The 567,670-nt window shown below is 39.4% G+C and overlaps 2 protein-coding genes and 3 long non-coding RNA genes across 53 annotated transcripts in view; 2 read left to right on the forward strand and 3 right to left on the reverse strand.

Annotated features, from left to right (window-relative positions):
- Positions 1-41,756, reverse strand: part of USH2A (usherin) — a 374,988-nt gene extending 333,232 nt beyond the window's left edge. For 2 of the 7 annotated variants that reach the window (XR_005256607.1, XR_005256608.1), the window contains exons 1-8: positions 41,458-41,746; positions 40,287-40,966; positions 34,918-35,083; positions 10,097-10,232; positions 8,836-8,899; positions 6,235-6,529; positions 4,792-4,976; positions 848-1,069 (exon numbers count right to left, since the gene is read on the reverse strand). Coding sequence is in view for 3 of the 7 variants with exons in the window: in XM_038134130.1 (XP_037990058.1) it covers positions 848-1,069; positions 4,792-4,976; positions 6,235-6,529; positions 8,836-8,899; positions 10,097-10,232; positions 34,918-35,083; positions 40,287-40,771 (1,553 nt within the window). In the remaining 4 variants the exon portion in view is untranslated. Of the gene's footprint in view, positions 1-847; positions 1,070-4,791; positions 4,977-6,234; positions 6,530-8,835; positions 8,900-10,096; positions 10,233-34,917; positions 35,084-40,286; positions 40,967-41,343 lie in introns of all 7 variants that reach the window. The other 5 variants (XR_005256606.1, XR_005256609.1, XM_038134130.1 and 2 more) reach the window with 5 other exon arrangements.
- Positions 41,757-68,283: 26,527 nt separating this feature from the next.
- Positions 68,284-458,170, reverse strand: ESRRG (estrogen related receptor gamma). 42 transcript variants are annotated; one of them, XM_038131563.1, is made up of 10 exons: positions 437,849-438,029; positions 396,272-396,331; positions 395,503-395,546; positions 291,940-291,998; positions 187,961-188,376; positions 176,314-176,430; positions 120,982-121,092; positions 116,137-116,298; positions 83,034-83,303; positions 68,284-72,003 (listed from the first exon to the last, which is right to left on the reverse strand). In XM_038131563.1, exons 5-10 carry the CDS (start codon positions 188,361-188,363, stop codon positions 71,759-71,761), a joined length of 1,308 nt encoding a protein of 435 aa, XP_037987491.1. In that variant the 5' UTR covers positions 188,364-188,376; positions 291,940-291,998; positions 395,503-395,546; positions 396,272-396,331; positions 437,849-438,029; the 3' UTR covers positions 68,284-71,758. The 42 variants fall into 42 exon arrangements, with proteins under 42 accessions (XP_037987491.1, XP_037987472.1, XP_037987474.1 ...); XM_038131544.1 differs by lacking the exons at positions 395,503-395,546; positions 396,272-396,331 and adding exons at positions 404,478-404,523; positions 434,334-434,368 and having other exon boundaries at positions 291,845-291,998; XM_038131546.1 differs by lacking the exon at positions 396,272-396,331 and adding an exon at positions 434,334-434,368 and having other exon boundaries at positions 291,845-291,998; positions 437,849-437,984.
- LOC119698873 lies at positions 438,100-438,631 on the forward strand. The gene is made up of 2 exons (XR_005256294.1): positions 438,100-438,313; positions 438,524-438,631. It is a non-coding gene; the product is annotated as an uncharacterized LOC119698873 (long non-coding RNA).
- On the forward strand, positions 458,073-472,348 carry LOC119698874. Of its 2 annotated transcripts, XR_005256296.1 has the most exons (4): positions 458,073-458,191; positions 459,320-459,462; positions 460,557-462,086; positions 468,251-472,348. It is a non-coding gene; the product is annotated as an uncharacterized LOC119698874 (long non-coding RNA). The 2 variants fall into 2 exon arrangements; XR_005256295.1 differs by lacking the exon at positions 468,251-472,348 and having other exon boundaries at positions 460,557-468,244.
- Positions 472,349-541,230: 68,882 nt separating this feature from the next.
- LOC119699845 lies at positions 541,231-550,837 on the reverse strand. The gene is made up of 3 exons (XR_005256565.1): positions 550,768-550,837; positions 543,481-544,046; positions 541,231-541,301 (listed from the first exon to the last, which is right to left on the reverse strand). It is a non-coding gene; the product is annotated as an uncharacterized LOC119699845 (long non-coding RNA).
- Between the last annotated feature and the right edge of the window lie 16,833 nt (positions 550,838-567,670).

The following is a 567,670-nucleotide window of genomic DNA, read 5'->3' on the forward strand; positions in this document are numbered from 1 at the left end:
AATTAATAACCATAATAATGGTCAATAACCATACCGCTCTACCTGAAAGACTGCTCTTCTGGAGGCATGACACAGCTTTGCAAACTACAGTTGAAATTATTTTACTGTTAAATCATCACTAAGGTAAAGCTGTTTTAGTAACAGCATTATCATAATACATCTAAATCAATAATCAAAATATATGAACAAGATAGACAATTTTAAAGTAAACATGACTTCTAACAGGGTGCTTTCCCTCAAAATGAGAGCTACCAAAATAATTTCAGGAATAATAATACTTACAAATCTGCACCATATGCTTCTTGGAAACTATTTCATTGCCAAATTTGCATATTATTTCAAGGATTTAATTAGTCCCTTCACAAGACAGCACACTTATCATATACAATGAAGTTGTCAGTCACACATAAAACAAGTTTCTCTGACAGCTACCCAATTTTGAAAGGAAAACTCCAACTAAAACAAAGAAAGAGCTCTGCATTGACTGTTTAAATTGCCATGTCTGGGAATCTATAGCTTGGAAGAGTTACTGAAATAAAGCACAAGCCATTGTTTCAGTCATAAGCCTTTGCTTAGAGGCATTGGTAATTCCAAGTAAAGGATTGCTTTTGACAGATTTGTGTAATAAGTATAATTAATTGTAAAATAAAATGGGAGCAAACAGTTTTGCAAAACAGTACACCAATCATTTCCAACTTGATACACGGCTTCAGACCAAATTCCTTTCTCAATCATACATGTAAAAGCAAAACAAGTTGATCAGATTTCAGGCAGGTCCTTATATGCCGTGCTGAGCTGTAACAGTCAGACACAATGCTGGATGTGGGAAGAGTCATGTAACACTTACCTTCCACTGACTGTAACTTCATTAACTCCATAGTACCTATGCCTAAAATTTACCCAAGGTTCACTAGTGTGATACTGGCCACGGAGATGAATCCTCACTTGTGTAGCTTTTACAAATTCTTGAAGAGATGGAGTATTATAAAAATCATTGTAACCAGGTCGGTGATTTGGTTCCGGGGTAAGAACACTGAAAGTTAGATTACCATGAGAATACGGTGTAAAGCTGTTTAAATAGAGAGGAAAACAAATTAAACTCAAAATATTACATATTTTACAGATTCTAGTCCCTAACATACTGTTTCTCAGAGAGGGTCTCAACTGTAAATGGTGGTTTCATGCTTTCTGAGTAAAAATTCTTATGTCAGGGGATTCCCAGTCACCAGAATTCAAGACAGGAAAAAGAAATGTCCTCTATATGTCTGTTTTGTTCTAAACCACCATGCTCTTCTCCAGACCCAAAGTTTCCAATTAAAAGTAAAGCCTTTACCAGGCAACTTCAAAATATCATTAAAGTGTGATTGATACAGTGTCACCTGCACACATTTTCAAGAAGTTTAACATATTGTCCTTGAGAAACATGAACTAGGCTTGAACCACATAAGTAAAACATTCAGACGACTAACACAATAATTAATAGGCTTACATTGTTAGTAATACACCTGCTAAACATATAAAAAAACAATACAGAAACAACTGTTATATTTTGAATTCCAGAGTAACGGGACCATATGATCTGCTCATCTGAGTGAGCAGAGTTAAAAACACATGCTACCTTCCAGGAAGTGAAGCGCAAGATACTGTAATGGAAAGCAGTAAGATTGAGAGTAAAACCGCATATTTAAGCCCAGGAAGGGGAAGGACAATCCTGAGAATTCAAGTAAAATTGAGTAAACAAGTAGATACAAAGTGCACGTTTGCACAACTTGGTATGAATCATGTCATGTTGGTCTATGTACTAGGCAGAGTTTAGCCTCTGGAAGAGAAAAAAAGTCTGCTTATTTGCACACCTACATGGGATCATTAAAAATAGGTATCCCACCTTATCACCTGGCACCTGACATGCAACACTCAAAAAGTGTCACTTGAAAATATGTCAGTTTTTGAAAGATGAGATTTCTAGTTAGGCTAGGTCTGCTGAGTCAAGCTCTTCTGTCTTCGTGAAGGATCTTTGAATTTCCCGTGCTCCTAATCCAGGTCAGTGCTTCACAAAAATCTCAGTGGAATATATCTGTTTCTCTGGGTGATTATGCCTTCTCTTTCCCTCCACAGGAAACTAAATAAAGTACATTTTTCCCATGTCATTTAGAACTGTAATGGAAATGTTTAGACAGGTACAAATGGCAGGTAATTAACATCATGTTGGTATGGAAGCATCAAAAGGAACAGCAGAAAGACTGTAAGGCTGATGGCAACTAGATAAGCAGGTCATCAAGATTTTAGGGTATCTATATGCAGTTTCTCAGAAAACAAAGGAGATTCTAAAATAAGGGGCAGCCAATATTCAGAGTAACCAAAGATTCAAGCCTCTGATAAGGGGATAAAGGACAGTGAGCAACTCCTGACTTGCATAGGTGTTACAGGATGGAGAAACAAAAACCTTAATCACTTTCATTTCATAAAGGACACAAAAGAGAGTCCATTCAGTACTAGCATGTGATCACCAAAACAAGAACCATCAAGTTATGGTAAGGATTTCAAAATCAAGGTCATTTGTCTTCCATGTAAATCCAGGGAATCCTGGATAGGCCACTAAGACACAAGGACACTGGTGTCTAAATCCTGGACAGACAATCTGGACATGTCTTGGCAGGTACAAGTTTGTGGGTATGAGAGAAAGAGGGACAAACAAGTTTTGTTTTACAATAAAATCCTCCAAGGAACTCTGTTACACTGCTGACATAAATTTGGGGCTTTGTTTCAACAGTAGCTCCTCTTCGAGCACACAGAATATTCACCAATACGTGTCTTATCACTTAAAGCTTTCTGTACATCAGCTGTACCCAAAAATTATTAATTCATATCATTTCCTATCATCATTTACATTTTAATTGAAGGGGAGAAACTGCTTAGAAAGCATTTATGGAAACAGTCCATATTTAACTCCTTGGGTCCTTTTTAAAATTATACAAATACATATTTTGGGGCTGAAAAAGGTATTGCACCTCACTTGGGTTATTTATCCAAAAACATTTGCCTATTTCCCTTCTCCTCTACCCACTTCCTCAAAGATCAGCAATAAAGCTCAGATTCTTTTCCAGAAGGGTGGTGTAACTCAAATGACCTTATGCTCCTCTCCTCAGAATACTGAACTCTTGGAGAACAAAGATGCTGACACTTGAAAAGTCTTAGAAAGGTAGCAAAAGTGGAAAAAAAAAAAAAGAAAAAAGGCAAAGTACCTACAGCACCTGGAAATGTATTTTCTCTCTGATTTCCAGCCAAGTACTAAACAAGTCTAATACTGAACTCAGGCAAGAGATAATGCAATTGAATGTATGCAGTGGCAAAAGTTCAATTATATGTATGTGTGTGTACATACATGGATATGTGCGTGTAATATGGTAAGATATTAACTATTATATATGTTATGTATTATATTTATGAAATGTATATTTTATATATTATATAGCTTTCAATTTTCATATGCTAATTGACAGTAAAAGGGTTTGCAACATATTTCTAAATGGTAATAATCCTTCTTGCCCCTCTTCCCACAGTTTTATAGTGCTTCTTGCTTAGAAAGATAAGAAAGCTTCAAGGTACCATTTTGAACTCATTTCTTACATGTGTTGCATAACACTAGCAGGGCTGAATGACTGGCTTTTGTACTTCAGTCTGGCCTCTTTCCTAAGCTTCAGAACAAGTTGCCCTCCCAGAGATCAGAAGGTAGACTTTCACATTCACTAGACAGTTTAGAACAATGTTATATTAGTACCTTCCTCCACTTATCCTCTCAGTGTTCTGCAATTCTACTGACAATAGCCATCAAAACACTAACACATAACATTTTGAAACTCTGCCTCAAAAATAACAGTGTCCTAGGGTGACGTTGTGATGCTTGTATCCCCAGTTGTGTGTTCTGTTTATTCTGGATATTATGTTCTGTGCCTTCAAGACTGGCTCTGAAGAGCGAATGTTTTGTTTCGGTTTTGTTATCAGCCTGCTCCCCCACGGCTGGCGGGATACAGAGACAGGGCAGTGCAGTACATAGTGCGGCTTTTGCTTTTTGCTTTGCTCTTGCTTCTGCTTTGCCTTTGCTTTTGCCTCTGCTTGTTAGTTAGTTTAACTAAGCAGTCCGATTTTTCCCAGGACTGTTTTTTTTTCCTTTCCTTTTTTTGGAACCACTTGAACCTGCTCCAGACTGGGACCTGGGAAACACCAAGCGTTTGTACCTTGTGGCCTGCAGCAGCCATCCCCAGTACCGGAGGGACCGACAACAGAACGACCATTCCCAAAGAGAGACTTTCTGAATTTGTCATCCTTTTCACAGCAGTGAAAGAGTGTTGTCATCTGGTATTGTTCATTCTGTATGCTGAGGGGTGCTTTGCCTGTTAAATAAACAGGTTCTTTCCACTTCTCTCCAAGGAATCCTTCCCGAACCGGTTGGGGGGAGGGGCTGTGTAGGTTTGCTATCTGGAGGGGCCCCCTTTGGAGGTTTTCTCCAAAATTTGCCCTAAACCAGGACACAGAGGAATCAATTGACTCAGACTCAAATGATTAAAATCAGATTAAAATTACAGAAGACTTTCTGGCAATTTTGAGTTGAAAGGTCATGATTAGGATCTTTGATATATTCAGCAGTCCATAACAAATGAGTGTGGCAAATTAAAAGATTCCATCTCATTGGAACATAGCAGTGAATTGTGTCAGGATGATACCTGTTCAAACCTGTATTATAATAATTATAATAATTATATATATAAACCTGCAGATAATACCCACTCATACCTATGCATCTGGAGACAGTTGACAGAGTCTGGTTTTTCCAGAGATCCATTGTTCTCCATTTCAAAAATACTGCAATTTCTAGCAAAATATTGCCAGTCTTCCCATTCTAGATCATCTCTTTTTTTCCTTTCAATTTTTATTGCTTCAGGGTGTGGGCTAAAGAACTGCAGTATAATATAGAATACCTACAAGAAGATAACAAATTTATGAACTGATATTAACGGCTAAGTTGTAGAACAATGAGAATTTAAACCTTTTTTTTAATACAACTATACAGTCCGCTTTACCACTCATAGACAGAAGCAGCCATATTTCACCCCACATATTCCTAACTAAAGGCAGAGAGAATCTTTTTTGTTGAACAAGCTCTTTGATTTCTCAGACACTATCAGACAACTACTGAACTACTGCATTAGAACATCACTTTTTCTCAAAGACTGTTTGAAAATGCACTGCAAAGTCAGGTCCACGATTTGTTATAGCCATGTTATTTTGGTAAAAATGAAAGTTGTGACTTTGTGTTGGCAAACATTTGACGAGTTGTTTGTCTGACAGCAGGTAATTTTTTTTTTTAATTCTCCATTTTTAGCTCAGAATCTCATCAAATACCTGTGTTGTTTTGCTTCCCTCCACATACTGCTTAAGCAGAAGTGTGTGTATCAAATAAGCAAAAGTCAAAAATTTCACATTCATTTGAAATCACTTTTAACTAAACAACCAATGTTTACATATGTAGCCAAAGCCTGTCATCACATTCTTTCCCTACTCACTATTAATTAAAAAGAATAGGCCAGAAAGAATATACAGAAATTTGGTGAATTCCCTATTGTGAATGCAGCCCCACTGCTGATATGTCCCTATTTCCAAGACATCCTGACATTCTTCAAGAGCCCAGTGGAGGGTTAGGAGCAATATGGCCTCTCCAATAACTATACCTGCTTATCATTTTCCCCTTTCATATTCCTTGAAAGGCTAATCTATCACCTCCAGAACATCTACAAACAGAAACATCTCTAATATTTCAATATGCATTTGATACATTAAATTTCATTTGTCTGCAGTCAGTTTTCTACCAGCAAGTACAAAAGAAGCACCTTAAGTTTTAATAGAAATTAAAATAAAAGTTGAAATTTACAAAAGTGGAGTTAAGACACAACAATCAGTTTCTAAATATTGGTGCCTTCACGCAGGATCTACTCTTGTATATCTACTCTAGATTACTGCTGGTTAAAACAGGCACACAAAAGAGAAAGCCGAGAACCATAATGCATTTTGTTGCTTTTTGCACTGTTATATGCCAATAAAGGAAATTTTCTTCCTGGTCCTCTAAGGATAACATTTTAAAGCATAAGGTTTGAATATCCTCAAAATTGCAATGCAATATCTATAAAAATCTTTTCCTAGTTTTGTTTTAATAAATGGCAAATGGCATCTTCCCATTACCTGATACTGTCCATTTTGTAAATCTATTGTGATTGAAACACCACGATCCAGACCTGCAGTATTAGCAAATACAGATGAAATCCAAGTGGTCCCGATATCATTATCATTGATGTAGTGGAGAGGATGGGCTTCTGCATCCAGTCTCAGCACCCTGTCATTAGTGGTATCATCTGCACCATTAGGGATGCAGTACCTCTGTATCAAAGGGTGTACTCGGGGATGACTTCCAGGACAGCGGCACTCAGACTGGGTATGAAGATGAGGGAATTTTCCAGAGAATACTTCCAGAATGTCTCTGTCACAGCATAAAGAATTGTAATTAGATACATGACAACAAGAACAACTGTCACTTTGTGCACCTAGGCTCATAGATAAAACAAAATTCAGGTTAGATTATAGTAGAAGCCCTAAACTCCTGATGTAAGCTCATAAGAATGGGGCACTCAGCTAGGAGTGAAGGCTCCCCCCAAGGTCTCTACATTATCAATGGTAGCAGTAGGCATCTTCAGAAAGTATCTGTGAAGAACTACTTGGAGCTCCTTTCATTGCTCAACACATATGGAGTTCTTCAGGCACCAAGGGAAAGGACTTCTTTGGTGAGAGGTCTAAAAGATTAATCCCACCATTGATGTGAGGAGAAAAACTCGTAACATTTTATTGCAGCATCATATTGGACTCCTATCAGCAGTCTGGATCCTGTTCTTAAACACACCACAGTGCCAACATACTGCCTGTAACCACAGAGAAGTTCAATGTTTGCACTCAAACCCTCCCAAAAGACCAGCTTGAACAATATCATATTGTACCTTAGGAAATCTGGATAGAAATATTTTCACTTTCAACTAATTTCTATCAAGATGTCCACTTTTTAAACTGCAATCAACCTAGTCATGTCAAATCATTGAGATACTTCAGTCCCCTCTGACATCAGCAACTGCAATAAATATGAAGGTAAGTAGGTAGGCAAGCAAGCAGATATATGGATGACATGGACAGTTCTGCATCTGCTCATCATTGATATAAAGGAAGGATTTTGTGAGTCTAGAAGAGACTGAATTTTTGTATTTAAACCTTGTAACTTTTCCCATTTTCCTACTTTACCAGTAAGAACATAATTTTGTGTGCTTATTAAGCAAATAAATACTTGCTAGCTGCCACTACAGCTCCCACAGAAACCCAGAGTTACAGGACTTTCTACATATCCATAGCCTAAATTAATTGGTATGCAGGCAAGACTTTCCTTCACAGTTTATCCCAGAGAAACATTTTAGACCATGTTATTTGTGGATATAAAATCAAATCTAGAAAGACATCAGTAGGCCAAAATAGTCCGTAAAACACCTTAATTTTCGATTTTTAAGCTTTATTCATTTCACTGACCTAAATTGTAGTTCAAAAGATTTGACAAGCATTGCTCTGAGAAATACAACCAACGTGATTTTCATAAAACTTGGAATTCAGATTCACATTAATGCTTCTAATTCACAGGAGCTCAGTTCATCATAATGTCCTGCAGACAGCTGAGCTCTGAGGAAACTGCTCTACATCTTATTGAAATACTATCATTAAGTAGCCTGAAGGTCTGCAGTCCTGAGTGTCATTGTGTTCAGCCTCCCCAGAAGCACCACGCAGACAAATAGGACCTGACTACTTCTGGCCAGCCTGAAATGACTGGATTAATCCAGCATGAGCTGGATAACAAAGGTAACATCTCTTTGTAATGTGCTAGGAAGGGAGGCTGGAGGGCAACAGAAATTGCAGTGGCAACAGTAATTTGGCCTCAGGAACACAGGAAGTCAAAGCAATTGCCCAGGGCCCTGTGGGCTGAGGTACCTAAGTCACTGGTGGCTTATGGTGACAACTTCATCTGAAGAGCAAGGGACAGTGGCACCTCAGGGCAGGGGTGTATGTGTGGGGCGGGGGAGCACCAAGACTACCTGACACGGATACCATGGGGAAGTGAAACCAGAGGAAAGCAACAGTTAAGCACGGGGAGCCAACCTTCCAGTCACAAAGCCAGCGTGCCAATCACTTGGAATGCCTGTCCTCATCAGGCTGAGTGGTCCAGTTTTGACCCTGTAGCTCCCTTCCTTGCCCTACAGTTTACACACAACTCTGAGGAAGCTTAGCAAGTCTTATCCACCAGGACTAAGCTTATCAGCACACACTATTATGACAGAATTATGATGAGTAGGTAACACCTAGACGGTTTATAAGCATTGAAATCTAGCAACTGGATCTACTCGCTGCAGAATACATACTAAGTCAGGTTGTAGCAAGGACAACAACAACAAGGAGAGCACATATTTATTACAGTGTTTTGTTTCACTACATATATACTACATACACCCCTATATACATCAAGCCTATTTAAACAACAGTTCAAAAGCAAAACATATTCAGTTGTGGAATTTCTTTTAACTCAAGATTTTTTTAGATTAAAGGTAATCTTTGAAATGAGGCTCAGGGAACTATATCGTCACAAGCAATTATCTAAAGGAAACATCTGAAAAGCACTACACTTTGGGAAATAAGCATATTGTTATCTACACTTCTTTCTCACCACACTCTTATTTTGCTACAAAAATAAAAGTTCTTTACCTGTTTGTAAGTGCCACTGAGTAAAATCGAAAATCTTGCATTCTTCCAACAAATTGCTCTAAACCTAAGGAAATATACTATAAATAATCTATTGAGCAGAAGGCAGCTTTGTACTGCATGAGAGCACCTTTAATTCAGCACTCAGAAATCTCTCTTGCACAATTACCCCTCCTGAATGAAACCATCTTGGGCCTGGACAAAACTATAGAGGGCAGTGACTTAATTTTTTTGATAAAAAAGAATGATTTATAATAACTTTATAAGAACATTTTGTACCTATCTCTTTTCTGATTAGAGAGGTGGCACAGGGACCGGCTCATTAGACAGAAGTAATGAGCCAGTCCATGTGCCACCTCTAATTAGAGAAGAGATACAGTAGGTACAACTGTACCTATCAATTTATACAATAAAGATAAAAAGCATTTTAAAATATTCCTTTCTTTTACATGATTATTAGCTATCCAGCATTCAGAATCAAAACCACAACAAAATACATTTCAAAATACAAGCTTTAAGAAATGGGGCACAGAATACTTTCTTGCCCAAACCCACAATAAAACTGTTTATGTGACATATTTTTAGAAGTTAATTTCAAATTGTGCACATTCCTGAACAGCAATAGTCAGTGTTCTTACATCTGCAGAGCCAAGAATTGGTGAAAACTAACCAAACAGCCCCCACTGTTCTTCAATGATCATGTCATGATATAGAACATATAAAACTCTAGATGTAGATGAAGAGTAAAACTTTCAGGCATTACTAGAGGCTGAAAGAGTCTCATTCTGCCACGGTTTACATGAGTATTGGTAAAACTGAAGAACACAGACAGACAGAAACCTTCAGCTCTGTTCCTGACTCTGCAGAGAGACGAGTGTAGTCTAGCGGCCATGCACAATTCCATTCTGAAACAGTTCCCTATATTTACTCAGAAAAATCATGGGCAGAAATTAGTGGAATAAGTCACTTTACATACATGTTTTAGAGAATTCAGAAAAACCTACCTATCATATAAATTATGATCATCTACCAAACATCAATCTATTCCTATACATAGATGTTTGGCAGATGATCATAATTTATTCTATCTTCAAGCCAATCTTTTGAGAAAGATAATTGAAAAATAGGAATTTTCTTCTGCAGTAAGGTATTACTTCTCACCATATAGATAATTTAAAATTACTCACGCACTTCTTTTAATCACATCATGCATATTTTATTTCGACTATTCCAGTGCATTCTACTAAAGTACTACAAGATTTACCTGTGAAGCTTTGTCCAATTTGCAGAGTACCATCAGCATCAGTATCTGCAACTGTTCCCATAAGAGTCCTTGAATCAAAAGCTGTGTTATCATCTTCCCAACCATTCAAGAAGAAACTAATTCGGCTATGATGCACCTATAGAATCAATGTAAAGGGTCAAACACATGCTTTATCATGCAATCACTTTGATTTCTCTACATTTTTGGTCTATCACTGATTAAATGATAACATTACCTCAGGCTATTTGTTGCGTGTCTTTATTTTTGGTGCCTACTGAAAGCAGTTACTTCTTTTTCATTAACATATCACCACTCAGATGCAGAGAGTATAAAATTTCTACAGGAGTTAAATCAAAGAAGGAACTGCAGCACAGGGATCTGGTGGAGATGGAGGGGAAGAGAGGAAAAGAAGGGTGGGTGTGTTTCACAAGGTACAAGGCTGGTTACAGCTCCATCACCACTTCGGGCCATGGGCACATGTTACAGCTGTCACAGCTCTTCGCATACATCACTTCAAACAGGCCTCAAGGGGCTGCACACCATGCTCAGGATAATCAAACACAGGCCTCCAACAGCCCCCAAAACGCCTTCCTAACCCAAGCATGCTTCTTCTACAAGGGCTGAAGGGAATGGTATAGGAACTGCCTACATCTGCTTTACACCCACTGGGTAATTCCCTTTCATCCAGGGAACCCCTGGCTAGGAATATGCACTCAGCCAGCACCCCAGGGTACTGTTTTCTGCAAGTGCTCCCTTTCCTGCCAATTCATTTTAAATCTGAGCTAACGTTCATAGAAATACTTTATGGCATTCTCCCAGCTCTACAAAGTCACAAGATGCTGAGCTTTTACAAAGTTGGAGTTTTTTTGCATTAGAAATGCTTAGATTTAGGTTACCCAAAATTAGGAAAAATTTAATAAGACGGGAGTGCCTTTCAGCCTTACATTATATGAAATTCAGTACTCTCATTTAAAAAATTCAGGCCCACACAAAATGAAAACCAGAATTATTATGGCTATAGTCAGGTTCCTATTAATGAAGTTAATTATAGAAACTAAGTTGGACTTACCAAAAAATTTTATTTCAGAGAGTTTATTTGCAAAAAAAATTAAATTACTTGGGTTTCAGCAATGTTTAGCTTGCATAAAGCTTTTTTCACATGATAATTTGGTAGCTTTAAAATTTTGAAACACCATTTTGCTGCTGCCAATTAACAGAGCATTATTTTAATTTTGCAGGTACGGATGCCTGGTGAATCATGTCTATCAAGGCAAATAAAACTAGAGTGCTTTAGCCCATCTTGACAGTCACGCCAATCAAAGGAAAATAAACCTGGAATTATTGCCTCCATAAGAACAATACCTATGTGAGGACACAGAAGGTTTACAAGCCAGAATAATTTGTTGCAAAACAAGGAAAGATAGAACTTATTTGCCAGTTAACAAATACCAGCTTGAAAACCACAATATAAGCACACACAATACTACTCTGATAATAAAATCTTTCAAATTTCAGACCAAGATAAATGGACACAATTATCTATAAATCTGAGCTGAGGTGATCAGCATCAGTGCCTTGAGCAACATGAGCCTATCAGCATTTTAAGAAGGAAAACATGAAATAAGATGGAGGGATTTGTTTGGCCTTTTTTCTTTCGGCTTCACACAAGATTGTACAAATGAATTTTTCCTCAAAGTGTACTTTCAAACATAAACATGTATGCTGAGCTTTATTGCCATTTCCAAATTCAGTCAATATTTCCCAAATTTAGACAGGAATATTTATTGCCCTTCCACTGATGAAAATTTGAAAGCTATTATCATAATTACTAAGCCTTGAGATTTGTTCAGAAAGTTATTGCATATGAGTGTCACCGCTCAAAATATATCTCTCCATTTTAAATTATCTTTTGTGTTGACACATCAATGACCTAAATACAATAATTTCTTTATTTAATTTTAATACAAAGCCCTCTAAACATCTGATGCCCTATTTGCAAGAGCCTAAGTATACGTCTATATTGTGGTTACAATGCATTTTTTTCTGCATCACATTTTTTACAGCCTGTTACTGTCATTTGGTGTTTGACTGTTATCACCATAAAAGATACAGGCTTTTCTACTTTGTTATTTGTAGCATTATCTCATGTTTTACAACATCTTTGCACAACATGCCTGCACATGAAATATAACTAGTGAAAAGTTCTCAGTGGTATTAATGCATAAAAAAGAATGTGGTTCCATCTCTACTGTCTTTACCCAGCCAAAAGCTGATGAACAGCCAATTTTCCTTTATCACATTAGCACAGCCATGAGGGAAACACATTTGTTCTAGTCAGCTACACTAAAGATACTATTACCAATCTAACATATACATGTTTTATATCAGCAGTATTCTCAGAGTATGAGGGAGCCAACAATATATTAACACTAGCATGACAGTTTATTTAAGAAAAGAAAATTGTCTCTGTAGAGGGACAGAAGTTAGAAATGTATGGCTAAAGCTCAGTGTCACTGGTCTAATAAAGGTAATAATTCTTAAGCTTTCTTTATAGCAGGTAACACTCCTGTGGCAGCTCTGTCATATCATTCAAATAAAAATGTTGCCTTTTACAAGTTTAAGAGTACCTTTATTTTTAGTCAGATATGAAGCATGTTTCTGCTTTCCTGCTTCCACTGTAAAACATTTCTAAGGGGAATTCAGAAATGGGCACACTCACGCCCATCAGCTTCTTGAAAACTTACTGTCTCAGGCACAGCTTTATAGGACCTAATTCTGCCCCCTCCTCTGGCAAGCAGAGTGTTCACCTCCACACACCCCATACTAAAATCAGGGGGTCCATTCATGACTTAAGAGTGACAGAATTTGGCCCTAAGTGACCAGGTATTTTTACTTGTTGAAAATAGGTGACTAATGACAATTTTAAATCTCCCTCCCCCCTCCCCCACCACCAATCTCTTTGTATTAAATAGGATTTAGAATAGTTGGGTTTAATATAGCACATCCCCAAGGTAGCCCTAAGCACTTTACAATGCTGAATTGGATATCAGTAGTGCAGTGACTGTGTAAGGCAAAGGCAGCAGTCATTATGCATTTGGCAGTAGCTCAATGTAATGATCCCCCTGCTGGTTATTAAAGGGGGTATGAATATCTGACATGGGAGGAAAATGTAGGAGGGAAACCATGTGTGGTATAAAAAATCCCAGCAGCTCTCCACTGTGGGAGGAGAGGAGGTCTCAAAGTTTGGTGTCAGTTTAGACTAAGCTAAATAAGAAAAGGCTGGCACCAAATGGGCTGTTTGATGTACTTATTTAAGGTCTCCTGACCGTTAGCAATAAACTCCATAAAAAAGCACGGAACTAAAAGAACGCTTTCTCTCCTGACTAGGACAACAGGATTATTCCCTAGTTGTCCTTATTAGTAACATTCAATAAGAATTTGCCCCAAGAGAGTAACAAGAGATGGGTAGGAAAGGTTGGCTTTGTGGCTGTGCACAGCACAGGACCAGAAGCCTGGGACACGAGCACTCTAATCCCAGCTTTGCAACCACCTCACACTCCCATGCTTCCCCATCTGTCAGATACAGCAAATCACCTCTCAAGGAGGTGGCAAGGATTAGTTACTAAGATCCATTTTCTCTGAAACTACATCAGCATCTGCCAACAGAGAACCTAATACCAACTCCAAGCAATGGAAAATGATGGTGAACTGAGGTGGTGAAAGATATCAATACTCTTTCCTCTAATAGCACTCTTGGTATGACCTGGAAGAGTTTCAAAGATGAGAGGTACAGGGCCAAAGAGCTGAGAGGCAAATTCCTTCAGTGCATCCCAAATTAAGCTTATAGTTCTCCAGCACAAACAAACTATGCATCAGAGACAGCAATACCAAATAAAAGCACTTCCTAGCAAGGAAAGCTCCCCTGTCATATGGGTCACAGTACTGCAGAATCACAAAAATCACAGACTGGGTAAGGCTGGAAGGGACCAACCACAGTGAATCATGTTGTACAACCTCCCTGTTCAAGAAAGGGTCATTCCAGGTAACATGTTGCACAGAATTGTGCCCATGTTATTTCTAATGAGACAGGTACAGGAAAATTTTTATAATTTTATTTTCTTACTTAAAGATCTGTGCTCTTCAGATCCTGCCCACAAAAACACAACAATGAAATTTAACACAAATTTTGCCATTGGTTTGGATCAGGCAGAACTGTCACGCAAACAAAAGCCAGTATCTTTGTGTATTATGTGCTAAAAGAACTACTAACTTCCACTACATTGCAGTAATCTGTGTGGCAAAAAAGAAACATCACAACCAAATACTCCACAGCAGTTGCACTGGCTAAGGGACTATGGCAAAAAGCAGAAGCTCCTTGACTGAAGAATACCATGGGTTCTTTCTTTCTCTTTTTTTTTTATAAGCCTTGTATTGCACTGATATTTATAGGTATAATGCATATTGGTATACCAATGTATAAATAAAGAAACAGTTCAACAGTTACAAGTAAAGAGTATAATACGTAGAGTAAAAATATGTAGTAGTCCAATAAAAAATAACAATATGCTTAAAAAAAAAAAAAAAGACTAATATTCCTAATTATCAACACAGAGGCAGAAGAGATTTTGATATCAAGTAAAAGACACAGTTATATTGACTCCACTTTTTTGAACTACAATGACCATTTCGAAGCTGAAGCCAGTTTGGGGAGTTCTGAGACTACAATCTACAAAGTTTTGGCTGTCACATAATAGCACTCGCATTACCTTGCAATGTACATGTGTGATATCTGGCCCACTTAAGCAACATATGCTTTTTCTTCACATGCATTAATCATCCTGTCATCAAAATGTCCTCTTACATATATATAAAGGCAACTGAGACAATTCCCTGTGGAATTGAATTGCACTATTTCAGCCAAAATAAATGAAGTTAAGTGAACATTTTTTCAGTGAACACTATGATCTTTTTGCATTAGTAAGATTTTTCCATTACAAGTCGGTCCTAATGTTAATACCATCCATATACCTCATGGAAAATGATTTCTGATAAATAAGATAAGAAGGAGAGACATAGAAAAGAATCCTTTATGGTAAATTAAAAAAAAAATTCCTAAGGATCCCTAAATGTATCACAGCAGAGCTAAAGATCACTAACCAGAGATCAAAGCTTCACAACACTAAATGACACACAACCAACAGAGGCAGTAGTCTCATTCCCAAATATTTTAATTTGTAATTAATATATGCTTCAAAGACACCTGTTTTTCAGTTAGTACAACCTTATCCTTTATGTTATCTTTCCTATTCCAATATTTATTGGCATGGGAAAGATTTATTAAACTATTACAGATAAATTATAGGGAGTTATTTCAAGACAACAATAATCTTCTCCACTGGTTGAATATACATTCTTTTTACCCTTACTCATCATCGCTTCTAGCAACCATAAAATACAGTTCAATCCTAACATTTCCTTTCATAATCTTTTGTTCTAATAACTAGATCACAGTGTCTAGTAAGACAGATTAATAAAACAGAAGGATTGCTTCCCAGATTTGCAGGCCATAAATGAGGAGTTCCACAACAGAGGGAACTCTGGCACCAAAAATTAAAGGAATAGAAAAAAATCTTTTCCAGTCATTTAAGCCAAATGATACCAACCCTGGCCTACTTAGTTTTCCAGCCAACTTAGTGATGGCAAGCACTTCAGCTGCAACTTCAGCTCTTACAGCTATTCAGACCATCACACAAAGTCTCAGATGGCAGGGGCAGGACTGACCGACACAGACAAAGCAAGGACCGAAAATAAATCTCCCAATACTAGGAAATTATTACATTCCAGTACATGTAATGAACACCACAGTTCTCAAATAAGATGGAAAAGGAGCAGCTCAGGGATATATGATATATAACTGACAGTGAACAAGATTATTCAAAAAACCGTATATCTGTATACTAAAATTTTTTAAGCCAATTTTTAAGTTAAAGATGCAAATTTAGCTAGTTTGCAAATGCAAGTTAAATTTTACAACTTAATACAAACTAAAACACAATGTCAGTTTCTCAAATACAAGACAAAATACTCTCCCAAATACTCTCCCAAATAAGAGAACAAAAAAATAAACAGTAAGAAAACTCTAGTCTGTTTTCATTTTCCTTAAAATAAACCCTATTTGCACAGCAGGCAGTTACTCAGAACTAGAAAAAATTATTATAAAGGAGATGATACACAATATAAAGAATTTTAAAATGTTTTACGAGAAGCAATTAGGTAGCTATACCATTTATCTGTAAGGCATAAAAAAAATGGGGGGGGAAAGCTCAATTTATTTTCCAAATCAGCAAGCTAGCAGGAATGACCCCTCCCTTTACTTGTCTTAAAAACTAAAGCAACTCCAGAATCAATAAAGTTACATAGGCTTTACAGAGATGTAAATTAAAGCAGAAGTTAGCATAAATTATTTGCCTAATCATTCAGAAATAACAAGGAATCAGAGATTATGAGAAATCAGGAGGAGCTGCAACTCACCCAGCTCAAAAATTACTACACAACATACCATTACAATCGCTTATTGTTACTTAATTTGGTGTGGTTCTTATAAAAATTTCCAGCTAAAAAAGGCTTGCTATCTGTTAAACTAATCAAGATACAGAAAACCTTTTTTTCCTTCTATATGTATTGCAGATTTGCATCAGGAACTTTCTCAATGAGTCCATTCTATAGAAACAGACAGTGTATTAATACATTTTTCTCCCAAGGTGAGAAAACAGATTAAGGTTATGACCAAAATGACGGGCCTGTGGCTTCCTTGAATACTTTAATAGAGTCAACAAATCAACAGTGGCCACTGATGACAACAGAGGAAAGAAGACAATAGGTGGAAAGAGGGGAATTAGTGATGCTACTATAATGGTGTAATCAGAAACTTGAGCATAAAAATCTTTTTCACCTTCAACCTGTCTAAATATGCTCTTTTTGTCTGCTCATATAAAGACATACAGCATATTTACCACTGGGGAACACGTGGGTTCATGTATTTCCTCTGCAAAAGCAGGTGAGAAACAGAAGTGCAACAGTTAATAAAAGCAAGAGTAAAGGGCCTTTGCAAAACAAAGAGAGGAGATGCATACAGGTATGTATTTCAGTATTTTCTTGCATAATTGCAAATCTTGCTGAAGTTGCAATTACAAAGGCTTCCACACAGCTTTAATATTTCATAAATGATTTTCTGTAAAGAGGAAAGGTCAGTGATACGGACTAAGCAAAAGAATTTTGGGGGAAAAACCAGGATGAAACCGCTAGCATGAATCCAGGCTTACTTTCAGCTGTCATTTAAACAGAGCTAGTGACCAAAAACCACACTGCAGCATTTTATATATATATTTTTTAAATCTGAGCACCTATGCATTCCTAAATTGATGAATCAGAAACAGCAAACAACTTTCTGCCACAATTCAACAACTTTCCTCACTGAATAAATTGCAGAATTTACATGCCTTGAACATTCATTTTAAAGGATCCTTCCCTAGCCCTCATTTTTGCCTTATTCTCATTTTGCATTATTTGACTAATTTTTACTTCCTCTTTTTTGTCTACCATACTTACATTTAGCTTTAAAAAGAACAACCAAAAAATAAAGAAAAAAACAACAGCAACAAAAACCCCAAACAATGTGATAGATGTAGTGAATACAGGTGGGGCCAAATTCTTGCCCCCAAGTATTATTTTTCTCAAACACTAATACAAACAGGGAACAAATCAGTTCAAACTGGAAAGGAGAGGGGCAGGCACTGATCGCTTCTCTGGTGATCAGTGATAGGGCCCAAGAGAATGGCTAAAGCTGTGTCAGGGGAGATGTAGGCCAGACACTGGGACAAGTTTCATCACTCAGAGGGTGGTTGGGCTCTGGAACAGGATGCCCAGGGAAGTGGTCACAGCCCAAGCATGACAGAGTTCAAGAAGTATTTGGACAATGCTCTCAGGCACTCTTGAGGCTGGCGCTATGCAGAGCCAAGAGCTGGACTTCTATGATCTGAGTGGGTCTGTTCCAACTCAGGATATTCTATGATTCTATGACCCCAAGACCCCAAAACTGCTCTACTCTTCCCAACCTTTCAGGTAATCTATCACACACCTTACGACTGCTTCAAAAAATAAAGAGGTTCCCACAGTTTAACCTGTGCAGATGAGTCAGGATTCTACACCACTCTTAGCCATCTTCTACTCCACGCATTACTCATCAGCACTAGTACAGAGCCTGCTCCTACAGTCCCATATGGCTTAGCCATCCTTACAAAGTACAAAATGAAGCCTAACCCAAATTTAAAACCTTAGGTGAATGGATAATTCAAGAATAAGAACTATCACTGTGATGACATTATTGCTAGAGATGTTTGGACAGATGTTTTACATACATCAAAGTCTCCTGTGGTCTTTTTTTTTTCCCTCTCTCAGAGATAAAGCTTACAACCTTTAAAATAAAAAGAGTTCATCTTTAGTGTTTTGTGCTTTGCATTTAAATTTTTTTTTAATCTGGAATGAAAATTGAGACAACAGAGGGAACTTGGCAGATCTAAAGCTTGGCAAGAGATAATGAATTTATGTAACAAACATATGAGAACAAGGATATGTCAGGAGGAATTTGTCTACGAACTTGTTCTCAGACCAGCAAAGAAGCTAATAACCATGTTAAATAGGGACAGGGGGTTTATGGGAGAGAGGGATGTGGAAACTAAAGAATAATATCCAAGAGGACAACCAGCTCAGACAATTTATCTGCATAACACTTGAAAGACAAATGGCACCTTCTGCACCAGCAAAAGAACTGTCTGACGAGTTTGCCAGTGAGGCTGGTGCTGCTCCAGCTACAACCCTGTCACAATTTCAAATCTTCAGTCCATTTTTAGTTGATTTGCCCAACAGCAAATGCAAAAGCTACACACATAATAAAATCAATTTTATCTGCTCTTATTAAATGATTTGCTCACATTTCAAAATTCTTCTCCTTCCATATTAAAATACTATACTAGCTTCACATGGCAAAAATGTAGGTTTTGAGCTGTAAGAACTCCATGTCCCCAGGCAAACCCAAATTCACCCTTCTGTTTTCCGACCTTGGAAGCAACTTAGCTGCAAGTCTGAAGGAAACGAACAGAAGGTGATAGAGGCAAGCTGCAACCCTGGCTACTATGGACGTTTCAATGTGATGTTTTTCACATGTATTTGGTTCCCAGGACAAGCAGCATTTCACAGGAAGGAAACAAAGAGGGCTCAAAGCTTTTCATTGCCACCACATGACTTTCAAAAAGAAGGTGCTTAAGTTACTATCCATGGTTAGAGTAAATTCCTTTACTTCCAACCACTCTGTCATTTTTAGAAGGAAGACCTGTCAATATAGTTCTAGGCCGAGATTGATTATCTAACTCTTGCCAAAACTACAGAGTCAATTCTGTCCTCTCACCAGAACACATCAGTCTACCTGAAATATGCAACTAGAAACATTTCAATTTAAGTATTTTATTTTGGGTTGATTCATATCAAAATTCAAGGATGCTGCAATCCTGTTATTCACTGAGAGGCAGAATTTTAAAAATCTCCCTTTCAGAACCTCCTTAAGCTCTATAGGAAAATCACCTTTGCCTTTAAGTACAGAAACTGAATTTGTGAGTGGAAACAATATATGTACAAGGCATTTGGTGTTAAATCACTGACTTTTACTTCAAAATCAGGATGGTGCTTTAAGATGACTAGGAACCCACAGAGGGAGATATTTTGAAATAATTCAAAAGTTTGATTCTTCTGTATGTTCCAAATGAAGTTTCAATGCATGCAAGTTCACCATAAACAGGATCAACTAACTGAATCAAGGATCGAAACTATTTTAACCCAGACTATTTTAGAACTGTTATGAGAAATTACAAGGAAAGATGCCTTTCTTTGGAAAATTTATAGGGAATGCTAACACGCATCAGTATTTGATGACACTGTGCACAATTTTGTTGCAGAATCCAGACAATTTTAACTTTCACTAACATAATAGGGTAAGAACACCTGTGCTGACTATATTTCCCTGCAAGCCAGAAAACTGATAGAATACCAGGAAAACATTCCAAAGAGAATAATGCTTTTTCATCTTTGCTTATATCCTCTACCTCTTATTTTTCTTATCCTCTTCTTGTTAGATTTTGATAGACACTTTTCCAGAACTTCCTGATAAAATAAAATCCTTCATTAGATAGCTTTTGAAATTAAAACTGCCTAAATGGGAAAAAACCACCACTTTTTAAATACCGAAATTGACTCATAACAACATTCGGTCCAGAGATAACAAGTGGAATGACTAGTACTTCAGCTGTGAGTTTATTTAAATGTAGACATACACATGCAGTATTAGGAAGGCAAAAACAGGATATGAAATAAACATAAGGCATCAGCTCTAAGCTCACTGTCAAGAATATACCAAGGCTTCTAACCACAGAGTTCAGCTGAAGGTAACTATCTGTCAAATGTAATCTGTGCAAGTGAATATGCTTAAGCTGGTGCTATGAATCAACCAAAATTGCTTTGGTCTTATTGACATTCAATTGCAAGAAGTTGCAGCTCATCCAGTCCAATAGACATCTGACAACACCAAGAGTGCTTCAGTGACAGAAAGCTTTAAATATAGATGCAACTATCATCACAATACACATGGATCTAAACTTTATGATCCCTCATACCATCTTCAGAAACAGGGCATCAGCTGAATGCCATAAGACCACATGGTCATCCTCTCTGCCTGTTGCCAATTCCTACAGTTAACAAATCACTGCATTATAAAAATGAAAAAAGAGAGAGTACAGATTGACAGAAATAGACCATTCAATCTTCCACCAATGTCTCATTAAATCTCTCCCCAAAATCTACTTCTGCCATTATAATCTTTGTCCACCTTTTAAAAATGCCAGATCAAAATTTGTTCAAACAGTTTGCATTAGTTAAGGGGCAGATCTTCAGCTATTACAAACTGCCTTCAGCTTCAGCAATGTCCATTTTACACCTGCCCAGATTCAGATCTCAAATAAGTTAAAATTTACTTTCTTCCTCACATCTGTTCTTTACACTTTGAAACAAGATGTCTGATAATGTGTGTATGTGGGAGATTGAACAATAAAGCAACTTGTACAGAGGATCCCAAAAGCAGACGCAATTTGTGCCCTAACTTTACACAAAAGAAAGAAATATCACTTGCAACCACATATGTGTTTGTTTCACTCTCATCTCTCAGAGAAATCCTGCCATTTCAGCAGTAGATGTTCCAGCACAACACAGTTTCTTTTTCTAAAGATTTTCATAAATCCACACCATCGACACGAGTTGTTACATACCCCCATGCTTGCCTGTCCCAGCTCTGGCTTCCCTTGCCACACAGTGAATTGAAATCATCCCAGATTCACAAACAAAAGAAGTTAGGAAAGAAAAAAAAGTCTACTATATGCAGCTTGCAACCATGTTTAAGGGATGCATAGTGCAGTTTTGGGGAGGAGAGGGGAGAAAGATTCCTGCCCATGTCATGAGCACTCTGAACAGTTATGCCCACACTCTGAGAAACACAGTGTGAAAAAAACAAGAGACTTGAGGAAGAAACCTCATCAGGGGACCACAGCGACAGAACTATCTTAAAACAGAAGGGCTGGAGAAGATAAAGGGACAGCAGAAGAAATGGTAAAGAACAGCAAAGGGGAAGGAAAAAGCATAAGGTCGGGAGGGGCAAGTTGTCTCTTTGCCTTTCCTTTTTTGCCTCAGGCTCATATCGGCCTTTCCTTTTCTTGACTTAACTGGGATGAATTTTAATTGCAGCCTCTCTACGTGTTTTATACACTATGTACTCTCCACTTGTGTGGAGTGGATTTCCCATTCATCACAGGATTGCAGGCAAAAAACCCCAGGAGCATTGTGCTTTCCTTCAAAGTTAGCGTTGCTAAAATCAATAACTTTAGGGCTGCTTCTCCATCTAGCCCAAACCCCCACCCCACAACCATTTCAAATTTCATGATTTCTGATAATTTGATTTTGCTTCTTGTCTCCACATACAGATTTACATTTACAGCTTTTCCATAACTGTGACAATATTCTCCACTGCTTCATTAACAGTATAAAGACAGCGATCTTACAGCAACAGCAGAAACATGCTCTCATTTGTAGTTTTAACACTTTTCATATCATAACTGATCTCTAACAATCTCTCTCCCTACTGTCTTCTCTTCAATACACCAGCATTCTTCAAATCAAAGTTCTGGTTTTCTTAGGGACCATTGCCTGTCTTAAATACTTTTATGGCCAGGGCTTTTTTTTCTGACCACCAGCAAGTCTGGTACAACAGTCAAGAATCACAACTACACTAAACTGTCCTTAGCTTGCATGCAAACCACTAAACTTAGTTTTTAAAAAATGTAGTTAAAGAAAAAAATTTAAATGGCAGGGGTGAGAGCAGGAGTGTTTCCTACTGCAGATAGAGTATTATCCCTCAGCAATATTGTTACATCTCTTTCAGCTTAATATTAGCTCTCCCTTCACTGAAACTGTGTATCTTGGCATTTTAAATCCCCCTTCATTTTCCTGGTTGTCTGTCTTATTCCAATAATATCTTTCTTATCCTTGAAAACATGTCACTTCCATTCAGCAGTCTTATTACATATGCTCCTAGCATTTGTATAAAAGATATTTAGCTTTTCTTTTTGCCCTCCTTTACTTTTCTTTTTCACTATCTCCTACAATGTTAATCCCTTCTCAGTGGGAAATGGTTTTCCTTCAATCCAAGTCTTTCCTGTTGTGCATAGATCCACTAGTTCAGCTCAAATTCCCTGAAGAACAACATAAATTTAAAAAAAAAGGGGGGGGGGGGGAGGGGTGTAAGGTGAAAGGAACCCCAAAATGCTTGTGAAACAATTAACTCTGTTCAAGATTAAGCCATTTATTAATATAAATTTGACCCTAAACAACAAAACGAAAAAGCAACTGGAACACACTGATCCATAAGGCAGTTTACAAGCTTAAGAAAAACTAATAGCTATTTAAGGAACAAACCCTTCAAGATGCAAAAGTGCAAGTGACAGCAAGCAGAAGGATCCAAAATAAGAAACATACAAATTGTTCATTTTTCATATGGGATAATTTTAGTACTGTATGAAAAACTGAGTGATATAATCCATACTCAATTATCTGATAAACCAGGCTGGAGACAAAGAAAGATCAATGTGAAAAGAGACAGCTTTTGAAATGGACTATATTTTTAAAGAATAAGTATTTTAAAAAGTAAACACTGCTTTAGAATCAACATTGAATCAGAGATTAGCAATCCTTTTGCATAGAGTAATCATTCCAAGTATAGACTGGCAATTTTCACTTAATCTTTTGTTGACCTGTAGTTTGAAAGTATTTCATTAGTAAGAAGAAGTATTAAAATGGTTAATTACGGCTATTCCACTTTCTACCCCAGCCAGCACTGCACCAGTATCCTTTATTGCCAGGGTCACTAGAGCTGTATCAATCTGTTACTGATGCTTCAGGACAGAACAAACACATTGGGGCAGGGGAGTGGCAGAGAGGAGCCAAGAGAGCAAAAACTGCAAATACAGATTCTGTTGGAAAAATGAAGGAATTAACAAATAAGCTTTGCTAAAACTATTTTAACTATTAATCAAGCTCTATTATTTTTACACAGAAAGATTTAACGAGTGACACCTGTGCTGTAAATGAGTTCCAAACAAAAATAAACGTGAGAGAATTCTAGTCACCAGATCTGAAAATGCATGAAGAACAACTGCTTTCTTGCTGCATAATGACTCTATTTTCCCCAAATCACAGAAGAAATCAGATCCAACATTTGATCATCTCTACAGTAACATGAAAAGAGACAAGTATTAAGGATTCAACAAGCTGCCTTTTAGTAGCTCTAACAGTTACACAGACTTGCCACAATTGAAGCAAAAGGTCAGAAAGTACATTTTAGATAATCTCATAACAATGTATATTTTCTCTGCCCCTTCCATTTAAAATACAGCAAACCCACTGATTCAGAATTTTCACTAACTACTTGTAATCATGTAAATTAGGGATGAGATGTGGATGTCAAATGAAATGTCCCTTCTGAATAAAGTCTTCTGCTTCACTAGCCAAAGAATAAGCAGATACCTGCACAAATGAGGGGCGCTGTTTCTAATGTACAATTATTAACCTTTTATGACACTATCAGCTGCATATTAAATTCTAGTCTTTTCAACTGATTATATCTGAAGATTTTGCACCATTTTACACCACTCAGTACTATGACTCCTAAGTCATTCCCAAATTTAATGCAAGAATACACTGGTTCTACAAAACAGAGCTGAACAGCTCTGCTGGGACTGAAAAGTTGAAAATCCATTCCTCTGTCTTTTTTGGGCGATGATTTACATAAGAAGAAAGCAATTATTTCTGCCCTCTGAATGCCTTGCCACAAAAAGTTCCATGTATCCAGTTAAGGGATTTTGCAAATAAAGTCTCATCTCTTCTTTCAGGGCTTAGTTTCTTTTCATGGTCAAGGAGCCACAAAAGTCTGTCTTTGATTCTTTTCATATTCTTCCCCACAACCTTACTTCAGGCCTTTCCCTCCTCCTCTGTGCCCTGCTTTCTTCCGTCCACCACAAAGTCCTTTAGAAATGGTCATTCAACTACTCCTTTGTACTGTAACTCTCCAACACTCTTTTTTGATGACAATTCACTGTAAGCTTCAATTTTCATTTTTTATAATAACTGCTTTTTTCCAGAGTTTCTAAGCATCTTAGCAGCCAAGCTTTGCCAGAGATCCAAACTGCTGTTAATTCCACTCAGACCAAAAGGGACTTTGGAGGACAGTGTTTTGGTAGCTCATTGTCAGTAGTTTATTTTTGGAAAATGTTAAATGAAATTGTTTATGCAGCAGCTCCTTCAACCACATTTTGCTAGAGATGGGCCAGGAGATGACCAGGGGAGGCTGCTTATAAAGTTCATAGTGATCTCCTGAACACTTTAGAGTACAGGCCTCGAGTTAAGGCATAGAAAAGCCATGAAGATTACTGAACAGCACAGAGAAGAATGCCAATAAACACAGTTTAAGGAAAAGGATAAAGGCCCTTCAAACATAATTAAATGCACTCGGAAGTCCAGCAGAAGAGTGACAATGCAATCTGTTACGTGCATGACTTACAGACAAGAGGTATGTACATGAGGCACAAGTAAGTAGTAACCAGAAAAGCTCAGAAAGACAGACTTTTTCTTTTGACCAGCCCTGATTCCAAGAACCACTCAAATCCCATGGGACTTAGTCATCAAGCTGGAAAGACAAAGGCACATACCTTTGAGTACTGAGGATACATCTTCAAGGGTAAGAATTTCAATATAAAGAAATAGAAGTTTGAAGTTCTGAAATGTCAGATTAGGAGCAATGTTGATGGTTTATTGTCACTGCCACTGAATACCACATCATGATTTGCTTAGAAGTGCAACAAGGATGACCCTCACAAGATAGATGGGCCATCTACAATCAGTCAATAACAAGGGTACACCTGAACACCACCTGAAAGGAGAGAAGAGAGGTTTGAGAGGAAAATATTTTGGCTTTTATTCAGGAGGCAGAAGATAAAAAGCCAGTGCCATTCTTTGAAGTGCTGCCAGTATCACAAAGGGTCAGACAAGCAAGGCTGCATGACTCTGCACACAAACAGTGCTCAGAAGAAGGGATTTAGGTCAATTCCAAATTGAAACCTTTTTCTAGAACAGATAGAATCACAGGAGGGTCAGCTGCTCCCATACCCAAATAAAGCCAGTTTATTTGGGTATCAAGATGGGAAAGAAATTAAAAGTTGGGGGAGAAAAATCAAGTATCTAAACCAGAACTGTCCTAACTAAGCATGCACATAGACTTTAAATTAAGACAAAATATATAAAACAAAACATATCTGTCTTTAAAATCTAAAGCCCAAAATGTTTGAACCTGAATGCCAGGAATTACATAGATCATACCACTGACAAAGTGCTGCTACACCTTCAAGAAAGCTCAATTTTTTGTAAAGAAAATGAGCTAACTGTATTAAAACATACTACAGGACCTGATATTCCAGCCCGTTTTATTTTAAAAAAAAAAAAAAAAAAAAAAAAAAAAGGTACCTTCAGATTCAATGGAAGATCAGAAAAGAAGCAGAAACAAAAAAACCCCTCTGACCTATTTTCAATTAACCCTACACAGAGGAAAGAACAATGCAGAAATTAAAGTTATAGACATGATGCATGATGCATGAAGAGGGCTTGGATCATTTTTTCTGAGAATCCGTAAAATCAAGTCTGTACTGGATGAATTGGTTGGAAAAGCACGTGGGTTAATACTGTACATTAGAAAAGGCAACATGACTTTTGTGGAAGAAAATCAAGATCCAATTTGAATTCTTTGAAGTAAAGATGCATGTGGATAAGAAAAACTGAGCAATATAACATACCAGCTTTCTAAGAAGGTTTCAAACTTTCAAACTTGGGAGAGATTAAATGGTCACATTTCACACAGACAGTAGTTCATTACTAACTCCAACAATCTCTGCTATCTAACATTTTATACATGCTTGTGAAGTGGTTAGCAAGGTGAAAAAAAGATGGAGTGAATACATGCAGATAATGGAAATCAAAGCTTACTTCAAAGACACAAAGGATCTCAAAATCGTTAAGGAACAGGCAGCAAAGTAGCAGACTAAAGGTCTTGTTAACCACAAGGTAGCAGACAAGAAAAAAGTTCTTGTCCATGCAAACACAACAGTAAATTCTGAACAGTCACTGCTCCAAGTGGTCTTGGAGTTGCTATAGAGAGTCCCTCACTAATGAGTAAAAAAGAAACATTCCTTATTGGGAAAAAAAATTTTAAAGCCCACAAAACTTTATTGTTTAGAAATTCGTGGTGCAAAGTGTCTGGGATAACAAGTAGAGCTCTGTCCCTTGCATCCTCCATTAACCCCAAAAGTTTCAGAAAATATCAATGAGAATGAACAAAATGCAGAATGGCTTCAATATAAGGAGAAATCTCCTTATGAATGATTTTAACATGTGATAAAGTTCTATAATCAAAATACCAAAAAGCATAAGAATGATAAAGAAAAAGAAACTGGCAAAATAAATCAGCAAAAAGAAGTTGGCAGACAGCGGATTTAAAACAAAGAACCATTTCATACCAACAATTCATAGCCATAATGCCATATGATGAACTCATTGCCACAAGAGTCCAATGATATATATTTTTATATATAATATATATCTGTAATTATAATTATCTATAATTACACATATTCCAATTTGTAAATTAAAAGAAAAATAATTCGACTATTAAACTAAAAACAGGTCAGTTAGTGACTATTCAAGACAGTTCAGTTTAAGAAGCTTCAAACCCACTGATTTTCAGAAAATAAGTCAATGATGCACCTCAAAGAAAGTTGTTCCTATTAATGTACTCTTCTTTCATACTCCAAGACAGGCTATCTAGACAGCTATCAAACAGACAGAGGATTCCTTAAATTATGCAAAAAATACAGCATTACTGAGCCAAGGCACTAGAATGAGACACATGGACAAGAGGAGTGAGTTCCTCTCCCTCTTTCATCCCAGATCCTTCTACTTTCCACACAACCTTATAAGTTGTTCAGAGCCAGGAAACATTCTTTGATTCCAGGAGAAAATGATACATGTGAAGTCTTACATGATTCCCCTTCTGGACTGCCACCAGCACACATAGATTTTGTGTTGTACAAGATCTACACATGAAATTTATGTCACCCTCCATCTGTTGCACACACAGATTTTAACACAAGATATAAGACAGAGTTCACACATAAATAATGGAGGTTGCACAAAGGACAACCTGAAAGTTTCACCTTCCATTTCTTGATCAGACTTCTGATAAGTCTGTCTTTAAGCTACAAAAAACCTGAACCAAATGTAGAAATTACTTCTAAAAATAAATAAACAAACCCCCCAAAACAAACAAACCAAGCCAAAAACAAACAAACACAAACCCACAAAAAAACAAAAGCTCTTCTATTTGGCTGTACTCATGAAGTTTCTAGATTAATCAAAAAAAGTTTCAACTACCTTGTGAAAACATTTACATAAAAACTTGCACAGCATAAAGCAGAAAGTACAATTGTTCAGTATTTGTGATCCATCTTTACCAGCAAAGATGCTGCAATCAGTTGCCTGTTTTCTGTTCATACATTGTGCAGCCAAGAACTACCTGCTGGAGGACCTTCTGCCCACATTGCAAATGGTGTGCTCTAAATGATGATAATCCACTGTACAACTTCAAGCTTGGTCTCCCCAAAAAGGAATCAAATTGAAGCATATCTATAGTAAAACGAGACTCAAAATAGACAGAGGGCTAACCTTGATCAGCAAGAACTCTTCCCGTATACAAAAGTGACAAGGTAGATGCACCCAGCAAGTCTCATCTTAGTGCAGCGTATCAACAGCTATAAAAAACACAAGGAGACACTTCCAAACTCTTATAGTTTCTCCCCATGCAATTCAAGAGCACAAAAAAGTACCTGAGATCTGCAGGACAGTAAGTTTTGAGACTGGGGGAAAAATAAGAAGGCAAATCATTCTTAATGGAGTGTTTTGATTATTAAAAATACAATTTATTTGGCTGCAATTTATTTTTGTATAAGAAAAGAAACTTCTTGCAAAGCAAACTGAAGATTCAATTCAATTCAAATCTTGAAACTCTCCAGACAAATAAGGCATAGCTTCTGCAAAACATTCAATACTACCTCCTCTCAATACTGGCCACACAAAGGCTTAATTCCATTCCTACCATATATAACAAGAGTCTGGGCAGATTTCAGTGGTATTTGCAACTGCAATTACAAAACCATTTGCAATTTCCAGAAGTGGAATCAAGATGGCATTGACAAAACCTGTATTTTTGGCATTCTCTGAAATTAAAATCTTAGCCCAGGCGAAGTTCCTTGCCTTGTGCTCCGAGGCAGCTGTTAGACTGCAAATTTAAATCTGCAAATATATTCAAACTCATACTCAGGCAAGAAAATAAGTAGTTTAAGAGACAGTGTGAGTAGAATCAATCATCTGGGAAATACATTGTTTTCTCAAGAAGCTGAAGTTACAACTGAGCTTTCAAATGTACACAGTCAGCATCCTAATACCCACAGAACACAAGGAGAAGAGACAAGAAACGTAGTAGGACCTCTGGATGCAGGAAAAAACAAAGAAGTTTTACTGATATCAAAGAACACAGAGGCTGCATGTCCAGCTGCAGAACCCCAATGGCCTACAACAGTAGCAGAATAGATGCTGAAGCAGCTCCATGCTCATTGTGTCTGTGAACAGTTCTTTAAACACACACTCAAATACATGACAGATTGTAATGTATGTTTTCTTTCCACTGTCTGGCGGGAGCAGAGCACCAGTCATATGGATAGATTGCATCCTCACAAATATTTTCAACACGCAATTGCAATTAATAGACAAGAAGCTCCCAAATGCAGAATTAATGCAAATTCTCCACTCCCTTCTTGGACCTGACAAACTACTCTTAATAGATAGTAAGTGATGACTTCAAAGAGGAGATCAAAGCAGTTTGTTAAATCAAAATGTTTTCTAGCCTTCTCATGTCCTTATTAAACTTAGGGACCATACAGTTTAGAACACCTTGTACTTAGTAAGACATACATAGGAAGTGTATAGAATAAATGTTTGCCTATCTGCTTTTAAGTCTCACGTTCTTTCCTTATAAAATAAACTGTAAAGTATTCAAAAACTTGTGCAGAAAATAAAAGGATTTCACAAATTGGAAAGGACAAGTTTTCTCTTGATAGTCAAACAGTTATGATGTAAAGCGGTCTCATTAAATCATAAGTACTTTAACCTTTTCTTGAAAGAACCATAAGATTTAAAGATTTATAAAGAAATTTTGCCTAAACTAGGAAATGACTCATATTTGACATGTATTGAAATGATAATGCTGATTTCAATAGGCACTCTAAGAGCATTTTCCTCCCAGGAGAGTAATTCAGTCACGGTTACCTCTCTGCATTTAGATTTTAAACTTACTTTCTAAAGCTTTTAATGTGCTATAGTCTGCCAAAACATGGCAGAGTTACATAGATATGATCAGGCAAAATAAAGGCTAGCGAAAAGACTATTTTTATAATTTCAGACACTAAATATGAAACAAAAACATCAATCTGACATGTTATCAAAGAATCTCCTGTTTCAGCAGCCTCATCTGTATCTGCAAATTCATGTTTACACTCCACTCTTCTTAATTGGTTAAATAAATTCTAAAGTATCAAAGGGAAAGTGAAAGACTCTTAACACTGAAACTGAAAAAGAAAATACACAATGGTGCTGCTGTTAGTAAGTGTAATAAATCTGATATTAGTTTCACTTTGCAGAGATAATATGGTACACAATTGACCTTAATTATGCTCAATTTTTTAATTCTTCAGAAGTTAAGATTTTAAGATGCCAATTTTTCTGAGGTTTCACTTGAGTGCATATCAGATTCTTTTAAGTTAAGGCTATATATCTTTTACACCAGTGTGTACCTTCAGAGTTTTTGCTAACATACCTAAAACTATATCATTAAAAATATCATTAAATCAAGATCAAACACACAGTAAGAACCTAAAACTTTCAGAAGCGTGAAAGACTTGATCCTCAGCAACTGAAAACAAGTAGAATAGTAGAAAATTTTGTAGAGGAGTTTCAAGCCCACTACTTTGCTATTTTGTAATAGCAATTTTATTTCAAGCCACTTCCCCCAGTCTTTTTGGTCACGCCATTCTTCCTGTACAATATCTTACTGTTCCCCTTTCTGATTATGTCTATTACCAGCTGCTATGATAGGAATTCTTAATATTTCTGCCAAGACCATTAACAAAAATAAAACACAAGGCTGGTCCAAAGACTAATTCTCAAATAATTCAATTGCTTTTGTGCCTACCCCCTCCCCAGGATTATAAGCAAGTTCCTCTGAGCAGTATCTATTGCAATCCTTCCCATGAGCATTCCCTTTGACCCTACAACTTCTCATAGGTTGTCACATCAATGCTAAACTGAACTCCAGATAGACGAAATCTGACACATTTACTTTGCCTGAAAATCAGCTTTCTCATCAAAAAAAAAGCTAAGAGGCTAGACAGTGATGAGCTATCTATAGGAAATCCACACTGCATTTTATCCCCTTTTTCATTTAGCTCCACATCTTTATCTATTTCTTCAAAGATCTTTTCTAAATCCTTATACACCACTGTGTCAAGACATAAGTCTGCATTACCAAGATCCTTCCTCCTACCTCTTGGTACATACTTTGGCTGGGGAGGAAGAAAATTTTTTCACAACACCCCATGCCGAGTTTCAAATCTGGGGGGTAAAACAGCATTGATAACACATTAGTATTTTAGTTGTTGCCAAAGAGAGCTTGCCCAATGTCAAGCCCTTCTCTTTTCCCAGTTGAACTCCTCATCCCACCTCAGCAGTAAGCCAGGGTTGGACCGAGAAACTGGGAAGGGAGACAACTAGAACAAAACTATATTCCTTAATCTATAGCCTCATGCTCACCAATAAAAACTAGGGTAGAAGAAGAAATGTGAGGAGCTAGGAATTTTACTTCCAAGGTGGCCTGCTGCTAAGAAACTAGCTGGGCAGTGGTCTGCTTGTGGGAGGTGGGAAGTAATTGCCTTGATATCATTTGCTCCCCTCCCAGTCCCTTTCCTTCGTGAGTTTTTCTCACTTTTGCTATTTCTGTTGTCTCCCCTGCTCCACTGGCAGGGGTGAGGAGGGCCCAGGTTGTCTCCCCTGCTCCACTGGCAGGGGTGAGGTTGGGCCCAGGCTGCTGGTTGGCATCAACATGACACCTTTCCTAAACAGAAGCATTATAGCTCCATCTCTGACTGGTAGCTCCATGACAGAGACATCGAATGTCTCTTTGTCAAGGGATTTTGTGTGCCAGTTCTTCCAGAATTTTTGGACAAAGACCATCTGTTTGCAGCAGCATGTACACAATCAGCTTGCATATTCATGTTTCTACTCTTTATGATCACTTTTGTTTCCATACATTAATTTCTGCTACCCTGATTGGTTTTGCTCTGTGACTCCTGAAAACAGAACCAAGGTATGTATTTATTCTGAGGACCTTACTCAAATCATCCTTAATCTCAAGCACACTCTGACTGTACTCAAGTCTTGCCTTCTTACAAAAAAAAAAAAATGGTAAGAATTTTTTACCACTTGGCAGTCTAATTAATATCAACCACTTTATAGTTTTATTTCTATCCTACACAGCATTCTCTGTGAATCCGTTTCCCAGTTCCCCAGTGCTCACACACTTTGCCCTCTCTAACTGCAGGGGTACTTATTCACACAGATAAGCCTGAGCAGTACATATCCATATTTTTTTTCCTTTAAGGGCAAAAAATTATCTTAATTCTATTTTATCCATTTTTTAAAACCTCCAGGCTTTTTTTCCATTCAATCTGCGGACTCCTAAGTTTACCTTGTTTCATAAAAATAGTTGCATGTGCTTGTTCTCTTTGAAACCCAAAAGTGTTCCTAGTGAACCAAAGAACTGTTTAGTCTTCTGACTCTAGTTATGAATGCTCAACATTATTCTTGAGACCTACACCTCTGATAATGCCCTCATTACTTAACAAAGCTGGTATACCCAGACTTTCTGCTTCAGCAACTACTCGATGAAGAAACCCTTCATGCAGAACACACAGCAATGCTAGGGCCCTGCTCCTGTTAGCAGAACTTAAATTTTCCAGCTATAAACTGGAAAATAAGTCTCTGCAATGACACAGTTCTTAGTAGCAGTTCCCTCTAACAAATTACATATCTAAATACAAACACAAGGGTTTAAATTCCTAGATTACTTCGGTAGATTTAATTTACTAGCCTTCTCTTCCCCTAGAATTATTTTATTCCAAAGAAATTATTTTCAGTCCATGCTATCCTTTCTTCTTTCCTTCCCTCTTATCATTTAATTACTATTTGGTGCTATTCCACCATTTAGCTTTCATTTTTATCATTCCTGAATAGGAATATGCTCTTATACCTGAATTCCAAACATATCTGCCATCCCACCATGTTTTTTCTCTCTCTAAATTCAGTTTCACATCTGTAAGCAATACTTCACACTCCTTTGTCATGGTGTCCGTTCCTAGCATCTGGGTGTATAAGACACAGACACTTCCAGATGGAAGTTACTTTGCATATTTTTTTATGGTCTTGCTCATGCTGTCATTGCCCATTTATGGAAAAAAAATGCTTTTGGCTCCCTGCTAAAAAACAAACAAACAAACCAAACTTTGCCTAAAGTTTGATAGCCAGGCCAAGGGCTAAATGGATCAGGCTGCAGCCACTATCACCTTTAAAGGCAGTAGCATCCTACAATAGCACCCAGCACAAGAAGGTTCTACCCAAGCTCAGAAACTTCGAAAAGGCATTAAGCCTGAAGTTTCTTTAAGGGTCTAGAAGCTATATTTTTTTACTCCTGCTATGAATTGAACAACTTTCTACAGAGAAACAAAGGACCAAATTCCACAGGGCACTTCACATTCCTTTGTAATGCAGTTCAAGATCTTTGTGTGTGTTTAACCAGCCCCTTCACTTTCACTTGGCTGTGCCAGGCTTTAGCAGTTCCTGAGGTACAAAATGCAGCTGACAGCAACAGCAGTAATATAGCACCCTTGGAGTGCTTGAAGTGTAAAGTTCATTAGTTCTACCTTAAGGTCACTCTTTTAATCCAACAGCCAAAATCTTATTCACACTACGATGCTGTTATACTGGGGGAAAAAAAAAAAAACTGCAAAAAAAATCAAGATGTCGGCTTAGATACCTCTTACAAGTGACAAGATCAGCACTAAAAATCCAAATCACAGTCAATACCTTTTAGCAAGTTTCAAGAAAGCAGCAAAACTGTTCTTGATTGTGCTGTAGACCAAATGAAATTTAATAGAATGGATAAAGAAAATGAAGGAAGGAAAAGATAAACATTTTAATACCTGATAATTGTGTTTTATAATTATTAGTTGAACTTGGCTCACAAATAGAATTTACTAGGATGTCTGTTGGAAATTACAAGACACGCAAATAACTGAATTTTAATTTCTTCTGTGTTTGTTTACTGATTTTTGTACACACAGTTTAAAATTTAACAAACTCAATTTTGCTTTATCCTTGCTGGATATTTGTACACTTTTTAAAAAGTTATGTCAACAGAAGACTTTTAGAACACAGGGATTGTACTCTAACAATTCTGAATCATATTCTTAAAATAAGAGGTAATAGCCCTGTAACTTACTAGCTTGACTGATCCTGCACAAACTCACACATTTACTTACATGCACATTTACTTACATAAGAAGTTTTTAAAATTAAATGGAACAGAACTCCATAAGGTAAGTACATTAGCATGTGTAGATGAGAATGGCATTCCCTTCTATAGGAAATAATCTGAGACCCAACACTAATCGATAATGTTAGATATAAGTATCTAAAATATTAACACAAGGTTTTCTTCACCTCACATACTCATTTTTAAAGGTGAGAAAGTCTGCTTGTTCAGAAGAATGGGCGCAGCACTTCTTCCCAGTGCTAAATTAGCAATTGCTTCAAAATGAGTTTCCAAACTAAGATCCTTACCTACGAGACCCAAGAGTTATCATGTACATACTCCAATTTATTCTTTTACATTTATACAGTTATACTACTCTCACAAAAATGTTGTATTTCAACAAATATTTATTCATTTTTATTTTACTCACCTGCACACTAAGATGAATCCATTTCTTCACAAGAATTCTCCCCAGTGTCATTACTTTTATTGGTGGCTGCAAACCATTTACTGTGCGATAATAAAACATGGTCTCCTTCTCAGAGATTGTGAGTTTGAACACAGTCTGCCCATCAATAGCCTTTTCTATCACACACCTTTGGAAATAACCAAGAAAAACAACATAAGGTCAAAGGCACACACATTCACATTCTTGCCAAGGTGCTATAGTGTAAAGTGATGCTAACCAGAATGTATTAAAATAAACTTTAAAAATACAGCTCTTGAGAAGATGCTCAGTGACAGTGAAAGTCACAAGATGTACTAAGTGTAAAAGAACTTTAGCAAAGATATTTTCTGTCTCAATCTGTGAGGGATTTGGGCTGTGTTGGGGTTTTAGTTGGTTGTTTTTTGTGTTTTGCTCTGTTTATTGAGTGCTGGCAACCCCAGCTCATTTGAGGGTGAAAGAGAGGTCCAGTTTGCCTCTGCTCTTGAAGGTTTCATGACAGAAACCACAGTGACTGTGCAAGCTTCTGCCACACTTTTCATACAAAGCTGTGCAACTTAGTACATCCTGTGGAGGCACTTTAATTTTTCTTAGTCTAACAAGGCAAATGCAATATAATCACAAAAAGCAGTACAAAAGATATGCTTTGTTAATAAGTCTTCCATCTTTCCACCCCATCTGCGCAGGTAAGGCAGCCCTAACACCAGCTTACCCCACACCCTCCCCTTTGCAGTGTCTTTCTTTAACCTAAGAAACTAGAGCAAGGCAAGAAGAATATCCAGACACTTATTAGGAATTTTTCCCCACAAAGAAGTCACATCAATAGTAAATACAATAATGTCATATAAGGTACAGAGAATACCATCCATAGCAAATTATTTTGCATTTCAAGCTGCCAAAATGTTTTTGCCAATCCAATAACCATGATGTCAAGAGTCCTGAGAAAGCACAGGCTCCGTATGCTTGCGTAAAAATTTTATTTAAAAGTTGTATTTATTGCGTAAAAAACTTTCATTAAAGCAATCATAAATACAAGAAAAAAAATATAAAGTTCTATGCTTCCCATTTGAGCTGCTTGAAAAATATAGTTCTCAATCATTGACGCATGAAAAGTCAAATATTTTAACAGTTACATCAGACTAAATTAATGTACGAAGTCACAAGAGGGAAGCATATAAAATTTGTATGAGATTAGTATTTACTTACCCATATTTCAGAGAAAAAAATGAGAACAGAAAACCCTTACCTACTGATGTCTTCATCTACTCTGCATTTATAAAAGAAAACTATCAAAAAGGCTGTTCTTTGATACTGCCATTAGTTACTAATTCACCTTTAAATCCAAGGAAAAATTAATTCCTCCTGTTACTATTCTAGCCTGATGGAATGTTGTAAATGAAACACCTTGCAAAATGAAGACTTCTGTTTTCCCAACCTTACTAAAACCACATTTCATAATAAATTGTCCACTGGTCTTTTCAATATTTTGTTTGCTTGTAAACATGCTAGTTTTGTTAGATAATAAATGTGAAGGAAGGCTCAGCTAAGTAGCAAAATATTTAGGAAATGGATTTACCCAGTTCCTGGATAAACAATAATTGGATAATCCAGGGTTTTGTTTATTTTACTTATCTAAAACAAACATCCCCACATTGTTTTTATCCCCAAAGGTGTCATAACTTTAAGAAGGGAAGCGACCTTGATGTACATCACTTTGAAAACTGGAAAGAACAAATGTGAATTGTGACTTACCAGTAAAAGAGGGAAATCAAGAGGGAAAAGAGAAGAGAGGGAAGGAAAACAAAAAAAAAAAAAAATCCAAACTAGTTCTATCATAGGTGAAATAGGAAGAGGCATTACTTCTGACTCTGAGCTTGATTTTCCATTCCAGCCATGATTACAGAGAGAAGCCACTATTCTTTGTGAAGTCTTCAATTTCTGATAATGTGCAGTCCCACAGACCCAATACCTGACTACATATATCTCAGTGGTGGGGCTGGAGGGAAAAAAAGCCAACAACACAAATCCACTTGGTCAGCTTTCAAAGAGAAAAATATTCTAGAGAATCTGACATGGCTGCACTGGTGCTGCCCACACATCAACTGGAGCAAATGGGAACACCTGCACTGGTTCAAAATCAGATGCCCCTTTCAGTCTAATTCCTAATGTAAAACTTCTGAATTGATAATAAGTAGTACCATAGGATTTTAGTCCCTTAGATAAATAAAGTTTTAAAAAGTCTATGTGCTACCCACTTCACAATCAGGCCATTCTTGCTGATCCTTTTGCTTGTAAAAGATCTCAGCTCACTTCTTGACACCACCAATATCTTCTGGGCATCTGAACTTGCTCTAGTTCACACTACATTCATATAAGCTTCCTGTAATGGTTACTCACATATGCAAAGCTTGTACCCATATTCTTATCCTATTCCATTGAGAAGGGCTATCATCATACACACTTTCCTATATTGTGCTAATGCTTACATACAGGCTACACACAGGCTTACTGCAGGCAGTTATATTAACTGCTGAGTACACACAGCAAGAGAGGAAGCATGAGGCTAGAACGAAACTCAGGGGCAAGAACTCTGCCCATTTACTGCCTAAAGGGAAAAAAAATTTAAAGACTGGAGTACAAACGTCAATGCTTTCTCACTCTAGCTTTTCTTCAGTATTTCCAATACGCAGTGACTTAAAGGTATGCCTACAAATATCTCTACTAAACATCTCAGAAAAACATCAGGGCTTCAAATAAATCTGTAACATGACCTGACTCTTCCCTCTGTATCAAAGTGTATTGTCTTCCAGATTCACATAAGAAAACTTGGTATATGAAACTGATGAAGAAAATTCTCGGTGTCTCTGCTCATGTACAATCTTTAAAGGGCCTTCAGACTTGGATCCTCACATCACTCTCACATTCCAGCCACCATATTAACTTCTAACAAAAATCCTGCTATTCTCTTACATGGGTTCATGCTTAACAGAATGCCACAGGATGTAATGGGATACTGTACAGCAACACTCCTAACGTCTTTCCTAAACACACACTCTCACGGACAGATCATATAAAATTCGGCTCAAAAACACATTAGTATGGCATGTCCAAAACACGGGGGTCTGCTGTACTTGATGTAAGAGCACTCTGCCAATAAAAAAAAAACACCTTGCTAAACTTTCAGTCATTCTACTGGCAAAATGAGCAGCTCATTCTGGCTGATCTTCCTAATGCTTTGGTGGGAAAACAAAGATCTTGTTAGAATGCATCCCACTTCTGTGAGGCTCCTCCTCTGTGATAATGGGGCTTAAAAGGTCTCATAAATGACATGTAACAGGGAAAATTCCCCACCAGGGACTTCAAAATGTAGGACATCCAGTAAGTTGAACTTCATCTGCCAACCTGAAGGACTCACTAAACCAACATAAGAAAAGGGAAAGCATCTTAGTCTGCTAGTAAATTATTCTCTTTTGTAAGACGCCTTCTGAGTCAAGCTTCAATGGCTATTTATATGCAACAACTGGAGTTCAGCATTCTTTTTATGAAAAAAAGAAAAATTAACACAATTCTTTCTGTGCTAGTGAAAAAAAAAAAACCCACATGGACAGTGGCATATTATCCTGACCACTGGAATAACTGCTGTCCATCTTCAGTTTTCAGGACTGGGCTTTACCATTGTCTTTCCTACATGTTGAATAGCAGCAACTCTCACAAGGCATAAGAATGAAGTGATCTATTACAAAAATTGAATAAAAACATTTAAATTTTAAAGCAATCTATAAAACCCGCTGAACAGGAATATGTACACTGTGTAGTTATTAACATAGCAGCAATTGGAAGCTAATCTTTTGCACTAGTCCATGGCTTATCAATCATCAGTAGAGTCTGGTTTCTTCACAGCACTTAATCATTTGAAACTAAGGACATAACATTTCAGTGTTTTAGGCTTCATGCATCAAAGCCTATCCCATTGACAAAAGACTCACAGATCTCACTCAACACATTGCTGCAACAGCTTGCTTGGAAATGAGCAGGATGCTTCCACTTCAAGTTAGGCATGTGCTTTGATGAAGGAGACTCCGATGAGCCCACATGTGTGTGGACAGGAATTCATGGCATGGGAACACACCAGAAATGGACTCTCTGACATTCAAGATTCAACCATTACATAGAAAACTACAAGCTCCAGGGATGCCTTTACACATACCACCAGTTGAAATTTTTTAACTTCAGCTCAGAAGTCCCTTTTGCTCTGCAGGTATCATTTATTTCCACTCCATAATCACAAATTCTGCAGTTAGGTCAAGCTTTTTAAGGTAACTACCACTGCATAAAACATACTATAATTTTATGTTATGATTTTAGATATTTCTATTTTTTTCTGATGACTTTGCTACTCTTAGAAAAGTGACTATTTCACATCAGCATGCAAAATAATTATCAAGAACGCCTCAACAAAGCAGATGATTAGGTACATTCTAAGAACAACTTATGAATACAAGTATAAAATAATTTGTGGCATGTCGTCCAAAGGAACAAACTATACTCTCTGTGCTTTACGTTAAAGAGATCTGCACAACGAAGGGAAGAAAGAGTAGGAGGCTCTGCATTTTGTGATAGATGACAGAACTTTTTTTGCAGGATCTGGGATGCATTTTTCAAAAAGCGGGTTTTTCATTACAGTAAGGCCCAGTCAAGCTGAAAGGTCACTTCTAACAGCAGTATTTCCTGAAAATGCAACATGTAAGCAAACAGGAGAGGGAACATGTTTAGCCACGTCTATTTTGTGAGCACCCAGTGAAATTTCACTAGCAGTTTAAATAGTGGAATAATTTGTTAAAGCAGCAACACAGTCTGCCAATCAGGCAACATTCCCCAGATCCTTCAGGAGCACTATGACTTCTTTTCTATAAGTCCAAAACCTACATTTTGGTGGCTTTCCGTGTTTGTTTTTAAGACAAACTTGTGTTGGAGAAGTCCTAACACCTTAGATAATTTTTTCCATCATGAAAGCAGCAACAACACAACCCTGTGACAACGTAATTTTCTAGCAGCTTTTAGAAGGAATGCAAATTGGAAACATAATTTTCTCTTTTTAAGAAAAGACATGCACATTCTGTATGAATAGTTCCAAACACTGAAAGCCATTGGACTATCATCTGAGTCAATGCCACGAAACTGAAGCCGCTTGTCTTGACACCTGGGAAGACCCCAACCTAAACACGGTTCTATAAACGTCACAGTTTCCCACCACACCTTTTAAAAGTTTAAAGAGCTTGCTAATAATGACTGTGACTACAATGATCAATTTTTTCAAGAGCACCAGGAAAGTAAACACCTTCAATACTACTTACATTACACCTTCTTGCTCAGGTTTCAACCATACAGTTAACGTAAATGAAGCTCCAAGCCTTGGAAGACGGGGAGTAGAGAAACAATCCTCGTGATTATGAAAAATAAAACTGGAATCATTGCTGGAGGACCCTGGATGCAAGTCCCTCTTATCCTCTGTGATACAGGTACCAAGGCCTTCTGAAAGAAGGGATTTGTAGGACGAAGGTGACGACCTATATGGACATTCCTGAACACAAAACTTCTGAGTGCAGGATATAATACTTTGAACAGCTACTGAGCTATGACAAAAAGTACTTCGGTCCGGCAGCCCACAAGTGGCTTGAGTTGGCACGATTGACACATTCTTGAAAGCTCCCACATTTTCAAGCCTAGGGAAATGTCCCTGAGAGCTGACCAACAAAAAGGAGTCATAGTAAGTTAAGATTAATGTTTCAATAGCATGAAACAAGAAACGACATCTCAAGGAAAGAGCCCAGCAATTCATGTTTACAAAAAAGCTCCTCCTGATTAAAGCAAACGTAAATAAATAATGATGTCCATGTCTGTAGCAATGTCCTCAGGTGCTGTGCTTTAAGAGTTTATGTAGCGTTTCATCCTCAAAACACCCATGCAAGGACTCAGTCACAAGGGACATCTAGGTCTGCTGGCCAGCGAAACACACGTGGGTGACAGCCGGAATCTGCAAACCACAGAAAACAGACACAGTCTGTAGGAGAAACCTGCTCTTCTGCACCAACAGAGGTGATGCCCAGTTAGGGACTTCAAGGGTTTGAATGCCTCGTCCAGATTCCAGCCAGCAGGCCCACCTGCACACCTTTGCCGGCTAGGGCCGAGACATTTCTCCGAGCCAAGGCAACGGGATTAGGCCGGCTCGAGGGCGCACAGGCCGAGCGGAGTTTATCCCGGATCTGTCGCGTCACCTGGCTTTGTGTGTCACAGTATGGAGTATGGGACACGGCAGCAAACCGGGACACGCAGCTTGGGCCTCTGAAAGTCTCGGCTGAGGGCTTCGGGCGAGTTGGCTGGACCTCACGACTACAGCCCCCCGGCGCTTACCTCAGCCTCGCACCGCTCCCTGGCAGCTGCCATTCCCACCGCGCTATTCCCGAGGGAAGCCCGCGCTCCCCGGGGAGCCAGGGGCGGTGTTCCTACCGTCCCCTCGTGCCTTACCCCGCCGCCCACCTCACGCCGGCTGCTCCTCTCAGCGCTCGGCAAAGCTGATTAAAACCACGTTCCCCATCTGTCCCGTGTGGAGCTTTTTCTAACAGCGAGCGCCAGCGCCGGGGCGGACCGGGCCGGGGCAGCGGTGGCAGGGCTGATTTAGCGCTATTGCCCGGCCGGGAGCGGCGCGCAGCCAGGGGGGCCAGCGGAGCCCGGCACTCCCCGCGGCGACGCCGCCGTCGCCCGGCAACGCCGCGGCCTTCCCCGCCCCGGGCCCCGCCGCGCGTTAAAGCGGCAGCGCCGCGCCCGGGCGGGAGGGAGCGGAGCGCCGGGACAGCGCCGGGACAGCGCCGGGACACGCCGCTCCGCTCCGCAGCACCGGACCGCCGCGCTGGGCTCGCTTTCCACAGACACACCGTGCAGCGGAGGAGCATCCTCAGGCGCGTTTTTCCCGCATCCCGTTTCTCCCTTTGGTAGCGCTCTGTGCAGCGGGCACAAACAAGCTGCTAAGGTGTCGTCGGTGAGCTGAGCATGAGCTGCAGAGGGTTGTTTACGCGTGTTTCTGGACAGAGAAGCACTAATTAATACGTTCCCTGAGGATATAGGAAGCATCTGTAAATTTTATCTGTACTATGGAAGTTGCATGAGCTGCAACCTGGCTGGTATATATCCCTACAGTTTTGTTGCTATTGCCTTCAGTGACTTATCACCTTAACATATTTGGACTTTTACTGGCTACGTAGCGACAAAATTCTTTGGCAACATATACAACTGCTAAGAAATCATCCTCTGTCATAACTCTTAATGCATTTTAACAAGCCCTTCATCCCATATCAAATAAACTCCTTGACCATTCCTGGAACATCTCTGCTTTAATACAGATCTTTTTCCTAAGGTCATAAAAGATAATAGTAATTCCTGGTGAAGTGTTATCAGTCATTTTGCAGTGTTTTCATGTTCTGGTAGTCATTCAGCATCGTAGCTCTGTTGTCAGAATTACATGCCCTAAAGTATTCAAATGTAAAGAACTTTGTTTATCACAGAAGGGCTGGAGGGAAAATATTTGTCTGAGGCACAGTGCAAGAGCTCGGCCCATAAAGCATTTCTAGATAAACACAGTCAGACCACGTGCTACTACAGTACCATCAATACTGCGACAGCCAGAGTTTTTGCACATCAAGAACAAATCAGGTCTTAGAGAACACACAGGAGAGAGGACAGAAGATATGGTAATAAAGTCCTAGATATTAGCTACCATCTCAGGACATCAAAGAATGGGAACAGCTATGAGCATGGAACATGCACCTGACAAAGAAAGGTAGGAGCTTACCAAGCGGTCAGAGACACCAGACCAGCTTATGTGTATTTCTTGGCATTTGTGAAATATTAATCCAGAAATAAATAAATAAGTAAAATCAAGTTTTGCTTGCTCCCATCCCTTTCTAGCAGCCAGCAGACTTGCTCCAAGAATCCTTGCAGATCTAACAGATGTTCAAAAGGAAAGTCAGGATACATTTGCCACAAAATGCACTTTCTGTTATATTCTGCCAATACTTGACAGCCTCACCACCTCCCAGACAGACTATAGCATCTTTCAATAGTGCTCAGTTTGGAAAAGTGGCCCTGACTGATATTACACCCTCTATTCTGCAAAATAACAAGCAGAAATGATAATTTTTCCCTTTGCATATTTCATCCAAATACACAAGACAGCAGTACAAACCTTGCAAAACCACATTGCAGGCCAACAGTTTCTCAGGTCAAGGATCACTACATTGCTGTTCCTCGGGAGTATAATCAGGAGGCTAAACAGTGAGAAAGGCCTTTGCAACCAAGAACAGGCAATGTAAACTGTACCACAAATTTAAAAAAAAAATGAGAGTGATTTTGCAGGAAATACAGACCCTATTCATGGGAATGTTTTGAAGGCTGTTTAACATACATTTATGAAAACAGGGAATCCTACCAGGCAAAAAAAAAGTATGCTATTATTAAGGATGCAACAAATTCTCTTGAAAGAAACATTATACTCATTTAAGAGAATTAGAATTTTGGAACAAGGAAAGCGACATAATTTGAGTGCTTCAAGCTTTTAGTTACAATTGTTCATTTCATCAGGAAGGAAAGCTTTTATTAGCCCCTGGGGTGCCTTAAGCAACCTCACTGTCATTGGAGAATCTGACCTGCACCAGAAAATTGTGACATAACTAGCCTCCTGATCCTAATGATTCAACACCCTGTCCATGGCAGATAGCATTATCCAAAAAAACCCTTTCAGTAGTAGTTGTTTTCTTAACCCACTGATAACAGAGAGTCTCAGGACACACAGAACTCTAGGAGGTCAGAGCAGGTTGCTGAGGAAAAGAAACCATACAGCCTGGTTTGTTATACAGCAGCCTGTGCCTTAAATAGAAAATTTGGACACCACATGTCTAAAGTTTGAACGCTCTGAAACAAGCTTTTATATTAGAAATCATCTTCCTAAAATCAAATATAAGCCTTGAAACTTACCTATTTGCACATGCTCAGTGGAACATCTTATTGAAGATAGTAAAACTTCAGGGTCTAATTAAGTTTGCATAAAAGGCAAGCTTAACACGACCATTGCCAAAATTCAATGTGTTTAACTTTGTAACAATGATCCTATGGTAGGATGAAAAAGTAAGAGAATGAAGGGAATACAGCAATACACTTATTCGAAACGACAATCGTACAAAGCTAGTGTGCATAAACAATGCAAAATTGCCTGTGTGTGTTTTATATTTACACAGTGCAATGACAATTACAATTTAAAATAATTTCCTAGAATCATAATTCTTGGGATGACTGAGGTAGAATTTCAGGTGATCTATTTCTCTCCTAAAACATCATGGGTGTTCCGCACCTACACAATTGCTTTTAAATATTTTCATTAGTGGTGGGAAAAGTCTTGACACCTAGTTTGTTCATCAATTTTGCCTTGTCTTCTGTTCATAAAGAGTTCTGAAAAAATGCTAAATTTTGCAGTGTATGGTAAGCTTGCTTTTTTATCATGTTCTGCAAACCCCTTAAAACCAATATTAGCTCCAATTTGTGCAGTGCTGACTAGTTGAATGCTGCAATTTTTGCTATAGTCTGAAGCTACCTATGTAAACTAGCCCACACTGCATGACTCTGAAAGATTAGGCTCAAGTGATTCACTTTCAGTGAATATTCATAACGACTAGCTTGTATGAGTGCTTTTTCCCTAAAACTCCACCATTTGAATATTCACAGGAAATTAATGTTAAAGATCCATTTGCATTGCTGAGTCAATATGTATATTTCAAATTCAACTGTCTAACAAAACTATTTTTTCCAATATTTTGCAAGCAATATTAAAACTACAATGCAAGTACATTTTAATAGCTAGAGGGGAGTTGATCATGACAACCCAGAAATAATTAAAACTTACATTTTAAAGGGGAGGAAATTCTGTATAAGCCAGCGAAATAAATATTGGAGTAAAATTTTCTGAAAGCACAGGAGGAGGCGGCAAGTATTTTATAGAGCTGTTAAGAGCCTTTTAACAGCTTTAGAAGTACAGTACATCACACCACTTATTTTAGCACCAAAAACTTTCTTTGTTTCTAGAAAGGCAGAAACAAAAGACTCTTTTAGGCAATAAGCTTTACAGGCTTCCTTCGCATGAAAGTACAGCACCACAGTGTACATCTCCCCATGGTAAATCCAGAGAAAGGAAACCTCTGCAAGGACTTCTTTACACAGAGTTTCTTTTCAATGACCATCATAGGCTGTCATAATGACCTGTCCAAGCAGGAAAGGCTATCCCATAGAGGTGGAGCACTTGGGTTCTGATAATTGACATTTTCTCTCCTCACAGCATCTTTTATTTCCTCCACACCTCCTCACATGCCAAGCCATCATATGCTTTCCTGGCAGTTGCCAGCACAGGTCATGTCCAAGAAACAACTTCTTTTTGATCAGCCAATTCTTAAAAAAAAAAAAAAGAAAAAGAAAAAACCCAAACAAACAAACAAACAAACCACACAACATAACAAATGAAAAAACCCTCATTCTTCAATCTATCCTCTGGCCTGCAACCCTTTAGATACATTACTTGTATCTAATTAATCAGTTCTCTGTTTTCATCATCAACACCTTCTCCAGAGTCTTAATCAAATCTCTGCCTCTACTCTTCATTTTCCTTTACTCCCCTATTTCATGGATGCTAGGAGGAGAAGTCAGCAACCAAAATTTCTGTGAAGAGACTTACATCTGAGATATTGCAGACAGATTCACCAAAGGTAACATTTCTTCTAAAAATCCTTCCCTTATTTTCAAAGATGTCTTGTGCTTTGTAAAAAACTCAGGAAAACAAACACACAAAACAAAATAAATAAATAAAACCAGACCAAAAATCCCCAAACAAACAAAAGAAAGACTCCAAACCTCCTCCACATGTTAGAAAGTTAAATCAGTATTTGTCCAAATATCAAACAATTAGGCAGTTTTCTGAAGACAGATGAGTCTGGCTTTCAATTGAAGGCTGCATCATACAACATGAGCATAATCATTTCCTCCTATAAACGTTCAGCTTCTGGGTTTTTGTTCTTGAAAATTACTATTTCACAATTCTCAAAATACCTATCTTTTATAATATATTTTTGTTAAAACCCCTGCAATTGTGTCCTTCTCCTTCAGCTTCTAAATTCACATCTATTTCAGAGCCCCTCTTGTTACTTCTTGCAAATCACTACAGCAAAGTAAGTCATATTTATCATTCCCAAGGACATGCTCCTTCCCCAAACATCGGCTATTTGCTCCTGTAAGGATCTGATCACTTTCTATTCAGACTAACTCTTCAACAACCATCAGGTCCCTCAAACTTTTATCATCCTCTGCCCTCAGAATACTTATTTCCCACCCATTTATTCTGCTTTGTAATGTATCGCTCTCCTTCACAGTACAGACATGTTATAAATACTCTGAACTTTACTTTTCCCTCTCTCTTCTTAATCACCTTTCCCTTTCCTCTGAAAGCTTCCACCTGAACTTACCTCAGTCCAAAGTTCTCCAAAGTTTGCGGTAAATCCTTTTTCTTCTCATGGGCTCTCTTTCTTCCATGTGCTATGAGGAAGAGACTTGAAGGAAGCACTCCAGAGCTAAAAACTGGTTATTGCTCTGCTTTGTTTAGCTGGCTGGGTTAGCAGACCCAGGAATGATGAACCAAGAACTTCATCATCTCCAGAGCAGAATTACAGTCCCCTCCTTTCCTCTACACCAAAGACACACTGAAGGTCTTCCCATGCCAGGAGGAGCAGTTAACCCCTTCCTGCTTCACCAATGAGATCCTTGATGAACATCAACACAGGAGAGGAGCTGCTGCTGTCACCCCATCTGCTTAAGCAAGGTGGGTGTAGGCCTGTTTTCTTCCCTTCCTCCCACCTCTTTTCAGCTCCCCTGTGCCATCACAGTGCAGATTGCCCTCTCAAGGAACAGCTCTTCAAATAATTTCCAGCCACTAGGACCCATTTACTCCCTCATCCCTGGAATGACATGGCTCTCTGGGGAACATCATGCAGCTGAAACCAGGTCCTCTCTCCACTTCAGACTTATACAGAGCAAGAACTGTTCCATCCTCACTGTTTCTCTCCAAAGTTTCCCCTGCTGTATTATGTGTCATCTTTCAAAGGCATGCAGTGCCTGTAGAAGCCTCATTCTTTTCTTTAAAGTACTGATTCCTCTGGTCCTGGCCCTTTCTTCTTCCATTCTTCTTCCAGAATAATTTTAAAACTGTGCTACATTCAAAGAGATGGAGGTTTCCCAGAATCACTCAGTTGAGCTTGTTAAGCTTCTGCCTGTGAAACACATTAACAGTATTCACCACCCTAACTTTGAGGTGTTCATTATTCCCAGTTATCTTTAAAAAGTGCGTCTCCTGTAACTGCATGCACATTTTTGCTTTAACATATTTTGTGCGACCTTAATCAATAACATAAATTCTGAGGAGCATTGGCATGCACTGTTGCAGGATTTCATAGGTTTTTAGAATTTTAAGATAAGTATAGGTTAGTTTGAAAAAAAAAAAAAGACTAAACAAAATAATTCAGATGCTAGGTTAAGGGAAGTTATTCAAAGAAGAAACAAAGCAGTTAGAAAATCCAAGCTCTAATCAGAGCTAAGAAATGAGTAACTGCAGGTGTGTATCTTAGTTTCCTTACCTACAGATTGAGAAGGTTGCTGAGTTTAGTGAAGCACCATGACATGTGCAGAAAGGAACAAATTGCCAAAGAATTATCAAGTGCAGTAAAATTTCCGAGTTTAACTGTTAAATTTCAAAACCAACCTTTTTTTCTAAAGTTCAAGAAACTGCTTAACTTAGCAGTAAATCTAGTAGTTTCAGCTATGAACAAAAAGGTCTACTATTAAAAGCCAAAAATTGGCAGTATTATATGATGGCCAAATGCTCCAATGGACCAGTCCTGTGAAATGTTAGAGGGCAGTCAGTAATTAATATCCCATGACAAAAGAAAATTGAAGTAGGACCCTGTGCTTTATAAGTCTTCTATACGATCAACTAAAATAGAAATTTGATTAACAGCATGAAAATACACACTAATAGTTGCAGCAAGGAATTATGGATTTACATCTTTGCTGGTGAAGATGCTCTAAAAGGTAAGGCTAGAAATTCCTTCCAAGTGCTGGGTGACAGCACAGGGAAGCAAAGAAGCCTCCCACAGTAAGAAAAGTGACTGCAGAAGAAACAGACCTTTTGTTTTTGTCCACAAAACTGCCAGTGGAGCAGCTCTGTGGGAAAGGTTGATTTAACTGCATTCTAGTTGAATAAAGGTAGATCCAGAAAGTCTGATAAGCAGCGCCAGTGGGAGACAAGGACACAGCATAGGAAGCATGTCAGGATAATCAGAGGGAAAAGGTGCTGGTAGAGGATGCAGCAGAATGAATCTAAGAGCTGACTGCTGCCCAAATGGGCAGTCCCACTCCGCCCAGAGGATTTAGCAGATTGAATCCACTCACCAAGAAGTCGAGCGAGTGCCAAATTTGGGTACAAAGATATTGGCAAGAACAGGATCATCCATTCTAAATGCTTTTAGATGGTCTCAGTTTGCTTTGAGGAAGCACATCCCAAGTTGTGTATTTATTTGATCTTTAAAGTGTCCTTCAAAAGCCAGGACTCATGGCAGTTTTTGAACCACTTATGTAGAGTGAGGCATGACTTTCTAGGGTATCGTGCTTCCTGGTGTCTTTCTCCTCCCCAGAATTATAGAGGGGAAGAGACCCAGAGAATTCAAAAACTACTAGCAAAGGCAAAGATACCTAAATTAGTTATACCATTGATGGAAAAGGAGGCAGAATTCAGCCATGATACATTCTCCTTGGCCGTACTCAGTCCACCTATAATTACACATATTTCCTTGACAAGGCACAGGACATGATGACCAGGATCTTAGCAGCTACATCAGAAAACAGAGCAAAAGGTACTGAATGTGTGTGTAAGATAAATAGGATATCATTAAATAGACAAAATCATGGGAAAATGTGTTTCGTTTGTTCTGTAAGAGGCAGAACTACTTTGCACCATTACTATTTCATGTTCATGACCCTCCTAATGAATTTACTCAAATGTCAGTGCAATTTTCATCAGGAGTATGCAAAAAAATGCAAGCAATTTGGTACAGCCATAGTCCAATTGCAAAATCTCTGAGGAAACGTAAATCCTAATATCCCAGTTCTCCTAAGGGAAGGGAAGCAAACTGTAAGTGCACCAATGTGCTTCTACTGATACAGCTGAAGACTGGTGAATGTTAGCCTTATCAATATTGCCACAACAATGAAGCCTGTGCATATAGAGAAGGTTCAAATGTAGCAAGCAATGATCCCCTTGCACATCTTTTATTTAAAGTGTGATATATGTATATATTTTTAATCAAGGTAATTTTCTTAATACATAATTATTTTATAAATCTCATAATTAAGAGTGTTGTTTTTGGGTTTTTTTGGGGGGGTGTTTTTTTGGTTTTTTGGTTTGGTTTGGTTTTGGTTTTGGGTTTTTTTTTTGTTTTTTTTTTTTTGTTTTTTGGGGGTTGTTAGTTTTTTTGTTTGTTTTTTTTTTTTTTTTTTGCAGAGTTGGTCTTGGAGCAATGAAAAACTATCAGGCTCAAGTGAGGGGTGCTAAATAGCCGGGAGCTCTTATAGCCTCAGCCACACATTCTCAGGCTTAGACAGGGACTGGAAAGAGAAGTCTCATTCCATTAGGTTACTCTGCAGAGGAGAGTGACAGCTGCATTCACAGGAAAAGCCTCAAGACCAATGAGGACACATGACTTGGCTTGGGCCCAAGCAACACTGTCGAGGTTTAAATCCTCTCATTCAAGGACACCTTGACAGGAATCACGCAAACATCTGTACGTATGCCTTTCAAGCATTTGGATGTTTGGGATAGAGACAAGTAATTACTGATTCATCCACACACTTGATGTTCATTTTTAATAGAAGTATTACCAGGTAACACTAAAGATACCAGCATATCAGCATAACATGAGGATAACAGTGTAAATGAGAAAGTGGGCTCATATTGCAGTCCAGTTTTCAGGGCCAAGATGACTATTAATGAAACACCTTATTTGCATATTTAAAGGTGCAATTTACTTCCCAGTGTTTAAAATAGATTCCAGAAGTTCTTTGAATACACACTGGGTTTTTTGAAATTAATTTCCAAAATAATGCAATTATTTTTCCATTCATCTCCACTAGTTATTCAAGTAGTTGTTTACAAAAAAAAAAAAAAAAATAAAACAACCAAAAAAAAACCCCTGAAACATTTTCCTTAAGCTTAAGCTTTTTTGAAACTTACTCAAAATGCACTCAGTAATATAAATCACTGATATGTAATTCATGGTTTGTTTTCCAAGCATTTCACTGTACATTCAGCCTTTTGACACTTGTTATCTACTTAAAATCTTTCAACAGTTGAAATTACATTCAGTTTTAGAATTATTTAATTTTGAACTTATTTATCCAGTTATCTCCATAGTAATCTAGTGCTCACCATCAAAATTCGTTGCCAGCTTTTAATTCCTTTGTGCCACTTGGGGTCTATGCAAAATTTCCTAATTTGATTTTACCTAAAATCAGGATGTAAAGTAAACTGAAGTTAAAATATCAGTATTTAGTCATATTAGTAAAAGTATTACTACAGGAAAATGCTGTATTATTTCTGAGGCCAAACAAACCTGGGACTTTACTATCATCATGAGCAGAACATCAGCTTACATCTCCAATGGCATTTGGCCTCATGAAAGGTGCGCTTAACCTGCTGCAGAGGCTGAAGGAGATATCCTGTCAATATGTGAGTTTAGCATATTAAAGGAAGGTTCATGGTTCAAATCCATCTTTCTCAACTTATCTGCAGTATAAGGCATTTTTTTTGCCTAGGTATCAAGAACAACAAAATTTGAGACAAACAGTCCTGTCCCTTTTTTTTTTTGTTTCCTCTCCACAATTCAATATTACAGAACTATCTCCCATATTTCAGCCTCATGTGAATAGCCTGACTGAAATCTGCAAGAAGATTTACTCAGAAGGGCTGGGGAGCATAAATTTGTTGCAAGTATCTGTAGGGGAATAGCTCTGAAGAAATTTTCATTTGGAAGCCATGATCCAGGAAGATGTGGTTAAACAATGAGCAGTCTTACAATGGAAGTGGAGTCTGAAAAGCCTTGAAGCCACTTCAAGCCTTTGAGGGGTTTGGAGGTCGCCCAGAGTATTGACTCAGGACCTCCAGCATGACTGAAAACAAGGTAAGTCAGGTTACCCAGTTTAAGATTTGTTTCTCTGTATTGTTTTACCATTTCAACTGTTGAACTGAAATGTTCAGTGTCAAAGTAAAATCCTGTGTCTGACTGGGAGATGAATTCTTTCTGTTTTGACAGTTTCTCAAATTAGTGTGACTCAGCTCCTGGTCAAATGACAGATGACAAAAACCAGAGTCAAGATGCAGAATTCTTTCCACCTACAGTCTGCTGACTTATAGGAGACAGTGTCCCTCTTAGGATATTTTAGATGGTACTTCTCTTCCTTGCTTCTAAGCTGCTTTTGTGATGCTTTACCCTAAGCAAGAATCATACTCAATTTGTGGAACAAAACCTTCCAAGGCTTTACTTCCAGGAAGATATTAACCACAAATAAGTCCAGAAATTAACAAGAGGAAGAAAACAGACATCTGCAATTTGAAACATATTCCTGTTATGTAATGTGAAAGTGGAGCTTGCTTCCATATAGTTGATTCCCAAGCATCTGTTAAAAGATCTTTCCCAAGCATCTGTTTAAAGAAAGGATAACTACAACTGAACTAGGATGAAATATTTGCTCCACATAACCCATGCATTGTCACGCACATCATCTTCCAGTAGCAGGCTTGGTCTCCTCCACTTGCCAGTGCTCTTTCCTATTCAAATGAGATTTAAACTGCTTGTAGGCAAATAGAATAAAAAAGGAGCTGACAAGATACAGTGTCTTGCCTTCCCCCTGCTCCATACCCCAACTCCAAGTCTTTTTATTTTGAGTATTTTGTGTAAAGGCTGAGTGTAGAAAGTGCCTGCTAGTCTTCAGCATTCGTGACCAATCTGTCACTCTCTTGTAATCAAGAGCTGGGATCCTTCTCCCTGCCACATAAAGCTCCTGAGGGTGGATCCACTGATACATCAGGGAAGCCTGAACTAAAGCACCAACAGCAGCACATAAGAAGAGATCTGAAATAGCACAAGGAGCAGGGACTCGAGGGTGTTTGTTTCGTATGAAGCCAAATACTCCTGGCTATAAAAAGCATATGCAAAACACTCCTGGTCTGATAAATAGGACACATTTTTACAAATTTAAATAAAACACTGAGCATCACTGAAACAATCTGAACCAGTTTGGTATGTTGGTCCACAGTAGCAGCTGGATAGCCAGTGACAGGGAATTTGAAAGATGCTGAAAGCCTTCCTTTTGAAGCTGCCAGATTTAAAACCAGCTTTTTATTATAGAAACTGGCCCCCACCCCACTGAAATATAGAGTGCTTATTTGACTGTATTGCAGATGAAAATAGAAATAAAGTATCCATGGACAGGTTGTCAACATACTTTAACCCGGATGTGGAGTACTGATCTCTGTAGAAGTAACTCAGTCCATGTTTTCTTAGCATTTTACTTCTCTCTAAAAAGCCAACAAGTTCTGTGACAAAGACATCTGTTCAGTGGAACTGCTTCATTTGGACACTTACACTGTCTCCTCACATATCCTGAGCTGAATTTACTTTTATAGAAGCACCACACAATGATAATTTCCTCATCACCAAATCAAACTGGATCAAGTTGACAAGGAATTAAATACTTCCATCATCTAATACTACATTCCCAAAATATATGCATAAGACTGAAGCAACACTTCATACATTCCTTTTCCATTTTTCTTCAAAGATTAAGCAAAAGATTGACAGTATTTTTCAGTACCCTAATTGTTCAGGGGAGAATGTTAAGAACTGTGAAATAAGCTTCAGCTAAGCGATTGCAGGTAGAATAAGGTTGTAAGAGTTTTAAATACATGATGAAAAGGTTTTTATGCCTTTTGTACTGAGTGCAGATAGTGAGGCTTTTCTGAAGAATAATTTGATCTGCCTAAATTAGGTTCCTTTGGAGAATAGTTCAGAGGAGGAGCCAAGACACCCCTTCAGGTGCTGACTGACTCCCTAAGATTCATAATTTGACTTCCTCAGATGAAGAGTCATATGTCAGAGATGCATCTCACTTCTATCTCAGAAGTGTTCTCAAACTTTATGGATGCATGAGATTCCCAGGTTCTCCAAATCAACTACAAAATTCTTCAGGGCATCTCACGTTTAAATGTTTACTACTGCAATGATCATTAGATAATTTTCAAACAATTATCCCAGAACAAAATAGCAAACATCTCATTTATGCCAATCTCAGGCTACACTGAAGTGATACTTAGCTACATTTAACATTCTTGGTTCCATAGCTGAGTAATTTAAATAATTTTTTTTAACAAATTGTTTATATTAATAATTTGAAGCAACTTATTTGACTAGTTACAGGTCAGCTCTTCAACTGGCACAAGGACACAATGCTACAGTTGTCACTACGTCATATAAACCCTAGCACTTGGCTTTAAAGACTCCTACTGACTCAGATCACTGCTGAAGATATAGTTCACAATTTAAAATTCACTGAAAAACATTTAAGCCCTCAATATTTGCTTGTGTTCATGCCATAAAGCTCAATGACTATAATAGTCATGGAAAATTAACACTGAAGGGGCACAGACTAATTCAGAATGAATTTGTTTTAAACATGGATGAAGACAATTCATTTGCCTGATTGCCTAGAGAAATGAAGTTTTGGATGATGAAATTGAGACCAGCTGTTGAGAGAACAGGAAACTAAAAAACCTGGGCAATGAAGGGGAAGGCAGAAGTCAGCATTGAGGAGAAAACTGTCTGGTTTCTATAGGAAGAGAGTCAAGACAGCAGACAATCTGGAGGTGAACTAAGACAGCAATTCTTACAAAGAATTGGCAATTTAGTTATAAGAAAATTTCAGGATAAAAAAGGTGAATAAATTATTTATTTGAAATTTAGGCTGTACTCTTGCTTTGTAGCTACTTGGGAACCTTTAAAATAGACTACCACAAAATATTTTATGGATAAAATTTATCTTTTTCTGCCACTTTTTAAATTTTCTGCTACCATGTGGTCACTAGTCTGTCACAATGAGGCTCAGCCTCGGCATCCAGCCTAGGATGGTGTCATTTGCATTGGGCTGGTCACATCATCATTTCTTTTCTAGGAGTCTACCACACATGGAAGGGTTCAGATTTCTGTCAGCACCTTAGAAACTGGAGTTAACCAGCCAGCTACCTGTGACAATAGGGACTGGCTGAGGAACTCAGCTTTCCTTTGCAGTCTGCATTTACACAAACCCCACCAAATTAGCTGTGGCTGTTACAAGTTTCTAATTAGGCCTCTCTCAAGACAAAGTCATAGACAATTGAAAAGAGGAAAAAAGTTGGCCAAAAAAAGTAGCAGCCTGAACTACAGGAGCTTTGCTCTCAAAAACACTCAAATACCACAGAGCTCTTACAAGGGCTGGAGATGTGAGGTGCACTCTGCCTTAGGGTGGCCTTAAGATCTGTTTTTCCCAAACCAGGAAGCCTGCAAGGATCCATAGTTTTGAGATAGGTGCTGAAGTCAATTTCATTTTAGTGAACAGAGTTTTGAAAGAATACTCTTCCCTTAATGTATTCTGGAATCATGGAGCAATTGCTTTACCCTCTGACAGTCTCATATCACAAACAATTTGGCTGCAATTAAAAGAGAAAACACTCGATACTCTGTTTTGCAAGTGAACATGAAAAAGTCTGACAAACAGTCCCTTAAATCCTTAACAATGACTTAAGGAATAAAATAACAAAATGAAACTATGGGGAGGTTAATGCAGATACCAGATGGGAGACTTAGAGGAATGTCTGCAGTTAGCAGCACGAGGAAATCTGAAGGCCAATATGTGCATACATTATGGCAGATAAGGTAGTGGAAAGTAATCCTCACAATGAGATAATATAGCTTTTTCATATAATTATGATATTTGAAAAATGGAGTAACTTCATTTGAAATATCGAAATATCTAGTCAGCATAAGCTATAACATTATTAGGCTGAGTAAAGAGAATAAATATTTTTATCCTATTTAATCATAAATTTGGCTTAATGACCTTTATCTGATTATATGAGCAGCCCAAGCAACAATATTAAATAAATAAATAGAATATTAAAAGATTGTTAGCAGATAAGCTGCTTGGAAATTTCCAGATTAAATGTATTTGGGGGAGGGAGCTCTGTCATTTACCAGTATATACATTTTCAAAATTAAGATGACTGCACAGGTGCTCCAGCTGAGCCTCAAGTCTGTTGCTGTCCCTGCCCATTGCTGTGAAAAACCTCTCCTTGGCACCCTAGTGGGAACCAAACGATTTTTCAGGAGAGATGCTGGTTTGGCAAAAAAAAAAAAAAAAAAAAAAAAGAAGAAAAAAAGCAGCAAGAAAGAAAAGACAGCCTCACAACTAAAAAGCATTCTCTCTCCTTCGTTACACACAAATAATAATTATTATGGTTTTCTAATGTGATTGACCTAAAGAATTAATTTAAGTGTAAAATATAGATTGCACTCTTAAGTTTGTGTTAAGCACAGAAAATAAACTTCTGTTCCTAGGTGGGCACTGCACTGCTTCACACAATTTGTTCCACCTTGCCTGAACAGACCCATATACATTTTCTCAGCACCAGTAGCAGCATGAAATAATAATAAAAAACCAATAATAAAACAGTAGTTCCTCCCTTCCACTACAAATTTCTCCCCTCTTTAATTTTCTGCACAACCCTTGTTTTCTTATCTTTTTATGCTGCCAAACCTTCAGCTTAATTGGAGAATTGATTCACTTTGAGCAAAATTGTTTTGGTACATTTGGTGTTTACTTGTATCATGGGTTTGGGGTTTTTTGGGTTTATTGGGGGTTTTTTTGTTTGTGTTGTTTGTTTTGTTGTGTGTGTCACTTGTTTTGTTGTTTTGGTTTGTTTGTTTTCTTTTTTTAAACAAGGTCTGATTTCCAACATCGTCACAAAAAGCCCTGCTGATAGACTGGAGCAGGCAAAATATGTACATCAGTACTTCTGCCAAAGACAGACCTTCACCATAAGTCAAGGTGCCTGATAACTTTCTAAACAGGCTTGATTAGTAAAGCAAAAAAAATATTATAAAGAAATTCTCAAATGCAGGTGTTATCACAGAATGACACTGTCTGTGTGATCAGGACAGATAATGTTTTATCCTGGCTTATGGATATATTTGCATCATAGAGATCAAAATGAGAATTTTATCCCATTGGCAAGTATGGAATCCATTTTTTAATGGGAAAAGAAGGTTATAACACGAGGTCTACCTTTGTAAAAGACTTATATACATATATATCTCAGATACAGCAGAAAAATAAAATATTGTAGGCAAATAAATGAGCCTTAATATGGGTTAAAACAATACTTCTCTGACTGACATTTTATCCTTGCAAGTTTCTGAAGTCTAAAATATTCTACAGGTGAGTTCTCTACCCTGAGATTTCCTCCAGTCCCATGAACTTAACTTTCCACTCTTGCCAAGTGGCCTGTTCAGGTCAAACAGGGAAACCAACTGCTTTCCTCACTGGCTGACAATTCTCCAGAAGAGCCCCACCAAGCACTGTTTGGAGGTACTTGAGGCAGGGATGGGTGTGCTCAGAAGCAACTATTCTGTTGTAAATGACCACACCTCTACATCACCAGCCCCAGAGCAATGCTCATGCTACCCTGCACCCTAAAAGGAGCTCAGATGAGGGGTCATAATTTTCTAGATACACTTGCTTTCCATCTTAAATTACATATTTAAATCTGTAGGAGAGAGAAAATGACAGATGTGTCAAGGTTTGGTAAAGAATGCTTGCTTTAATTGTAGCAAGAGGTTTCTGGTGGTGAAGCAAGATCCATATTGAAGGTTAGGTCTATATATGCCTCTCAAACAAATTGCATATGCATTAAGAGCCAGAAAATGTTATGTATTTAATTATACATTTAATCTTGAAATATATCATATTGAAACTTTTATGTATTTCTGTTTGCATTCAGTAATGAAAAAAATTGAGTTTGATATTCACAGACCAATGAAATTCAAATTCCTATAGCATTGTATTCACTTTCCCTCCCATATCATCAATATCTCTGATTACTCTTCCTTATCTGTTAACTCACCCTGACTGATCCCTCAGCCTTCTTCCTTGACTTTCACAGCATCAGACAATATCCTGAATTGGAAGGGACTCACAAAGACCATCAAGTTGAACTCCTGGACCTGCACACGGCACCCCAAGAGCTGCACCACGTGCCTGAGAGCATTGACCAAAGGCTCCTTGAACTCTGTCAGCCTTGGTGCTGTGACCACTGCCCTGGGGAGCCTGTTCCAGTGCCCAGCCACTCTCTGGTGAAGAACCTTTTCCTAATGTCCACCCTAAACCTCCTAACACAGTTTCAGTCCATTTGCTCGGGTCCTGTCACTGGTCACCCAGAGAAGAGATAAGTGCCTGCCCCTTCTTTTATGCCAAGCTTCTCTGAAACTTCTCCTGTGCCAACTACCAGTCAAAAAGACAAAGAGCTTCAGGGTTTCTGTCAGAGAAGACTGAGCTTTTCCATCTTGGTTACCTTTGGTCAAACTTGCCAGAACTGAATATTCCCAAGATTTTTAGCCTCTCCTCCCCCTGCCAATTCAGGGCGGAAGAAGACGATGAGATAGAGATGAGATTAGGTGGTAATTGCTGCAGCCTAACCCTTAGAGTTTAAGAAAGCAGACTTTGTTCCTTACACAAATGGCAAGAACAGATGTTGAACGCTTTCTGTCCACCTTCAAAACTGGCTGAATATATTTGTTTGGGAAAATATAAATGACAAATTGACTTTTAGATTAATGGCTACCATATTGGTAATGTACAAATCACTTTTAACAGCCACTATTAACTTGGTAAAGAGAAGCTTGCTAACTGCTCTTTAATTAAGTACACTTAATGACCTTAAGGGGATTAGTAGTCTTGTCTGATAATCAATAAGCATGGCAAGATTGCCAACCCACAGACATGGGCTGGAGAACAAAATTAATCTGTGCAGATGAGTTGTACCTGGTTTGGTGTGTTTGCCAAGACTGCTGCAAAATTACTTCAGCTTAAAATACTTACAAAAATGTATTAAATGTGCACTAAGTATAACATGTTTTACACAAGATTTTTCTTTATTTAACCAGTGTAAAAATGTCATGTACTTTTAAAGAAAATCCTGTATTCTGGCCAGGAGCTAGTGCAAATCATTTTAGAAGAAACTGAAAAAAAACCCAAAAAACAGAAAGAAGCAAATACCCATGCTGCAGTCTCCGCAGCAAGCTGGAGGCTGAAAGAAAGGAGAGTGAACATGGTTCTTAGAAGACCTAGAGTGAAAAACTGTCCCCACAAATCAATCCCTGACAATGGTGCAATTCCTGCCAGCTGCTGCCAAAGCCAGCCTGCCCATACACAGGTTTCTCTTCCTCCTCTCTCTTGAGCTGCAGCCACAATTCAAAACAAATTGTGGGCCACTGGATAAAGCATAGCAGTTTTATTCTTTCAATGTGTTTGGCAAACAGGAGGAAGCTTTACATAAGAGGCAGATATAGAAGTATTTTTTTTATTGTTACTTTAAAGGTTTCAGTGCCCACCTCAATATCCATGCCTCATGCCAGTGCACAGACACATCCCTTCAGTTTGAGGGCTGGAGTTCAGAAGACAAGCCAAGGAGCTGAAGTAACACTGCATGTGTAAAATGCAGAGACAAGTCCAAATCAGCAAAAATACTGTCCCTGCCAAATGTCAATCTTTCAGCAACAAATATGTACTTATAATCTGATAATAACCCTTAAGGTAAGAGAATTAAGCAGTTATGATTAGGAATCTCTGAACACTGTTGTTGGTTCCTCCTTTTTCCTTGAGAATAAAACCCCTCCTTGGCCCTTTAAGTCTGAGTGTCACGTCTGCAGTAAATCGGGGGGATTTAATTGCAAAAGAGAAGCCTCTCGAAGGCATGTATATGGTATATTGACACACTACCAGAGCCATAGGGATATTAAAATTGATTTCCAACAAGCTGAGGCCTTCTGCTTTCTAATCCTGTGTCCCACAAATATACATTAACACCACTCCTAAAGGGCTAATTAGCTTCCATAAATAGCTGCCTATATGGAAGGTGGAACATGGACACACACATCTTGCCTTCACTCAGTTCAGCTGCAGCTGCCAAAGTGCACAAAACATTTTGCACATTGACCAGGATGGGGCTTTACTCTCTTGGCTTTATGGGACAGCCCGTGAATTTAATTAAAGGCTCGGTACCTTGTAACATGGTCGCTATTGTTTGTGCCCACCCACCGATTTTTTTTTCATGGATTTCCAATCCCTCTTCTAAGCCCTTCAGTTCAGAAGTACCTCCACTGAACATGCTGATAAAGTGCTCCATTGCCTACTCAGTCCAAACAGTGGTAATCTGCCCAGGCTTTTAACTGTAGTTAAAACAAACCACCAGCCTACTGGATTTTAAGCAGCTCCTGAATAGCGTCAGCATCCATCTCTGAGAGTGCCTGGCAGGTCAGAGTAAACATTGTTTCACCCCACATCTTCTACCCAAGGGCTGAACGACACCTGACTAAATCTAGCAAAAAAACCCAATTTCTCTCTTTCTGCCTTAAATGCAGAGGGGTGGGGACCTCCTTTCCCTCAGACTTCATTGCCCCGGGGCATCACTGAAACTGATACCATATGAGGGCAAATTAGGCTAAAGCACCTGGAGGCCTCCTGCTGTCACAGGTGTGACAAAGATCCTGACAGCCCCATCAGTTCCAGAGGGGAACCCAGCTCCGGCCGCCCTTTGTTCTGTATCACAAAATCAAAGAGTATTGTTGTGATTTGTTGTTAAGATACGTCTTTATCCCAGTATCTGCCTCCTACCTGCTTAGCCTTGTTAGCCCCATTAATATTCTGCACTGGCTTAATACTACTACTAATGATAATAACACCAGAATATAGCTGCATTGACTCCAATTCCCTCCAAGAGTAGTAGGCTGTTATGAACATAACAAAAAAGCACACTGGAGCATTTATTCCCTTATACATATTCCATTCCTACATACATTGCTGTTTTCTGTCCATATTTCTCTCTTCCCCCTGCCACAGCTGCATTTTCTTTCATATTTAGGTCTCTTTTCCTTTCTGCAGATTTTACCTCCCTCTTCTAACATGGACATGACCTTCTCATCTTCAGATTCTTCCAAATCCATGGGCATGCTTGATGACTGCTGTATGCTACCCCTTCTGGCCACCATTAGTTTATCTATATTAACCAAACTCTGCTCCAGATCCCTATTGCTGTTGGCATGGTCTATAAATTTAAATAGATTTTTTTATGCATTAGGTAAGTCCTTTCTGATACTCATCGCTTTGCCAAAATGAAGTCTACTGAAAGAAGTGCAATTTGGCTGGGCCACGGTGCCAAATAAAATTAATTTATCTTTAAGCTGAAACATCTGTTAAGAGCATTTGACTTCATGAATGGCATTTTCAAACTGTGGCAGTCCAAGGAGCGTGTTGTGCTGCACAGGTATTGAGCCACACAGCTTCTGTTGCCTGCTTTTAGACACATGCATGAAACAAAGAGGAATAAAGGCTCAGAGCCACCCATTGTGGGGATTTGGATCCCAAGTAGCACTGCATTTGCTGCAGGGTGACCCAATGGGATCCAAAATGTGATACATTTTCTGGGAATCTCTCACGCTGAACAAGATTGCATGTGTTCTTCCCATTAAAGAAATACCAGTAAGTTAATGGAAGCAGGGAGGCAAGTCAGCTTTGTTTCCTATTCAATATCACCTTCCTCTGCCCAGCTGTTTCTGTTGTGCGTTTATAAAGAAGTGGTACAGTCCTAAAAGGATGTAGTAGACTCTCTTGTTTTTCTTGGAGCTATAAACCATGGGAATAGGCTCGTGGATCCTTTTGTTACGCTGCTCTGGTGAAAGGGTTTTGTAGTGTAAAGTGACCGACCTTAATCTTTTCACATTGGGAGCTGAAATTTTTTTCCTCCTGAATCTTCTGGTTGTAAGACAGAGTCCATTTATATGTAAGATATAAGAATAGCCTGGCTCAGCAAGTCATTTAGAAAGACATTTGGTCAATGTAAAGGAGTATGGGGAAGGAGGGGGAAGGGGTACCCCTCTCCATTGTTGACTTTTGTCATGGTCACCTTGTGAGTGGGTCTCTGTCGAGGTGACAAAGGAGCAAGGGAATCAATGTAGGAACTATGTAAAACCTCATATATTGCAAGTATAGGCACGTTTACATCTTACAGCATTATCAAGGCCCATCTTAACAATTCGCCCAAAATCCATCAACATACCACAATCTCAAATATATCAAAGACAATTTTTTTGTTGTTGCTGTAGTCAGAGGATAAGATATAATAATGAGAGAGGACAAAGAGTCATAGAAAAAAATTGAAGAACTATTTCATTTCAGTCCAATCTGAGATGCAAAGCCAAACCAGTGCATCCCTGTAGTTGTCTGCATCACTCGTTGCTGCCTTACAACATCTGGAATCGGGCTCAAGGAATTACTTATTCCCTCCCACCACAGTTTGTTTGTATCCATCTGTAAGGAGTGGAATGCATGGACAGTATCAGTCTTTGTTTATATACATGGACTGGTTCATAATTTCCCACAGTCTCACAGTCTTAGTGGGACATGGGATCATATCTGCACTCTACAGATGGAAAAGAGCCAGTCCACGCAAACCAGAGCAAGAGAGAAACTTACTAATAGAGATTTGTATTCCTTCTCTCCATTGCTGCACCTTGGAAAACACAGGTGACCAGGTCACTGGCACTGATGTAAGCTCTGTGTGTTGCACTCTGTACATTTAAACTCAGCAGAAGCAGCCCCTCTTGGACAAGGATTGGGCTGTGGTTTTTAGGGTACCTGGAGCAGAGAAAAGGAATCAACATTCTAGATGTTCTAGAATATGGCTGATCTCAATCTCATCTGGAGTAATATATGACTGCTAAGGTAGGCTGACCCTGAGCCAGTCACCCTGAGCCAGCTAGGGAATGGGGGAGAATCAAAAGTGTCTTTAAACCACAGCACAGTGTGGGGAGGTGGGATAGTGTCACTCATTTTGGGAAAGAGCCCTTTCAGAGAAAGCTGATTGCAAGGAAGTCTCATGGAGGCTGCATGGACAACCAGACAGAGAGGATAAAAACTAAAGGCATCTATCTGCTGAGACTACACTACAATATTCTTCATGAGGCCTGGGCTCAAGCCTGAACTTGAGCATCTGCAGTATCCACTAAGGACCACTCTCATGGACCATCGGACATAAGTAACTTCTATTCCATGGCATCCCCAGGGCCAGCCCAAATGAACTTTATGCTGCTACTTCTTCCTGACACAAATAACAATGTGGGCTGGAGCCCTGAGCTCAGAGCTGGGAGCCACAGGATGGGGAAAGCACCCTTTCTGGAAGGAAAATATCATTGGTGACACAGAGATGGTCCTGCAGAGAGGAGGAGAACAAGGAGACTGGAGGGAAAGAAGGAGTGAAAAGGCTGGGCTGGGGGAGGGTATTCTTATAACTTCTTTTGCGATGACAGAAAGTGGCTGTGTGATTATGCTGAGATTTCATCACGGCAATGCTGAACAACCTGCCGGGAGTTAAGTGAGGTGGAAGCCACAGGCATGACCTGGGATTCAGCCCCTGCTAGAGGAGGTTATTCCATGCCTCTGACTAATTTGTACAACTCAGATGTGCTATAGACACCTCATTCTTTAAGGTGTTTGTGTTACACAGGAATGGGCAGAATATTCAGTGAAGGGTCAGCTGTAGTTAGAGAGAGAGAGACCTGTGCACTTGGAGAGTGTGAGGGGTGGGAGGCTTGCAGACCCCAGGGAAGACTGAAATACTTCTATGTCAGAATATAGAGATGTTCCCTGGGATTCAGACCCAGGTATTTCTTTTTTCATTTAAATCAGCGTTGCAGTGAAGAAGGAAACTACTGAGGATGGTATGGAGGTTTTCCATTCAGTACTACCCAGGAGCCCTGCAGACCCCAAGTTAACCTCTGGCAAGTTACACTGGCACTTCTGTGACTCCTTCACAGCCTGGTATGAGAATTCTGCCCTTATTGACTTCCTCATACTGCCAGTCCCTCACCTTGTGGCCATTCCCAATGAAGCTGTGAAATTAGATAGAGCATGGTAGATTGAACTGGAGAGTGTTAGGAGTGCGATTCATAAGGCACTTGTGATTTAAAAATATTTTTTCTTTTAACCCCTTTCACTTGCCATTTACCCTCTAACTCTCTCTCTCTAAAAAGCCTTTTGAGGGCCTGCTGCAGCAGGTTCCCCACACTCCCAGCTGGGCAAAGTTTGCAAAAGACATCCAACCTCAGCTCCACCAGCTCGTGAGTCTGGCTCCAATAGCCCCTGCTCTGCGCCCGTCAGCCCAGGGCTGGTATGGGTGGCTGGCAGCTTGTCAAGGAGCTGGGAAGGGCAGGTGATGGGGCATTGCTGCAGGGGAGGTTTTCCCAGCAGCCCTCCCCTCCCCTGCAAGTGTTCCTCCCTCTGCAGGTGTGTGGTAGCTCCTCTAATGGATGTCCTGAGGTGGGGCAGATAACTTGCCCTCCCACCATTCCCTGTCTCACTGCTGTCACCCTGCTCTTGTTCAGATGCCTGCGCTGCGCTGCTCAAGTGCCTCTCTGGGAAATGCTTCTGTCAGCAAAGCAGGGCACAAAAATCACCCACCCTTTAGATGGAGCAGCTTTTCACCAGCATGAGCACTTGGGAGACAGGGAAAAGGCAAACAACAGGTGCACAACTGGTCCCCTGGAATGCCAAACACAGGGTTAGAGCCTGTTTGCAAGCAGGAAGAGATGCAAACCTAGAGCACATCTCGTGCTGCCCTCCCGGCTGTGGGTGCTGGATTGGACAAGGCAGGGATGGCAGAGCCCGTCAGCTTGGCAGTTCACGGGATCAGTGCTGGCAGTGGGCAGCCACTGTGGCATGGGCTGGAGAGGGAGGGGAGGCCACGAGGCAGCACAGAAGTGGAGGATTTGTGCTAAGGCTCCAGGACTGTCTTAAATCTCCAACATCTGCCAATTTAAGTACAGCTGAATTGCCGGATAATTCTGCTGGTGGCGCTCCTGGGAACACCCAGCCCAAGCAGAACAATTTTGAAGGAAATTACATGAGCTGGGATTTAGAGTTGTCTCTTTAGCTTGTGGAAGAGATAATCTGGCCCATTTAATGTGGAACAAAATTTGCTCTGTTTCACACAGGCGTAAGGAGATAGTTTTGCCTTGAGAAAGCAGCAGTAAATGACTCTGAAGTCCTGCTGTCACTTGTTCACTGAGCTGCCGTAATATGGAGTGGCAAGGGCTGTTTTCCTGGGCCACTTTCTACATATAAGTAACACTCTTCATAAAGAACACCACTTAGTCTTATGACAAAATTCCTCTAGTGTGACACAGAAGAGCACTGACATCATGCTTGAAGGCTGCAGAATTTATGGCACAGTTAATTATTAATTTGGATGGAATTTGTAAAGTAGAAGGGAGTTTTTGTGCTTTTAGGCCATGCTCTCAGTGTGTAAATCTCTCATATGACTGCCATAATAATATTCCTGCCGCTATGTTGTCACCTATTGTAATTTTTCTGCTAATAAGAAAATTTAAACTAACCAGGAATCCTAAATTTGGAGACTAGTTGTTTATTTCAAATATACTCTAGAGAAATAGTAATGCAGTTCTGCTCTGAATTTAATTTAAACAGGAACAGGCAAAACAAATCTCTGTGGAGGGCATTTGACAATAATAAAATATTTCTCCCAGCGGGTGAGCTGGTAGCAATTGTATTGTTGCCATCAAAGCTCACGTTTCAGCAGGTCATTACCATCATAACAAGCCCTTGGACCAACTGGCATGGACATGCAACATTGAGCTCCTGATGGGCACATTATTTCAGACCTTTAACTTCATGGAGAACAAGACAAATACTCCTGGGAGTGGAGGATTATATTTTGAAATTCCTTTCTTTTCTGTTCTGCTTAATAATAAGAGCCTGCATGTAATCAATCTACCGCCACTTGCTCCTTTATATTAACGGAGATTGTAAGGAGCCAGCCTGGGAATGAGAACACCAGGAGTCAGCGACCCTTAATCTTAACGAAACACTAACGATTAGCATGGCTGGGATGTGGCAGCACAAACACTTTGGGATAAAAATGGCAAAAGCAAATAAATGCATCCATATTCTTTTCCACAGTTACTTGGGGTTTTTCCCCCCTTCCCTAATAGCAACCACAAGGAGGAAGTTTGTGATCTGTATGTTAAAGGCAACATATGGACACACAGAATCAGCTCTTCATTGCAAGAGAAAACACACTGCCTTGTGAGACAGCTACAGCTGGATAACAAGGGATAGAGTAATTAGCAAAGTGCCACGTGAAATCAGAGACCTACATTACACAAGAGAGATGAAATGCAAAGGAAAGGAAAGGTGCGAGTGAAGAAAGCTGTTAAGAAGAACTAACAAAGGCCATAGAAGAAAATGTAGAAAACAGATTGGTGCAAGATCCAGGGCAGCTAATGTTAAAAATATTTAAAAGAGTAATTTTCTCCTGCAGAAGTCTGTACTCAAAAAATCTCAGGTGTTTTTGTGCTTAGGGTAGGGTTTTTTCCCACTAGGGTATGACTGGGCAATGCTGCAAGAGGTCACTTAAAAATGTACAACATGAAGGCTTGTCTAAGGACAGTATTCCCATTTCTCTTCTCCTTCATAATCTTCCTTTAGTTTTTAGTGGTCTGGTTTTTAATCCATATTTAGTCTTTCAGCACTGGCATTGTTAAGAAACACACATAACTGCACATGCAATAGCATTGACTGGCACAGGATTTTCCTGCCATTTCCTGAGAAAGGATCAGCTGCAGGGACCACACGAGGACACTTTTAGTTGGTGTTTGCCAGACCTTCTCACTCTGTGAACTCACAAGGTCAAAAAATCCCCTCCAAACAAAGAGCCCAAATGACATCAAGTTAGGCCATTACTTGACTGCAAAGCTCCAGAGAAAATTCATAGCCCCTCACAAACCCCATGCCACATAGATGGCCAGCTCAGGGAGTGGCATTTTCCTTTCAGATCAACATCAATGGCTCTGGCTGAGGGCATGGGTGCCAGTGAGGCAGTGAGGGGTAGTGGAGCTGTCAAATACCTCCAGAGGCAAAACTCCACTCTTGGACTGAGATGGCTTCTTTTACCTGGGGGGAAGGTGGAGTAGGGGAGGGGAAGGAGGATTTAAAGCACATCAGTCAAAACCTGATTTCACTGAGCCGTACCCCCAATGGGAAGACTCTTGATTTGCCACCTTATTTTAGCCAAGTGGTGTTGTGGTAGCCACAAGCTGGGGCTGCAGCAGTTGGGAACTACAGCAGGGTGTGCTGTCTGAGCTATGAATGCCAGTACCCCAAGCCCTTTTTTTATTTTCTTTAAAGACGTAGCTATTTCCGTAGTTTAGAAAGGTTTGTGCTCTTAGCCAAATTCCCCACAGATTCCTACTGAAACATTTCCAATGGATTTCTGTGCTTGTCCTGGCTTTGCAGCAGAGAGAGCATAGGCAGAAGAAAAAACAAACCAGAAAAACTCTGCAGAGACAGAGCCCTAGAAGAGACTTTATCTGAGAGTTGTATTTTTTCTTCTGTGATGCTCAATTTTTCTTGTATGGTGCTTCATGATCCTCTCATAAAAAATAGTACAGAAAGCATGATTTTTTAACTGCATGTGAAAACTTTAGTCAATGACTGCAGGGTCAAACACATGTTGAGGAAGTCTAGGAGTGCCACTTACAGATTATTTTCCTTTTGTATGTGAAAATTTGTAACACTGCTTTTTTCACTTTTTAAGATGCAGAACTAGGTTTTCTTTTGAAGGGGAACTTTGCAATAATTAAAAATCAGAAAACTAATAAAAAAGGGGGAAAACACTAGAAAATGGGGAAAACCAGCTCTGTCCAAGCACGCTGTGTGTGTATATGGATGCATGCCTGTGTACACAGCAGTGTCAACACTAAAGCCCAATACTGATCATCTTTAGAGTCCACGCAGAATTCATCTTCGTATTGCCCTGCTGCTCCTTTCACTCACAAGAAATCCCCCTATTTCCCAAGACAGCTAAAGCACAGACAGCACTGGTAGAGGGGCAGGGGTGCCTCTTGCTGTGCTGGCACTTGGAGGCTGTGAAGCACAAAGAGCCCTTGGTGCTGCCCCGGTGCCGTGGCTGACACAGCTCCTGTCCCCGAGCAGCCCCTGTGCCATCAACCAGAGCCTCCCGAGGATGGCCAGGAGTGAAGGTGAGAAACACGCTGGTGAACACGACAAAACACTATCAAGATAGGCTAAAAAGCAAGAAAAGCACACATTAGCACTTCTGTGATGGTTCCAGAAGGGTCCACAGGACAGAGGGGCTGAGCCTGAGCAAGGGCGGCTGCAGCCCCTCACAGGGATGGGGCCCAGAGCCCATTTATGGCCACTTTGCCCCCGTGCTGTTTAACCCAGCTTTCAGGGACCTTCATTCACATCAGTCTGTATCACTGCTCTGGGGGCTGTTTACTTCCATGCAGCAACACTGGATCAAATAGTACAGGGTTTTTTTTCTTAATTTATTTTTTATTTTTACATTAAAGGACTCTCCTGCAGAAGGAAATGAATGATAGACTCAGTTTTTGATGGAGAAAGCAAAATACTACTTCTATATGATATTAATGTGATCTTAAAATAGTGGGAAAGTTTTCTTTTAAGACATTGACAGAGAGGCAATGGTTTTGAGTAATGCAGGTTGATGTGTAGATGCTTTAAGATTAAATACGTGCTATATAAAGGCCTGCCAGCCTTAATTCTAATGTGCTACGAGACATTTTGCATATTTAAGAGTATGCAAAATGTCTTGTATCACACTGGAATTCATTCTGACAAGGCTTTATATAGCATTTATTTACACTCATATCGTACTTAAGGGAGAAGTGCAAACACTGGCTCCGTTTTGAATGGAAGTAACAAAAGGCAACACTAATTGTTCTGTTTTCCTCCTCCAAAAAGAAAACAAAACCAAAAAAACCCCACAACACAAAAAATAAAATAAAAGCAATCAAAAGTGGAAGCTTGTTTAATATTGCTCTACCATCATCCTGAAAGGCATAATAATTTGAGTTACACATCTGAACTGATTGGAGTTACAGAATCATATCTCCTTTTTGCATTTAACAATATATACAATATAAAATAAATACATTTACACAAATGGACATTGGTTGGAGCACACGGTATGATACACATCACAAAAATATACAGTTGATTGCTATACAGATGTGAAGCCCATCTACAGCTATAGACATGTTTGTTTTCATTTGTTGTTTTGTTTCGGTTTTTAACTACTGGCTATTATGCAACTCCTGGATTATTATAAGCAGTTTAATTTTTTTTGTCCTTTTGCGATCTTTGCACGATAAGACTGCCATAAAATGTTTTCCTAGGCAGGTAAACAGAGACGCTTAAATAATTAAAATACAATCACCAACACCCATTTTCTCTTCTATAAGAAAAATAGCAGTTTTAATTTTTTATATCTTTTTATGTTATCATTTAAATGCAAAATAGTGGAATAAATACAACAATCTGATCTGATTGAAACAAATGTGTAACTTCTGGGAGTTACACAATCATATTGCTTTAAATAAGAAAAAATTAAAAAATGAAGCAAAAATAGAAATTAAATTGTTATGGCTAAAACATACACCCTTTGAAATTTTCCCAACACTTCACATTAAGCAAGTGGTCTTGAAAGAACTCTTCTCCAGCAAGGTTTAAGATGAACAATATTATAAAGCCCGTGCAGTTCTTTTTAGCTAAGTTTCAGGTAATGGTTTTACAGTCTTGAGATACTTGTTCTTTTGCAGCTCCAAAAAACTACGGAAAATGAAAACTAAAGTTTGCACCGTGTGCCTTTAACACATCTCCATTTTTTGTGTGTTTTTTGTATACTTCTAGTTGATTGGCTTTTGACCCTGAAGCCCAAGTTCTTTAATGTGATACAGCAAAAACAATATTTATATTATATATTTATATATATATAGTGTACTTGAACAGTAGCAACTTAAACCCTGCACAAACTTTCTGGAAAATAAACTTTTTTTTTGCACTCTTACATACATAAATAATCTTATAGAATCAGCACCTTTTTCCCAGGAGTTGTATTATTTTTTTTGACATTTTTCAAAAGGGATGTGCCAATTTCTGAACTCCTATCACAGCTATAAATTTCAAGTTATTGACCATCTGAATGAATTGCTAATGATGATTTACCTAGAATCACACTACAGTCACTTCTCTACTGAGAAAACACAATCTACAATATAGTCCCATATAGCTAATGATAGATACACAGTTTTTTTTTCTTTTTCCTAGCATGTGGGCTGAGAGAGCATCGGCCCATTGTTATTTTGTTTAAAGCACACAACGTAGCAATAGTTTTGGAAACTTGTCCGCACCAAAAAAGTTTTGCAACAACACAGAGCGAGTTAATAACAACATCTGAGAGATGATTGAATAAAAGCTATATTTACAGCATTTAAAAATTAGACTTATCTATAATCTTGAAATATTCAAAGTTTTATTTCTAAGCTATACATTGGTATTCTATAATAAAGTGTTACAGAAATTATCCCTTGTTTTGAAAATATTATGATTTCAGTGTGTATCTGTTCATAACGAGTATTTGTTTGGAGTTTCGATCTCTTAATTATTACTAGGAAGAACTTTATTACCGGTAAGGAATAGAATATACTACTGTAATCTCCTGAGGAATTGTACATCCAATATTGTCTCTAATTCTACCCTGTGTCTATAAGCACACACCACAAGAATCCAAACACCACAAGAAGAACAAGACAACAGTCTTTGAATGCAACATAAAAATTCAGAAAAGCACAGCAAACATGAAACATTGAAAAGCTGAACTACATTTCTTTTGTTTGTTAGGATTACAATTTTAATTACATCTGTGTACATAGAATAAGGATGTTCACATAGTACAGGGAGCAGCTACTAACACTGGTACATTGGTATAGCATTTGATGGAGGTTATTGTTTATTGGTTATTTAGCGACTGTAGTTTTCTGGGGGCATCTAATCGGTTTATACATTAGATTACACCTCGTAACAGTCTTGAAACTGACTGACTTTCATGCTGTGACAATACTGGTTGAAAAGCACATACACTGGTTTAGCTACTTGTTAAGGATCGCCATTTACAAATGAAAATCTAAATCAATAAATAAGGTATAGAAGTGTTAAATTCTTCAATTTGGTCAGAAGTCTACTACTCTGATTTCTTAATTTTGCAAATGGCGGCATTCGCCTCATTGCCTCTAAGCTACTATTGGTTCGTAGGGTTTTTCTGCATGTGAGGTTACAATTTTGCAAACAGGCAGTAGTATCTTGTTCATTTGCAACTGAAGCAGTTAGAAATCACGCGGCGACCGCGCCCCTGCGCAGTCGCTGTCTCCTAACACCGTTACGGATTGGTATTTGACATGGAGTATTTATATGGTAGACTACTCGGCTATACTGCAGGTGTAATCTAATCCTTTGAGTCAGTGAACATTTAGTTATAAACTGGAGCTCATGTTAAGAAACTGGATGTTTTGGACCAGACTGGCACACAACATAAATTGCATCCGTGATAATATGCACCTTCCCTTCGACTATTGCTTTAGTAAGATAAATTCCCACATTAATAAATGGCTGAAAACTGGTAAAGCTGGTACAAAAAAATCTCCATTAGTAAGAAGAAACAAAACATTTAAAAAAATCTTCCTTCAGGATTCATTTGTCCTTCATTATTGTTCATCACTGTTCAAGCCAGCACAAAAATGCAGTATTTCTTTCTCTTTAGTATTGCATGAATGAATAAAGCTTAAACTATTCCCTGAAAAAGTTATATTGTAGCTAACCTAAGAAATATCTGGAAGACTTGAAAAAACAATTAAGGAATCAAATGGCTGTAACTGATCTAGATGGAAAATGCAATGATAAGAAGCAGCCGATGCATCGTCGCTTTAGTCGTCTAATTAGAGACTGCTCCTATGAAATCTAATACTGCATTCAGTCAGTTCATCGTGTTGTACTGTACTGCTAGGTACGGTGCTTCTCTCTTTGATTCCTTTGTCATTGGGGACATCATGGTTCATAATAAGTTCACTGGCATCCATATTATGGATTTCCATCCTTTGGCAGGCCTGGCTTCCATCTCTCTTCAATTAGAGACCTCTTTTAAAAAGTTCAGCAGCAAAGGAAAAAAAAAAGAGGAAAAGGAAAAAAGGAAAGGAAAGAACAGAAAGGAAAAGGGAGAAAAGGAAAAGAAAAAACTGCATCAGAAAGACACAGAAGAAAAAGTTGAAAGCTGCTTCACAGTCTTGCTGCTAAATATCAGTGCAGTCATTTAGTCATTTTTTCCTTAATTAAACACTAAGTTTCTTTGCCATTATTATCCTGTTTATTTTCCCTTTTTTTTTTTCTTTTTTTTTTTTTTAAAACGTGCATGATGGGGAAGCCCATGATGCTTTAGTCAGACCTTGGCCTCCAGCATTTCCAAAAAAAGTTTGTGCATGGGGACTTTGCCTTCCAGTTTGATGTTGTAGAAATGCTGCACAGCCTTGGTGGAGGTTTGTCTCAGAAGCGGGAGAGTCATCAACATCTTGCCTGCACGCCGAGGATCTTCCATGTGCTGCCCGGCCTCGTAATCCTGCAGAGCCTCATGTAAGACGTCCTGAAGTTTCTGCACTGCCTCAACATCCTCTATGTGCATTGAGTCTGCAAAACAAAGGAGCAACAGGAGGTTTCAGTCTGGTGTGCCAGGAGTTTGATAACGACACTTTCACTGGTTCTGCCCATCCTCTTTCATAAAGAGGGAAGATAATTACCCATTAATTTCTGTATTGACCTTTAGGAAAGTGTATTGAAATGCTGAGGAACTACAAACGTACAATTAACTCTTGGGTAAGTAATTCTTCTCCTCATCCTCCTCAAACAAGTGAAACAGTTACCCTCAGTGCTCCCCAAACCATCTGTAGGGTTACTGCTTTGAAGGAATGACAGTGCCAAGGGGCTGAAAGAGTGGAAGACTGCATTTTATCAGGGAAGCAAGGATAAAGCAAGGATGCCCTACTGTGGAAAAGCTCAGCAAAATTCTGTGTCAGGCTGCCCACTTGGAAGTCATGGACGTCACCAGTACTCAGAAACCCTGACTGTGGGATTAGGATCACTGCACCAAAACAAGGGAAATGCTGGTCTGAAGGGATTTCCTGATAGGTCTAGCAAATTTTTTCTCCCTCAGGCATATTCAGACATACAGGCAACACTTAGCATGTTCCTAAACAGCTTTTGTTTGGTGAAGCTATCATCTCCTACAAGGTGTAATCCTTCCCTCCCACCCCTACAGACAGTGGTTTATCTTGTTAGTGTTGGGGTTTTGCATTTTTTATAAAAGACTCAAAGCAAACACCTTGGCGTGCACCTTTGCAGGTGAGATGCCTTGGTGGTGTAAGTATTGAGTGACAGGCTCAGACGCAACATACACCAGGAACTAAACTAAACTGCTACATGACCTGAAAAGATTAAAGCAATGGAAGTGTGAAATAAAGAGAAAAAATCTAACTGAAATAACTGTAAACCCCTCAACTGGATAGATACAGAAAGTGAAGATGTCCCTGAGAACACGCAGTTACTGGACCATGCTGAGATTACTTTGGATGAGCAGCCCTAATTCTCTGACTTTTATGTAGTCATAAATGCCAAAGAAACCCTGATGTGGTCCAAAGTGAGATGAATGCAAGTAGGGAAAAACAGTTGTAGGTGAAAGAGGCCACCAAACAGCCCCTATCAGCTACCAAAACTCGGATGGTTAACAGACTTACAGAGCCAATAAAGCAGGACATGAAAATACAACTGCTGCAAGGGGGTACAAGCCCCAGGGACAGGCCACACTGTGCAAGCTTTGCCCAGGGTGAAACTGGGACACGGCACAATTAAAGTTCATCCTTGAAAACTCTACTTAGTGTAACACTACTTTGCATCCTAATTTTTGGGTTTGGAATGAAGCCCCTGTTCACAGACAGAATAACAACTGAGGAGCTGGATGGTGAAGAACCCACTTTCATTATTGTTTCCATGACCTGTAACCAGCAGTCTTATGCTCTGGATCGGTATTTGACAGAGCCTCATGTTTTAACCCTGTTGATGATTAAACGTCAACTTTTGCACGTGCTTCAAATATCTGAATTACATTCAGAGAATTAGGATGCATCTAAGATTCATTTCCTAAAAGCTGACATGCTACTGTTTCCTCAGATAATTAGGCCAGATAGTAAATACCTGTCTCCTTTCAAATACAAACATGTAAACTGAAACACAAACCAGTAAGTAACAGGTTAACAAAAATGTTCCAGTTCTTATTGTCACAACAAATGTGCAAATTGAAAAGGAAAAAAAAAATAAAGTTACAGCTCTCGCTCTAAAACAGACACTTAATTATATACAAGTTTGGATCATTTAGCACGTTTTATTGATTCTGATGACAGTTTATCTGTTAATTACACATAATGGAGTCCTATGGGAATTTTACATGTTTAATAATTCTGAGTCTTAGTGAATACATGCTCTAAGAAGCATGCAGCTATAACATACGCTGCTGGGATGTGATGCTGCACATCAAGGTGCACTGTGCTGAAAGCACAGACAAAGAAATTTCTCTCTTAGGGATAAAGAAGGCTACAACATTTAAAAAGATGACAGGCAAATATTACTTCTAGCAAAATTTAGTTCTAATTAATGTGAGGCCATTCCCTGAATCCATACATTTTTGATTGTTTTCTAATATGGTAATCCTATTCAGTAATTCTGTGTCAATAAGCGAAAAGCCCTGAATTCTGTGTCCTAGAAACAGATGTAATCGATACAGACATGCTAACACACATATACAGACGTGACTGATATCTTAAGCACAGGGTCCAGCCACTAGGCTTAATTTGGAATGCAATCTCCAAAAACACTGTTGTCTTTACTCCCTAACTCTTTACCAAGTCCTTGGATATTCACTGCTGTGCTACAGAACACATGATCTGCTACTCCAAGTAATTTTTCCATAAAACAAGTGCTGTTTGTGCAGAAAATACACACCTTTTCCTCCTTTCCCCAGATCCACAGTGCCAAGGCCAGATATGCTGGGGAACCAAATAGGAACACTTTATCTGCAACAAATACTTCATGAGTCAAAGACTGACTGTTCTCATTACTTTTTTGTTTTTTTTTACACCATGTTGCATAAAGAGACAGGTCTTTCTTGAGAACATGACTATAAAGGTTTAGTTTTTAACCCTTTAGAAAACTGGTCTGGTTTTGCCGAGAATCACTATTTGTAACAGTGATCATAAGTTTGCAATTAGATGGATGGAGTCCAGACGAAATGTATTTTTCACACAGAGGTGAAACCTGCCTAAGATATTTAACTCTGCAGTTTGGAGACCAATTTGGTCTGCAGCGTTAGGAGTATCTACCCTCTACATATTCCTTATAATCAAAGTGAGTGAGGAGGGAAAAGAAGAGAACACCCCCCAGAAAGGAATCAAAACCTGCCCTCTGAAACAGCTAGTACATTTAATGCTTTAAAATTCTTCCACTGTGTTGAAAACATCCAAACACAAGGGCTTTTACCTCCTCCTTGCAGGGATGATTGTGTACCATCCCTCTGGTAAACAGGGCAATTATTTACATGGAGAAGAAATAGTAATAAAGCATGTAATGTATTTGCTGCTGTCTTTGAAATTAATTTAATAGCTGGAAAGAACGTGCCCAGCCAGCTTGCTTGCCCCAAATGGTGGTTCATGGAGCAGTTCAGGAAGCTGTGCCCTGGAGAACAGACTTGGTCACAAGGAATGGGGTAAGAAAAAACAGCACAGAGAGGGGCACTTTCAGTGGTGATTAAGACTTCAAACTGTTCTTTTAAAATGGTGATTTAGCTTGAAAGATTTAAAAATTATGTAATCAAATTACTATGATAATTTAACTCCCCATTTACAGAAAAGATTCAAACTCATTTCAGCTGTACTCATTCTAGGGTCTGCCAATGTTTAAATGCAAACTCAATAAATCTGTGATAATTAATTAGACTATGATTCAGCTTGCAGATTGCTCAGGAAAATATTAATCTCTGCAAAAATCCTTCTTCAAGTTTTAGCCTTGCAGTCTGGAACTTCCACTTTATTCCTGATATTAAACGAATGTAGATCTTAATCCCTCAGGTGTAAGCCTTTGAAAATAAGGAAAATGGTTGAAAATGCTGAACTAGCCAAGGGGAAAAGAGGAGGAAAAATAAAAGAGAGAAATCTTTTCAGTAACTACAGACTGGCAGATGTAGAAGTGAATTCAGAGCAGGCTAACTCTTTGCTAAATATTGCTCATGTATTGGGATAAACCCAATCCTCACCAGTGTCATCAAGAACCACTATAATTTAAAGAAACACAGACAATTTGTGTGATAGTCTAGAAATAAAGAAAGAATTCCATAGAAAATATAAAATTTAATTATAAGTGAGTTTGAATGTTCTTCCTATACCATGAAAAACATTTTTGTTTAAGGGCTGGTTTGGGGTTTTTTTTAAGTGGCTTTGCAGCCAGTCTGAATAATTTACAATTACATCCCACACAGGTAATATCCAGAGGAAACCTATAGCCATATGTAACACACTTAAAAACCAGCGCCTGTATGATTAATGAAATTAAACAGGGTAATTTCAAAGTGTCATTTGAAAGACAGCAGAATTTGATGGTAAATGCCCTGCAAAAATACAATCCCAGGCTGGTGAAACTGAAGACAGATGAACACAGGACTTGTTGATACAACTGCTGAGTACATGGGATTTCCCTGGCAGGAAGAGGTTGTTCCTGATCAAAGCTGCCATGGGGAGAGTGAGATCAACAAATGAGGACATGGACTCATTGAGCTCTGCTTGGAGAATTTCATTCTATCCTTGCCAATGCCTTCTTTCATCATTACAATTTGGGAAAATAGAATTATACGTCTTCTGATCAGTTGATTGATCAGATCATTGCACAGAAATAGGAGAAAACCAGAGTTCTCATTCAAGAAAAACACCTTAAGGTCCAGACAGAAACTCAGATTACAATCTATCTCATTTAAATTCAAGCTTCATCTCAAATGCAGCAAACAAACATCCAACCACCCAAGAATCAATTAGAACACATCACAAAGGGTGACAGCTAGCTAAAAATTGGAAAGCACCTGACCTAAGGGCAAGGAAACCTCTCAAAACCCTGCTCTGAGGAAAGTTAAAGGCTGGCATCTATATATTTTGTATATAACATCACCTGGAAGTGGAAGAAAACCAGAGGTCTGATATGAAGTGTTTCTTCATGTCTGAAAATTCAGACAGCAAAAAGAAAATAGGACAGTGAATGAAGCAGCAGGGAGCATGCAGTACTGAATACACACATTAAGATGCTGGCAAACCACACTGGAGATGTAGATACCAGTAAGTACTTGAAATACAGCAACTGCTGTTATGTTTCTGATTCCATACAGCTGAGCCAGTTCACAAACTCAATCTGGAGAAATCCCTTTAAAAAGCTGTAGGATCCTGGAAGAACTAGATGGGATCAAAAAAAATGGTTTTGCTTTCTGTAAGGATGAAAAAATCCTAATCTGTGTTATGTCTCAAATAAAAGAGATTTTTTTATCTAGATTGTACTGCTAATCCAAAAACCCCACAAAACCCAATGCACTGTTTATTAATGGGTGAATTGTTCTCAGAACTACAGAATCCCTTCCTCTCCCCCTGAAACATGTGCCAGATTTGCACAAGGACACAAAGTGCTTGCCCACATTGTGTTTCTCTCCATTTTTATGAAAAACACAACACACTGACTTTGTGAAAAGCATACTTCTTAAGATAGAAGCAACCCATGGAAATGGCCAATTGCAAATCAAACCAGGTTCTTGGTTCCCTCATCCAGCAAGAATTCCTGTCCTTTTTCCATCCAGAGCTGAAATTACCCCAGACACTTACTTAGGTCTTCCCTGTGTTGGGTAAACAAATATACTTCATTTTGACCTGCCTGTTTTACCTGAGCAGAACTGTTTGCTAGGATCTGCATGGTTAGGCTAAGAGACAAGCACAGAGGCAAACAGATTATTTTCCCTGACAAAAGAATATGGCAAAACTGGTCTGCATCTGGAACATTTTATTGGAAATGGACACTTCAATCAGAACAGATGCTGAAAATGACAGAGGAATAAATTAAGAATTCCTTGTCCATAGGAATTACAGGCAGTGAAAACTGAAAACAAAGGCTTGTGTGATTGATTTTAGTGACTGAGGCCTTAGTCTGGATTGCCCTGGTTTGGCCTACTTTTCAGAAGAGATAAAAACTGAAGCTTGAAAACAGTTTTTAAAACACAGTAGAAAATGAAGGGATAGTAAGAAAAGGAATTACTTCATAGAATGGGGACTTTATTTTAGGGGCTAACTGGATTAGCAGTGAACTAAAACCACTGGCCCAAGGAAGTTAAAACATAATAAACCAGCATTTTCTCTTTTATTCTTGAAATGGCTTACTTTCCACTAGGAGAGGTAGTGAGGGCAATAAACACAGGAATATTTGCTGCAAAGCAGAACAAACAGCACACTATGAACTGGCTCAAGACCCTACACTATAAGACTAATAAAAGCCTGGAAAAAAGGGAACACAAATGATAGAGCTGGGGGTGAGACACCAACTAAAAGAAAATGTTGAATAAAGACTTCCAAGTACTTTCTATTCACTATAAGATGTAAGAAATTACCACAACTACCATTGAGGACAACTAAGTTTGGCCTTGTTTCTTGCCCTTTATGACTCTCACGCTACCAACAGTAAATACTATCTGCTTACTCCCTAACCAAGTGAGGAACAGGCTCAAGTTACTCAGTTACTATGAGTAGCTTCCAGAAAAAAAGGGAAAAAAAACGTTATTAACCACTGATTAAACATTAATTAACCACTGATCAACTCAGCTGCCACTTCCTAATGCCAACATTAAGCAACTGGTACCAGAGGTATTTATTTTCCCTAAGAATTGTGGGTATCATCTATTTGATTACATGAAAATGAAACATGATGAATAAACTGTTTGCAAGCAACATGAAAACTTCGACTATGGTGCTGACTTCCTTTTCCAAAAATTTGTTTCTGTGGTGTAATATTCTCTATACAAAACTACATTGAAGAGTTAAGACCTTGCTACTTATATTTGTCAAAATAAAGACTGGTAACAAACCCTTAACACACTGCTATGTGTGTCTGTGTATATATACATCTATATCTATGTCCAATCAAAAAAGGTATGTCTTAATCATGAATTCAAACACTAACAAGATGACTATATACAACAAAATGAAAAACATTATTAGAAATGAAATACAGCATGTTGTGACAAGCACTGGGAATAAAGATGATGTCCTGTGGAGTAAGCGATTTACTGGGCTCTATCAATTAATTTCTATTATAATAATATCATATAATGGTGATAGCCTACTGCTCTGAGTATATTGTGTCTGGAAAGCTAAAAAACTTATAAAAACTTGCTAATTTTTTAACAGGATGAGATGATAGTGTAACTTTACTGGCACCAATATTGATCTGCACTTCATTATGCTAAAATGCACAAGCTACTTTTTGGTTCACATGCCTTCTGTACTGAGAGGGTGATTTTTTTCCTAATTTTATTTTTTTTTTATGAGAGTTAATATCAAAGACCAGAAATGGAAGGGTGAGCAGAAGTCCTCTTCTCTTTTTTGTGGTACATGCTACACAGCCAGTATTAGCATTTAAGATTAAATTTTCAACAGTGCATAAGGCTGTACTTTTAAGTGCCTAGCACCCACATTTGAGTCAGGTTTTTCAAGATGCCAGCAGCCTATTAAGCAGATGCACAGAGATCAGATTTTCAAATGTGCTGATGTATTTTGACCCTCCAGTTCCTTACGTTAGGTCTTAGATGGGAACTGAGCTTCTCTTATAACTCTGGCCTCAGTTGTGACTCCTAAGCTCTTCTGCAACATTTGGCCTGGAGGCCCAGTTTAGTCCTTACTGATTAAAAAAAAAAAACTGCTCCCCTGCAACTCCCTGCTTAGTATTACCCTAATCAATACATGGGAACACGTCCTAGCACAGAAGAGACTAGCAGCTCATCTTTTCCGTGCTGGAGCGTTCCCGTGCGCGTGCCTGCACTTGTGTACACTTCGAGCATATTTTGTAAATATTTCACCTTCCCTTACACATGAGGAAGTAATTGGTACATGCATGTTTTGGAAACCATTCAAAGTTGATTTTCTGCGTGGGTAAACAAAGCGCTCATTGGTGCCAGCTCGCCTCATTTGGGCGGTGCGAGGCAGAACGCGGGGCAGCCGCATCCCGCAGCTTCCAGGTACCTCCTGGCTTTTGTGTACACAAGGCAGGGAAAGAAGGGAGGAACTCGTGATACTGGCAGGACCAAGGACAACGCCAAGGAAAGAGTGACTTCTCTGAAGTGTAAAGGCTGTGTTAATTACTATCAAATCAATGCAGATGCTTAAATCTAACCTGATAAATTCCATATTTACATATCAAATTTAACTGTTGAAATCATGCCTCTACAGACTTAACGTACGCACGACTGAAATGTCTATACATTTCAGTGTTGTGCTCCTATATGTGTATTTAAACTTCTCAGAGTCTATATGCACTCAGTTTGAAATGAGTGATAATCTACAACGTAGCCACATCTTTCATTTCCGGAAATTTATGGAAGTTGGTGTGGCATTGCCAGTCCTGAATGGGGAATATTTGATAGTGGCTGTCAGAGAATCTCCCTGAAAAACTGCTACTCCTCCCCACCTTTTAGGGACCAAATGGCAACATTATCTCACATCCAGCACTGCACAAATGGGCTCTGTAGATCTAAAGAAAAGTGTGTGTTTCAATGCTCATGCTACTGAGATTCTTCGGCCAAAACAAAGCTTGTGGTATTTATTTAAACAAAATACAATCAATATGAAGACAATCTACAATTTCTTTTTCCTGCCTCCAAACACCAGCAGGGAAAGTACTATGACACTGTATCATAAATCACTAACACAGATATGGAGCTATAAAACCATCTTTGTCAACTGTTTACAGTAGAGTCAACCTGGGAATCTTTCTAGACAGTGTGGATATGGCAAAAATGTGTGAAACACCCAAGATTTCTTATTATACTCTCCACAGCTATAAAAAGGCTAATATATTTTAAACTGAAAAAAATAAACAGTGGAAGATAGTAGAAGTAGCAATAAAAAATATATTAAAATGTGAATTGCTACTGGTTGATTTTCTAATGACATTTTGGTTTTTTATTTTTTTTATATAGCTATATTTTCATTAACCAAGTTCTGAGTAACAGGAAAATAAGCTATTCTGCTTCTGTCTACTTAAAAAAAAAGACAAAAATAGTTAATCCAACTTAAATTTTATTTAAATTTTATTTAAATTTTAACAGCATTTGTAAACTGAAACACTAAGGGCCTGATATCCACTGATGGGCTGTAATTTTGCAGGTGCTATTTTACACCTACAGATTACTGAAGCTGCAGCTGGTAGAAGTTTGGTATCTGCTGCATGCACAACCTGAAGCTGAAATGCTGAGTGTTAGCATCTGAAACACTATTGAAGGGGAAGTGTAATGTCTGGGCTACTTTTTAACTCCTCCTTGCAACAGTTTCATTTTAAGACAGCAATTTTATTTCTTTGAAGATGAGGGAAGGAAAGGTTTTCACTTCAATGTGCCCTGAATTTTAGTATGCTGAACTGTATTTTTCTCTGACATTATCCTGGTTGTAATTTCCAGTGAAGTTAATGAAGCTACAGATGATTTTGATACACTCTATGCACAGTGTATGACTAAACTTTTTTTGGCAGCAGTTATTTTTTATTATTACTTAAACACTGCATATATTTCCTTTTTTATTTGGGTGAGGGAGAAAGTGGGAGTGGTATTTAACATAATATCTGTCTATGCTAGTCCTCATCCTTTTCTTCAAGTAAACTGCAGAAGTATTTCTAATTGAGTCTTTGAATTACAGAATTTAAATAAATACAAAAGCCCTTTTCCATTTAGACTCCTAATTGCAGATAACTTTCTTGCTCTGATCATTAAGCATGACCAATTTTGAGAAATAACCTTCCTGGAGCTGCAAAGCATCCTCAAGTGTCTATTTACAATGGTCAAAATTATAAATAGATCTTCAATTAGGAATAATTTTGATCTTTGAGAGGCATTTCAGTATTTTGTTAAATTTGGAATAAGATAATATTCTAAAATTAAGGGCAGAGTTAGTGGGGTGGAGAATATTTTACAAAGAAACTAATAAGCATTTTGGCTTTGCATGTTTTTGAATTATATTTCCAATTAAAAATGCAGAGTGCTAAATCACATTACAAAGATAAATAGGAAAGTACAACTTCATTGTTGAAAACAATTTCCCTCCTATCAGTCTGAGGATTCATGCATCAATATTGTAGATGAACTGTTAATTACAAAATCAATTAAAAAATTATTTCTAAAAACAGTCACGCGTCCTGGCTCTCAGGGGGGCAATTTGGGCAGAAGGTCTCATCTCACTAGGACCGCGCCAAATCACAAGTCGTCATCCACAAGTAAGCAAAAGCAATCTGGTTTTTCATTTTTCAGCGCGGCTGAGCCCAGCCTGAGATTGATCGTCACATATGGCCCCAGAAAACAAACTGTCAATACCTTGAATGCTGCAGAATTTGAACAAATAGCCGTCCGCCCATTCAAGCCACTCATTGCATCCCATTTAACAGATTTTATTGACAGTTTCCTTCTTGTAATTAAAGGGAAAACTACTGGCCAGCAACCAAGATAAAGTTCAAAGATAGGGTCAAAACAAAAGCAGATGGAGGGGCACGGTGTGACTGTCAATGGAACATAGCATCAGAGCATGTTATTGACACACAGGTATCTAATGATCGGCACGTCATTAAAGAGGGATCTATCGTGAACTTTATGCAAATGCTAAAAGGGACTTAAGACCACAATAAAGCATTAAGGAGACACAAAAAGAAAAACAACAAAGCGCAAACGATTTTTACTTATCTGATAGTATTCACTGGTTCAGCACTTTTAAATTCAAATGCAGAAAAATAGAATCTTTCTAAAATTTTTTAACTCTTGCTGCACAGGTAATAATTTTTTGCAGAAGCACTCTCATAAATGCCAAGGATCCGTAAGGTAAGGTGTGGTCCTTTTTAGATTCAATATGGATTTCCTCCCTCCTCCTATATCCTGAATTTAGTTTATTAAATTAATCAGTAGCTCCCTTTAAAGAGAAAATATATAGCATATTCTCCAGCACCCTTTTTTTTTTTTTTTTTGCTTTAATTGCAATGATTAGTCTGCATTATGAAATGGATTTAGGAGAACAACACCTATTTTCATTTGAAGGGATCTCTGCCTGTAAAACACTCTCCAACTAATACAGTGGAACATTCTCCACTCCCTTAGGAACATATTCCAGAATTACTTTGAACCAGAAAGTTGTTCTTAGTTTGAACTGCTTTACTTGTTGCCTTTTAGATTTAAAGTCTGGTTAGCAATTTCTTATTCTAAAATCCCGTTTTAAACCAGCCCACAGAAAATGAAAGAAAGAAAGAAAGAAAGAAAGAAAGAAAGAAAGAAAGAAAGAAAGAAAGAAAGAAAGAAAGAAAGAAAGAAATTAAAAATGTAGCAACTGTCATGCCACTCTGCCAACCTGAATTAGCAAGTGCTATAGCTTTGAGGGTGACAAATTCTTCTTTCTCCAGCTTCATGCTCTTGTATTTCTTTACCAGCTGCAGTATGGCATTGTTAAGGTCAAGAAGGCCTGCCAATTTGGACTGGTCTTCATCCATGATATAATCTTCAGCATATACGAGCTCATCCTCAAAAGAAAGCGACCGGTATACAACACCAAGAATCAAGATCTCCATCCAAGCACTCTGCAGAAGGCTCATCTGGTCAGCTAGAGACAAAGTGGAGAATCCTGAATATGAAAAGATAAAAATACAGGAGAAATATTAGGCACATTTGGAAATCTGATCCTCTTTTTGATTTATTTTTATACACATTGTGACAAAACATGCATGCATTCTATTATTATCCCTTCTGCTTTTGTGTTCTCCTCCCCATCCTACTACAGGAAAGTACATCAATATAAGATCAAACATTTTCTAATCAAAAGAAGTCTTAAATAAGCAAGAATTTGCAGACTCTTCTTGTAAAAATCATATTAATTTGTGGGGTACTGCAGTGGCAATCTGTGATTTGTATGATATCTTCTTTGTTGCAAAACACTTGTGCTTAGTTGTAAAAACCTAATGCTGTGACACAGGGATCTGCCTGCTCTATCCACCACTATCATAATCCAAGAAGGATAATTTATGAGAAAAAAATAGGAAACTTTATTAAAAGGGAAGATGTGATGTTTTAATAGAATTAAGGTAAGGATGAAAAAGAAAAAAAATCTTCTTGAACTTTCTTCAGGGAAAAGAGAACACCCACCCTTTTCAGAAAAGACACCAATCACTTCTGTTCTGGCTCCTGGCACTACTACACTTGTTGAAATAACAAGGTGGCACACTGAAGTCCCAACTGAATAGCAATCACACCATCCTTTTTTTGAGGGCAACCAAACATTTATTAAATGCCTCTTAATGACTTTAACTTTTGCTTCTTTTTTTTCCCCCCTCTCCCTGCTGTCTTTCCTAATAGGATCACTAAGGGCAAACGTCTTTGCTGCCTTACCTTTTAGACTCTTGTTTACAGTACCTGGTAATTTATAATATCAAACTGTTCATATCCCAATCACATTAGGTGCTAGAAAACAATATGGGAGAGGAAGCGATTTTCCTGGCCTGTTGGCGAAATGCAGCAGTTTGCCAGTTGGCATCATCAACCACAAGCACTTAATAAAATCATCAAAGGGGATTAGTCAAGCTTTTCTTAAAGGTCTTAAGACATGTCTGAGGCTTTCATTTGGTTGTTTATGGAGTTGCTTACATGTCCTTTGACAGGGTTCCTGCTGTAAGAACATTCTTTTTGGCGTTCAATTACACTTAAATGCATTTTTCTGTTTTTAAAGTCAAGAGTTACAGTCATGCAAGAATATATCATAAACTAGCAAATCTGCAAGGCATCTACTCCAAACAAGATTTTCTCCATAAGCACTAAGCAGCAAAACTAATACAATAAAAAAGAAAAGCCCACATCCAAACCACCAGGCATCCATAAAAAATGAAACATAAAACTGGCTACATGTGCTCTCTCTCTCATTTTTCTCTCCCTCCTTATTTGTTTTCATTTTCTCTCACTGTCTTTTGAGTCCTGTGATAGAACTGTAGCTCTCTGCCTTAAAAAAACAAAAAACCAAAACAAAACCCAAAACAAAACAACAGAACCTGATCCAATGACAACAGGAAAGCCTTAAAGATGTGACAGTGGAAAATTACACACCTGTGATTAAAATAAATAAAAGGGAAATGGACAAGAAATAATCATTTCAAAGGTTACAGGGAGGAATTCAGGATTTCAATTAGCTTCAACATTTCTGTTCCTTGCCGGCTTTCAAGAACCAGTTTTTCTGCAGCAGCAGATGGACAGAGAATGTAGCCTGCAGCACCGTCCTGTGACAGCCCCATTCTCCCTCCCAGACACTGCTGTTAGTAAATAGATTTACACATTCTCCAATCTCCACACATCTTTCTGCCGAATAATTAAAAGCAGGATGATTAGTTTATTGAGTGGAAGGAGGAACTTTTTTATTGAGGTCCATCCACGATTTTATCAGGGCCAGCACTTTTACGGTTGTCATGAGGGTGCAGGCATCCAATTTTTCTTATCTGCCTGATTAATACAAACGCTGTTTCAGGACGCATTAATTAACAGATACAAATCTACGTTCTCATGGAAGGATCAATACAGAGAAGAAAAGAGGCATCAATGTGAATTTAGTGCTGATGATGGAGAAGGCACTCTATTGACATTTACGTGCATAGAAACTTTAAAGTTGCAGTGGAGCCCTTTTGTCCCTGTGATTTACAAATTAACAATTTTTCGAGTATAACAATGTTTCACACACTCCTGAGAGGTTTAATTAAGCAAAGAGCAATAAAATCTGTTTTGATTAAAAAAGTTTAACCTGCAATTTCTCTCTGTATTCTTTTTTTCCTGAAAACCCCCCAACTTCCTTCTTTTATTCACTTATCTATTTTCATACAGGTTTTCTGGCATTGGTTTTATTTTTAAAAAAAATAAATAACAGTATGTTTCAGTAACATTTATTGTGTGCCACAGTCAAAGAAAATTACATATGCCCTGTGAGGGGGGAAAATGGGATGTTGATAAAATTTATTGTACTGCACTCTTGAAAAATCTGCATTCTGGAGCAGTAAATATACCAGTTGTTTTTATATGACACATAAAAAATCAAAAGAAATTTTTTTACATTATAGAAAAACTGGCAAATATAAAGCATGCTGTTCCACTCTTCAATAATAAATCAAATCAACATGACTATTTTGTTCCTGATCGAAGTAACTTTCTCTTGAAAGCCTGTTCAGTGAAAGCATGTTTTAACTTTTAAAGGCATCCCCCGTGGGAATGCAAAGCTGAATCAAGTTGTAATTAATCTGGGCTTGCTTTGTTTTTTCATAAAATGTGAAAGCATCCAGCATGTCTCTCGTATCACAGCAATGCCCTTTAATGTGTTCAACAAGTCACAGTTAAAATAACAGATAACACAAGCTTATATATTTATATACAGAGATTTATTTTTAATTGTTTGGAGAAGGTTATACTTATTTCATGCCAAACTCTGAGTCTGCGAGCTTTTGTTATGTGAATTCCCCAGATCGACCATGCTCTCTGACAAGGGGATATTTTCGATATTAAATTGTAACTATTTTTTAAGAAGTCTCCAACTTGGACCATTCCAGTGTTAACCTCTCCAGTCCCATCTCCAAGATGTGTCCAAACCACCTCAAGATGCTGCACAATGGTGTGGGTTGGAACTTTGTCATGCATTGTGTGGGTCCTTAATTCTTCAGAGTCTTGCAGGTCACTGCCTTCAACGCAGAACTGTGTAATGACATTTTAAAATACAATGTTGTGCCCCTTTCTCCCCCTTTATCATGCACCATATTGGTGACAGCTCTGATCTCTTTCCATCTCCCTCCCCAAGTCAGTGCCATCTGATGCATCTCAGGCGTTTGCTGGCAGGATGACGCCGTACCTTGACCTGCAGTTAAACAGCGTGTTTATCTGCGATACAGCACACTCCAAATAAACCAGATGACAGTCTGCAATAACGTCATTTGGAAGGATTGAAAGGCTTCTCAAGAGTCAGGTACCCCTGAGGTAAGAAGCTTGAAGGAAGCATGTTTTGTGCCAACCCTCCTACCATCTTCCACTAGACGCTCATGTGCTTGACAATGATGCCATGGGCACTTGTCAAGATTTTTTTTTTCTTTTTGCCTAGCAAACTGATGCACTTTGCAGTCAACTTACAAAAAAGGCTAAGCATTTGAAAGTGTGAAGGGCAAAAAATATCTGACGGCTAGTCTTCAAAAATACACTTTCATTTCAGAAAGCATAAATGTTTATTTCCTGAGCTGAGTGTTGACAGAAATAGGCTGCAGCGCAGGCATATGAATTTAACCCCTGGTAGGCATTCTGTTCAGTGTGGTTTTTATGTGGCTGAGTGCAAGCATTGTAAATCTACGAGGTGTCTCCTAATATCAGTTGATTATATAAATAGCCTTGATTTGCTGGTTACAGATTTCCTTCCTTTTTTCCCCTTTCTTTCTCCTCCTTTTAGGGACTGTAGTGTTTCTTCTGCTAAAAATAGATAATTTTCTACAAACAGTGTATCACACTCAAATTGTAATTATGCTGGAATGACTCACTGAGATCACTGAATGTGGATTGAGAAAAAAGGTTGATTGAGCAACTGAACATGCGCTGGTTTTTGTTTCTTTTTGCATACCAGTAAACCCAAAGCTCAAAGGAAACTGAGGTAAATAGGTAAAAAGGCCTTACAATTTTTATTATAGAAACAAGGGGCATTGAGCTGACTGCACTCTGCAGTGCTCAGCCTTCCAAACCAACTCCAAACACAGTTCACAGACTCTTCAATGGGGCTGTTTAAACCACAGATCTGTTCAAATATCAGCACATGCACCACTTGCTCTCTATTTCACATTGCACACAGCTCCATGCTAAGCAGGGTAAATCTTTTATATTCCTGAAGAACCTTTCCTCTACTTCATTAAGATGGACTTCATGGACAGTAACTCACTAGGGGCCAGAGTGAAGCAGCTGCAGAGGGTCAAGTGCCGAACTGAGATCTGTGCCTTGCACACAGCACTTTGAGAGCTACTGGCCAAAAAAAAAAAAGGCAGTGGCTGGACTTATCATTGTTTTCATCTGTAAACATTTGATGCAATGCCTCAATCAGGCTAGTCAGACTTAAATCCTAGAGTTTATTCCACTTTGCAGGGGACTGAGTTTCCCTTCCCTTCTGATATGTGTTTAGAAATCTGAACATTTGATCAAACCAGGTATGAAATTGCAGGGAAAATCTGGGAGTTGCTTGCCTTTTCTGGTAATTGCCTCCCATTTATTTTACCAGTTGTTTGTGTGATTGTTAACTTTATGAGTAAAATATTCCTCTTGCTCGCCCTGGTTTGTACTTCAAATATCTTCATTTACATTTTTTATAATCAAAGCTGCACTTGCTCATGACATGTTCACTCGTGTGTTACAGATGCAATACATTTACACAGTTGAAATATCAAGAGTAGGATTTTTAAATTATTTACACTTAATTTTGATAGATTAACTTCTTTCTAAATGTTTTATGGGTACTGATGTTTCCTGCACAGGTTTTTTTTTTTTAATTTCAAAAATGATGCACAGTCACCATTGTCAAAAGAACAAACTGATATTTTAAATACTTTAAAAAACACATTTTAGTTCGGATTGCTTTACTTAGAGAGTGTGTGGCCTCATGGTCAAGTAACCAACAGGTTTATCCTGGCTGCACTGAGGAGAATGTGAAGAACCTCCACTCCAAGATCAGATTTTTGTCCAGGGCACTATCAGATGTACAGCTGTCAGTCTGCCCTCCTCTCCCTCCCTGGCATACACTCAGCCAAGCGCTTGGATCCATCCAGCAACTTCAGCTGCCTTCCAGGGATGTAAACAAAGGCCAGGGAAATTTCACCAGGGAAATTTCTGCTAGGGCAATGTAATATTTTCTAGACATGATCATAGAATTTGCTGAAGGAAACCTTCACAGCCTGACTGCCCTTTGCTATTATTCTCTCAAAAATCCAAGAGGATGGCATTAATTCATTTTTTCAGGCTACATGTAGGGCTGAATCTCACACATAGACCTGAATTAAGAGATCTTTTTTGTTATAGTAATTCAAGAAAAAATAGATTTGATTACATTTCAAATACTGTGTAATCTAAAAATACATATCAAGACCCACAAACATTTCAGTGGTTTTGAAAACCATTAGACAGAAGGAGAGTGCTCTCACTAATCACCAAACATATTTCCCAGATTATGGATGAAATTTCCTGAAAGCTGAACCAGAAACAGATACAACTCATTATGCCAGGGTGAATCCATTATTTCAGGGTTGGTTTGGGTTTTTTTTTCATACCCCTTGGCTTACGGAGCCCCTGGTCAAAGGCTAATAATTGCACATGATGCCATAACCAGCTGAAATTCAAGTCGGACTCAGAATTTTCATGTGAAAGGTATCATCTCACAAAATAAAAAATGCATGTATTTGCCCAGATTTGAAAATGAAAAATCAAGTTCCAAAAGCACAAACTCTAAGTGACCAGAAAATACAACCAAAGGCTCGCCGAGTTCAGCTTCCACACTCCCTGGAACTGAGGTTCTGCAATTAAAGGTAAGCTCATAAATGGATTCCATCCAGTAACTTTTGCACAGTGAGAGCACTGCCTTTCCTGGGTGATGCTCTGCTGTGCAGCCTCCTCTCTCCTCCTGCCACCACAGCAGAGCACTGCAAAGGCAGCACCAGGGCTCTGTCGCAAGCGGCGCAACGAGTGGCGACTGCCATCTGTTATCTGTGCAGCCCTGGGAGAGGGCAGCTCGGGCTGCACTCACAGAGGTGCCCAGGAGTCACTCTGCCTCGAATTTAAAAAAAAAAGGCGGGGGGGACGGGGGGGGGATACATTTGGACAGCGCGGGGATGTTTTCAGCAAAGTCTGTGCACTTTCATCGGATTTTCTTTAAGTGTGTTGTATTCCTAACTCTTGCTGTCCAAGTTCTTATAAAATATACATTTTTTTATCTTTTATAACATGGAAAAATGCCTGTGATAAGCACTTTTTCACTAACACCTACCAGGAGGATGGGAAATGCCACACGGAGCACTAAGAAACCCGGGGCTGTTATCACAACGCTACTTTCATCTCACTGAAACAACAGCAAAGAGATGGCACGGCAATAAAAATGCATTCACACTGCATGTCCCTCTCAATCCATTATGAACAATGGATTCTCGCTAAGCAAATATTCGCTTGTCAGAAGTATTTGCAACACTGGATTCATTCAGCAGGACTAAGTAAGTGAAGTTCACAGCAATTTAAAAGCAGCAAATTAGACATTTACAAACAGTGAAGATGCTGCTTGTCTAGCATGACCTTTCACTTAAGCTATACAAAAAGGTGTTAATGTAATTTAAATACCAGTTAGGAATATTTCTGGTTTGTCTTTTACCCTGTGAAACCTTATATGATAACACTAAACAGGAGCAATTTGAGGCTGTCATTTCTTCCAAGGGTCAGATGCACTTAGTGAGATGTAACCCACTACAGCTCAAACTGATTTCAGTACTGAAATCAGAGACACCTCTCTCTAAGCACCCAAATATTTCCAGACAGCTACTTTTAAATTTCTTATTTCTAGTTCAAGTGCAAGCTCTCATGAGCTGCTTCTTTAATATCAGTAATGGAAAGGAGCTGGAAAATGGGACTGATTGAGGATGTCTCCCTGACTTCATCTAACCAGTTGCTAACACTATCAAGTGAACCACTAGAGATAAAAAAACCTGTGTTGCTTCAGAACACAGTTGGTAAGACCTTCATGTATGGAGTACTTTACAATGGCATTTTTGAAACGTTATTATTGAAAGTATTGTACTCTTTATTTCCATTAATTTTAATTTCACACCTTATTATCTCAATATTCACCAAGAAAAAGGAAAATATAAGACAATAGAGTTAAACAGATTAATACCTGATTTTCCCTTTGTGCTGATTTTACCACTGGAACTTCCACACTTTCAAACAGCTTTACAGCAAACTCACACCAATCTTACGCTAAAAAGATGCAAAATGAAACACTTTTACTTCATTTTATCACCAGGTGCTCTGAGAACAGAGAAACACCTGATAAGTGTGTTCCAGGAAACTGCCTTTTTTTTTTTCCCCCTTTTTTTCCCCTCTATGTAAGACAGTTAGGACTCATGGTGCATTACCTCTCTGCAGTGAGGTTCTCAATTCTAAGACATGGACAACGAAAAGTTTTAAAATTCAGACTAGCAGTGCAATACAGCCCAGCGAAGCTGTAAGTCTCCCTCAGGTCAGCAGTATGAACTTGCAGATTCCTGAGGCTGATCTTTTTAATGCACTACATATGTGATCTGATCTGCTTCTTAAAAGTTAATTCTTCTAGTTCTTTAAAATTTAACCTTCAACTATGAATTTTTTTTTGTCCCCTTTTTTGAAGATAGCAGAGGCGGACGTCACAATATGGTGTGCTCCTGAAATCACAGGAGAAAATGGAGCAGGATTGTATTTACAGCCCTGATTTTTTTCTTTCACTGAGCCTTTATAAAAAAAAATCATCAATCATATTTTCAACATAAAAATATTGATTTCACCCAAATTCTTCTTCAATCTGTTGTGGATATATGTATTTGACTATGAGTACAATAAAGCCAGCTTTGCAGGTGCAAAAATAAAAATTACACTAAGTCATTAGTAAAGTGAACATAGATGAAAAATAAAGAGAACAATGAACAGGGCTGAATTTCCTCCAAAATCCAATCTAGAGAACAGTAATACAGTTCAGCTTAAAATAGCCAGCATAATATCTTCATATCCTGTGTGTGGTATGCCTTACTTAGATCCTTCAAAGATGTCAGCTAGCAGAAAAGAAACTACAATCACACATAATTAAACAAAAAAGTATTGACCCTTTTTCCTCCTTTTTAATTTTTACTCAGCTAAACAAAACAAAAAAGAAAAAAGGAAAAAAGGGACAACCTTGACAGAGGAAGCTTGCTAAACTAGTAACAACAATTGGTGTTAGTTCAGGTTCTGCTTGCTTCAACCTTTGTACACATCAGCCTCCCAACAATTGCATACATTGACGGGGGATATCAAGAAATTTAGAGTTCAGGTTTCTTCAGCATATTAGTCTTCAAAACCAAGTTTGCTGGATTGTAAAGTATTACTTCTGGTGTTTTTTTCCACAGAAAAGAGGGATTTCTTGTGCATTTAATACGCGTTGCCTTTTATTTGTAACCTCTACGGGTCTGTTTTGAGAGCACTTTTCCTCAAAGAGTGCTGGGTCACTGCTGTTTGCCTTTTGCTCCCCTGGGGAAGCCACCAGTCATTTCCTCCCTGAGAGCTGTGGCAATCCCTGCTCTCTCCATCTTTCCATCAGGCAAAGTCAGGTTTCCAGGAATTCCCCAATCATGTGAATAATATGAATCCAATACAGGAATGTATTAGCATACGGAGACAACCATGCTTGCGATCCAATCAACGTATCTCTGTTAACCCTGTGTGTGCTGAGCTACCTAAAATCTCTTTCCATCACCAAAGCAAAATCTTCAGGTTGCAAAATTTTGGGTAAATATCCTCTCTTGCCCTGTGGTAGGAAAATAATAGCTCAGACCACTGTCCTACTCATCTTCCATCCTCTTCCTAATTTTTAAAACTTTTCTGCTGGTTAGTTGATTTTCTTAATGTGCTGCAGATGCCAAAAAATTCAAATGATGTTTACAGTCTCCCTGGTTTAGGGAAGAGAATATTCTCCTACATGAATGTGAAATTTCTAGTTTACCTAGTTGAGTGTGCATGTACCATTAAGATCATCTCTGGAGGCTGTGTCTTAAGTCTGCAACAGTCCACACACAGGGAAAAAAAAGACAGAAAAAAGAAAAGGAAAAAAAAAAGGAAGCTGCCTGATTCTAATACACCTAATTAGCCATCGGCAGACTCTTAATTGCATACATTAGGATGATTCCATAGTGGAGATTAATTCTAAATATACCCAAGCAGCTGGTTAAGATGCCATGGATTACAGTGTGGACTGTACTTTTCCACTTAATTAGATATCAAAATTAAGCAGCAACAAGCATTTTGACATAACGGGGATCAAGCCGCCGCTTGGCATCCCAGAGCTGCACTAAAGTGACCGCTAAACAGAGCCGCACAGATGGAGAGATATTAAATGCCGCACTGGAAAGTAATTTCAAATAATAAAATATCAATATTTACATTTTAATTACCCCTACTGAGAGCCGCTCTGTCATTTTCACTATTGCCGACGCAGCAAGGGGTAGTGGAATGACATTGCGGCTCTGACTGCAATGACTATTTTGTTTCCATTAAAGAATGACAAGTGTTTTAGAGGCAGTGACACCCAGTGTGTGAACAAGAATGACAGCAGATCAGAAAATTCCTATTAAGGGAATAAATGACTCAACAAGAGAATTTACTTTAAGCAGCCGGCTCCTCCTTGAAACACATAATCCTTTCTAAATTTCCTGCAGGAAGTTTATGATTAGAGGTGCCTTGGAGAGACCTTAGCTTCTCATCAAATATTTAGAATGATAGGACCTTACACGATGACTGGTCAATTTAAAAACAGTAACATTCAACGCTAGGAGTTAGCTCAGGAAACATTGAGAGTTTCCTGAATCAAAACAGTTTTGAGGGAGACAGGAAGACAGTGAAAAGGAGATTCCTTCCCCTAAAGACCTGAAAGCCTTGATGGTGCATGGAGATCACCAGGGTTATTTTTGCTGTCTTCACCACTTTTACTGCCATTGGCACAGTGAGTACTCCACATCCCACCTGGGTCACAATTTGCTGATGTTCAGAATTGTACCCAGCAGGTGATCACAACAGGTAATGTGCACATGCACAGCTTCAGGCCTCTTGTTCCTCCCTGCCTATTCTCTGCACCTATATAAACACTTCTTCTTTCAGTATGTACATCAGAAATCCGTGAGACACCTTTGCAGCACTTTAGGAATCTAATTACTTCTGATCAGGTCTGAGGTCAATCTCATGGAAAATATTATATTACATCTGACATGCTGCATTTACAAGATGAAAAGGAAAGAAAGAAAAATATCAAAACAGTAAAGAAAAAAAAATCTTCCTTGGGGATGTCTGTCAAACTGCAGAGCTCTTCAAAGAATTTCAATGGCCTCAGACATAAGAAAGTAGGCAAGAGTAAATCCTTGGTCAGTACACCCAATACGCAGCTAAGTGACCCTCCTCCTGAGTCACGGCATGCATTTATTTAATAATGTGCAGAGCTCAACTTCTATAAATGTGACAAATGGCTAGAACAGAATGCGGGGGGAAAAAGGCATGAAGATTCTTACAGAACAAAAAAAAGGAACAACTTTATGGCGGTGACTACAGCAGGAATTTTAGATCCAGCTTTGACATTAAGAATTAGCAGTCAAGTACAAAAATTTTACTCTGACATTAGCTGCTTAACTAGTTATCTTCTTTCTCTTGTCTTTTTTTCTTCACTTCTTTTTCTTCTCCCCCCCCCCCTCTTTTTTTTTAAGTATGCAGGAAGTACTTCTTAAGCATCCCTAATGCTTTTAGGACAAGACACTTCCCCATTTCTCAGCCACTAGCACCTTTTAATTTCTGAAAGAGCCACGGTTGAAAATCTTAATTAATTGTTCCATACTGCTTCAGGATCATTATGCAATGTAATAAAGGCCGTGTAATTATGAAATTTTACAGCCATTACCAAGGCTGATGGCTCGTATTTCATCCTCAGCTGGACCCAATGGCTTTTAGCCACTCAGCTCCCCTTTGATGAACTACAGACAGATCTATCAGGCCCAAACAATATCCAGGCAAGGCGGCTATAATAGCTACCTACAGATGAAGCCATAGATAAAGATAAACTATAAATCTACACACAAATGCAGGCACATTGCCTCAGGATGACAGAGGGGAGAGGATGAGACACTTGGGAAAGCTGGCGGCTTGCAGAAAGGCAACCTTCTCTCACTGTCTCTGTTATTCAGTTTGGAATTTGTTTGGTTTCTTAAAGATGCAAAAACTCTTAACACTTTCCCCACAAAATTACATTTTTTTTAATAACTGTGAATTTTTATATGGAAGTCAAGGGGTCACTTCATCCATCCATTAAATTTGACAAAGGGGACTTATGTGGACAAATCAAGTTATCCTCCAAAAGAAGAATCCCAGTCAACAAGTTTGCAAATCATATTTTTAAAAGTGAATCCAGGTCACTTGTTTCTGAGACTGAAAAAAGCAACCATCCCTGATTTCTAAATGCATTATCATGAGCAGATGCACAGAGGTGAAGTTAGATGATAGGCTTTCACTGGAGGCAGCACCAGAGATGCAATTTCATGCAACATTGTCCGACATTATTTTATTTTCAGTCTGAAAATGAAAATACTTCTAAAATTCAGAGCAAGTTAAAGATACAAGGGGATTTTATATGCTCTTGGTACCTGCAACACCAGAATGTAGTTTATGTCCTAGTTATGGAGGTGACCTCCATCAATGCCCTCTTTAATTTAAGACAGGAGGCCTTCTGAGTATGCAGTGTTACTCCCGCCAGAGTGAGACAAGGCTGACTAAATGATCTCTAGGTGAGAAAAAGAAATGGAGAGCTGCAGCTCCTGATCAATTCCGAAAGAGTCCAGGGAAGAGTGTGAAAACATTAACTTGGAAACTGCATCTATTAGTACCCATTCCAGTAGCCCACGGTCAGTTGTGAAACTCACGCCATGCTTGTGGCTGAGGCTAAAAGCACTTCAGAAGGCAAGAAAGGATAAAATAAAAATATCATCTGTACTTCCTCATTTTTAATACATTAACAGAATGGCTTGGCCCTTTCTAAAGAATACATGACAGATTTAGAGGCAGTTCAGAGAGAGTAAAGCAGCGCCTAAGAAAACTCTTATGAAAAGAGACTCAGAAAGCAGGAATTGTCTTCCTCAAAATAGTGATGTACAAAAGAATGCAGTAGAAGTGTACATAAATTAATGATATAAAAAGTAGTTCTAAAGCTTTTATTCTGTCTGTCTCAAAAACCAGACTCAGCACCACTACAGTAAAATGCAGGAAATTCAAAACGGAAGACAAAGGGCAATTCTTCATTCACAGACTAGCTGGACTGGAGAACTTCTTGCCGAAGGATGTCACTGAAGCCAAGAACTCAGAGAGGGAGCTAATACTTACGTGGACAGCCAGAATAGCTCCAGGTATTAATACTCCAAATCCAAATTAAGAGGACAAGAATATTTTTCCTCCTTATTTCATCTAATTTCTAAGCGTAAGTAAGGAATTTAAAATAGTTCTCCTGAGGCTTCTCCTACTATGGGGTTCATGTCCCCTCCCCTGAGACTGATCACTGCTGAAGGCAGCAGAGTATGTGTCCATGACCTATAGCATTCAGTTCATAGTTTTGTAAAAACTGAAGGCTCAGAATTTGGGCTGCCTTTCTTTGAGGTGTTTCGAACCTACTCCTAAGAAGTGAAGCTCAGAACAGAAGAGCTTAGAGAGATGTGCCCCAGGGTAAGAATTTCAAAATCACAGCAACTGAGCTCTGCTACTGTGGAAAGACGAAAATAATGGATATGGAAGATCCATGGTGTTATCATAGCCACAAAAGCAGGCAGGTGCATGTATTAGTGTGTGTTTGCATAAGCCTGTGTACGCACGCATTTGTACTGAGCAAACCCAGGGTATTCTGAAAGCTAGCAAAATGAATAAAGATCACATGCTCATTAACTTGTATTCTTTGCTTATTAAATATGTCCTTTCTTCTAATATAAAAAACTGCCTTTGCTGAAGGACAAAATAATAATGTCATCACCCAGGTCAAATCAAAGAAGTATTTTCTGAAACAGGGAACAGAGTCACGAAGAGTCACTGGTCAACAAAGCTGCACCTGAAGACAAGCAAGGGAATGCATGATTCAGGTTCCTCCGGCATAACGCTGAAGATGCTTGATATATGGTCTTTAAGTACCAGTATCTGCTTTTAACATGCTTTAGTGAAACTGCACGTATGGTGAGTATTCACTGTACATGGTGTGAATTGATCTGCTTCCTGCAGTGCACATGGAAGGATCATAAACATTCTTAATGGGGAAAATAACCCAGCATTTACATACTAGACTATACAAATACCACCAGGCTATAATTCCTGGACAGGACTTTAAATTGCCTTCTAATATTTCTAGAATTTACTAGAATTTGGTGAAGACCTCTCTTTAAAAATGCACTAGGAAAATTGAGAAGAATGCATGTAGACAAAGAAACTGGCAGATCTTTTACCGTCTCTGCTTTCCATCAGGTGGAATCATTTAGCCAAATTAGCATCAACCTCACAGATAAACTCTGTGGCTTTACTTTTTTTTATCCTCCCCATCATTCATATCAGTAGAGTAAAAAGGAGCTACAAATATACACAGCAGGAGAATTTTTAAAAGCAAGAACTTCAAGTAGGAAGTAAATGCAAGAATGTTATTTCTATTTCTATCTGAGGCAGTAGTACCAGTTTGCTACACTGATCTAATAAAAAAAATGATGATAATGTGAGAAAACACATAAATGCCACCTTACAATTTTTTATTTTAAAAACAAAATGCATGAAGTCTTATGGGAACCTCTAATGCATGAACCTCTATGGGAAAGTCTAGTCTGTTAGACAATGCCTATAAATATTCCGTAATTTAAAATTAGTGTAAGATTTTAAAATAGTAAAGAAAGGAATTTTGTGGATGTCAGAAAGTTAATTTGCAGTTTAGTGCAAACTGAAACAGAACTAGCTGAGGCATAATTAAGAATTTATTTTTGCCAAATACACATTACTGCAAAGGAAAAGGTAATTAGCTTTATGTATTTTGGGAAAGACTTTCTTTTCAGTATCGGGTTTAAAACATTTTCCTTCTTTAAGTGATTTTTGGGTTTGGGTTTTTTTAATGAACAGCTGCATGTATCTTACACATGAGTAGGATGTGTTTATAGGAAACCTGCTTTAGAGAATGCATGAACAAGAGGTTTTGCAGTCTCAGAAAAGCCCTGACTGCAGTAAGGCCTCATTCAGACACAGAAAAAGATATCAGCAATAGCACAGACCAAAAAAAGGAAGGGATATGGGGGTATAATTGTATGCTTCCTCTTTGAATATTCACCAAAAGGGGCACAAATCGTAGCTGCTAAAATTCATGCCATGCTTTACACTGATTTTCTATGCTTGGTATTCCCTAGCTGAATTGTTTCTGAAGTCTATGGTGATTTTTTTTTTCCACAGCAAATCAGCAGTTTTTCAAGAGGTCTCTGTGCAACCCAGGAGTATGACATTTACTAATGTGTTGAGATTGAGGGATTCTCCTTTGTAGAAGCCAACACTAATAAGAAAGATATGGTTCAGCGTCCTGGGTATTCTTCCCAGTTTTATTAATTAGATGGAAAGCTTCTCCCTCTGGAATACTGCAAGGTATTTATTAACACTTCAGTCCACAAACTAGAGTAAATTTACAGTAGTGGAGGTAATTGTTACATACACCGGCTCTTGTTATCAACTTGGCAGGGATAAGCAAAAAACCCCCAGAGGTTTAGATTACGATCTTTTTCATGATATTTTAATTGTACTTCTTAATCTGCTAAATTAAAAACTATAGTACAATCTTATTCAGATCACTGGGAAAAAAGATCATATCAATTTGCAACAAAATGTACGAACGCTCCTATCTCTTCTAATTATACAAAGAATTTAGCAATCATATTCAATATGGCCACAGAGTGACTGTGATACAAACTCTTTCTTTCACACTTGTGCCATCTTATCCCTCAGCACCTTCACATTTTATTTCATGTCTCCCATCTTTTAAGGCACAGACTCCCTTCCCTACATGATCTTTAGTATCACCACCTTCCTTCTCTCCCTTCATGGTCAGCATGATGACATACTCCAGCAACCATGTCTCAGCATAGCGATGACTGATAATGACCAGGCAAGCATTCCATAGTATCTCAGCTACTTTTGTGCTTTACAGAAGCATTAGGTATGCCCAGAGATACTTCATGTAACCACGTTTCCCTCACTGTTGCTTAGAGCCTTCCTCCTTTTCTTTGCATTCTTCTGCTATCAGACCCTCTTACTCCTTCTGGGCACCAGTATGTCAATTTGTAGTGCCACCAGCAATGCCCTCTCCTTAACTGGTCCACTCTAATTTACCTACACTTTTTTTTTTTTTTTTTTTTTTTTTAACTATGCAGCTCTCAGTGCTCTCAAAAGCTTAGAGTTGGGTTTAATTTTGCAAAACTTACCCTATTTCTACATTCTTGCACCCACCAAGTGTTCTCATGGGCCCAAATACCTCAAACTGGCTCTACTATCAGGTATTTGGACACATTCATCAGTAATTTTAGAGATTACACAGAAAGCAAAGTTTTGTTTAGTGAGAATGTGCCATTTGAGAGGTCTAAATCAAAATTTTCACATGCCAATACTGCTGGATCATCTCTTGTTTCTTTGGCTTTCTCCTTGACCCTACTTTCAAATGTCTGTTTCTTGCTGATTCTTCTTTATGGTCACCAGACATTTACTGTGGCTTCCCTTATGTATGTCAAGTGCCCTACCAGTGATCTGAGAAGGAAAGGGTTGAGAATTCTCTCATCTGTTCTGTCAAGACCCCGCTTAGCTATCCTGACTGCACAGGGCACAAGTCATTTATACCTGGCACTTGCCAAATACACCCCGTCGAAGAGCTAACTAACTTACTAACATCAGCAGTTTTCAGGACCGTATCATAGATGATTGTCAGAAGCATAGATGTAGCATGAGGTACATTTATACAGTAAAAATATGAGGGAGAATTTGGCCTCCCAAATCTTCCACTGTCTCTGTAATTCTGCTGGAGTCACTAAGTCCTTCTCTTTCTCACAATCTTTCTGTGCAAACTACAGATATAAATAAATTAACAGGGCTGTTATGCTGTTTTAGTCATTCAATGTCTGAAAACAACAACAAATATTTTAACCAAAAAAGGTCTACAAAGTATATTCAACACTTCTGTAAATTATGTGAAATACATGAAGAGATAAACTGGCTAAAATATTTAGAAAATGATGGAGCTCAACTTTAACACTTCCTCTTTATGCTCTTTTGGTCTACTGCTCACTGTTGGCTAATGGACAAAGTATGAGAAAACATGAAGCCCCTCTTCTAAGTAGTTTAGCCAGTTTATCCTTTTATCCCCTTCATATACTTTTCAGAAATGCTGAATATATTTTGTAGACCTTTTCTTGGCTAAAACTGAGCAATACAAGAGAGTTTGAAATGGCTCCTACTCAGGTGACCATTTTTTCCCCATGTCCTTCTATGGATGCAGGACTATGGCCACAAAATGAATGTGTCTGGCATTGTATTAGGATGAATGCAAAGTAAAACTAGGTCCTTCACCACGTAGTGCTGACTTTACAGCACTGAGTGAGAGGGTCAAGTGCACCAGCGTTGTAAAACTGTAAACAGACATTGATATTATACTGTATGTATGAAAATGCATAAAATACATTTAATTAACTCTGGGCTGTGATACAAACTGACAATTCTCCACAGAAATTTCAAAGCTAAGCTTGACACCTTTCGAGTCATTTTGCTCAGCGAGATACATATTTAGGCCAGATTTCTATACATTTCTATGTATTTTTTTTAATATATGAAAAATGCATATTATTTACCCAATTGCCTGGAATGTCTATTGGAGAAATACATATTTATTTTTAAAAGCAATCCATATATTATTTACTCAGTGGATGAGAATGACTTCAAAAACCCGTTCAGGTCCATCAAATAAATACATATTTATAAATGGTTTTTAAAATGCATATTATTTACCCAATGGACTGTAATGGCTCTGCTAGTGCCATTACATGTAAATACGTAATTAGCCACATAATAAAAAATCCCCACAAAATTTCTCTGAAAAGCATTATATTTCCATGTGTCAATGTACAATACCTTTTCTATTGTTATTATCTTTCTTTAAACAGCAAAGGTGATTACCCTATTCTAATGACTAAGGCTTTGCCGTATTTCAAAACCCCACTAGCTTTGCAATTATACAAAACGGAAACTTGAAATCCACATTTCTTCCTTTTAAAATAGTGTCTTGAAATCCTCATCTTGCAGTCGGTGCACCTGGCCTGGATCTTTCTGCCAGCCCCACGGATGCTGACCAGACTTTGCATAACTGAACACTCCTGTCAGTAGGAATTTGTTCTGTTCTCACACGAGCTCCTCCACACTGTCAGCCAATGCATCTACACCATTGTTGGGCCATCCAATCTTGTACACTGCCAAACTTTATGTATTTATTTCTCCTCACATGGGTTATTTTCTGCAAAGCTCTAAATATCCTCAAAAATCCCTTTTTCTTGTGAGAGTGGGGCCAGGATATGAGACATGCAACTCCAGGACCACAATGTATTTTATTACACAGTCCTGTATAAGTTTCTATTCAAAAGGATGTAGCACCTACCCCAAATATTGGGGAATTAATATTAAGAACAAGACCCGCCAGGCCTACAAAAATTGATGCACACTTTCCAACAGGAGTGACTAGTATAATTTTGAGTAGTGCATGTGTGTACATGCTGGAGTAAGTGTCACACATTAAGATGTAAATTTTATTCTCTGAGCTGAATGCCAGGTGATTAATTCTGATAGCATGGTGATCAATTGGTACAGGTGCTGCACCTGAGTAATGTTTGTTTCTGTATACATTGGTAGCAAAGGTGTAGCACTAACACAGGTGTCACTTGTGGAGCTGTGCAACATCTCTGATTTCCTGAAAACACTCACACTGGTAGTTAGGCTGAACTGTAGAACTGTAGTTCTGCCAGTTTTTTCAATTAGACCCATTATTGATTTGATGAAGAAGCAAATTAAACATACCATGGTAGTATGTAAAATGGTTAGACAGAACATAAGGTTCTGGTGCTGAGCTTCTTAGGCACATTACCTCTGTGTGCAGCTTTTCCTCACCAGTCTCTGGAGACTATAAAAACGAGAGACTTTTGCAAGACAATTTGGCAGCACCAGTCTAGCAACTTAGGTACAGAACATCTAGGAATACATGCATATAAAATGCCAGGAAGCTCAAACTTTGCTGAGACTAGAGCTACAATTATTTAGTTGCTTCATTAAGATCTGGCATAAACCCCTCGTTTTCACAAAGCTGCTAGAGACTGACACCAGTTTGAGGATAAAAATCTATACATATACAGGTACTAACATCTTTCTTTTCAAAATAACAAGAGATTTTTGTTAACTGATGGTACATTTTAAGTTTAAATCTCTGCATGTGGAATCAACACTGTTTGCAGCTTACAACTATTTCTTTGCAATTTCCTCTCATTAAAGAACATGAGTTTTGATACCAAGAATGAGTAACATGCAGTGTCTACCCAAGACTTACACATTCACATTTTTACAACCACTCTCCCCACCCCTTTGCTCAACATGATGGGGAACCCAAAGCAAGTAGGTGTGCTCACTAGAAAGCCTCTTCACTAATTTTCATTTAATTCATTTAGCAAATCAAATCAAACTGCTACTGTGAAAACTATCTTCTCACAGAGGGGACTAAAGGATCTCTCCACAAATCACTGCAAAGAACCTGAAGTTCAGCTTCCCAAAGCAAGTTAGCTGAAACAAACACAACTAACAGGATGCTGCAGCAGCAGGTCCACCCAGGGCACACAGCTCATGGCAAGAAGTTTCTTAAGGTCAAGCACAGTAAGCCCACTGTCTGGATTTGGTGTGCTGGAAACCTACATTAAGTCAGCACAAGCCTACAAAATCCTCTTTTCTTATTTCCGCATAGCTGCTTGTGCCAGAGCAGAGAGACAGTATTTTGTCCTCTCTCTCTCTCTCTCTCTCATGTCACTCATCACTGCAAGAAGGACCAATAATATCATTTCCAACAGGCCCAAATTCCTGTTGAAATTAGCAGTCTCCCTGCAGGTACGCAATTTCAGGGCCTGTACCCTACAATAATAAATCCGTCCAAAATATCCAGGTAAAAGCTGTGCTGCTTAAGATGAGGCTTTGGTTTATTTTGCCACTCTTGCTGCCAGGGTGTAATCTTATGCCTCTTTCTTTCTTGAAAATCATGTAAATTGTTGTTCACAAATAGAGTCATTAATGGAAAGCAAGACATCATGAATCAGACAATAAATGTATCAATTAATGCCTGGGATGCACATGAGGCAATCAATTTTCCCAAATCCCAAATCAATTAAAAAAAAAAGATAAAGAAAAACAATTTGAATTTTCACTCCTCTAAAAGATGGGGATGAGAAGAGAGAGGGAGGGAAGCTGGTGGTGCCAATCTTTCTCCCTGTCTGTCTTTGCTTGTTTTTTAATTACTAAACCTGAGGTAACTTGAAAAAATTGTGAAAAGTTACTCTGAGGAAATACTGACATTTCAGATTAAAATATCTGAAAACAAAGGAAGAGAAAAAGAAAGAAAGAATGCAGGAAGTATTAGGAAATCTCTGGCCTTCAGTCTTACACATGCCCAAGGTGCCCGCACTAAGAAAAGGGGCAATGTTTTTCTTCCTGTGTCTTTCTGTGCACTGATGGAAGTGATGTCCTACTGCATTTCAAGTCATTTATTGAAGTTTGGTGGTGGTAGTGGGAATGTTGTTAAGGAGAGTAAAAAAAGCACTGTCCATTTGAAGCTTGTCTGTGAACTTTGCATGAACCGCCAGGAATAATGTAGTGTGATGACAAGCCAGTTATACCTTCCACTAAATTTGCTGTCTGGAATGAACTGAAATAGTGTTTGGTTTGTGTAATTACGTCCATCTATCTTTATATTCCAGCGGCATATCGCAAATTGAAAATACTAAAAATTGACTGTTGGTTCTGATATTTAATGATTGCCAAAGACAAGACGATGATTTATTGGTTACTTACCGATGTGACACATTTGCATCTTATTAGACGGAGATTACTATTCCTTAAAATGCGGACGAGGCCTGATCATGTCTGATGGATTGATTTGATTTGCAAATGTAATCAAACTAATAAGAGGGAAAAAATGAGCAATAATGCCTTGTTTTTCAACTGGCAATCACTCCCCTGCCAACAACGCTGATATCCCTGACTAAGCAGCCTTCACACAGTCTTCCTGTCTCCTCAAATAAACAAAGGGATGCAAAGAGCTTGATAAGAGGATAACGAGCCAAGTATGGATGTAACATGGAGCCTGTACCTCAGTACTGCACAAATGTATCAATAGGAGTACCAGGAGAGGACTCGCAGTGCCTCCAGTTCTTAAAAAGCAGCAAGCAAAAACTGAAACAGCAAAACTCTATTGCAAAAAAATCCTTTACTAAACTAGGGGGGGGAACTGCACTAAAAAAAAAGTGGTTCTAATTCAGGGAACCCCAGGAGAACAGTCTCCACAAGCACAAAACTTACAGAATAAATACCTGGAATTCCTCAACCTGATAGGAAGCTAATTGGAAAATGTATTTTGGACAACATGATTCAAGCAACTGGAATCACTGACTGTGGCCACAGCATCAGAGAACCTATTTCCAGGGGTACGCTGGATGCTGTTTTAAAATTATTCCAAATACTAAAGGCAGGGTTTCTGTCACAGTAAACATTCTATCATTTTGGCCAGATGCTGATGCTCCTGTAAGCACTGAAATATGGTTCTAGATAAGAGCAGACTCTTATTCAGCTTGAAGTAAATGACCCTAATTCTCCACAGTAGGATTCTCTTTCTCGTTAATAATAATAATAAAAAGTATTAAAAGAAAAAAAGGCTTTGTGCAAGGAATTGCACAAAGTCCCCCACCATTTACACAAAAGTGGTAATTCAAGCAGAAGGCAAATAATAAAGCTCTGAGGTCCACACAGGTTACAGATTGTGACCTGCATATTTAGGGATTGATCCAAAGCAGTGAAATCAAGGCAAGTATTTCTATTGGCCTAAATGGATTTTCATATAAAGCTTTACTAAAGAAGGAGGTTCGATCATGAATGTTGACAGCTGAGGAAGTGATCCTACACATATTTGGGAACACAGAGAATGCTGCACAATGGAAGTGCCTGTGTAAATAATGTGATTGTACTACTTAAATATTTTCTAGACTGATTGCTAATTTGCTTCACCAAAGGATATTCGATAATGTAAAAAAAAAACTTGCTTTAGGGAACAGCCATTATGAAGTGTCAGGTTAAAAACAAAGTTGAATATATAGCTCCAATTACCATGCTCAAAGACCTCAAAATATTTTCATAATTTAAAGTTTTATAGCTCATGTAATTTATACTTATTTTAACAGTGGAAAAGCATCCTGGTCAAATTCCAATTAAATAATTACATTTTGCCTACCTAAAATTCTCACTGCATTTTTAATTGGATAGGACACACTTCACTGCTTCTCCTAAATTGTTTAGTATTGCCATTCAGTATATGAATAGCTACCACTTTCTACCATGGAGACAGTACACTTGTCCGTGCAGCCATCAATGGCAAATTGGAGTTCATCTGTGTTGGCTACAGCACTGGAACTCAGGAGAACCATGGCAGCCTGTGTTCCCATCACCCTGTTGCAAGCTGGTTTTAGCGGTATTTTTCCTCCCTCCTAGCAGGTTCTCTGAAAGATTTTATGATTTTCATTGATGCTGGCTGACTATGATGCTGCTGCTTATGAACATGCAAATGTTCCTTGTCAACAGCCTGTGTTCTTCGCTTTATCTCCTGAAATGCCCACCTAAGCCTCTTGTCAGACACTGCCCTCTGTAGGTTTATGGTACAGAGGAAGCAGGAATAATCCTGCACAGCAGGTGCACAGCTTGTCCCCAGTCCTACCTGCACTGCCTGTCTGGGGCACCCGGTTTCCCAGCCATCTCTGGATTACAGAGCCCATGGTGTGCTTCATGTATGAGGACTACAGAACACAGCAAATTACTCATCACCACTGATGTGCAAGGCACAATCCTGCAAACTCCAAATCTGTGTTGAAGATATTCAGCAAAGCATTCAGCACAATTCATTGATGCGGTTCAGAAAACATTCAAGTAACTCAAAAGACAAAGAAACTCTTCAAAATTTCAAACTCTTCAAAACTCTATAATCTCACTGAATGAAGATAATCTGGAATTCACAATGCATTTTGCATGTTATATCTGTAGCCGAAGATTCACTGACATTAAGCAACCTGCTCCTGAATCCAGCCAACAGTTAACTTTATCTCTGGGAAACTTCAAAGTAGTAAAGTGAAGGACGGATCACAGAGCAGAATGGCTTTCTACAAGAGACTGATATGGGGAAGGACTCTTAAATTCTTCTCACTGCAAGCAGAGTTAATTAATGAGAGACACAAGGGTCACAGAAAGTTTTATATGTTATCAGATATAGCTTGAATTGTACCAAGTTTGGAGTCTAACGCCTGTTCAGCAGGGCAGGCATGATGCTAAAGCTTAGCCAGAAGAAATCTCTGGCTAAAAATACACCCTGCAGCCTGCCAGTGTCACGATACATTTATGCCAGAAGCGCAACTTCATTGAACAAATGTATGAGCAGCAGTCATTATCTGCTAAACTGTCCCCCCTTAATCTCTCCCAACAGCTGGATGCACGAAAACTGCAGTTTTGCCCCCGCCTCTTCTCCACCCTCACCACAACTCTTTGCTCCAGTGTTCTCATGCATAACATGTCAGGACTTGCAAAGTGAGCTGACTCGACTATGAAAGCACCACTTCCACTGAACTTGGAGCCTTCTGCAAGTGTAGTTGTGTATCATTTCAGTATTTGATTTCACCTCAGCTGTTAATGCAGCTGATTGAAACTGATGGTGCACAACATTGCAGATGAAAACATATTGGGGAGAAGGGTCAAATGCTGTGAAATTTCCACATGTCTATAATATGTGCATTAAGAGTTTGGTGTGGAAAATACCTTGGCCAGACCAACATATTCTCAGAGAACTTTTCAGAACATGTTTTCAAATGAAAGGAAGGTTTTGTGTCTTCTTGTATGAAGAATCACCAAAATATTTTAATACTGCCTGCTATGCAATATTAAACTTGGGGATGATTAATTAGGTAACACTGAACACTGAGTCAAAAGTTACAGTCAAGTAACTGCTCCATCTAAGTAATTAAATACGGGGACATCCAGTACCTGCACTCTTTGGATTCTGTGCTTCTTGGGGTTCTTTCTGCGCACACATACACGCCTGTATATTTAGATATGGGTGCATAAATTGAGCACTGCCCAACAAAAAAGCTTACTGCCTATGAAGACATGAGTTCATAAAGCCCTTGTATGATCCAGCTGCTGCAGAAGGCGATTACTGCAGACTCTTTTTTTAAAAACTGCTGATTCTTGTATCAGGCTGGACTGAGCCCTGCCATTACAACCCAGGTGCTCCCCTGTTATCCATACGCTATATATAACCAGACCCAGGTCACCATGTGCCCTGCCAGAAACGTGCTGACTGGTTAAGGGGGGTTGCAATTCAGGTAATTAATCCTATTCTAATGTAGGTTAAGCAGGTGTGAAGCTGAACTTACCCAGAGAGAAAGTAGAGGCATTCTTAGAATTACAGTATTTAACTGGTCTCAGCTGACTTTAAGAAACTAGACCATCCTGTGTCTCTGACCCAGTCATACAGGTGGAGACCTGTCTGCTCTAAATCCAACCTAAGCAACTGGCTCTTTCCCCCCTCCCTCCTCCCATCCTGGATTTACTGTGTCAACATGTATGACTAAGAAGGTGCTCTTTTCTTCCCCACCCAGAACAAAGTAAATGTATTTTTGTTGGAGGCTTAGTTAGATGACTAAGTCAAATGTTTAGTTTAAAACAGCCTAAACAGTTACCGTAAGAGGGCTATGTTGCTCTAAGTTTACTTCTGCATTCTCGGTGTCTGCTATGATCCTTTCAGAGGCCAATTTAAATGACATACAAAATTGATCATCTTATCTCCAATAAAGCCTTCAGGAATTTTAAAACTGAAAAACCCCCCACTCTTTGTTTGGATGTTCTTTAAACAGTGAATCTGGTTGAAAAAAACCCTTAATTTTTCTAGAGGAGAGGAGCCCTGTAAATACAGAAGTGATACTTAGTGAACATTAATGACAGGCTCAGTTCTGTTGCATTTGCCAGTTCCGCAAATTCCTCACTTAAGAAATAATGCCAAGATTTGTTCCAACTTTCCTCCTGTGTTTCTGAGCAAGGCATCTTACTGCCTTGCAGCCATGCACTACTCATAAGAAGCTGGCCACCCTTGAGGTATGAACCGTACAGTTTGGGGAAGTTGGGGAAAGGACACTCCCTCAAATACTATTTCAGAAGTTTCAATTCTTTCATATACTATACTGTTAACCAGGGATCTTTTAATAAAGTTGAGCTAAATTATGGGGGGTGGCGATGGAATGATGGAATAGCCACATGCTTGAAAATCTAATGTGCCCAACTATCTCGGGTATGGCACTCCGGATGCTTGTTCCACTTGCAAAAGGCCATTATTGAAGCCTCACATCCAGCTTGCTTCCAAAAAAAAAAAAAAAAGAATGGAGATTACAGTAAAATTAAAAAGGTTAAGATACGTTTAGACCTCTTACCCTCTGGTAATAAGATTAATTCCTTGTTGGCTTAGAAGAAGCCAACAAGGAAAACTGCTACTGAGTCATCTGCAATTTACACAGACCTAATCTAGTAAACCCGTTTGTCACACAAGAAGTGGGTACAAAGGTGAGTATTGTTGTCCCCTGAGTGGAAATACTTGCTTAAACCTTGATTCTGCACAGTGCTGCAGAGTCCTGAGGTAGGGAGTACACACAGGGGACAAAGGAAACGCTCAGCTTTCACTCAGCTCCCACTGATACACTGACTACTGATGGGGATTTATCCCTTCAGGGCCAGATCCTTGAACAACAGAGGCTGGCACAGCACATTTGACTTGTACACCCATGACAACTGACCCCACTGAAGGCTCCTGGTCTGTCTCTATAGATTAACTGAACAAACTACCGTCTATATTTCTTTTTAATTTTTGCTGTAGAATCTGATCACAGAACAAGCCCAAACCATTTCCTGCAGTTTTAGCTTGCATATTTGTACACCCCCCTCAAAAACATCCAGATCTGCTAATGGAACAGAGTAAGGATTTTTCTTCTTCTTTCCCCCTCACCTTTATTCCATTTAGCAGTGCACTCCAACACTTGCAAATATGAAAAGGGGCATTTTCAGCCTCCTGGTACTTCAGTCATGCAACATCTGTGAGCATACAACATCTCTAACTCGGTCTACAAGACACCCAGGGTAATACAACACTTTTGATTTTGCTGGAAGAATAATAGCAAATGGCTGCTATATCATTTTGTACTTTTGCATTTAAAAATCAGAAACTAGCCATTTTTGTTTATAGAAAGAAAATGAAAAGCACTGGCATTCATTACTGTTGATTTGCTCTCTTTTTATTAATCATTTCTTATTTTTAAAGGGCCACAGGAGTGAACAACATCATGCAATGGTAGGAAGGTATTTACCAATTTAGCACCTCATTATAAAACTACTCAGAAACCTCTCTGTCTCTCGTTTAACATAATAATTATTAGTGGCAACAAAAGTGGGTCCTACACTTGCACCATGATTAGCAAGTGATGAATTTGGGTTGAATATATTGCATTTTGCTAAGTAAACCTTACTATATCCCAAACCCTCAGTCTAAAAAACCATCTAATTTTAAGAAAATAATTTATACTCCTGTTTAAATGCATGTTTCCAAATTAACCAGTGATATTCTATAGAAAACAGCCTCTTTTATGCTTGAAGTCTCCAGCTGCCACACAATTTATATCTCTTTCCTCCCCTCTTTGTTTTTCAGCCATTTTCCCTGAATGTCAAAGTCAATTTAGTGCATTTCACTTTGCTGAATAAATCAGAGGCGAAATCCTTGCTAAAAGTGAAAATTTGATTTGCTAAAAGGAGCTTAGGGCAACTATTAATCAATATATCCAGAGTGTCAAAGCTAAGGCCATGATAGACATGCATTCATTTGGAGATTGGTTGAGGCAGATAAAGGGGGACACTGGGAAAAAAAGAAGTGCAACAGCCAGCCAGTGTAGTGTGAATGTTGGGGGCATGGGTGGAGGGAGAGGACTGATTAAAAAATAAATTAAAAAAAAAGACCAAAAAAAGCAACAAAACAAGAAAAGGAGACAGTCACTCACAAGGAAAAAGCAAGTACTTGTATAGGAATAAAAAGTGAACTTAATAGAGCCATAAAGTCACTGTTTAATTCTAATCTTGAGAGTAGAGCATTTTAAATAAGGGATTTTTTCCCTAAAACCCCCCACAACGTTAAAAGATAATAATTGAGCCAAGTTATTTTGTTACCTGTTAATTCAATTTTTTTACTTTATTATGCTTTTGGTGATGATTACTCTTAAATAAGCGTTTCCAAGAATAGGTAAAGATTTTGGAAGTCATAAATAGTAAGAGTTTCAGGTGCCTTTTTGAGTTTTATTGCACATTCATTTTATATTTATGCATCATTTGCAGGTGATCAGATGCTTATATGTTTGAGATTATTTTTCCCCCCCTCGGTTAATTTAACGCAAGTAAAAAAAATGCCAGAAGTGACTAACCTGGAAACTGAAGTGCTTTTTTTTTACCCCAGGACATCTACGTCTAGCATTATTAGAAACCGTCTCACCTCTCCAGTGCTGTCTCTCTCAGTTCTGAACTGGAACTAGCAGACACACTTAGAGTGTGTGTATCTCTAGTTGCACACAAAGCCTACTACTCTTTTGTACTGAAATCTGCTGAAATTTTGCCACTGACTTCAGCAACAGATTCATCAAGAATAGCCCAACACTGTATCTCAGCTGGGTATGTTGAAAATTTTTAAAAACCTGAACAGATCCTTTGGTTACTACCTTTTGCCACAATATAGACCCTTGTTTTGTTTTGAAAATGCTAGGAGACTTGTGGACACGCATATTCATGCATCATCCTACCTTTTCCTCCCTACCTTGCAAGATCACTTAACCCTTTTCTGTGACACTGTTTTCAAAGTAAAAAAACTAAAAACTGCCACCATTCCCAGCACTTCAAATACCAGGACAGATGAACTGCTGGCATTTTAGGCACACTGCTGTCCCATTCTGTTCAGAGAAACCTGAATCAACACGGCGATGTAAAACCCTGGCAGTGCTGGGTGGTCCATCCACACTAATGCTCAAAAATAAAACTGGCAGCCAATTGCTGATTCCCCATATTGTACAATTCAGTGCCAGAGGTCAAGGAAGTCATTCGTTTTTGAGAAACCTCTTGGCTGAAATCTCTACCCTCAAGGCCCAGGGAATGGCCTGCCTTAGATCACATGTCACACTAGTTGTGAGTTCAAGAACATTTCCCTTGCAGGAAGAGCAGGTCTGGTTTCTGTACTTAAAGCATGTTTGTAGAAGGAGTTAAAAGAAGGGCAGATACCAGGCTTTTGATAAAGTGTCCCAGTTAGCACTTTGAGAAAGGGCAGGATGTCCTGATTCCCCGGGAGGCTCAAGTTATTATTCCTGCCAACCTCTTAGCACCTCACAACTCATCCTCCATTCCATGTCACATGAACAGTGAACACCACATTTACATGCCCAGCTGTCTGTGGAAGGACAGGCACCCTGTGATGGGGTGCTCTCAGAAGCTGCAGGGTTGTGTCTGAAATGGCCCTAAATCCAGCTAGCAGCACAAGGGACTAGGGAAGGCTGAGCGCAAAAAACAAATTTTACAGCAGCAGGCAGCACGACACAGACATAAAGCACAGGGAAGACCTGTCCTCCTTGCAGAGCTGAGATTCTCTATGGGCTGCCCCAACAACAATCCACACAAGCAATTGTGGTCAGCTTTTACCTAGATGGGGTGGTATTTCTGAAACACATGGTGAGAAAAGGGCATTTTAGAAACAACAACTCTGCAGCAAATCATGTTCTTGTTCAATATTATAATGTCAAACTATACCCCTGAGAGCTGCTTTGGAAAGGAAAGCTTAAATATTGTCCTCCACCAAGAGTATGCTGGAACAACAATGTTTCATAAAACATTAACACTAAAATATTCAAAACATCCTTGTATTTGTTACATCAAAATCATGCCTTTTTTTTTTTTTTAAATAGTAGCACCAGCGGCAGTATCAATTCCTAGCTATTCCCTTCCTTGAAAACTGTTACTGCTAACAGAACAGGGACAACAGCTGAAGACAAGCAGGCTTATTTTACTAAATAATGTAACTAGTTATTTTTGATGTATTAGTCTGATTTACTGTTTCCAAACAAATTTTTCATCTTAAGTGCAAAAAGTTGATTTCTATGGTCTGGCTGATGTTTTTTCATACATGCAAATTTTAAAGAGAACATTTTTTCTTTAGCTTCCTATTATGCACATTTTTAAGAGCTTAATGTTTGCTGCCTCCACTTAATATGAAAAAATGTTTTACATTTTGGTGAATGTCAATGAGAGAGTTACAAAAATCCAGCTGAAACCGTACTGGTACTGTGAGTAGGTATCAGCAGAAAACTACCCTATACAGTGAAAGCTTAATTAATATAATGCAACCAATGAAATGGAAACTCCCCAAAATACAATGTGAAGGGTAGGAAACTCAACTACCAGAAAATACTGAATTAAGAGAGGTTTCCTTATTTAAACGATAACTAAAATAAAATTTCAAAAATAGATAAATAAAATAAAATAAAATAAAATAAAATGTCTTGCAGAGGCTTCCTAATATATTTACAATTTATTTAGGTGAGTTAATAGGAGTTTTGTCTCATCAGGCAGGAGATGAAGCAGCATCAGCCTCTCTCCCTAAGCACCTTCAGTATTTTACTAACGAAGTTACAGTACATCAGAATATTTTAATCTGACACAAAGAACAACAATAGATCTGACTGCTGGCCTGATAATCTTCTTATCACACCCTGTGAAACCTAGCTCTAATATTTGACTGAGCTTCCATTACTCGGCAACACATTCTAAAAAGGCCAACAATGGAGAGAGAATGAAGTGGAGTGTGGAAGTACCTCCATATCTACATAAAAGAGATTAGAGGCGACAGCGTTCCATTTTACAGCTCAATCATATTGTGTTAGCATGCGCTTATCCGAGCGCGGATGAAATTGAAAGAGAAATAAAAAAGAGTCAGGCAGATAGGAACCATAAAAGCGAGGCATGAGCAATTTCCAAGGATATAAAAGGATGCTAATGGCGGGGCCCTGTCATTCTTAAAAAGGGCTATTAGGGCACCATCATCTGTTCTTGTGCCCTTACGCCTCTCTAACTAAAGTCAAGCATTTCCTAATGCCATTGTGATCTTTTTCTTCTTCAGATAAGACATGGTCATGTTTCATAACAACACACTTTCCATTTATTTGATTTATAAATGCAAGGAGACTAATTCTATTTACTGATAAAGGCTTTCCATATATATTTTTCTTTCAATATTTCCTTTTGTATACGGTATAGACTTTTTGTTCAATAAAAGCAACTATTGAAATATTTCCAATACAACAAAAATACTAATGATTTTATGAATAGACTTGAACTTTGTATAATTTGAAAACATTTTTTAGTCTGTGACTGAAATGGGAAACGGTTGGCTGGGGCAGAATGAATATTGCATTGTTACATTTTTGTAGATAATCCTATTAGAAGGGTTTTTTTCAGAAGAGCAAAAACATTGCTTTGGCTTCCTCCACAAAGACAAATTTTACATTGCAATGCTTTAGAGTTGAGATCTTTATTAGTTATTAAGCACCTGATATATAAGGGCCTTTAATTACACTGAACCTTAAGAAATCACTATAGTAAAGAAAGATTTGCTGATTGCTGCTTTGCTGTGCTAGGCACAAATTCACTACTGGTGTAATTAATCGACTCTACAAGATTTACACCAAGGGTTTACTTAGTCTGCCAAGCTACAGTGAACTTTTATGCAATTTGCACCCCTTTCCTAATACATCCTTTTCCCCATCCTGTTATGCTTCTGCCTACAGTAACATTTGTTAGTTTTGCAAACAGGCAGCACCAATGCAGGCTCTTCCAGATGCTGTTTTGTGCCAGACATCAGCTGAGCGTAGCCAGTCCAAGTTCATCCGTCCAACATTCATAACCAAGCTACAAAAGCTCCTCGTATTTGCCCTTTAGCATGTCCAGCCCTTTTTACATTTTGATTTTTGTGATCAAATGCCAGACAACAAGCACAGATTTTATCACTGTCCTCTGTTACCTGAAGGCTTATAAAAATATTGTCTTTCGTGCCTGGGTTTTTTTTTTTAAACTCTCATTTGTAAATGAAATCAGGTAAGTACACTTACCTAGGGTGGCTTTACCACTGTAGGTATAGTTTGAGCTTACTTTGTACTAAAATGCTGTTTTGTGGCAGCTAAGTTCCTCAAGTGGCTCAGATTTTAAATTTTCAGGGCCATCCAATACCTTTTCCACACTAACCAAAGCCATCATTTTAAAGGCTGCTCAGTCTCATCCCTCTGCTCTTCCGATCACTCCAGCCAAATCCAAGCTACACCGCATATTCACAAATCAGACTGACAAAAGTTCCCCTGCAACTGATATGGAGCATGACTGACTTCTTTGAGAGCTACTCTATTTTAGTTAAGGTGATCTAGGTATCTTCCAAAGATGAAACTCAAACTCACCTGCTTAACTCATTTTGACTTAATTTGGGGTGCTTTATTAGCAACCAGTGTAAGACAAAGTAGCTCCTATAATATAGAGTGATGTTTAAATTAGTTTACAATTTGCTTGGGCTCATCGAGAACTGCTCTGAACAAAGCCATTCAGAAATGTCAGCTGTGTTCCTAACCACTGTAACAAATTGTTGCCTGAACGCTGCACACCTAATGACTTCAAATTAGCTGCACTGCGATATTGCCTGACAGTTCGTTACGACTGTTAGCAACATAGCCGGCGTATCATGACCAATAAATTGGTTTCAGTGTGGGCTGGGAAAGGGACTTCCATCAATTTGATTAAAGAAATTACTGTAGCATTCAAAGCATAAAGACAAACTAGTTTAAGGAGACAGAAATAAGTTAACTGTACCAGAAAAACATTGCTTGTGATACAAGAGCTTGTTTATACACCGTTTGTGGCACAGAGAATGACTAAATTTCAACTGACTATTTTAGAGTCTGTAGGCTGTTGTCTTTCCTCTGAAGTAAAAAAACCCCAACACTTCAGAAAGGTACAAATTATTATTATTCTTTGATTGTGTTTACATATATATAGTGTTTATATTCATCCAAGATGACCCATAAGAACTGGTTAGAACAAGGGGAAAAGAAACAAACAGCAAGAATATTTCTTTGCAATTTCTTTTGAAACTACAAATAAAGTATCTTTAACTGATAAACAAACAAGTGACTGGATTATTTATTCTACTATTAAGGTATCCCAAAATCATATCTAAAATGAGAATGACTTATTACTCTGAGGAATGAAAGGTTATCCACTCTCATGCTTAATAAGGCTCCACTATCAAAATTAGAAAACTAATGAGCTGATGAAAACACACCAACATGCTCACTCATCTGCTGGACAGGAAAAATACCTTAAGAAACAAGAGAAAAAGCTGACCTTTTTTGTGTGACTTTACTGTTTGTGAAAGGTGATAGACTGAGAACCCTGGAGACTTCTGTAAGTTTGTCTGCTAGCTCACAGAGCAAGAACAAACACCTCAGCACTGGGGAGGAGCAAGAATGCACCTGAAATGTTATCTGAAGGAATTGCTAATCTTCTGAGAAACTGCTTTTGATGACCCCCATTTTTCTTGCTAATAAGATTGCCAGTCAGCTTTTATAATATCAGTGCATTTATGTGATGCAGACTGCAGTCCATTCTATGCAGACCAAGGAGTTGGTCTCTTATTAAGTTGTAAGAGGAGACTTTTTGGGACAATTTAGTTTTTTGTAATGAATTGCTGGTACAGTTCAGTTCTCACACTAGATCAGTCAATGAAAAGAACAATTCCTCAGTGCCTTGCCAAAATATAACTGAATTTTTTCACCTCCTGTGGTCACTAGTGCTGCATTTAGTAACAGAGGAGCCAGACTTATATTCAAATACTGCCAAATCCAGTAACTACAGAGGAGAGGAGAGGAGAGGACTTGTACGACCCTTTATGCCAGGCTAATGCTCTGGATAGCAAGGTGAGTTTATCTTAATAATAGCAATACATGAAAAAAAAATTCATTAAGCAGCATGTGAAACTTATTAACATGGTAACACTTGCAGCAACAACACTACTGCTTCCAAGGTAAGATACATGACCATCTAAACTATGTTCTGTGGGAATATTCTGGAGCCTTAGGAAAACTTTATGCATTATAGGGAGAGAAAAAAGCAGTATTTTTTACCAGCAAAGAATTAACGCACACGATGATTTCTGTACATTATCTATTTGCAATAAATACTGTATGTACCTGGAATATGCTTAGCCCATCCAATGATCACCACCAGTTCTCTGTCTGCCAGGTCACAAAGAGTGGTAAGTGCTTTGATGTCACTGTCTGGAACAGTGGGGTCAGGCATAGCATAGATCTTCTCTGGTTCAGCCACCAGCAAATGGGAGACAATCTTGTTATCTGTAAAAATGGTCCAGAACATTACAAGATCACCAGCAGAATCATTCTACACTTCAAACAGATGGCTCAGATTTCAAAGTGCACAAAAATTTGTCTTAAGACACTGAACCTAATTACACCTTATTGTAACTTCATGACCTCCTACAAGTGGTTACAGCACAAACAAATCTGATCCGTTAACAGTGTTTATCAAGCCAGACATGTATGTTCTTAAATAATAAATGTAATAGAACATAGAAATACATAATCCCTGTTAATTACTGGAGTACAAACTTTATAGGGAAAGATTAATGCATTACAGGCATTTTGTACTGTTCAAATAGAAAAGTTTTGCCTTCATTTTATTACCTGCAACTCACTCCACCCTTTAAAGGCAGGGGTATTTTTGAATAAGTAAATACCACATGCAATTAGTCAATCACTGAAACCTGTAACCTCTCTCCGTGACCCGAACTACCATTCTTTACCTACAAACCCAGACTAATGATCTGCTTCTCATTTCTAAACAAGAAAAACCACTAAAATCAAAGAGAAAAAAGAGTGTACAACTAAGCCAAGTATGAAAGCATGCAAACTCTACCTCAGAAAACTGGTTATGTGCATGGAATGATACTTTACTGTAGTCACACATTGCTTATTTTTATCTATATAGCATTTTCATTCACATGTTAAATATTTACTTTTTTAATCAGTGACATGTATTTGGGATAATGAATTAAGTTATATGGAAACATGCAGAGAAGAAAAAAAGAGAAGAGCCTACAAGATTTACAATACAGTGTTGCTATTCTGAAAGTCGGATAAACATAATATGAGCACTATATCCATGTGAAGGCACAATGGAAATATTTTATCTCTATACAGGAGCCTGATTTATTACTCTGAGAAGGCAGAACTGAAAAATGGGTAACGGACTAATTCATTGAGCCTCCTAATAGAGGGTACATTACTATACTTCCCAATATGTTTACATTTTACTTTTCCTGGTAGGTACATCTTTTGACCTCAAATGCACCATCAGAATTTAAAGCCCAAATGGCACCCTGTAGTGATTTTACATGAATCTGTTCCCTTCAGTGAGATAAAAAATTGTAACGCTTGATATAAATGGGATTCCACTGTGAGACAACACCAAGTATTTCCTGAGTGCAGAGAATGCTGCCAGAATTAGGATAATTTCCCCATCTGCATGTAAGTCACAGGACAGATCACACTGTTCTCCTGCAATGGAAGCTGACTGGGATGTGACTTGCTCAGCAGTGTTGATGCCTTGTCAAGGCTGACCTAAAACACAGGCTAGGTGGAGTTAAAGAATAAAGTAGGTATTTATTAAAAGTCCTCAATGGATACACCTTGGGCAGCACAAGAGCCCAGCCAGGGCTACACCAAAGATGGACCCAAAATGGTCAACTGGTCCTGAGGTCGCACACTTTTGTAAGTTCTGATCCATTAGCATATTGGAGTTAATTGTCCAATTATACCTTTAGGTTATTAAGTCCCATCCCTCTTGTTTTTCTCTCTGCGGTCCAAGTTGTTTATGCCCTTGAGCCTGAAATTTGGATCAGTTGTCCTTGGTCCCAAGCTAGAAAAGGAATTGTTTTGTCCACCTGCTCTGTGAAGCAAGCTTACTATCCCTTAATAAGAAGCTCAGAACTACACACTGAAGCAGTAGAGAATCTGAAAAATATAAAAGCTAAAACCCAAGGCATCAGTGTCAGAAAGGATCCCCACTAGCCCATGACATTCTTCCATAAAATGCTCACTTGATTCAGATTTCTGATACTTTATTGCTCTTTAGTGACACAGACTCCTTGACTCTGATCTACTGTCTCTACAATTTTTACCTTATTCCAAATTTGTGCGTCAGAAGTTGTGATATATGTTAGTCCTTCATATAATAAATGCCAACTGGAAACTAAGAGCCAACTGGAAACTATCACATCAAGCTTGTTTTATTGCAAGGGAACATATTCATGCTTTTTATGAACTATAGGAACTACGCCAACTGATGCAATTTTTGATCTCAATAGTTGACTGACTATCAAACTGATTAATGAGGAATTCTATTCTTATTTACAAATGACAGACAATTAAAAAAAAGTTTTTAAACAGTCTCTTCATAACCTCTTCAATTTCACACAGAAAACATGTAAGTGAGAAAAGATAATATTACTTCTTTACAAACTCCAGAATTTTTAATAGGTTAGGAAATTAGGATAAATTAATTAAGAGTTTCTTAACATCCAAACATATGCAGCTGAGGACTTCTACTTTTCGGTTTTTTAAACCATGATAAAGGAATGAAGAAGCACTCTCATCCCCAAATTCTGGGTTTTTTCCCCTGCAACAGAAGAAATGGCCAAAGAACAATTTCATTTGTATATGAGGTTTCTCACCAATGGCATTCCATAGATGATTTATGAATATTGTCTATTTTGACTCAGGATTTGCAAAATCTCAAATCCTTTTTATTTTTGCAGTTAATGAAATCTACAGCCAGGCCATTACATTCTATGGTGAAGCTGGAAAATACAAGAGAGATCAAAAGTAGGTGTAGAAAAGATCCTCTAAACACCTGTTTTTTCCTTACAGGGGGAAAAAGCTACATGTATTGGCACATGCATCAGCACAGAACATAGAAAAATTCTGAATGTACTCAGAAAACTCCATCACTCAGGAAACTGAATAGCCATGAGCACTGTTTCAAGGTAGATCTTATTTTAATGTTTCCCTAATTAGAATCAATAGAACCCAATTTTCATTCCTATGCCTTTGTTATACACAAACTATCAGTCAGGGTCCAGAAAATCTCCCAGGCTACTTCCACACAAAAACAATTCAACTATTTCAAGTCTGGATACTTACTTGGATTTGAAAATTAAGTTTTAAAAATTAAGTTTTAAAAATGTTTATGACTAAATTGTCTGTACTTGGACAAGCTAAGAAAAATGGAGGGAGGCACTCAGATAATGAATAATGATTTATGAGGAGGTTAGTTTATCTCAGACAACTGGAGCTTACAGAAATCGGTGCAGTTATCACCTTATAGGTAATGTAATGCACCACGTTGCAATAATCTTGGGTTTACACAGAGATTCTTGTATTTCAGTACAACTGCATTAACCTTTGCTCATATCTTAAGGGCTTGGGGCTTTTGGGTTGGATTTTTTTTTTTTTCTGTTTGGTCCTGGCTTTTTTTGGTATGTTAGGCTATCAACATTTCTACTCAATGACAATATGAAGTAAATGAAAAACTGACAATCTGTGCACTCAGGAAAACTAAACCTCTAATGAAATTAAGCATTAGAGTTTATTAAATTTTATTGTATTATCAGAAAGTTTTTATTATAATGTGCAAAATCTGCTTAGTGCAGCCCTAGATTGTATTTACAGAACAGTGGGGCAGCTTATGGAGGCTGAGTAGAAGATGCCAGATTGGACAATTGAAGGAATATAATCAGCATAATGTTTTTTGGAAAGGCAAAAGGAAACTATGCCATATGTTCACTTAAGCTTTAATTTTATGTAAAACTGGCTGTTTTTTCTTTGACACAGCTAAAATGCCCTTTCACTTACAGTTCAAAGACTGTTTATTTGCTCTCCAGATCCCCATATGCTCAAACGTATTGTACACAGCACTGTCCCCTACTGGGGAACACCATCAGAAACAGATTCCATTTTCCATCCAGCCAGATATTTTCAAGGGGCTAAAACTTGACATGTGTGTTGTCAGAGGCTTAGAGGCAGAGGCAAATGGGAGACAAGAAGGAATTTGCGCTCCTTATTTCACTGGCTTATTTATCCATGTTAGGAGCAAATTAACCTCCTCAGCAGGAGCAACTGGATGTGTGTTTTCCCATTTGAATTTGGAAGAGTTTACCACACTTGATACAGAGACTGTGTGTCTTTGCAGGATAATACACCAGCCTCTTGCACTACAGCTATAATGCTATTAAATTTACTTCATGGAATTAGTACAGTCACTGCTTGAGTTTATATAAGCTGCAAAGCAAAACCCCTAACTATTTTTAGTTAATCGCAAAGAGGATGGTACTTGTATTTTAGCAGTGAGATGATCATCTCTTTCTCTCTTAATTTCAGCCTGGAAAGATACAATCAAGGACATTATTAAAACACAACAAAACAAAGAAAAAAAATCCATGAGGGTACTAGAGCCCAAACTACCACTTTCTGCTTTGTTATTAGTGTGGCATATTGCTGTTTTAATCTAATGCTAGGTAGTGAATTAATCTATAGGTATAAATTAATGAGGCTCTTAATGTATTTTCATTGGGAGGTTGAGCAGTCAAACTCATTTAGTTAGTGAAAACTACAAAAATCACTTTCTTGTGAAATCTGAAAGTAGAAGCTTCAATGAGCTAATGATCACAGTATGAAGCATTTTATGTACCACTGAAAATAAAGATAACCTGTAAATGTAAAATTTGCACTGCATAAACCATGCTTTTATACACTTCCACCTGTAAAAGCACTCTTTGTTCAACTCCACTTGAGAGAGATGAGCATATTTAAAACAAAACCTGTTAACAGCCAAATCCATATAGTCTTCATGGTAATATTTTCTGACCAAACTCTTGCTCAACCCAGAAGGAGCTTAGCAAACAGGGCTAGGAGTCAATAGCCTGTACTGAGAGAGAAATGCTGTGTATGTGGTGTACTCACATGGCTTTTTTGCTGGCTGAACTAGCTGAGGGTTCAGGTATGGGCTGTTCTCTGCATCTATTCTGCGCTTGTACTTCTGGCGACCTCCACGTACTCGGTCTAGGCGCACACCTACATTTGGAAACACAAGCAAACATGTAATTAAATACATTATGATATGCCTTTCAGGTAGCAATCTTCTATTTCCTGCCTTCCAATATTTATATTAAAAGCATGTTTATTTCAAAAGATTAATTTTTGAAAGCATGGGAAATCAGCATTACAACTATTTGCAAGCAGTTTAGAGTTCCACACATGCAAGACTAAGTATACAACATAATTTCCTGTTCATTTAAAACCATTCATTCCTTTTTACATATTATTAAAAACAGCTAGCAAGTTTAGTTTCCATTTGAAAGAGCCTAATCTTAAATCATCTTTGCCAGAAGCAGAATTTCAAAGCTGTAATAAACACCATGGATATAGGAGCATAACATTATGAGCAGAGAAGTACAGAAAATTACAACTTTAGAAACAATGAGTCCTGTATACAGTTTAGACAGTCAAAACCAAATTAAGATGGATTAACATGGCCAGATATTACAAAGTAAGTGTCCCTAGAAAAATACGAATATATATGTGGCTTAAAGACTGAAATTTTTCATGAGGATTTGAAAGAAATGGTACAGTTGTGCCTTTAGATGTCATCAATGATGAATTAACATTTGTGTTCTACCTCCATACTGTTCATTCCTTCAATACAGCATTCTGATGTATGGATATATAGAAATTTACCTTCCTGAAACAAGCTATAGCTGCTCTCATTGACAAAATGAAACAAGGCGAAAGGGTGCAAAGACAGTAGGTCTTACAAAACAAGGAAATATTTGTATTTCTTTCTGAGTCACCAAGGCAGATTTCGAGACAGCCTGGATGAATGTGACTAAAACCAAGCAGTAACATAACACGGAAGTTGAAGAACTTGGCACATATGCATGACAACAGGACAAGTAACACCAAGTGCAAAATCTGTCCCTGATGATGAGGATTTAACAACACAACAATGGAAGGACACATGAAGTATCAATGGTCCTTGTGAGTGATGTAGTAAAGTGCAACAAGTGCAACTCACATTCTCACTTTTCTTTTCATTGTCTATTTTAGCTCTCCTCCCTCTGCGTCTATTTCCTATTGCTATTATTGTGCCCCACTCTTCTACGTCCCATCCCTCTGATCCCTTACACACAAAATACCACAAGAACTGGCTTCTGGACAGCAAGGGAAGCCACCACCAAAGAAGTTACAGTTCATGTGCACAGCAAGAAGAACACAGCACAAAGTTTATGTGCTACCTCTGAACACGCATGGGTAGCACAGACTAGTTACCAGGAAACATCTGTCAGTCCTCTTTCCTTCTCAGAAACTAAAAAGGATTGACTGGGTTTTGTAAAGGAAAACTGTTTTGCCAACTAGCCAGAAATCCAAGGCCAACTACTGTTGGGGTGGTATTGCTTTTTTTTTTTTTTTTTTTTTTTTTTTCCCCTTCTTCTTATATTTCCTGGGAGAAAGGAGATGCTCGCTTTAAGGACACAACAAACACCTGCAACTATAATTCAGTGAGTTGTAACCAACAGTAGTCAATAGCTTAATAGCTTTTGCTCATCAGGAAAGCAGGTAATGATCACCCACCCCTACTTAACAGTGAAATTTCACCTGGTTTACTGCAGAAGACTTTGTATGTCAGTCCATCAAACCCAAGAAGTACATTTCGCATTGTGTGTCCCCAGCTGCATTTATGGGGATGACAAGATTTAAACAGTAACACAAATGAACCACATACCCCAAGAGGTCAGTGCATAACTATGAATGAAATCTTATTTATGGTAGTTAACTATGTAACATGTGACTGATTTGTGATCTAAGCTGTTTGATAAATTTTTTACTAATTCAATCAACAGAGCATGGTTATTTTTATTTTTATTTTTTAAAGTTATACTTAGAAATGCACAAACTACAAGACCACTTTAAAAACTGATAGCTCAAACCTTTCAGAACTAATGATAACTCACTGTTCTTCACACTTGAATTGGGAGTTTGAGCTACAGCTGAAGTAAATGACATCCAGGACAATACATTGCCACAAAAACAAACAGCAGAAGACCAAGGTTTGATAGTTGAATATTCAGAAATAGGCAGAGGATTAGAACAAGCCATATGCAATATTGGTGGGATTATGAAAAAGACTGCCCAGCATTTGAAGAAAAATAGATAGAAAATGATTCCTGCATAATTCAGATGCCATCATTCTTTCTGCTTGGGAACAGATTTCATAGTGATAAAAGATGGATAGCATCAGACATAAGTATGTTTAATCAAAAAGTAATGGAACAGAAGCTTAAATTAAAATAATATAAATCTACCAAGATGAACAATTTTTTTACCTCCTTTGCATTAGATGAGATACACATTCAAGCCATTCACATACTCAATGGAAGGAAATACAAAAAAATGTCACAATAGCAAAATTTTACTTAGATCCATACCCTCACCTAATATACATTGCTTTATCTGTAAATAAAGCTTTGTTTTAAAAAAACCTAACTTCTAGATAACTGGGGGGCAATTGTATTGCACAATTTAAAATTACCTAAGTCTATAATAGAACTAATTCAAATTTTGATGTGAAAATAGTTTTGATAACTTAAAACCAATAAATTGGTGTTAAATATAAACACATATATAACCCATCCATTAAAACTAATAGAGTTTATCATCATTTTGGCTCCTAATATTTCCTTTATCTGTAAGATATCCTACATCTATATTTTTCTGTATCTATAAGAAAGTAGATGCTCAGGATTTAATTTCTGGTAGTCTAACACACCCTACATGATATTTTACTTCCCAAGGGTCTTTATAGAAGTAAATACAGTAAAAGACACTGCTTAACAAGCTATACCCATCTGATATTCCATAAAAACCTGGGAGTTTAGCAGGTAGCAAACTGAAATCCAGAGGTTCCGAAGTATATCAGTGGATATTCCTCTGTAACTCCTATAGCTTGTATGAGAGAATTCATTACTTACAGGTTTATTTATCAAGGCAGTAGCTCTCAAGACAGTAGCAACTGATGCCTCCTTTGTTAGAATAAAAAAGGGAAGAAATGAAAGTAATTTTGTCCACACTAGTCCTCATTTGGGGCAGAAGGAGCTTTACATCAGTCACCAATGTAACTGTTGGAATCTGTACACAGTCTGTATTCAGATTATTAAGGAGGATATTGTGACATCTGGAGAAATTAAGCAGACCTGTGCTTCAGTTCTGCTGTGCATTGTGGCTTCACAAAATCTTCAGCATCTCAGTTTACTCACCCAATCAGTCCTCAACCCTGAAGTGAAAAGAAAGACCCCACCCATAAAAAAAATCATGTAATATCCCCCAATGAACTGCACTATATGCATTATAATTACATTCTTCGGGGTCAAAACATCCATTCATGTCACTGAACACAGCTCCACCACAGTCAAGACAATGTGATTCTTCAAATTTCCTAATGCTCATTTGAAAAGCCTTCAACAGAGAAACACCACCAAGAGCCCTAACGGGAAAAACAGGGATGACCACAGGGTAGAAATAGAAAGAACAGGCTTGCTACCAGCTAAGAGAGCAGTTACTTTCAATGTTAAAGTGCAACACGCTCACTTGACATCTCAGGACAAGCACAATCATGAACTCATTTGCTCAGGAGTGATGGGTGGTCAGAGATTTAGACATGACTTACAAATCTCAGAAGATGAGGGTTGGAGTGTAGAGCTGCAATATAGGGAGAGATGGAAACTGTATAACTCAGTGCAATAGCTACTTTTTAAAACAAAGCAACTACATGTACTGATACAACATAGGAAATTCTCCACCTATTCTTCAGGGAATAAATGCTTTTATATAATCACTACATAAGCTTCTACAAAAAAAGTCTGCCTTCTGGTTCCTTACATAATCTTTGCATGATTTCTATCAAATGCTACACAACACACAACAAAATCACACTGTGTACTTACTCTACACTAAATGTGTCAACATAGCCTTGCATAGAAACAACTGAAGGCGAGAACAGATGTGCCACATGAGCTACAAAACAGGTTATTGAATCTAAACAATACAGGTAAACCTGAACTCATTTTCTTTGTATTTCCTCATCTATTTCTACCTTGACAATAAATGTAAATTATTATTCCTATTCTGTGGTTCTTTCCTCACACTGCCTTGAAGACCTCATGCAGGACAGATAGCCACTGTGATGATGCTACATAGCCAAAAGGATTGCCCATACCCCAATATATTATTGACTTTGCAATTCAGGTCCTCAGTATGAAAATACTATTTAACCATGTCATCTCATTTTCCATACAGATGCAAGCCATATTAAAAGCTTATTATTTACTCCTTTTATCATCCACCACTATTTACTCCTTTATCATCCATCTCTATTTTTCTTCTCCATCCCCTCCTCCTTACCTTGGCTACAAGCTGCCAGTGTTCATTTGTTCACCTGACCCACAAACATTCTTGTCCTTTCCACAGAGCTCTTTGCCCACAAGAAATTCTCAAGTTACATTGGAAGGCATTACCCCAATCCTTCAAATCAAGTCCTACCAACACCAGGTTTGCCTGTAAGAAATTGTTCTCTACCTTTAAGTGCAGAGCTTTTTGTTTGAGGAAAAAAAAAATACTTAATCAGTAAACAACAGGTTTGAAATCAGTCTGAAGTGTGCAATTCTTACTTCCTTCAGGAATTTCACATTCTGCTCCCTTCCTGTTTCTCCTACATAACAGTCTCCTGGCAAGCTGATATGTTCTACATCAATGCCACCCTGGCAAGCTCCACCTCTAACACAGCATTTGTAATGTATGAAAAATATTCCCATCTCATTTTTTGAGATCTGTAACTGGCTAACAATCCATTTAATACAGATGTTTGCAAGATTCCCAGCATTGTCTTCAACAGTGAGACAGGTAAAAATGAATACCCACATAACTGCATCTTGTCAAACTCTAGAGGAACATCAGTACCAGAGGTAAAAAAACCCAGATTAACAGCAAAACTGGAAAGCACAAATATAACTTAAATGGCAAGTTCCAGTGTGCTTCTCCTTTGGGACAATGCCTTAATAGAGTGCTCCAGTTCACTTGAACTTACTATGATTATTTCCAAGATTGCTGAATAAACTTCAGTGAATATTATAAACTCCGTTTTGCTTTTATTTACATAAGCCAGAAAAACTAGTTGATTTTTCCACAATGAACACGGACAGAATGTATTGAGATTTAAGAAAGCACATTCATCTAGATACTCTTTAGACACTTTAGCAACCTCTGTAATTTGGGGTTAGAGTCCGGTGCATTAACCCTGAAGTCTGAGAGATTTGCAATGGAAAAAATACTTTAACCCATGAAAGACCTCTCTCAATACAGTAGAAACATGCAGAAAAGCAACACAGCTGAAGAAATAAGATAATATCAGCTATCATTTTTTCTGGATCTGCATACTTACTTTATGTACTGAATTACAAAAATGCCAAAGAGCTTCTGCAATTAGTTTACAAAGAATTTGGATAATATCTTATGCAGGTAAACATTCAGCTAGAGATGTAAAATAAATGTCTATTAGGCAGATAAAACTTTGAAAACAGAGCCCTAATTCATCAAAGAAGATAGAAGCTATGACTCACATTAACATTTTCCTGATCTATGGCTGCATTAACAATTACCAGGGGAAGGCTTTAGTGTTTAGTCTTCCTATAGCTATCTCCACAATTAAACACATTATTTAGAGTAGCACAGGAAATCTAAAAATCATCCACCTACTTTACATTCAGCTAGTACCAAAAGTATTTTTTAATGTGGGATAAAATTGGCTGTTCTCAAGATACGCCTGTAAAACCATTAATTCATGAACTGACCCATATAATTGACTAAAAAACAAAACAGTGTTTATTACTTTAATATCTAACTTCATCTGTGACTAGAAGTTAATTTATCTGTTCCTCTGCAACGATTTGTAAAGAACAATTTATTACTAAAAACCCCAAATAATCGAGCTAATTAAAATATTTAGTGACTTGTTTCAGGTTGAAAAAAACAAAAGAAAAAAAATACTGCTTTTGCAAAACAAATGTTTCAAAACAATATTTTAGATTTTGCTCATGTTTAATACTAAACAAAGTTTCAAGGGAACCAAATGTAAGCAGTAGTTGGGAAATTTCATTTTTATCCTGGGAGGAGGGGATGAGATAGGCTGGATTTTTGCAAAGGGACTGATAAACACATCTCTTAGGTTAAAGCCTAGTGGTTTGTTTTTTTCAGTTTGACAAAAGAACTGATAAATGCATTACCTACACAGCTCAGTACTCAGCCTCTCTTGAAAGGAACATTAACTTTGCATGAACTAATCATCTACATGCTGAAATTTTGTGCACTGCCATTTATGCATTAAACCACAAAAGAACGTTAATAAAATCCCCTCAGTTTTCCCATGTAAATGAGACTTTGTGTAAATAAGTTCTATTATTTCTCAGCCCAAGTGATTTCCCTTGAAGAATGGTCCATAAACAAAGATGTTCACATGAGGAAAATGTGGCATAAAATGTTTAAGAATCCTATTGTTCCTTTAAATTTTTAAATGGCTCCATATGTATCCTAATCTGTGACAGTCACAAATACAAATTAGGTCACACGCAACAGGTGACAAGTTTTAATTGAATGTCTTCTGTCTGCAATTCTGACAAAAGGTGAATGGAAATAAATGAGTCTGGCAAGACAGCCCTGAGCCTTACAATACCCAATACCTCATTATTTTTAAACAGCTATCTATAAACTGATGCTGACAAGCCTTGAACCTTTTATTTCTGTTCAAGAAGAGGTGAATGTGCAGAAAGAAAGAAGAAAATTTTTAAAAAAAGGAAAGAAAAACATGACAGCTACACTGTTGCATTAAACATGCAACACCCATTATCCAATGATTAGCTCTCAAATATTACAAAAGAACATCTCTTACACTTCACATAAGAAGGGAGGAAAAGAAGGGAAAAAAAAATCTGTCTCTCTTTTGGAAGAGATACACTCTATGTACTCCATTACTAGTACCCAAATTTGATATTTTCCAAGTTTTGTACTACCAGATTTTCAGTGGAATTATGTTAGACTCAAGATGATTTTAAAAGAGACTGAAATTAGGCCAGTAAACAGAGGTTATACAGCTCCCACTTCTTCTCCTTCCCATTCCCAAACTGAGGAAGAGCCTGTGTTGCAGTAAAACGTGCATATTTGTAAACTGCAAAGGAAAAAGAATGCAGAACTAAGGCTGAATATACATAAAGCCCTGGTGTTTCTGAAATGAAGCAGTTACCATTACATAATACTTCTCTCCCCATCACCTAGATTACTAATATACTAATTATTAGGAGGCAGTGTAAAATACTGCAACAGCTTTTATGAATAACACAGAAAATACTGTTGCTAATTGCACCATTAAATTTCATGTCAATGTGCTTATATATCATAACCATACTATATGAGAGTATATGCCTTATTTTTTTAATTATGCATACAATGTCCTGGGACAAGGTATAGGAATAAATAAAGGCAATCTATCACTAACTAAATACCACAGTTCTTACCCTAATTTATTTAAATATAATTACAGAAGATGCTATCTTGTTTCAGAGTTCAAATTACAACCAATTTAATGAAGTGGAGCTTGCTGGGCTGTAAAGTCATTACTGCATCAATACACTTGTAACCATTACTTTAAAGGTGACAAGCCCAGACCGGGAAAGGCAGCTTGGCTGGTGATCCAAGGAGAGGGCACAGAACGTCAGGAGACAGAAAGGTCAAAAAGTAAGTTTGAGCAAGGCCGTGCCAACACCTGAAGGTCAAAAGCAGGCCTTTATTCTAGATCACATCACTAGAGCTTATAAAGAATTCAGGAGCTATGCTGGTGACAACTGTAATAGAAAAGAAGTCTAACTGAATTTCTGGACCATTTGCTGGCAACTCTCAAGACAGAAGGGAAGATTGAAATGAAATGCGTTACAATAATCGGACTGTGAAGTACCAGCAGCATGAACAAGATCTCAATACCCTTTTCAGATACAATAATGTGCAGTTTCACAATATTTCAGTTAGTGACTTGGAGCATGTGGGATTCTGGAATTAATCTGTGATCCAGAAATCACAGGAAAGTTCTTAATAGCATGAGCTGAAACAGTTATACAAAATAATATCAGTTCTACTGGGACCAAGAAATATTCCACTTAGAATTTGGATTTCTACCTACAGGAAGTGATTTCATTCTGCTGGAACTGAATCAGAGAAAACTAAAGGATGGTTCATCATACTAGATATTTAAAATAGATGTAAAATTCACTGAAATACTAAGATTTTTACCCTAACAAATATGATCCCTAACTCTGGGGTTTTTTTTTCTGTTTTATTAGACTTTTTTTCCTTCTTAGGGACAAAATCTTTCTTGCCTTCCTCAAGCAACAGCCATTCTGTGATGACATGTACAAGGGTAAGACAAGCAGAATTTACTTCCCAAATTGCACTCATCTGGCAAATTAACTGAGACTTACCTTTACAGCTCAGATGGCTTTATAATGCCACTTGAGGCTAAACTGGCCTCAGTGCAAATATGTATTTTTCTCACAGAATTCTGGATTTCTCCAAGGTGTATTCATGAAAGCATGATTCTGACATTGTTTTTTCTCTTAGTACACCCATAACAACCCTACCTCCGCAAACTTTCTCGTATTTATGTATTAAGTAATTATGAGCTATATTTTCTTGGTGAAACACTGTGCAATTCTACCCTACTTTTTCTTTATTCTTTTAAAGAGTAACATAATGATATGTGGAACTGCATCCATTTCAGACTTGATCCTTCAAGCTTCCTCAAAAGGTACAGCAGAATTCTGAACTTCTCACTGTCTTCTGCATGCTATTTTGTGGTTCCACTGGATCTAGAGCAGGGGGCACACTGGGAGAACAGCCCAAGAAGCTTTCACCATGTCTCAGTTTCTGTTTGCAGCTAACAGATTTTTAGGAGCATTAATTATATCTTATAATGATTTATAAGTGTAAGGTTTAAAGTATATATCAATTTCACATATATGGAAGACTGCAATGGAAATGTAAAATATCTGAAGTAATTTAATGAGTACATATACCAACCAGTCTGATGCTAAAAAAAGGGTACTTTCAAATTTATGCACAGACTTTTTAGAAAATATGGGTTTGACTTGGAAAATGTGGCATATTCTCACTTTCTGGCTTTCTGCATCCATAATATGAGCATTTTGCCTTCTGCATTGTTATTCTGTTTGCACATGTTTTTCAAGACTAGATAGGAGTTACACAGCAGGGCTTCATTTGGAGTCCCACAGTAATCTTCCAGTACAACTACAAGATAATTCTAACCCCAAGATAAAAGATTTTATATTACTAGCTTCACATGTCTTTGACAAATGATAGGGCTTTTCTGTACTTTGCACTTCCTGTCTATGTACTGCAACTTTTCTGTTTCTTACAATTCTGTCTGCTACAAGAGTGAAGTTCAACAGTGGTAAATATGGGTACACAGTTCAGATGAGCACACCTGAAATTCCTGGTTTCTACTTCTGTTCTGATTTGTCTGAGCCGTTGCTTATTTTAACAAGTACAGTCTTTGCCTGTTATTTAGGTAGGGGAAAAAACCAATGATCTAGGTTAATATGTTTGGACTGGAAGACACTGACATAGCACCTTCTTGTCACAGCACCTTCTTGTTCAGTGTTCCTTCTTCCTGAAAATCTTCTTGCGGAACAAAAAATTTAAGGTTTTTTGTTTCATTATTTACAGTGTATTAAAGTAATGACTGTTCAGCAATAAAAACTTCAAAATCTAGTGGCTAAAGGGGCATGAAATCGAGACATTCAGAGTAAAATAAAGAAAATTATGTAAAATGTCAATGTGGTGGAATTGTTTCCCATTAGTATTGTAGCATTGCTTTTAAAGATGGAAACAAAAATGGAGATAAGTCCTCTGCACATATTACGATTTCTGTAGATGGCACAAAAAGCATTCCAAATGGTCTTGCCAGGAAGGGATTTTACAAACGGCCTTTAGTGGAGGACCATCCACAATACAAACATTTGCCCCAACATTTTCCAGAGTACTGAAACTATGTTCCTTTGTTTGTATATAACATTTCCCCTCTTCTTCCATGAATACTACTATCAAAGAATTGTGCATACATATGAATCTGAAAGTGAAACTGAGCAGAAAACCACCAAAATTAATTTATCAAGTTCTGATGCTAAGGTTAAGTGAGGAGCAAAACCGGGAATAAATTTTTTAATTTATTAAATATTACAAGAGAAGGCTCCAGTCCTTCAACTGAATTACATGAGTAGATATATAAAATATATAAAACTATCAGATGTGGTGGAACGTGGCAAGATTAAAAGATGCATACTATTTTGTTAATCTTCTAATGTTCACTTTTCCCCCTTAACACAAAGAGGAGTGAGACATTACTGTATATACATATATACAAAAATATTAAGATAATATCTGGTGATATCAGCTAAAGTGTGAAAAGAACACAAGATTAATTATTTTGCAACTCCTATAACAAGTGTAGATACTTGTGTTTCTTCTTCATAAAGCAATGGAAAAGAAAACGACACACAGGGAGTTAACAGGTACAAGGTTCTCTGACCATAAATAAGAAAAAAAAAAATCTAACTCTACATTTAGAATTTTAAGTATTCTCCTAAACACGCTCAGCACTTCATTCATGCCCTGAGTGTGAGTGATTTATACCTCAGCTCACCCACCCTGCCAGCCTCACAACCTGACATTCTGCCTGACACACTGGAGTGACAGGCTACCCTGCCTCTGGCCTCTGAGTCTCGTCTCAAGGTACTACTTGAGCAATTAATGGAAGGTTTATTAGTGGTACCACTTCACTGATACCACGGCTAGAAGCTTTCCATACAGAAGCATATTGGTTAACCAGCATATCGACAGCTCTTTCGTGGTTAGCAACAGGAACGCATCAGAGCCTACGCAGAAAATCCCAGCTGAAAAACAGAGCTGCAAATGTGCTCAGCATTCCCCAGACTTTTTGACTGCCTCTAATCTTACAAACAATTAATAGTACGAGGTAAATTGATTTCACTTCAATAAAACACAATAAATTTTTAAACAATTAGACGATATAGTCTTATTATAAAGTGCCCCTGCTCTAAAACAAACGGTGACAATTTTCTTTTCATATCATAGGTAACACTGGGCCTTTGGGAAATGGGTTAATAAATTCTAGTTTTCTAAACCAGGCAGACTGATTTACTGTAAACTTTCCCCATTACACTTACAGTAGATGTCTATCAAATTGCTTATGAGAACAAATTTATGGAAAATATCCAAGAGTAATGCTTTGTTCTTATTAAAATACATGAATATGTATGTAATTTTAGCCAGCTTAAATGAACAAAACAAAAAGAAAGAGAAAAAAGGTCAAAAATTTTTGTCACAAGAATTAATCTTTTACAGAAGAAACAATTTGTCCGTGTTAAAAATGCCTTTATATAAAAGAGGCTTGTCTGAGAAGAATATTTTTCTTTAAATTGTAATGGCAACTGCTATGAAAAGAATCTATACAGTGTACAAGGGTATGTTAATACAAGTAATTGGGCGACATAATTACATGAGCATTATTTAAAAGAGGAAATAAAGCATAAAATTTCCTCATAAATTATTTTTACATAGAATTTTAACAGATGCAGAATTTAAAAAAAAAATTAAATAGTTCTAAGTCAGTAATTCCTGACATGCACATTCTACTTAAATTGATACATACCTACCCTCCTTCTGAATGCAGATGTCAATGGGAATATTCACCATGAGCAATGCTAAACACACACGTATTTTGTTTTCCTAGGAACCATGAAGAGAATATTTACCAAACAGGAGACCAAGGTCTTCTCACTCAATGCACTACAAATCTATTATAGCTCTACTGAAGCCTGCAATTTTCTCCAGAGCTACTTCTAAGGGTGAGAAGAGCAAAGAGTTTCATTGACTTTGTTTTTTTTCCAAATACTATGTTCCTTTCAAAGTTTTCTGATTTGTGTTCCAAAGTTCTCTTCCTTCCATTAAAACACTCTTTTCTTTTAAACATATCACTATACATTCCTAGAGAATGTGACACCCAATTTAAAAGACACTACAACTCAAGAGCAGAATTTACTGAGTAAAAATGTGACAGGTTATGTATAAAATAGCTTAATGAAACAAGCCCAGAAACCTAGGAGAGTATTTCAAGATATTTATAACAAATGTATGTAATACTCTTCCTAGGACAGGTTTTGAGCAACTTGACCAGGAAGTGTGTGTACAATTTGTACAATTCAGTCCCTGGGTTCTGTGAATTGCTTATGGAAAAAATGTCATTGTTGTCTCTCTGTGATCAGGAAAACAGACACAGGTTTAAAGGAAAAGGAGATGACAAGATCCATGATGGCCTGCAGTGAGAAGACTTTTCTTTCTCCAGCAGAAACTCTTCAGAGAATGATCACTAAAGGCTGTGTGTGCCTTGCACAACACAGTGTAACTCAAACCAATGACACTGCATTGCTTAATGGCTAATACAAGCTAAGAGTCAAAATTCCTTACTCATTCTTTTATCCTGCCCTATGTGGGCAATCTGTGAATATAAATACATAGTAAGTGAAGACCTGGAGAGCTGTTAGCACATAAAATCTCTATGTGGTTCCATTTTCCACACTTAGATTCTGCCCAGCACTGCATCTCCACATTACTCAAGATCCAAAATTGTACCTAGGACTGTTATTTAAACAAAACAAACCTGTTTCTTCCTTTCTTCTTTCCCTCTTCTTGACCTTTACTTTGGATCAGAACCTTCTGCCATGTGTTCATTTGTTCCAGGAAGTATTTTGATCCTGAGTTCAAATTTGGATCCATTTTCAGATGTTCACAGGTTTTTGTCTACTAATTTTAATCTGCACTAGATATATTCAGAAGAATGGTACAAAAACGTGCAGATAAATCTGAACAAGAAAGCACATTTTATTGCATTAGTGACATAACAGGAATAAGATCTTGCCTGTATTTTCAAAGGGAACTCATTCAAATGTTCTTCCCTGAAGCCTTAACTTAGTTAAACCTGGAGAAAATGAAACCTGACCACTGAAGAAAATACCCCTAATTATGTTTATATGCAGCAAAATGGTGCATCAGTTATGTTTGCTGGGAATATTGTTCATTGGAGAAAATCAAAACACATGGCACTGAGGATGGACTCTATGAGGAAGGCCTTTAGGACTGGTGATGGGACCTTCTTAAATCAGTGATCTCAATGGTCTTAACAAATCTGATATTTTCTGACACTGTTTCTTAGGGTTTTACATGTTTCCCATTTGCTGACATGTGAGATTTATGTGAAAATCGTACACCTTGGCACTGCTCAGGAGCATTTGTTTCTTGAATTGAGGCAGGTTTTAGAAACTCTAACACAATTCATTTTTTACTGCCTTTTCCCTATTTTACAGAGTTAAGTTATTTTCCACTTGTCATGCCACTGTGTCAGAGATGGTGTGGTGTGGTGGATTGATACCTCTTTATTATTCTCTCCAGCCTGTGGCTTTCCTTTTAGATTGCTCTGTGATCTTCTTTTCAACTATCCACAAAGAGTGGAAGTGTAATAAATATCTCTACTTTGTGCCAAATTTTTGCGGGGACTACTGCTCTCTCAGTGATGATAAGTGACAATATTTGCATATTTCTTGAAACTAGGTTAACTTGCAGTTAGAGCAATAGGAAACATGGCCATATATCCTAAATCCATCAACCCAGCAGAATTTTTGTTTTAACTGGACTTTTAAATTAAGACTATGAGCCCACAAAAATAAAGGAGAGAATGCACTGCAAAATTTATATTGACAATCTATTTACATTCAGAGAAAAATTTTTGTATCACTTCCAAAGATGACTAATTCCACATCAAAAAAATCCTAAAACTCAAATAAATTCAGAGCCAGAATTCCGTGATTTTGATTGGCATCTTCCCTGCATCTGAAATACTGCAGCCCATTTTTTATTCAAAATCATTTCCACAAAACAGCATCCAAATAAGTTTTAAATCCTCTGCATGGGCCTTTTCATTTTTATATCTATCTAATTAAAAGATGAGGAAATTATCCTTGTAGATGCATAAATATGTAAGACAAAATAAAAAAGCTTTTCATATGCTTGTTTTTTATTTGTCCCATTCTATCGATTCTACTCTGAGGAATGGATTTTCATCTTTGTGCTAAACATCAAAAAATGCTCTCTACACTCTACATTTCTTAAACCATGTTGTACATTGTACCAGTAAGGTATACAATCCTCATCAAAACTCCACACAGTTGGCAAATGGCACAGTGAACTAAACAGACTGGGATTTCAAGTGCTGGATACTTAACAGCCGGAGAAGCTCTTTAATCTTGTTTAAGAAAGAGAGGGCATAATTTATCTAGAGACAATCCTCCTTGGCAGCATGTGCATAAGAAAGGGAGGCTCAATGTGCTGAGCTTTAAAAGGGAATTGAAAATAAAAGTTTCTACCGGGAAGATACTTCACAATAGTAACATATAAACAAATAAGCAGGTTAACTCTTATGCACACGAGGTCTGAAGCACCAGTGGAGAATTTTTCCTCTGCTGGCAGTTTCATGAACCAAAGCTACTCATAGTGAGAGAGATTTACCTGCTCATCTCAGACTATTGCTGCTGAACTAATCAAACACTTTCTAGATGCCGTAATCAAACACTTTCTAGATACCACTCACATGCCATGCATCCTGAAATGGAGGGTGATTCACAGAAGTACAATGCCAATCTGGTTAATGCATATTATTTGATTTTAAGAAGCGTAAAACTACATCAGTTTGGAAATGAAGATGGGAAATGTGTCTTATTACATGCAATTGGCAACACAGTCAATCCTGCCAATGGCAAGGATCAATGGCTAGACTAGTAATTCCTCCACTGAGACTAGCTAGGGCGAGACAAAGAATTGCTTCATGTCCTTTTCATTCATCGACAGATATCATGAAAAAAAAAAGTGGGTTATTTAGTGCTGGTTTCAACTTACATTATTAATGTGAGGAAGCAGACTAAATACTGATTAGCAACAAAGTAGCACAAAACTATTGTAGAAGTCCAAGAACCCCACATATAAAGTCAGTTGGATTGTAGATATGTTCTCCCTCCCTTTCAGTTTTGATGTACAACTATTGAAAACTGTTTAAAAATTTAATTTGAAGGTAGGACCAGTAAATACTGATACTTTTTTTCTGCTCAAATGTGAGAACTTGACACAATGCACGAAAAAATTGCTAAGTCTGTCTTTCAAGAGAAGGTTTTCCATCACACTTTATTCTTTATTATGGAACAGTTTACCTGAGGACACACTTAGAGATCAGTGCCGTGTTCCACTGCACAAAGATCTGTTATGAGGATCTGGCAATTTTACACAGTTTTCTTGATCAACAAATGCCTGCAGTCCTTACTCAGAGAAAACTGCAACTCTAACTCCCATGCCACTAAAAGCCCCATTGCAGACTTTTTCCAGCAAAATATCCAACATACTCACCTAATTAATGCAAGCAGTATTAGTGCCATTTATCTTCCTTTTTCATTGTTTTTTACTCAGTTACTTCTCCATCAAAATGCACTGTGTTTTATTGTTAATTGTGATTAAAAAAAAAAGAAATGAGCCAAATCAATTACAGTCCTCTGTCAATCTGTATGGTTGAGCCACATCTTTTACTGTTTTAATTAAATGAAGAAATGGGTCTATTGTGATACGCATAAAAGTAATACAGGTCTCTATTTGATTTTCATAGCAGCTGTGAAATTTGTAAGAATCACAGAAACAAGTACTTATCCCTTTTTTTTTTTCTTTTAGCTAACATTCCACTGATTCTAATGGGTGTAGGCTGTGAAGATATTGTTACCTACAAAATGTCGCCATGGCTTTAATCCTGGGTGAGCAAGAGGACACAATCTCTAACGAAGAAAAAAATCTAACAAGCAAACAAGAAAAATTTTGAAGTAAAAACAACAAGAAGCCATATAGGCTGTCAATGACTGGAGGACTACTACTGGCATTAAACTTTATTATCAGTATAGAGCTGACCTTGCATATCATCTGTCTCATATAAAATATTGTCCTAAAATATGTGAAATTCATCACAGAAATATTTGTTGTAAATGGGATTTGACATATGTGTGAAACTGGATAAAGGGCTTTTCAATCAAAATCTGTCTCCTAGCAAACTCTATAGCAGAGGGTTGACACAACAAGGAATGCTGAGTAATTATGAAAGTACAAAATGGCTCATCTTTACTTCGCCTTTTTCTGACTCGCTCTTTTTTGTGATCAGCAGAGGCTGCAGATTGTACAGACAGTATTCTGTTTACATAGTCCCCTTTTTCACTCCAAACACCCCTAGGCCAGAGGGATCACCGAAGAACCCACTCTAAGAACAACATAAAACATTATTACTCTTCTGGTTTTCCCTAAATGCTCTAGGTAGCCATCACTTTATCCTGTGTACACTACGTTCTGTTACTGCCCAACCTAATAAAGACTTCTGTCACAGCGATAGCTTTTCATCTTCAGAGCTCTTTTCTCCTCTCCTGATAAGGCTGCCAACTCTACTCTCTGTAAATGAGCTCATGCGAGCACTTTATTTTCAGCTTGTGGAAACAAAAAGGGCCAGTGCTCAGCTTCAGAGCTTGAGGGGGCGGTTTGCTATCTTCAAAGCATGACCAAGGCGTTTGAAAGGGATTAAAATTAAATTGTTAAACTTAGCTTGAAATAAAGAACTCGAAGCAGGACTATTGCACTCACAAACACTGTTTTTTTCTTTAAAAGCTTCAGAAGCCCCTTAAAAATGGTCATTAAGTAATTTTTATTTGTGTACTCTTAAACCTCTGGCAACTGCTTTGATAAGACTGCTAGCCAGCATGCCATGTTATTATCAGCAGGCACATACAGTCAGTCAAGCATCTCCCTTTCAGGACAGATGGTTATCCCATCCCAGTGCACTCAGTTCAAAAAAAACGTGAATCCCAGCTTCAGCCTCCTTATCCAAACAGCAAATAAATAAAAACTTTTTTTGCAATCAGTGGCATATGTCTGCATCTGTGTACAGAATGACTTGGGCCAAACCTGAATTGACATGTTTCATTCAGTGACATCCTAACTATTTTGTGAATGTCCAATTCCTGGCACTACTTGATGCAATAAGGAGACATGAAAGAAAAAGAAACTTTTACAAATACTTTCTCTGGTGTTGGATTTTATAGATGAAATTGATTTCAACATATAGCTACTACTGTGTAATGGATACAAAAATCTGTTATATTTTTTAAAGCTTATACAAAATATATCCATAGGAACAAAGAAATTACCTGTCCATTTCTTAAAATGCTGTGCTTCTGCATCAGGTGTTGCTGGCCAGGTGGAGAACCAAGTAAGCAATGGCTCAGGGCACAGGTATTCCTTCCATCTAACATATGGCTCAAAATACATTCAATCAAAAACTATTTGCTGGTCTTATATTCCTAGTGCATCCACATCAGGAATGTACTGAAGAAGCAGAACATCTCTTTCAGCTCAAGATGAAGATGCAACTAATACAGGTGTCTGCAGCAAAAACTTATGAGAAAGGGAAGATGCGTGGGAGCAAGGAGATATCATTCTGCAAAAATTTTTAAAGAGTTATAGATATGGAGATTTCCCTCAGGGTGCTCTCTAAACGGTGTCATTTCTTCAGACAATTTCCAGTGTTTACCCTGGTGGTAACCTTAGTACCACTGCTTCTACTATTTCTAGATTCACTTTCAGAGGGCCAACGCTGCATTCACTGCTGTCCCTCCTAAGTTTGGGGCAGTTTTAGATAGCAAGTTTCTCATTGTTAAAGAGAGGTAATGGCACAGCTTGAAAACAGAGTCAATAAATAAGAAGGAAGCAAAGCAGCCTTTCCCGACTGGAAAGACTTCTAAGGTAAGTAAGCATGTAATGAAATTGCCTCTTTTAACATTATCCTAAGATAAACACTAAAGGTTATCCAGAAAATGCAAATGATCATTGGAGGGCAGAATATTCAAAATAAAAGCAATTCTCTGTCATTATATTTCTAAATAAGAAATGCAATGTAACTTTCCCTTTAAGAAACTTCCTGATGAAAGAAAGGATTAGAAATAGCTGTGTCCAAAGATACCACCAAACAACACAAGAAAATACAAAGCTGTTCAGGACTGAACGCCAAAGAAAACAAACAGAAAGCTGGATATCATAGAAGAAAAAATGGGAAGTTGGGAGATGGTCTGACTTGGCTTCACAGACTCAGCTTCTGAAATCACAGGCAGTAGCAAAGCCACCTGTCAGAAGCTGCCTCCAAGCAAGCTGAAAAGCACTGTTCAGTAACCATGGCATCCCTACATGCTCAGCTTGACCAGTGGGTCTTGCTCTACACACCAGCACTATGATACCGCCTGCCAGCTTTCTGCCCTAATGCCCTAATCCCAGTTTCATGCTCCCTTGTGCCTTCCCCACCACAAGCTATATTATATTCATAAGTACCAAATGCATTAAAGTCCTGGAGAAGTCACAGCCTTGGTTAGTGTGCTGGGACATCTTTATGCCAACCTTACTCACTTATGAGTTTGAGTGTCTGACATGGTTCACTATAGACTTTGGACATTTTGTAGAATGGTGAAATAAGCAGCCAGTATTATAACCAAGAAGCAAAACTACAAGTCATGCAGAAACAACAAATGCATTCTCAACATGAACACCTCAAAACCTGACTTAAAACTGGAATGACTTTAAGAAGTTCTGTCAATATATCCTAGAGAAATAGCCTCTGCATCCCAAAATACATGACATATTGAAAATAAGACAATTAAGGCAGAAGGTGTGTATACATGATAGGTTTGAAAGCAAGTTCATGGCACAGCATAGGCATGATATTGCTTCTGTAACTCACAGCAGTTTATTGACTTTGAAGGTACAGAACTAAGTTACTGAGATTTAGCCAGGCCCCTTCATACTCTTGTAGCATCTACATAATACTACCATAAACCTACTATTCTTAATAATAAATTATATTATTATGAACTGGGGCCTCTGGCCTCCCTGGCTGAGCCACTAATCTGCTCTTATTAGTGGGTAGGGTCTACAATGAAGGCTGGATACAAAACCCATTAGTAGTAACTAATTGCAATTGACTAATTGGTGCTATGTGACTTATCTTAATCATGTGTAGGGACTTCAGGACCTTCTCTTATTCCAGAAGAGAGGTACTTCCTTCCTGTAGCGCAGAATCAGTTAGCTTTGCCCAAGAATATTTACAGCACACAAATGCTGTTTTGGCTTAACATGCTATACTCTGTTCACTTGAGGTTGTTACACCATGGTTTTAACTAGAAGGTTAGCAGAAAGTAGATGGCACTAGGAAACAATGCAAAACAAATGTTGTAGTTAACTGAAGTAAGCTTGATTGGTAACTCTAGCATGTTGCCTGTCTAGTCCAATCCCTTGTTCTTTTGTTTGTGTTTTTAAGAGATTTTGCTGGCTATCTTAATCACTTTGTATCATGCAGTAAACTTCAGAGAATAAGCAAACAGAACCCTCTCCAGGCCAGGAGCTGAATTTGGGTCAGACTGAAAAAAATGGTTTAGTGGCCTGTCCTCCCTGTCTACCAAAGCTTGCTTTCTACCTGGATGGCTGTAACTCTGCTGAGCTACTGATAATAATGTTTCTCTGTCTCAAAAATCAAGTGGGCATTGCTTGGAATAGCAAATACTAAGATTTAGAAGGAACACAATGTTCCATAAAAATAGAACACTTTTTAAAAATCACCATCTATACCCTGCCTGGCTCTATAAGATTTTAACTCATATATATATTTAGGTTATTTACTCTGTAATGTCTACTTCAATGATGATAGTTCTGGAATCTTCCTCATATGCCTAGTTTCCTTTAAAAAATTACTGCACTTAGCTAGAAAAAAAAACCTTTCTGTTTTTCATCCCTCAACTGCTATAGTTCTCAAAGTCTTCCATATTTTCAGCTATTATCCCTTTCGAGCAAAGAGCCCACTTAATAACGTTCACTCTAACAACCTCATTTATTTTCCAGAAAATTAACTCAGTTTCAACCCTGATTAATGATTTCATCTAAATGAATCAAATTAAAAATTGAAAATTATATTTCAAAAGCCAAAGAAAAAAAAATTGACCATTTCCAGTTAACAAATGATCCTTTCAAATATTAAAAGATGACCATGAAGAGTGTGTGATAGTAATGAAATCTAACTGGGGCCTATTGCTTATCTGGAGTTCAGGAAGGGGGAGAAATGGGAAAAAAAAAAAATCTTTCTGCATTGTTAACGCTGAAGTCTCTTGGGATACCAAACTGACTTCCACTTAGTCTTTGTCTGTAATCAGTACACCAAAATAATATGAGAATTTCAATGTTAATTAAACTGGTAGGGTTGGAGATGCACCAATACTGAAGAGGGATTAGGAAAGCACACAGTACAAATAACTACATCTGTTAACAAATCCTAATCTATGACAGAGCAATTTAACCTTCCTCAAACTACTAATACCTAGGTAGAGGCTATCTACTAGGGAAGAGAAAGATCTGGGGACTTTTTTAAAAGAATTTTTAAAAATCTGGTGAATTCCCTGAAGAAAAATCAGTTATTCAGATCCTATATACTGTCTTTTAACAGAAAAGAGACCTAATCTATTTGACCCTTGATTTGCTTACAAAAGGAAACACAAAGTTTTATTTCTCCTTCTGTCTTGTACCCCCTACAATTAACTTTGTTCTCACAAAAACTTATTTTTAAAATTGTGATTATTCCTTGTATTTTTCAGGTTATGGTACTTATCAACTAGTAAAAAGTATTCACCACTTACACTGATAAATGAGTAACATTAACTTTTAATTACAATTTTACTGATGTCATGCAATCTTCAATGAAAAATTGCAACACATAACATTCATCCTGGAGCTGGGCCAAAGCACAGAGACTGACGCTATTCCACTTCACCATGACAAGGAAGACACTGGAAAAGCTTCTGCTTACCAGGCTGACTTTAATGGAGGTCCAACACTCGCAGTGAGGTTGTTTCACAGTCGCCTTTGTAACTGTATGGAGTACCAGACACAAGTGAGTGGTAGAGCAGTGAGGGGGCTTTTTTGTGGATCAAGCCTCAGTATCTGCCTGACACAGATGTCTCTTGGATTTCTGACTCTCAGGAAACAGACTGTCCCATTCTATTGCTCTGAGCCAAGGACAACTCCAGCAGCAAGGCCAAATACATAGATGTTTGTGAAAATTTAGGAGTTACCTGATGGGAGAAACTGGAGGCCACTCCAGACAGACATTTCACAAGCTTTCCAAACAATCCTGACATACGTTTGTAACGAACCTGTAACACGGTGGATAATGAAATCCTGGCACAGATAATGCCAGTGTTTCAAGGTATGCCAGTCTGGATGCTGGTTTGGCAATGTTGACAGACTCCAAATGGATTGGGCAACAACTGCAATAGCTCATTTCCATTAGGTAAACCTCTGCTGATCCTAGTTTTCCACTTAACACAACTCCAAATTAACCTGGAGTGTAACTAGTCTCTTCCAACACAAAGACTGAGGTTAAATGAATAACAACAGTTAAGCTGAAAACACACTAAAACAAGCACTGCCATTACAATACTGAGTATTTACACTGATGAAACTTCACTGAAGTATTTCTCCTACAATCTCTACAATTGTTCTAGTAGTTTTCTTTTCTAAATTTCAAGAAAACTGTGTGGAAACATATATTTCAATAATTCTAATTCTCACTGAGAAGTTGGAAATTATTATGCTTTTGCATAAAACTGTGTTCTAATCAACTTTGGCTCTGCTAGATCAGAGTATTTAGTATCTGATCACTCTCAATTCATGGGTCCTCCTATGCCTTCAAATTCTGGCCATTCAGAATTTTGGCTTTGGTGAATTCTTACTAAATGAGTATCCTCCATAGCTTTCCTTGGTAATTTCAACCTTTGACTAGAGTAAGTGCAATCTTTCCTTGGTCCCCACAGATCTCACTAGAGAGATCCTTGCCTATCACTGCTGGTGTGCACTTGCGGCTGTATCCATGGATAGAAAGTGATTGACATTTTATTCTACAAAATTAAGAGTTTTTTTCTGAAGGCATGGCAACAGCTGGAATTTTTTGTCTCCTGGGAGCAATTTTACATTCTAGCACGAATGCACTAACTGTTTTTTGCAGCCTAATTGCCACCCTTGACTTTGCTTTTATCATCAACTGGTAGCACTTTCCCCTTTGCAATTTTCCTACCTGCCACCTCCTTTAGCTGCTTTCTTCTTCTTGTGTCTATGTTTGGCTGCATGAAGCCTCACTTTTACATTTAAGGCTGTGAGCAATGTGCTGGCCTGCCACGTTAGCCATACCTTGGATGCTCACTGTATCAGAAACAATAAAGCCCAGCTCCATGAGCTTACAAACGCGAATGAACACCAGCTTTGCAAATAATCCATGGTACAAACCAAAAAATCTTGTAATAATTGGAAGTGTTTTATTTGAAAGCAAAGGGGGGCAAATGCTGCAATACTACATACTATTTTTAAAATGTCCAGGAAGAGGCTTTTCATAATTTTTTTTTCCTATTAAAAGTAAGTCCTGCACATCCCTTCGGTCCTCCAGAACATGTATTACTGTGACTGCCCCTCTACAGGGGCTGACCACATGGAATTTCCTCAGAAGCCCATCAGTGGGCATTTCTGAACATACAGACCAACTCAAGAATGCCTTTTAATTGTGTTTGGTGGATCACAGAAAGGATATAAGCTCACACAAAAAGTTAAAACCAGCTGTAAATTGGCTGAACTTCTGCTGAATCTTAGCTCCATAGAGAGCCACGATGTATTTGCCACCAGGAACTCTGCTAGTAGCAATCAAAGAGACAAGAAGCTGAATGCTTCATCAGACCTGTTTTTTACCCAGCAGTGCAAGAGCATTAACTTGCTTCAGAACCTGCATCTATGTAACATTCTCCAATGTCTTGGTTCAAAGGATGGAAGCAAATCCTCGCTTTTCCCTTGTTTGTTGTGGTTTTGTGCTTACTAGGGATCTTGCTGGGGGGTTTGATGAGGTTATTTTATCTTTGGGGCATATCCTTTAGACATTTTAGTTTCATATCATCAACTAATAAACTGAACTTTATGCAGTTATCTCTCAGATGGCAGAAGAAATAAAACAGATATAACTGAAGCCTTTGGCAAAACATAGTCATGCAAACTACATCAAGAAATGCAGCTGTAATTCAACATACGTGTACAACAAAAGAAGCCTTAGAAAATGAATAATTAATATTTGAGAAGCTACAAGCTTTCTATTGCAAAGTCATTGAAAAAACTACGTCTGGCTCCACATAAATTTATTAAGCCAGAAAGAAAACATACAAAATCACCAATTAGTTGAGAAAATTAAATATACTAACATAGTATAAAATAGGCATCTTTCTAGATGGCAGAAACCAGAGTACTTCTATCTGCATCAATATCTGCTAATAGGACTTGTTTACTATTTTATTTCCAACTCAAGGACTCTAAGGAAAGCACTATTAAAACACTTGAAAAGTCTAAATCCCCAACCATAACGGATTCACACTTCCTCTTCAGCAGCTTCATTTCTAAACCAACATCACTGAAATTCCTTTAATTCAAAAGGAACAAAATGGTACAAGAATAAGAAAAAGCCTCTGTTTCTTTCTTTAGGCATAAAAGCAGCAAGACATTCTTAAAACACTAGGAAGTGCTCAAGTTGTTGCTGTCTATGGAATATAATGCAAGTTGATTTTGGTTTGCTTGTCTTTCCTTACTGTTTCCAGATAGAGGTCTTAAGTTAGGAATAAGAGGAGATACAAAGCACTTGAAACCAAATTCACATCAGTAGTATAAAACAAATCAGGGAGTAGTAATAAATGTCAGAGTTGCAGCAGCAAAGGCGAGTCACTGCTTTTTCTCATACTTAAAGTGAAATACCTAGCTGTTATCTTTGTGCCTGCAGAGCCTCCCTATTGTAGATTCAATAATACAAGAGGCTTCTTATCAGCAGCCTGGGTGACTGATTGGAGCTGTGATATGTTTAGACAATGCACTGTATTTAACTGAATTTACAGATGCCCCAACTCAGACTGAAGTAGTAAACGCCAGAGACTAATAGGAAATTAAACGTGTACAATGGACTAACTCCATTTGCTCTCACACACTGTAATGTGTTTAGTTAACTTACTCATAGTCACACTTTATCTTTTTCTCTGTGGATTCTCCAAGATATGTTTCAAATTGGTCAAAGATTAAATCTTCCTTTCATTTTTTTCCGCTATTTTATTTGCTCCTTTCCCTTAGTATTCGCCACTCTTTCTCTTGTGCAGATAAGCTAAACAAGATGACCCCAGGTATACTCTGCCAACCCAATTACCAGCTAGTCAGGAAGTAAAGCAAGGGTACAGAAGACTCCATAATACTAATATTAACATAACATGAGAGAAACAAAATCAGCTGTTTATCTGAATGAAACTGTTTATTCAGCTCATCTGAAATTTAAATATGAATTTATGGTGAACACACGCAGGAACCCAGTTTGTGGAGGTCACTAAAGACATGGTTTAAGCTAACACTTACTCAGTATTTTCATTATTGAAAACAGCATAAAGTAAGTATACTCTGAACAAACCATTTGTAGAAGAAGAGGCTTTATGTAACTTCTGAAGTTTCTTCCCTGGAACAGAGAGGAGTAATTGCTTTTTAAATAAATTGCAGGACTGATTCGTTTATCTATTTGGGTCTTTTGAAAAAAATCTCCAGAACTAAGTTCTAATATATCAACCAGACTGTGGCTGTATTAAACTTATTAAATCGAAAGAATTTTTACAAATATGGAAAAAAGAAAAAAAAAAAAAAAAACAAAACACATTGTCACAGCTACAAACACCTTCAGTCATTGTATTTATTGTATTCACTCTGAAATAAAAAATCCAATTAAAGCTCATATTAAAAAAAAAATAAAAATCTTACATTGGAGACAGAAAAAGGCCTACAAAAGGTTCCCAGATACATAACACAAGAAGACAGAAAAGCACTGGAAGCTTTTTTCCAAGCTACTATCTGACCTCAATACTTTTTGGGCCAAATCCTGCAGTCAAGGGGACTGATAGATTAAGCATTTGCAGAAGAAAGGACCAGAATTAAGACTAGTTAGGTAAACCAGCAGAATATGCCTTATCAACTTGACAGACAATTAAAGGATATTTGGAAAAAACATTCCCTCACTCTCCAAATATTAACTGCATAAGGATGTTAATTACTTGTATGCTTTGTCTTGAAAGAAACAGTTATTCAATCTCCAATGGAGACAATACATCAGAATGACAGATTTTCACCCTGATCAAATAAGGGAAATCCCAAGTTTCTAATTTAGAAGGTGTCACTACAAAAATGTATTTCTAGGTTCTTTTTTATTGGATGTTATAAAAAAGGGTGTAGAATGTTACTATTAGGCTTTACTTTATTTTTGCCTACATTGTTGAGATCTTTATCTATCTCCATTCCTCAGTGTATATCCATTACCCACATGGAAATTAATTAGGAAAATGGTAACTTTCAACCAGTTTTCCCCTGATACAAGATTTGCCACAGTAAAGATCTAAGTTCTTAAAAAAATAATTCTTACTCATTTTTTTCCTACCAGAAACTAGTTTCTTAAATTCTTCACTAACACCTCACTAAACAAAGGCTAATAAAACAATAATTATCTGGTTAAGTGGGCATTGTGGAACTTTTTTTTTTCTTTCAGCTAGTAGACAGTACTAAAAATGTTACTTTCCCTAATCAGGTCTGATGGATATTGGAAGTAAAAGACATGGATAAATCTCTGACCAATCTTTAATTAGTATCACCAATGAAATATTTATTCTTTTACTATAAATCTAGAAACCCAGGGAAGCTGTGTTTGCATCTTTTATCAATTTAAATAATAGTTTGCTTTATTGCTTTTGTCTTAAGAACAGACAGGCTGAAAAATTATTTGTACCCACAACCAATTTCTGGCTGCCATGGTCGGTACAGTTAAGGTGAATATTTAATAATGCCATTTAGATCATGGAGACCTCCTGAACGTGTAATTCACAATAATCTGTGACAGAACAGGCAAATGTGTCTGTGTCAACTCTATAGACCAGTGAGAAAAGGAGTAGTAAAGAAATTAAGAGTTTCTCCATTTTCGAGTTATAGAACAACTGGCTTTTTATATGTAGGACTGAGTTACTGGAGGCATTGAATCCTGTTCCCCTTAATGGTAAGAAACCATAAATACCTGGCTGGAGGAACCCGGTTTGCAAATACTACATAAAATAAGAACATAGAGCTACATCTGTAAGTGTGTCACGAGGAGAAAGCAGGTGCTCCCACTTGTGTGTGCACATGTACAGACAGAACTCAGCACACAATGGTGCCACCACCGCCCATGATGTACACGGAGCCACACTCACTGTGAGGAAGACTACGGAAATGGATATAAGCAATACACCTCAAGCTGTAAACAGAACATCAAAATACATTACGAAAACCAAAGGCAGAAGTGCTAATTATACCTTAGCACCATATTGCTACCAGGGGATCACGGCCATATCCTCCTAGTATTGCTTCTGCTTTTTGCAACAAGAGGGAATTCCTGGTGACTGCTGTCAAAAGTGACATCAACACAGAAGAATGGAGAGCATGAATGAATGCAAGGACACACTCTGACAAAACCAATACAAATATCACAGATGCAAAGCAGATGAATGGACTCTTGAGAGCCCATAAATAACTGCAATACTCTTGAATGATTTTCTCCCAACTCATTAGTTGTTACTGTACTTTCCACAAACCTATCATATGTTGTGAAACATTATTGTCTTTGCCTTCACTTTCATTATAGTACTTAGTCTAAGTAGATACAAGGACTTTATCAGGAGGGAGTTATCTGTATTTGTTGTGTGCGCTGGAGTTTTAAGAGAGGACTGTTTGATAGCAGCATGGTGTGGTTTGTATTTGCACTTATCTGACTGCAGCATAACGGAGTTCAGAATTCCAATAGAAAAGCTAATAAAAAACATCCAAAATAGTAAGAGGGGAAAGGACTGGATGTGTGAAGGGGATACAAAACTAGACTGACATCATCTTTTGCAAAGCTGGAATAAAAAGACAGTCTTGTTGGAAATATCTTTCAGGATGTTATGATTAAGTACTATGAAGTCCACCTTGTATTTAGTAGCTCAGTGACAGTTATGCCAGTTACTACAATGGGATTAGAAAACAGGTCTTTTGTTAATCAGTAGTAGAAAATGAAGAGCTAATTTATCATCTCAATTAAAAATTCAGTGGAGCAATGCCCCATGCACATGAAGCATCATTGTGAGGACTAAATTTTGGTAGTAATCTTTCCTCTTCAGGCAAAACAAGCTGTTTAGACTTGCAAAGTAATTTTATCTCAGATAAAAATTTAGCATGAAAATTATTTTGTCCTCTTTTGCTAGTTTAGATTGCTTTTCTTTAAATACATTTAAATAAACCTTCCTAGGACTGATTAGATGATGGTTCAGTGTAAGGCTATATGACACTTATTGCTATTTGTGTTATCATTACCTACACAACTTAAGATAACTATCACCATAATTTACACTACGCAGGGTGCACATCCATGTACTTCGTTATTCTATCTAAAACCCCTTGCAGTTACAAACACTGCACAGCCATCCCCAGGTTTGGTCCACAAAGGAAAGAAGTCAGAAGCTAGAAAACATCAGGACTGGCTATAGCTCATCCAGCCTTAATTTCTGCTTTCTTTTGCAACAGACTTTATACAGAAAATTAGGCAAATAATGCTGAACTTTGCAAATTAATATCCTTTTGCCGTATTTTGTTACTAGCCTGAACACATACAACATTCCAGCTATAATTTTGAAACTGAGGAAGACACAACAATTTGCAAGCACAAAAGTCCGTTTCGTGTGCTTTGTCAGCAATTTCTTAACACTTAAATTTCAGAACTGCAGCACTGAGTGTTACTGCAGGATTCCTGCCCACCTCAACTTGTAACAGAAAACTCAGGATGAGAAAGGGTCACTTAGTAGGGCTAGGAATAGTCTGACCCATTTGTCTTCCCCCGGTCCCATGCTGAGTGAGCTTATGACCCAGGGATCTGGGTCAATCTCAGAGGTCAACTTTGGGGACAAGAATAAGGTTTTTATGTGTTCTTTTTCTTCTTTCCCCAAGAAAATGTGTTTATTTGTTTCAGACCAAACCAGGGCTCTCAAAGCAGTCAGGACCTGGTTGCTCCATAAGCTGAATCTGTATTGGGAGACAGCAGCATGGTACCCTGTCCTTCCCCACTCCAGGGTCACAGCAACTCCATATTTATTATATTGTCAGCCTGCCAAAATTTTCATGAGGAATGAAAGCAAAAGAAGAACAAAGACAATTTTTCACTATTTGTATTCCGGCGTATGCTGACCGGAATTTTACAAGAGAAAGCATAAACATATCTTTATCCCAAGACAGAGTCTTTTGCCAAATAATAAAAACCTGCAACAAAAAATGGAGACAGAAAACCTTCTCAGGTAAAACATTGCCAAGATTGGTAAATAAAATGTGTTTAGTCACTCAAAGAGGAGGGATTCTTAAAAACCTTGGTTTGTGTTCTTTGCTCTCTGAGAGGTCAAGAAAATACACAGTGTTTTTTATTAGGAAAGGAACTTCCCAGTTTTGACATGTGACCACAAAAAAAGCACCTCTTCCAAAAGGAAAATCACAGTATAGTATAAGCACTAATGGAAAGATATTCATAAACCTCATTGGGCAGTTCACACCTTCAATCCCAATCAGAAAAATGTCATTGCAGAGAATATATGCAACTCTTCATGCTCGCATGAATTTTGGAGAGGGTTTGAGATTTTGATTTTGGCAAACGGGAATTTGACCCGGGAGTACAGTCTCTGAGGCTTTCATTAGAAAGAGAGAAAAGATGGTGCATTTCAAAGCTTATGGGGTCAGTCTAAATTCTCACAGTTGAGTGGTGAGCCTTCTACTGCTGTTCAGCTTCAGATTTAAAGACCTTCAGTCTTCAAATGGAAGGACCACCTTGGGTTGACAAGGAGCTCAGGGAGGTGCTGTACAAATGCACAGCATCAAAATCATGAATACTGTACCTCATGTGAGAGGCCAAGTGCAAAAACTAAGAAAGGCACAAGCCTGGAAAAGGAAGCTGTAAAGGGTTGGGAGAAGGGGCTGAGAGGGAGAAGAAAAATGTACAAATCCTTTTTTAACCCTCAGTAACTGCTCTGAAAAAAAAAGACAATGAGAAAGATTTTGTCCAAATGTTACCATTTTGCTTTCAGTTGTGTTGGTGGTGGCTCTTTCAATGTAAGGGTGTACGTCACAAGAAAGGTTCAGCCTTCCAAATGCATTTGATGTGCAGATAACATTTTGGCCTTCAACAAAACTTCCTACAAATCCAGCCAAAGGCAAGATTTTCCAGTGGAGAAGGCAGATTTTTTTTGTTTGTTTGTTATTTAAAGATCTTCCCTTATCCATTTACATGCCATAATGTAACTAAATAACATGCCCAGTATATAGCTGATAGTTCACAAAATTATTGCATTATCACCAAATAATTTTTCATATCTCATGTTTAGTAAACTAGGTGACTTAAGGGTCTTCAAAGTTTTAAAGATGTTTAAGTTATTTAAGAGTAGAAGCTGGCTTTTCAAACTTGAATAATTAACACATTATTAAATTAATAACCTCCTCTATGATCTTCTTTTCTAGAAAAAAAACCAAACCCTATGCTGTTTTGTATAAATTTAGAAAAAGAACCTCTTGCTTTACTACTACAGCGAAATATCAATTACAAGCTTTTCAAGCCCATGTTGTCTATGTTGTACTGAATGTGAAAACTGTCTCCCTGATTCTGCACCACGCTTTACAAAAGAACCACACCGTTTGCAGATCAAAGGGAGACGATTTATGCTTTCATCCCAGCTGACGGACGATTAAATTAAAACAGATCAGCAGTACAGTGCATGGGCAGGTGGCTTTAGCTGCCACTGTCGGCCCCAGAGCGATTAAATTGCGGTGGAGATGGAGGGCCTTCCGCTCTCATTCCCGCACTTACAGATCAAACGGTGACAAATGAGATGTTACTGCTCTTGTAAAGCAAGGCTACAATCTGTCAAAATCCAACATAATTTGTGACCCTACGTGACATCCTCTTTCTCTTTTTTTTGACATTTGAATACAGTGATTGTACTGGAGTCAAGTCCATTTAAGTGAATATAGTCAATTCTATCTAAAGGAATACAGCCTGTTAGCTACAACATGGTAGCTGAATATATATCCGGTTAGTACTCCAGCGACCCTTTGTGTTAAGTGCATACCATTAACAATGAATTCTGATTTTTCCAAGTTATATAATTTGATATCTTGACAGCTCAGACACTTGAAGCACCACTATTTGTTTTAAATGGCTTTATTTTATTGTTTAAATGTCAGTATCAAAATAAAGTAATGCACACAGTCTTGTCAGATCTAGTGCAGTGGGAAGTGTTGCTGTGAGGGGGGAAAAAGGCCTTGAGAGAGTTTGTTCTAAAAATGGTCCAAAAAGTCAATTATGTCTTTTGTTGCATCCTTGAATGACTTGCAAAATTTTATTTACAGTGGATCTTTTGTTTTATGGGTAAGCTTATCCAGGTGCTGAGGAAGGAGACTCAAAAGGACTGCAGTTTCTTAAAGAAACTGTCATACTAATAAATAAAACCTTCAAGTAAACAAAAATAAAAAAAAGTCATTGCATGCGTATTAATTTTTAAGCATTTGGAAAAAATTACCATAAATCAGCATAGTATAATCTGGAAGATCAAAAGTATGAACTCTACCTGAAACTGCAAATTAACAGAGTCAGCAAAAATCTAATTTGGAGAATACTTGCAAGCATGACTAGATCTCTCTATTCTTCCTTTTCTCTTAAGAAATAAATACAGTTTACAAGACAGCAATGCTGTTAGAATTTGACCATATCTTATTTCCAGTAACTCTGGGGTTAACAAGTTCTTCTTCACCACAGCCAAGAATTTACAGCATTTATCGTTCTCTTAACGTTTTAAGGTGGGCAGTTTAGCTATCTACCACAAAGCAGTCAAAGATCTGATCTAGGGCCTCTTTATATTTTCTGTTGACCACTGATCTTAGGGCAGGATAACTATATCCTCCAGGGAATTAAGTTAGAAACAGCTTTATTTACAAAGAATGAAGATGCATACAAAATCTCTCAAGTGAAAATCTTAGGGGAAAACAGATACGGTACACTGAAAAGTATTTATACTTAAAGACTATATAGCACACACTATTTTCTTGTCCTCAGTCAAAATTTAAACCACAACTTCTTTCATCTCATTTGCATGCACTCCCTGTTTAGCACATAGTCCTTAAACTGGAAACAGCAATACATTTGCTAATAAACACAGCCAGCAGCTAAGGTGAAAGCCACGAAGCTCCTGTAGATAATCTGCCATGTGCAGAAAAATTCAGCTGGTGGCTGGCGCCATATTTGGCAAATTATATTCACTAATCCTTCCTTATCGTGATGACCCCCAAAGCCTGTCTAGGCTTCAAGGCCTGTCAACACCCCATTGTTACTGATTTATAAAAGGAAAACTGGGCCCATGTGCCACCTCTATCCTTCTAACCTTGCCTATTAAAGGCAGGGTCTCTGTGGCGTCTGACACAAGGAGGGGGAAGCGGGCATGTACATATTTACATGGGCAGCAAACGGCACTTCACCCCTAACAGAGCACTGAGAGCACGGCAGGGCCCCAGGTCAGCAGCTGTGCTGTGGCAGGAGTGCATCCTAGGTGTCTGCAGTAGCTTATCCCTACAGCTGTGCCGGGAATTGCACACGCCCTCGCTGAGCACGCACTGGCTTTACCACGCCAGTCGGGAGAGGCTGTGCAGAAAACCCCTCCAAAACAGTGGGCTCACAAACAGGGCCGTAACACAAGAAAACCAGAGCAGTAACATCTTACTACATCATTTTTCTTGCTACTAACTACTGTGGGTAAGTACTTGCTCCAAATTCAGTATTATGGCTAATACATTACCCAGAGGAGCAAAGTACCAGCTGAGCTGAAGAGATGTTTCCCAGGCTTCAACGAGGGGGGAGCACAGCAAAACACTCACCAATACCAGTTACTCCAGCAACTTCTTTGCACTGGAATCTGCACTTTCTTGCAAACTACAAGATCAGTGGTCCAGGGATTGTCACATAGTGATAAATCCCATCCACGAGGCTTGAAAGAAACAGCAACAAATGTTTCTGTCCCGTTAGTACATATGACTATTAAAACACGATCTGTTGGTTTACTGCAAGACATCCTATTGTAATGGCAACCACAGCATGGGATTGCTAACTGGACCATGCTTAGAGGTGATATCTGCCTTTTTATGCGTTCTACTCAACTCCAGTTTTTGTAAAGGCTGTTCTAGTTTTACAGGCTGTCACAAACCACAGAGCTGATCTCATTCCACTCTTTCCCTCATCTCTTTGCTTCTGATGTAGATTCTGTACCAGTCACAGGGGATGTAGGGTAGGCTTTCACCTTTGACTGTACGCATGATAGGAGGGAAGAGAAAGGTGGCAGAAACATTACTAACTTAAAATATTTCCTGTTCCTCAAGGATGAGAATAAATTGTCCCCATATGACTATGTGGTATAAAGATAAACTACTCTCCACCCTTTAGGAATCCTCTACCACCTCAGGGTTTTTCCTTCTACCTCCCTAAATAAAACCTTGCATTGCTTCCCATGAATAACACTTTTTAATAATTTAAAATATGTTCTGTTTGTTGGGGTTTCTTTTTTCCCCTTGCTGCTTATTATGTTTTTCAGTGGCTCCTTCAGATTCTGCACCCAACCCGTATCTATTGTTTCATTAATGAGGCCAGCTAAGAGTCATATATTTCTATTTAGCTTCCTGGGCAACAAAATGGAAGCACGTGTGTGGGTAATGCTAACACAACCAAAGGCCTCCTAGGAATATAGTGAGAACACAGTGCCTTTGATTTATAAATAGATATCACTATTTATAATGCATAAACAAAATGTTTCATGATTTGTAACACTAAGCCCACACAATTATATTGTTTTAAAAAAAATCCAAATGCCTACTGTCTACAGAAATAGAAACACTTATTTACGCAAGCATCATGAGGACACGGGGGCTGATACTCTATGAACTCCTGCCAATTAAATGAGGTACTTGCTAATTGCTGTCCCATATCTTCAAGGACCAAAGGGGCAGAACAGTGCCATGTGAGGCAACATGGTATCATGTAGCAGTGCTGAAGCCAATCCAGGTCAGATTTAATGTTCAGAAATGACCACATACTGTATTACTCATGTCCAGCAACAACATTTTGACTGCAGGAATGCTAAGCTCCTGGTCTTAACCCCAGCCAGCACTTGTTGCTACTGAAAGATTAATGTTATCTCTGCATTTAAGTAACCCTCATATATGGCCAAAATTAGACTGCAAGAAGTCCAATGGTCTGGGACTGAAATTGTTTTTAGCAGCAGTCTACAAATGCACTGCTTGGGCAAACTATCTGGGTCCCAAGGGAATGCTACCCATTCTATGCACTCTAACAATGCCTTCCATGAGCAGTGGCACCATCAGCACCTTGTGCATCCCTGCAGAAATACTTCAGGAGAGGCTAAATCAGTTCCTTAAATTCTACTGGGCACGGTGAAGCCTTACTATCAAAACTTACATGGATGACAGAAAGGGGGAAATTGAATTAATGGAGGTAACATCCAATTAGAATATAAGGGTTTTGTTCTTACTTTTTTAAAATGCTATCAATGCTATTTCAGTGCTGAGTTCTGTTACAAATATCTTCTATTCCTCCTGAAGCATCTGTATTTGTCACTTATTTTGTCAAGTGTACTGCCAGCTTATGCTCATTCCTTCTGGTTGTGGAATGAACACAGAAACATCTATTTCACTTCCAGTTCTTACATTTCTGGAGTAGCCTATGCTTCCAGACATAAACCTCAATACAAAGAAAAACAAAAATCCAAAGACAGCCCTGTGTGAAAGTGCCACTACTCAGATTTGAACAAAATCGCACAGCAATTTAAATTAATCAAAAGAAAAATGCAGGAAAATTTCTCTCATTCATCAGGTGCAGTCACAGAAGTCTGAAGATTTTAGCAAGTGTTCAGTAGATTATGGATCAAGCCTAATTTACAACTAAATTTCCATAGTAAATCAATATTGCTGGTTAATGACATTGATAGTTTACTATTGTGATTTTAATACTAAAATTCATATTGTTAAAACATGATGCAAAAATTAATGTAGAAATTGTATTGCATCACAAAACAATTCAAGCATACAGTTGTTGTTCTACATGAGACAAAAGCCTTTAACATTTGATGTACAAGTCGGGTATTAGAACAATAATTGAAAAAACAGATGACCTACTGTTGTTTTCATACTATTTAGGCCATCATGTAACATTCTAGTATGGTAAAACTGAGTTTATTTTTAATGTGAGACTAAAATTAAACATCACTGAAATCAAGCCTCAGGGTTTGCTTTATCAGTATACGTTGACAATAGAATAGGTAAAGTACTCATGCTTACAAAAAGTAACATTTTTAGACACACTCACAGAGACTGACTTCTGCAAAACAGTCTTCTGAGCACAGGACCCTCAATCATGTTGCACAGGGTGGCTTATTTGCCACCTGTACTTGGGTTTTAATTCCTCTTTCATTGCTTGCACATAATTATTAATATGCAAACAAACATTTACCTGGAAATGCTTCTTTTGAACATTTCTCTTTTACCAAAGACTATCCCTTTGAAAGCAAGCTGGCTTCTATTTAAGACTTATTTCTTAAATTTTGTAATTTAAAACTAACTTCTCTCTTCTAACAAGGTAACTGACTGGTTATTGCCTTGCTCTTTAGAGAAAGGACTCCCCCCTTCTCTTCTCTCAATACAGACAAAATCTTTTCTTTGTGCCCAACATAGGAAAAAGAGGGATGAGAGGGCTTCACGTCCTGTCCACACCCTTCAAAAAAACGGTGGTTTATTTAAGGCCCAAGCCTGCTACAGTCCGTGACCTGCATTAGTATCTGAAACACCTCCCCACTGACACCAAGCAAGACTTTCTGCTTGTGGGTCATAGACCTCTGTGTGCTTCAAAACTGATGGACAGAGAAAGCATAAAACCAAGATTAAAATTACTTTTCTTCAGATACACCGAGTGTGGACACTTTCTGTACTGCAGTAACATGAGAGCGGACCATGGGCATTCTGAACAACAGTGTTTTGGCTCAGACGTCCTTGCAAAAAGAGAAGGAGGAATACTTTAAAGAGATCACGCTCACACGCTAATATCTGTAAAAGGAAGAATAAGGGAAAATGGTAGTTGAATCAAGACAGGTTACTTATAAACTGTGTGCCAACCAGTGTGCACCAAGATGACACTTTTTTTAAAAAAAAGCACTTGGACAGCTCTCCTGCACAGTTCCTGGCTCATTTGGAGATCCAGTCCGAACATGACCTCAGAAGGTTCTCGGTGTCTGGCCAACACTGAGAACAAGAAAGACAAAAGCATTAACATCTAACATGACTACTTTACATCATTTGAATTAGAATTTCAGGTAAGAGTCCTTTCTAGAGAAAGAAAAAAATTTCACATTGCAATGCCATAATTCACCAAAACAATGGGGGGCAGTTAGAGATGAGAATTAGAAGGTTTTAATTGTTACAACTTCCTATTTAGACAAAAAAAAAAAAAAAAAGAAAAAAAAAAGAAAAAAAGAAAGTACTATATCCACATTTATTATATGGGAAGTCTGTTGACATTTGAAGAGTGCAGCCTCAGATACACAGAAATGTTCAGGAACATGGAAATGGACAACTTTTAAATTACTTTATCTAAGTTGTACAAATCTTCATTTGGAGAAGGCAAAGCAATCAGTATTAAGCAAATTAAGCTCACCTGCACCTATCTAAAGCATTTTATTAAACACAAAGCTGAAGGTGAGACATTGCAAATGGATAATGCCTGGGCCTTTTACCTCCAGAGACCTTGGGTTCAAAGCCTTGCTTAGGCCACAATGAATCACATTTACAGATTTCACAAGCCAAATTCGATAGCTGTTTCCCTGAAATACTGACTGTATCTTTCCTTTTGTTTGCAAAATATGTAACTTCAGCACTAAGACCCATCCTACTCATACATATTTTCATCAAACAACCACTTCACATTGGCATAATTGGCCACCCCTTTTCACAGGAGGCCCAGGACAGAATAAGCAGGCTATAAGTCATGCTTAATGTACACCTGCAATAGAAACTTGATGAACTCTGCAACTAAAGCCTTGCCTGCCATCTTCATCAATCTACTTGCTAAAATGATTCTCGTCATGTTCCTGCAGATCTTTGAAGGGGGTATTTATGTTAAGGATCATTTATATTTAAAAAAGGTTGTGTTTTAACACCCCAAATGCACACTCAAAATATCCTAATAATTCAGTTTATCCAGAAAATAATGTGTAAGAACTTCTGGGGAAAAAAAATCTTATTATTCCTTTCTATGATTGTCTTCTTACTGTTTCACCAATGAAAAACATGACTTCTGCTTTAGGAAAAGAAAAAAATAATTTCTCTTTCCTACAAACATCTTTGTTCCCCAAAATTTTCTTATCATCACCTTTTTTTAGAGCAGAGATTAATCCTCATTTTATCCCTTAAAGAAGAACAGAGAACCACAAAGAAGAACTGCAATAATGATCCATGAATGACTGTAAAGCTGGTTGATTTACTAGAACTACACACTGCAAAAATACTACTGTTGTGGTTTTCTGCTGTTTTGTCCAAGTTCTGGCCCTTTGATACTCAATTCAGTTTCTTAAAATACCAGCCTTAACTCAGTTTTTACACTTCTATTCTGCTCCATCTAGTGGATTATTGATTTTTGCAATGAATGCTGCAACAACAGTACTCTAATAAACCATGCTGGGTTAGCTATTAGGACAAGGGAGCATGTTCAAATGATTATTTTTTGGCTTTAGATGAAAGAAATTAAGTCACATTCCTGGGTACCTGGATAAGACTATAGGATTCTGGCAGCATGTTCAAGCAACATAAATGGGAAAATGGTGTCATTTAATTATATCACTGAAATGAGACTAAGTAAGAGGCAGGCCTTGATTATAAGGGACAGGTGGCAAAATTTCTCCTGGTGCTTGCACAATTTACTAGGTCAGTCCTGGGGAAAAAGAATATTCCATGCCTGTGTTGTTTTGCTAAAACACTGATGTCCTCCAGGCTTCATAGCCTAGATTTCAGTTTTCTTCCTGCACTTGGTGATAGACAAAATGATATTATTATTATAAGCTGCTTTGTTTGCATGATATGAATAGTTTTATTCAGCCAATTTCCCTTCAGAACACTTACAATTGTGGTGGGCTTTTTTCAATGCTGTGCTGTTTGTAATACTCTCTTTAAAGACTGCTGAGCAGGTCTTACGCTAACTTTTCAGAGGGGTGTTTAAGGTAATGAGAGTTTGATTGATGAGAAGAAAAATTAGGTAATTAGTCCACCCTTATGTCTAGTTCATTTCAAATCAATGCAGCTTTTAATGGTATGAATATTTGTTTTCTTTTCAAAAGCAAATATAAAAATACTTAGCCAACAAAAACCCCTGCGTCAATGAATCAACAGTGTCTGTTCATACATGGAAGCACTGGAACCAATGATTCAAAGATAATGCTATTTACATGTCTGGTAGGCGAGGTGTAGGATGTATGCTCTCTGAAGCAATTTACAGCAGAAGAAGGAAATATTCATTTACTCTCCCAAACCACAAAAAGTTACTACGATATGCTTGGTTTCAATCATGAATCTAGCTGGAAAAGCATTAAAAAAGGGTCTATAACCACAAAACCCAAAAGTTAATTGGAATATTAAGCTGAAGGATTTCCAAACAATTGTTTCTAGTTTTCTTTTCTTTCTTCTCTCTAACAAGATAGGCAGCTCCAGTAGTCAGTTATAACTGGATGAGATAAGACTAACTCCAGACCGATCTGCTGTTCAGGACTTTATTGTATGCAGCCACATTGCACTTTCTATCACAGAATCTTGAAGTGTTCCATAAATATTAATTCAATAAGCCTCACAACATGCAGGTGAGCTCCATATTATTGTATCTATTATATTTTTGCTGGAGGCACACTAAGTAGAAGTGTCTTGTTCTGGAAGAGAAATTAAGTCTTGATTCCAATCGTCTGATTTAATCACTGGAATTACTCACTCCATGAAAACCCATCTGCCCCCAGATCAAAAGCAACTTTGTCACTGACTTCCAGAGAGCCATGATTTCATGAAAAGTCAAAATTCCTCCTCAGTAATTTGCAACTAAACACTACTTTTTAGGTTTAACATCCTGCATTAGTTACTATATCTTCACAAAGTTTCCTCCTAGAAACAGATGACTGACTACAACAGAGAAGCATAAATATTTTAAAGATTTTAATTATGAACACAACTGACCTGATACATTATAGTAGCTCAGGCGATAAGACAAGACAATATACACCTTTGCACTGCGCTACTCTAATTCATGAGAGTCAGAGTTCTGACTTTGCAAAAGAATTACAGACTTAATTTTCAGAAGTGACTTCCATTTTTACATTCACAATTTTGCAATCACCGTAGTTGTGAGAACAGTGATATGCATTAAGGTAATTGATTGTGCTTTGAAATCAAGTAATCAAATGAGCATCAATTAAGGCTGCAAATGTTTGAAGCCACGGAACTACAAAGCAAAATTATTTTTCCTTGTAAGCTTCCAGCAAAGTACACTAAGCAAAACTCTTCTTTCTGGATCAGCCTCACACCAAATATTTAGTGAATATATTTAAGATTCATTTTGGGTGATAATTTAATAATTGAGCGGTCTACATGTAGACTTTTTCTATTTCAATATCTCATTTTATACTTAACCAACTCCCACAGGAATATATGTACCTCCTATGCACCACAGTGCCTAGCTTCTACCATCTGACCCACCCAACGGAGCTGGAACCTGAAGAGAGATCCAGGCTTCCTGCACAAAGCATGGAGGAAGGCAGGCTCTCAGAGCAGAATACAAATGAGCTAAAACACACATACTGCTGCCACCTACACCTAGTTTATATGTACAATTTATGACTAACTTTCAGACCTGTGCTTCCACCAGGCTTCCTGGAAATGCTTTTCTCCTTTCAGGACTCTTGGCCTCCTATTCCATTTCCGCAGGAAGGTAGGTCAACATGCCTTTTCTCCAGCAAACTTGGATTGCTTCTCTTAAAAAATAAAACCTCAGTTCCTTCCTGTTTAGAGCCTTTACACAGATTGAACACCCTGCTCTGTATAAGGAATGAAAAGTTATTCCAGCTCCTGGGAAAAAGCTCTCTCTAACTGCTCTAATGAAGGTGTGGAAAAACTAAAGCAACCATTCTGGCTGCAGAAACAACACCTCTCCCCTTCCACAAGCTGGCTGCTGCTGAGGCATCGCAGTGGGATCACCAGGATGGCACAGGAGAAAGCGACTGCGGACACTGTGTGTGGTGTCTGTGTGCTGAGGCGTGGCAGGGTGCTCTGAGAATGCCTGCTAGATCAGGCCCTCAGGGGACTCAGAGGAACATCCTTGCTTCCAGAGCTAAACAGAAGATACCTTGTGAGCTGTTCAGACCTGTCAAAACAGACACTGCTGCATTTGCACAGAAGTATGACGTAGATAGCTACAGAAATTTTAAGGGCACTCTAGAAACTACAGCATTAACTCCAACACCTGGGAAATTCCACTATTAAAAGATATCCCAGGACCACCACTTTGGATTAAAGCAGATAAATTCCACTTCACGTAACTGGAGTATATTGGTGGAATCACTTTTGCTTGGATTGTCACTATATATGCAAAACTCCCTGAACCTCAAGTAATCATTTAGCATCCCAGATTAATATTAAAAAAAAAAAAAAAAAAAACAACAAAAAAAACAACCCTACCTGACTATTTTTGAGGTCCAAGAAAAGGCAAAAGAACTTTTCAAGATTGTTTGACTACTCAACCTGAATCTGCAAATACCTACTACAGCAGATAAGGTTTGATGCTTACTGATTCCAGTGAAACTACCAGGAAAATCCCACCCCATAATAAGTGATGGCAGCACCACATCCTGAAATTGTAAACTCCCAAGGCACAAAACTGTCTATAAAACTCTTGGACATCTAAGATTCTGTAAAAATAATAATGCATTCAGCTTTATGCAATTTTCAGCTAAAAATCAGTCAATCCCTATTTCTCTGCCCTTCCACATCCACAGTTATCACAGAAATTTTGTTCTGTTAGGGTAATATATATTTTTAATGCAAAATTTCAACAGGAACCATTTTTATGGTCTACTAATAAACCTTTTAAAACAGGGATTTATAATGGAAACAGTGACGGACCCTTAACTACAGTGTATGCAACCATAATAAAAAGAATTAATGTAGTCAATTTGTACTACTGTTCTCAGAACAAAAAAAACCTCTATTTCAACTGCAATCCTTTCAACAGCTGATTGGCAAGCCTGTCCATTTCTAGTCTGCAGTGTTGTCAGTTGTCTTCAACATGATAATGAGCCTGTCACCATATTCAAATAGCCTTGTGACAGCATGTTTTGTGAGCATGACGTCCACTGCAAAGGGTCTGTCAAAAAGCACCTTTCAGAAAATGAAAAGAGAATGCTTTTCTGATGATAAATCTAATTTCTTCATAGCTAAAAGAGTGAGATTTTTCATCTGATTTTGTCAGTGTTGTGTTGCATTTGTGTCTTCAGAAAATTCTGCGTTCTGATGCATAAAATTTTGAAGTTATCTGTAAAGACAAAGTGAGAAACAATAATCTTTTTGGAGTTCACGGGAGGCCGTGCATAAAACTGCAGTACTGCTGGCTTTACATCAAATTAAAACTGGAGGGGGGAGGGAATGGCATGGAAGGGTAGCTTGCGACCAGAAGCAAATAAGGCTCCCAGTAAAGATCTCAAAGTCTACACACGCTAGGGTCTCCACTCTTCCCCAAACAGCCTATTAATAAACCTCCCTTGCTCTGTGTGGTCCTAGTTAAGTATGACCAGGTTGCATGAAATTCCCTGGCTTTCAGACCAAGGTGGCAGAACAGAGACACTGGCAGAGCTTCCAAGCACTGCTGCAACTCAGGAGTGTGTTCCACACGCTGTGTATTCCACATTCAGCTGCCATTCGTACTACCTGTCAGCTGGGGAAATTTTTACCAAGAGCAAAATCTGAATATTTTGGCAACACAGATTCCTCTCCATGTGTCTAAGCATCCTCTGTTAATATCAATATAAAATATAGAGGTACGTTGAAATACAGTGCTTTATTTTCCCTGTTGACAAAAGCTGTCCTTAATTTCACTTCACCTTTTAGGATTCTTTTCCCCAGTAGCTGATTGAGGAGGGAAAAGGGAAAGGGAAGTGGTAAAAAGAGAAATGTAAAACCCCAAATGAACAAGCAATAAACCTTTCTCTCTTTCAGTCACTGGGTGAGAAAGGGGTGGACACAGCTGGACTTTGAAGTCCCAGGCTGAAAGACACATTAACCTTAGAGCAGAAGTTTCACTTCTAGCTGTGCTTCTAACACCACATGTGACTTTTACTAAGCAACTCTTGTTCTCTTTCTCTGAGGTTTAATACTGTAAAATGGGACTATTACTGTCTACACATCACAGGTGTTCTCTAAAATGTATAAAAAATATTCCCCGAAAAAATTGTTGACAAGCTCATGACACATTTGCTGCAGAAAAATCATACTGTACAAGCCCAAGGTGTTTCAAAAGTACCGAAGAAGCTTGTTTTCCTAAATATGGGTGAAAAACAGCAAACCTGGAACTTTAGAATGCTTAACAGGGACTTCCCCAGCTAACCACTGAACAGTATCAAAATTAAGTATTTTACTACCACCACATGTTTTTCAGGCCACTAAGAACGTAAGGTTGACAATCCCATACAGCTACGGTCTAAAGGCTGTACCTGCAAGAATCTGGTGGGATTTGTATGAGGTTAGGGGCACACAGACACTACAGGTGTGAAGGCACAAATTATCTTTACCCCTTCCCCATCTTCAACATTTGTCTTTGAAAAGATTTCTCTGCTTTTGTCTCCCAACCTTTTTTTTTCTGCTTACACAGATGAATAAATACAAATATTTATTCTGACTACAATTCATGATGAAAATTATGAGTGAATAAGGAATTTGATTAATTCAAGTCTACCAAGCTGAAATAAGACAATTTTACGGACAGTCTATTTTTTATTTTTTTGTTAATACAAGGAGATCTGAATATAGAGGATCTGTCTTTCAAATTTGGAATATACAATATGGTATGCCACCCATGATCATGTAATTCAATACACCTGTAACTGAATAAAACGCAAAGGTAGGATTATTACAATTTTTTTTAAGTGAAGCCAACTAGACACTGCAGCTTTAGACGGCACAAATGGACAAACAACATTAAACATGACTGATTTTTAAATTCTTCATTGCTCAGCTGGAGGGAAGTATTACAAGGCCAAAAAGCAGAGCTATGGACAGCTGGCTTTGTGCAGTACCAGTTCTCTGCTTCAATTTTCAAGCCATTCATTTCTTGGTGGGGGGGGGGGGGGAGGTAGGGAGGGGGAAAAAAAGCAAAAAAAAAAATTCTAAACTAGGAAACTAGGCCATACAAATGTACAAAGAAAGCTTGGGTCTCTAGGACTTTCATTGTCTCAGGGAGTCGTCACCACCCTGAACCCTCATTAAAGCTGAAGAGATGCGGGAGCGGCATTAAAATGAATGCAAACCATTTGCCGCAATCTTCTGCTCACACCATCTCCAAATGAAGGCAGGCATTGCATAATCCAGGCAGCTCGAGCTCCTGACAGGTGGATGATTTATGCTCATAGTCGGAAGAATCGGAGAGCCTGCAGAGGACACAGCGTGAGCAAGGTGGTGGCGAGACAGATGCTCTCAGTGGGCTTGCAGAGGCTGGCAGGCTCCAGCTAGCTCAGGTGCAACTTGAACACTATAGTACTGAACTCATATTGCCTGGATTCCAGCACAGCAAGATACCATTTACAATATTATGTACAGTAGATATACTATCAAACCTATCTGTGTGCTGTTTATCTATGTGTGCGTACACACACACACACAAAATACACACATTTTTTCTATTTGCATTTCAACTTGCTGTGTTCACGTACACTTTGCATGTGAATATTCTCCACTGAAAAAGAAAGGGCAGATTAGGACAAATTCTGCATTGTTACAGCCACATAGCATAAGTGAAACCACCGAAGTTGAACAGATGTAAGTGGGGGAAGAATTTGGCTCTAGCTTTCAGAGAACAGGCATGGATCTGGGATACTAAAAATCCTTTCAGTTTTCAGAGTGTTTGAAAGCTAGAAAAGAAAATGACCAGAGGAAAATTCAAAACACCTACAGGTCTAAACATAATGGGATATTCTCATCACTTATGATATTTATTTGTAAAGCACAGGAAATGCCACAGTTAACACTGTTCTGCAAAAAAGCACAATATTAGCAAAACATAATGTAAATGACCCTCATGCCATCTACTTCAGTCTTTCAATGACATTATTTTTACTGCCTTATTCAGGGTTATTTAAAAATCCCATCCAAAACTGCAACGTCATTTCCAACCACATAATTCAGCTTCCTTTTCTACAAGGAAGTAGAAATGGGGGTTTGACTTTTCACTCCTGTAAGAAAAAAAATGGTCTACTAAAATAATACATAAATGAAAATACACATGTGTAAACCAGACCTTAAACACGTTTATGCCACACCTCTATATGTTTTTTCCTTCTTTAATAGAAAAGGCGAAGCCAGGACTAAATTATCCTACCTTAAGCATATTAACAAAATAAACAATTCACCTGTCTCATATCAGACCCTCCACATTTTCCAGTGAAACCTGTCACTTAATTAAGTATGTAATTTTCAGGGGCAACCGAGGAGTTAAAGCATTCAAATGTGCACACTGCAGATTATCTGGGTTGAATCTGGGACTTTGCTGACTCTCAGCTCCTTTCCACTTTAACAGATGGGGTCAGAGGTGAAACTGCAGACGAGAATTAAAGACACATACATCCCTTTAATCAGATAACACATTCAAAGACTTGCAAATTCCCAAGAAGCCACTTTACAGGCACGTGTCATGGGCTATTCCATAAAGAGAGAGGGAACAGTGAAGACGGAAAAAGGACTTATTTCAGCTAACCAGCATTAAAAAAAGGAAATTAGAGAAAACAAATGGAAACAAAATGGGATGGATTGCTAACATTCCAAATGCTTTCTCATTGCACACATCTCCCTAGAGAGGAACACCAATGTTGGAAGCCTTAACACTCCGCATTCAAACGTTCTTCCTAACTTCATTAATCAGCTGCTTTTAAGAATGCTTCCATAACAAGTATTTTAATTTGAGATGAGCTGAAGCATCCTGCCAGGATGGATATCTCCAGGAATACCAGGATGCCCAGAAGGAAATACAGTCATTCAGTCTGACTAGTCCTCATGAAACAGTGAGTCAGCTAATAAAAACCTCAAGAAATTCATGATTCTCTCTCCCACCTGGCCAGAAAAAAAACTGCCTGGAGGATATGTGCTCACAGCAACTATTTTCTCATCAGCATTCTTCTGATACAATTGTGGTTTGGAAGAGGAAAATTAATAGAAAGTAATGAAAATGACAGAAGATAAAAAGAGAAAAGAGAAGGATCTTATGTCATCTTAGCTACTCTGTGGCTTTGTTCTCCAATTACTGCATCCCTCTGCATCTCATGCATGATCAAGCAATGGCCATGAGGCACGCTCCAGCAGCTGGAAGACCAGCATAGACTGTGGCTGTAACACCAGACTCAAGAGGTGTTCCAACTTCTTTTTGTCTGAAATACAGTCAGAGACTTGTAATTTGGGTGATGTTCTTGAGGGCTGTTGAGAAGGAAGAGTCCCTTATTATATCAGCCTAATTCTTCACCGGAGTTGTAACCCAAGAGAAACTTTCTAATACATCTTTGAGCAAGAACACATTTAAACTGGTATTATAAAACAGACTGCTACTTTTTAAGGGAAATATTAATTTTATTTTATTTTGACATTTAGCAGTCTATTCTGTCTTCAAATTGGAAACTTAAGAGCTTTCATTAAAAGTTTGACAGGGAAACCAGCAGTAGCTTGTGACCTGAAAAATCAGTACAGAGGAAGACTTCTCTTAACACTTCAATAGTAATAGCTGGTACCCTCAGTCTGGATCCAAAGTGTATTTATGCCATCTCTTAAGTAATCTTACCATAACTGATACCACTTCCTATCCAGAAATGCAGTTCTGGTGGACTTAGAAATGCTATCCACTGAGATTGACCATGCAATGAAATTTTAGGTGCCCATTTATAAAGCTTGGATTGAACTACAGAAAATAAGATAATGAGAGAGAGTATAGGAACTTCAGATGCTGGAGACCACTGTAAACACTATCTGGCAGACTGTCATGAAAAGCAACATGTGGCTGTACAAGTGTTGAACAAATGATATAAGACTGATCTGTCGATTGATTCAGATCACAACAAAAGACATGGCTCATCTTCAGTTACCACCCACAGAAAGGAATATTAGAAAGAGACAGGGCATTGGTGAAGTAATTGTTACATGGCTGAATAAAAATAACAAGAACAGCACTGTATGGACTAATGTTTGGCTGAAGAGGGAAATAAAAGGAGACAAAAGGTGAGGATGATGATCTTGTACCACTTGTTTTTTCCTATGATCTGTATGTGCTCAGCATGCAGCAAGTTACCAATATTCTCTCTTGCTGGTCAAGCAGTTTTGCCGATGAACAGCACACCAACAATTCTGCCACTAAGGGCACAGACTGGAGTTAAGCTGATTAAGGGACAGTATCACGCAGACTTTCTTTTAGAAAGTATTTCAATTTTTCCAAATTAAGTATTTTAATAATTAACCGTTTTAACATGAACTGCAGTAAGACCCCATGCAAGCAAGTTGTATGGAATGTTGATTTTAGATCTGCTACACTAAAACTGTCAATCAAATTGACTTCTCATCTTATACCTGATGATCCTGAGACGTAAATCAGATGCTTAAGAGAAAAATAGATACAGGTATTAACTTTGCTGGAAAAATAAAGCGCAAAAAGGAAAATATTGATATTATTCAGTAAGTATAGATATTTAACATAGCTGTATTTGACTTTCTCCAGAATAATTTCTCTAATAAAAGCCTATTGAGGCTTAAAATAAAGCTAAGTTTTTTAATTTATAAAGATTAATAGCTATATTAAGCATCTACTGTAAGCACAACAGACTTCCCTCATATTTTCCCTTTTCTGTCATATAAATACCCAAAGAAAAGAAAACATAAAAGAAAGAAAAGGAAAAAAAAGGAAAATCTGGTTAGATGAGATCTATTATTAGAATAGCTAGTAAGCATGGCAAAATCTGACAAAGTGACAATTCATTGCAGATGATCACATTTATTTCAGAATTCAGGCTGCTGACTTTCAACCACAAAAGCCACATTACAAACACCAAATGAAGTAATATTCCAACTTCATATTCCAGTACTCAGTGAGTAGAACTGGCAAAGGCTCACCACTTGCAATAACTCCTCAGCTTATGAAAGGGCAATGACTGCTCAGAGAGAAGATTGTGGCTTAGTTACATTAATGTCTCAAAACTCACGTTCATTCTAGCGTTTTTTTGTAGGACAGCAGAGAATTAGAAGTGTGAAATATTTGAGGGATAGCACTATATAAGATCAGATGTAACAACTGCAGGTGGAAATTTTCTTGTTTCTCAACACATTCATTGCTTTGACTGAGTGAAGAGGCCAAGAGAGTTCCTCAGCCACTCAGCTTTTCTGTGCCAATCCATCCCAAGCAGCAGCAGACTACCTGTTCATCTACCACATGGGTTCTTGTCACCAGCACCTGCATCATTTCAGCCCTTCACCCCAAATAATCCTACCATACATTCTGTTTCAACAAAGATTTTACACAGCAAGAGTCTCAGTGAGGAGCTGTGAGTGCTGCCCAGGTAAAGGCTGAGTAAAATACAGAAAGGTTGGCTCCAGAGTGGCACTTTAGGGATAAGGATATTCACTACCCTTAAATGCCCCTCTACCAGAGATTCTACACCTATTCTACTCAAGCAGGGGATGTGCAAGTGTCTGCACAGCAGAACAGAAAAAAGTGAAGAATACAAATTATTACACTAATGTTACTCTTTACAAAATGAGACTTAACATAAGGCATGACCCATGTGCAAGAATTCAAGAACTCTACAATAAAGGGCAGTGCTACATTTGATGTGTGTGTTTATGGGTGGCAGAGACCAAGAATGAAAGGCAGCTACTTGTCTGTGAGATCATGGGAAAAGCCCTGCATCCTTCAGACTTGTCTCTACCTATCCTTATCACTTATATTGCTGTCACTATACTTCCAGTGCATAAGCAAATGTTCATAGGGGCTAAATCCAACAAACATATTTTGCAAACAATGGAATATTTTCCAGAAAATTAGGAAAATACTGCTTCCTTATTTTAGGATCAAAAGAAGAAATATGACAAATGAGGACACACAGTCAACCACCTGAGATTATGATGAGGAAATATCAGTACAAAGTGATTAATTTTTAATAGTAATTTAAGTAGACTCATGAAACTGCAGAATCTACTCCTTCCAATTCTGAGCAAGTAATATGTAAGGTATGTGCACTAAGAAAATTACAGTAAAATTTAATCCTATTCAGAATCCTTCAAACTAATTAACAAAATACAGAGTAACTTTAGGTTGAAAGTATTCTTTGCCTGTCTGACCCAGCAAACAACTGCTGCCACCGGGATTCTCAGCAGCAATGACTGTGTGAGCAGACCCAACCTAACAGCTAATCTCAAGGAAGCTGCTGGTGAGTGAGCCAGCAAACAGCTCTGACCTCAGATTTGCAAATGCTAACACAAAAACCTCCCCATTTACAGATCTGTGTAAAGCCAAGAAATGTAAATAGTTCTCAAACTCAGACTTACAAACAATACTTCTTTCTCCCCATCCACTTCATACATTCTCTATTGTGGAAGGCAAGCATTTCTATAAAGGGACAACAGTAATACAGAATTTTATCTAGAAAGAGAGAAATTTTATTTAAAAAGCAAGTCCAGTGAACTGCTGGGATATCTGTTTTATTCCTCAAAATACTCAGAGACAGAACACAAACCAGAGTGGCACAATGCTGGAACACAAGCACCATGAAAACTTCTCAGGAGGCCAACACTTGGTAGGAGCTGTAAGTGCTTTCATGTGACTTGGGAAGAATATCCACATCCCCAATATTTGCTTTTTCTGGTGTATTTTTCTAGTGGATGAATAGAAATGCTAGTTGCTTGAGCTGACTATAAACACTAACCTGAAGTTGAATAGTTTGTCCTTCTTCCATCAGTTACAGAGAGTGGATAGTCATGAGCTGCATTTTAGGGCAGACAAATTGGGCTGTCAGTTCTAATGTGTGAACTGGGCTATCAGGTCACATTTTAGTTAGGAGCAAAGAAGCCTACTTATGAACACCAACAGCACTTAGAGATTACCTTCTATTGTTTCCAAGGAGATTTAACAGGTCCCAGTATATATTAATCCAAGCACACACTGAATGAAAGAAAGGGAGTGCAAAGAGAAAGTGGGAAAGAAAAAAGGGAAAGGAAGAAATAAAAGTGAAGGAAAGGTAGAAATAAAAAGGAAGAAGATAAGGGGGGAATGGGTGATTGGGGAAGAAAGGGAAGAAAGGGGGAAAGGAAGGAATAGGAGAGGAAGAGAAATAGTTAAAAAAAAATATCTGCACTAGAAACCAAACTCCTTCATAACAAATTGAAACATAGAAGAGAGCTGAGACTTCAACAGAAGACACACTATGTTATCTCTTGATGTTACAATACAGGAGGTTTGTTTAATATCCTGCATTAATGGAGAATCTCCTTAAGTGTAATATTATGATAGAGAGCATAAGAAATATCACTGAGGTCACTGCCGCTCTATTAACTGTCATCCTGTACAGAAATATTTTCTTTGAATACCATTAATGCTTTCTCCTTTCCTTTGTTCTGATTTCTAAAGGCAGCAGGAACTAAAACTTCGTCCACAATAATTTCTGCTTTCGTCTTGGCAGACTAATGGTATTAGACTTGTAAGAGAAATTTACCTTGGCAATGTCTGATGCACAGGTCTTTTCAAAAGAGATGTTGTTAGAAGGAATCCTATTAAGCAGGCTTTTTCACTACCCTCAAATCAGAGGTGATAACACAATTTTAGTCATAAAGAAGATTGCTTAGTTTTATTTATTATTTTGAGAGAGAATCCATTAATCTGCTCCTCTGCATATCACGCATCTCTTTACATAAGACTGAACTCAAGCTGCCCGTTCTCCTTGCTGTATTGGATTCATTTTCATAGACTGTCAAAGCCAGAAAGGATCAATATGATAATTTAATCCGATCTGCTGCTTAACACAAGCCCAAGATGTTCATACGGTAATCTTTTCATAATAAACTCAGTAATTTATGCTTTAAAATACACATACCTCTTTCTAAAAATGTATTCTTGTATTTGAATGAATGATATTCTTGTATTTGAATGAATGAAATCTCTCAATGTGTGAAGCAAAAATATTTTAGAGACCCCCAATTTTAGCATGTTCAGAAAAAGTGTAACTCATATGTAATAATCTTCTGGTTCATTACATGAGCATCTAAAATGTTCAAGCATTTTTAAAACTGTCAGGAATTGCTTTTATTTAGATCACAGCTGAAGAAAAACACTTTAAAATCCAAGATTTCTTTACCAAGCAGATTCTAACTACTGCCTTACCATTTCCCTAGGGATGCTAATGTCTCTCTGAGGGCCTGTATGAATTCTCAAAAAACCCAAGAAAAGTAATGAATGAGAAGTATTGAGGGCTACTCATCGAGCAGGGCAAGTACAACATGCAAGCTGCTCTGCTGTGATGGGAAGTCACATCAAATCATCACTGACATCAAGTCAGCACTGCCAGATTAAAAACTCAGAGAGTTTCTGATCATTTTTAGAGCCTGTATGATGGCTCATGTACAAGCAACTGTGAAGGTTCACAGACACAAAAAGGCATATTACTGATTTCTCCACAGCACAGATTGCCAAACCTTCCAAATGAGAAGGAATCTAACACAGCTCTAAGAGCTTCCATTAATACTTGCTGAGGATCTGGTTTCTCATTTGTAATAGCAGAACTAATTAAGCTGGAATTTTGTTACTCTGCCTATTCTAACTGGGTACCAAGTGACTGATGATAATTTGTAAAGGCCATCCATTCCTAAGGAAAATACAATCATACATACATGAAGCGACCCATGCCATTTTATTGTAGTATACTTTACTTTTCATATAAACGTCCATTTTTTTCCATGTATCACTAATTTAGGAACTAGACTTTCTGAAAGAACAAGCAATTCAGATCAGCCACTGCACACAGTCCATAACAAATTCTGAAAACACCCAAATAGCAGAAATAAGAGATATGTGGGAGATGTTTTTGGTATCAACAGTTCTGTAAGAAATACAAACTAGTACTGCACAGAACTGTGAGAGGTAGAACAGGATACAGTATTCCAGAGGGTCTAAAAGCAGCATTAGTACCACTCAACAGATTCCCCTCTGAACTGTAGTTTTAAACCTCCCTACAATACAGGGCTAGGTAAAACTGAGGCTAAGGCTTTGCCTCTGTGGAGAAAACTAAAACATATGGAATAACCTCTTGTAAAAACAGTTATACAAATGCTGCATCTGAAACAAAAAGTAATTTTATTTGGAAAAATACTCTATTGGAATTATTTCACGAGCAAGATCTGTCCTATAATAAACTTGGAATATCTTCTACCACAAACATATGCTAGTAAATAGTCCCACAAATATTATTAATAGGCAGATAGTACTAATTAAAAATTAGATGTTGAATTCTACTCAGATCACCTAGCAATAGAAAAAAAAGTCAAATATCTATTTAATATTCCCCATACCATCTTATGTAGTTCTACAACCAATTTTTCTTCTTAGAAAAGAAAAAAAACAACCTCTTTTTCTCAATCCAAGGAGCTGTATAAAAAGGGAAATAGCCAAAATATCCAGTCTTGCACATGAGCACAGATTTAATTCTACCACCTGAAGGCAAATAAACACTGGCTTCCAAAGAGTTTTAAAGCCAAATTTAAATAACAGATTATAAACCAACAAAACTGAAAACAAGTGAATGTCGTAAAAATGTTCATTTTTAAAAATGGCAAAATACATGTCTCCCTGCACCCTTTTAGCAGTTTCAATATTATTTCAAGAAATATCAAGGGATACATTTGAAAAGTTTCTCCCTAGACTATAAAAGAATCTTTAATGTTGTTTCAGCTGTTCTCATGAATCTGAGACAATTCACAAAAATAAAAGAACAGTCAAAGAAACTGCATTTTGGTAGAAGAATCAATTGGGATACTTGAAAACCTTTTGTAACACTGACACAAAATTAAATATAGAAAAATGCATTTTTTCTTCTTTGAGTGCAATGTATTCTGCTTTGCTGCTACCAACCCTTACCTAGAAAAGTAAATGAAAACACAACATCCTCATATTTGTCCTGTGTCTAAAAGTTCACCAGACTCTGCTGAATGCTACAATACGAAGTGTAACATCCTCAAAACCCATCCATAGACCCAGACATGTTTGCAAGTAACAGTCCATTGGCTAAACCAAAATCATGTGTTCCTCCAGATCAGTCTGTACAAACTTTCTTATGATACTAAACAGGAGATGCAGCCAGGGCCTCAATCCCACTCCAGCCCAGCCCAGCCTGGCATTGCTGTAGCATTCCTTCTCTGGCTCCTGGCCCACATCCTAAAAATTATTAAGAATCTTGATCTAGGTGCTGCTGGTTAAGCCCCACAAACATCCATGAGAATATGTACAGAAAACGCCCACTCCACTTTTTACTTCATGTGACCAGAAATCCAACTCCTTCCCAGGATTTGACCCCAAAACACAGCGTCACCACCCTAACACTGGGTCTCCCACAGAAACACTGGATGCTTGATGAAAAACACCATTATCTTGTCACATAAATGATTCAACATGCAGATGTCATAAGGGAAGCCACACTATACATTTGTTATAAGTGATGTTTGGACCCTGCCCTAGAAGCCAAGCTAAAACTCAGACTCTTTTTCCAGGTACTGTGATTACTACCATGAAATTCATATGACAATTCACAAAATGACAATGTAGTAAAGTCCTTTCCAACGTGAAGGGAAGCACAATATCTGGTAATTGTTTCACTTTGGATTACACTTTAAAACTGTTTGTTAAGGATAAATTTCTACAAGAAAACTCCCTACAAACAAGGTAAGATTTCTGGAGAGGATGCACCCTGACAGATGTGCTGTTCTTGTAAGGAATGTGATGCTCCTCTCAAAGCTGCTTAAACTTGATTTTATTTCAGGTCTGCAACTAAATTTTTTTTGTAAATAGATTTAGGCTGTCAATTTCCAGGCATGCTGTGCCATCAGCATGTAGAGACTGCTGTGACAAACGTGGAGGCTGCAGCAGCAAATTTTATTACAAACTGGTAATTGAATTGAACAGGTTTACATTTGAATAGATTTACTGCAGCATGATCTCTGACATGCTGCATGGGACTGAAATCCTCGTCTGTACATAAACAAACACTTGAGATACAGCAAGAATAATTTCAGCTTATTTGAAGTCTGTGCTAATCAATAAATTTATACCACTTTACAAATGCAAGAAGTCATATCAGTATATTATCTTTCTTCACTTTGTATAGAAAAGATATGGTCCAAGTCAAAAAGTCATCTCCAGACTTTTTGACTACCTCCAAAACTACCTTCCAACAAGAAAAAAAAAATCTTTACTACAAGTAGAGTCTTACAAATGTACTGTGAATCAGTATGATTTAGAAAGTGTCCGTTAAAGGGGGAAAAAATAAAATGCCCTAATAGGTTCTTGCAGGTTATTATAATAGGTGGTAGATAAACAACACTGTCTTTTCAATGTAATTAGTTATTTTGCCATTTAGAAAAAGGTATGTACTTTTAGAGTAGAAAATTCATGCAATTCTTATTAAGAAAACTTCTGGGAATAATTTGAATCCATGGACACTCAACATTCAAACAAAAAATATTACTCACAATGTACATCTGTATTATCCAACTAAATTAACTCAGTTAACAAAATTGTACGCAGAAACAGTAAATCTGCACACAAATTTGCTGAGCTAATTACTCATTTGCAGAGGAGACAATTTCCTCTTGCAGTCCCAGAAGCTGCACACAGCTTAAGATTTTTTTAAATATATGTATGTTAACGCATGCACAATAGTGCCCTCAAAATTCAGAGGAAAAGGATTAAATCAATTCACCTGCATGTGCTCTTGGTAGCACTGTTTCATTTTCAAAGAAGTTGCTCAATATATCTGTATATTAGGTAACTAGTGATACAGGGTCTTAACTTACTAAAAAAAGATGCTAAGAAGCACAGTCCTTTTCAAAACGGTGCCATACCCAGTCATCCCTTTCTTTTTACAGTTTATCTAAGCATCATAATTTCACTTTCAAGTAACTGCTCCTAGTGGTCAGTTTATGAGGATTTTGGCAAGTAAGAACTTTCCCATAACCACTGAAGAGAGGGTCAAATCCTGCCGTTCTTACTGAGGCAAAATGTCCATCGAATCTGACAGGAGTTTTGCTCAAGTAAGACTAAGGACAGCAGGATTTGGCTCACAGGATCATAGCATCTGCCAAAGCAGTTGCACAGAACAAGGTTTATTCTTAGTAAGTATAATCCAATAAGAATATGTCTGTAGGTGCATGATAGACCTAATTTGCCCATCATCTCACCACCGGTCTATGTTGTTTTTTGGATTTTTTACCCCGACAGCTGCATACTTAGCCTGTTTTGCATTACCACCAACTCATTTACAAAATTCAGCCAGTTATTAAAGCAGAGTTTTCAAGCACTGACAAAGCAAAACTGAATAGGATTGTTTTGAAGTGGTTGCTTAATGCAAAGTACTCTCCACTGGATACAATACTTAGAGAACACTATGCTGATTTTATTTCAAATGTTTATCTAATTCAGAAGTACACAGCATCTTTCTTGGTGGTGATAGTGCCCTAAAATAATAATGCATGTAATGCATGCACTTACAAGAGTATTCTTGCATATACATTAACAGCAATGTAAGTTCATAGCAGGCAACCAAGATTTGAGGAATCACCTTTTTGTGTCACATAGATGAAGAAGGTTCCAGGTAAGACACCACCATTTCTTGAGTATATTTTCTTGCATTCAATATCTTCAAAATGTAATTGGCGAATTAAAACATTCAATACATACTTACAGTGAGGGGCAGGGGTTCTCAGACACTTTTAGGAAAAAAAATGGGGGGGGGGGGTGGATTCTCCTCTTCTGCATGCCAAAATTTGCTCAAGTGTAGTTACAGTAACTTCAGTACACACACACACAATACTTACACTTGTTTAATTTAGAAGTAATCCTTTTCATTTGTCCTGATGGAATGAAGACTGAATAAAAGGAAGGCACAGTGTGTGTTTTGGTTTTCTGCCAGAACTGGGACAGAGTAACAGTGGATAAGGAATGGAGGAAAGAAATCTTTGAGAATTCTGATGGTTATTCTATCAGTTACTTACTGGAGGAGATTGAATGCTGAGGTACATTTTGCTGTACTACACAAGATGATGAACTCTATGTGGATAAAGCACGATTCAATAGCTTAGAAGCAGACATCAGAAACAGCAAGTATATATGAAAATTGCCTTTGCAATAACTGATTAGAACACTCACCAGTCTCTCTTCTTTCCTGATTGCCCTACAGTTGTAGCAAGTGTTTGCAGAGAGATACAGATTGAGGTGGTCAGTCTTACCTTCTTTCAGCATGCCAACTTTTAGACATTTCATGAAGCGGCAGGCTTGGCAGGACTTGCGTCTGCGCTTTGTGATTTCACATTCATTCGTTGCTGGGCAGCTGTACTCTATGTTACCTGTGATGGAACAGACAGAGGAAGAGGTGCTCAGAGCCACTGACTAACCAACACAACAAAAGATATACAAAAGTACTCATACAAGTGCCTGTGTATTTCATTTTGGAACATATCAAGAGTAAGCAGTGCTACAGAAAGAAAATGCCTCTCAAAAATAAATAGCTGAGTTAAAAGATGGTTTTTTTCACCCTTTTTTAAAAATCTAGACATCTATATGAAAGAAATATAAAACCGTAACTAATGTGAGTCTGTGTCTCACTCCAAATATGGTCCCTAGGAAAATCCTTCACCCATGTTATTCCTGCTGACAGAAGAAAGACAATTTGTCATTTATTTTCTGTACCAAACCACAGCCTCAGGCTCCTTCTCTGAGCACTCTTTATTTTCCTTTTTAGCCAATTTCATTAGTCTCACTTTGCCTAGAATTCAAAAGGAGGACTGCTTTACTTCATAATCAACTATTACAGGTACCATGGAGTTTCACCCTTCTTCCACTACAGCTGGCACAGAGGGCAGGACTCACTGGGACTGTTACCACCATATCTAGCATGTTCTACAGCTACCAGGCCAGATTTCTGTTCCAGGGCATCTCCTCTTCTCTCTATATTTTTGACCAAGTTCTTGTACTGAGAGGCATCAAGAGTGTGATCATTCCTGCCAAGCTGTCAAAATAGCAAAAACTAAAAGAGATGCTTGCTTTTGTCCCTGCTTCTCCCAAATCCCCTCTTAAGGCTTACAACAAGCTGATCCTTAAATGTGAGTCCTTCTCACAATGGGCAAAGCAGTCTCTTTTTTTCTTTGTTGCAACTGCTTAATTCATATTATTTCTCCTCAAAAAATCAGAAAATAATATCTTGCAAATGAACGAGTAAAATACAAGCGTAGTTAACTTTTTTAAAATCACATCTTTGGGTATCCAAGTCCAAATGCAAGAACATCTGCTCTCTTTTGCCCTGATATCACTGCACTTTTCATAAAACAGCTTAGCTCACCTTATTCTTCTGCCCAGCCATGCATCCTGTAGCCCAACACTACGTCCAGTATGACAGACTTTGCAACAGCCAGAAGTTACACTGGGAAACTGACTTTTAAATAAAGTATCTTCCCAATCAGTCTGTCACATCTTGCTTTAAAGGTATTTCTTTATTTTCTGACCCCTTCCCCCTGTGAAAAAGTGCATTAGTATCTTAATGAAAATGCATTCCGTTTATTGCCCTCTTGGGAAGCAAGAGGTCATCACACCAAATGCATAAATTGTCATCAGAGACAGTCCGAGCATAATCGCAATTTTGCTGCTCCATGTTTGTTGCACTCGGGGTCCATCAAAGTCCCCTGAAACATGCACAGGTTCTAATAATTAGCACAGAGTCTGCCAGGGACCACAGCATTGATGAAATATTTCAGAGTTAATCACACTTTGTAAACACTGATTTATATTGACTACCTTTCTCCAGACTGATGTCTCCTCATTAAATATCACATTAGTGGATTGCAGGATTGCAAAAAGACTCAAATGCTCAGCAACTGCTAATTCAACAGGAAGTAATACTTAAACCACTTACATCTACTGAAAATTGGTAAGTACTAATGATAAAGGAGGTCTGCATGGCAAAATGTGCACTCGGCCAACACAACCAGCACATTTGGCACAACCTTTTCAGGCCTTTGCAGGCTTTCTTCCCCCTGGACATTGCTGCATGAGTGAGTTATCAATGCTGGTGAGTAAAACAGATCTTGGTATGCCTGAATGCTAATGACAAAAGTCAAAGCAGTTTAGTCCTTTTCCCCTTTCTTAGCTGCTGTGGAGAAAGCTATTTAAGAAACTGAAGGATATGGTGGGAATTCAGCACAACAGTTCCTGCAAAAGCTCTTTCCAATACATATTAGAAAAGTTAGGAAATAACACTTTTGGAAGGATAGGTAGAAAATTATGGTAAGGCAAGCTTAAAAAAGGATTCACATTATCCTGTCCTTCTAACGAGGCATTCTTAGAAACGCACAACCACCACACAGGAAGACCTTCAAAGCTTTCACAATTTGTACCCAATGAACTTCATTATACTACAGTAATAAACGTATTACCACCCCTATTAAAAAAAAAAAAGGAGAAACAGGGAATCAGAAATGCTTTGCACAAGATCAAGAAATCTTTGCACAAGGTCAGAAACAATCTTGATCAAAAACAAGATTAAGATTGTAACAGAGAACTTCAGGAGGCAAAGCTCTCCACCAGGGCAAGTGGAACACTCTCACTGTATCAAGAGATCCTGCCCCAAGATACAAAGGTAAAGGTGCCAACACCAAGAAGCAGCATTCAGAACCAGAAAGATAAATGCAAGATTGCTCATTTCATTATGCAGACACTTCTAATCCATATCCTGACATTTCACATTTCTGCAAACTATGCAACAGTCTGCAGCAGGCACAGTGTAACTTACTCTTCCTGAAAATTCTTTACACCTAAAGAATGCTAAAAGGAGCTATTATTCTAGCCACTTGGATTCCAGTATTTTAGCTTACAGGGGGAATCTCCTTTCAATTTAAACTGCTTTTCTTTAATGACTTGTATTTTACAGCAGACACTCAATATTCATTTTTGGTGTTGTAAAATAAACTTGGAAGACACTGCAAATAATTCCTCCAACGAGCTCAGCAGAGTTACAGGAATAGAAACAAAAATCCACACCTTACCAATGAGGACAATAGCTGGTCCTCATAAAGTGGTTCCAGCATTTCAGAACGTGGCTACACTGCGCTAAGGGTTAATGGAATTAACATTTTGTCTCCAGTTCACATGTAGATGCAGTGGATATCTATATCATACTATATCTATATCATAAAATGTGTTTTACCTAGCACTCCAAGCATTAGTGGATTTAATTTTGTTAAAAACCTGAATTTGCTGCACATTCCAGGTCACCAGAGCTTTCATAATTTCTTATTTACTTCTAGATATGAATTTCCATTCAAGATACTCAGATCTGCATTTTATTTCAGAGGAAGATCCAAAAGGAATCTTTACCAATTCCTTACTTACTTCAAGATGCTAGAGGCTGAAACTGAGCAGCTAGGAAGAGTAAAAGCTGAGTTTGCCCAGTCCTGTCAACAGCTGGAGAGGAAGTTGTGTTACACAATGAACAAAATCAACATGGCAGCTCGGGGTCTTTAAACTGGGCTGACAAGAGCGATTGAGCGATTTATAATATCTCCTGGCTGGTTTTCAGAAAGAACTGGGCTCTGATTACTTATTTCAGAGTCTTTTGTACAATTAGTTTGCAGGCAATATAATTTTCTCACTTACTTCTTAATAGAATTGTGCAGCTAGCTGGCTGCTAGCTAGCATATATGTAAAACTCCTGCCTGAAGTGCCAGGGGATAATCTGTATATTCCTTTCAGTAGCATAATGGACTTTTACAGTTTGGCAGTTAAAGGGCTGAGTAATATAAATTAGTATCACGCTTGAAAATAAAAAATATATGTCAAATCTTCACTCCCCAAACACATTTCCCTGTGCTAGAATAACATAATGGGATCTATACCAGCCTAAGCCCCTTTTCTTTCTTCAGTACTGAGGAATGTTATTTACAACCAGTTCTTTTTTCTACTGATTTGTAAATTTTAATATCTCAGCTGAAAGATGAGAAAATACTTCTAAAATGCTGTGCTTACCAATAGCAGGTGAAAAACTGAAAACAAGATGCCATTTGATCCTGAGATAGCAGGTGAGCTGCTAAAACTTACCCCGTATACCCAGCTCTCCAATTTTACATGCTTCAGACAGTCACATCTTTACACACAGCTCAGGATAAATGGACCAAGGTACCATTTTTTTTTTTTTACCTCACAGATGAGGTTTGGATGTTACTTGAATGAGGAGTGGAGAAAGAAGAATTTGTGTGGTACAGGGACTTACTCAATGGCTTTACAAGTCAGGCAACTGAGTGGATTTAGCCAAGATTCTCAAAACCATTTTGGCCATTTTTTTGCACAGAATTGACAGTGACACCAAAGGTGGCAGGACAAGCAAGAGCCATGGCAAAGAGGAAGTCACTGAAAGCACTGGGCCTTCTGCCTTGGTAGAAGCTATTGTCATCAACAGTCACATTTTCAGAACCTCCCAGATATTAAAAGTGAGAAGCTGGCTCTAGAAACAGGCTGGAACAGGAGTCTCTCTTCCACCAATATCAACAAAAGTAGAAGCTGCAGACATCAAGTCCTAGCAGAAGCTTTATTTCCTTTTTCATACTGCAATATTAGACATTATAACACCCAAATTTCTACAAGCTATTGATGTATGCTCAGGAAATTTTTGGACAAGTAAAAACTATGAGGAAGACTTAAGCGCAGGGTGAAAAGGTGTTTGGAAAGAATAGCCATGAGCCACTTAAAAAACCAAGAGGAATACTGAAGATATCAGTATCAAAACTTTTACTGTGTGGCAATGTAGGTTCAGAAGAAAAAAAGGAAAAAAACCAAATGAACCAACTTTCCTTCAATGCAATAATTTTCTGCTATAATCAGTTCATGAAGCTGCATTTCAGTTTAATAAGGTTTCATTTTTCTCCCAAAGTTTCTCTTTCACATTCTCTAACTTAATACCTTTCTTTCAAAAGCTTGTATTTCAAAACTGAAGTGTTTGCATTCTTCATAGAGACTACTGCTTAACTGGATTTAAGTCTTTCTGCAGTGAGGTTTATCCCAGGTATCCCTTCATGCTCTCTTTTCCCGGGTGACAGACCTGAAGGAATACACCTGCTTGCCTGTGCGATGCTATGCATCAAAACTCCGAAAATGGAAAGTAGCCAGAATTTCAGCCATAGGGCTTCTGGGACTTAATAGAGAGACCTCTTAGCAAGAGAGACACAGGAGAATCTAAGCTAACAAAGAGAGTGAATTTCACTATGTTGGGTTACACCTTTATACATAATCCAGCCAGAACAGAAAAGAATAGTTCCTGAGAATCTGAGAATGAGGAGCTCTTGGAAATCAAGACTAACGGGCTAACTGAAAAGAAGGACAGAGAAAAAGTCCCAGACTTAAAAATCCTTTCCATGTTTATAGGTCTTAATGAAGCTGAACTGAGGAAAGTAAAAATATTTTCTCGCAGGTTAAAGTTTCAGTTCTTCTGAACTCTGCTCTCTACTTCGCAGTCACAACTTAGCTGAATTTAAGTTTCAGTAAATATTTTCACATGTAAAAGTACCCTCATCGGTAAGGTTTCAGAAGTAGGGTCGGGCTGGAATGAGGTCAGATTTGAACATAAATAACTGAATCCAGTTTTGCCTGCCAAATCCTCAGATTCATCTGACACTGTAAGAAAGCTCTACGAATTATAGACCTACTATGAATTCTGCTACAGATCATCTGGAGATGATTAAGCATAAAGTTGACTGTATTCACAACTTTTCACCTAGGTGACTTCAGAAACAATAGTGTACACACAGAGTAACAGAACATTTAAAAAATTTGGTTCCCAAATGTCTCAAGTATCTTTTCAAGGTGACAGGATCATGTATGAAGCGTTATGTTTCATCTCTTGCTTATGTTGCCTTTTCTGTTAGAGTAAGTAACTAAGGAGGAGCAGCTAGTTTTTGAACATGGTGTTTGACAGAAGGGCATGAACAGCTTAAAAGAACATTTTTAGTGAAGTCACTACATTGAATTGCTTTGAAGAAATCAGTGTACTGTGTTACAGAACTAAAACATATTTAGAACTTGCAATTTATTTTAATTCTTAGAAAAAAACATGGTGATTTAAAGCAAAAATGTAAAGGTGATGCTGGCTAGTCTGACTACATGACAGTCTTGTATCAGACTCTCACTTAAGGTACAATGGTTTCCAGCATCATGAAAAGTCACCATAATTTTCAGTATCAGACTGATATTAGGGGGTGTTGAATCTGTAAGGGCCCACTTACCTTTGAATCCCCCTGGACTCAACTTATTCATAAGGAATGAAGGGCATTTAGGTCACCTTAAAAGAGAATCAATGCTTTGAAGGCACAGAGAGAACTGATCCCCTGCTACCTGGAAGTCACTTAAGAGCTGTTCAAGTCAGAAGGACTGAACTATCTACATTTGGTCCCTACTGGTATTTTATCTAGGTCAATTTTGATACATTCTACTATGATAGCATGAAGGATTGTCATTGTTTGTTTATAAGCACACAGAATATCTCAGTCTGTAAAGCTGCGAACTGAATCATTTTCACACCAGAAAAAAAGGTCATTAAAAAGTTATACAAACATTAACATAAATCACTTGCTGGCTGAGACTTCTCATGTCTCTGGTTTCAAACAAGACAGAGCTTTGTAAGTGGGCTGGAGGCTTTCAGAGATGTTTATAACAAAACGAGATCCAGACCTAATTATAATGGCATTGATACACACTAGTGTACCAGCACTATTTGTAAATCATACCTCTTTTGCAGTATTTCTGATGGGTTCAAAATAGCCACGCACCAATCAGGATGCTCATCCTTACTCCCAAATCATCTAAATGCTTATTACAATCTTCAAGGTTGTAAGGAAAGCAGAGATAGTAAAAAAGATAGAACAATCTGTATACTTTTCAGCTTCTCTCTGGTTCTGAGATTTCAGCATGTTTATATTTTATTGTCTCATCCTGTTTAGCTGCCATAGCTACACAATGACATTATGACAGGAAATAAAAATGCTCACTTGCTATTCTGGCTGGCCCATAGGCACAGAGAAATTGGGGAAAAGGGAAGATATCTATCACTGCTTGCTTAAAATATTCTTTGAAAGAAGTGCTGATGCACAGACTTTCACTTCTTATATAAGGAAGGTGAATGATTAAATCAGGTAATGATGGATTCAGGTGACATTTAGTGTTCAGCTGACTGGAGGGCTGCCATCTTTGCACCAGAGCCAAGGTCCATAGGCCAGTGCACCAAGATGTGAGCCTCCACCGTACCCTTCTATAAAACAATAATCTTAGCTATCAGCAAAGAAGCTGAAAAGCCATAAAAATCTTGTTTAATGTTCTTGCATTTCCTCCTCAAAAATGTATTACAGAAGACAGCTTTCAAAAATGCAAAATACCCTTTGGAAGCCACTTCAGTCACGTGCAACTTCAAATCAAACTTTATGTTGCCTTATCTGAATGCACATAGCTAGTTCTGTCTTTCTTGATTAAAATTTCCTGACTGAAAAATAAAAATGTATTTACTGTAAAGTGTTTGTACATTTACAATTCAAACTGGCTCAATAATGGGTCAACACTCTAAAGAAGATTGAAAAACCTGAACACTAGAGTGATTAAAAACAACTCTGAGTAACTAAAGACTTGAACAAAGTACAAAGCAGTTTGGGCAGGATTTGGAGACAATAGGAACAGCCCCACAGAACTGTAGAGCTGAAGGCTCTTAGCTGAGCAGCATAAATGAGATGGCAGAAGACAACAGCATTTCAAGGCTAGATTATTTCCTGTTTGTGTTAGGAGACATGGACAGGCAGCAACTCTCAGGGATCTGAGACTTTTGTGAGAAGCCTTAGGAGAAATGTGCAGGCTTTACACACTGTCTTTTCAGGCTAGTTTAAAGAGTCCAAAGACAACAGCCTGGACAATTTGGAAGGAGGGAGGATAAAAGTCTTCTAGATGCAGGCCATTATTTTAGAGAGATAAAAGCTAGCATAAAACAGGATAATAAACTGTCTTTGAACCTGTAAGTCTTATCTCACCCCTCTCCTGAAAGCAAGAATACCAGTTCAATCCACCTCCTGAAATGTTCAAGTTATGAACACTGAGTAATTACATATTATTAATGAAAATGTGTACTTACTAGCATGTATGATAACTGACCAAATAAAAATTATGAGAAATATATTTACATTAAATATTCACTACAAAATATCTAGCAAGTACAAGACCTCTATGTTGAACACAAGACTTTGCACCCAGCTGTCAACTGAAAATTCTTTCTTCCCCCTCTCTCTTTTAATGAAAGCTCAGAGTTTCCAAGATATTACAGCGCACAGCAAAAACTGTGAAGAGACCCTAAAAATCAATAGACCTGTAACTATATTTAGATGTTGCTATTTTCTACTATCCCTGATGTTAAGCCAATTTTGGGAAGATTTGGCTGTGTGTGTATTTCTGCGAGACACTTGCAATCAGCCACCATGTAAATTATCCCAGAAGCAAGCTGAGAGCTGCAGCTGAGTGAGTGCTAGGCTGAGCAGAGAGAACATCCAGTTCTTCCATACCTTATATCTCACAAAAGGGGCAGAACATCACTGCATTCTACTATGACCTAAGAAGACATCAATTTTATATATTGAGCTCTTTTTTGGTGGGTTTGTTCTCTTTCATTGTTTTTTTTAGCCAGGAAATTGCTTGTTTCTATTTTTTTCTAATATTATTGATTTTTATCATAATTATACACACTTTACCAAAACTGCAAACATATTTTTGGGCTATGTTAAAAATATATATTCTAAAAAGACAAAATTACGCCTTCTTATACACCAAAACAAGGTTCATTTAATTTCTTAATATTTAAGGAAATGAGCAGGAATTGATTCCAGGAAGCAGGAATGGATGTTTTTTTAGACTAAACTGCTAAATTGGAAAGGGAATGACAATCTCCATTACCCTTAGAAACAGGTGCATACTCTACATTAGAGTGATATTTGCCTTGTATAGGAGCTACTAGGTGCCCTGTGAGGCTTTTGTCTTGTGTGAGATGCTGGTGGTGCACAAATAACTGTGCTGGCTCTCTGAGCAGCTGCCTGTGGCCTCCACCTACTGAGACCTCTGTAATGGAAAGACTCCCATTGACTCAGTGGAAAGGACATCATGTAAGGAAAGGCCTTACATGAACACGGGATGTGCTTTATAATCTGACTTTATCAGCTCAGTCTTCCTCTCCCTGAAGTCAGGGCAGTTGTGCCCATGACTTCAACAGGAATAGCACTGAGGATCTACAAGTCAGAGCTAATTTAGTAAACTGATGAATGATCAACAAAGGTTTGGGAAGTCATATGTTCTTTTTCATTGAATCTATAATAAAGTACCCATCACAATTAAGCTATTAGCATTTAAAATAAGCAATCCTTTGAGCTGAAACATGCTACCCCCTTCATATGCACAGTTACAATATTTGACACTTCAGACAGCCTGGTTTTCTATTCTGTATTCGAAAGCCTGTTGTGTTTATTTCTGTTTTCCTGTTTTCTTATTTGCAGTAACGCAGCAGCAAACTCATTTTAAAAATAGGCAGAGAGAGAGAAGGAACATGAAATGAACAAGGAAATGAAACAGTGCAGGGAAGAATGACCTCCAGAGCACTGGAACTAAATTCTATCAATTAGAACAAAAAACCTCAGGGGAATTATTCTTCATGCAAGTCTAAAGGTAGAATTTTCCCATTCAAATCATGAGGAAGCACCTTTTTTCTCATGTACATTTTGGCACCTACCAAAACCCATGGTTGATTCACCCAAGTAGCTTCCATTATTTTGGATGGTACCTTTCACTCTAAGTATTTATGCCAGTTTAGTCAGGACCATTGCTGAAGATGCCACCATGACATTATGATGGGTAACGTACTTCCTATTCTTAGTTTCTTCATTATGGATTTTCTTTTCAATGCTTGGTTTTGCCCTGCTGCATTTTTTTTTGTCTTCACAGCACTGTCACCTGCTGATGCAGCTCGTGCTCTAACTGCACTGAGACTTTTTGCACAGCTGCCAGTTCTAACTTGAGCTGCATGGCCAAGTCCAGGTTGCTAATCTGGAGGATGACGTCTCTGCCTTGTGCTCCCATGCCCAGAAACTTTCTGTCTGTTGTGGTGTAAAATTGCAGGTTACCTATTACTGCCAGAAGTCAACACTTCAATCAGTTTTTGTTTCTGTAGCAGTTTTTTTGGTGCTCAAAATGCAACTAAAATAATTGTGCATCAATTCAGTCCTGTAGGACAGCTATTACACAGCAATTAAATACCATTTATAAAAAGAGAGCTGCTAGCTGAAATTGGTGCTTGAAGTTTAGCAACCACAAAATACAAATTGCTTCAGTAAAAAAAATTTTTGAGCTTTTGGGAAAATGTTCTTGAAGGCCAAATGAAATCACCTACCTCTTCTTCATTTTATTTCTTTTTACTTTTTCCAAGACAGAGACTTGAAACGAGCAAACTGTCCCAGTATGTATGCTTATTTTACATATAAACCCAGGCTACCACTACAAATCTTTGTTTACTGCTAGCCAACAGTGTAACATTCAGCTCCATTAGAACAACTGAAGTATAATGTTTCTTTTTAGCGTCTGTATGGCCCTTATAAAATGGGCACTTCATGCTGGTAAAAGGCCCAAATCTCCCCAGCAGCAAAATGGAAGAGAGAAGAATAAAATGGCCACTGCCTCAGCAATATATAAATTAAATTAACTTTCATTATTTTTCCTTACTAATTTTACATTAAATATGGAAGTATTATATTTAAGACCAAATGTTTTTTTTTAATTTAGGGTAATGCAAAATTACAAACTGAAGCTCACTTTATGTTCATTCTTAAAAAAAATAAGTATATCACCAGATTGCATTGCCTGTCGTGAGAATTTCAGGTGCTCAACATGTATGAAAAACAAGCAGGTTTTATTGAGGAGCTTAAATTTGGACTTAGCAACCTAATTTTAGTCTCTGAAGTCTGAGTTTAATTTAATGTGACACTATATTCCTGCACAGGCCAAGCTTAGCCTCATGTTCTTTAAATAAAGCACCTTCAATTTTACTTGAATAGATGATATCTAAATCAAAGTAGAAGGTTATTTTGTCTCCATAGGTTCTGAAGCTAGAAGAAGCAGTCATGCAAATTTTCCCATTTGTACTCATTTATGCCAAAATATGTGGCATATTTGTAAGAGGTATCAAGAGCAGATTAGTAAAAAATACTGAGCAGAGACCAAAAGCTGCCAACTTAGTCTCCTTAGAAGGTGATCTTACAGCTATTTGACAAACTCATTTAAGGCCACTGTATATAGTGGGTGAAAGTCCAGTTATTGATACACTGATATGCACAAAGCACTACACCACTGCATTTTTGTTCCAACTTCCCCTACACTGGTTCTTTAACAAATATAAACTAGATTTCTGTAACAATTTAAGTACAGCTGTGGTGTATCTAGGAGCAACACACAAGCACAATCCTGTGTGCCAGCTACAGGGAGTGTTCAAGAGGAGTCCATGACAACCTTCAGAAAATGCTCCACCTTCTTCGCAACAGTCATTTAGGGGAATCCAGACAAATTCTCAGAGAAAACAAATCTGAACATCCACTGGTTAGCTCCAGTGTTTTTCCATTTTTTGGAATAAAAATAAACATGGCACTGGGCTAAACGTGACAGACAGAACTCCCAAAGAAGCCCAAAGGGGCTTTTTCATGAGCAACATCTGTAGGACCAAGCAGTACGAAAAATGAAAAGGCACGGTCTGAAGTCCTAACAGGCTTCAGCCAAAGACTATACATTTTCATTCTGAGCAAAAGAAAGGAAGATTAGCAAATAACCAACCTTGAATTGTCCTCTTGAAGAAAGCCTTGCAGGCCTCGCAGGAGGCCACTCCATAGTGGTACCCTGATGCAATGTCACCGCACACCAAACACAGTCTTTTGGGCATCGAGTTCAGCATATATTCACACTTGGTCTGTGAGTCTTCAGCAATGGTACTGGAGCAGTCATCATACCGTTTCCTGACTGGCCCGTTGCCCCCGAGCCCTGTGGCCGAGGGGTAGAGGGGAGGCGAGTCCAGCCCGTTCTGATGTCCATTCATGGTGGAACTGTAGCTCCCGCTGGCGTCGGAGGAGCCACCGGGGCTGTGGTGGTTGATGCTGTCCGTCAGAGAGGCGGGGCTCGACGGTTCCGTCTTGATGTACGACGAACAGCTGGAATCAATGTGTCGATCTTTGCTTGACATTCTGCAGAGAAGCCTGCAGTGGGGACAGAGAGAAAGAAGAATGTGTGTATTAAAGACAGTGCTCTTTAAGGCTGCTCTGGAAGGGTTAGGGACTGCACATCATTCATTCATTAGTCAATACTTCTTGTTCTACATGAAGGTAATCAGCATAAGGGCATGACAGAGCTTTGTCAAAGCTCCAGACAGGCAGTAAACAAAAACTTTAAAGAGACCAAATCCTTCTGTTGTCCCCTCCACCTGCCCTCTAGGCTACATGTCAACTTCACATCAACTCTAATTCTGAATTTGTCATCAAGCAAGTAAAAAAAATTCGTAATTCCTATTAGATGGCTTGGCTATTAAATGTCTTCATTTTTCCATCTATACTTCCTTTCTGTAAATTCCACCATTATCAGAAACAAGTATTTTCAAGTTTGATCACATAAATGCTCTGCTCTGTAATTAATATTTGTCAAGACACTTAACTAAAACACATATCCATTACCTATTGATCTGATACAAGAACTGAAGAGCGGGTCCCTTGCAATTATTTTTTCTTCATTAATATTGCTTTATTATAGATACAGCTATTTAGTAACGAAGTAGCACATCAACGGGGTACTCTAACAAATAATTACAGCTGAACTCCATTTTCACAAAATCTAAGTGAAATGATTCATCAGCTGTGGCTGCAATTACTTTCTAGCCATTATCCTCAGACTAACCAGTAATAACTACAGCACTATCCCATATATCTACAGCTCTATAGGATCTGACATCTTATGTGCTCGATTCTTGGATTAAAAACATATATTAGAGAAAATTTTACAAATAAGTTTTGTCTTTCAGAAAGTGAGATTTTTTTTCTTCTTAGTTCTCACAGTTTCAGAATTAAGCATCTGAAATAAAACTACACAATATCTCATCCAACAAATTACTGCTTTCTACAAGGAAGACTAGGGGGAGAAATCTTTGTCTATTTCCATCCCCAAGTTTTTTACTATTAACACATTTTGGGGTGAACAAAGGACAAAAATAATAATTAGAAAGCTCTGATTCAGATATTATCTTCATTTTCTCCAGCTGTGATTATGAGACCACAGTAGCAAATGGCCTATCCAGCATTTTCTTGACAGTACTCTCAGAAGCTGCCAAAGTCAGATCATAGCTATGAACGTTTCTTTAGAAACACTAGCTGCAGAAAAGCAACTATCCTATAAGACCACCAGGAGCTATGGATTTGTGTTTTCAAAGCAAATATGTTAAGTCCAGACAATTTGACTGACGTAATTTTCTGAAGTAATTTTTGAGATCTTGTCTTCATTTTTCCACTTCTTTTTATTTAAGAATAAAAAAAAAATCATCAATTTCTACTTTAATATCCGGAATCAAATTCACCAATGGAAAAAAGACATAAATCAAAAAATCTCCATCCTTCCCAATGGGGGTAATGGAGATAAGAGCCTGACCTGTCATTAAAGACAAGAGTTTAAGATGAGATTCACCCTAAAATCAGTGCCCATGGATTTTATTCAGACTTCTCAATTGTTGTGATTTTTACTGTAAAATTCTATTGAAAACAACTAACGTGTATATTTGGAAAACAGCCAGATTGATGCACAGAAATGTTACCATCTAAACTTAAAATCAGGGCTTATTTGGGGAGGTGGAAGGAGCAAGCTATCTGGTGTCAGCAAATAAACCAAGGAAATGGGAAGGTTAAAGCCGTGAAAATATCCTATTACAGTGGACCACCTGCTTGTGTTGTCCTTTCCTCAAGAACTGGAGGGGGGGAAATCCCCTTGCCAGCCTGCAGTAGCGTGTGCCTTTTCTTCTGCATCTGCTGCCTTGTAGCCGTCACTGTTAATGAGTGCTGTAATTAATAGATAGCTCTCTCTTGTCTTTCTACTTGCACTCTGGGCTAAGCACTTTTCTCAAGTCAGCGTTTGAAAGAAAGCAGGTCGGCTCTGACTTACAGCAGCTCTGCGAATTCCTTTTAATTTAGAGCACTTACACCACCACTCCACTTATTACCTTATAATTACTGGACCGCTCTCACATACATTACGATCTTAGACTAGAGTTAGAAGTTATTAGGGTACTAAACCATGGTGTCTCTCTGTCTCTCTCTCCCCTTGCATTGACACTGAATTTTACACAGCTGTGATTAAGATTATCAATTAACTTCCACATTTTACCAACTGATTTTTTTATATTATTTTTCTATACACTAAGATCTTTTTATTGACTAAACATGTACTTAGTTCTTTTTTTACCTCCCTTCTGCCAAGACTCCACATGTAAAGTCTCAAAATACAGCACTAGGAATCACTGCCTATAGTCTGTCATAACCAGTTTGATGGCACATTCTTGTATGAAACTTCCATTGACAATTTTTTTAATCTAATTTGTGCAATAATGACCTCAAATGTCACCCTTCCCATTCCTGTAAAAAAAAAACAACAAAACATTTGTAACTAATTAGCTGCTCAACTGCATGTTGTTTTGGCCAGTATAGAAGCGGCTATCTCCCACTCCAAGCAGTCCAAACCAAAATACCATCTCAGTTCTAACAAGCACTAAAATCTGGTCACCCGTGCTGCCTGTGCCAAAGCCAGTTTGCTGATGCAGCTGAAGTAGCAGGTTCTGGTACTAACCAAGGCAGAGCTGCTTTTGACTCCAGCTTTAACAGTACAGACCGGATTGGTGCGTGCTGGCAAAGCGTAAACACAGTTAAAACATTAACTATTCCAGGGAAAAGCAAAAACAACGGCGCCTGACTCTGAGAACAGAAACTTTCTCAATCCCCAGAAGGTGGAACACAGACTGTGGGTGGGCAACAGACACCTACGGCTTTCAGTCCTTCCTTACTGCACCACTTCTGAACAAAAGTAATTCAAGAGCCATCTAAAATGGATGGCAGGTGTGACCACCATCAAATTATCATGCTGAACATTTGGAATAATGCCTAAGCTAGATCTCTGTAAAATCCCTCCCTCAGTTCCCTCCTAATTACTACTTAGCTCGTTACACTGAAGAATTCCTAGACACCATTGCATTATAGTGTAAAACTACAGTTGGAGTTTAATTCTCTCTTCCTCTCTGTGTCTGAAATTCTACAGCTCTATTATTCAAGCCTGAAATATTCACAACTATCTATAAATTCAATTGTCAGCCAGTGGGTTTTATTCTAGACCTCACTTCAATCTAAAATTAGAGGCACTAAAATTCACATTAACTCTAAGAGGAATGTAGTGAATAAGACTTTATTTCAAAAGAACACCTTTTTGTCAGAAAGAGCTATTTTCAAGATGATGGCTTTATCTGCATTCAAAGAGAATAAGCCCAATTCCACATTGTGCTGTTAATGCAAAATTTTTAGGTCACATTGGATTAATAAAAATCTAAATTTAGTTAAAGTTTATGAATAGAAATAACATGTGTCATATAAAAACGTACAGTATTTATTTTAAAGCCTTGGTGGGGTTGTTTTTTTTCTTTACTAGATTTTAAGTCAAATAAATGGCAGTTCCATTTGTGGTGGGCTGTTCTGAAATAAGTTTTCTAACAACTGGGAAATCTCAGGTAAACTTTCCTTTCAGTACCCTCAGGAAAAGGAACAACAGGCTCTAGATGCATTTCCATGGTCAAAGACAAGAGAAAATACATAGGGTGCTGCAAGCCAGGGCTAATGTGCAATATACAACATTAACTCTTCATGTCTACACTAAATTTACTTCAAAACTTCTTCATTTAAGAAAGACCTGAAGCCAGGATCTACTGGCAGAAAGATAGAGTGACAGAGCACTGCAAAAGGCAACTTCTTCTTTAAAACGGTCTTAAACAATAGCGAATAAATTGTAATGTTTATGAAAGGCTGCATATATTAAGAATTTATTAATGCAATCACATTCATATTTCCATCTACCTGCCACATTACTAATGATATTGACAGTGCTGACACTGGCTAAATCAGTATCAATATACAAGTGGAATGCAAAAATTAACTGCATCTGATTACAGTATATAGCCCTAAGAAAGAAAGCCTCATTCCAGCTACTGGGAGCTCCTTATATTCCATCTATATAGATAACTGGTTCACAAAGTTACTTTTCTCTCATCTCCCTTATTACCAATATTCAAAGGAGGTCAAAACAACATGCCATACCTCATAATCCATAAACACATTTCACATTTGTTTTTCAAGAAGGAAAAGCTCTGCTTACAGCATCATTCGCTTTTTCAGAGCCGCACTGGTGGTACCAGTGGCAGTAATAATTAGCTACAATAATTAAAGTGACCACTTTTACTGCAAACCAACACTAAAGTCCACTTTTACCTGCACATAAACTATTTTCTTTTCTTGGGGAGAGAATTGCCCTACTTCTATAAATACCAGAACAGGTTGTTAGCAGTTGACATCTGTAATGACAGCTACTACGTAGGAGCATCAGTAAGGTAGGTGTTATTATGCACACCTAGGTACTTTTCACGCTAACAGTACCACCCATCTGATTTTCCTCCAATACCTTCCTCTCACATGGATGTCTACCAAAAAGGTCTTGCGATCCTTAGACTTCAACTGTGAAAGCCAATGCATTAAAGAATCTCTTTGTCTAAGTGACACAGTAAGTCTGCAGCAGTCAGGAATGGAAGCCAGATCCTCGCTTTGACTATAAATACCACATTTCCTTCTAAATGCTGTGCTTACTTTCAGTATCATTTTGCAGGTCTATACTAAAATCAGCAGACAAAAAAAGAGTCAGCGTGTTCCAGTGATATAATCGGTTTCCCTGACTGTAACAGAGAAAAAAAAGCATTTGTGTGCAAAGAAACCAAAACATTGCTTCTCGCACCAACACCCACGACAACACCTCAAGACATTCACCAGGCCCTGTTAAAGAGCTGAGTAACAATTTCAGCTGTGCTGCTTTACACTGAGCATTTTTTTTCTGCTTCAGCTAATTGCACTCTAGTAAAGTGGTAAAATGTGAATCACTTAGTAGGAAAATGGGCACCAGCTGCTATTGTCAGAGAATGGAGATGCCAAAGAAAAGGAAAGTGACTGAATGAAGTGTCATGTCAGAAATCAACGGTGCAACGTGTGATTTGAGAAAACATGACTACTTTACAGAGACAGGGTGTCATTATGGCATCACAGTAATACGATGCTTTGACAACTGCTGGGTCTAACATATCATCATTGCATTAAGGTGCACTGGCTTAGTTGGAGGAAGGAAAAGAAAGGATTTCTTCTTTTAATAAGAAATATGGTACAGCTTGCTTGGTTAACCTAGTGGATGAGATTATAAATCACAAAGTATTGCTAATCTTGTCCTATGCATGCACAAACAAAACTGTTATTAGGCTCAAGGTCTTTAATAATCAACACATATGTACAACCATGTAGTAAGAAGTACCCGATGCAAAACAGAACAGCTGTGGTGGTTTGGTGGGGTTTTTTGGGGGGGTGGGGGGTTGTTAAGAAATGCTGAATGTTTTATTTTTTCAATTGCTTTTTGCAATTTCTTCTTTCTTTTATGCTTTCTTGAAACTTGCCCACTTCACCTTTGTAAGGAAAAGCAAAGCAAGCCAGTGACTCCTTACAGAGCAGCTGTCAAAGCCAGTAGCAGCCAGAAGAGAAGGAGCAACGCTTGAAGCCATCACGTTGTTACCAGCAGTGGCCTGAGTTAGCTGATAACTACTGACAGAGGATCCAGCTTCCCAAACAGTTGCTATTGCTCCGTATGCCAAAGTCTACTAAAGCACTTCCTGCACACCAAGCACTGCAAGACTGCGTGCTCATTTTTAGCTCAACAAAACAAGCCAAACAAACCATTATCTCACACCCTTCAGATCTGCGCATCATCTGAGAAGCTGCACTTTGTTTTCTGTGGTGCTTTTAAAAAAGCAAAATGTTCAAGTCGCTGACTTGAAACTACTACAGACCCTCCAAAAATGAGGAGGAATTATTTAAACCTCCTCACCCACCATATATAAATATTTATTATTGCTTCCTGTTCTATTTCAAGTTGATTCCCCATGCTTCCTGGTTGATAAACTTTGTTAACAAGAAGGAAATGATCCTGAGATACCCCAATGTGTGGCAAATTATCACTGTTGACAGCTCCTATGTTTAAGGATTACATGTGATGCAACAATGCATACTCGTGTCATTTATCTTTAGCTCATTTCCTTGGATCTATTTCAACTGAGGACGAGCATCTCCTGTTTATAGCTCTAAATACTGTAAGTGAGCAACTGGCAAATCAATAAAACTGTTAAATGCATAATAATACTGTGTAATTACTTACATGATGTTTTGCATAATTAACTGTCTGAGGTGTTCCTTGATATAATGGATACTCAGAGTATGGAATAACCTATAAGCCTATAAAACACACCCTGTTTATACGAACAGAAATTATGTGTAAAACTCTCATTCTAACAGTCCAAATCAGGCTTTGGCACTACATGACAGAAAGCCTTCCTTTCCTGCCAAGTCTAAATCAATTCTTATGGCATTACTTCATAGCTAACGTGATATTTCACTGATGATGACTATTACCCTGATTACTTGGAAGTAATGTAGTAATAGCAAAAATACACTTAGATTAAACAAACTACTGCTATTTAATCAATATTATTGAGACAAACTAAGTGTTTTAATAAGTCTGTATAGATGCACTAATGCTGGTTTAATTAAATGTATCCTTAGACATGCACAGGCTCTGCAGCAGACAGATCCTATGGTTTGACAGACTATAACATAACTCTTCTGACTTTAAAAGCTGAAACACTTAGAGGCAACATAATTTAAATCTTTTCAAACTGAAAAATTATTATTCTTTACATCACGTACTCTTTTAGGAACAAAAATTAGGAATAACAGTCTAAGACCGCATACCTTTGAGCCAAAACACTAGACATCTGAAAAGGTGCCAGCCCCCAATGGCACAGTTGTCCACTGTACCCAATACATGTCACTGGAACATACTGACACAAACAAACAAACAAAACCTATAACTGAAAGGCAAAAAATTAAAGCACATATAAAAACTGCACTAGTGACCTTAATTTTTGCATGTGTTTTATACAGAAAATATCCTATTAGCTATTATGTACTACTACTAGGCAGGCCATCACCAAAAAAAGTTTCCTGCAGAAAAGACTTGCCTACATACATGGATCTCACGTCTTTTTAAAGAAAAGATACCTTTTTCAATATACCCCATTGACACAGTTTTCAAATACTTTAAAACAAAAAGAGGGAAATAGGGAAGAGAAAGCAACACAGGGAGATGGCACTTAAAAACAAAATCATTCTATATTGCCTCAAAGTTAAACACAGAGGAGATCTGCTGGGTTTTGTGTATATATTATGGTCTTGATACAACTTAAACCTTGGGGAATACTTCATATACCTACTTCGTTTTTAGTGTGCCTCTAACATTTTTCTCCTATGCCTTTAACATTTTTACAGGTAGAACATGGCTGCTGTTTGAAGCCACAATCCTACCACTGTAATACCTTAGACTCACCTTCTCTCATTTACTGACTTTTAGCCTATTTTTTTTTCTTTTGTTACAGTACTTAACATCCCTGAAAAGAGCCCGCTCTGCAGCAAGAGGGGAGTTGAGATCAGCACCAACTCACACAAGGAGAATTCCCATGCCCAAAAAGTTCCAATCAAAAAGATTGTCATGTGACTATCCGAATAATGGCCAAGCCTCATCATATATAAATCAGTAAACTGACCAAGAAGAGTAAGATTTTATTAGTCGAAATGCAGACTAACAATTCATGTCACATGCTGTAAGACAGCAAAAACTCTGGTTAAGAAGTGTTTTTCTGTTATGGAGCATCATTTACTTGTGGTTGTATTTCAGTGGTATCAGGTGGAATCCACCTGATGTCTCCAGCCCCCAGAGGACATGGTAAAGTGTGAAGGAGTCAGCTATTAATTGTGAGGATTCTTTTTATTAAGGGAAATCAGCTGAATGAGCAGAAGAAAATTAAATGCTACATTCAGCTACTTCGAGAGATAAAAATAAAAAACTACAAAAGTAAGTAAAGATTCATTCAAGAACATAACAGGCTTTCTAAAGAGGGATTATTTTGAAATGATTACACCATCAAAAGCACTTACTTGCACCAGTCAGAAAGCCAGTACTACAGATCAGAGAGACATAGCTGTCATTCATCACTTTCCAAAAGGAAAAAGAAGACAAAAAATGCCTTCAGTCTCAAGAGAGTCAAAGTTTGCATCATGACATTTTTTACAATTTCTGGCAGCAATTTCGTTCCATGGCTGAAAGGCAGAGCGTAGGTGTGCGCACACCGTGTACCTGTCTCCCCACCCAGCTCCCTCACCGATTTTCTGCAGATTTATAGCAGAAGAATTATAATTTGACGCCAGGCTCTGTTAAATTGGAGAACCGATTAGAGAGAACACACCAGAAATAGTATCAGAGAGTGAGCGTCTTAGAAGACTCAGGACTAAAACTCATAAAGCAAGTGATCCTTCTCCCACCCCCTCACTCAGCTGGCTCCCAGGGTTGTGCTGCCCTCCCAGACACATGCCACTGGATTTAAACACCCCCTACACATACATGTGTGCCCGCACATACAACCAAAAAGCTACTTGGGGAGCGGGGAAATGACGTTTTCCTGCAATCAGTGTTTAAGTGAATGTTTGTCCCAGTGTGTTACACCATGCTGTCAGCAAGCAGCAGGGAGTCGTTGAGTTGTTACTACATTTGATTTGACTGCCAGTAGGAAGCTTTATTTCTACCAACTGTTAGTTGCCAGCTCTACAGATCTTCTCCTAGTTTCAGAAGGTTTTATTTTAATTTTTTTTCTTTTAGATACAGTCCATTATTTTTCTCTTTCACTTTGAGGACTTTTAGTGTATGGCAGTAGCATTTCCACATCTCCATGCATCACAGCAGTCCCTTCACTTACACTTGCAGCCTTATACACAAAAAAGTAATTGTATTAAGGCAACCATAAGTCAATCCTGACACACATCAAGAAAGTGATTTTTGTATCTGGAACCTGAATGAGAGGAGCAAAGCTGAAAATTTACATAAGCAAACTGAAACAGGGTAATTTTATTCTGATCTTTTCTGAAAATATATGGGATTAGGCTCTGAGGAATAGATATGGAGAGATAACCTGGGTACATTTTCCTTCCAAGGAGAGGGTTTGCTCTCCAGATCATTATGTTTCCCAGAGTTTTCTGCAGGGCTTTTTGTATGCTTGTTTATTTTTCACATACATCCTGAAAGGTTTCTGCTCTGTCAAACAAGACCCTATAACTTTAACAGTTGTTTACAATGCTTACTCTTCCTACACAATAATGATGATTTTGATAATTAGGATCTAATTATAATGGATCTGACAACAACTTCCAACAACAAAAAGCATCTTTAGAAAAATGAAAGCATATGCGTGAATAGTGCAATGAGGAAGGGTGGGGGAGAGAAATACATTCCTAAGAGACAGCCCGAGAATTCAGGCTGAATGGAAAAGTAATTAACACTAAAGAGCTAAAACTGTAATTAAAGAAAATTTCATTAAAGAGAGGCAGGTGATTCCACTTTCCTAAATATGACAAGGCGCTGTATAAAAATAAAATAGCAGCCAGTTTCAGTGAGTAGAGCAGGAAAGCCATGTCTTTAACCAGATCAAATTCTCGAAATTGGCTGTCAAGACGGGATTGTTGTGATTTATACCCGTCTATCAAGCACATGAAAGAGAGAGACAGGAGAGGAAAAGAGGCAAGCTGCTGTCGCTTCCATTCGCAAAGCACCTTTAATTTCCACGGCACCATCTGTTACCAAATCTAATTCACATTCCCTCCTAATCTGGTTTAGTTCTGTAATACTAATTCTTCCACTGCTCTTATGAACATCGCTCTCAAGAAAAAGCTTTGGTCCCGGGTTGATAAAAAATTGAATATTATACAGTTTAGGTTCTGGCGACTTAAGTGAAGCATGCTGCCCATTAAAATGCACTCCTGGTAAAGGATTTGTTTTCAGTCAGTGCAGTGATACAGAATTGCTCAGATTTGAAAAAAGTCATGGGGGGAGGAGGGGAGAGAAAAAAAGGGGGGAAAAAAATCACAGCTGATGATGGGAAAGTAGGCTGCAGACATGAAAGCAGTGGTTGTCATAAAACACAATTGTTGTCAAGTTTAGTCACTTTCAGTACTGGCTATAAAATCACTTTGTCACGGTCCCATATTGAAAGCCTGAAACTGTATTTTTGATAAAGAAACTAAAAGGAGTGAGATGTAAGATTCTACGAGGGAGAAAAACATTCCTTTCAAATTATGAGATGAAAATATCTGTAGGAAACCTAAAAGGTAAAAAGAAAAAAAATTGAAAGTGGTTTAAAACAGTCTCTAGAGAGCCACAGTCTTACTTTTAGCTATGTTAGGATGACAAAAATCCCAATCACTTTTGCAGGACTTGAAAACAAAATAGGGGACCATGCCTTTTCTGTGGCTAAGTGTTCTCAGACAGGGAGTCCCTCACCTACTAGGTCTAGGGTTGACTCAAGCTTTCCTGGCTCCCAAACAAAGCTCTCTGGCCAGATCAGCTGAAATCAATATACAAGCAAGGAAAAGGACCTAGGCAAATATTTTTAATCATGATGTTATGGTACTATTTATTAATAATGATCTGTAACTTACTGATTTTTAACACATTTCCAGAGAGTACCCCTATCTCACTCCTACAGGCACACAGAACAGAACACAGAAAGGTGAAGAGTTGTCTAAAACTGCTCAACAGAACAACATCAGGGCATAAGAACCCTGTCATGGTTTGGGAGAATTCCAATCCAGTACATTTTGTTTGTTTTCTATGGCTTTGATTAAAACATGCTTTGGAAATTTGAATATTTATGTCTGAGAAGGGAACTTGCCTTCCACCTCCAAAATGGGACCTTCAGTGTTTTGAAATATGTAAGGGGTTTTTTTCCTAAATGGAAAACTTAATTAAATTTCCTCTTACTCCTAATTTAAAATGTTTTTCTGTTAAATTAATCCAAATTTCTTTGTGTGAAGCCTTTCCAAATATAAAGCCTATGGCTAGAACAGAACTAGCCAGCACATAGGGTAATGTGTGAGCAATGAGTAGTTGTGAATAGCCCAAGGTTTTATGATTGGGGTGGGGATTTTTTTTAAGGATTTGAAATGAAACAGGCAGACAATACTAGGAAAATAAATACTTTGATAAAGTATTTATCAAATACTTCCCTAATACAATTTATCAGAATATCTTGTTTTCTCCAAAATGCAAGGAGTGCTAGTTTTCTTTACATGAAAGAGGAATGCATACAAAAAATCCACTATTCTTTGCCTAAACAAATTTTTAACTGCTGTGAAACAGCCATGAACAGAGATGTCAGTTCTAAAGATGAGCATGAATTCTGAAGAAGACGACTCCTCCTCCTCCAATATCACTGCTCAATTCTCAAAGTGCTTAAATTGTCTGGGTAATTTTATAAATGGTGCTGGGTTTATTTTAATGGGAATAGTAGCTAGAAAAACAAAATCAAATTTGTTCCAAACACAGCACATCTGCCATTCATTGTGGGTCAAAACCTTGGGGACAGGGGAATAGACCCAGCAATTCGGAAGCTCTGCAAATTTATACCAGCTAATGGTGTTATTCCCTAACTCAGCCTGTGATTTCAGAGGGTGTAAGGTCCTGATACTCTTGATACATAATATGCAAGTGGATTACCATAACCTACTGCACTCAAAGAAAACCACACTGACATGCAACAACTTGGAGAGCACAGCAGTCTATTTATTTACTTGAACTAAAGCATTGGAGTGATATGAGCCCTCTCTGTTAACACACATTTCTACTTCTACACCATGAAGCCCTGTAACACTTTTAAGTGAAAACTGTAAGAAGAAAAAGAAACTCTTCCATTGAACTCTGCTTTTTCTTTGCTGAATTATCTTGACTCTGGAAGCACTGGAAATAGAAATAGATTGAACAAATAGTTTAGTATGTTACTTGGGTGTGGTACTGATGACCAAATTCATCACATATTGAGATAAATCAAAGAATGTGTAGAAGCAAAGCCTATACAGCTCAAGTGTTTTCTAGTCTATCTTGGATTTTAATGTGTGATTACAGATTTTTACAAACAAATAAATAAACCTTTGGCTTTTCACAGTTCCCTGTTCTTCACATATTACTATGTGTAATACAAACCCATCTATGCCACTGGGTTTACATGTCAGTGATTTGCCTCTGGTGTCTGCAGCAAAGGTCAGGAAGCAAAGGCTTTAACTTTTAAAATGCTTGCATGATTCCAGATGTTTCCAGGATAAGCTTCTCACAAAGTCCTGATATTGTTTTTATTCTCTTAACTTTTGCCTTTTCTTTGGTGGGAGTCACAGGGAGAAGAAAGAAATTCAGCATAATCCAAAAAATCATCTAAAGTAACAAATATGTACTTGCTCAATTATAACATGTAGAACAGGGATGTTGCTACTTGCAATTATGAAGCACCGGTATCAATACACTACAACCAAGCATTACATGTGTCACCTGTGGCCATCTCTACTGGAAAATGTCCGTGAGAGGCTTGTCGAAGAAAACCTTTACATGAACAGATCAGCATTAATTACTCCAGATTGCATGCTGCAAATTTCAGCTGTATTTTAATGATGTATTTGCTTCAGTTATTTCACCAGCATTAAGTCTAGATCAAATATTTATTTCTTGTACAGCTAGAAGTTCTGTTTTAAGTGGACTGTCCTTGGGTAAGCAGTGAAACGAAGATTGCCCTGAAGAAAGTGTGGCATTCCACCAGTAAATTCAAATAGAACACATCTCATCCAGACAAGTTTTGTGCCTCACCAGTTTCAGCGCAAGTTCAGGATGCTCATCAAACCAAGAATCAGCCCTGATCAGTTAACAGGATGGCATTAAATGATGATTTTACCAGACTAGGAATCAGATTTTTTTCCCATGATGGAACTGAGATCTGGAAAAAGATCCATTCCAGTAAGCATCTACTTAGAACATCCACCAAATCTGCTTCACTTCTTCCCCAATTCTTAACACAATAGAGGGTCTGACAGTAAATCTTTGTATTACTATCACTTTGTAGAATGAGTAGCCTAGTGTTCTGAAAAATAAATTATGAGCAACCAAGATAACACCAATATACTCAAGACTTTAACTGCCTATATTTGGAAACTTAATAAACTGAGGGTGCTTGTGGAGATCAGTGTGAACACCTAAAAGAGGCTGCTCTCATCTGCCCCTGGATGGCTGCATCATTCTGTAAAATCCACAACAGGACATCATCTGAAACATCTATCATAGGACAACAAATGATAGCCAAATGATGTGGGATTGGCTGACTGTATCTTATACAGGCATGGTTATCCTACAGGTTGCATTAAATATGAGAGCCCAAGATTTATGTTATGGGTGATAAGGCCAAGAATGCTGTAAAAGTGAAAAAATATGGCAACTGTATGCAGTACATCACTACCAGGATAATTATTTATACAAAAAGTTCCCATTCTTACACTTCCAACATGTAGGGATAAAATTCATATATTCAAAGAAGACATAATCATAACCTGTCAGCTTGTGGTGATGGATATGTTTTTAATCCAAATGACCACAGTATCCACTCTACCTGTCATACAAGGACACAAAAAATTGAATTTTCCTTTCATAATTCTCAAAGTTGTAAGGGAAAAACACGGAAACATGATAAGTGGCTCATTCTGGTGGACAAATGGACAGGCAGTAGTAAAATGTATGAATAAAAGGCACTGTTCCTTCACTAACGCTATTTTCTCTTGTTACACACTGCAATGCAGGCACAGGGAATGTATTCCTTCCTTTTCCTTTTCAAGTATATCCCTAGATAATGTGAGTTACATTCCCTACAATATGAGACTGCAATAAAAAGCCTTAAGAAGTGTATTACACTATTTAGCTCTCATTCCAAAGCAATCCTGCACAAAGTGGCACAAAAGCACTATAATGACTTCAAGTTTGTGTGCACAAAGGTCCCCTATTCTTAAACTCTCTGCTACTGGGAAGGAGTATCTGACCTGTATATTTTAATTTTTTAAAATTCACTCAATCCCTGGCAGAAGTTTCATAAATCTACCAGATCCTTCCAATGCAGAAAGAAAACTACAGAGCCTGTTCCTGTATCTTTCTACCTGCAACACACACAAACTCACACCCCACATGCCACTAATCCTCCTCAGCCTGCATTTTTCCAGGGGTAAAAATGACAAAGAAATTTAAGCAAGTTAATTTTAAGTGCTGAAAACGTAGGCAGACTGCTCAGTTATTTCATTTTAAAAGATCTTCATTTTCCCATCTGTGTTATGGCAATTTTATTACACATTCGGCAAATTTACAGTAACAAGATGTTCCCCTGACAAATTAATCACTTTCCAAGCATTTTATCATATAAATAAAATATCACCTCAAGAGAGAAAATCAGCTCAATCAGTTGATTTAACCCATCTTTCAGGGAACTCGTCTGAAACAGATTGAGCGCATTTTTTCCAAAGAGGGACTGCGCACACAGCCTCCCGCACTCCCAGCTCATATGGCATGGCTTTTCCAGGAGAAAACGTTTCAGACCAGCTGATAGGATGCAAGATTCTCCCTGTAAGAACTACCTTCCAGCAATGACAGATCTCCTCTGAGAACAAATAGAAATTCATAAAGAACTTGGTAGGGGTTTTGACTGAGAAATGACATTGTTCCCCTTAGATCACTGATTATAACTTCTGCAACATTTCTCTGGGTTTATTATTATCATAATGTAAGAGTAAAATATATACTGTTTTAATAATCTTCTCCAGTGTTTTAAGAATCTCACATTAAAATAGCACAGGTAAAACTTCAACCAGTGTTGCAACTGATGACATGATTCTTAACTTGACTTTTTAGAATTTTCCCAGTGTTCTCTAATCTCATTCTGGAGAGTAAATTTTGTTTTTATGAAAAATAAGTGACTGGCAGTATTAGGAATGCAATATATGCACAGAAGAGAAGCACATTCAACTCAAGTTTTCCCAAACTAATCCTTAAAACAACTCAATGCCTTTCTGGAGACAATCTTGTCACTAAAGCAATTCAACTCCTCTACCATTTAACCTTTCTCCCTCTGCCCTGCTCTCCCAGATCTACCTTCATTCAGGGACTGCCAACAAGCATAAACAAGAACAAGGATGACAACCTCTCTTTATGTTAAAAGAACCTAAAGTTGTTAAAAACTTTAATTTAATTTTAGCCAGATGTGTTATTTTTTACCAGGAGTTAGTAGTATCAATATCGGATTTTTGTCATTATTCCAATACTCTGAAGAAGTATGATAGTAAATCATCCTTTTGCTGAAAGAACCACTCCATCAAGACAACAAATATGTAATCCTTACAACATGATTATACTCTCCAATGAGGTATTTACAATATCCTCTGCAACAAAGTTCTGGGTGCCAAGGACAAAAGAATTCAGGTATCTAGACAGGCTTCTAATCCCCTTTATTCCCTCAGCAAAATACTAACTTCACCTCCCCAAATACCAACATGTGAAGAATGCATATAACAACATGATTCATTCACAAGCAGGATAACACCAGCATTTATGGAATGCAATCAAATAGCAACATAAATGCTAAGAATTGCTATATAATTAATAATGCTGTAAATAGGCATATTAATACTACAAGGCCTCAATATTAAAACCTGCAAGCTCTGTCCAACTCTGAATGACTTGTGAGCTGTCAGTAAAGAATGTTTAGATGAAAAATTATGAACTTACAGGCAAATACAGTATTCCATATCTTGGATGTAATCTTTTACCTGCTGAAACATTCCTGGTTTAGGTACTTTTTAAAAAAATTACTCTCAGAGGTCACGAAACACAAAAAGAATTTTGAACATAGGTCATAACTTTAGGTCTTCAAACAGATGAAAACTTCAAGCAAACAAACAAAACCCAGCAAAAATGGGAAAAAAAAGCCAAAAACGACAATTAATTATACTACTTGTTAAATTTTATTCCTTTCCATACTGGAGAAACCGAAATATTTGTTTCACAAGATGCAAGTGAACCTGGCCAACTGGAAAGATTTTATTACCCTTTAACCCCTTCCTTCAAGTACTTTGCCAGGAAATGTACTACCTAAATCAAGTGACTTGGGCATGCATTCTTTGCAGGATATAGGTTTCCCTGGGGTTTTGAGCTGGTCTGATAAGCTCTCAACAGCCAGACGTCACACCCCAAGATAGCTCCACTTCTCTTGGGGGGGCATAAATGAGCAGGAGGCTTCTGTTGCAGCGTTAGAAACAAAAAAGGTTTAATAAAAGGCAAAATAACAAACAGAAAACCGAGCCAGGTTCACAGGTCTGTGCTCCTGGTAAAAACACCTCACAAAAGCGATTAGCTTCTTTGTTCTCTTCTTTTTCTACTAAATGGCCCAGGCGGGACTTTTTGGCTCCTGTCCAGTTAGCTATCCTTAAACTTGAGGTGAAGTCCCCAGGGTCCTATGAGGTGGCTTTTCACCTAGTCGATGAGAGAAGATTCTGAGCTCTTTCCTTTTTGGGGGACAGAGGATAGTTCTGTAACTCTGTCCATAAGGGGCACATTCCTACACCCCCCACGCCGCATTCTAAACATGAAATATGTGTTCTTGAGATTTGGAACAGGAAAAAAATGCTTATTTGCAGTGTTTACCAAAACTGTATTTTTAAAAGACTTGGAGCACCAGGAACCTTAATTCAATGGAAGTTATCCTGTTCTCAACCAGTACATACAAATCAGCTATTTTTGATCTATACTGAAAGCAGTGCTTTCTTTGAGCATGCAATGTGACGTTCAAACTGTGCCAAGAGAAAGTACAGGGAGAAGATACCACGTTCCCCTCACTTAAATCTTTTAAACAGAAAAAAATTCAGTCAGAGTGGATATCAGGACTTTGACTCCAGCACCCTGCCAGATCACTGACAATCCAGCTGGCAGTGCAGGCACTGTGGAAGCAAATGAATTTGACTCCATGCAGTAAAGCCACAACTGATTTCAAGATTCAGCTCACCTGGTCACAGAATCTGGCCAGCATTTTAGAAAAACTGCTTTGTTCAAACCAAAGCATAACAACACACAGCCATTCACAGAATGAAGGGCAAATCTTGCAGACCTCGCACAAGGCAGAAAGCTTCAGAATGAAAGGCAACCTCAGAGAATGCTGGGTGCTCCTTATTTAACCAAAATTCCTACAAACATCCATTTATTCTGATAATATCTACCTGAGGCAAAGTGTGTTCATTTGGTACTTCTTTCACAGCCGGCTGGTGGGCAAGCCATTTAGATGCTTCAGCCTAAATGTCCATGAGACACACAGAATATCTTTTTTGGCTTTCAAATTTAAAATTTAACTGCTCTTTTTAAAGTCGTGTTCTTGCAGTTCTGAAGTAGCCACTAATCCTTTTATACACCATTAAGTATTTCCATCATTTTTTCCCCTTGCAACTGACTCCTGATTCACCACAGCACATATACTGTACTCCTAAAACTATTTAACAGTGGAACTGCTCTACAGGAAGAGTAATAACTCAAAGACCTGGAAAGTTAAGAAGCACAGAGTTGAAGTTACTTTCAAAGGCTAAATGGCTAAATTAATCTTCATTTAATTGGGGGGGGGGGGGGGGGGGGGGGGGGGGGGAAGGAAATCACATTTTAGATATAAGATGGATATGCAAACTGACTCAGATACTTTAAACCATCTCCAGGATGTCCACTTTTGCAAAAAATACCTCTTCAATCTGAGGAAAATACAGGACACTGGATCTTTTAATTTGAAAGATGACAAAGTGGATTATTGGTTAGTTACACGTGCCAGTATGGTGATCCATTACCATGGACGCTCTACTGCGAGTACACGATGTCTCCTTAATAGTAGTTAGAACTTTATTGGCTTAAAAAAAAAACGTAAAAAGGGTTTTGCATGTGAATTGAACTTAATAGGTTTGACATGGACTAACCTTCAAGAATCCAATCCACTCAAATCCCTTTGAAGGCGGCAGCTGAATTTCATGCAAATCTTAGAGAAGTAGCCAGGCTGCTGGGATTTCAAGATGCCGTGTCCCTTTCTTCTGCAGATCTAAACCCAGGCAAAACAATGACACAAAACCCTCCCACAATTTCAAGGATACCTCTTAAGATGATCCTGGTTTTGTTCTTTGGCCCAGGGAAGTGTGACACTTAAAATTCGAAAGCAAGAAGAATCTGACATCAGGAAACACACGAAGTAGGAAGCCAAATCTTTTTTTTTTTAACACAGCACTGGACTAATGTTTTACACATTAAAAAAAATCTGACATGGCATGACTATCATTAAAATGCTTAGAACAGAAGGATAGAGATGAACTTTTATGCTCAATGCACTAATGATTTTTCTTTTATAAAAACAATTAAATTTAAGAAATAAATAATCCACCATAGTCTAAATCTTCTGGTGGTCATTTTGAAATTCAAGCAAGCAACTGGAAAATAACTGTTTCTTTTTATAAGGGCCACTCTAACTATAAAATTATGCTTTCTTATATAATTCCTTACATTTCTTTTAATGTCCATTAAAGATATTTTAAAATATTTAAGTGTTCTATGTATATTTAGGTTGCTAGAAAAGCAGATATATATTTGTCTGTGCAACAATACATATACACTGACAGCTGGAAAATTATTTGTTTGATGACCAGATTTAATCTTCACCTGATAAACATGAGAGAATAAGAAAAAGGAAAAGCATTTGTCAACTGCTTTTCCTCTTAGAATAAAGTACAGATGACTATAAATGTAACTATAACCAAATCAAAACTACACAGACTGTATAAAGCACTGACTATGCAAAGCAGTTATAAATTCTTGGTTAACAAAGGGCACAGAAAGCCCTTAAAGGAAATATTTTATTTCTGCTAAATTAATACCTAAAAGCATTACATTTCATCAGTTTCACTTAGGTTTAAAGTCCCCAAAGATTCTCCTCCTGAAACTGGCTATATTTTATGTGCAAACCGGGCTGAGAGCTATCTAAATCTAGATAAAACTCATTGGCTTGTAATCTTCACAATGATCTATACATCTAAATCTATATGCAAATCAAATGCTCTCATGCATTAACACATTCCAAAGCATCTAGGAGTAAGAGAGTGCTTTCTCCCCCTCACAACTCCCCTCCTTTGCTGCTCTCCCCCTCTCTTTATTTACACTAGCTACCTAAATAATTCACACTGCCTTCTTTTCAGGCTGAATGTTGCTCTGCTGAAGCCTGCAATGAGCTATTGCAGTAAGCAGATGGACACATGAATGCAGCAGGTGGGACAGATGGCAGCCCGCCCTGTCTGACGCTGGCTGCCTCAGCCCGAGCTGCCTTTTCCTTCCAGGTACATTATCATCAGTGTAGCAGAAAGCAGCACGCTCAAGGAAAAAACCCTTTACATACAATACTGTGGGAACTAGTTAAATAAATGACCAGATGCTTATTTGCTTTCTTAACCAAAATGTAATTTACTTAAGAGTGTGTAAGGCACATTTCCCCTCTCTCTCCCCTTAAAGGAGAAAAGTCCATCTCTGTTCTCCAGCAAGCCCCCGAGTGCTCTATATAGAACAAACAGGCCTGAAATCTTAACAAGATCTTAAACTCATGACTTCACAAAAACTTTGATTCTCCTTCTGTTTCCAAATACCTCTATTATTTCACAGGTAACTGGTCTCATTTTTTAATATATAAATCTATATATTTTCTACTACATGGTCACAGTTTTTAGAGGAAGTCTTAATACCTAGTATATCTACAGTGAAAAGCCTCAGTTTCCATCATGTCTCTTGACTGAATGTCTTCTACCTATCTTAAGAAATATATAGAACTACTAAGTTTATTACAAAATATTTGACACTGCTAGGGAAAATGCAAACAAAAGCTGAGGCAGTAGGTCTGTCTTTGACTGCAAAAATTAACACTTCCACGTGATGCTTTCCTCTATAGAACACTGGATAAAACATACTGAAGAAGACACCCAAAATTATAACAGATGTTTTGAACAATAATTTAAATAAAAAAGAAAAATCTGGTGACACATCTGGCAGAATTTGGCTGGCACCAGTATCACTGTACCACAGAAGTTGCCCTTTTTATACAAAATGTACTGCTGTCCAAATAAGCAGACACAATTAACTTCATTTTCTTTCTCAAGTCAGCAGGCAACTGATAGAGCATATTAAAAGGACCATTTTTAAAAATTGTATTGCAAAAAAAAGTATGAAATGTAAGCAGTCAGTCAGATGCTCTGTGCAATCCTGTACTATCCAGATTTGTCTCTCCAACCTCTTTACCCACCCCTTGTGCTATGTCAACACCAGCACACTGTGCTGTTCCCTGGTCTGTCTTCCTTCCACAGCGCTTTTCCCTCTACCTCCTCCTCATTAACTTCACCTTCTCTGAGCTCACATAGCTGAAACCACCCATCTCTCCCTCAAACACCCGGGAGATTTCTGCTGATCTACAATATAACAGCCCATACTTCCTTGTTAGCCTTTCTTGGTATGCTTAAATTGAAGATACAGCATCACACAGAGATTTTGTGCAACTACATATGCACACATAGAGTATGGTTGCACTTGCCACATGAGAAAAGTATGTTGTGCCCTTTTCTGCAGCTTTCATGAATTTGTTTTATTTGTAGTCAGCAAAGTATTTGAATAGGAATTACCCATGTATTTACACACTGTACACCAAGCACAGTAGCATGGCAGGGGCCTCTGCACTTCCTTAATAAAGATATTAAGTATTAGCCAGGTGCATTGTATGGAATTGATTGGCATTTACATTCAACTACTGAGTCAAAAAATCATTTTGGTGGGTTTGGTTTTTTTTGTTTGTTTTTTATTTTAATCAGAATAAGCAACTCCACAATGTTGAAGGCAAAAGAAAAAGTTTAAGTTGAGACATGTCCTGTGTGATATTCTGCTTCCCCTGAGCATACTGGTACAACTGGAAAGAGAAAATGACTGTAAATAAACCTGCATGGGTAAATGAGAACTGGTCCAAACTGGCAAAGGAAACCTGAAACAAACAAGAACTTATCTCTTCAGGGATTTAACACACTCATTAGGGACTCAAATAATAATAAACATAATAATACAGCATCTAGTTTCATCTGGTCCAGGGAGAAGACACAGCAGCACTATCAAAAAGTCTACTCTTGTTTATTTCTGACCTGGCAGAAGCCAGGAATTACAGAAAATCTCAAGGGACAGACTGCTTTCATGGGATACCCAGACTGATTCTAAGGCCAAAGAGGTTAAGCACTTAGGATAAACTTTGGATAAGCAGCACAACTTCTGTGCACTTACACATCCTAACTGAAAATCCTGAACTTCAAGGTTTTATATTACCACCTCTGAGGAAAAAAAAAAAAAAAAAAAAAAAAAAAAAAAAAAAAAAAAGAGCAGAAAAAAAAATTAAAAGGTCAAAAAAACCCCAGGGATCATACATGCAAACTCATAAACCTATGCAACAGATTTTGGTCCCAGCAAATTCTGGAAATGAACTATGTTCTACCAGCTACAGAAAAGCATTTTGAGCTATAGTAACCAGTTTACAACATCCCAGAGAGCCAGTAAAGGCAGTGCACTTTACAAATGCTATCACACAAGTCATCATTTCACCACAATGATATAAGCTGTTTTCTCTACAACAGATGAAGAGAACTCTGAACATGCAGGAACAGCCTCCTTAAAAATAAACCTCTGAGCCACCACCAGGTTGCCACAACAGTAACACGCACGTTACTGGAGCAGCAATCCTAGAACCACACTTGGATTCAAAATGTGTATTATATTGGTAAGCTTGTTTCACTACTGATAATGAATTAATACATTGGAAAACTAGGATTTCCCAAGACTTCTGTTTTCATTATCAAAACTCATTGTTGAAATAATCATGTATATTCTTAGCACTGAAATTGTGTACTTAACTCTGTGTTTGAGGGAAATGCAATGAGAAAGAATGAAATCATTATTTTTATAAGGTTTTTGGTATATTTTCATGAAGTAGGTATTAAAGCAATTGCTTTTAATGATGGATTTAAATCCATTAATTAATAAGGTAAAGTGACTACTTCAGGTATTTTAGAAAATAGATTAATTCTTGGCTATTTTCTGCTCTCAGACAAACCTACTTAATTCTCTTCAGATTTAAGCTCTGAATGCAATATTCCTGCTTGGGTAATGCTTGCCATTGCCTTGTGGTCAACATGCATACACAAAGCTCTCATCCTATCCCAACATTTCCTCTCAAAAATCAGACCTGTATCTCTCTAAAGAGGTGTTTATGGATGTTCTGAACCAAAAGGAGTTGAGTTGCAGAGGTGTCTGTGAAGACATAATCTGGACCCTACAAAAGCAGCTATGGCTCATAAAAGCATTTCAGAATAAAAAAACCAAAGCAAAAAACCAACTAACCAACCAACCAACAAACCAAAAACAAAATCAAACCAAACCAAACAAAACAAAAAACCAAACAAAACAAAAAAAAACCCACCAAAAAAACCCCCCCATGGGTAAATATATCTCCAAACCTGGCAACTTGCAAGCAATTAGGGCGATGCAAGGAGACTGAATGTTTAAAAAACTTCATTCTGTTCTATGAGAAAAGTAATTGTCAATCTCAATCCCATAAGCACATCATAGAAAGGAAGACATAACTGTACTTAAACTGGACTTGATATAAATACCATGAAGCTGATTTTGAAAAGGATCAGATTTTCCTCAGAGCTCTGCAAAGAGATCTGATGATTTTCCCTAAGGTTGAGTTTGCAAACTTACAAAAATGCTTACCAGTTCAGGAAAAATGAGTTGTGTTTTTTGTGGGTTAGTGTTTTGGTTCTGAAGGGGTTTAGAATTTAGAGTCTGTAGGTTTTCTTATTTTGTTAAGGGTTTTTTGGCTGAGGGTTTTTTGGATTTGGTTTTTTTTGTTTTGTTTTGTTTTGCTTTTCTTTTGTTGTCTTCTTATTTTTCAAATGAAACTATGTATATAGTGTAAATGCAGCTTGATAGAGTCCATCTCTTCTCAAATCTGTTCCATGAACAATGGGAAAGAGAAAAACACTTACAATACAGAGCATAAATGAAGGGAGATGTTGATGTTGAATGTAATGGATATAATAAATACATGGTTTTAGCAGCTCCCAAATATGCAAACACAAAGGAATGGAAAAGCTGCCTTTTAAAAGGAAAGGTGTACAGAAGAAAGAAGTAGACATTAAACCCTAAATTGCAAAGGTGTAATTTCCAAAAGACAATAAAATCTACTTCCTCCTCTATGTCAATGACTAAGAAAGTTTAAATACTGAATGCTGACATTCCATCCTCCCATTCCTCCGCTTCGATTTTGAAGCACTAACTTTGAACACCTTGACATTTACCTCTCTCCCTTTCCTTTAACAGTAACAGAGGTGCACTCTTAAAGGAGGAAAAAGTGTCTTTAAAAATCTCAAATGCATAATAATTCTTGCACTTACTCCTTTGCAGCTGAGCAGAGCCATTTACATAGCCCACTAAACACTGTTTAGTAAACACGACAAGAGTGCTTCTAATCTTACTGCCCTTGTAAAACCAAGACAGGGGTTCTGTTTTTAGTGCACACTCTGGTTCAGCATTTATCCTGTTTTATGTTGTTCACACCTGCTGCTGACTAGCAGCTTGCTGACGGGTTGTGGTTTATGCCGCTCCCAGACAATCCTCACCAGCTCCAACAAAAAAACTTAGCACTAAAGTGGAAATAAAAACTCAACTGCTGTGCAAAAACTGTAAAAGGCAAGAAAGACCTGACACTCCTGCTTCCTTTTCCTTACTCCACTAATCACCACTTTTCAAATTTAAAACAACTGTTCAAGTGCACATGTTTACATTTAGTCCCCAAGCCTAGCTTCTCTAGGAGTTCTTCTCCAGACAGCAAATCTTATAGATAAATGTCATGGACACAACCTTTATAAATATATGCTGAGTAACTCACCTTTTCCTTTGTGCCTAATGAAATAATAGGCTTTGCTCTAACAGAAGTACTGAATGCTGATAATGCATTCTTTTGTAAAGCTTTACAGGAACAGGCTTTTGCAGATTCAAAAAAAAAAAACAACCAAAAACTTCCTTCAACATATTTTCACATGAAATTCAAGATGTAACTGTTGTAGAAATCAGGTTTTATTTCTTAATCACAACATTAATCTACACACAAGCATTTAAAAAGAAAAAAGGCCATAAAGTCATACCTATGGCTTCATTTGTACAGTAAATGGAATGCTTTATCCAAGATAAAAACGTGATCTCTGATTAAAGGAATAGGTGTGAAATTACAAAGCGCTTATAGCCAAGGAGGATAAGAAACTCAAGAGAAGCAAACCAAATGAAAACAGAAATCTTTTGTTTGGTGAACACATGGAAGCAAAATGTGCATTGAGATCAGGGACAAGAAAATATTTGCATATTTACCAACTCAGAGACTGAGATGAAGGCTCAGCTATCTACAACAAAGTTTTGCACTAGAAAAGTCTCTAAAATGGAGGGCAGTACATGGTACTTTCACACCCACTTCATGGTACTCTTTGTATGACTAAAATAACATAAACAAGCATCAGAATATTTGGAGAGCAAACTGTCTCCTTTATCCTGTTATGCCACCTTGGCCTATTTCTTTCTACAAAGAGAAAAATGCTTTCTGTCCAAAAGCCAAGTTCCTGTATCTCTTAAACACAAACCTTTTCATAAATAAAATGTTGGTTGGAGGCCAGACAAGGTAATTCTCCATCCATTGAAATTTATTTTATATCCCATAGGCGAAGACACGCTGAATGACCCTTGGTGATTTCTGAATTCTGCACAGGAACACCAAGGTGTTTCAGCATATATATATAAAAAGGTGACATGCATCAAGCAGACATGTTTTCCATGTTGCAGCTTTACATCCCAAATTCATCAACAGAAACAAACCAAGATAAATCAATCTTTATGTAAATTCAGCATTTCAACCTCTCTTGCAATTCAGATGTAAAACCAAGAAAAAAAGGGGTCAGTCTCACTTTGTCTTACCATCTCCTATCCTCCTCTTTAGGCAACCCAAGGCTGAAGATATGGGCATAACGCCAACACTGCTTTTAAGCTCACACAGAAAATATTATGGGGTAATCTTAGTATTTCCTGGTCACACTCCCTTAGGCAACTCTATACTGGCGCAAATGTCACATCCTGGCAGTGAGTCCTTGGACACAGGCTCCACTTCTTGATTGATTGACTTTAAAATACTACCAAATCATTCATTTTTTTAAAATCCATTATAGAGACTGATCCAAAACCTGCTAAAATGAATGGCATTCTTTCCATTTAGTCTTGAATCAGTCCACTATAAGTAGAAGCTAAAGATGTCTTCAAACAGATGCATGCAAGACCTCTGCAGCAGACTGTCCTTATCTTGGAAAATCTCTCCTAATTTACCTAACAATGGTACAAAAGCCCCACATAAATTTTGTCAAACAGCTGCATCCGCAGTATTTCTGTTCCAGCATTACCTAATGCACAAGTATTACACCTTTTTTTAAAATTAGGGGGAGGGGGGAAAAAAGGCTGGGGGTTGGGGGGGGGGGGGGGGGGGGGGGTAAGAATCCCCACCCCAGTCATCCATCAAGTGTACATCCAGGCCACTGCTCCTGAGAAATCTAATATATGCTAAAGAGATACAAAAAAGACATAAAAAGCTTTCAGAAATAAAAGTGCTTCAGAAGCTATATTTTAATATTGCCAAGTAGGGCTTTTGCCAGATTATAAAGTTGACTTAAATGCCAGGATACTGCATTTCAGAGGCAGTGGCAGCTGCTTACATTTTGCCTGCATTAGTGGCTGAAGGGTCTTGCTGATTCCAAAGATAGACTATCACCATCCATGAGGGAGAACATAAATAAATAAATAAATAAATAAATAAAAATTGGCATTCCCTACCAGCCTTGCTACCTGCTGCCTTGAAGCACTCTCTTCAAGTGCAGCCTCCGCAGGAAAAAAAATAAAAAAAAAAAAAGTTAAAACTACTTTATTTTGATTACGGTGCTTTCCCCAGGCAGGAATTTTTATTTCAGTTAGAATCTTTAAACCATTACATTTTCAGTGATGCATTTTTATATTTACAGTTGACATCTTCATAGAAGAATGAAACCTTTGAGCAACAGCTCTAAAGCATGAAGGTTGCCTGCAGTAAGTACTTAAATTATTTTACACCCAAATGGAGCCAGTTGTTTTAGCTAAAATTTAATAAACCTTAAATCAATGACCTTTCTTTTACTGAAAGCTTGCACTCGGGAAAACTAACTTTCAAAAGAAACATATTTTGGTGAATAAATGGCAAACAAAGGGCTATTTAAATCTGAACATTGTCTCAATTTATAGCTTGTGACCATTCAGTTCCTAAATTCCTGACTGCTACCTAATGTATAGAACAGTGGACCTTTGGTTTAATCACATATCATTGATTTCAAAGTGTCACAGTGATCTCATTGATAGTAATCAATAATAATCCAAAATCGATCAAATATGCTCTTGCACTATCATTTGTCAAATCTGAATATCCCAGAATTAACTGTAGGCATGTGAAAGAAAAAGAACCTAGAATTAAAAAAAAAAAAAAAAAAAAAAAGGGTACAAAAATACAAATCAGCAAACTTTGAGAAAATAATAGTGCATCTGAGCTTGCTTCATGCCTGCCGGGGTAAGTCAATGATGAATCATACCTTGCCTTCCCAGCAAATACTCTGAAATACATTCTTTTTCAAACATGAGAATACACAGCAACTGAAGGCAGCGGACACACAAGTAAATGATCAAGTATGATTTTATGAGCAGCCATGTTATGTGCCAAATATTAAATGTGTTGCCAGTATATTACAAATAGCACAAGTATGTTACACTATGAAGAACTGCACATTGTAAGTTAGCCACTGCACTTCACAAAGCAAAAAAGGATTAAATTACTGCATTTCTGTACCAAAAGCATGAATAGATGTAGCCACTTATCAAAAGAGCTGTTATTGTTGCCGAGGACTCCTCTCTCAACACATTCACCTGTAATTTTGTCAAGGTAATAAATCCTTCCATTCATTACAGCACACTCAAAAGCACCCTGCTATTTAATTTAAATGGAAAAAGGCCCAAAGTGTCTAAAACATTTACTTTTGCTAATGTAAAAGTGCTGGCATTTTACTTCATTCCTGATAAGCCGGTGCCAATGGATGTGATTATTCTTTTCTTATTCAAAGCATATCAGTAGTTCAAAAGCGCTCTCAATCTTATCAGGTGTATGAACAGCACAGTTACTGAAAACAGTTTGTACTGCTCCTCTCTCTTTCTGCCAGGCTATCAGATAAACCCAACTAACTAACTGTATTTACACACAATCAAACATAAGCTGTGTCTTCAGCACACTGTAGCCTGTTTCTGGCATGTCACAGGTTTTCTGCTTGACATTAGTCATAACTAAACCAGCAGCAGTGAATTAGCTTACAACAAAAACAGTCACTCCACAGTACTTAACACAAAAAGGACGTAAGGAGGGGAAAAATGAAAAAAATTTTGTGAAGAATGATCACTTCCATCTCAAAATTTCACAGGCATTTATCTGGTACTACCTGGAACAGCGCCTGGAAGCAAGAGGTTTCAAATGCATTGAAAACAGATCTGACACAGGCATTACCAGTAGGAAAAAAAAAATTTCTATTTGCTTTTTTGTTTATTCTGTTCTCCTATCCTCCAAGAACTGTCTCTGATTTGCAAAGGGTGAAAAAGTGAAAAAAAAGGAAAATGGCTACAGTGTCTGAAGGCATTTAAGTACCTTTACTGGTTTTGTCCAGAATAAGACAGTGATTTCTCATGATCCAGCCTTCATCTGGCACTAAAAGGCCCACCACAAAAATAAAACAAAATACCCCCCCCACTCTCCCCCAAACAAGTGCATCAGTAACTCTCCTTTTCATTCCGTGTCTCAGATACAGAATTTTCAGTGCTAACTCCTGAGGAATAATAGCAGACCATCTACTTCAGAAGAGCTGTCCATGGCTTTGAAGATTTCACCTGCCATAGGAAATAGGCACAGCGTCCCCTTCATTCTCCTCAGGGTGATAGTACATTCCCAGGACAAGCACAGCATTAAGTTAAATGATAACCTGGCTGTGCGCTCTCAGCTCGCTAAATGAAAACTTCTGGAATGTCAGGAGAAATCCTGAGTTTCGGCTCTTTGATTAATTACAGCCTTCCTTGGAAGCAGGAGCTCCAGCCCCTGTGTGGAGGCTCCTTCCCAGCGCCCCCTCCCAGTGACAGCCTCTCCCCGAGTGCCTCTGATGGAGCAGCAAAGGGCAGCCTCGTGCCACCACCTGAGCCCATCCTGCGCCTCTGCCTGGACTCCCGGCACAGAACAGCCATCCTTGAGATTTGTGGGAAAACAATGAGCCGAATTAAGCCAAGTGTGCAGTGCCGGGTAATGCAACCGATTGTTGTTTCTCCATCTGTGACATCGAGGGCTGGTGATTGATGGGACAGGTGTCATTCATACCAATGTCAGCCACCTGCTGTGGCGGTGGCCGCTCTGCGCCCTTCATATTCCCCAGCACCAACTGGGCCCGAGCGGCTCCTGACAGGAGAGCGATGTGGTGTCCCTGGACGTCACTCGGCTAGGGGGAACCCCAGCGTCACCCCTTTAATGCTGAGGGGAACAGCTGGTTGCAGACGTGGCGTTTCGTGCCACTTTGGGACATCTTGTCTGTCCCACCATGGTGGCGGCTGCTATGAGAACATTCCCATCAGTGAAAGTATTCCCTGGCAAAGTGAATATAATTCAGTAGAGAAACACCTGCATTCAGAAAGCATTAAACTACCATGGTAAGGGGTGGAAAAAAAAAATCCACTTTTTGATGTAAGAATTTTACCATTCATCAAAGATAATTTTGCTAGCAATATATGGGCATTTGCTTTGGAAACGCACTCTAAATCTACTTTAGATGGCAGGTGAGTTTTAGCGCCTTTTTTTAACTTGATGCATTGCCTTTTTTTTCCCCCCTTAAAAGTGAAAAAATAATTGTGCCTCACATACTTGCTGAAATTAATCCCTCTGAAAACTATTTTAGCATTAACACTTGCCAATCGAGTATATCACAGTCCACCTAAAGCAATAAAATACCAACTTAAACACAAAGTGACACTGGCAATTCATCCTTCACAAAGACAGGAACCAAATCCTACAGCCAATTTAAAGACAGAAAAAAATTTAAAGTAAATAAAGAATACACAGAAAAATTGCTTGATTCTTTCTCTTATATCTTCAATATATGGAAAACTATACAAACTGCCAGTACTACTCTGCAAAGCATACATAAAAGAGTAAAATTTCACCTTTTTAGTTAACTACTCTTTTTACTAGATCTTCCTGTTTCATATTTCCTTAAAAATATTCATGTGTGAGATTGAAAAAAGTGCTTCTTCCAAAAACAGCTCTAGAAACAAATCCAGAAACACAGGGGAAGGGGGAAAGAGTAGCAATATCACAGGTAAGAACAGACTGAATAAAACAAGTCACCTCTTCCCCACCCATCCTGGTACCTTTATATGGGAAGGAATTTCAGAAATGCTTAGGAACAAGCTAGCAGTTCATTTTAGATATGACTTTTTTTATTTCACTCACCAGCATCTCAACATCTACAGGACTTTAAATTGCTTCCTATCTAGCTGGCTTTGGGGAGGCAGGGGATGTATATGCACATACGGCTGGCTTTATATTTTTAATTAGGTTTTTTGAGTTTTTAAATTTTTGTTTCTTTTTTTGTTTGTTTAGAGTTAGGGTTTTTTTTCTGAGGCCATTCAAAACAAGCAACAGCAACTCCACATCATCTTCTCATTCTAACTTGCCAAAGCCATCAATCTCTGATCACACCTATTAGAATCTCACTGTAGCCAACACTACATTTTGCGACAGCTTGACCAGTTGTTTAAGGGAAGAGTGTGTGATGGAGCAAAGCTAAATCGACACATCTGTGATACTTCTGACACCCCTCAGCATGGCTAATATTAATTTGTTTTCTTTGGCTAGGTAAGTGCTGCCAAAACACATTACATATGGTATGTAGTTCCAATCAAAATGTTGAAAAGGAGATGTGCAGGGTTGTTTTTTTTCACTTACAGCAAAATGAAAACACACAGAGTGCTAAGGGACATCTACACGAAGCTACAGAGTAATAACTTTAAAAACCTCTAATCACTGTATCTTGAAGTTTGGTTTCAGAATACAACCCTTTAAGAGATTCTGCCCTCCCATATAAAGACAGCAGCTCAAAGCTGCAAAGAGTTTTTACTCGGGAAAAGAGAATATAATTTTCATTGTATGATGAAAGGATATATTTCAACTATTCTCATGTGCGTAGGGGTAACTAATCATATTTCAGCAGGCTATCATATAAATAAATGTGCACAATTCTGTACAAATGGCTTGATTAAACTGAGGACAAGGCCATCTATTTCATACACCCCACGATACTAACTTACCACAGTGTATGATGATCCTCCTCCAATTTCATACTTAAGGTTCTGTATTAGCGTCACAAAATATTAATTTTTGCGGGTGGTTTTTTTTGTTTGTTTTGCTTTGCCTTGTAAATAATTTTGACGTAAGTAAGAAAATTTCACCTAGATGTCATAAAAATTCAGGCTGGTGACCCACGGTAAGAATAAGACACTCAGCGGTACAGAAAAACAGCATATGCTTGTCTTATACTCTGTAGAAGTACTTCTATCGCTCTAACTTTCATTAGGCTGCTAATAGACATTTTTCTAGCAAGTATAAGAAGCTGAAGTGAAAAAATAAATCTTATTTCAATTTTAGAAGAAATGGGTAATGATGTTCTGATTTAAAAGCTACGTTACTTAAAAGAGGAAAATAATTGGAAATTAGATAAGATTCCCTTTGATGCAAACCTGCTATCTTAAGGAACAGCAAAGAGAAAAGCCCTTCTCCGTTTGAAGGAAATACAAATTAATTGAAAAACATTACCAGCATTATGTAAACAAACCCACGAGATTTAAAGCTTTTGTAACACAGAAAATACATAAATTGTTTCGTAAGACACCGAAGTCAAATGGCAATATCCTATAGAAGCTACTCTCCAAAAGTGCTACTGAAAAAGCAATACCAAGTCCTTTAAAGAATAATTAAGCAATACTATCTGAACTGGCAGTATTCAAATTCAGTTTAACAATTTTCTTTAATGTTTCACAGTATTTTTACTTTTGGACAACAGACTCATAACAAAAGAAGAAAACAAAAACCCCACAACTGTAGGACTTCTGGAGAGGGCTAAGGAGCATTAAAGCCACATATGTATTTTATATTTTTGTCTGAGGACATCATGGTGTATATTAACAACCACATGCAGGAGGCTTTCCCCCCTAAAAATAATTATATTCTTTAGATGTAAATAAAACTGTGTGTCCAAGGACATATTTAGCTGAAAAAATAGATCTGTCTGACGGCCAAAACTTATAAGAATGTGAATAAATATTAGACCTCTCATTTACTTGTAAGAGAAAAAATTTATAAAAAATACAGCATCTTTTAAAAGCAAAACTGTGAGAACAATAGAAAACCTGCTAGATTACATGGAGAAACTACTACAAAATGAGGTGTAAATACTTTACATTTCTGGCCAGCTCTTTTCTCATGGATAAGACAAAACCCACATAAAATCACATAAAGGCAGTTGCTTTTTGACAAGCAACGGTACAGAAGGAAGTTATATAGCTCTGCATACATATATATACTTACTGTGTATATGTCTGTGGCTAACACACAACAATAGATGTACATTGCCAAAACTGCATAAGGAATACGCTATACACCTGGAACACACACAGAGGCATGGATATAAACATGTCTGAACACAAAACTTGCTGTGCACAGGCAGAAGATCTCACAGAAAATGCAAATATACAAAACAAAACCACATACGTACATGCTGCTACAGATAGGACTGTGCACGTAAGACTCCCTAAGTCGAGCCTAAAAGACGATACACGAAATGTAAAAGAACGTGTAATAAGTGGAGTGTCAAGCTGCAGCGACTGTTGGTGTCATCCCTGCACTATCAAACATACATATGAGTATGATTGGAGACAGAGAGGCAAAATATTTCACTGTCAGAGCATGTCGAGAAATGCAATTCATTTCTCTCTCATGTGCTTTAGGACAATGACAATTTAATACAAGGCCAGTGGATGTAAAAGAGATAAAAACTGAACAAACTGGCCCAGCATAATCACAGATTTCCTCTAGAGAGCTCAGTAGCGTGAGGCTCATATGCACTTGTAACAGATCAACATTTTATTGTTTCTTCCCTCCATGAATTTGCTGTGAAAAAATTCATAGCAAAGCTCATCTTATAGACAGGCTACTACAGGCTTCAACAGGAGCAAGAATTTCTTTTTTTTCCTACTTCTCCTATACATTTTACTTATTCTAAGCAAAAAAGTAATTATTTGATATACTTCCTTGAAAGGTTAAATAAGCATGTTTTTCATTCCTACTTATACTTGCACAGAGGTGCAAGCAACCTCCATGGAGGCCCAGGGTCAGTCCTTTAAAAACAGTTCTCTAAAACTGTTAACTGAATAATCTTGTCATTTATTCATGAATATATTATACTTTTATACCACATTTTTTCTATCATAACTTTGTAACATACAGAAATAGCAGTATAGCATGTGGACTGACATATTTGTGAGAACAGACATATCATACTTTTTAGCTACTCTAAGCAGAGTGGGCTTCAAGTATTGTTAAATATTATCATAGACAAGTTACCTTCTCTATTTGATGAATAGCACCATGTATTTGAAATTAATTGCAAAAGTAGGGTTGGCTAATGAGGTGGCCCTTATCTTTTCTCAGCAGTGCAAGCACAAGTATTTTTCTGCTGGCTCAATATTTTTTACATGCCCAAAGTGCTATTAACTAAGTTGAAATCTGATTAAAATATGAACATTAAAATATTCACAACAGCTAATGCAGCTACACAAAAAAAAGGCTAAGAAAATTCTTATCTCTTTTCTTATCATTAAGCATGTGTTTTGAAAAATAATAATTAAATAAATTGTTCCCTACAGATTCTCACAGTTGTTTTGCTTCCCATTAGCATCTCTGAAAACAGTTTGTTAAGACAATAGTTATTCTTTATTATGGAACTATGGGGATAATGCCCTTCTACCCGCCTCAGTTTAAAAAGAAATTTGCAGGAAATGTTAAAGCTTAAGGTCTGTCAGAAAAAGGACAGCGATTCTTAGGAAAAAGCAGGGGGAAAAAGTATGGAAAAAATGATCAGCCATTCGAGAAAATTAATGGATATCCACAAGGGCTTTGCTAATAACATGGGTTAATTACCGCTGCAACGCACCAGGCTCAGTAAATAAAAGAGCACAACCATAAACAAATTAAAATGAGCACCCATCACTAAAAGAGGAGTAAGCCCCAGGAAAGGTAAATCGGCCAGGTAGGCATTTCAGCACAAACCCTTTATACTTCCTGCAGGATTCAAAAACTTGCAAGCAGTGTAGCAGAACCAAAAAAGCAAAGCCCTACGACCGGAAACAGGGAAGGAAGAAGGGACCAAGGCCTGCCTGTGCCCAAGGAGAGAGCCCTGGGAGAGCCCAGGCAGGGGCTGTGCACCCATCCAGGGCTGTGTGCCACCCCACACACTGGGTACCCACCGGAACACCAGCCTGGGGCTTTGTTTCTCAGGAACAACTGTAACAAGCTATCTAATAAGACAAACGGGAGAGGTTAAAGACCTTCAGAGCCTGGACAAACCGTGGAGCGGAATCAAGTGCTGCTTCCCACTTCACAAAGAAGCGTTCTTCAGTCTGCCCCTTTCCTGCCTTTACGAATGAAAGACACTTCTAAAAAAATTCTTCAGCAATTTGAGGCTATGCCAAAATATTTTAAAGAGTGAAACTGACATAAACTCTTTTATGTTTAGCACATAATCACCTAGTGCGCATGCAAACACACAAATATATGTACGTGTAAGTAACACACACACTCATATTCATCCATACACAAACACAACCCGGTCAGACTCACAGTGACTCCACAGACCTTTCCCACATCACAACATGAGAATGGTTAGAAAAATATAAAATATGTACACCAACCATCACTGCACTGAAGTACTCACATGCTGTGACACCTACATCCACTTTTTAAATGTTACAGCCATTCTATGCAATCTTTATTTCTTGTCCTCAGAGTATTGTATTGGTTCTGTTGTAAAATGAAAATCTATACATGGGAACAGATGAATTTGTTTCACAAATAAACATTATTGCACACTTTTAAATGAAGAAATTGGGAAAGCAGCTACGTGTTCAAATGAATGAAACACAGTGAGCCACAAAACATACATAGCGCACAGAAGCTTTCTGGAGTTATAAATCTCCTCAATTTTCTGTTTGGCACTCAGAGACCGTGTTTAAATTTACTAAACTACTTCTGTTCTCTCCCCTCCCTAACCCCCCTGCTTTTTTTGAGTGTTTCAATTGCCTTTCCTTCTTCCAACAGCTGTGACAACTGTTAAAACAGTCGGTAAAATTAAGTCCGCTCTATAATCCTTTAGTCAACGTTACATTTTAATCAGAGGTTGAAGGAGATTTCCCGTTATGAACGCAGCGATTCATTTAAAATTATTAAACTGACACATATGTCAAAATGAGCAGATATATTTACTGCATCTGTTAGCTTATTAACTATTAGTAATTATTAGTGCTATTGTTATTGCTGAAAGAGCAAAAAGCTAAGACTGCAGCTGGCTTTAAGTTACTGCATTCTTTAACAAGCTCTGCCTTAAAATCAAAGCATACCTAGTGATGGTCAGACAGATATCTGCGCACTCCCAAAATGTTCGCACAATTTCTAGCTCGAATCCTCTCTACCCTCGTCCATAAGAACTGCAGAAACTCCTACATGTATGTCCTTATGCTTACATGTGCACATGCATGTCACAGTATGTAGTTAAATCCCAGTTATTATGGATATTAATAACATGCAAAACTCTAGTGTTTATTAATTGAGATGGAGAAGCAGATATGTTTCTGAATGTTAGTTCTTTCTCTGTGTCCACTCAATCCCACATGCCTCCAGCCCAGCAGTCAGACAATATCTTAAGAGTGTTATGAGATGACTTTTAATTGAGTCAGAGGAAGAAAAAAAAATTAGTTTGAATCTTGCACCGGAGCCAAAAAGACATGTGCCCTGATTTCATTTAAATGCATCTACTCTAAGCAGCTTATCTAAACTAATCATTCAAATTAGCTGTAAGAAGGTAAATTCAAGAAAGCTGCTTTGGGGGGGTGGGGGGCAGTTGAAACATCCACAAAAACCAAAAAAAACCCACAACTATAAAATACTTAAATTATCACCTTTTTATGTATTTTATGAAAAACGTGTCACTGTTAGTAAAAGCTGCGCAAACTGCATTCTTACATTATGAAGCTATCTTACACTATATGCATACAGCGCGCTGACCTATAAGCCATAGCTGAGAGGGCACCCTACCTCTGATTATTTTCTTTTCTTTACCCCCAAAACACTACGGGGGGGGGGGGGGGGGGGTGCCCACGTCCCTTCCCAAAACTGTATTCCTGCGAGCCAGCCTATTTGTTACTTCCCATCTTATTTCCCTAACATGCGATCACGGCAATTCACTTTTCATGCCTGGCTTAATTACCACCAGCCATACACTGTGCAGGCAGTAAGGACAGCTAGTGGGCATCTACCTATAGTACACTGTCACCTCCTGTGCAGCCTCTCCGCGGCCGCGGCTGGGGCGATGCTGGATGCCGGCCGGGGCTTCTCCTCGGCGCTCCCGTCTGTCACTCCCGGCCCAACACCGGGGCACGGCGACGTAAGTGGCTCGACAAGAAGAAAAATGAACCGGTGACAGCTCCCGTGATACACTAATATTTAATCCCGGCTGCGGGCTGAAATCAAGTTCAGGAGCCGCTCCTCAGCCCCAGACCGCCCGGTTCTGTTTGGGCGCCACGCTTTCCGCTGGAGTCACTCCGCCAGGTAGCTGAGAAGTGCCAGCCAAGAACTGCGGCTCCTCAAAAAGTGTGTTCGGCCGCCTTTTGTAAGGAACAGCAGGCGCGGGGAGGGACACGCCGTGCGGCGCGGACCCCGCCAAGTGCCCCACACCGCCTCCCCGGCCGCTGACGCCCGGGTCCGGAGCGGCGCCCCCCGGCAGGGCGCTCGCACCGCACCGGCGGCCGCCACTGCACCGGGCACCGCGCCGGCGGCCGCTCCCGGCCGGCGCCCTCCCGCCCGCCGCCGCCTCTCCGCCGGCGCTGCCGGCGCACCTGTCAGACGGCGAGCGCCGGGGCGGCCGCGGGGCCGGACGCTCGCCCGCCGTCAGCACCGCTCCCGCCAGGCGCATCCCGCCCGGCCCCCCCCAACGGCGCGCAGCGGCCGCGCAGTGCCCCGGGACGGCTCCCGCCCGCGGCCGCGGCGCAGCGTTACCTGCAGCGGCGTCTTAGGCGCCTGTCATGTTTTGGGGCAGGCGGCGTGCGGCGGTGGGGTGGGGGCGGGGAGCGGTACCTACTCTTCCTCGTAGTGCAGGGAGAGCGGCTCCGGCAGGCAAAGTTCTACCGAATCCATGTGCGCCCGGCGACCATCCTCCGTGCGCCCCCGCAGTGAAAGCAAAGTTTCCGTGGCCGAGCGCCGCGCACTTGGCACGGGCGCGCTCCGGGCGCGGCGGCGGCGGCGGGCGGGGACCAAAAGCTCGCCCGCGCGCCTAATCAAGGACTTAAAGCCCCGCGCGGAGCTCATGAATATGCAGCAGGGCTGTACATATGCATCCCCCCGGCCCGGGGGGACGGCCGATTGGTGGGGCCGCGGCCAATCAGGCGCCAGGGGCGCCGGGGCGGCCCGGCGCGCGGGGTGCGCCGCAGGTAGAGGGTGGGGACGGGGGAGCGGCCTGAGGCGGCGGCGGCGGCCGGGGCTGAGCCCGCGGACGTGCCCGCGCCGCCGGACCGACCAGCGGGGGCTGCCCGCTCCGCTTCCCGCCTTCCCTTCCCTTCCCGCCCGGCCCCAACTTCGGCAGGTACCTTGGCAGGCTCCCGGTTAAGGATTGCGCGCAAAGGTAGAGGATGAAGTTTGCGCCGCCGCCGGTCTTGGCGTTTCGCTGTGGCGACAGCCGGGCTCGGCTCCCGGCGCGCTCTCCTGAACGCCGCTTCCCTAACCTTTGGAACTGCTCGGCGCCGGGGAAAAACAAATAATTATAACGCCAAGCGCGGCCTGCCGAAGCCTCTGGGTAACTCAACTTTTCATTGTCGTGCGAGTTGCTTTCGGGGGGAAAGGGGAGGGGGAGCGGGCTGGAATTTGTATATGTGATATTATACATAAAAACATGTTAAAATTACACAACTATCTAATATAGAGATATATAATTTCCTATTTAAAAATCAAAGTTTCCTTTTCTACTTAGTTAAAAAATACATTCCTAACAAAACGAGCACAAATCCAGTCCTTAACATAATGGGTGCGACTGGGAGCGAATACAGGTACGCGTGTTCCTGTACATGGGGGCATGTGTATATTTATATATATATATTTAATTATATATATATATACATGTATATAAAGCATATGCCTCTACGAGTATTTGTGTGTTTAGATGTGTATATTTAGAAATGAGAAAGAAAAGACCCAGAACTGACCAATTTGCACTGTTAGTGTGCAGATATTAGAGCAGACCAACTCAGCCTGCCTCATTTTCATGAGATAAAGGCTGCACTGGAGTAGCTCTGCAGTAGTAAATCTGGGAGGGTGCCTAGATCTCTACAGTGTTTGGGGGTTTGGGTTTTTTGTAAAGTAAGTTTTGCTGAACTAAAAGAGCAATAAACACATATCCCTGTAGGCACGCCTGCATAAACATCACCAAGCCTGGTTCCAGCAAAACACTGCTTACAGCCAGCTGAGAGTTGTTCTCTGGCGTATGAAAGATTCCTGATTAAACTTGTTCCAACACAAAGAATGTACTCAGATTTAGGGACATTAGAGACACTGTTTGCCCTGAAACACATGCACGTATCCTGTTTTGAAAGTATCAGTAACGAATATGGGATGATTTTTTTTTCTCAAAAGCTACCACCTTTACTTAATATTACAACTAAGGCACCATACATATTTTCCAGGTTCAAAGCGTTTCTGTCCCTTCCAATGAAAACAGATGCAGGCTGTTTCTGTCCAGAAAAAAAGCCAAACCAACACTGGAAATAAAATATTTTCTTAGAATGCAGCTCAACTCTTACAAAATCTTTTGTGACTGGAGCCCTAACATGATGCAAATGGCAGTATTTTAGATCAAAACAAATCAGTGTGAACCCTCAGAATGCAGTAATACTATTCACAGAAATGCCCTCTCCAGATCTGTCTCACAGCATTTTACAAAAAAATATACAGCAACAGAACCAAATTCCAACATATATAGGTTAAATAGACATGCTTGTGTATGTTTACAGCAAAGAGATTCCAGCATTCTGTATTTAACCTTTTGTGAAGACTGGGCCTGCTTCCTACAAACGTGGTATAAATACTTGCAATTTTAGGAATCTGAACTCAGACAGCAAAACTACAGCTCAAACTACTGTATAAAAGCAGGTAGTAAAAGCTTAATTACCAGTAGCATTATGCTGTCTATATTGTTAAATGTGAACTCTGTAATTAAGATGTAAATTTGCTTGTAAGCAGTGAATTAAAAAGCTCTGAAATGTAGAGTAAAATTTAAGTACTCTGTAGAAACATCAGGGACAAAAAAATCAGTTTTTACCCAATTTTAAAACAGGAGGTATTAAATCAAGTTACTCTGTTAGAACATCCTCTTTAAGTAACAATGTGAAAAGTGTAGATTTTGGAATCAAATTAGAACTTGAATAGGATGTCTTTATGTATAGTTATCTGTATGACTATATAAACTCAAAATACAGTTCCTACAAACTGATTTACTTGTGCACATGGGCAAAACATACATTTAAATACAAATATATTGTTTGTACTGAGTATCTCTGTGTGTAGATTTCTAAGTATATAAGAGTATATCTGTTTATAGATTTATACTCAAAATGTCTATTTTTCAGTATTTTTTATTCCAAAATGCTTTTAAATCTTTGCATGTATATGTCTTTTTCTTATATAAATATGAGCCATAAATGACTCCCTGTACATACGTGATTTGATATGGTCACTTTTCTGTATTACATTCGTTGGAATACACCCTCCTGAAAATCCATTTTGAAACTTACCAAAGCGCAAAGGTTAGCTTCATTCCTATTTTTGTTCATTATCTCCTAAGATTTTATATTCAAGGGCTGAAACACGATGGTCTCTCCTTCTGTCATGGTCTGTCTTCCTGTAAGCCCTCGTTTTCACATTCCCATAGTTTCCACTACCTTGTGAGCTTGTTGTCCCCCACCCTCCTCTACACCCCCAAATAATGCATTTTTCCTCTCCCTCTGTGAGCCGTCACTGGTTTTCTATCAAGCATCTTTTATCCAAGCAAGCAGCTCTCTACCCTGCCAGTGCTGCCTCTTGGAGAACCAGAAATACTGTGCTGTACTTTGCATGTTGATAAACAAAGCAGTTGGCTTCTTCCCCCAGGGACTGAAAGTGTCACCTCCACCAGACCGGGGCCTGGAATTCCAGCTACATTCTTGAACTTGGGTTTCACAGTTACAGATCAGTTTGGGGAAAGTGGAAAAACAAAAAGATAAGAAAGAGATTACTGCAGCAAATAAACTGGAGCTAACTGTAGCTTCATTTTAAGCTCTTCTGTAGAAATAAATAAAAGCAGTTGCCGGAAGTGGGGTGGGGGGGAGAAGGCAATCCAGGTTTACTGAATTTACTGAATTTTATCAGGGAATACACAATAAGAACATGCATGCAAACACACATCTGCAATAACTTATCAAAACATACAGTGCAAAATCTTACCACAAGGAGTCTATACAAAACAGTGGTAATGGAATCAAGAGAGGGGAAGGAAAAAATCGTCAGGAGTGCCTGTACCAGTCAAGGGGCATTGCTGAGCAGCACCAACATTTCCATGTCTCTCCGTGCATCTAATTTTTCCTGTGTGCCAAACAGTACATCTTTAAGCATCCTCACGTCTAAATACTACAGACATTTCAAGGCATCAGAAGAGCCAGATTCTTAAAGCACAACCACGTCAAGGCAACTGAAGTGAGGTTCAGCGGCGCTTCACAGAAACCTCACAGTGCATTGTCAAATGTGTACTTACCAAAAGGAGCAACAAGCTCGAGCCAGCAGGCAAGCTGCAAGCATATGAAAGTCTGGTAGCTGCTGAGGATTTATTTTGGAATAAGCATACTTTAGATAAAGATTTGCAATACACCATGGAGGCTTATTCAAAGTCCAGCTGGGAAATACCATATTGTTAAGAGTTTGAAATAAATTCTGAAGTGTCATCAAATATGCGATCTTCTTTTTATTCACAATCACTCATTAAAGAAACACAACTCAGATGTGATCTCACTCAATGCTACAGTGAGATTAACATTAGAACAGTATTGCCACTGTCTACTCCTCTTTTGTGCTTCTCATTGGAAGGCACTCATTGCACCCCTGGATATGCTGCTAATTAATTTAAAAAACTAACCCTTCAAAAGTTCCAAATTCTGCTCACCTGTTTGTACCTAGTTGGACAAATTATTACTTGAAAGCCATCTGCTTCTTCAGTCTGTATTTAGCAGTAATTACTCTTTGTTTTGATCTTAGGGGGAAAAGCTCACACAACAGAGTCTCTGATGCTCCTTAGAACTTTTCCACAGTGTGTTCACAAATACATGGAGCAAGGCTTTTAGCTTTAGCTGCTACATTCAGTCCCAGCATATAAAAAAATGTCTCTGTGAAATAACAGCAATTGCCTTACCATGTTACTGAACTACATTCAATTTATCTGGTCTCAAATAAATACTCCATATTTTCTCCTTGTTTTATTTTCAAGGGCATGGGTATGGGTATTTAAATGACTGCTTTCACTGGTACAGAATAGAATCTGTTCACACTCCTATAAATAAATATTCTCTTGACGAAACACCTTTTCCAAAGCCTCTGACAAAATGAAAGGGAAAAAAAATTTAAAAAAAATTCAAAAACAAAACAACACCAGAAGCAGGGAGCCGCATGCACATTGCCTGTCACCCACCAAAAAAGGTCTCCCTAAAGATAATTCAGGCACACACTTCAATATGGATCTTTCACTATTACCCCAAGCTCTTTTGTTAGTGTAAGTTTCTTCAGAAAAACTGAAGTACATTTCTGTCTCAGACAGCCAAGGATAAGATGACTGAGGGAATTCAGTTGCTCTGTTTAATTAATACAGGATTATTTCACTTTCATTTTGTGAAGCTAATAATATGACTGGTGGAATGTCAGTAAAAATTAAATCATAAACTAGTGCAGTACCAAAGGGAAAACTTACTTTAGTTATGGAGTATTCCCAGCAGAAATCTTGAAAATCTTATACATATTTACACTGATAAAATACCACATGTACTTCATGGGATACTGCAAGCTTTCTACAATCCTTGTGGCATGTTTTTACAGAGCAAGAGTTAACATTTTGAGATTATACATTAATAAATGAGTTGCAGTTGTATTGTTTCTTGAATGTTAAGCACCACACACTAAACGCAAGAACACGTTCAAGGTCAATGCCCTATTTTAGACCTTTTCAGCAGCTGTGATATTATGATAATCATACTTTAAATATTCCTATAGAAAGAGTAAATTAGCCCCTTTCACTAGAAGGATTATTAGGATAAACAACAAATCTGAAAGGGAACAAATTCAGATTTCTCTTTTTGTTTGTTGTTTTCTGGTTTGTTTTCTGGTTTGTTTTTTTTTTTTCCCAGCAATGCAATAAATTGCTGTCTTTTACTGTGATGGCTTTTCTATACAGGAATTAAAAAAAAAAAACAAATCTAAAAACCCAAGACTTTGTTCTGCACTTACATTACCTTTTGGTGGTTTTTTTGGGTTTTTTTTTTTGGAGGCCTCACCTATGTAAAAGTGCCTTCCTTAAAATGCATTTATGCTTTCTTTAGACTCAAAACATACCAGTTGACATCCCATTCTATCACCTATACTGCAGTGAAATGTAATATCCCACTAAACCAGAAGGGAAAGAAGAAAACTTAGCATCGGCAGCTATTCCTAAGCAAGATTAGGGGTTTAGCTCCATCTAATTGAGGGATGAGACATGTCCCTCAATGAGTCTCTCCCCACTCCCCCACCTGCCCTTCTACCTGACTGCAAGCTCAAAACGCTAAAAATAGAAGATGGAGCATAAATATTTCCCCAGTGAAAACACCAATAATCTTTACTGTGAGCTGACATGAATTGCTTGTTACACTGCCCTAGGATATCATGGCTTGAAGCGAGAGCGCAGACACGCACAGAGCCACCAACCACCCTCAAAGGTTTTGTGCCGTCTATTTGTGCATGTCCATGTCGCAGAGGCTCCTACGACATCTGACGTGGAGCCGGGACACCTGCTGTACAGAACGCATCCTCAAGCCTGCCTGCCCCCACCCCCGACAGTCCCAGCTCCTTCCATCACTCTTCTGCCTTTTTCTCCCCCTGCTCCCCCTCCACTCCCTTCGCTCTGGCATTTTTATTATTAATGTTATTGCTATTATTACTGTCCAAGCATAAGCTGATCCACAGGGGAGCCTGTGTAATTTAACCCCTCAAGCACTAAATTCCTTCACATGTGCCAAAGACACAGGTTTGTTGTTGCCTCCAGCAATATCCCAGGAAGACGAGTGATGGCGGTGTCATATCATCACACAGCGACTTAATCTATTGCGACACCCAGGGAACGGGTAACTGAAGAGATTTACAGAACATGCTCTCTGCCTGAATACAAAATGTTATCCTCTTTACCAACAAACTCAAGTCACAAGAAACAAAGTGAAACAAATTTTGCCCTCTTATGGCTCATTGTTTCCATGACTGCTTTATCCAATCCGAACCCCCCATTACTTGTCCCACTGTACATCTTCTGGCTATACAACACTTTTTTTCAACATTTTTGTTCTCCATCCTTTGTTCTTCATGTGTTCTCTCATTAACAAACAGCTAGATCATGTTGAACTGCCAAGTAACATAAGCCTTGGAAATCTTTTATCCATACACGAGACGACTGGAACTATCACTTACATCAGGGTTATCTCTACATGCTGTCTTTATGTTCTCTGACATGTAATGCATGCTTTTTAAAACAATGGATTAAAAGGGTTGCACTTTTTAAAGGTGCAAGGAACGCTAAATTAAGCGCACATTAGCTACAATGAACACCAACCTCAGGAAACCATCTATTTTAAATACTGAAAATCACAACCCCCCAGTCTGTCAAGTAGGGACTTTCTACATGGTTGTCCTGTTATCCATAACTATTAAGGAACAATTCAATATAATAAAGCAGCCTATAACTGTTCTCTCCAAGATCGAGGTGAGATTCTCTCTCTTCTAACATTTCACTGACCTAGGAAGCAAGAATTTGGCACAGAATTAATAATGGAGGCAAATGAGACTAGTGAAACATCCTCAGCTCAGGATAACCTGATTGTGCTTCTGAAAAGAGATTTCACCATGGGAAATTAACAGCTCTGAAACCCCTGGTAAAAAGGCTGAGTTCAGATGCTCAAGAGGAAACAAATCCTTGCTCCCCATAAAGTAATAGCTACCCTTATCTCTAGACACCCAGATCTAAAATAGGTACAGGCTCCCATGAAGGCCACTGAACCCTGTCCCTTCCCTGTAATAACAGAACACTGATTTTTGTTTCAGTATACATGGCTTTTTAAAAGCCTGTATCAGCTGACTGACTGAGCACTCAAAAATGTACACTTTGTTACGAGGCATATTTAGACTCCAGGTTATATGATTTCTTGAACACATACTTGTGGGCACAGGAAGACATTAAGAACTCCTTGTACTTCTCCCAACCATTAAGATGAAGAGACTTAAAAGACACATTATCATGGATATACAGCTTCCAGATGGTAACTGTGTGGTTCCAGGAGCTTGAAAGAAAAGTGGAATTCACCACCAATTGTTTTTTTCCCAGGCCTTTCAGTTCCAGCCCAAGGCCTGATGTGTCAGGGTACACTGAGATGCTGTTGACCACTGCTATATTCCTTTCTCCTTAGCAGTGGGTAGGAGGTTTAGAACGCCCATCAAGAAGATGCCAGTGCACACCAACACAAGTGCAGCAATCCTGCTATCTCCAGTAGACTTGTACGCTAACATTTAAGGGAACATTAATGACATTAATACAATACGGAGGAGTCACGCTTTTAACAAAAATACCTGTGTTACATTACATTAATACAATGAAAACCTTTTTTTCCTGGCTCTATTATTATGTATGTTCAAATGACAGCATATAATCATAATGACATCCTTCTGCAGCTGAAGCCTTCTATTATCAACTCTGTTTCTGTCCTATAGCAGCTTCACTTCTATTGACCAGACAGTTAGCCTTCAGTTCAATAATTCAATCTCAAATCAATACATTTTAGATCCATGTATAATAGTTAAGGTGTAAACACTATGCACATGCTCTTTCAGTTTAATTAATTTACTTGCAAATTTGAATTTATAGCTTATTTTTTAGGAAAAATGCAAACTTCAGTTTTCGTATTAGGTTGTTTATTCTTCCCACCAGCTCTGCCCCTGTTTCAGGTGCTACATTTCCAGAAATCAAGTTTAACTTGCCTACGACATAAATGTCTTTCTTCCACAGATTAAAAAAAGGAAAAGTAACAATGATAATTATTTTATTCTGATTGCTGAATAAAGCAATAAAATAGCAGTATGACTTTTAAGCAGATCCAGTCAAAATTTCGTTGCTAAAGCAGTCACTCAAGGTGTGAATTGATCCAGAAAATACAGCCTTTAGACTTACTGCACTTCTGACACTTGTATTACAAAACATTTGGTTCAATTACTGCAGGCATGTGTCTGTGTGCGCCTATATTTACACAAACCACATGGAAATGTATTATATTATAGGTTCTTGGTTACCTATTTATCTTCACACACAAAAAAGAGGTGGCAAGAAAGTAAGCTGGACCAACATATGCATACAGAAGTGAGTATCTCCATGTTTCATTCTAGTTAGAAGCCACTTTATTAATTTTGTCCCTCCAAGCTCACAGAGCTTCCAGTTGGAAGTCCGATTTTACATTCTTTTCTCAAACAAATGCATGTTCACTTGAGCAGCACACACTCCCCACTCAATACTTCAGAATTGCAGAACAGATTCCTGATTACCTACAATGCCTTATCCATTTTTGTGCATCTAGAAAACAGACCTAACACTAGTGCCATAATGCAGTATCTTTACTGACCAGGTAACCCAGAATAATATGGTTACAATTAATCTGAGCCTGAGTTCAAACAATACTACCCAATGAAATACTGATATCCTGGGGAACACCCTTGCTGTTACCTGCCTTGAACCCTTCCAGGACTATGTCCAAAGCAGCTGCAGTTTATAAGCTGGAGGATAATGCCAGGGAGCTGCTACAGCAAGAAAATCTAAAGCAATTTCTGCATACAACCATTACAATGTGACTGTTAAGAGACAGATAAGAATTTCTCTATTATTGTCAAGGAAACAATAGGCTTAAAAATTTGGAAAGGCTTTAAACCACAAAATATCAAAAGGAAAAGTTGCAACTCAGTCTTCCTACTGACCCGTTTACTCCAACTTCAGATTATCTGCTCCCAAGGTATTAGCATAAACTTCTCCAGTGCTATTAAAGGCCATATCTGCATTCTTTAGCACTGTTTGCATTTAGTACACATATTTTCAGAATGCTAACAGTCTTTTATTCAATAATGAATTTGGCAGAAAAACAAGAATAGACTCTCTATTAATGTTATTTTTCTAAATAAATTCTCTAAACCTGATTGAGTTAGATCCTTGAATCATGCTTTGGAAGATGCAACTTGGATTTTTTGAATAAAGTGAAGCACTTAAGCAAATCAGACTTTTATTCTTCATCCACCGAGAAACCTCAGATTTAAGATGAAAGAGCAGGGCTGCCTTTCTCTCTCCTTATCCTGCAAGGTCCCTTCATTCTCCCTGTTTTCCCAGTAGATTTACTTGTGAATCTGGTGACAGCCACATTTGAAGTCCTGAGGTCTGACTCCTGACCTCAGTTATGTTAGCCCTTCCCTGCAGAAGAACTACCCCTTGGATCACTGACTTGCTATTATTCTACGGTTAATAGACCTGAGCTGTGCAATATTTTTTTTTTTATCTGGCTACAGTCCTATCTCTAAATTCTCTGTTTTGAATGAATACCGATTTTGTGACATGAAGTCTGCTATATAATGAAATGCAAACAATGAAAAGGCTAAATCAGTTTACAAAAAATCTATTTGTCAAACAGTGTGGAGATGCTCCCAATTTAGTCTGGGCAGTGCATGCAGTTCTTGATAAGGGAGTTAAAACTGAGCCGTTCCACTGCATAAAAATAAAAGCATCTGCAAAGGAGAGGCATTTTCTTTAGGAGACTCTTCCCTAGAACCTAAAGGTAATTATTTTTAAAAAACCAAAAACCAAACCCACCCAAAAAAAAAAAAAATTCCGCTCCCCCCCCCCCCCCCCCCCCCTTGGATTCTGCAGGAATTTTCCAACAGCCAGGAGCACTGTTAGAGGAGGTAATAGCAAACGCCTCCCCAGCGCAGTCCCCTTATGTCACATTTGCATTTCTATTCAGCTACATTGCCTGACAATGAAGCAAATGGGCCTGGCCTTATCTGTACAATTCCGGACAACAGAGATTTTCTAAGCCATACAAAGGAACGAGCTTAACATTCAGCACTCAACACCTCCTGGCGTCCCCCCCGTCCCCCGGCCCTGGGGGGATGGCGGTCATACAAACACCTGGCCACGCCACAGCCTGACACCATCGCACGGCATCCGAAAAGGAGCCGGGTAAGAGAATAACAATAAATTACAAGAAAAGCGATCGAGACTTTGAAGGAGCTTGCCAGCCTCAAGGAAGAAAACAGTCCGAACCCTCTAGATTGTCAGGCTTTGTTTGGAGCGTAAAGGAGTGTCCCTGGAATGTAAAAGTAGATAATATCTAGTCAACCATTTGTGACTCCCGCCGTCCCTTTTAGGCTGGTATTTAATACAGCAGATGAAACTTATAGAGCCTTTTATCAGGGAAATTTCATATCACCCCACTTTTCATTAGAAAACCTTTAGCAGCTAGGCTGGCTAACTCATGCCATTTCATTGCACTACGAGGAAATTTCCGGCTAATTCCTTCAAAATTAATATCGTCTGATTTAAAAGTTAGAAATGACACGAAAAAACCTGCACAAGCTGAAACCTCCAGATCAAACTTGTTATGACAGGACTTAAGCCAGCTATAATACAGGCTAGGGCTTTAAATAGCAAGGAAAAAAAATTACAGTGAGACGGTTCTGTAGACAGTTTGGCTTTAGTCTGGCTTTACATTATATATATATATATATATATATATATATATATATACATATATATATATATACATATATATATATATACATATATATATATATACACACACACATGTACATATCTTTATATATGCACTTACACATTGTATCTGTCTTCTTGTCCCTCTCTTGCTCTCAAATACTCAGGGTATGTAACAAAATAGGCCTCAATATCAAGTACAAGAAACTTCATAGTGAAGGAGGTTATCCACGTGTTTATTTGTATACACAGAAGTCATCTGGGGTAGCAAGCACAGAAAGGGAGGTGGTAGACTGTCCCTCTTTTTGTCCCAAATAGTCTATCCTAAAGAAGAATATGCTTTTACATAGCACACCGAATTTTAAACTGCTGCCTTATACTTTAATTGTCCTGAACTTCCAGGTAAGTTTATTCTTTGCTGTTGAACAAATGCTGAATTTTTCCCTAGAGGTGGTTGCAATGAGTAGTGATTCTCTATTTTTTTATCACTCACACAGTTTTGAAGATTTACAGGCATGAATATCATCACGTTAACACAAAATGATATTACTATTGCCAAAAAACAAGGCAGTTAAGCACAGAGACAGTGAGGAAGGCAGAGCACTTACTTGGATTCAAAGGAAACCCAAAGCTCCTTATAGCAGCCCATTGTTTTAAATTTTATTAATATTGATGCACCAAAAACTTCTGTGGTTGTTGCCTTTGCATGAGTTGGAGCAAGAGGCTGGAGTGCATTCTGCCTCTTCAAATGCTCTTAAGGGAACAGCCAACTTTCATTATCCTTAGCACCAAGAATGGCTTTATTGCCGAGAAGGCATAAAACTGGCATTGTCCTGGAATCACACCTCCTAAAGCACTGCAGATCCCTCAAACTCTGTCAAGGTGACAGATCGCTTTAACCTGCAACTGCACAGGCATACGAGCAAACTTCATACAAGGCATGGGAATAGGGTGCAGTGCAGAGCAAAATTTAGTCCTTACACTTGCTGTGATCAATATAAAACATAGAACAGAATTAAATAATTGCTACTAATGTGTCAGTATTTTAAAACACTTTTCTAGACTGTGATGTCAGAGATACTATGAGCTATCACACACTACTACATTGTTGGAACTACTTGTTTTTGTCAATTTATTAAAATGACAATTAGTACAGATGGGAGCAAGAGGTGGTAGCTGAGTAAAGAAGAAAAGAATCCAAATGAAACACAAAATTTCCACAGATTGGTCCAAGGTTTATTTTAATCTCAAGTAAGATAATCTAAAAGGCTTGCTGTAACTATCCAAATGAAAATAAGCCCTTACTTCTACCCCTTCATTAACATGCAAGGACAGAAGTTGTAGCATTTACCTTGCTGAATGCATACACAGTTTATGCCTGTGTATTGCATCTTGAAGATACCTGTCAGGATGGTTTCTACAAGCCTGTCCCTTCTGGAGCAGACTAAGCAACACAGCTGACCCAGAAGGATTAGATGAGAAATTCAACTAATTAATGAGCCCTGCAGGCAAAACATCATTTCTTCTGCTCTTTGGGGCTTTTACAAGGTCAGCTGGTTTGCTAGGGTTTTTTTCCCAGCATCAGGTCAGACTCACTCATCTGTCAATTTACGCAAGATTTGTAAGACAATAGTGGCCACTATCAAGCCAAACAACATTTTCTCTAATCCCTACAGTAAGGGAAAAACTGTTCTGGCCAATTCAGCTTTATTAAAATATGCTTCTCTAATGTTACTTTTCTCTTCCAGGGGCAATAGTTTAGAATTACAAACACAATACTTCCCATTTACAAAAATATTCTGGATCACAAGTTCAAATATTCTGGAACACAGCTCAACTCCCCCCTCCTGCTCTGCTGTCTTTCTGATGATCGCTTTTCTGAAAGTCACATGGAACAGTTTTCTTCCATCTGCCAGGGAAGTTTCCCAAGAAAGTATACCAAATTCAAGAAATGAGGAATCTGAATAGGAAACTCATTCAGATAGAATTCAGAAAAATGATCAGCTCACCTCATCTGTTTCTCTAGCAGTATGTGCACTGTTACCATCCAATGGCCTCTTCGGTAATAAACTTGTCCCACCTCCCATCTGCTCTTCTTGCTGGCCTCCTGCCACTTGAGCCTCAGTCCTTTCCTGTCTTCAAGATGTCATTCAACTTCACTTGCTCCCCTACTCATTTGTTTCTCTTTCCAAGTGAGATCAAGCATACATCTTTCTATGTCTCTCACTCCAGCCTTTAACTTCTGCTCCATCTTTTTAGTAAGTGTCTATATTTCTGCTCCATTTATCATAGTTGGCAGTATGCACTATGCAGGTGTCAAGGAAACCAAGAGAGAGTTCACTATTCATGATGCTGCCTTTTCAGCCTTCTTGTGCCTTGCCATTGAATGTCAGCTCCTTAACACTGAGCTGTACCTTGAGAAGAATACGTATCAGTAAAAGACAAATTACCTGAAGCCAGTACAAAAGCATGTGAAGAAACAAGGCTACTTTAGACGTTTTCAGCCTGATGTCTTTAAGATTTTTATTTGCTTATTACTTCATTTTTTTATGTCATCTCTACAAGATTTTTTTCCTTATTGGCTAAAAATAAATGTAAAAGACATTGTATGGGGCCAGACATAACATGTGGGCAGACCTCTGTAAACATGAATACTTGACTTAATAATGTCATATAATAATGCTTGACTTCAGTAAATGCTTTCTTTTCACATCAATACAGACTTGTATTTCACTAAATGTAATCCAACTCAGAAAAAGAGACATCTTGGGCCCAGCAGAATAGAAGTCAGAGGTAAATGAGAAATACCTAGCTGGCTTTCTGCAAAGACTGAGAGCAAAACTCCACCCACCTCCTCTGCTGCCTTGAGCAATGAGGAGGCACAGCCTTGCCCCTGAGGCTGAGCCCAAGAGGATGGGTTCACCTGCTACCAGCCAAGAACCACTGCTTTTAAGGACAACACTCAATTCCACAAACATACAAACATCATAAGAATCTAACTTAGCAAGGAGAGAGTTAATTTGATGAGAAATCACAAATTATACATATGACAATGGTTTTCAGATAAGACAGTTCTTCAGAAAATGCAGCTGAGAGACATCATGAGACAAAGGTGAAGAATTAAGCATTGAGGTAACTCATATGTGATGTAGCTTGAATTATTTTGCATAAAGTGCAGTACAAAAGTTTCCATACAAGGATTTTTTAACTCAAGATACACTGTTCGTCATGACTACAGTCCGATTTAAACTCTTTTTTTTTTTTTTTATTTCTTCTACGTGGAAGTGCACACATCCAACATGAGCACAATTCACTGCTTTCTATTCTGTGTGACAAAGAGCAGAGGACAGACACACCTCATAATCATTTCTTTCCAAACACTTTTGTCCAGGCCACCTTCCTGGTTTTACCTATCATTAGTATGACAGTGACAATAAAAGTAGAATTTTGCTTACAGTAAAACAGACAAGGTGTCCAGTTTGTGGCCCAGCAAAGCATCTTCTAATGCAAAGCTTATCATTTCCATCCTTACAGATACTTTATGTGTTCTTTAAAACAAGCCTGCAAAATGGTTCTGTGACTGGCAGAGCCACATCTGACAAATTTTCACATCATCTTTCACATAGTTTCTGTGAAAGTGACAAGAGCTATTGATGTAAATACAGATATAAAACTAAAACTAAGGGCCTAACATAAAAATTGAGTTTAATGCATTGCAAAATTTCTCAGGGGGCTAAAGATTCATATTTCTTCAATACTGTAAATATTAAATTTCAAACTGAAATTCAAATCTGAACATTTGCCAAGTCATTTGCTGGATTTTCCCTCCTTTGCTAGAAGGCAGTAAGACATATTCAAGTGCACTGATCAACTATGTCCCTTTGTATTCAGAGACCACTACACAATATCCTTACTTAAAGAAAATGGTAAAATAACCAATTGCTTTAAGTACTGTAACCTATTTCCTGTCACTGTTATACCACCTGAGAAAAAACCCACACCTCCAGAAGAAGGTCAGCAGGAGTGGGTCAAGGTTATGGCTGAAAAGGCACAGAAAGTGCAGGACAGCTCCACACTGGGAAGGGGTAACACAACTCTGTGGGCAACACACATGGCATATTACGAGTAATGGCAGATTACAATGATATAATGAAGGGATGCCTCTCATACCCTGAAAGACAAGGACAGCATAAGACAAGAACCCATCCAATTATCTCCACTATTATTTTATTCCTCATCCTTCAGTCAACTATCTCAAGCATGGGAAGCACCCTCTTAAATCAATCCTACGTTCACTGCATTTATCCCTTTACAGGTACGCTCATTTTATTCTGGTCCACTCAGAGTCTGGCACGACTGAGAAGAACAAATTAATGTGAGCATAAAAGTCTAGCAGGCTCTGTCTGTAAGGAGTGACCATGTATTTTTCTTGTCACATTCCCTCCCCTCTACCCAAGTACCACAAACCAGCCTCTGTGCCAACAAAGCTATTTAGTACTCCGTGCCATCATGTGCAGTGGGGCAAATCCACACCCTATTGACCACCACTCCATAGCTGTTAGCCTTGTCTCTCTGGTTCGACAAGTCTGTGCTGATGGCACCTGTTAAAGCTGCTTCAACTAAGCTGTTCTGCATTTGTCTGGCTGGATTTGGACTTCCCGGATCCCTGACTGAATACAAAGTGATTTGAAAAAACGGTGTTTGGCAACAAGCACAGTGGGGAGTACACGGCGTGTTGGTATACAAGAGCACAATGTGTTCTTCATAGCATCACTGAGGGAGCATGCTGCTTGAATCTCTCTGCTGTCGAGATCAAAATGGTCTCCTTTGTTGTCAGCTGTTTAATAGCAGCTGTTTAATGTAATTCCAAATGATCTGCTTGAATGAAGTTGTCATTCTTGCAGTTCACTTTAATGTAGTAAAAAAAAAAACAAGAAAAAAAACACAGCTTGGCCATATTATTTTTCTGTTGTTCTTATGAAAAGTTGCACTCTCATGTTTCTGCTAGTCTGTAACAATAATAGAAGTCCAATTTCCTGAAATAAAACATAAGTTTGAGGGAAAAATAGGCAATATTTATTTCAAAACACTTTCAGACACTCAAGTATGGCTTGATTAAAAATACCTTTGCTACTAAAAAAATACACACAGAAAGAAGTGAATTTGTCAGCAAATATATGAGCAAAAAGAACATCTATTTCTATAGGTATTTCAAGACATTCTCCCCTAGTGGGGTTATAATTTATTTCATTGCATTTCATAAAGCAGAAAAAGTTGTAGCATCAATGTTGATAGAGTGAAAAAACCATATGCACTCTTCTTGATGAAGCAGTTTAGCTGAAGAAAGTATGCCTTAGCATCAAGGAAGTATGCCTTTATATTGTGCGTGGGTTTTGTTAAAATGTGTTTGATACCAAGAACAATAATAAGGATCATAATCTGTAAAAAATATTTGCAGTTCTCTGATGAACAATAGAGGGCACTAATGTTTCTAATCTGGCAAACGCATCACGCGCCAGACAGACAAAATAGCCGTGGTACTTGTAGCACACAAACCACATCATCTATGCTAAATACATAGATAGTAGAGAGAGGATTTCTGTCTCTCAGAAAAGTTCTTTTTGTCCTTTAAACTTCCTGGTTTTTTGTTGGTTTTTTTTTTCGCCTGCAGAAAGAAGGATGTGATAATAACGCACTAATACTTGCAGGCTTTCAAAGCGTTATTTTCTTTTGTTCATTGAACAAAGCAGACACAATTTTTCCTGGTATAAATCCTTCTCCTGTGTACCTTCTCACCACATTCTTCTCTGTTTACCTGTAGCTGTTTACTATAGTTCAAGGTAAAGCAATTCCACTGATAAATGTGGAAGCTGAAGGATGCTTAAGGTGTGTTACCTGCGTTCCCAGCAATCTAATGCAGAAATATTGGCTAGTGACATGAGTTACAGGGAGATCCTGGGGCACCACCTGAAAGCTCTAAGTTAGAAGGGCTTATCAGGCAATCTTACACCACTTAAGTATTTTAACCAGTTTCACTTAGCTCTGGAAAGATGAAGCTGCTAAAAGTGGTACTTTCAATAAAAGATGCAGAGCAAATATATTAGAATGGTTCTGCACCTTAAACTACCTTTTCTCTACAAGCATTAGAAATACTCATTTAGAAAATAATTCAGCCTTTTCCCCCAGAATAAATCTCAAGAAGATAAAAACTTTGTTAGTAATACTAGTAGCTGAACATTGTCTACCTTTTTTTTAAATGCTTACAGTGTCTCTCATGGCTATTCAAAGAAACTGATTTATTTTTCAGCCTTGGAGATTGAAACTTTAACAAAAGAAACTTAAATACCACCTAATAGATTGTTGCTAATATTGCAAAAAATTGGTAAATGCACTGTGATTAGTTCAGAGTAACCTGAGAGAGAAACATAAATACTAATATATGGAGAAACATAAATACTAATATTCTGATATTAGTAATTTCAGCACTTGTTGTTAATGAAAAATGAAACAAGTTCACGCTGCAGATAGCAAAGTCTTCATGAATTACATGGCTTCATTTCTGACACCTCAAATTTAGAAGAGGTGGATTGGCTTTTCAGAGCTACTAGGATCTCTAGGAGATCTTCAGATATTAGCATCTTGTCCAAGTCAAATAAGACACCATTAAGACCGTGTTAATAGCTAGGCTCAAATCTGAAAGCTGAAATATAATGAGTTGCCACCTTCCAATCTGAAATGTTTAAAGACGTTTTGGCCACAGATCTGAACAGTCAATGCAAGTACTAGATGTTCTTTATTTGACTATACTGTAAAGGTCATAAGCCTATACGCTATTCAAGCAACCCTCCTTGGAGTTTTCTGACGTCAAAAGATTATTCCCTAACTTCAAAGGGGTTTGTGTTGTTTGGTTTGTTTGTTTTTTCTTCATTTTTTCTTTTTAAATATGACCTTAACACAAGCATTCTGCCTTTAGTATCTTTATTTTTTGTGCCAATGAAGAGACTGGCCTTTGCATATTTCTCCATTTATTTCAGGCAGTAATAAGAGACATTGCAAACTAACAGGTAAAATACAAGCCTTGCTATAAGGGATTATCATTCCAATTCAGCATACTATATTAAGTGCTATCATACTGATGACACTCAATTGTATCTTACTGACTGTCTTGAGAGACAAGTAACAGCCAGACACAAAGAGGATCGGTGATGCTGCCCAACACAAAAGAGAACATATTCTGGTGTTGGTGACAGATTAAGTTGCTTATTTCTATGCTAAAAATATAAACAAGAGACAGAGCTATAGATCCTAAGACATTTTGTATACAACAAAACTGCAGTAGGCCAAAAGTCATAAAAATACACAGATAATATATATGTAGAGTACCTGGAAAAGGAGAAACATTGAAAACTAAGATAAAGACAAGAACCTTTGATGAACTCCATTTTAAGGAACCATTTTGAGCACCTCATTGCCATTTTACCAAAGAAGTTCCATACAAGTGTTAAACTCAGACCAAAAAAAAAAATTACATAAATATTCAAGTCACTATCAATTGTCTTTTCTCCTTGACCAGCCTTCGGCAGCTCAGCAATGAGCACTACCTCTACCATCACCTTGAACATCACACTTGGCTATCTCACATTGCTCAGAGTCTTTACCTGGGGCAGAAACCATCCTGCCTTTAGCATTCCTCTTTCCCCTAAGTCATAAGTATTCTTTAAAGTAAAGTTTATCACAAATCTGCTAGATCCCAAACCCATAGATTCAAATATTTTGAAGGTCACATGGTATAACTTGTCACTGCTACTTGACCCCACCCCATGTTTTGCCCAAGGTGTTGTCCACTGTGTCAAAATACTGATTGTCCTGTCTGTCTTCTCAGTAACAGTATCAACATTATTTTCCTGACAATAGTGTATGCACCTCAATACAGGTATGAGAATTTATTGGTTCTTAGTCCACAGGTTTTATTTGATGGATGCTTATGACTACACTGGGCCAAACGTTATTGCTAGTTACATCACCAACTCTGGACTTGAAGGGATTTGCTTCAATAGAGTCAGAATGGACTCATACCAGCACAAAACTAATCTAGAGACTGATGAAATAAGAAAATACCTTTAGCAAACAACAATTACAGAAAGGTAATTTTTATTATTTTCCCTTTATTACTGACCTGCCAGGAACACTAATCAACATGGCTTGAAGATGCATTAGGAAATACCTAAACTGCAGTTATATGCACAACTATTTAGACACTAGCAACTTCCAGAAAACATCCAAAGTCATAGAAGACATTAATATATCACCCACATAATGATTTTACAGGACCTTTAAGTCATCTTTGTGGAATGAATTCATATACTTAATCTAGTACAAAGCCAGAACAAAGGTTTATCTATGAATATTATTGTAGAAAATTCTACAGAGGCAGTTTCTTAGCAATCACCCTTCAAGTTTTTCTATGACTAATTATTTGACCTCTGTCTTGGTTTTGTTTTTGGTTTTTTTTAATAAAAGGAACTATGTTAATAGTCAATCTGAAATTTGCATGAAACTGAATGCAAGATGATGGAAACAAAGCAAACTTGACAAAACTGCTGTAGTCTTAAAACCAGGTGAACACTGAACCTCACTTACACCTTAACAGTGTGAGGGGTGGTTATTCATTCAGAGATTACTTCTCAGCAAGCATTTTTCCTCCAAAAAACCAAGAGTGTAGATGCTGGCATGGCAAAGGTGCGCTGTGAGTGACACCAGCAGCAGTGCTGGCTGCGCTCTGTACCAGGGAGACTCGTGGCACTGAATTGGTGCCTTCCAGATTTTATGAGTCCCTAAAGCAATAGGCGGTTTTCAAAACAAGAGGCAGGTTAATCAGCAAATTGCTGAGCATATCCTTGGAGCCAGAAGTATTCTCCTACTTACCCTCCCAATCCTTCATGTCAATAATGCAGAATTACTATTTTTCAATTAATTATGTACCCCTGATGCCTAAGCATAAACACAGAGAAGTCACTCTAGCCTCCAAAATTTACAAATATCCTTCCTTTTAAGCAGGAACCTATTTCCTAATGGGAGGACATGACTTTGAAATGGTTTGTCTTTTTTCCTTTCCATAAGCAATAGACAGAAGTTCAATTATTCATAAGAAGGACTAGCCATGTAAAAAGGACTGGAAGGCTGAGCACTATGTTGCCAAAACACATCTGAAACACAAAAGGCAGTTTTAGCCTGTCCCTTGCTAGGAGGATGGGATCTCAGGAACCCTAGGGAAGGTGGGGTTCTTAAATCTGCATTTACACCATGTAGGGAGACCACTTAGAGCAGGTTGGAACATACATACAGTGTGAAGCTTTACAACAAGAGATTTACAACAGTCAGAGTCAATAACGCAAAACCATAACCAGAGAGCACCTGTCTATCAAATGATAGTCTGAAAAACAAAGCATAACTCTCAAAAACTTTGTCTACATGATGCCTTGATTCCTCCAGATGGCTGAGGTTTGCTGGGCAACTACATTTAGGGGATTCACCAATTCTTACAATATGTCTTTATAAGGAGCATCTCCTGCTCTTTAAAACAGCAATTCTGCCTGCTTCAATCAGAAAGAGAGAATGATTTGGTATTTTTGTTGGCTGGTTATTTATAAGAGATCTACTCTAGATTAGTCCTGCTTGAGTGGCATCATAAATGGCTTCATTCCCCAGCAGTAGTCTACTTCAGATGGGAACCTGACAACCTCTACTTAGCATGTCTTTCATAGTACACAATGAAGTGTAAAAACTGCTGTGAAAAAGCCTGTGTTTCAAAACAAACCATCTCGGTAATAAGCATTTTAAACCACTTTTTATTAATATATTTCTTTGTGTACAAAACAAAAGCTTAATGCTACAACAAGCCTTGGACAATGTTTTTGTTTGTTTTGCTGTGTTGTTTTTTTTTTCCTTCCTCTAAATTAAGTACGGCAGCAGCTTTTAGAAGGTCCAAAATAAATTATTTGAAATAAAGCGTTAAAGCGAGGCTTATGAAAGAGTTGATTTTTCCCCTCATCACAGCTTAATAACATGGGGTTTTCAACCAAAAAGCTTAATCAAAATCCAAAGTGGAAATCCTAAATTAGTAAATATTGAATTTAACCACTTTTATATCTCAGGTTTTTGCTAATGCAAATACCTTTGGTCTACAGAGATACAGCCCCTTCTAATCCTTATCTGAATTTGCAATTAAGACTTCAGAGCTACAGATATCTGTACACAGCTCTGTACACAGCTCTGCTCTCTTATTTTTAAATGATTGGACCCAAATCAAATCAGTCTTCAAATACATTGGAAAGCAAATGTCTGATGTCTAATTGAACTAATAGATAACACTCTTTTTAATACTGTTAATGCTTAGTGTGGGCTTCACACTGACAGAAGCAAGGGGAGGGAGAGAATTAGAAAAAATCCACATAGAAAACCTTGTCATTATATTATTAATATGCAGTTCCTTGGTATAAAGATAGAGAAAAGCTAATATTTACAAATCATTTGTTTTGTTGTCGTCAATACCCTCCTCTCCAAAAAAAAAAAAAAAATTCTAAATGCGTTAGGAGCTAAATTCTTCTTCTCTTTCACTAATTGTCACCTCCAACAGGACACTGTAAGAGCCTGAAAATGAAGCACTTAAGAGTTTTCTTTTCCAATCTCTTGTGGGCTTCTCTCAGTTTATCGCAAATGAACAATCGTGTTGGAAGGGGCACCGTCTGTTTAATGTCATTAGTGATTGTTTCATAAAACAAACAGCCGCTCCACCATTCTGCTGCAGTTAATCTTAAATCTAAACGTGGCGGCACTTGGGGAGAGTCTCAAACATGGTTTGTTCTAACCAATGCAGGGCTCTTAATCTATTGCAAGTCAGGGCGCTTATCTCTCTGCTCAGCTCAGAGCAGTGATTTCTTTGTCCAAATATCAAACCAAACCCAGTTAATATCATGCTTCCAGCCTTTTCCCAAAGATTTTTCCTCCTTAAATTGTGGCCAAAGCCTAAGGCATATTTATTTATTGCTTATACCATTTCATGCTTATTTTTCAATATTAGCAAAGTCAAACTATTTCCAAGTTAGTGCACAAGGGTATTTCAATGAGCTTAATCAGCCAGGTGAACTGATAACTTGGAGATTTACCTAATTGTGCTGGAAAATCATTCATTCTGGATTAAGCCTATAATGGCACATGTGTTTATAAGAATTGCGGGTTTTTATACAAAGGCTCAAGTCAAAGGAGTATTAATCACCTTAAACTTTCATTACTGTTTGTAGAAGCAAAGGTTGCCATCACCTCACAGGTTCAAATTTATAATAGCAGCAGCCAATAGAACCCAACAACACAAAAAGAAGCAATAAACAATCCTAGTGCTAAAGAAAATTTCACAATAGTTTCTGCCAAATGCCTCTTATCATATTCCTCCATGAAAAAAACAAAATTTATCCCATATGCTTTCTAGTGCTACGACACCCTTATCTGATACACAAGGGTGGGCAAATTTTGGCAGCTTGCATATTTTGGCAAATTACAACACGTTTACAAGGGTATTTGTAAAAATAAAAAGGTAGTATCTCTAATGCACTTGTATACAACAGATTTTAACTCTCTTCCCACTTCTCTAAATCTATCGAATCCATCACGAATTACAAAGTCCTGAATTTGAAACAAATGCATACATGTGTTCTTGCAAAGTAAGAAGAAAAAAGTTTCTTTTGACCAAAAAGTAATCCAAGTGACTGGGCTGAGTAAGAGGACAGACATCTCCTATGGCAAGTTCTCGCATGATGGGGGCAATGGAAAAAAAGTTATGCTGCTCAAGGTAAGCCTGAAGCACTTTTTTGGCCTTACTATTACCAATGTATGATGCCCTAAGCCCCACGGATAAAAGCCTCAACAGCAAAAGAATCCTGAGTATTTGTTCACCAAGAAAGAATTAAAACAAAGTAGAATTGATGCTTACGTATCATAATTCTTAGCGGTAAGGAGAACTCATGTAAGGCAAACACTGGTAGGCGGGTATACCCAAAACATCCTCTATAATGCCACAATACTACTGCTTATATAGTTTATATAGATACTCCCTGGTTATATTTAGCACACTAAGCTACAGATACTTGTCAACATGATGAAAGTATGCAATTTTTTTCTCTCTTTTCATTTCAAAAATGCAAAAGAAACCAAAACCAGCAATACATGTAAGCCCCCACTCGTTTGTGGTCGGTCCCTTAGGACTTGTATTCAGCTGCCTTAATAAACACAAATAATTGTCTTTTTCTTTTCTCATTTAAAAAAAAAAAAAAAGGTGGGGGAAAGAGGGAGAAAGAAAATCAATTCAACTCCGGGTTTTCCACATCTTTGTATCACTTCCCATCTCAACTGGCTGGAGTAGAATTTCAATTAACTGGTAGGAGTCCAAGAGAAGCCCGGCTGCCTCTGTTGCTCCCGGTCATGCCCCATAATTGTAGAGGGACCTGCATTTTTCAGCCAATGACATGGCTTACAAAAATAGATACACTGAGTTATTTGATAAAGGAACCAAAGCCTGTCACTCCTGTTCAAGTGCCAAACAACATGAGAGTGAGTAAGATTGTGTTCAGATCCCAAACTGGCCAGGCTTATTATCCCACAGAGCCATCTCGTGTTGGGAGGGGTGAGGGCTGCAAGAGGCCACAAAGAAAATTAAAAAGAAAAAAAAAAAGGGGGAGTAGGAAAAAACCAACATCACATGCAAGGCAGTCAATTCCAAATCCTCCCTTTTTCTGGAGAAAAATTAGCTACCGTGTTTCCAGCCTGTCACCTTTCCAGAAAGCTCTCCAGTGTGAGGTAGAAGTGGTAGCTTTATGTCTTTCCTACACATCTCTCTTCAAAGAGGAGAAATGTTGGCAGGTATTCATCCCCTCTTGTGTTCAAAAATAATCTTGAATCCCAAATAATAATTCTTCTGAAGAACAATTGCTAAAGCACTGCTAAGAAATAAAAATAAATGCTAACAGCGCTCTGCAACAAAATTTTGGGCAAAGATGTTTGTAACTCTGTGGAGTTACAAAACCTAATCTCTCATATATATTTTACTGGACAATCAATGGATCCTTTTATAAAAATAATTTTATCAAAGAGAAAGAAGCATGTTCACAAGTAAGTGGCTGATAAAATATCTTTGGTTTATAAGAAACATTTGAATGAATGCTTGTACTTTTATTTACTCTTAGTAACAGCCACCAACACTGATCCCAGCATTTTTCCTTCTTCTCTTATTAGATTTATTTCTGAGCATCAGAAGTCATCAGGTCTATAGCAATTCAAAGACAAATACTAAATGCTCCATAGTGCTACGTATTTCCTGATTATAAGAGTCATATAACATCACAAGCCATATTTCCACAGAAATATGTTCCTTTCCCACCACAGGCTGATCCATCTTCCCCAGCAGGCATAAAAGGAGGGCAGCAGACCTGCTGCTGAAGCTGGTAGCAAAACCTGAGCAGCAACAACAGGGTGATGCTGTTGCTCCCCTCTCAGCAATGCAAAGATAACTGTGAAGACCTTGTTCAGGTGGGAACTACAACAAGGAACCAAGGGGCAATTCCCAGCAGAAGCAACATAAAATATGCCATGATCCTCATAAGCTTCAGATTTATTTGTATTTGGATAACAAAACAAATCCTTACATCCATCCTGGAAAACTTATGCCACGCTCTTCCTTCTCAACAAAAATGTCACTATGCTGCCAAACAAGTAACATCTCAGAGCACTGGGATTAGTAGCTCTTCAAATAAAATAATCTCTGCAAATAATCACCTCCCAGTTTCTCTCATCTTCATTTTCTCAGTTGCTGCTCTTCCTCCTCTTAGTTACTTTTCTTATCTTAACCATATATTAATTCTTCCCCCCACTTTGCTCATTTCATTCCTCTCTGTCCTTTTTTCCCCCTCTACTTGTACAACTTCCTCTCTGCCTGACCAGTAACTTTAATTATATCTGAATTACAGAAGTCTAATTTGAAGACCCTTGATCAAATGTTGCTTTCAGCAGCCACTTCCATTGAAAAAGAAATACAGACCCAGACCAAAATGCCACACACAGACACAAACATGTGGCCTCAGGCTTACAGAGACATGGGTATTTGTGCCCGTTGGAAGTTCAAAAACCTGTGTGCTTCGTTTATTAATAATATGGGTACAAAGCAAAAAGAAACACTCAGGACTACGGCCCTGAAAGCCCATCTTGATAGGCAAATCCGAAGGCAATCATCAACACTATTATATTTTGACTTATCACAAGGCTATTTAAACAATGAGATACCAGCCCTTTAAACAACGTAGACACTTGGACTGTGTAAAAGGAGTTGCCATAAAGATCAGGCTGGCTTTGATTTCCAAGTACTGCAAATATGGAAAATTTAAGTCTACCCTTTTATTGGCACTCTGGGCAGTTTACTTAATCAGTTGAACACCTTCAATGAATGAAATTCCCATAGGAAAGAAGGTTCCATAATCTATTCACTAGGAGTCCCAGTTATTAGTATAAGTAATGCTGTTATAAGTATTATAGAAATGTTCCTCCTTCCTGACTGCTACCTTGTCTCTATAATACCCTTGAACCTCTCTCTGCTTAGTCTTGGCATATTCTAAACTGCCCAGTCTTCAGGCCCTGAATTTTATGGGTTTCTGTCCAAAGACTGGAAAATTCACCTCATAAACCTAAATGCTGTGTCTTTTAAATGATATTAAAATTTTATACATATGGCTGAATCAAAATTAGATTTATCATATTTTCTTATTCTTATACTGCTATATTCACACTGGCTATGGAGTATCTTCTTTGTGGCATATTCAGGCTGTTAGTCCTCAGTTAGCCTTCTATGTCAAGTTTTCTATTAAAACATTTTTCAGGCAACAGTAGAGATTGCTATCTGAGAAAATAAAAAAACCTAATTCTTTTACCTAATCTTGTCAAACATCACAGTATGCTCCAAGGCATCTCTACCTGACCACTTCAAAAGCCTGAACAGAGTATTTGTAATTGCAAAAAACCTGAACTTTTTAATCATGATAATGAAAAGGGACAAGAGGAAATTTTACTTCTAGTTTGTTAAAAAAGACTGAATTTTATTTAGAATGCTCATGAGTCTATAGAAAAACCTAATGGGGAAAACAGGGGATTCTGTGTTTAAGAAATGAATGCGAACTAATGTGGCTTTTACAGCAGTAGTGAAAAAAACTGAGTACTTCAGAGAAACAAATTTAATTTCCTCGAATTTTCATCAGCCCATAAATCCACCAGTGTGGGAGAACAGAGTCACCCTGCATTGTTAAGAGTATAAAGGTAAACCCATCACATGGTAGTTATTACAAACACAAAGCCAATTGGCTGAGCGATAGTTGCAGGCCAGCAGAAACCTTCTGTGGCACCCAAGCTTCTAAAAATAATTATCACTGTTGTTATTAATAACAACATCAATGCAAGCAACTAGTACTAGGGAATATCCACAATTCCATTGCATTACCGTATACAGTTTTCTCAAGGGCACATTTGTTGTCAACTGCTACCACAGCTCCAGATAAGATCATGGCGGAGGTTTTTCAAATTCATAAATATGAATATAGAAGTCTAAACCTGACTTTTATGCTGATTTTACTTTCATGAGATTCTGCTTTCAAACTGTATAGCTGTAGAGCAGTTTCACAGCGAGCATTCAGACAGCAACAATATGGATTTGTCTGCATACAGTAGCTTCATCTCCAGCTTCCTAGTGCAATCTACTAGGGAGCAGCACCCTAACAAAAAAAATCTGCCTATACTTAGAACCATTAATGTTTTTATTTTTTAAATAATGACATCTGATGAGGAACCACAGCTGCTCTTCCATGCTAAGTATCTATGGAAAGCTCGACATAGTCATTTCCAAGGAGGGGGAAAAACAATAATGCTTCAGCCATGCTGCACTTCCATTTTGGAATGCAGCAGAAACCTCATACACTGTTTGCAGAAAACAATGAAAACACAGGTTTATGTCAGTGAGATGGAAAGTCTCATGGCTTCTTACAGGCTGTGTTAACAACTCCATTTGATTCTCTCTTGTATACTTGTGAGAATCAAAGCAGTGCAGCAAACTGGCTTGTCAATGCAGATAAATATCTGCACAGAGGAGGCTTGATGGTTAGTATCTCATTAGTCTGCCATAAGGATTGAACAGACTAAACAAATTTCTCCAGATTTTCTCCTTCTTTTTTCTTGGAAGAGTTGAGAGGAAATAATAAAAATAAAATAATAAAAATACGAGGAGTTCAGATCACAAATGGTATGCATAATACCACAAGTAACTTCTTGTATCAGAGAGTACTTTCATCTGAAGAGTTCAAGGCACTGGAAGCAATAACCAACTTGCAACAGGCCTAATGTATTTTGCATCTCAAATGTGCTCCTGAACCTGGCTAGCTTGCTCTTTAGTTTTAAGCACAAATTTAATTTCCGCTAGAGATGCAGTGAATTACACTGATCTAATTTAAGCAACAGTGAACTTTATTAACCTCGTGGGATTGCCAAGTTTTTTCAGCACTTCCTTTTGGGACCGCACACGGGTGTGCTGAGCTCCCTAGAAGAATTTCCAACAGCAGGAGGTGGTTATCTCCTTTGAAAAGTTTGAAGATGTGTATGTACTTAATTATATATTCAGGTACACACATCAGTGGGTATATACACACAAAGTTATATGTGCACAGAGTTGTGTGTGCATGCAGTCTACAGGCTGCTTTTCAACAATCAAGCAATCACTGGAGGAACAGTGGATGGGCAACTATGGCACAGAGTGTATTCTCTCTAGGGCACTCTGCAGGAGTGTGGTTAACTGCTACACAAGTATCACGGGAAGGAGATCACCCCGAAAGTCTCCAAAGGCCAAAGGTACTGCATTTTTCTTGACTAACTCAAACGCTGAGTTGAGATTTATAAAGTGGGTCTTGTTGTGTGAAGTTCTGCTAATTTGGGATTAGGCAGAAGTAACAAACACTATTTGAGTGAAGACCTCAAAGTGGACTTGAACACTGATTTTTCAAGGGGAAATGTTTTCTCTCTTGCCATAAGCTCTTTCCTGCACAGCGATGAAAGTGTGACAACTGCAATAATAAACAATTCCATAGAAGATGCATAACTGCTACTACCAGTAGTAATTTATTCCTGTAGTTGGGGAATGTTTTCTAAACAATCCCATGGACAATTACTATTTGATGCTTGTATTACCACTGTGCTCATAGACCATGACCTACTGTCTTGTAAATGCTGAAGAAGTTCCAAACAAAAGGACAGTTCATGCCACAAGTGGCATACACAACATAATATGGCTGTAAATTTGAGCTGGCATCAACAGCCAATAAAATAGCCTGACAATGAAACAACCAGGAACACAGAAATTGTCACATGGGCTCAAATCTAGTTTCATCTAGAACTACCAGCAGAATGAGATGTGTCAGCAGAAAATTAAAAAAAAAAAAACCCTCTGCACTAGGCAGATCTGGGATAACCCATCCCCCAGGAAAGCATCCTTGCAATGTCTCCTAGCAATTAAGAGTGCAAATTCAAAGCATATAATTTCAGATCTCTTTTAGTAGTCTTTTTTTCAATAGATCATAACAACACAGAATATTCTCATTCATATAAATCACCAGACCTTTTCCTAAAACTCATTAAATCCCTTAGCAACTTCCCAGAGCAAAGAAGTCCATTACCTGATTGCACATCAGGTGAAAAATTATTATTTATCAGCCACCTTTCTGTAATGCTCCCCTATTCTTGTATCAAGAGAAAGAGAGAAGAACTCTTCCCAAACTGCCTTCTCTATGCAAAATAATGAATTTCAGAGTCTTATCATGTTCTTTTTTATTCATCTCTTCTCGAAGGTAGCAACTCCAGTCTTTTCAATCTCTCCTCATATGACAGTTTTCTCATGTGCCTGATCATTCTTCTTGTCTCACTCTGAGCTCCTGGTAAATCTGTAATACCCTATTTGAGATGGTGTCACCCACTTGATGAACCAGCATCATTTACATAATGGCATGACTATATTTCCCATATTATTCTTTATTCTCTCCTCATGTACATAAACCTGTCTTTTGACTGAAGCTGTGCAGTAAACAGATGTTGTCAAGAAACCACTGGTATTGATGCCTGGTTTCTTTCCTGAGTTCATACAGTTATTTTATAGCACAGTTAGGGCAAACAGTAAAATTTTTAGGCAGACAAGTAGCAAAAGTTTTCCATCCCAGTTATTATTGCTATGCAGTCATTTTCAATGTATTTCATGTATTATTATGCATTAAGTACTTTAGAAGTTTCCTACAGTCTCTGATCTAGATTTGACTAAATAATTTTACATCTACCAATTTTCCCAGGGCTCATTCTTACAGATTTAAAAAAATACAAAAAAACAACATAAACAACAAAAAAATAAAACAAACAAAACAAAAAACCAGACATGCAACAGCTTAATTAAGTTATCAACATGGCTTAACTCCTGCCTGGAAGGAAATAAAGCCTTACAAAAGTGAGAAGGTATAGGAATGCTCCTGCCAGTTTCTCTTGTGAAACTACCAACTAGATGGGAAAAATTTATTACACAGGGAAGAATTATCTATACAGAACTAAGCCCTCCGCCTAAAACTCCATCAGCTGAAATCATATTCAGTTACTACAAACTGGAGCTGAATTACAACTGATTAGAGGTAAATGTTGCCGTATTGTGCAAGTAACTACACTCTACTCAAATCAACGTACTGGATTTTTACTTCAATTCCTTTCATAATTATGACTCAGCAGACTGGAAATTCTTGAAAATAAAAGTAGTCTGAATCCCTTCCAGTGAAGGAACATCCATGTATATGAGCTTCATCCCATATCTCATCACAAGTCAGTGCACTGTTCCCCAGCTTATTCCAGTTCCACTCAAAAAGCTAGGCTGTTAATTCATGCATTACAGAACAAGGATAAAATACAGCCAACAATCTAGGGATCAAGTCGATAGAACAACCTGAACCCACACTGCACCACCAGCATATGCCACAGATAAGATTCTAACTATGTTATATTCATGTCTGACTTATGAAGTAGTAGTGAAATAGCAATACTGAGCATTATTCACTTTGTGTTCATATAACTGTAATCCCTTATGACTAAAAACCTGCATCAAATAGTTTTTGCCAATTATTTTGAGGACATTTCCAATGCTTCTTTTCTCAGCTAACTCTTCTCTTTGATATATATGATCCCCACAAATCATCTCTTTCAAACAGGCTCACTTAATTTATTTATTAAAAAGAGAGTTTTTTAGGAGGACCAGTTTATTCCTTGGCCATGATCTTCATGGTTCAGTCTTTGCACTATGGAACTGTTAAGTCAGCCTAAAAGAAGAACAAGTCTGGTCTACAGCCAAATTCCCAACATCTCTCTTGAAAAGACCCCAAAATCTTCATTCTTAATTATTGCAAGAAACTAAGAAGTTGCTTTGACCTGGTGCCTCCAAAGCCTCTTTCAGGAAACCCAATGAAGTTAAGCGCACAAGTTCTCCAGGCATCAGAGCAGAAGGCGTACAGACTTTGTACCCCACAGTACGTTATGGATAGGGAAGTCCTCTGGAGCCATATCACAGATGTCTGGATTAGCTCTGTTTCAGAGATCCTGTAGACATCCAAACACAGTGGAGGGAGGAGAGGTCCTCCAGAAGGATATTCACATGCGCTAACTGAACACCTAAAGCGGGATGTGAAAATCCTTCTTTGAAGCACACCTTTTTAAAGATACACAGTTGCAACTGTTCCTGAAATTCAGGTGGAATACTACAGCAAGAGGTTGTAAGGAATCACAGTTTACCAGCATCTCATCTACAAAAAAAGGAAACTAGAACAATGCTGGTAGGTTACACATGAATCTTACCAAGCCTACTGAGGAATAATTTAAAGGATCCTCTTGAGTTATGGCTAAAATATTCATCTGAATCCAGAAAAAATATTTTTCACATTTTTGCTACTTAAAGCTGAGGGGAGGGGACAGAAAACACTGTTGCCTTTAAAAGAGCGTATACTTGGGGTCCATACATTTTGTATGCTCTGATTTATGGTGAAACCATTCACATACCCTTAGCAATAACTTTCAGCCCTTAACAACAGCTGTTTAAGTGATTAAAAGTAAATTTCTATTTTTTTTTTAAACAGGACCATTTGCACTTGCTACTAGGTGACTTAGTAACACTGAGCTCTGCATCTCATGAATAAAGGCATGGTGCCCTCATTCTTTGACCATTAAATATCTTCTCTGGGTGTCTGTGCCTCCCTGTACATATTAATACGTGAGTTCCAAGCTGCTGATCAAATTGCAGGCAAAAGATACCTAGTAGTGGGCTGTAAAGATGATGATTTTAAATAGCTAAGGAGAAATTAACTTTCTACTCAAGATTTCAACTTGTTGACTTAAACGAATCAATACGTATCATTTCCAATCTTCACGTTATTGTGCGCTGGAAAAGTTAGCGCTGAGCTGCAGAATTAGGTCACTTGCATTAGATCTTCTAATTAACCAGTTCTTCCTTTAAGAGAACACTTGCTTGGCTTTCAAGACTATTCCAGCATTTTGTCAATAGAGTTCAGAACAGGGCTAATGATTACCATTAAAGAAAGCTCAGAGTGATTTTAAGAACTTATCTTTCTGTATTTTGTTCTTTTTATCCAACTGTGGGATCCTGGAGTACAGTTACTTCAGACAACTGCTGAAGTTTAGAAAAAAAAAATAGTAGCAGAAAGAGGTTGGGGAGGGAGCAAAAGGAAAATTTTCTGCAGGTAGAAAAGTCAAGCTACTTCAACACAAAATAGTCCCCTCCAATTTGGACTGATGGTAGAAAAACCACACATCTCAACACACACTATTAATATAATTTTATGATTAGTCTTGGGGGGGCTTATAAAACCAATATTAATACATAGACAAAATTATTTTCCCGATACTGTTCTCTTGCTTTGATTCCTGACCTTTGTTGTTTATTTCACTGTAACAAAATTCCTCCTAAATTCTTTGACTGCAGGGTCCTTGCTGTAACTATAGTTGTGCTTTCCTGTGCTTGTGTATATCATTGCTCAAATAGCCTTCAGTGCTCTGCCTCGTTCGCTCCTGACAAGAGTGTCTTCAGCCAAACCACTGTCTTCTTCGCCAATCCACTTCAATACTCCTAGGGACACTTTCTCACTGTTTTTAAGTTTCTTGAAAGCTCCTGACTGATTTCAAAGACGCTGAATGTGGCTGTGTGCTCTGTACACATCACATTTCACATGAGATGCTCTGCTTATTTGCATTATCCCTTTTTCCTTTGTTGCTGTAGGGGTTTTTAAATTTAAATAATTAGGTAAGAAAAGTACTAAACCCTACTACTTCTAAAGAAACCTGCATTGCTCAGCCATGCATACCACCACAAGTAGAACAGGGGCTCTAATACCACCATATTGCCCTTCTTCCACAACACTCATCAGGACATGTGTCCAGTAGCCACCAGTGAGGACACCTTCACACCCCTGGGGTTTTCCCATTTTTTCTTGGTCTTGAGGACCACAGGGATCTGTGCTATCCTCTGCTGGGAAGCCTGCCTTCAGTGCATATTCCTCCTATCACTAGTGTTTGGTGGTAAAGATTTCAAATCTGCCTGTGCTTTTCACACGCTTTTACAGTGTAAAAGGGGGCCTTCAGGTCAAATATGGGAGCAACATGTTCAAAAAATATTGCTTCAGATTACTGCTCTATTTAGTGCACTCAGTTTATGTTCCAGTAGTAGAGTTCTCCAGTTAACTACTTTGTTTGCTTTTTTAAATAAATCTTTTTGAATTCTGTTATCTCCTTGTAGCGCTATCTCAGGTACTGAGACTTTTCCCTTTACACTTTTATATAAGGCTACTCCTCCTCCCTGCTGCCTTCCTCTTTGATCTGCTCTCAGAAGTTAGAAATTATTGACCACACATGCTGTGTTGATTTTCCTGCTTGCCATTTGAACAAATTGTCATCATTATGCAATTCCTCTAGAAACAGTCAAGTTTGAGGGTGAAGCTTGTCTGGACAGCTAAAGAGGCCAACGACCCTTTTTGATTTTATCTACGCTTGAATCAAGTTTTGCACATGATGGAAAGGTAAATTCCAAAACTCTGATGATCTAAAATGCAATAAGACATTGGGCAAAAGCTTGCCAAAAATCAATGGGAAACTCCTGCTGTTTTTAACTCTCATCCTTCCCTTTTCAGTACTTAGTGAGGCATTCGTATATGACTTGGCATCCAGGAAATAAAGGAACTATTTCTCCATTTACTTTAAATTAGTAATGGGCCAACATAGGCAGCTGGGCTACATAAACTAATTTCAATGTGTAGGCATCTCTTAAGAGTAGCCACTTCCATGTAGGACCTTTGCTTTTCACATGACTTAGAAATTTAATGAAATTATGTCATCAATATTTTAGTGGATATACTCCTTTTAATATGATTTTTAAGATACAGGTTTGGCCCTAGATTAAAAATAAAACATGTCAACTTGTTATTCCCATTGCATTTTTGGCCAGTGTAATTTAAAAATCCAAATCCCAATAAAGTATATCTTGAATAATTCATTAATCTGCTTTTATATAATGTGGGCCTTTTTCTTTCCTCCCCTCAAATGGGCATGGCTGTTACTGTCAACAAACAGCAATCCTCAACTATTTTCACACTGGATTCCTGTGGATGTCTAGATTATAATTTTAAAATTGTGATTAATGGGACAATGTTCTGAGAGGGTTTACAAACCAGGGTGCCCAAACTTAGCAAAAGAGGCATTCAGCATCCAGAGAAAGTCCTCAGCCAGAATTTATGGTTTCTTCAATTTATATTTCCAACCTACCTTTACGTCAACAGTTTGAGAGCAGCAGTGTCAAGAGCAGCAGCACAGCTTCTAATGTCCACATTGCCACACTGTTTTTAATTTAAAAGCAAAGAGCCATGCTACCCTTTAAGATACAATTAAAAGAGCAAATATGATTTGATTTATTAAAAGCTCTAATAAGCAAAGCCAGCCAGCTGGGCTCAATCTATAAGGAGGAGAATGATTGATGAATTGATGGATGCATAGTTCACCTGACAACTAATCCCCACAGCAGCTAAGGTGGTGGGTCTGTGGGAAGTGGTGCAATTGGGCACAAATCATCATCGTCATTTGAATGTCTATGGCAGCTTTTAGTCCTCTATCACGGAGATCTTTGCAGATGCTTAATTAAGCCTCATGATATCCCCTTAAGGGAAGTCAATATTAGTTTACCTATAGGTAAACTGAGATACAGCAGTGAGCAACTTGCTCAAGGTCACAGAGTGGGCCAGTGGCAAAGCCATGAATAAAACTCTCTAAATTTGACCCCAGCAGCCTGATTTAATTATGAAATGGTGTTCGCCTTCTGTTACCAGTTCCACACTGGAAATAGAGGTGGCAGATGCTTTTGGGAAGGAAGCAAAATGTGGGAAAAACAAGAGGTAACAAAGTAGCAAAAGAAATCCCCAACAATGTAGAACCTATGCTCAAAACAAATCAATTGGAAAATTGCTCTCTAAATGTGGAAACAACTCTACTGGGCATCTTTCGTTGAATAAATAAAATAGTTTCCTTTACTGAGGGGAGAATTCCATCATTTTACTTGCTCCCTAAACTACCACTCTCAACAATTAATTAATGTTAGTGGCTAGATAAGTAAACTAAACCATTGTGGTAGCATTTCTCAGATGTTTTGCACGTATGCAGGCGGTGAAAAAAAACAGATGGAGAGTATTATAATGAATTGAAATGTTCTATTTAAAAACTGTTTGTCAGCTGTAGTTAAGTTGACACTGTCATCATGGCAACAAATCACAACAGTTCGCGTGTTGTGCCTCCACGCTCCGCTCGAGCCTGCTTCCCGGAGCCGAGCTGCTGGAGACTGGAAGTTCTCAGCAGGCCAGTGAGTGGAACAACAAACAAGTCATTGCTACCTCAATTTTCTACTGCACTCGGACGGGAAGGAGAAAGGTCAGCAGAGCATTCGGTTTTATAACAAACTGATGGTTACCGCTAGTATGTTTCACCAGATTAAAAAAATAAATAAACCAATCTACATAAGAAAAACCATACAAAGCGACATCATGGTTCAAGGTGCTGATAAAGGGCTAATGTTTTTCAGCTCAAGGTCACTGGCTGAAGTCAAGTTTTTTCTTGATGTAACTCAAAGTCATTACAACCTCACGTTCAAATACGGTTCTATCAAAAATGCACTTCTGGTCCCTCTGCAGTTTCCAGTGGACTGCAGCCCAGAAATATTTAAAAACCAAACAATTTCAGCTGGCACTGCTTGGCACCTTTGTTGATATCCTCATGGAGGAGTGATTAGGCACTTACATGAGGCTTCCTGAGCATCCCAGTACAGATCACCCAGTCTGGGAGGTGCCTGGCCAGGGTCTGCTTCTGGACTCAGTCCACTCTTACAGCAGTACAAGGGCTCCAGCCCTCAGTGCTGCCACTTCGATACTCCCCATCATTTTGCACTGAATTTTGGGGATTTTGTTGTTTATCCATAAAAGGAAAAAAATACACATTTTCATACTCATAATTTATTGCCCAAATACAAAGGCGGTGAATCTGTAGAGGAGGAAAGAGCAAGTAATTTTACAAGGTGAAGAAGAATCAAACCCTTGAAGCCTTTCCCTGATTAAACTTCCACCCCAGCTGAAGTCCAAGTGGGGATCTTACATCACCCATTCGTGATTATGATTACACTGCTGTTCATTCTAGACAGTAATAACATTTACCAGGCCTAAGATTTCTGTCATCTTCTAACAGGGCTTTTGAAACTAAGTCATGCTGCTAAAATAGCCCACAATTCTTAACTATTCCAGATTAATTTAAATGGATTTGCATTTACATTTCTTTTACTTGTATTAGTTATGGCTATGCACAGTCAAAAACAATAATTAATAAAGAGAAAAAAATGCAAAAGACCAATTTTTCTTTACATCCCTGGTAACTGCTTGAATCTAACAGAACTAATACTTGAGTAAAAGAGTGGAAAATGATAGGCAAATACATCTCAAACACTCTGCTTGCTCCTAATTATTCCACTTTTTTAGGAGAGGTGAGAAAAATGTGTTCAGAACTGCCTACTCAATAGAGCATGAATAATGAAAATCTCTCTACACAGCTTGCAACCTCCTATAACGATGGCTGTAGGAAAAGAGTACATTATTAAACATTGTGGCAAATGCATAGGACAATTATATCTCAGCTCCTTATTTTGCTAGATTTATGTATTTAGTTAGTTGTGATCATAGTTATTTGCAATACCTGTGGGTGCAGAATTGTTCTTTCTATTGTCTCAGTTTTTACACACGGAAGGATAGAGATTGTCACGAGGGAAAAATCAGACACTGGTTTTAGCAGCAAGGACTTGATTTATTATTGCTTCAAACAAGTTTCATGCATTAAAGATCCCTGTACAGAACATGACATGTTCTTTCTTTAAAAACAGCTACACACTTTAGGACAAGTGACATGATCCAAATGGTCTCAACTGACGTTGATGGGGTATTCTAATGCAGCACAGAATGTCTCCCTGACTCAATGCATTTAGCATATTTTTCAAACAGATAGGAGAAGAATAAAGGCAAAAAATACTTAGTTAAAATGAAATCTCTGTTCTGCAAAAATTCAGTTTTCATCTCCCTTTCAGTATTGACTGCTATCCCTTAGGCTAAAAAAAGCATTTCTACAAACAGACACACACAACCCCCTTTATTCAGATGTGAATTTCAGCATTTGAAAATCATCTGTTGAGGGTCATATCTGAAATCCACTGATCTGAAGGGAAAACATTCCCTCATCTTCACTTGCCTGTAGATCAGATATGTACAGATGTGTTAATTATAGGAAATAAACTGCCAAGTAACACCACTGAAGCAGAACATCAAGTAGAAGTTTTCACCAGGAGGAAAAGGGGGCAAAGCAAGAGGGAGACTGACAGAACTGAAGGGACAAAACGGTATCACACAGGGTACTGCCAACGTAGTGTCTTCAACTGCTCTAACACAATTCATCTTAAGAAAATCCTAAAGCACTTCATGTAGAAAAGCTAAGCACAATTTTAGATTTTAACAAGACTGAAATATTTTACAGCTAAGTACCCCCCAAAAAGGCAACTAATAATGCAAATATGAAAAAAAAAAAGTTAGTTCATTGTTTTACTCCCTTGCAAACATATGGAAGACATGAAGCTTTTTTGGCTGTTTATCATTTGTTGGGGTTTTTTTCCCATTTATTTTGTTTTTGGGGGTGAGGAGAGACTGGTGGCAGTGATGTGGTTATGTTATTCTGGATTTAAATGGACAGAACAACCCTCCACCCCTGAGGTTCCAAGGAGTTATAGACAACTTAAATATTCTTTCTTCCTTCATCATTTGCTAACTTCTCTCCTGCTTTCCTCCCACAGTCTCAGTCTTGTTAAGACCTTTTCAAGGCTCTGATTTCCTTTCTCACCCACACATCAGGTTCTTACAGACATGAAAGTTCCACACACACATTTCAGATACAACAGATGCAACAACTGCTCCTTTAAGTCCACACCTCCACTTCTTAATGCCCAGAAAAATAAACTATCTAAGAAATCAGCAGGCCAGAGTGTCAGTCATCACATAAGAACTGCCTCACAAAGCTATGCTGAATTACATACAGGAAAGCAAGGAGATGGCACATTGACCAAAGCAGACATTTTCAGCTCTAATCTCAGCTTTTCAGTGCCCAGGTGACCACCATGGCAGAGAGACCAACATCAGCCTCTACTCAGACACCTGACCAGCAAGGGCTGCAAGGAAACGAAGGGCTCTGCTACGTACCCACTCCCCAGAGGAGAAATTCCAGTGAATTAAACAATTATGTCACCAATCCCATCACCATATGTAATGGCAGTTAGAACATACCAGACCATTTTAAATCACAAGAGATTTTTGCCTTGATTTTATTCTAGCCCTGCACAAACAGCCTTTGCTAAGCAACATATCCTAAAAAAGGATATCCTAATCACAAGAGTGAAAGCACTTAAACCATACTTTCAGTATTACCCCAGCATATCTCTTTCATTCACTTAACCCCCCCCAAAAAGTCCAACTACTATTTCCCACCTTTAAGTGATCAAATCTGTTTCACAAGATGCTGTGATAAAGCTCAGCAGATGAGCTGCAACACCCTGACTGCTGCTTCACATGCTCTCAGTGTTACTCTTGATCTCCATGTAGCAATTGCACATTGATGATTTCCTAAATCTTCCATTTTGCATTATGGTCTGGGCCTATTTCTCCTTAGGTTCATTGTTACCTTAAGCTAGGAATGGAAAGACTACTTGTCCAAGAAGTAAAGAGCTATCAGGCTAACTTACTATCTTTTAGCATTCCTCTGAAGAGATTGTTAAAGAGTTCCCAGAATGTTTTGGGGTGAATGACTGACTTGTCTGTTTCACAGCATTTACCTGTGGTTTTAGGAAAAGGAATGAAGATTATGTAGGTACAAAAGAGCAATACCTTTGAGAGTAAGCTTAAACACCCTGCATGTAACTCCAGCAGAGTTTCTACAGTTCAATGTATTTTCACACAACAGAATGCTGAGATTACAGGTAGAGGTGTGAAAGCAGCTGAGACCGTAACCAAAATATATTGCCAATCTGCAATCTTCAGCCTTTTCTGCATACAGCCAGTGAAAAAAGTGGCTATCCAATTCCCCTCCTAAGAAGTCACAACAGGTGGGCTTCCTCTGACTAGATGAGTGTGATGCCACTAAAGTTTCGTATCTCTTTAAAGCTGAGAGAGAGATAGACAGACAGATAGATAGATAGATAGATAGATAGATAGATAGATAGAGAGATAGATATACTGGAAGTGTTGAATTTCTCCCTTCTAAAGTAGCCCTGTGAAACAAAGGAGATTAATCACACCCTAAAAGGCCCTGTTTCTCTCCACCAGCTATAAAGAGAGTCGAAGATGTGGAGCTCAGATATAGAAGTTTACTCTAGAGATGTCTAAACTTAGATGAAATGAATCTCATCGTAGGAGTTTTTCCAAGGACTTGAAAGAGGAGGGGATTTCATCAAAGGGCTATTTCAAGATAACTGTCATAGTCAAAAAAGGAAATAATTTACTTAGCTATGGCCAGCTTTAAGTTGAGCTTATTTCTCCTGAGGAAAATTGGTTTAAACACCATATTCCAAGTTATTTCACTCTATCTGTTTGCAACAACACAGTAAGTGGATCAGAACAGAAGATGAATGTGAGGAATTTTCCTCTTGGTTCTTGATTTTACAAGTGAGTGACTCTTGGGTCCCATTCACAGTCCCTTAATCTTCCTGTCTCTTCAGCAGTCCCTTCGTAAAAGCAGACAGACTTCACCAATTACACACCTTGCAACAAGCAATCTAGAGTATCAGATATTCATATTTTTCTTCTGACTTTTCTTCTGCTGCTCTCTGACATACTTCCAAAAAGGTTCTAGTTCAACAAACTGTCTTCTTGCTTTTCCTACTTTTTCAAAGGAAGGCAAAGAAAAAAGGTCATTCCCCAGTTTGCATTTGTTGTCGAGACTCATTAAGCTTTAGGAAAACCTTTTCATTAACCATAGTGTGTCCACTTAGCTTGGTGAAGCTCACTGTGAACATCAAGTTGAAAGTCTTACACACAACTGTCCAGGTGCTGTCAATGATTACAGATAAAACCACAGAGACTGGAGACCAAAGGCACAGAGGAAGACAAAGTGCCTTCACAAAAAATGCAAAGGGTGGGGCTTTTCTTGTAAGAAGTGGTTTAAGTATAGCTGAAGATATTCATACAGGTGTGGTTAGGCTCTAACTGAGCTGGATTATATTCATATTTATTAATACAATTTAAAGGCTTCAGGTAATAGGCTTGAACTCTTTTGGCTTTAATATAGGGCGTATAAGAGATTGACATACCAGGACAACAAATACTCTCAACTTTTCCAGTTCCTTTCTTGACATTTCTCTTTGACCACTGTTAAGCTAACATTTGCATCTTGAGAGAAAGAAATAAAAAAAAAAAAGGCAAACATTCATACATGGCAAAGGATCCTCCACTTACTTACCTCTTGTTATTCTCTTACTGTTACTCTGTCCCTGTCACTGGAAGGCAGCAGCCAAAGAGGCCAGGCAGGTGCATTCTGAAATGCTGCTTCATGCTGCCAACAAGTTATGATCAACATTACAGTCAATACAGTATAGTCTAGAAGACAAAGACTGGACAGACACACTGGGAAATGTGCTCATTCACAAACTTCCTTGCCCATTCTGAGCCTCTTCCACCCCTGCACTCATTTCTCTGGCAGGCAAATAGTAACGCACTTAATGTCAGGTATGTATTTGTGAAGGAAGAAGAATTATTTATCTGACAGATATGTAAGAAAAGAGAAACCAACCTTAGAAGAGAGTGGCAGAGGAGAGGATTTAAAGGCAATAAGGGAAAGATGCAAGACAAGGAAAGAGCTCATGTGTTCAAAGCAGTAAGAATTCATTATGCTGAAGTTACAGGTAAACTTCAATAGCTCAGCACTGTTCTGACAGTGTAAGTGAAACAAACACGGGCACATAACCAGCCAAATCAGGGATAGGTTTGTTTTCCTGTATCATCAGTGACACACAGAATAACTGGAAAAGCCAGAAAAATCTGACATATCAATTTGATGCAGAAAAAATGAATTAATATGCAGTAATAGTACCTGAAAAAATGGCCCCAAGCACAATTCAAGGCCCACTGCTTGGCTGACTAGTTGTTTTGTTTCCTGTATACAACAGGAATTTTTAATTTTTAACATTATTTAATGTCCTAATCTGAGGAAGCAACAGAAGTCCAGTGGTTCAAATTTCACTTGTGTTTGCAAACATCTAAAGTACTCCACTAATATTTAAAACAAAAAAATAAATTAAAAAACCTTTAAAAATCCCCAAAATAAAACTGAGGAGTTTGCAATTTTCATCAAGAGCCTGGTATACTCCTCTACTCCCAACATGAGTGAAATAGGATTGAAAATCAAAAAAAAGTCACATATATTCAGCATTTATAACTGCATCCAACAGAATTCAGAAGTTTTCCCTGGATTTGGCAGCAACAAAGCTTTTTTAGATGCATCAGCAGGCTGGGATACTTCACCTAATGTCCAGTACTATAGGTGTGAATACTCGTGAAATAGAACATCTGTTTATTCACAAGGCAAAAATTATATAATTGTGCCACTGACCTTGGTGGATTCACCTCCCTTCAGGTTTCCAGTGAACTTAGATAAGTTGTTCTTTGGCCAAGAATATTGCATCAGCCTTACCATAAAGTTTTTCTGGAACCTTAGAAACTGTGAAGTCATGGCAGAACAACACCTAGGTGATTTCTTTTTTTATGCAGTTTAAGAAGAGTATAGTTGAATCTCTGCCTCTCGCTTGCAGACTGTTTACTGGTGAGAATTACTGATTACTGGTGAGAATTACAACAATTACAACACAAACAAATACCATGACAAGGCCAGGCTTTAAGATCACAGGTCACCGAATATTCTGAGTTAGAAGGGACCCACAAGGATTATCTAGCCCAACTCAAAAGTGACTGGCCCATATGGGGAGCCCACAACCTGGGTGTTATTAGCACCATGCTCCAAACAAGCCAAGATCATTTAGGTAAATAAGGTGGAGCACTCTGAGGTCCTTAGGAATGAATCTCCTATTCCATCCATGTATTTGTAACACCTTAAAAGCATTCTACACTTCAGGGAAAAAAAATTGAAGTGTTCTGTGCAGAAATTAACCTTTCATTCCTTTTGGCCAGTGACAAATTGTCAGGGTGTTCAAAGCCCAGACAGTGAACCAATGCTCAAAGACTAGATGACATTCATAAAAAAATTTCCTAATGAAATGTATTAGAAAAAACCTAGAAAAAAAAAACCAAAACAGATCTGTCTAATTTCCCAGAACAGACTAGAGGCTTAATTTTTGTTCACAGCTACACAGGAGTAATTCTAGAATAACTTAATTAATGACATTGAACTACTCAAATTCTCACAGCAGCATATCTGGAAGGTGAATTTGGTTGTGGGGACAATAGATTATGAGAACTCAAGGTGAAAGCTCCAAGTCCCAAATATCAATCTCACTTAGAAGTGCTTCCTTGCTTCCTCAGCACTGTGCTGGGGTTTGGACAGAGACCACCAGAACAGATTTCTTTCTGTAATTTGTTGGTTTTGTGGGTATCAGGTATAAATATCCATTTACAGAGAGTAGCCCTGAAGTTGCTGCAAGGTACAGCAGTGCTGGGATGGAGAAGTCATCCCAAAGAGTCTCAAAAGGCATCTCAGCAACTGCTTTCCCAGCAAAAGGAGCAGGGCACAGCTTGCAGTCCAGCCCATGTGTTAAATGAGCTCCCAGTGCACTGTCATTGTTATTAGCCAGGGGTAGATGGAAGGCTTTGAAGGAGACAAGCTTTCATAATACACTGCTGAATTAAAAACCGACCACCAATAAAGTATTATCTGTAAAAAACCATAGAGACAGAAAATTTCATGAAAAATCATCTCTCTCCCTCCTTGTATGGAGAAAACAAAACCATCCATACATCATCACCAGACCAGCAGTAATCAGACACATTTGTTTTTTAATGGACATTTTTCTTTTAAGAAAGATGTTTGTAGATCAGTTAAAATTATGAAAGATGTCTATCAGTTGGAAAGGACAAACACATGCAGTATAGTTTCTGCTAATCTATCTGGAAAGGGAGTGAAAAACAACAGATGTATTTAAATTTGTAGAGGCTTAGATATAATAATTTTTTTGTAGCATCATATAATCTTTTGTCTTTGGAACGCAAGGGAAAAAACCTGCAATTCCACTGTTGAAGGCAGGTCCCACAATACAGAACTGATTTTGAATCCAGTCTGTCCTACATTTCATATGTACATTTGGGTCATAAAAATACCATTTATATATTCTGTTCCCCTATTCTTGGCCATCTCTCCGTTATAACATGACTGTATAAACTAATATACAAAACCCATTTGTAAGACCTATGCCAGGATACACTCTGTGGGTCTCAAGAGAGCCTTTATTGTTCATGGCTCCTCCTATAGATTTGGAAGTTAAGGTCTTTGTTCTATTCAGAAGGTCTGCTGATTAAATACATTTCTAAAGCTATTCTATTTCTATTTTAAGGGAACCTCAAGCTTGCTAAACCTTGCTTTTTTGCTCCCACCTAGAAGTTTATCAGCAGGTCTTTACCTTTGGAGAAGTGCAGAGGGCAAAACCACATGCAAGAGCAAACTAGGAAGCATAAAAAAGGCTAATAATTTTCCATTAAAAGAGGTGATGACAGCTCTTTAGAACAAGGGCCAGAATACTCTGTAACAGTCATTTATTTAGCTGTAGTGCTAAAATGGCCAAATTCTGCAACAAATTTTTTCCACATTTGGACCTGAATAAAATGCTAAATTATTGCATAGAAATAAGATGGGGAACAAACCTTATCTCCCTCAATGCATCAGGTCATCAATATAGAACATCTCAGAGGAAATATCAGCAAAATAAGCAAAAAAACAAAGCTCGCCCTTATCTTCTTTACAGAAGCAGAATTTGCATTACTGCAACAGGAGCACAGGTTTAAATACAATATCCTGAGGGGACTTAAGGTCTTCTTCCTAATGTAGATTACACTCTAATGCAGAGATCACCTTGTGGGTGCTTTGCTTCTCTTTTAAAGCCACAGATGCCATTTCTCCTCGCTTTCACAATCATTAGGCTGGAACAGCTACAGCAAGTGCTCATTTGGAAGCACTTTATTAGGAAACTATGTAGGATACTGTTATCTACCATTTCCTGCAGCCTAGCAGTGGGAAATGAGCTCTTCCAGAAGCAGGATACCTACCAGCTACCCTCAGCCCACCCTGCAGAATTTCTCAGATCATATGAGAAAAACTCCTGAACAAGTCAGTGGTTCAAGTTGTCCCTGTATCTTCCAGCTTTCTGGTCTCTCAGGCACATCTACAAACTCATTTTCCAACTCCCATTTTCTCTCTATATTTAAAGGTTCTTTTCCACATAAGACTAATGGTTTCCTTTGCGTACATGCAGATTATATGCCCACCACCACCCTACCACCCACCCCCCGCCAAAACAAAAATACATTGGGGGTTGCAATAAAGGTATATATGCAAGTTAATAAAAGCAGTCAGAGGTGGAAAAACAAGGGACACAATGAAACACTTTCTGACACAGGTGCTTGCCCAGCCAGGAACCCATTAGCACCTTGTCACAAAAGCCCCTAAGCACACAAAAATATAAATTTGAAAGTCATAAAAACCAGTGGACACACACAATTAAGTGACCAATGAAAAGCTGTCATCTTCTTTCCCTCTCTGGAATATAGCCAGAAACAACTGGTGGGAAGGAAAAGAAATTCAAAAACACCTCAGCCTGAACTTTTAATGTTTACTGGAAGGAAGGAAGGAAGGAAGGAAGAGTTAAAAAAATACAAAACAAAAACAAAACAACCCCCCCCACCCAAAAAAACCCAACCAACCAAACAAGTAAGAACCAAAAACCCCTACAAAATGCAGCAAAAGGGTGGGAGAGAGGAGGAGTGGTTTGCAGCAATATGTCCATTAATTTTATGGGACTTACAAAACGTGAAGCCTGGTAGTGACTACTGATTTTGTAGGCTCGAGGGGCAAATATACTGAGCATCTCCTCACTTTTCCATAGAGAGCAAGTTGCAAAGTATCTGACAAAGAACCAGTGTCTCTACTTCCACTGTCCCAGCCTCCCCCAGTCACTTCACCTGCTGTGGCTACAACTACCATTCTCCAATTATGTTGCCTGTACCTCGGTTTTCCTACTCCTCCACTTCAGTCATTGCTCAACAAATCCCAAGTCTCCTACCTTCAAACCCAAAGCTTCACCATGGCATGAAAACTGCTTAGATCTTGGCTGTCAAACTTGACACGTAGCAAGCTAATGCTTTATCTAACTAAAATTCTGTTCTGCCGTATTTCTCGAGCCAAATGTTCCTCGTCATAGCTCATAGTCTTTGTCTTCAACATCCATACAAAATCTGTTTAAAACTTGTTTATCCTTTCTAGGATTCTACTAGGAGTCCACCCATTTGTAACTTCATACCATAAGCCTTTAATTATGAAAAAGAAAAAAGCCCGCATGAGAAATCAACACACCCACTCTTACCAACACACCTCTCCCCACCCTGTTTGTCTTGATTACATGTACTTAGGTGGGAAACTGTTAATTATCACCAATTATGGAGCAATTGTCCTTGCTGTACAACCCCACCATATTAAAGATTGCATAAATATGGTAAAATAAGATGGTCTTTGATGTAAAGAGCTTTTGGCAATTTGGTTCTGGAGAGGACTCTCCAGGTATTTGCTGCCCAAGACACCCCTCTGGAATCCTTTTTCTGTTCAGCATAAAACAAACAGGGGAAAAACCTCAAGAGAAAACAGGCCTCTAAAAGTAAATGTCAAACATACTTAAAAACACCTTTTGACACTGATTCTAAAATAAAAGGTTGGACCAGCTCAGTGATTTTCATAGGATCCACAGTTCCTCGCCCTACACTGTTCACTGCACAGTCACTGCAAAGCACAAAAACACTTGGAAAACAGATCTGAGAGGCACTTGGAAATACCCAGAGCTTAAGAGAATTAAGGGCCTGACTCTTCCACTAGCACAAATCAGAAATAAATGCAAAGAGTCACCTGACATTATGCTGCTGTAAAACATGTACGCAGCCAGGATGTTGTGCTTGCTTCAGTGGAATAACTCCAGTGACACGTGCAGATTGACATGCAAATAAACCTCTTGAAATTGCACCAAGAGAGGTGGAGAGAAAAAGACAATCTTGATTAAAATTTTTTGAAGGACACTACTATGAGGTGCTTAGTTATGATCAGCTCAACATAAATTATCATATAACCCATTTTCAATGAGAATGTAATATGAGCTAAATTTTACACTGATTTATAGCTTATGAAAGCTTCACTGAAAACCCTGCTTGTATCACAAGTCTGGGTCAGTGCAGAATTTAAGTTTGTTTTCTTTCATTAAACAGCTATGATTGCACATTAGGGGTGGAAGGTCATAGAAATAGCAAGAAGAGGACTCTAAAAAAAATCATCCCATGTAAGGAAAAGATTAATCCCCTGTGCAAAGTCCTCAACCTGTGTTCAATTTGTCCTGAATCTACTGCAATGATGCCATTGTTTCAAAGATGATGATGTAGATTTTGACAAGAAATACAGTAATACAAGTTATGTCTCAAGTCTCTGTCTTTATATTCACAGATTCTTGATCCCTCTTTTCAGACAAAAGGCCCCTACCTGCATAAAGTCCCCATTTAGTTTGGCAGTCTGCAAAAAGCAGGTGGTGGCCTACCTTAGACAGCACTGACAAATGCTTTTTTCTCTTCCTTTTCAAACTGCTTCAGAAGTGCTGTGAAATCTCCTGCACAGACTCTAGCAGAGTCCACATTCTGGTCCCTGTAGCAGTGTACAGCCAGAGAAACAGCAGAAAGTTTGATTTATTTGACTAGTGCAAATGAAATCAGACTCAAAGCTCAGAGCTGAGACTGTATAACAAAAACAGCAACTTGCAAAATTGATTATTACAAGGCTGTCCCATACAAAAAACCTGTCACACATGGGGATTTGGATATTTTAGGAGATTTGGGGATTTTCTATATATTTGGGGTTTTTAAAATTATCATTACATGTCATTAATCTGTTCAGACATTATCTCCCTTTAATTTTCCTTGTTGCTTTTAATAGTCTATTTCAGGATATCGGCAAAGTATCTCTCTTCTTTCGTATTAGCTCCGCTCATGCAATCCTTACAGCTCAAAGACTTGTGTGATTAATAGCTCTGCCAGCAATTCCTATTTAAAAACTATTGCTATTTTATCTCTTTTTACCCTGTCCCCTATTTTCCCCAACTTGCTGTGCAGAAGAGAATACCCATTGCCTGTGCCTTCACGCAACCAAAAAACTTTGCAACTTTATTTCTCACCATTCTTTTTCCATTTGAAGATGGTCCTATTGACTTTGACTGGATAGTAGCCAAGCAATTTAAAAGCACAATCCTACATGCAGTTAAGTGCCCACTGTTGATGTAAGCCAAAAGCAGTCATTTGGCGCCTTTGAATGAGCTCAGCACCTTTGCAGGATGGTATCAATGTGTTTTAGCTTGCTAAGCTACATTTTGCCCATGCCCCTGTTTCTCTGTCAGAAGTCAGCAATACCTTCTAGTCTTGGATTTCAAGAAAACAGAGAAAGGTATTTAAACAAGATCACACAGGACGTGTCACCGAGCAGGCAGTGCAGGTTCCTTATTGCAAACCTCCCAGACGAGCACTGGAAGTGTAAGTTACATTCTCAAAATTATTCTGTCATCCTCTTGACAATTTAATTTATTTTTTTTAATACGTCTACGGCTTCTAGGTTCTGTTTAGGTAGCCATGTCTTCACAATATCTCATTCAGGTGCTGCACAGAAAAGTCTAACAAACCTGGGCTGGCAGCCAAGCTTGCCAGTGACTGACGCTCGCTTAACTGAGCAAAGATTTGCTCTGCTCCAAGCAGGAACCTGACTACAGAAGGACCAGCAGTGACAGCGAGGCTGCAGGCTTGCATCCTAACAGCACCAGCTCCAGCCTGTGCTCAGGCAAGTGGAACCAGCACTTAAGCTGAATGCTAAAAGGCTCCAATCTTCTGCTTCTTTCCAATCTACCTCCTGTATAAGCCCAAGACTTCTGAGAAAGAGCAGCACATTAGGGTGGTTACATTGCTAATCTGGGCATAATTTTAAACTCAATGAAAGGTGGTTTAAATGTTGAAGGAGGAGCTAAGTTAAGGGAGGCACAGGAGAGAGGAGACGGAGAGGCATGATTTGCTGAGAACACACTTCAAAAATACATTCTTGCTGGTAAATGATTTAAATAAATCAGTAGTATGAAGTCACTGGTAGCTGGGCCTAAAACAGAGTTTATGACCACTTGTTAAGGGGCCAACATAAAGCATAAGCAAAACTAATAAAAATAGAGCTTCCATGAGCAAATAGAATGTTCAGCTGTTAGAACAGTCTTTGATTTAAATGAAATTACACTTCTCTGAACACAGATTACAGGAGACTTTATCAAAATCTCTGCCCCAGAGGTTTTACTGTCTAACCAGTCAATGACAGGGGCATGTGTGTGAGGGGGAGTAACAGAAGCAAAGATGTGTAAATGAAGTCTGTATATCCAGACTTGCCTAAATTTCCTCAACGCACTTCAAATAAAAAAATCATGTCTTCCATGGAGAGCAACTGAAGAACTACAGCTTTCATGTAAGCAATTCAACAAATAAGCATTTTCCCCCAATCTCTCTCTTTTTTGGTTTTGTTTTTTTTTTTAATCTACCCTTTTTTCAAGTGATGAAAGATTTTGTGGAATTGAGGTAATTACAAAAGGTAAAACACTCTGATGGTACAGGTAAACTACAGAATTGTAGAAGAAAAAGGCAGAGTTGGTCTCATGCATATGATTTCATCAGTATGCACACAGTTTTGGAATCCAGTCTCTGATGCTTTTCAGTCTTTGAAAAGTTGCTCACCATTACCCTGTTTACCAAACATACTAGCAATGTACTGGTCAAAGAAACCATTTTTACATATCCAGTGGCCAGATGTTGGGTTTGACGTGCAAGAACCACTGTGCCAAGCTGTGGGCAGAAATGAAGTTAGCTTAGCTTGTGGACTGAGATAACCCCTTGAACTTTTCATCTCTTAAAACTTTGGTTTACGTTTTAATTAGGTCACAAACGAAATTCATTTGGTCATGTCAATCTACAGATGACATAGCTTGATCATAAAAATCATCACAGAGTTAAGTACAATTGGTAATCTCGACAGCGGGCAAAGATGCTCTAAATTAGAAATGCGTGGGTGGGTTATGCATCTCTACTATCTGTTTTCAGTAATCCGTCCACTACTCATTATTTTTTTTCCCCCATACATTATTCTTAAGTAAATATAAAAGTGAAAATAAAAATAGCCCAACTGAAGTATCCGAAGAAATAAAACATTAGTGGGAACAGGCAGGAAAAGCAAGAACAAAAGTAAAGGCTCCTCAAAGAAAGATCTTTTAGTCCATAAACATAGAATCATAGCATCATTTAGACTGGAAGATCAAGTTCAACCATAAACCCAGAGTATCAAGACCACTACTAAGTCACATCCTTCACTGCCACAACATAGAAGAGATCTTGTTGCCAGATCTCTGCTCTGTCTTTCAGAAGACACAAAACAGAAGATCACCAAAAACTTTTTGTCACCATTAGTATTGAAATGGCTTTTTTTTTTCTTCCCCCCTTCCTCTCTCTGGGATTTTTTGAACGTGGATCTTATAATTGAAAGTCAGTGGATTAAGCATAACACATCAAACCACTGTTAACACCCAGTCTCCCGCAAGGCTGAATCCTAACAGCTCTGTTTTCTGCCTACAGTATGTGCAAGCAAGTGGAACCACCACATGCACTGCATGCTAAAGGCCACAGCCTTTGTCTTCTCCAAGTTCTGTCTATTTCAGAGGCTAACATGCTGCAATTAGTCTAATTAATGTGAAACAATGAGCTGTGTTACCACTTATCAAATTGATTGTTCCCCTATCAAAACAAAACAGGCTGGCTTTTTGATGTAATTTCAAGAGATGATTTGAAATGTCATGTTGCTGCAAGCCAATTACCTTATGACTGGAGTCACGGTCAACAGAATACATAATTAGCACGAGCTTGGGAAGGCTGCTTACTGCTAGTATGCTAATTAACTGTCTTTTGTCATAAAACAAAAAGGTTGTAGCTAGGGTTGTGAAATAGGTCTTTTTTATTTACATTTCTTTGTGCTTATCAACGTGAGGCATGACAATGCAAAAGAATGGAAAATTTTAATTCCACCACTTCAAATTAATAGCGAGCCGCAAGGTCAGGCGCAGCGATGGACTGTGAGCAGCGCTCGGCTCTGCCGCGCGCCATGCACAGGCTGCAAACTCTTCACAGGACAGGCCAAAATCAGGACAGGCCAGTAAGCCTCACACCAAAAAGCCACCGAGCAGCACCTAGGGGACAACTAATAGGCATGAGATGGGTTCCAGATGCTCCTTTCCATAAAGGAGGAGAGGAGCAGTGACGCCCGAGTGTGCTGACTGCCAACCCACCACACTTCTCCAAAAGCGCCCTCCAGAAAGCTGGAAACACTGAACTATAAACAAGTGGCATTATTAGTTCTGCTTCAGTGTGGTGCTCCCAGAACGCTTAACAAGGGCGCGCAGGATAGCAAACGAACCCTGCCTGTAAGTAAAAAGCTTCATAACTCAGCTGTTGCCACCTCCTCTCTGTTGCCTCATTTGTGTGATAAATTTTGTATTCCTCAGGCATTTGTTAAAGATCTGATCCTGCACGGCGCTGGGTGCCCTCTATACCTATAGGTTTCAGGGGGAGCTGAGGAGCTCATTACTTTGCAGGATAAAGATCTACCAGAAAGAATCCCGACTTAAAAGCTGGCTGTCAGCAGCTCCCACTCTGCCCTCCCTCATCCCAGCACCGCTCCACGCGCCATCACACAAGGGAAACAGAGGGCAGAAATTAGCTTAGTGAATCATCGCTAATTCCTACCAATTTAAATTCTGGTTTTCTTTTTCCTGCCTATAATTCAGCACTTTATTTACGGTTTTGCTTGGCCTGAGCGAGTCCCGAGAGCAAGGTCTGGAATTGCTGGAAGTTTTAATGATGTTGTTTCGCTAGCAGCTGCTGACTTACGAATCCTCCTATTTGTCGTAAAAACGATTTTGTTTCTCTGTGCATGCTTGGTTTGAACCACTATAGAGATAATTCTCATGCTTCTTGATAGCCCTTAAAAGCAACAGAGACGTGCAAATCACTCTCATATAGAGAGGAGAAATTAAGTGTTCAAAACCTAGATCAAAAAGTTGTCAAGCCGGCCTTTTCTGAAGACTTCATTTAAATTCAAACCCAGCCTACTCCAGGTTTGCACAAAGAGTTGTAAAGTTTCAAGTCCAGAAATCTCATAGGGTGGATCACCCTTAAAACCATGATATGAAATCAGTAGGCATTCATAAATTATTTTCCTGATTTCTCTTTCAATCCAAGTGAAACTCAAAATTGCAATGAAATAAGGTATGCATGCAGGAAGGCTAAATTTTTATCTCCGTTGATGAAACCTACAACAAACAGGAAAACACTAATTTCTTCTGGTGCTGTCATTTACTAGAATCAACATCATCCTTCCTGTCTTTATTCAGCAGAGAAAACAAAGCTAATCCCAATTTCTAAAGAGCTGGCTAATAAAGGAGTCAAGGGATCATTAGTCTAATTAACTCATTCCTGTTTTCAGTTTACATTTCATTATGCTATTACACTCTTTGAAATGTCAATTTTTAAATACCATAGAAAACTGTTTTACATATAGACATTATGTTCAACAAATCTGAGACATATAGAACAGTTAATATTAGAAACTTAATAGTATCCTGGTATGCAACTCAGTATCTCCCAGCCAAAGCACTATTGTAAACTTCATTTATTGATACAAAAATCAGGGAAGTATTTCAGTGACACTTGGCTCTTGCTTAATGGCAGTGCTTTTACTACCTGAGTATTTTATAATAGTCAGGTAGATGTCCTTGCAACCACTTTTGGTAATCAGACCATTTTATTCCGAACAAAAATAAATCAGGAAGCTACTTCCTGCCAGGTTTCTTTTTTTCTTATTTTTATTGGATGTCTTTCTATAGCTTAACATAATGAGTCACTCACTGCACTTTAAGTCAATTTTAAAATTGATTTAATGAGTCATCAAGTCATTTACTGTCTTTTAAGTCAATTTTTAAATAAACACAACTTCTGTTAAATTGATGGTAAGTTCTATAATCAGCTGTTTGAAAACAATCAACCTCAGTTAACAGCACGGGCTTCCCTGCTATGCTTGCACAGGCAAGTACAAATTTCATAAAACAATTAAATTAATGATATAGGTGAAATATTACATAATGATACATGCACACAAAAGCAAATAGGAAGGAAGCAAGCCTGTAAGCACACACACATCAACAGGCATTTGTCTGTCTGTACCTGTGAACATCTCACATGCACTGGCTTCCTTCCTACTGGGAGCACACAGCTCTTGCTTAGCATTCAATGCAGTAAATCACTAAATGTATGTAACACTACACACGACCTGTCTCCACACATCTCCTGAATTGCTCACATGTTTAAATTAGAGTTATACCACAAACTGTTGGACCACAACCTGAAAGATGAAGACATTTTGCCAGTATGCTTCTCTGCCCTGAAATATCCACAGGAGTTCAGGATACCCCACCAACTAAAATGGGCACAACTGGCACTATCTTCTTGGTATCCCCTTTTTTAAATGATCCTTGTGTATGTGAGAACCTTTTCTGGTGTGTCTGAGATCCATCAAATCCCTTTTTAAAACCTCCTGATATCACCTGGACCGTACCTACAGCAGAAACCTCACTGGGTAATTCCCTGGCAATTTTAATTTCAAAGGTCTGGAATTTTGTCTTCTGAATAGCCTGCCGAGATCTCTACAGCACATACATAACACCCTCAATTTGTGACAGTGTGCTGATACAAGTTCAGCTCTTCTGGGCTGTAGGTGCTACAGATAGGATAAGAAGTTAGTTTTAACATCCACCTGTTCAGTCTGTTGCAGGAAAAGAAGTTGTTGCTGGTTCCTAGCAAACAGAATGTGAGACTAGATATGCCACTGGCTGAGGGAAACCATGGAGCAACTCAAGGTCACTTGGTTCTGTAGCTCTGTGGTTCCTTGCACTGTGGAAGGAACGAGGGTGCAGCTTTACACACAAAAGTTTGGAAGGTATATCTGGGAATAGGGGTTTGCACTAGAAATCTCTAGCCTGGTGAGACACATGACTGCACCTCCAGATGAGAGAGGGATGTAGATATGTTTATCAGAACTTGAAACTGAGGGGAAACTTGAGCAATGGCAACCATGTGCACCATGGAATCCATGCAATGTGGTTTTGGGTTCACAGTATGGGGATCCCAGATCTGCAGGAAGCAAAGAGTATGTTACCATTCTGCTTTTTGTCACCAGCAAAAATACACTTGAGGAAAAGAAGGACCTTTGAAAAGATGTAAAGGAAGACCATGAGTGCAGTATGCGAGTAATTTAAATGGCTCAACAAGGATTAAACTACATCCATTAATTAATGTATTTTGAGAAAGTTAATGAAAAATAATGTATCTATCTGTCCAACACATAATACATGTATCTTTAATGTCATCTCTGCTTTAGGAGGATTGAATCCAGATAGAAACTGTGGCTAACGGGGTATCCGATAATGCTCCTGGAACAAGAGGTGAGCATTAGCTCTCATTAAGTCATGTTCTTAGTGTTATTTGGCTCCATGGGCTGCCCTGATGTGATCTAACAGGATGTGGCATGCCAGAATGCATCACAACATGTTTGGAATTGTAAAAGCACACAGATCCTCAACAACTAAACTTCCCTGCATCCCCTGGAATTGGAGTTCAGCATTCCTGATCAGGCACTGTCTCAGCTTTATTATAAACATGTTATTACTCCCACTGCTTGTTCAACAAGTATTTTCTCTCGTCTGTTTTCTAAACTGGCCAAAGGAGGTCAATGCACACTAATTTAAAAACAAAAGTACAGAATGATGCTTAAAGCTTTAACTTACTGGGATTTTTTATTGTCTTCCCCTCTATGTATTTTTATCACCGAAATCCAGCATTCCTGAGAGAAGACCAAGGCGATTAGGAGATACACACAGCTATTTTAGCAAATCACTTAAAAAAAAAAAATGGACTTGAAAGAAGCCTGAAACATTAGAGCAAAAGCAAGCACGAAAGAAGGAGCTGTGGCATCGTACGCCCCGTCTAACAAGGTATTGAGCACCGAAGCCCAGGGGACTCTTGGTACTCTTGCTGTGAAGATTAGACAAGAGCACTCGCGTAGGACACAGCAGGAATATGAAGGGACATGAAGTGAGCAATCCCAGCAGACAGCCTGTTGAAATGTCAGTCAGGCACTCTGCCTCCACCACCTTTCACAGAGCTAAACATCTCTTTATGTCAGAACAAATTGGGCAATCCTCAAATCTTTTTTTCCTCTCCCCTGACTTCAATGCGGCGCCGAGTGCTGGGAAGGAGCGCGGGAGGGAGCGCGTACAGACAGTTCACTTCAGTTCACATGAAAGAGCTCTGACACGCTACAAGGCTGAATACTGATATTGGCAACTCTTACAATCTTATCAGAGAGGCAGGAGCAGCAGCAGCCGCCGTGGTGCAGACCTTCCCCCTTTCCAATTACACCGGGTGGCTGTTCCTTTCCCAAGCATCCCGCAACGTCCTTTGAAAGTAAACTCCTGGGCTTGATCAAACAAAAGCAAACACAGAGTTTCCGTATTTATGAGCATATTTACTCCTGTCATCTTTTTCTTGTTTTCACTCCCACTTTCCCTCACTAGTCCATTAAGGAAGTCTAATTTTAACCAACATCTAACACAGTGCTCAAACGCAGACTGGTGAGTAACCACAATCTTACTTTAAATTATTTGCTTTCACTTACAAAATTCTGTACAGGGTATTTGGCTGGCGTTTTTGACTAAAAACCATACAGAGAAGTTATTTTTGCAGGAGAACAACAACACAGAAACCTTCCCATTAGAGAGTTGTTGGTATGATTGTATGAAGATACATGAATTAATGTCATTGATTTCTTTTTAATTAGATCCAACACATGAAAACATTACTTTAAAAATAAGCAGCCAATATACATTCTTAAAAAAAAGCATATGAAAACAGAAAAATTAACCCAGCCAAGACATGAAGAACTCTGTGAAACTGCTTTCAAGAACAGCAAGATTAACCTACTAACTCCATTATACATTATAAAGATGCTGGAAGTATTCTAAAGTATCTGTCTGAGCAAATCCCAAACAACAGAGACACCCCAAATGCCACAAAAATCTCTCCCCTGAAAAATAAACCCATAGTTTAAAAAACTTGAAAGTGAATACTCAATAAGAAAATATAAATAATTGGCCACTGCCATGCCTGGCCACCTACTCTTTAAATCAGAGGTTTATTGCAAGCATGATCATGTGTGCAGAATGATCAATTTCTAAGACTTAATTCTGGCTGTCTTCTAAAAGCTGCCTAGCATTTCTAATATTAATTGATTATAGTTAAAGATCAGATGCATTTCACTACAATTTTAAGTTTCTGTTTATGATATTCAGGCAAGTAAATGACTGTGTGTATGGATGAGACATTACCAGTCCATTTATTGCCCATTACCACCAAGAAAAGAAGCCCATACTGGAACAAACAGGGCAGCATTTCTGGCATTTGTTAAAGAAGAAAGCTTTGTAAGAAAAAAGAAATACCACTGATTTTTACAGGTGTTTAATAAAGATAAGCTGAAAAACGGGTTCCTATTTTAAGCTTGGTGATAGCTAAAAATGCATTCAAATATGTTCAAAAGCAATCTGAAGTCTCCTAAAAATGGGTGTTTAAAAGTGTTTAAGAAAACAGTAAAAATGCAAATATTTGTCACATTATTGTAGGATATGGGACAAAAATGCTCATAAATTCAAAGAACCCTGCTGAGGGAAACTGCATTTCATTTAAATATGACATTATTTGGAGTCATTAAAACAAAAATAATGTTTATCGGTTGCATTGTAAAGGTTACTGTGAGAAAACAGCCAAAGTTTGCCTGAACTCAAATGAGTGCTGAAAAGGACTGTGAGCATAACACCCTTAATTTCAATTGTTGTAGCTGTGCCATGGGAAATAAAAAGACTAAATGTAATTGATGACTCACTACTGTAGAAATACTACAGTAAAAATAATGAGGACGTATCTGTATTTTCAAGACTCTTGGTCTGTCAGTCTAATGTACTTCATAAACATTACAAGGAGAAAAATTTAAAAAGAAAAAACAAAAAGGGTGCCAATAGTGACGGCTGGCTTTTCACTCAGAAATGTGTTAAATCCCAAGAAGAATGTATACAGTGCCTTGTGATTGCTACAAAATACATGGTAACAGCCATCATCCCTCTGTTCAAAGATATTTCCTGATTTTTTATTAACAAACCCATGTAATGGGATACTTTGGCTACACAGGAGTAGGCTAATATGTTGGGTTTAATATCAAGAGCCTAAATCTCATTATTAAAAGCATCCAACTTTGCTGAAGAGAGATGGCTCCTAGCTGTAGCCATGAAGAGCCTTCTGCAACCCAATTTAAAAATCTTCTGTTTACATGGACTTGCACAAGCCTGTCTATACTCCTAAAAAACATCATGAAATAATGATAAAGGACCCCCAAAACCCTAGAGTTGCCATTTTGAACCTTAAACCTTTCCCTGCAGTCATTCTGAACCGTTAATTGCTGGTTAGCCGTACATGGAAATCAAGATGTAGATGCACGCAGATCCCTTGATTACACAGACATTTAGTCAGTGGCTTTACTACTGTGAGTAGTTTTTGGTGAAGCAATCAAATTAAGCATCCCATTAAATATCTGATGTAGGTAAATCAGGTCTTAAAATTTGATCCATCTTGCATCTCCATCTCTTAGACTTGATTGTATTTGTGAAAATCAATCATGCACTTGCCTTAGTCCTGCCTTAATTCTCCCAATGAATTTAAACACATCACATACAGCACTATTATGCGGTTTAAATTCAGCTATGAAGACCCATTATGGTTCTGAGTTAAAATAACTCTGCACTGCATCCCTCCAAAGAGTGGCTTGCTTGGACTGCCCATGAACTGATCTCACTTCCAACCTATTTTTTGTGTTTCTTTCCAATATGTTCTGAGCCACATGGTCTGAGGGGACAGGAAAAAGGGCAGAGATGTTACACTGCCTCTTAGTGCTGCTCAAATGCTGTAGTTAAGCAGATGCTTATTTACAATGCAACAGCTTATACCTAATACAGCTTCCTGAAGCTATTAAAAGTGGACACACAATAACTGCAAGCAGAATTTGGCTTATTGTCTCCACAGATTTGTGCTAATATACCAGTGTCTCAAGACATCATTTTCATAACAAGGAGGAGATTTAATTTCTGCAGATTTCTATAAAAAGCAATCTGGAAACTTCTCAACAATGATATTGCTTCCCATAAATGCCAAATTGGTAAAAACATCATAAGAGGAAAACAGAGCACACTGACAATATCATTTTTCCAACTTAAGTACCAGCATTATTCAAAGACATTATACTGCTAAGTATCCAAATAATTCATTCATTTTAAGGATTGAAAGCATAATATTATTTTGTTAAATTAAGCTCTTGCTTTCCAAATCCCTATTTTCCACTTAAACTGAGGGAATAAAGGCAACTGAAAACACATCTGCGTGCAAGGCTTTTCAGTTTTCAGGGATTGTTCTGTTCTGGTTGGGGTGTGCACTTCCCTTTTTGCTGATTACCAAAACTCAAAAGTAACTGCAATAACAATTGTAAATCCCTGCTTTGGATGATAAAATGAGCCTCAAGTATCATCATCTCATTCGCACCTTCTACTACTTGCAGGAAGGAGGAGGTTGGTGAGGGAAACCATCATTCACCTCTAACTTATTGGTACTGCTGTAATACAGTCTGTCCAGCTAAAAAGTAATTGTAACAACTGAAAGTGACTGTTTAAAATTATATCAAATATCCAAATTTCTGACTGTGGTAGCTTGGGGTGGAGGGGTAGACAGCCTGGTTTTAAGCAAAACCTATTAACTGAAGAATGTCAGGAGTCAGGACTTTGTGGTCATTTAACACTCCCTATAAATGAAGACTAGGTAACAGTTATTGATCTCAGTTTTCCTGGAAGAGGATCCCTGGGCTCAGTAGTGAGCAGTTTTGCTTCTCTTAGTTCATAAATACAAGAATAGGGCTATTGCTCAAATGCCACCCTAACTGCCGAAAATGAAATAAAAGTAAATTTCAGTGCAGTGTGGAAAGCAACACAGGTGTATTTCCACAGGGTTTTTCTGAGTAGATAGCCCAAGGTTAATATAATCTCGAATTTTCTTATGGGAAATACGGCATTGCCACAGCTGACCCCTGGTTCAATTTATTTATCATTTTCTTTGTGAAAGCCTACTCAAACCATAGAAGTATATAAGTTACTATTCTTATTTATTTATTGATCTTCCTTGTGCTACCATGGAACTGGAATACTCCTGCACACTAATGAATTAAGCCTAACAACACATAAGATGGGACTATGAGTATTTCTGCTGCCCAGGCAAGAAGCTAAACCAGGGAATAGGAAGTGTTGGGTTGTTGTACCTGCAACACAACTGTGTCACAAGAAACAGCTGGGAATGCTCATTGTCTCTCGTGTCTTATTGTTTTGTCATTCAAGGCTTTTCCCCATTTTCCTTCTTCCTAGCTACTTCTCCTGAAAACTCGGCTATAGGCTCATCAAATCAAAAGCTGATGTCTAAAACTTTCTGTGGAGCTGCCAGAAGCACCTCCATCACTGAAAATATATTATCACAGGATTTAAACAGAGAAAATTAATCCCCTCCCTCTTTCCACTTTCCCTTCCCCAAAATGAGAAAAACCATCTCTCCATCTCCAGACCCCCAGGTCAGATTAAACCCAGATGTCAAAGGAGAGACCTAGAAAGAGGTGCACATCCCTTCCAATGAGGATTTAAGGAGAAGCTGCATGAGTAGATGAACTGTTGAACTCAGTCCTCTGTCTTAAAAATACATTTCATTCAGATTGTTAATGCATGATATAAGTATCCAAAAGATGCAACAGAATTCTGAAATATGAATTAATGACGTATTGCCATCCCCAGCAAAATAATAAAAGTACAGAGATTAAGAGGCAAGCAAATCTTTTTGAATTGTAGAATAGGTTTATAGGTCTTCTAATAACAACTTTTACTCAAACCTTACATAAATAGGCTTATATGATACAAATATTATGTGGGCTATGTGGAAACTACAAGGTCCCTAATCATGTTTAGGGATTACTTGACAGAACAGAGACATTTCATTCCTATTGGACCTAGGGATTACAGCAAAGAAACATCTAATATTCCATTTTTTAATTTCATGCATTTTTTATTTACTTTTAATGATGCTGTATATATTCATCATCCTGAAATATTAAAACAGTATGAAAAAAGTAATAAATTGGTGGAAAATTTAGGGAATGGGAATGCAACAGCACGCAAATCATACACTATCAAGTGCTTGATACACATTTAAAATTACTGTCTAGTACAGCAAAGCCAAATTCCTGGCAGATTTCTGAAGCACAAAGTCACAATAAGAAGATCAGCAGAACAGACTGAAATAATAGAATATTCATCCCCCTAATCCATATGCAATTCTTTAGGGCTTTTTTTTAACAATGCATATGAGGTCTGACTGTATTCAGGATTTAAATAAGTTGTCTCTTTCTCTCTCTCTCTCACACACACACACTCTGTATATTTATAAAAAAAAAGTATATACAGTTATCATTTCTGCTCTACTGCACCCACATTGACAAGGTTAGCACATCTCCTCACACCTCAGATGAAACAATAGCATTTTAAACAACAAAAGTGTTAAAAGAAATACATTTATTCATACCATTGAAACCTCCTGCAACAGCTGTGTTGAAAGGAAGAAGTCCAGTTGCCTGGAAAAGGGATTTTTTTTTGTTTAGTATTTTTAACTCTTTCCTACATGACTCAGAATAATTACTGGTTAATTTAAAGCAATATTACATGTAGTTCCTGGTAAAATTTTGAAATCAGTATTGATTCTTTGAGATCATGCCTTTGCCTCCAGACAGATGTAATTTTAGATCTGGTATTGTATAAAGGAAGAGAGACCTAGAGACAAGTAAATCATCACTCAAAAGACAGATACTGATGATAAGGATGGTCCATGCACAAAACGTGCTTGAGGACAGGAGAGGTGGAAGTGGAGTATAAAACTTCCATTGCCATGCTTGGGATTACCAAATTATGTTCAACCAGTGCAAAGGCACAACTGAGCCATAGATGTTTTTCCAAACAGGATAGTATGAAGAAATTCATCCCCTGTCATATAGAAATGCAAAGTCTGATCCTTAGACCAAGCAGGTTTTGCATAGGTTTAATTCGCTGATCAGGCTGTGAAATATCACCGCCCCACACTCATTGTATAAGTGATATAAAATGAAAATATAAAATGAATGTACCCAAACATAAGACATTTCCACCAGTAATGTACGTGTGGACTTGCTAAATAAAGGTGCTCACATGTGATAATTATGATGGCCACATGCAGAAAGCAGCTTTCACAACCACCAGGACAGCTCTTGTCACAACTCTGTTAGTGAGGCGAAGGAGGACAGGTGATGGTACATGAAAAGCCATCTGGTAAGTGAGAAAGAGCAGCCACATTCTGTCGAAACCTGAATACCCAAATGTAGCCACAGGCTATTTGTAGTAACAGGTCTCATGAGAAATGGCCTGGGGTGTAGATTGCTGCCGAGCATTTTCCAGGACTTTGGGCTCCTACCCGGTGTGGGCCACGCTGGTCCAACCCTCTTGAAATCATGCTCTGGTGTTATTAGCCAGACTGTGATATCAGTTGACATTGCTATTCGTATTGCAAGGTTACTTTTAATTCAACACAGGCTAAACAAGCAATGTAAAAACATATTTCATGAAAGATTTTCTTTTTGCTGAGGAATCTGCTTACCTGCCCTTATTATGACACCTATCTACATTGACACAGACTTCAAACTTACTGGTGCTTATTGTTTACAGTTATCTAATTATTACTGATATACTGAGGGGGAAAAACCCCCTAAGCATACCAAAATCAGCAGAAGTGAACCCACAACAGGGCTAGAACACACCCATCCTGTGTATATGTTTTGCAGGCAAGTAAGCAAAAGAAGAACAACTCTTAGAAATTATTTGATATCTACTAATGAGAAAAGTGTGAAATTGCACAAGGAAATAAAAGACAAATGAACATAAAACTTCTGCTAGAAAATATGACCAAGACCTGTGTTAGCAAACAGGATCTAATAGCGCACAGTGAAATTAGGAGAGAAAGCCTGATAGACACCCTGCAGAGCTGCACTGGACCGAATCTGAAAAGCACAGGTGGCAGCAGCTTCGATGCAAATGTGCCACGTTTTTGTAAGACAGGGCAATTAAGTACAAAGTACCTTCTCATTTTGGGGGGTGAGCAAAAAAGGCCACAGAAGGAAGCTGGGATTTATTGAAGAGGAATGCATGTCACCCAGTGAAAATTAGGGTATGCCTGAAATACATCACTGCTACTCTCCCTTTTGCCATCCTTTATATTTTACAGGACATAACAGAGATCTATATGAGTTTCTATTTTAGTGAAGACAACAACAATTTGTGTGACAGAGAAGGCTAGAAAAGAGCAGCACAGCTTTTGTCCCACATTCTATATTTTGTTCTAAAGAAGAGAGCTATTAAACCTTTTCTGCAAGTGTTTGTAAATACAGTAAACACATTTTAATGTGCACAAAAGAATATTTTGTTTCCTTGTACAGATTCAGAGAAGTCGATCAGCCACATTCTTTAGAAAGCTTCTAAGCAAGCAATGCAAGACATATATTTGGAATATGAAAGTTTAATCCTACTCATTAAAACATGACAAACTTATAATTAATTGAGAATGGAGTCAATAATGAGAACATCCCTCAATGTAATGATGTTGGTACTATCAGCTTGTAATATGGGAATATGCTGTAGAAAGTGACGCATAATATGGAAAAATTACAGGTCAGTTTGAAAAAAGAACAGCCTGAAAGTTTTACCTTGAGTAGAATCTTTAAAACACAAATTTTAAATTCCCAAAAGTTACACTTTTCCAGTCTTCAAATGAGATAATACATTATGTTGTTTTCCTGTGATGAGGAATAATTCAAGGTCTTACATTGTCTGATTAATCTCTCAACCAATATTTAGAAAAGGTTTCTCTTTGAGCTAATCAAACTTGACAAAAGCAATCTTCAAACTATGCCACATTCACTGATTTGTAAGATATCTCAAACTTGTGTTTTATTAAATGCAGTTTAAATTAGCAACAGCTCTAAATTCACCTGCTTATGACACCACCTTAATCTTGCCAACAGTACATAAGGTAGGCAAAAAGACTGCACATGCAGATTGAAATTATTAGGACAAGCTGGTTGTTGATTTTTTTAAAAAAAAAAAAGAAGGATGCAGTTTTAGTTTTAAGATAGCACTCTCTATTGCTCACACGACATTGCATTTTGGGGGATAGTTGCTGATGGCATTCAGTTTACTTTTCCTGGAGATAACTGCCCTGATCTTACTGCATAAGGTCTCCCCAGTGATCCCTCCAAATAATGCTCATTTCTTTATCCACAGACAGAGGCTAAATTTTAGTATACAATCTTATGACATGCTTTGGCTTTCAGTATCAAACAGTATCTTTAGGTTAAAGGACATCATTCCAGAAAAGCAATGTTTTGAGGAAAACAACTAGTAAGGAAGCACTACAGCACTGCCAGGTAGGGACCACTGTGGGGAAGCACATAAACCATCCCAGCATTCACCTTCACCAAGAGTGTTAGTAGTTTCCTTTCTTTCTGTGAGTGGCCATATGTGTGCAAACAGGATTTTCCCATGGTTTGAGACTGTGTTTAAATTTGGTTGCCTGACTCTGAGCACTAAAAGAGATTCCCGAGTTAGCACAGCTAAGCAGGAGGGGTAAAAAACTGTGGTAGAGATGTAAGTATTAATTCCCTATTGCAAATGTTCCAAGAGGAAATCAGGCCTCCAGCTCATTCTTCCTCTCAAGTCACACTTAAGTTCTGGATAAATAAGTTTCTGAGTTACTGACTGCCCTCTATTTCCTCCTCACGGTTGTGTGCAAGCAAGAAACTGCATTTCTGGCAATGTCTATGGTAAAATAACACAATGCTCCATTAACAAAACCTCACATTAACAAAACCTGTTTTAGAAGTTGCTAGTGCAAATCTTTTTGGGACTCAAGGAAGGATATTCAAATATTGGGTAACATACTCTGACTGGGAAGACTATCAATAGAGTTTCTCAATTTGTTTATATAAATGGGCCAACACTTTTAAAAGCACTTCAGAGCACTTAACTAAAGCAAACAAGCACTTGAACTTTAAATATCTAGCAAGAGAAGTCATTGACAAGTATGACTTGACTTAGTAAATTCTAATATCTTTGCAACCTTTCATTCATACAACCTCTTTATGAAGAGAAGCACCAGGCTCCCATCTCAACTCCAGCTCTGCTCTAAGATACAGAATGAGTGGGGTGAGGAACAGCCTAGTCCCCTTTTAGTTCTTTTTGTTAAAGCCAACAGCTTTGCTTCTTCCTATACAGGGATTCTGGGTCCATAATAGTCTTTATAAAGCAGCTCCCTGATTTTGAAAACTTATTCTCGCTCTTGTTTGACCCTTAAAATAGGAGTACTTCATCTTATAAACTTTGTTTTCCTGATGTCCATGGTATCTAAGCCTTAATTTGGGAATATAACATTTACCAAACACCATCCTACTAATTCCAAAAAGGTCTGGGGATAACTTTCTATACTCAGGACTAGGGTGCCTTTGATAAGTGGTCTCATCATGGTGCCAGTGTCACGTGCATTTTTTATATCTTCCTATTTATAACATAGCTCTTCTTGGCTACTGCATTATACACAACCACAGTGGTCATTTCCTGACCAAATCAGTGGGATCTGATTCACATACACTTCTCTGCTGACCAGCACCCAAATGAGCACGACAAAGGATTATTCTGGAGTTTTGGATGATTCGGGGTTTTTTTAAACTGATGTCTAGTTCAAGTACTAAGTTGGCCCCTATAAACAAGAAGGTGGTAAAACAAGTATTTCTGATCTGTAGCAGGTAAATCTCATTCCCTGAAATCCTGCAACATATCTTGATTTTTATTCCTCTCATAATATGGCAGAAAAGATGTGGCAGAAAAAACCCTTTATTTTAACCTGGTTTTCACCACCTTAGAAAAAGGAAATAAAGTATTTTTAAGCTATATTCAGCAGCTCAATGGCCACACTGCAATTTTAGTTTGCTAGTTTTAGGGGACACGCTGCATGTTCTGGAACTGGCTGCTTGGGATTTGTACTGATTAGTCTGGTTATGAACATTCTCGAAACAGTGTTTTGGTAGGAAAAGACCCTAAAGTTGATACAGTTGAAAATATGAAATACTCAGTGCTAAAGCCTCAGACTATGCGCAGCTCCTAAAAGAAACAGCTTTGAAAATTCTTTGAAATACCATGCAAGTCATAATTGGGTTTTAATGCATAAAATGGCTCAGTAATTTAAATGTTTGGAAAAGAAAACAGTCTTTGCTAGAGTTTATGAAGTGATAAGTCTATTTCTTAGAATTATTAACTATGCAACCTGATTTTGAACACAAGCATCTCCTAGCATATGCTCCCCACAGCTGACACCATGAGAGCACACAGTTTTACCAAATTAATATTCCAGGACCCAATTCTGATATTAGAATCCCATTCCTCACCTCCCTGCCTTGAGTAAGTGCGTTGGTTTCTACAGAAGTAGTTTTACTTTCTATTCTTAAACAAGTGAAATCAGGATTAAGGTCTGCTCCTCATGCATTTGGTTCTACTGAGTGACAAATTAGATTTGTATGTACAGGATGTATATACATAGATACAAATGTATCATGACATTTCCACTAGAAACTTTACCAAAAAAATCAAAAAAATAACCCCAAACCCAGAAAACGAATGACATTCAAGGATAATACAATACTCATTCACTTATAGAAAAATTTTAGTAGCAAATGTATATTAGAAAAACAGATGAAGTACAGCCAGGACAGCATAAAAAATGCTTTTGGGAAAGAATGCCCCAAATAATGTCCCATTTTAGAACAGTGATAAAACAAGACTATGACAAAAGAAAATGCAATTCAGTTTTGAACTCACTGCAAATAAGTAACAAGATCTAATAATTTAGAAAGTCCTTAAAGAGCTCATGGCTTTGGTAGAAATGAATCAAATGGTGAGGTGAAATTAAAGAATAGGAGAATAAACTTACACAAGATGACCTGAGAAAGAAAAACAGACAAAAGCAGTGAAAAGAAACAGACCCAGGGAAAGTACTATTTCATTCTAATAATAGATTCATCAACAGAATATCCATACACACTAACACCTAATTTGAGCATCCTGAATTCTGATCCTGATTTCCCGAGATGGCAACTACAATATTAAAAAAAACAAAACTTAAATTGCTCATTACTAGAAATAGATTGATTTGCATGAGAAAAATATAGAGTTAAGATTTCCATTTCATTTACGAATATTAAGATCCTAAAATAAAGTCTGAAAGTAAGTCCTAACTCCCAGGCTAACACTTCCCTCCTGTTGGTGACAGCATCATTGCCCCTGGGACCTGGGAAATGCTATATATGGTGGCCACAGGGAACAGAATGTTTGTGTTAGCCCTGAAAACCTGAACAAGGGCTCAGGAGATGAGTGTGAGAACTTGTAATTCTATCTGGTATTCAAAGACAAACAAACAGAGAAACATCCAAGTGGGAAACACCATCAACAGCAAAAGGCCAGACTTCACTTACACCCACCTGAGCAAAAGCCACAGACATGCTCAGCTTTTCTATTTCTCTGTAGCTTTTCTCCCTTCAGTAAAACTTGCTGGTGCACACAGCTACTTTATTTTTAAGTATGTAAATGTAAAATTGACTAAAGACACATGAGTTTACCCTGCTGCAGAAGCCAATTGCCAGAGTAATCCAATGTGGTGCATGCTGGACACGTGATGATGGCTGATATTCTGCAGTCAGCACATTTCAAATTGCTTAGTGGTTTTGGGTTTTAAATTGCTCACCAAAGACTAACTTCAGTTATATTTGGGTCGGGTTTTTTGGGGGCAGGGGGGAGAGAGAGGGGAGTGGATGGTATTAAATTTAATAGAAACAAATCACCAAGATATTATAAAAACAGGAGTTAATTTATCTGCTGCTCTAGAGAATTGCTTGGGAATATAAATTTTAGCTTTTCCATACCTGTAGGTCTAAGCTAAACATTAGGTTGTCTGAATTGTCTTCATCCCCTGAACACTACATGTGAGAACTTAATTTTGTGTTCTAGCATTTTAAGTAGAGTTGCTATATAGTTAAGAGCCACCTTAATGCTCCTCAAAACTATTCTGAAGTACAAGACAACCCTTCATTTTGAAGGTAAGAATCTGTCAACTTCTAGGACCTTCAGCCACTAACTCTTCTCTCATCCGTAAATGTCTAGCACGTTCCCCTTTTAAACTCACTGAACACCAACAGCAGCCAAAACACATTTTTGACATCACTAAAACACTGTTTCTGATGACCCTGACACTCAACAAAGTTCAAGAGCAGGAGCAAAATTTGAAAGGTTGGTTTAAAGATTAAGCCTGAGCCCTTGCTGCACCTGAAGGGACACACTTCAGGAGGCAAACACCCCTCCCACTGCTGGCTGTGTCTCCCACCCCCCGGCAGCTGCGGTGTGCTCGTTGCACCAGACAAATTGCAGAGGAGAGGGAGCGAACCCCCTTCATGGACTCACCATCCTTTTCTAGTCACATTCACTACGCATTGCATTAGAAAATCGTAACGGTGTTAAAATATTTTGGCAGGATTTGTTATGGCCAGATCACTCACTTCCTTTGGGACACACAAAGCCTCCTCTGGCAATGAAACAGCCCAAATGTCAGCAAATCCTATAGAACAGAAAACGGTCTGTCAATGTAAAGCCTAAATGAATCTCCAGTTAAGCAAAACAAAACAAAACAAAACAAAACTGTATAACATAAAATGCACATACAGAAAAAAAGAAACAACCTAGAAATATGCACTTTTTATTAAGGTTTCTTTTTTTTTCGCCCCCACCCTCCAGAAACTTTTGAACAGCATTACAATGAATTCATCACAAGGTGATATTAGAGCACAAGCTCCCTCCAAGTGTTACCAATTCACGGACAGATTAGAGGGCACATTAATAACATAGTTAATATGAAGTGTTTAGAGCCTTTACATCGGTGACAAATACGACTCAGCCAAATTTCCTGACCATTGAGGCCACGGAGGAACAATTTGGTAGATTTCATCAACAGTTCTAATTATGTTCCTGTCAAGTCGAGAACAAAGTAATCCATAACTGGGGGGCTGCTTGGAGACAGTGCCACGTGAGAGTAATTTATGCCCAGGGCCCTCGCTGTAGTTAGTGTGCACAATGCTTGACTAACAAGTGGGTTCAAAAAAAGGAATTTATTAGGGAAAACACGGCCCTCCAGCTCTGAGCAGCTCATCAGGTGCAGGCTTAGCAGGAGTTATGAGGCAAAGTCTTTTTGTTTATAAAAGCATCTTAAGTCTAGACTGGCCTCAGCAGGTTTTAAACCATAGGATCTTAACCCAAGGCTTCTGCTGGAGCTAGGTAAGCCCACTGCCAAGGCCAGGGTGCAACCCAGCCCCCTTTAAAATCATCTCAGTCTTTGGGACAGTGGCAGTACCACCTCAGAGGCCAAGTGGTACCAATGCCCTTTTGAAATCCTATAAATAACACGCTAATGAAAGATGCAAAGGCATTATTAGTAACAGTAAACTAAAACGTCACAATACACCATGTGTTTCTTACACAGCCCAACTGGGAAACAGGCTGAGAAAGGGAAAGGGAGGGGAGGAAGGTAAATGGGGAGAAGCTGTCATGTAATTTTAAGTCATTTTCCACTGTGATCTATATTGGGATATGGCTTCTATCCTCTCAAACAGGATCATTTTATACATGACATTTTATATCTTGCTGCATTTCACAAAGAGGCAAGAATGTCTCCCTAGTGCTCAAAGTGCAAAGCCTGGCAGTGGTCATTCAGGATCAGTTACTTGCATATGCAGGGAGATGTTAGAGAAAGTAAAATGATGCATTCCAAACACATTTAAGAACATTATCTGTAAACAGAGGGTAAAATAACATTAGCAAAAAATTAGATCCATGTGAGAAACACAAAGCACTTAATGGGTTTTAAAGCATAGTTTTCTGAAGGTTCTGTGCGGCCCCAGGAAGGCTGACTTCTTCACCCACATTTCCCACTGCTAGAATGCGTACAGGTATGCAGATTCATACCCACATGACATTTCTTGCCAGTGAATTTTAGACTATAACAATGCTATTGGCTTCACTAAACTATTGGTCTTAGTTACATTTTAAATTACTAGTTGACCACTGGCACAGAGGAAATGCAGAAGTACATCCATAACCTTCTCCTTTCACAATCTAGTAAAGTTTCTTATCCAGATTTGCTTGGACCTGTAAATTCTCTGATATCAAGTCTAGGGACTTTCCCAGCACCTACTGAGTGGGACAGAATTAGTCTCATATGACTGAAGCGTCAGAGATTTATGGTTACTTGCTCCCAAGGATGAAAAAAAAAAAAAATTAAAAGCAGTGGTGGCTTTGCAAAGAGGCAAAGAGGAAAGGGAAGAAGGCAGTCTCATTCTGAAGATGTGAAAAGAGAAAACCTTTCTGCAAGTCAGGGAGACAGTCATTCAGAAGCCAAGCAATGCCTGGACGTTCTAATTCCCAGACTCGTGATTCAGTCACAAGACATGCTTCCTTTCCTGGTGAAATGTCATGCTGCCGCATGCTTCTGCTACAGAACACATCCTAACCAAGTGTAGCAAAAGCATGATGATCCCATTAAGTATCTAACATCTAATACCTTGTGAAAACTAATTTAGTGCTTTATCAAATCTCTAGTTTGTATGTAGAGCATAAACTGGCTACATTTGCTAATAGGGCAGATTGACCCGTCCCATATATTATCAAACCACATCAAAGTCTGCTGGAGGACGTAGCCTTAGCTACTTATTATCCCTTGCATTAACTCTCTCACTAGCTACTCAGCCAATATATTTTCCTGTAATACATCTGTCATGATTTTGCAGGGAAATCAGCAATTCTGAACAGTGCAGCAGTAAGATAACAGGACTAAACCCATCATGGTCGCCTGGCTTTCCAATCTACTGCTAATTGGCATGGACAGAAGCCCTTAGAGCTGGGCTTCTACAAGAGCACACCACTGCTGGGCCCCAGAGATTTGGCCTCTTAGTTAGATTTGTATTTTTAGAGCTTGAGTCATTTATATGATTTCTTCACAATTTATTACATGCAAGAGAAATAAAGTTGGATGCCAACACCTTCAAATTTATAAGACTTTTTTTCCTTCCCTTTGGCAGAAAAAGGTTTTATTTTGCAAGAGAACATGTGGCTTAGTAATCAGGAAAGAAGTGCTAGAATATTAGTAACAATAATGTTGGCAACATTAGATACAATGACAACATCTTTCTTGGCTTGAATGCTATGCAATCATATTCCCACGTGTTTATTTAGGGTCTTACTTGTGGCACTCCATAATGAATTATATATCTGAAGCCATGTTTCTAAGTGTCTGGGAACTTGCATATATGGCTAATAGAGGCTCTGGATGGTTGTTTTGTTTCAAATTAACAATTGCTACTATTTTCTGATAGATAGTGTCTTTGGACTTGGAAACCCTGAGCCATTATACATGGGTCTCTTACTGACCTTTCTGACCATTTAACTACCTGTCATCACTGGAGTGAGTGGTGGAATATGAAAAATAAACTAAAATAACAAAATACTCCCTCTTCAAACAGAAATCCACTCAACAGAAATAAAAGATTCTTTCACATTGCATATGTGATTGTGTATACTTCTGAAATAAAATTATATCCATCATACAACCCTAGTTGTTCACATTTAATCCAAGATTTATTTTCTCTTTTTATGGCTTCTCAAGCACTCTCATTTTCTTTTCCCTTCTAACTTCTGTCCCTTCATGTCTTTAAATACAAATGTAAACAAGTAAAAGGCATTTAGGGTTAAAAAAAGGCAACTGAGACAGGACGGGGTAACTTCAAAATGGGGCATGTGAAGGTATCATCAGACAGTTTGTATAGTTTCTTGGTGATCCCTGATCCCATTGTTGATGGATCATTTTTAATCCAGAGAATATTAAAAACTGCTTGCAGCCCAGCTGTGGTTTAATATTACCAACAAAGGCGGACCAATACAGTAGTTTTTCTACAGAGTAAAACTGCTAACAAGTAAACTCTCAGCCAGGGGAAATAAATTAGACAACAACAACAAAAAGGCAGGCAGTGAGTTAAAGCACCACAATTCCATGTTACTGAACTGAACTACAAGTCTTTGGAGCTTCATCCCTCCTCCCTTCCCTTCCCTCTGTATTTTTCTTCTTCTGTTTTTATGTTGAAATCACAGGAACTACGCAGCCTAGCAAGGCTGTAATCACTCAGCAGGAACCTGGCACAAGCACAGTGCAACCACCAGCCAGGCAGCAGGAAACTGAAGGAAATCTCTCTCTCCCTCCCCCCCAGGTTTCTTAAAAAGGGCTCAACGTGAATGAATCTTCCCGGTAGCCACCAACAATTTCTTATTCCTTCCGAGCAATCATCAATTTCAGCATCAAGTGGTTTAGTGGCTCTACAACTGGTAGTGGTAGTGGATGGAGTAAGCCCAGCATGCAAACGTTTTGTCTAATTTAAAACCCTTATGCTGCCGAATCAAACATGACAAGACAACAGTAAAAAGAGAGGCTATTATCCCAAATGAGAGTCCGCGGATGGCTGAAATTGGCTTGAGTGGCAGAGACAAAAGAGGTGGAAGGAGCAGGGACAACCAGGCATGATAATAGGAGATACAGTGTGCACTTTCTCCCCCACCCCCGGTGCATTCACACACATCCCATCTGGAGGAAAAAGGCAACATTTCCAAGTTTCATGGCCAGGAAGAACAAATACACTTAAGAAGATTCAAAATAAATTGATACCTGTACAGCATCTGCCCCATGGATATGGGGAAATGTAACTTAAGAGACATCACCCTTTCAATAGGAACCCTAACATCCGAAGACAAAACCTGTCATTTCCTACCTGAATTCATGTCCTGCTGCCCCAAGTTCATTCCCATGAGCTGAGAAGCAACTGAGACAGGACGGGGTAACTTCAAAATGGGAATAATCTGTGGTGTGGCTACTCATGAATAGCTGCTACACACAACCAGCTCACAAAGAGCCCAGATCTCAAAGAGCTGCTGGGGAGGAAATGTGGAGGGCAGAGGAATTAATTTTGTAAGGCAATTGAGAGACCACAAGCATTCTCACGATGTTGAGAGCCATGAACCCTGGTGATGGCTTGCAGCTCACAGAATGATGACCTGTGGGATCACTGGAGAGCAAGCAAGATTGCTTGTCTTTTGCAAGATTAACAATTTAAAAGTGCTGAAATTAATTTTGTTTAATAGCTGTGGGTGCAGACTCCTTACAAAGTAGGTTGCAAGGTCAGCAAGCCTCCTAAAGCCTTTTAAAATGCAGCTTTTTATAGGGACAGTAGATTTAGGGTGGCTTAGGGCTTAAAGATCTAAAAAGCAAAAGAAGGGTAAGAGGTCATTTCCTACCACTTCCAAATCTTAGGTGAAGACATGTTCTCAGTTTTGCTTCTCACTATGACATACAATTATTGGTATATTCAAAGCTACTTAAGGCAGTATGTGTTTCTTAGGGTATGCAAAGTGAAAAAAGACAAAATCAACCAAGAGAACCAGATCAACCAGCACATAGCAGGCTCATCAGACTCATACTGGAACATGTCCACCTGTGTTGCATAAAAGCAGTGGGAGATGAGACAATAAATCTGGGAGACGAGAAAATAAATCTAGGAGACTGAGAGACTGGGAGGGGAAAGACAAGGGCAGGGGGAGTGCTCACACCCTTGCCATCATTCAGAAGTAGTTCACCTGTGATTCACATCTGCCTTCTTATACGAGATCATTACACTCTAAATTACTGTACTGTACAGAGTGTTTCAAGGAACAGCTGGGCTCAACACTAAAACCAAAACCAACCATTTAAAAGGGATGTGCTCAGTTTCACACCCTAGTACATGTGAGCTATTGCTCACAACACAGCAGAATCTGCTGATTAGTGCTCCCTTCTAGGATACTTTTTTCCTACATTTTTGCCAACAGCATCCAACTAACTGCACAGGTAAAGCTCATAGCGTGTGCTCGTCTGGGAAATAGAAACGGAATGAATTTTGCACCACTGTGTAAGATGGTCTGAATTTGCTGAAATTAAGCAACACTGCCTTGAAAAATATTTGCATTGTATGCGGGTGGACCCGTGGGAAAGGGGGACTCCAAATTTAAAGAGCAGTCCAACCTCAAAAAAGCATGCATCCCAATGCAAAGAAACATTCTGTATGTATAGAAACCCACTTGGTCTCGCAAACATATTCAGGGAACCGAGAACCCCGGGGGAGGAAACAATCACAAAGGATACAGCACATGGGTTTGTTTCATCCTGCCCCCTTCTTTTAAATCTTTTTCCCCATAACATGAAGGAAACATGTGGCTAAATTTTCAAAGAAAAACCAAAACCAGTAACATGCCAAGCATCAGGCATGCCAGCTGTTCCTAGGCAGCCCACCCTGGGGACAAGTAAGTGTCACCCAACAGAGAAACCTGTGTCACCCAGCTACACAGGCAAACAGAAACCCTCCAGCCTTTGCAGCGTGATTTCCTGCGTAACCAAACTTCGTTACTGTGATCCGGCAGAGAGAGAGGCCCCTTCCCTGGCAATGAGGTAACTGATGGTCATTAGGGAGGACAGAATTAATTCTGCTGCGAGCCTGGTGCTGACAGTGGCCAGAGCGAACACACCAGCCATTTTTCTCAGCCTCTTCCACAGGGAGTTGGAACAAAGAAAGGAGCTCTGGGGAAATACTGAAGGCATTACAAGAAAATAATTTTAGATGCATATGAATACTGCCACCAAACACTGTGCGCTGTCAGGCTGACATATGCTAGTGTTTGTGGTGTTTGTTTAGTTTTTTTCATCTCAAAGTTGAATTCATATCCTCACACAGCACTCCAAGACAAGTCCAGTTCACAGTTCAGCAAGGAACTCCTTAAAAGGCAAGCATGATACAGGTCCTTAGGGCACCTCATCCATCCTCCACTTGGATGGCATTCTCCACCAAGGGACCCCATTAGGAAGGAAGGGCAAACTGAAATCCTAACCCAAAGCAGTTTGAAACAGCACCTGCATACTTGTGTAGCAGCGATGGATGAGCCTCCATTTGTCTTCAAAGCATGGGAAGCCAATATATCTGCTTCAGAGCAAACTCAACTTTACTTTCCAACCTTGTAGTGTACTTAAAGCTAAAATGTATATCATCTTACTATCTGTGGATAAGGCAGCAAAGAAGTGTCACCCAAGACTCCAATTAAACAGACTCGAAGTGATACACTTCCAGTGCAACTCCATACAGCAAAACACCCTGTTTTTCACTGCTTAGAATCAATTGCCTAGGAAGGCATTGCCCTGAGCTACAAACAGTTTCCTTTCCCCCTCTCCACAATGGAATAACCAGAAGCATCTTATTCTAGTACAAAGCTTGCTGGAAAAGGAATGCTATCAATACCAGAGGTATCACAGATCCTACTCTCCCTGCAGAAAGTTAGGCCCTTCCAAGCAGGAAGAAACAATATGTTTGTTCTGTGGCCAAAGTAATTATAGACTTGTGTATATTGCTTTATATTTCTCTTCTCATAAAAGAGCTTTGTATTGGTGTTGAACAAGCCGAGTTATGAGACTGGAAGTCTCCAACCTAAACTTAGGTCTGGCAGAAGTAGAAAGAGCTTCACTCACTTCAGGAAAGATGATTCTGTGTATGCCAAGACTGAACATGGCCAAATATTCAATACTGCCCATTAAAATATTTAAACTTGGATAATATATTTAAGTATATATCTTCAGACTTCACATGTTAGTGTAGCAATGATATAGCATTGCAGGAGGAACTCCCATTCTTCTTCCATGGGGGCAGTTCTAAAGGAGAACACAGATTCAAACACTGTAACTTGAAACATGCTTGACAGAAGAATATTACATTTCTAAAGCTGGTCACCTGCTTATAGGAATCTCTATCCAGGGCTCTTATTTACAGTTCAGGGGTATCTATTGTTCCAGGTGAGATCCTCCTGCACCAGGAACAATGCACCAAGTGCAATGAGAGAAGACCACCGTGACCAATACACACTGCAGCTCAAATGGACCAGCCAGAGAGCTGCTGGGAGCACAGGTATTTCTTGTGCTCCAGACAGGAGCCTAAACCTAAAAGTGACCCTGTCCCAATGCAGCACCATATCACTTCTAGCACCAATTAGGCTGACCAGAACTGGATCTATCTGCCTGCCTATTCAGTTCATATCAGGAGAAAAGGAGAGAGAAAAAAAAAAGAGAGAGGGAAAAAAGCAAGCAAGGTCAGGCACTTATGTATAAGCCACACAACTCGTATGAGCAACAGCAACAGGGACCCAAATCCCCAAAGCAGCATCAGAAACTGCCTCCTCCTGCTCAATTCACAATTAATGTGAACAACTCATCTCACTTCAAATACCAGACTAGTTCTCTTCCTGTCTGTGTTTAAAATCACAAAAATATCTCCCACCAAAAGGCTTTTCACATATCTGTATTTACTGTCTCTGAAGCCAGCAAGAACGCTAATCTAGGTATTCTGCCAATTTACAAAACCTAAGGGGTGTGGATGGAGAGATGTGCTCTCTGCCATGCTAAGGAAACTCACAGGGTGTCATCCTAGGTGACTTCAAAAAACATATGGATGATATGTCTAACAAGACTGTCCCAAACCTCACATTTACACTCTGCCTCAAAATTTTCACCTTTTTTTTTCCCTACAGAATTTGAACTGCTCCTGACCAGCAGGACAGTGGAGGAAATTCAAGAGCCACACTCTTCCATCTGCTTTTCCTTGGGATCAAACTGTTCTCACAAAACAAATCTGTTGCCTCAAAAGCACTTTTCCCCTCAACCTGTAAAGTCCTAAAGACCTCTCAGAAAAAGTCTCCACAGCCTAGAAGATGACAATGAAACATGAAGCCCAACCACCTCCTCACCATTGCTGTGCCTCAGCACTATGTGCCCACAGTATAGCACTAAATTTGAAGGCCTTGCAAAAGAAGTGGGACAGGGAAGAGTTGGAAAAATGAGACTGAGATCTTGACAGAAAACAAAAGAATGTAGACTTAAGTCAGACAGCTTCGGCTGCAAATGATCTCCATGAGCTTCTGCCTCTGTGTGACACAGATGAAAAGAGGTTGCTCTTTCTCTGAGACACCAAAAATGTCAGAGTCCACCTGTGATTTTTAACACACACACACACACACACACACACACACACACACACACATTATATATATATCTATACATAAAATTATGTAGGTAGTGAATACTAATTTTACTGAAATCATTGCCATACCCAAGATTATTAAGCATCAGTGCCATGAGAAACATCAAGCCCTAGTCATGATACCTGATGTTACTCTCTTCATCTCAACATCTTCACTCCTAACAATCAAAAGCCCAAGAGACACCATACCCATAATGGTTTTCCCAAAGCCATGGTAAGACTCAGATCAATCTGATGCCTCTTGCAATGCTCAGAAAACTGGAAAACTTACTATTTTTATTGGGAAAAATAAAAAGCAACCTTGCAGTCACCTCTGAACTTCTGTCTGTACCACTGGGATAAACGCACTCAATATCAGGAAAAGAAGCACTAGGAGGGCTTTTGTGATGCAGTACATGAAAAAAAAGAAAGGCGAAAAAAAGTGTTACGACATGTCCTGTTCCTATTCTGCTAATATTTTTCTTTTTACATAAAGCCTCCTTTTATTAGAAAAAAAGGTCCCATTATTTTCAACAGGATTTTAGGTTTAGCCTGTGTAGAGGATTTTCAGACCAGCCTTTATTGCAGCACTAAAGCACATTAAGAATATTGAGCCAATTAATCAAAGCACTCTGATTGAAAACATAAAAAGTTTAAAAAAACCAAGAAAACCTGAAGCTCAAGAAGAAAACCAGGGTAGTAAACACTGAATTAAATTTTTTTGCCTCTTTTCACGCAGGCATGTAGAGCAGTCATTAGGGAACAGTCCACAGGAGCTGAGGAAACACATTACTAATAAAGCACGGCTAGGTTACCATTTTGAGGGAGGGTGGTGTTGTTTTGGTTTGGGGTGTTTTGGGTTTTTTCCTACTTTTCTCTTTCATATATGGATGAAGCACACACAGAGTTTTGAGACCTGACTGTGTTATGGAGCAGGAATGACATGCCTCCTGCCCTGCTCCACAAACCATTCCATCAGCAGAAGTCTCCAGCAGGTCGGAGACGGACTAACTTTTCCAAGGTATTAAATTAAAAGATGTTGAATTAAGTTAAACGCCCCACATTGAACTGACATTTCCCTTTTTTAATGCAAGCTAAGATTGATGAGAAATACCACTTATCTACATTAAGGGTCAAAATATCCAGCAAAAGAAGCCTCTGGTTCAGCGCGTCAGAGCAAAGTCAGTCTTACATAATCCGGGGACCAGAACGCGGATCACATTCTGATGATCCAATTAATGGTGGGATACTTTGCAATCAGCCAGGAAGCAAGGCCCCTAACAGATTGTGGGGCTGTAACATCAATTTCTTAAGTGCATTTAAAGGATTACAAATGTTAGTCCTGGCTTGAGATTGAAACACCTATTGAGGTGCTCTGAACCACATTACAGTAATTGGGTACCTGAATTAATGCCATTTCTTCTGATGGGCGAGTTGAATACATCGGAATTACAGATTCCTTTTGCTGTGTTTCACTTTCAGCCTTTTTCTTCTTATTCTCAGAGCATAAATCTGAGGCAGAATATTTCTTTTTTATCTAGATAGTTTTAATTACAGCCCTCAGGCACCCAAATACTGTCCTAATTTAACCTTCTGGATTGTTTGGGTGCACTTTCTTTTTTTTTAATCTTTTATTTTGCTTACTATTTTACCATACTATGACATTAAAATGGGAATATTTTTTTCTTGAAGCTTCAGGGTTAAGGAGAAATAGGCTGCTGAGATATGGAGAAAGAAAAGTCTGTCTTTTCCTTCCTGTACCCCTCTTCCACTATGTAAACCTTTTTATGCATGCACCAGATACCATTTGCAGTTTTGCACCTCTAGAGAGCTAGAACTAGGGCTGCCTCAATTAGTCTTCTATTCCTTCTGAGGTCAGTTCAAGTAAAGGTCTCCATCATATCAAACTGGCAGGAATGCTAACTACCTGGGTATTTCAGACCATACAGGGTTCAGCTAAGGAGCTTAAAAACCACGTAGCCACTTTCAAGAGTATTCAGAGAATATACAGCATAAAGCTGTATTTGTGTGCAAGAAATTCAGTCAGTTTTAAAATCTGAAATAGGTTATGGCACAGGTTTGTTTGTATTGCTTTTCAGCCAGGCAGTGTCTCTGTTAGACCACAGTACACAGCATATAGGACACGTGCATTTTCCTATTGGATCATCTGGGTTTTGATAATTAGAGTTTTAATGGGGAACTCCATCCATTTTTGTCCTCAGCGTCTGTGGCACTGACATTTCAGTGACCTCAGTGGTGATTTCTCACTTGCAGCTAACTGGAATGTACACAACCATGATATAATGCCCACGCTGTGAAAAAAGAGGTGAGAAACAGAGCGTGGTATTCCAAATATTCCAGTCCGCTCTGTACATTTCATTTATCTGGTTACAGCACATCAGGCTCAGATATTGGTTTAATTACTTTTTTGAGGTCTTATTAGTGATTAGTTGTAAATTTTCATACACATGCTTACTTTATTTCTCATGTATTATATATCCTTTCTGAAGTATTCCAACTTTTCATTTTATACTCAAGACTCTGTAAAGAAACTGCGATGCTGCAGTGGTTCTACTTTAATTTTTTGTTTTGCTTAAGATAACTGTAAACAGCAAAGATACAGGAGCTATTTATCTTCTTTGCTGGTGAAGAGGAAATCATAGCACATACCTTAGGGGAGCTAAGGAAGCACAATGATTTAACAAGCATGTGAAGGAAAGAGACAGCTTCTAATTCAATAACAAAAGTTTCTGATGCTCAAGAAAAAGCAGTTTGCATGGTTTAGGCAGACAGTCTTTCACAGTTAACTATTTTATTTTTAAATCTATTTCCCACCACATAAGAACCGTAAGATTTAGGAGGGGTCACTGGGGACCTTTCAGCTGTGCTCCTTCTTTCTCTTAAATTGTTTTGAATGTTCCTTAATTTCCCATCTCCATTAACATGGGATATTCGAAGAGTTTGGAAATAACCCCTCTAAAACTCAATAAAGCCTATACACATAAGACATGATTAATCAGAAGATAGACATATTTCATTGTAAGGGCCACACACGTTGAAGCAGGGCATAAGGTTTTTCAAAAAGTGTCTTGCAAATCTCAGCTACAGTTTTAGAGCAGTTTTTAATTCATTAGATGGTGCTGGCTGAAATTATTTATACCCAGATAATGACAATGCAGACCCCAAGGACTAGTTAGCTGTTTAGCAGCATATACATTTCACATAACCAATTCCATACATCTAGTTTTAAATTCATTAACAAAAATTAATTGCTACCCAGTGGTCTACATTACACTGCACACAGCTGCAATACACTTTCTAAATCACTGCTTTCTGTCACTCCTCCCAGTAATCTTACAGGCAAGTTAAACTTGACTGCCTTGAATGCATTGATGGCCAATTTGTAGCAAAGCTTGTGTTTAAGTTAGTGAGAAATAACAACTGAACTTCAGGAAATTTGTCTTGTTTTTAATATCTCATTAATATTTTGGAATAAAAGAAAACTTTCTCCCTCTCCCCCTTTGGCAGAGGTACAGTGATATCCTGAGGGCTCCCCTGCAGAGACACCAGCAATAACAGCTCCAACACACTCAGAAAGCCCTGATCTCACTAGCATACATCTTGGAGCCGATTCAAAGTTCACTGAAGTCATAAGGAAGCTTTACATTAGCTTCAGCATTCTTCAGTTCAGACCTTCCAGTCCTATTGCCCCCCCTTCTCCTCCCCAAACCCTAATTGAACTCTCCTGTGTGAGCATTAATTATGTTGTTATTGTTGTGGCATATCCAGCATGAAGTGACTCATGGTAACGCTGTCCAAATGCCTGTCTGCTTTTTTACGGCTTGGGTAAGGAGAAAAAAGTTACTTTTCATGAGTAATTAACAAAAATCAGTCTTGGGTTTTTACAGATGCATAATGATTAGGACCCAAGGGGGAGATAAGGTTCACTTTTTAGTAATAACTTTTAATGGATTAAAAAAAAAGTCTTTCCACACTCCTTCCATCATATTTCCCAAATATTTACAGTGTACACCTCGGGTTTGAAATAAGCCAGCGAGAATTAATGCATTGCTTACACTTGGAATCCGAGGTGGCCCCGTCCCAGCAGGGCAGTACAATGTGCTGTATCTTTCCCTTCTCAGCACTTATCTTAATCTTAATAACTAGCCAGACAACTGACTCCAGAGTCCTGGGCTTATCGACTGGAATTTGTCACATGCACACAAGAGAAGACAAGAAATGCATTATATAACAATGCCATACAAATCATTATCTTTTAATATTTAAAAGTATGTATTCAAAGTCTGATATGAACCCATTTTGGTTGAACTCAATTCCACTGGTTGTTATTAAATTTGATAGCAAATGAACAAAAATACACTTGTAACATATTTATCTGCAGAAGAGTTTATTTGCAACAGATCAAAAGGCTGCTTCTTACTGCATTTTAGCTACTGCTATCAAATGCAATCTGCTTTTCAAACATGCTTTGATATGGGAAGACTATTTTCAAAACAGGTTAATAGGAAATATATCTATTTATTTTTTCCCAAGTCTCCCAAGTACCAAGAAATACCCAGAGCATGAACAGAAAGTCTATTGCGCCCTCACTGTGTGTCTACAGCATGATTTCTTTGAAACAAGTTTATATAAGAGGAATACCATTTCAACTGCAGCCACCAGGTGCTTGGGACTGTGCTCTTAAAATTACCATACAGACCTGAATTTTGGTTCTGGTGCCTCACACAAAAGGGCATTTTTCACCAGGAGGCAAAGACACAGGTGAACCACAGCACCGGGGCTACTCTCTGCTGCAAGGCTGCTCTCCTGAGGGGATTTTCCTGCTTCTCCCTGTATCTCCATGGTAAGAACTCTGTGAGTATATACACAAGGGGGTGAGGGGAAAGCAGAAGCACACGGAGAATAATGCTTAGGAACCCACTCGCAGAAAGAGGGGAAAGGACAATGGTTTTAAGCACACACCCTGGCAGTATTCCCTCTGCCTGTAAAAGTGTAAGAGAGAGGATGGGTATTTCACTCACTGGAATTATTAACATGCACTTGAAGCAGGAGTATATCAAATGAATACAGGTTAACAAAGATGCTGTAAATTCGCTCCTCTCCTCTGCTTGCTTTGCTCTAAACCCAGCCTATACCGCATCCCTCACGCCAAGTATTACACCCTCAGCGATGGGGTTCACCCAACATAAGATACCAGAGTTGAGCTCAGACTCATTGCCACTGCCAGATTTTTCCAAATATCTTTTCCATATTGAAAACTTTTGAAGATTACCCTAGGCCAATCTTTGTGTTAAAGCACAAACCACAGTGAATCAATTAGTTAATCAATCCCATCAGGCAATCAATTAACATGAACTAAGAAATCCCTGAGCAGACATATTCTCGTGTGAAGAAAGGTCACCCACTGGGGCCTTTATATGTCTGTTCATATTAGTTTAAGCCCTGATGTAGAAGGAGAAATTTTCCTCTGATAACAGTTCTTTGTATTGATGTGTCAGCATAGACACCTAGTCTCCGTGTACGTCTGGCAGAAAGCGTCTCTATTTTACTCGTGTAATAACTAGAGGCCACTTTCAGAAAAGGGAATCTGAGATTTGTGCTCTGATGCAGTGAGAGATGAGTCCTCTTTTGGTGCCACTGAAAGGACTTTGCACCAGGCTTTGAAACGGTACCTGAGCAAAAGAGGAAATAGGGCTTTTTCAGGCACACACCTCAAAAACTGCAAGTGCCAGCAAATTTGCCATCAACCCCAAATACTGAATCAATATCTTGTAGTTGTGTGGTAGTTATCACTCAGAGATGACTCACAGTTCAGTGATAAATCCATTCATTCAGGTTTGGAGCTGACCTGCAGCCCAAGAAGTTGAGGTCACCTCTGTACATCAGCTGGGAAAGCTGAATTTTTGGGTGGGAGGAAGCGAAGCCAACAGCACACACAAGGCCCCACATCAATATCATGGTAAAGCAGAAGCTTCAGCAGAGACATAAGTGGTGGGCAACATGAATTCTGTGATATGAATGTCAGGCCTGCAGAATCCTGCTTGGTCACCCCACCACTGCTGGTTGTTTGGACAGAGGCTGTCCTATAGAGTTGCTCAGTAGCACAAGTTTCTGTGCAGGTAGCTAAGGAACATGGCACCTCGTCTAGCACACCTCCAAAATCTGCCACAAGTTCAATGCCCCTTCCGCAGCACTCCTCCTCCACTAAGCAAACTATACACTTAGCAGCAAACAGGGTATCAAATAAAGGCTGGCACTGTTCTTCAAATCACAAGCCAGAGTCAGGGGGAGAAAGAAAGATGCCCGGCACAGTGGAGAATTGGCCTGTCTTGGGATGAGGGGGAAAAATGCAAAGGCATGAAAATGTATTCAACAATGCTCTCAGTGCTCAGATCCAGCGGTGACAGGGCTATAAGCAGATGCATTAGGCTGGAAATATATCAAGGTTAGATTAAGCTGCAGAGTTTCCATTTTATTAATGGTCTTCAATCTGACTCCTTAATAAAATGGAAACCATTTGTAAAATTTTGATCAGAATCCACACTTAGCTTTCAAGTGCTTGCAACCTTTGGGTATATTCAGGAACAGATTTCAAAAAGTCCATGCCTAAAAATGAAGGTGAGGAGGAGATGAGGAGAAAATGACGCGAGGTGAATCATACCTTGGAGTGAATTATTATGTAAACTGTGAGTTAGGCTAAATAAAGAAATCATTGGGACAGCAGGTGGTTTTTGCCACAAATCACAGAGATATGTTGGACCACTACAGTATCTGCCACAGTGGTAAAACCAGAAGAGTAAATATCTAAGATGCCTATATTTAAATATTATCCTCAATGCCATATTAGAGCTACTGGAGTGTTGCTTTGAACAGGAAAGCATGAGAGGCCAATGGACTAAAGGAGGAGCAGGAACTGCAATTAATGCAATGCTGTATCATTATCAATTCATTCAAGTTTCTTCTCTGCTGCTGACAGAGAACAGAAGAAAGAAAGGTTTTACCTGACAGCTACTGGAAAAGGAAGTGTTGTTGGATAAAATAAAGGTGACAGGAAAAAACATCACTGGAAATATCACACCACAATTCCACCTCCATGCAGAAGAGAGCCTACATAGAAAGAAGCAGAAGTTCACACTTCTAATGTAAAAAGAAACTGAAACTCATATTTGTATGAGCCATATAATAATTTCATTTAATAGCAATCCTGCCAGAAAGGAAAAGGCAAAAAAATCTTGCCAGTGCATATGCTATGCTGCTGTACTTCTATTTGAAACCCGAAGAAGAAATCTTAAAGGAAATAATATTTGTTATAATGTGGCAGGTTGTGGATTAATGGACTGTAAGTTACACAGATTTCTGAAATAATTTCAGGCAGACTTTTTCTCTGGTGAGTGACTGAATTTACTGAAAACAGAGAACTTGAGCTCTCCTTTTTAGCCTTTGGAAAAGGAGAATTGCATCACACAAGATCTCCAGGCAGGATCAGGATTTTTTTATAAAGAAAAAAAATACAAGGAGAACAGTATCACCCACACTGGCTTACAGCCTTCAGTAAAGGAGAACAGTTGCATTATCCAAGGCCATGGCCTTTGTTAACAAGCAGCGACTCTTCCTAACCCTTGAACCTGATGACGTCTATCCTAATAAAGCTTACATCCTTAATGAAGCATGAGCACTTCCTCTGGGAAAGGCCCAGAACTATCAGGAAGGACAACATGGCACTGTAACAAATTAAGAGTCTATTTTCCTCCCTTTGACTTTGATATCTACTTGGATGACATTTGCAGCACTTATGGAGACAATGGTATGGAAAGAAGAACCTTGATTAGTCTAGCCAGTTTATCTTAGGACACAAATTTGGAAATGTTTAACAGAACTAGACACTGTCACTTCACCTTATACCTTATGCTCATGGTGACCCCAGCTGAAAATATGGAACATATTAATTCAGACTAACTGAACAATTTCTATAGGGGACACCTCCATCTGTTCTTCACAAGACATTTGTCTGCATGTCCACAGACTACCTGGCAAATACAAATGCAACACAAAGCAAGCACAAGTGACCACTCCATGCAGTGTGTCAAACACTTGGGGTTTTGATCCAGGACAAGACAGGTAGGTAAAGGAAAAAGACAAAGTGTAGTTACAGAAATACTATTGTTTCACAAGCCATATTTTCACAAAACTGTTTCCTCATAATCCATATAAACCAGCCTCCTCATATGTTAGGGCCTTCCTGTTAACACATATGCTTTGGCATTTTGGCAGCATGAGAACCACCTACACAGAATATTTTAGGCTGACACCTTCTTGAAATCACACTGAAGTAAAAAAGACAGCTGGGTCTCTAATTCCCACTTCCCTCCACTACTTAAAGCTGAGTAGTAAAATGGCATAGCAAAGCATATAAACTCAGGTGTTCACCACAAAGAATAACAAAAGACAGGGCCCCTCTCTGAACTGAACTAGCCCAAATGAGTAGATATCTTGAGGGTTTTTGGGAGACTCCAGCTAGACTTAAAATGAGTGCTTTGTAGTGTCCATCTCATGCTGAAAGAGAGGGTATTCAGCAAGGTGCTAATCCAATGCAGCACACAAACGAGCAGTTTATTTAAAACAAAACTTGATCCTTATTGGGAGCCGAGATATTTGAAGTACACACAAGTAAAACTAATTTAACCTTTGAAAAGTTATCTCCGGAGGGAAGAATAGAAATCCCTTTATAAGATTTTTAAGCACTGCAATTATTGACGAGGACTATATTACTTCAGTTTTCTCTGATCAGAAAAAAAAGCGAAGCCACAGGAGACATCAGCAGCTGTCAGGCTGTTTTCCAACTGCAATGAGGTAGTTTACAGTGGGCTTGTGCCAGTCTCTTAAGACCCAGTTAAGAAGCCTTTTTAAAATGCCTTAAAAAGCCAACTCATACATTAATCAAGTTGAGCTCTCATCCATACTTACTGCAATACATCAACTACCATGTCTTTTTTTTATTTTAATAAATTCCAGTTGACAGCAGACACCTTATTAAGGCTCACTAAAATGATACAATAAGTAAAAGGCTATTAATATTGCTTTTTTCCCCCGCTGCTATTGTCTTGCCGCACTGGTCTGCAAACAAATTCAGGCTGCATTACAATTAATGCCAATGGAACTCCTTCTAACGACTTCCAGCTTGCTAATTTTTTACGCTAATAATAAAAAAAAGGCATTGCTATGCAAGAACAGCCCCCTTTTATCATGCTCGCATGGCACACTAGAGAGCTCCTGCCATTGTTCACATGAAAGACAATTAAACCCAGGAACATCAAACCCAAAAATGACAATCTGCTAACCAGCACTGGGTATTGCTGAATTCTTTTCTCTATTTTCCGAACTGATAGAAAACAATTCTCTAAAGACATTTCCCTCTCCCATGCCCACCCTTTGGAAAAAAAAAAGTTTGAAATACTCTCACTGATTTATGCATCTCTGCTCAGAATTTATAAACTGGCTGGGGCCAATTTCACTCTCAAACGTCTATTGCCTCCAGGTTTGAATTCTGGACACATTTCAAGAAATGCAATAATATTGTCCACATAGTTTCATATTTAAAAAGCAACATGATTTTTTTTTTCATGGTTCATATTTTCTGAAACACAATATAAAATGACAAAGGCAGGAGGATAAAGCTGATGTGGTAACAAGTTTACTTCTCCCAGTCTTCTAGGGAGAAAGACGGAGAGCAAAAAGGGTCATCAGGTTTGCTGGAAATTAGGTGCATTCACAGTGTTAACTTAGAATACAGGTAACCACTTGGTTTTTGTTCACCCAGCTTGTTCACCCAGCTGTCCTGATTGGAGCCTCTTCCTTTGCATAAGCCCATACATGCCCCAGCAACTTGGGCCCCAGTCAAGTCACTTTATTCTGCAACACAGTACATTCATATTTACCTCAAGAAATCCAAGAAGCTATAATCACAGTAAATAGCCATTTTATATTCTGAATATCCATGTTCCTGGTAGCTCAGTGTGTGCATGCATATATGTGGAACGTTATATACATGAAGTTAGGAAGCAATTGGTAACCTGCTGATTGCTACTGATTTGACAGGAGTAACGAGAGGCAACACTTCGGCTGAAGGATATAAATCTTATGAAAAAAAGTCCAGATTACATTTAGTACTGAATCACAAAATGATGTATAAATACCAGACCTTATAAACAAGCAGAAGGAGAAGGAATTTATATTTTTAAGGAGAAACTAGGAATTCCCATCTCCCTTTTGCCAAACGCATCATACTTCCTACGCCCTTAGGCCGAAGGCAATCAGGCCTAAATCTGTCACCTGAGCAGGCTGGGATATTTCAAGGCCTCTGCTTCAGACCAAAGAAGTTGTGGTAAATTCTGCTTTTGGGAGAGAAGAACATTTTTGGGTTGTTGTCTAATAGCCACTGAAAGCTGCGGAGTGTTAAGAACATACCCCAGCAAAGATAGATTAGTAGGAAGTGGCCAAAAGAGGCCATAAAATGTGCATTAAAAATGCAATTCATCACATAACTGTGCAATTTGTCAAATGGATATTGTACTTTTCATAGTGTCTTTTGGGACAGAAGCAAAAGAAGAAGGCCTGGGAGATAACAGTTCTATTCCTGGCTCTGCTACTGGTTCTCATTTTGACCTTGGAGAAGGCTTTTTAGCCAAAATATGTGGACTGTTTTCCACCTCTAACTTCATTTTGGTTAAGTTCATAGCTGGACTTCAAAATCAGCATCCTGAAAACAGAGAATTAGTAGGCCCCTGACACCAAAATCTGATTTTTCAGATGTCTGTTAGCCAAAGTGTGAACCTACGTGTCTTTATGCATAAAATTGGGAAGACAAAGCTAACATCTTAAAACAGATTTCACAAGAATTAATTTGATATTTACACAGGTGTGATTAAATAGGTATGGAGGTATTTAATTGTTCGACTAAAATGACCCTAAAATAATTGCTAATCTGCTCTCTATCAGTCAGGGGGCTGGATATTTGCTGGCTAAGGAATAGCATCTTAGCCATTAACAGGCAGGTTGGGGTACAGAAGCTTGGAGCACGTGGTCCTTGCCTCTTATGCCTTTTGTGCTTCCCAAAGAGGATGCGCCTCAATGGCTGCAGGAGCAAGGACAGAGAAACCTGCTGGAAGCAACTCTGTTGCTCTGAGGTAGTGCTGCCCTCTGCTTTGACCAGTGGTCTCAGCACAGCCTCACCACCTCCAGCAGCTTCACTCACTGCACCCATTTCAAGAGTGGGAAAGCTCACATTACCTCTCTGAGAAGGCAGTAACCTCTTTCCTAGCACCAGTTTGGCCCACAGCTGTGCTCCATCCAAACGTCTAATTTTGGCCCGAATAAACACATTTACAATTCGTTCATGTCCAACTTAAATTTTCTAAGGTGCTTTCCTGAGGTGTCAGCTGTCACATCCCTTAGACTGGCATTTGTGATAAGAACAAACACACTTGCATTAAGAGCATTGAGAGGTCTTTATGTATCTGGGTTGAGACCCATGGAGCACAGCCTATGATCTGTCTCCAGTAGTGAGGAAGCGAAGAGACACTGGTAGCATCCTCACCTATGAAAATCCCTACTTTTCATGGGTGATGAGGCTGCTGTGCTTATCTGGCACACTGTGCACTTAGTGGACAACCTGTCCAGGAGGTGGCTGTGTTCACATTCCACCCGCACCTGCCCCTGAGAGACACTTGTGTAGGCACAGGTCTTTATTTCTCCTCAGTGATAGAGACTCCAGCTCTACAGCAGAGTGCAGACTTTCACTCTGCATGAGCCAGCTGCTCTGCAAGTGCCAGCTGCGTGCAGGGGCTGCATATCAACCACTGCCATTCCTCAACACAACGCACTTGCACGAAACAACAAAAGAAAGGAATCCTGTTTTGCTGCATTTGGAGAGGCATGGGGGGTGGCATTTCGTATGTTTGTGGTTTGGTTGGTTTTTTTCTTTTTTTCCATCCTAAAAAGACAAAACAATTTACAAGTAATAAAAACATCCACTTCTCTTTTGCATGGTTACACAGACACTAGATTTGCCTCACTTAGACACTATGTCTGAGCCAATTTAGATGTGACATCCCAAACAATTATACAACCCCCTCAAGCCTATAACAAAAACACTTCATTTCGCCCCACAACATACCAACTTTGCAGCTTATTTGAGCCCCACAGGAAGTGTAAGAAAGCAGACCTGAATTAATACTGCTGAAATCAGAAGCTAAGTTTCTATTAATTTATTCGCAAAAGAAAAATAAAGAGAGAAAATTAATAGGTCTGACATCAAAGATGAATTTTAGCATTGCCTACACTGGTGTCAATCAATACCAAACCTGAAGAGTTACTCTAAATTAATGCAGATAGAAAATGAAAGTAGACAAAACCCATACAGGCTGTAATGAAATTGCTTATTGATAGTGCTTCACTTACTGTCCAAATAAAAAAGGAGTATATGACCAAATTGTTCTGTACACATTCCCTTCCTTTTAATTACATAGTAAGAGCAGCAATCATTATCTCTTCTATCAACTCACTTAGATTTATAATATGGCCTGCTCCCCACACTTAAGACAATATAACCCCATACCACAGCAATATTGTAGTGCCACATCCTGTATCCTAGCAACGGTTTAGGGCTTGCATTTGATGTCAAAATAATGGGTCCTGCTTAATCTCTCGGGTTTTTTTAAGTAGGGGGTAAAACACTGAAATCCAGAAGTTGAGGGGAAAAAAACCACTGAGAAGCATTCTAAAAGCAGCCCTAAGGGGTATATATAGATGTGCACAAGGATGTGTATGGCTAAATAGATAACCACATGTATACACAAAATAGATGGTCTCATTTTTGTCTTTAAATTGTTTAGACAAGAGTGAAAGCTGAGAAATGGAATGATGTATATCACTTTCAAGATACCAGAGGCTTTTAACAAATACAATCTTACTCCTGCTTTTATCAGTTCTGTGTCTTCTGTAAAACATGACTTACAGTCCCAGTTTTTCCTCATTTAAATTTGGTCCTATCATAATATTAAACGAAAAATATATTCCTGACTCTCTAATTGCTTGTGCCTCTCCCAGTTTCTTTCAAAGATTTGTTTAAAACATACTGATTAAGTCATCTAACTCCTAGTGACACTCTCCAAGCTGTACCACAGCTGAGATTTTTCTGTATTGACTATTTAAAATATCAATTGTGATAGAAAAATCCAAATGGCTTGGCTTGTAAGAGCACCAGGGATATATGGTAGCACCCAGTAATAGTGACCAAACAGAAGAAGATTATTGGGTATCTCTGCTTCAGTTCAGAGACTGAAAAGCACTTTGAAAACCAAGTATTCAGGTCTGGGTGGCTGCCAGATAAGTACATGCGTACACACACATATGTATGATGCGCATGTGCACACACCACTTCTGCAGAAGAAAGATACAGGACCAAACTTACAATTTCAAAGACTAAGGAAATGTGAAAAACTGACAGACTGTCAGTTATAGTCTGATATATAGTCAGTTATGCTGTTACAGTCTTCCCCAGGCTTCCCCTTCTCCAGTCTTCCTTTCTATCTGCACAAGTTTGCAATTCTTACTTTGAATGCCCATGGGAACACTGCAAAACAGGGAGGGGAACAGAGCATCAGCCATCCCGTGAGCAACAAGTAAATAGGGTTATGTTGAACCTGTGGGTTTCTAAACACACTTGCATTCACACAGCTGAGCAGGCTCGGGGCTATTTGCTCTTCTTTGGCCCCAAGGCCTCAACAGAACACAAGGAACAAAGATTGTTTCAAATTGTGGTTGTTTTCATTTTTTTTAATTTTCCTATACATTACTTAAAAATATACAGGGGAAAAAATCTTTCCCTCTGAAAACCACTGGTGAGGGTACAAACCAGCAGAAGGTTTTGTACAGCAGTCACTGCTCATCCAACAGCTACATTAATAAACCCTCAAACACCCACAGTACCACCGCTCTGCCCTCCCTCGCTTCACCCCACTAATCCACTCCCTTGAGAAGAGCCACATCCAAACAGGCAGCCCCTGAAGTGTGCCCCCAGCATCAACTAACCCCAGCTCTGTGGGACCAGCAGAGACAGAAGAAATTAAGAAACAGGAGGAGTCGCGCTTGGGTGCCTGGTACAAAGAGAGATCCACAGCGCAAGAAGAAAAACACTGCTCGCAGGAGAGCAATTTCTTTTGTTATCCACAATATTTTACTTCTAGCTGCAAACCTGGAGCTTGAAAGGATCCTTGTGAGTGCTGTTTATTTATTTAAACCAATTCTTGCAGCTCTCCTTCTCTGTAAACAATACTGAGGTGAAGAGTTTACAGGAGCACATTGTCCAGAGTTCAGCACAAGGCAGCACCCAGTTTGGGAGACTTCCCCTTCCTTCTCTCTTTAAGGGAACTGTTTACTGTGTGGGCACATGTACGCAGCAATTCACCTTTCTCTGCAATTGTCATCACAGCCATTCCCTGACAGATATTATTATCCCCTGAAGATGGTGCGTGGACAACCCTATCCCCTGCTAGGCTGTCCCAGTTTTATAAACTGCAAATCTGGTCAGCTTGCTCTACGGGAGGAAAAAAACCACAAATAAAGCTGTTTAAAAAGAACAGCTGGGGCCACACTGCCGCATTAATGCGGCCCCAGTAGAGGAAAGGCACCATCTCTCTTTCACTACAGGTCCTTCCCTCCCCCTGCAGTGACACCCCACCACCAGTGAGCCCCGCCACGGGCTTCACTGGGCAGCAAAGTGGGGCCCAGCAGCAAATCTTCTACAACTAAGCAAATGAGATGTACCTTGGGAAGGAGGGTCAAGTACCTCTGTGCCACAGATTCCCTCCCAGCCAAAACCGTTGCAAGAGAGCACTACGAGTTCAGGCAATACTTGCTTCAAGCTTGTGCTGAGAAGCTTTAAAAATGAGCACAGCATTGTGCATCCACTCAACCAAGCTCAGCCTAAGCACATGTCTAAGGACTGCCTCAAACTGAAAGTCAAAACAGAAGAGGTTTAAATGCCAAGCAAAGTCTGAATTAAAATATGCTTTTTTTTTTTCTCCAGAGCTATGTGATCCAACACAGGTTGGCAGTAAATGAAAAACAAAAAACCAGAGGCACTTACAACACATTTTTCAAAGAACAGCACTGTTAACAGGGTCTCTGATCAAATGGCCATTGTATTAACATGAGTCTTACACACAAATTGTGCCTCTCTTTTCAAGGGAATTTTAAAAATCCCCACAAACCACAAAAGCAAAACAAAACAAAAATATTCAAACCACATAACTTGCTTAAGTACTCATTTTGAGGGCAAATATTCCCTTGATCAATAAGCAACAGAAAACTTGTAAACTTGGGGACTATGAAAGTTTTCCATCCTGGTGTCATATAGCCTCATTTCCCTTAGACAGGTAAGGAGAATACCATTAACAAATGGTCTGACCCATAGGTAGATGGCTTGCCAGCCAGCTTTTAAATAACTTGTCTGTATAATCTCTCAACACACACCTGCCTGAAGTAATTTGTCCCCTTTTTGGGTGGGTTTTTTTTTTTTTACTACTTTAGTCTTAGGTGTTTCTGTTTTAAAAGTAAAATGGATTTTGTTGACCCTGACCAGCTCCAAATTTTGCTGGTTAATTGCCATTAGCCACACAAAACCCTGAGTTTCTTTTCTTTGGCCAGATGAGCAAAACTCCATAGACAGGTTGAGACCATTCAAATTCCAGTGAAAATTGAAATCTTTAAAGAAACAACACAGCAGCAAACTATACAGATTTCAAAAAAAAAACCTCCTTTGAAAAAACTGTCTCAGCTAAGACACTCTTTGGTAGAAACTCCTTTGGTATTTGATAGAAACTCATTTTGATACATACCAACTTTTTGCTTAGAGTAAAAGGGACAGAAGTCTCTAGTTACTACCACACTGCACACAATAATACTTGGACATCCTTAAGTAAAACCTTAAAAAAAATATCCCAAAACAACTCAGGCTGCTTTCAGATGACCAGCTCATGAGGCATTTCAGTTTTTTCAGTTAACGTTTACAGTCACACAAAAAATACTTGTATCTTGTGGTCATAATGAGACCCCACATTATCATCCTTGATTTGTTTCTTTCCTGAGAATTTTCACCTGGTTTTCCAAATCAGCATCCCATCACAGAAGTCATGTAACAATACCAGTGTATGGCAAGCATGAGATTTGGAAATTCACTGTACTGCAGACCCTCATTGAGTAACATTCAACCTCATGTTTACAGCTCAAGTGATTTCAAAAGAGATGAGTAATGTAAGTTTGTTTTTTTTAAGTCTTTGGCTGTAGTTTATGCTACACCAGGAAACTCTGAAATTTCAGTGTACAAATTTCCTCCCTCCCTATCATCTGGAGAAAGCAGAGCACAGCCCCACTGGCATCCTCATCTACTACCTGCTGCTGGCTTGGAATTTAATGTCAAAATTAAAACAGATACTAAGTAATATTCTAAAATTAACCTCAATATTGTGTTTCAAAAAAAAAAAAAGGTACTCAAGACCAATATCAGTACATGAGCTAAATCAAATGTTTAGGATTTTGGTCAAATTCAGATCATTAGCAGCTGCTTCTCCACACGTGTCTCTGATTCAACTGAGACTACAAATGTGACTTCAAATCTTACTAGCCTAGTCTTTCCTCTTAGGCTTTTCTGCTTCCAGCTACAGCTGTAAAATCTATGAGAAGTCCATTTCCCACTATGTTTCCAGTAAGATGCTGGCAGTGAAGAGGTATGCAAAAATGCTACAGAATGGTAAAAAAACCCAGAAAAAAAAAATTGGTTTTATTTCTCACCTACAAATGTAGATAACCATCAGTGAGTGGTAGATTGCTTAACTTCATTACACAGATACTCTTCATGTTTTGTTTGTGATTATTTAAAATGGACTATTGGTACAATTTCATTATAATCAAAATGGGGAAAAAGTGCCTATGATCATAATTTGTGACCTTAGGAGAGCCAAGGTGCAGAAAAGACTTGAAGTACTTGCAAAGGAACACATCTGTGTTGCATGTGATGCAGGTTCCAGACTACAAATCTTCAGGTAATAGTGAGCAACACAAATATTCATGACCATCTATTGCCACTCTTTGGGCGGACTGCAAATTTCAGAATGCTAATTTCAGCTGATGTGTGGATGTATAACTTATCTTTTAGTATTTATATACAACTATCACATTTTTAAAGCCATTAACAATGCAAATACTCAGCATCTGCCATTTCAAGTGTTCTCTGTCAGTGAAAGGTTTTAAAAGGTTTTGATCTCAATGTGCTGAACTGCTGAGCCCAGTAGTCTCGCATTTATGCCAGTGTAAATTAGCAACAAGTCAATGGAATTAAACTGAAGCAAGGAAAAAAAGTGGTGCAAAGATTCTCATATTCCCATTTTAATTATCACAGAAATGAGACTTGAAATGCACTGCAGTGAAGTAAAGAGAAAAGCAAAATTAATACTTATAAACTAAACAACACAGTTGAGATTAATAATGCTGACTTTGTTTGTTTAAAGTGTAGCACAAGTTGCTTGATAATTTGTAGCAGCTTTTTGTTTTACTCTTTTACCTATTCTTAACACAGTGCAGCACTGAACTAAGGTTGTATTTTAGATGTTTTCAAATGGGGTTCCAAAACTGTGAAAAGGAGCTAGACAGTTGCATGTAATGGTGAATTTTGTTGTTAACAGAGACTCTGGAAGATACTGCATTGAGAACAATTCATCTACAGAGGACATCCCTCAGCTTGGTTAACTCAACCAAAAGCTTCAATTCACCAAGTTCAAATATGAAGCACCAGTTGCGAGTAAGAGGCAAGGTGCTCTTGCTGGGGCAGGTAAATCGTCCCCCAGGTGGGCCTTTAGCCAAGGGATGAACCAGCTGGAGGAGCTCAGTGTCTGCTGGATCTGGCTTCCCGTTCATTAGATACATTCTGCTGCTTATCCCCAAACCCTCTGCAAGACCAGACTTAACGTGAAGGCCGAGCAGCTAATTAGCAGCTTTTTTCCACCAACTAATACAATTCCCTTCTAGCTGCTCCATAAAGAAGATTCAGTGGAGTACCTCTGTGAAAGCAGTGGAATTCCAGGTAGTTATGGTGACGAATTTCATTGTGAATGAGGATCAATGTCCCATACTACTTTGAATAGTAATTTCTTAATTCTTATTCAAATCCGGCCAGCAAGATAATATAACTTGAACTGAATTGGCCATGTGATTCTGATGGCATCCCATTAATGGGCTGTTCACTTAATTTATGTAATTTTTAAAAATTAAATAGTCATATTTTAAATCCCTACTGCGGTCCTTCAGACTGAAAGTACATGTTTAAAAGTTATAGTCTCTTTATAAATCAGTATGTCTGCACTTCTTAGTTTGTTGACTGAACTTTCCCCAAGTTTTAATTCATCTTTTCTCATCTTTCTCTCTTCTGCCTGTGAGAACATTGCAAAATCCCTGCATCCAGCCATTTCATACCCATTTACTAGCCATGTTATGCGCCACAGGAAAAAAAAACCCACATTTGTATATTCTTATTTGGGTTGGCAAACAAACCATGGTTTTCTATTTGCACAGAGAGAGCATAAAAATCCAGTTATAGGGACACTTTCACTGATAGTCAAAAGCCAAATAAATCCTGTCTGTAAGCAAAACAACCATGAAGGCAGTTATTAATAACAACAGCTTACAGACCTAATTCTGCAAGATGCTGAGCTTCCCCCTCCAAGCAAAGCGGAACCCAAGGTGATCAGCACCTCCTGCTAAGTATTTGGCGACTGTGGCCTAAAGGGCTCATTGCAGACAGTCAGCCTTGCCCCAAGAGCACAGCTGCCGCCAGAAGCCCCAGCCCTGAGAGGGAGCAAGATACTGGGAAAAGAAATGCCCCCTCTATCCAGGGTTATTTATAAAGCTTGCACTAAACATTTAAAGCCAAGCCCTAACTTGGCAAGGTGTCAAGGACCACACTGAAAAAAACCCCTATACCCTCATTAAGAAAACGCATGAAGCACTGATTTCTATTTTTGGCCACAGTTGTAAGCATTGCCAGGGTTACAGCTGCTTTATTGTGGTTTCTCAAGAATTTCCTTGATAAAAAAGGACAACAGAATTAGCTGAGCCTTTTGGAAATAGCTGCACAGTCCAGCTGTAAAACAATGTCAAGTAGCTGGCAAAAAAACAAGCCAAAACCCCACAATACAACAGTAGCTACATGTCTACCAGCAATGGCACGCTTGCCCTCTGAAGTTCCTTATTTGGAACTGGGAAAGGGCAAGAAGAGGGAGACTTGAAATCTTCTAAATCTACTGCCCAAACTGGTACAGAAGTGTTTTTGTTGGTGAGCACATCATGATAACCTTCTAGTGAAGACACTCTTTTCTAGCAAGACCTACGGGTGCCTCATGCACAGACGTGTAGGTGGAGTGAAGGGATGGAGATGGAAACGAGTTCAACATTCTTTTCCTCCAGAGAAAAAAGTATTTAGCAGTGTACTTGGAGAAAGGACTGAAAAAGTAGTAAAACCTTCAAAGCAATTGGTCTTTCTTATTTCATGCCAAAGATTCACAATCTGTATAATTTTCTAGGAGAAGGCAGCTAAGGTATGGGATTTAGGGTCAAGAGGACTGAATTTATCAAAGCCTTGGGCAAGCAGCTCTCGGCTTTTCCTACTAAATGCCTGCCCACTCCCCCAGTTTCTGGAGGAATCAAAGACAATCAGTGGTTTGTACCTGCTGGAAAGATGAAGAGAGAGGAAGCTTTCCCTTGCGTGTATGTATGCATGCAGACCTATTTCATGTCTGTAAGCAGGGACAGACCATCCATGTACTGTTATGTCACTGTTGTTTTAGAATATTAAATCTTCCTGAAAAGGCAATGAAATATCCAGACAAGGATATTATATCACATTACATATTAATTTCAGTGTTCATATTTTTATACTAATATTCCTGCATTTTTTTAGAAAAAAATAAAAACAAAAATGTCCTGTCCCTCCCTCAGCTGAAATTCAGATATATTGACAAACATGCTGAACAGTGAGAGGAAATGGCTACATGGGCAAGCTACAAGGAAGTGCAGTGCACTAGTTATTACCCAACTTTGTAGGTAAAGCTCATAAAAGAAGAGGAGAAAACTTTTGTAGGTAAAGGAGAAAGTGAAGTAAGGCAGTTCACTGCCAACTGTGTACTAATCCTGCACATCAGGAACGAATACCTAAGTTCAGAGTAAGTTTCCATGTTAAATTTTAATACTCCTTCACAAGTCAAATTCTCTCATACCTCAGTACTCTTAGTGATATACTAAGAAAGGTTATAATTATACATAATCACAATAATCAACCCCATAATTATTTCACCTGGGACCCATTGAATTCCTGCCTGACTTAGCTATATGGTGTCAGTTTTTAGACTGAGCACCACAAGTTGTGGGACACAGCTTTAGCTAGAGTGACACAATCAAGACCAAACCAGGTTAGCTGCTGTGCCCCCAGCAGTGTAAGTGTTGAATAATGAAAGTCTTCTCTTAGACCAAGCAGTAACCTAATATCTGTATTTAAAAAAAAACCAAACCAAAACACAAAAAACCCCAACCAAAACCAAAAAACCCCCCAAAAAAGCAACAAAAACCCCTCAAAAACAAACAAACAAACAAAAAACCAAACCAAAAAACCCAAACCAAAAACCCAAACCACCACCACCAAAAAAAAAAAAAACCCCACAGAGAAAAAGTGGATTCATTTGTCATGTACAAGTAGAGAAAACAGGACACTCAGCTGGAACCCAGAAGATATGAATTACAGGTAATATTTTCAAAATTGTCTAAGGTCTAGATAATTAAATTAACTCGAGCATAGCTCACTCAACATCATGGTGCCTAGATTTCTTTTAAATAGGGGTTCAAGGTCAATGGTGAGCAATACGTGAAAATCTTTAAAAATACCATCTTTTAAGAAGCAAAATCCTATTGAGGGGTGATAGTGATAACCTGAACACCAACAAAGTCAAATTTAGGTATATTTGCAGGTACATTTGTTCTATAGCTTATGCTGTTGGTGATGAAATAAGTGGGCTTCTTGAGGACCACATGAAGCACACACTGGGCTCACCTCCAGGAGAGGCCTGTTTCAGTACATAATCTGAAGGGAGATGCTGAAATACTCACCCCACATCTGTGCTTTTCTTTATAACCATACTTCTGAGAGAGCCCAGAGTCAAGCCTTGAAGGGCCAAGTTCTCTGACAGCAATGCTCTTCAGAAAAATGTTTTTCTTTAAAGTGCTTTCACTCATTTAGCTTGTTTGTCAAACTAGATCCTTCTTTTACTTCATGTCCTTGTCTGTTGGTCTCATCTTTTTCTTTCAGACTGCAAATCCCTCTCTAGCCTGGAGACTCTGTGTTTACCTCTTCCCTTGCAGAACTCAGCATGTGCTTGCCCATCTCAACATTAGCATGTTCACAGAGCTGGCTTGGGATAAGAATATGATGGCACGAGCAGGTCTGTCATTGTCACTGTGCCAGCTGGGAGGTTTTTTGTTTTGCCCAGTTAAGAAGTGCAGCATTTGTACAGACATAATAATATATAAGAGATCATGTCTATCTTTGGATTCTGCAGAAGTGTTTTTCACTGAGTTCCTAGTAGCCAAGTTAACTCTTTGCCCAGAATGAATATGCAGCATCCCAATCGTGGAGCAAGTGAATGGAAAGCCAGAAATAGAGTCCTGAAGATCAATAGATTTGACTGAGAAAGCGTTTGCATTCTCAGGGGTAGAGATCATTGTGTTTCTAAGTGGATCAGAGATATGATCCTTGGCTGCTGTGAATGGAATGGAAACTGGATGCCATCAGCAGGAGATACGAGTGCTGATGCAGTGAGGTAATGTGGTAAGGAATAGTGGAGTGGAAGGAATGCAGTGCCACTGCCCTGAGGATTCTTAAAATTAGCTCAATCTGGCATTCAAACACTGGGTGAAGTGAAAAAAAAAAAAGCATAGCAATTTTACAAGAGAATAGTTTCTGAAAGGAGAGCAGTGGCTTTCTGTACTGCCAATCAAGACCCATGAGGCAGCTCCCTACAAACCTGCCACCAATCTCACCAGAGCCACCACAATCCTAGGAAGGAAAGGCAGCATTGAAAAATTATGGGTTAGTTCTATAGAAATGCAAGACAAAAATCAACCTCAAATGGATCACATTTTCACAAGAAAATCTCAGAAGAAAGGTTAAAATTTTCCACAGTTTCTCTAAAGATCCTGTCAGGAGTCATGTCTGTTTTGAATGATATCAGCAGTAAATTTCGCTTTTGTCTCTGATGAGAGTCAGGTTAGCCTGAAAATTAATAAAATTACTCCAGCCAAAATGCAGCTGCTGAAGTAGGGTTCTTAGGGCACTGATTGTCTCCTCTCTAAAGCCAGGATGCTACTGCTTGGTTTATTCAGAGAAGGAAGTCTCCTCTTCTTTCTATCACCTTCTTCCACAGCTCCAATGCACAATGGTTATTAACCTTTCACAATAATTTCTATTATTGTCAGGAATGCAGAGGATAAAGCATAACTCCAAGCCTACCTCAGGGTTATGTTTCAGGGGCTAGAGGCAGGAACTAATAAAACATTCACACTGATGGCTTTATTTTGAAACTGTATTTGTAATGTTTGTAATTATGACTACCCTAATTTCCTTCTATTCAAAATTACAGGGTATTCCTTACCCCTTCCGCACATTAAGTACCACAGCCATAGGACAGTCAGAACCTGCTGGCAGGCAATCAAACTCCCAAGAGATTGAAATGCACACACCACAGCTGCTTTTCTGCCACATGCTGTCCCAGCAAAGAACGACTAAAAGTCCAAGTGAAGATGGGATCCGACTGCAAAGCCAACATGCAGATTTTACCCCTGAAGGTTACTTGGTACCTATTCCAAGGTCTAACCATGGACACTGAATTGTGTTTTACATATTTAAAAAGCATTCTATTAACATTTCCATCAAAAGAGGAAAAAAAAAAAAGAAAAGGAGAAATAAAACCTTATTAGGCACAATTCTCTGTGACTGATATCTGCTTGGCACAGAGCAGACTGGGTCGTGTCAAGGAGATGGTGATACACGCCATCCTTACGCCAACCCCAAATTCCCTATATCAGCACTTCTAAATTCTGCTGCTATTCTACAACTGCAGGCCTTGTGCAAGCAGAAAAGGCAGAAGTGAAATAAAGCCCTGTCATGTCATCTCCCTGTACCACACACCCCTCAGCAGAAGCACAGAGGCAGAGGTTGAGAATTAAATAAAATAAAAAGGAGAAAAATTCTCATTGCTGGTCCCAAAGGAGCTTCTCTTTTATAGGAGAAAAGCCTTGCCAGGACTTTGCAATCAGATGATAGCACCCCCTGCATTGTTCGAGCACTGTCAAGGGGCATTATATTCAGAAGATAATCCAGCCCTTGAACTCCCTAGGTACTGGTTTTAAATACCTCTGATGAGATCCAACTGCAGCCTATCTGGGTATGCCTCAACCATCTAGTATCACATTTGGTTATGTCTACAAAAACATCAGCTAGGAAGAAAGAGATAATGAAGAATGACTTTATAGTCTTTTATTTGAGAAAAAGCTAAACATATGGATCCTGGCACTGAAAGTATGGAATCTGTGATAAAAACATATGGATATCCATATGGGGGAGCAGAAAAAAAGGAAGGGGAAAAAAAAAAAAAAAAAGCTTCTTGGCCAGAAATTCTGTGCTTGCATTTTTATCCTGTATGCACAGTGCACCCCCTTCCCTCTGCAGCACGACGCTGCCTGCCGATGGATTAGGATGTTATAAATTCACATGCAAATTTCACAAAATGCTCTACTGTTATCAACTTTATTAGATTTACGAATACAGTCCCGCTTATATTTTTTTATTCTCTTAATCCCTTTCATCACTTAATAGCTCAGAAAGTAATGGATTTCAGTAAAAAGGAGAGGCTTATTACAATCAATCCTGTTGCTCTATCTCTGCTCGACGCTCAACTAATGAAACTTATTTTTCTTCAGGACCTCTACAGGAAATCCTTTCCTAAGGAAAAAAAATGTTTAATATGTTGCTGACTTGTAATACTGCAACAGTATTATTCCTCTCCTTTGGGTGTCCATCCAGAGGTTTGTAAGAGCTATTAATCGTACTTTATTCACCAAATTCTAGCCTGTAGTGACACAAGAAGCTACTGAATCTTATTTAATACAATACACCAACTTACAGTTCATATGACTGGAGGCCCTCACAGTATCTTTTAACTTGGAAAACTCAAAGATTAATTTTCTTTTTAAATAGTGAGGGTAACAAGTTGCCAGAAAGGGCAACTTTATCAAAAGGTTCACATCTTAAACAGTCCCACTGCTGAGGATCACAAAGTCTCTGTCATCCAAGTTAGCCTTCTCTAAGATCTTATTTCAAGCTTGTCACTCTCATAAGGGTTTTTAAAGCTGTCTTAATTACCTCCTTTTGCATACTTTGAATAAAAAGGCAAAGTACAAAAACAGAAAATACCCAACCTTCATTATTTAATTCTCTGTTAAGGGGTAAGGAACCATCCACATATGTACTGCTTTAGCTAAACCTGCAATACGCCAGGGCCCCCTGCACAGCCTCCAAGCCAGTCCTGTCCATGCTGCTTGGCTCTTCTGCCTGCTTTTCTCTCCATCACTGCTGGTGTCCCCTCCAAGCCTCGAAAAGGGCTCTGGAGCTTGTCCCTGTGTCCTGGGGGCTGTGTTACCCCACAGGATGCAGCCAGTGAAGCTGCCCAGAATGCCCCCCTCGACACAGGATCACCAGCAAGTGCCTTGGACACTACCGGCAAAAGAACTCTGCTTGCTCCTAATGTATGGATGCAAAAGTATTTGGATATGCTTATTTCACTACAGAAGTGTGAGGAAAGAAAACAACTTTGGGGTCACTTTTCTGCCAGCAGTGAATTAAGTGTTTTACCAATTCTCAATACCTCTCCACACGAGAGCAAAAAATTAAGGCAAGCAAAAGAAAATAAGTCCCAACCTACCACAAGGAAGCTACAAACCAAGACACTCCTTTAAACCAGACTCCTTACAGTTAAAGAACGTTCAAGGAAATATTTTTTCTTGGGCTTATTTATTATTAATGTAAATATTTGTTTGCTGGGAGTTTTCTTTGCATCTGACCAGGACTGGAAATGAAAGTAACATGAGAAAAGTTAAAAACAGAGGCATTATTTTAGAAAGAAGAGGTGCTGCATGTATCAGGAACAGGAATCAAAATTCCATTTCCATTTTCCACCCCAACAAGGTCTGCAGCACAATATGGTTTTAGCACTGTATATAGTCAGTTGACAATAACATGGGACTTCTACACTTCTGCCTCTGCTCTGGCCAATTCCAGAACTATCCAGAAGGTTATGTGATGTAACCAACCATGCAACACTTAATTAGGAGGCAGTGCTTCCTGGCCCAAAGTGGTTATGTTCTTAAACATAGGAATGACTTCTTTTTTACCATACTACTAAAGTTACTAATATTTTGAGGGTTTTTTGTCTAATTTAAACAAGAAACTCTTCTTGTTACTACATATCAATGAAGGGAAGTTAGAAATGCAATGGCTCTGTGTCTGGATATATATCTGCTGCAAAGCTTGATCCTACAAATATCTCACATAGTTAATTTTTCTCACATGAGCAACCTGCTTGCATGAATAAAGTTACTCACGTGCAAAAGTGTTTGCAAGACTGAGCCCCTAAATCCATTAAATTAATGGTGGAAATATATAAAATATATAATTGATGAACAAGTGAATTAGGATTCTGCTTAAAAGTAGGTAGAAAAGGATTATCACTCAGGCAAGCTCTCTTCACTGACTGTTTCTGATTGATAGATTTGTATAAGGCTGAGTTTCTGATTAGTTCTGAGATATGAAAGCTTCAAAATGTAGGAATAAAAAAAAAGAAGACTTTCTAAAAATGAAATGCAATATCCAATTCAATTAAAAGAAAAAGCTATAATCTGGAACTGAACCAAGACTTTGGGATAACGTTATTTATTCTGTGCCAAGTTTAGTAGATGTTTTCCAAAATGCCAGTTTACTTGGATTTTATGGAAAAATTGACCTTTTCACCCAGAACAGAGGCTGCTAATTTCATTAAAGTTGTTAGATATTTCCTCAGAGGGCATCCATGCCAATTCTAGTATTTCAATTCCCCTTTTCTCATCTATATTCCTCTTGCACGGAAGTGGCCTGACAAAGCTATAACCGTGGTGTTGTTTCCTGCTCATTCTGTACCCACTGCCAATGTACTTCATTATTCAAACTCTGAGAACATTGAGGAAACTGGGAGAAGTAAGTGCTGCCCATCCAAAGCTTCCCTCTTGCTCACACCCAGCAGCCCTAAGCCCCTGGGTCAGGTAATCTGCACCATGAGCATCCCAGAAGAGCCTGAATCAACTCAACTGACAGGAGATCAGCCAAGCCTGTCAATTCATACAGCAGCCTGAGCTCATCATCTGTATTTGCATAGTTCCTCAATCAAACTCCTGCACTCTGTAAACTACGTTTATTACCCTTCTTACGGGCCGACACGGTTTTACAGTTTGCTCTCCTTATAGTAGAGGCACAGATCTACTCTTGATAGCTATTTTGTACCTTATCTCTCCCTTTTAAGAGGGAGGGAGCAGTTATTACTTGCCAAACCAGCACATGTTCATAGAGAGAGTGCGGTCAAGTGGTCAGGAGCAGAGCTGATGTTAATTAGCAATGAAATGAGGAATGAACCAGCATTAGCCCTGAGACTAATCAATGGGAAAATCAGTCCAAGCAGGCAGCTTAATGAAGTACTATACAGCTGTTTATTTTTAGTCTGTTTTAGCCTGACAACAAAATCCCAATTAATTAAGGAAAAAAAGTCTTTCTAAAACGTATTTCCTTGTAGACCCTTGCTATAGCTCTGATTTGTTTGGATTTTTTATTGCATTTGTCTATACCTCTCCCTAGCAATTAAATGTCCAGCTAGAAAAATTAAAGCAGGTCAGAAAAGCATGTACCCATCTGTGGCACACATTTGTCACCAGCATAACCTGCCACCTCACAGGTGGCTCATTCAGGGCCCTTTGCAGCACTTAACTCCCTGCCCCTCTGCAGAGGCAGCCAGAGGGTAGAGCATCCTGGTCACCAGCTTGCTCATGCCATCCCTGTGGCAGGGATGGGCTGCCAGAGGGAAGTATGTGTGAGTCCTGTACTATTTGGGTGAGGCAGCCTCGGTCCTCTTAGTGTCACAGAGCTTCAGCAGGATGCTGGATGAGGACACCAGTGCACAGTGCCTAAGTCTGTTTGAAAATCTGGGCTTTGCCCTCACTGTGATGCAATTCCTCACACGCCGAGGAGATGCAATAGCACTTCCCAAATGTTTGCATTGGATCACCACCGGTGAATCACACATTATCTGCCAAATAAGTCATAACCAGGACATCCAAGGATGATGATGTGGCTGCTCCCCCACTGGCTGCTCTTTTGGGCACCCCTCTGTCTTGTGGGGTCCCCCAAGCATCTTCCTTTTAACTCAACACTGCCCTGGGCTATTCCTTCATGCAAACCTCAGCCTTTTCTCACAAAACTGGTATAACGCACTTTGGACATGGTGACAGAAGAGGCTGAAGAAGAAGGCTGGGAGCTAAAGACTTTCCCCCAGAACATTACACCAGGAGACAGTACCATAACATAATCCTGACTTACCTAGCTTATAAAAACTGTTCTCTTTTAAATACAGTAACAGTAAAAACCAAAAAATTTGGGGCTTGACTTCATTTCTCTTACTCTTGAAGACTCCAAATTCACTTTTTGATACATTCATGTATAACAGCAGAACATAAAATGGCATTTGCATGATAGTAAAAGTACTTATGGTTTAGAATTGACATTAAGAGCAGGAATGTTAACATCAACCATAACATGAGTTGGAGACACATGAGGACAACAACCCTCGTCCTGCATGGTCCTCACCTACCAGAGTAGAAAAAGGCACAGGTAAAAGGCCAATTGAAACCAGCTCTTATAGGAGTTTTTTTCCTTTTTTTACTGTGTTACTGGACAATTCATTGTTTGTTTGATCAAAGTCCTCTCATATGGCAACAGAAGCATGACTGCAGAGAGGAGTTTCTTAATCTTTCCAAATATAATCAATAAGCCACCTCTGAAACTCTGTCAAATAAAAAAGGGGGGGGGGGGGAATGTGGAAAAAATAGGATAATCTTAGGTAGGTACATAAGCTTGTCTGGGCTAAATGTAGATACTTGTCTTTAGAGACTTTCCTTGTCTGTATGTTGCAATAAACATCATTTTGCAACCTTTTAGGCAAGCATAACCTAAGCAAGAGCTGGGTGAATGACACAAACTGCTCTTCCCCAGTAAAGAAAGAAATCTTTAAACTGATATTATCAGGCCCTCTGTGACAGAGACAATTTCTAAGTCAAATTCACCTCCTGAAGATGGAGACATTACAGTAAATGTATTCATTAGATCCCAAGTGACAAACCTTAATTAAAATGTACTGTGTTTGCAAAATGAGAACCAAAATTGAAGACACTCAAGTACAGTAAATATATTTTTTGCATTGAGCAGAGCAAGACAGACACTAGCTTTTACTTCACACTCAAAAGATAGTAAAAAATGAATGCTATAGATATATTTCAATAGCATATACATTTGTTAGAAAACTTCTGACAGAGCATATAACATAAATTCAGACACATCTGCATTCTTACAAACTAATTATATTTCTTAAAAGACTCTATTGTGCATATAAAAAGCAAGTTTTACCAGTTTTCCTTCCTTAGTCATTACTTTCGCAACCTGCTGAAATAAATATTGCTAATGCTTTTCCCTTCAATAACTCCATTCATGCGAAGATCACAACATTTCACAAACATCAGTTAAATAAACTGCCTTGTGGGAGAGGCAGTGGCCATAAAAGAACTGACCCACTGCTGGGGGTAGAGGTAGAAGATCATACCTGTTTAACAGCACACAGTTGGATTATAAATTTCTCAAGCTTAGCACATGCCAATACAGTAGAGCAAAAACATGTTTGTCTTTTTCTAAAAGCACACAAGAACATCCGAGTCTTGCTACAAATACACCAGCTGATTGAAAAGATCAACTACTCTTTGAGTGATTTCAACTTGGTTATGATTACTTGCAAAGGAAGCAAAGGGGTTTTACCAAAGACAGCCAAAGGTGCTTACTTGCAAGACTTGATTCCATCCAACTGTAAAGTTTGATTTTCAGAGGGCTCTTTTTTTTTATTTTTTATTCTTTTTTTTTTGGCAGCAGGAGGTGCGGAAGAGCCACTGTGAAGCAATTATTTGTTAAAAAGTGCAGACCTCAAAAACAACATCACTAGCCAGGTAATCCCCTTTATAGCATGATTTGATAGCTCAGGGAAAGCTAAACAAAGGCACAATGCACTGCAACCACAACAGCTGGGTTGGAAATTGCTGCAGATTGTTAGGAGGAGCTGCAAAATAGAGATAGGCAGTGAAGAGGTTAGAAATGATAGGGTAAAAAAAAAAAAGGGAGACAAATTACTCCAAAGACCATATTCTTTAAATCGTTGAAGCAAAACATGTTTATTTGATTTGTTTGTATGCCTATTAAAAAAATGCTACTTTGGGATTCTAGAAACCCAGTCTGTCAATTTTTCAGCTTCTGCACTTTCATGGTTGCTTAGAGCTGTTTAATGCAAATACACTTCCAATAAGAGATTTCATGCCCCTAAATTACACCCAGTTAAGGGCGAATGAAAATGTAAGGTAAATAACTATAATCAGCCATATTATCTTTCTCTTGGCACCTCTCACTTTACAGGCATATTTAAAGGCATCTCTGGGGTCCTATCCTTTTTAACAAGCGGCAGCGCATTTCCTGGAATATTACTTACGGTGCTGCGCTTCGAACATTACACAGGTTCAAATGTTACCTAGAGACCTAGAAAGAATTGCATCTGTTGCTGAGCCATGCTTGTTGCCATGTTAGGAACATCTGAAAGGATGAAAGAAAATTTTCAAGTCTCTTCTTCATCTCACACTAAGACTGCCTAGGTCAAGCTCTTGTGCCCAATGCTGTTGATCAACAGCGTTGGGGTGTAGCGATTCAAGGGAAGAAAAATGAGACTATGCACTTCTGGTGGTCACTGGAAAGCACTCAGGATTCCAGTAAAAAAACCCAATAAATAAAAGAACTTAAAAGCATTTCACTCCCACTGTTATTTTTAAGCTAATAAAACCATGCTTGAGAAGGAAAGGTGATCTGAGCATAGCTATTAACAGCCTCACAGTCCCTTGCTGTCTCCATGAGAAAGTATAAAGTGATAAGCAATAATCAAGGAGCAACTAATTACTCACTTGGCAAAGAAAATACAGAAGAATGGGAATCTTCAGAAGGAAATATATCCCTGAAGTCCTTCAAAACAAATTTGGATTATTCTGGTGAGCTCAAGTTTGCAGCTGAACAGTTTTTTGTGTTGTTTTACAGGAGATGACTTTAGAATTCTGCAGAAAGTATTCTGCTTCAGCTAAAAGTGACACAGCACTGACTGAGTTAAAGCAGAGGAGCTCTGTGAGAGAATAAATTCCTCATAATAAAGTCAGATCAGTTTAGCCTATCTCTCCCATACATCCCAATTGCTACCATACCTCTATTTACCAGATTTTTATTATCCAAGCTATTTTTACATCATTAGCTTGCAGATCTACTTATGCTGAGATTCTGCATTCTCCTAGGAAGAAAATTTCTCAGCAAATCAAATTTCATACAGTTATTTGTCTTTAGTGAAGCAGCCCACAAAGTTCTCAACCAATCTATCCCTCTGTGGAGCACCAGCAGAAGCTCTCACTTGACAATTCACATGATCCTTGCTTACCTAAGTTGTGCTAGACCCTGTGTAGAAACGGGTTTCCTCCCACCTCATTAAAGAAAATGTAGGACAAAAAAGTTAGAGCTCAGGAAACGGATGCACAGGTCCTTGTTTGTGCTCCTGGCACGAGAGCTAACCTTTGGAAAGTCACATTTATTGGAGTCTCAGTTCTCCCTCCATAAACGGTTACAGTAACAGCTTCACAGGATGAAGTCCACTTTTCGTAATCCTCAGATGAAAAGTGCTGAAGAAGAGCAAACCAGGACAAATAAAGGGCTGCCCTGGTTAGGGTGCATCGGGCTGTTAAACTCATCAGTCCCTAGAACAGGTCTTACAACATTACCACAGTATTTCCACTATCCCAGTGAAGTGACACAGCAGCCTCCCTGAGCTTGAGGAGCCCCAGAAATGCCTGCTGTGTTCTCGTGAAGCATCATCAGGCTGAAAGACGGGAATGTTTGATTTCTACATCGCTACAGACTCAGAGTCAAAGCCATTAACTTACTGATTATAAACAATAGCTACAATTTCACCAGAGTAGGGACTGGGAACCAAATATTGAAAACCCATACAAATGGTATGAAAAGCAGTATTTTTGAGGAGGAAGACAAATAAATAGAGACTTACTTTACGATACTCTTCCAATATCTGCTGCCTTTTCTCATCTGTGCAAAGCTGCTGGTGCCGCTACTGGAGAACACTTTCTTCCCAAAGCCAGCAATGAACATACAGCAAGATCCTGATACACAGCAATACTTCACAAAATATGTCACAATGCAAGTTAATGGGAAAGAAAATATAGATGACTACTTTCCAAAGAGTGGTGCAGAGGAGTACACCTTAAATTTCACTAAGCCCACTTGGGAAATGCAAACTTGGCCCCAAACAGCCCTTTTCTTTTTAATGTGTTTTATCTACGATTCCTTAAATGCAACTGGAAATGTGACTTTCAAATATCCAGGTTTTTGTAATGTGCTCACCTAACCCTCATCTTAGCACCTGACAGAAGTAAGCTGTACACAAGACTTTGATTTTTCTTTTTGAATTAGGAGACGTTAAGCACCCAAACTCTTCTCATAAAAGATCTGAGGCATAAGCTACATAACATCTGTGCAAGCAATGTTTTTTCCACTTAATCCAGACCTTAATGATCAAGAGATATCAGAAAAGTGTCAAAGGAGATAAACCAAGTTATCCCTTAGAAAGCATCTACGTCTCATCACCAGCAGCAGCTGATCTGGGAGCTTCATTCCTGCACCAGGGATATAGAAAGACCTCAAAACTTAAATGTCAATGCAATATGCTTGTTGATTCCTTGGGAAAGGTAAGTCACTGTGTACTGAGTTTCTGTTTAGTGTTGCTTTGAGGTCCTGGATAAACTCTGTAAACAAAGGCACTGCAGGACAAAGCACCATTCTTTTTTCTTTGTCTCTTCCAGGGCATGATTCCTTTGCTTTCAGAAGGGTGTAACAGCCTACATTTCAAGGAAACAGGGATCAAGAAGTGCTAGGGGGTATCACCACAGAGTCACCAGCACCACCACACCAAGGAAACATTATCATCTCTCACATGTTGCTTCTTCTCTCATCCCCTCCACAAAGGGAACAACTCGAGCAGCATTTTGTTTGTGCTGTAAACAGAGACCCTGTGGTTGTGATAGAGAGACAAGAATGAAGTTAAACATGCGCTTAGTGCATGGGACCAGACACATGACTGGGAAGTTGGGGAGAAGTCCACCTAACCATTTTGGACTATCCCACAAGAAAATCCTACCTGGAACACAGACCTACTCTGCACTGGCTGTAGAGCACTGCATTTTGACAGATTTCAGTTGATAGAACCAAAAACCCCTGAAATGACCAAGAGGAACAGTCACTAAACTCATTAAATAGCTGTCTGTGACTCCACTTGAAGATTCTTTTGGGGGTAAAATGCTGGCACTGTTATTGCAGAGTTCCATTGCGCTAGAGGAACAAAGCCACTTGTCATGTTTTTGTCACAGGACTTTAATAAAAATACCCAAGCAAGGTCCAGCCACAAAGAAATTGAAAGATAAACATTCAGGATTACAAACTGCCTGGAAGCCAGCACGAGGATGCTCACAGAGACTTACTCTGCTGGAGCCAACACTCCTACAAACAGTACAAGAGACCAGCCTGGGTGCTACTGTCTGCAGATCCAGGGACACCAAGTGGCTCCGGGCTGCAAGACAAAGGTGCAACTATCCAGGAAGAGGCCATCTTTTACCTGAAGGGAATATAATTTTCTGATCACCTGGAGATAATGGTGATGCTTTGCAGACCTCGCAATGTGAGAGATTTCAAGCAGGCTTGTGAAATGAAGGCTAGAGGGAATGATGACTGTGGGCACATATTTTTAGATAAAATGTGGGTACCAACTCTTAGGACAGGTTCCTCCACTACAATCATCAATTCCATTTTAAAGAAGTTCAGCCATCGGCTGTTCCCTCAAATGTCCCTTCATCAGGCAAAGGCAATCAGCCATGTCACCGGCTGGCACTAAGGCCTTTGACAGGAAAGGGCAAGGAGATAATTCATCTGCATATGGCAGCAATTTGGCACTTGCATCAGCACTGCATTTTCAGTGCCTTTTTTTTAGTGTCTATGAGTAACTGGAGAAAAAATAATATGAACTTGTATGATGCCACCTCACCACTTGGCATATGCATCCTTTCCTTAAAAAGATCTTTAAAAAGATCACCTAAAGCCTGTCTTTTCCTTTAGTCCTTAAGGAAGTAAAGCAGGGATTGGAAACTTTATCCCATCACAGGTATAAGTTCTCCCACTGAATTCAATAGGGTATCAATGATCCAAAGAAAAAGAACTGTCTCTTAAATAACAGAAAGACAGGTAATTCCAAAAGTTTCAGAGAAGGCTTTAAGCCTGTATTAATGGATGTTAACAGGATTTCAACCAACCAAAAGCATAAACGTCATCACCATAGTCAAGTATCTCCTCTGCCCTTCCCAATTCTAAACAGTTCAGTAAATGGCTTCTTCATTTTCTGACTGGCACTGTACAGCCAGCCCACAGCCAAATCCAAGAAGGAAAAGCACCACACACCTATGAGACACTTGAGATGTTACAGCCTTCAGCCTCAGTTCTGCAAGCAGTTCTGCTTCCCAGAGAAAGAAGGATTTATGCTGTCCCAACATGAAGGTCTACATAGCTTTGCTTTTCTTATTTTCAGTTTATTTCAGTTCTGTTTCTCCCTTAGTCTCATTATGCTTAGCATTTAAAACCAGACTGCATATTTTTATTGTTGCTTTCTTCTCATTTCCCATTAGTTTTCAACTCCAGGTCACCAGTACAGCCAGGAAAATTTGGCTAATAGATGATGGAAAAGACTTTTACAGCCAGATATTTTTTTACATTTTAGGATTAATTGAGAAATAATAAGTTATAAAAGTCATAAAACCTGTTGCTTTTGTTGAAACAAATTTGTGAATAAAATTAAAGGAATAGTTGCCACTGTTCCTTTAAAGGGCAGCAAGGTGAAAGTCTTGACACCACCAGGAATGAAGTCATCCTCCCCAGCTCATTTTCACAGCAGATAGGCCTCAGCTCCTCACTAATCATCATTTGTCACTCAATGAATTTTGCATCTTTAAGTTGCAAAGCACGCACTGGAAGGGGGGAAGGAGCCCATGTACACTCTAGCAAGGCCTTGCCTCCTGTTCCCAGGGCTGGGACACACAAGCTGATAAGAGCAAGCTGTGGGCTGCATGTGCTCTCAGGTATCAGAATGCTAACTAGCATTCAAATCTTAACTTTATTTGGTTGGTTGGTTTGGAAGTTTTTTTCTCTGGATTTTGGTATTTTTCTTGGGGTGGGGTGGTGGTGATATTTGCTTGGGATTTAGTGTTTTTTGGCTTTGCTTTGGCTTTTTTTGAAAGGGGGTGTGTAATTCCCACCGGTACACAGCTTGATAAAGGAGGCTATATGGGGTTTTAAACTTCTTCAGTGTTGTTTGCAGACAAAAAATGTAGAAGTCTCCACTACTTTGCTTTTAAAAAAAATATTTTTTTGAAGTACACTTTCTGTCTGTGTTTGAGTGTTTTTGCTGTACATGCTTAGAAGCAGACTGACCCTCAGAGGAAAGACTTGGTGACCACACCAGGGCTGGCACTCTTGTTTCCTGACTCTGCACCCAACAACCACTAGATGGATGCGGCTCTACCAGAAACAGGCTGGTTTTCTGCACACTGTATTTTACACTGAAGTCCCTTGGTTCTTTGTCTGGAGCCCACCTAGATGACAGTAAAATATTTCATAGCAGTTTTTCTAAAGACATATTCCAGCCACATTTAATTCCCTTCACAGAGCAGGTTTTAAGGAAATGAATGTTACTCTTGAGAACATAACAAGGTGCTCCTTTTGAAGTCTCCCACTAAGGAAAATGCTACAGACTACAAACATCCATGTGAGAACTATGAAAGACATACAGTGCTGTGGTCTTGGACACAAAACTTTTCTTAGGATTTGAATCCTGGTCCATTATGCGCTAACGGCATATTTCATCTTTGTTTTAAAATAAAACCACACTTCTAAGAAAGGAAATTCAGAGAGCAAATGAAGTCCTACATAGGTCACAAATATAATACACAGGTTTTTATTTTTCTATTTTATAACTAGGAGACATTTTTAAAGAGATAGTTCAAGAAATACCTGCCTTCAGAAGATTTTGCTGTTACTTTTGTGCACACTCAATGTGAAGCCTCAAATCTTGATGTTAAATTATTTGTAGGAACTGACTGCAAGTTGACATTATGTTTGGTTTGAAATTATAAATAATTACTATGACAAAGGCTGTCTGTCCACCCCACAACAGCTATAAAAGTAACAGAAACAGAGATGGGAGAAAGACCTCTGAATTCCCTGCACTCAAATTTGGTGTCCACAGACACAGTTCCAAAACTTTGACAATTTGCATGTTTAAACTTGCCTGGGTATTTTTGCCTAGCAGACAAATATGCAAAGGAAGAGACTAAGACAAATAAACAAAACCAGAAGACTTGTCCTTTAAACCTTTTTTGAGTAAATTCTTTTCTACCAAGGTGGAAGGAGGTAGGCAGCTTTAAAATGTGTAATATTTTATATATTTAAGAATGGTAATTAGTAGGCATTTAGCAAGCTTTGTTCACAGGTATTTTCATGAAGCCATAGGGCCAAATTATGGAACAACTTACGGAAAGGGCACTTCGAGCCATCAGACCAGCTAGTCTGCCATGGGCTGCAGCACTGGGAATGTGCATCAGCAGCAACACTGACTTTCCACTTTGAAGTTAAATTTTTCTACTAATTTTTTCTACTAAACCTCAGTGATTTTAGATCCCCAACTGCAATAATTGTTGTGATCCCCATCAGACACTTCCACCCCAAAACCAGTGATACTAAAAAATAAGCAACTCCTCACAGCTGCTAAGTTATGAGGGCTTATATTTTCTTTATACAACTGGTTTGTAGATATATGACAACTGCATGGCTAGTATACACTTACAGATCCCGAGACTGCATCAGCAGATCAGCTAATTTTGTTAATTAGCTATTTGCATGCACAATTACCTGATTTGTACAAGCAGTCAAGGTGATCACACGTGTAAATTAGGCATGAATCTGCACAATTTACTCATCTGAAAATCTGCTATTTCACTTATTTCTAAGCACCAGAGATCCAGAGCTACAGAAGAGGCTGGCAAGGTACTGCCTTTGTACTTGTTATATTTCCCAAGTTTTACATTTCTTTTGCATTGCATTTGTACATCACTGTGGGCAAGTACCCCTACATGCATGGGCACACAACCATGCCTAAATAAATGGGCACATCATAATCAAAAAGTCATACAAAGACAGTGCCCTGCATCCCCATACAGACAGAAATTTACTTCTTGTCTCCTAAAGGTCTTCTTTTCCCCCTGTTATCTCTTCAGTTCTGGGAACCGCTGAGCTTAACAAAGTAAACTTGATTTTAGTTATCACAACAATCTCAGGAAGCTCTGCAAGGAGCAGAAACCCAAACAATTCCAGTGCAAATACTCAGCCTGAAGCCCTGAAGACTACTTAACATTTAAAGCCCCACTGCTGCCATGCTGACTTGCTGGTTAGGGGGTTTCAAACACAAATGGGTCATCTACATTTAATGTGAAGTTATACCATAGCTTGTCAAAAAAACGGATGTTTATGCCATCACGGGCTGTTCAGGGATTCCAGAGTGGAGCACATAGCTATTATAAAAAGCAAATTTTCTGAAAACTGCACACCTATCTCTTCTCCTCCTGAGGTAACATCTTTAGCTGAAGAGGGATTTAGGAGAGCACAGCAAGGAGAGCAAAACCCAAGAATGGATAAGTGCAATGCAATCTCAAATACAAGTACATCTCTGCCTGCTTGAAGTGGCAACACAATCAAAAATTTTCACTTCACCAGGGACAAAAACCACCACTGCTTTAGCCAAGAAGAAACAAACCCCAAACACTGATTAGAGCCAATACCTACATGTTCACACAAAAAAAAGCCCCCAGTCGACAGAAAAAGAAACCCAAACACTTGTTATAACACAGTTAAGTAGAAGGTTAAAAACAAATCTTCAATCTCAAGTGCTGTGCAACTCAGTTTCATTGGCTGTGGTTATTTACAGGATTTCTTCAGGGAGAAAAAATACTCATGGTTAGAAGTGATAAAGCAATCCAAATGCCTAGACATTATAAACAGAGAGGGGTTCAAACTCCACTTCTGTTCCTCAGCACATATTAGAAGATTGATTGTTATAGTGTTGTCTGCAGCTTCTTCTCTTCTTAACTAGAGACGCTTCATAGTTTAGACCATCTCTGCTTTAGGTGTTTAGCTCCCTTCCATCTCACCTTCCATTCTCTCCTCATGAGTAGTCACTAAAACTAAAGGCCTTGGGGCAGAGTTGTTAATGTCTTTGTGTACAAGACTAACACAGCAACACAACTGTCAGATTTAAAAGACAAATTATTTCTTTTTTTTTAACCACCAGTACAGTGTGTGGTGCAAGTGTGTGTAAAACAGTAGGGAGCTTTGGAAGAACATTAGGGCCTCAACGAACCATTTCTGAGGCAGCTGCTGATGGTTAACAGGGCAGGACAAGTGCTTGCAGTGTTGCACCTCAATGCCCTGATCCACCACCACTGGAAAGGACTCCAACTCCTTCTCCTGTATCTGAATATTAATGCAACCCATTGGCTTTAAGGATGGTACAATTAAAGACTGAGTTACAACCACCTTCTTCTGTATCTTTGCAATAAATGAGCGCATTTTTCTTTTCTTATATTAAACAAAGGAGACATGCTGAATGTTCATTTACTGAAAAATTCCAGGTAATATAAATACACTCAAAAAAGGAGTCAAGTTGCAATTCCACTTCCAAATATAAGTCAACCCCTTTGAGACCTGGGGAGAGCCAGACCCAGCTCAGCCCAGCACTCCTCCCTGGCATTCCTCCCCAGGCACACGTGTTTGAATGTGTTTATCTGCAAAGGCTCAGGTCAGTCCTGTGCTATAGGAGCATCTCCTGCAGCTGGAACATCCGAAGCAGGTAGTGCTTCATGTTGTAAACTGCTCATGCAGCAGGACTGAGAAAGAGGCATTTCCTGGTCACCGGCTGTTCCCGACTACAGGAAAATGAAAATACAGCACCTCTGCACCTGTTCACCTGATGGTGAAGGAAGGAAAAGCCATTACCGAGTGACAGGAGACGAAAAACCAAAATCCACTTCAGCAACTCATCCCAGCACTGGTGATTAATCTCACACTCCCACAGCCTGATGCACATTAACCAGATAATTAATAATTTCTTTAGGGACTCCAGCTCGGCAACTGTTTTATCAATCTGCACAGCATTAGGAGAGAGATGCTGCATTTGTGATCAAACTGCTGGAACTACCAAAATGTTCTGCAGGAACAGTAAAAGCTTCAGAGCAATCTGTGAGCCCAGTTTTACAAGTAACTGTAACATATGTGCAGAAATCAAGGCTGCTCCTTTATCAGTGCAATCACCAGAGTCAAAAATCTGAGCAAGATCAGCATAATAAGAATAATTAACAGCAATGCCCAACTCCATCCAATCCCCATCCTTCTCCAGCAGAAGAGCTTCTCAGTATTTTTTAAACATTCTGCTTGATGCAGTAGCATAGTATGTCCAATCATGCACTTCGACTATCCTTGGTATGATTAACACATCAGATTCATTTGTCTTACCACAAAAAAGATTAAACTATAAAAAAAAAAAAAAACAACACCCTATGTGTCATGACACGTGAGTTCTACAAGCCAACGGCTTTCAAGCAATTCAGTGAGGAGGATGGCCACACTTAGCACAGCTCTGGCTAACAACTTTTTGCCACCCTTTGTGCGCTCATCCTCCATGTTCAAGGACAGTCACACAGGATATGAAACACAATACCAAAGTGATGGCAACACATTATCTCCCCCAGCACTTAAAAATGGACTTCTGAGAAAAATCATGGTAAGTATTCTTTCCGATATTAAACTCTCCAGTGTGTTAGATATATGTCAGTATCTAGTGATTAAGAATGACTGATAACTAATAAATCACACCCACAGAGAGTGACCCGGTATCATTGCTTCCAGCCTCTGAAAAGAAGAGCTAGATTCACAATTCTGCCTAAGTAATTTTATCTTTCCAAATTAAGCATCCTGTGCAATTGCTGCTAGCAAGATGTTTTGGTTTTGGGTTTTTTTGTTGGTTTTTTTTGTTTGTTTTTGTTTGCAATGAGCTTCAAAATAGTAAGTTATTTGGGTTGCTTTTCTAGTAATAGTTTATTGTTATCGTTACTGTGCAGGTAAGGAAACAGAGACCCATCACATGTGAGAGTCTCAAAGCTTCCCCACCACAGAGTAGATTCCTAAACAAAGCTTGAACTTGCCCTTTCATCACACAACTTCTCTTCCACCTGAGAGAAAGCTGCAGCTCTTGGCTACAGCTCAACAGAGTATCTGCCTTCTAAAAGATATCCTGCTTTTCAGACTTAGGTCCTGGAAATGGGACTGTGCAGAGCTTTAGTGACAGCCATGCACATCTGCACAACTGACCAGATATTGCCACATGCACCCCAAAGTCTGTTCTAAGACTGGGTTAGTAACAGAGAATGCTTTCTTTTAGTCCATACCATGGCTTGATTTGCATTTCCTTTCACATAACTCAGTGACGTAGTACACCACTTCTTTAATCATCTACTTTAGTGTTTATACCACTCTGCTCACCATATTATTTGAGCCCCTTCATTTTCATAGTGTCAGTTACCATTATTCCATTAAATTAAATCCTTTTACAAGCATCTTTCTATAAACATGCACTAGAGATAACATAGCCACATGGTGAGGATTCACAGACTACAGTAAGCAGATTACACCTGTCTTGATTTTCGATGTAGCTGTCGGCAGAGTATATTCTCCCATCAAACTGCACAGATCTCCTCATTAAAGCTACAGGGGAGAATAATTACAGAACAGTACTTTGCAGTTTACCAATTGGTCTTGCATACATAATGGCCTATCAAAGAAAAATTGCATCCTCCAAGAGCTGGGAAAATATTTAAACTGTTTTAGTATTATTATAAAATAGCCAACGTTTTAAACTGTCCAACAACTTGCCTCCTATATGCAAAGCAGACAGATAGAGGTGATCACATCCAAAAAGGTCTTTGACTCCCAGCCCATAAACAGAATGACTTTTCCCTTTACAAACACTCCATTCCCCAACCTTCTGTTCCACAGTAAAATCCTCTCCTCCTGAGAAATTATGCTGATTGCAGAATAAGCCGTGAAAGCAAATGGGTGGTTTTCTGGATCTCTTAAGCCCTGGCGCTGAGTGCTAAGCATCACATTCCCCCACATCCTCACTCCTTGATGGGGAAACAGGGAGTCTGTCAGGTTCTCACCATCCTTCTCTTACCAGTGAGGGTCTCAGTGGCAGCCTGTTTATCTCCAGCCACATCTGAGGTTTCCTTCCAGCCCTCAGCACCACCAGCAGGTCTCCTTGCTTGGCAGCTGGCCAATGAGGTGCTGCCTATCCCAGACAAAGGATGCTGGAGAGGCTGCAAAAATCTGCAGAGGGGAGTAACCTCCTGCTGCTTCTGTCCCTGGCCTTTCAAAATCCAGAGCTGAAGCATCCAGAATATACTGAACTGGTAGTCCTGTGGAGCATCAGGAAGACTGATTTTTCACCCATGTTGGTAGTTAAACATCTGACCTGTGTTTGTGTTAATGGATAAAAGGCGAAACCATTTTTGGATGCTATTTGCATTCCAAGATCTCAACTGTTAGGACCTTCAGCTCCACTCAGCAACCTAACCCATCACTCTTCAGGCACCACTTCTGAATACCAGATCTTACTCATCACACAACAGACAACAGGAGAGGAAAAAGCCCAGACATGAGAAGAGCCAAATACTTCAGATGAAAAAGTCAAGTCAGCTTTGCTAGCTTTCCCTGCTAGCCCAGAAGCAAACCCTCCTAAGCACATATTTGGGGCCCAGCAAGATGTCCTGACATGCTCTCCTACTCTGCTAAACCAGGAACTAAGGTCTGAGGTCTTCAGCAAAAAGAGAACATGCTGCTGGACCAGTCCCACATATTTTGGTTCTCCTAGATTTTTACACAAACACTCCAAAAGAGACCTGTCTGTACAAGCAGCCCAACAGCCACCTCTTCCTAGCTCTGAGGGACAGTGACACAAGCCACCTCAGCAGGCAGAGGGACACTCACCAGGCAAATGCATCTGTGTGTGGCGTTAAAACGACCGGAGAACAAAATCGCTCTCTGAAACAGCTCTCAGTACCAGCACTGCAAAGGATTTGCTGCTGCACTTTACCCAGCTGCACCTCCCAGACGAGCTGGCATGCTGCAGTCTTGCTTCCAGTCTCTCTCAGCTTCTTACTCCTAACAGGGACACGCCAACAAAAGAAGCCGAGCAGAAAACCAAATGGAGCAGAGCCTGCTCCGGCCAGCAGGCAGCCCACGGTTGCTCCTATGAGCTTGGAAATCTTTGGGTTTCTCTTTGAGAACTCCCCATTTGCAAGGCTGCACCTCATGCTCCAGGGTGGAGTTGGCTGCAGGCTTAGCCAGATCACCCAGCCTGACCTCCTGTGCAAACACTGCCCAGTAACCTTCACCCATTTAAACACTGATTTCAACTCAGCAACACCAGCATTTTTTCTAATTAGCAAGTTTGGGTAGAAAGAATTCCTGGACACCTCAATCACTGCTTACTTTCCACAGGGAAAAAACCACAAAAACAAAAACAAAACAAAACAAAACAAAACAAAACAAAAAAAAAAACAAACACACACTCAAACTTTCTGTCTGCTGCAAACTGCACAAATATTGCAAACTTGTTCCTGGGGCCCCAGCATGGGCAGAAACCACCCTGTGACCACCACCAGGAAGGGTGTCCTGCACCAGGAACTGGGCAGCAAGCCCCAGCAGTGACAACACATGGACCCTAGGATATTTTGTTCTGGCCTTTTCCCTGCAAGGAGGAGCCCAGCAAGACCTCCTGGGGCTTAGTTCTCATTTCAACTCTCCCTCATAGAGCAGTCCCATCACAGAGAAGTCAAAAATAGCTTTGCCATCAATTGTCACTGTAGCAAAGGTTAGTCCTTTGGGAAAATTTTCCTTGACTTCACTAGTTCCGTACCAAAACATTTATCAAGAAAAGCACTTTAGCTATAATAGCTTGCTTTAAAAATACAAATACCTCACAAAAACTGTGCTTGTTAAGTTTTAAAGGTCTTTAGAAAGCTTTTCCTTTCACTGCTGTCCCCTGATACTACCCACTATGCATATTCAAATCCTCCATTCAAAGGTATTCTGTAATAAACCAATCCTTTATTAATTGCCAGAACACATGTCCCACGACTTTTCAGAAGAACTGAGTGTCTAATGTGTCTTTACAAAAGATCATAATTCCACTTTCCTGTTCTTACTAGAAAAACAAGCCAGCCTGGCAAGTAGAAAGAAAGGTGTAAGACTACTTCTGACTAAGACATAATATACAGGATTAACTGGAAATTGCCAAATTAGGAAACATGCTTTCCTGGATGGAGAGGGAAGGGTAAATCATATTCGCCCCAGACAAAGACTGAAGGGAAAGGGAAAAAAAGAAATATCAACTGAGTGGAGAAATCTGTCACAGATATTTCAGTAGATCAGGACTCTGACTATGTATCAGAGAAGAGAAGCCCTGATCAAGTCACATGCCCTTTACTACAGAAGATAAGATCAAAAGGTTTCAAAGGAAACTGATGGTGACAGTTTCTTCATTTGTATGCAATGTGACATACCAGATCCAAACTGTTGGCTACTTTTTGAACTATTTGTCAGGGGAGAGAAATTATTATTTTCTTTTATATTGTACTTTCAAGAACTCTTAGTCATTTGGGGGTTCTCCCCCCGCCCTGTTTTATTTTTCAGCCAGGATTCAAACGTTCACCTTTGATGTAATATTTTTGCTGCACATCAGAATAGCTATGCCAAGCTTCAGAAGGACAATTAAATACAGAGAATGAAAAGGATTACATCACTTCAAACATGAACTTTTAATAAAATTATTCTAAAGAAATGTCCCTGGTGATGATTATTTTCTTTTCCCCATATCTTCTACTTTACTCTTTCCATGTGTTTGCAAAAATTCAAATTATTGCCAGGCTAGTAGCTGTAGTTGACTCGAAGCCATCAGCTTACATAGAAGCAGAAGTATTTCTCCATGTTTCTCACTGCTTCTGACAAGAAAAGTGTTAAATATAACTGTGTAAGATCACAAGTTGCTCGTATAGCCAATAAGCTGTATAACAGTTATATTCACATGGCAAATAAGTAAATGTGGGACTTGTGACCAGCTCAGCTTCTCCAGGGCCCAGACCTGATGGGCTTCAGCCCAGCATTCCCTGCTGATGTGCAAAATCTGCAGTTGCTCATTATATGTTAGTAAACTTGCTCTAAAACACTGCCCTTCTTTCCAAAAAAAGATACCAAACACCTTGTCAAAGTTCATCTGTGCCACTCAGTATTCATGAGCCGGTGATATGTGTAAGGTAATAATATTCTCCCCAAAGTGTTGTGAAACATTCAGAAACTGCAGTAGCTGCAGCCACGTAAGTATCTGAGACAGCCAGACACGAAAAAATATGTTGCAGTGTCCTGGGTGAAGGAGACGGTACTCAAAACACAGAAAAGCAATACAACATTCTCTTCTAGCTCTGGTACAGCCCAATACATCAAATTTTAAAGTTGTAGCATTTGGTTTCAAATGTGACAAACATTTTAAATGTTTCAAGCTCTTATATAAATCCTTGAGAATCCTGGAATCATGCTAATAAAGGATGCTGAATTTAAGGATTCAAGTCTAAGCCCCTTTAAACAGCAGGGGAAAGAAATAGCTCTTCCAACAATATTTTTCTCAGTCAGGCCAAATATTTTTGAAGCAAATTGTTTGGAATACATAGCTTACGTGTACGAGTCTATTGAGAGTTTACACAGATATTTAGAGAGAAATTACTGCAGTACATAGATTTAGAGTCACTTAGAAAGTCTTAAAAAGCATATGACAATACCTTGAGTGCATAAAGCTGCTGTCAGAAACTCCTGTCAGTGAATTTTTTCCCCAAACCATCACCTGCTCTCTGTCCATATAGCCCAGACCTTCCTTGGGGCTGTTGTGACATCCCTTGTAGAACAGTGAGAGGAAAAGAGCTGCACCTTCCTCACCAGGTTCCCAGTTCCTCAGCCAGCCCTCAGGGCTCCTGCTCCAGCCCTGCTTTCCCAGAGCTGCAGCTGCAGTCCATCTGCATCTCCTCCTCTGACACACACCAGAGAAAACATGCCCACAGTTTCCCTTACTACTGTACCAAAGCCTTGTTGTTCATTCTTTTTATGTTCTTGAAGCAACATAAATCAGAAAATCCAAAATCAACATGAGGAAGTCACTCTGGTGTGACCCAGCACTCATCTCTCCCACCCATGCTGACCTGAAGACCATTGCACCAGGAAATACTTTACTAAGTCACCAAGTCATTTTTCCTCCCTCCCCGTGGGTAAATTCTAGCTCTGAATTTCAAAAACTGTCACTAACACACAAAAAGCTGGAATAAATCCCTCTCCTGGACAGGCAAACACACTCAGTTTCACGTGACTTGCAGCTGGCCTGAAGAGCTTGCAACCTGCCCCACACATCACTAGCTGGTTGTGCAACGAGACCATGTTTCATAGGCACAGCCCTGCAGCAAGCAGCCCTGGTTGCAAAATACCCCCTAATTGACATTCTAACCCACATTATCTGCCATGCACCTGCAAGGTGCCTGCTAAGGGCAAACCTGGCACACACCAAACCAATACGAGAGAAAACCTTCACGAGAAATAGAAATTGAAAATGCAAACTCAGACTGAGCATCACAGACTGGTATGGATTTGAAATTACTAACACATTCATAGGGGATATGAAACCTAAAGAACAGGGTAAAGCAATCCCATAGGCATAAAAAATACATATGCATATATGTATATACCCAGATACAGCAGTCTTACCACCCAACTTCTGACACCAAAATCAAATAGAGAAGCAATTCTTCCTTGGCTCTCTAAGCAGAGAGGAACAACACAGCAAGAAATCAGCTTTTCCAGAGGTGTTGAAGAGTTAAAGCCTGGAGAAGGTGGCCCCCTGAAGTGGCTACTGACCTGCATTAGGAGTCTGACAGGTATAGGGAGCTCTTCTCACACTCTCAGCAGGTGGCCCAGGCCTGAGCAGACTGAAGTGGATGCTGGTTCACTTGAGTACACAGGGCTCTAAGTAAGTAAAATTTATCTGCTTGCTGAAACTGTCCCTGCTACAGAACAACACCTTCCAGAGGCAGACAGGCTTTCAGTTATCATTAACCGAATCAGTCATTCAGGGTCAACTACAGCCAGGTATGAATCAGCACCACCAGGGTTTTAAAGTAGGTGTTAAAACCCCGGAGAAACTCATCCCCTACTTCCCCAGGTGCTAAGCAAACCACTGTTTTACCCCTGTGCTGCTGGGTGGGCTTGTGGCTTCTGCCAAAGACATGGTGAAAGTGATGACTGCAACTGGGAAAGACTGGATACACCTTCCCCCATGGGAACATGGGCATGAGGGATAGCTCACTTTGCATTTTCCAGCAACACCAGTGGCTCTTCTTCCCTGTGTAGGAGTTGTGTGTTTGTTCCATGCCCAGGAGATGGAACAATTAAGACGTGCTCAATACCCTTCTGCCGCCCACTCAGTGTAACACCTTAGTCATCAAATTGTCCTATTGTGCTGCTCAATACTTTCTATAACAGTAGGAATATGAGAGTATGTCCAAAGATAGCAATGAACACACAAGGTAATTATTTTTAAGCTTGCTAATCACAATCAATAGTTTCTTAGCAAAAACTGATGAGCTGGAGTTGGCTCCTATTTTTAACCAATAAGAGATGCAGTCAAGACTTGAATTACACCATCGGGCAAGTCTCCAAACTCCTAATGACTGCCAGCCAAGAGAAGGATGGGTCCTTGGTGGGTCGTACTCCCTTCCCAAGCACAGTATCAAAGCATTTTTTCCATAGACTATGAAGCCAGAAATGGGTTGTAACTTCACCGAAAACACCACCCAAGAATCTAACTCCATTCATCAAAAAGGAGTTATACAATTCTTAAAAAGCCTGAGGATGTTTACTTGAAGAGTTTGAAGTTTTGTAGCTGTCATATAAAAGATAAAATCCTCGTAGAGCTGCGCCATGTGCCTTCCAGGGGTGTACAATTAGGAACATATGAATACAAGTTGAAGACTCATTAGAAAGCTCATACCCTCTCCCTATTTTGGTAGGATTTTCCTTAAATTAATATTTCTAATGTTTTGCTATCCCTTGACTTTTTTTTTTAATTTCCAAAGCCCTATATTTCTTGTTGCTTTTGGGAAATTTCTCAATTCTCTGCCACTCTCAGGAAGGTGTTATCCCCCCTACAAAAGAACCTAAAATCATTGCCAACATTCAGTACTGCAGCAATAATTCCCTCTTGGAAGAAGGAACATGTTTTCGTTTGTTTTGCTTCTTCTCTCCACTGATTAAAAGCAACAATGAGTCCAAAGGAATAGTATAATACCATCAAGTGTAATTGTTGCCTCTCACAACAAATGTGAAGGGGATCAGGAAACACACCCACCCTTGATTACTGGGAATATATCAGGGATAAAAGATGTCAGCAGGGGCAAGTAATTCTGTTCATCAGCTTACACAGATGAAGGTAAGAGAGACCAGCACCAGCCCTCCGTTCATTAACTGGATGGAATTACAACAGTTCGGGGGTTGCAGAATTACACAAGGAATTAACACTCCCTTCATCTTCCTGTCATAATACCTCTAGTTTGGGATATTTTCAACTTTGCTTCTGGTGTCTGCTGCTGGATGAAAATGGCTGAGTGATGAAGGCCTCCATGAGGTGTGCAGTCAGGTCGGCACCTCTCAAGGAGGGACAGCAGCCCAGTGGTACAAGAATACAGCTTGGCCATGCCATAATTTCCAGACATCTAAAATGGTCAATGCTTTCTGCGCTAGAAAGAGCGACAGTCTGTACTCAATGGAGGTTTTTGAAGCCTCTTCCCAAACATTATATACAGTGTCAGTGTTTATTAAAGATAACTAATGCCCTAACACTTTATTTACTTCTGTTTATTGCTATTTTAGCAAGAGTCATCAGAGAGTAGCCATGCTTCTGGTCCACCAGGGTTCTTTAATCACTGTTAGTAGGTAAAATCATGTGTGACAACTAATCCAAAAAGCAGATTATATTTATTTTGGCTACAGTGGCTTGCAATTCGTTAAAATCAACAAAGCCTTTTCATTAGCCCCCTGCTGATGTCCTAAAACCAGATATTTCAAGGGTCTCAAAGCACAGAGCTACACGTGCAGTAAAGCTGGGACTGACAGACTTGCTGTTGCCATACTTACCATAAAATCTTATTAAAAACAACAGTAAACTTTTTATTTTCTTTCATAAGAGGGCTTAATTTATGATCTCAAATTCCAAAATGAAAATCTTAGAGGCAGGACTTCTTAAATTTCAAGAAGTACAAGTGAATCAACTATAAAAGCATCAGTTAATTACCTGCTCAGGGTTGTGTGTTGTAAAAAAAAGCTGTCGTAACACTGTAAGGAGTGAGATTACAGGTCCAGTAAGTCTAAATATTAGCCAACATGCTTACTGAGCCCCTATATCCTGGAACCACATTTGAATAACTGAATTTCTAGTTAACAGTGTGATCTTGCCATTCTCATTCTTTGTGATATCATGTCTCTGGCCATGATCTCCTGATGACAGTGCCTCAGACCCATGATCATGAAGACATACGCTTGGAATCACAGAGGATCAGAATAGATCCACACAAAAGTTACAGGGCTTCATCTCTTCTCCAACCTCACTAGTCTTCAAACAGTGCCAGGAAGTTCACAAACACAGAAGAAGCCTTACCATAACCACCAAGGCCCAGCATTTAAAATAGGAAATCACTGTATATATATATATATATATATATATATATATATATATATATATATATATAAACACACTGATTTCCATCAATGATCCTCTCTTGTTATGAATTTACTGAGTGACATACACACTTTTGGTCACTACCCTTACACCGTCCCTTAGGAGAAGTGACTTAAACAACACCCTTGCCAATGTGAAAAAAGCCACTCCTGACCTTCACTGCATCTTACCATGCATCTGTATTTATTTCCCACAGCTGGATGTAGATGTGGATCTGCTTTGCAAATTTTTATGTGTACTGCTGGAGTCCTTGTTTGTCCCCGTAAGCACAATCTTGAACATTGTCAAGGCCGATTATTAGACATCACTTCACACCAGCCCTTTCCAAATCCACAGATCTCCAGTGGTTTAGGGGGAAGCCGAGAGCAGTCCTTTAGTGAGAGAGCCATCCCTAAACACCCAAACCAGCACGGTGCCAGGCTGCCCCTGAGACAGGAGGGTCACTTAATCTCCCTCAGTGCCACTGTCCTCCAGCTGGCTGCAGCCTCTCCGAGTTCACACGCTGAACACAACACGCCAGCTGCTGAAGCGGAGAATAAAATCCAGACTAGAAGGAAAACCAAGATACAAAGCTTTTCTCCAGTGGCTAATCAGAGTTCTGTCCACAGGGAAAAGTGAGCCCCATCTGATTTACAACTTACTGTTTTGGCTCTCCATAATTAAAACTATTGTTGCCATGGCAATACAAAGGCTGCTGAAAATACACGCACAGCTCATGTCATGCCTCTTTGGTGATACAATTTGTTGTCCCAGTCTGGCTTGTGGCAGGACGGAACAAAACGTGATTCAGAAATAGTTGACTTGACGAGGTTTGTTATTTAGGAATCAGACATTGTGTGAGCTGTGAGACCACTTTCTCAGGCTCCCTAACATGATCACTAATCCTGTTAAGTCAATAGCAGTTTTAAAGATAATTTCAAAGAGAAGAGTTCTGATCCTACACTACTAAATTTCTTAAAGCACTATAAAGAAAGAATTTTTCTTTAAGGTCTAGAGAATGATAAAGAACCAGTCAGAAGGATTAATATACATATTTTAAAAGTAGATACAAAATTAAAATGCAAAAACCTGATTATAGGTTCAATATCACAAACACGCCTGGTTTGGTTAGCATTTGTTTATTAACCTGAAACTGTGATCTCCAGGTCACTCAATGACCCCTGAACAGCAGCAAGTAATCTCCTATTGAGGAAATATCATCAAACATAACTCCTTCTGTAGATACACACCTTTATAGGCATAACCCACACAGACACACCAACAGGTTTTTTTGTAGGATCGGACAACAATTTTAGTTTTGTGACTTGCAATCCAGTCATTTCTTATATGGAAATCTCTAATAGGATTCCTGAGGTGCACAAGAGCTTAGTCATGTGGAAAACTTACATGTGCAACTGTGACATTTAAGCAGTTGTATGGGAACATCTGCTACAACAAAAAGGTGAGTTGCAGAGACTTAGGTAAAAATCCCATTGATGCCAATGTCTGTTGACAACAGTCATTTTTGCATCTTTCTGGAATGGAAAGCTTCATATGGCCTAAGCACAAACCAAGAGAGATGGCTTTTGGCTGGAAGGTAGACCAGAGAGGGGTGAGATCCAGGAGAGACACCCAAGCAAGGAGGAAGGCACTTCTTTTATCACCTGGCTTACTATGGCTCTTGTATTTCTGCAAAACAAAATACTTTCTATTATACAAATCCCAACATGAAGTTTGTGTGCAAATGATTCAGCTGCCACATGGCCCCTGTAAGATGAATTATAGATAAGAGGACGGATCATGGAAGATCTCTGGGACCATCAGGGTTAAGCAGTAAGAGAGAGTAGGGAGTGTAGAACAAGGGAGTTGAGCAATGTCATCTAGGGAGAGGGTCTGGGAACACCTGCTTCAGAGAATTGACACCACATGGACATTCTCCTCAGAGAGCAGCAAAAGAAATCTGGGCAGTTCCCTGAGGAACAGATGCAGCACCAAAGTCCAAACAGGACAGTCCAGGGGATGCCTTAAAGGCAGAAGGTGATGGGAGTCATGATGGTGTAGGTGTATTTAACAGCAATACAAAAATTCAAAACAAAACCTAATGTCTTACCCCATACTGTTTTCCCCAAAGAAAGAGGTAAAACAAAAAGGCATCACAGCAGTTGAACATATCACTTTATACACTTGTGGAAAACAAAAAGGCATCACAGCAGTTGAACACATCACTTTATACACTCATGGATAGAGCTTAGATACTCTGGTTATTAGCACATGATAAAATTCTATTAAAAACACATGAGGCTATGGAAAAAGAATGGGAGGAAAAACTAATGGGCCAGAAGAACAATAACCTGCCAGATGGGAGGTCCCAGTTCAAGAAGAATTTGAAGGAATGATGTATTCTTGGAAGAGGAAGGGTACATCAGGTAGCTGGCATATTGAGTTTCCAGGAAAGAGGGGAGAGTATTAATGACAGTGCAGCTGACGGTTTCAGCAGCTACCAACGAAATGATTTGCCCTTCTTTTTCAGCTGAAGAGCTGACAGTGTGGATATGGCAGCTGATTTACATACATCATCATAACTTCCATAGGAATATCAGATTTCTTTATAAGGACTTGTAGTACCAGCTTTGCAGGTCAGTGTCAATGTCTAACAGAGCCACTGGAGGCAAAGGGGAAGATTCAGGGAGGCACTGAGGTGCCTGAAACAGGGCTTAACCTGAATTTAATTGCCTAATTATAAAAAGATTCCAAAATCCCCTGCTTCAGTAACTGTAAATGCATCAGGGCTAACATTTATGACCACAAAGACCAGTGGAAATCAATTCCTGCCACCCTGGCAGCCGTGTGCCTATCACCTCTCTACGGTCACTCCACTGCGATCCAGATCCAGGTCTCTCGACACTGCCTGTGTCATGAAGGGACCCAGACCCAAAGGTGAGCTTGGGCTTCTCTGATCATATGCCAAGAGTGACCTCTTTCCTCAGCCCTGGTTTTTGTCAGTGCCTCTCCAATATGAAATACCCAAGTTTTGCCATAACAGCACATTTCTGTGCAAGGCATCTGTCCTGAACCAGCCAGCCGACTTGCACATGCAGAATCTCTGCTTTGGTTCAGCCCACAGCAAAAAAGGGTTTTTTATTTCATTTTTTATTTTTCCACACACTAAACTGAAATACATAAGGTGACCAAAGGAATAACTGCTTATTGCCCCAGAGTTTCATTTCAGTTTGGGTGATGTTAGTGCACCAAACACAAAATTGTTTGTAAGATTGGGCCCTGATTGTACGCCAACCCTTGCCCAGCATGAGGAACAAGGAACAGGCACCAAGAAACCTCCAGAACAGCAGTTTCCAAGCTTAAGCCAGGTTTAGTAATATATCAAGGCTTTAGAACATATAAAACAATTGAGGGACCAGCATGGTGTTTGATATTCTTTCCAGTCTGACTTTAATATGTTCTCACCATTTGCAGATGTCCCATCTATTTATGACATCCTTTATGGCATGTAGATTTTGTTACAACAAAAATTCAGGTTGTGGATTTTTGCCAGTGGCAAGCTGATGTTGCTCAGAGCAGCATTAAAATGCTATCATGCTGTTAGATTAAGCAACCTATTTTCTCTGCTAGCACAGATTGTACTTTAGTTTTGCCCTTACACCTACCAAATTGCTTTTTCTTGCAACATTTCCCTTTGAAGGTAGTTGCCAATCTCCAAACCAATGCTATTTTCACCAAATGAAAGAGAAGTTTGTAAAGGAGTACAATAAAAGCAGGACCTGGACCTCTTTGCAAGAATCATTATCTATTTCAAAAAAATTACTAGGGAAAAAAGAAAAAAAGCAGTAAGGAAAAAACAGTCAGTCTGTTTCTTCGCTACTTTTAAGCAGGAGTCCTACCAGGTCACTCACAAGATATTGCTACGTGCTAATATGAAACAGGTTTTATAGAATAAGTAGCTGTGGTTATATCCTGTACATATACCTGGTCCTAAACCTGCTGATATAACAACACCTAATGATTTAACACTTTTTCTCCCTCTGCTCCTATTTTTAAGCTTCTTTTGAAAATCTTCCATCCCTCGCCTCTCCTTTGCCCTTTGTCCAATTCGAAGCATTTTCATCTGTAGTTCTTTAAAGGGAATAGTCCGTGATGGGGACCATGAGGCCAGAAACAGATACAGTCCAATGTGGACACAGGCATTTCACCTAGGACACTTCTAGGACTTTAAACATAAATACTAAATAGGCTAGACAAATAATAATTTTAAAAACCTGCAAAAAGAGACCAAACTGCAAGAAACCAGTCACATCGATTAGCTGATTAGTTTGCCAGTGAGTGATTAGTCAGAAAGACTGGAATTAGTCAGTGAAGCCCTGTCTCCCATGAATAAAATGTGGGGAGGACACCCTTTCCCACTCTCGGTGACAGATGATATCTGTTTTCTCCTTCGAGTTTGAATTTAAGAGCCACTGAAGCTCAGCAAGAGTATATTCTGGCTCAAATGAGCTGAAAATTGCATTCAATTTGAATTTCAAAACGAGAGGAGAAGGAGGAATGGGGGGAGAGGGAGGGAGCAAGCTCAGCAGGACCCATCACACCAGGTCCCTCTTGCAGCAGGTCCAGCTGCACCCAGGCAGGCTGCAGAGCTGAAACGCAGGGCATGATGCAAAGGAAAGAGCATTGCTGGACAACAGCCCAGTTCCAGTTTAAAAATAAACGTTTTGCTGTCAGGATCAAAGCAAACTCTGCTTTTATGTATATTACAAGCTGTATGTTCAGAAGAAAAAGATTTTTCTGGTTACTTGAGAGGAGAGAGGCACTGGGAAGGTAGAGCTGGTGAGAGGGAGGGGTGGGTACCCAGCTTTCCCGCTAGAAAATCCTCAATAATTCAGACTAGTCTGAAAGTACTTGCCATCCCCTTGCACAGAGCATATACACTGAAAGCATGCACTGAATTTTCCTTTACATAAGGTTCATTTAAGGTTACATTTTTTAGCGTGGGGTAACATTTAATTTATGCCTTTGTGGGTGAAGGGATTATTTCCCCTTCCCTTTGTGCATTAAATGTACAGTTATATCTGATGACACTGAAAGAAATAGAGTTACGCCTGCAACCCAAATATATCCTGTAATTTGATGGCATGATAGCTGTTGGTCTCTTTAATGCAACTGATAATGTCCACTAGCCAATATAAAAATGATAACATACCAAATCAAAAGATTCTTCAGCAAATCTCTTACCAACTTCAGTGTGCAATTTGATCCAAGGGTCTGGAGTAGTAATAAAATAATTACAATTAATCATGAGAAATAATTAATAACTTAAGGATTAAAACGTGCCCATTTATACATTCAGGATCAGCATTTTCAATGTACCCTTGAGAGGCTTTTAGCTTCCCTTCCTAAACAGAATGCTTGCAGTAGCATTTAGAACTGGAGAGTTCAGCTCTCAGAAACTGGCTACTAATTTGGCTCATGGTATTTTTTTATAAGGCATTATGTTCACAGATAGAAGGGTCCCTATTACACCAATAACCCACTCATCTCCTCTGATGAAGCTGATATTTCAAAGCACAATGCTTTTATCACAAATTTTTCCTCTTTTTTTCCAACTAAGTGTTTTTTGCATTGATAAGTCAGTAAATTGCCAGCTTTACACACGTAGATGATGTGAGTCAGGATCCAAATCCAAAAGAAAAAAAAAACAAAACATGAGGTCAATTTTCCTGGCTATTGCATTAAATAAAAGCTCCCAGGTAACAGAGTCAAGCACACACGATTAGATATACCTTGGTATGCTGCGCCTTCAACAAGGCTTAGATTTCCCTCTATGGCTAAAGACTGTATTAACACCCAAAGTGAGCTAGCGCAGGTTTTAAGATTTTCCCATCACCAAAGTAGTTCTTAACCTGTTCTTCTGGCAGATAAAGAGACAACTGGAGCATCTCTAAATCCTGTTTGCAAACTTTGCACCACACAGAAGTTTCCAAATACTGCAGGCACTTGGATAAAAATGTGTAAGCACTCACTCATGACCACTTGAAAAAGACCCTACACCTCGTTGTGTACTGCACTCGTCAGAGGAACTACTCAGAGTACAGGGCACTTTGTAGGTATCCAAATATGCAATTGTATGCCTCACTCTGGAAGGCATTTTTGTATGCTATTGTTTCAAGTTTCATTCTTACATTGCCTTCCTTCTGCCTTGACTGTTATGCCACAGAAATACCGATCTCCCATCTCCATGTTGCCCCCTCATTTGCCCCCTCATACACACCCCAGAGGTTCAGTTCTGGAGAGGAAGAGAAGAAATACACGGACCTGTCTCCATCACTCCGTTTCTCAAAGAAAGCTTTCTCTGTAAATCACATTATCTGCCATGCTTACTTTACAATGCTTACTTTACTGAAGATGATACTCACTTTACAGTAGGGAGAACAATAAATATGCAAAATACACAGCACATTCCTGACAGATCAGTCTTCATACTGGAACTTCCGGATCTAACACTACTAATAATAAGAAACAATAAGAGTATTTGCCTGATGATGATAGCATTGCACTAAGCAGCACCATGGCTTCCAGACCAGAGCCAAGCCACGTTCAGTGCACTGTGGTCCATCTGCACCTACTCATGTGGACATGCCCCTGATGGTGCTCTGCTCTTCCAGCTGGGAAGGCCCTGCCTGATCCCACGATGGCTGTCGGCGCTCAAACTGCTCCGCAGCCGGAGCGCCATTAGCGGGCAGCGAGGAACGCCGGGCCAGCATGGGTGACAAGCATGGCATCAGAGGAAACACTTGGCAATTTCTCCAAGGTATTGGACACTAGAGTAGTTTAGCTGAATGGCATGTGTGCCCACATAAAGGCTGCAAGGTCAAGAAGACCTTATGTAATTTACTAGGTGAGTGCTGGTTTCATGCACTAAAATACTGTATCAAGATGTGACCTGCAGGAGGACTTGCCCGCTTGGAAAAAAAATTAAAGTTCCCTATTTTTTTTTTTCTATCAGTCCCTTTTATAGTTGAACATCGCTTATTCAACATTGCATAATTAACATTATGAAACATGGACATATCTCACAAAGAAAACCTAAGAAGGACAACAATTTCACCCGGAAGCCACCTTCTGAAACTTTTCTTCAGTCTTTTAACTCACTACTATCAAAACTGGGGAGGCATGAAGCCATGTGGACTGCAAAATGAATGTAAAACTCACTAGATGTAAACTCTGCCACTGTTTTCTCCTATGCAGTATCTTACACCAAAAATGTTTTTACTGCAGCAATATTTGGTGTAAGAACATCCTGCCTCTCAAAGCCAAGACAAAAAAAGAGAAAAATATTGCTGGGTTTTCTCGTTAATTTGGACCACACTGATTTTTGAATAATTTAAAAAGTAAATTATAAAGGGTGTATTTTTACAGATGACATCACAGAGCTTTGGCAAATCCATGCTGTCCAGGAAAATTACTTGTTCTGTGGAAACAACACTACTCTCAGAGATGGCATGCCAAAACCTGCAAACAACTACCACTGTGGAAAACACTGCCCCAGAGGTGCCCTGAGAAGAGGACATCCCTAGTGAAGAGGAGTGGGATACACACAAGTCTCCCCAGTGCCTCTCTTGGTACCGATTCCAACATCAAACTGTTAAGGTCCATCCCTGGTTGTCATGGCACAAGGCTGCTGATGATTTATTAAGAGCTCTTAGCTCCATCAGACAGTTTACAATTAACAGCTTCTCCTTTTCTTAAATATAAATAAATACATAAATGAAATCAGAGCTGCTAAGTGCTGGTTGTACCCAAATGACATCATCAGCAACTGCCAGTCACCCAGGCTGCAAAAATAAATAAGGGATGGGGGCGGGGGGAGCAGAGGGGGATGCAGGGTATTTACTCAATCAGTACCTATTTTTGAATTTCCTTCAAGCTGGCTTGGACCAAGAGCCATCAATTATTTAAAAGAAGTAACATGATGCTTCCTTTGTTGAGGCAAATCTGCAAGCAGACCCCAAGAGAGAATAAAAAATGAATTAGGCAGAATTTATTAGTGCGCTTGAAGAAAACAGATTCAGCTATTAGAGCTGACTGTGATTTTAAAAACAGTGTATTTCTGCCCATGAACAACAGTTTCTCCCTTACCCCAATAGATCCTCAAAAATCTCACCTCTCCCCTCTCCTTACGCTTTGTTTTTTTCTTTTTCAAGAGGGCATCAATCATTCTTTAAACTTCTTCCTTCTTTTCTGACTTGACTTGATGTATTGTCTTCATTTAAATTACAAATATACTAATCTAAAACACTGTTTACCAAGCAGCATATTAAATGAAAGATGCAAGAAATTGCATCACTCACATTTTAAAAATGACTTTAGACTCAGGGACACATAAAAACAATGAGACAGGATGATCTGCCTTGGTTGTTATATTTCAATCCTGGCAAATGAGATTTGGTTCCAGTGGTTTTCTGCTCAGGACACTGCTAACCCCCAATCAAACACACCCTGCCAAAACCAGAACAAAACCTCCTCCTTGGCACATGTTGGTTGGGGTTTCTGCAACACTCCAGGGATGTGTAAAAACCAAGGTCTCGGTTCCTGGGTCTGCACCTGGTCAGACTCAGAGTTTACACCTGAGAGAGTCCCTCCAGGGCTGTGAGCAGGAGTCTGACCATGCTGGAGGCTGCGGCACGGACAGAAAGCAAGCGGAGGCTGATTCCAACCCGAGTGACAGCACTCGACTGCAGGAACTGTAACAGCAAAGGGAACACTTGCAGGACAAAAAAAAAAAAAAAAAAAAAAAGCATTGCCTTCATTCAAAGGCTCCCTGCTTCATCCTTCACACCAGGGAAACTATGCATTTAGATCGTTTTGGGTGACCTTTTGTGGCATCCAGCAGCTGGAAAGGGCAAATGCCGCTTTACGAAAACACGGAGCTCTCTTGCGCGTGATCGCAGCGGGGCGGAGAGGCTCAGCCTCCTCCCGGGGCTGTGGCTCCTTCCCTGAGGCCTCGGGTGGTCGCCAGCAGCTGGGGGCCTCAGCTGAGAAACCCTTGCTTGCCCCTCTCCCACTTGGAGGAGCTGGGGCCCAGGTTCTGACACTCCCCTCATCACAGGGAGAATGCAGGGCGGTCACGGTTTGGCAGGGATGAGCCTCGGCAATCAGATTTTAGGCTGGCTCCTTCTCCCCCTGCTCCAACCCCAAATCAAAACAAAGGTCATCACTTACTAGTTCCTCTGCTGGCAGGGTGTGATTAAAACTGTGGTTAGTGCAAAAGCCAAGTAAGTTTGATAAGAACTGTAACATGGCCTCAAGGAGTATTTTCTCATGTCAAAGAAATCACTGGAACATTATTTATCAGCATGAGCCTGAAAGAAACTATAAACCTTTGGAAACAGGGACAATTACTGGTCAGATAGGTTTGTGTTTCCACAGATCCACTCAGAGAGGGACCATTTCACACATGTCTCATGTCACCATAATGTGAATCATGAATTACAGACTCATAGATTAGTTTGGATTGGAAGGGACATTTAAAAGTCATCAAGTCTAACCCCTCCACAATGAGCAGGGACATCTTCAACCAGATGGTGCAAGTTGCTCACAGCCCCATCCAACCTGACCTTGAATGTTTTCAGGAATGGGGCATCTACCACCTCTCTGGGCAACTCGTTCCAATGTTTCACCACCCAGATTGCAAAAACTTTATTCTTTGTATCTCATCTAAAAGGACCTCTTTTAGTTTTAAGCCCTTACTCCTTGTCCTATCACACCCCACCCTGCTAAAAGGTTTGTCTATCTTTCTTAAAGGCCCCCTTTCGTACTGAAACGTGCTGTAAGATCTCCCTGGAGTTTCCTCTTCTCCAGGCTGAACAGCCACAACTCTCTTATCTTGTCCTCACAGGAGAGGTGCTCCAGATCCCTCATCATTTTTGTGTCTCTTCTCTGGACTCACTCCAGCAAGTCCATGTCTTTCCTATGCTGAGGACCCCTGAGCTGGATGCAGTACTACAAGCGGGGCAGAATCCTCACCCTTGCCCTGTCAGCCACGCTGCCCTGGATGCAGCTCAGGATGCAGCTGGCATTCTGGCTTTCAAGCAATGCACCAAAGAGGCTGAGAGCTCGAATACAGGATTGCTGGCTGTCATGTTACCCTTTTACAATTAGGAATGAGAGAGAATGAAAACAATGAGAAATATTTAAGCAGTTCTATAGAGGATTTTTTTAAAAGGAAAATATCTACAATTAGCAGGGGGTGGTGCTGACCACAGGGCAGAGCACTAAACCCGGATTATCTCACTGGGTGCTAGCAGTGGTAACACAGCAGCCCCTGCTTCTCCCCATTTCCCAGACCGTGTTCACAGCAGCCTCAGCACAGGCTGCAGTGGCTCACTAAGAATGGCCTGGTCTTGCTGGTAAGCAAGAGTCTACACAAAAGCAGTTCCTTGTTCCTCAGACACTCACGGAACCAACTGCACCAACGCTGGCTCACCCAATACGCATGCGGTGCCCTGCGGGGATGCCCCAGCCTTCTGAGGGAACAAAGATCCTCTAGGACCTGCTCTTCTCCAAAGGCATTGTTTTCAGGCTGCTCTCTAAAAACTGCAACTATCTATTCCAACCACTTGAGTTCACAAAATCCCCACTGGCTTCTGATCTCACAGATTAATCCAGGATTCTGTTGGCCTTTCACTAACCCAAACATGATTATGCATCATAAATCTAAATACGTTCATGAATTTGCCTTTGAATAAATATTTTAAGGGTAGTATCAGCTGCTTTCATACATAGCAGCTTTCCTTTTTAACTTCCACCTCAGATGCCTTACTTAGGCAGAAGAAGAAAGACGGAACTGCCAAGACCTAACTCAAGTGAACGAGAAACCTGACACCAGGAGGTGCCAAGGCAACATCATTCCACTACTCCTCCTCACCTCTTCCTCTCTGGATGGTAACCACAACATCCTGAATGCCAAACTTTGGAAAATATCCTTGCAGAGGTAGCATCTGCTCCCTTGGCATACTTCTTGAGCAGTTGTATGGGCAGCTTTAGGTTTGTCCAAGTCTATCATATGACAAGAGTGCAGATGGGTTGCTTTGGATGCTTTGTCTTCCCGGATGCCATTTTCCTTTTATTAATGTTTTATTCTAAGGAAAACATATGTACAAACTGTATTTGAAAGGTTGTATGAGCACACAATTTCACACCAGTGAGGGGTTTTCTCTAGCCTCTGTCTAGGAGTTTTTACTGCATTTAGCTTGGATTCCTGCAAGGCCCCTGACTTTTACTGAAGTCAGTATGTGGCATCAAGCAGATTAGGCCCTTACTGTGTGGATCTGCATTTCAACCAGCTATTCTTCTACACGCCATAACTTTTCCCATCTGTGTTGATCTTTCTTTGCAAATTAGCACCTGAGTCCTCAGACTATCTGACATGCAGGAAAGCTGCTCATTTGGAGTTAACTTCTGCTCCCCCTGAAATCAATGGGAGTTTTGCCATTCATCCATCATTCAGATGAATAAGTAAAAGAGCTGTGACAAAATTGCCATACATACAGGAACCAGTCCTTTTCTCTTGCTTTGGTCGTTTTATATAATCTTATCTTCCATACATTAATCACAGTCAGAAATCTGAATATATGGAGATGTTTTTTTAAGTGTAAAGAAAACTACAGTTCAAATTAGCCAGTAAGTCACAAATTGTGACAGAATAAAAGCAATGTATTCCGAGGGAAATGAGGATGAGGTATCTAATTAAATGGAGACATTAGAATAAAGGGGGGGAAATTTTTAAAAAGAAACCCTAGATAATCCAAACACCATATTCCTAACTTTTTTGAAAGTTCTTGTGGTGCGAGTATTTGTTAGGATGTTTCATGAATACTGTATGAATGGTTTTAGATGGTATTTTAAATGAAATGCAAAGAAGAAGTGCAATATTCTAAAATCAGGGTGCATTCTCAGAGTGTGGTTTAATACACTAATCTCTTATTTCCTGAGCAGATAAAGGCACAGAGGTACAAAACTGCAAACCATCTTCCCATTTATTGTAACATAGTCTTCCAACAAGGCTTAACATTTATTGACTGGTGTCCAAAATCTACAAAATTCTTCCACCCATTCTACAGTCACCTTCTCAGGGAAAAGCTTGAGAAGGCCACAACTCACATCAAAAGAGAGACAACAAACATGGGCTCTGGTGGATCACAGAATTTAATTTCAGAATATAAAAATCTGAAGAAGAATCCCAGATATCAACAGCTAGAATCTATGAAAAATTATGAAACGGAGCTCTTCACTGATATTTTCATCTGGACTGAAAAAAGGGAAAGATTTGCTCCAACCTCTCGTTACAACAGCAGCTGCCAATCTCCTAAGTAGATGTATTATGAGGAACCACAACTGATGAAACTGAACAGTTATTTACCACTCCTTTAAAATGAGCCAGTGAACTGGTTAGGACTGAGTGAGGTTTTGGGGATTTGGAACAACAGCCTTGGAAAAAAAAATCAACAAAACCAACCAGTCCTGCTTCATAGATATTTCCAGATCTTTGTGTTGGTTCGCTCATGTTCACCCTCACTATCCTATTGACATAAACATCCCCTCTAAATTATACCTGTTGATCACCAGATAAAAATATGGTCTCACCAAAGCAGAAGATTTTAAAAGTCAAGTGCAGGAACTTCAGGAGGTCTACAGAGAGTGAATCTTCTCATATTTCTTAATTTCAGGGGGATCTATGCCTCTCAGGGCAATGTGGGACATTCACACCCTTCACTGCTTACTCATCTCCAGTAAATAAATATGTCAAGGACCAAAACTCATCTGAGAAAATCCTAAAGTCAGTTTGACACGAGTACTAAATATTCTATGAGGGTATAACTTGGCTCACATAAGTGAGTACCTTAAATATCTGTCAAAGTGGACAAAATACCCTTTTAAAAGGGAATACTATGGCATGGTACTTAACACCCAAGTAAAAGAATTTCATTTGGTGTTCTTTACTATAGAATACATTCATCATAAACCTAGATAAACTTGTAATGCATATAACGCTTCTAACACAAAATATGTTCATAAGTACACATTCACATCATGCACATGTAATAAACAAATCCACCTCAGATAAAAGAGTTTATACTTTGAAGCACCTCTCATGAGGCCCACACTAATCCAAAATACATAATGCTTATGTAAGGTATCATCAACGGAAACAATCACAACTAATTTAGAAATGAGGAAAAGAAGACAGTAAATAAACTCATCCATACTTGAACAGTGATTCTCTAGGAGTGCTGAGAATAAAACCTAGAACTCTAAACCACAAAAACATCATCCTTGTGATACTCAGCATGTGTAATGTAGCCAAAAATTACATAAACCCTTTTATGCCACAAACTGCAAGTAAAAATGTCAGCGCGAAAGAGAATAATTAATTTTGCATTTCAGCAGATACTTTTTTTAGCAGTTGCATGTTGGATAGATTGTTATATGCAATCTTCAGAAATTTTCCTTTTCAGACACACAGTGCATAGGGTTTTCTCTTGAGAATAGAGCTCAAGACCTCCAAGAAAGAAAAAGGAATTGGATTTGTGTTTCTGAGGCCCAGAGTGAGAACTTTGAGCTGATGCCTTAAATGAGGCAAAAGTCAAATAAAAACTTCTTAAATGATCTAACCTGTCAGATGTTTTTCTAAATTAAAAGTATGGGGGGAAAATGAACTAATTTTTATTACTTTCAGAACAGTCAAAATCAGATTTTTTATGAATTGATGACCCCCCCTTGCTCCTTCTTTCTTTAAACAAGGGAAAGTTCTGCATGCAGCAGCTTTCCATGTGTGCTTCAGGAGGAGAGGTGAAGCCATTAAATGGCTCCCTATTACAGACCCTTCAATTAAAGGAGGGTTTGGGGAAGTCAACAGCTATGGTTGTAATTTCCAGATGTTTCAGAGATGTGAGAAGATCTCTAGTAAAAACCCAGAAGACTCCAATTAACCAGGCAAGGAACAAAGTGAAAGACCACAATGAATGATCAGTCTCCAACTACAGGTAACAGCCATTATGCCTGTTGTTTAATATTTTTATTCATGAGCTTAGCATTATTATCAATAGTAATAACATGTATCTAATATATATGCAAACATTGGGGTTTTTCCAATTGGAAAATTTGGCAATGCCACTAAATATTTAAATACCCTTTAGTACAAGGAATTTCAACAAAGAGAACTACGAAATACTATTTTGTAGTCCCTGGTATGTATAAATACACTGTCAGCTCCCTGCATTTTCATTTAGCATCAGAAACAGCTTTCCAGGGAGTTAGATGCTGCTGTAAGTGTCAATATCAGTGTTACTATTTATAGTGCTATAAACTACATTTTGAGTTATATTGGTAAAGTTAAGCTTAGGTAGCACTTCTGGCATTAATACCTTAATATAGAAATATTGCTATAAATGTAGTTTACAATTTGGAACATCAACACAAATTCACTGTTACTAACAGACCACCTTCTAGATTGCATGAAAACACACAGCCAAAGTGTATTTTATGCAATCCATAATGGAGCAAAATGCAATGATATAGATGTATTTAAATTTCCCATTTTTACACTGTCACTCAAAAACTTTTCTTTTTCCTTTTTTTCCCCTAGCTTATCGATCTCAAGAGCTTGCGATAGCATTTCAGTTGCTTTGCTGAGCCATTTTTAGATTCTGCTTCTTTTTTTAAAAGCTAAATCAGGGCTCAAATGCTTCAATCAATTTAGCTTTTTCAATTAGAGAAGAAAGTGAAAAGAAAACCCTGAGACATGATAAACTACCAAATTTTAGCATCTAGGTTTTTTATGTTGTTTGTTATGTCTTTTTTTTTAATATATATCAATAGCATCCTTTTACATAATAATATCCTTGATGTCTATGGTTGGAATTCATAGCAGGATGGCTCCAGTAATTTTTACCAGGAGGCACAGTTTGAATTTACCACAGCCTGTTCAGGAAGCCACATGTGTGAACAGCCAGGAACTCCTGACAGCCTCATAGCTTTGACCTCTGGCAACACCCTGCAGCAGCTCAGTGATTGCAGGGGAAAACACTATGAAATGCATGACCTTTTGCATCACTGCATGAAACAGAAGGAGTCTGAGACCTTTGTGAGAGCCAAAACCTCCAATCTCAAAAAAAAATCCATCACAGTCTGAGATTAAGCCTGATGTCCACTATCTGAACAGACTGAACCATTTAAAATGGTACTTCAAAAAAGCCAGAGGTTGCTCCAAAGCAAATCAATATCAACAGAAATCAATGAGGTGCTATGGAGAAGATTCAGACCACTTGAATCCTACCTAAGTGGATAGACAACATCTCCAAAAAAATCAGAACATCTGGTTTTCACCATCAGATTTTCCTTCAGGTGATTTGATTAGTCAGTGGTTCCATTCCACTTGAGCAATGCCTTTTATACTGGGTTTAGAAAGACAAGGGGGGCAGACTGCTACCCAAAGTTTACTGCAAGTGTTCATGGGTTACACAGCAGCTTGGTTGAAGTCCTAATCCTCACATTTTGCTCTGGCACTTACTTCAGGCAGCTCACTTGACTTTTCCTCAGTATTTTTAGTACGCTAGGGAAGAAGCAATCCACCTTACCTTGGACCAGACAGCCTGGGATAGCTAATGAGAGAAAACTGAAAATTGAGACTAGCAGATTGTGCTTTATTTCAGTTTTCTCTTCAGGTTTAATTCAGATGTTATCATCATTCAGATGTTCTGTTTAATTCAGATCAGTCATCATCCAGATCATTGGATCATATTTATCTTGAATTAACCACACATTTTTGTGAGTGCAGGGATGCAGCACACTTGAGTACAGACATCTGTAGTGTAGGTATAAAAGAACATGTAAGTTCAAGGGAAATGTTTCACAATGATTAATTTAGTCATGCAAGACGAGCATTTGGAGAATTTGATAGAAGATACTAAACCATGGTTAAAATCCATTCTCTTAAATGTGATTTTTTTTATTACATTTTTCTTTCTTTTCTTCAAATGTAACCTGCACATATTTTTAGGTCCATAATAGGCAGTCACTGCTGAAACAACTGGTAGGAGATAATCAGTAGATTTGAATAGTTGGGGTGATTGTCTGATTATTTAATCAAAACTGTTTTTAGGCACTTCATTAGGGTTTTAATGGCAAATGGCAACACACAATTAATTAGAAAAACCTGTAGACACCAGAAAACTTGTCCTGAAACACTTGTATCCTGCACACATGCAATCCTTCTGGTCAAATGCCAAGAGGAAGCGCAGGTTGTTGTGCTCTATTTGTGGCTCAACCTGCATCACTTAGGAACCAGTGGATCCCACAACCAAATGCCAGTATTGAAAGGATTGCACAGAGAGTAACCAGCAGTCACACCCAGCCATGAGCTAATGTAAATATCTAGGTGATGACCAAACAGTATGGCCCTGCTCATGGATCTCGGAACCTTACCATCATCACATCTCCCTTTCTGTGGAGGGGCCAGTGGCGAGTGGAGTGATCTTTTCAAGAGCACAGAGAGTCAGAGCTAGTAATAAAATTCCTATTAACCTCATTATGACCACTTCTGTTATTGTGTTAGTAACTGATAATGGAGACAAAGGTAGGCAGAGGGAAGTAAGGCAGCACGAGAGCCCCTTTTTTAACGGCTAAAAAGGAAAAATATGTCAACTAATTTCTGAACAGACACCAAAACTAATTTGGGGTATCGTGTATGAGCTTGTTTTATTTACTAGAAATTAATTTTGCTCCTTAATATAGTCACAGAGATCCTCACAAACACAAAGATAAAGCAAGGTCTTTAGAAGCAGGATAAGGCACTTAGGGCTTGCACACCCGAAGTCCCACAAATAACTGGTCTCACAGCTATTCCTTGCAACTCTGAGGTTTTGCACTGCCCATTCTTTGTGCAGGTATGAGCATTTATTATTACAAACATATACTTTAAGAACAATAAGGAAGTGATGAATTGGCCACTTGCAGTTTTCTTGACAGCAAGGTGAAATGGTAGCTGTGGTGACCAGGGGGTGTTCTGGTTCCTCCTCGCAGAGAGGTATTCAGCGCACGTAATAATTATTCATCCATCTCGTTCACACTAAAGGCATCGGCAATGCAATTTTAGCCTGATAATCAAGACCATATGACAAAAACCAAGGCCATTAGGGACCAATTTCAAGTATTCTCTGCAAGACAATGATTTTCCAACTGCACTTACATATGCTGAATAGTTACTTCTGCACGACCGCACCTGCTCTCATTTATGTAATCCTCCATCCTCTCCCCTTTTTTCTACCCCTTCTTTTCTTGTAATGCAAAGAAGGAAAGTTTCAAAGGGTTGCTGGAATCTTCCTAGAAACAGATTTGATTTATTTATATTTCTGGCTGGCCACACACTGTGAGCAAATAAGAATCTGGCAAATGTAAAAGTTAGTTTGTGCTAATGTCAGATCAAATTCTACCCTCAGCAGACGTTGTGGGGCTGCATTAATGTAAATGAGAGCAGGATTTGGCCCAACACTTTCATTCACTTCCTATACATATTCAAATTAAATGAATATTTCGTACAATCTCATCCTCCCTCTACATACACATGCATAATTCTGTCTCAGATTCCAGCCTTGGTTACAATGGTGACTTCATGGGAGCTTTTTCCTGGGTTTATGCTACTGCTGCACATCTGAATGAGATGCAATGGGACTCCTTGTTCAAGTAAAGCAAGCAGAGCATAGCCTTTGGTCTCCAAGTCAGGTCTGCCCTACTGTAATAATTTTGTTCCTTAATTACTTTCTGCTTATTTTTGACTGTACCATTTCAGTATCAGTCACATAATAATGTTGCCTTTGAAAAGACTGTGGTGTCACTATAAATTAGAGTCCTGTAAGTTTAAAGGCTTCCACTGCCAGAGGGGAAAATGCCAAAATTATTTTAAAATTATACATAGTATAACTCAAAGACTGTAGCATCTTTTAATATTAATGCTCCTAAAGAAATAGATACACCTTCAAGCTTTTTCAGACATAATTCAAATATAAAAGAGAATAAGAAGTTCCATTACTAATGATGCAACAACCTCTTCTGCCAGAAGAACAGAACCCAAAAATTAGTGAGTAAGAAGAAGAAAAGGCAAGACTGTGTCAGGAAATGACCCTGTAATAACACAGCCTAGACCCTCATCCTGTAAACCTTTATTTGCATGAGTGATCCTGTCTCACATAAGAAGTGCTACAGACTCCAATGGGCAATTCATACAAGTGAAAATTATTCATGAATTTGAATACGAGAGTATGTGATCAGATCAGCTCCAAGCCTTCTCTGTTAGTGATCAATCTTCTTGCTACAACCCACCCCTTCACATTTAAAATTAAAAAATGAAATTCCATCTTTTGAAAACTGAAATAAAGTTGGATTTCTCAAAGCAAAGATTTGGTCTAATAAGTCATTATTAGAATGAAGATAAATACTCCTGGATCATGCTCTTGTTCATATACATTCTAGATCTGTTTTTTAGTTGTATCCTATTATAATTTAAGGCAATGACATCAGAAAGATCAATGGAGTTGCATCCTAGTATTGAATTAATCTCACAGCACTATTGGTGTCTTCTGGAAACTACTGTACTGAATCCAAAAAAGGAGAACCTTTGCTTGCTAGAAATGCCCCTGATTTTTGAAGGATAATTATCACGCTGTCCAGTAAAAATGACTGCTGGATTTTTTAAATACTTAGCTACTGGCATGTCTTTCTTCTCTGCTTATCATGTATAATAAGACCCAGGTACATGATTAGCTAATACTTGGGAATGACATTAGAAGTGAGAAGCAAAAGAAATTAAGGAGGAGGAGCTATGCTTTTGCTGTTTCCCATGCCCTGTATGAGTGCCCACAGATGAACAAAAAAACCCCAGTCATGTTACAAAGCATCAAAATCCTGAGGATGGCTAAGGGTAAGATCTCATTTTCCAAATTTCAAGGGCCTTACTGAAATGCTTAAAAGCACTCTACCATCTAATTTTTGGCCACTGCTTCACTACAAAATTTGCAGTATGTTTCCTATACACCATTTTCTACTGCCCAGAAAATACCAGTATTGCTTAAACTTCATTTAAATGTCTTAATTCAATTGAACCCAGAGGTCATTGACACCTAAGTAATTTCTACTTAAAACCATTCAGCCAAAAATAAACAAACAAAACCAAAGCTGGAGTAGAATTTCCTCTGGAGATTATCCTGATTTTAAAAGAAATTACCCTACCTGACTTTTTATAAGATAATTATTGCCATTGTTTTGCCTAATGAATATTGTCTGAGTATTATAATGCCATGCTACGCATCCTGAATGAGGAACAATTAACAGAGTTTTGTTCTCTTGACATCCCAAGACACAGCTGAAAGAAAAGCTTGGCTCTAAAGATTTGGAATTTTTTCTGGCTAAACAAGATATCAAACATCACAGAGGTAGTATTCAAAGACACAACTCAGAAGAATTCAAACCAGGGACATGCTGCTTCTGGAGATGTCAGAAATGGAGTTGATGAATTCATTCCCTAACTGCTCCTATCAATCCAAAAGATGCCAGCAAATGAAAGCTTTCACTTGCAAAGGCTTTGGGGCTTGATCAGAGAACAAGAATTTTACATATGTCACTCCCCAGCCTTCAAAGTTTCTATTGTGTAAGCAAGAGGAGGTCAATTTGTGGTATTTCGGTTTTTTGGTAACAAAATTGATCTTTATCAGTTTCTTGACAGACTGCTGGGGCAGGGTTCTAATTTCAATTACACTGACATGTGCCAGAAACAATGCCCTTTTCTTGTGCTTAAGGATGCACCTGTAAGAAATGGAAACATCTTGCCCTACTCTTCTTATATATATATCCATCCCTCAGAAATCCTTCTGCTGCTTGTGGCCAGAGGCAGTCATTTGACCAAGTTAGTAAAAAGGATATTTGAAGAACTGGTAACCATTGTGTCCAGAGATACCTACGTACCACCCTTGGTGAACCTGGATCCTGGGCAATATTAGAGCATTGAGAGTGAAATAATCCATTGTACAAGGAAAACATCCATCAAAGATCCTCCTAAATTATGGAACAGATCAATATATGGTGTTTCCCTAAATCAGGTACAGCAACATCTCCCTGGAAGAGATGTGTTATGTTAGAGCAACGGACCAAATCACCTGGAGACCAACGCTCCCATGCCCGAGCCTCTCTGCACTGACAGATGGCAGCACAGAGATCCAGCAGAACGAGGAGGAGATCGGACCAGCTCTGTGGAAATCTAAGTCACACCTTTCCACTGTAATCACCATCCTCCCAAGCTCATTACAGTCAAGGACGCGAGTATCCCTCAGCTACACCTCCACAGCTAAATAAAGCTCGCTGCCAGGTCACTGCCATATGGCTGGGGGCACCATGCCGCTTTCCAACGGGGACGTTTATCTTCAGGTGTCCTACCCTGCAAGGGGGAAGGTCTCAGCTGGCAGCAGAGACAGTAGGACTCTGGAACTGCCCTCACAAACTGCACTGCTGGCTTTCCACTAACTCCTTAAATCAAGAATAATGCAATCTTCAGTGAACATGTGACCATGGGCACATGTCTCACCTTAATAAAACTTATAACCACAGCAGCTTTCAAATTTACTCCTCCGAACCGAGAAAATAACAGAAAGCAAAGCTTGTCAGTTTGTCCCCATTTTCCATCTTTGCATTTGTAAAAGAAATAACATTGGCAGGGAAATAATACAAAATGTATCACACAAGAGGCTGCAGGAAGATATAATGTTCTTTTACATATTTGATATAGAGCCTAAATTAAGCTGCAGAAAAGGGGCCATGAATCTTCACAGCCTCATTATCAAGCCTCCCTAAACCTCAAATGCAGGAAAATACATTTCATAAACAAAGACCCAATAGGATTTTAACAGTACAATAAATTTCACTGACACTCACCACTAATCACATTGCAAAATATATTTTAAAAACAAAGTTCATTCAACACAAAACCACAACACAGAAACGAAGAGTAACATAAGAATATGTTCTACCTTTTCCACTTCACTTTAGCCCATTTTTTACTGAAATCCCTTTTAAGTGGTTGGCTGTAATTCCATACCAGTAAACATCAACACTCCTCCTGATCCCTCTTTTACTTTCCTGGACATGAGCTCAGACCATGACCCTATTCATGGACACAAATTTACTGTTTTCATAGTAATCTGACACAGAAAAGGGGATCGAGCCTTCACTCCCATCACTACATAACAAAACTATCTCTATGATCTGGCTTAGTGCTGTCCCTCTTCTCAGGAGCTGCCTTTCACTTCTGCCCACAATTCACTCATTATCCACAGCAGAGAAAACCAGAGCCCTTTACTCCTTCATGCACCTGCTAACAGAGAAATGGGTTGAAAAAAATTTAAGAGATAGTGGAACAAATTTTAAAAGTAATGTTTTTTCATTTTTGGACAATCTTAGAGATGGTGAACTTCTGCATCATTTCTAAGATCTGGAGGAAAAGGTTCATTGTTAGGATTTTTTTTTCCTTCTCCTTCTCTTTAGTTTTGATGTAACTGAAACTTTGTGCAGGTGAAAGGCTGACAGCCAGCCATGAAGGGTGGGGTGATTTGGAAAGAAAATAAAATCATGTGTGGGATTGAAGTTTTGTCTCATGCATGGTAATCCCAAACCTTAGATCACTTGAAAGGCTAGGAATGAATTTAGGTTTTTGTACAAAAGCCTCAGGTGTGCCTCCCTAAACTAAAGGTACCTTTTCACAGCAATTCTTCCACCTACTTGAATTGTGATGCTGGTATCTGACATCAGAGCATCTAAGTGCTGTCAAAACTGGAATAAGCTCACCAGCTCATCTAACTAAACCCATCGAGGGCCTTCAGACAGTAATACCATTATTGACCTGGGCTGAATTCAAATGCATTTGGAGTGCTTGATATTTATCCAAATTATGCCCATTGAAAAATCCCTGGCAGAATACAGATAACATCAGATTAAAATGTATCATTATAATTACTTCAAAGAGATGTCTGGTATAGAAATAATTAGGTTAGTAAATATTTTTAATTAAATTATGATTTCTAAATTGTGTTAAAACTACAACTTGCTTCTATGGACATCACAACTAAACTACAAATCAGACTAATTCAGCGCCTGAATATGAATATTTGAATTAATCTAATATAGTTATTATACCATTAACTTCAGTGACGTAATTCCAAATTTACACAAGCATAATTAGAGTCAGATCCAAGACTCAGCAGATCAATACAAATCTTTCTATGGGCTGCAGTAGTCATGATTAGGCCCTGAGAAAAGTGCTGAAGTGGTAGTACCATCCCACCAAGCTGACCTTTCCGTCCCTAAAATAATGTTTCTATTAAGAATTGTCATTCACCTAATAGTAAATATGAAAACATGGGTATGGAACCAAGCAGACAAGAGAAAGTAGAATTTATAATAAGCACAAATTCCTATGCCTTTGGTCAGAAATATTCAAAGATCTGAGAGAATCTTCAGAAGTTTTTTACCACTTCTGCTTTTCACTGAGACTGCATAATACATTAGCTGTGAAATAAAGACTGGTGAAAAGCAAAAGCAAATAAACAAAAGAATTATGCCAGTAGTACTGGCTGGGATGCCTAAAAATGGCACATTCCTTGCTGATCAATTCTTTCTGCTAATGTATGAAAAATAAGAATGTGTTTTAAATACTTTAGACTCCAATTTACATCTGTAATCCTCTTTTCTTTAAACAGTTTGACACCTTGAACATAAAACTGTGTTTTACGGATGCTCTCCTCATTTAATTGAAATCACATCTCAGGTCAAGATCACCACTTCCTTCTGCTTCTCTAACCTCTTCTTGCCTGAAGGCCTGTAACTTGTGAATTATTTAACAATCATATTTGCTGCTGAAAATTGATTTCTGAGAGAATCCATATTGATTGAGATATGTGAGACTAATGAGTTTGAGGTTAAGGTGTTTAGGTATCATTATCTTGGATAGTCCTGAACTAGAATCTTCATCATTTTTTGTCTCTTGTCAATATCCTGTTTTATATTTGTGCTCCAAGCTGCGCCTATGTGTTAAAATACTTTTAAGAGACAGAATGATTAAATATTTTACATAAGTCTGAAGCATTTGTAGTAGTCTTCCAGACATGTCTTTCCTGTTGAAATGCCACTGCATGAAGGGGACACAAGCAAAGTTTTGCCAAACTTTCATTTAATCTGGAAGCAGAACAAGTAGCTGGCAGGAACAAATAGCCCCCACTGGAGCCCCCACTGTTCACAGAAGTTGAAGATCTGACTTCCCCAAATGTCAGAATGCTTGTGTTGCAGTGCATGACTTTAGTCAGCTCTTGCTGGGCTTCCCTGGCATGGAGCAAAGCCCCACAGAGCTGCAGCAAGTGCAGGTGCCTTGTTCAGAGATTGAGATCAGCACGTGCCGCGTGCACATCCATGGGGATCCCTCCTGCAGCCCCTGCTCTTTGCCACTCACATTCAAGGGTGGCTGGTGGACTCCTGCTGCAGGCCTGCCATTGAACATGCTGCCCATTCTTCTGCTCCTCAGCCTTTTTCTGGCATGCTGACACACAAGGACATTGCGCGACGTGCACCTGCACAGCATCCTCGGAGCTAAACTCCAGTCGACCTCCTATCCTTGCACAGTGAAAATCACTTCCTTGGTGCCCTCTCTACCCACATGGGGGTCATTGTACTTCTTACCTGTCTTATCCTCACAGCTAAATGAAAAATAGAAAATAAACCAACAAAAACAGAGCATCTCCATGACTTTTAACTGTATATATAGATATAAATCCCCCTGATATATAAGAATCTCATCTCAACTGCAGTATCTCCAAACAGCTTGAAGACTTCTAAATGAATGGCTAAGTCTCTTTATTTTCCCCTGAAAATGAGGTAAAAATCAGCTTGCCATATTGTTGGCCTGCGTCTTTATGATAATGCTATGTTCAGTGCCCAAGATGCTCCCATGCAGCTCTTTCTTATATGACAGACACTAATAATTAGCTTTAGTAAATTAATGCATATGTGGCCCACACATCTGGATTTATGTGCCAAATCCAAAACCCATGAGTCAGTGCAGAGAAGACTTCAAGAAGCTGCATGTTCTAGGTTTGAAAGTGACAGGCCCTGGTCACAGCTCGGTGGATGTATGCTTGTATACCTGACTCAAAGATCCTATTTCAGGCTTTACATTTTTGCACATCAAACTTCTTTCTTCCCATAACCATTCCTGCTATTAAAAAAAAAAAAAATTAAAAAAAAATCCAAAGCAGCCAAGCAACAACAAAACCCTCCAGAGTATTTGACCTCTAGAGTTAGACCCCTTTTTGGGGTAGTTTTGGAATCAGCTGTATTTATGCCTATTAAAAAAAAAAAAAAAAAAAGGACAGTTCTTTAAATGACCCAGCTGGAAAAGGATATTTTTGGTCAATGATCTATTTTTATTTCTGCTCTGCTGTTTCTCATGAAGCCTGATGACAAAGACCTGTCCTTCAAAGCTAGTCTACAGTTTATGAATTACCAACTTCAATTACTTTCTCTAGGTGAAGTACACTTCAGTTTTGTTATCAAGTTTATTTTTTCAGGTGGGAGCTCTATTAGAAGAAATGAAATGCGCTTCTATCTCAGTTTGGCTTGTCTTTTTATAAGGAGAGAAATACAATACATATTTTCAAAGGTTCTTTTAAAAAATTAACTAAAAGTTAAAAAAAGAACTATGAATTGCATTACAGTATTAAAGACATGCGTTTAAACTGTTGACTAAATCCATTTCAGTTAACAAATTTATTTTATGTCACTCTTAATCAGTAGAGGTATATTTTTGTTACTATTATTGATTTTGCAGCCATGCCAGTTAATACTATCATCTTGGATAGTACATTCTGAACAGTTACCCTTACAGACATTTTAAATAAAAACAAACATCAATTGGGAACTCAAAATGAAATCAGATCACTTTATGAACCTGAAAAACAACCTTCATACTATGCCACACAGTCTTCTTTGAATGACCTATCTCTTTACCCAACTTTAGTCTTACATAAGATAAGCTCAACAAACTATGGGTGAAGAGCTTACATGCTATTTTAAAATCAGATAAAAGTGGCATACTGAATTCTCTAATTATTCTTTTTTAAGTGAGGAACTGCAAGTTCTCATGATAGAGACTTAAAGACTCTCAGATACCATGATGAGAAACATGATCTTTACTTGAAGATGATATACAGGCTTCATCTGTATTAAGATAAATTAGCTATGCCTGGCCTAAACTCAATCATTTCTGTCTCATCAAGATGAAACAACAGATAAATCCTCAGGCTGAACTTTAATTCACTAGAGAGATGGTGAATAACTGATATCTTAATGTTAAACTTGTGGAAACTCAGGACTGTGCAGGATCACATTTTTCTGGAGGGTGGGTACTGCCAGGGTTGCCTACCTGTGCTTCAATGCTGTGCCATAAATCCCTACATTTCCAGCCACTCCAAACTGCTCTGTTCTGACTGCAGACTGCCTCACAGGTGGTCTGTGGTCTCCTAGTCCTGGAAAACTTTAAGGTAGTAGATGAGTCCATCAGTTTCACCTCAATCCCCACAATGTGATGGTTTGCAAAAAATAAAACTAAAGCCACTAATAACAGAATTTTTGACACCAGATTAGGCAGTTTTCACCTGACTTTAGAATATCCAAACTACATTTTTTTTATCCACTAAATTGTTGTGGCCCCTCAGAAAGGTCATGAGCACAAGTGATCCCCTTTGTAAACCACTGCTTTCACAGGTCATCACCCTCAAGATACTGCAATTTTAAGCCATTTGGGCCTCTCAATCTTAGAAGTCCATTAATTACGGGTTCAGTTAACAAGCTCACACATATGCCTTATCAAAAATAGAACTTCTCTGAGTAAGGACCAGAGGAGCAATGGTAATTTTGTAGATGAATCTGCTATAGCTACCCAGATTCATTTTTAACTCAAGGAATTTTGGGGGGTTTTCTTCAAGAGTAGGCTGAACTCAACTTAGTGTTTCTTTCTTCATTATTATTTCTCCTTTAGGACCACCAAAAGAGGAAGAAAACAAAGAATTCTCAGTTCTGTATTTCTGCCTTAAATACACGTGGTTTTTCATTTTTTATTTTTAATTAACTTCTGGTCTCCTAGTCTCTTTCATTCCCTAATATTAGTTTTATTGTAGAGGAAAACCCTAGAGCAGATCACAGTTCAGTACTCTAGATTAACTAATTTTGTGTGAAAATGTATGTGTGTGCATTCAGGACATTAAATTCTCTCTTTTACAGATATAATGCAAATCTGTAAATTAATTCAGCAATGTTACAAGACAGCTCTGCTCTCATAGAGTGTCCGCCTTTCTCCTCTAGTCAGAATGAAGGTAATGTCCTGTGTTGTTACACAAGGAACTAAGAATGGCTATTTTTTCAGTGCTCACTTCACAGTAGCATGGGACTAATTAATAGAAAAGTGGAAGTAGGCAGTGGTTTTTGTGGAGCTAATTAAGATATGTGGCAGAAAAAATATGTAGATGGGCAATTTCTTCATTTTAAAGGTTTGTGTAGCTAGACAGTTTTATTAGTCAACACTGTACTCTTTTTTTGCAGTCATTGCCTACATTTTTGTGAGATATGGACTCCTCAATTAATCTTTCAAAGACTGATTTTGATTTATCTCAGAGGGAGGCTGGGCAAAAAAAAAAAGCAGTTGTGTATTTTTTAAATAAACCAACAGCTTGTTCCCTTTAGTTTCTGCTTACAAAATAAGTGCATTGATTTGATCTTTTAAACATGTTTCTATATCCTCTTCATTTCATCTATTACTGGGGTGGGGGAGGGTTGGGAAGTGAATCTAAATGTCTGTTCCATTTAATTCCCCACAGATTTAAAATGCAAGGAAATTCTAACCAAAAAAAAGGACAAAAAAATAGAAGGGAAAAAAAAAAAAAAAGCATGGTCTAAAAGACTTGTTCCTCAGCACATAGGAAGTCTGTGGCTAGAGCCAAGAATAGAGCCCAGAATCTGCAAGCTCCTGCACCAACACTGTACTCCTTTTAAGCACTGCGTTATTCAAGGAGCACAACTGTGCCAAAGCTTACTTGCCTTGAAAGACTGGCCTCTGAGGAGGCCCTCCTCAATATTACCATAACAATTTCCCAGAAACTATTGTTTTCTCAGCCCAACATCACTTGGTTCAGCATTCCTCCTTTTGTTCAAACAGAAACAGCCAGTTATTCAAATAACAGCCAAGAAGCTTTTGTTTGGTTTTTTTTTTTTTTTTAATAGAGAGGGCATATCTCACAAAAAAGTAATCTCAGCACTTATATGAATTTTGAAGCTAGTAAGTACTATAAATTCTGTTTAAAGGGGTGACAAGTTTGGTGAGACATTAATTCCCACTGCAGGACAGTTCTGTGGTCACACCCTACCAAAAACATTCCCTTCTTATTCTCAGCTGCCCAGGCCTGCTCTGCAGCCATGCTGCCTGGCACGTGCTTCCCCAGCAGAGAGGGATGGATCTGGGCACGGGGATGCAAGGTAAAGGAGAGGGATGATGCTGATTGTGGATGTTAAATAAACAATTTTTTCTTACAACAAACCCTGGCGCCTGTTCTCCCCATGTCATGGCCCATGATGACTTAGTGTCTCCCAAGCATGACCAAGCGATTAGTGCAGCCGTGTCGCTGCATCTCAGCAGTAATGGGGGCTCTCTTTCCATTTGCCTTCTATTGAAATCTAAGCGCTCCATTGGCCTGTGCATTTTCAGCTTGATGAATTCATTATTTCCCACCTCTTTTTTTTTTTTTTTTTTTTCCTTTTAGCTCCTTTCTCAGGCCAGAGCTCTCCCAAAAGGCCAGATAACTGTTTCTAGGTTTTCCCTCTCTGTGAGGGGTTGGGTTTTTTTCTCTCTTATTCTAGGCAGATGTCAGAAAATGTGGCATTGGCTCATCTGTTTCACACAGCATTTTAGTATACTTTTGGATCTCTGTATATTAGACAGCAAACAATCACAACACTTGGCTTATTTATTTATTTATGTGGTAACATCCTTCAACTAATGATATTGGGGAAAATACAATTTCAAATTCAGAGGCAAGGAAGCCATTCAATTCATATTCCCCAGCAAACAAATGATACCACATAAATAAAATACAAAACTATTCAACTGTCATTAAAAATGTGACACTCGTCCAAAGCAGGAAATTCAACAATGTGGTTGTTGCATTTTCTCTTTAAATATTTACATGGTATGGAGATAGGATTAGGTTACCCGAGGCTTGAGTTTTCTTGGACATGTTCTTTTTCCCTCCTCAAAGGCGTGCCTAGTTGAACAGAAGGGACTTTGGCTGTCTGGCACTTTTAAGTGTCTGGAGGCTTTTTTAGAGCACAATAGGTCTGATACACTCAAGATAGTTACTCTAATAAATCCCATACAGAATTGAAGACCGTTATACAAACAAACCATAAATTGTGTTTAAGAGGGGCAATTTTTAGGAATGCCTCTGTGCTGTGGTCTAGTAGACAGAGCAGCAAAAAAAAAACAAACATCTGAGCCTGCAATCTAGTTCTACTTCTGTGACAGGTGTTATCTTTCTGCCTCCATTTCCTTCATAAAACAAGGATAACCTTATTCCATGTTAAAATAAAGCTGTCATTATCTGTTTGAACTGTAGAAGAACCTTACAAAAGTCTCCTGGATGAGGTTCTTATTACACTAGATGCTGTACAAATACAGAACCACATGCCATTACAATGTGGGAGTGGCATACTATTAATAATACATTAGGACACTTTGGACAGATTAAGCAGATGAGTTATTTTAAAATTCTTATTCATGTCCTCCACATAAAATAGAATGAAATTTGAACAAATAGGTAAGGTAGCTATTTGCAGAATGCTGGAACATCCTTCTGGCTCTGTGAATACACAAATGCTGTGCTGGTGACTCTGCAGAGTTAAGGAGAAGTAACCAGCAATGACATGTTCTTCTATTGACGCTGCCACTTACTTTACATCTTACTCTTTTTGAACCTGTTCATTTCACTGGGATTCAACTTATTTGTCACTCAAGTGAATACAGTATATCACAGGGACCTAACATGGTCCAATTAAGGAAGACCCAGCCTAGAGAGGTTTTAACTAGGTTTAAGGGCAGGGGTGATTATTGCACTTGATAGACTTGGGAAGTGGGGGAAATTATAATTTATTACTTATGTGCAATTTGGACATTATTGTAAACATATATTCCCCCAGAGCCTTGGATGGACATATTTTGGAAAAAACAAATCAATAAGTGATTTAATATCTGTCAAGTGCTTTGGGATCTTTATTTGAAATGCGTGTTACAAGAGCAATATCTTACTCTCAACTCCTTAGCGTGCAAGCATGCCTTCTATTAATACTAGAACCCTTTGGAACCATTAGAGTTTATCAGCTAAATACATATTTTGGCACATTAACTAATTTTTGATTACCCAATTAGACTTTAACAGCTCCATCTATCATGTAAATTTTTCTTAATGTTCAGATTATGGACCCAATAGTACTTAATGGAGCTCCTTACAGTGTTCTGAGTCGATGCAGCTGGCACATGGACATTGAGGAAAGTATTTGCCTCCAAAGTGAGAATCACACACCTCTCTTTCCACTTTGCTAAGGGATGTTACATCCTAAGTCATCCCTGGGCACTGAGACAATGCAAGAGTCCCAAATGGGATCCAATTTATACCATTTTATATGCTGGCTCTCACATACTTCCACTTCTGCCATTTCATCTCAAAATCCCATCTCCTTCAGTCAAATGAGTCTCAACCACACAAATCAAAACCCAGGGCCATTTGATCTTTCCTGTGCCATGGTAAACTGTGACAGTCACCAGAGGTTACTGAGGGGATGGCTACAGCTGTGGGAAGCTGCTGGTGACTTCTGCTCCTTATGGCTACATGTGGCATAGAAGGACATGCTCAGGACAGCGTCCTCCATGGCACATGCTGCTGGGCACATTCTCTTCCCAGACCCCACTGTCTCTCAGAAGATAACACATGGGCCAAACTCAACCCTGGATCATGAAATTCCCTCTCCCTCTTGCAGGAGTGCTATGCTATTTATCTTGCTGTCTTCCCCCACTGTCCCAGATCACCTCCCCTTCCCCACACTCTGTTCCACTATTGGACTATGGGATAGAATAAATTACACATTTTCTCATGAAAGCATGGATACCTAAGATCTGCTTGAAGGAAGAAGATTACTCAGATCATTGGAACAACAGCTCCACAATACATAGTCAGAACAAAGCAGTTGGCAGAGAGAAAAAACCCAAATATTTAAGTAGCAAATCCACATCCTCTAGTCCAGAGGCATAATGCACAGTCTGGGTTTAATACTACCCATGCTTGGCAGAAGACTGAATACAGAACCTTTTCTCAGAATCAGAAAATAATTAAATGTTAGAAATTAAATGCAGAACTACAGGATACATTCTGCTCCAATGCTCCAATGCCTTTGCACTTAGATCGGCTAAAAATGTCCAGCTACGCATGTAACAACCAGGAGTCTTGGTGGGCTGTCTCCTCTGCTGAAAACTCACTGCCACTAAAAGCAAAGCAGACTAAAACTGATGAAAATAAAGGCTGCATTCGCACACACAAGAACAAATATTTCCTTTGTTAAAGTAAACATTTCTGAAGTTATCAAATGCACCGTCAACTGATTTAATTATTTTGTTAATCTCTCATTGCTCTCAGCCTATACAGTGAAGCTTTCAGCTGTTCCCAGTTAGTTTCACTTTCTTTCTTTCTTTCTCTCTTCTTCACAGGCTGCAAGCACAACACTAGAATGCTTTTATATCACAAAAATAATTCACTCACCATTCCTTTCCTACGAGAAGTTCCTTTTCTATTGCTTCTGTGAAAAGCAGTTTTTTAAAATGCTATTTGTTTCCTTACAATGCTCCTTTAACAAAGCATGATTGTGCCTCTTAAGGAAACAAGTTTTCCCTTTCTGCGTATGGTCTCACCCTGTCAGTGTTTTCATTATTTTCCTGCACAAAGTCCTTTCCTGATGTCTTAACTCAGAGCAGCCCTATTTGCTGGTGGGGAGCATGCAATCAGCCTGTCCTGCTACCACCAGCTCCTGTCAGACCATCCCTCCTCTCTGTCTGCAACGGATTTTGGAAGAGACATTGAAGGTAGTTTAGTGTCACTTAAAAAACCCCAAACAAACATTCTTATGAAGTGCTGCCTGAAAATATATAAATATTGTTGCTAAATGTAGTGATTGGGTTAATTTGTTCCTGTATCCTGCATCCTGCCAGCCAGCCTCCTGAGTACGATTCACAGAAGTGTACCTCTTTTCAGAACAGAGAGTATGCAATGCTTTGCTAAAGGAAAAGAGAGATTTACCCTGCACTGCAGCTCTCAAACAAGGTCCTTTCTCCTTGAGTACCAACTCTCGTTTCTGCCGAAGGAGCTCAGAGAGCTCAACACGAAGGCAGCCAGTCCCAAAATCCTGGCACCAGGAGCTGACAAGCAGCACGAGATGCTCAGAGAGCTCTGTGTGCTCTGCCTCCCTGAGGAACAGGCCCTGAGCAGGCACATTTACATCACTGGCTACGTCAGTCGTGGGAGAATAATGTGATTTTTGTGCAAACAATGCTTGTAAACAGTCATAATGACACAAACCACAGAACGGCTACCATTGAGAGGAGAAAATGAAACCTTTTTTAATCTATCTGTGCATTTAGATTATTTCCTCTGCTGTGGTAACTTAAGAACTTACTGCTCATTCAGTCCTGCGATGCAAAAAAAAAAAAAATAAATCTCCTATGTTGAGATCTTACTTCTCTCTTTTTGCTATAAAGTTCTTTTTTTTTTTTTCCTCAGCCATCACTCTTACCTAATTTATTTTTCCATTTAATTTCTGGGAGCTGACCTTCCTGGAAGAAACTCTGGGTGCCTGAGCAGGTATATTCCTTTTACTATAACTTGGCTGCATGAGGAAAAACAAATGGAGGTATACATTTTTAATCACACATAGGAATATTTCAGCTGTGTTCCTTTTTTTTTGCTATTTATTTGCGAACATTACAGGCTCCTCCCTGTTGATCCCATTAGGATCCTCCCTGTTGTTCCTCCAGCTACATTGTACACTCAGCTCAAAGTGCAACTGTAATGTGTTTGGCATACAGAGAGTGGTAGGAAACACTTTATAAGTTTGTCTGATGCTTTAAGATTTGATATTTGATACACAAAGTATCACCCACTTCTCAGTCAACAGGTTATATGTTGTTCTAGGAGTCATAACTAAAGTTATTAGCTTCTATGGTAATTATGCCAAATTTACAATATTTCCCACTGAAGTAATTGGGGAAAAAAACCCCAAAAAACAAAAAAAAAAGAACCCGCACAACTACCATTTCACTATTTAAAAGTGAGACATTTGGACTGTAATCATCACAGCATCTAAGCTTTCAACAGTAATTTAATTACTGAACTCAGAGTCCTGTGCAGTAAGCTTGAGAATCCGGCTGCTCCCCAACCCTGAAAATGTTTACACACAGTATGTTTCTCAATTCTGACTTGAAAATCCACATAACATTAGAGCTGCATCTCTCCTCACAACCCCATTTATCCCTCTGCAAAGGACTGGACAATGTAACATTCAGTGTGCCCAAAACCTACCAGGAGCCATAAACTACCTCTGCGTAAGTCCCTGAGCAGCAATACCCACAGCATGAGGCTACAGGGAGCACTCACCATCAGGGTCAGCAACTGTTCTCATGCAGAAAACACCCAGCGCGGCTTGCGTCTAAAGGCATTTTTTTTGTTCCTCCTGTGACAACTTGTTTCATGTAAATAAAACTCAGAAACAATATCTTTCATCAGTCACTCTCCCTTCTCCCCAAGGCAGGGGGATGCTCCAAGTCAGTCTGTTCCTCAAGATCTGAACATCCCTCTGTGAAATGCCAAATTCACACATAAATGCTGAGCATTGTCACAGGACTGACTTGGGAGCTCTTTACTACCTCTGGAGTCAGGGACTTGGTCTACTATTTCTGGGTGGCCCATAATGACTTTTGAAGTCACTCTCTTAACTGTGGCATCTGCTGCACCCATTTTAAACAGGTTTATGGGTAAAACACATAGCATGTAATTATGAGTTCGACATTTTCTCATCTCATTTACACATCTCCCAGCCTACCACATATCAGATATCACCTTTTATTTCTTGGATTCCCACACAAACTTCTCAAGTATTCCACACCCTATTTTATCACGGTGCACCACACAGCCATCAGGACATGAGGTGCTAACTACAGCACTGTGCACAATCACAGTCTCCATGAGGAATGTCTTGCTTTAATAGAGAAATAAAATGATATAAGGTCATAAGCTAAGACTATCATAAAGTGCATTGCAGGTACCCTATACTTAAATACTCCCATGCTACCTCTTAACTGTAAGTGAGGCAATTTGCCTAATGCCTATAGAAGTGACACAATTAATTCCCCTCCTTTAAATAATCCTGTTCTTTCCTCTCTAATCTACCTCTGTAGAAAGAATGTTTACTAAAATAAAACAAATTTTTCAAAAATTGTACTCTTAGCATTAGAAATAGCGCAAGTCTAAAAAGAAATTTAGAAATTCCTTTGATTGCTGTGTTCAGAAAACCACTGGAGACCCCTTTCTTCTGAAATGGAGACAAAACCCCACAGCAGTACTACGAATACTGTAAACACACTCGGTGGACTGTATCCAAGTGGCCTCAGCCATAAACAGCAACCTTAGCATCTTTCTATTCATGTTTCCTGTGTAATACCTGCAAAGGAACCAACAACCTCCAAATCAGACCTCCCAATTAAGACTTAAACCTTTCTGTCCTGCTAGCACAGCATTTCCATGTTACTCCTCAGCTTGGCATTTTGCACACCATTGGAAGCAAAGTGGGCTAGGATCCATGAGGATCACCTCTTGGATGGTGGATAAAAGGATGCTATGATTATTTTCAAAAATCTCAGTTTGAAGCATTTTCCAAAGGGAAAGCACTTGGAAGTTGAACAGTATTGCTTAATGTAATGTACTTTCCACATGGCCAAGGGCATAGACATCTTGTAGTACACGAAGAAATTTGGAAATTCAGTTATTCACTTATTCATTAGTCATATGTTCAAAACACAAGGAGAAAAAACCCACACAATTACCTGTACCTCTGTACTGAATTGTACAAACCTAGTCCAACATACCAGTACCATTGTCTTCTGCAGGAAGAATTTTGGGTAGAGCAAGCAAACCATTCTCACACTGGGACATTGCCTCTCCCTGTTTACTACAAATACCAGACACTATAGAAATAAACCCCAAATTTGCTCTACAAAAAAAATCAGAATAACAGTAAAAGTTATACTGTTATCTCAGAGTTCTATCACACTAGGACAAAAAGAAAATTCTGAGTTATTTCACCTGAAAATTAAACATGGACTCCCCCAATCAACAAGTACTGGATAGTAAATATATTACCTGAAATTTTACTCCATCAAAAAGATGAGAAAAGGAAAATAAGAGTAGTTTAAGTATATATTGACACTTGCTACTAGACTTTAAGGACATCTTACTGTCTAGTTTATTATTAAGCAGTATAAACTATGCCTGTCATGTGCAATCACTAGATGAAAACAATCAGCAAAACAGATTTTATGGTTTAAATTAACTTTGGTTTCACTACTGCCAGGGGAAGTTTTAGCCAACAGCTTCAGCCAGCGTAGCATCTGCCCTCAAATCTTAATAGAAATGAAGTTTCAGTAGTTTACCAGACACATGTGGGTGCTGATTCCTTCCAAGGCTTTTTACTGGATAGAAGTTTTATTTCAGATGAGCAATTCACCTATTTTTCTTCTGATCCACTAGCAAGCAAACTGGGAACACATCACCTTCTCACAACCATGATTCTTAAACAGACAGTTCAAGGCACAGAAAACTGGGCTAGGAGTGTTGTTAAGATGCCTTGATGCTTTTTGTCCCCCTGTGTGCCTCCAGGCAGGACCATTTATGCCTGTTTCCAAAAAATTTCCAACAGAAGAAATTCCACAACATCCCAAAATTTTTCTGTTTTAAAATGTCATTGCTAATACCTAATGTGAATTTTGTTTGGTCCTGTTGAACCACTTACATCCTATACCCTCCCATTTCTCACCAAGGAGAATTTTAGTGACCTTCTTTTCCCACAGCCTTTTGTATTCTTACTGCCCTTTGCCATGCTGTCCCTCAGAGATCTCTTTTTCTGTCCAAGCACCTCCAATATCTTCAGTATTTCCTGACAGGTCACATTTCCTTGCTCTCTTATCACCTTCATTGCTTTTGCTTTGGACTTTCATCAAATCTTTTGTAGCTTATTTGGGCCGTGCTACCCAAATCTGTGCTTAGAGGTACAGCTGTGCCCCTACCAGAGGCATGAGGAGCACAAGTCACTCCATAACACTCAGGGGCTGCATTTTGTACACCTTCATCACTTCTTACCAAGAAAAGTTCTGAATTCCAACATGAACATTTCTTCTGCCAGCTTCACAGTAACTCTTAAATTAACCAGAACCTTCAATGTTGTAAACAGCACTAAATTAGAAGTTACACCTAATTGGCTATCTTCACTTAGCCTACACCCCAAAATGACAGAACATTTCAGAGTTACTCCTGGAAATACATAAACACAGGCATGCACACACAGCCCAAGTACAATTAACAGAGACTTAATCTAATCTATATTCAGAGGTGGATGTACAGAGGTAAATAATGTACAGATATAATATAAACACCCACACACTGAGTAGGTCTGTAACTGAGAGGTTTATCTAAGTGATTAAGAATGCCACAACTTTTCTAGTGCCAAAAAGAGGAGAAAAAATTAGATAGCTAAATATAACCACATTTAAAATCTGATCCCCTTCATTTATAGTTCTGAATCTAAATAAATGTACATGTGGAAGAGATCTTTAGCATGTCCACTGCCTGTTCTTCCTTCATGTAAACAGGTCCACTCCTCTGAAGTAGTCAAATGTATATGTACATATATGTGTATGTGTGTGTAAACATATTTAATGGAAATGGAAATACAGTAAGGTTCCTTGTTAGCTCAGGTCTTGCAGGTTATTGCAATAACAGAAAAGCAAGAAAACTAATAAGCTGTAGTTACTTACCATGCAATAAATATATAACTATACTGTAATTACAATACCTGATTATTGATGTACTGTAAAATAAACTGTTATCAAGTTTTTTTACTGTTCCCTTCTATTTACAGTCATCCCTGATAAAGATTAAGCTTCCCAAAAAATGCATGATAAAGCTTCTTATCAGAGGTTTTAATGCTTCTAATAACTACTGTAATTCTGTGTGATTTAGTGCTTTGAATAATCCACCAGGATTTTTCTCTAGATCTTTAAAAGGATTGCAATGTGTACAGAGGTGTCGTAGTGATTAAATTTACAGGACACTTACCAAAACAGTGATAAGACAGGATGTTTAATTAACACATGTACACGTTGTTCAACTGTACTATCATGCAAAAATGGAAAGACCTGAATGAGACCCCTATTTTCCTTTCAAAATGTTAAAAAAAATTAAACAAAGGATTATCCTCACTGTACAATACAGGAACAAATATTCTGAGGGTAAAAGCAAATCCAGGCAGCACCTGAGAGCGGTACCAGTCTAGTGTTGCATACTGGGTAGAGCCAAGGTCCTGGTAATTCTAGCTGTATGGCCCAGACAGAAAGGAAAAAGTAAGTAATAAATATGACAGTACGTGGGAATTCACCAGCTGAGTTTGGAGATGTCATTCTTTGGCTGGTGGGTAGTTCAAGGACATTGCAGTACTCTTCAGCTATAATGCTTGAAAATATCAATGCTTTTAAGGCTCATTGACAAAAGTCATTGCAGAAAACCAGCTGAAGGTTACCTTATCAGATGTTTTTGAACTCCATGTCTCAGAAATGCACACAGGCACTCTAGAAAATCCCTTTTCCCTCCATCAGTAGATTTACCTAATAGCCAAGGCTATCCCTTATTTATATAACAGATAAGTAAATTTAACTTAAGCAAAGAAACACCCCAGCAGACTAAACCCCAACAGAAAAGGGCAGCAGAGTCAACCATATAGTGAAAAGTGGAAGACAACCTTTATCTCTCTGAGGACTCTTTCCACTTTAACTTCTACTGACATTTTGTCCACTGTGGTGCTAATAAAATAAAAAAAACCTAAACTGACAGAAAGATCTAAAGGTGATACCATATATGAGCCAAAGATGAAACAGAAAAGTCAAAAAGCTCATGCAACCCATATTCCCACTGGGGAAATAGTCTTTTTAATATTAGAATTGTTTGTATTTTGGAATTGCAATCCCGACATCTGCAAGTGCATGCAGCTGAAGTAGATTTCATTCCTGGATGGGCAAGTGCCAGGCAGTAATAACAGGGCCTGAGAACAGACTTTGGCTCCATGAACAGAAACATAAACCTCTCCTTTGTAAAAATTATTCTTAATGATCTCAAAGGCCCCCTAGTTTAGTATGGAAGATGAGTGCTGCTTTCCTTTAGAACGAATCCCACGTATTTTGTATCACAGTCCTGGCACAGAGCTACAAAGATGAAATCATTCCTTGACCATCACTGTGGGCACGCCTGCTCTGATCTGCAGTGCAATGCAGGGGCACACAAATACTGGAAATGGTGTAACTGCCTCATTACTGTGCTCTGCATAGGCTTTTATACCCTGGTTCTCAGCAAGACTAATTATTCTAAAAGAAGCATCACACTACTGCAATTATCCTGCTCCCAAAACCTGAGTTACATCATTTAGGACACTGTGCTTCACTATTCTGGCACATCCATGCAGCTTCATTTTTTGCCATAAAGATTTTTATGGGGGGGAAAAAAAGTTAAGAACAAGCTTAGAGATCACAAACCACAGAAGACAGAACACCTAAATATAACAGGAATAGGGAGAAGGCTCTGAGGGTGCCAAAAATCACATGCTCCTGAGTCTGACTGTTTATTTACCTGGCACACAGGACGGCTCACCTGCGTAACCCCTTCTCTGCAGCAAGTGAAGGTGAAGGTGTGGGAACTTTTCTTTCTTTGCTGGCAGTATTAACTGAGAGGGTGGGGAGGGACACTACAGGAAGATTTTGTTTTTCAGCTCCATCATCAATAAATTACTAAGGTAGCTTTCAGGACTCTCAGAAGGTGCTTGAAACCTATGGCACTTCAGCTGACTACTCTCTGGATGGACCAGTATGCATGATGCCCTCTTGCATAGGGCTGCAGTCCTTTTGCAGGAGAAGAGCTGACTTTTTAAATTAAATATACAAGTTTCTCCTGTATCACAACCTCCTTCCCTTCCTGGGAAAGAATTTACAGTAATAAACATTATTTAATGTCCCTACTGAGGGATTGGCAAATAAGAAAAAACAGCATTTACCCAGTGACTCAGAAATTAGCAGACCAACCTTAGTCATTTTCTCTATCTCTCATTAATTAATCAGAAAATTTCCCAACGTTTCTAAATAAGCCTGTTCTTTCCTTCTCTGCCCAGCAAAACTACAAGCTTCATCTGGATGTGATGGTTAATGACATTTTGTTGTATTTCAGCATTAGATAATGACTAGATTTGCAGCTCAGAAAGAGTGTGAGGGGGGGAAAAAAATAAGACAGAAAGAAAGAGAGAAAGAGAAGAAGGGAAGGGGGAAAGAAAGAAAAGGTACTTCCATTTCAGCCAAATGACTCAGACTAGTCATTTTCACAGCACAGAAACCAAATTATTTGTGAAATCCTCAGAAACATTGGTGATTCAGTCAGCTGTATGGAGGGTAGTCTTGTTCTCTGCTAAAACAACCTGGTTTAACTCCCCCTGAGTACTAAGTCATCCACCATCTTGATGTGTATAATTTTAAAAGTCCAATATCTATGAAACCATGTCTAGCTTGCTTTCTCTTAAAGAAACCTTCCTTACCTTTTTGATCCTCTCCCTGGTTTTTGCCTTGCTCCAGAGACACAAAGCACAGAAGGCAACTGAACGCATTTCACCAGGAAAACTGGGCTATCTCCTTCGTTATAACAGAAACGAAACCACACTTGTTTTGATCTACCTATGTGTATTTAAAGAATTACCAGCAGAACATAAAACAAAGTGGAGAGGACTATTTGAGGTTTGGGTGTTCCAGATATTTTTTCTGAAGCTGCTATGGATTTGAGTGGGAGCACTGCACATTGAATGGCAAAGGGGAGCGTCTCCCAGACCAGAGCTAACCTAGGGCAGTGCAAAAGGAAAATATGTTCACCTATGGAAGGCATATGCAAGCTGAACTGCATATGTTAAATTAAAGACATCTGCACTTTGGCAGAATTTGGACAATGACTCACTTTAATTATGTAAAAATTTCAAACAGGGCAAACTCCACTGTAGTGACTCACATTAGTGCTATCACATGATCTTCTGATAACTACATCAGTATATAACTCATGTCTCTGCTGCAGAGTTTCTACAGAGAGAATGACATATTACCTGACTAGCATTAAAAGGACTCCATGTTCCCAGCAATGACTGGTACATTAAGTAATGCTTCAGAAAGTAGCATATAGTACACTATAGCACATAGTACACCAAGCTTTTTTTCCCTTGACACAAAACTGCAGTTCCTCAAATGACAATAATTTACCGTCGTTCAAAAATCAATTTTCTGTTTGTGTTTTATTTCTTTAAATTTATGGAGTAGTGGGGAGAGATTCCAGAAGTAGAAACTTACATCATTTCCTTTTCCTAAGAAGAATTATGGTGCTGCAGACCTCCTAGGCTTCCAATCAAAGATGCTCCTACCCTGTCCTTATGTGAATGGCAAACACACCCTCAACCCCCTCAAGCACAACCTTCCACGTAGGTCTGACTGGTAAAGGTACCAGGACATTTCTTGCATTTTGATTCACAGATATTCTTGGACTTTCCCCTGCTACTGCCTGCACTTTCCAGGTTGGTTTGGTTTGCTCAGTTCTGGTGTGGACTATCAGAAGGAACTGGTTATGTGCCTTACGTCAGACTAAAAGGACTGATGACCTTGAAATGTCCACTGTGAAGAAAAGCTATTCTGCATTATTTCCCTCAGATTTTTAAAAATAGCAAAACACTGTATTACTTACCTCGATGTTGTTAAGGAAAGGGGGGGTCTTTTGCTGACTTGTATCAGGTTCCTTTTCTGAGCTCTGAGAGTTGCTGTTTGTATCCTGGAGTACCACTGCATTACATTCCTATTAATCATCTGAAAAAGGGATGTATCCTACAAGGCTTTCTAGTCACTGTTTTCAGGCTTACTGAACAAGCTAGCAGGACCCTTAAGTATCAAAGAGATATACAAAAGGCATTTTCACTACAAAAGGATGTATTAATATGACAAATAGAGCCTTTGTTAATGCCAGATGCTGACTATAGGTGTGAATGAGGAGTATGATGAATGGGATGATGAGGAGAAAGCAATCTTAATTGTGCAATTAGTTATGTTATGTTTGGGCAATGTTTTGCATAACAATTATAGACCACTCGTAGACTAGTGGTCCAAAATTATTACAGTCTTCCAAAGGAGTTCAAAAGCTAGGAAAGCCACTGCACCGTTTGAAAAACTCCTTTAGAAGGCTAATGAAAAATGTAAATGATGTCAAGTGGCCTTTATACGGCTTAAGTGTGCCATCGGGCTTGGATGGCAAGTGCAGTGTGCTTTCTCCAGCTGAGAGTGATAAAAAGTAGCAAGTACAGAGGATGTCCCAAGGGAACGCCCTGAGCCACAGCATTGTTAACAGGTAAAGGAGTGAAGTCTGACTTCTCAGTGACAGAGCTGGTAGGAAATCGCTGAAGATATTGGGACCACTGTGTATGTAACAGGCTGGTTGAAAAAACAAGGAGCAAGAGAAGAGGAGTCACATTATGTTCCTGTTCCTTCCTAGTATCTACCAAAGAGGAAAAAAAGCATCTTGATTATTCTACACTCTCTCATTCCACCTTTCACTTATTTTCTATTTCAAAGCACAATTTAACTTTTTTTTTTTTCTAGGGATTCATATAGAAGTTAAATTTAAAATCAGAATGCAGTTTAAAGCTCATTGCTACAACTGTTACTGGGGGTAGAGGTAAACTGCCCAGAATGTGATAACAACATGGGTGTTGAGTGATGATCTGCTCATAATCAATACATCCACGCACACAAGAGTTCATTTCATCCTTGATCTCACCCCAGGGATCCACGCCAGTCACAGCTGATCCTGAGAGGTATAAGACATACTGCCCCATTGGCTCCATGATTATTTATGTGTTACCAGCGCTGGAGCAGGAAAGATGTTCTCACCCACCATGCAAAGGTGTTAAACTGACACACATCATAGCTTCCCCAGGTTCTCCTCCCATAGAATAATGAACATGCTATCTACCAAGCCAAAAAAATCCACTGACATTTGAATAGTAAGCTAATGAACATGAGGGGAAAGAATCAAGGTAAGACCTGTTCTTAAACCTTTATTTACAAAGGATACCTTTAAGCCAGACTGTCCACTGCCTTTCAAACACGACACTAGAACAACCCTGGGAATGTTGGTTTTAAACAGCCTGTTCATCACTTACTCAAATAAATACTAAGTGTATAGTGCTGCTAAGTGAAGCTGTTTAGCAAAGACATCTACTTCTGCACAGAAACTCAGCCCCCTGGGTGCAGGACAGCACATCAGCATGCTGTGACCCAGCTCCCATCCTAAGCGGATGAAGAAGACATCAGGACCAAGAAACAGGGCAGAGACCATTTATGCTGCACCCAACCAGTTTGCTGGTTTTAATGTTAGGACTGCAAGTGGGAATAGTTATTTAAAGGCTATTTTAGCCAGTGAAAGAAGAAAAAGGGTATCACATGACTTTGCACCCTGGATGCTATTTGTAGAGAAGCCTTAAGTCACAGCTGGACTTCTACAAATTATTTATGATTGCAGAATGATATTGAATATACAACTTGAGGGAAAATCACAGAGAGCAGGATTGAATGCACACAGAACTAAGCCTCATGTTCAGTCACATCTCTTCCAACTGACTGCAAGCATCTCTACAGTCAATATCCAAGGCTCAAACACCCCTTGGAAATTCATTAGCAAGCACAGCAACAGCAGTCCTGAAAATAGCATCTTTCCATTCAGTGCAATGAGACATGCCTCCCTATATTATATGTTCAAAGAGGGAAGGGCAATACTCTTCTAAACCTTCTCATGAACCTGAATCCAATCGCACATTCCCTTTATGACAGCCATCTCTCTTGGTGCTGCTCTACAAAATCTACATTGCATCAGCACCACCTTAAAGGTCGGCTGTGCTATTTCAATAAATAGAGAAACCATGGTTTCCTTAAACCACTTGCATTCCTCTTGCTGTAGTCATTTTGCCTCTTTTCTATGGTCTTGCTTAGCCCACTTTCATATGAATGTCAGATTTTGCATTTGCTGTGTGCTGTCATCTAGACTCCCGCTGTAAAACAGTTTGTTTTTCCCCCAGTTGGTGCACCAGATTAGCATTCCCCCTCTTCCCCCTCCAGAACAGAATGTAATTAAAGATCATGGGAAAATAACACACACACTAGTCATAAAGTTAGAGAATTTCAGGTTTGGTTCTGCTTTCCAATTTTATATGCTCCACTTCACTTCTGTACATAAAGAAAAATATAAACGGCTTTGGTCACTGAAATATCTATTAACTCCTTGTACATCAGATCCTGTAAGACAGAGATGACAGCAAGATCCACAGCAGCTTATGAGCAAGGGCCTGTGCCTCAGAGAATCACAGGCAGAGAATCACAAGACACCCAAAAGGAAGTGTTTTTCCCAAATGATTCCCTCTTTGCTTACTGTGAAAGGGTTATGAAACATAAGCCAGAACTGTCTCCCTCTTCAGAGTGTTCAGGAAAAGATTGCATCATCTAAGTGAATGTTTCCACCTGAGAAGCCTGCTAGGAAGCCTGCCTGTTCACTTTGGTAGCCTTGAAGCCAAAGAACCCTTTGAGTCAGCAAATGCCAATGCTGGTGGCACAGTGGCACAGCTGGTTTAAAGCAGAGGTTGTTTCGTACATCCTCACCTCATGAGACGCACCTTTACCTCAGGGCTTTTGGTGCTAGAATGGAAACATCTAAGAGCTTACTACCTTTGGCTGTAGGACTGAATGTCACCAGAAGAGAAATTAACTGCTTCCTAATAAAACAAAAAAGAAAAGAAAAGAAAAGAAAAGAAAAGAAAAGAAAAGAAAAGAAAAGAAAAGAAAAGAAAAGAAAAGAAAAGAAAAGAAAAGAAAAGAGAAAAGAAAAGAAAAGAAAAGAAAAGAAAAGAAAAGAAAAGAAAAGAAAAGAAAAGAAAAGAAAAGAAAAGAAAAGAAAAGAAAAGAAAAGAAAAGAAAAGAAAAGAAAAGAAAAGAGCTTAAACTGGTTTTATAGCAGAGATAAAAATACCATCAAATTGCCATTTATCACCACAAGAGTGAGCAAGCAGCAACTGTTGATCTTCAGTGTCTCCTGAGAGGTTCCGGAAAGGAAAAAAACCTACCAGGTGATCTTATGCTATGAAGGCAGGTGGCAGTGGGGAGGCAACTCAGGATCTACATCCCAAGTTCTGCTACAGCTAAATCACATCATAATTTCTCTCCTTTTTCAAGAGGAGAGAAGGTAACTGAGGTCACTGAGAAAGATGATGTTTGTGCCGTGTCATTTGACACAGTTTCACATAGACAGAATTTATGACTTGCCCAACCTATACAACACTGTCAGTGGTAGATTTCTAGGAAATAAACCCCAATATCATGGTGCTTACTATACCTCAAAATTCCTGCCTCTTCCTCAGATAGAGAAGAAAGTAGATGTTCACCTTTACTGTAATTATTTTTTATGAGAAGAAAGTAGATGTTCACCTTTACTGTAATTATTTTATGGCAATTCTCTTCCATTAGTTTGAGGATCATAATGGAATAAATAGAAAAATGAGCTCCAGGCTGAGTATTCTGCATTGTAATCTAAATTAAACTAGTATTACAAATTTGTTTACATATCTCAGTTGAGCTATGCAGTTTCAAAAGTTACTTGCTGAATGTAAACATCACTCCTGATGCTACATTACCCACTATATGCAGTAAAATATATTTTAATGTAATACAATAAAAACTGAAAAACCAATAAATGTTCCTATTTATTGAGAAATCGGACAAAAAATAGCTTATTGTCAGTTTTTAAAGACTGAAAATCAATAGATGATGAAAGGTTGTATTTTTTGTTACCATTAGATTGTTGACTCTAGCAGTAAGTGAGATATGGATTATAACTGGGGGAGTAAAGAACTGGTGAGATATACAATTTGGAGCTTCTAGGGTTTTGTAGAAACTTAATTCCCAGTATTTGTGCAGCAGTGGCCATCTTGGCACTGCTGTAAATGAGCCTCAAGAGCATAGCTCCTCCATTTTGTTGACAAGGCCAGCTTTAAGTATCTTCATGTCTTTACAAGCATTTCTAAATTAAGCAGACTCTTAATCAGAATTGCATCTGCAGAGGATCACAAGTAAAGGAGATCCAGCTTTCACATATATTCACATCCTGTTAATAAAAAAACCAATAAACCAAAAAAATCCTCAAACAACACCATGAAACCCCAGTTATTAGAGTGTCACCTCCCAGCTGCCTCTGAGTCCCCCTGGGTGAGCTGCCAAGAGGGGGGTTCCCCAGGTGTGGCCCCACAAAACAGCAACCACCACCCAACAACAGAGAGAAATCAAGATAAATCAGATGCTCAGCTTGCAAAAACCTTTAGCTCTCATTCTAAAGTTCCTGAGTCTGCCATTCTCACGCATGTAAGGTTTTCCACATCTGTGCCCTGAGCACAGCGGTCCCATTCCAACCTGCCATCTACACGTGGCTCAGTCTTACCCTAAGTACATGGGCAGAGAAAGGTCTGAAAAACACAGATTTTTTAGCACCTGTTTTCCCACAGGAATTTATTCACGGGAGTCAGTTTAAAAGCTGAATTTCTACATTCGTTCAACAAAAAGCGCACAACCGCGCAGAGGCTGGGAAGGCATTCTTGTCTCACGGTGCAAACACGGCAAGATGGAATACTAAAAAAATATGCAGTGATAAAAAACACTGAGCTAAACATAAGTGCTGCACTCAAGGTCCTTAAACAGTGATCCATGCCAACATTTTTCCAAGTGAACCAGTAGGTATGACCATTACATATAAACCCAAATATAGATGTTCTACCACGACTATATTTCTAAACTCTGGAACAGAGTCTGAAAGGATGCCAATTACAATAGGGAGTTAGGGCTGCTTTTAGGATTTATATTATCTTTGTATGTTTCATAATCATACAGCAGTTCAGATCTTGCCAGATAAGGGTAATGCAGAAAATGCCTATACTGCCTTCAGATACACAAATGTTCTCTGGAAAAGTGGGCAGTGACCACTGGGCCTCAATGTGATGGAGAACTAGAAAAGCCAGCTGACCTGCTTCTGCAGTATCTGAATTTACAAATTCAGAGAAGTGTGCAGTTAAAAGTATACAGAAAGAAAATTCCCCAAGACCTGGAAGGAGCTGACAGTGTGCAGAAATGGCCATCCTACTGCTGGCCCCAGTCCTGTGTTTCCCAGACATAAAACATTTGCTTCGAACCAAGGATAGCACAGAGAGAACTAATTTTCATATCATGGTTTCCTTCTGTTTTCCCAGGTAGGAAGCTATTTCTAAAAAGGGGCTGTTACCACGTCTGCATAATCACATACCAAAAAAAGATTAATGTTGCTCCTGTAAGCTTTTGCTTAAGTATACCATGGAAAATAACTTTGATGAAATAATTTGCCCAGAGCACTGCTTGTCTGGAAGATTTCTATAATTTAACCGCAGTTCTGTAAATAATTTGGTGATAGACAGGCCATCAGCATAATTTGGTGCTAGACCCATGCAATGTTAAGGAAATGGCCAGCAGGCCAAAATTAAATCAACTGGGACCTAGTATGTACAATGCACATTAAAAACCAGTCCAAATCTATTATTTTTTGGAATATTCTTATTCATTTTAAAGGAAGACACTGATTTTTGCATTGGGAATTAACACAAAGAAATGTCATGCTTCTTCCCTGAGAGGAAAAGATCACCCACACAGCGTTAATCCTGCAGATCTCCACGAAGATGTACAATATTTTTGTACTGTAACATCCCAAACTACAGCATTTTGCACCACTTTTGGACTTACCCGTAACTTTCACCAAAGTATCTCAGTTCTCCTGTGCTGACAACCTGTAAAATAGCAAAAGCCATTGCCCTGATTTTTACTCAAGCCGTAACCAGGTCTGCAAGATAAGAGGTACAAAATTGTATGCATGGTACATTGCACCTTTAATCATCTACCTACCTGAAATACTTAAGCAAGTAGTTAGACATCTAAATGGTTCAACTACAGGCTTAAAATAAATGAGTTTTGTAGTACATGACTGTGTCCACATAATTCGAAAACTGGCATTCACATCCCATTTCAAGCAAAGTATCATTTCAGCTACAGGGAGATCAAAAACTTGAAGTCAGTATTAGAGCCAAGCACAGGTCTAAGATTTAGTATTTCAGCTGAGAAGAGGGGAGAACAAACAGCTGCAGGATGCTTCCCATTGCACTGTTTCATTTCTGGACAAACATTTTGCCATCAGAAATGGCCACAATTAGCATTGCTTTCCTTTTTCCACATCATCATAATGTAAATGGAGATACATCCTGAAAACCCTCGACCAAATGAGAAGGGAATGGCAGGGAAAATAACACACTAAACAAAGGCAACAAAGCCATCCCTCTCAGCTCTACTGAAAAAAGGCCTCAAGAAGCAGACACATTTATATTTCTTTTAAACTGAAAATAGAGAAGGAGGTGAAGTAGATGGGTTAAAAGCCAGCAAAAAGTAGTATAAAAAAGCCCACCAGGTATTGTAGCAAGAACCTCTAGATAAGCATCTTAAATCAGAGTAAATTACACACCTCATGCTGGTGACTCGGTCATGGGAAATTATGAAGCTACGTGATGTCTCATTTGTTGTGCTGAAAACAAATGTAAATAAATTACTGAGAGAATCTCATTTACATTTAGAAATTCATCCCGATGCATGACATGACTGCTGATGGTTTTTTTAAATGACACTTTGAGGAGTGCCACTATTAAAAACAGATTGTAGCCACCTCGGTGAGAGCCTGTGCAAGTGTGAGTATGTCTGTGCACGAGTGTGCAACAGCAGATGTTCTAGAGAGATCTTTCAGCTCTTTGGAAAAAAAGGCTTTCTTTTATTGCTGCACAACCAAAATGGTGGTGCCAGAAGACAAAACCATTGATACGTGTTCTTCTGTGTATTTTCCTCTCTCCAGAGGGGGAAGCAGAAAGACACTGCCACTGCAACAGAAAGTGCAAATACTAAAATAGTGGGAACGGAAGACAGTGTGGCACATCCCTCCATCATCAAGTGTAATAAAACTTCCCCTTAAATACACACACAAAAAGCCTTTTGCTAAGCTTTTATCTCCCCCCTCCACATCTCACATTTTAAGCTGTCACTGAAAAAATTGAGAAGGATATCCAGGAAGCCATAAGATGGAGAGCAAGTTGAACTGCTGTTAGCTAAGCAGCACACATTCAGGCAAATATCCAAATGCTTTAGGAGCTGTCATTCTCTATCCCGCGTGGGAAGGCTGTGAAGAGACGGACTTGCTCGTATCATGATTGCTCTTATTATTACAGCAGTGAAAACACTGCATACTAATGGATGTGTTTTCAGAAAAAAAGACTGTTAGATGGCTTTTTCGACTCTGTGCCTGGCTGTCTGGGCTTCAGTATCTGATATATCCTATCCCTTTCTTTGCTTCCAAAACAAAACTCTAAAAAAAGTTTGCAACATGAGGGCAAATAAAATATATTTCCAAATGGGGACATGACAGTGTTCTACAACCCCACATACGGCAGCATATTTACATAAGCCTGCATAGGTCAGAGAGTTTATTTGTTAAGGGACAAATAAGCAGGCCATGAAATAATTATTTTTCATTGTGCCCTGCCCAAAACCTACCCAGCCAAAGGCTAAATTGAGCTGCTATTGTGATTATTTGAACTGTGGAGCCAAAAGTCTTCACTGCAAAGCATCCCAGCTGTCCTAAATTTTATTCTGATGGCTAGTTTTCACACTAGCTTGAAACTTGCCAAAAATGCTCCACAAAATACAGGCAGGCGGAAGGCTTGCTTTATCCAGACCTACATCAATTACTGATTTAGAGCTGTTCTGAGAACTTGATTATTAACAAATCACTTCCCAAAATTGTTATGACAAGATTCACATATGCAAATGGCAAGCTGCTCATATGTACACAGCTAGCAAAAGAGATTTAATACAAAGGTTCCCCAGATTTATTTATGGTTATTTCCTACTCTGCTTTACTGCAAATTAGCCACTAAAACATTAAAAGAAAGGAGAGAGATCCAGCTGCAGCATCACAGCTTTGACATATGGTGACATGGGAACACCCAGGCCATAACTGCTCAACATGTTTCTGCCTTCACCCACCTCCCTAGGGAAAAGGATCTACCAGTGCCTTCTGGCACCAGAGGACGTAAAACCATCATGGCAGCTCCCAAGCTGCAGGTTTGACCAACACACCAAGAAGCAGGTAGGATTACCCCGAAAACAGCTCAGATGACAGGCTTGGGAGGATATTTCGTATTTTATACAAGGTTGACAGTGGAGGAGGGGGAACAACAAATAGAATATTTTTTTAAACCTCATGCTTCAAAGCTTAAATTAATCCCTAATAATGAAAGATTAGGATGAGAACGTGTAGAGAGAAGATTATCCCAGGTCTTCCCATTGTGAGGCTCTTACAACTGTACTTGAGGTGCCTGGGGTTGGTCATTGCTAGAGACAGAGCAGGAGGATCTTGGGAACAATTAATTTTGTACTCTCTACATTTCGTCTTAACTAAGACACAAACAAAAGACAAAGAGGCTAATTGTTTTGAAGGCAGCAGACTTATAAATAAATGAAATGCCCATCACTTGGTATCAGGCTGTATGTACCACAACCCTGACCAGACAAGTGCACCTCGCTGCAGCCACCCTCCTTTTCCTCCACACCTCCTCCTATTCTTCATCCTGTTTGTAATTTCACTGTAATATCCTCAGGGCAGGAACCACTCCACATTTACACATGAATTAGAACAACACCTCTCACAATGGCATACCAGTCCTGATTGGACCTGGACCGCTCCTGGGAATGCTGCTGGGAACAGTACTATAAAAAGAGCTCATAAATGTGTAGAGTTCAGCACAGTAACACAAACACACATACCCTGCCTTTTAACACAGTTAACATCACCAGACTGTTAACTCTGTTTTCACAATAAAACTGTAGATCATTTAATCCATTTCTAAGCTCCTAGATAGCTGCAGGATGTGCAGCTCACATTCAGTAGACCTCCACCACCAGGACACTCTGTGCAATGGGCCCCTGTACTTACTGCTCAGTACAATGACAGAAATGCTACAAGATCATGTTATAGAGGTCAAGGCTTAAGGTTGAATCCTGCTAAGATTTGCATGGAAGCTGATCCAATGATGAGCTAGGGACGTTCAGGATGGGCAACCAAAGGAAGCCACAAACGGTGTCAGCCACATGACCCCTGTGCAACCATTACAGAACAAACCTGATTAGCCCAAATTCCCTACTGATTTCCTGCCTTCCTTGGGAGAGGCTTTTGACCTTTGAGCTAATGTTTTAATATATTCTGGAATTTCAAATTTTGTACATAATAAACTAGTTATTTTCAGGTACTTCAGATATAAACAACTCCAATACAAAATTCTAACTTGCTCTGGTACTCAGTCATGCTATTTTTAACTGAAAATATAACAAATAGACTTGAAAATCTTTAGCAACATATTTCCATTTTTCCCAACAATTCTGACATACTAATTATTTTGTTGGACTTTTTCCTGAAGTACTGTGAATGGCCAGTATGCTTCATAAAGAGCAAAAGAAAAAGGAAAGGAGTGGGTACAGGTAAGGTGGCAAATCAATAAGTAACTTGAGTGCATGTATAAATTCAGGCACCTGAGCCCCCTTTAAAGTCAGATTCTATGTTGTAGCCACTCTTTCCAATAGTTAATATCTAGAAAAAATGGAAAAAATAGTCAAAAGGCAAAACAGATTAAAATTCTTAATTAGAACAGACACTTCGTCAGGCCTCTATTCTGCATTGATAGGACACCAGAAATTGACCTTAAAAATGTATCATACAGATTAAAGCTGTTAGCAACTGCATTAATCTCTTTGAAAATAAAATAATTTTTTTAAAGTACAAATTATTTTTTGTTGACTGCCAAACAACAGATCCCTTTATTTGCCTAAAAACTATACACAATCAAATTGTGTGTAAAATCCAAGATCATAATTCCTTTTTCTCTGGCTCCTGATGGGATGGCAGTATGACAGGGCCCTTTTTGTGCTTTTCTATGTCACTTTGCACTCAATGCAAGTTTTGTCCATGGCACAAACGTGGAGATTTTCTGTCTCGCAGAGATGTGGTCCTCACTGTTGGACATTCTCAGCCTGAGCAATTCAGCTTTTCCATGAACAGCCTGCAACTTGTGACTTGACTCTCGTTCTTTTTGCCTGGGGTGCCCACGGCTCTAACCAAAGCAAACTCTGTCCAATGTCACACTTCCAGTGTCATACTTCTGGAGCAAAGACGCCTCAGGAATGATGTTTTTACTTCTACAAAGATAGTAGGAGACAGAGGTCTACATGGAAGAGGCTAATGACAACCCCGTACACACTCAGTCATAGCCAGATATGTGACCAAGTCCAATTAAATCCTATTAGGGCATAATACAAATGACAGAGCTTAAAGAATACAGCTAGCTCCTAATTAGACGGCCCATAAATCTGTTCAGAACCTTCAGAACTTACCACCAGAACAACAATCTCAAGACCTTTCACTGAGTTTCATTTTAACAGACCTGTTGTCCACTGAGCCAACAACTCTGTTGCTTACAGACAAGATATTTCATCAACTTAAATACTATTAGAAGATGATCATGCACTGAGCTTTCCTGAAATTGTGTAACATTTGCATGGTATAACACATACTCTTACTTGTTCACTGCAGTCTGATTCAAAGTGCTATAAATATGTTTGCCCTTTCTGCTAAGCCCGCCTAAGGGATTAGCAACCCCCCAAAAGTTCAGTTGAATATTAACTGCATTAACTTTGCAGACCGTAACATACTGTTACACTCAAACAGCCTACGGTCTGGTATGGATGACTTGCTTAATAAAAAATGTTTTCTTGCAAAGCCCGATTGCTAGAAAAAAGAATTTGCTCTGTCAAAGGGGGTGACCTCTTCCATTTAACTTCATAAAGCAAACAAACAAAAGGGAGAACTTTACAGGTATTCCAGAGAAATGTTTATCATTTCGTCTGTCAAACCAGATGGACTTCCCTTGGCAACACAGCACCAGCTCCACTCCACGTTAGAAATTAAGTCACTTCACCATGAAAAAAACCTGTGAAATACAGCAGCAAAAGTGTCATCTACTGTAGTAATGTGAACTCAAAAAATGTAAAATAAGTAGGTTTGCTTACTTATTTTGCTAAGTAAGAAGTGCTTTGCATGCCAACTCCCATAAAAAAAACTCGTGCTGGAAGACTCTTCAGCAGAAAGTTATACAGCAGTGAAGACAAATAAAAAGAAGAGGAAATATTTAAAAGTTGGAAGAGGGAGAGTTGATAGGAGTGTGAAAGGAAGCTGACTTGATAGCTAGTGACAAAAGTCAAGGAAGAACAGATTCTTGAACCTCCCAAGCAAAAAGCTCCCAGGCAGAGGTGGGGGTTGACTGGCAGTATCTGGTCAAAAGATGAAGAAAGGGAAAGAGAAAGAAGAAAATGAGAAAGGCTGGGAGAAGTTGCTTAAGGTTAAGAGGTAAAATGTATACAATAGATTACTAAAATACTTTTAAAGATTAAAAAAACCTCCTGCATTACAACTGCAGTAATAAAAAATGTAGACCTTGTCTATTATGGGATGAAAACAGAAACTACATAAGATGGGGTTTTTTTTCTTTATAAAAACATACACAACAAAAACATTCTCTATGCTGCTGTGGGAACACATAAAAATACTCAGAAGACCTTGATCCTGAACACTGCAATGAAACCTTTCTCATTTGGTCTTCAAGATCACGTCTGTATCAATTTATAAAAACACACTCTCCCATACAAGGGACTTGGGTGTAACAGAAAATAAATCCAAACTTTGAGAATTAGAAACCATATTTCTTCATAATGCTGGACATTTACTTGCTTCTGCCATTCACCATCACCACTATATTGTCTAGAAATGGAGACCAACAATAGATGTAGGTAATTACACAAGAACTTAAACTGCAGAGAGCTTCAGACCACAGCATTAAACTGGAATTAAAGCTTTACAGGAAAAGAGAAATGTTTCACTCCCAGCAATCAGCTCCCTCCCTCAAACACACACTGCACACCTGCTACCCACCAGCCAGATGGGACTGAATTCTTCTGAATCAGATCTTGGATTTTTAAGCTCAGCTCGAGTTCAATTGGATTTCAAGACATGAAAATATATTATCATTTCACATTCAAAAAATTACACCAGTGTCCAGGAACTCCTAGTTTCAGTGCTGCTTGCACAATTAGATACGTATTGAAGTGGGATTACTCTCTCAAATGTCTTAATAGAAATAAGTAAAATGCAGCTTTGCATCAACATTTAATTTAATTACACATGCTCACTTAATACGTGAAAAACAGAAAAAAACTGATTTTAAATCATCAGCGTGTTAAGTGAGATTGGTAATTTAACTAATTTGCAGTGACCGATAGTGTTTTTTTAAAAGTCCACAAAAGCAATTTAGCAGCCCAAACTCACTTAAACATTGTAGCAACTAGCCGTTAATGCACAGGTATCATAAAATATTAACACATGTTAAGAAAACACTGGGAAGCATTATATTCCTAGAGAATTTGCTAAGCTTGCATAATGTAACATTTGTCATCAATAAAGTTCCTTCAGTTAAGAGATCCCTACCCTGTTCTCCAGAAGAAGGTCTCCTTTTTCCTCCCTCTATTCCAGCAGCACAGCTCCACCAAGTCCCTGTTGCCTGCACTTTGGTGGAGTGCCAGCAACTGCCAAAGTCACATTTTTAACTGGGATTGGTTTTTCCCAACCTTTTCCTTCAGTCCTGAACCCAACTTGAGACATGCAGGGGGTGAACAAGTCACCGGTCACCAGCAAGCCGGTCTCCACAGGGGCCGTGGGCATCTGGAAGCTGCTCCCGGTGGTGTTCCGCCAGAGCTGCGCCTGGCAGGTGCCAAGGCACAGGAATGCAAGTCCTACCCGCTTGGCCAGCCTTGGACTGACCTTTAGTTGCAACGGGGAACAGGAGTTTTGTTAGTGAACACAGAGTTCTGGTCTACACATTTTTTAAATTGATTCTTTTATTGATGTGAAGTGCCCAGGTGCCCTCACGACAGTCACTAATATAGATTTTGAAAATAAAATTAATTAAGGGCCAGTCTGGACCACCTTTACTGTCACCATGTAGTACCCTTTTCTACAAGTAACAATGCTTTCAACAAGCGAGCACGAGTGGAGTGTTTGAGGAGTATTTCATCACATCCCAAAACACCTGACCATGGAGGTCAAGATCACTGTCACCTATCTATGCGTACACATACACACACACGTACACTCCCTCTCATCTCCTACCTTCCAAAAGGAACCGAAGCACAAAACTTAACTGGCCAAAGGCAGTGTCAGAGCTGTGCCACTCTGCGCTCCGTCCGTCTGGAGCACGGCACAGGGAGCATGGCACGGGCAGAGCCTGAGCGGGAGCAGAGCAGCCTGGCATGCAGGCTAATCTGAATTACACTCATCCAGCCCTCGAAATGGTTCCTCATTAGCTGCGGGTTAATGGAGTCCCAATGAGTAGTGTTATTTTCATCCTCTGCCTACTGAATACAAAATTCATTTGCAAATATCCTTTAAAATACTGCAAAGCAAGCCAAAGAGATATGACAACATAAGAGGCATACTATTTATGGAATGCACTTACCGTCATTTAGAAAAGGAAGCTGACATGAGCAACAGCCTAAATTTAGCAACACATTTAGTTTTTATTCACTAGTCACAATGACAACATTTCAGAAGGCTACCACACACCTTGTGTGTCGAAAGGTTCCACTGAAATCAAGACAGACTTTGATCTGAAAGGAATTCGGGATCAGCTCCTTAATGAATACAACACTGAGTTAAATTAAGGCAATCACCATCTTGACTTTCTATTCCAAGTAGATATAAAATTACATTGATTGCAGGAAATGGCGGCATTCAGACAATACTGCAATGGCCAAAGCCTGAAAGCTAAATTCATTGTTAAGCTAAACTAGGCTTTCAGAGGGCACCATTTGATTTGAGGCAAAAAAGCATCTGCAAACCACATATTTTCAATTAATAGTGTAAAAGGCACAGAGTAAGAAAGGAAAAAGGTAAATATGCCACATGCCACCCAAAGAAGCAGTCTCTCTGCATGAAGATACTATGCATATACATACACATGTGTGTGTGTATATATATATACATGTATATGTGTGTGTGTGTGTGTGTGTGTGTGTGTGAGAGTGCATGTATGTGTTTTGGGCTTTTTTAGTTTTTTTTAAGGCAGCCTGTACTACAAAGGCCAAATTTGAGATCCAGAAAGGCACAATGCATCTCTAAGCAGCCTGACAATGCTCTTTTACTCACACTATCTTTACTTCAAAAGTAATTTCAAATCAACAGCACACAAAGTTAAACATATTCTTCTGAAAACTCAGAAAAAGAATTAATTTGAACCCTTACCTTTGGCACCTTAAAGACTTTTGGCCATGACTTACCTGTATAAATAGAAAGAACTAATTTACTACAGAAATGCCCATGGGCAAACATGTTCTGGCTAATGAAGTGTTCAGCTTTTGCATGATTAACCAGCTGGTGGGGGTGGTGTAAAAATCACAGGGCATAAAATAATAAGAAAAATTGATTAGCAGCTCTCTTTTAAAGCACTCTATGAAAAATTTCCTTATTTTTGCTGAGCAGTTTGGAAAGTGAATGTACAGAAAGACAGACTTAAATGACTTACCAAGGAGTCAGACAGAGACTGCACCAGGCACTCACTCCTCCAAGACCTGCATCGCAGAGAGGTTCAAGTGAAAAGCAAGATACCAACCAGCACCATGGCTGGATTACTTATACAATGGTCCTGCCACTAGTCATAAGGGTCATTTTCTACTATATTGCAAAAGATATTATATAAAGTTAAAACCATGATTATGCCTTGACTCCGTTCAGTTTCTATCCCAATGCTCTACACTTGAACACCTGAGCTGGATACAGCTATTCCCGTGAGCCAATTTTAGAAATGCCTCCATATGAGCCCCAGGATTCACATGCTACTTAGAAATAATGCACATATTTAGGTGATGCCACATAAAAAAGATGGGGTTTGCATTTACTAGAGATAAAAATCCTCCTGCCCTTCCCATCCTGTACAAGGGGCTCCTTACAAGCTCACATGCTCTGCCCTCAAAATAGGACCTAATTAGAGTACAAATATTTGGCAGACAGGTCACGAAAATAAATTTATCATTAACTCTCCCCTAAACCAAGGCAAGTTATCCTGGAGCAGTTTTACTTCATACACATTTGCTCTGGGTAACCCTTCAGCTCAGGTACAACTGGCATATAACAGCTTCTTTAAGAAGAAAACCCACATATTTTTATGACATGGAATTACTGCAGAAACATGAAAAAGCTGCTCACATACAACATATGTACCAGGAATAAAAAATAAAAGCAAGAACTTAAGTTACAAATAATTTGCAATAGGCCATTGTAATACTCACAGTCCCCCTTTAAGGTCATTACTTCTACAGAAAATGCTTGTTTTACACCTATTGGTGGACTTTCAAAAACTGGTTCACAGCTATGTACCATGGCAGATGCAGGCAAAGAATTTGCATCTCAGGGATTTGCAATGTGTTCCAGCCCTGGGGATGCAAGCATAACTCCAATGCTGGCACTTCATGGGCTGAGAAGCTACATTAACTCCCTCTGGCAATTTACAAGCTGTCCCCTTATATCCACAGCTGATTTCTAACCATAACCAGATACTGCCTCCTCAACAGTCCTCTCTTGTGGTATGTGATGGTATATGACATACCTTCATATGCCCAGTCACCTGGATATTAATTCAATTCTTAGATCATTCTGGTATACCGTGCGTACTGTGGCTCAAAATACTCAATCGTACCATGGGATTCTTTGTGAGGAGCAATAATTTTACCTGAAGTAAGAGTTATTTTTCACGAGAAGAACCAAAGCAGAACTCTGAAGCCCATTTTCTTTTCTTTCATGACTCCTGTATTTACTTTAATTACCATTTCCTGAGGAAGATCGTATCATTTTAAATGGACCCAAAGAAAGATTTTTCCATGCAGTTTCCCTATAGGAACTAGGCAGATTATCCTGATAACAGATCACTTCACACATACACCAAACATTCACACTGAAGAACTGGTCAGGCCCATGAGGGTTAGATAACTCTACAAATATTCCATAGAGATATTTTTTTTCTCAGCAGGTACATCTGAGAAATCTTCTCACTAACTTCATGGTCAATCAAGACTTCTGATATCAAAGAGGTTTTTGCCCATTTTCAACGCATTGCTAGATCATTGGATCTGTATACACTTGCATAGATCTTGCTTTCAAGCCTCTAACTTTTTGGAAACATATTAACACTTAAGAAAGTAGGCATAGAACAGATACGAGCAAACTGAAATAGAGGAAAACTGAAAACACTGGCATTTCTCTCAGTACATCAGTCCTGAAAGTGCTATTTCCAGATAGAATTCACCATAAAAAGAGAAATTTCTAGTTAACCAAGAAGAAGCATTAAATTCCACTTAAGTCTGCTTTCTCTGGTCATATTTGAATCATGAGCCATTTCTAAAATGTCACGTATTTCTAACTCTGATGAACTGGGACCCTGACAACACTGGAGCTTGTAAGCTGTGTTTGAAGTTATTTTCAAACACGGTAACAGCCTAATATGGTTACAACACAATTTATTAATTACAGCTAAGAAATTATGCAGTGCAGTATCTAAGTAACATCATAATTTTAGCTAGCCTACTTGTTTCAAAAGTAAAAAAATTTTTAAAGCCTGTTTGCTACAGAAAGTGAATGCTTGAATGCTTGTTAAAACTGTACTTCTAAAAGGAATTCAGAAACACAGATATGAGGCATAGCTGGTTTCCAAAAGGCAAAAGCTAATTCTTCAGACCTGTGCATCAAACTCCAAAACCTTTACATAATTATCTGTTGGTTTACTTTTGAGCAATTGCTTTGGAAGAGCCCCCCAGTGAGTGATGATGTGTGCCCTGCAGAGGGGTCAAGCACAACATACAGGCTGCAATCTGCAGGTTTGCTTTCAAAGAACAAGCATACACAAAGGTATTTAGGTGCCTAACTCCACTTATATCCACTCTCAGTGAAATTGATAGAGTAAGGGCCTCTGGGGGCATGATCCTTTGACATCAATGTGGATTGCTCAAATGGATCCAGGTCCATGCTTTTATGGACCCCAAAACAGCAAAAAGTGAAAATCATTCTGCTTTGTGGCTTCTTTATCCTCGTCTATATTGGAGTTTCTCTAAGACCGTGGTTCCTGGTAGAGGACACAACAGCCAAACAGGCTGGTCTAATTAACCAGAATTTTTCATACTAATTAGAAACAACATGAGCATTAGGCAATCAATAGGACACCTTATGCCACTACTGCTTAAGTCTGCCTTGACTACTTCTGGTTCAGCTGTACCCTTGAAGCATATTTGGAGGGTTCTTCCTGACACCCTCCCACACAGCATCAATTTTTAGCAACAATAACCTTTCCCATTACACTAGAAATTGATAAGCAACACTGTTAACCTATGTGACGCAGCTAAAAGTCAGATGTAAAGTGCCAAAATGTTTTTTTTTTTTTGGTAAATTATTTTGATCACTTCAAATGTGATTACACACTTGACCAGTGAGTAACATAGTATGATACTCACCACACTGCAAACAAGTTGCATACAGACGTGTTTAACACACACATCCCACTCAGGAGCAAGGGGAGCCATGCTCCACCATTCACTGTACACTCAGCAATTCACTTCCAAATTCATATGAAATAACAATGCAATCATTTTTTCAAAAGTCATTTAAAACTCTTTCTGAATAGCTTCTTAAGGACAGCTGGCATGAAAGTAGTATGTCATAAGTACAGATAAAAACAGAAAACCTGTAAAGCATCTTTTCCAATTGAGAGGCTCAACTGCTAAAATTAGTTCTTGGAATTTCTCCTTTGGGTGCCAGTTTAGATCTTGCTCCAAATGACCACTAACAATCAATCCTACTGACTTTGAAATAATTCACAACCACTCAATAAGACCTGTTTGCTAATTAGGTGCATGCAACCTCCCCCCACAAAACATCACATTCTCATACCCTTATTTTTAAAAATGCACTTTTGTTCCAGTGTCCTGAAACTAACTGTACAAACACAAAGAACCCAGATGCCCTCTCAACCCCCACTGGAAGTGACAAGTGAGTCCTTCTAAAATTGCAGACACATACTGTCAAGTGCAGGTGTTTGTAAACAAGTTTGGAAATGTTTCTAATTATAAACCATAGGAGTTAAAATTAGAAGTCCAATCCGATAGCTTTAAAAAAAAGAACTTCCAAAAGTGTTCATCTAAATGAGAGCAACCAGTGATGTTTCATTTAGTAACAAGAGCAGAATTCCTGTGCCAAGCAGCACACTGCTCTTTATCAAACTTTCCACTATGAGTTACATTTCTTTAAAAAAAAAAAAAGGATTTGATAAGAATTTTAATTTGCTGTCATACTATGATACTGTATATGTGAAAGTACAATCTAAAAATACCCTATTCACAGGTCTCCCGCAATTCACATAATTATAGAAAGGGAAAAGAAATGTTCCCAAATCTTCTGAATCTGTCTTGGCTGACAACATCAAAGTTCAGCTTTTATGGGGAGCTTCCCACGCTGACCTTCTGAGAACTCAAACCAAACTCTGTTTGAGGGAGCCTTACTCTTCTGGATGAAGTTCTCCTCAATAACCTCAACTACTGCAAATCTTGGCTTGCCTGGCACAAAACTGCTGAGAGAGGAAACTTGGAGGGGCAATCCCAGAGCTCTGGCTGATGGAGATCTCAGGATGCTGCCACTGAACTTGAGCTGTCCCAGACTTGTCTTGACTACTCTGGCGCAGAAGTCAGAAATGCAGGTCTAAGGAGCCACGAGCTTTGACCAACACTTCAGACAGAGGCTGAGAAAAGGCAAATCCTGCAGCCCTCATACACCATTTACAGTGCACTATGACAAGATAGTGCAGGCACAAAGATGGACTTCACCTTTGAAGGAGTTTAGGGAGAAAGCAAAGCTAAGGGGAGAGGGAACTCTTTTAAGGGAAAAAAAGATTCATTAATCTCATTATTTCTTAAAGGAAACATAACAGCACATTTGAGCATGTCAAAATAGCTTCTGCTAATTACAAGTGAGCGAACATGAAACAATTGTAGAGAGGCTCAACTATGGCCTTGATTCAAGAACAGGGTAGTCTCCTGCTGCACTGTGCTGAAGAAAATGGAAAGGAATGTGGATTAAACAGTGAGTACCTGCTCCAGGAACAAGGTGGGACTGGCCCTGCCCAGCAGATATCCCTCTATTCCCCACCTACAGCACAGACAGGCACTGCGAGGGGCAGGGAAACAACAGCTCTTTGTCCCCTGCACAGCCAGCCTCCTCCTCCTACTCCACTGGGATGTTACAAGATAGAGGAAAAGCCCAAATCCATCCTCCTCAAGAACCAGGATGGAAAGTAAGCTGCCCATGTCTCATCACAGTCAAGGAGTTATTTTACATAATAACCACTATCCAACCTTTCTTCTTCCTTCCCTTCCTTTTCTTTTTAGCTTTTACTCTGTAAAAATAATATTTTTCTGGAGTGCCTTTTGAAATTCACTGCATTCTACAAACATGACCATACCAGTTTAGTGCTGTACAGTCTTGTACCCAGCAAGTGCAGTGCTTTCAAAGCAGGAGTCCTGCAGGTGGCAATTCCTTTGCTGCAAGTCATAATACCATAAAGCAATGGAATCGGCTGGGTTGGAAGGGACCTTAATGGTCATCTAGTTCCAAACCCACTCTGATGGGCAGGGATAGCTTCCACTACACTAGGTTGCTCTAAGCACCATCCAACCCAGCCTTGAAAACTGTCAGGGCTGAAGCATCCAGTTTCTCTTGGCAACCTGTTCCAGTGTCTCACCATCCTCACAGTAAAAATTTCTCCCTAATTTCTCATCTAAACCTGCCCTCTGACAGTTCAAAGCCATTTTCCCTTGTCCTATCATAACACCCTGCTAAAAAGTGTGTCCCCATTCATTCTTACATGTCACCTTTAGGTACTGGAGAATATAATATCTCCTCAGGGCCTTCTCTTCTCCAGACTGAACAACCCCAACTTCTCTCTGCATAGAAGTGGTCCAGCCCTCTGAACATCTTTGTGGCTTCCTCCAGACTCACTCCAATGGGTCTACATTCCTCCCATGCAGGAGACTCCATAGTTGGACACAGCACTCCAGGTGGGATCTCACCAGAGCAGAGGAGAGGGGGAGAATCCCCTCCCTCAACCTGCTTGCCATGCTGCTGCAGCCCAGGATATGGCTGGCTTTCTGGGATGCAAGAGCACATTGATGGGTTTTATTGAGCTTCTCATCAGTTAACCTGTAGCTTCTCTCTTAAGCCATTCCCTGCCTTTTTGAGCCAATCCCTTTTTTTTTCTTTTTTTTTTTTTCTTTTTTTTTTTCTGGTTTTTTTTGGTTTTTGTTTTGGTTTTTGGTTTTTGGTTTCTTTTTTTGTGACATAAGTAAGGGATGGAGAAGCCACTTTGGTGAAGAGACCACAGTAATTAGGAACAGAGTGATGGTGCATCTCACCTGCAGTTGGTGGCCTCTACCCGTCTTTTCTTGGCTTGAGTACCTCATGCTTGCCTTTCCTGGCCAGTGCTGTGAGAGCTCCCTCTCCTGTTCCAGTTTAACCAATGTTAGACCTTGTCCTACTGGAAGTGTGGCCTTAGTGAACAAAGAAGGTTCTAAGGGAGTCTCAGCAAAATAGGTTTCCTGCTACAAACTGACATCAAAATAATTCCCTGAGGGAGTATAAACTTCCAACTAAAACCTATGAAATTTACTTCTTCATTAAACATAGATTTATACTCACATGCCCAAGTTGGTATCCATACTATGGATATTGCGTGTATACAATATATACACATATATACCCACATGTGTAAGGCACACACACAGAGAGCATTGCAAATCTTTAATGTTACTAACCTCATTGCTATTTTAATTCTAACCAAGGATAAAAATCATTTGTTTCTACAAGCACATCTAAACTTCTGAATGTACTCATACTGGACTCACCTAGAAAAATGTTTTTTCCTAAATGAATACATATTGGAGCTGTGTTTGCAAGTCTAAAAAAAACAGGCTTTTCACTGGGTACATAAATATTTTAATTCACAATAAGTATGTAATTAGGAGATTCTGCATCAAAGTCTAGATCAGTTAGGGCAATTAACCCATTACAGTTTTCTAAGATATCAGATGAAAGAAAATAGGAAATTAGGAAATGCATAAGGAATTTAGAAAACGCATAATCGGACTTTAGGCATTTGAGTGGTAAAATAGTCTCAGATAGTGCTTTATTTCTAATATTTTCTGCATGCTCAAAATGAAAGCATGAAGAGCAGCGCAATTGCATATATCTTCTACCAAAAATAGCTGAAAAATACTACAGAAGAGTGCCTGCTGGGTTGCTTATAAAAGTAAAGTATAATCCATTAACTGCTAATTAGAAGCATCAGAAGCAGGCTTTGCTGCAATAAGAGCTGGCCCCTAAGTAGATGTTTCTGTAACCATTTAAAGGCACAGGGTTTCTCCAGTTGCTGAGAATGGAGCTTGGATGGTTTCAGCATAAAGGCCATGTGAAAAGAGACCATGGCACTTGGCCATGTTACCCAGCTGTTTTCTAAATATGACGACAGGTGCCATTTTTTCCATTTGATCGTGGAACGTAATACATCTTCAAACAAATTTTCCCCAACTAGTCTGGTGCAGTTACATTTCAGAGATTCAAATATAAGAATGTTTGCTTTTTTCTTTGATAGACACATATTGCAGAGTCTTTGACAGATATTTCATTATCAGCCTTTTTCTCAAAGCTGAATTTTTAGTTTATGTATTATTTTCTTTTTACTGCCATTGTAGGAGGGAAGGAATAAGCACTTGGGCAAAGGATTTAATTCAGAGGGAATTAAGAAGAGGAGGAGGAGCTACTATTTATAATTAGACAATAAATTTGACTTAAATAAGGAAGAATCCTCTTCCCCTCTCTTTACTACTTCCTAAAGAATGGGAAGCATTGCCATAATTTCTCCTCTTCCTTATCTGACTAGCTACCTGGAGCTCAAACAGAGCTCCTTTCCTATCACTGAAAGGCCAAACAGGCCTTTTGATCCATTTGCCTACGAAAAGATCTTAAAGGGCTAGGGCAAAAAAAGGTGAAGCCAGAAGAAATCCCAGTGCTCCAGCTCCCTGCAGAAGTACCCAAGACACAAAAAGCAGCAATTATGGACATGAACAACAAGAGATGATGCCTTGAAATGGACCACAGGCTCCAAACCCCAGCCATGCAGCATGTGGAGCCAAAGTAAGCTCATCTTCCTCCAGGACTGGAGGGGCCTCGAGCAGTGCAAGACGACAGCATACAAGTCAGGCTGCACAACTCGAAAAATCAGGAAAAAACCAAGCAGATAACTAACTTCCCATGTTAAAAAGGGGATGTAGCTAGCACAAGGGGAAATAGTTCAGGTCCATGTTTTGAGCTTTTCATCTCCATGGATCGAACAACTAGTAAATATAGGAAGAAAATTTGTGTGGGGCAGGAAATGAGGGCATTTAGCTTTTTTCTTTCTGCCCTATTTTCATCTACAACACAGAAGAAACTAATTTCATTTTAAATGGTGAAATAGGGGCATCCATTAGGGAAAATTAAGATGGTAACAAATCATTTTAGAAAGGTAAACATCTAAGAAACAATAAAACTAAGATTACAGTAGAAACAATAAAATCAAATTTACTTTAAACCAATGTCTTAAATACTTGTTAACCCTGGCAGAAGCTCTTACAAGGCAGATGAGTATATCTGTTTTCATTCTGTATGTAGGGAAACAACCATAAAATGCCCCAAAGCCATGGAGGGAGTCAGTGTCAAAGACATGATTAGTAGTTCAGAAGTTATCTGATTCGGGTCACATGGTGTTCCAAAAACCATACCTAAATATAGCATGCAAGAGATCCGCACAAAGAGCAATCCCATGATGGGAGCACACTAAACTCTCCACAAAATTAATTAGGGTTATTTTGAGGCAACCAAAGGAAAGCAAGAAGGGAAAAAAAAAAATCAATCCTTGCCCTGCCCAGTTCTGCAAGAGCAGATGTCTCTGGTATGAACAAGCCTCAGTGTGCAGCCCAGGCACTCAGGGAGGTGGTTTCTGGGGAACACCCCACACAGCACCAGTGTGGAAGATGGGTGGGGGGCACAGTGTGGCTGTATTAAGGAATACAGCTCATTGGGAACAGGATGACCCTGTCAGCAAGGGGACCAGCAGGAAGCCAATACTTAAGTTCCTCTGTTGCTGTTAACAGCATCCTTCTAACATAGAAACAAAAACAAAACCACCTTTTTGGAAAAGGAAGGTCCATGTAGACAATACCCTTAGCACAGACCAAGACTCTTTGGAAAAAATGAATGCTTCCCAAGCTAGAATGGAAAGAAAATTCCCTGCTGGAAGTTGTTACCCCTGAAATCCTCGATTAGCTTTGCCCCTTGACAGGGAGGAGCATTTCCTCACAAAGCCTGAAGAGCTACTTCTAACAGCCTTCCCTATATATAAGGAGCAACCTCCTGGAAAAACATGCAGATCGTCAAAAGGCAGTGGGAGCAGGAGAAAGGAGAAGTGTTCCTCAGGTCTTTTGAGTTTCTTTTGGTCACTCTCTATTAAGTGGGCACATTTTATGTTATGTTTCCTGAACACTGAATTGCCAGGTGGCTTCTGACCTCTGCTGACCTACAAGCTGATTTCAGCCAGCTGGCCTAGTTCACAATTTCCCTATAAAACCTATTTTTTTAAGAAATTCAAAAACTCTGCTGGTGAATGCCATGGCAAAGGTTTTAGGATGACCACAATCATCAATTTACTTGGGCATCACCTTTGTTCCCAAGTACCAGGGGGAACATCATTCTTCTCTCAAGTGCTAGAACACGCAGGACACGTTGATGTTACCCTGAAGACCTGGGCAAAGCTGAGGCAGGGGCTACAGGGAGCAGGACAAAGTGCAGGACAAAGCTGAGAAGAGGCAGAGCTGTGAGGAGTGCTGCTGTCAGCAGGTAGAAAGCAGGCTCTTGAGCCCAGACCACGGAGCAGGTGCTCCAGAAGGCCGGTAACAAAACAGAGTGAGTGTGGGACACAAACTGCAAATTTCGGCTCCAACGCTTCAGGCCATTAGCAGGTGCTTCAGGCAGTCATCCAAATCAAAGTAAGAAAGTGGAAAGAGCCAAATGCTGGTTAGAGGTTTGCTAACACGAAATCCCAGCACGGGCAGTTAAAATACTTCCCCATTGTGGGAGCAGACTAACAAGATAAGAAGAAACAAGCAAAAAGCATATGCAATTTTTGTAAAAAGGGCTGTGTTGGGGATTTTACTATCCTGTACTCGAGCCCCGAGATGCAAATATTGGCTGGGATGCTGAGATCAGCAGTTATATGTCCTCAGGTGGTTAGAGATAAGACAGAAAAGAGCTGGCATTTGGGGAAAATAGAGGGCCCATTTGATAATGCTTCACTTGAGCGTAAGAGGGTTTCCCCTGCGGGTATTGTCCCAAAGAAAGCTCCAGGCAAGTTTAGAATGGTTCATTACTTGTCACATCTAGAAGGTGAGTCAGTTAATGATTACACTGACTCCCTTTTGACTTCAGTTTCATGTGTTTTCAATCTGAGAACAGTGCCCTCATCAAGTCAAATACCACTCACCACAAACAGAAATAACAGAAAATATCTGCTTTTCAGATGCTCATGGCACAACTGCAGTTATTTTATCTGTCAGGATTTTCCTGGCTCTTTGCAAATCATATTTTTGGTAGCTAACACACAGCATTCGCAACCCATGTTCAGGGAGTTGTTACTTTTCTACAATAATGGACAGTTCAGAGACCTGGCACTTGCTTTATTGAGATTAGTCTCCAAAGGGCCCGATATTGGCCTTGAATGGATCCTTATAAAATCCAAATACGAGTTTCCTCAAGGGTTAATTCCCAAATGTCTCCTCACCCCAGAACAACACTACCTGGTTCAATTTGCCTTACACAGATATAAGAAATAGAACTGTCTCCTGCAAACAGTTGTTGGTGCAGGCTAACTATACTGGATAATAGTAGTGTATTTTTATCAGATGGTCACTTGAACATTATTGGTAAAGTTCTCCTCTCTGAGGCCTGTGTCCCTTGCCAGAGGCTAGCAGGCTTGACAGAAGGAGAGAAACAAACTCCTTTTATCGGAGTAACATGAGTCAATATGTGGAAAGATACTTCCATCTGCTCTGTGTTGCTGGTGACATGACATTACAGTACAATTTGGTATACATCTGTAACAGAACAGATAAAACAAGATGGCTCAGCTACTATCGTTTATGTGCCACACGTATGGGGAGTTCTCTCAAGCCATTTTCTACAGGAGCGGCTAAGACTCACTATGGAAATTCTGAGGGAAATAACATGTTGCTGATTATTTCAGAGAGTTAATGGCACAGAGAGACGACTATGGTATAATTCCAAAAAATAAACAAACCTTCTCAAACTGTTCTCCAAGGAGATGCATTTGGTCAGGTACAGGAATTGCCAAAGGAACCTGCTGTATCCAGCAACTTGCAGACACACACAACCTACTAAACACAACCCGTGAGTAGAGTGGCCTGTGCTGTTTCTGCATTAATTTTGTGTGCCTGTATGTTACCACATCCCTGGGACTTTCATGGTCTGTGGGCAGCAAATCGGCTGAGCCAAAAGGGAAGGTTCCACCTGACTAGGCCAGGAGGAGCTATATTAAGCTTGTCTCAGCTGGAGGTCATTCTGAATATTTTGAAGGCTACTTTCTTGGTAGCTGGTCAAGCAACCAGTAACCAGAAATTAAGAACTTAATCTGTATAACATCCATAATACTCAGAATGCTTCTGAAGTCCAGACCCTACACATATAAAGTTCTTAATTTCCAAAATGCTTGACCAAAGCCATTTCTCTCAGGGCCAAGCAGGCTCTCGCATTTGTTAAGCAGTTGCTTCATGTCTCATTTCTAGTAGGCTGCTGGTAGCCCTGCAGCCAAGAATTCATTTCCACAATTCCAAAACATTTTTTGATACTTCCTGACCAAACGTCTTTGCAGTAGAAATTGGTTTCTGTCACCATCTGTTGTTCCATAGTTCGGAAGGGCTAACATTTTCCTTCAAGAGGGAAAAAGTTGGGTAGGATGCATGGCCAATACTAATGGAATAGATATTCTTTTCCTTACTGTCACTTTATAGGGGAGGCTTGGCCTATTTCTCAGCAGCTGTGAAATTGTCATCAGCAAGATTCTTTACAAAGCTTGGTGGCATATGGAATATATTGCTCACTTCATAATACTATAAAAACAACCTTGCTGCATAACTGAGCTAGGCAAAAAAAAGCAGGTGCTTGATAAAAAAAAATAAAATTCTTCATGCATCAAGCCTCTACAGACTATGCAGAAACTCTACACAAGGATATTTTGGAGACAAGTATGTGTTTGAATTAACTAAATAATATTTTACAGAAGCTCCTAGGCTTCAGAGGTGGGACAGTCCCTTAAAAATCAGCAGGTGAAATCAACAGGTGAAATCACTGTGCCACAGGATAACATTCTGCCATTCACAAAGCCAACGTTCACACTCCACACCAAAGGGAAGTGTCACCCCACCCCCCTCTGTAAGACATTAAAAACTGCCCTGCAAGGGTCCCGTCTCCATTTCTGATGTGGTAAGAGACTATTTATTTAGCATCAGTTTTAGACCATCTCTTTTTGTCACATCTTGGCCTTATTTTTACAGCTTCTTAACCAATAAGTAAATTAAACAAAACAATTACAATAACAATAATAATATAAGAAGTCCATGGCATTCTGGTAACCTTATACACTGAATTGCAAACACAGGGCTAGAATTGCAGGAGTTTAGGTGGTTCTCACTACAGGAGACACACAAAGAACAAAGGGTAAATCAGCTTGTTGAATATATTGGTCTTTAAGTAGTCAAGAGTATTGCAAAAAAAGCATGAAAATAAGACGAAGTATCAGAAAAGGGATTCTGATGTGCTGCAGTTATGTGCCCACTGCTGTTTACTCCGCAGTGAATGACCACTCAGCCGTCTCTGCAGATACACATACAGATATATTCGCGGTCATCTGTGCCCTACTGTACCTAGAGTGGCCCCAGCAGGTGAAACCAAAGGGCCACTTAGGCTGATTGGCTTGTCCGGGCCCATGGCAAACAGCAGATGCTTAGTGAAGGTCATGGAGCAGGGGTATAGTGACAATTCCCCAGACTACTCTTCCCAATGTCCATCTATTTGTGGCTCAGAGACTTCCTTTAACAAAATACATACAATTTTTCCAGATTACTGAGCTGCTTTTAGAAATCTTCACTTGCAGTTACAGATGATTACTCAGAGCAAGGTTCTCCAGCTACATCGCATGTTTCTTGTACTAAGTGAGCTATTATGTGTTGATATGGAAAAATCCAGCCTGCTGCCCTCATCCCAGAGGGAAGGGCAAACTGAGTATTTGGGCAGCCCATGCTGCCTGAGCTGCTGTACAGGTCTTCTGTGCACAGTCCAGATAGAAAAGAGGTCTGCTGCAGCCATGACAATGCACAGCAGGAAAAGTCCCTCTATGATGGTGGAAGTTTGGAAGTGCTGTCCTATAGGTTATGATTTTGAGCTGCACATAAATGATTAAAGCCATAAATACAGATCTGTCATCTATGGGGCTCTGAAGCTACCCTTTGATCTCCTGTCACTGCTTAGATAAGTGGCTTTTTAGCAAAGCAGGATAGGGAGCACACTGCTGGACACTGAAGAAGTACCAGCTACGTGGACAATCACGGGACAGCATGCACCTGTCACCTCCCCAGAGTAACAAAGCGAGAGGGTCATTGCTCTTCCAGAGGCATCCAAAAAACCAGTTCTTGTTCACAGTTCAATATGTTTGCTATTTATGAACCTCCTCATTGCTCAAATATTCTTTGCTCTGTATTCTTTACTTTTGCTCTGTATTCTTAAACACTCAATAAAATGAAGCCAGAGGAAGAGAGGCCAAAGGGAAGTGAAGTATCCAAGAACAAAAGATTCTCCTGGCAGTTTTACACTCTATTAATGTAATACACAAACCAAAATAATACAGACTAAAGCCTACTATCTAACTAAGCGGGCTAAAATAATATTTAGCTCTTTTTATCATCCAGAAATCTCAAAATACTTTACAAAGGTGTGCAGATTGGGAAGAGCCAGAACGTAAGCTCCTAGGCATTTGCTCTTTCCATTAGACTACATCACCACCTCCAAGTATGAGCACAATTCCCTTGCAGCTGCATGGAGAGATGCATATGTGCATTAAAGGAATAGTTTTTCCTTAATTCTCTATTCACTGACTGCTTTTAACACATTGTTTCAGACATTCTGTGTATAAAAGTAACAGTATACTATGCACCTATGTTACTCTAACTACTACTACATGGGCAAGTAATACTTCATGCAAGATGCAGTCCTCCTTTCAACTACAGTAGGAATGTAGTCAATAACCAAGCTATGAATGCCTTGTCTCAAAACCTTGAAACAAGGAAAAAGTAGGTTTAACAATCATCAAGGAAAAAAAAAAATACGATAGAGGAAACAAAGATAAAACCATTTAGAGTTTTGCAGAAATAGGGAAAAGTCAATGCCTTCCTCCAAAAGAAAAAAATTTGCAGAAATTATTACAGAAAAATGTTTCATAACAAAATTCAAATGCCAACATGGAGCAGAAATACTTGGAAAGCTCAAAGTCTTACTTTCAGCATGACCTGTCAAAATCAGCATGGAGAGCAAAGTCAGTTGATAAAACATTCCTATGTCAAACTGCACTCTCAAATCAGAAAGCTTCTATCAACAAGTTCTGGTCTTTGCTACAAAAGTGGGAATCAACAGTAACACCTGAAAAGGCTGAGGATCAATGTCAGATTTTTAAATATTTGTTGAACAACTTATATTTTGCATACACCAATGTCTATGGGCTTCTGATCAAGTGCCGTAACTAATATAAACAGTGTATCAAAACAAATACTTGTCAAAGTTTTTTTATTTGGTTGGGGTTTTTTAAGGTTTGCGGTGAAAATACTATTGTTCAGATTAAAAAAAAAAGAAAAAAAAAAAGCCAAAGAAAAGAAAAAATACTACCAAAATTTGATCTCCACTCTCTGCAGGTAGAACTGTTGGTGTTTGTGTAAATTCAGTTCAGGGAAGACATAAATAGCATCTTTTTAAGCTAATGATTTTCACCACAGGCCATTTAAAACAGGTGTTAAGAGTGGCCCTGAAACAAATCCCATCTGTGTTCACCTAAGTTAGCTTATTTTTGTTTTGCTCCATTTTAATGTACATATACATCCTGTGTTTCCAGCTTGTCTTTTCAGCCCACTCCTGTCCTCTGCACTCCCAATCTGTCAGCCAGACTCCAGGGACAGGAATTAAAAATGACCACACTTAAAAACTGTACCTCCCTGCGTAACAGACTTAACAGAAGCAGAAAGACTAAAAAGCTGAAAAGTTCCCCACGGTCTTTGCCTATTAAATCCCACAGCTTGCCAACAGCAGGGCAGGTTTTAGTGTCAAAGAACAGGGCACTAGCTTGCGTTTCTGTGTGATGGAAGAGCTGGGGTACTCCTGTCTCTTTACATTTCACATCACACTGTTTATGGAGAAAGTTGACAACACCAGGATGCTCAAAAACACCCTGTACTATTACACCGAGGAAGCAAGATGCTTGCTGAGAAATAGTGCTGACACCAGAATACGGTTGATTCAGCACGGGTGATAAAAGCTTATTTTTGGTTGGTTCAGGCAGTATTTTATTAAAGTAGGATTAAATCCTCATCAGACTTGCTTAAAAATCATTTCACACCCATCCCATCAGTCTGCATCATCCTCTATCTTACAATATTTTCCACCATTAAACAGAAAGAGAAGTTTCCGTTTTCTGTTCATCAGATCAGCAAAGAGGTAGGCAAAGTCCTTGAAAAGACTAATGCAAGAAAGTAGAAGGAAGGATTCAGTCAACTGGCAACCAAACAGAAGCCTCCTGATATTTCCCACTGAGAAGTAACAGGATCTGGGCTATAGATATGTTTGTCAAACATATCTATAGCAGGGATAATTAAGTTAGTGCAGCAAACTAGGTGCATGCTTTGAAGTGTTCATGCAGTTGCTATACTGACTTTTCTTTCACCTGGTAGGTTAAGCTCAAAATCTCACACTTATTTGCAGGCTCATGACCTACCCTCTGTCCTCATTATCACTTCATTTCTGATAGCTGAACATCTTGGAAATGATATTCAAAGGTTTTGTTATAAATAAAGGAGACTAACAGAAGCCTAAATACAGACTTCTGTCACCGAGAAATAACCGCCTGGAACTTCTTATGGCTCCTTTCTGCCAAGGAGTTCACATAACTTTACAAACAAATAAATATTCTTCTAAGGTAGGTATTGCTATTTTTTCCTTTTTCAAGGCCTCTTGTGATTAGCATCCAAAACCTTGATCCCCAGTTTCCTGTAACTGGAAAAAAATGGGGAAACAGACAACATTCTTGCCCTCCTTCACAAAAAGCCCCAAGGATGTTTCAATGTCCTACTGGTATCCCTCAGAATAACAGGGTCAAAATATAAAACAGAAAGCTTTAAACTCCCTGTCTTTGGCAGTAATTTTTACTCCACAATATTACCAGCAGTGATACCTTTCCTATAAAGATCAAACCTAACATGATGGTGAGGATTCTGCTGGGGTTTCTGTCATGTGCAGAACCTCCAGTGATATCCAGTCTGATACTCACTGATCTCAGTGCAGCCAAGACATTATCTTGTATGCTTTTCCATACAGCTAGGGAGTGATTTCATATGCAAAGATCTTCACTTACCTACATCCTTCTACAAATCAGAGTTCACCGCTGTCTCTTCACCCAACTCAATAGGGGGCCTATTAACAGTCTCCACTTTTCTACCCTAGGTTTCTAAGGCAAAAAAATATCATTACCTTTATTTAAATCAGTGTATTTCTAACTGGGATGGGACCCTGCACAAACAATACAAGTCACGAAGACTGTGACTGAATAGTGCCTGGAGCCCAATAGATTGGACGGGATGTGCAATCCTGAATTTCTTTCCACTCAAAAGTAACAGGCATTAACTTCTGAGCAAGAGACACAATTATGATAAAGACAGCATTTGCCCTTGTGTCTCCTCTGTTATACAATTTCTACTTATTCTGTCAGAGACATGCATTTTGGGTACGTATGGATCTGAGAAACCTCAGATCAGACATGAGCACCATTGACAGGGCAGGACACTGCTGGAACTGTCCTTGTAGTGTCCATCGTGTGGGAACACACAGCTTTTGTTTTCCATTAACATCAGACAAATGCATCCGTTTTAACCTATTCATTTGGCAAAAAAGAAAAAACACTCTTTTGCTGCATTTGATTGTTGCACCTTTGCCTTTAATTCCAAGTTATTTCTTAGTTACTTGGGTCCCAGTATTTCATTTCTCAGGACACTAACAGGCTGGCTGAAATCATATCTCCATTTTATATGAGGGCAAAAAAATCTCACCCAGGTCCTCTACCTGTACCCATTAAACAACCCATCAAACTGCCTTAGGAGGGTCAAGCACCAAACTTGCCTCCGATAGCTCAGTTGTTTTCAGAAAGGAAAGGCAAACAGGCAAGAGTGGGCTCAAAAACTTGCCCTAAAATAGGAACCCTTACTCTTCTGAGGGCTCTAAGCCATCTCAGGAGCAGCACCTCACCAGCACTGATGTGACAGGCAGCCAGGGACCCCATGCATAGAGCCACTGTCAGTGTTGGGAAGCAACGGTGAGCAAGGGAGACCAAACGTCCTCCTACATGCAAACTAGAGATTCCATTTTCTGCAAAGTTACCCCAATGACTAAAATGTTCTGTAATTTACCCTTAAAGGCCAGTCACGATGGGATCCACCAGAATCGATCTGTTATCTTTTACCTCTGCACATACCCCATGTGTGCCTTTCATAAGTAATATGCCTTACCAGATGAATGCTGGCAATATTTTCCACTAATTGCAAGAGTTACTAAACTGAACCTTAACTAAAATTAAGTTGACTATTAAAAGCTCAGTGAGTAACCCAGCAAACGGAAGCACTGTGCCTAGGATTTAGCAAGCATGCAAGTGATCTGGCAACCACCAAGGCACAATACTTGCTGAACTTCCTATACCTAAAACTGGTTCCATACAATAGTCATACATTCATGATGTATGATGAACTAATGCTCGCAATGTTTGGGTGCACTAAAATGCCAAAATAAATTTATAATAATTCAAGCATGCCATTCTGAAAACACAAAGTGAAAAGATTGAAAGTTACAGGTTAATTTACAACATATACTCTCCATTAAAATAGCAGAGCTCTCTGTATCAGTTTTTAAAATACATGAATAATATCCTTAGCTATTAAGGTGTCATTATTATAGACAGTCATACAAATTTTACCTACCTGTATATAAACACTTCTAGGCTTTTTAAGGAGCATACACTGCACTTGTCATTACATTTTAAGTTTATTCATTGTATATATGCTTTTCATGATTGCAGTTTCTAAATTTACAACTATATCTTTTTTGTGCATTTATAATTTCTAGGCTATGCTTTTATACAAATATGTTCTACATTCTGTATTTCTGTTTTAAGCACTGTACACAGATCCATAAATCAAAAGCAGCAAGAAATAATATTAAGATTGCAGACAGTCTGGCTATCTTTAACAAACTAATAAACTAGGGATTCCCTGAGAAGAATTCTCTCTCTCAGGGGAAAAAAAAAAGAGAGAGAAGAAAAAAATAAAAATATCCCTATCTAATAATGTGGATAAAAGGTACTTTGTCACAAAAAGACAGAATGATTCGGGAGAAATTCTAAGAGATTTCCTAAATACTGTCCCCATTAAAAAAAAAATCAGTATTTTAAAGAAGAGAAGGTCAAAGTGGACATATGCAGTGTTACATGAAAGAATTAAAGCCATTGATGAAAGACTATTTGCTGATAAGGATGCATCTATTTGAAATAGGATAGCATTTGGGACTACTCGAACAAAAGTCTACAGAAAACTGATAAATCAAGGAGCTAGCAGGATTTAAACAAACAACAGACATGGCTGAGAACACATGAAATGTCACAAGTACAGCTGAGAAATAAGTGATGGCACAGGACCACTTACTCTGCTACTAACAAGACATTTGCTCTGGCCTCTGCAGAGCAAGACAGCTATCAATTCTGCCACAGCTCCAGAAATGCTTGGGACTGAAGCCCTAAAAAAAGTGGTTATTATTTTTGGGTGTGCACATGGAACACCCCAATAAGCCTGGCTTTCAAAAAACAAAATATCCACCATGTATCACACTCAGGTGAAACCGTAAGTGACTTATTGCAGAGAAGAGCTCTTCCTCCAAATACTGCTGTTACAAAACACCAGGGCCTGGGTTCTCCAAGAAAATCTCTGGGAGCAATGCTAATTTCACATCCCAGTACCCAGCTTTCAGGTGCTGCTCCTGTGCCATGGAGCCCTCAGCCCTGCTAGTCACTCCTGTGCCTCCTGTGCCACCCAACTCAGGAGCAGCCATCGCCAAGCAAGAACAATCCAATGCTTCCAGCAGGAGAAGGCCAAGGCCACACTCATCTGCAGCCCCGCTTCATCTCTAGGAGTTTCATTTTTAAGCAGTGATAGTCAAATTTTTTAGTTTCAGTACATTTTTCAAGGTTCCCAGGCTACTCCTAAAAGAAACCTACTGGAGGGTCTTTTCCTTCAAGGACACAGCTGGAGAAAGTGAGAGATATCACACACAGAAATCCACCATTTTGCACTTTCTGAAGTCCGCTGGGATGTGAGGGGAAAAATGGGAGCAGGGAGGCTCAACCTTGTCAGGATGGAAGTGCTTGAGAACATCCAAAGAAGATCTTTGGCCACCTGGGAAAGCTGGATATTGAAAACATAGGCACTCACACAGGTTAGGCAACTTCTAAGGTTAGGTGGCAGTTCAGTGGGGATATTGAGGATCTCAGTTTGGGCTTTCAATGCCTAAATCCCACTTAAGTCCCACTTAAGGCATCTAATCCTTTTGTGGATCTGGGCCTAAAGCCTTGCCAGGAAGGAGAGAGTCTATGCATGCAAAAGCTGATGGTCAGTGACAGTCTGGTTCTGTTAAAACTAAACTACACAGAGAACGACCTTATTTTGTACAAAGGAATAATGCAGAATAATCAAAGACGTGTTCTAGTCACAGAAAGTTAATGGAAAGTTAATGCAACTGATACAGATCACAGTCCTGTCTTTAGACCCTATGACAGTTATGCTGACCTGGAGAACATTATAATCCATAAATCATGGGTCTTCAATAGCTCGTGGGAAGAAGCACATTTGGAAATGTTCAAAAGACAAAATGACTAGAGAAGTCCTCAAAAAAAACCCACCAACACCTCTCTTACGCCAGCTAAGAGGCACAACAAAAAAGGAGCACAAATTTATAAAACACTGCCATGTTTACAAAGGGTTAATAAACCAAAGAACAATATTTTGTTATTCACTGACCAACTAGTTTACCATGCTCCATGGAATCAAGTAGTTTCAGTCCAGTTTCTAATAGCCAGGAGTCCAGCTGGCAAAAGTTACGAATTTATTTCTCACTTACCTGCAGTGCTGCTGGCTGTCTCAGCCATGAAGTAAAGTGTGAGTGGATGTGGATAACAGTTTACCCTACACTCCCTACATTTTGTCTCTCTATATCACAAATCCATTTTTAATTTTTTAAAGGTGCCCTCTTGAATTTAGTTTAAAGGACTGCAAATGTGATATTTTCATACACAAGCTATCTTATTGATAGAAGTAATCTTGGCATAAAAGTAGACTAGAATTACAACAATAAAATACAACTTAATGCTACTATTCTATATTACTGTTATTACAAACCAGATACCATTAATTATTACTAATTATTTTCACGGTAAATATTTTTGACAGATCCCAGGTATGCACTGCAACATTTAACCGACTGCAATCACTAAGATTCCTCTATGGCTAAAACACTGAGGTCTCCATTTTGGGGATTCAAATACATCTTCCCAGGGCTCTGCTTCAAATGAAAATTCTCTTGCAGCTGCCCATCAACCAGCATCTGACCTTTATAAACCATGGGAGAAACAAAGAGACATGCCTCCCAGTTCTTCCTATCATCTGCAGATGGGCAAAGAGTTCTGGCAGCTGACTCACTAACTCCTGCAAATTTTGCATTACAAAATCAGTATTCAATGCAAAATACAGGAGAGTAGAATAAGCATGTATGTCACAGATTGTAAAGGTGCCAAAGATACTTTAAGCAGAGGAAAAATGCCCATTCTCCCATGCCACTGAAGTCCATGGAGTCATGGTGCAATCTTTCCTTCCTGAACACTGCATTATCCCCTCCCCTGAAACATGGTTTCCTCTGGCAGGCTCAAAGATTGATAAAGCCCCCACCTGGTTTTCAAGGGCTGAAGGAATTACTGATGCATTGTAATCAGCTCATGATAAGGAGGCCAGTGTGGTTTCCCTGATTTACTTGGATATTGGTCTGGAGTCTCACTGTGCTTTCACCTGCATTTTACTTTCGGTTCTGGATTCTTTCCAGGATAAAGATGCAAAGTCAAGGTGGTATCTTTCCTGTCCAGCCACCTCCTCCCTTTTGGTAAATCGTTAATATACTGACAAGTCTGATATACAGCAGGATGCCAATACACTCTTAACATGGACAGAGTCAAACAACAGAAAATATTTTGCAATTTGGCATTCTTCCCCCCCAAATATTCCTCTGTAAATAGTTTCCCTTTAATTCTCAAAAGTACGTCTTTTAAATAGAAGTCAGTCTATTTTTGCCTGCTGTTAATCTATGTATAAATTAAATCTCACCTTCCCGACTCACAGAAGCAATTGCCCCCTTGGTCTGGCAAGGCAGCTCAGAAAAATAGGGGGAGTAGGATTTCTCCTGCATCTATCTATGCATTTTAGTGGCAACTCATGCTTGGCTGAGACTGGTCAGCTGTAAGAGACTGGTGAGAATTGTCTGAAATACTTCTGGTTGAAAAATATATAAATCAAAATTACTGGTAAAACAACAGAGATGTATGTGACATGTATGAAATATAGAAATAACCTAGAAAAAAAAATAACCAAAGTTCCAGCCTAGGACTCTGACAATCTAAGTCTTCCAAATAATATAGATTTCACAAAACATAAATACACAAAACAGTAAGCCAGTACACTCCAAGGTGACAGCATTCTGCCTAGAGAACAGTAAGAGTTAATTTTCTTGAAGAAGTTTAGGGGGCCATGAAAGTTGTGAATTGAAATTCACACCAATTCAAAATGTTATATTAAATAACGCACAGAGTTAATTTTGCTTGCATTTCTTACTGACTACTATTCCTATTCCAGGTTCCTCCTTACAAAGGACAGGCACATCAAGAAAGCAGCACCCAGGAAAAAAATTAAGGGAAAAACATTAGTGGAATGCAGCAGGTTTGGAGGAGAGGCACATTTATACAGAGAAAGTGCTTAAGCAGGGACATTGGTGCCTGTGTCTATGGGTACATAGAGAAAGGTTTGGTGAGCGCATGCCCAGGCAAGGAGGATTTGGTTATGGTCAGAATTTGTGAGTGACAGCCATGTGACAGCTGGGAGTCAGCAAAGATTTTGTAGGGATGGAAATTCCTGAGACAAGACACACGACTGCTCATGCGATCTGCATGTGCCTATCGTCATGCTATATTATAATAGCTGACACCATGGTTTACCCGTTTTCTGTAAGAGAGGCTATAAATTAGGAAAAGGATTTGAGGCACATTGGATGAGAAATTAAAGTCATAACATTTAAAAACAAAGGGATAAATATAACTTCTTTTCATGTTATTGAAACAAGCAAACAAAGATCTCCAGTCACACCACACACCACCAGTAAAACCTGCATTTTCATTATTTACCTTTAGTGACAGGCTTTATTTCCTTAGAATTATTTTTTTCTTACTAACTTATCTTAAAAGGTCTGAATCCTATAAACATACTTAATTTTTAGTATGGAATAATCCCATTGATTATTCACGTACTGTAGCTATTCCTACACTTTCAGGATCAGGGCCTAAGTCACAATGTGCAATTAAGCAGAGGATTTTCCAAAGAACTGTTTCATTTGCCCTTCTGGAGGTCTTACACGAACATGAAGCCCGTGGAGATGTGCATTTAAATCAAACCTGAAAAACCAAAATACTTTCCCTTTAACACTGAATTCAAGCCAATACAGTATCACATGACCTTTACCGTAATTTCTATTAAAATAATTTCATGTCTGGTTGCTTCTGCTATCCTGGCTCATTTGTATTGTTTACAACAAGTCATTGCTCTCGACAGTTAGTGGTGGCTGAATCCATGGTTACCAGTTTTTACATTCCCTGGTTAAATGGAATGCAGCTCTTCAGTGGGGTTTCATGGAGAAAGCTCTTAAGAAATCACAGTCCAGCTATCAATCAGGCTAACCTGGGAGAAATTAATCTGATAAGCAGAAGTATCGCTGTGTATGAAAAATTTATTGAAAGGGAGCTCAAGGCATTTATTAGTTGCAGTTGCCAAAGTGGACACGTTTGGGTCAGACTTAGTACAGGGCAGACTTGGGTTATGAGGTCTACGTCTAACATTCATCCATGTTGTGCCTCCTCTGGCGCTCACTGCTAATACAACTATACTGTTCAAGGGTTTAAAAAAAAAAAAATCTCAAACACTTATTTCACCAGAAATGTGCTCAGAATATAAACAGTGCTTAAATACAGGTTTAACCAGACTGCAGTCCCGTCAAAGTAACTTAAACAGACACAGACAAGATAGTAAAACACAAAACAGACAGCCTTGAGTAGAATCCAATTAAGACAAAAAACACCCCAAACAGAGCAACACTGTTAACGACTAAATTAAGCCTGCAAACAAATATATTTTATTGCCACCTAAGAACAATACGGACTAATTCCGTTTGCCTCGTTATTTATAGTTTGGCGTAGGGTGGGGTTGCCAAAATCAAAGAGCAAAGCAGAAACTTATTTGCAAGATGGACCCCCAAATCCTTTAAAAATGTCTAAAAATATAAGAAAAGTTCTTTACAGTTTGATGGCTACAATATTTGTCCCACAAGCTACATTACAGCAACAAATAGTTAAATCAAACATATTACTACCAGCTCATCTACTGCAAAGTCACTGTATCAGAAGCCCGAATTGATTTGTTTCCTTATAACAAATTGAAAATGAATGTAACATAACATCCGAAAAAATAAATCCCTCCTGCTCTGCTAATCGGATATTGTATAATGGTTGATTGCAGCTTTGCACCGTGCTATTGTTGCCTATATCATACATACTTACAGGTTCTCGGTTCTTCCAAGAGTTTGGTGCAGTTTCAAGGACAAATGTCTTAAGGAAGTCTTTCTACTGTGCAGCAGTGATCCTAGCTCTGATCTCATTACATGAGCAAAGTGCTACTGCTGACAATATAAAGGAAACTTCCTGCGTGAAAAAGAAATCTTGGAAAGTCTCAGGGTTAAAAAGGCTGCTTAAATGTGCTGCTTGATTTGCTCCCTAGTTGTGTACACACAGTAGCAGCTGATCTCTGTTTGCAGCCCTGCAGAAAGAAACCTTTGCTGAAAACCAATGGCATCACATTTCAGTGGAGCTACTGCCAGGCTCTGGAGAGCAAAGCAACCTTTGACAACTTCACCCAGTTCAAACTGCCGGCATTTGCTGCATGTCCTGCAGGACTTTTGAAATTGTATATTTACTGCATTATTTTTATTAATGCCATTCTGAAATCCTGCATCCCAGGCAGCCGTGATACAAGCACAAGTCTCCCTCACTGCAATAGGAGGTTCTGACTGTGTCAGGACTGTGAACTGCAGAATTTGCCACAGTATCTTTTGCTTTGTCTTGATTGTGGCATTTGCAGATGAGAAGCTGTTAGCTGCACTCAAAAGCATTTTCTGCCTTAGAATTTCTAAATTAAGTGCAACAGGCATCCTGTTTATCCTAAATTAATCCTGAGCCTGCCCTGCATCAGTCACGCACTGCTCAGTGTTTTTTTTTCTGATACAGAGTACAAATCAAAATATTTGGGGAGTGGAAGGTGGCTCATCCTTTTCATTTGTATTTTATCTAGAGTCAGATCTAGCCTGGTCCCTGTTGGACTAAAACCATGGAGCATAACGTCCCAAATTCTGCAAAATTTGGTATTCTGACCACAGCTTTAGTATGGCTTCAAATATCTGTTAGTGGCCCCTTAGCTCCTGCCTTGGCCCTCCAGAACCAAACCAGGCATGGGCAGAACCTGTACCAGCTTCTGCAGCTCTTACTGCTGTCCAAGCAAAGTGGTAAGACCAGAAAAGCAACATTTAAAAAGAATACATCTACTAGAACTATTTCAGCTCTTAACTGGGAAGCAATACTCCAAACGCATCCTCACATTTTATGTTAAAGAATTATCAATAATTAATTTAGATGTAGCTGTTTCACCATTTAGCCCAGGGTGATTCTCCAAAGAACAACTGGGACCACACATTCCCCTGGCACTCAGTCAGAGCATGACTGTAGAGATTGCATGCTGCTTCCCAAACAGAACCTACTCCTCTCTCCAGGATAGCCAGAAAACCTCAGAAACAAAATTTAGAAGAATCCCTTCTAAAAGTGCACCATTGCAGGGTTTGGTTAGGAGGAGTTGAGGCTTTTTCCTGGGCATTTGTGAAACTGATTAATCACCACCCTTTTTTCCCTTCAGGCACTATGACTATTCTAGCTACTAGTATATTGTGTGTTATTTCTTTAATATTTTGAACTTTATTCCAAAGGACAGAAACCAAAACTGACACTACATCAAGGCAACATGCTCTGTGATTCAAACAGCAAAATAATTGAGATCCTGTGCATACACAACATCCAAGTCTGTGTATGCACGTTGCACACGTATGCACACACTCATTCACAAGCACAAACAAGTGTAAGGGCTTGTAGCCCAATTTTCTAAAACATGTCCTCACCCCCCTTCAAATTAAAAAAAGGTAAGAAGAAGCAAAATATGATCAGTGAAACATGTAAAATAATTTTTGTTAAAAGTAGGCACCATTTACAGGAGGGTAACCATATTGATTCAACGTGCATTTCTCCCAGATTTGTCTCTCTCCTTTGGGAGAAGGATACTGTCCACTCCTGGACTGTGTCACACCAGAGAAACGAAAGTGTGTGGTGGCATCAGCAGGTTTAATTTTGCTCTTTTCTCTCAAGGGACACTGCAAGGCAGCGACTCAAAGTCTTGGCTATGAGGCAGGACTCACTGCCTGCCTGCGTCACCTCCAACACATAACCTCACCTTTCCCTGCCTAAACTGACACCACCACATTTAATGCATGTTGCAAAAGCACAGCTTCTGTCCCTCTGTTGCTTAAGCTGTGAGAAAGGGATTGCATGCTTAAGAAAAGTAAGGACTAAAGCTCACAGCTGTGCATCCTGCTCCCAGATGTGCCATATGAAGGGCCATAAGTGACCTTGAACCGCCTGCTCTCTGTGCTCCAGTGCCCAGCCTGCTGCCCACACTGCACAAAACTTACTCACAGCACTTGTCCACCTGGTCCCTTTTGACTCTAGCATAGCAAATGAGGGTTTTTTTCTGTTTGAAATTCAGCACAGAGTAAAACAAGTTCTTTTTGCCAGGTGAAACTCAAGGCACTAATTTAAGACAAGTAAAAAAAAAAAATTAAAATCCCAGTGGAAGCAGGAATTTCAGTGAATGAAGTTTCCTCCTCAACAGCCTCTAAATACCCAAATGTCAGTACAGAAAAGCTGACACTTCTGAATGCTGCATGAGCAGTAATACAACCACATCCAGCAGTCCTACCCCACACAGACCCACTTGTCAAGGCTGGAGGACATCCACTCCGAGTTTGACTCCACTCCTCCTTACCTCCCCTATATAACCATGCCCCCTTGCCACAGCTGGGGGTCAATACAGATCCAGGGACAAAGCTCCTTCAGCTACCTTCTTTTGTAAAAGTATACACAGGTCCTGAACATGGGACAAACTGGAATTCCAAAATCTTTCTCCTCCCAGCTTTCCCAGATACACCTCAACCTGCAGCTTTACACCTCAACCCTGACTTCCCTTTTCTCTCCCTTCTGATTTTCTCATTGAATTTTGTTTTCACAGCATTGTATCCAGCAAGCAGAACAGTAACAATTCAAAGCCTATTTTCCAACCTTCAGAGGGCAGGGTAAAGTAGTCTGGCCATTAAGGCAGGACCGCTAAATACGTTCAGGGAGGATGGGGAGTAAGAGCTAGGACAGAAATGAAGGGGAGGCTGACCCTGAGCTAACGTGATGTCAGAAGCTCTAGGTCTCCATCCCTCCCATCCCCAGTAGAAAGGGTGGCCCTTGGAAGCCAACCCCACTGCCTGCTCTTCTAAAGTCTAAACTAGTACAAGTGTCCAAGACGGGCCATGCCCTGTCTTCCTGACGTCTGTCACTTGTAACAACTTAGAAAGCTTGTTTAATTCATGATGGCCTTAAAATTCAAACATATCATCAAGAAGGCATTTACAGCTAATGCTACAAATTACTAAATCAGAGCAAATTCTCAGTTTTTACACAAATATTTGTTTTAGATTTTAAAACCTTGTTTCCAGCAGTCAAGGAATAAGAGACATGCTTTCTCATTTAAAAAGAGATTTCTGGCTCTTGTAATTAAAGAGGAACAACTGAAGGTAACTGCGATGAAACAGAAGTCCAGCAGAAGCATAATGACACTTTTCAAGTCACACCGTTCAGCTAGTCTCAAGATTTTCAATAAGCAGTATCAGTTTTAATTATGAGTCTCAGAATCCAACAGTACACAGAGACTCCAAGAAATATATCCTACCTGTTTTATTCAGACACTTAAAAATTTGCTTAAAAATTGAGGACTTTGCTTAAAAATTAAGTCTGACACTGTTCATCTAGACCTGTCTGATTCCTGCACAGGTCCCAAATGTGTCCTTTCCTCCGTCTATCCATATACATAATAACTGTGACTACAGGATTTTCTTTTTAACTTTTAAATGCACATGGATCCTAATCAACATATGGAACACCTTCTGCATTCATCACAAAATGAGTGGCTAAATTCTTCTCATTGAAACACCTCCATAATAGTTGCTTTTCCCTTTTCATCTATCAAGACTTTAAACCAAAACTAATACAATCATCGGGAACTGCATGTGCCTAAGCTACTTGCTGTTCCCATTAGATGCTCTGCACTTCCCAGTCATTCAAGATTCTCTGTCGCATTGTATTAAATATGCTCGTATTTTTTGCTACAAGTACAATTAAAAATGTTTGGGTTTTCACACTGTTCTTATATTTTCTTTGCTCTCCAAAATATCCAGCATTCATTGAAACCAATATAGGTGATAATATAGATATAAATATCACCATGGAAGCATCAAGATAAATTTGGCATTGGGAATAATTCATTCAAGGTATCTAGATCCAATTTAAATTCTTTTCCAATCTTAACTGAGCCTTCATAACTAGATGAACCTAAATGAAGGTATACAACTTCCTGCTATGCTGGTAAACCACCCTAACTAGGAAATAAATTTTCAGTGATTAAGTTGAATTGTTCATACAAAACGCCAGCTTCAGCTTTTCACCCATACAAAATAGCTTGGAAAATATATACTGCATGTGTTTATTATAGCTACAGTTGCTATGAACATCTATAACTCTCCAACAATTTCTTTGATTTATGTTCAAAAACATACAGGGCATGAAATGATGCCTGCAACCTTACATATCCCTCAAGAACATTGTGGGGAGAAGATATATTCCAAAACATCATGTTAGATTCCTTGTTATGTCTTATTTTTAAAATAAATGTATGATAATCAATTACACATGCTTCAAAGCAACTGCCACTAGATTCCCCAACAGAAAAACTGTTTGAGAAAAGTTCCATTTTCTTTCCCCTAATGGCCAAGTTATTATAAGAGATCTAGATCCTACATATTAAAGGAAAAAAAATGTATTGTAAAGGATAGGCCTTGCTCCACTTGTACATGCACGCACAGGTTTGTGCTTGCCGGGACTTGACTTAGAACAAGGTTTTCAGAGAAGTAACTCTGATCTCCACTGATCAACATGCTAAAAACGGATGTGTGTGTGAAGATCTTGCACCTAATCTGCCTGTCATTTATGCTTGTAGTAATCCAAATGATGTCAAGAGAATGACACAGATGATAAGTTAATGTATCAGGCTCAACTTCCCTTTCAACCTCAATATGCAAAACATCCCTTTAAGAAGTCCCCCCAGCTGTAGTCTCCACTAGAAACAGAAACCTGCAGATGTTTATAGGAATATTAATTAAGCTGAATGGGACCTCCGCCATTAACGCTGGTGCATGTAAGATTGGACTTTGCAGATCTGCCTGAACTCCACGCAGTGGCTGAAGTGCACATTTTCTCCAGGGTATTGAGGCCAGTGGGTTATATGCCATTTACAGGTAAGCATAATATGGATAGTATTTCCACAGTCTCATGGCTCTGGCACAGGGACAAGAGCAGCATCCCCAGGCAGCACCCTTGCCCATGGTGGGAAGACAGGAACACCCAGGAATGCATAGAGTGAGTGCATGGGCCACCTCCACAGAAAAGATCAGGACCTACTGCCTGCCCTGCTTCTGGTAGTTTGTGCTGCCTGCATCCCAAACAGTGAGCCTGTGTCCTGGGCATTTAATTCAATCCTTGGGTTACACTGCAAACTGAAGTGCTGACAACCAATATAGAAAACTGGACTAGAAACTAGATGGTACAAGCCACTCTAAGGAGGATTGGCACCTGCTGACACTGAGTTTCCAGCAATTATGCAATAAGGTGGATGTGTGACTTGTTTTACGGCCCTGTTCATCCCTGTAAGTGTGCAAAATTTGCATGCCAAATAGGGAGATGGAAATAAATTCACTCATTCTACTCTTTTTCCCCCTCCTATTTTCTGTGACTCAAACCCTCAAAGAATGAAAATTCACAGGAGGGGAAATACAGGCTTGCACCTTCTTTGGCCCCCAGTGCTATTTTATCCATTACTAAGGAAGCCGAGGAGGAGGAGGAGAGAGGACTGGACATGCGCGCCTACTGCACATGCAGTCCCAGCAAGATAGCATCAACAGTTGTTCTCCTATTTTCACAGTAGGAAATAAGCAGGTACTAGCTGTATTGGAATAATCAGGAGGAATCTAGGTCAAAATCAAAGCAAGACTGCTCTGTCCATTTCACAAAACTCACATGCAAACACAATACCCATGTAAAAACAAAGAAGTTATTTGTAGCAGTTATTTCTGTTAGGATTGCTAAACAAGCGTGCAGGCATTGGCCTACCTTGAGTAAAAAGCACTATTTCTTCTTTGTGACTTCTGAAAAGGAATTCAAAATCAATATAAAATTGCAATATTAGGGAATTTTATAATCATTATCTCAAAAAAGCAGACTTGAAAGGGTCTCTTGTTCATGGGTAAAGCTTCAGTTAGTTTTTCTAGTACTGGTGGTTCAATCGAAAGATTTGCCAACTGCCCCCTGGAGAAAACTGAAGATCTGCATTTAAATGGAGATATAGTATTTCAAAATGCACGGTACCTGCAAGGCAGATACTGTCAAGGTTTCTTAGTGAGTGGATCTCAAATTGTATTAGGTACATTTCAGTGCCATAACTATCCCCATTTCATAGGACTGGGGCTATTTCCATATCATTTTTTTCCTGTGTGCAGGCTTTGTAATATTTGTCCTGGTAAGACAAAATTAAACCCCCATCCACAACAAAGCCCTCAGATAGCAACAACAAGGAATTAAAACCTTATGCATAATTTTCTGATGGGGATGATGAAGACTGTATTAGATGGCCTGACTGAAAATCTTAAATAATTGAAAACTCTGATGACTTAATAGAGTAGCGAGCTTGGTTTACAATGCAGCCAATTTAGAGCCATAAAAACACCGTGTAAAATGTTTATCTTGTGGTTGACCATTACATATCCTATTTATTATTCCAAAGTATTTCAACAGCATTTTTCTTCATCAATGTGGCTGCTGGCATTTAGCACCCACTCACTAAATTCACGTGATTTTCCTGGAACAGCTTTAGGAAAAGAAAACAAAAAATTAGCAGATCACTACAAAACTGTTCCTTGTTACTATATGCCTCTTTTTCACATTCTGACTTGAACCGACTTCATGTGCTGCAAAATACATTTGAAACCACCAAGGCTAAAATTTAATAAATCAAAGCCATATTCGTGAAGTTAAAAAGACTAGTGCAACTACTGATCCTGCCACATCAGAGAACCAAAAAAAAAAAAAACAAAATCAAACCTCATGAATACTTTGTTGCTAATGTACATAAGTTCAAAGAGCAGTGTTCCTCTTAGGAAAACATCTTAATTTTCATATCAGAAAATCATCCTAACCTTCCAGAAAAGTTTTTACAATTATGCAAGGAAGGTAGAGAGAAGGTTTAGAGTGCAAAAGACACTTGTGACAGGTTTCAGACACGCAGGCATTAGTCCAGGCAGCCTCTCGCTGAAATTCAGGTTGCAATTGAAATGTCCCTGTAAACAAGGTTACTGCGAACGGCCCATGATATCCTTCTCAGCAACACCTTCACCAGGAGCCCTTCAGCTGTCTACTTAGTTTGTTATACCTTATCTCACAGCCCTGACATCCTCATGCCGATTCAAATTCGGGATTCAAAATGAAAGACGAAATATCTCTAAGATCACTTAATATTGAAATACCATTGCAGTAATAAGTGGTGCCAGGCTGGAGATATGGATATAGTACTCTAGTGGTAACCTTTTAATTTCTGACAAAATACTGTGGAATAACTGTGATACTGCACAGACAGTTAATGCAATTGATTTGTTTTCCTTATTTTGATAATGAGCACACTGAATGTCATGTTTACCTTCTCCTGCCCCCTGCACATTTTTAAAGTCCTCTAAAAGGAGACTTGCTATATGCCTGTACAGACATGAAACACCATACACCACAGAGCCCCCCTCCCCAGCACGCTGAACCCCAGCTACCCTGATGTTCCCAAGACTAGGAAGATCATAACCACATGAGTCGCTTCGTCATTCTAAGTCTTTGACTATTTTCAGTGGAAAGGCAATGCACGAACCATGTATAATCTAATGTAGGTTATATTGTAAACTACTCCTATTCTCAAAGTGAGGGTAGGCATGCTACACCAGAACATTTTGTCCTCTGAAATAAAACAGGGGAGTAAAAATGAAATGTATCAAGCAAGTTTTGTATGTTGTACTTTAAACAGGGTAGCTAATAAATGGCTAAAAGTTTGGTGGGTTTTTACAAAGGGCACTTGGATTTCCCTCCCAGTCACAGGCACTGATAGGTTGAAGTGCGTAAGGGCATGGGGGAGACAGGGGGGCTTGTCATCTGTTTTTCTGTTGTGCTGTGTTTACTATTAGAATATCCTCAATCCTATCAAAAGACAGGATTCCAGGAGTAGGGGTGCAGTGGGACAGGGGTACAATACAGGGGAGGGAGAGAATTACAGAAGAGAAACCCAAACTGCTCAGTGCCTGCCTTCCCACACTACCATTCACCTTCATTTTTGTCTCCTTTATATTCTACTCATTTTTACTTGCCTCCCCCATTATTTAGTCATCTCCTAAATGCAGTCCTCTCTTTTCAGGGATCACGAAAAACATATTAACTAGAACCAGTAGACGGAGTGCATCCCCTGCAGCACTTCAAAAGGTACCTCCAGACCAGTCACGCCTTCATGGCATTAATGACCAGGTGAAAATAAAAAATAAAATGAATTTTAAAAAAAATTACAAAAGTGAAAAAATTCCTCACCGCCAGGTCACACTCAGACCCCACAGGCAGCCGCTTCCCCAGATGCCCTCTCCTCCCCACGGCCGGCGCTGGGAGGGCCAAGTGCCAGGAGGAACGGGCAGTGCGTGGACTTTGCACACTTTCCTCCGTCCCTCCGGATCCCGGCAGCGCGCGGCCCCGCCGCCTTTGTGTGCGCGCGTCCGCCCGCGGGTCCCGACACCCCGGCACGGGCGGCGCGGAGCGCGTCCCGCATGGGGCGCCCACGCCGCCGCTCCCGCTCGGCAGCGCAGCGCCCTGACCCCCGCCCGGCGGGCAGGGCTCCCCCCGGGCCTGCTCCGCTCCTGCTGGCCGCCCGCACAAGTGTTCCAGGAAGGAGCGAGCGGCGAGGGAGGGACGGGGACAAGGACGGGCCCCCCCGCCGGCCTCGCCTCGCGCCGCAGCCGGGACACTTCGGGGCTCCCGAGACGGCACGGCGGGGGGGCAGGGCGGCATGGACAGCCACGCCACAGCCACGCGCGCCCCGGCACCGGCTGGCAGAGTCCGGTCCCCCTGCTCCGCTCGCAGCCGCCGGAGCCACCCTGGGACCCCGGCCCTAAACTCTTGCTTGGCTAAAGCCTCGTCACTTTCCCGGCACTCCTGACCCTGGGCGGGAGGGGTACACACACACACAAAACCTGCGGGGTAGGATCTGTCAGCAGCCAAGAAATCATTCTCCTTCTCTTCTCTCCCCCCCCCCCCGCCCCCCCCCATATTCACCAGGGCCAGTAATTCTAAATAATTGTCCGAGAGGCTAGAGCCACTGAACCCCGGGTGGCCGGTGCTGTCGTGCTGCTTTTTCCAAAGCTGGATTTTTTTGGGGTGAATGACTCTGAGCAAGTGCAATTGGCAAGGGCTGAAGGTGGAATGGGGCGGGGGGGGGGGGGGTGGGGGGGTAGAGCGCTCCTGGCAGCGGCTCATCTCCAAGCACAAACATGCCCCCCATGCAATGTCAGCTGGCGGGGGTGCGGAGAGATGCGGGGTGCGGGGGCTCGCTTTACCTGGTCAGCTCAGAACCGCAGGCAGGTTAATCAGGTGAGTCGTCGGGGATTTTAAAGAAGCCGAAGCCGGTTTCTTTGCTAGGAAAGTCTACAACACCATGCAGGGACATTGCAAAATCTTTACACACGCCTCCTTTAACTGGGCTCCCGCGACCTCCGCCGGTGAGGGGGGAGCCACTGGCGGGCGAGAGGCCGAGCGGCGCCGCGGCGGCGGCGCGGGGGGCGCGGGGGGCAGCGGCGGCGGCGGGCGCGGCCCGGCGGGCGGAGAGCGGCGGCGGGCGGGCGGCGGCGGCCCCGGTCCCCGCGGCCCCGGCTCCGGCGGCGTCCCCGCGCCTCCCTGCCGCCTTGGTAGCGCCGGTCCGCACTCGGCCTGACCCGGGACGTCACGGCGCCTGCCTGTGTTCCCAATGATAACTTGGCAGGAGCAGGGGGAAGCGGCCGGGTTTTTCCTGGGCTCGTTACCGGGTACGTGCACGTTTCTTTCGCATGCGGAATTTTTTTTTTGATTTTTTGTTTTTTTTAAGGCGCAGTAACGAAAAGCCGGGACAGGAAATCCGGGGCGCGGCGGGGGCTGCCGCCCCGCGATGGTGGCGGCCGCTCGCCGGCGGGCGCGGGGGAGCGGCGGCGCGGGGCGCAGGCATGCGTTCATCTCCGTGTCTTTCATTTTACCTTCAGGGTGACATTCAGTGCCGGGCGAGCCTCGCCGGTCACCGCCACGTCCCACCTGGAAAAAACAAACAAAACCACGAAAAAAAAAAAAAACAACCCAACAAGAACAACAACAAAAAAAAGGCGACTGCCGAAAAGGGGGGATGGGGAGAGAGAAGGTGCCGGCCGCCTACGGCTGGGATGCGGGCGGCGGACGGGACACCTCGCCCAGGGGACGCGGGGACACACGCGCCGCCGGCCGCCAGCAGGCCATGTGCCGAGCGGCCGGCGGGGGCGGGGGAACGGGCACCGCACACGCACACACAAAATCAGTAAATTAAAAAAAAAAAAAAAAAGCACCCGGAATGCCAGAGGAGGCCGGGCGAGGAGCGAGGATGCCGCACCGCTGCTGCCGTGCAGGCCCGGCGCCGCGCCCCCCCAGTCCCCTGCAAGGCTCTGCAGGGGAAGGCGGGGGAGGCCCCGGCGCACAGCGCCCCACGGCCCCGCCGGGAGCCGGGTTCCCCGTGGGGGGGCTGCGGGCCGGGCAGCCCGGGCCGCACTGGGGCACCCGGCTGCGCAATGGCGTCGCCGCCGAGGAGAGCCAAGGGCTGGCGCAGAGCCTGGCGCGGCTCGGTGAAGGCAGCCTGAGCCATCGCTCCCCACCTCTGCTGCTGGGGCAGCCGAGCAGCTGCTCCCGAAAGCGGGAGGGTTTGCGTTAGAGCAGAACGAGCCGGGGCCTGCGGCAGCCCCGAGGCCGCTGTGAGCGCCGAGCAGGCTGGCAGCGCTGTGCCCAGCCATGGCAGCAGCCACATGTATCCGCTGCCCTGGCTTCGTGCGCTTCGCAAAGCCAGATCCTGCAAATCTCGATGAACGCTCCCACTAAATTCCGAGGGCATTTTCACGTGTGAGACTTAACTCGCCTGCAAAAGTATTCCCAGAACTAGGCCTCGCTCAAACTATCCATGGCAGCCTAAGTGCCTCCTCATCTAAAAAGCAATTGTTACCCACACATTGCATCCCAAACTGCTGCAGCACCACACCACCTACTCTGTGACCGCAGGGCGTCCCAGCAGAGCCCCGAGACAAGTTTCTCTCTTCTGTGTTGCTTTTCACACCACCTATTATAATAACAACAAGTTACAACATTGTCAATGCACAGGTAACTAGTGCAGCGGAGTCCGTGAAGGGATGCATGTAGCAGGGCTGAAACTAATTTTTTTTTTTTTTTTTTGCAGCTGCCTCTGTTCAGCCTTAATATTAGCATTAATACTTTCCTTTTCCTCATTTAAATACAATAAAAGGGAAAATTGCCTTTACTTAATATTGTTACTACTCAGGTTTTGCAATTCCAGTTTTTATAAGGCGATAAAGTCAGGGAAAAGTTAGTGTACACCTTTTCTGCTGCTGGGCTCAGTGCCCTCAGCAGCAGCTATGGTGGGATCACCTACTGCAGCTGGGGAAAGAGCTGGGGAAGAAAGAAATCATTCTTGGAATATCATACAGTCTAAGCATAATTTTCAGAAGCCTGAAATTGAAAGCACCTGGTTGTGGTTTTTTTTCTTTTTATACCCAAGCTACTCAGGATGCTTTCTGGCTTGGCTCGAAAGACAAGTTTGCTACACGTTTCTGTTCTGGAATCATTTTGAACTGCTTTTAGTCTAAATTCTTACCTGTCTTAACTCTTCTGTCTTAGCAGAGTATATTACTGATAGATATTTTTTGTAGACTTGAAAAGCAGTGTGTACAGCTTGATTGTTGTCTGTATTTCGCCATTCATTTTTAAGTGAGGCTCTTTTGATTGATGTGAGGAATTTGTTTGAAAGGATGAAGGGTATGGCATAGCTACCCAAGATGCTACTTAAAATTGCACCATACCTCAGCTAGCAGAGATTTTTCATTGTGATTGTCACACTTTTAAAAGCGCGTGAGTTAATCAAATTGCTATTTTTGGAATGCACTTAAAGGAACATTAAAATGCATTAATTTCATTAAAATAAATGAGCAGATAGGTAACAAAACAAGTATCAGCCAAATAAGCAAGATCTCAACTATGAAGCAAAATCCAGCCCTAGTGAAATCATCTGAGTTGTGCTTGTCTACAGCACATTTAATTTGGCTTCTGCAGTCATACAGCTGACGCTTTATTTGGTTTTCAGAGGTGTGTGTATATTAAAAATGTGCGAGCCATGCTGCTTCTCCAGCTTGATTACCACTGAAGTGAAATTCACCTGGCTCCCATTTAGCTCTGCTGTGCAGTCCTATCACACATGCAGTTTTTGGTGTGATAGATACCTCTGAGATGCAGAGAGGTATTCCCAGCCCCTGTGTCAGTCTAAGGGATGTGAGTTGAGTCTGAAGCGAGGGTGTGCTGAGGTGGATTTCAGCAGAGGCTATTCACAACCAGCTGCATATATATGCTCCAGTTAATAGGCTGTACTGGAGTCTGTGCTACCATCTTTCATTACTGCTGTTACTCATGCCAGTGAGAGTAAAGGAAGGGTTGGTGTGTCTGTAATCACATATTAATTTGCTATGTAGATATATCCTAAGAACCTCTCAGCCCAGGAAAATTATGCTGGAATAAAGTCGGATGTGAATGTAAAGCAGAACTGTTCAGATAGTTTATTCGTTCTGGAATGATCGAGTTGTTTCCTGGTTTCACTTAATCCACTTTCAAAGTGGATTAAGGTAATTCAAGAAACTGAATTCTGACACTGGCGCAAGAGTTGTCTACACACGGGTTTAGTCGAACATAATTACTGCAGTGTACCTAATAAGTGTCTTGAAATAACTTTGTGTGTAGACGAGTCCAGAGTCCCACAGGTGAAAGCAACAGAATTTAGTAATTTTGTATAACATGAGGTTAATTTAGCCCAACATTTGACCTACTTCTTTTCTCAGCATATTTAATTCATTACAGTTTTTTGTTCCTCAACGAAATCGCCACAACAGAAATGTATTTATGATCAGTTTTAAGATAACAATGCCATGTGCACTCCACTAAAAAGAAACAATTTGACCAGTATATACTCTAAATACCTTCTCAACTGCCCTAAAGAGGAGAAAAGGTTCTTTACTGGAAGAAATACCAGCTTCTCAATCGTAAATATTTTGAATGGGTTGTTCCAAACAAAAGGTAAACAAACCCCAAAGCTCTGCTCTGCCCTCTGAGACACCCATGATCCATTTGACTGCATTCCATTCATAGCAATAGCACCCAGTCTGACTCAGCAATATTAGTTCCTGAATGACGAACCTCGCAGACTCACACAGAAGGGTTTGCAGAACAAGAGGGCCTTCAGGAGGTTCCTTAAGAGTAGAGAGTTAATTTATAGTTTGCTTACAGAGGTCTGAATCAGGGAGAAACTACCTGAAACCCAGGCAGCCTCTCTGCCTCTGCTCTGAATCAGGTGTATTGCATCACTGGCAATACAGGAAAGTGACTGAACTGATAATGAGAACGTGTAAGATGTTTTGTGACCTTTGGCCAAGCACAAAGTTTGTCAAATGTCATTCAGTGTCATTCCATGCCACAGACATCCATGGAAGAGAGGTGACTCTCTAATGTGAATGAAGCCTCCTAAACTTTAAAGTTAAGAATGTTTGTTGGTTTGCTTTTTTTAAGGAGACAGCAGAGGGGAGGGGATGGAACCAAACAAAAACTAGATGAGGTAGAAGTTATGTAAACTCGGGTAGTAAACTAGCCTTTTTTTTTTAAATAAGTATAAATATAAAAGCCAAATGATACAAATTGCTGACCCTTTAAACATTGACATAGGAAAAGCCATTAAAAGCTATGAAGATGAAAAAATCCAACTTCTACTTTGTTTTAAAGATTGCAATGGGTCACACATTACAGAGGGTAACCCAGAGTCTTCCCTTACACAGATAGAGTAGTCCCAGCTATTTTGTGTAACAGGCAAGGATGTCCACAGGATTCTCATTTTGTGATTACGAGCATGGCTTTGCCCTCCTGTGCTTGTAATGGTTTCCCTCATGCAAAATCTGTTTATTTATTTAAGAATAATTCTGGTAACAAAATAAGCATTGACTGAAGAAGGTAAACATGGAGAAATATAAACAAGAAATCAAGTACTTAAATTCTGGGGTGCTGAATGACTTTGACCATGGGTCTTGATATTAAGGTTCAAATATTAAGCCTGGTGTTAAACTCAGATTGAAGGCAATGAGAGTTTTATAGGAACATGCCTGATCTGAAATCCTACTTGAATAAAAAAATGAATTGGATTATTGTGCGCTCTGCTTCCTCTGAGAGACCTCTGAGTGTTGGATCCACCTGCAGTGCTGGGGTATCCTGGCTCTCCCCCACTCCTGTCATTACAGGGGCATTGCTCATCCAGAGAGGAAGGTGTCCTAAATCCCCAAGACGATTGGCACAGCACACGCAAGAGGAAATCTCAGCGCGCAGCCAATGCCAGGCAATGAAGGATCCTCTGTGGGAGTTGGTTAGTAGTGCCAATGTTTGATATTTGTCGTAACAACCACCGACTGTTTTGGTTTTTTGTTCTAACAATGTGAATTATGCATTAAACATTAATACAAGTGAGTGTACTTTCTTTTGATCTTCAAGCATAATCATTTCTAATGAGAGCTTATACATGAGCATTGAAACAAATCCCTGAGTCATGTGAATTTACATTGGTTTTACTCTGTGGGAAAGATCCCACATGAGTTACTCATGTCTGTAAAACATAACATACTTAAAGAAAAAAAAAGAGCTTGCATTTGTCTGTTGGAACATAAATATCTGCATAGACATTTGGCTTCTGCCAAAGTCAGTAATGAAACATTAAAAAGTTCATTTATCAGAGATCAGGATTCAGGGTGGGGACTTCAACTAATGTGAGATCCAAGTCTGCTGAGAATAAGGTCACCTCTTAGTTTCTTCCATCTAGCTTCTTACAAGAGTTGAGTCTAGTATCAGAGGAATTTGAACTAGCTCAAAGTAAAAGGATCAGAATTTGGCTTGCTTGATAGAGATAAAAGTTGCCAAACTGCCATCACCAAGTTGTAATATGCCAATCCATGGCAGGCAAACTGTGCAGTGCTAAGTGACACCTCTCCAAATGCCCTTGACAACCAGTGCAGGCCAGACCCACTGTAGAACCTGCTTGGCCATGTTTAGTATCTGCACTTCTAAAAACAACAGTCACAAATGGTGCATTCCATAAAAACATAAACACTGTGGATTGTGCAACTGCCAAGACAGTTATTTAAAATTCAAACAGAATTTAGGCCCTTTCCCCTTTGACACACTGCACCAACAAGCAATTAACAGTCTGCACTAAAGCAGCTGTGCCACGTGTGCAAGGGACAGACAGCACACTGGGGAAAAGTACAGGTGCAAAACAATACGTGATGGACCCCACTCCTGTGGCTGCAGGTACTCTCTACAAGATTTCCAGAATGCCTCTTGCCTTTCCAAACAGACCTCAACGCCAAAGGTTGCAAGAGGTGTCTGTCAGGAAGGTGTTACGTTTAATGGCAGATAGATTCTGTCTTTGATTAAGGTCCTATCTCAGGAATTCTCAAAAGCCCCTAATGTATTTTATTCTTAATGTGTAAGTGCTAAAGAAGTCCTGGAAGCCAGAAATCCAGGATTACCCCACATATTTCAATGTTTTCACAGGAGGCTACAGTCATGCTCTCTGCTGCTTCCCTTCTCTTGTCTGAATAACCTTAAATGCTGATGGTACATCTTCAAAAGGAGAGTGGAAGCAGCCTATGCACAGAACAGTTTATAGACTGGAAGAAGAGCAAACACAAAACCCTTCATCCCTGAACTTGAATTCTCCAAGTGCTCTGTTTTATATAATGACAGAGGAACTGATATTATTGCAGTAGAGAAGAAAGCATCCTAGACACTCCCTTATGGAACCCCAACACTGTATTAATTACCTTCTCTGAGGTTGCACAAGTTCACCTGGCATGTTAAGTTAAAAGGTGGATAGGTCAATACTGTGTCTTAAATAATTTTGGATAGAAGGACCTCAACTCCATCTAGACCCTGCTTGAAGCCCATTGACATCATCCAGTTTTAAGAGTTCAGTGAGTCTTCTGAGTTTTTAGAACGCGTCAGTACATCCCCAGGCACACACAAAAAGCTGTGCTTGCAAAGATGGGATAGATACAAGTAGAAAATGGTGTACCAGAAGCATGTAGGGAGGCCTCTCTAAGCATCAGCCAGGGTGACAGCATGCTGGCCCATAGGTTCCCAGGCTGCATTCACAGCCCTGGAATGCCTGCTGGAAACACTCCCCTGTAATTTAGCTCATTTGGTGTGCATTAAGGATGCTCATTTCTAGACCCCTAAGTGAAATGTGATACTGAACTCATTCTTCCTCTTACACCAGCAGGCCTCAGCAGATGGCCAAGAGGCCGATGGGAAGGAGAGAACACCAATTTTAATCCAGTTGTTCAGGATAGAAAACTATGAGAAAAGTGAAAAGATCTTATTCCGCAGACCAAGGCATTTACTTATATCTAACTGCCTAACCTCAGTCAGAACCCTGAATTCTATTACTCTATGTGAATATTATGGAATGGTGAAGTCTTACTTGGTAATTAACTGATCAGAACCACAGACTAGAAACAAGGTATGCAGCTAGTGAAAGCCTGGTGGAGTCCTACCAGTTTATACTAGCTGAGAATCCAATCTTCAATTTCAAATTAAAAAAATGAGAAGTTGCATTTTTCCATGGCATTTTGGTCGTATGATACTGAGGGGAAAAAAAAAAAGCAAGAAAATAATAAATAAAGTTGTAGTTATTTATATAACCAAGACAGAAGCAGAACCAATGTGAAATCTTTAGCAATGAAATTCTACATCAAAATTATTAGGTATTTCAGTGTTGGTGCCGTTTGGATTACTGCTTAACTTTAGGGCAGCAAGGTAAGCTCATTTTCTTGCCTCTGTCTTTTCAGCCACCATTAGGGCTCCCTTCCCATCCTCCAGGGAGAGGGAAAGAAGTTACACAATGGGTGTTTTTCCATGGGCGGATGTCTGAATGTGAAGAGAAACAATTGAATTTTAATGACAATTTTGAGGCTCTTGAAGTTAATTTCTGGGCAGTGCAGGAATTAGTGGGGCTTGCTGCTGCCAAGTGCTGCATGTTCTCCTCTCCTTCTGATGTTAGTAGGATTACAGGTCTCAGCTCTTGGCAGAAATAACTCCCAAAATAGTAGGTCCTTCTCTCTTGCTTTCTCTCAAAAGGGAGAGCAAGAGACCTGCTGTCAGACCCAACTAAGTGTCAGTGCAGAGTAATGGCTACAAAAAACAGGGTGACTGCACCAGATTTACACTGCCAGAGATGTGTTCTCATTAGGTATTTACAGCATTTTCCAGGGTGGAATGGTAAATTTGTTAGGTGCTGCACAAAACATTTAACTGAAAAAAGTTCCTGCATTCAAAAGCACTACAAAAATGATTGAGGAAGGAGAGTGGCAAACAATGGGATATCCTGGAAAAAAAAGTACACCAGTGATTGCAGCAAAGGCAGCCAGCTATGAAGGCTTTTCCTACATGCAGGGTAACAATAATTCTGCCAAGGAGGCAAGTTATTTCCTTTTTAGCTATGCTATTTCCACTGCATTACTGAATCATGGTTTGTTAATAGCTTACAAACATTAAGTTTAAAAAGCTTTAGGAACTTTGTCATACCTAAGACAATACATACCAGTTTATCAATTTCTATAAAAATACAGAATCCAATAGGTTTTGGGGTTGTGGTTGTTGGGTCAGGGTTTTTTAATGCCTTTAATAAAGAAGAGATAATTTTGGTCTTGTTTTTGTCTTCTTAGAAAATTCAGAAAGGAATATAACGCGTTGTCCCATAATCTGTACATATCTAATTGTTGATAGCAAAGTAGAAAATAAAAGATGCTTCAAAATAGTGCCAGTCATTTAATCTGCTCTGTAGTTGGATGATAGAGTGTCAAGCATTTCCACCAAAAGCATGAGACCCACTACAGACGACTGTCTTTTCAATTTTGGGCTATGCAATTAAGGCCCCAAACAGGTCATGGAAGGGTTCGGCCTTCCCCATGTTACCCCTCTGGTCAGATGGCAGCTCCAGCCAAAAGGAAAGAAGAAAAGAGGACAGGCGTAGCCACCTGGCACTGCCTTTTTGCGCAGCAAAAAGCAGGCAGGGGAGGAGGGACCTGGTACCCAGCCAGGTGTGGCAGCACTTACAAGCCAGGCTGCCAAGCTGGAGCTCATCTTTTGAATGGGATTCTGCAGGGGAAGGCGCAGAGAAGGTAACATTGGGGAACTGCTTCCCTTGCAAAGAGCTCTGCGTCCCCATTTACCCTCTCCCATGAGGTGGCCAAATGTGCCAGAAAATTTCTGCCAAATTTGGCAGAAAATGTTCAGCCTGGTAATGAGTATGTTAGTGTGTCCACCAGCCCACTACACGGAGTACAAAAAACATCATTCAGTTACAGGAGAATTAAAAGAAGCATTAGGGAGACTCATATTACTGACTGATACCAAACCATTTTTCCCTAACACTGTTTCATACACTGTACCCAGAGTTTAGCTGTGTCCATTATTTCCTTCTACTCACTTATTTCTCCAAAGGTGATTTTACTTAGATCAAATTTTTGCACTGTACTACTGGATACTATGGTACAGTTCATTGCTCTATAACAATTTCACTGGTTTAGAAACTCCACTATAATGTTTTGCCGCTAGATTTCTGCTGAGAAGTAGGGGCACTAGCTTACCAACACCCGTTCCAAGTCCTTATGGAGCCTCCCCAAGAACCTGTGTTACGCTTATCAGGCTTGCATGCACAGCTAAGCCTCTGTGCCCCTGCTCTGAACCCTTGGGACATGGGTGCTCGGTTAAGACTACAGAGAAAGGAAAAGCGTGGCCATGATCAACAGTCAATCATTTTAATGGCTGTTAATGTGAAAACATGTTCCTAACCTTACTTACTACAGCCAGATATATGGAAGGAGACATGGTTTTGCATGAACCAATTTATTTTTTCTTTTTAACTCTTTTGTATGAGCAATGATTTTTGAGAGATTGGTGTAGTAATGTTCAGTTGTTACGAGACTGCTGCTTCACATTTCTACCTGTGCAGATGGGATATCACATTTCTGTCTAAGTTACAAGACCACTCAGAGTTAACATCCGGAAACAATTTCCTCTATTCCAGCAGTAGTTGCCACTTCTTGGGAAAATTCTTCAGGTACAAGTCCAGTAGAAATGGTCCTTCAATATTTTCCACTATAGCTCAGGTTTTTTGCCTCAGCTTTTATGCTGCTGTGAGCATATACAAAATGGGATGCTAGTTTTCATCCCCCTGCCCTCAGTCCAAGAAGTGCCATGCAAGAGTAATTCCATCTGATTTCACATAATTCTGCTCTTGCACTTAGAAATACAGGAGTTAAGAGTCAAGAAGTTCTTTGGGTACTGGAAAGATTAACAGGTCTTTCAATCCTCATACAGGTGACCATAAGGTACAAGCTTTATAGACATTTGATGAATGAAAGGTTGCCACTAAATGAAAGCTTGTCACAAAGCTCTAGAGGAAATCATTGCAACAAGGTTTTAGGAGTTTGTGAAGGAGTTTGTGAACACACTTTATGAGGCTACAGCATGTGTGTAGAAGGTATATGCAACCTGCTCTGTATTCCTAAAATGATCACCAACATGTCTTTGAGAATTTGGGCTTCTGAGAGTCATTTCTCTCTCTGTGCCTCAGTTCCCTTATATGAAAGTCAGAATTATGTCTTTGGTGCCCCTTGGATGAACAGAACAAGTTCACCTCTTAAATGTCAAGTGTTAATCAGTCACAGGTTTACCATGTCTTTTTCTGCCTAACCATTTAAAACTATTAATACCAAAATAAGCCACTCAAAAATTAGTAAAGATTGCAGAAGTCCCAGACTGTGGAACATGAATCTCAGTGATTTCAGTGTGATGGATGGATGTGATGCCAGCTTCAGAGATAAGATTAGCTTCAATGTGATTTGAAAGATCCCAGGCCTCCAGTGACAAATGATTTGTTCTGCATTTTCTGTTAGTTCAGGAAAGATCTATGCCAGTCCCAACACAATGCCTATTGTTCCCCTCCACTTTGAATATTTTCCTATGAATGCTGCTTGCTAACTAACAAACTATCAAAAAAACTTCAGACCCCAGCATTCATTCTATAGTTGAATTTATTGTGTTTTCCCTCTGAATAATTTTTATTTTGAAATATTGATGAAAAATTATTTGCCAGGTAATCAGTAAAGGAACTGAGACATAATCCAGTCATTATAGTCACTCTCACATACATGGGTCTACTACAGGTAATCCTTTCTAACATAAATGCAGTTATGCTTAAGGAAGGATAGATGCTACATTTTCAGTAATTTTTTTCCTTCTACCAAGACAGATAATGTTGGATATATAAAGTTCCTCTTTTATGTGACACTTCCTTTAAAGCAAGTTTGTCTCCTTGAGTAAATTTTTCCTTGGCTGTAATGTGATATATATACACACACACACATCTGTATCTGTCATAGATATCTACATTTACAAATCACACTTACTCCACTGCAAGATGTTATTACAGATTGGAAAAAGAAAAACAAAAAGGACAAATTTCTCTACTTGGTGTTTAAGAGTAACTGGTATCACCAAATTTAGAAGTGTAAATTCCTTTTTTTTTGCACCTGAATACATCAGCCACCCAAGCAGCACCTGATGACAGTAGCAGTTCATGTATGTGTGCAGCTGCAAAATCTTTTGATATCCAGGTGCCACTGGAAACCATCACTGGATTACAATATTTTATCTGATACACGTGAAAGATTCAATCAGTCTAAAAGTATTTAACACTTTCTACAAAGACATGGTTTGAAAAACTCCAAGTGTCTTTTGAAAAAGGAGTCACTACCTTGTATCCTACTTTCAACATTTTTCAAGTAGGCAAGATGAATATGGAGGGAGAAGGGAAGAAAATTATTCAGAGAAAATTCAAGATAGAAAGAGAAAAAAAAAATTCTTATTTATAATTCAGAGATCTATGCTATTTTAATTCCTCATTTAAAGAACTATTTTAAATTATAAATTGCAAGCCTATTGCAGATACCTTGCTCTTCTTGTGTGAATACAAAAATATGAAAGAATAAGGTAAACAAAGATTTTAAATAGTGATTTAATTTGTTCAGAAAGCATTGAGTGATAATCACCTGCATGGAATTACATAGATCAGTTCTACTTGAAAACTCTCCTAACTGCAAGAAAACATGCAAGATCCTCACCCATTTTAACAGCCATCATAAATGGATGTTAAACATAGCAGCAACAGTTCATTGGCAGCTTCCCAAGACTGGTATCAATGTGAGAATTTGTATTTTATATGAATGGGGAAAAAAGCAATAATTTTTAATGCTGTATTTGAATGAAGGTTTGAAATAGTTAAACACAACACACATGAAAGATGCCACTCACAGACATGGTAACTATTTCAGGGGAGAGGGAGGAGGGCAAACTTCCCACTGCATGATGAAAAATATTAAAGTATTCAGTAGAAATATTTGAAGAAATTAAGGCTTGGAACTACAGCTTTCAACAAAGAAGATGATGTCGGTTCTGTGTATTCCTGCACAAGAAAACCAAAGTGCTGGCTGGGATTTCTGAGCATTTCCACAACCCAAACAGTAAGAGGAAACTATTCAAAGTCAAAAGAGTTTCAGTGTTAATTGCAATGAAAACAGACCGGAGCCTTTATCTTGATCAGTTACTTAGAAAGAACTAATACTGATTTTTCATCTTTTCTCCCTCTGTGTTTAGAGCCAGAGTCACTTACACATTACTGATGTATTTTCAAAGTCCCACACATGGGCAATAACATGCAATTCTTGCAAATATTTAAGGGATTGCCTGTATTTTGCCAGTGCTGTACTTCAGGGTCACGAGTCACTAAGAAAATATGGATAAATATTTGTTTTTGTGCTTTGAATAAGAAGTCTTTTGTGGCAGAATATAAAAGTGGTGATGTAGTTTCTAAGTTTATTATTACTACCGTATTTATTAAGAATGACAAACTTTGAAACAGTTGAAATACTTAGATGGAAACATGCCATTATCTCTAGTATTTTCTGCAGATGTTCAGTCAACATCCTAATCGTACTCCTGCCCTATGTGATGAAATGAGCTCCAGCTCTCTACGTACATGACATAGCAGTGAGAAAAAAGAAAAAAATCTAAATGCTATTTTTTCAGCAACTGAATCTTAGTCAAAATGAGCTACTATTTACTATGGTTAGAGGTAATTTTACACATAAGACACTTGTAACATTTGAAAGCCTGAGATTTGCATTATCCTGTAGGGTCTTCTAATTTTTTTAGGTATATACCAACAGAATTAAACACAGGCATTTACAGGAAAAAAAAATTAATTTTGCTAAGGCTGAGATAAGCAAATAAAAGAAAATAAATACAATATTAAAGTTGCTGATGCTCTATTCTCAACAAAATTCTTACAATAACGTGCTCTCCTTTCCTTTCTAGCAACATGTAATTCTCTGCAGGGATGTCAAGGGGACCATTCTCTCAATTTTCCTAGCAAGTCAACATCTGCTAAATGCAGCATGACATGCTGTTTACCTTTGTTGTAAACTTGAAGCTTTTCCATTTAAGAACTGTATAAATGAATCAGTATTCATTCACACCTATGCCCAGAAGTATCCATTACAAAGCAGAGAGTGCTCATTTTTAATCTCCTCCTTATTCTGATTTTATGCCATATTCCTCTGCACTGATGCTGTTTGGAATTGCCCTAGATATATTAACAAATACAAGGAAAGTAAAACAAAACAGTGGTGATTTTCCCCTCATTTTCTGCAAGTATTTCTTGACAAAGGTGATAAAAATGCAGAGGTAAAAGGTCTTGCCTTACATCTCCTTTAAACTCAGTAGTTTAACAAATTGCTGCAAAACAAAAGTTTTGTCCTCTGCTCCAAAAATCAAGATGACAAAATCCCAAGCTATATATTTAGATTTGCCTTCTAAAATCCTGTGCAATATTTAGTAACTTGTATTCGATGGCAGAATTTCCAAGAGAAATAGTAGGGAGTTGTCCTTTGTTTTGATTTTTTTAAAATGTATCTATATTTCTTATCTGCTGAAAGGAAATCTACCTACATCAGCAAAAAGCACAGGTGAAAAGACTAATTAACATGAAAAAATGCAACCACCCTTTCTTAGTGAATGTTTTTTAATAAAAATAATTTTTCTCATGCTGCAGAAACCCTCTATTAGAATGAGCACCCAATAACATCACTTGTCCCTCTAATTGTCATCATTACTGAGAGAGAAGCAGCCTTTGTTGATCACACACAGCATTCTCTAAAATCCATTTTTCCAGTTAGGTTTTTATTCTCCTTCTCGTCCATCTGTTTTTGTTTAGTTTTGAGCACAATTACACCTGTACTTGGGTTAACTTGTGGCAGTAAGGCATTTGTAGAAGCTGTTGCTCTCAGTAATGTTGGCTATTACTGATTACAGCATTGCTCAAGGCAGATTCCTTGTTCTAAATGGCATTGAACATTTTTACCTGGATATTGCAACACGTTATAAGCACTGGGATATAAACAGAACAGTAAGCACTGCTGGCCAGAACTGCTGGCCTCTGGATTTAAACAATAAGTCAGGAGACTTTTGTGTGGAGACACAGCTAGAAAATTGAGCTATCACCAAAGTGTCTGATGCAATGTTTGTATCTAATTTGCTACTTACATTCAACTCTGAATCACCATCCTAAATAATAAAGGTCAAAGTTTTCATGGACATTTTGTGTGTTTGAGTTGCCACCTTGAAATAGTTAAAGCTGTTTTACAGCTGCAAGGTTTCCAAATTTCTCACTGGGATTATATGCCCTCAACATCAGAAAAAAGAAAGCCTTACATCACCTCAAATCAAACCCCATTTCATTGGAAATATAGGTTTAACCTTTAGCCAAAAGGATGGGCTTATCCCTAAAAGTGTATTCACATCTAAAAAATCCCGGTCTAGAACATTTGTTTTGTCAACCCCAATCTGATCTCACCTCATTTCTCAACTTTGTTAAATACCAGGAAAAAAAAAGTTATACAAATTCTGGAAATTTTGCACATCATAATAAACATTTGTGACATTTTTATGTGATACAAAACTACTGCAAATATAATATTTTCCTAAATAATTTTATAGGATCTCTACCTATGTTAAAACAGCAAATATTTGTGGACATTCTCATGATTACAAGAAATACATTCATGCTGCTTTTCAGCAAATGCTGAAGTGATACAATCATCCATGGATACAATATCCTTGGATATAAAGGTGGGAGCACGGCAGCACTGTTAGGGAAGCGTGTTGCAGTTGAGGATGCTGACCTAGCTCTGTCTGTAACCTGCTGTGACCTACTCCAGTGCACCATATCAAAACTTCCTTTTTCACATCAGCTTCCCTAATATTTAGCTCACCCAAAAAAAGTGTTTTCCTACTTTCATGTATCAGGAGGAAAGGTAAGAATCCTGTGATAACATATTTGTGAAGTTATTTGGGATTTCTTAGTGCAAGGCAAAATAAGCTTGTAGTTCTCTAACATTTAATAATGATTAGTAAAGAGGAGATAAAACTACTCCACATTGTACCAAATAAAAGCGTTTTCTTTTTCCAAGGAAGTTTTGGTATTATTGCCGCTACTGAACCATGCTGCGATCTCCTATTAACCATATTAAAGCTGTCTTTTAAGCTGTGATGATGCTCTATGAAGACAGTCCATCTACTTTGAAATTAAGCCCTAACTTGTTTAGCTCCTGACAACACTTAACCAGAGCCCTATGAAGCAAACGCGAAAAACAGCAAAAAGAAGGTGATGGTGACAAAGCCATTGTAAGATTGTGCATCCCAAACCAATATGTGTTCCCTAAAACCTAGCATTCAGAAAACCTTCATCTCTGTCACCTACTGCCTCATTTCATTACAACATGTTCACCAGTTACTATTATTTTCTTCCCTTTCTCACCAGAAAGGACATTTTTTTTTCCCCAAAAAACGCATTTAAATGGCGAAGGGGGTGCCCTGTCACTTGGTGCTGTGGCCGCAGGAGCCTCTTCTGCCTCAGCATCACTGCGAGCACGGCCCGGCTCCAGCACCCAGACCGACCCCTTGCGCAAGCAGACAGCGCGGCGGGGTTTGGGGAATAGGTCTTAGCCCTGGGAAGGGACCCCCACCCTCTTTCCTTGCTCAGACATCCACTTAATGTAATTCCTCAGCTTGCGGCAACTTTGCTCGGCACCAGCAACCCCCTGGAAACTTCGAGAAGAACAAAGGGGCAAAAAACAAAGAGTCGGGGAGGGGTAGGAAAGGGAGGGGAGGGAAGGGAAGGGAAGGGGGAGCTCCCTCCTCTCGGGTCAGGCCGGAGACCCTCCCCTCCGGCCGCCCAGGGTCAGCCCTGCCCGCCCGCCACGGAGCCCCGGCCCCGGCGGCTGCTGAGAGGGGACGCCTCGGGCTGGCCGTGGGCGCCCCACCCGGGCTCTGAGCCCCCACACAGACCCTGCTAGGGCTTGCTCGGGGTCTGGTTGGTGCCCGACCGCGCAGCGCCCGCTCCTGCCGTGCCCTCAGAGATGAGATAAGCGGGGGGAAGCTGCCCCGCTACCCCCGCACACGGCCGTGCCTTCCTGGCCGTACGGCCCCGTCCCAGCGAAGGCCCGCGCCGAGCATCTTCGGCAGCATCCCCCGCAGGGCCCGAGGCGACCCGTTCCCCGGGAGAGCAACAGGTGTCAGCTGCAGGCTGACCTCAGCCGCGGTGCCAGAGCCGGGGCCGCTCCGCGGGACGGCTTGAGGGGCTCTTGGGGACAGCTCGAAAACAGCGAGCCAGAAGCCGAGGCGAAGCAGCAGTCCCGTTTCTCCGGGAGGGTCCCGCTCCTCTCGCAGAAACGTTAAACTTTTGCCAAAGTATCTCTATGCACCCCTTTTTAATATCCCGCTTCCCTCACACCCCGTCTTACCGAAAGCGACCCCTCTGTCCTGCTTCCTCTGTTATCGGTTAAACAACCTTGAAGAGCTGCGGGTGCCCTCGGTTACCTGTTGCTGAGAGGTCCCTGCCCTCTTATCGAGGGATGGGGGTAATTAAATCTGTTGTCATGGTGTGGTCATACTGTGCCGGCTGTGGGAGGTGTGAACCCCGTGCGGCTGCGAGCAGCGAGCAAGGGGAACGGGGGAAGATTTGGGCAGGACAGCCGTGCCCGGCGTCGCTGCCCGAGCTCAGAGCGAAGCCAGCGGGGCAGGGAGAGCCAAACCCCGGGCAGGGCAGCAATCCTGTCATTACGGACTACACGCACTAAGTGCCATCCTGCAACTACCTCTTAGAGAACGGCAGGGAATTATCATTATTCTTCTCGGGCAGGCATTTCCAATTTGGAGTTAATTGACGCTGTTCTTCATTTGAGTAATGACCGAAGGAAAGCCGAGCTTTACCTGAGAAACTTTAAAAGGTTTTTCTTTCCCCCCCTCCCCCTTTCTTTCTTTTTGATTTAAGACAGAAGTGAGCTAATAGATCCTCTCTTTTCTGAAGGTGAAATTTATCTGGTCCTTCATCGGGAGCGGGAACAAGCCGCGAGCCCGGTACCGAGGCAGGACGCGGGTGGCCGCGGGACGCAGTCCAGAAGCGCTTTCGAGTTCAAACCGGGCTGGACTCCCCCAAACCATTCCCGCCACTCCCAAATCCCGAGGGGGAAGAGCCCCCCCGCCACTCCCAAATCCCGAGGGGGAAGAGCCCCCCTCGTCCCGCAAACCTCTGCCGGGAGCATCCCTCATGAGCGAAATCAGAGAATGATGGGGAACTGCACCAACAGCTTAAAAACCTGAGTCTGGAGACTGAGGAGCGTGAGGCAGAGCTGGAACATGCGTTTGCGTGAAACGCTGCCCTGGGAACGGGAGGAAAACTTGAGCGCAGCCCTGAGTTAACTAAAGCCAATTACTTGTCTCCATATAAAAGGTTTCGCGTATGGTTACAGCTGGCGAAATACGAGAAGCTGATGAGTCTGTTTTGGTTATGATTTAATCAAATAAATTAAAGGAGAAGGGTAAGGATACGCCCAATCTGGGACTTAAAAAAAAAAAAAAAAGAAAAAAGAAAGGCATGACTTTTTTGGGACGCTCTCTGTTCCTGTTGTACAGAGCAAAGCGAGGCTCTCGGAATCCACTGATCTAATTACTGCTGGGTGCTTGGGGTTTCTCTTTTCCTCCCAATGGAGTAACCTTTCATAAACGATTGCAATTTTGGGGGGAAAAGTGAGTAGGTGCCAAACCAAGCTGGGGGTGGGGCAGAATTTTGCGTTTCAAGCAACTTAGCAGACAGCAATTCTGCTTACAGCAGAGAGGTAGGTGCATACTTGAAAACATCTTCCACCGGGGTGTCCTACTTTGGCAATTCTAATTAAAACAAGGTTTAAAAGATGCAAAGAAAGAGCAAGCCTCTTGCTTTATTTCTAGTGGGCGTGGGGGATACCGTCAGGCACAAAGAGTGCTTCCAGCTTGCTCTAACGTGCACCTTTGTTTAAAAGAAAAAAAAAAATAATCAAGCTCGTCCTCTGATTTCAACTAATGTATTTTTAACTGGATTTCTTTCCTCTGCTTTGTGTGATCTGATACCTACAGTGTAGCCCTGGCCCACTTTCAGCCCTGCGGGTGCCCTGCATTGTGTGCGTGTCTGAAAGAAAAGGGAAAAGTCTTCCATCTCACACTCCTTTGCCCTGTACTTGTGCTTGGGAATTGAATCGTGTCCAAGCTAGTGGTCAGCAAAACCCGCACCCTATTCCCCTTCTCGCTGCCTTACCCAAGAGGAGACGCAACTTTGTAGGTGCAGCCTGGCTGGCGTGGCTGTGAGAGTCCAGCGCTTCAGATCAATAAAGCAGCCAGTTTTCTGACTTTTTTTTTCCACGGCTGCTTATTGCAAAGGAGCCTTTACCGCCACCTATAAATAGCGCTGCATCCAAGTCAATTTTTTTTAAAATATTTTTTCTCTCTACATAAAGTAGCGAAGTTCTAACCAAGATACCGCAAGTTCTCTTTGCTGTTTAGCGAGGGCTCGCCCCGGAGGGGCTGCGCTGGGGGTCCTGGCTCCAAAGGCGGTTGCGCTGCCGCCTCTAAAGGGAGCGGGGGCTTCGGCGGAGCCAGCCCCGGTCCCGCACCGGCCCCCTTTGAACTTTGTTCCCAGGAATGGGAAGGGAGAGCAGCGAATACCGATACTCACCGTGCTCTTTGGCTTTTCTGATGTAACTCCGTCTCTCCCTCTTCTTTGTGTATAAATGAGCAGAGGTTACATCCCGGGCACGCGGTATAATGCCCCGGATAACCCCGACCCTGTCTGTTAATTTAATGCTACGCTAACCTCAGAGGGTGTGATTGGAGCTCGAGTGTCGGGTTAGAAAAGCGCCTCTCCACGCTGGAAACAAATTCGCTTTCTCTCTCCACACCCACCCCCTTTCCACGCGAAATCTCCCAGCCCCGCATTCCTGCACAAACCAGGACACCTACCTTTCCGCTCCCTAGCACAGATTGCATTTTTTGCCCGCTCTGGAAACAACTGTGCAATTCCCCAGACCTACGTACCCAGCCCAGCCTGCTGCGTGGGGCTTGGATTCACGCACTGTGCCACGCCGAGGTCTGGCACTGCCGGGAAAGCGCTGAGACCTCGCGTTGGGGAAGGAAGGCGCTGCCTGTCGCCCCCCGTGGCCCTCGCTGCCCCTTCGCTGGGGAAGGGGCAGCGGGGACGAGGGGCCGGGGCTCTCTCTCTCTCTCTCTCTCTCTCCCCCCAAAATCGCACGCTCAGCCCGCGGGACTGGGCTGCTCTGCGGGCGCTTTCTACCTGCCCGCACAGCGGGCTGGGAGCTGACGGACGGTCATTGCTGTACGCGGAGCGATCAAACCTCCTTATCCCCGCGTGATCTCGAGCTCTCTCTCTCTTTATTTATTTATTTTTAATTCCCTTTCAATTTCCCCAAATGAGGTTTGATGAATACAGCTCGTTGTCCCCGTTGATACCAGGGTAATAATTGTCAGGGGGTCTGAGCGCTCCAGGAAAAGGAAAGCGGAGAAAGAGGGAGGGATTCAACCTCCGCTATCTCGCTGTTACTAATTCCCAGCCGGCTTGGACTCAGGGGACAAGGCGATCGCTTAACAAACCCTCCTCCTCTCCCTTCACCACTCCTTCCTTCCTTCCTCTTCGCCGGCACATTTTCTCCCCCGCGTTTGCCCACGTTTCATTCCTCCTCTTCATGAGGAATAAACCGTGCAAACTCAAACTAAAAAGAAAAAGGAAAAAAAAAAAAAAAGAAAAAAAAAAAAGAAAAGGTGGGTGGGAAGGATACAGGACGGGAATAACAAAAAAAAAAAAAAAAAAAAAAAAGGGAGGGAGAAGGAAAAGGACAGAAAGTGTCTGTGCCTGATCGCTGACCATCTGTGCAAAAGGTGATCATTGTTAGGTACTCACATGGCTGGTGGCAGAGCAGCTCTTAGCAATTAATAAGTCTCTCAGCTTGCGCTCTTCTTTCGCCTTTTGGATGGCAGCGCTCTCTGCGTGGCTCGCTCTCACTCGCGCGCACACACACAAACCCGATCAGATGCTGCAGGACCGGCCACTTTGCGAGGGCAACAACACGGGAGGGTTTGTATTACTCCAGGTTCGTGTGTGTAGCCTATAAATAGCGAACTTTTTGATGGAATCAGCTAACAAATGAGAGGAGAAGGCGTAATTTTGCGCAGGAAGCCCCCCTTTCTCTTTGCAAGATTAAAACCCCCCAGGCAGCAGACAGAGCTAAAGTTGTGGGTGTGTAGAAAGGAATTTCACTTTATTGTGATAGTGCGCGAGATTTGTTTGTTTGTTTATTTTTTGGGGTCGTTTTTATTCCTCCCCCCACCGCCACCCCCCACTAACCCATACGTTACATCCTCCTCCCTGCGTTCCCAGCTAGGGGCAGGAGCTGATCCGTATTAGTACCGACTTTAACTCCAAGTTGGGAACACATGGCACATTATAGATTTTTTCTTTTGGTGGTGGTGCCTGTTGTTTGGTTTGGTTTGCTCTTTTTTCCTTTTTTTTTTTTTTTTTTTTTTTTTTTTTTTTTTTTTTTTTGGGAGGTGGGCGAGAAGATGTCCACGCGATTCCGTGTGGAAGTGCAGGAGGCGGGCAGGCAGGCTTCCCTGAACGTGCTCTCATTTTGAAAGCAAGTGAGGAGCAGAAAGAAAACAGTTCGGAATTATTGGGGGGGGTGGCGGGAGGAGGGAAGAAGGCGGTACTTTGGTAGGGACGAAGTGTGTGTCTGGGGCTTAGGGTCAGCTACGGAGCGATGGTCCGACTCGAGAGAAAGCGCCTCGACACTCGTGGCTGTGGGGACTCCGCGGTGCGGTCCTCCCACCCCGCTGTCCCGCTCGGCGCAGCGGAGCCCCGGGCACACGTGGGCGCCGCGGGAACCTCGTCCTTGCGGGCGCCCGGGGCCCGGCCCTTCGCGGGTGGGCAGCGGGGCACGGACCCGAGGGGGAACCCCTGCTAGAGAGCCCACCCCGGCCTTCCTCGGGCAGCCTACGGGCTACTCGGGGCCGGCTTCCCCCGCCGTCCTCCCTCCCTCCCGAATTTTGTCGGAGGTCTGAGCAGTACCGTACCGTTACCGGCGTGCCCCGGTAACGACAGCCCCCTGTCCCCCGAGGACATTGATTTGCAGGAAGCTTAAGGCTGGGCCCTGTCAGCAAAGGGGCTGCCGCTGATAAATATCCCACCGCGGCAGCTATGAAGAGGTTTTCTCCCCTGACAGGTGCCTGACAGGGCTGGCCGGGAAGAACTGCTGACCTGTCTAAAGAAATATATCTGCGTCTCCCGGAATGGCAGGACAGATGGTGCCCGTTCGCACCGCGGCGACTTCTCTAGATGGCACACACCGAGCGGAGCTGATGAGTGGTTTGTTTTTATGGCAGGGAGTAGCGATGCTCTCGGACATCCCGTGGCAAGGGCTTGATGGGAAATGTCCGCTCCTGTACAGAGACGCGTACCGGGAGGGCAGGGGGGCAGCGGCACCGCTCCCGCCCGCTCCTGCCCCGTCCCCACGTGCACGACCTGCCACGGGATCGCCGAGGCAAGGGGCTTTCGGTCCCCCCTGCCAGAGCCGCGCCCTCAGCTCCCTCCAAACTAGTTCTAAAGGTCGCTCCCCACTCGCCCCAACGCCCCTTGGAGGAGGCGGCCGCCGCGGAGCCCCGGCAGCGCCGGGCCGGGCTCACGCTGCCTTTGTGCCGCCCGCGGGGCCGCGCAGGAGCCCGTGCGAGGCAGCGCACGGGGGGTGAGGCAGCGCCCCCGAGCCCTCTCGCTCTGAGCCGCTCTCCCTCCCGTGGCCCCGCTGGGGCAGTGCTCGGGCGCAGACACGCAGCGGCCGCACGGGCAGTCCCGGCCCCCTCGGCCCACCGGCCCCGGTGGCGGCTCCCGCTGCCGGAGCAGCGACCCCGGCAGTCAGTGTCTCTCCTCCCCGCGCCCGGCTCCCGCAGCTCCCGAGTGACGCGCTCAGCCCGGCGCGCTGGTCCATCCGCGCACATTTCCAATCTCACGGCTCATAAACTATTAGCGAAGGGATTTCATTATTCACCTTCCGTATCCTACAAAGGAGAAAGGGAAAAAAAAAAAAAAAAAGCCAAACCAACAAAACACGCGCTCCTAATAACAGCAAGACCGGGCCGGGTTTAAATCCCAGCGCCTCGCAGGCTCGGGGCTCTGGGCTCGGCTCAGAGGGGGCTGGTGGCCGCAGGGGCCCCGCCGAGTTCCTCCCTCCGGCGCTGGGCTCCGGCCGCGGCTGCTTGTCCCGGAGGGACTGCGGGGGTCAGCCTCGGCTGAGGGCAAAGCAAAGCAAAGCCAAGCCGTGAACTGCATTTTATCTGCCGCGGAGAAAATATTCCAGAAGAAAGAATAAAATCTTGGGGGATGAAAGGGGCGGGGGGTGGGGGGCAATCTGCTTGTTTTCCTTGTTTTTTGGGTTTATTTTTTTCCCCCCTCTTTTTCTGCAATAGATAACACTGGGAGTTATTTAGCTCTCCATTGGAATGTGACAGATCACACTCCGGGGCGTGCAGCACAAGCGCTCCGCGGAGCGAGGGCCGGAGCCCGGGAACGCGGCGCAGCGCGGGGGGAAGCGGCCGGGCGGAGGCTGCGCGGCAGCGGCACCAGGCCTGCGAGGGGCCGGGGTCAGGCCGAGCTGCAGGCGGGGCAAACAGGGGCAGACGCTCTCCTCAGCAGGGCGCTTATAGAAACATATGACCCGATCCAGAGAAAGTTACTGACAGCCTGGATGAGTCGAACACAAATGTTTATACATCTAAATTTGTTTCTTTCCTTCCCCGCCCCCCGCTTCCTTTCATGATTTTTCTCCCCCATCTTTTAAGAAATAGACTGCGAAGAAGTTTAGACCACGAGGTAATCATAATAACCTATATAGAGATTTTGAAAGAGAGACCCACTTCACAATTTTATATCGAGGAGCAAAATATTCTGGCGAAGTCTGGGGTCATCACCTACAACAGAGCAATGTTCTCTCCCTGTTTAATATACATGGTGTGGGAAATGGAGGGAAAACATAGCTAGCACCTGTACTGCTAAAGGAAAAAAAACACTAAATTACTACATCATATTTTGGGGCTATTTTGCAGGACATTCTTAAAAATAGACTAATATTTAATTATAGCTCTAATGATTTTCTCTGCGTGACTGCTAGCTAATAGTAAGGAGGAAATGGGGTTTCTATCGAGTTTTTGCATTTGATATCTTTAAAAAAATAGTAATTTTCCTATGTGTTAATAGCGCATCTGGAACTGCAAGTGACCAACCTGGACCAACTTTTAATTAACACACTGACCTGCCGAAGAACCAAAACTCCCTTAAAAAAAAAAAAAAAAGTAAAAAAAAAAAAGTACATATATACATACACCGCCGTATCGGCGTGACCCTGGAAACCCCAGGGCTCTCTTTGCCCTTTTTGTAGAGAGGAGGTGATTTTCCAAAGGGGCGAGAAGATGCGCAAGTTCAGCACCCGCCCGCCTCGCCTCTCCGGGCCGCCGTCGGCCGCGCAGCCCCGCTCAAGCTGCGCGGGCGGCGGCGGCCCCAGGAAGGGGGGAGGCGGTCGCAGCGGGCCGGGCATTATGACCGGAGCCCCTGGTCAGCCTGTGCGAGGAAAAGGCCGTGGCAGAAAGGCAGAGGACTTGGGCTCTGTGGGAGGTGTGGTACACACACCAGTGAGGGGGTGTACACAAGCTAACGCGTGGGTGCTACAAGCTCTAGACCCTGTTTAGCAGCTCCCCCACACGAAGCATAAAGAGAGGTCAGCAGCCTGAAAGATAAACTCCTTTTCTTTCTGCTGTTGCCTTGTCAATGCTTGCTTTGTATTATTTTTTCCCTTCATGGTTAAATTATTTGTGGTTTTAAAATTATTTTTTTTCCCATTCACATACACACTTCAGGCAGGCTGTATGCCTGATGCGGCACCCACCCCCCAAAACCGGCACTGGAGTACGTTACTGCCGAGTTACACTTTAACTTCTCTGCAGGTAATAATTAAAGACCTTCTTTCTAAATCTCTTTTCCCCACAGAAACACCGAGGCTCTCTTTCGCAATAGATTATATTGATCACACACACGGGCACTCTCTCCTCGGAGCTGCTGTCTGTGAGCTCTCAATTCTGTGCACTCTGTGCTACTTTTCCCAGATCTTCTACCATTTTTTTCCCAATCTGAAAGGTTTATTTAGGGATGCATTTCTATGAACACTCCCAAATCTCCCCAAGAGAAAGCTCCACGTGCAAAAGGGGACAGCCAGTCACTCAGATGCACACCTGCAGGCTTTGGCCATAAGTCTGAATTTTGTCCCACAGTTCCACTGTGTGTGAGTTTAAAAATAACATATATAGATGTAACAAAGTCATCTGACATCAGTAATGGAGTATCTCCGTCTAGTGAAAAGAACTCCAACTTTTTTTAGCGGTGACACTTTCCAAGAAAACCTTCAGCCTTGTCCTAACAGCTGCACTGAAAGTTTCAGGGGCTCTGAGTTACCTGAGATCACAAATTAATCTGTCAGAGAAGTGTGGCACACACCTGATATCAGCAGAGGGTCAAGAGCTGGCCAGTTCCAGCTGGTCCCGTATTTGATTTACTTCAGGCTGTTAAGATGTATGCTGTGGTGTTTTGATAAGAAAAAAGGAGTCAGCAGTTTGATTTGGCAATTCTTTCCTTTATTTTTTTTTTCTTTTTTTTTTTTCCCTCTGAAGATAGCCGCAGTTTAAGCTAAGGAATTTGTTGTTGCTGGTGGGATGGTTTATAGTGGAGTATTCTGGTCTGCATGGGGCTATCTCATCATGTATTGTTAACACTTAACTGTGTTTCTTACTCTCCCAAGTGAGCCAGACCGTGCCATGAACTTTTATGCAGCTTGTCTGCCTGAGGCCTCCAGCATCTCTGGCTGGTGACTTTGTTGGGGCTCACTTGGAGCAACAGCAAAGGCAGTGACCATCACCCTAATGGGTGGGTCATGCCAACAACCTGCTCAGTCTTGGTGGAGCGAGCCCTATGACAGCTTTCCCCTCACAGCTCTCCCACAGGGCCTTGTCCCTGAGTTTCATCAGATGCCACAGAAATATTTCAATTGTGGGTTTTTTATACTGTACTGATGTACTCATACAAGCTGAGTGTGGAGGCTGCTTGCTCATAGCTGACTTAAACTATTATTTGAAGATATCTCCTGCACCTGCTGTGCCCTCTCTTACAGCCCCAAAAACTTTGGCTCAGAGAGAGTTAAATCACAGTAATTACACCAGGGATGTTATCTCAGACATGTGCGTGTCTGTGAAGCTAAAGAACACCTGCAATACTCCAGACCAGAGGACCACTGCACAAATTACACCCCTCAGAGGTGGCACCAATGGGTGATTAAACAGGGGACTAAGGAGCAGATCAGATTTTTTTATTCTGTCCCTGATTTTTCTTTTCCTTTCTTCTTATTTTAGCTTCTCTGCCTCTAAAATAGGGAAGTAAGAGTCACCGACCCTATTGCCTTTCCATGAGGCAATTGGTGTTTGAAAAAAACCCCCAGAAATCCTCAGAGGATGTAATCTGTGATAATGTATATTCTAAGGTAGATGTGCTGCCATTCCTTGTATTAGGGTTGGCAAACATTTCTCAGAAGAGGCCACATTTTCTGTTGCATGTAGCTTTAGAAAAAACATCATCACTTAGGCTGAAAACTGATATGCTGACTGTCTGTACTGGGCAGATTATTTTGAAAATACCTGCCAAAACAATTTGTCCATTTCTAAGAACAAGGTTATGGAAAAATAAACAGTTTTGCTCATACTAAAATGAAAACTTTTTTCCTTTGAAATGCTCTGCTGCCCTCCGGCTTTGAAGCACAGCCTCAAAATGTGACCCTTTTTATTTAAAATGTGTTTTTCCCCTCTCTGTCTGAAAATTTATCTAAATGTGTCTAACTTACAAATATTAGAAATGGTGTCATAAACAGATGGCCAGCAATGATTTCTTTTATTCTAGCAGGAAAAAGGCATTGCTAAAGGTTGGCGCTCTGTGCAAACAGAAGCTTAAGGATACAGTGGTGAGGCTAGATTTCCACTTTAATCCCCACATGCAAGTTTCCTCCATGAGCCTGAGCTTTGGCGCAGAATCTGAGAGGTAGGAATCCTATTTCTCCTGAGCTCCAAGTGATTTGAAGGTTGTGTCAGGAAGAAAGGTCTCCGTGTGAATACAACACAGAGGAAAAAAACCACCTAGCCCATGACAGAGCAGGCAATATAAGCAGCCAAGCCAGCCAGAGAGAAAAGCTGGGACTGGTGCTTGGAGGCGGGAGCCTGGGACTGATTAGGTAAGGAGACACAGAGGTTGTGCAGAGACAGTAGAGAGAAACTGTTCTGTTGAGGAGCCTGGAGGGCAGGCAAGAGGGCAAGGCTGGAAAAACCAACTAATGTTGTCAGCCAAGAGCAAGGATTCTTAATTGCAGGATGTCCAGAGTAGCTGGGCTGAATTTCATTTGAAGCATGGTAGAAATTCTGAAAGTCAAAATGTGGAGGTTTTTTCCACTATTTATAGCCAATGCAGTTTAGCCACATAATTAATGCTTTTTATTTGGAATAGAGTCTGCTTTCTAATGCTGAAAAAGAACTGACCTTCAGGAGAAGTGTTCCTGAGATGATTCAAAACATATTTCAATTTGTGTGTGTGTGACCACTGAACTAAGGAAATGTGTTATATATTCAACACTAGCCACATCGTGGATGTAAAGGAAATTACTTACCTGAGGGCTTCAGAGCACCTCGATTCAGCTTCCATACATTAGGATACATGACCACACAGATTATATTCCACAAGTTTTCTGAAGCAGGAATGAAACCCTGCAAGGTACCCTTCCTCTGGGAACAGATCACTACTTTGTAGGTTTTATTCACTGGATTCCTGTATAATTTGTCACAGAACTGGGTACAGCTCTGTACAAGATAGTGAATTACAAGCGCAGAAAGCATGACTTGCTGGCAGAATGGTTGCTGAATTTTACCTGCTGAGTTTGCTTCCATTCCCCTTCCACCTTCCAAAGATTCTACAGTGTGGGGAAAGTTGCCTCAAGAGGCAATAATTAGTTGAGATTTTCATATGACGAGGGCCCACCTTGAAATTTTGGAGTCTGGTGGACTGCAGTGAATCACTCACTTTGCATGGACTAGGCCAAACAATGCAGAACGCCAAACAGGTTGGAAAATCAAGTAGATAATGTCTCTAATTGGATACCCAAAATTAGCAGGCATTTTGTACTTTAATCTCATTTGTTTGGAACACAGATTTATAAAAAGGATAGGATGATATAATCCCTTCAGTTTCAGGCTTTAAAAAAGAAGCACACAGATGCTATAGTGTGGTGGGGAGAGGAACAGGAAAAGAACAAGATTAGGGTTTGTATACCCCAGATATGGCCCCATGCAGGTAAATTTAACACTGGAAACACCTCCTGAAGAAAGCTTTGCCCATGCCCTACTCTGCAAGCCAAAGGGGTGCTTGTGAAGAGGATCAAGCAGAAAAGCCCCACTGCCCTGTCATATTGTGTTCATATTTCATTGCACAAGAGCAGATGAAACAAGGGCTTTGTAAAGTTATTTGTAAAAAGCGGGAAGGAGAGGGAGGAAAAAAGGGAGAACAAGCCCAGGTACCACAGATCATGGAAATAAGGTGCTGACTCACAAGAGACTAAAAGTGTGTGTCTGTACCAGTGAAAGCACTTGTATCTGGGGACTCTTCACATCAGGTGTATGCCATGGTAACTTGCCTTTTGGTTACTGCACAGCCTCTTTCCCTTTGTTTCTGGGCATTTTTTTCTCTTACATAGTCTGATGTTTGAGGAAAATTTTCTTTTTCTCCCCCTGGAAAATTCCTTGTCATCTCCTAGCACGTGATGGTGTAACAATAAAGCAGGCGGGGATTGGTCCTGAGCAATGTGATTAGCTTTCATTCTCTCACTTCTTACTGGCTTTACATGTTTATAGAGCCTGAAATACTCTTTTAATTTGTGTGTGTCTTAACAATGTTAATCATAATGGCAAAAGGGCAATCAAACAGGACAGCCAAAGTACTTTCTAACTTTTTTATTTCTCAATAAGCACCTATTTAACTCCTTTTTTAGTGGGTAGCACTGAAACCTATTCATTTGGAACTGGACTAAAATCTTCAAAGTATTTCAGGGGGATGGATTTAACACTAACAGTCCTACAGATTGCCATACATCTGTCTGGATTTAAACAAACAACAGGGAAAAAACCTACTCTTAAAAGTCTGAATTTCTGTTTTCTATGTTAGACTATAGAAGAGCTCCAGAATCTCTTCTTTTAGTCAGAGACAGGAAGTGCCCTCACCAGGCACATGGTTCTGACCTTGGCAGGAGGATCCTTGGCCTGGAGTCAAGCAGTTGCTGCACTCACTGAAACAGCCAAATTAGCTGTCTGCTCAGCCATGGATTAAAATTCATTCACTGATCCAAGACAGTAAGTGAGACAATAATTTTCTACTCCTGCTTTGTTTCGCAGCAGATTCTCATTCAGAATTAACCTGCAGTTAAGCATCAGGTTTTTTTTTACCCAGCAGTAACCACAGTGGCATCGTAAAATTATACCTCCAGTAAATTCAACAAGCAGGATAAATAAATGCAGATGTAAAAAGAGAAAACTCATCCTGTTCTCAGTAGCACAGAGACTGCATGAGAGCAGAGGACAGAGATTCAGGAGTCCTGATGCTATCAGCAGTCACCATTATTTTGAGAGGTAACTTGTAACAAATAAAGTGTCATTTCCTCTGAGCCAAAGACCTCTAACAGAACTGCCTTTACCACCACAGCCTAACTCCTTTCTTCTCTAACTAACCACAGGCTTGATCGAAATGTTAGAGAGTAAATTGCTTAATGCTTTCTAGAGACCTCAAATATGTGAAGTACCCAGTGCATAAAAGAGAGAGCTTATTTCAAAACCAAGCATAGCAAAACTGACCTGCTGGAGAAAAGAGCCTCTGCCTTGTTCCTGCTCACATTAGGTTTTGTGCTTGGATTTCCTAACAAAACAACGTATGCTTCCAAGTCCATCACTTTTAAACCAATATACAAGACAGAAAAACTAATACAATCTAATTATGCAATGCAAAGGTGACCATCTGGCTGCTTAAGAATTGCAATTGACCCAGATAACAGCAAATGTTTTTCATATCAGAGGTAAAAAATTTAGGTTGGAAGTCCATATCTCTCCTATTATCATTGATAATGAGAAAACAAAATTTCAAGACATAGTACAAAAGTCATGTTGATGGAAAACAGTATATCTTCTGCTGTATGTATGTATATCGTATACATCATCAGCCTCTTTGCAGAGCAAGAGTCCTCCCACCAAGGCCAGTAATAATAGAAGACAATAGGAAAAAAAGCTTTTCTCAGTGTATCTGACCAAGTCTAAGATCTGGTATTCATGTCAATAAAGCTTTACTATTGCTTGTGATGATAATCCTGTATGATCCCACCCCTGAGGTGGCTATAACTCGTCATGAATGAATGGATCATTATATAAAAGTATGTACCTACTTTGATGCACAGTAATCTGACTGTATCTCTATGTGATGTGAAAGGCCCCCAAACAACAGTAGGGGTGGTTACAATAAATCTTTTGAGTATGAATTTTGCACTCACTGCAATAGCACTGCAATATTTTGTAGACACATGTTCCAAGGGAAAAGGTTTGTTCATAAATACACTGATGATATAAGTGACTTATAACTGGACACTCCCAATGTGATTTTAGAGAGAGGAGTAAAATAAAAGATTATTCTGATTTTCTGGGTATGATGATGGCTTTTCTGCTAGCAGTGGCTGGTCCATCCTTGTCACGTGTGCACAAAACCTCCACATTCACTCACCCATACCACCAATATATAGGAAAAGAAAGGCAGAATTGTCTGGGAAAGTAAATTAAGGATGAGGAAGATATTTTGGACCTGCTGTGTGGCCTCACACCTGGGGAAGGTTTGCAAAGAAGTAAAGAGAAGCCTTTGCCTAGGCAAGAGCCAGCCTCTCTAAAGGCAGATGAGCACTGGTTTCTCACCAAGTTCAACTTGTCGAGAAGAGCTACAGTGTTTAAACTACTTTTGTGGGGTGATTTTTCCCTTTTTATTTTTTTTCCTCCAGGGTTACTCCACCTTTCTGAGAATGAGCAGCATATGCAGGCTTGGTTGTGACACTTAGCAGAGAAGTCAGAGAAGTGGTAAATGCTTGAGAAGATGCAGCCTTAATTTGTGACTCTTAATAAGTTTTCAGATTAGCTTTCCCTTCAAAAAATGGAATAGCCTTTAAACTAAAAATCCATTATAAAGTGTGTTGACAATAACAGAAGTGAAAATTCTGTATAATTGAACTCTCACTATTTAAGGGAAGCTCCTGTAAAAGCAGACATTGCATGCATTCACTGCAACAGACACACTAGTATTTTGTTTTGTACAGAATATAGAGGAAAACAGTGTGCAGAAAGCCCAGTCACCATATTCTGCACGGACAAAAGGCCATGACAATGAAGAAGAGAAAGGGTGTAGAATTGCATGGAGGGGGCTGATGCTGAAGATCAGACTTCATCCTTACTGATATGTAAGGATGCTGAGATGAATAAAACCAGAAATTAATTCCTAGCCATCATGCAAATCCTCTGCACTATCCTATTTTAATGATTTCATAAGTTCTCTGTACCTGAAAAATATGTATTTTCTACTAGTAACTACACATGTACTACATGTACTACACTTATTTAATTCACCTTCCTAATAAATCAGCACATGCTGGGTATTTGCTTTGCAGGCTCACTTTTCCTTAATACTGAGGATCATACAGTTAATGCTAGAGTATTCTTTTGAAAATCTGAGGAAGAGAATTACAAATAAACCAAATCTAAAATGAATTAAACTCCTGTTTTATTCAGTGGAAGAATAAAGAACAGCAGTACACATATTTAGAGTCATAAATGTACCAACAATCTTAATTGAACTAGTATTTTTGAGCATGTGACTGAATCAAGTAATGGACTGGAACAGAGCCTATAATCAGCAATGATGTATTCAGACTCTCTTTGAAGTCTGTTAAAATTTAAGCTCAGAAAAATAGATTTTTAGCCTAATAAATTTGCCTCCTGGATTATCTTTTTTACTGCTTGGCAGTATGCTATTGTGGTGAGAGAGTCACACCTATCAATATGAAAGTGCACTGGATCCTCTCTTCAGGAATAAGTTTTCTTCTGTGCATATTTATATCCTCCACAGCCTTGATGGAGCGACTCTCATTTATCTTGAAACAGATGGATATCAAACTCAACTCTTTCTTCAGATTAGAATGTATTAGGAATTGCTCAGATGTATCAGTGCCCTAGATAGAAAAGAGTCAGACCTTTCCTTTTGTACTTGTCTCACCTAGCAGAGAAGTTATGCCCTGTAAGTTCCACAGTGATCAGGCTGCTGAGCCTGCCTTCCTTAAGCTCCACTGTGCAGCTACAGTTTTCTTCTCCTGAAGGCAATTTCAGCCAAGATTCTTATCTCAGGTGATCTGACTTGTCTTTTGGGGGAGTCCCTTTACTCACAGCGGCTGCACCCTCACACCTACTCCTGAGGCACAGACTGTACCATCTGTTTAAAAAGGAACTTTTAAAAAATAGAAATCCCTCAATGGCTGGATAAACATTTTCTGGCTCGTCCCAAGCTTCAGACACCACTATCCAAAACAAACCAGAGCTGACTCTGAGTGTTCTTCTACGAGGCATGAGAACACGAGAGCTTTACCTGTTGACCAGCAGCTGCCATGCTGGGATTGTACCAATGGTCTTCCCACACCAGTCTGACACGTCTTCACGAGCCAGAATCAGAATCGGACATGTCCAGGAAAAATGTTGGAACTACACCACAAGGAAGTGGAACTGATCTCCTGGAGGGCTTACTCTGGTGTTAAGAGTCAGTCGCTCTTTATTCAGTCAGGAGAAAATACAATTTGCTTTTACTTTCCGGTGGATCAAAAGTGATATATTAATATGAAGGTACTCAGAAAAGAGTGTTTATAGTTTCAAGACTGATTTCTAAGAAGTCAAAATTTTCAAGGCTATGTGAGCACAGCAGCATGTTTCTCTTTCTGTTCCTTTGTTCTTCCCTATGAAACAATAGCTTCCTACAGCAGCAATAAAGAACAAGGTGAATTTTACATTCACCAAAACCAAACACATTTGAGAAAAATAAATTAGGGAATTTTGTTAGCTTTAATACAAAAGACTGTGTGTCTGAAGTCTTTATCATTTTATTCCTGCAGAGGAATTAAGAAGATGACATGATTAGCAGGTTAGAAAAATATCTGTGGAAGTGCCAGTCACTATAACTGTTTGATGAACATGATACTTATGGAATAGATAAGGATCTTTCTGATCTGGCACTTAAAAGATTTACAACTTCCAAACACCTTGCAGAGTACCATTGATTTAACTGTATCTTGAATGCTGGCACAACAAACCAGTGGTGAAAACATTAAAAGTTCTGCTTGTGGATAGCCCAGTCATCTGATGCTGCTTGTTTTGGGCCCATGGTTAATTGTTAACATTTTGGGGACAAGCCAGTGACCCTGTGTTCTTGCTCAGGAATGTATGACCCATTCAACAGCAACCAGTTTGTGCTGAATGCCCACTAGGCTGGAATATTTTGGTATTTAAAGATGCATCGAGCTCAAACTTTTCTGTGTTGCTACTGACTTTTCATCAGACATACTCTTTTATGGAATATTCTGTCATCCTGCTTTGTAGTGATGGATGCATTGTACTAGAAGGAAAGTTTGTAAAAGCTAAAGATCACTCAAGGAGAAATTAAATGGCTTTTGATTATAATTTCTTATTAGTTAAGAAACTGCTTTAATGAAATCAAGATGGAACACTTTGGATGCAGCAAAATTATGACTTTAACTTGAAATAACAACAGAAATATTTAAGAATAAATAAATTAGGACATTGTAGAAATATGATTAAGACCAGTGCAACTAGTAATAAAACTGAAAAACATACATACTTATTCCAAGTTTAATTTATTTGTGGCTAGCAAGTTTTAATTAAAACACATCCTATTTTCTGCATATTTACCAATTTATCATACAAAGACCATAAAGTGGAATTATATTGGGTGATTTATTTTGTGGCTGTTTCTCTCTGCTTCTGTGTTCATGTCTAAATCATGAAGAGAAAATGAGACCACTAGCAAAATCCAAATAGTTTATCTAAAACAAAATGTGTAATTGTTCAGAAATAGACTATTGACTTTCACTGGGTTAAACAGCTCATGTACTGATTAGGCTTGAAGCTATAATTGTTCTTGTCACCCAAACTCTTCTCAGTCGATATCTTTTTATCATATACATTTTTAATCACATATTAATAAACAAGAAGGTGTGCTTTATTGATGGCTGGATTAGTTTATTGACCAACTCAACAACTCTCTATATGGTTTCTGAACACAGAAACAAGGTCAATGTGTAAAGATGAGGAATAGTACATTCACCATCTTTAATATACTTCAATCTGGCAGTGTACTCTCTTTCTTACAAGTGCTGCAATCTCTATAATTTCTCCAATTATTTTATAAACGTTTGAAACACGTTTGAAACAATCTTACTGTTCAAGCACATTTTGGCTTTAGTTTCAGGAACTTTAGACTTCTAAGAGTTTCTCTAATTTACTGTTTTTGTCACCTTCACACTAAGCTGCATTATTTTTTAAACCTTTGGGAATTCATGTTTTCAGATACTTGTAGATTCTTACCAAGTGTTCTTTAATTACTCCTATTTTGGAACATACTGTTGGAAAATTTTCAAATCCTCCTAACTGATAACTTTCTTCATCCTTCTAATCAGTTCTTGTAAGTTTTTTCTCTGTGAATTGTTATTGTCAGTGTTCTCCTTGAGATCGAGGTTTGAAATTATGACTTCTAAAACAACTGTATGAAATTAATGATTAAAACAATAATAGAATGTGGTACTACCAGTGTGTATTCTTTTCCTGTCAGAAAACATTTGTACAGAGGAACTCCCATTCTACCACCCCCTTTTTATTTTTGGTTTTTAATTTTTATTTTTCAAAGGAATAGAAAGTGGAATAGCAATAGACCTTTTTATTGGGATCTCCATTTTTACAAAACACTGTTTTGCAACACAAAAGTAATAAATCGAAAATAAGTTGATGAGTCTGCCTGTCAGGCACTCACATGATCACCTAAACCCAAAAGTCATGTGGAAAAACAGCTGACTGCCAGCACACACTTCTCCTCAGCCAGAAACAGAGATGAAGCATGTTTTCAGCTGAAGTTTTTAGTCTCTAACCCCTTCCACATGCTTTTCTCCTTAAGGCATTAGGTATGAGGTCAATCACTGCAATATCACGTACCAGTAGCTCTGATTTTACCAGGGGCACATGCCTGAATAGTTTAGGTGATAAGATGTACAGGAAAAAAGGTCTGGCTCAAATGTTTCTAAAATCACATGCAGAGGCACTATTGCTTTGCTTTCTCCTTGTGCAGTTCTCCAGATGCTTCTCAAATAAGCTCTATTCCCCACTATGGATTACAGATCACAGTAAAGAGAGGTGGTCTGAAGAGGTCTCTGCATTCCTTTTTTCCCACCCAGAAACTCCCAGTGTCTCCCAGAGTATATTGTTATCAGCTTTGGTTTTCTTGCAAATAGATTAATTTATTATTTACCTACTTTTCTGCTCCCTCTAGGTCTTTTTATGCTACCGATTGTATTTACATGTTTTTTTAGGAAGAGGTAAAATATCTCAGTACTATCCAGTAATGTTTTTCTGTGCCTTTGTCTGTGGAGTTTAAAAGATATATGAATTTTATCCTTTTTGTGAGTGCTATGCTATAATCCTCTGGCTGCCAGTCAGGGAAAACACTTAAGACTCAAATATACTGAAGTATAAAAATCTAGCATAATGATGGAGAGAAAGCTGCTAGTGCAGTTAATAAACTCCAACCAGTGACCCCCAGGCACTTCAGTTTTAAATGGGGAAGTTTGAGAAAGCAAGTGAAGAAGAGACGATCCTTCACTCCACTAATACCTCAAAATACAGTGAAAGGGGAACTGAGACAACAGCAGAGGGTCAGGCTGAACTGCTCATTACCACAAGATCTTCTCAAGAAATAAAAGGTGTTACAGAAACACATCTGAACCAAGAGCAGACTAAACTCCTGTGGATGACAAAACTGGCAAACCCATTCATATTCACATGAGCATTAGCCCTGTGAAAGCACAGAGTGCACCGAAATGTTGTGTAGAAGTTCTGGTCATGCAAGGTAAAGCTTCCCAGAGGCACCCTTTAATTGGTCTCATTTTCTCTGCCAAACATCATCAAAGTTTCAGATGTTCAGGTCAGGTCTTGTCACTTTACTATTTAATCACTTTTTGGATTACTGACTCCCATAAATGTTCTCAAACATATTTGCACCCTGTATGTTTTTCTGCCTTTCACATGCTACTTCCTTCCTTAAAAGCCTTGATGGATTCTTAAAAAGTAGAGAAAGGAAAATTATGGAGTGGGAACTGCTATAAAACCCACAAGGTAAATGGTTGTCCAGATACTTTTTAATTTCGAGGGCAGACAGAGAAAATTTTCATAATCCTTTAGGAACACAGTGCCTTCTACCTAATTTCTGGCCTTTTTAAGAAAAAAAGCCCAAAACACAAGAAAGCCCAGTAACCATGCAAGCTGTGGACACCACATGCTGCTCCCTATGCTGATGTGTAGGAAGTATACAGAGTGAGGCAAGCAAAAGCGTTTCTGGGCAAGTTGTTATTAAAAGGAAGGCAACTACTAGAGCCAGTTTATGAAATGATTGAAATGAGTACTATGCACAATGAATAGGCTGATTTCCATGGCAGGAACATACCAAACCATGCCAGCGTGGGCTGACTCACCACAAATAGGTGGGTTTGACTCTTGGCTCTGACACTGACTTATTGCACAGCCTCAGGCAAATCCCTAAACATTTGTTTTTAGTTCTCCATTTATATGATTTGGATAATACTTACATACCTGAAAGGGATACTTTAGGATACAATATGTTTAAGATACTACAAAGATTTTAAATGCTGTAACATAGCTAAGCCTCATTAACGCCGTCAGACTAAAATAAACACCGGATGATTTAGGTAATGCTGTACATGTTCCTGGAACTGGGGAACTTCACTGAACAAAGAGCAAAATCTTCAAAGAGCCAGAGGAAAGGGAAGGTAAAGCCTGTTGTGAAGGTGAAGCACTTTGCAAGGGTGGGTGAATTTGTAGGGGAAGAAGAACAAGTTTTTTAATAGGCAAGAGTTCATCCTTCATTAATTATTGAAGTGGTTGGACAGTGCTGAAAAGCAGCACATGCTCAGGACTGGGTGAAGAAAACAAGAATCATAGTCTCAGTTACTCCCTGTATTGGAGCTAGAGAGGACTTTGCCAAGAAGAGACCTGAGGGTTTATTTTTATTTCCTATATAATGTGAAAACACAAATGTCAAAAGAAATCCTCTCCATTCAGACTTTCCTCTCCTGTCAGGAAGGGGAGACGGTTTTCTCCAAAACAGCATGAGATGCTCTGAGAGTTCCCCAGGACTGAATCATGCAGAAGGATGATGCTTATCTTGCTGAACTTTTCCATATGGGAGAACTCCTGGCATGGTAACAGATGGGTTGGAAATCCCTCTAGAAGAAATGGACCTGATAAAACCACTGGGAAGAGTTTATCCTATGGTGACTGCACTGAACTCATTGCACAAAGTCGGACAAAGTCGGAACCCCCAGACCACTGCTGGAGACTCTGGGCCTGCCACCAATGTCCTGAAATCCATAATCACAGGATCAGATTAGTTTGTGTTGGAAGGGATGTTAAAGACCATGTAGCTCCAACCTCCCTGCTACAGGCAGGAACACCTCCCACTAGACCAGGTTGCTCAGAGCTCTATCCAGCCCAATCTTGGCACACTTCCAGGCCAGGACAACTTGTTCCAGTCCCTCACAACCTTCAAAATAAAGAACTTCTTTCCAATATCTAATTTAACCCTACTTTCTTTCAGCTCAAGCCATTCACCTTTGTCCTATCTCCACATGCCCTTGCAAAAAACATTCCTTTTCAGCTGTCCTGGTCCTGTAGCTCCCCTTACGGCAGCTGGAAGGTGCTATAAAGTTTCCCAGGAGCCTTCTCTTCTCCCGAAAGGCTCAAAAACCTGAACTCTCTCAGCCTGTCTTTATCTTAAGCCCCACTTACACCAGAAGGAATGCATTTTTGGGCTCACCCAGAGAGAGGCAAATCCCACACAAAGAATATCAGATAAGATAAAACAGCAACATTAGCACTTCTGAGGTTTCCTTCCCCCAATGATTTTTTTCCTTCTCCAAAGTTTTTTTTTCCACACTTAAAGGCCTCAGGGAAAAAAAAGGGTGCAGGGAAAGCCTGGAAGCATGAAGAGTAGTATAACAGGATGTAAAATCAGCTTAGCTGCTCTAGGAGTAGGAAGGAGAAGTTGGAAGTAACAAGGAATAGGAGGAGAAGCTGAAGTGGAGGTCTTGGAGCGAGGGAGATGCAGCCAGAGGTTGGAAAAAAGGGGACTTCTCTTGGTCAGTGGTAGGGAGCAGGTGTATCTTCTTGTATACTTGAAATACAAGTATTTTCAAGTTTTCAAGTATTAGGAAATGAGAATTATGACAATTAGTGTCAAGATCTATTCTTTTAAATACATTTGTAGTAAGCCTGAGAAAACAAGTTGAGGGGCCAGCAATTTGAACAGGATCTCCAACTTTTGGGGATAAACCTTAGTCCTTTCTACTGGTTTGACTGGAAAGGACTAACAGCCAGTCCTGTCTCCAGACCAGTTCTACCATCATCCTGCTCTGAATGCCCACTCCTGGTTGAAAAATGTTGCCCTGTTCTGCAGCTTTTATTCCCATGTGAGTCCCACAGAAAGGAGTCCTGACTGTCACCTCCGAGACTGCCCAGCAATGTGAACCAAAGGATGGTAGGTGGAGAAATCTGGAAGATTTTCTTCAAAAGAGCACCTCTACTCCTAAAGACAGTGCTCTGTCAGGCACATTCAAACAGTATGGCACGTATGAGAAGGTAGGCTGGACTTGTCCTGCATCCCTCAGTGACACCAAGGCCATGCCACTTTAAAACTGGTAGCATAGAGCACCCCACAACTTCGTGGTAGATGTCACTGAATTGGGCAATTTAGGTTCTCCACTCACTACTATTTTTGTGTGTTATTTACCACTTGTGACAACCCTAAAGATGAGCTGGATCTAGAACACAGTTTGAGACACTGCCACACTGCTGGCTATAAAACTGTTGCCCATTAAGTTCTTTATAGGTACACATCAATTGAGAGACACAAAATCAAATTCATATTAAACTAGCAAAGATGATCCATTTTTACTATGTCTACAGACCACAGAACACTTTTCTTCCAAGAAAAGTTGAATAAACCGCAGAGCTTTCTTAAGGAGACTTTTCTCCTTGTCTTCAGAAAGTCCTTACCGTGACATCTGTCCCTGCACTGTCACCTCCTTTAAAACTAAAAAATGCATGACAGATAGTACAAGATTTATAAATTAAAGAAACCCACCCCCTTTTAAGTAATATTCTTTAAATCTCGGTTTCTGACAGTCCTCCTATTTGCTCAGTAACTGTAATAGGCGTATTTTTCAGAAAATAGTGAATAAAAACTGACAAGCTATCGGGGGAATCTGAATGCATAATTGATAGGGGCATAAATTAATATGATTAGGCCTTTATTGGGTGCCACTGCTGCCAAACCTACAAAAGGGGCATGGAATAAAACATGGCTATGTTCTCAGGGCTGATAGACATCAATATGTAATGCATATTATCTCAAACCTTCTCATGTAGTCTGCTTATGACAGCACTCAACCTAATTGAAATTTTTATCTTTCTGTTGCATACAGACAGTTTTGACTAGCTGCTTCCAGGGAAAAGAGAGAAATCCAAATGACCCAAACCAAGATTTCTCTGTAGAGGTATATACCCTTCTTGCAAATCACTTTAAAATGGCTTTTTGCTTTCTGGTTTTATAAAGCAGTCTTTAGAAAGCTGCATTAAAGTCATCTCGGGATTTGGTTTGCTTCTCTTCCTTTTAACTAAGCTTAACAGTGCATTTCCCTAAAAGAAAGAAAAGAATCAAAAGATTTCTTTGTAAAAATCAATATATTGTATGCTCACATCCACTGAGGCCACATTTTGCTGCAGTTCTTCACACTCAACACATACACCTTAGGAAACAATCACTTTCCTGTTTATTAAATAATCTTAAACTCTACCTCCAGGTCTGTGAGGAAACAGTTAAAAATTAGGAGTGATTTCTTGAACTGACATCCCCAGTCCCTTAAAAAATGTTGGTCAGGTGATACAGTTCAATTAAGAGAATTTGAAATTATCTCTCAAGTTTTTCTTTGCTTTTTCAGCTCTCTTTATTACTTTACACACTGTGAGATGAAAAGTCATGGCAAAACAGTGATAGCTAAATCAGTTCTAAAATGTTTCAAACACTTTTCTGTAATTGAGAATGTAATCAATGTTCACTTTTCATGAAGGATTTATTCTTTGACAGGTCAAAGTTGATTAAAAAGTTTTACAATCAATGTTTATGCTTTTATGGAAAAGTTCTGTACTGCATGAGTGCTCCTGAGAATTTGTGCTACTGTTACTAAATATTTTTATTACAACAGTGCTGGAAATTGTATGAACAAGAAAATCATTCCGTTTCTGCTCTGTTGTTTACAGTCTAGAATGGGATTACTCCTGGAGTAACACAAATTTAACCTATAAAGATAAAAATAAAACTGAGACGGGCAGAAATGGGTCCGAAAACTTATTTTGGCTTTACAACACTAACTTCTTAAGACACAGGAAATAAATCTAATCTTTCTTTATGAAATATGTTTAAAAGCCCAAGCATCTACATTGATATATAAAAATCATGTTATTGGTTATTTTCATACCATTACATGAAGACAAAGGCAGCAAGCTAAAAAATTACTTTTCTGTGTTAATGGACAATCTTTTACTCTTTCGCCTCATCACTCCATTATCACAAGCAGTAAGGCATCCATAAATATAAAGAGGCCACACATTTTGTAGCTTGAAGAATGACACATTGTGTTCTGAATGATCCATTTGGTTGCAGCTGTTATTTCAAGTAATTTATTTATTTCAGAGGCTATAGAGGAGTTCCACTTTCATTTTACATCTGCCTTTGCTAGTTGCAAGTTCAAGATGGGAAACAGACCTGTCATGATTTCCTTTTCACTTATATATGGGAGAGAGGTCAGGGCAGTTGATGGACAACAGGAGCTCATTAATTTCCCCTCAAGAGCCCTGGAGAAACTCCAGAATTTATTTTACCCATATGAGAATTTGTCATATGTATAAGTTGTAATGAAACACGTTGGGAGCCTACTTCTGTAATGTTGGGAGCCTACTTCTGCATGGCTTCAGTGCTGTTCCTGCTGTGGGGCTCTATTGAAAAGGGATCTCCCTCTCCTTTTCCAGAAACGAGGCTGATAACCATATGTCATGGTTTGGCGCTGGCCCAATGCCAGTGCCCCCATGAAAACCTATTCTCCCTGGTGTCAACTGTGAGATGCGATCAGAAACAGAGCAAAGCAGGCCTCTACTTATGAACAAAGGAAGGAAAAAAACTTTATTATCATATAACTACAATAAAATGAACACACAAAGCAAAATGGAAACCTTTCAAACATTTCTCCTCCCCCCACTCAATTTCCCACAGCATAAAACAAAACCTTAGATCTTTATCCAGTCCATCACCCTTCAAATAATCAACTCTTAGTCCATCTCCACCCTTCTGACAATCACCTCTCATTTCATCAAGGAGAGAGGAGTCCCTCTTGCACCACAGGCAATTTCCCCTGGAAACACAGCCGAGTCCAGTTGTGTTTCCCCGTCACTCAGCAACCACCTTCGTGACTTCTTCCTTCCATGTCCAGTGCTCTCACCACTGCACATGGACCAGAGCTGCTTTTAGGGTTCTCTTTTCAAGGATGCTTCGCCCAGTTCCAGGAGAAAACGACAGTCTCTCACCTTTTCGGGACACTAGTCCCCCCCAATATTTCACCCCCTGGGGCCGAGGGGTCTCGAGAGCACCATCACCTCCTCACCTGTCGTCTCCGCTCACATCACTCCTTTGGCACCAAGCCATCGCCTCCCCCTAAAATGCAGTCTCTGTATTACAGGAAAGGTTCTGTCCATGGCCATACAAGAAAAGTCCAGCCAAAAGCCACTCCATCATCTCCTCCACCTAGGATTCTTATCAACTTCTCTCAGTCATTCTTCACCTTCACAGCTCAATCACACTTGCATATTTCCTCTTACTTTATCCCTGTCTCTCTTCTCCTTCAACTCCCGGAGGATCAGCATTTGCAAGGTTTCCATCATCCCACAGAAGGGTTAAAATCACAGTCCCTACTCATCCAAACTCCCACACTGGCTCTGCCGGGCACTCTTCTTGCCGCTCCCCCTTCTCCTTCTCGGCCAGGCCAGTGCTATCAAATTTCAAGGTAGCACTGACACCTCTCTCTCTCTCTCTCTCTCTCCTGGGAAAGGGGGGCTGCCCGATGCCTCTCAGAGTTCTTCCACCCTTCCATCTCTGTGGGGAACTCACTCTTATCCTACAGGAGCCTTCACCTCCCGTCTCTGCCCAAGGCTCCGGCCTACCTCCCTCCGGCCTCGTGGCTTCTCCTCCCCCGCCCAGCCTGCAGCTGGGCAGGGGAGGTCTGACCTCTCCATCCACCGGAACCAAGAGAGCGTTCCCCTGGGAGTTCCTTGCTTTTAACCCCTGTGTTCTCAGAGGCGTATCCATATCCTCAATGGCCAAACCAGGTGCCAATATTCACATCTGAGCACTTATTGGTTTGACCACCACCACCTCCCAAAAACTCACTTCCTCTCAAACCACGACACCATATCACTGGAACATAGACTGTACACACACTGTGGCTTTGTGTGGATTGTCAGGGGCACAGGACTGAGTGAGGGTGTAGAGATTTAAAGGCTGGCTGCTAAAAGAATGAATTACAAATATAGCTTTTAATTAAAAATTACTATTGCTAATCCAACCATAAGGTACATTTAGACATCCCTCTTCACAATGCAGCTTCAAAACTGAAAGCCTCAACCCAAGTCCATGAACAAAATTAGCACTGGCAAATGAGAGAAATATTAAATTTTGCCAGTAGCCTGTGGAGCACAGAGGTAGGATCCTGTGGACTGACTTGGGTGCTTCCCAGGGTTTGAATGCAGGTTTGGTTACAGAAGTTATAGATCCAGATGTTGCCAACAGGAGCACTAGTACCCAAATGACCTCTCTCAGACACCTGTGAGCTGTCCAGGACTCCTAAAGAAAAGTGATGGTGTGGGATCTGCTGCTTGCTTTGCATAGGACAGTGCAGACTTTGAAATTTTCAAACTGTTTTAGAAAGTTGTGAAGAATGATTGAAGGCTTTTCAATGGGGCAAATTCACATATTTAATCATAAGAAAACATGCACAGGTCATAGCACATTTTTGATGACTCTGTGAGCCAGGCTTTCTTGCCTGTCCTGCATACTTTAGCACCTACTTGGCCAAATCAAATGTGTAAAGGAGAGTGTAGTAGAGGAATCCAGCTTGTGTAGACATGGCATCCACTTGGACCCACTGCCTCACATGGGTTTGATGATCCATAACAGAAATCCAGGTTGTTACAATGGCCTTGAAACCAGCCAATGAACACATGGCCAAAAATCATGTTAAACATGGGACAGAAGAGAGAAACGAGCATCATTTTCATGGGTATGAAAGCACAGGACCACACAGAAAATAAATAAAAAAAACCCAAACCACCTGCAGTGCTATTATAATGTATCATAGGTATTAATTAGCTCACAGAACCCTTGTACAGCAGGGATGGGTTCTGCTATCCCTTTGCACAGAGGGGAGAACTAAGACTCAGGAAACAAGAGAGATATTTCCAGGGAGGTGAATGGCACCTGAGGCCTCCCAGCCTCTTTGTAGTCTTGAGGTCTGTTCCTCCCCCACAAAGTATTTTGCCTGAGGTCGAAAAGAGCTTCTAAACAGAGGCTGTAGAAGTTCCAGTCCTAAACCTCCACTGAACCACCTTGCAGGATATTGGCAGAAATCTTACTGTGCTTAGTGCAAACCAGTGAAAGCCCAAATTTGCCAAATAACTATGGCTCTTTGAGGGGCTAGAACTTGCCTGAAATTAGCAAACTAAAACACATATAAGGTTTTAATAACCCCTCCCCTTACTGCAAAGCCATTTGAGGAATTTCATCATTGTGATATTTTCAAATGACCAAACTGAAACACTTTACATGCTAGTAAAAGGCATTATACCAACCATGTTTTAACAAAGACCATTTATCACCACTGGAAAGTTGCTGAGTAAATACTTTTGACTTTGTGTTCAATGTGTCCATGAATGTGTCCATTCATCCTTGTTTCAAATAATGTAATTCTAATATTGTATTGATATTCTTTTAGATTCCCCCCCCCCCTTATTTTCAATTTAAAAATTAGTTTCTAAACACATTTGATGCAACTAAGTTTTATATTTGTGTCCTTAAGGAAGTATGCAGAAGATGTGCTCAACTATATTGATCTCTGAGGAAATGTGGATGAGGTAGATAATGTGAAACCCTTTTGTCATTACTACCAGTTATATAGGTTCTGGAAACTTTCTGTGTTTGCCTGACTAGATAAGTGGATGCACTCACATTTATTTGATTGGAAAAGTATGGGGAGTAAACTGTGTCTCCCCAGTATCTGTATGGAATTGATCTTTTGTGTATTAACACTTTTCTATTACAGCAAAGGAATTGCTGATTAGGAGAGCAGAAGCACCCCTTTCTTTCTGCTGCAGTCTTTAGAGACCAGACTTAAAGAAAAGGGAAGGAAAATAAACAAGTTAAGGAAGGGACGACAAAAGGGCACAGTACAAAGTGCAAAACATTTCCACCTCTGACCTTCAGAAAAAAAAAAAAAAACCCAACCTTTTTTCTTCAGAAAGAGAAAGTAATTTCTCTCTTGACTGTATTAGCTCCTTGCATCCCTCACATTTATGACAGACGTCTCCTTCCTCCCCCTGGTCTGGAGTAGCTGCAGGTGGCAGGTATTTGCTCAGTTCTGGCTCAGTTGCAGGAGCCAAGGCTGGTACTTGGCTGGGGCTGATAGCTGGGGCACCAGGTAGAATGTTTACCATGGGGCACCAGGTTATCAATGTTTACATGCAAGCCCCATGACTTGATGTACAGGAATTTGTCTAAAAGGTCAATGGGTATAAACTGAATCACACAATCACAGAATAAGCGGAGTTGGAGGGGATCCACAAGGATCATCAAAGTCCAACTTCTGGCCCTGCACAGGACACCCCAAGAGCCACACCATGTGCCTGAGAGTGCTGTCCAAACACTCCTTGAACAATCTTGGTGCTGTGACCACCTCCCCAAGGAGCCTGTTCCTCTGCTCAGCCACTCTCTGGGTGAAGAATGAAGAATCTTTTTCTAATGTTTAACCTATGAGGTATTTTTTACTGGAGAACTCTCAAGTAATTGATTCCCTCCCCCCATTCTAATTCCCCTGATTGTTCAACATGCCTCAACACATCCTCCACTTTTCTCTGAGTTTCCAGATTGTGTTCTGTACCTGCTCTACAGCAGACACCAAGATGCACACAAATTGCTGCAAACAAGTCCAGGCCATGAAATCTTAATTCTGGATCCAGACTAAACTTTCCTTTGTGATAAGGAGATCTTTCAGTCCTCTTGCATCACTTACTCCCACCCCCATATAGGTTACTGCCTCCTTATCTGAACTGATTTAACCCTCTGCTCTGTGGAAACAACGATTAACCAAATTAAAAGGTGGTTTTTTTAAAACGTATTGTTTTCTTGCCCAGGTTTACAATGTGAGCACAAGCCCCAGTTGGATAGTGAGACAGACTTTTTGACAAGGGGGAAAGCAGTTTGGAAAAGGGATCATTTAAAATGTCATTGCTGTTGTAGTGCAAATAATTCATAATACAGGGTTAGGTGCTGGCACCCAGAGTGCAGAGGTGAGTAGCAAAAAGTTTCTGGTGCTGTTTTCTCAATCTTATGGGTCTCAGGACCAGGACTAACCTGGCTCAGATGGTCAGAGACAGCCTCCCTGCAGAGAGCAGGCAAAAGCAAAGTCTCTCACTCTTTGTCCGCAATCCCAAGATCCATCATTACTGGGCACAGCCCGCCCCACAGCTTGTGTGAATGCGCTGATTATGGACCTGATGTGCTAGGCTTTGGCTTGGTACTCCTTCAGCCAGAATATTCTTCCCCTCCTCTGCACCCCCAACATGCATTTTTTATGACTCTCTTTTTTTTTTTAAACCTACAAACCAGTGAGTTGTCATCAGACAGTTTATCATGTCTCTTTGTTTTTACGTCAGCCCATGCTGTTTATTAAAATACAAATCCATTAGGTTTATGTCCATATGGTCAATCTCCTTTCTAAGTGGGTTGCTGACCCGCAATACAATTCCTGATAAGGATGGTGATTGGCATAAAGTCGACTAATCACAATAAATCCTGCACACACTGAGGTCTCTGTCCTGCCCTTGGTGACCCTCTTACGCATTTTAGCTTTTCATATAAGTTTAGACTAGCACTTTTTTAATCCCGTCTTAATCAAAATTAAACAAATCTCTGCCATGATCTCTGCAACCAAAATTAAACAATCTCTGCAACTGACAAATAGAAGCACACAAGATCTCAGGCAAAGCTAAAAGTGATCAACTTGTGCAAATTGGCAAAGTGGTGCATTGTAGACAAGAGACACAGCTCAGAAAACCTGGAATGGAGCCATTCTCTTTAATTAGCTGTACCATTTTATGTACAAAGATTCTGGCCTGTTTTTCTAAAAAAAAAAATGTTTTGCATGTGTCAAAAAATTGAGTATAAATTACAGCTGCCCCTGTGACACTTTAACTTGAACGACAAGTACTTATTCAGTCAAGTACAATAGCTCTCGCTGTCCTTGGCAGGGTTACAGGGGCAATAATTTCTAACATGGATGAGCAGCTCTTGTACAATTTCTCCAATGTATTAAGCATGAACGGGCTTTCCTTCAACATCAGGTGAGCATGTCTTCTCCTCACATTTATTTTTGTTCACCACACAAGTTTATCGTGGCAATTACATGGGGAGGAAACTTCCCTTCCTATAAGTTTTGTCTTCTCCTCTCTCCCTTTCATGGGAATGCCACAAACTGGTGAAGTGATTTTGTTTCAAATGTCGGCCTTGTTTTATTTATTTATATAATCAAAGACAATGTTCACTATTGTTATATTGCTAAGGCTTCTTCATTGCTTGCAAAGGAACTTGTGGGCAAAGACAAAGATGTGATAGATACTTTGCTCAAGACTGATCCTCTAGCTGCTTACTGACAAGAAATCTCATTTGTTTAAAGGGAGTTTATAGTATCAAATGATTTACAAGTTTAGATTAAAAAAGGTGGACTTATTCTGCCTTTATAAAACATTTTGTGGGCCTTGACATATCCTCTACTGACATCTGGACATGAAGGACTTCAAATAGATGAAATGAGAATATGAGTATCTTCTACATAAGAATGATTGATAGAACAACATGAGTGGTACATAGATGGCACACATTATCTCAAATTCTGTGTCTTAGGGCCTGCATTTGCAGAAGGAGAATTGCTATCATAAAGGGCTCAAAAAGACTATTCAAACACTTCAATAGCAAGGGCTTAATTATTTCATTAATTATCAATCCATTGCCAAAGCAGAGGTTGTTTTTGTTTTTGTTCCTCACCTTGCCCCCTCTTTTTTCCACCCCTTGACCTGCATTTTCTAAAGTGTTTATTGATTTATTGGAATTCATTCTCCCATGTTCATAAAATTTCCTTAGGCAATGTAGTGGTTGTTTTTATAGAAGAGCTGTAAGTATTAGTAACTGGCAATCTAACTCTGAAGATGCAAATAAGTTCCCTGTATAGCATCCAAGCCTACTAAAGACTTACAGAAAACAGAGCAAGTGTGTGCAGGCTGAATTGAAAATAAAATTGCTTATATCTTACACATCCTGGGTACAATTGCATAGTTGTAATTTTATTTTTTTTTTGTCTTTCTAACAGAAAAATATACTCTGAACTCAATCATGTGGCTTTTCTAAAGTTCAGAAATAAGTTCCAGCATTAAAATACATTTAGAAAGACTTCACAAGTCTACATGAAGTAGTATATTGAAAGTAGATGCATGCCTTCATTTGCTTGGCCAAATTCTCATTTTAATTATTTGAGACTCCAAACTTCCTTGTCCTTTAAGCATTATTCCTTAAAGTATGTCTTCTCAGCTCAAGTGTCAGATCAATTAATTTTTTCTCTCTTTGTTTGCTCTAGAGGAGACTTCTTTTATTACAAGAAAAGATAAAAATGTACATATGTGATAGTAACTTTAATTATTGAAGGTTTTTGACACCGGCAATGACAACGCTTCCTACAAAGTCAGCTTTGAGCATAGCCAGGGACAAGGCTGTGAAGGTCAGTGCTCAGATTAACATGCTTACTGTAAAAACACATGACAGACTTTTGTACTAATTGAAGGAAGAATGTATGGACTGGATGGAAGAGGGAAAAACTTAGATCCAGAGTAATTAGATGCCTCTGACACCAGGCAACTAAACAGGCTTCCTCATGAAACAAAAACTTAAAATTTATGTCCTTGCTGGTTTCACCTAATCTACCGGGATTTTTATTCTGAGATTTTTTTTTTCCAAGTTCCTTCTGAGACACTTGCCTGGCAGAATTTGGATAGATAGAACAATGCATTCAGTATCTCCCTTAATATTAAAGGTATTACACACTGATTCCTGTCCCCTCTCTGGGCATAATTCAGGGAACCTTCATGGGAATCAGCTAGTCAAAGGCCCAAGAGTTTTCCATGTGTGATGGAATTAATTTTTGGCTGGCAGACTCTTATAAAAACTGATTTTTGAAAAAAATGGATCTCTTTGATGTCAAGTAAGTCCTCACACATGAGACAGCAGATGGAGAATTGTGCAGTGTTTTGCAGCACAGAAAAATTGTGCCTTGGTAGTATCACCATCCTATACATATTCAAGGCTGATGAAGAGGATGGGTAAAGATAAGCACAACGCTTTCCCAGGACAGCTGACAATGCACTTAAAGGAACAGAAGCTTTGGAGAAGAAATTAAATATTCTGAGAGAATAAAATTACTTTCCCTCCAGAACCCCATGAAAATCATATGCATAGGAAAAACTTGAAAAAAGCATCATAGCTGATTAAAAAAGAGAGGTCAGCTGATGTTCTGTGAAACAGAGAATTTGGAAACAATTTGCAGAAATACAGAGAAGGCTTTTTAGCAGAATCCTTCTCCTTATTGATTTTTTTTCCCTGTCCTTTGATAAGGCCTCATGAAAGGAATGATCACCCTCCTGGAGAAGACACTGTCATGCAAATGTTTCCCTTCAACACAAATTGCAAACCTCAAGTTATACTAAATGAATAAGTGAAACTCATTAAACCCATTAAACCAGGAAAGAATTGAAACAACAGGACATAGTTGCTTCTTGTTTTTTTTTTTTTTTTTTTTTTTTTTTTTTTTTTTTTTTTTTTTTAACAAACAATTCAACAGAAGACCGCAGATACCCTGTATCTTGGTCACTGGTCATAGAGCTAGTTGAATAGGTGTTTCACAATGTGAAGCTTCAGCTGTTTTGCACATCTAGGTTACTTGGAGTGACTTCATCCTCTGTGGCCAAAAGGTAGAGCGTAAGGAAGAAATGGCACTGGCAGAGGGGAAAAAAAATCTGTCCTTAAGCAGTAATAATTGGATTTGGGGCTCTCTCCAGCACAAATTAGCATTTATGGCATCTGGCCCAAGGACCAGATGCTATAGGACTTCGGAGGTGTTTGGAAGCATCCAGTTAATGGCAGCAAGCTGCTGCTAAGGGAAAAACAGGAGACAGAGGCCTGTGAGAAGGACAGTGCTTTCACCAAGCTCCACCTCAGAGTGTCATGGTCCAGAGGAACCTAAGCCATTGCTCAAAATGGATGGAGATAGAGTTTTTTTCTCTGGAGGACTCAGTGGAAAAAAAGAAGCATCTTCTTCTCTAAATGTTTTCACTTATATATAGAAAAGCAATTTTACACTCTCTATGTGTGGTTGAATCAATCCCTCTAAGAAGTGGAAGGTTATACTACTTCCTACATTGAATTAGCCCCTTTGAACAGGTCATTCACCTTTCAAACCACCCTGCCATTTCCAGAAATTCTAAATTTCTCTTCAGCTCTATGCCAGCTTGGCAGACTAATTCTAGTATGCAGCTAACCAAGAGAGTCCAAAATGCCTTGAACGTTTTTTGTGTGTCATTGGAGTCTTTGTTTATGTAACATTCTGTAAATTTTAGATGTCAACATTACAGCAAATCAACAAAAAATCCAAGAACAGACCAGAATGGTCTAGAATACATGAGAAAATGAAAGGAGAATTATAAAGTAGCAAAGAAATACAGAGCCTAAAAAATCATAAGCAATGAAGGTAAACCAAAGAGATTTAGCAGTCATCAGTTTCTCTGTGACACTTTTTATTTTGTCTGCTAGATAGAGGACATACACAAAGTCTCATTTCAGTTCTAGCTTTCCTTCACTTTTGGATCTGCAGATTCATTTGACCAGTCTGTGTCTGTGACACTAAATAACACTATTCTGGAAATTTCCCAGCAAAATGTCTGTTTTGAGCTGGGAAGTGAGATGCTGATGCTATCAGAAGCATTTATGGTGACCTATAAACATTATGGCTGACATTTTACCTAGAAAAATTTTAAAGTTCCTAAATGGCTGACTAGGGATTGATGATCCCTTTATCCTCCTTCAGCTCCTTTTTTTGTAGCTTTGCTGTTTCAGAGCTGCCCACAGCTGGGAGTATTGTCTGGAATGTGCAAGGCCCAGCTAAGGTCCCTTTGTTGAACTGGTTGGAAGGCATAACCACCAAACTATTAGCCCAGCTGATCTCTCATGTATGTGCAACTCTTCCTTATAACAAATATTCCAACAAACAAATACTTAAGTAGGAGACACATTTTCAACAGTCTGCTCCAAGAAACATTTCTACGCACACATATCTAGATTCTGTGATGTATTTACGTAATTGGACAGGTCCAAAGATGGAAGGGAGAGAAGCTCCAGCATAGCCATCAGCAGCTGTTGCACCACCAGACACATGAGAGCAGGGGTGTCCACATGTTTTTTCCTCATTTTAATCCATGCAAAAGAATGATGAAACACTGGTCAGTAAGAAGCAGAAGATGAAGTAACCCTGCTGGACCTAGATGGAACTTGAAGCCAGTGGGCAGCCAAAATCTGTCTGCTGAGGTAGAAGGGAGGAGTGGGATAATGGAAAGTAGTCAATCTCCTTCAGCTTGGAGACTGAGTCTCTGTGTCCATGGGAATGGGTCCTTTGGCAGTTTCTCAGTACAAACACCTCAACTGCTTTTTCTTCTGGCCTACACATTAACAGCGGGGAGCTGAGGGGTTTGGAAAGTGCCTAAATAATTTGGCTGAAAAAATTAAATGGAATTAAAAGCCATCACTTGGCATTTTAAATAATTTAGTAATTAAAAGTCATCATTCAAGCATTTTCAGGGTCACCCTCTTAAAGAAAAGAATTAATCTTCAGAGCAAGTTTTAGAATCCTACTTAATTTTTCTTGAATAAATCTTGTCCAAAATAGACCTTTCAGAAACAGATGACCTAACCATTATATTTTAATCAACAGGCATTTGAAGTGAATATTTCAACCCCTCACACACTATATGCAACATGGATCTCTCAGGAGAAGAAAAAAAGATCCCCACAGAGTGCTTTGAAATTGTGACAGTTGGAACACAGCATCCATATTTTGAAGTGCAACCTCATAATTTCCTCTGAGCCAACCCAAACCAACCCATTTACTACAGTACCAGTGGCTGATAGTGGCTGTCCACCAGATGACACAAATGCCTACTGATCCCTACAAATCTTAGTCAAATTAGAAATTCTTTACTGCCTTCTCTCCTGCACAAATTACAAGACAGTGTAAGAGATACCCAGATTATTCTTCTTTCCCCCCCTTTAAAATTTATTTTTTATATCCTCTACTATTTTCTGGATTACTTAAGAACATAGCTGGTAATTTCTCACAGGAATATTTTCAGTTTTGCCCTGAGACTAGTCTTCAGTTTTGCCCTAAGACTAGAGAAAGTGAAGGGATCTTCTCTGTACTTGAATTAATGTTTCTCTGTTTGCCACAAAATGCTGCTTCCTTGCTTAACTTTATGGAGAGCAACTGGAATTATCTTTCATGGTCTTATTGGACATTGCTGACACAATCTGTTCCTAACCAGTGACAAGACCAGATCAAACAAACTTGTTAAGTTTCTAAAAAAAGCTCTTCTTACCTGCACAGGAACTTTGAAAGGGGTAAAAAAATATATCCTGATGAAAATCAGATGTCTTTAATAAATTGAAATTAATTTAATCAGATTTTAAAAATTGAAATGAACACTGAGAAACTGAGGGGAAGTAGCTCAGCCTACTTTATACTAGACAGTGTGATATTTAAATGGTTTGTAGGAGATAACAGCACCATAAAAACTAAGCTCAGCCACCCAGTGCCCTCACCTCCAAGGCAGGCTCTGGGTTTGTGTAAGCCATACTTCTACACTTTCCTAAGCTGTTCGTTTGTTGAAAGTGTTCTTAAGAAGAGACTGAAAAGAGAGACATCAAGTGTTGGTAACTACTTGTATTTTTCTCCTTGCTGAGACATTCACAAGGTGATTACAGCTGGACAAAACTATGTCAATTTGACACTACACGATTTTAAGACAGATGTAGCTGAGCTGGTCCCTCCTCTCATTTTCCCCCTCCTCCCACTACCCCAAACAGCACAACATTAATTGCACTTGCCACTCATCTGATTTTTAAGTTTAAGGCATTTCAAGAAGGTTGTCATTTATAGCCTGCAATTCAAGTCTGTTATTCCTTTAGCAAAAGTATCAGCTGTATTGAACTGGAAATATCACCCTCTAACTATTTATTAATATAATTTTAAAGGAATTCTCAGATTTTTGTTGCTAACAGCTCACTTGAGTTGAAATGTGATGCACTTGTTGGCAGTGTAGCCCCAGAGGGACTGCAGCGAGACAGACTTACTCAAGCTTCACTTGAACACAGAAATGAAAATCAATAAACAATTTGAACTTCTCAGAAGAGAATTTTTCTCCTCTAATGAATATACAAGCTTGGTTACAGCTTAATTTAAAGATTGAATTTAGTGTGAGTTTTTTCCCTGCACTAGGAGCATGACAAACACAAGCTTCAAGTGACATGTCCCAAAGGGAGACATATTGTTTAAAAAATGGGAAAAAAAAGAGAAAAAAAAAGTGAGCAGATATAAAACAAAAAAGATTCTCAATGCCAAGAGAGGGAGGTACTTTAAAAATAAGGAAAATAATACGCAGCTGCAAAACAGATCTGCTTTGTGACTATAGGGATAACTGAACTTTAAGCTTCTGGTGGGGCAAATTTCATAATGCATGTATCTTTATTTTTTATAAATGACAGCAAATAGGGTCAGACCACAGTGCATAAACGTGGTTGTAAATTCTCCATTAGTTTGAGGATGCTTGAATACAGCATGTGTTTAATGGGTTAGTTTCTCACACACACACAAATCAGATCTATTTATAACTTCTGCATTCACTATTGGAGTAGGTTAATATTGTAATTTCTGTAGAAATTAATCATATTAATTAAATAAAGAAGATTATTGTAGAATCAACATTTCCAAAACAAGACACACTTGCACACAATATTAACTACTGGGGGAGAGGGCTGGGATAAGCTCCTGCACGCTTGTTTTTCAGAATTTCTGCAGAGTTGTTAAACTAAACAGTTTTTCCCATCTGATAGTCTTGGCTAACCAATTAGTTGAGAGCCACAGAAGTGATTGTGTACAGCATTTTGTTCTTCAGCTTAACAAGAAACAGGTTTGACTTGGAAACTTAGATCTCATCTGTGCAAACTGGAAACCAGATAAATCAGGTCTTATATACAAGTTCATATCAAGTAAGTGACAAAATAAAACAAGAGCTCTTTTTCAAAACCAGTTCTAAAAACATAGTGATTTCCGGGAAAAAAAAAATATCTGTGGGAATGAAGATGAACAGATTTACCTGATAGTGTAAATTTCAATCATTTGGTTGCAGTTTCTGTACTGTGTGGAGAATATATTTAGGACATTCACATAGGTAACAGGTAGACTGACTTTCGAAACCAAACCAGTTAGAGCTACATTTTTGTTACTATATTAAAAAAATCTGAAATTTCTTTAGCCTCTGAACTCTTTTTCATGTTTGTAATCTTAACACCTCACTCAAAGGGATCTCTAAAGCTTTTCATTTAAACTACAATTATTCTTTTGTCTACTGGGAACCCAGTGCAAAGATGATGTCCTCTGTGCAAGAAGCAAGCAAGCTGAATATTAATTAATGAACACTACTTAATATGCAGAAGAAGAGAAGCAACAATCAGTCGTGAGCCCTTACATATTAACTGGTAGATCATTGTTATTCTGGGAGGCATCATTAGGCCAAATGCAGGTTACAACTAGTTTAGAAAATCTCTTTAATTAAGAAACGTGGAAGTTTAAGTCTCTCATTTTAAATATCTTATTATGACCATAAAAGACATCATTAAATGGTGTGATGGTGTAGCACTTTAACACAGTCTGAGGTGGTGAACTGGACTTCAGCTGTTACTCCATTTGCAGTGTTATCAAATAAACAAGCAAAACACTGAGTTTCAACTTTTTTTTCCTTAGATCATAGAATCATTACAGTTGAAAAAGTTGAAAAATGATCTTAGCAGATCATTGACTCCAACCACTAACCCAGCAACTCCATGTTCACCATCAAAGCATATCTCCAGGCACCGCATGCACCCATTTTCTGAACACTTCGGGGATGCTGATCCCACTACTCCCCTAGCCAGTTTGTTCCCATGGCTGAACTACCCTTTCAGTGAAGAAATTATTGTATCCAATCTAAACTCTCTTATGCAACTTGAGGCCATTCTCTCTTGTCCCATCACTTGTTACCTGGGAGAAGAGACTGACCTTTCTCACAACACCCTCCTTTCAGGCAGTTGTAGAGGACAATAAGAACCCCCCTAAGCCTCCTTTTCTCCAGACTAAACTACTCCAGCTCCCTCAGCAGCTCCTCACATGACTGACTCTCCAGACCCTTCACCAGCTCTGTTGCCCTTCTCTGGACTCTCTCCAGCACCTCAGTGTCTTCCTTGCAGTGAGGGGCCCAGAACTAATCACAGGACTTGAGGTGTGGCCTCACCAATGCCCAGTACAGGGGGAAAATTCCTCCCCTGGTCCTGCTGGCCACTCTATTGCTGGTACAGGCCAGGATGCCATTGGCCTTCTTGGCCACCTGGGCACACACTGGCTCATTCAGCTCAGTCAGCTGTCCACCAGCATCCCCAGGTCCTTTCCACTGAGCCATTTTCCAGCCACTCTGCCCCAGCCTGAACCTTTGCAAGGGGTTGGTGTGACCCAAGGCCAGGACCTGACCCTTGACCTTATTGAACCTCATAAAATTGGCCTTGGTCCATTGATCCAGATCCCTCTGCAGAGCCTTCCTGCCCTTCAGCAGAACAGCAATCCCATCCAGCTTGGTGTTATAAACCTGCTGAGAGTGCACTTGATCCTCTCATTCAGGTCATTGTTGCAGAGAAACAATTTTTTCTTTTCTTAAGGACACGTGAAGGCCATGAACAAACAAATCTCCATGAAACACCTCCAAATAGGTGGATCAGGAGTATTACAAAGCAGTAGTCACAGAACTACTCCTGTTTGTCACTTTCTACAACTATTTGCGGCCTTGCAGAAGAGAGGAAAATATGAATGCTATGGCCCAATGTTTTTTACTTTGCTAAATTAACAGAAACAAAAAGAACACTCCTGTCAGTAAGTCTCTGAGCCCATTGCTGAACAAGACTGGCCTCCTTTTTGCCATTTATCAGATGAAAAAAGATTGTGAAAAGATGAGGTGTGATCTAAAGCTACTCCTGAGGCCAGCATCAGAGATATAGGTATGTCTTTCCAGACATGGTCTCTACACTAAATTCAATATTGCTTTTCCTGTTAACAAATTAACAGGAAAATTTATATTAATGAAACTTTCCCTATATTAAATGAATATGAATTCCCTATGAATATTGCAATCACAAGAAGAATACATCTTCATAAGATTCCTACTTCAAATTTTGCATGTCTGATGGCAGGGGTTCTGCAGGTTTTGTTACTGCATGGAACCACACAAAAAATAAAACTGAAGTCATCCATCGTAGTGCATTAGTTCACTACAAAGTGCATTGTAATGAAAGGAACATCATCTGTTTGCAGATCTATTTCTTGCAATATGCTTGACTGTGAGACAGGAAGAATCAAATTCAGTTCTCAACTGTATGCAAGGTTAAGTACTGATGACAACACTTCTTTTTAGGAAAGGATGCAGCAGTGCACAGTGATTCAGCTTTTTTTCCTGTTCAATGAGTTATATGAGACTTTCCTGCATTTGCTGTACACAAAACATTTTCCTGATGCATTACACAAAAATACATTTCTGTTTGCTGATGGTAAAAGGCTTCTCTGCCAAAATACAGTTTCTCTCTGAAGCAGTATTTAAACAGTTTTTACAGGAACAGTTTGGACAAGAACTAAGATGTAGCAACATCTTACAGGGATTTAATGAAAAGCCCTTTGTTTTACATTAAATTACATGAACATGTTTTTATGCACTATATATGGAAAAAATCTTTCTTGTTTTAGACAATCTGGACAGGTTCAGCAACTTGAATTGAAATATATGGCCATTGATTTGGAAGAAGTATACATCTGCCTCTTGGTCTGAAAAGGTGGTAATTCTTGTGGAATACTTACGGGTTTACTTCTTAACATGCATGAGCAGAGCAATGCCATGAAATCTGACCCAATTAGAGGTTTTACAGAGTTATTTATTCTTAGCAGTACCCAACATTATTTACACAACATTTTCTCTCCCTGGAGATCTTCAAGGCATGAGCTGGCCTTGAAGAATCGGAATCAGCCCCTTTCTCAGTTTGTTTGTTAACTACCCATCAAATACAGCCCAGTACACTAATACCACTTGGTAGACTGGAAGCTAAATGATGCAAAAAAGCAAGACTAGGTAAGAGTAGGAGGAGAGATAATGTTTACAAAGTATGGAAAACAAATGAGCCAGTATTTCCAAGAGCCTCCTGCAGCAGTGGAAATCCTTCCACTAAATGTAAATTCCCACCAACAGGGAGGGAGCTGAAATGGGCTAAGAACACTCTGGAAGTGTCATTGGTGATAGAAAAATCACCAGGTGGCACTGTTTTATACCACCATTAACACCTGCACAGATTTCTGTTGAGCAGGGGAACCTCTGCGGAGGAAATACTGGCCTGGAGAAGGGTCCTGTTTGCTGCCTGCTTGTGCTGCCCAGACTGGAGCTGGCCAGAGGTGCCAGTGGTGCTTTGTGTTGCTATGGACAGCTCCTGGCTTTTTCCTCCCATCCCATGCTGGTTCTCATTTTGCATATCATCTATAAAATGTCAATAAAAGTATAACCCTATAAACCAGGAAAGAACGTATTTTTTAATGAAAAAAACCCCCAAAAGTAGAAAACCTGGATATGACAGGAAACTTTTGGTGGATGGGGGAGCAAGAGAAAAGAGAGAAAGTTAGAAGTCATTGTCAGGATTAGAGACATTGTCAGAGCAGTGTATGAACAAGAAAAGGAAAGGAATGGATACATGAAAATCACAATTCATTGTAGCTCATAACCCCCTTTGCAAAGTAGCAACATTCAGAGAACTGTCTCTCTTTTGGGGCTAGTTGGGGAGTTCTGCTACACTCATTCACTTAAAAAGATAGAAAAAAGAAAAATAAACAAAAGGAAGAAACCCAAATCTTATAATGTTTTAAGACTCTCTGTTTTGTTTCAAGATGCACCTTTGTCGGTGCACGATTGTCTTTAAGAATTATTTAAAAATCCACTCTTTCCATCTACAGTAGCTCTTAAATGGGAAAAAAATTCTCAGACAATTGTGGTCCTATGCTTTGAAAGCTTGTTAATAAGAGACAGATAATAAGTCAAATTTAAATGTCCTTTTCTTAAATTAACTTCATAACAACTTCTGATTTGCTTGTCATTTGCTTGAAATATCCTGTTCAGAGAGAACACCCTTCCATGCAGCGTGGCTTGTTTGGTTTTCCTTAATGTATTCCTTTTGTAAGAAAAATAGCAGGCCACAAATAAGTAAATCCTTTTTGTCCAGAGATCGGAGAGTTTCCCTAAAGGTCTGGCAAGCCAAAATACACCTCATTTGGTCTCATGATTTGCCTTCTCCTAAACTCAGTATTGTGCTTATATTCTGTGCACTCAGATGTTTGCAGACTGTGCAAGTTGTCAGGATGCAGCATATGTTTAACCTAAAATAGCTTCTCTGAACTCAAAGGCAGCACAAGCCATGGGCCACACCAATCACATAAGATTGCCCCTTCCTAATGGGAAAATCTCTTCCTCTCTAGCTTTCTGGGTTAATTAATGTCTGACTGGTCCAAATGATGTCAGGAGCAGAAGAGTGAAGGCAGCTTGTTTACTCTGAGACACCATCCGAAATACAGCATGAGGTAAGGCTACATGTCACAAAGGAAATGTCACCTCCCTCACTCTCAATGAGACGGCTGTGATGGGAACATTGACTAATATCTCCTGGCTGGAAATAGGCTCCCAAATCCAAAAAGAGAGCATGCCAAGGAGTCACTGCAGGTCTGCATTTTGAGAATATATAATGCCTTGCATTATAATTACCTATAAAATCACTATGCCAGTGGAACTTATCACTCCTGAAAGCCAAATATGTGGTACTTTTAAAAAAGTACTAATTTATAACGCTGAAAAGTAATTTTAAAGTAAGTCAGGAACTTCCCTGCCTGTACTGCCTTAGATTCATCATCTTCAGTAACAGTCAGTCTTTGCCTACTTTTTACACATTTCCCTTTTCCCCTCTTCAGGTGCTTGAACTCCAGAGTGAGAATCCACACTTTATTAAAACCCCATTGCCAAGGATTGCACTTTAAGCACTTGGTGAAAGAATCATAATGTAGCCAATAACTTGGGTGGCACAGACAGCAGAGTAGCCTAAGATTCACTCCTAATAGAAATAGCTACATTCTATTTACTAGGGAGCCTTAATTTGCCGTCTGAACAGAATTAATTCATTAGTTAAATCAGTGTGTAGCACCATTTATTTCCTTTAAGTAACATCACTGAAATTTAAATGAGAGGATGGTGTAAGCAGTTCATAATATGAGAAAGTAAGAGTCCCATGAAAGGAGGAATATGGACTTTACTACACAGTAAAGGGGAGGAAAAAATACTCAGACCTTTCTCAGCTGCTGTGTTTTTCAGTCACATTTGTGAGGTCTGCTTTTGCCTCACTCTAGCTCGACTCATCTTCCAAAACATACCTCAGAGGTATGTCAGAATCTCAGCTATAAATAATAGAGGAAGAACCAAAATAAGAAAAGGAAATAAAGAAAATGGAAGAGCAATTTTTAAATGTTTATATTCCTAAATTGTATGTGTAAAACAATGAAAATACTTGTGAAAGAATAATTTACTTCAAGAAAATTCTTTTCTGATTAATTTTAAGTCAAATATATGCCTATATCCCATATTTACTTAGCAAGTAATCACTGAAATCCCTACATATTCATGCCAGTTATTACAGAAATTAGGCAGAATGCATAGAGAAATTTTCTGAGATATACTTAGGTTTTTCTTTTCTAATAAAATGCACCACAAAGGGAATAAAAAAATTCTTTGCCCAAATTAATGGTGAATTATTTTGTCATGAGAATAGAAGTTTATATTCATTTAAATGAAAGCACATAAATTGTTCTTGACAAGAAAAACAAAGCTAGCCTTAGGCAGTATTTTCATTATAGAAAAAGGCACATGTCCATGAATATCTAGTGTAATATTAACAAAAACTGTTCAATTAGCTATGCATGTGCCATTGTTATGAATATTTATTTGCATCACAGCTGGGTAACATTGATACCTTTTTCCCAGCCTGTTTAGAGATACAAAATGAAGTGAACATTACTGCTCAGTGGAGAGCAGCAGAACTTCTCCAGAGAGCTGGTCAGACGTAACACTTCTCATTAGCAGAATCTTCTTAACTACCAATTGTTTCAATCTTTTTCACACTGGAAATATACTCAAGAAATTTCAATCAATTTTTGAGAAATTTTGATCCAATTGACAGCCTAATCTCATATTTTCTTTAAACAAAAGTTATTTATGGAAAGAAAATATACTGAATGAGCTTTTTTTTTTTTTTTTTTTTTCCTGGAGTTGATTCACTTGAATTGCATTCTAATTACATAGAGCTTGCTTTTTCAAAGTGCTTCACTTTCTGGTAGAAAGAACTGAAATATATCAATATTAAAGCAAAGCAAGTTTTACCAGTGTACGTGTATAAAAATTACTAAACCTAGTTATCATAGGCTTAAGAATCAGTTAGAGTGGTTATATTAGTAGGAATGTTTATGGTTAGCAATTCACTATTAACCATCATGTGATTTACATCTTCCATTAGAAAGAAATGTTGAAGATTTAGCATTTGTAATGAACTACCTGTGAAAAACTGCAGACAAAAGCTTTACTTTGACAAAAATATCTCCATGTGATTAAAAATGTTGTTATGTATATGAAAAAAGGTATTAGCTGAAGAACTTGCTCTAGGAGGAATTTCAAATAATGAATCATTGGACTATTACTCACTATTAGAAACAGAAAAAGCTAAATTAATTGAACAAATTTGTCCAATTTATGACTGCCAGAAAAGAAACCTTCAAGAAAATGGTTAAGAAACAATTACACATGGTTTCTTGAAATTTTTTTGATCGTGGATCTCATTCTTGTTTCCCTTTGGCCACTCCAGGAACCTTTTCTGAAATGCACTAAGGTCAGCAGGAAGCATTTTATATAGTGGACAAGCAAATGTCACAGAAATATTCCAAATCACTGTTTCTTTATTAAACTATTTCTGAATTATTAAGGCAAGATCAGGTTCTGTAAACTGTTTTAGAATTTGCCTCTGCTCTTCTCTAGGCTTTATATAGATATTAACAATATTTCTTTCTCAGAAGCACAATGCTATGCACTACAAGAACACAGGTATAAAGTAGGAAATTCTTACAGTTGTGAAAAGGAGAGAAAGAGTAAAAAGTAAAATATGGCTGAATATATTATGTATTTGTAGCCCCATTAGTAAAGATGAAAGAATCAATTTTACTTTAAAATGGCTTAAAGGAAAGCAAACAAGCTAAATAGAATAATGCAATAGGCATCCATATGGAAGATGCTTTGTGTTGATTTCTAGATGGGTTCACTTGATTCCCTTCCAGATAAAGGCCGAAGTCAACGGTAAGATCCATTTTCTGTAGCTGATCTTGCAAGTATCTATAACCCACCTTCCTTGATAAAATATAACACCTAGCATAGGAACACATTGAGAAAGAAAGAAAGAATAATAGAATTGTGATAAAGTATTCCTCTTAGAAAGACTTTCTTTGATTTTAACATATCCAGAATGAAGAGATCAAAAAAAGAACATCTTGCGGATGATGTGCTGAGCAGGAAAGAAAATAAATTTAAGTGACATGATCTGGATAGCCCTCAAAATTAAAATCTCAACAGATCACAGTTTTGGAGACCACTGCCAAGAAGGATGCATGTCCAAAGTTTTGTTATCTATTAGAACATGAGCTGCTTGCCTCTTGCACTGCTCTCTCTTTGCATGTGTCACACCAAATGCGTAGCTCTGCCATCACACCAGTGATAGGAGTTGTTATTGTAAATGGTACACATTGCGTGTTACTGATGAAATAGGAAGCGACAAGCACCAGAGAAATCTTGCTGGTAATTTCTTTTGATGAGATACTTGCAAGTATAAAAGCAAGAAAAAGACAAGATAATAAATGATAGGTTCTGGGAGAGTTAAAAGGAAGAGACTCCTGGTTAAGCTGGACTGGATGCTCTGTCTTGGCAGCCAAGCGATGGCGTGGTAACAATGCAGTAAAAAACAAAACAGTGGCTGTGAGGTCGTGGCAGCACAGATGTGAACAGCCAAGCCCTCTGGGGACCTGGCATGGTGCTGCAGTTGCTGGCCCCCAAAGGACCTGTGTCCTCTGCATTCTTGCCATTACCTGTGCTAACTGAATTACAGAGAGCCTGCAGACACCTGATCATGTCACAGTCACAGTTGTTCGGCCATGCAGGCAGAGAAATGGGGTAGGTGCACAGCACTTGGATGATGTTCCTCATGCCATAGGATCAATAGGTGTATTCCAAGTGATTAAAACTACATCCAGGACAGGAATTCCAAAACAGATTAGATGTGAAGCTCCAGTGCAGGCCCAGCAGGTCCAGGCAACCACCAATGTGAGCCATGGTCCCCAGGGGCAGAGGGAGTGGTAGCAATGAAGGAGTGTTTAGTTTGAATCAGCAACTAGACTTTTTCATATAAAGTTACAAAACTTGCTATTTGTAAGGAAAAAAAGCCTATAAAAGGGTGTTTATTTAGTGTGGGAAAGGTTTAAGACCCAATAAAAAAAAAAAGAAAGAAAAAGGAGCTGAGCAGGCAAACCTCAAGCTTAACCTCAACCCTTTGCAGATTGGAGCTCAGGGGATCTCTCAAGCCACTTGAGTTTTATCTCATCTTGTCACTGCAGAACAGCAACTGTGCTACCCTTTGAAGGGAAAATGAGGAAAGGAAGGTTGGAGTAGCTATTTGTTTATCATTCCAGTTCTCAAATGATAAAAATCCCTTCTAAGTTTATTTTTACAACATCTTAGACAGAAAGGTAGATTCTTGATTTGTCTGTAGTCTGCTGACAGACCCACTCCCTGAGATAAAAAATCATCTGCAAGATCCACACCCTGCCCCTTTCTTTTCCTCAGCTGTCTACCACAACTTCAAGAACATGCCTGGGAATATTTGTCAAGAAGAGAACTATACCTTGACACACTACAATTGAGTAGGAAGAGATGTTCCTACAGTAACCGAATTTAGTGGTACAGAACTTTGAAGAGGCAAGAGATTTTCTATCCAAAATGTGTTAATAAAGTATTTGGTGTCTAAGAAGGCGTCGGTCTTGTTTAAGTATGCTGAAAAGAAATTTTCATATATTCTTACATTTGGTGGTTGAGAGACTCTATGAGTCACCTTCAAAATTTGTCTTATTGAGCACTCTGAACCTGGACATTCATTAGGTACAATGAAGTATCAAAAGCAGCCTGTGAGCCCTCAAACTGAGTTTAAAAGCTGCCATGAAGTACAGCAGAACCCAGGCTGAAGGGCTTCAACTACAGCTTTCTGGAAGCTTCAAGTGTTCTTCAGCATCTCCAACTTTAGTGCCGAGCTCCAGTGATGATCTGTGCAGTCAGCAGCCAACAAACAGCCATAGAGAAAGCTGGGTAGAGAAATTAGGAGACATTTACTATGCATGCTAAAAAAAATCAAACAGGACACGAGAGAAATCTAACACACCAATCTGGTTTTTGGTATTCAGCTCTCATACAGGGAACCTTTAATCTGATTGAACCGGTGTGGTGACTGTTTGTTTTTCCTGACTGGGAGTGCACATGTGTATGTGACAGTACCATGGCAGCAGGCCAGGCTATTAATTGGAGCAACTACATTCAATAAGAAGCAAACAATGGCATTAAGCTTTCTATCATTTTTGCTATTAGACTGAATCTAAAGTTTTCAAAAGAATAAAAGTTGGGTGCTTGAACATGGAAATCCAATATGACTTGAACTTCCAAACAACAGAGTCCTTTTCTTGGGTAGCTTATGAAGCTAAGCTACTTCAGGAGTTCAGGGAAAAAAATCCCTTTCACTTTCTGCCTTTCATTGTAGCCTGATCTGTTGAGATAGAAGGGCAGGTTTGAACAACAGCTTCCCTAGAACCCAGAACACTTAACACTGTCATCATTTAATGCAAAAGAGGGAATTGCATCTGTATCATCCACCATGTTTTATCACAGGCCAGCAGCATCCATCTCAGCTGCTGCTGTTGTATTTTCCAGCAGACTTCTGAGTGGCCTCAGTCCTGCTCACTCCACCTGGAAAACAGGAGATGTCCCAAACTCTGCAGTACTAAAATTATGGCCTGTATTTAGATACCGTATTCAAGTACAGGAAAACATATTTATATATACATATAACATTGCTGGGAGGTGTGTAACCTTCACATCAAGGCTTAAGTAGGAAGTAATCTGTTCCACACTGCTCTGTCCACCTTTTTTTTTTTTTCCAGAGGAAAAGGAGAACAAACACGTATTTGGACTGTCACAATAGCATTAATAAACATGAGAATGCAACAGCTAGTGTTATTCTACAGAAATGAATGAATAAATAAATAGACTATAAGCACTTTATTCTTCTCACATAATTTCTTCTCAGTGACATTATTGAACAGACTGTTGAAAACAAACATCGTTAAATGAGAAAAGAAGAGCAGGAGCCTGTCTAATTCCCCACTGCAACATTTTCCAATGACGAATGCTCCCTAAATGGATTTAGCTTTTTGAAAAGAAGTCAGAGAGAAATTTGATGTGGCCCCCTGACCCCTGGTAAGCACATGTATCTTCACCTGTCACAAAACACACTGGCACTTGCTTACTTTTCAGCAAAGACTATTGATTTTGCTTATTGGTTGCAGGCTAGTCCATAAAGAACAAATTACAAAGTCAGAGGTCTACAGTTAGCAATTGCTTGCATGATAACAGGGAACTCAGCACTATTCCCACAATGCGGTATTAACATTCTCACAAATGTGCGCAAACCTAAAATACCCACTCTTGCTGTGAAGTCCTCTGGATTTTCAACGATGTACAGCAAGCAGAACACAGAGTACATTCCATCCCATCGCAGATGATCTAAAAACTACAGAGATTTTGCCCCAGTATATAAGCTACACTTGTGGTTTAAACAATATCTTTGTAAAGAACAAAGACAGAGAGGATTAAGCAATGTTTACATTCTACTATAAAAAAAAAGAAAAATGTTTGACACAACCTCCTGTTATTATGAATGCCTTCACAACTAAATCTTACACAGAAAAAGCCAACATGGTGACTTTTAAGAAATGTTTCATTGTGCTACTTCTCTGGAGTCGTAAAGTTTATCTTTACCCCTGCCTTGATAGATGACCTTGGGGACATATATTTTGATTTGCTGTACCTTGCTTTCATCTTATAGAAAATAGGATACAATACTGTCGTCTGCTGTTCAACTGCTGTTGAAACCTACTGCCAAAAAGTCCCTGCAAAAGACAGTGTAGCCTGGCTTTTATTACTGAAATGGGACAGGCATAGGAGAAGGACAGCCTGAGTGAGTTTCCAAAATGTCATTTTAGATTTTGGAACTTAAATTGTACTTGCTTGATATAATAATTGCAATTGTCTTTTAATATCCAAACATATAAAAGTAGAAATATGTACTATTCATCTGGCATATACTTCTCAGTAGGATACATGAGAATGACACAAAAGAGTCTCATTTTAACATTATTTCAAGCTCAAGAAATTTATAATAATTTCAAATATGAGAGTATTAATGACAAAAAAAATTAAGCTATTGAGCTAACTCACTTCCCTAGAAAGGACAGTTTTTTTAAATTTTAAAAGATGTCTTCCATAGTAAAATGTGATGATTCAGCCAGTCAGACACAACAGCTTCTGGGAAAAATTTCCTTTTCTAGAATATTTGATTGGGAGAAAGAGGCTGAAAATTTCAAAGGTGAGTTAGAGCTGAGCATATACGAAAATCGTAACTCAATTCCCACTGAAATCAAAGGGATTTCAGGAATCCAGGAAGAAAGAGCAACAAAAACCACTTTGGGAACATACTAAGCACTGGCTTAGTGTGTTCCTGTAACAGACTGTTTTGCTTCAGGTTAACTGATTACCAATTCACTAGAACTAGTGAGTGTATTAGTAAATTCTGCTGCTGACATTTCCTAAATGTTTCTGGCTTATCCTAAGGCTGAACATAGCAACAGCCTAGAACAATAAGCTATGCAGAAAGCTGGACAGGACAAAGAAATCTTGTGGAGTAATTTATAGGGCAAATTGAGATCAATGATTTCTCAATACATTGAGAAATGTATTGAGATGTATTCTCTTCCACAGAGAAGGCACAGACACCTGAGTGGTCAAACAACATGCAGGAACAAGCAGCCACAATGTCTCATCAGGCAGTGAGAGTCACAACAAAAAGAAAGGCTCAGAACGACAGATGGGAGACGCTGTCCCAAGGTGCATTGGACTTCAGAGGTGGTGGCAATAACTTCTAATTGTCAAGAGGAAGTTTGTGCCACATGGGGTAGACAGTGTTTTAAATAGCTCCAGGGGTCGTGACACAACCACTTCCCTGGGCAGCCTGTTCCAGAGTTTGAAAATCCCTTCAGTAAAGAATTTTTTCTAAAGTCCAATATAAATTTTACAAGCTTTATTAATAATCTCTAAGGTGGAAATTCAACTTATCACATTACAAGATTATACAGTCCCCTTGTCTCTGTTCCATAGTGAGGTCAACCTAAAAGGTCTTGTGGTGCCTGAACACTTCTACTATGCCTAGTCCATCGTACTAATGGTGACCATGTTTCTTTAGAATTACAGGTTCTGAGTCTTCCCGTAAAAAAATCCAGAAAAAGTCTGGGCAAGAAACACTTCACAGTTTTGGATGCCTTCATCAAGTTCTACAGTCAAAATTCAGCATTGCTGTGAATGCACAATAGTAAAACAGGTTAAGCAACCACTAACGATCCCAAAAACTTACAGGTAGAGTCTTCAATTAGCATCATAAGTCTACATTTTGCAAAATATAACCTTTCCATTACAAAAAGCTAGGCTTTACTTTCATTTACTAGCTCTCATCTCACTCACTTTCTACTTTGATACCTCAACAGACACAAACTTCACTCTCATAATGGGAAAGTAGTATGACACTGTGGATTGCGTCTCTGTCTCTATTCTGTAAAAAAAAAAAATTAAAGATTGAACATAATGGAGAAACAAGCCTCCCTACTGAAAATTAAGCAGAAACCAAGTAAGAAAGGGCATGCAGATTCCTATGTGAAATTGTTATGGTATTGCCAGTTACAGGGAGCAAAGAAACCCAGTGAGTTGCCCAAAACCTGGATTTTAAAAGCTTTTGGGTTTTCTGCTGCAGAGGGGTTTTACGATTTATGTCTTCAAGGGTTTGTAAAATTAAAATTAAAAAAAAAAAAAAGAAAAGAGAGAGAAAAAAATTACTTTCCAAATATTGAAGATGAGATTATTATTTTCTCAGATAAATACAGATTCTGGGGCTGTATGAAGACCTCCTTTATCTGCAGATGTGTAAAAAAACAGCAACATGATGGCCTTCGATCCAGTGGAAGAAGGGAATATAGTCCAAGAAAGAGATCACTTGATGTTTAAACCTTCTGACCTTCCTGGCAAGGCTCTATAAGGACCTCTAGCTGCAGAGAAGAGCTCATTGAGCTCAGCTAGGGATGCTTGCAATTTGTTTAAAGAGAATTACTGTCATCCAGGGTATACCTCTTTATTTCCCCCTTTATAACAAAGCAGAGATTGACTTCTCCAGTTAAGACTACAAAAGACATAAATTTACAGACATTTAAAAATTATTTCTGCTCTTTTAAATTACTTTTCTTTGTTTGAATACCTTTCAGTTGTGTTTAATGTTAGCATTTCATTGAAAAATTCTTACTAATAGTCCTAACTAAAGAAGAACACAACCACAAAAGAAGAAGTAATAAAAGGTGAAACATCTGGAAATTAGACCTTTCCTCTAATCTTTTCCAAGACGAAAAGTCCCCCTGAATGGATATAGAGAGAAAAGCTGAAGAATCTCCATGGATTACAATTAACAAACCCACTGGCCACATGAGTCAACTCCAAGAATGTGGGCTGGAATCTGGGCTGAAAAGCAGATCTTCTGTGTTCAGCTCAATGTCAATAAGCACATAATTACTTGTTAAGACTGAGATGGACTCCTCCAATTCCTCCTTCTAATTTGTGCAATCAGTACCAAAACCCACTCCAAATCTGACTTTTTAAAAACTATTACTATTTGGGCGGGAAGGGGAAGATTCTTAGCTGCAAAGAAAAGCTGATACTATTATTCAAGCAAGGCATCATTGTTTCACTACTAAAACTGAATTATTTTACTGTCAAATGGCCAACTCTTGATTTCGGTATTCAAGTTCCTTTTCATTTCTCACACACATTGTCTTTGGAATGAATTAATCTTGCATTGTGCCATTTGTTACCCTTAATGTGGCAGAAAAAAGAGAAAGAGATACAGGAAGTCAAGGTTTCTGAACCAAGAGCTAACTCATCCATACATAAATGCATTCACTTCCACTGTCTTAATTGGGTTATGCCAAAACAGAGTGCACTCTGTTTTGCCTCTATGCCACTGCCTTCTATGAAATTTGAGCTTTGGCCACTTCCACTGATCAACAACCTGCATCCAGTAAGGCCATGATTCAATGAATAAAATATTGAAATATTTAATACTTCTAACTTTGTAGAGTTCCTGATTCCATTTCATACTGGTTTCCATAAATCAAGGAAGCAAAATCGATATAAGCAACAGTTAGACACACACTGTTTTTTAAAGCCCAGTCATAAAAAGAATGTCATTGAAAATACATAATTGTTGAGAACATATGCTAAAGCACTCATTGTCACACTGGAAAAGAAAAAAATTCTTTTCTGAATACTGCTCTTTAGACAGTGTAAACCTTTTAAAAACCCCATTTTTATAAATGAATACTGGTTTGAGTTGAACATATGGAGAGCAAGTCACAGACACTTTTGGATTTGAAGTTAGGTTTGATGAGACAGTGGTGCAGTAATAATCAACAATTCAGTCTATATGCTCTGAAAGAAACTTTGAAAATACCTATTGTTACTATAAAATATATAAAATCCCTTCCCCTAGCTGAGGCTAAGAAATTTTAAGTGGAATTGTTATGTGCAAGAAATCTAACTTCATACTAAAAGCTGTACTTTTAAGGACACTACTAGGAGTTGCAACAGTGATTCAGCCATTTTTTGTTTCAGGTAGAAGAAAACATTTCAAATTTATTTGAAACAGTACAAGTCAGCGCTGTTCTTTAAAACTCATCAGAGAACACTTCAGAAAAGACTGCTTATCTATTCAAGCCACATATTTTAAGTGAACTCTTACTAAATTCTCTATGTACAGATCAGGATTACACGTACTCTGCATACAGAGAACTTCATCTGACAAATTAAAGTGAGGGAGTGGGGTGTTCAGCAGAGTCAAAATGCAGAGATCTACTGTGCCTTGTAAAGCCTGACAGTGTAATATGTCAGGCAAGGAGAGCCTCGGGTACCAGGGCCAAGCCATGCTCGTTCCCAGGATGTGATTTAGTGTCTCAGAGCCGGCGGCTTTGCGGCGCGTGGACATCTCACGGTGCAGAGTGAAGGGAACAGATTTGTCACCGCCCGCTGCCAGGAGCGGTCCCAAACAGGGACATTTTCGGCCTTCGACAATGATTGCTGTTACTAATTCTACTGTGAAACATGCAGAGCATCTGCATGGGGACTTCAGGAAAGTGCTGCCAAAACAGCTCTGTCTTTGTGCTGTTGCTCCTGGTGTCTGGTTTAGGCAGCGATGAGACAGATCATATGACTTAAGCCCTTGCAAGACCTCATCACTTTTCATGGGAGAATGGAAAAGTGCTGATCCCAAGGCTTTTATGCTGAGGGAAAGCAGATAAAAATCTGCAGGTGTAACTTAAAAAAATTGGTATGAGAAGCACAAAATAGTGTAAATAAGGCTGAATTTCTAAGGAAAACAAATAAAGATCAAGCATGATCTTTATTTGTTTTGTGATGGCAAATAAATGAAAAGAAGAATTTAATGATATAAGCACAGAAGTGTGCATTGTTAACCTGAGTGGATAGCGTTTTGATTTCCAGAGTATCTGTTAGTTTTAAGCTACAAACAGTACTGATACAAAAAAGCACAAAGATGAATGGATGTAACAATTTCTATTTTATTTTTTCAATGAAAAGGAACTAGTTATAATTGACTGTAACTCTGCCTGGCTCCATCTCTGGAGAGCCATAATCATTCTGGATATATGAAAATAGATTGCTCATTCCAATCCACTATTGTTTTATACTCTTTGGGGCCCACTTCTCCACTGGTGATAATCAATGGTATTAGTCATTGCAATACAGGGAGCTGATTTACTCTATAAAGGGTTCTTGCCTTGAGCAAAACTCACATTACCCATTTAATTCTCTTCTGAGAAGCAGCAAACGTAACAAGGCTTGAACAAGAAGGTGTCTCCTTTCATCCAGTGTGCCAGGAAAAGCTCAGAAATGCTGCCCATACACTGCTGAATCATACCAAGCGCAACCACCAGAACCTATGCAGTGGATGTTATGACCCTAGAACCCCCAAACACTGAAGTTTTCACTTTGAGAGCTTTTCAGAAGTTCTGCAAAACTGTTGATAAACTGGTGTTTTAGAGCCAAGGCAAGAACAGTTTGGCTTTGTGCATATCCTCAACCATTACCAAGATGTTCAGCTTTTTCTATACCTGTATTTTCTTGGCCAGAATTATCACACCTGCCATTTAAGAGTGTCATAAAACGATGTGAAATTTACCTGGGCTTTTCTAACTTGGGCAACAGGACAACTTAAACACAGAGAGAAGCCTTCTCCACCCACCGTCCCACCACCGCACCCCCCCCCCCCCCCCCCGCCCCCATGTTAACTGGTCACATCTTACTTGAATTATCAGTTTAAGCATTTTCAATCAAATTCCAAATGTCTAAAGCGAACATGAATTGGCTATGAATTCCATTATTCAGTCCCAATATTATTAGCATGGGAGGAGCAAGGTTTATCACTGTTGTCAGCATGATTATGCAGCTTTCCCATTTGCCTTATCTCAGAGAACATACACAGCATGGTCCTGATCAGGTTTGTCATCTTCCCAATGCCTTGGCCATGATGACAGTCAGAATGAATGAACAGATCGGCACTTTGAAGTGCTCATTGATATCTTGAGGTCAGATGTTCCTTGCATGTTTCTGGACCCTTTCCAGGCACATGGGAAGCAACAGGAGCAACGGCACCACAACTGGCTCTGCCAGTCTTCCCCAACTCTACCCTACTCCTTCCCTTCACAGCCTGGTTGGTTAACATGTGCCAGAAGTCAGAGCAGAAGATTGTCACCTTTTCTTTTTGGTAATGAAGAACTGTTACATCAAAGCAGTCTGGGAGCACTGCTTAAACTGTCTCGCTGAATCTGAGCTAGCTATCAAGTGATTCCTCCCACACAGAGCAGAACAGCTTGGTCCTGCTGTTTAGGGGTCCTTGCCAGCTGCAGAGACAGTAAAAGATTTTTTTTTGTTTTTATTGGTCTTCATTTTCACTTGTTCTATTTTCTCCTGTGCAAGTTTGTTAACATTTGCACCCAAATAAAGGATCAAAGATTGAAAAAAATAGAAAAAAAGAAAAAGACAATCAATATGTATTAGCATGGCAGAACTCTTGTCAATATGAATATTCAAGAAGAACAAGTTCTGAAATCCTTAATTTATTTAAATATTTTTTTTTCTAATTCCTGTTTTTATTCAAGCAAATATAACCCAAAATACACATAAGAGCTGCAATTGCAAAGGTGTCACAGTTCTTGTTTGGAGTAACTCACATTGTTAAGAAGAGAAGTCAATGAGAAACTGCCCAAGGGAAAACCTAAGGAATGTGCTGTGCTGAGATTAAAATAATTTATAAAATAATTGCAGCTCTAGGACACGTGAATTTAGCTGAAGGTTTTGTTTCCCTCTCTGCCTTAAAAATAAATGACACTGGAACAAACCTTTTTCAACTTTCGAGTTGGCAGTTACCATTTTCTAGTAGGATTTTTTAAAAAACATCCCTGTCATCACCAACTCCTCAGAGCAATACATAAAAATTCCTTAAACAGCCAGTGAAATGAACGTTTGGCACACTTTGGAGCAGTCCCTGGGAAGCAGCATGGCTGCAGCAAGACGCCAGACAGCAATTCCTCAAGACAAGAAAGGTGTGCCACCACTAAATAAACACACCCAAAGAATGCCACTGATCAGCAAATATTTTGTGCTATTTCCATAATGAAACTCCGCAGCTGTGGAGAACTTTCCATCCTCAAAGCCTAGGGCTAGAATAGGTAAATTATAAATCAGCTCCTGGAGAAGCACTGCCTTATGCACACCATGTGGGTGTTCTTCACATTGCTCCTCTCTAGAGACCTCCAGTCCCTGGACAGAGGAATAATTTTCTGCCACATGGATGAGCCTTTCAGCTTTTAGGCAACAGTAAATTGGCTCATTTCAGCACCTCAGGCAACTGAAAATATCTGTCCACCACCATCATGTGTAATGCTGCTTAGCTTCATAGCACGTTCTAACACCTACTGCTGGCAGTGCTCTATTTCAATGGTCCATGAGAAAAGATTATGGTTAAATGTCCAGGTAAAGACTTCAGGTGACATTGCAAAGAGATTTCAAAACTCCAACCAACACTATGAGTCAATGTACTGCTACCTACAACTTGACTACTCCTATTTACTTGATTAGTCCATTTACTCCTATTTACTTAATGAGTCACATGAAATGTTTAAGAACGTGTTTACAATAAAGTGCAAAAACCTAACCAAAGCAGCTGCCTGAATTCATCTAATGTGAAGGCAGTCTTCAGATTGACTAAAGAAAATAAAACACAACTCCTCTGTTCATCTATTTTGCTTTACAAAAAAAAAAAAAAAAAAAAAAAAAAAAAAAAAAAGTTTCCAGAAGGGCAACAGAGACTGAGGAAAGGTATTACACAGCCAATGTAACCTACCATCAGCATCTTATGGTGTAGGGCTTAAGGCACTCTAACTCAAAAATTTCTAAGTAATTTGAACTCTTGAAGTAAAATACAAAAGACAGGTAATTTCAGAGATATACAGGATCCAATCCAAAAAGAGCTTTATACATCAAAACCAGCACTTTGAAATAAACCTGTAAATAAAATGCAAGTCTGAAGGAGGTCAAGATACAACTAAGAAAGCAGGAAGTCACTAACCTATTCCAGGGGGGTCAAGGATATCTCCAAATGATGTGCAGTAGCAGGTTCAAAATGTGGAAGCTGTGGGCTGCAATTTTCATATCCAATAATTGCCTTAAAAGAAAGAAAGAAAGAAAGGAATTACATTTTCCTGCCCTAATGATGAATGACATCGGTACCAGGACAGAAACTTGACTGTAAAGATACATGATGCCCAACCAGTATTTTGTACAGGCTTATTACATACTTGAATTATCAACAATGCTGGTCTCCATGCAGCCTAACTGCATCTTATTCTGTGCATGGCCCTGCCATATTACTGTTTCAACCCCCTTCCTGACACTATTTCCTGGATTAGAACAAATCAGGATCTTCCCAAAAGATCACTTTGTCCATTCCCTCGTTCCAAAGCAGAATCAGCTGTGGCTGACAGAAGAACGTCCAAAAATCTTGGTAATAGGACTCAACAATGGAGATGCCACAGCCTGTTCATCCTACTGCCTAACTGCCTTAAACATGACACAGCTTTTCTGAAGTTTTATTGCACTTTAACCACTGCCTCTCACCTGTTGCAGATGTGAAACAAAGCCCAGGTAATTTACAGACTCAGCCCTTGGCTGCAGGCTTTCAAAGATTTGAACACTGCTACCGCATCCTGCCCTTGCACCTCCATTTCCTGGTTTCTTTGCTGCACTAAACCTCACAACTCTTCCACTCCTCTCATTTAGTTAAAATCTAACATCTAAAATCACATATTTTGTTAAAATCATTTTGACAATCTTACTGTTCTCCTTTGGACTGTTTCCAGGTGGTCTCAGAGGGACAAAAAGAGGCAGAGGAAAGCCGTGGAAAGGAAAGAAGTGGGCACAGCCTGAGTTTGCATCTCTCTGCACGCTGACTGAAAGGCTCAGCATGACAGGAGCAGAGAAATTCACAGGAGATGAGAAAGGCTCTGCCCCAGAGCAAAGGAGGAGCAGAGGAGGAAAGGGAAGTCTGATGTATAATCCAATTTCTTGGCTGCTCACGTGCACAGGCCATCATAATGCCATGACTAAGAGTGGTCTGTCAGGTTGCAAATTCATCCTATGTGGGTAAAAGAATATAGAAACTTTTCTAATAGTTGTCTAAAAAGGCTAATAATTGAAGTTATCTGCCTGGGCACTGAAGTATGGTCCTTTTAATATGTGTGGGGTGCCAGGGGAAGATAGCAAAACAAACTTTCTTTTGTTTGCACACTGTGGTTTGGAAGGCACATGAATTCTGGACAGCTGGTGAGGTATTTTCATGGAGAAATAACAAATCAGGAAAAATCCCTTTGAAACTTCAGTTCAGTCTAGAAGCTATTGCAACCTTTGCACAAACTAAGGGTCTATATTGTATCTAATCTACAGATGAATCAGTGGCTCAGCAGGTTGCTGCCGTCTACTTATTTTACCTGTATGTGGATTTACTGACAGGTGAGATTGTCACAGCTAGTAGGTTGACGGACCCTGGACCCTTGGTCCCAACAGCAGAATGGTTTGCACATACAATGCTCCCCCAACACACACTTTTTTCTTTTAGACAGTGTCCCTCATGACATTTGAGCATCTACTTTTGCAAAGTTTGTCTGAATTCTTCTCTGCTGGAAGAAAAATCTTCAGTGCCATAGGAAGAACTTGGCGAAATAAAGTTTCTGATCTTCCATGGAAAGATACTTTCTTCTGCCATTTCATTTTTCCCACCAAGATGTAAATGAGGTTCTTCCACCAGAATATTTCTAGCATTTACAAGAACTTACAAAGAAGTAATTGCCATTTCTTGATATGATCAAGAGTTTGAACACGTGTGTGTTGCCCTGTTTTTTTCCCATAATATGAATGTTTCCTGCTCTCTGAGATCTTTATTTTAAGCAGTTTTCCAACTGTATTTTTTTGTCTGTTTTACACTCCAGCATACAAATACTGAGCAGAACACAACAAATATTCGCAAAAGGGTAGCAAAGTAATCCAGGATCTGAGTCCCAACTTGTATGGCACTGGATGCACTTGGTTAAGAGGTTGTTATGCTCAGAAAGCTCCTCAGACACCACTTCTAAGCCTGACAGAGAGCATGAATCAGAGCCCTCAGCTGCAGCAGTTCGCAGCCAGGGATATCCATGCTAACAGAAATCAATAATGATTTAAACCATGGTACCAGGCCCTCAGCTCTGGCCGTGCCACAGAGTCAGTTGCCAGGACAGAGGAGGGATGAATCACTGGGACAGGAACATCTGACCCCACCTCTACATGAATCATCAGATCTCTGGAGCCTGCAGCCCTTGGATGTCTGGTTCTTCCTGAGCTGCTCCAGTGTAAACATTTTAAAATAAAACCTGAAAGAACCTGCACCATACCCAAGTCACAGTTCTGCATCTTTTTAAAAGCAAAAGTCAAACAAAACAAACCAAAAAACCCAACCCCAAAATTTCTACACATGAAGCCGTAATTCTATTCTAAAGGGACTGTTTTTATGTACCCAACACTTTGCTTGTGACTGTTCATAGAAAATTAGAATTAGGAAGTGTGACTCAAAGTTCTGAAAACACTGTCCTGGAAATACATTAAAAATTCATGCCTCCAACCTATTTTCATGTTTGGAAAATTGTTTTAAACATTTTTAAAAAGGCTCACTCCTACTAAAATGCATCATAATTCTATAATTACTCCATATATAAAGTTTAGCAACAAACCAAAGATAGTTAGCAGGATGGAAAACTTGAGGTGTTCATACTTGTTTCCATTCTTCTCCATGTTAGAAGAATACTTTGCACACACATACGTGTAAGACTTACTGCATCTTGCTAAACTTGTCATTGTTAGCAATTACCTTTCTCATTTTGCAGTTGTGAAGGCAGTTGAAAAGCATGTTATTGTTCCAGAAACGTTTTTCTCAGAGTTGTAGACCCTTGCCCCAGGGCAAAAATAAAGAAACGTATGATTTGATGAAACCAACCATCTGCAACAGCCCCTGAGCTAAGAAATCCAGAGTGAGAAAAAGTGGAAGCTCCAACTTCTTTCTGTGGTTTTGGAAGATAAAATAATTGTCTTAGACAAAATGTCAAACTAATCTTTTAGTCATGTGTTTGTCAAAGCTCTAATCAGTAGCAACTAAGTCAGATTTAACTTCTCTTTAAGTTTCATTACATTTACTCGGATGTTACTTTCAACACAAATATTTCTGCACAACCCAAAGCGCATAGTAACTATTCCAGACCTGATTCTGAGGTCAGATGGAGACAATTAATCATTTATTCCACTGGACCTGTTGGAATTACAGTGAGACAAATGGGTTCATCAGAATTACAGCCCCTTAGCTGCAATAAATAAAAGATATATTCAAATCTGTGAGCAATTTTCTATTACTTAATCTTTCATTTTCATTTCCCCACAAACTTTACCAAAATAGACATTAAAGCACTGTGGCTGAAACGGAGAGCTTCATGAGTCCATAAAAGGCACAAGACTAATGTTCTCTACGTGATGGCAAATTACACTTTTTTGTGTGCATTACAATACTTTTACAAGAGTTGCTACGTAAGAAGAAAATACTGATGATCATTTAACACAGTAAGAATTCACTTAAATGAACTGCCAGATGAACAGAACTCTTAAAATAATTGATTTTTCCCCACATCAGATGAAAAATGCCTAACACTGTACAATGAAGTCCGTTTGAGCAAAAGTCATTTTCTGTCCATTAAAAAAAACATAAAATGCATTGGGGTACTTAATTAAAAGTCTTAGAACCGATTTGCACATCATAAATTTACCAAACACACACAAATTTAAGAAAAATACTTTAATTAATGCTTTTACTAAACCTATGGGTTCTCCCAAATATTTTATGTGTAGAAAATTTACACTCACTACAGTTCGAAGAATAGCACCATCGCTAAGAAATAAATTCATAACAGTTGCTGCCTCAGTGTTTCTGCCAGTATGCTGATGCCTTACATTTATGGAATGTATGGAGTGATTTGGAAATGACAGCTATCTCATGACAGGCAATGCCAGCAGACAGCCTTTGAAAAAAATCTATAATGACCTCACCTCCATCCAACACCTATTGACAGTTGTCACTCAAACTGTGATATCACATAAACACTTTCCGATCTGAGGCTTAAGTTTCCATAGTAGGGCAAAATCCTGTTAACTTCTGACCCACCTCTCAGACACCCTTTCTGTTGTATTCATGTTTGCAAACTGCTGACAGGTTTTTCAAGGCAGAGCATGTATGGCTGGTGCAACACTGCACTCCATGCCCTCTAAGTTTCTTCCCTTAAACCCAGTCAGAAACTTGTTGCTAATCAAAGGTAAAGAAATCTGCATCTGAAAAAGACACAGAGCAATCCAGAGAAAGAAATAGAATATTGTTTGAATGAATTATCTGAAAGACCTGCTGCACTTTTTCTATGTGGTCTCTTTCACCTTCTGTTATAGGTGGATCAGTTTTCCCTGTTACCTGTTCCTTTTTATTTCAGAACTTTGGGTAGCTCCAAAATGCTGTGATGAAATAATGATTAACCACAAAACTGCACTGTAGATATCACCCAGATTATAGAGAGAGATCAGGAAACATAAAATCCTCTTCAATTAGAAAACTTAGGACCTCCACAGGAAGGCAGTAGGGAATGAAGTGTTCTCAGTGTTATAAAAAGAATGATTTATAGCTGCAGCAAAGAAATTAATGTCCATGAATCACAGCTGTTGATACAATATTGTAATGAGAGGTTCAGAAACACGGAGCGTGGATGAGTGTTTATAACCACATCTATCTGCCCCTACGCAAAACTTTTGGTCATTTATAACAAACCAAGGAATTCTTCAAACTAAGGAATTCTCCAAACTAGCCTTACTTGTACGCCTTCTCCACCCTAAAAAAGGACATCTTACTTGAACAAAAAAACATGGATCTCTTGGGCTACATACATAACATATCTTTAGATATCTCTTTTGCTCTCTGACACAAATTATGGATATATTTCCAAGTTACCTTTTGTATTCTGAAACTAAATACAAAATACAGAGGAATGGCTAAGAACTTCAGCCAGGTTTTTGAAGTAAACAGAAACTTAGTTTTGTAACTGAACTTTTGTAATGCTTGTAATTCACAGGAACTGAGAAATAAGATCTAGTCTTAGTGAAACTGCACTAGATATGGATCTAGAATGAAAGGCTGTCCCAGAAAATTAGAGAGAGTTTGGAGATATGGATTTATTCTTAAGGATATATTCCTTCCTGGATGTCAGGTGCCATTTGTCACACCCTGGATTTTGCTGTCCATCAGGATATAGGTGAAAAAAAATTTAAACTGCTTCATAGCTCAAGGAATTTAGTCAAGAGACATTTTTATACAATATAAGAAGAAGTCACTATCCATTAAAAAAAGAATAAAAGATTCAGGAAAATCTGTATCAGTGTGCATATGTACAGTGGCAGGATGCACAACACCACATTTCTTGAAGAAGTACTGTTGCAGAGTATGCTGCAGCCCCACTAAAAATATCACATTCTTTTGGTCTGCTTAGTTTGATGCAAAGGTGCAGAAATGCTTTTTGATTGCAACAGGGCTAGAGAGACGCAGAGCAACTTCTGAATCCCCAGGTACTTTTAGCTGATTAATTTATTTACTCTGCTTTACTTGCAGGTTTGAAATTGCATTAAAGATGTAAAAAAATCTCTTTGCAGGCTCTGGTACTGAAATTGATATTCCATGGCCAGGCTGCTTTGTCCACACTGAGCCCCATGGACATCTCCATGGCTCCAGGCAGAGTGTCATCAGTTTGCCTACACACTGTTGGCTGCAAGAGCAGATTTCACAGTCACTGATACTACCAAGAGGTGCCACCAAATAGCATGTACCTACAAAAAAAAAAAAAAAAGCCTTTTCCCCCTTTTCTCTTTGTAGAGATTAGAAAGAGCGAGAGCAGCTGCACAAGGAGACTGTCATAACATCCACCAGCCCATTGCTGAGGATCACTCCTCACCTTGGGCCACCACCTACTGCTGGCCCCAGACAGAAATTTCTTTCTGCTCCCTCCACCCTGTGGGCCTCCCACAACTGGATGTGAGAAGCTGGTGCCAGTGCACTGCTGTTTTACTGAATATGTTCATGTACAATGGGGGACCAAGGTCATCCAAACTCATTTCATCTGAGAGCCTTTGCATCCATTGTATCAGGCTGGTGTGCACTCCCTCGAATCCAACTGGTCTGAGGTGCAAGTACTTGTGTGACTGGAAACACCAACCCATGGAAGTGCAGTGGCCCTTAAAGTTCAGCAAGAAAGATAAGCTTGACATTTATCTGTTTTCAGGATACTCTGGAGCTCTATGCTGGTTCATTGGTACGACCTTCCTGAAATGTTGACACTGAGCCATTAAAAAAATGAAGATGTATGGCTGTAACAACAAATCTGCTCTGTATGATGTCTGTTGGTCCAGCAGGAGCACTTGTGGATACTCTGAGATGATATCACTACCGCATCGCATGTCCCAAAAATGTACGGGGAAAACAGGGATAGAACTGAGGTTATCTAGTGCTGCTCAGTCTCTGCAACAGAAAATTATATTCTCATTCATCTGCTATGAACTACATGAGGTAAGATACTGATGTCAGAGGAATAACTTCTAAAACCTTCTACACATATACACACATTTATTTTATATATATAAAATAAGAAAAATACACACGTGAATAGATATAAAAACTATATAAAATATGGGATGGTCTCCAGAAGTGTCATCATGATCTGAGTGATTAATTACAAGAAAGTAGAAGCCAACTGAAAAGAGACATAGAACATATCCTATTCTTATTTTCCCTTCCCACACAGTCTGGTGGTGTTAATTTAATTTTCTTAATTTAGTGACAATTACAGATGCAAATCTGACAGTGTGTAAAAACCAAAATTAGGAAGTGAATAGTAATGGTTGGGTTGGTACCAACATCAAATGGTGCCTTAGCATCACATCTGGTTTGTGATCTGAGAGGACTACCTCTGCAGGGAGAGGCATTCACAATCATCTTTGAAAGTAGGGTGAAGATTCTCATTATCAGGGAATTTATCTGCTAGCAGTAAATTACGAGCTGAAGGAACAACTTCCTCAGTACTACAGGAGCCAGACACGAAATTAGGAGGATGTGGTGATGGTAGGCCAGGTGCTGCATGACTCCACAAACTTCTTACTCAGTTTTATACAGCAGGGACACTTTGTGGAAATTAAAGGTCTTGGTATGTCTAGTAGAAAAAGAGAGCAAGGGTGGGAATAAATAATGTTTCCTAACATGTGATTGTTAGTAGACACCAGGGAGACAAAAGAGTTGCTTAAGCTTAAGGAGGACAGTGCTCATATATTAAGAAATGGGTGATGGGCCAAATAACTTTAGTCTGCAAACTGCACCTAAGTTTCTGAGACTCAGAAATCTAGGAATCCTGAGCTGTCTCCCAGTAAGAGGGCAAGCAACCCAATTTTCTTTCCACTTTATAATGTGGTTTTATTATATTTTTAAACTGAACAATATGAAATAGATAACCTATGATAGTACAGACTGTTTCAGAAGCCAAGAGCTTTCTTCTAGCCCTGTATCGCTATAACGGTAGAAGGAGAAAGAGTGTAAAATAGTGCATGGGTACAATTTACCCTGAGAAAACATGATTCTTGTTAAACAGCTTGACAAGAATATTGTGGTTTGGGAGACAGAAGAGCAGAAAAGGGTAGGGTTCTTGAGGGTCACATTGCTTTGCAGCCCAGGGCATGTGGTGGCCTCAAGCTTTATGAGCACTCACTGCCACAGGGTCTATTATCTTCCAGGCACCACTGATGCCTGAATTATTGTATTTCAATAAAAATTGCAGCTTTGGTACTTAACCCAATAACCAGATTGTTGCATTCCCTTCCCACGCTGAATTGGCATCAGCAAAGAAGTGGAAAGCAGGATAGCTGCCCCCATGCTCCCCCCTCAGCAGACACACATGTATGGCAGCTCTGGGCTCAGACAGGCCAGGGACAGAGGGAGTTCAGTTGGTGATGAATGCTAAGAATGCACCACCACAAACCACAGAAACACCCGTGCTAGGCACAAAGTATAAAATGCAGCCTGACTGGAGGCGGAGTGGAGACATTGTATCGGGGCAAAGCAGAGACAAGCTAATGAACACCCAGAAATTTAAAAAAAATCCCTAAAAATATATTAAAAAATAAAAACCTCTGGAACAGTGTGCTGTAAAAACCCAGAAAAAAAAAAAAAAAACCCACCAAATCATGCAGCTTACAAATGCCTCTATGGATGTAAACTCATTACTCATTTATATGTGAAGTGAAAAGTATTAAGATAAATGACGCTATTTGCTGCCATGATGCACCTAACATCAAAACAGATGTGTATTTTCAATGTTGGGTGCATTAAACACATTATCCAACTTTCAAAATACAATAAGTGATTTATGCTAGATGTTTAATATGTCCAAGCAGCAACTAAAAATATAATAGAAAAAACCCAAACAACTCAGAGCAGATCACACAACTAGGATACAAAGTCAGCCATAAAGCTCAGATTAACCACAAAATTTGAAGTTGAATATTAAATAAATCCTTGCTTTTGGGTATCTTGGGCAAAATAATTTTTTTTTCTTCTAATAGTTCACAATGTTTTCCAGGATTTAATCCGTGGTCCTGCTACTTAGCAACGCAAACATATTTGCCAACCAAGAAAAAAACATTAACATTATTTGTATTTTTTCAAAGAATCCAGCACAGAAGTATATTTTCTGATAAAAGCATAAGTCAAAACTTCTGGAGTCAAGCATAATGTTTTCCAACCTTGGATTTTCCATATTAAAACCACAGCAAAATATCCATCCCCTCACAACATCTCCCAAAGGGGAAACACATTTCTCCCTTAACAGGGGAAGCAAAGTAAACAACCAAGATTTTTAAATCGGCTTCCCAAAATCTGACTACAAAATAATCTGACTCCAGCCATTCTGCTTACCATAATAACCTTGTCAAAATATAAGCGTGTCACAACTCAGTTAACCATCCTGGGTACAAGGGGTTGTCTTTGGTGTGGTGGCTCGCTCTGAGGGGACTGGAAGAACAGTTTCAGGAGAGACTTTACCGGCTGGTAACAGAGGGGTTCCACCCTGGATGGCTCAGCTTAATCAGAAGGGCTTTCGTTCCTCGTTTAACAGCACCTGATCAGGATAAAGAAAAGCAGGCTGAAGCTTACATACATTTACCTCCCAATCAGTGTTGAAATATCTGAAATCATTTTAGCCCTGATTTGCAGCCACTTCTCAGCCACCGTAGTTAGCTGGTGCTGAGGCTGTATGTAAAAAATAATAATGGCCAGAGCAGGCATTTCATGTGTGGGCAGCAAACACCCTCCAGGATGAGCTCCCTTATGAGGAGCCGTGGCTCTGCCATGTGGCTACGCTGGTTGATGTGGGGACAATGGCTGCAGGGTGGGAGGTCTTCACGTCTGTTTTCTGAAAACTGGCAAAGGAATTACCTTGGAAAGAGCTTAGACACTGTTTAGATACTTTGTTAAGGACATTGAGACAAAAAGAAGGGGTTTTAAAACAAACTAGGGAACTTCAGTATATTGTAGGGATTTGAGAAAAAAATCATTGTACTACAGTAGTAGCATGACCATCTTTGACATGCAAGAGTTATCCTGAGTTCACAAACTGTGCTCAGTGATATTAAAAATCTGGGTTTGTTTTTAAGATGCAAAAGAACAAGGCTGCCAATATTCAGGAAATAGTTCCAAGAACAATTTGCTTCATTAGCCATGGGTCTGAGGCCCCCTCTGAGAACAAGTCATCACCTCGGGGGTAAGGAGAGGCTGATGGGGTGAAAGCCTAGGAATGCTCACCAGCTGGACCACCAAAATGGGCAGCAGGTGGCCAGGAAGCAGCTTGCTGAAGGTGCAGCTGCTTGGCTCTGCCTAACGGGAAGAGCTATCCTGGGAAGGCATGCTGGAAAAGAGCTCCTGCGGGAGGGCAGCGCTGTGGGAGAGAGTTTATAGGGACTGGCCAGGCCTGGGTGGTGAGCACAGCTTGTCTGAGCCTTCCCAGAGCCACTGAGGGTCTGTGCAGTCACCCAGGAGGGCACTGCCTACCTGGCAGATGTAGTTCAAGAAATGCTGCCTGGTCCTGCTTCCAGTAACAGATTATTTTAGAGGGGGCTCCCTACGAAGGAATGTCCTTCCTGCTGAGAGTCCAAGCACCAGAAGCCAGTTGGAGGTAGGGTGTGAGCTTACTCCCCTTGCACTCTTGCTTTGCCTCGCTGGCTCTTAAAGTGTCACAGTCCCTTCATGCTGCATTAAACTGCTGCACTCTCTGGTGCCACAGGCTGTAGGACACGTGAGAGTTTGGAAAACCTGAAGATCCAAGTGACCTCTCTCTGGCCTGGCTCAGATACTCACAAGCATTTGCTTCTTGGAAGCAGAAATTTCTCTTCTCCTCATGGTATGCCTAATGCTGCAGCACACAGACCTTTGTTGTCTCACAGAACAAGAGAAGGATTCAGTTTTATTTGTTCTTCAGGGAACAAATACAATCTACATTGAAGCAGCTGTAAGCTGGAGGGATCTGCAGCTCCTGAGACTGCTCTTGGCTTAAAGAAAATGTCTCAGCTGCTGCTTTCATAAACCTGCTGACCAGTTTAAGACCCAGAATTAGAGCTGGACTTGTGAAAGACTGATCAGTAGTTTAGGCACAACTTTTTCACAATTTAGAAAGAAATATTTCTGATCACTTCTTCAAGACTGTATTTATGCATGCTCCCAGCTGCCCCTTGCAGCTCATTTCCCCCACAAAAACAGGAGGAGAAAAAAACAAATCAAAATTATTCTAGCTACTTTCCCTTCAGATTTTTAAAGGCGGTTTTATGAGTGTCCTTTCTCTAACTGTAAACACCTGGAGTGCAATCAGATGGGGGAGTGTTGGAGACCAGGTGAAATATTTGGTGGTCACACAGCACCAAGGAAGTCTGAGATAAACATACAAGAGACAAGACTAGCTAAAGACTTGTTGGTGTTACTTGTAGGTAGATTCAGTTGAACAGAGCCATAGAATCATTTAGGTTGGAAAAGACCTGTAAGAACGTTGTGCCCAACCATTAACCCAGCACTAAACCATGTCCCAAAGTGCCACGTCTCCATGTCTTCTAGATACCTCCAGGGCCAGTGATTCAACCACATCCCTGGTCAGCCTGTTCCAGTGCTGGACAACCCTTTCAGTTGAGAAGCTTTTCCAGTAGGCATAGAAGAACATACTCCATCTCTGTGGCCAGCTCTTAATAGCAGCCATTCACTCTGCTGGGGCCAGTAGAGACAGTGTCTTATCAAAGTGTTTTAACATCCAGCTGAAACTTTTCTATCCAAATCTGTATAAAGCTCATTTTTCTCATAACATTTTAAACTCATTATTTTGTCTCTAAGATCAGGCTAAGAGTTACTCTGCTTTTGTCAGACCTTGGGGTCAGACAAGGCATTATTAGCAGGTTGTTCTGAAATCCCATCAGTGCAGGGAAGAAAAACCGAACAAATACTTAAAATTAATTGTTGGTGTTCAGAAAACAGTATATGATGCATCTCTATAAGCATAACTTTCAAAACCTGTCTATTATTCCTTGATATTTGGGCCGGGCCTTGCAGAGCAGGTGAAGCCTTGAAGAATTTACTTTCCATGGAGGAAGATTTGTCAGACTTATGAGTCAGGGTCTTTGCACTAAGAAGCACAGTGATGCAGGTCATGCAGAAACTTGTAATGGATGAGCTGGATGTAACACGTGGTCTATAAAATTTAGTGTACAACTGGCTTTTACTTGTTCTGTGTTAAGTTTCATTCTCTTGCAATTTTGCAACGGACATGAATAAAATTTTAAAACTGATTCATTCTTTCATTCTTATCTATATTGTTCACAAATAAGTTTTCCTCTTTTCAGATTTCACCTCTTATTTCACCCTCAGTCCAAGAAAATAAACTGTAGACACAAGAGTAATGGAATAAATCCCAACCCTATCGTTACTACTATTTTAACAGCATTATCTGGGTGTGCAAGCTCACACCTCAGTGAGGAATAGGGTGAAACATGGAGAATTGCCATCTTTGCAGCTGCTACTAGCTGACATGGCAGCAAGAAACATTGCTGTGAGGACAGTGCTACATCTGCTGCCCTGTTCATGGCAATGAACCAGACTCTCCACAGCCAGCTTCCTTGTGCTGCTTACATAGTGCAAAGGGATGCTAATCAGGCCACAAATAGCTTATAAAGAATTAAGATATTGAGGGGAAAAAAAGGAAATCACACTCACCTAAGCATGCCAGACTTGAGTTTCTTTCATGTGGGTCCTTCTCTTATTCACATTGTGTGATGCAGGGTAAATTGTGGGAACGGTGGTGTACTGCTACTGCCATCCATTAATGGTCTATTCCAAAATTATAGTTAAGCACAACTTGGTACTTACTGCTATCCATGGGAGGGAGCAAAATGCCTTTAAAACAGCCCTTAAGAATATATTGAAGGGAGTCCTCACACAGGAAAGAGTTTAACCCCAAAGCTTTGAAACGAAAAAAAAGACAAAACCTTTGATCTTGATAATTTGCTATGGCCTGAGCGCACAGCTCAGGGCAGAAGCATTGGCCTCTTCTATCTTCACAGCCTGGAGTGGCTGCTTGCCAAGCAAGTGCTCTGCAGTCCAAGCATAAGGACAGCTCTAAATAACACCGGCTACCAACAGCCCAGAGGGCAGCAGTGCAAGAGCTGCACGTGGACTGGGGCAGGCAGCACCATTGCCATGCATCCCATTTTGGCAGCAAAGTGAGGTGTTGATTTTGAGAATGTCATCTCTAAGTTGTCTCTCAAAATAATATAATCCTCTTATTTCCTGCTTTACCAGTTTTAAGGTTGCTTTGGTCTTCTGGGGCAGTGTAAAGCTGTTGTAGCTCCACAGGGGAAAATCTTGGCTATTCCTTTTAGGGCAAAGCTTGACTGTCTGAGATGTTGTAGAGAGGAACATGAATCTCAGTAACCCTCTGAAAGTGCAGTATATACAAATAATCTTTGTGCCTGCAATTCTCTCCTGGCCTGGATGCTAAGGCAGTTTTTAATGAGGATTTGGCTCTGAGTGCATTTTTCCATGAAATGCTTACAATCTTCTTTTCCAGCCTCCACAATAATACCTACATGCACAAAAATAATAAAGTCTCGTGTACAAATATGCAGAACCACATGCCAGTTCTTCAGCCTTCCAGGGACTCCAACAGAGTGGCATTAGAGAGGGGGCAAGAGGACAGCTAAGATGCTGATGCCCAGAACAAGAAGCAAAGAACATACTGAAACACTTTTCAGGTCAGATCTTCATTCTGGCATTGAAGACAGAGCTATAGACTGACAGAAAGTGTTTATGACCTGAGCAGAAAGAAGACAACAGTGAAAGGATCAAGGCCTGTTAAACCAGGATACAGCTGTCCCCAGAGAACTTGATCCTGGCCAACAGGCTTTGGCAAGGAACAGTTCACATGCAATAGCTGTGTTTTGCTGTGGATGATGGCCTAAATCCCAGCTTAAAGTCGTTAAGTGTTCTACTCCCCCTCACATGATGATCTCTCAATCTGATAAGTCTAGGAGAAAGGGATGCAAAAATAACTAAAAATTAGGTTCTATATATTTTTTGAAACATCTATTTTCATTATGAAAAGAAATATAAAGGGAATAAATGTACATCACCTTTTTGCTTCCATGAGGGTAAACAAAATTATGGGAGATGGCAGGAAGACAAAAGAAAACATGCTGGAAAGAGAAAAAGAGGAAAATTGCAAAATCTAGTTCATTCACCATAAAATTAAGAAGTCTAATGATGACAAGAGTACCAAGAGATGCAACACAGAGTCACAGAATATGCTGCGTTGGAACAGACCCATCAGAATCATTGAGTCCAACTCCTGGCCCTGCACAGGACATCCCAGGGGTCACAGCATGGGCCTCAGAGCACTGTCCAAATGCTTCTTGAACTCTGTCAGGCTGCCTGGTGCCATGACCTCTTCCCTGGGGAGCCTGTTCCAATGCCCAACCACCCTTTGGGTGAAGAATATTTTCCTGGTATGCAACCTAAACCTGCACTGATTCAGCTTCATGCCATTAATAAATAAATAAACAAACAAATAAATAAATGCTGTTCACTGACTTCTGAAAAATTGTCATTATCCTTAATAAATGAGTAATAACAAACCATTAAAGTAATCCTACAAGGTTTTCCTGTATTTTCAAGAAAAATAAAATGATTGAATATTTCTATGCAGAAAAAGACAACCTTGAAAAACTAGTATTTTTGTTTCAGGGATATGCAAAACACGAATGAAGAGGATCAGGAAGAAGAAATGTCCACATCAACAAAATGGACTGTCACAGGTATAGAGCTACCTGGAAGATTCCAAAAGGTGGCTGTCTGTGCAGCTCAGTCACTTACTGGTGCAAAGTCTTCGTGACCAGAAAACCCTTTGACATTAGCAATTCTACTGGGCAGTGACAGTGACATCAAGTGGATACATTAGTGAATTAAATAACTGAGTTACTCTGATACACCAGAAGCTGTATTTTAGTAATGATTCATCTGAAAAGTGCTTCTACCATATGACAGATTGAGAAGTGATTTGCCCTTTGAGGGACTCTTTGTGTTCATGTGTACATCATCCCCTCCCTGCATCTTCATACGAAGGGTAACTCCCACTTCATTTATTTGAACAGAGGAAATGGGGAAATTTTCCAAAGAGGCTGAGAAAAGGGTAAAAAATTGGAAGCTTCATCCTTTCAGATACAAATAGCAACAGCTCATGAATGTAGAATTAGTTTGGGAAAACTCAGATGCATAAAATAGGGCTGCCCCAGGCTGTTTTAGCTTCTTCACAACAATGCTGTAGTACCTATTTAGTTATCCAGTAATGCCAAGCAACTGCTGATGACTTCATTATCCACAAGGTATGCATGCATGCACCCCAAATGAGTCCACTGCAAATGTACTCGCATCATTAAATTTAGAGTAAGGTACTGAAGCATTTTTAAAATACATGGGGACTCTTTAATGAAAAGACTTATTTTCCTCTATGTGGGTGAAAATATTTAAATACAAAACCTTCATAGTTGCCTTATTCTCAGATGAAAACACACCATTTTCACCACGAGAATGGTGGCAGTGTCTCTTTTATCTTCATCTGCCAACACCCCTGTTTCAACCGTGTACTCCCATGTGACCAATACTCCCATTTCAGCTTAAGTGCCTGCCACTCACTGGAACTTTTCTTTATTAGGACATTTTATTAGAGGGTTTGTATTGCTTGCTCAGCACTGCTAGAGTAGTGCCTTGCAAGTGAAATCAACAACGATGCTCAAGTGTGTAGTGGACTTGGTGGAATACCCACACTCTCTTTTGGTATTTAAAAACATGCTTGCATTTTGTCTTGATTTCTGTTAGCATCTGCCTGCTCACTAAAAAGGAAAATTAAGTGGTTTAAACATGGATTGGCTGGTGGCACAACCTTTGGTGGCAACACAACCTTTGATGGCATGGCCCAATAAAAATGTAGTCCAGATGTCAGCAAATGTTTTTTTGACCATCTCTGTGGCCTACAGCTTGCACCACACAGGCAGTGTGTGAATAGCTCTTTGATTTATGTGGATGGAAGTCTACAGAAATGCAAAATCTTGCATTAGAGCAAAGCACCCTCATGTTTCCCTCATGGAAGTTGTGGCAATGAGGAACTGCACTGCCAGCCACCAGCATCCTCCAGGATTTTAAGCAAATATCTCCAGACACTCTTGCCTTGCCCAGGTTGTACAGGGGTGCCAGGGTGCTTTCCCATTATCTCCATACCTACTAGAGCCATTCCTAGGACAAGGTTAATTCTTTTGCACATGAGAAATTTATATCTTTTCCATTATGATGAATCTTTGCTCCCTGGTCTTCTCCAAGGTACCAGTCAAGGTCCCCTGGGAGACTCACAGGAAAAGAGATTTTCTTTACTTCAGGTTGCCCTGTGCAGCTAGGATGGCTCCCAACCTTGTTACCTTTTGGGATGAGAGTACACACAAAAGCAGATGAGAGTGCCAGCAAAGGAAAGGACTTTATGTTTTGACTGGTGCCATGATGGCTCTTTCATTCAGCTTTTATCCTTAGAAACAGTATTGCCTTAGACTGCACATCTGCTGTAAAAGAACAAATATCTGACTTTGCCTACTTCTGTACATACATCCTCTGCCTCCTCAGAGGCTTGTGCTCCTTACCACAGAGGTGCCCAACCTTTGCTGAAGCAAAGTGACTACACTGAAAATCAATAACAGAGCCAAGCACACTAATACCCTCTGTGTGCTTTGGTTTCCAAGACCAATCATCTGCTCTTGAGGAAATGCTGAGAGGAAATGAGAAATATTTTAAAAAATTCCACACCTTTATAAATTATTGTGACTGTATCACTGCTGCAGATGCATAAGTGAAACTAGGAGTTAATATTCTTTGTTACTTCAGAAAAAGCTTTAGACAAGTGCACAGTATGTCTTACCTTACTGTTGATGAGTACCTTGTAAAGGACTTCTTTATGAAAGCGTATGGAGAAAAATAGAATGCAAATCCTGCAATAAGTAAACCTGAGATTACTTGCTTTATGAACAATTTAGATTTCTGGGGGAAAAAATTAAAGAGGATAAACAATATTCTATTCTGTAGAATTGCAAACCTTTTGCTTAAATGCTTTCAAGACCAGTGCTAGCATTCCCTATTCAAACCCGGATGAAGAGGCTTTCTTCCCTACAAAACCATTGTAATGTACTTAGGCCAGGAAAACACTGAGAAGCCAAAACATTTGTATAAGTTCAGTGTAACTGAAGAATAATTAGTACATAGGTAAATAACAGAGTGTGCTAATGCAATGTAAACCTGCATGAGATCTGTGTTCTGTAGTACAGATTTCACGTCAATGTCAAAGAAAGAATAATGCCTAACAATTAGAGTTTGTGATGCTGTCACTGGAGGAAAGGATTTCATTGCATGTCTACAGGGATTGTCTTATCAGGCCATTTGGATGCAAGATCGTGATGGTAAAACTATTCCACTGTATGCCTAGCTCCTCTGACTATTGCATTACAATGCTGTCAGGGTGCTGGGGCATAAAGATTTTACTGCAATCATTCTGAAGCTAATACGTCCAGATACGATGATCTCAGTGTAGCTTGTTTTCCCTATAAATTTAAAAGAAAAAACAGATAAAAAGAACTGAAAAATCCAAAAGCAATACTGAAGGTTGTTAAGGTTTGGGAAGGGCACACCAATTTAGTGAGGCACATAAGCTCAGAATCTTCCATATTATTATAGCACCAGTTGGATCATGAGACTCTGGGATATGATGCATGCAGTTGGAATGGAGAACCCTAATTTATCAGATATTCTAAATGTTTTGTTTTTGAGATACTGTGGCATTTGAACATAGGTAGCTCTAATATTCCTAGAGGTCCTGAAGGGAACACCAGACATAGTCCTGAAATCTTCCTCAGATGTCAAATGTTCAATTGTTTCTATTAGCCACTTTAGTGCTCTATTCATACAGGGTTTAAGTTGACCAATGGGGTTGCATACCCTTTCGGAATCACCAATACATCTGTATCCTCATTTTTAAAGACAAAAAATATGAAGTTAAAGTATGTGTCATCCCTGCCTCAAAGCCTTAGTTCTGCCCCAAACTTGAGAGCAGTACAGCTAAGGGGAGTGTGTACGCTTGCTGCAGCCACGGCACGTGTCTGACACACCATCCCCTTGGCAACCCCTTGTCTCATTTATCTTCCTGAATGCTCAGCTAACATTCTCTATCTTATAGGCAGCTACTCTGATTGGCACAGATGTTAATTAAACTAGGTAGTAACAGAGCACACGCTGGAAAGGCGGCCCTCAGAGCTGAAAGGGATCCTAGTTCGCATCACTGCCCCACTGCCGTTCTCAGTTATGTGCAGTGTGGAAGGAGGGAAGAAGAAATAACCTTATCCATGTCCCTAAGGTCTGTAACAGTCTCATGATGGCAGAAGAAGGGACAGGGCAAGCACCAGCTGGTGGCAACAGGCAGCAAATGGAGGATACTGGTGAGCCAGAGACGTGGACAAAACACTGCTAATTGCTAACACTGACCTAATTTAAATTTCTGTTTTCTCTGCCCATGGGTAGCAATTTTTTTTTCCTCATTTGAGCACTGTAATCTTCCATGTTGCCCAGAGTATTCTTTCAGGCTGAAATGTGCCATGTGGATATGAAACAAGAGTTAAAATTATAAGAAACAGGCTAATGCATCCTTCAACCCTATTTGCTTTTCTTAAATTTTTCATCCAATATCCTGGAAATATTCCCCCTAGAAATTTTCACAGTGACTTTCCTAGTTATTATAGAAAAGCACAGTTTTAAGGTGGTCTTAACTGTGAGGAAGACAAATCAGGAAGTTTCCCCTGAAAATCCTCTGAAAAACCACTCTACTGTTACACCCATTCACTGAACACTACAAAGGGCAAGGTGAACTCCCAGGGCATGCTGATAGATGAATTTTGTTGGACATAGTACATTTTAAGACTCTGTGCTTACTCCAACTTTAATCAATCCCTATCCAATTCTCTGATCTGTAGCAGAGCACTGCTCTGCCTGCACCTGTTTATTTTGCATCAATCTGTGCTGCAGATACAACCAGAACCTTAAATTTTGAAAATTTTGGCTGCTGCAAAAAGTTGATGAAAATTAGATACTGGATAAGAGCGACTGAAACCAGGTATATTACACTCAGTTTGGATCTGTCACTGAACATTCATGCAAAGTGAAAAAATAATTCTCGGATGCCACCTGTTTCTTTGAGGGTGTCATGAGAATTCCTCCCTCAAATGGTTGAGTTTTTACTTCAGATCTGAATAATCACAGAGATTTTTCAGAATTGAGAAAATCTGTGGAATGTGCTTTTAAATAGAACTGGTTTGTTATGAGGAAGGAAATGTATTTTTTATGATTTTTACTAACTGCCTTAGATTCACTTAGGTTCCAGATAAGATTAAAAGTAAGACCAGAAACTAGCCCGTTTAAACAGACACTGGAAGTTTGAGAGTGTCTGGACCAGATCCCTCTGCAATCAAATCTGTGAGCAATGAGCAGAGCTCCTCTGTACTCCCACGTAAGACACCACCTGCTGACAACTCTGCAGCCACTGGTCAGTCTTCCCTCTCATCAGTCCTCTCACTCCATTCTGTGGGGCACTGCAGCTCCAGAAGTGCTCTCTTTCCCATGGTGTGTAACCTGAATACTTAAGGCTGTAAAAGGTCTCAGAGGATGCAACCAGGCTCAAGTCATTACCCCTCTCCCCAGCCAACATGCTGCTTAAGAACTTTATGCTCTGTTTGCCTTAATCCTCGCTGGTGCCGTTAGTGTGTCATGCCTCCCCTTGCCTTCTCCTACCAGTTGTGATTTAAAATACATCAGAATATGACCCAGTTTTATAGTCACGGCGGGCTGTTTGCAGCACACAGAGCAGGTAGGAAGCTTCTCTAATCTCCCTGTCTTTTTGAATCAAAAAATCATATGGTTGGTCTCACACATCCTGTGCCAAGCTCATATGAACTGAGCTTCAGACAAAGTAGAGAAACACTGCTACCATTACAGAATTAGGAGTACAGTTCTGGCTCTGTGTGCCTGCACTTGAAGTGCAAACATAATATAGGTAACACTGAATATCGATTTATTCTATTTCTAAAATTTAATTAAATAATAATAAAAACTTCCTTCTATCTACCCAAACCACTGCTTTTTCAATACATTCCTAATTAATAGCCATGCTCCTATACTATTCCCCTGTTTGGTGCCATCATCATACAGTTCCTGTAGCTGGTGAAACTGTTCAGTTTAATTTCATGGTTTCATATTTTTCAAACAGAATGCAGAAGAAAAAAAGGAAGACACTACCTAGGACCTGAAACCAACACTACAGCCCAGTCAGTATATATCAGAACTTCATAATTAATAGGTTTCAGCTCCCTTGTAAAGGGCTCAAATAATTTATTCCTATTTCATTGCCAGAAAAATCTCAATGTTCTTATATTGAATATAACATATATTCATATATATTTTTTCCTGAGAGCGTTCCAAAAACAGCCCATCAGCTTTAAGAAGCACTTGTTAATGCCTCAACCATATGACAGCACTTGTTTGAAATATTTGCATGCCATATAGTTCAGAGTATCTTCTTTTTTCTAGGCAATAGCTAAAAACTTCACTACAGCATTAAGAAATTTTAATGACTGTTAAAAGGTTCCCTAATGACTATAATAAAGGACAATATTTTATTGATGTCAGTAACTAGCAGTTGACTTATGCAGTACTACTTTTTAATCTTCTGGTTTGCTGTGTTCTTATATACGTCTGCTACAATTCTTAGAACAAAAACTGATGCATCTCAGCTGCGATTTAATGGATTTCCCCATAGAGCTAAAGAAGTCAAAGCTGAAGTTACTTAAGAAATAAGTGCTGTCTCTCCAGTGCATATTAAATTTTTCACGCTCTTTTTATGCTCATCGTCATTTTCGTTTGGACAGTTGTCTGTGAACCTGTGCAATGCCTCCCCTAGGCTGGAAATCCAAAGCCTCATGTTTATGCCACAGTTAGTTTGCCAAGACATCAGCAGAAGGTCCAAAATCTAATTCCTGGGTAAAGAAGACAACCCAGGCTTGGGTGCCCAGTCCATTTTATTGCCATTTACTTAGGCAACAGAAATTCAAGCGTGAGTTTGTTACCACCTGATGCTTTTTCCTTAGTCTATGGAAGTGCCTGTGTTGGTCTATCAGGACATCCTGGAAGCCTACAAAGAGAAAGGTAGAAAGCTTTTGAAAGACTGCAAAAGATCACGGATTCAAATCAGCTATTTTTTCCTGAATATACCCACACCGTAAGTAAACAAAATGTGGCTGGGATTCTGGTATATTTACACTTCTGATTTACTGAATGACCTTGGGCAAGTCACTCATCCCTTTTGTACCTTTGTTTCTGTATCTGCATTACAGAAATAATAATTACATTTTCTGCTTCACACAGTTCTTCTGAGGCTTATTTAGTGTTATCAATACAAAATGCTTCACAAAATAGTGGCATTATTTTAACATATATGTCAATCTGGAATGATTGTTGAGAGCAACAAATTCAGAACCAGTTCTCACAGCAGTTCTTAGACCTGCCCTCACGATCCCAGGCATCCATCTGAGGAAAAAAGCTCTTAAAGAGTTGTATTATCAACGAAAGACAGTAGTATCAAACTCCCGGGTTGCTCTGGCCTCCAAATGCTAGTGCAAGAATATAAAGGTAACACAGATGCCTGGCTGGAGCAATCCCTATCAACTGAGAGAGAGGGAGCTAGCAGGGGAAAAATCTGACACGTTGACTGACTCCAAGCCCTGGCTGGGCTGGTGGTGGCACAGCAAAGCACAGCCCATTTAAATCACACTGCCCTCTCACATTAATCCTTGCCAGAATGCTGAAACCATGCTACTTTTGATCACTTCATTCATTTGATTACTCCAACTGGTCAAAACAGGGTTTGGAGCAGACCTTGCACACAGAAGATGAAGGATGGAAAGGGTGTAGGCAGGAAGGTTTCCTACATCGACGTCTGGCAATTCCTTACAACTTATTAGCGGACCTCCCTGGTCCTCGCAGAGACTAGGAGAGTGCAAATTAACAGAAGCAATTAATTACTCACATGTAAGCTGCTGGACTCAATCCGGGGGAATGGAGAGGACGACAATCCATGAAGTCAGAAAGGAGCCTTAATGAGCCCTTCTGGCCCTAGACCCTGTGACTATTCAATTAGGCACGAGACCTTGCTGCGTGCCAAAAGGCCTTTTGCCCCAGCCTCTGGAGCTGCGGCACCTCATGCCAAGCCACAGACCTTGCCCTGGAAGTCTGGGCCGGCGTTAAACGCCGGGTAGTTGGACTGCTCTGGATCTCAGCCCTGAAATGAGGGCAAGCGAGTGACAGCCCAGCACAACTGCAGCTGCTCTTCACTTCAGTCTTGCCTTTAAGCGCATTGTGTTTTGTCGTCTTAAATTACAGTAAAATTGCAGTCAGCTGGGTAAACCCAAAGGCCTGTGTTGTTCTTTGCTGGTTTCTGCCATTCGCAGAGTTTTCTCTCATGCACACCTATTGTTACTCAAAAATGCTTAAACACTACAATGCTCATCTGAAGGCAGAGAATTTTGTGTTTAAATAAAAACCCAGATTATTTTTTTTAATATCCATTTTATCTTTCACCCACCTCATAAGTCTCCTTCAAAATGATCCCTTTCTAAGTGATTAATTTTCCATGAGAAGATGCTAACACCAGGACAGTGCAAAAATAAATATCAGAAAAGAGCAAGCAAAAGGGAATGTGTCACATATTGACTACAGGGAAACAGTGCAAAACATCTAATCACAGCAGTGCCAGGAAACTTGAACCTGTCCAAAAGGATCCAGTGCTCTCAATGTTTAATTGCTGTTGATGGCTGCTGGTCAGTCATGCATGACAATGTGTGTGTCACGCTGCTTCCTGCCTATGCTCATTCCTGTCAGCCTTCACTCCAGGTGATGAGTACAGCTTCTCTGACCAGGGGAGAGAAAGAGAGAGGGAGGGGAAAAGAAGAGGCCTCAGAGACACAAAGCAACATGTACCGAAATAACCCAAGCCACAGAAACAGAGTGCCAAAAATGGACAGCAAAGGTTAGCTTTTATCAACTTCTCTACCCCTCCTTATTTATGCTTAAAACAAACAAAACAAAACCAAAACCAACCAACCAACAACAACAACAACAAAAACACCCAACAAAAAACAACAACAAAAAAAAGTGCGGCATCTGCAACTGACAGTATTCCAACTGGCAAGTCTCAGGTCTCCTGTTTGCTTGATTATATGTTTGAACATATGCTTGGGGCTGCACGAAGCAATTTGAATTACAATTGGGTGGCAATGAACAGTATCTTTTTTTGAGGAACTGGAGCTTTTTAAACCTCCTCCTTGAGCTAATAAGAGAAAGGTAGAGGGAAATATAGGAGAAATACCTTAAAAGGTCTAGAAATTCTATAATTGCTTTCCACTGCTTTCTTAAAGTGATTGTTTAATGGTTTATGTATCTGGGCCCAGATTCAGCAAAGCACTTAAGCATACATTTAACTTTAAGTATGTGAATGATCTCATCCTTATTCAGCAAAACCCTTAAATAAATGCTTAATTTTTAGCCTATGCTTAGCTGTGTTGCTGTAGCAGGCCCTCATCACACACTTCTGCATCCTGCTATGTCTGTCATATAATTAGAAAGAGTACTGCTCTTTTACTTCACCCATTGCTCTCTTCTTTTCAAAAAACAATCATTATTTTGCCATTAACTTCCTTTTGCTTTGTGCAAAACCGATGCCTGGGAGTCAATACATTCCTTAAACATCCAGAATCTCATTTCCATTCCACTTTGGATCCATCTGCAGTTGAAGTCAGGGTGAGTCCTGCTGCGGTCTCCAGTAGGAGCAGGGTCAGGACCATGCTCCAGATGTGTTGCAGCAGAATATGGACTGAATTGTCTAAGAATGGGAAAGGCAGTGCACTGGGGAGGTTTTTCTGCAACAAAAGCACAGTAACAAAGCTTTAGCTGATTCAAAATTGATCTGACTTCAGCTGCTGTTGGGATACTTTGAGGGAGGAACTAACACATCATTTCTGGACTACGACATTTTAAGCAATTAGGATATAGCATATGACGTTAGTTTTGATGATGTAATTGTTTTACAATCATCTTGTTATTCTCTCTGTGTACTGCTTTCATTCATCTCTCCAATAAGTGGGAAATGAAGGTAGAATAAAAAGCAGGGAGAAGAGCTTGTTTCACACAACAATTCTGGCTCATTTGAAGATGTTCCTTATTGCAATTGCCACCCTTTCCATATCCACACCCAACCACCTGTGAGAGTTAGGAAGGCTGTTCCACTTCATTTATGTTAAGGATGATGATGAGAATCATGTTTAAGTGCTAATACACAGATCCAAATTGAGAAATGCTGTGTGGGCAGGTTAGTCCACTTTATTTTTCCTGAATCGGCTTTTTTTAGCTTTAATATTTGGAACAACTTGACTTCCTCCAGCATCACAGAGGAGAGTCTATGGGTTTTTAAATTATTGTTATTATTACTGCTACTACTACTAAAGAGGTGGCATGGACAAAGAGAGCAAGAAGTGCACAAGGAAGAATAACTCTACTCAATTTATGTTATTTAAAGTGTGTGCTCATTCTTTTTTACCACAGATTGAAAAGTGATAGCAAAATAACTTGCTAAAGATGTCCTGGGGTACATTCAATTGCCACAATTTCTATGTTCAGAAGTAGCATGGAAGGAAAATAAAAACATAAATAAGTAGTTTTGCAAGAGCAGAACTAATGAAGCCCTGTTTCTGCAGCTTTGTGCCTCATAATTAATTGTGAGCTACAGTTGAAGCTTTTCCCAGGGGTGGGGCACATATGGTCCATCTCTCACACTCTCTGAGAAATATACAGATAGATATACTGTGTGGATTCTTTATGGTTAATAATGCATGAACGCACTTGGCAGTCTTGTTGTTAGGCAGGCTCCTTATCTGGCGTCTTTTCTTCACCATTCTCCTCCTTCTATCCTTCCACAACAAGTACAGAATTTTATTTTAGTCTTAAAGTTTACTTCTTTGCCAAATTTCCCTGAAATCACCAAAGAGATTAAACCTGAATAGATTAAACTATACACATGCTAAAATGTATGTTAAATACACTACATACACAAACACGCAAACTGTGTGACTGAATAAGCCTTACCCCTTTACAAAAAGTGGCTCCCAATTGTATACAACACCAGTAGATATTTATTTTCATAACATGTAAAAGCAAAGGGAAAATACTATCATTTAATCTCTTGCCCTTTTTTGGCATCCTCTCTTGTAAAGGAGAAATCACCAACACTTGTGAGAACTGCAACAGAGATAAGCCAAATGAGCTCAACAAGAAATTACAAACTCATAGCCAGCATGGGAACATGCCATGAAGTCAAGCCTGTGAAGTTCAGGTTTGGAATGAAGAAAAGCTCAGACTACACTGAAGTGCATGCTGGCACTGAAGAACTTAGTAATTTATGGCCTTTTCCTTTCTGTTCTGCAAGAATGTTAATGATTTGAAGCATTAAAAGGCAATGTTCCTAGTTGCGGTGATTTTCAGAAAATGGGAACTGTGAAAACAGGATTATCAAACCATTGGAAACTTACAACTACTTTTGAAGTTCAGGCCACATTATGACCATGTGTAGGGGAGGATGCAGCAAATCACTTGGAACTTGGCCTTGAATAAGATAGCCAAAAAAGCTCATGTAAAATTAATAAGCAGCCTTCCTTTTCATTTTAAATGCAACCAAAGCCCAAATGCTGGAATAAATACATTCAGTATACAGACAGAATTTTCATAAATCAGCCATGCTTATCCATATCCTTTGTACTTTGTAACCATTAGCCATACACTCTATCGAACTTAATGTTTCCAGAGATCCCTGGTGGCTTCAGTAATAATCTGAATTCTGTGATTCTGCTGTCAAGTTTAAATTACAGATCTGACCACAAACTCATTAGAAAATATGCTGCTCTATTCTGTGCTTCTCTTGTCTAATTTCATATTTTTTGAAAAAAAAAAAAAGAAATAAAAAAGGTAAAAATTGCCATTGCTCTTGCAAAAAGACTGATCTCTGTGATGTGGCAATGAGCCAAGTTTATTTTAGGAAGTGTTGAAAAAAGAAAAGGGATACGTCTTCATCTAATCCATAACTAATGTAAATAGGATGTTTGATGATAGATATTTATAACAATTACACAGCACATTTATTTATTTATATTTTATGTAAAGGATGAAAGCTTAATTCTCTTAACTACCAGGGGGCAAGTATAATCTGTCCAGAGGAAAGCACAGTATGGCCAGACAAAATGATAGCTCTCTCACTCTGCTCTGTCATTGCAACTAAGCCCTGACATGAAAGCCTTAAGGGTGTGGTAAAAAGGACTGCCCTCCAGTGTGCTGAAAGGAAACTTCAGCATCCTTGCTCATTCGTTTTTTGTATAAAAACTGACAGATGTGTCAAAGGTGTGATAGTTTTGTGAATAAGTAATAAGTCCTGACAAGTTGGACCTTATCATTCCCTTCAGCCTAAGGTGGGGAAGGAGCCTGGGGTAATAGCTGGAGCAACAGAAAAGCCCTGGATGGGACTTGCCGGATGGCGTGTCTCGCTCGTCTGTGCTCCTGCTGGTACAAAATGGATTTGATGACAAATCTGATCAAATTCATGCCTGGTGTAATTTCAGAGAGGTCAGTGGTGTTACACCAGGGGAAGCATCAGTCCTTAGTGTTTATTTAGGGAAGATGGCAGAGGCTTTGGAATAAGAGCAGCGCACTGAGCCATGAGCTCCCTTCCCCTCAGCAGCGCCATGTGGATGCTTCACATGAAGGGCAGTTGGTTATCCGAGTCATGTACGAATACTTTGTCAAAACCTATGTTTCAGCATGGCTCACAGAGAAGGTGCAATTACTGCACTTGGCCAGTGTGACCCTTAGATGCCTTTCCCAACACTGCCAGATCCACCTGAAATCTCTTTCCAAACAAAAGCAAACCAAGATTCTTCTCTTTGCAATATCTAAGTCATATTACAGGAGATTTACATTCAAGTGGAAGAAAAAGAAAGGAGATTGTAATATATTTATTTGTGAAGCAAAAGGTTTGCCTTTCTGCAGGGATAGCAAAGCTCATATTTACAATGCATAGACTTGCAAAGATCACTAATGCAATGAGAAACATACATGAGGTAGTTTGGAAAGCAGGAATTCCAGATGGAAGGGAACATATCCGAATGAGGATGCAAAAATATTTTTACAAGTAAATACTCATGGTTTCAGTATGTAATTTTCATAAGCTTTCATCAGAAGGAAATAAACCAATATGGAAATGATAGCAGCTGAGATACTTAAGAACATGATTAACTCTCCAGCTTGGAAAAAAAGAGTTTGGCAAATTGTAATGCTACTTAGATTTCCTTATCTATGTATTTTTTCACTCAGGTGTGTAATAAACCAGGAAAATCTAATACAACATTCCAGATGATGGGGAAAAAGGAAAAAAAAATCAGATCAGTTTAACATATTGCTATTATACATACAACGTATATAGGCCAAATAGACAAAGAATGAGAGCACAGGGCACGGTGTGAGAGTGTGCTGTGCAATAGCATTGACTTTGCAGGTGATGGGTGGTAGTAAGACACACAACCTCAGGGAGAGAAGAAACTGGGACATGTGGAAAGCAAAAATCCCAGAAGCATGAGAGGGGACTACAGGAATAGCACGGCAGTGAAGGACATTTGTTGAAGTCAGAGGAAGGTCAGAGGCAAGAGCCAGACATTGTAGGGAAGAACGTAGAGCCCAATTTCCTGAGTGCAATGTAGCAGGAAACAGGTTCTGAAAAGGGTGTGGGGGTACCAAATATATGTGATGGGCACAGAGATCTGAAATACTGCACAATGAGGCCAGACAAGTGCTGGCAAATGGGTTTGGACTGGGGGTAACACTGTTCCACATTTCACAGACTTGTTCTAACTACTACACCAGCCCCCCCCCACTTCTTTATGTTTTAAATTGCTTCAGTGCTGTCTTTCCTCATTTTTTTTTCTCCTCAGGCCTGAAATGCGATGCCTGCTATGAACACTGTCTTCTTTTGACATTTTCACTCCCTGATAATGCTGCAAGCTAGCCTTGAATTTTAAAAAGTGGCACGCATGCACACACTCAAGCACTCCCACTCTGAGGCTGTCATTCTCATCAAACATCTGGAAATCTGTTTGCCAGAGTGCTACTGCCAAATGCTCCTGCCTCATCCAGGCAGAATTGTGCTTCCCCTACAGGGTAAGCGAGAAGTGCTTGAGAGCAGATTTACAGTTGTTGATGTGGCAGCACTGAAGTCTTGTGCAGCAGCTCAGAGCTTCTTATTTATGGTTTTAACCCTCAGAGGAGTTTGGTTAGAGAGTGGATTGGATGTGGACATCCAAAGCCTTCTTACAGCCTGAAGATTCCTTCCTTTTCCTTTTATTTCTAGCATCTTTCCTGTCCAGCCCTTCATAACTCTGGCCAAACACAGATGGCTGTAATTCCCTCAGACTCTGAGGATAGCATCAGCCTCAGTACTGAGACCTCACTGGGCAAAGTACCACAAGATTTCAACTCTTAGCCCAGGGGAAGAAGAAATGGAGGATCAGACTTCAAGGCATCTAAGTGCCTAAATCCCATCCCCTTTCTAAAGCAGTCCCTGAGCTGAAGAAAATTCCGTTTCAGGCAGGACACATGAAACTGGTAACAAATACTGCCTTGTCTTAGGTCATAGAAATAAGTCCTGTTATCCTGACCTCCTCTCCTGCCAAAAAAATAATTAGGGAAATGAGAAGGAGGGAAGGCAGGTAGGTGGCATTAAGGCTGTGAGGTAAAAGAGTTGGAAAGATACACATGGAGAAATGAAAGGGATTGTATCCAGTCCAAAAAGATCCAGTTCTGGACAGTGAGTGGAAAAGCAGAGGAAAAGCAATGGGAAATGAACCGAACTAAGACAAGATCATGACAGGCCACCTGCAGAGACATAGCAGAACAGTAAATTAAAGGAAAAAAGCCTTTCTTGTACTTTCCATAACATCAGGACTTAGCATCCAGGATTCCCAATGCAAAGCCCAGACACGGCTGTTTCCTTACTAGCCTAAATAACTTAACAGAAATTTTACATCTTGGCTAAGACATTCAGCATGCTGGTGTGCAGACCAGAAATACTCAATTTCTAAAGGATTTTCCCCAAAAGGAGCAAAGCTTGCACACCAGGACACAGGGAGGCATTTGATAGCACAGCATGGAAGGGGAAACTGACTATTCCGTCCCTATTAGGACAGCTGGAAGTTACAGTAAATGGGCTATTGAGAACAATGGGTTGGAGCCAATGGAAAGGCAACTTCCAAACATTTCAATTTAAAGGTCTCTCAGCTATGGAAAATGATTGCCATGGGGCTTTGTTTCAGGTCGAGGCACCAGGGAAAGCGCATTTAGAAAGCATGACAGTCCATTTAGCAGGCATCCCTCAGCCATAGGCACAGATTCTCTCCACAAAAACTCAGTTGTGGGCACACCTGATCTTCATCCAACTTGGAGGAAAAACACCACTAAAAGGCAAGGAGTTTTTAGTGATGTTTCAGTGGTAAAGCTCCACAAAGGCATCTCCTCATACAAAAAAACAAAACAAAACAAAACAAAACAAAACAAAACAAAAACAACCAAACCAAAACCACCAAACCAAACCAAACAAAAAACCTGAATATGTAAGAGCTGTTAGTTACTGCTGTGCTGTTTAGTGGCTGTCAGGCCAGCCTCAGGAAACATGACTGAGAACTATTGTGCCTTCAGTCCTGATGGTGGAAAGAACAAAACATGTATTTATTAACAGTGTTATTTTAACTGCTGAACAGCTAGAATAAAATTAAGGTATTTAGATTATTTTTTCTCTAAGCATTTACAAACTGCTTTAGTGCTCTAGCTATGTGTTTATCTTTCAGAAAGAGCATGACAAAACCAGCCAGGCAAATAACCCTAAAGATGTTGAAAAAGCGAAGCGTCGATAAATTGTTCTAATTTGGACAGTCCACTAGTCTGACTAAGAAATGAACATCTGAACTAAAGGAGGTTAAAGCTATGATTTTTGTAAGGCCCAAGGAGAGATTCAGCCCTGATAAGTGGTCACTATGGCTCACTAGAATGGAGGCAGCTTGTCCAGGAAGGTTGGATAACTCATTGCAGGCACAGAGAACCACTGACAGAAAGGAAAGGTAGCCCTGTGCTCATGACCTAACTCATGTTTTGGAAAGAGTCCAAAGTAAAACTCAAGAAAAAGAAGCAAAGGGAAATATTGCCACAATTTGCCTTTTCAACCTTATCTACCACTGCTTATTTGTGCTCTTAGAGTGAGGTTGGAAAATAGTGAGTTAAGAGTTAATGGGCAGATTTAGCACTTCTTGAGTTTACATTTGTTCTCTGGCATCATCCTATCTTTTATGTCTCTCTGTGGTCACAATATCCTATCATGTATGTCAAGTTTCATGTGTGTATCTGCATCTGGAGTTTCAAGGTAGTGGCCCAGGAGTCAAAATGCCCACTCCCTTTAAGCTCTAGAATGAATTACTTTGGATGCTTGATTACCCTAGAGCAGGGAGACTTATATGGGAATTAGTTTCCATCAGCAGACGATTGGCTTATTCTACAAGTCTTATAATTTTATCTTGCTTGGGAAGAATAGGATTTAGGGGGAATCTGAGTCATTCCAATAGAACAGATAATCATGCCCGTTTTATAATTGTGAGAGTAGGCTCGTTGCTTTAATTAGCTATCTCAGCTGCCAGGAGCACTGTTTATAAAGAAGTTTGAAGACTACCTGAGGCAGCTTAACCCTCTGAACACAGAAGAATGGTTTTGAGGCACTACAGAATTAGTGGCTTATTTCCCAGTCTTATTTCTATGTATCACACATATCCTATTGTAATGTGTGAATGTAGCGTGAATGAAGTATAGCACTCCTGAGAAGAGAGGGGATGAAAGACTCACCAGCACACAGGTTCGGAGGTACAGCAGTCAGGGATGACAAAGAAAGTTTGGCGAAGTGTAAAAAATCAAATCTGCAAATACAGCAAAGAGTCAACAGAGGTTTTGAGCAAAATAAATATAATTTATGTCCTCAAATTAGTCTTTTCAGAGTAAATAAAATAGGATGATGCATGGCTTCACTCCCAAATTGAAACAATTATGCATTAACCCATCTTTTTGACCTTCCTTTTAGGCAGAGAACTAATGGGTACAAAGACATGAGTAGTCGATTAGAAAGATTTTTATTGCATCTTTGAGTGGTTCTATTACAAACTATTTAGTTTTCTCACTGTTACCTGGAGTACATAAAAGTCTCATTCATTCCTTATGAAAAATATTTCACACAATCTACGGACAGTGGTGATTCGGGTCCATTACATCTTGCTATGGACACCTATCTGCTCTTGTTTGGGAATCCTCCTACAAAACATAAAATGATTCATGTGCCAAAACTTGAACTGCAGCAGCAGGAAAGTACAGGTTCACATCTTGCAGGTTAGTATCCTTTGTACCTCTTCTCTTTTACAGGTTTGAGTTTTTTCCCCTGGAATAGCACTATAAAAAAGACCCCACCCTTTGTTATCTCTACTTTTTTTCAGTCTATCTAGCCTCATTATTTCTAAGTGCTTATGGACTAAGGTGGTGATAGTTGATTTGGTTTTTATTATATTTGCTTTTTTTCTGTTGCACATCCTATGCCTACTTTAACAGAAATAGGATGCCAAGGAACAGAATGATCAAAACAAGGAACAGAATGATCAAAACAGAAACAAAAAGGAGGAAAATATTGAATGCAACAAAATTTTACTTTTAATCAGCTTTGTTCAAATTTCAGCTTGCCCAACAGTTTTTAATATGCAAAAGAACTGTCCTTCATCCTGATTTAATGAAAATGGCCATTTTGCTGAGGGTGTGCTATGTATCATCCAGTCAAGATGTGAATATGCTCAACTGAGTTGTTTGGGTTTTTTTTGGTTTTGGTTTTTTTTTTTTTTTTTTGAGCGCAGTATGCCCTCTGGTTTGTTTCTGGTTTGTTTTCACTTTTTAAAAAAAAAATATAGCAGCTAAATCTGGTGGTTTTGCCAATTCAAACATTTTTCATTCTATCTCAAAGCCAAGTCATTTGTTTCAGCTCAAAGTTACTTCTCTTAAGGCATTTGTCTGAAGTTACTTCTTTTTCTCTCTCTACCCTGTCCCCACATCTATTCCTTCCATATATCATACAAACTAGTCTGCTTTGAACCTCCCCTTTTGTCAGCCACAACGCTGTGGAGGGCGGTGATTTGTAGGCTGGGAGCAGTGAAGACAATGTATGCCTGGGTCAGTAGTAATTAAGGAATGTCAGTGGTCGAGAGGGAGAAAATTCGGCTCAAGCCAAACTGAAGCATTTAGATATTTTACTGCTGCATCCTTTTAGGCCACTCTCAGCTTATAAATATTAATTTAAAGACTACCAACAAGGACAGTAAACGGATTTAGGCATAAAACTTCCTGTCAGTGGTGATTTGTGCCCAATAAAAGGAGAGCTGGATAGAGAAAGCCTGCTTCACTAAGTTTATGATAGACAGTGAAAGGCTGCCATCAAAATAAAAAGGCTTTCACTCTGTCTTGTGTTGTATTGGCATCTCCTTCCCTGACAAGTATCGTGCTGGGGCTGCATTGCTCCTTTCACATCCAGCTCACTGAGGGAAAAGGTCTGGGGCAGTGGGCTCTGCACAGTCAGCAGGATGGAAAGACAACTTTTACAGCTGTGGTGCCTTGTAGCGAACACTGAGATGGAAAAAGCTCACAAAAGGCCATTCCTTTCCTACTAATGCCCAACCAGAAAGTAGGAAAGAAGTCAGCAGGCACTGTCAGAATATGCCTTTAAAATGTGACTATATTCATTAGAATAATATATTAATTATCTCCCCCTGACCTCATTTCTGCACAGGAAACATTCACTTTAAACTACAGTCTGGTTTATTTTTTGATAGAAAACAGCATAAATTTTATCCCTTTTCTTTGTTTCTCTGAACAGCCTAATTTCTTTTTCTTTGAGTGGCAAGGCATGCAGTTGCTGAGTAGCATGACCATGAGAAGCTGACTATCAGCTAAATATCAACTAAACATAACTCCTTAATTAATCTTAACAGTTTATCCATACTTAGGTAAGTGAGCCTGGGTAGAACAGTTCATGTTTCCACATGTTTAGGTCTCTGTAATGCCCACCTGGCTCGTGCTCTCTTTCCAGTTGGATCCACAAGCCAACAAGCACCTTGAGTCTGACCTGTGTCCAGTGTTGGGCTAATTTATTTATCTCCACTTTCCACTTGCTGCTTGTACTGCAGGGGATGTTGTTACATAGTTCCACAGCCTTTCAACTTTGTCTTGCTCAGCTGAGGCTTGCAACTTTAATATTTTAGGGAGGCAAATAAAAAGGTATCAACTCAGTAATCTCTATAAACATCCAGCGGTCTCAGTAGGTTATGGTGATTGTGTCCCTGCCTGGAGACTGTCCAAAGTCATGCACAGGATGGCTGGCCTCATTTTGGAGAAATGGTTTGTCTGCGTGGAGAAGCTGGTCTCTGTGGCTTTTCAGTTCATTGTGAAGGCTTGGCCCATGGAGGATCACTGGGGAAAAAAGGTTGCTTGGGAAAACCTTCTGAGTGGAGGGTAGTGGAAGGAGGAAAAAGGAACATGCATGTGGGAAATACCCTTGCGAAAAAAGCTGGGAGACAGAGCTACACTTTGTCGATGGAATTAACATGAACCAGAGGCTCTTAGAGAAGATCATTCTGAAAAGAAATGAAAAATACATAAAACTTCGTTTAATTTATGGAATTTATAGGCTGCTGACCAGTAAGTATAAAGTTCTGTTCCCATGGTCCTCACTATCACTCATGTATTACTTGTCAGTAAATGTGGTGCACTCAGAACATAACAGCTACCGCAATATTTCTGTTCCCACTGCAGCTTTACTACACCCATGAAACTCTGTAATCTTTAAATTCCCTCACTGTTAACATCTGCTGAAACATTATTGGTCCCAGCATAGCCAAGCTGCTCTGAAATTACTTTTAGCAGAGTAGTTAATGCTATGAGTATAATTCTAGAAGCAACCATGTTTTAAAAAGGCTTTACAACTGGTGTGACGTCTCTGCTTCCCTTTGCTTTCACTCCTTCCTCACTTCCCTGCTTTTTGCCATTATCTCATCTGCAGGCCAGAATCCATGTTTAAAAAACATTTTCAATTTTCTTTTGAATAACATTGTCATTTTGTTTCCCAGGCTTTGACTGCCAAAGCAAACTTCTGAAAACACCTTTGTCTCACCTAGTTACAACATCAAATTTTTAGAGCCCAAGGGGCTGATGGAGGAAATTTCTAAAGCTTTAATATAAAGAACATATTTTATTACTCATAGAGACTGCTTTCTGTTACCCAATATACAAGCAAAATAAACTGGTTGTCATTAGTAATGATGATTGCTCAAAATATTAAATTGCAGCTAGTAAAGAGCTCAAGAGTTCAGCTTTGCTTTTATAAGAAAATGTCAGACAGAGGACATTTAACTAAATCAGGCAGTGTTGTAAACATATAATTATTCTTAAAAAAATGCAAACACCCTAGAGTATTTGAAATTATGCTATGCATTTTTTTAGTACTATGTAATGTAATACATTAAAAAAAGCTATGTATGGCTATATAATGCCTTATATAAAGCTTTTTTTCACAGATACTTGGGGAAATAACCACATTTCTTAAAAAAAATAATTTTCATTAGTTTTTCTAAAAAAATTAAGCCCAAAACTTTTATTTTTAATGCAGTAAATCAAAACCCCTGCCTATTCAGCAGTTCCTCCTTCAGCTAGAAATCCTGATAGCTCTCTTTCAAAAAGCAGCCTTGAAACACATACAAAGCTGAGAGATTACTGCTAAATGTTTATGTTGCTGTTAGATTTTGTATGTTGTGTATTTAGGATATTACTCTAAAAACTATGTTAATTAAAAAACCTCCAGATTTTCTGTTCAGAAAATAACGAACTGTCCAATTTGAGATTTCAAAGAATAATTATTGTATTTCCCAGCATTGCACAAGGATAGATGGATTGCTAAATCAGTTAAATTTAACTGGTTCCTGATTCATGAACAGTAGTAAATGACATCTGTGCCAGATGGCAGTCAGCATTTGTGCATTGATACTCTGATTTTCCCTTCTCACGACCCATCTCGTCTCCATAAGTATTTGCTGCTTAAGTGGCAGTGTCCATCATGAGATCATTTAATGCAGGTTAAAGCCATGCCAGTGAAGGAATTTCCCAGGAACACTTACAGGATTTTAATGCTACCACAGCAACTGGAGTGCTACATTCAAGATAATTCATTAAATACTCTGCTATCTAGTTTTATACGTCTGCCCCACATCTGTCTTATAGTGATGCATTTTTTAAGATGATTTTTGTTTTGTCTTGTTTAAAAAGTGATAACGTGTTTTCAGCAAATGACTAAATTAATGATTTCCTCATTAAGTCATTGCTACGAAAGCATATATATCACAGGATGATACTATTTCAAGTAATGTGGGATGATTTCTTTTGAAACTTTGCATCAGAGTGATGTTCAGGGCATTTCTGTTTGAGGTGTGGATCCCTTCCTTTCAGCCTGTCATGTCCATGTCTGAAGTAGCTGCTACTACTGCTTGCCAGGAGGGACTCCAAACCATATCAGTGACATCGTTCTCCCAGTAAGAGGCAATCACAGAGCCTTTGAGAGAAAAAGTGAGTAGCTGTTCTATGCATCATTACCATCATACATCAATCTCTGAGCATGTCATGGGGCATTATTTTAGAAAAAAATTAATGTGGCTTTTTGTAATCAGAACTTGAGTGCACTTTCCCCCCTGTCTTCTCCTACCATGACAGAAACTGACACAAAAGTGGGTAGGAAAAACCATTTCAATGAAACCGTTTGGAAATTCCTACCCCCTCATCTGGAAATCTAAAAAAGCTGCAGAATTTCTGAGAAGCACCTATGCTGGCTAATTGACTTCTAGCATTCTTGTTTTGATTAAAACAGGACTTGGGACAAATGTGCTTTGTCTGGAAAGTTGCTTTTGGAAAATTAAAACTCAATGCTAGCTCAGGGTAGGAATCTGAATTCTTTTTCAGAACTGCCTTTATATATTAAAAAACCCAACATTATTTTGAACAGTACCACGTTTTAGATATTACACCTTTTGTAAAAAAGACATTAGTTGAATATTCGCCTCGGTCTCAATACTGTGGTGCAACTATTGTGGGACCATTTTGGAGGAAGCCATGTGGCTTGTGGGTGAAATGCCATCTGAAGTGGTAGCACAGCATCTATAAGGGCAGTGGTATCTTCTGTGTCATACTGTACAAAAGGCTTCTCTTTCCTGACATGCCAAGAAAGCCCTACAAAAGTAATCCTCAAACAATTCTAGAGATAATTGGCACTTGCTGAGGGGTGTGATACCTGCATCATTTATCATAACACTAAACCCAGTATTTAGCTGTACAGAGCACTTTCACGACTCTTTATTTTTTTCAAAATGCTGAACAAATATTTGTTTATTCCATTACTTGCTGATTATAGCAATTATGACCTGACTTTATGATGGCCAATAAATGCACAATATTTTCCTCATTTATTTTATGTGTAACTCCAAATATCTTAAAAGCTGACACTTGCACGAGCTGCCTTTCAGGAAGGGAACAGCAGTCTCCAAAAAGTCATATATTGGAAGAAGCATTACTGTGCTAGTTATGGTAAAACCACATTGTACATACTTTTCAGGCTGTAAGGAGTAAATTAAGGTTGTATAAGCTATAAATCACTGATGGATCCTGGAGTCTTGACTATAAATAGTAATGGACCTCTTTTAAGTAATGCATGAGATTAAAATAATAATAGAATATGAAATTATGCAATAAATACACAACTCAATGTATAACTATATAAGACATAAAAGACATAAGAATATAAAATAAAAGGTAAAAATCCAGGCCCTTGTGGGCAGAGGAGGAAAGCAGGCAGTAATGGATCCATGCTTCTGCATGTCTGCCCCAAGCTTGAAAAGTCTCAGCCTGTTCCCTTTTACACTCTCCTTTTCCCTATCCTGCTCTTCGTTTAGATTCCTTTTCTCAGTCCCATTCTCCTCACATAATCAGGTTCAGCATTACATCCTAGTCCTTCTTTCACACTCATGAAGAGACCTAAAGCAAATGTATCATAAATTTAGAGACAGCTCTTTGATTACTGATTAAATCTACTGGATTTCTCACTCTAGGCTCTCACTTTCTGGACAACATTTTGGGAGTATATGACCTAAATTATTGAGGAAGATGAGGTGTTTAACTGCTGAATTAGATTAAATTCTGACAGCCACAGCCTTCAAAGTTAAAAACTGCAGTGCCTAACTAGGACTGTCTCTAGTTCCTGGTCCAAACCGTATTTCTTGCTCTATTTGGATAAAATAATTTAAAGGCATTTGGAGATGATATGTATTCAACCTCAAAGAAAACATGCAATATGGTTCATTTCAGCACTTGTGTAGTTTTGAGGGATTCCTTTACAACTGGAAAATTTATTTACAAGGAAGGCTACAACCTGCTCTTGGAAAGCAATAGTCAACAACAACACTGCCATGACTATTGAGTACCACAACAAGACACTGACCCTATCAGCCCTGGTAAGACCTAAATCATCATCACTGGGATGTGAATATACAGGGTATGGTCACGGGCAGGGATATCAATAGTAGCTTCCTTTCTTTGTATTTGCAGACACATGAACTTGGCAGTGCTTCCAGTCAAATCCCCCTAATCCCCAAAACCCAAACACAAGTGCCCTCTCATCCCTTCTTCCTCCAAAAAAAGCTTCTTAAAAAGCCTTTCTGTCTCCAAAGTTAAAATCAGTGTAGTGGATGAAATCAGGAAGAACAGAGGAAAAGATCTCAAATCATACTGGTTGTCATAGTGCCCTAAATTATCAAATGAGTCACATTGAGCAGATCCTCCTGCTCTGAGGCTGACAGAGTCCACAGCTCTCCTAGAAAAACAGCAGGAGAAGAAGAGTCCCAGATAAATCCACTGTCCTACCAGTCATGTATCCTTCCAGACCTTCCACCTGTGCACCAGAACTTATGGCTGACCACCTGATGCTCTGAGCTGGTGCTGCTGCGCCTAAACTTGGCATTATTCTGGTGCTCCTCCTGCAGCACTGCAAATGAGAAGTGCAGCTGAAGCAGTGCTTGTATTTACAAATTGCAGCTCACCGTACCATCTACACCTCAGAGGAGGAGTAATATGTAATAACAGCGTAATGCTCTTATTATGATAATGATGATTAATACACAGCCCTGAGCGATGCTAGTCTAAATGCTGAGCTCCACTGCCATGTTTTCTATCAGAAAACTAACTCAGAAAGAGGAAAATAATTTCCTTTAATGGTTTTTAGAAAGAAACAGAGAAAAATAAAGCTTTGATACCTAATTACAATCTCATTTGAACAATGTGTGGCAGTGTTCCATTTCAAAATGACTGCTGCCTTCAGCTGCGTGTAATGGCACAGAGAAATCAATGGATAAATGAATGAAATCAAAAACAAAATACATTTTTTAAATTAACCTGAGACAGCATTTTATTTTGGGGCAGATAGCAAATTTTTTGAAGTGTGGTCTGTGGCCTTCTTGCAAAGTACTATTATTAAAGACATCTCTCGTCAGGCTCAAGCACTTCCAAGCTCTTTATCCTGCTCCTGACTTTTAAATGAGAGGCTGACATAGAAGGATAAGTTTTCTTTCACAGCTTGCTCTATGTGCTCACACAGGGTTTAGTATGAAATCATGGATGATTGTTTGCTGTACTAGCATGACAAAATCTTCTGTATTATTGGTCTACAACTGCAATAAAATTACAATACTGAATGATAACATTATTTTAAAGAGTTAATTAAATTAAGGGTTAGCTGTGACACTGATGTAGTCAGTTTCCAAGTTTTACTGAGAGTATAGAGAGTAGGACCACATGTGATAGCCCCAGTTTTTCCTTCCCAGTTCTAGCCTTCTAGCATAGAACTTGGCAAACTGCTTGGATTTCTAGTTTTGCTTCTTCAACAAAAGTCCTAAGCTGCTTAAATGTCTTACTCACCTAGAAACCTAGAAATGTCTTTTGAAATTAGAAACCAAACTAAGTAGTATGGGGGTGTGATTTACATTTATGGCACTTTAAGACTCCTTTACCCTTCCTGAGCAGCGGAAAGGTAGGTCAGAAAAAAAGAGAATCAGGCCTTAGGACTATGCTATTTATAAAACAACATAAAATCAAAAGATAATGTATTAAATGGTAGCAAAAAAAGAGCTATTCAAATCCATGTCCTCCCATATTATTATGTCACAAAATCTTTTTTTTTTCTGAATAGATTTTACAGTATAGTAAAAAAGGTATTTTTGAAAAGAATTGTTTTATATAAAAGTTGAATTAAAATTTGTAGAGCCATGCTGTAATAGCATTAAGACACTCCTGGGCATGTTTTAATGGTCCATTAATAGTCCCCTCTGGTGACTGAATGCATGAGGCTGCACATCCACAGTATGTATTAGTGGACCTCTGAAACACATCCTGTCACCTGTTAATACCATATTATAATGGTGCACTACCTGGGAAGCCTCAGAAATAACTTCCAAAAACTGAGGAGAATGTTTTTGAGCTTTGTAAAATATTATGTTTAATTGCCTGTCTGTGCTTATTGTATTGTTCAAATATTCAATAAATAACACAATGGTATTAGAGCAAATAAACTCAATAAAACCCATAGAAAATGATCTGGTTTTAAATATTAAATTGCACTCTGAACAACATGAGTAACCTCTCGAGTACCTGCAGAATGATGAACCCTTGCCTTAAAGAGATAATTGGTAAATGGAATGTAGCTTGAGAAAGGTTATGAAGGAAGAAGCTCAGTAAGAGATGCCTACACATTTCTGTTCTACTATTTCCCTCCTCCATTTTTATCTTTCACTGTAATCTGTGCTTATTTTATCTACTGCAACTCTTCTTTATTCTTTCATAATAAGGACTTTGAAATACAAGACATTGTGAATCTTGATTACCTAGAGCAGAATGCTATAGATCCTCATTAGAAAGAACTTCAGGTATTTTTAACTCAGAAGGGCCTTTCAAGAAGTCTCATGCAGAGATAAGCCTCTTGAGAAAAATACTTGAGAATAAACTAAAATGCACTCCCACTCTGCAAAGCATTACAGTTTCTCCATGTGCTTAAGTTCCACTGAGCTCCAGCAGAAGTTACATGTTCCTAAATATAAGCACACATGTGGGCTTCTTGCTGGAAGGAAATGCACCGATGCTGCAAAACCTGTAAAGTCTTTAAAGCTGCCTTCTACATGATGTCAAGGAATGCTACACATTAAAGAGCTGGGGAAAACAAGTTGTTGACAAGTAAGAAAGGATGATATTTCTAAAATACACTTTGCTTACCTTAAAAGAAGCAAAAAATAGGAATATTCCATATGCTGGAAGTTGTTTCTTCACTTGGCATCTCATCTAAAAATATAATTGAGGAGAAAGTGAACTTACTTACTGCACAGATTATGTTCGTCCTCTCCTGCATTTTGTGACTAGGTTATTTTATTTCTCTGAGAGGCCTCTCAGACAACTGGAACAAACAAATTGCTTATTAAGAATAAGTAAAATGCATCTTGTAAGATGCATAAGTAACTCCTTGCTAGGAAGATTTCTTTCTTAGTCCTTTAATGGCTGATCATACAATTGCAGCATCACGTTCATCCGAAGGTGGCTGGATCCTGAAACATTTTGAGTCAAACTTCTACATTAAAAAAGTCTCTTCCCAGTGCTACCTGTAATATAACTATGTCTGTTGGGCTTTTGGATGCTCTGGGACAGATGATTTTCCAAACACAATTTGCTGCAAAAAAGGCCTTTCATGTAGACTCCAAATGTTAACAAAAAACAGATAGACAAAATTTTCAGGATCCATATTCTGGCATTTATCACATAATTAATTAGACATACAGAAGTCCAGACAGAGTCTGAATTTTTCAACCACTCTGATATGTCACAATCTGGACTGCATTTCTCCTCTTGCCATGTCTGGAAGATGCAGGTCTATGTTCAGAAGGACCATGGCAAAAAACATCTACGTCTCCTGTCAGTGGTTTAATGAAAGGCTCCAACTCTTGAGCAAATTCCTCAGCCCCACAGAATGGCCCCCAGCTGCTTGTTGTGATCCCAGTTTGCAAGAGGGTGTACACCTGAACATCCTCTGCTTGAAGTGCAGAAGTGCTGGCAGCTCTTCTGATCTCCTGGATGGGTGGGTGCACACAAGGTGTGATGTAACCCATTCAGGATGGAAAACTTATATTGCTCCTTGACTACAAAATCTTCAGAATTCCCAGGCAGATCACTGATTTCTGCACCAGAGGCCGTCACTCACCTGCTTTCTTCTGAAAAACCTCTGCCTTTCATCTTTGACCTCTTTTATTTTTTTTTAAATTTTAAAATTTCTTTTACTTTTACAGTTTTCTCTCCATGATTTTTTTTCTCTGTCTACTTGTGGTTTTTCTCTTTGGAAGCCCTTTCCTAAGGGCTAATGCTAGCCCTTTGGCTAATTAGCTGGCCAAACTTACTAATGCTGGCCCCTTATCAAAAATAGCAGATGTCAGGGTCTTCTGATTTGGTTACCCATTAAAAGAAAAGAACAGTGATAGTGAGCCTGGTCATATGATACACTCTCTTACTGTAAATGCCATGCAGACATTAAGGAAACTTTACTGATTCATTAAAGTCTAAGCTAAGAATAAAAAATAAATGTGAAGTTAGAATATTTGTTGCAGGGTAATGAAAAGGTGATAGAGAAAACACCAAAACAGCACCAACCAGAAGATTCAAAGGAATATACTTAATTCTAGGGATATCCCAAGACCAATAGGAAGAAATACAGATAAGAAAATAAAAGTTGCCAAGAAAAACTTCCTGACATTGAAATGCATAAAGCTTTCAGCTCATCTCAGGGGAACAGGGAGGCCCATCACTTGAAATGTTTAACACCACACTGGAGGAATCACTAGAAAAATATACTACAGGGAAAAACTTGTTATTGGCAGAAAGATGGACTGAATGCTCTAAAAGGGATTTTCTATCTCTAATGTTTACTTTTTATGATAGTCATTTATGTTTTTCCTTCATTACATGTAGAGAAAAATCTATACAAGTTATTGGCTCTGGCACAGCATACTTAATTTCTGTAGAGCCACATATCTGGGGCACTCAAGCAAGCTCGACACTACTTCTTGCCTCTCCTTGTGCATTTTTCCACATGCACTGTGAGATTCTTTTTTAGTAAAAATGGTAAAATCTTCACAGCATATTTCCAACACCAATGCAAAACCCATCTAAGCACACCAAGTTTGGATTTAGTTCAAACTAAAGGTGGGCTAAAGTGAAGGAGAAAATCATATCATAGGGAGAAGTAAACCAGGAGAAATATAAATGAAACATTGATAACATGAGGAAGAGAAGGAGGAAGACATGATAGGGGAAAGATTTGGAAAAGTGGGAGCTGCACATATACATGACAGAAGATGGCTTGCAGGTTTTTGGAAATCACCTAGAGCTATGAGGGCTGGGAGAAGTTGCTGGGAAGTGTTGGGTAAGACGATTCTCTTCTTCAGCAATTCCAGTTCTTAAAGGACATAATTTCACATGTCCCTAGGTGATGATCTGCAGGGTGCAAACACCATTATTATTAGTACAGAGGAATCAAAGAAGGAAAAGTAAGGGTAAAACTACATCTGGTGATGGCTTCTGTTTGCCCTAGCACGGTGTAGATGGTCAGAGTTAAAATTATGGGTGTTAATCAAATGAAAACAAACAAAAATAAATCCTTCTATTTTTGAATGCAAAACCCAGGTTCTGTCATTAAACACAAATCCTTTTCCTCAGAGCAGCAAAGCTAAAACACCAACTTCAAACTTTAAACAGCAGAACAACACTGAGTATGCCAAAGGTTATTTCTCCCCATCCCTCCCTGTCCTCTCACAACCCTCATTGAAGAGTACCAGGAGCCTGGGCTGGCTTTAGTGCAGCAGTGCTACCTGAGGGATGCCAGGAGGACAGAGGTGATTCCTCGTTGCCCTGATGGAGACCCTGCGACACCCAGCCAAAAGGCATCTATTTTCCTCTGGAAAGAAGTGGGACAAGGAATGGTTTCCAAAGACACAAGCCTCTTGCTTCTGCCAAGCAGCTGAATGTCCCTGCCTGACTGCTGAGCAAAAGGTGTGATTAATGAAAAGATGTCAGAATGATAATCCCTACTATCAGGAAATAGTGAACAGGATTTTTGTTTTCCTTCACAAATTAGGGGGTGGTGGGAAGAGTGAGAACAAAATAAGAAAGCAAAAAGGGAATCAAGGAGAAGGGAGAGGTTTAGAAGAGAGAAAACAGTAATATTATATGCATATATACACATACATGTAAAATACTGCTTCCCCTCTGCCCACCTCTTTTAATGTTTCTCTGGTGGAGTAATAAGATACCTTCGGCGTTATAAATAGCAGCACAGATGTTGACAGAAAAATGCTCCCTTAATTACCATACAAACTGCTTTACTTGAGTGAACCGTTTAAAGCGGCCTCCAAAGGAAGTTCACTCAAGCAATTCCACAGATTACAGCTAATGAACAATATTTCCTCACTCCTATTTAGTGCTCATTAAAATGTAAAAGCCTTTCAATTTCAACAGGCACACAATAAATAATTCCTCTCTCCCTCTGCCTGGGAGCAGCCAGGATGGGAGAGGGGCGGGAGGAGACCGGCAGAGGGAGGCGGGGGGCTGCAGGAGGCAAATAAGTGGATTGGAGAAGAGTGGCCAATTCATTAAAATCCCTGGAATCAGCGCTGACTGCTGCTTTTTGGGAAAGGCCATGTGTGTGTTTGGAGCTCAGCAGGCAGGTTGGGAGCTGAGCAGGCATTTCCCACACATCCTGGACAACAACACACCACTGCTCCCAGGAGGCTGCCACCACTGCCAGGGCAAGTGGGGGCACAAATTGCCCCTGTACTCTCATAAAAACAACATGGACAACTGGGAGGGGACAAAAGATGAAAATGCTGTTATGAAAAATGATAGTCCAGCTCTGGTTGATGCTTGTTTAGACCCAGTTTAAAATTTCTCTCTGGCTCAACCTTGCAACCCATCACAGACTATTCCTTTTGTGCTTTGTTTGAAGCCTACCAAAGCTGAATTGGATATATGCAATATTGGAAATTGGCTTCATTCTTTAGTTCCTGAGATGAAGCTGAACTTCAGGGTACTGGCAGGTTGGAGGGAAGAGGGGTCTGTGTGCATTGGGGCACTGTGAGATAAGGAGCCCATGGGAGACATTATAGCACCTTCCAGTATCTAAAGAGGCTACAAGAAAAGTGGAGAGCGACTTTTTGCAAAGTGATAGGACAAGGGGGAATGGCTTTAAAGTGAAGAATGGTAGGTTCAGATGAGATATTAGGAAGAAATTCTTTACTATGGGGGAGGTGAGGCCCTGTAACAGATTTCCCAAAGAAACTGTAGATGTCCCATCTCTGGACATGTTCAAGGCCAGGCTGGATGGGGCTCTGAGCAACCTGGTCTGGTGGAAGGTATCCCAGTCCATACCAAAGGGAGCTGGAACAAGATGGTCTTTAAGGTCCCCTCCAGTTCAAACCATTCTATGACTCCATGATTCTATGGTTATCTATTCCCTTACCAACAACCTACTTAGGATTTTAGTAACCTACAAAATAAAAAATTTTAGAAGCCAGTTAAACCATGAACCAAAGCCTTAACAAGAAAAAAACCACCAAGAACCAAGTCCACTTATCTGAAATTATTATTTTAAGTAGAATTGCAGTTAAGTGGATGAATGGGAAATGCAGAGGTACCAACTGAATTGAAGTTAGTGTGGTCACAGACAGATGGCACACAGAAACATTCTCCATTAGTTTACATAAGAATTTTTGCAGCAGAAGATATGAACCAAAACGTTAGCAAGCCACTGCGATGCTGTGCAGATACTAGTTGGAAAACTGCAGGAAAGAAAGCCTATTTCACCCTCTTTTAAGATGAATGGGTAAACCAACACCCTAATGCAATACAACACTGACGTTAAGCTGGGATGTGCAGCAGTACTCAGCTGAAAGGATACAGAAACAGAGGTTAACAGGCTGCAATTATAGGTGAAAACATGTCAGAAACATGATTCCGGCTTCTTTCATCTGCCAAAAACCCCACAGCACCTGTCCCACTATTTTGGTTTCTTAATTTACTTTTAACTTTTTTTTTTTGTGCCTTCACACTTCTAGGTGTCTGAGGGGCTTCACAATCCCTTCCTGCAGCCCAGCTTCTTTCTACCCCTATTGCTGGTGCTGTGCTCCCTTCTGTCCCTGTGAGCCAAGCCACTCCTCCACAGGGAAGTGAATTAGCAGCAGAGATAGCTGTTCCATCAAAGGCCATGTATTCCTGGGGGGGTTGTGTATCTCAACCTTGGCAGGCACTGCCAGAACAAAATCCCTGATATTAGCCTCCCTGAATAGAGGCTACAATCTGAGTAGGATGAAAACCATCAGAGCTTTCTCCTGTCTTTAATTTCTAGGCTTAAAAAATTGACAAGTGTATTTCCTGTGGTGATGCTAGTATACCCTATACCTGAGCCATAAATAAGACTGTGGTGGTATTCAATCACCAGAAAAGAAAAAAGAAAGCAGAGAACTAAATCTTATATTGACCTAAGCCTCAGACTTCGATAAACTTGTCAGCAATATCACTTTGTGGTGACTTTATCTTTGTTAAACTTGTGCATGGGGAAGACGCATTCTCACAGCTTGCAGGAGCCACTGTGACCCCACTTGCTGCATTGCCAGTGTGCCACCCTCGTGCAGTAAAATTGAACCTTGGCTCAAGGATGCAGTGCCATTTCTACATTAGGATAATTACTACAACAATTTATTTTCTCTGAGAAAAATATTTGCAAATAGTAATTGCAGGAGGAGTGCAGAAGAACTTGAAACCAGATCCCCATCCTGCCCATGTCCTTTCAGCAGAGGTGATGCCCATTCTTACTGTGGTCCCAATGACCAAAATGTGTCTGGGTTTGTGCAGTCATGAATGGTGCAACTTATTATCTCACCCTGGCATGCTTCTTGTAAGCAGGTAGCTCTGCTAAAGAGGGAACTTTACCAGCAGTGCGGTATTATTGATGCTTTCAACACTCTGTACTTGCTTTTTAACTAAGGTCATTTGAAATCGGTCTTTAACACCCATCTCATTTGCTTTTTTATACTTGTCAACTTAGTGTTGTATTCACAGTGATTAATTAGTTTGTGGTGAAGGTTTATTAGGTAATCTTTCTGTCAATCAAAAATCACAGAGGTTGCTGAGCAAAGAACAACCAGAGATTTTATAAACATAAGGAACTGATATTGTTACCTTTGAGTATGAAAAGTAGGAGCTTTGTCTTGACATCTGGCCATGTACAAAAGACTTTAAAGAGTGCTTTTTATTCATGTTCCACCACAAAAACAGCTTGATTCCCTCATATTTATTTTTTTAAAACAAGAATCTAGAAATATTTTTGTTTTCTCTGCCTGTTTACTGCCTGATGAATTTGTAGGGCTGTTTTAGAAAGCCAGTCAGTAGACTTAAACAAATTAAAAAATGCTGTAGTTCACCATTTGTGAAATCTGCTATGTAGTTCATTCATCTCAATAAGACTGAAAGCAAGACCAAATTTAATGAAGTTAAAAGCATCTTCACCTGGAAACTCTTTCCAATGTTCATATTTGGGAACACAACTTGTATATATATATATATAAAAAAAAGAACAATTTAAAGAGATTTCAGATTTTACACTTTTATGTGTGGAATAATAACTGAGATTCTTTTAAGAGAGAGAAGAAAGATTACATGAAATTAACTAATTCTAAAAATGAAGAATCAACAGTACACTATATAAGAAATACAGATTATTGTCCATCTGCCTTCTTTATGCATGTCTTTACTGACTTTTTATATTGTTCTGAGTATTGTCTGAAAATTTACTGCAATCTGTACTACACGATTTTCTGCATAGAAGTTTTCTTGTTGACAGCCATACTTCAAAAACAAAAGGGGCAAAAATTTGCGAGATTCTTTTCCTTTTAGACAGATCACTTTCCTAATCTTCACAAACTTGGTGTTTTCCAGAAGATCTTTCCTTACTGTGAAAAATACAGTGAAGGTAAATGGCCATCTTGACCAGAAAAGGTATTACATTGAAGAGATTGGGAAGAGCCCATGGAGATCTTAGCTGATTAAATTACACACTATGTAAATGTATGCCACATTCTGATTTTTACAGCACAGAGAAAACATGTAAAGAGACATAGATTAATAGTAAGAATTCAACTAAGTGCTTTTCAGAGCCATTGCTGTTTTAAATTACATCAGTGCTTGTCTAAAAATGTAAAATTGTCTGTATCACTGTGAGAATAAGCAGCAAGTTAACTGGAGTCCTTCCTCTGTCACCTCCTTGAGAAAGCTGTGGGTTATTTCTATCACTCAGAGGTGATGAACAGGCAGCAGCAAATCAGATGACGAATTCAGATGGAACTATACAGATGTAGCAGTTTTCCCCCCCTAGCTAAATTCAGGAGTTCTTTTTGTTGGTTCTGGGATTACAGATCTGGAGCTGGAACAAGAGAAGGGCACACAGGGCCACAAATTGGGTAACTCTGACATAAGGACAGATAATATAAAACCATAATCTGTTGAATGTATAATCAGCATATTTAAAAGCAGCTTTTCCAAATTAAAAAAGAAAAAGGCAAGTATAGGTCTGTGATAAAATTATTACAGCACATGTTCTACAGCTTTGATAAACACCCCTTCCCCACACCCACTCCTCCACACAAAGCCAATAGAGATTAACTTCAACTGATTAACATGAATTTAGAGACTAAAAACAGACAGGTTTTAGCCCAGAGTTCACCCACAGACTAGCCCTGACTGTGAGAACGAAACAGTTCTGGAGTTTGTATTATTTTATTCTTACAAATCTAGTAGCTGTATGAAAATGTGTTAAATATTAGTCTTGAAGTCAGAACAATGAAATTTCAGTGTATCTTTATTAATCACCATTTTTGGTTTTATTATTTCTGGTTTAGTTAGACTGCATTTTATTGAATTGGCTTTTGAAAAAGCTTTCATGGCTTTATCAAAAGTGGGAAGGCTCCATTTAGAAGTTTCCTTTCATGCCTGAGACATAAATTTAAGCAACCAACAATTTGCACGCATAATTCCAGCATACCAAATGAGGGAACAAAGAGAGAGGCAAAAATTGAATTTGCTGCCTTCCTGGTCTTATTGCGGGAGACCACTGCAAAGGAAAAAAAAAAAAAAAAGAAAAAAAGAAAAAAAAAAAAGGGGTAATTATCTGTTTTCTTGAGGTTACTCAGAAAGCTGAATCACCAGCATTTGGTCTATGGGTATGCAGGAGACGCCGGCGTGCCTCGCATGCCTGTGGTAGATGGATGATACTGATGGCAATCTAACTGGAACATCCTGCCTGAATATGAACAACAGATTTGTCAGTGTGTGACAGGCTGACAGTCCAGCTCCCAGCTGCTTGTCCACTGTTGTTAAATCAGTACCTTGTCTAAGTGTTCAGCAAAGAGGCAATCTGCTTCCTCCATTTGTACAGGCAGGTTGCCAGTTAAAAAACAAGCATTGGCTTTAGGCTGCAGTGCCATAATGTATTGAAAAGATGCAATCTAAACCTTTGTATACTCCTAAGGCAACAGAGAGCAGGACTTGGAAGAACAGGCTCAGACTTGAGACTATCCTTTTCAAAACCACAAGGATAACTCCACAGGGGATCATGAAAGAAATGCATGAGAATTTGAAAACTGTGGATCACTTAACAGAACTTATTTGAGGAGGAGAATATGGCTTATTTTGCTACCAGGGAAGCAAGATCATGCTACTGTACCCAAGAATATGTCAGAATTTCTTTATAATCTATTTAAAAGCAGTTTATAATTCATCAACAGTAACAATTAGCTCTAGGCTGAAATTTCATATGCAAAGATGCAATCCAGAAGCACTAGAGGGGGACAAACAGAAAAAAAAAAAAAAAAAAAAAAAAAAAAAAAAAAAAACCCAAGAAAAGAAAAATAAAGAGGAAAACAAAAAAGAAAAAAAAAGAAAAAAGCAGCTTGCGTACACAGAAACTCTAAATTATAGAACACAACTAAAGGGCTTACTGGTTTCTGAAGCTTTTTTTTTTCCTGTGATAAAAAATCTCCAGCTGGTTTCAGTTCTTGAATTTGGTAGCTGTTGGTTGACCATATAAAAAAGAGGTTTAAAAAGTGTGACAATAGTGACATGAACTAAGGAAATCCCAAACCCTAGCCCTAACACTAACACTAATGTTTTCAGCTCTTGGGTCTGGTGTGTGAGGCAGTCTGTGAGGTGATGCTCAGCTACCCGAGAACTATGCATTTACACCACCAACTGCTGCATCACTTTGGAAGCAGTTTTAGTCTATCAGGTAATTCACAGAGTTCATTTAAGGGTCCCCAGTTCCAGATGTATACATCAAATCTCTGGTGGCTCAGAAAGAGCCATTATAGCCCATGAGATCAATAACCATTGTAGTCTTGTTCGGGTCCCCCGTGTGAGAGAGGCTCCCCAGCAGTGTCCCTGTGCACCCTTGTCCCAGCTCAGCACCCAGGAGCTCTCACCAAGCCTCATGTTTTGCTCCCATTCCAGGCTGCCAGCCTTGCCTAGTTTTCCCCAGTACTGCCCTACCTTGGGCAGAATTTGCACTGGTGGTTTCACAGGCAGCCAGCTGCACCTTCTCAACACGGCGTGTTCCGATGCCTTACCTTGGGCCAAGGCTTCATATCCAAGTCCCAAGAATGCAGGTGCATAAACACGTCAGGTTATGTGCCTCTATCTTCTAAAGCATCTTTTCCACACAGTCCTAGATCAGGTAAGTATTCCTGCTCAAGAAATGTTAATGGGCACGTATTTTAGCTGAAGTCGCTGAGATTTAAATATAGGCTTGTTACCATCTCTCCCAATGGCAGCCTATCACAGCTTAAAAATTTCTCTAGAAATCAAGACAAGAATAATTATATTCATACACACATTTACATATAGTCTTGAAAATCACCCATTCCAAAGTAATCCCAGAGACTTCTAAAATACATTAGTTATCAATTTATCTTCTTGAAAAATCCATAATATGGCCTTTAGAAAATAAGGCAAAGTGGAGTATGAAGACACATGTAAAAAAGCCAATGCAACAGAATAATTTGTTTGCAGAATAATATTTTGCAACCTGTGCGGCCTATGTGGAATACATAATGGTTCAGAAAAAAAAGACATAGGTGGCAAGTTTTAGTCTGAATTCTCCTCTTGGTAAGAAAACTATGTGCAACGAATGCTGAAAGAAACTTTAGGTCACAACGCACTATGAAGCATGCTGGTACTTAATAAAACAACTACATCTCATGAATAAAATGAGAAAAAAATAAGCTAATATTCTATTATTGTACCCTTCTTGATTCCCTTATAATTACCAAGTATCAAATAAATTTATATGATGATGTTTCCCCTTTCTCTAGCAGATATTTAAGATCTAGCAGAAGAGCAAGGAAAACAAACTGCAAGGTTTAAAGCGAGAGCACAATCTGTTTGTGGCTTCCTAGTGTGTTGTAGCAGGAGTTATTTTTGTTGTTTGTCCCAGTCTAAAGGGAAAGGGGGCAAAATATTTATGCAAGAAATGCCTGCTCTGCAGCTTATGTCATTGTTGTTAGGATGTGTCCTAAAATTCAAACACAATTCTGTGACAATTAGCTTCATAATAATATATTCAGAAATACAATGTTGAGTCCTATGCCAGAAACTATTTTCTGCTTCAGTGTTTTATTGAGGCTGTATGTTTTAAAGGAGCCAACTATTTTAAACCAAAGCTGTTTTTTAAAAATTTCCCCTACGGAAAAGTACGACACCAATGCACTCAGTTGCTATCCACTAGTGTTTTCCCATTTTGGGAAAAATAGTTGTATTAAAAAAAACAAAAACGCCAAAAGCATTGCTATAATGTTCAGTCTCTTCATACTTTTCATGTTGGGACATTTATAAAATACTATACTTGTTTGTTTTACCAGCCTCCTTGATGGTAATCTTGAATTAAATCTGTAATTAAATTATCTTTTTGTTTCATTTTGTCCAGCTTTGTAACCTGGCTAGTAGCAGTGAACATCTAGACTGCGCCTTTATTTACAGCAACTTTCATGTTTCTTTCTCAAGGATAATGAAATGAAGTGCCTTCAGCAGCTTGGCTTGCACAATAATTTTTAAAGAAGCTTTGTAAAAATGATAATTAATATGGAGGCATTATCTTACTTCTTTACCATGATGCTGATGAAAAAGTTACTGAGATGTTACTCTCTGGGCCAAAAAATAATAATGACAAAAAATTTTTGACTGAATATTATCCTGACATTTACACAAATCAATGGAAAATGTTTCTGGTATCCATTGGGCTCTAGCTGTATTTTTAGCCAGCCTGTAAGTGAAGAGGATAAAAAATACTTGGATTGTTTTCCCAATTGCTAATCGTACACTAAAGCATTATATACAACAGCCTGAGACCTGGGAAAGGGACAGGATGCCAGTGGTTCTGACCTGCATCTCCAGTACACTCATGGCTTTAACCCTAGAGAGTTTCCTCTCTCTTCACTACATCCATTACCAGGAACAGCAATGTAGAACCAGAGCAAACACTCTGCCCCTACCTCTCATTTTAAAATTCAGAGGGAAGAGGACTTTATATGCAGATAACTTTTTGCCTTCACAGTTCCCACTTCAAGATGATTTTCAGTCAGCATGATATTATGAATCCTATTTAACTATGCCTAAGATCTCTCATTTAGAGTTAAGTGGAAGAAGAAAAGGCAAAATTGTCTTTGCAGATGTTAAGAAGAAATTCATTGCAAGCAATCATCATTTAATATCCAGTGCTGACTTTTTGAACAAATGCTTGCTCTACATAATAAATCAAGTGAGTTGGCACTAACAATAATACTTTCGAATATGAATGAGGAAAACAAGAATATTAAAACAATAGAAACATTAACATACAAGGCCCTGCTATTTACAGGAGGGAATGGCAAAGGACACCATGAAAAATAGTGGTTGCTTATACTCAGTTTTGTGATCTGTCACCAGCAGAAATGACTGCTGCTATGGAAAGAGAACTGGGTTTTTCCAGCCATCAGGTCCCTTAAAAACGAGCTTGTAGCATTTATTCTTTAAATAGTATGTGATGCTGCTGAGCTGTCTCCATCCCGTCTCCATCTGTGAGTGCTCACCCACGTGGCAGGTAGGCTGACATTAGCCCCCCACTACCAGCACTGTCTTTCCCTCTGCCACAGGAGTCTCACCGAGCTCTGCCAGAGCTTACCATGAGGACGTGCCCTGCAGCTGCACAGCAGTGGAGATAAAAATCTGCAACTGCAGCACCTCCACAGACCCCAGGAGCCCAGGAGTGTTGTTTGTTATTTTGTCTCTGAGGCACATCATTGAGATCACCTGGCATGTTCTGGGATCTCTGAAGGTTTATTTTATCTTTCCTTTTGAGGCTGAAGGGTATTAGGTCTCACACTTAATAGTAGGTCACACTGTTAACCAAAACATTTCACATAAGGAACAAGAGTAGGGTAATTAAACTAATGCCAGCTATGGATGTGAAATCCACACCTTGGGAGAAAATAGCTGTCTTTGTTCAAAGCTGATGACAGTGCTTTTCAAGGGTCTGGGTGTTGGTGCAAGGCACATAGGACTTGGGAACCAGGCAGCACAATTATCTACTCTATTTTAACAGCACTTCTATTTCTTTCGTGTGTTTTGTATTTCACATGTATATTTTTATATATGACACTGGATTAACCACATAATTTATGAAAGTGGCTTTGCCTTAAAAACTGCCCTATTGGCTAACTGTGTAAGTAAAATATCAGAGGAAATGAAGAGCAATTGGCAGGTTGAAGACACGCGTTCCAAAATAAAACAAGCTATGACTTCAGGACTAGGCATTAACCCCTTACCTGGCAGAAGCATCATGCTATGAACAGTGTAGCCAGCTCCTTTAGATCACCATGCTCCTGACTTTTACAAAGATACATGCTTTTACAAAGCATCTTGATGTTGACAGATATAAAGGAAAATATTAAGGGGAGAATGGAAATCAGGATTGACCTAAACCCATGGATTGCTCTTGTGTTTGGGCTGGATTAAGGTTACACCTTGAAGCTGTCACAGAAAATGAGACACAGATGGATATACAGACAAATAACACAGAGGAATAATCTGGGTTTTCTCTGGAAGAATAGTATCAGAGACTAAATGCCTTCGCTAAAGTGCCAGGGAAAGCCTGGTGTCATCTCTACCTAAATCTCAAGAACAGTCCCTTAAACAAAATGATACCCAGGCAGAAATGTGGTGGCTTTGAGAACAGGAATGCAAATCCTTATATGCTGTGAGCTTGGCTACTCCTTAGGCATTAGATAAACTATTCTGCAGACAACTGCCTTTTACCTGTCCATATAGACATATTCCCAACCTGCTCCAAGCATCCTGCTGCAGGAGAAAAGCTGGAGTGCATAGCAGCATCCCTGTCCTGCTGCACAGGTTGAGGAGCAGCAGCAGAATCAATGTTTCCCAGCTTTGGGGACTGTGCCAGCCTCGTATTTCCTTCTGCCTGCTCCAGACCTCTCTCTGCAGGACCTGGCAGAGGTTGGAAAGCTGACTACTGCCTGTTCTATTACTATTACATGAAGATGTTAGTAATAGAACAGGCAGTTTTAACTCCTGCTGCTTCATCTCATTTTAGTGACCTTACACCAGTTCCCAGTAAGAGAGTTTTTTTTTTTTGTAATCAACAAGTGGTTTGAATTACCCTTGAGATAACTGCACTTGATCTTAATTATATATGAAGTACATCCACATCCTTACAGTGCTTTGTTGGAATTTGGTGTGGCTTTCTCCTTGCCTTCTTGGGGTATCGCCTGCACAATCCCACCTATTTTGAATATGTCTAAAATATAAAAATCCAGGGCTTTTGAATAAACTGCAACATCCTACATTTGTTTCACATCAGACAATAAGCGAAGATGCTTTTAGCGGCATATTATGTTCCAGACACTACAATCAAATGTAAGGCTGCATTTGGAAGCAATTGTTCCAGAGGGCTGTATATTATGGAAAGTTCAGGCACACTACAAAATTCCAGATTATAATAATAATACAGAAGGATTTCTTCATATTTTTGCTTTTGGAAAAACTATAGCTTTTTCACAGTTGATGACCAACTATCCAGGCTTTTTATATAGTCCCTCTCCCGCTATCAGAAAGTCTGACCAACAGTAAAGTTGCCTTTTGAAATTTTCCATTGGTACCAGCCTTGTCAATTGCTGTATATAGATAAGGACTTGCCAAGAAAAAGGAAAAGTTATCACAAATACTGTGTGAGATTGAGGAAGACAAAAATACCAGTCATTTAAGTCACATTTAGCTGAGATAACATCAGGCTTATTTCAGTCATAAACTGAACTGTAACAACTGATCCCAAACTATAAACCTTTAAATGATTACATGTTCAGGCAGATAAAATTTAATCATTTGAGACCAGATCCAATTGAGGTCTCTTTCCTCAGACTACTAGTACCTACTTACACTTCTGATGTATTTGAATAAGAAGAGCTGAAAAAAATTCTGGTTAGACTTTGCTACATGTAAACATTTAGTAGGGGCCTGATTATATTCCTTTTGATTAATCATCTTCATTAACTGTCTGCTGCAGAACATAACCTCTAACATGAAGTCTGGCCTGGCACCACATAGCACCATACTTAGACGTGTCCAAACCTGAAGCTTTCGAATATTTACTCTCTTGGAAGCACTTGCGAGCTGTAGTAGCCCTTCCTGCAAGGGAGGTCACTTTAGGTGGTTCAGACGGCCCGTGCCACATCTGTCAGGATGCCCCGAGTCTGGCTTCCCTTCAAGGACAGAGATGTCTTTTGTGGGCAGGGGGTTCAGTAAGAACCCTGGGACCTGCCATCCCTACTCTTGAAGCAGTAATAAACTCTCCCTAAAGTTGGGAAAACGAAGTCTTGTCTCATGAAGAAAATTTGGACCATAGACCAATGGTCTATGAAGCAGATAGCTTTACAAAACAGATTCTTTTCTTTAATGATCAGGAATCAATTGCACAGGTTTCTGCTAATTTTCACACCACACCTTTCCTTGTGCCTTTCCACTGGGGAAAATGAAGCTTCCTGCATTTTAATTCAAGTGTAAAAGCTACTGCTGAAATTGCACCTGCCTGGTGTTTTGTCAAAACTTGCTTTTTAAAATTAATGATTTGCCTGGAAACTTTCTTTAAAACAATTATGAAGGTCTAACAGTTGCCATTCCTTATAAATGCCCAATACTGACCATCTTTTGCTTTGTTGCACTTGATACCTGAGAAGCAAAGCTGCTTCTATTTGTCATAAATATACAGCTTGCAACAGGGTACAGCTGTGAGATATTTTTCTCAGCAGTATTGGTGGATTGATGTCTTTTTACAAACAAGTACTTCAGAAAAGACTTAGTTGAATAGTCCTAAATTATTATATTTAAAATACAGAAATTAATGAACTATGTACTTCATATATTTCAGTAGAAAACCTGCTTATTTACATACCCTGCACACACTGAATTTCCTGGTTATGAAAAAAGTGAAGAAAAATACTATTTGCTTTTAGGTAATCAGATTCTGTGAGATCTAATCCTATATCCTATTTATGGCTGTGCCAGCTATTCAAAATTAAAATGAACCTTTCATCCGTGTGTATCATAAATGGGCATTTATCAGGATTATATGATTTTGCAATCCATCTGAATATGTAACCAGAATTTGTTTTCTTTCCGTTTCACTATGTAATTACCATGCAACAATAACAAAAGTGACATGTTTGAAGAACAGATAAAATGCTGTAAATTGGCCAGTAATGGTGATATTTCCTCATCTTCTGAAAAACCCATTTATTCTCTCTCTCAACAAATCAAGGCATTGTCAGCCCATACTCATCTTGTGGCCAGAGGGGCCCTACCAATTTCTAGATGTAAGTGAATACTGGAATGCAGATGAGGGCTACTTACTAAGGCTTTCAACCCAGGCAGCTGGTCTTAGCTTGCCTCAATTTCTAAATCATCCATAATGGGGCCAAGACCTCCGAAGCACTAAAAAGAGCGAGCTGACATCCTGGACAAACTGTTAATTTTTTCCTGAAGAAGCTGCTATATTGCACATCTGTCACTGCTGTGCAGACAATTACTCGTGGAGTGGAAAAAAAAATCTGCTGCTTGTTTCTCTCATGTAATTGTTAACGGGCGTCATGGAGAAACACAAGTGGCGTGAGAGCTGCTACAGGAAAGCTTCTCAGCTTTCCCCCACCTTTTTTATTGAGGTCTTCCAGAAATTGAAGCGTTTGAAAGCATCCAGGCTCTGTGGTGTGCACTCTGAGCTGCAGCAATTAAGTCCACACTTTAAAACATTTGATATCCTATGGCTGCAATAGAGGTAGAAATTGCAAAGATTTGTGTACTTCAGCTATGAACTGCCCTGAAAGCCTTCCTCTCTGAATTGCCTCACTGCTCTGTAACACATGGGGGAAGGTTTTCAGGCACCATCGTTGCAAGATGATAAACACAAAAAGAGACAGTGCCCACAAATTTTACACCAAGAGGTGCTCAAACTATCATTAATAACCACTCTGAGCCAAGCAGGGAAAATGACTATCAGAGGTGGCCAACAAGACTGCGCTTGGTTCTGGCAGGAACAAAAAGCAAGATGTGGGATGACTCAAAATGGATAAAGAAACCACCCAGGAAGGACCTCATAATAACATGAATCAAAGTTGGCAACACACCCTGAAAGTCACATCCTTCAACCACACCAGCTATTAAACACTTAATGTGAACTTGTATAAAATACTGTCCGAAGACAGGCTTACTTATGGAATGAGTTTAGTATATTAATCATTAAATCAGCATACAGAATGATGAAAGCAGCAGCGAGTGCTGCTTTCCAGACATTTCTGATGGCAGAAAAACCTTGGCACAGTAACCTGCTGTTGGCCTACAAGCATTTCCCTCCTTTTAAGAGGCTACATGACTAACACGCCAACCAAAGAACGAACCTGGTTCACAGGCTCAGTTTTGTCAACACTAAAATTTTGGAAGTCTTGACTCAGAACTTGTCTTTCATCAACCAATAATTTCTATTTAAAATAATTAA

The sequence above is a fragment of the Motacilla alba genome, chromosome 3 (assembly GCF_015832195.1).
Source record: "Motacilla alba alba isolate MOTALB_02 chromosome 3, Motacilla_alba_V1.0_pri, whole genome shotgun sequence".
Taxonomy (NCBI): domain Eukaryota; kingdom Metazoa; phylum Chordata; class Aves; order Passeriformes; family Motacillidae; genus Motacilla; species Motacilla alba.

Coding starts and splice junctions, on each gene's coding strand:
- ESRRG (XM_038131536.1), bottom strand. CDS start 225,311: ATGAGCTCCGCGCGGGGCTTTAAGTCCTTGATTAGGCGCGCGGGCGAG. Junction 83,304..116,136: donor ATGGGCTAAGCATATTCCAG/GTACATACAGTA, acceptor TTTCATATTCAG/GATTCTCCACTTTGTCTCTA. Junction 72,004..83,033: donor TATAGCACTTGCTAATTCAG/GTTGGCAGAGTG, acceptor TTTGTTTTGCAG/ACTCAATGCACATAGAGGAT.